The 445,373-nt window shown below is 36.4% G+C and overlaps 1 protein-coding gene and 3 long non-coding RNA genes across 17 annotated transcripts; 2 read left to right on the plus strand and 2 right to left on the minus strand.

Annotated features, from left to right (window-relative positions):
• Nucleotides 1-45,100: 45,100 nt before the first annotated feature.
• KIF21A (kinesin family member 21A) lies at nt 45,101-213,711 on the plus strand. 9 transcript variants are annotated; one of them, XM_072654301.1, is made up of 37 exons: nt 45,101-45,462; nt 100,868-101,090; nt 101,253-101,435; nt 105,054-105,203; nt 105,764-105,898; nt 110,415-110,582; nt 112,660-112,775; nt 121,033-121,228; nt 121,737-121,926; nt 125,403-125,466; nt 135,644-135,847; nt 143,715-143,753; nt 148,140-148,227; nt 148,665-148,782; nt 149,149-149,337; nt 150,410-150,609; nt 151,239-151,346; nt 158,242-158,310; nt 158,397-158,611; nt 159,151-159,304; nt 159,445-159,639; nt 172,424-172,525; nt 174,232-174,397; nt 174,871-174,891; nt 184,246-184,306; nt 187,921-187,975; nt 188,619-188,833; nt 191,137-191,244; nt 192,105-192,233; nt 194,251-194,289; nt 197,767-197,903; nt 198,651-198,831; nt 199,710-199,874; nt 203,514-203,631; nt 204,703-204,873; nt 209,353-209,552; nt 212,513-213,711. In XM_072654301.1, the coding sequence occupies exons 1-37, from the start codon at nt 45,419-45,421 to the stop codon at nt 212,604-212,606; spliced, it is 5,010 nt and encodes a 1,669-aa protein (XP_072510402.1). In that variant the 5' UTR covers nt 45,101-45,418; the 3' UTR covers nt 212,607-213,711. The 9 variants fall into 9 exon arrangements, with proteins under 9 accessions (XP_072510402.1, XP_072510405.1, XP_072510403.1 ...); XM_072654304.1 differs by lacking the exon at nt 194,251-194,289; XM_072654302.1 differs by lacking the exon at nt 174,871-174,891.
• On the minus strand, nt 127,417-268,634 carry LOC140533915 (uncharacterized). 6 transcript variants are annotated; one of them, XR_011977105.1, is made up of 8 exons: nt 268,551-268,634; nt 256,158-256,216; nt 246,482-246,541; nt 239,457-239,527; nt 237,628-237,688; nt 145,956-146,082; nt 143,633-143,724; nt 127,417-131,604 (listed from the first exon to the last, which is right to left on the minus strand). It is a non-coding gene; the product is annotated as an uncharacterized lncRNA (long non-coding RNA). The 6 variants fall into 6 exon arrangements; XR_011977104.1 differs by lacking the exon at nt 127,417-131,604 and having other exon boundaries at nt 143,223-143,724; XR_011977102.1 differs by lacking the exons at nt 127,417-131,604; nt 143,633-143,724; nt 145,956-146,082 and adding an exon at nt 235,674-237,060.
• On the plus strand, nt 237,235-239,683 carry LOC140533916 (uncharacterized). Its single transcript, XR_011977106.1, has 2 exons — nt 237,235-237,325; nt 239,511-239,683. It is a non-coding gene; the product is annotated as an uncharacterized lncRNA (long non-coding RNA).
• A 90,342-nt stretch (nt 268,635-358,976) lies between the features above and the next one.
• Nucleotides 358,977-383,444, minus strand: LOC140533917 (uncharacterized). Its single transcript, XR_011977107.1, has 4 exons — nt 380,705-383,444; nt 378,315-378,430; nt 375,204-375,298; nt 358,977-359,775 (listed from the first exon to the last, which is right to left on the minus strand). It is a non-coding gene; the product is annotated as an uncharacterized lncRNA (long non-coding RNA).
• Nucleotides 383,445-445,373: the final 61,929 nt, after the last annotated feature.

Below are 445,373 nucleotides of genomic sequence, written 5' to 3' on the forward strand. Positions count from 1 at the left end.
CAGTGCAGTGTCTCATTTTTCGACCTTTGTTTTTTTCTGCTCCTGGGGATGGGATGAAGGACAGCAAAAAAAAACAAAAAAAACAAAAAACAAACTTCAACTCCCTATCCTCAAAATTCATTTAAATTTACAACTGGAGATACTCCCGGAGGTCCCTGATAAGGGCAGACTGGGGAATTGACAACTGGGGAATTCGTTAAGACTGCCTTAATTGTTAAAGATGGGACAAGGACAAGTTGTCTTAGTCAGATTGTCCTAGTTTTTTGAGAATACCTCACAAACCTTACAGGAGATGCTGTTTTGTGAGAATATTGAGAACAAAGTTTACCTTTAACAACAATTCAATCCTTGGTAACTAACATCAGAGGGAAAAATTTGGACTTTGGCACAACTAAGTTTCTTCACTCAAACCTGAGAAGAGGCTTTGATTAAAATCACATTTAATCAAATTAAAATTTGATTAAAATCAAATATAAAATACAGAATAAAATTTAATGTCCTCACTAGGAATGCATAAGGATGGTCCAATATTAAGAAAACTATAAATATAATTGACAATATTAATAACAACATGATCCCTTGAATATATATCAATATCAATATCAATAAAAGCTTTTGACAAAATGCAATACAGATTTATTTTTTAAAAACTAGAAAAAATATGATGAGTAAATGGAGCTTTTCTTAATATAATAAACAGCATTTATCTAAAATCAAGAGCTAATATTTTCTCTATTGGGAATAAAACCATAACCCTTTCAATAGGGTCAGGGATAAATCATTACTCTTCAGTGTTGTTCTACAAATGCTAGCTATAATGAACAACAAGAAAAAAAGAAACTGAGGGAATATTGGGAATAGACAAAGAAAAAAATTATCATTTCTTGAAGATAAAATTATGGTTCACTTATAGAACCCTAGAGGGTCAACTAAACAATTTTAGCTTCAGTAAAGTTGTAAGATATAAAATAAACCCATAAAAATCATCAGAATTTGTGTATGTTACCAATAAAATCCAGCAGAAAGAGAAATTCCATTTAAAATAAGCACTTACTTTCATCACTACTGAATCTCAGCCAATCAGGGGCTGAGTCTTTGATATATGTTTTGGGAGACTGGCATTTTGCTTTGGGGGCTTGCTCATGGGAAGGACCTTTTGATTCCTTTGAAGGGACTCTGAGTAGCCATTTGTTAAGAGCCCCCTGTCTATTCAGAGGTTTGCGCTCTCCCAGTCGATGGCATATATAGGTGATTGTATTACTTTGTTCAGACAGTAGGAGCAATGTCTGTTGAATCTCTGTACTAATTTTTCTGCTTGTATTTTCTACTTATCTGTAATTAAAATAAGATTATTAAAGGAAAGTGGTCTTTCCTTTAGCAAAGGAGATCAAAAAACTTGTGATATCAGGCCATCCTGTATGTGCTAGGGCCCTTGCTAATATATCATTTCAGTATTTGGTTCTTTTATGGAACTAAAGTCTCAGGTTGTTGACATCACTTAGTCTTTGCCCAAGTACACTAGCCACAAGGAACTCCAGCAGCCCTTTCTTATACTTGACTGACATAGGTACTTCAGGGTTGATTGGTTGTTGTCCTCCATCTTTGAAGAGGATCAAAATGACATCACTATAATAAAGTAAAATTTCAGTGTGTCCAACTATGGCTGATTAGACCAATACAAACTCAGAATGTCTACTCAGGTTGGGCACATATAGCCCATGTGAATATTTGGGGTAGATATCCTAAATTTGCACATCCTATGTTTACTTTGTGCTGTCTCAATTCTGCTTTGCTCAAAGAGCACAGCACCCTTTCTAATGTGGGCATGCCATACTGAGTGGTCCTATGCAGTGTCTCCCATGCTGCACAGTCAAATCCAAAGTTCTTGAGAGTGTCCTTGTATCACTTCTTCTGACCACCATAGGATCACCTGTCCCATGCAAGTCCTTCATGAAATAGTCTTTTTGGCAAGAATACATTTTGCAATCAAACAACATGGCTAGCCCAACAGAGTTGCACTCTCTGAAGCATAGAATACTTGGCAGGTCAGCCTGAGCAAGGACTTCAGTGTCTGGTACCTTATCCTGCCAGGTGATCCTCAGAATCTTCCTAAGACAGTTCAAATGGAAGCGATTCAAATTCCTGGCATGACGCTGGTAGACTATCCATGTTTCACAAGCATACAACACTAAAGTCAGCACAACAGCTCTGTAGATCTTCAGTTTGGTAGTCAGTCTAAAACCTCTTCTCTCCCAAACTTTTCTTTGGATTGAGCTAGCTCTGGCAATGTGTTCATCAATGTGTACATTCCTGGAAAGTACACTACCAAGGTAATTGAACTTATCCAGAGCATTAAAAACTTCTCCATTTGTTGTAACCGATGGTTCCACATATGGATGGTGTGGTGGTGGCTGATGGAACACTTGTGTTTTCTTGGTGTTAATTATTAGGCCAAAATTAGCACAGGCAGCAAAGAATTGATGCATGCTTTGTTACATCTCAGCTTCAGAAGCTGCACTGGGTGCACAATCTTCTGCAAACAGAAAATCAGGCACCCACACTCCCTCAACTTTGATCTTGGCTTTTGTAACCTTTTCAAATTGAAGAACTTACCATCAGTACGGTAGTTGTCCTTGATGCCACGTTCATCCTCATTGAAATCATTTGATAACATGGCTAAAAACATCACGCTAAAAAGCACGGGAACAAGCACACAGCCCTGTTTCACTCCACTGGTGAGTGGGAAGGCACAAGAGCATTGTCCATTATCCAGAACCCAGACAAACATGCCATCAGGGTAAGATTTAATTAAATCAGCTCCAGATGTGCTCAATGCAAAACCTTATATCCTTGCTCTATTATGGCTGTTACCTTTCTTTTGTTAACTGTTGATCTCCAAATGTCTGATTTTATTCCATTATTGAAGATAAACAACTTGGGGATTGACCTGAAACAAGTCCAACCTCCTTGCTGACTCAGTTCATAAAATACCTTCTCTTCTGTCTTGCCAGAAGATTGTAGTTGTTAATGCCTGGTTCACTAAAGTGATAGGAGCCGCATCCTCCCTATAACTATCAGAGCTAGAAAGACCTGGGTCAATTACCATTGTGAAGTGGGGAATGGGACTTAGATTGGAACCAATGTTCTGGGCTCCCTGCCATGGAGGGGGTGGTGGTGAGCATGGAATGTCAGCAGGCAACTAGAGGACAGAAAAGAAGGTTGGGGGTGGGAATCTAAGAGTGGGCTGAGAAAGGGGTGAAAGAGGAGGAAAGTGTTCTCCATGTAGCTTGCTTTACTCAGTTCTTATACTTGAACCTAGGCCTTCCTGATTTCAAGACTGGCCTCCCTGTCCACTATAGCAAAATTTAAACTTCAATATTAAAAGGGCAAGTGATACTGGTAAAATACCGAAAGAAATTTAGGGCTACTTACTCATTTTGTTTGTTATGATCTTGTGAAATAGTTCATCAGCCAATGATTTTTCACAATGAAGCCTGACAGGTGACAATTCACTTTGCATATGCAAAGATAGGCATCAGATTACAGGACAAAAAGGTGCTATTGTCTTTTTGGGCAGACTCTCAGTGAAGTATTGTTAAGATCACATTGAATTGTAAAAGAAATGAAACAGAAGTATTATTTAGATGTCACACACACACACACACACACACACACACACACACACACACACACACACACCCCAAAAAACTTCATAAACAAGATTTCTGGCTTCCAAGTAGGTATTTACCATTGACTCGCTTACATAAATTGTTCAGACTTTCATTAAACCATTTGACAAATCAAGGGAGTTTTATTTCCACCCAGAATGTTAGAAGGTTTTATTAATGATCTTAGTAAGCCCAGTGTCCTCTGACTTTGTGAATAAATGAATGTTATAAAACAAATGTCTCTGATCTGTTAAGAGGAAGTTATAAAGCCAAATATAATCATTTAGCAGAAGGGAGCAAAATAGGATAATTCATATCAAAATGAAAAGGAGGAATTAACCTGTGAGAAAATGCTAAGACCAAATTAAACCAAAATATACATTAGTCTGTATTTTGTAATAGGAAAGCCTATGCAGCTAGAATGTTGGATGACAGTACACTCATTATTTGTAGATTCTCAGTCAGGTTTGGGTATTGTGGCTGAGGAGAGAGGAAAAAGCACACACAGAGAAAGGAAGTACATGAAATACGGTAACATGAACATTTTGCTCTTTTCCAGGAGGGAGGATGGAATAAAAATACTTTGACTCTGCTCTCATCTCTTCCTTTCAGTGAAATCAGATGGAACATGATATCCTCAGAAATGCTCATCCCTTGAGTTTCACCAAATGCCAGCCTTGCTTTGTAGATGTAATCTAATCCAAGTTTAGGTGAAATAGACCTATGCGACCTCATCAGGAAATGGGGTTAGGGCTATCTGTTAAAGGGCTAGGTCCTTAAGCCCAAACTAAGATAGATCCATTAGCACCAATTTTGCCAGAGGTAGCAAACAACAACTGATAAATAATTGTGAGGTTATGTATACCTTATGAGAAACTTAGTGGCTCCTTATATTGTCTATATATGAGGCTGCCTATTCAAGAATTAGGAGGAATTCGCGTTAGAAAAATGAGGGAATCCTCTCACTAAAGATGGGGTAGGCTATAGTTATAGAATGAGGCATAAACTATCTGACATGATAAATATATCAGTTGTTCTGTTTGACTGTCATTTCTCATTGTAAGAGATTGTTCTGTTTAGAAGATAGTACTAGAAAATGATGGTAGCGTTTTTAAAAAGCATCAATAAAAGATAAAGAAGTTTAATAACCATCCATCCCTCTAAAAGGACATGGTTGTCAGGGACACTGAATAATGATTGCATTTTCCTTAGATTAATATTACAAAATAGGTTCTCAAACAAGGGCAGAGATTTTTTTCGATTATCTGAATCATTAATATCATCAAGCTACTCCAGACCATATCAAATGGAAATAAATATTCTTCATTGGCTCAGTATGCACAAAGTGGCAACATTATAACAGACTTTGTCTTTTTTGGTGGAGTCATTTTACCATATGGTTCCTAGGTTGAGAGTAACCAAGGTGATCTCATCTGCAGGTGACTTAATTGATTTTTGTGATGACTTCATGAAGAATTCAAGAATCATATAGGATTCTATCATTGATCTTCAAAGAACAAACAAAAAGCAATCAAACTATACCTCTATCATCTAAATTATCAGCTGTACTAGTATCATGACTGTGTATGATATGCAGCTGTTGTATAATAGCAATTTGGCACATGCGCTGAGACAGCCTTGGCAAATGGAAAGCCCAGGGAGGCTACTTCATCATGGCACATAACTGAAGTGCCTTGGAATGACATTAGAACATGTGTAAGTATTCTGTAACTGGTTCTAGTTGGTTATCCATATGGTGAATAGGAAGTTCTTTGGATACAGAGGCTCTCAAAAATACACCAGCGAGCAGAGAAAGTACTGGACATTTTTCTTTTTGGTTGCAGTGTGGGTAGATTCTTGAATCCTTTCACTGAGGGTTTTTGACCTTAGAACCTTCACACAATTTGTGAATTCAGGACTAAGCTCTTTGCCACTTTAGCATCTGTTCTTGTCCATTCTAGGTGAAGGGTGTGTGGTGTATCAACATCTTGTTTTTGGAGTCAGGTTAACATTGAAGCCACCAAAACAAGGAGTGACATTCAAGAATGACTTTTGGAATGCAGCCCATGAGTAACTTAGACTTTTCTAGCAGTAATCTTGCATTTGAATGTGACCTTGGGGGCCAGTGCAATATAGAAACTGGACTAACTTTTAGTCTGCCCATCTTCTCAGTTATGCTTCTGCCTCTAAATTTTGTCACGATTCATTTGCCTTCTCATCCTAGAACTTCCCTCAGCTCCTGAGGCCTTCTCAGTCTGGAATATCTTTCTGCCATGCTGGCTCCTTTCTTTCATTGGTGATAGGACTTCTTTTTGGGGAGAGTGAATATATGGGGTCACAGTCAGATATGACTGAAAAATGACTAAATAACAAAAAGAAACACTGAAATTTTCTTTTTTCATCTGGAAAATTGCTTTATTTCCAAGACTATTAGAATGTTTCCTCACTTTGTGTAATAATAAGGATTGTTGCAATGAGTAAAACAGGTCACCTGATACTTTGATTATTTTAAAGTTAGGGTATAGGAACTGGACTTTAGGGTATAGGAATTGTAATTTCATTGCTATAGGGAACTCCCAGGAGAGAAAACTCCTCTGTGAGCACAGGTCAGCACATTATTGGCTGCCTAGAGCATTAAGTAATAACAATAATAATGACAACAATGGACATTTGTAACATTTACGTAATACCTACACATTATGCTAAGCTCTTTATTTTTATTTTCTCATTTGATCTTTACAACCACCCTGGGGGATAGGTGTTATTATTAATTCCATTTTGTAGGTGAGGAACCTGAGGCAAATAGAATTTAAGTGAATTGCCCAGGGTCACCCAGTTAGAAAGTATCTGAGGTTGCATTTGAACTCATGGAATACTGAATATAGCAAAAACCAAAACAATCTAGCAGCCTCCTCAAGGAGTTATTGAAAATAAGATAAGGAATATAAAAAAATTCTACCTTTTCCTCCCAACTTTGAAAGGATTGGGTCATTTAAATTTTATTTTAAATATAAATAATTTATTTAAATTACTTAAGTAATTTAAATAAATTTAAATAATCTATTTGAATTGATGATGTAACATTTTGTAGTTTATAATGAGTAGAAATAACATAACGTCAGGAATACAGTAAAGATGATGGCACTTCCTGCATAGTCACTGATACACATCATGGTTTAGAAATCATTTCCATATGTTACTTGGTGCCACTGTTGCCACTTAGCGTTCTTTGTCCCATCAGTCAGGAGCTTTCCACATGTGGGAGCTAAATCTTTGCCCCATGGAAGACCGTGAGGTACTACCACCCTTATTCTGAAGGGACTAGGCAGGCATTTTCACCTCTCTCTTATTGCTAGGAAGCAAGATAACTCGCAACAGTGCCAACCTTTGGTTCTCTAAGCCCTTCCTTAGGAGTTGTACAATGATCACTGAATTTTGGAATTGTAATCATATGGAGACCAATCAGTTCTAGATTACAGTAAACAAAAAACTACACTGAGTCTTCTTTACCATTACCCAAATCACTGGGACTGGTTCCACCTTCCATTGTTTCTGACACTGCTCTTGGATCAGCTTAGCTGCTCACTAACACTGAACTGACAGTGGTGCCAGCACCACTTTTCCATTGCTGAAAGCTGCTAGGTTTTATGCCCTTTCCCACTTCATTGTCTGCTGTCATTGGCACCTGCTTCATGGCCTACTCTGTGCTGTAGCTAGAGTACTAGCTTGAGTACTGTTGCTGTCTTACTATGCCAAGAAAGGACAACAACTGATACTAGGTCCTGAATAGGCCCCCCATGCCAGAAATAGAATGCTTGTAGATATCTGAAAGATGTTCCATAATTGCTAGGGCCTAAACTCTGGTGCCATATGGTGAGCTGAAGATTGCCCCCTTATCCCGGACCTGACTGTGCTCCAATGGTGGTGCATTGCCAGTGGACATCACCATCACTCTCATCTCATGTATGGTAAGAACACTGAGAGTTTCATCTGAACCTAAATCTGTCTCTCTTTTCTGGGATGAACACTGCTTCCCTACATATAAGTCTGACTCTGCCTCCCAATAATGGAACAGTCAGTTAATCAGTCAACAAGGATTTATTTAAGCACCTACTATGTTTCAGGCACTGTGCTGAGCCCTGGGCATACAAATAAAGGCAAAAGCCAGTTCCTTCTCTTAGTTTATAGTCTAATGGGGAAGACAACATGCAAACAACTATATATAAACAATCTGTACACAGGAAAAATTAGAGATAACATCAAGGGGCATTGTGAAAGACTTTTTGTAGAAGATGAGATTTTAGCTGGGACTTGAAAGGGAGTAAAGAGAGCCAGGAAGCAGAGATGAAGTGAGAGAGAATTCCAAGCATAATAGTTTGGTGAGTGAGGAGCAACAAGGACAATGTCACGGCATCATAGAGTGATCTATGATAATTGTAAGAGAGCTGCAAAGTAGGAAGGGGAAAGGAAGGGCAAGGAGGAAACATTTATTCAGAGTCTATTATGTACCAGGCACTAAGTTAAATATTTGACAAATATTATCTCATGTGGCTTTTGTAACAACTTTCCAGTACTATTATTATTCCCTGTTTTACAGATGGACTTATAAAGGAGAGCATTTTATATTTGATCCTGGAAGTGATGCAAAGTTTCCTGAAGGGAAGGGGACAGTGAAGTAACCAGACCTGTACTTTAGGAACATCATTTTGACAGCAGAGTGGAGGATGAAATAGAGTGAGGAGAGATTTGAATCAGGGAGACCAACTAGAAGGCTAATAAAATAGTCCAAGTTTGAAATAATAAGGGCCTGCACCAAGGTGATGTCAGTGTCAGAGGAGAGAAGGGGCAATACAAGAATTGTTACTAGGGAAAAAGTGGCAAGACTTGGCAAGAGAATAAATATGATGCTGAGAGAAAGAGTAATGAATATAAGATGACGCCTGAGTTTTGAGGCTGAGAAGATGGGTAGAATCTTTGAAAATAATAGGAGGAAGGGCAAATGTGTGACCAGAGAGACAATGAGTTCTATTTTGGACGTGTTGTTGAAGATGTCTATAAGACATCCATTTGGAAATGTCTAATGTGAAGTTGGAAATGTGAGACTTGAGATCAACAGAAATATTTGGGCTAGAGAAGTAGCTTTCAGAATCATTGACATAGAGGCAATAATTGAAGCAATTGGAGTTGACAGTATACACAAGGAGAAAAGAAGAGGTAACAGGACAGAGCACTGTGGGACATTTATACTGCTGAATGTAGCCATTAGTGTCTATCTGATCCTGACCTTATGGTTGGAGTAGGTCCAAACTAGTTGGAGCTGATCTTGTGATATCTCTGAAACCTCCCTGTTGCTGTACCTGGAGTCTACTGTTCTGACCAGATGTCACCACTCCCCTGCCTTCTCTGTAGACTTTGCATTTAAGCCCTGCCCTCTCTGCCCCTCTTAGGCATTCCAGGACTTCTGTGTTGTATGATGTTCTGAACTGCAATTCCCCTGCCTCTATATTTTTAAACAATATTTTCTTTCCCTCCCAATTATATGTAAAAACAATTTTTAACAGTTGCTTTAAAAGTCTTGAGTTCCAAATTCTATCCCTCCTTCCCCTCCACTCTATCTTGACAGTAAGCAATCTGATATAGGATATATATATACGGGCAATTATGTAAAATATTTCCATATTAGTCATTTTGTGGAAGAAAACAAAAAAAGAGAAAGAAAAATAGGGACAAATAATACTTTTTATTAAGATGTCACCAGTTCATTCTCTGGAAATGGATAGCAATTTTTATCATGAGTCCTTTTGGATTGTCTTGATTATCATATTACTGAGAAAAGCTAAGTCATTCAGGGTTATTCATCATACGATATTGCTGTCACTCTGCAATGTTCTTCCTGATTCTGCTCACCTGTTAAATCAGTTCACGTAAGTCCTTCCAGGTTTTTCTGAAATCACCTTCTCATCACTTCTTATACAATTACAGTCATATGCCATACCATTTTCAGCCATTTCCCAATTGATGGGCATCCCCTCAATTTCAAATTCTTTGCCACCACAAAAAGAGCTGCTATTAATACTTTTATATACGAGAATCTCCTTTCCCCCCTTATTTGGTCTCTTTGGAATGTAGGCCTAGTAGTGGTACTGCTGAATCAAAGACTATGTACAGTTTTATAGCTTTGGGAGCATAGTTCCAAACTGCTTTCCAGAAAGGTTAGATCAGTTTACAATATCATCCAAAGTGCATTAGTATCCCAGTTTTCCTACATCTCCTCCAACATTTGTCATACTCCTTTTATGTCATATTAATCAATCTGATCTGAGCATAAGGTAGTACCTCATAGTTGTTTCAATTTGCATTTCTCTAATCAATAATGATTTAAAGTATTTTATATGATTATAGATAGGTTTGATTTCTTCATCTGAAAACTACCTGATCATGTCCTTTGACAATGTATCTCTTGAGGAATAAGTTGTATTCTTATAAATTTGACTCAGCTTTCTATATATTTAAGAAATGAGACTTTTATGAGTGATACTAGCTGTAAATCCTCCCTGCCGCTGCCAGTTTCTGCTTTCCTTCTAATTTTGGTTGTATTGGTTTTGTTAGTGGAAAAACTTTTTAATTTTTAAGAATCAAAATTATCCATTTTACATTTTGCAATGCTTTCTATTTCTTGTTAGATCATAAATTCATCACTTATCTATAGGTCTGACAAGTAAACTATTACATAATCCCTTAATTTGCTTATAATATCACCCTTTATTTATAAATTTGTAAAAAAACAAAACTCATTTTGACCTTATCTTGGTATACAGTCTGAAATGTTGGTCTATATCTAGTTTCTGCCATACTGTCTTCCAATTTTCCAAGCATTCTTTGTCAAATAATTAATTTTTGTCCCCAAAGTTTGGATTTTTGGCTTTATCAAACAATAGATTACTATGGTCATTTACTATAATGTATTGTGTATTCAATCTAATCCATTGATCTACCACTCTGTTTCTTAGTCATCACTAGATTGTTTTGAAGATTACCATTTTATAATGCAGCTTAAAATCTGATATAGGACACCTTTCTTTGCATTTTTCGTTAATTCCCTTGATATTCTTGAGCTTTTGTTCCTCCACATAAGTGATATTTTTTCTAGCTCTATAAAATAATATTTTGGTAATTCGATTAGTAAGACATTGAGAAGTAGATTAATTTAGGTAAAATTATCATTATTGTTATATTGGCTTAGCCTGCCCATCAACAATAAATATTTTTCTAATTATTTGCATATGAATTTATTTGTGTGAAAAGTGTTTTGTAATTGTGTTCATATAGCTCCTGGTTTTGTCTTGCCAAGTAGACTCTTAAGTACTTTACATTGTCTACACTTTTTAAAATAGAGTTTCTCTTTCTATTTCTTGCTGATGGACTTCGTTGGTAATCTTTAGAAATGCTGATGATTTATGTGAACTTATTTTATATCCTGCAAATTTGCTAAAATTGTTAATTATTTCAACTAGTTTTTTAGTTGATACTCTAGGATTCTCTAAGTATACAATTATATCACCTACAAAGATAATCGTTTTGTTTCCTCATTGCCTATTCCAATTCCTTCAATTTCTTGTTTCTTCTTTTATTGCTATGGTTAACACTTCTAGCATGCTATTGAACGATAGTGGTACTAACGGACATCCTTGCTTCTTCACATCTGATCTTACTGGAAAGGCTTCAATGTTATCCCCATTACATATATAATGCTTACTGATGGTTTTAGATAGGCACTCCTTATTTTAAGGAAAGCTCCATTTATTCCTATGTTCTTTACTGTTTTTTTTTAAATCAGTTTATTTTTAGTTTTCAACATTCACTTCCGTAAGTTTAAGTTTTCTGCAGCTCTCTACCCCTTCCTCCTCAAGACAGAGTACAATCTGATATAGGCTTTACATATACATTCTTATTAAAAATATTTTCATATTAGATATGTTGTATAGAAGAAGTAGAATGAATGGGAGAAACCATGAGAAAAAAAAAGATAAAACAAAAAGAGCAAATGCTCTGCTTAGCTCTGCATTCAGACTCCATAGTTCTTTCTCTAGATGTGGATAGTTATCCACATTAGTCTTTCATCATTAGTCTTTTGGAGTTGTTTTAGGTCCTTGCATTGCTGAAAAGAGCTAAGTCTATCAAAGTCAGTCATCACACCCTATGTGGCTATTACTGAGGACAGTGTCCTCCTGGTTCTGTTCATTTAACTCAGAATCAGTTCATATAAGTCTTTCCAGGTTTTTCTGAAGTATGCCTGCTCATCATTTCTTTTTTTTTAAAAAAAAATTTAATTTATTTGTTTACAATTTTCAACAATAACTTCCATAAGTCTAAATTTCTTCCCCCTCCATCTCCCCTCCCTCCCTGAGATGGCATGCAATCTTATATGGGTTTTTCACATACATTCTTATCAAACACATTTTCATATTAGTCATGTTGCACAGAAGAATTAATATGAATGGGAGAAACCATGAGAAAAACTGAAACAAAACATAACACAAGAGAAAATTGTCTGCTTCATCCTGCACTCTGATTCGATAGTTCTTTGTCCGGATGTGGATGGCATTTTGCCTAGAGTTCTTTGGGAGTGTTTTAGGTCCTTACATTGCTGGGAAGGGCTTAGTCTATCAAAATCAGTCCTTACACATTGTGCCTGTTACTGTGTGAAATATTCTCCTGGATCTGCACATTTCACCCAGCATCAGTTCATATATGACTTTCCAGGTTTTTCTGAAGTCCTCCTGTTCATCATTTGTTATAGCACAATAGTATTCCATTACATTCATATACCACAACTTGTTCAACCATTCCCCAACTGATGGGCATTCCCTCTATTTCTAGCTCTTGGCCACCACAAAAAGAGCTGCTATAAATATTTTTGTATATGTAGGTGCTTTTTGCATATTCATGATCTTTTTGGGATACAATTCTAGAACTAGTGTTGCTGGGTCAAAAGTTATGCACATTTTTGTAGCCCTTTGGGCATAGTTCCAAATTCCTATCCAGAATTGTTGGATTAGCTCACAGCTCCATCAACAATGATTCAGTGTGCCAACTCTCACACAGCTTCTCCAACATTTGTCATCTTTCTATTTTGTCATGTTAATCAATCTGATAGGTGTGATGTGGTACCTCAGAGTTGTTTTGATTTGTATTTCTCAAATCGATAGTGATTTAGAGAATTTTTTCATATGACTACAGATAGCTTTCATTTCTTTCTCTGAAAACTGCCTGTTCATATCCTTTCACTATATATGAATTGGGAATGACCTGTATTCTTATAAATATGACTTATTTAAAATTTTTGCATCTCTATTCATTAGGGAAGTATAGATGCAAAAATTTTAAATAAGATTTTAGCAAAAAGAATACAGCATCTTATCATGAGAATAAAACATTATGATCAGGTAAGATTTATACCAGGAATGCAGGGCTGGTTCATTATTAGGAAAACTATTAGCATTATCAATCATATCAACAACAAAGCTAACAAAAACCACATGACTATCTCAATAGATGCAGAAAAAGCTTTAGACAAAATACAACACCCATTCCTATTAAAAACACTGGAGAACATAGGAACAAAGGGAACTTTCCATAAAATAATAAGCAGTATCTACCTAAAACAAAGATTGACGCCATGGACAAACTGGAGGAGCAAGGAATAGTGTATTTATCAGATTTATGGAGAAAGGAAGAATTTTTTGCTAAAGAAGAGATAGAAAGCATTATGAAATACAAGATGGATAACTTTGATTACATTAAACTGAAAAGTTTTCGCACAACCAAACCCAATGCAACCAAAATTCGGAGGGATGTAGTAAATTAGGAAAGAATTTTTACAGCTAATCTTGGGGATGAAGGCCTCATTTCTGGCATATATAGAGAGAACTCAGTCAAATGTACAATACAAGTCATTCCCCAATTGATAAATGGTCAAAGGATATGAATAGGTGATTTTCAGAGGAAGAAATTAAAGATATTTATAATCATATGAAAAAATGCTCTAAATCACTTTTGATTAGAGAGATGCAAATCAAAACAACTCTGAGGTACCACATCACATCTATAAGATTGGCAAACATGACAGAACAGGAAAATGATAAATGTTGGAGAGGATGTGGGAGAGTTGGAACACTAATTCACTGTTGGTGAAGCTATGAGCTCATTCAACCATTCTGGAGAATGGTTTGGAACTATGCCCAAAAGGCTACAAAAATGTGCATACCCTTTGATATTGCTACTAAGACTGTATCCCCAAGAGATCATAAAAATGGGAAAGGGTCCCACATGTACAAAAATGACCACAGTGTGCGAGAGTTTTTCCTGGTAGACTTGGAACTTCATAATAAGGCAAGAACTTAAAAAAAAATAATTCCCAATGGTTTTCTAAGGCAAAATGCCTTCCACACTCAGAGAAAGAACTATGGAATTCATTCACAGAATGTAGCAGATCATGTTTTCGTGTGTGTGTGTGTGTGTGTGTGTGTGTGTGTATTATGTTTTGATTTGTTATATGATTTCTTCCATTTATTTTAGTTCATCTACACAGCATGACTATAGTGAAAATGTATTCAATAGGAAAGTATATGTAGATCCCATATAGAATTGTATGGCATCTTGGGGAGGGAGGAGGGTGGTGGAGGATAGGTGGGGAAGGTAAAAATCTAAGTTTTTTGGTAGTGATTGCAGAACATTAAATAAATAAATAATATAAATAAATATGACTTAGTTCTCTATGTATTTTACAAATGAGGCCTTTATCAGAGACACTGCTTGTAAAAATTCTTTGTCAATTCTTTGCCTCCCTCCTAATCTTGGTTGCGTTGGCTTCGTTTGTGGAAAACTTTTCAACTTAATTCAATCAGAATTATCCATTTTGTGTTACAGCTATATAATCTCTATTTTTGCCTTCTATAATTTGCCTCACTCTCCTGATTACTTATCAGAGAGCAGGTGACTTTTCTCACAAGATTGTAATGTAATCTTGTTGCTTTGCTTTTACCTTTAGAAGTCTCTGATTTTTATTTGAGTCGGTGGTCTCTGACCTACACAGGGTGAAAATCTCTTCTTCCATATCCATTTCCTGCTAAGATTGTACATAGAGCTCTCCCTGCTGAAGAGATTTCATTCAAGGGGTCAGTTCTTTAGCTGGTATCCAGAGCTTGGTCAACGCCAGGTCCAAGGGTGACAATATGCATCAGACAGGGGTGACATCCAGCTTAAGTAATAAGACATCTGCAGGAGGAGTAAATTAAGACAAATACAGAAAACAAATCTGACAAACAAGGTGAACAAAGTCAAGAAGAAACAAGGAAACAATAATCAGAAGCAGGGTAGATATAGAGTCAGCCATTATCATAGCCTCATTCGCTATTGTTTACTGTTTTCTAATTTGCTGTTTTGGAATCATCATTCTGGTTAGAAGTATACTTTCTTTTTTAAAAAAAATTATTTCATTTGTTTTCAGTGTTCTACAATCACTTTCATGTATCTTAGATTTTTTCCCCTTCTTCCTTCTCCTTCCTCCCTTCTCCTCATGCCCTCCCTGAGATGGTGTGCCATTTTATATAGGTTCTACACATACATTCCTATTAAAAACATTTTGACCTTAGTCATGTTGAATAGAAGAATTAAAATGAATGGGAGAAACCATAAAACAAAACAAAATAAAACATAATACAAAAGTAAATGGTCTGCATCATTCTGGGATCCCATTCCATAGTTCTTTCTCTGGATGTGGAAGGAATTTTGCCTCAAAAGTCCATTGGGAATTTTTTTGGTCCTTGCTTTGCTAAGAAGGACTAAATCTACCAGAAATATTCCTTGCACACTGTGGTTGTTGCTGTGTACAAAGTTCTCCTGGTTCTTCTCCTTTCACTCAGCATCAGTTCATATAAGTCTTTCCAGGCCTCTCTGAAGTCTTCCTATTGATATTTCTTATAGAACAATAGTATTCCATTACATTCATATACCACAACTTATTCAGCCATTCCCCAATTGATGGGCATCCCCTTGATTTCCAGTTTTTGGCCACCATAAAGAGAGCTGCTATAAATATTTTTGTACATGTGGGACCCTTTCCCATTTTTATGACCTCTTTGGGATACAGTCCTAGAAGCAATACTGTTAGGTCAAAGGGTATGCATATTTTTGTAGCCCTTTGAGCATAGAATGGCTGGATCACCTCACATCTCCACCAACAATGAATTAGTGTTCCAACTCTCCCACATCTTATCTAACATTTATCATTTTCCTATTCTGTCATGTTAGCCAATCTGATAGGTGTGATGTGGTATTAAAGATATACTTTCTTTAATCTAAGCTGGGGCCTGGCCAACCTCCCATTCTCTTTGCAGGTATGAGGAACTTGGATATAATGTTTCAGGAGGATCTGCAGGGAAAGTTTTCATTTCCTGCTATGTCTAAAATCAAGTCCCTTTTCTACATATATTTTGTATAATTCATTGGTTGGAATGCCATCTATTCTTCCAAAGCATCTACCCCTGCTCTCAGTAGAGCAGTAAACAATTCTTTTCTTGTCAATTTATTCTGACTTTGAATCTGCTGACTATTTACTCTTCTCTCTCAAGGAAATTTATCTTTTTCACTCATTCTCACCATCCAAGATACCAATTCTCCCATCCTTTGCGTGAACTGATTCAAAGTATCTATACTCTCCTCCTGAGTAAAATCCTCAATTACTTCCCTAAACACTGTGAGGACCCCTGATTCACCTGCTTCCTTCATAGTGTTTCATTCTTCTCCCACATATTCTCCTGGCCTGTGTTTGGGCCCCAAACAACCCCAGCCTGTACAAGATCTGCATTCACCTTTTGCTTCTTTTTGTGATTTAAACAAACAATAACTTTTTTTTCTACAACCTGAGATTTTCTAGCTTGCTTTTCCAAAGGAGAGTTTGAATGCTACAACATAAAAAGCTTCTCATGCAAACCAGCCGACTTCCTTTCCCTCTAAACTTTCTCTTCTAGCAGCTTGTCTCTGCTTTTACACTTAAGGTGTTAATTTGTTAGAAAGGCCCAGCCTTTCCTACACACCCCTGCTAGTTCATTTCCTGGTTCCATTGGTATTCTTTGTAAACATCTTTCTAAATCTCTAGATCCTCTCTTCTGTAGCTTTGGTTCCCAGTTTTCATAGAGCCCTGTGCCTTTAGCCCATTCTCTTGATAGGGAGAAATAAGGCAAATCCTCCCATTCTGTGACATCCATTTCTTCCCCCAAAGCCTTCCTGCCTCCAAATAGATCCCATGGGATCATGATCCCATCCTCATCACCATTTGTAGCACTAATGTGATATTTATAGAACCTATGGCTACCACAAATATCCCGGTGCAATTCTAAATCGTGAAACACAACAGGCTCTCCACATGGAAGACAGAACCAAAACATTTTTTCAGACACTAGAAAACCAAATCCATCATAGTAACAAAAACATACACATAATAAAAATGTAGGAAACAACACAACCCCAAGCCATCCCCTTGGTAGGCTTCCCACAAACTATCTCCCTCAAACAAAATCACAAACAAGCTGTTTCATTCATGCTAGCCAGCTGCCTGCTTGCCTGCATCCTTCCTAGCTCTGACTGCTCTCTGACCAAATTTCCTCTCAGTTTTTCTCTAGCTCTGCCCCTTCCTATTCTTTCCTTCTTGCTCCATGTGACTTAGACTCCTGATTCAGGCTTCCATGTGACCCAGACAGGTCAGATGCACCTTCTAATGAATGGGAAAAATCTTCCCATTTAAATTACCATTACAGCATAGTTCCAAATTGCTCTCCACAATGGTTGGATCAGCTCACATCTCCACCAGCAATGAATCAGTGTTCTAATTCTCCCACATCTTCTCCAACATTTATCATTTTCCTGTTTCGTCATATTAGCCAATCTGATAGGTGTGATGTGGTATCTCAGAATTGTTTTGATCTGTATTTCTCAAATCAATAGTGATTTAGACTACATATGACTACAGATAGCTTTCATTTCTTTCTCTGAAAACTGCCTGTTCATAACTTTTAACCATTTATGAACTGGGAATGATTCGTATTCTTATAAATAGAACTTAGTTCTCTATATATTTTACAAATAAGGCCTTTATCAGATACATTGTTTGTAAAAATTCTTTGCCAAGTCTTTGCTTCCCTCCTAATCTTGGTTGCATTGGCTTTGTTTGTGGAAAAGTTTTTCAATTTAATGTAATCAAAATTATCCATTTTGTATTTCATAATGTTATCTATCTCTTGTTTGGTCATAAATTCCTCCATTCTCCATAAATCTGACAGGTAAACTATTTCTTGCTCTTCTAATTTCATTAGAGTATCAGACTTTATGTCTAAATTGTGTGCCCACCTGCACTTTATTTTGGTAAATGGTGGAAAATGTTGGTCTATACCTAGTATCTGCCATACTATTTTCCAGTTTTTCCAGCAGTCTTTGTCAAATTGTGGGTTCTTATCACAGAAGCCAGAGTCTTTGGGTTTATCAAGCTGTAGATTTACTACAGTCATTGACTATGATGTCTTATGTGCCTAATTTATTCCACTGATCCACCACTCTATTTCTTGGCCAGTAACAAGTAATTTTGATTACTTGTTTACTTTGATTTGCTGCTGCATAATACAATTTAAGATCTGGTAAAGCTAGGCCAACCTAACTAGTAATACTTTTCACTGTTTTCCTTAATATTCTGGATCTTTTGCTCTTCAAGATGAATTTTTTTATTATTTGTTTCTAGCTCTATAAAATATTTTTTGGTCATTTGATTAGTATGACATTAAAAAAGTAAATTAATTGAAGTAGAATTGTCATTTTTATTATATTAGCTCAGCCTACCCAACTGATATCTTTCCAATTATTTACATCTGACTTTATTTCATATGAAAAGTGTTTTGTAATTATGTTCATATAGTTCCTGGGTTTGTTGTGGCAGGTAGACTCCCAAATATTTTATAATATCTACAGTAATTTTAAATGAAATTTCACAATACACAGAAAGGTCATATTTATTAACATACAATTGGGAATAATAATTTCTAATTATTGTTTTAATTTCCTCTTCATTGGTGGTGAATTCACCCTTTTCATGTTTGATACTGGTAATTTTTGTTTTCTTCTTTTCTTTTTTTTAAATAAAATTAATGAAATTTTGGTCTATTTTATTGTTTTTTTCATAAAACTAGCTCTTAGTTTTATGTATTATAATCTCTCCTTTGTTTTTCAGTATTTTTAATTAGGTATTAAAGTGGGAATTTTTAATTTATTCTCTTTCTAGCTTTTTTAGTTGCTTTCCCAATTCATTGATTTCCTCTTTCTCTATTTAATTCATGTCAGCACTTAGAGATATAAAATTTCTCCTAAGAATCTCTTTGGCTACATTCCATAAATTTTGGCATGTTGTCTCATTACTGTCATTCTCTGGAATGAAATTATTGATTGTTTCTATGATTTGTTATTTGACTCACTCATTTCTTAGGATTAGATTATTTAGTTTCCAATTAATTTTTTGTTTATCTTTCCATGGTCCTTTATTGCATATAATTTTCATTGCATCATGATCTGAAAGGGATGCATTTAATATTTCTACCTTTCTGCACTGGATCATGATGTTTTTATGCCCTATTATATGGTCAGTTTTTGTGTGGGTGCTATATACCACTGAAAAAAAAGGCATATTCCTTTCTATGCCCATTCAATTTTCTCCGGAGATTTACCATACCTACCTTTTCTAAAATTCTATTTACTTCCTTAATTTCTTTCTTCTTTATTTTGTGGTTAGGTTTATCTAGTTCAGAGAGGAGGAAGCTGAAGTCCCCTACTAGTATATTTTTGCTGTCACTGACCTGATATTCTAAAACCAGAGGATAAAATAGAAATGGAAAGACAATAATATAATCTAATGAATTCAGAACTGGTTGAATGGCTGGAGTCAACAAATAATTCAACAAATAATGTCAGCATGTCAGGAGGGCTCCAGTGGAGTAGCCAAAGGATCTATGCTTGGCTTAGTGGTGTTAAATAATTGTTTCAGTGACTTGGATAAAAATATAGATCGTATATTCCCTTAACTTCTCCTTCAAGAATTCAGATGCAGTATAACTTGGGGTATATATGTTTAGCAATGAACATTACTAATACAATTTTTCTATGGTGCCTTTTAGGAGGATACAGTTTCCTTCCTTATCTCTTTTGATTAGATCTATTTTTGCTTTTGCTTTGTCTGAAATTAAAATTACTACACCTGGTTTTTTATTTCAGTTAATACATCATATATTCCACTCCAGCCTTTTACCTTTACCCCGTGTATATCACCCTGTTTCAGATGTGTTTCTTCTAAACAACATATTGTAGGATTATGATTTTAAATCCGTTCTGCTATCTGTTTCTGTTTTATGGGAAAATTTATCCCACTCACATTCACAGTTATGATTACTATCTGTATGTTTCTTACTATCCTATTTCCCCTTCTCCCCTATTTATGTATTTATTTCTCCTTTTTCCCTTTCCCTTTTCAAAAGAGTTTTGCACCTGGAAAGGTTTATATGAACTGATGCTATGTGAAGGGTAGAGAACCAGAAGAACATTATACATAGTTATAGACACATTGTACAATGTCTAACTTGGAGAGACTTGGCTCTTAGCAATGGAAGATTCTAAGACAACTACAAAAAATTCATGAAGGAAAATGCTATCCACATCCAGATAAAGCACTGCTTTTTACTATGTAGGTGTGTATGTATGTATGTATACATTCATATATATATATATATATATATATATAGTATGTATAAGATCCTTATGAATAATTGAGTAACTCATAAGGAAGATTGGGGAAAATCTGAGTAGGATAGGAATTTAAAAAACAAGACCATTTAGGAACAGCTAAAAAGAGTAATTATTTTATGCAAATGAGGTACAAGAGGAAGAATCCATACAGAGGAATTAGATGGAAAAGGATGGCTGGTAGTTCTGGCAACCTACTTTTATCAGGAATGGGTTCAAAAGAGAACAATACTAACATATTTAGAACAGTGTAAAAATCTTCTAAATTCAGAAGAAATAATATGGTAGGGGCATAGGGAGGGAGGAGAGGACAAAGGAGGGATCTTTAGAAGGAAGGGTGAGGGAATAGGCAAAAGAGGGGTGCTGAAAGGTGTTTAGATTTATGGGAATGGGAGAATTGGGGAGAGATCCTTGGAGGGGAGTAGGTAAGTAATAGGGAGGCAAGGTAATGGGTAGAAGCAAAGCAGAGGTATAGGAAACAAGAGGTGCATAAACATAAAAAAACAGATCAGGAGTAGAATATGTTTGGGAGTGCATATGTCTCTTTCTCTCTCTCTCTCTCTATATATATATATATATCTATATCTATATATGTATATGTATATATATATATATGTCTATGTGCATGCATGTATCTATAACTGTAGAGAACCATATCTAAACTTTATTGTAGCCTTTTGGGGAGATAGGGGGTGGGGGAAAAAGAACAAAGTAAAAAAGTGTACAGCAGGGAACAGAAGAACTCACAAGAAAGAAAAGAAAAGATGGATAATTTTCAGCACAAGTATTATTTATTGTACAAGTTTTTGTGAAATGAAAATTTATTGCTACATAATTTGAACCCTTTCTTATGTTCTGCTGTGTATATGGTATGCTTTTTTTTTTTAGCTTTGTATTTAAATTCCAATATTTAAGTTTATGATATGTTTTTGGTTCTTTTCTCTATTCTCTATTTGAGTTCTGGCTTTTGAGTTTAAAATAAAAATTTTAAAAATATAGAGTCTAAATGCAGATAAGTATACTATTTGCTCTCTTCTTTTGTTTCTTCTTTCTTGTAGTTCACATTGGTTCTAGTTCTTCTTTACAACATGACGGATGTGAAAATATGTTTAATGCGAATGCATATGTAAAGGAGAGTGGAAGAAAGTTTAGAATTCAAAACTTGTGGAACTGAATGTAAACTAAAATAAATACAATAATTAAAAATTTTTTTTTAAAGTTTTTCTTTTGACCACTGCCTCCCTCAATCTTCCCTCTCATTTATCAGCCCTCTCCATTTTCTTTCCCTTTTCCCTTATTACTTCTTCTGTCCCTTCTAACCATTCCCTCCTTTTCATTCTCCTTTCCCCTCCTAGTGCCTGTAGGGCAAGTTAGATTTCTATACCTAACTGAGCCTTGAACCAAATCCAATGAAAGTAAAGTTCAAACAATGATCATTTCCCTGCCTTCTTTCCTTCTACTATAATTTGTTTTTGTGCTTCTTCATGTGATGTAATTTATCCTTTTCTGCCTCCTCCTTTCTTCTTCTCCTATTACAATCCCTTTTCACCCCTTAATTAAGTTTTTTTTATCATCACATCAGTTAATTTATAACCACGCTTTCTGTTTATGTCTATCTCTTTTAAATGTTGTAATAAAGATACAGTTCTCAACAGTTACAATTATCATCTTCTCATGCAGGGATATAAGCAGTTTGCCCTTATTAATAATGTTTTTTTTTCTTTTCTGTTTACCTTTTTATACCTCTCTTGAGTCTTGTATTTGAAGATCAAATTTTCTATTGAGCTCTGCCCTTTTCATCAGGAAGTCTAGAAATCCCCTGTTTCATTGAATATCCATCTCCTTTCCTGAAAGATTATGCTCAATTTTGTTGAGTAGGTGATCCTCCATTGAAATCCAAGCTCCTTTTCCTTACAGAATATTGTATTCCACACTCAGTGATCTTTTAACGTACAAGTTGCAAGGTTCTGCATGATCCTGACTTTGGTTTCACAATATTTGAATTGTTTCTGGCTATTTGCAGTATTTTCTCCCTGACCTGATAATTCCATAATTTGGCTATAACATGCCTTAGCATTTTCAATTTGGAATCTCTTTCAGGAGATGATTGGTGGCTTCTTTCAATGACTATTTTACCTTCTGGTTCTTTTTTCATCATAGCATTCAGGAAGACCAATAATTTTTAAATTGTTCAATGTAATTATAATATTTAAATTATTAAATTATCTCCTCTGGATCTATTTTTCAGGTCAGTTGTTTTTTCAGTGAGATATTTTATATTTTCTTCTATGTTTTCATTCTTTTGATTTTGTTTGATTCTTGATGGCTCCTAGAGTCGTTGGCTTCCATGTGTCCAATTCAATTCTACTTTTTAATGAATTGTTAGTTTTTGTAGCTCCTTTTCCATTTGACTAATTCTGCTTTTTAAGTAGTTGATTTCTTCATTGAACTTTTTCCCATTTTTTCAATTGTATTTTTAAAGGAATTGTTCAATTTTTCTTCTACTTCTGTAATTTGATTTTTAAAATTCTTCTTGAGCTATTTCAAGAATGCTTTTTGAGTTTGAGACTAGTTCACATTCCCCTTTGAGGTTTCAGATGTGTTTATAGTGACAATGCTGTCCTGTTCTGAATTTGTGTTTTGATCTTCTCTGTCCCCATAATAACAATCTATGGTCTTTCTTTTTCTATATAACTTTTTCCTCATGGTGTTTGCCTTTTTCCTGGCTTTTACAGTGGTTCTCTGCTTCTAGGACTGGGGGCTAGGAGCCTGATTATTAGTTTTGTGGGTGGGGCCTCAGGTTCTGGCAACTGGAAGCTGTATCTTACCAGTTGCTGAGGTGGAGCTAGGGGTACTTTGTGTACTGGGGGCTTGTGTGTGCCAATGCCATGTGGGGTTTTTCTGTGTTTCCCTGGGCACCAAAACTGGAAGGGTGAGGTGTGGGGTGAGGATGGTCTACTTACTGGTGGCCACCTCTTCACTGGGGGCTGTGTTAGAGCATGGCTAGGTTCAGCCGCTAGTGGATGCCCATCCACCATGTTAAGAAGTGGTTTTCCTCACAGGTGTCTGCTGGTTCCCTTGTTTGTGGGAAGGCATGCTAGGATCCTGGTACTGGTGATTGCCTGCTCTACCAACCTGGGGTTCAGGATCTCCCTCCAGGTTTGCTGAGGTGGAGTTTATTGCTGCCTTGCTGAGATGCATCCCATCCTGTACTGGTCTCCTTCAGCCACAGCAAGACAGACCTACCTCCTTAATCCCCCTAGCCCCACAAGCTAAAAAACTGCTGCACCTCATCTTTCTGTTGGCTCCACTATTCCAGGGTTTTTCTAGGGGAGAGTGTTTTCTGGAGAGAGTTTTTCAAGGTCACTAAGGGAGAGTGAGAGTGACTTGCTGCTTATTCTGCCATCTTGGTTCCTGGAAGTTCTTTAGTGTTTTTAATAGATATGGGTGTTGGGTTTTGTCAACCTTGTCTTGACTAAAGATACTAATTTTTGCTACTTTGGTAGTCTTCTTTGTTTCAGACTGGCATATGGTGTCACAAATGGGATTTGAAGACTCCTGCCTGGCCAGTCACCAGTTTTGACCTCAAACACCTGGTACCAGTAGGAGCTCCAACTTCTGAACTCCCCTCTCTCTTTTGGTTGAGTTCCTGATTCTTTGATTAAAGGTTTGTTAAAAGACCCATGGGCAATTTGGGGTCCATTCCAACAGGTCCTTCTAAAAAAGAATGTCTGCTGGGTTTGAAATTATAAGCTATATATAGTCATTCTGACAGGTCCCTCTAAAAGGTCAGCTGATAGATAGATGTTTTGTACTCTGTCTTGTGGAGTGCCATTTTTGTCAAGTTTGCAATGTGGGTTTAAGTGTGCAAATGTCAATGAATAAAAAGTAAATTGCTTTTTTTTCCTATTCCCTCTCATGGTCTGAATTCCAGGGAAGGGAATGATTTAGTAATAGCCGTGTGTCTGTCTTTATTTCTGTCTGTGGTAGAAACTGAGAGACAAAAGTAGCAAAAAAAGCAGTGAGAAAGAAACAGTTTGAGACGGACACTGGATGGCTGTTTCTCTAGATGCTCCTTTTTCCCACAGTAACCAATTAATTTGAATAAGCCTCTTTCCTTTGGTAGCATTACTCAAAGACCTGTGCAAACCCCTCTCTGCCACACAAAGCACAAGTAAATCTAAGTTTAACTGAATCCCCAAATTAAGGTTTCTAGATTATATTCAATTTGAATCTGGGGAACTGTACAGCTTCTTAGTAACTAACAGAGCTTTAAATGTTAACTAAAAGAGATAAGTTTGTGTGACTCAGGGACCAAGGTAAAGAGGATTTGATTAGAAAATCTATTTGGAAACTTGGGAATTTTACAAATTAAAATGAAGTTGAAATAAATTTAGAAATAACTTTTGAAATAGTATGTTTTGAACCTAGAAATTTTGCTATTACTTATATGAGACTCCTACTCATTTTTATATCACATATTTGAATTTTTGAAGAGTTTTTTACTTCTTGCCCACAAAAAGATAAACTTATTTAAGAAAGCAACTTGAAATATACATGAAATTTATTTGGATAATTGCTTTATGTTACTTCTCTGAATAACATACCAGAACCCAGTTGTTATTTAAGTAGACCAAGTTCTTTGTCAATCTCAAAGAGCTATAAATATTTCTATTTATTCTTAGAGGTTGTTTTGCTTAAGAATAATGTCTCCCTTAATCTATCCTCTTCTATCCCTCCTATTTCTCCATTGAGTAAAATGTATTTCTGTATTCAACTGTGTGTATGTGTATTCTCTCCTTTGACCAGTTCAGATAACAGTGAAGTTCAAGTGTCAGCCACTCCCTCACCTGTTCTCTCCTCCTTATTTGTATAGATGCCAATATTTTAACCATGATAATGTTGGATAAATTTCCCTAATCTTTCTTTTCCTCCTCATCTAATGCATTTTGCTTTCCTTCTCCTTCTATTCTTTTCTTACAGATATCAAGAAACAATAGAACCACTCTGAGGCCTTATCTAATTAGACTGTTCCTATGACCCAAGATAGGTCTCTGAAGGGACAAATATATCACCTCTTCACTTTTAAATGTAAGTAGTTAGTCCATTTTTAGCCTCTTATGACTGCTTATTCCTGTTTATGTTTCTCTCAGCTCCTGTATTTGAACTTCACAGTTTCTACATACTTCTGCCCTTTTTATTAGGAATAATTGGAAGTCCTCTATTTTGGCCCATTTCCCCTCCTTTGGGATTATATTCAGTTTTCCTGGGCAAGTTATTCTTGGATATAATCTTCTATCTTTTGCCTTCTGGAATATCATATTCCAACTTCTCTGATTCTTTAGAGTGATGGCTGATAAATCATGTGTCGTCCTGACTGTAGCTCCTTGGTACTTGTGTTCTGTCTTTCTGGCTTCTTTCAGCATGTTTTGTTTGACCCCAAAGTACTGGATATTTGGCCATGATGTTTCTGGGAATTTTCATTTGGGATTTCTTTCAGGAAATGACCACTGGATCCTTTCAATGTCCACTTTGCCTTCTGGTTCCTTTTTTTTTTTTTTTTGGTTAGCATTCATTTTTTAAGTTCCAAATTATTTTTCTTTTTGGAGGTGAGAAGGTAAGGCAATTGGGATTAAATGACTTGTGCAAGGTCACACAGCTATTAAGTGTCAAATGTCTGAGACTGGATTTGAACTCAGGTCCTCCTGTCTCCAGGGCCAGCGTTCTAAGCACTTTGCCACCTAGCTGCCCCAATTTCTTTGTTCCAAACTCTTTTCCTCCCTCCAGTTCCTCAACCACCCATTGAGAAGACAAGCAATATAATAGCCATGCAAAATATTTCCGTATTAGTCAGATTGAAAAAAAAGGCAAAAAATAAAATGAAAAAATATGCTTCTATCTGAACTCAGTATTCATCAGTTCTCTCTCTTGGAAATGGATAGCATTTTCTTCATGAGTCCTCTGGGATAATCTTGAATCATTTCATTGATTATAGAAATAAATCTTTCATAGCTGATCATCATTACAATATTGCTGTTACTGTGTACAACGTTCTCTTGGTCCTACTCTTTTCATCTTCATCGTTTCATATAAGTTTTCCCAAGTTTTTCTGAAACCATCTCCTTCTCTCCATCTCTCTCATCTCATCTGCCCTCCCTCTTATCATTCCCCCTTATCTTTTAGCCTCTTTCCCTCCTGCTTTCTTAAGTAGATAGTTGTTGAGTAAGATAATAGTTTTCTATAACCAGATGAGTATGTGTATGTATGTAAATTTATGCTCTTTCCTCTTTGAACCAGTTCAGGTGAAAGTGAGGTTTAGGTGTGGCCTGTCCCTCCCCATTTTCTCCTCTACTACAAAAACTTTTCCTTTTGCACCTTTTTTATGCATGCTAATTTTCCTCATTCTTATGGCTCAATGGTATTTCATTACAATCATATACCACAACTTGTTTAGTCATACCCCCCATTGATAGGTACCCGCTCAACTTCCAATTCTTTTATACCCCAAAAAGGGCTGTTAGAAGTATTTTTGTACATATTGATCCTTTCCTTTTTTTCTTTGATCTCTTTGGGATATAGACCTAATAGTGGTATTGCTTGGTTAATGGGTATGCACAATTTTAGAACCTTTGGGTATAGTTTGAAATTGTTCTCCTGAATGATTGGAGCAGTTCATAATTCTACCAACATTGCATTAGTATACCTATTATTACACACCCCCTTCACCATTTGTAATTTTCCTTTTCTGTCAGATTAGCCAATCTACTGTGTGGGGTGGTAGCTCAGAATTGTTATAATTTACATTTCTCTAATAATTAGTGATTCAAAACATTTTTTCATGTGACTATTAATGATTTCAATTTTTTCTCCTTGAAAACTGTTTCTGCATATCCTTTGACCATTTATCAATTGAGGAATGGCTCATTTTCATTAATTGACTTGGTTCTCTGTACAATTGAGAAATGAGACCTTTATCAGAGAAACTTACTTCAATCCTCTCTTCCTACTAGTTTCTTACTTTTCTTCTAATTTTGACTGCATTTAAAAAATTATTTTCATGTAATCAAATTTATCCATTTTATCTCTCATGATCCTCTGTATCTATTGTTTGGTCATAAATTATTCTTTTATCTGCAAATCTGATAGGTAATTTTTTCCATGCTTTCCTAATTTGCTTATAATATCACTTTTTATATCTAAATTAGGTACTCATTTTAATCTTATCATGGTATAAGATATGAGATGCTCATTTAGAATCTGTCAAACTACTTTCTAGTTGTCCCAGTAGTTATTGTTAAATAATGAATTTTTGCCCCCAAAATTTGGATCTTTGGGTTTATCAAATGCTAGATTACTATGGTTATTTACCTCTATACCTAACCTATTCCACTGTTTCACTTATTTATTGTTTAGCCAGAACCAGATTGCTTTCATGATTACATATAGTTTCAAATCTGATACTGGGGCCTGCCTTTCTTCATATTTTTTACATTGATTCCCTTGATATTCTTGACATTTTGTTCTTCCAGATGAATTGTGTTGCTATATTTTTATAGCTCTGTAAAATAATATTTTGGTAATTTGAGTGGTATGGCATTTAATAAACAAATTCATTTATGTAGAGTTGTCATTTTTATTATATTGGTTTGGCCTAATGAACAATTAATGTTTCTCCAATTGTTTATTTGTGTTTCTTGTAAACAACTATTGTTGGATTGTATTTTCTGATCTGGTCTATCCAATTCCATTTTATGTAAGTTTATCCCATTCACATTCATAGTTATGATTAGTGGATATTTCCCTCCATCCCATTCTCTTCTGTTTGATCTTCTCTTTTTTTTACCCTGTTCTGCCTCAAAATTCTGTTTTGCTTTTGACCATTGTTTTCCTTAATCTGCCCTCCCTCTTATCATCCCCCCTTTTCTCTTGGCCTCTTTTCCTGCTACCTCCTTGTTGAGTAAGATAGATTTCTATAACTAGCTGAGTATGTGTATGTATGTATGTAAATTTATGCTCTTCTCTCTTTGAACCAGTTCAGATGAAAGTGGGGTTCAAATGTTGCCTATCCCCTCCCATTTTTTCCTCTACTATAAAAACTTTTCCTTTTGCACCTTTTTTATGTGAGATAATTTTCCCCATTCCTCCTCTACCTTCCCCTTCTCTCATTGCATCTCTCTTTCTCATATTTCCATTCTTTTTTTGAGACATCCTCTACATAATATATCCACACACATTCCCTCTCTGCATGAAGACTCCTTCAAACAGCCTAAGTGATGCTAAAATTCTTATTGGAGTTACATGTACCATCTTCTCATAGAGGAATGTATACAGTTTAATTTTATTAAGTCCCTTATGATTTCTTTTTCATATTTACTTTTTTGTACTGCTCTTAAGTCTTGTGTTTGAATGTCAAATTTTCTATTCAGTTCTGATCTTTTCATCAGGAATGCTTAAAAGTCCTCTATTTCATTCAATATCCATTTTCCCCTGAAAGATTATACTCATTTTTTTCTGGGTAGATTATTCTTTCCTTCTGCGGTGTCATATTCCAAATCTTCCACTGCTTTAATGTGGTATCTGCTAAATTTTGTGTGATTCTAATTTGTGGGAATTCACAAGATTTGAATTAGGAGCTCTTGTATCTCTTGCCACTGCTTCAGTTTTCCCCATCACAATAGCCTCCAGGGCACACGGCTGATATTTCTTCTGGCTTTGGTGCATTTCCTGTGTTACAGATATGAATTTCTTACTTGCTAAGTTGTCTTTGGTTGGGAAAATGTCTCACCCTGACTGCTACAGAATTTGATTTGATGTGTTATTTTAAAGTTGCTTGGAGGGCAATGTTGGGAGAATTTTACTGGAATGTTCCCACCCCCCAGTCAGCCATTTTGGTTCTGCCTCCCTGTTCTCTAACTCTATTCAGTTCTAGTTCCAGATCACTGTCCATCTGCATTATCTGTACAAGATGTATGTACTGATGGACCAATCAAAGTACTGTTCATCCAAATGTATATTTTAATCAAGACTATTCTTGATCCATTTAGTTTTTTTCTATATAGATTATTAAGTCAAGCTCTTTAGAATGTTTTTTTCTTTAGGATTTTATGCAGTGTTTCAGAAACTGATGCAATCAACACCAAATGTCATCTACAAACAAGAAAAATTAAAGGACTTCAGCTCTGATAGAAATCCTTTTACTACTTAAAGTCTGTGATGTAATCTTCTATCAAAGTAATAAATATCTTTAGCAATTCTAGCACCATGTTTTAGACTCTGATTTTTTTTTTTATAATGTAAGGATCATCAAATATAGATATCTCAGTTGTAGAAAGAGTTTTCAAACAATCTTGTATAAGCAGCATTTGGTACTTAGTGAGCAAGACAGAGGGTAGAGCCAGAAACTGCCTTCTCTGTGTAGATATGACTGACTTTACATTCTTTCCTCTCTCAGATTAAATAGCTTTTGTTTGAATGATGACTGCCATTGACTCAAAAATTAGTGAACTTACCCACATATTATTTACTCCCAGTCTTCCACTCTCACTTGCTTATGATGTTTTTCTAGGAGTATCTTAATTCCAACATTATGTTTCATGGTGGTGTATTTTGATACAGCACTTCCACTTTGTGTTAATAGCTCCCAACTCATATCAATTCTGGCTAACTAAAGCTTTTGTGTCCCTAGAATAAGAATTACTCTATTATCCTCTCTCTACTTATAAATTTAAATAAGATACATATTCAATTTAGTGTTTCACAGGTCAACAGAGTTTTATAGTAGAGTTTTAAAAAAACCTGTATCAAAAGCCAACCAAAAGAGGGTGAAGTGCTTTGCTAGGAAGTATGTTACTTGCAAAAGTCCTATTCCCTTGTCCAGCTTTCACTGACTAGCAACTGCAGACACCTGGTGCTGTTTTAGCTCTTACTGCATTGCCAGTATGGAAGAACAGGGGTGGTACATATCTACTGATAGTCTATCCCACAACTTATTGCTCAACAGCTTCTTGCTTCTATCTTGGCTCTTAAATTTCTACTTTGTATTTTCCAAGGTCAAGAATCCCCTCTTTCTGCTTGGGAGTCAAGGTCAGTCTCTTTCCACAAGTCTCTCTGCCAAAGGAAGGTTACAGTCCTCCCTAGGGCCATAAAATTTTGCAGCTCTTGAAACTATAAGATATGTATGTTAGAGCTGACAGATATGTGACAAATGTGGGTATATAATTTTTGAAATTGGAACTAGGACCGTGCTGTATATGAACCTAATCCCTTTCCCTTCCCCAGGGACTCAGGTTTAAGGGGAAGGGGAATCATGCCTCCCACTTCTTGGGGAAGTAAGTTTGTATATTTGCATATGTCTTTTAAAGTAAATATTCTGTTGTAAAAGAAATGGTGTTATACCATGTTCACTTTTCTTTCTTTTCTAATTGTTTTTAGGTTGTGATAAGTCTTAACACACAAGAGACAGGCAGTATAAACTATAAGAATTTTGCAAAATGGTGTTTATTTGCTGAATTGCATAATGACATATTTGGGGGTGCGTAGATTACAGTGAGGCTTCTAGATCAGTTAGTTATGATAGACTTGTGCCATCATGGAAGATTTTTCATACTGTCCAAAAACTATGGTATGTATTTTGCTAGATATTTTATTAGAATTCAGTAGTGGAAGGTGTTCCAAATGATGCTTGAGCCTCCTTAAGTCACTAGAGAACTATCCAGAATTAGTAATATGGATAAATGGGCCCAAAGTACTCCAGTTGATTTGCTGGAGATGACAAGTGTTTAATGAGGGAAGGATGTATTGTGGTGGATAGGAGCAGGAAGATTCACCAGGGTCAATCATCTCCCCAATCAAATGATTCCCCTAATTGTAGTTAATGAAATTACAGGGGAATAAGGACAGGTAACAAAGACAATAAAATGTTAATGTCTTCAAGGAAACATGAAGAAATGTTTATTACTCCTTTGCAAGGCTGAAGAAGCTCTTTGGTCAAATTTGTCTAGCCATTAGCTCCGTAGTCATTAAAAATCAAGATAGACTCTCAAGGGAGTAAGTTGAGACAAGAGACAGCTCTATAGAGAGAGCCTGTTATGGAAAAAGATCCTAACTTTTGAGAGAGAATTGCTAGTTGTCCCTCGGAAGAGAGGGAATTTCTTTCTTTTTCTCCTTTCCCATAAAAGAGATAGGAACTTCTAAGGGTAAGTGATGCTGGTTCTCCAGGCAGCAATGTTCCTGGTAGGAGGGAAAGGAAGTAGAGAGTGGATTCATTAATCAAGTCTCATAGTTCAGGAAATTCTATCCAGGAAAATTATCCCTAAAGTGGATGAGTGAATCAGAGAAAACTTCAACTGTTCATGATTATATTAATTTGGGGAGTAACAGCACCTTTCAATTGTGATTGACTCATTGTTAGCTTAGGCCTCCAGGCTTCTCTCTTTACCTCAGAACCTAGAAGCTCTTGGGCTTCCCTTGTCTTGCAAGATTCCAACTTTCCATAATCCTTTAGTCTTCTCTTTCAGCTTGGGAAAACTATTCCTCCCATAAGTTCTATCTGTGCTTATCTTTCATTTTCGAAGAAGACCATGACATCAGAGAAATGATGACATGAATTGCATTTGACTTTGTTTTGAGTGAGGGAGGTCTGTGCAAGGTCACCAACCTCACTTTCCCTCCTGGCCCATCTGGATTCAGTGAACAGATATTCATCAGGATGACTGGAGAAGGCCCAGGATGCACTGGGAGACTTTGGCCTATTCAGGTACTCTCTTAAAGTGAGGTAATGTCCATGTAATGAATAGGCCTCTTTAAGAAGTAAACAGGGAATGGCCCCTTTAATGAGCAAAAGAAAGAAAAAAAAAGAAATGGAGCTGGGATTAATAATCATTCTAAAGCCAGGAGTGTCTGGAAAAGAACCCTCAAGTGGAGTTTGGGCAGGGACCTATTGTTGTGCAATATATGGGCTTCAGAGTGCACTGGGTTTAAGGTTTTGGCAAAGGAAAGGAAGGAAGGAAGGAAGGAAGGAAGGAAGGAAGGAAGGAAGGAAGGAAGGAAGGAAGGAAGGAAGGAAGGAAGGAAGGAAGGAAGGAAGGAAGGATCTGACCCATAAACCCCAAGTCAACCGGCCAATCTTTTGGCCATCCAAATTTACCTTCCCTTGCAGAGAAAAAGGAGGGGTTGGGGCAGAAGGAAGAGGATGAGCTGAGTTATCCTGCTGGCTGGGTCCCCATTCAGGCAGGTCACGGGTCTGCCCATAAGTTCACCTACTGTTGAGGTTCCACTAATACTTTTTAAAATTGAATTTTAATTTATAACCTTCTGATTTTTTTTTTTTTGTAGAATATTGATGGCATGGAGTTTTTGAAGGCTACATCAGTAGATTGAAAGCTCTAGTCAGTTCTATCATGTTGGAAAGACTAAGTCTGTTTTCTAAGGACCAAGCTACTTAAACATAGAGACACACATCATCAATAAACTGGTCACTTGATGAAATGGGAATGGGAATGAAATTTTTTAGGGAAAACTATTTGCCATTGATTTGGGAGCTATGTTTGATTCTGTCATCTCTGTATAGCCAGATCATTAACTTGTCAGAGCTAAGTTCAGAATAAGTAAAAAAGACTAATATAATAAAAAAGTTGGAAAAATACAATCTTTAATTATTTAAACAAATGGATAGGCCAGATATAAATCATAAAGGTAATTGCTATATGAAAAAGAATCATATATTTATCATTTTCTTATTTTGTCATTCTAGTCAATATGATAGGTGTGATGTGCTACCTCAGAGTTCTAATTTCATTTCTTTAATGAGTAGTGATTTAGAGCATTTTTTATATGACTACAGATAGCTTTAATTTCTTAATCTGAAAATTGCCTGTTCATATCCTTTGACCATTTATCAGTTGAGGAATGACTTGTATTCTTGTAAATTTGACTCAGTTCTCTATATATTTTAGAAATGAGACCTTTATCACAGACACTAGTTGTAAAATTTTCCCCCCAGTTTTCTGCTTCCTTTCTAATCTTAGTTGCTTTGAGTTTGTTTGTGCAAAAACTTTTCAATTTAATGAAATAAAAATTCTCCATTTTGCACTTCATTACGTTCTCTATCTCCTGTTTAGTCACAAATTTCTTCATTCTCCATAAATCTGGCAGATACACTATCCCTTGCTTCCCTAATTTGTTTATAGTATCAGTCTTTATACCTAGATCGTGTACCCATTTGGACTTTATTCTTATGTACAGTGTCAGTCATTGGTCTATGCCCAGTTTCTGTCACCTTTCCCATTAATCCCCCTAGCCTCTTGAGTTAAAAGACTGTTGTATTCCATCTTTCTGCTGACTACACTATTCCAGGATTTTTCCCGGGGCAGTATCCTCTGGATTTTTCAAAGTCTATAAGGGAGGGTGAGAGCGACTTACTGCTTACTCCATTGTATTGGCTCCCACAAGTTTAAATAGTTGACTCTCACATATTCTGTCCTGTGGCACCAGAAGCAGTTGCTGCCAATGCCTCAGGCTCTGTGCAGTATCAGGCTTCTCTCTCACCCAATTCCTACAGACCCCCTTTCTGGGAATTGCCACTGCTGCCAGTCCCCTAGGTTCTGCTATAGCTTTGCTATGGTCAAATCTATGTTGGTACAGCCTGTGTACTATACTGAGCTCTCTCCCAGTCCAGTGCAAAAGACCCTTCCTGCTGACCTTGCAGGTTCTCTTGGGCTAGAAATCTGCCACACTGTCTCTTTGTGGATTCTATCACTATAGAATTTGTTCAGATTCACTTTTCAAAGGTATTTGAATGGACTTAGGGAAGAGCTCAATTGAGTCTCTTCTTTCACTACCTAATCTTAGCTTTGCCTCTCCCACCCCAAAAGTTCTCAAAAGACCTTCATTAGTCAATGCTGAAGTCCTTAACCATATGCCTCAGATTGAAGTCAGTCCCTCTATAATGAAATTTCCAACTGAAGAAATGGTTTTAAATGCCATTAAGCACCTCTCCTGTGGCAAAGTACCTGATACTGATTCTAGTCCAGCTGAGATATATAAGGTCAAAGCTGACCAAAATCTTCTAGGTTATCCCCAGAAGGTTATCAAAGATGCCTCCACTGGCCATCTCTTTAAAGGAAAGGGAAATAGGTTATCCTATGACAATCACAATGGGGGAATCTCTTTTTTAGTCACTGCTGGCAAGATGCTTGCCAGGGTCCTCCTTAATAAGCTGATCCTTTACCTAGAAAACGGTCATCTACCTGAGTCTGTATGGCTTCAGAAAGGACTGAGAATTAATCGATGTGACGTTTGCTGCTCAATAACTCCAGTAGAAATGTCAGGAACAGAACAGAGGTCTATACACAAGGTTCATCCATCTGACCAAAGCCTTTGATACTATCAGATGTGAGGGTTTGTGAAAGATTGTGGCAAAATTTAGTTGCCTGGAGAAGGTGATCAGTATTCTATGTCTGATTCAAGATCGTAGGCTTACATGGGTTCTGGATAATGGATGATGCTTTTATGCTTTCACAATTACCAATGGAGTGAAGCAGGGCTGTGTGTTTGCTCCCAGGTCTTTAGTATGATGTTTTTAGCTATGTTGTCAGATGTTTTTGATGAAGATGAAAATGGCATCAAGGTCAGCCACCTCAGTGATGGCAAATTATTTAATTTGAAAGGCTAAAGTGGAAGGAGAGTTGGTGCATGAATTTGCAGATGATTGTGCACTCAGTGTAGCTTCTGAGGCTGAGATGCAACAAAGTATAGATCAATTCTGTATTGCTTGTGTTAATTTTGACCTGATAATTAACACCAAGAAAACAGAGGTTCTCCTTCAGCAAGCACCAAACTATCCATATAGGGAACCAAGAGTTATAACAAATAGAGAAATTTTAAATGGTGTGGATAAGTTCACTTACCTTGGCAGTATACTTCCAGGGATATGCACATAAATGATGAGATAGATCATATGTTGCCAGTTAACTCAGTGTTTGGCAGGCTCCAAAGTAAAGCATGAGAGAGAAGGGTATTAGAATGACTACCAAATTGAAAGTCTGTAGAGCCATTGTGCCTATCTCATTGTTGTATGCCTGTGAAACCCTGACATTCTACCAGTGCCATGCCAGGAAACTGAATTGCTTCCAACTGTCTCAGGAAAATTCTGAAGGTCTCCTGGCACACTGAGGTTTTTTCTTGAGCTGAACTGCCAAGCACTGAAGCCTCACTGCAGACAGTATAACTCTGATGGACTGGCCATGTTTAAATGCCAAAAGTATGTGTTTTTGTTTTAACATGAAGATCATAGGAAGTAATATAAGGACATTTTCAAGATCTTTTTGAAGAACTTTGGAATTGATTATGAGACATAGAAGACAATTGGCACAGAAGCACTCAGCTTGCTGTGCCTGCATCAAAGAAAGTGCTATGTTCTATAAGCAAAATAGAATTGCAATAACTTAAAAGAAACATGAAATGTGCAAATTTAGAGCCATCTTCACTCCAAATGTTCTTATGGACTATTTGTGTCCAATCTGTGGTAGAGTCTCCTGAGCTCATATTGGCCTCATCAGCCACAGTCAGACACTATACCTTAATAACCCCAACATAGTGATGTCATTTTGGTTCTCTCTGAGAACAAAAGACAACAACCAACAATTGATCTTTCTCTCCATTCTTTAATGAATATCAGGTGATTTTGATGATTCCAAGTTAACTTTTTAAAAACTACTAGAAACAATGATTTTTCAATCAGCCAAAGGATTATCGTCCTATAATTCTATTGAGTCTGATTGAAGATTTTCTTTACACTTCCCAAAGGAAAAAAATAATTACAAAAACTTCTTTGTATTTTTTTTTTTACATCTTCTTTACATCAGAATAGAAAGTAAAGGTCAGGGTTCTTAACATAGTAGGTGAGGAATGAAGCAGGGTAAAAGATAAAGTAAAAGTAGAAAGGAAAGGTTTATTTATTATAGAATCATACAGCAAAGAGGGAATTTGGAAATCTAGTGCAGCCTTTTCATGGTGCAAATAAAGAAACTATGACTAAAGGAAAAGAATGAAAAGCCTATCAGAATGAATGCTAATTAACACTCTATGATATTTAAAAATAAAAGTACCATTAAAATGAAGTTCTAATGAATGACTTTTAGCACACTATACTCCCTTCCTCCACAAAACTATCAAGTTCAATTCTACATAGTTAGAAAAAAAAAACATTACCATTACTAACTTGGCTTAAGTTACTAACATTACTTAATAAGGATACTTTATATTTGAATGTAATTAAGTAGTCTAGGTCTTTGGGGGAGCAATCTGGGTAACAGTGAACATAAAATTCTATAGACCAAATGTATCAGCTAATAGCCTAAAATTTCTCAAAACTTCATATGCTAGGAGAAAAATATTTTGTCTTTTGGCATTTTTCTTTCTCTAGAACTTAGCTGTAAGATATGCAATATATTTTTAAAATATAAGTTCTGATTCTGGTAAATGCATGCATTAAAATTTGACTATAATTTCACTAGTTCCTTTCAAATAAGTATTAATAAATGGTATAATTACTAGTTTTTGAAAATAACCAGGAGAAAGAGAAGAAAAAGAGGAAGAAGAAGGAGTTGGAGAAAATTCAAGATAGGAGTTAGGAATTTATTTAAAACGTTTGTTTTTTAAAGTGGTTTTAAAAGTTTCTAAAATGAGTCTTTAATTTTTTTAAATTGATATTTTATTTTTCCGCTAATTACACATGAAAACAGTTTTAAACATTTGATTTAAAAATTTTTTGAATTCCAAATATTCTCCTTCCTTCCCTCTCCCCCTCCCCCTCATTGAGAAGGTAAGCAATTTGATATAGGTTTGATACACACATACATATTTAACGCACACATATTCATGAAAAACAGATGTCCATGTTGATCATGTTGTGAAAGAAAACAGACAAAAAACCCCAAGAAAAATAAATAAAGAAAAGAAAAAGTAGCTTTGATCTGCATTCAGACTCCAACAGTTCTTTCTGTGGAGATGAATAGCATTTTTCATCATAAGTAATTGGGAACTGTTTTAGAGCATTGTGTTGCTGAGAATAGTTATGTCATTTACAATTGACCATCACACAATATTGCTGTCATGTATACAATCTTCTCCTGCTTCTGCTTGTTTCACTTTGCATCAGTTCATGTAAGTTTTTCTAGACTTTTGGAGAACAACTTGCTTGTCATTTCTTACAGTACAATATTCCATCCCAATTATATACAACAATTTGTTCAGCCCTTCTCCAAATAATGAACATTTCCTCAATTGCTAATTCTTTGCCACCACTAAAAGAGCTGCTATAAATATTTTTGTACATACAGGTCTCTTTCCTTTTTGTTTTTTGTATCTGTGGGATATAAACCTAGTAGTGGTATTTCTTAGTCAAAGGGCATGCATGGTTCTATTTTCTATTATTTATTTCTATTTTCTAAGGAGAGCTGTTTTTCCAATGAGATATTTCACATTTTCTTCTATTTTTTCAATGTTTTTGATTTTGTTTTGTTGTTTCTTCATGCCTCATAAAGTTATCAGCTTCCACTTGTTCAATTCTAATTTTTAAGGAAATATTTTCTTCACTGAGCTTTTGTACCTCCTCTTCCATTTGACTAATTTTACTTTTTGAGGAGTTCTTTTCTTCAGTGAATTTTTATGTCTCTTTTTCCATTTGGCCAATTCTGATTTTTCAGAGTGTTCTCTTCAGTTAATTATTGTATTTCTTTTTCCATTTGGCAAATTCTGCTTTTCAAGGCATTCTTCTCATTAGATTTTTGTTCCTCTTTTATCTATTGGCCTATTTTGTTTTTTAAGTTTTTTTTCTTTTTAGCATTTTCTTTAGTATTTTTTGTGTCCCCTTAACCAAGCTGTTGACTCTTTTTTCATGATTTTCTTAAATAACTCTCATTTGTCTTTTTATTTTTTCCCCTTTACCTGTCTTACTTCATTTTCATAATCCTTTTTGAGCTCTTCCATGGCCTGAGGCCCATTAATAATTTTTTTGAGGTTTTGGATGTAGGAGTTTTGACTGTTGTCTTCTGAGTTTGTGTTTTGATCTTCCCTGTCATCATAGTAACTTTCTATAGTCAGAATATTTTTTTCCCTTGTTTGCTCATTTGTCCAGGCTATTTCTTGACTTTTAATTCTACTCAAGTCAGGTTCTGCTTCTGGGGGTGAAGGGTACACTATCCCAAGCTGCAGGGCTTTTGTGCAGCTATTTTCAGAGATAATTCTGAGGACCTGTAAGTTTCAGCTCTTCCAAGGTAGTATGATCTAAGAAGAGATATGTTTACTACTCTCCTGCCCTATTCTCTGTTCTCTGAGTAATCAGAAGGATTCTTTTCTGCCCTGAAACTGTAACCAATGTCATTGCTCCCATGGGTCCACAAGCTCTGGTATGGCTAGTGCTCCTCTTCACCCTAGGACTGCCACCTAGATCCAAGTATGGGCAAAGCAACAGAATCCTTCCCCCAGTGCCAGCAAAGAGATTCCTATAATATCTTTTTGATCACTTCTCTGACTGCCTTACCATCTGTAGGCTGAGAGGTCTGAAAACCACCACCGCTGCCACTAATTCATTTGCCTTCAAGGCCTGCTCCTGGTTTGTTGGGGCCTGTCTGCCATGGCTGGTCTTCATTAAACTGAGTTCCACCATTATCCAGGTGTGACAGACCTTTCTGGCCCACCTTCTAAGTTGTCTTTGATAATTTCTTGAAAGATGATATCAAGGCTCTTTTTTTGATCATGGCTTTCAGGGAGCCCCATAATTTTTAAATTGTCTCTCCTGGATCTATTTTCCAGGTCAGTTGTTTTTCCAATGAGATATTTCACATTATCTTCCATTTTTTCATTCTTTTGGTTTTGTTTTGTGATTTCTTGGTTTCTCATAAAGTCATTAGCCTCCATCTGTTCCATTCTAATTTTTAAAGAGCTATTTTCTTCAGTGAGCTTTTGGACCTCCTTTTCCATTTGGTTAATTCTGCTTTTTAAAGCATTCTTCTCCTCATTGGCTTTTTTGAACCTCCTTTGCCAATTGAGTTAGCCTATTTTTCAAGGTGTTATTTTCTTCAGTTTTTTGGGTCTCCTTTAGCAAGGTGTTGACCTGCTTTTCATGCTTTTCTTGTATCTCTCTCATTTCTCTTCCCAGTTTTTCCTCCACCTCTCTAACTTGATTTTGAAAATCCTTTCTGAACTCTTCCGTGGCCTGAGCCCATTGAATATTTATTTTGGATGTTTGGGATACAGAAGCCTTGATTTCTATGTCTTTCCCTGATGGTAAGCATTGTTCTTCCTCATCCAAAAGGATAGGAGGAGATATCTGTTCACCAAGAAAGTAACCTTCTATGGTCTTATTTTTTTCCCCCCTTTTCTGGGCATTTTCCCAGCCAGTTACTTGACTTCTGAGAGTTCTCTCCACACCCACCTCACCTCCAGACCTGCCCAGCTAGCACTCAGGGGCTGAGATTCAAATGCAGCTTCCCAGCCTCAGGGCTTTGGGCGGGGGCAGGGCTGCTATTCACCATGAGATTAAGTTCAGGTGCTCAGGTCGGGGCAGGGCTGCCACATTGGGCTCAGTTCCCTCAGGGGTTTTAGGTGGGGGCAGGGCTGCTATTCAGTGTGAGATTACATTCAGGTGCTCAGGTGGGGGCAGGGCCACCACACTGGGCTCAGTTCCCTCAGGGGGTTTATGAGGAGACCTTCAACAATGGATCCAAGCTCCTGCCTGCTTTGGTACCCCTTGTATGCTGCCGCCTCTGCTGCTGCCTCCTCCGCTGCTGCCTCCCGAGGGGGCCTGAGTTATGGGGATACCCTGCTCCCCTCTCGGCGAGCCAAAAAGACTCTCTCACTGACCTTTGGCTCCTGTGGTTGGAGGAAACCATGCTGCTGCTGGAGATTGTCCCTGAAGCCTGCTCTGATCGGCTCCTCTTGGTGCCACGCAGCCAAGGCAGGGTTGGGTTCTGCTCTGGGTCCAGGGTGCGATGGACATTTTGGGTTGTTTTTTCAGGTCTCTCTGGAACAGAAATCTCCTCTGCTCTGTTGTTCTGTGGCTTCTGCTGCTCCCAAATTTGTTGGGAGTTTTTCTTTACAGGTATTTTATGGGCTGTGGGTTTGGAGCTAGCATATGTGTATCTTTCTGCCCTAAGTTGTCTTTGGATTGAAATTTGTTTCACCTGATTCTTTAGAGGGTTTTGCAGCTCCAGAATTTGTGTTGAGGCATTATTTAAAAAAATATTTAAAGGAGTTTTGGGGAAAGGGCAGGTAATTTCCTGCCTTTGGATGTAGATGACTCTGCCCTACCCTCCTTGGCAATTCTGCATTTTAAGGAGTTCTTCTCTTTAGTGAATTTTTGTGTATCTTTTTCTGTTTGACCAGTTCGGCTTTCAAGATATTCTTCTCTTCATCGTATTTTTGTGCTTCTTTCACCATTTGGTCTCTTCAGTTTTTCAAGGTGTTATTTCCTTCAGTATGTGTACGTGTGTACGTGTGTGTGTGTGTGCCTCATTTATGAAGCTCTTGACTTTTTTTTTCATGATTTTCTTGCATCACTCTCATTTCTCTTCCCTCTTTTCCCTCTATCTCTCTTAATTGATTTTAAAATCCTTTTTGAGCTCTTTCCTGGCCTGAGACCAATTCATATTTTCCTTTGAGGCCTGGGATGTAGCAGTTTTGATTCTGTTGTCTCCTTCTGAATGTATGTTTTTATCTTCCTTGTCACCATAGTAACTTTCTACAGTCAGAATATTTTTCTCTTTTGCTCATTTTTCTAGCCTATTTCTAGACTTTTAATTCTGTGCTAAAGTGGGGTTCTGCTTCTGGGGTGGAGGACACATTCTCCCAAGCTTCAAATTTTTTTGTGCAGCTGTTTTCAGAGATAATTCTGGGAACCTCTAATTTTTCAGTTCTTTCAAGATGGTATGATCTAGAGGGAGGTATGTTTACTACTCTCTTGGCCTTGTTTGTGAGTAACCACAAACACTCTTTTCTGTTCTGGAACTGTGACCAGAATCTCTGCAAGCTCTGGTGTGCTAGTATTTCTCCTTGTCCTGGGACTGAGACTGGGGACTGCACCCCAGATCCAAGTAAAGGGTAAGCAACAGAGTCCTATTATAGGCAATATTTAAAGTTGTTTGTAGGGGTTTGAGGGAGAGGTCAGGAGAGTCTCTGCTCTTTCTCTGTCATCTTGGTTCTGATCCATAAAGATTTTTTTTTAAAAAGAGAATGGTTTTATTGCAACCTAAATAATTAGAAGAATTTAAATGAGGTATTGCTCATTGTGACATTTTTACATAATTTAATGATCCAAATGTCTGTTATGCTATAGGATAAACTTTCAATCTCAGAATTATATAATAATTTTTGAGTTTAAAGAAACATTACAAATTATCTAATGCAATGTCCTACCCTATGAAGGAGGGGGTAAGGGAGTGGGACTTTCATTGAGCAGTGTTCTATTTTACTCCAAGATGGAAGGAAAATATATGGTCCTTAGTTTACAACTTTTCCTCAAACATTAATAATTCTCTGCCTTCCTCCATGTTGATAAAACATTCTTTCTAGAAATTTCTGGAAATTTACAAAGGACTTCTGCAAACAGTTTCTGTGTTTAAATATGAGTATACACTTTGGGGATAATTCATATGTACCCCATTTCCAAAGCCCATTGGTATGTGACTCTCCTCATTTGTGGAGATCTATGTCCTGTGATTGTGTGAGCAGTAGGGAAAACTTGATGAGAGTGGAGGAGAGGGCCAATCTCTTTTGACCATCTTCAGGTCTTTTTAAGTTTGAGAGTCTTTTCAGACTCTGCATAGTTCTGAGTATTTCTGGCTTCTAGCTTTGAGAAAGATGACAGAAGATGCCAATCCCACTTTCAGGGTGCTAAAAGAAAAGACTTTGGGAAGAAGCTGACATTAGAGGAGCTTGCAGTCATGTCCCTTACCCTAGTTTGCTACCGTAGAGACTCTGGGGAACTTCTCCTTGGGCAAGATCTGAGCTGTGAGCAAGATCTGGAACTCTGTCTCCTGCTTGAACTGAGTTCCCTTGATCCCATTGGGAAAGCTTTTGCATTTTGTATTGTCTGTTATATATTATTCCTTGTATATTTTCTCTGATTTCTATGATACATAGTGGCAGTGGGGTGATACAAAAAGGTACAAGATTCCATCTCTGTCCTTAAGTAGTTTATAGTTTAGTAGAGGAATAAAAGGAAGTATACAACTAATTATAAAATAAGAAAAATGTGGCAACTTTTTATAAGAGAAATAAATAGTAAAAGAGATCACATTCTATTGAATGCATCAGAAAAAAATTTTTTTATGAAGATGCTATGGTATGAGCTGAGATTCTAAGTAGGATTTTGATAGAGATGAGTTTTGGAGCAGATTTCAGACTGAGGAAATAGCATGAAAACAGTTCATTGGATGTATTTACGTATAACAAGTAGTCTAGTTTGTCTGAAATACACTGTAGGATTATAAATAAGAGATAAACACAGAAATGTAGATAGAAGAAGATCATGGAGAACCTTGAATTTCAGGCTAAGAAGTATGGATTTGAGGCAATGGGAAGTCGCAGGAGGTAGGGAAGTGATATGATCCAAGGCTGTAACTACACTAAGGAATTTGGAGGCATTACCTTATGATAGCTTATCTCTTCTCCTTGTTGTTTGCATCCCCTTATATTTTTCTTTTTATAGAGGATAAGAATAAGACCTCTGATTTCACTGGCATAGGAAGTTCTGGCAAGGAACTTCCTTTGTTACTTTAGGTTGGCACCTTATTTTCAACTTAAACTTAGAGTACTGAAAGAAAGGTAAAGTGATATGACCAGTGTCTCACAGCCAATATGAGATTTGAACCCAGAAGTTCTTGACTTCAAGGCCAGTTCATTATGCTCTGCTATGCTGCATTCCAAGTAGAGAAGAAAATGGCATACCAATCCAATATCTTTGTCAAGAAAATCCCAAAGGGGGTCATAAAGAGTTGGACACCACTGAAACAAGTGAACGAAGACTTTGAGCTATATTTTGAAGGGCTTATATTTCACCAAAGGCTTTTGAGTAGATCAGTGACATGATCAGAATGGTGCTTTAGGAAGATGAATATGAAAGCATTGTTAGGAACAGATAAATAGAAGTATGTATAGAACGATTTTCTATATATACATATTTGTGTTTAATGGTAGCCACCTGAGGGGAGGGAAAATTAAAAAAGAAATTTATATAACTTTATTATATGAAGGAATTGCAAGTCATACATAATAGATTTGCAGTTTCATGGGCAATCATCTTTTTAAAAAATTTCACTATGTTATGGAAATGATTGTTTATTCCATGAAGATAAAATAAAAAAAACTTAAAAAAACCAGACAAGCGGGCAGAAAGATCAGGGTTTTACCCTGTTTTTTTCTTTCTATTTTGACCTATTTTATGTGTCTGCTGCTTTATATTTTATTTGTAATTATAGACAGTCTCTACTTTGGATATTGAATTTATTTGGATATGCCAATGCACCCAGTGTTACTGGACTTTGCTACATAATTTTCTTTTTTATTTGTAGTGATGTATAATGTTTCAGGAAAGATATATTGTGATAAAGCTAAAAAGGCCATTTCTAAAAAAAACTGTCTAAAGAATAGGGTAGCTAAGAGGTACAGGAGACGGAGTGCCAGGCCTAGAGTCAGGAAGAGTCATTTTCCTGAGTTCACATGTGATCTCAGACAAGCTGTGTGACCTTGGGTAAGTCCTTTGATCTTGTCTGCCTCAGTTTCCTCATCAGTCAAATGAGCTGGAGAAACAAATGGTGAACCACTCCAATATCTTCGCCAAGTAAACTTCAAAAGGGGCCAGGAAGAGTCCACAGAAAAGGCTCATGGAAACAAAATGTGAGTAGTATCCCAAAAGCCAAAGATGTCAGATGGTGGATAAATCCCTGAGGATAGCAGAACTTGATGGAAAAGGTTTTACTGCTTAAAGGAAATAACAGTTCTGGGAATTCCATTCACCCGAAGATGCAATGCTTATATTAGTAACTGATAAGTGATTAAGTACGGTAAGGCCTCTCCAAGCAGACAATTTTCCTTTTTCACCCTGAATGTAACCGATTTAAAAAGTCAGGGAGCAGTCAGTCAGTACTGAAGGACAACCCGAGCGCTGGCCTGGCAGAAAGGATTGTTGGCCCTGGGGTGCTGGGTATGGTGAAATGGGGAGGCGGGCAGGGTGGGGGTGGGGAGGGTTCAGGAGGGCTGTTTAAAGTCTAAGCCGGGGACAGTATTAGTGAAGCTGTGAAGGAAAACAAAGCCTGAACCGGACCCCTCCGCCGGTCTCCAGCACTAAGCGCAGGGGCGGGAGGAGGCGGCGCGTCCCCGGGCAGGTTTCCTCCGTCCTGGGTGAGAACTCCCGGAGCAGGACGTGGGAAAGGCAGGCGGGTTGGCACGGGCTGGCTGCAGGACTGACGCACTGCGGAGCCTGGAACCTGAAGGACCGGGCGGAGCCAGAGCCACGCCCGCCGGGAGGCTGCAGGCCGGGCCGGGGAGGCAGGGGGCGGGCTGCGGGGTGGGTCCGCAGGGCTTCCAGGAGGTGGAGAACCGCCCGCGGTCCATTTAAGCGGCGGGTTCTCCTTGGGGAGGAGGAGGGGGGCGGCCTCTGAGTGGTCGGGGACTCGCTCCGCACCTCCCCCTGTTTCTCCGTGGCCGCCACCTTTCCATTCAGTCGCCCAAGATGGCAGGAGCGTTTTGGATGTGAGCTGTGAGCTGTGGCCTGTGGCCTCCGCCCGTGTCCTCCGCCTCCAGCCTCCCGCCTGTCATCTCCGCTCCCTCCCTCGGTGCCACAGGGCGGCGGAGGCCCTCGGTGCGGGAGGTGCCCCAGTCGTCCGGCCCTGGCCCTCGCCCAGAGCCCCAGGAGCATGTGGGGCGCCCAGGACGAGAGCTCCGTGAGGGTAGCTGTTAGGTAAGGCTAAGAGGAGAAGTGTGTGTGTGCGTGTGTGTTGTGTATGTGTGCGTGTGTGTTGTGTATGTGTGTGCGTGTGTGTTGTGTATGTGTGTGCGTGTGCCTGTGTGTTGGGGCGGGAACCGGAGGGGGGGTCCCCGCGACATCAGTGTACACTTTATGGTGTTATTAAAGTCCTGAGCTGCCAGCGCCCGGACCTGCCCGGCCATGCCAGCCCCCTGTTTGTGTCCAGCGCGGGAGAGCCGTGTGGTGGGCTCTATGGAGATGAAGCCCCGTCCTCTCTCCCGCCTCCGGACCACCCCGGTCGGTCCTCGGTCTGTGCACGGCCGCGCTGCCGCGCAGTCCCGGCTCGGCTGTGGGCTGTGGGCTGTCGGCCCCCTGCCCCGGCTCTCGCAGGTGGCTGCGCTCCCCGAGCTGCGGTGTCCGCTTTCACGCGCGCACAAGTCCAGTCCTCTCTCCTCTCCTCCCACTCTCCGTCCCCACAATGGACAGTGACTAAACGTTTGGCTGCCCTCGGCGGCCGCCTGTCCTGCTGGCCGTGGTGCCATCGGTCCGCCTCCTGGGCTCTGGTGATACTCTTATTAGCACGGCCATACAGGTATACGTTTTGTGAAGCAGAAACAATAAAGCGTTGTGAGAGGCCCTCTGAATTATTGAGTAACTCCCCAGAAGTATCCCCTCCTCAGCGCTTTGTTAGCATTTGAAAGAGCCAGCTAAGCCTGGGAGGTTTTTGTTTGTTTTCTTTGTGTCTGCGTGGAGCCTGCCTAGAACCTACTGGTCTGGGTGTTCTGGTAAACACCATGTAGGAACCATTGTAATTCATATGTAACAGGAGGAAAATTAGGAGCCCTTCTGGAGTAAAGGGATTGATTAAATAGGTGACTGTTCTGAATGAAGGAAACCTTGAGTGGTTCCAAAATCATATTTAAATTATGGAAGATATTCAGTGCGCAGTTCTGAGACTGCATGGCCTTCATCAAACTGTTGCTCAGCAAATTCTAATAGAATACAGAACCATTATTGAATGTTTTAGACCTTATAGCTTAAAGTTTCACTTATTCTCTGAAAGTAAAGATATGACAGGTGTGTTCATGGAAAATTGCAACATCATTGTACGCTGCTTGAAAAATTAATGAAATTCTGGATAGAACAAACGCATTAGTTTAGATAAGTACTAGTGTTCTCTCGTGTCTTTTTTTTTCTTCAGGAGTATTAAAATCCATCCCAAGAAACCTAATATGAGATTAAATATACACATATATTATTTTCACATTTATGCATCCTTGTATATCTTCAAGGCAGGGTTAGGCCTCAGATTCCCCACCTCTGCTTTAAGGCAGATGTACCGCATCAGAGATGTAAAGAGTGAATAACTACGTATTATTTGTACTATTTATTGAAAACTTAAAAAAAAAGCTAACTTCAGTTATTTGCGTATGGTAATAGCATGTCAACAACTATTTTTAAGTTGGAAAAATTGTGATGAATACTCATATCTTTCAGTTTTTATGGTGAAATTCCCAGCATCATTTTTAGGTTGAGTCATGAATGATAGAAAATTTTTGAAGTTTTAATGTGGTCAATTGTTGCTTCCTATATGGTGTTGCTTATATAATTATATTCCTTAGTTCTTTGAAGCATAGAATTTAGAAATATATGGAAATCTTGGTGGACTGTAAGGTAACTAGTCCCGTTAGACTGGAAGAAGGGGAGCTAGCATGGTACAATGAAAACAACACTGACTTTTAGGTCAGAGGACCTGACTTCAAATCCTTTCTAATGCTTAATACCTATATTGGGCAAGTCTTTATCTCCCTGGGTCTCATCTGTAAAATGAGAGGTTAGAATTGATGGTTTCTGATGTTCCTTCCAATTCTAAATCTATGATCCTTGGTCCTATTTTATAGGTGAAGAAATTTAAGACCCAGAGAGAGTTTGTCCAAGGTAATACAGATAGTAAATAACAGAAAACCTAAATCCATAGTGCATAATTCCTTTCTTTTTCTTAGTAATGTGTCTCTTTTGGCTTTTTAAACTATTTTTAATAGAAGCATCATGCTATAGTGGATGGATAATTGGCCTGAGTCACTTAACTTCTCAGTGCTCTAGGTAAATTGAAGAAAAGTGCTAATCAGTAGTTTCTCCATCTGCTTGATCCCCATGCTAATGTAATCTCAGTTTTAGTCTCTATTTCTCAAGATGGGAGGAAGTCAGGCACAGAACAAAATAGTCATGGCTAATATGATTCCACTCTACTGCCTACTGTTTTCCTAGACTAAGAAAACAAACATCTCTTTGCTTTTAGGTCAGTTTGCTACAATAAAAACAAGAACTGTTTCAAAAGCTAAATTTAAAATGGAACGGAAAAAAGACATTGGGAGCCTGTTGTTCCCTGTTACCTCTAAATATTCTGGCTTTCAGGACACTTCTGAATCTGGTTTCAACTTTTAACTTGCACTACTCCAATCATATAACATACTCTAGCCAGTTTGGGTTACTTGTTTTCTGGGGACGTGTTCTTTTTTTTTACCATACCATTTCTGATACCAAGATGCTACTGTTTCTCTCAATTCACCTGCTAAAATTCTTCACATTGTTCAAGGCCTAGGTCAAATGCTACCTCCTCTATGTAACTTTGCCTGTTTCTTCCCTGCTCACCTTTCATTCACCTACCACTTACCATAAGTAAGAAGTAATTTTTCTCTTGTCTGAAATTTCATGCTTTGTTTTACTTCTCTCATTTATCCTACTTTGTATTATATTATTATTATATTTGTTCCCTACTAGATTATAAGGACCTTTTGGTCAGGGACGAAATTTTTTGACTTGTTCATATTTGTATTTTCTTTCAGTTACCTAGTATAGTTATAGTACCCTGCCTTTTGTTAATGTAATAGATTTTGTTGAGTGTCGTTGAATGGGCTTTGTGATATGTAGTTTTCTGGAGCATTTTAAAAAATTTTTGTATATTGTAAGAAGCTAACTTAAAATATTCAGGATTATAGATTATTTTTCATAAGGAAATTTGTAATTTGTATGTATTCTCTCTCCTCATATTTTCTTAGCACACTTTGTCTAGCTGTCTCTTTTGGCCCTATAATATTCTACTTTGTATCTTTCCTCCAAATAGATTGTAAGATTATTGAAGTCTTAGACTCTTATCTTTGTCTTTGTATCCTCAAAATTACACATAAAAGATGTTTCATAAATGTTTATTGAGTGGAATGGTGTTTTGCAGTTGACAAAAAAAGAAAAATAGAGGAGCTTGTTGAAAGCGACAGTGTTATTAACTGAATAAGAGTAATTTATTGTAAAAATAAGTATCCTTATAAGGTAATAGAGAATACGGACAGAATCTATTATTTCCTTGACATAGGGAACTCCTAGATAAGCAAAGTCCCTTTTTCATAATATAAATAATTAAAATTTTGGGTATTATTAAGAATAATACTTCTTTTCCTTATAGGACCAACTCCGTGAAGTTCAGACTTTCTTTTTCCTAAGGATATGACATATTCCCTAAAAGATGTCAACTCCAAAAATATGTCAGGAACAAGAAAAAAAAATCAGATGCAGAAGAAGTTACTCTTTTTCCTATTTGGTTCAGGAATTGTATCCTTGAATCTGATTTTGAATTTTATACAATGCAGTCTCATTTCAATTTTAATTAATTATTTAAATAACATATTAGGTTATTAATCTAGTTTTACAGGTATGATTTATTAATTTAAACCTGCAGTCTAGATTTAATATTTAAAAATTTTTTTTGCTTTATTACTGAAGCTTAAATGCACAATAAGAAAAGAAAAAGAAATATTATAAACTTAAATATTGAAACTTAAAAAAATAAGAAAAAAATCATGTGCACAGCAGAACGTAAGAGAGGATTCAGAATATTTCATGATAAATTTCCATTTCAAGAAAGTCTATATAATAAATACTGTGCTTTTTGTTGAGAGCTGTCCATTTTTCTTTGCTTCCTTGATAGTTTTCATTTGTTCTCTGCTGTGCACTTTTTACTTTGTTCTTCTTCTCTTCTTTCCCTCCCCTTGCTGTGATTAAATGCAGATATATTTAAATATAGATATAGACATACAGGTACACATATACATACATACATATATACATATATGTATGTACTTAAATTTATAGACATATACTTTCCTAAAAAATTCTACTTGTGAATTTTGTTTTTATGCTTATGCGTAACTCTTATTTCCTATCCCTCCTAACTCCTCTACTTTACTTCTACTCACTACCTTGCCCTCCTATTACTTAACCTACCCCCATCCTTCCCTTTATCCTCCCATTCCAATAAATCTAAACACCCTTCTTTACCTTCCTTTAACATATTCCCTAACCCTTCCCTCTAGAGATCCTTCCCTTATCCTCTCCTCACTTCCTGTCCTCTTAGCATTTTAGTTCTTTCTAAATTTAGAAGACTCTTTTAGATATATGTGTATTGTGTGCATTTGAACTCATTCCCAATGAAAGTAGGTTTCCAGAAATAACAACCCTCTTTCCACATCTAATTCCTCTGTGTGAGTTCTTCCTCTCACACCTCATTTGTATAAAATGATTACTCTTTTTAATTGTTCCTAAATAGTTTTACTCTTTTAAAGTCATATCATACTCAGGTCTACTCCAGTCTTTCTTATGAACTACCCAGTTACTAATAACAATCTTAGACATATGTTTTACATTTTACATGCATAAAAGGTAAATGGTCTGTCCTTATTGAGTCCCTTGTAATTAGTATTTGGTATGAACTTTATATATTTCTCTTTGCACTTGTATATCAAATCTTGTGTTAGATTCAGTTTTTTTTTAACAATATCCTGAAAGTCTGACAATTCATTAAATGACCATTTTTTTTATTCAAGATTATGCTTAGCTTTGTTGGATATGATATTTTCAGATGGAACCCTAGTTCTTTTGCTCTTCAATATACAGTGTTCTAAGACCTGTGATCACTTTTGCTAGGTCTTGTATGATTCTAACTGTGACACTGCCATATTTAAATTGTTTTTTCTTGTTGCTTATAATAATATTACCTTGTGCTAGGGGTTTTGGAATTTGACTATAATATTCCTATGGGTTTTCCTTATAGAATCTCTTTCAGGTGGTGATTGGTAGATTTTTTCTATTTCTAACTTCTCTTGTTCTAATGCTTCATGATAATTTTCTTTAATCTTTTCTTGTATTATTGTATCAAGATTCTTTTTTTGATCATAGCTTTCAGGTAGTCTGATTAATCTTATGTTTTCTCTTTTTGATCTGTTCTCCAGAGCAGTTGTTTTTCTTATGAGATGTTTCACATTCTTTACTATTTTTTCATTCTTTATATTTTGTTTTATTATTTCTTGATCTCTTATAACGTCACTGGCTTCCTCTTGCCCAATTCAGATTTTCAAGGAGTCAGTTTTCTTGCATGAGATTCTGGATCTCCTTTTCTAATTGGTTGACTTTCTTTTCATAATTTTCTTGTTTGCTTTGGATTGTTCTTTTTTTTTTTTTTTTTTTTTGTAGCTTTTCCTCAATCTCTGTCATTTGGGTTTTAAAGTCTTTTTTAAGTTCTTCTGTGAATTCTTTTTGAGCAGGTAACCATTTGACATTACTCTTTGGGGGTAGAAGAGGGTTTCTTTGCTTCAGTATCCTCTTAAGACAAACCCTGGTCTAATGTATTCCCATAGTAACTCTCTATGGTTGAATTCTTTCTCCTTTGCCTGTGTATTTTTTAAAATTTGCAGTGGCTTAATTTTTATAATCACCTCTAGTTCTGGGTTATGGGGGTTGTGCCTCTGGCTTCACACCTTCCTTGAGTTCTCCCGTCTGGCCTGGAACTGGAACCAAGACCTCTAGCCTCCTTTAAGAACCCACAGCCAGTGGGGTTACCACTCCACTGCTTCTGCACTGACTGGGCACATGCTGGTTCTCTTTGTCTCTGAAGCATATCTGGGTCTAGTATTTCTTGTCAACAAAAGTTTTCTCGATCTTCCTTGTCTCAGATGCCCAACACCCCTCACTGTCCAGGGGTAAAAATTTCTGCATCTTAAGCAGACCTGGGACCTAGCCTTAGTACTTTTTTTTGATTGTTCAGGAGGGCTCCTGTTCTGTCCCTGTTGTTATTTATTTTTACTCCTCAATATTCACCTTGAGGTGCTATTTCATCTTTTTGTGGTGGAAAATCTTGAGAGCTTAGAATTTTCTGACCTACTCCACCATGTGCCCAGAATCCTCTCTCCTAGGCTTAATCTTAATAGGTACCAAGTATTAGTTCTATTTTGGTGCTATAATATGATGTCATTGGAGTTTTATTTCTTTCCCCTATCTTTAAGCTTATACTTAATGAAAAAATTTTATCAAGAAAAGTGTTAAAAGGATTGATAAAGTGAATTGAAGTGTATTTCTTTACTGACCTTTCCTACTAATGTTAGGTTGGCATTAATAGGGAACTTTCAGATAAAATTTTTAATTTTGGAAAGTCCTTTTATCTGGTGCATTATTTTAGCAAACCAAATTTATCTTTCCAGAGAAAAATACCCTTTTGGAGGTACTTTTTCCATAAAAAAAAAAAAATTTGAACTGTTTAGTGTCCTTGTTTAGTCTCCTTGTAAGTAGTGTCTAACTCTTCACAACCTCTTTTGGGGCTTTCTTGGCAAGGATACTGCAATGATTTGCCATTTCCTTCTCCAGTTCATTTTACAGATGAGGAAACTGAGGAGAACAGGATAAAGTGATTTGCCCAGGGTCACATGGTTGTTAAATTTCTGAGGGCAGAGTTGATCTCTGGAAGATAAGTATTCCTGATTCCAGGGTTGGCAGTCTCTCCATTATGCTACTTAGTCTTCTTACTTCCTCTTAAATGATATCAAAGTGTTTTCAAGATGTCTTCATTTAGTACTTTCTATGAAAGTTTCCATTGGATGGATCTTCTGTGAAGAATCTGGAGACAGATACAAATCACAGAGAATGAGATATGGATGGATGGGTTTGAATCTTTATCAAATGGAAGGAATACCCACATTGATAAGATCATGGATCTACTGAATATTGAATTATTATTGTGAGAATGAATGAATATCATTAATATTAGGATGAAGATTGATTTTAGGGTTATAGGATTATAGTTGGAAGCAAATCTAGAGAGTCTAATCCAAATTTCTCATTTTACAAATAAGCACACTGTGACTTTCTTTTTTACAGTTAAGGCACATTTAAAAATTAAGGCTTTTAGAATCATCAGTTCTCCTGTTTTGAGTTGAATTCAAGATATGTCCAGATGAAATAAAAAGCCTAGGATTTAGTTTAAGGAAATGTGGTTTTAAGCAGACTCTCACTTATTAGATATATGATTTTAGAGAAATTGCTTTCCACCTCAGTTTCTTCATATATGAAATTGCAATAATAATACCTGAATTTCAGATTTCATTGGGTGGTTGTACAGATCAAATGAAGCTATATATATAAACTGTGCAGTAGATAGAGCATTGAGTGTAGAGTCAGGAAGATCTGAGTTAAAATTTGGCCTCAGATACTTAATAGTTGTGCATGACCCTGGCAAATTACTTAGCTATTTGCCTCAGTTCGTCATCTGTAAAAATGGGGAAACACTGAAGAAGGAAATGTCAAACCTGCAAAACAGGGAGTCAGACAGAGGTTTCTTGTTTTACTAGAGAATGTACCTGTTTGTTTTTTAAATATACACTTCCCTTGGGCATTCTAGCTTAGTTTTTTTTTTTTTTTAACAGATCATTTGACTTAGTGTTCATGTGGGAAAGGGAAAAGAAATAATTTTGAAGTGTTAGAAGATCCAGCTGAAAATGATTATAAAAAGAGAGATAAAGAATCTATAAAATTATAACATAAATGGGAACTTTTTTTTTTTTGATTTCTGCAGTATTGATTTATGTGTAATTTTCAGGTAGAGTATAACTGGAATGTTTCTTTAATGATTTCATACTATTTCATAAGCTCTTACCTTCTTGCATGCTAATTGATTGATATTTTGGGGGTATAATTATGGTGTAGGGAAAGTTGCACCGGAAATTCTAGTTCAGTGAAGTCTGAAAGTGTTTTGTCAGTTAAGCCAACAATTAGGCAGTCCCTCATAATTTGCCCTACTCTTTTACTTCCCCTAGAAAGAAACTGTGTAACAATCTCTCTTTTGGCTAATTTTTTACAAATAGCTATGGAGCTCCTTTCTGTGACAATGACTGTAAACATTTGTTGGGCATGCTATTTTCTGTCAAAATTTTGTCTGCATGACTCTTTTGTCATATGAGTTTCAGGGTAAGGGGAAGAAGTGCTACTGACTCATTGAGGGTACAAGCCTGAGAATATGCAACATGCAAAGAGAAGTGTTATATAGTGAAAAACAACTTCATTCATTATTTAAAAATATTTATTCACATACTTCTTGCTCGTCGAAGAATTTTAGTTTGTTATAACAATAATAATAATGACAGCAGCTAATATTTATGTAGCACCTACTCTATGCCAAGTATTTAGCATACTAAGTGCTAAGTACTTCATAAATATTATCTGATTCAATCATCACAACAATGCTGGGAGGTGGATGTTATTATCCCATTTTACATTACAGTTGTAAAATTGTAAAATGTAAAATAGCAAACCACTGCAGTATCTTTACCCAGAAAACGCCAAATGGGGTCACGAAGAGTTGGACACAACTGAAATAACTGTACAATAACTGCAATTTTAAACACTTAACACATTTTGAGGTGTATGTATTCATTATTTTATACTATTTACCAATGTATTTAGTTGTTGAAGCTCTGAAACAGAACTCTTTATCTCTCTTTCCCCCTCTTCCCCCCACTAAACCTTCTCCTATTCCTAACTTTGCTTATTCTTCTAGGGTTCCACAGTCTTCCCATCACCTAAGTTCAAAACTAGGTGTGATGTCATCTTTGACAGTTATCTTACTGCTGCCCTACCACCCCTATTGCTAAGTCTTATCAGTTCAGCCTACCTCACATCTCTCATGTTCACTTCCTTTTCTCCTCTGACATTTCTACCACCCTGATATAGGTCCTCATTGCCTTGACTATTAGAATAGATCTTCCCACTCCAGGGCATTATCTACTTGGCTATCAAGGTGATATTCTTAAAGCACAGATCTAAAAATGTTATTTGCTAAATTTATTTGTTAAATATTATTTACTAAACTCTAGTGACTTACTAATGTTTCCAGGATCAGATATGAAATCTTCTGTTTGTCTTTTGAAGCTACTTATAACAGTCTTCTTCAACCTTTCTCCCTTCCTCCTTTCTTTCCCTGCCCTCCCACAAGCATTGAGAGGGGTCTGGCATGTCAGCCAAGAACCATAATAGCTACTTTTATTATTATTTTTGGGAGCCTAGAACAAGGCCTTACACATAAGTGCTTAATGAAATTATTTGTTGAATTAGTTTCACAATTCTGTAATGCTGTAAAGTTTACAAAATGGGGAGAAAGAGAATAAAAATTTATAGAACTCTGAGGCACTGTACTAAGAGCTTAGCAAAGAAGAAATTGGGTTAGGCAACTTAACAGTTCCCTGGAATCACATGGTAAAATATATGTCTTCAGGTCTAGCACTTTATTCATTGTGGTCCCTTAGCTGACCCTAGAAGGTAGATAGTGGCATGCCTAATTTGTTTTACTTTAATTAGATCAGAAGGACTGGGAGTGGGGGTAGAGGAGTGACACATTCTAGGCTCTTAAAGATGAGTTTGACAGTTTGTTAATTAAATAATAGAATATGTTATTCTTATGACTCACTTTTCTGTAGTGCTTTAAGTTTTATGAGGGTTTTCTTTTTTTTTTTTATTATTTTTTAATGTTTAACAATCACTGCCATACAATTGAGATTTTATCCCCCCCACACCTACCCCCCACTACCCCCCTCCCTCACCACGACTGCATACAATTCTGTATAGGTTCTACATATACTTTCCTATTGAGTATATTTTCACTATAGTCATGCTATGTAGTCAGACTAAAATAAATGAAAGAAATCATATAACAAATCAAAACATGATACGCAAACACATACACATACACAAACATGATCTGCTACATTTTGCGAATGATTTCCATATTTCTTTCTCTGAGTGTGGAAGGCATTTTGCCTTGAGAACCACCATTGGGATTTTTTTTTTTTATATAAGAAGTTCTTGCGTTATTACAAAATTCCAAGTCTACCAGAAAAAACTCTCGCACACTGTGGTCGTTGCTGTGCACAAAGTTCTCCTGGTTCTGCTCCTTTCACTCAGCATCAGGTCATATAAGTCCTTCCAGGCCTCTCTGAAGTCTTCTTGTTCATCATTTCTTATGGCACAATAGTACTCCATTACATTCATATACCATAATTTATTCAGCCATTCCCCAATTGATGGACATCCCCTTGACTTCCAGTTTTTGGCAACTACATAGAGTGCTGCTATAAATATTTTTGTACATGTGGGACCCTTTCCCATTTTTATGATCTCTTGGAGATATAGTCCTAGGAACGATATTGCTGGGTCAAAGGGTATGCACATTTTTGTAGCCCTTTGGGCATAGTTCCAAATTGCTCTCCAGAATGGTTGGATGCGCTCGCAGCTCCACCAACAATGAATTAGTGTTCCAACTCTCCCACATCCTCTCCAGCATTTATCATTTTCTTGTTCTGTCATGTTTGCCAATCTTATAGGTGTGATGTGGTACCTCAGAGTTGTTTGGATTTGCATATCTCTAATCAATAGTGATTTAGAGCATTTTTTCATATGATTTTAGATATCTTTAATTTCTTCCTCTGAAAATTGCCTGTTCATATCCTTTGACCATTTATCAATTGGGGAATGACTTGTATGATTATACATTTGGGTCAGTTCTCTATATATTCTAGAAATGAGGCCTTTATCTCCGAGCTTAGCTGTAAAAATTCTTTCCCAATTAACTACATCCCTCCGGATTTTGGTTGCATTGGGTTTGGCTGTGCAAAAACTTCTCAGTTTAATGTAATCAAAGTTATCCATTTTGCATTTCATAATGCTTTCTATCTCTCCTTTAGTAAAAAATTCTTCCCTTCTCCATAGATCTGATAAATACACTATTCCTTGCTTCTCCAGTTTATTCATGGTATCAATCTTTATACCTAAATCATGTACCCATTTGGACTTTATTCTTGTGTACGGTGTCAGGTATGGGTCTATGCCTAATTTCCGCCACACTGTTATCCAGTTTTCCCAGCAATTTTTGTCAAACAATGAGTTCTTATCCCAGAAGCTGGGGTCCTTGGGTTTATCAAACAGAAGGTTGCTATATTCCTTGCCTACAGCATCTTGAGTGCCAAGTCTATTCCACTTGTCTACCTCTCTGTTTCTTAGCCAATACCAAGTGGTTTTGATAATTGCTGCTTTATAGTACAGTTTGAGGTCTGGTAGCTCTAGGCCACCTTCCCAAGCATTTCTTTTCATTAGTCCCTTTGATATTCTGGACCTTTTGTTTTTCCAAATGAATTTTGATATTATGTTATCCAGCTCTAGAAAATAATTGTCTGATAGTTTAATTGGTATGGCACTAAATAAGTATATTAATTTGGGTAGAATTGTCATTTTTATTATATTAGCACGGCCTACCCATGAGCAACTAATGTTTTTCCACTTACTTAAATCTGACTTTATTTGTGCAAAAAGTGTCTTGTAATTGTGTTCATATAGTCCCTGGGTTTGTTTTGGCAGGTAGACTCCTAAGTATTTTATACTGTCTACCCTAACTTTAAATGGGATTTCTCTTTCTATCTCTTGCTGTTGGACTTTGTTGCTAATATATAGGAATGCAGAAGATTTGTGTGGGTTTATTTTGTACCCTGCAACTTTGCCAAAGTTGTTTATTAATTCAAGTAATTTTTTACTTGAATCTCTGGGATTCTCTAGGTAAATCATCATATCATCTGCAAAGAGTGATAACTTAGTTTCTTCTTTGGCTATTCTAATTCCTTGAATATCTTTATCTTGTCTAATTGCTACAGCTAACATTTCTAGTACCATATTGAATAATAGTGGTGATAATGGACAACCTTGTTTCACCCCTGATCTTATTGGGAATGCATCTAGCTTATCCCCATTGCATATAATGCTTGCTGAAGGTTTTAGATAGATACTGCTTATTATTTTATGGAAAGTTCCCTTTATTCCTACGTTCTCCAGTGTTTTTAGTAGGAATGGGTGTTGTATTTTGTCAAAAGCTTTTTCTGCATCTATTGAGATAATCGTGTGGTTTTTGTTAGCTTTGTTGTTGATGTGATCGATAATGCTAATAGTTTTCCTAATATTGAACCAGCCCTGTAGTCCTGGTATGAATCCTACCTGATCATAATGTATTAATCTCGTGATAAGATGCTGTATTCGTTTTGCTAAAATCTTATTTAAAATTTTTGCATCTATATTCATTAGGGAAATTGGTCTATAATTTTCTTTCTCTGTTTTGTCTCTTCCTGGTTTGGGTATCAAAACCATATTTGTTTCATAGAAAGAATTTGGGAGGACTCCTTCTTCCCCAATTTTCAAGAATAGTGTATGTAGTATTGGAATTAACTGTTCTTTAAATGTTTGATAGAATTCACTTGTGAATCCATCTGGCCCTGGAGATTTTTTCCTAGGGAGTTCATTGATGGCTTGTTCAATTTCTTTTTCTGAGATGGGGTTGTTTAAGTATTCAACTTCCTCTTCTGTTAATCTGGGCAATTTGTATTTTTTAAAATATTCATCCATCTCGTTTAGATTATCGAATTTGTGGGCATAAAGTTGGGCAAAGTAGTTTCTAATTATTGTTTTAATTTCCTCCTCTTTGGAGGTGAGTTCACCCCTTTCATTTTTGATGTTAGTAATTTGGTTTTCTTCTTTCTTTTTTTTGATCAGATTAACCAAAGGTTTATCAATTTTATTAGTTTTTTCATAAAACCAACTATTGGCTTTATTTTTTAATTCAATAGTTTTCTTTATTTCAATTTTATTAATCTCTCCTTTGGTTTTCAGTATTTCTAATTTGGTATTTACTTGGGGATTTTCAATTTGTTCTTTTTCTAGCTTTTTCAACTGCAAGCCTAAGTCATTGATCTCCTCTTTCTCTGTTTTATTTATGTAAGCATTCAGAGATATAAAACTTCCCCTAATAACTGCTTTTGCAGTGTCCCATAAGTTTTGGTATGTTGTCTCACTATTGTCATTCTCTTGAATGAAGTTGTTGATTGTTTCTATGATTTCTTCTTTAACCCAATCCTTCTTTAGAATTAGATTATTTAGTTTCCAATTGATTTTTGGTTTCTCTTTCCATGGCCTTTTATTACATGTAATTTTTAATGCATTATGATCTGAAAAGGATGCATTGATTATCTCTACCTTTCTGCACTGGATTGTGAGATTTTTATGTCCTAGTACATGGTCAATTTTTGTAAATGTTCCATGTACCGCTGAGAAAAAGGTGTATTCCTTTCTATTCCCATTTAATTTTCTCCAAAGATCTATCATATCTACCTTATCCAGAGTTTTATTTACCTCCTTAACCTCTTTCTTGTTTATTTTGAGGTTAGATTTATCGAGTTCAGAGAGGGGGAGGTTGAGGTCCCCCACTAGTATAGTTTTGCTATCAATTTCTTCCTTCAACTCCCCCAACCTCTCCTCTAAGAATATGGATGCTATACCACTTGGAGCATACATGTTTAGTAATGATATTGCTTCATTGTCTATGGTGCCTTTCAGCAGGATATAGTTTCCATCCTTATCCCTTTTGATTAGATCTATTTCTGCTTTTGCTTTGTCTGAGATTAGGATTGCTACTCCTGCCTTTCTTACATGAGCTGAAGCACAATATATTCTTCTCCATCCTTTGACCTTTATCCTATGTGTATCCCCCTGTTTCAAATGTGTTTCTTGTAATCAGCATATTGTTGGATTATGGCTTTTAATCCATTCTGCTATCCGTCTGCGTTTTATGGGAGAGTTCATTCCATTCACATTCACAGTTATGATTACAATCTGTGTATTTCCCTCCATCCTCTTTCCCACCATTTGTGCTTTTAGCTCTCCCGTCTCCCTTCCCCTCCTCAATAGTATTCACTTTTCTCCCCCTCCTCCTGCAGCCTTCCCCTCCTTCTTTTAGCCCCCCTCCCTTTTACTCCCCTTTACTCTTATTGCTTCTTCCCTCCCTTTTAGCCACCCTCCCCTCCTGCTACCTATAGAGCTAGTTAGGATTATCTGCTTAAGATTATTGTTCCCTCCTTTAAACAAATCAGATGAGAGTACCTCTCAAACAATGCTCATCTCCTTCCCCTCCTTCCCTCTACTATAGTTTTGTACTTCTTCCTGTGATGTAATTTGCCATTTTCTGCTTCTTCCTTTTCACACCTCCTATTACACTCCCTTCTCATACTTAAATCATATTTTTGACATGACATCATTTACTTTATACCCGTTCCCTCTACATATATCCCTTTTATCATAATAGCTGCACAGTTCTCAAGATTAACAGGTATCATCTTCCCTTATAGGGAGGTAAACAGTTTGCCCTAATTGAGTAGCAAGTTTTTGTTTTTGTTTTTTCTCCCCTGTTTACCTTTTTATGATTCTCTGGAGACCTGCATTTGAAGATCAAATTGTCTATTGAGTTCTGGTGTTTTGGTCAGGAAGCTCTGGAAATCCCTTATTTCGTTGAATGACTTTCTCCTTGCCTGAAATGTTATGCTGAACTTTGCTGGGTAGTTGATCCTTGGTTGAAGTCGCAACTCCTTTGCCTTACGGAATATTGGGTTCCAATTCTTTCGATCTTTTAATGTAGAAGCTGCAAGGTCCTGTGTGATCCTGACTGTATGTCCTTGATATTTGAATTGTTTCTTTCTGGCTGCTTGTAGTATTTTCTCCTTCACTTGATAGCTCTGGAATTTGGCAACGATATTTCTTGGGGTTTTGAGTTTGGGATCCCTTTCGGGAGGGGAACGGTGGATTCTTTCGATGACTATTTTGCCTTCTGAGTCTAGTACTTCTGGGCAGTTTTCCTTGATGATTTCCTGGAAGATATTGTCCAGACTCTTTTCTTCATCATGGGTTTCTGGCAGGCCAATAATTCTTAAATTTTCTCTCCTGGATCTATTTTCCAGGTCAGTTGTTTTTCCAATTAAATATTTTACATTTTCTTCTATCTTTTCATTCTTTAGATTTTGTTTGACTGATTCTTGTTGCCTCATTGAGTCATTAGTTTCTACTTGCCCAATTCTAATCTTCATCGTATTGTTTTCTTCAGTTAACTTTTGCATCTCCTTTTCCATCTGACCAATTTTTCCCTTTAAAGAGCTATTTTCTCCATTTAATTTTTGTACTTCTTTTTCCATTCGACCAATTTTCCCAGTTAGGTTTTGTGTTTCCTTTTCCATTTGATCAATTTTCCCAGTTAGGTTTTGGGTTTCCTTTTCCGTTTGATTAACTCTTCCTTTTAGGGAATTATTTTCTCCAGTTAATTTTTGAACTTCCTTTTCCATTTGTTCAATTTTCCTTTTCAAAGTGATGTTCTCATCAGGAATTCTTTTTTTATAATTTTAAAATCATTGGCCAGTTTTTTTTCTAGTTCCTTCTTCAGCTGTTCCAGGTAATCTAGTTGTGCTTGCGAGAAATTCGTAGTCCCTTCTGAAGTTTCAGATGGAAGTACAGTCTCAGCTCTGACCTCTTTGGTGTTTGTGTTTTGGTCCTTATCCCCATAGAAAGATTCTATGGTTTTTTCACTTTTCGTCTGCTTTTTCCGATTCATGATGTTGGCTGAGTGTTGTAGCTTCTGGTTCTTTCAGTCAGAAGGTACAGAACTTTGTGTTGAGCTGATGTGTGTAGAAGCTAAAAGCAGGTTTTTTGTTTTTTGTTTCCCAGATCAACCCTAGGGTTAGCTTGTTAGGTGTGTGGGAGGGGTGGTCTGATCACAGGAGATCTCCTCAGCTGACCTGAGGCAAAGGCAAGGTCAGGGGATGGTGATCCCAGCTTCCCTATTGTCTTCCCTTTTCCCCTGGAGGGCTGGGGCACGCCTAGATGCGAATGCGTGTTCCCACCCATCCTGGGGCTTGTCTCCCGGCGCTGAGGCTTGCCTGGGTCTCAGTGCGAATTTTCTCTGCCCTGGGTCCTCTGTCCTTCCGGATCGCCTCCGCCACAGTAGGAAGAATCCCCCTTTGCTATTTTCCTAGCCTCTGGTGTTATAAGACTATTTGCCCCCTTCTGCTGTTCCCGCTGATCCAGGATTTTTCTGGGGAAATATTTTATGGTTCTTTCACGGTCATCAGTGGGGAGGAGAGAGCATTTACTGATCACTCCGCCATCCTGGCTCCCGGAAGTTCAAGTAGGTGACTTACCGAAGTTTAGTCTTCAGGCTGAAGGTTTCAAGGGCTGCTGCGCTGATATCTGGCGCTCAGCGGCTCTCACGGGCTCGGTTTGGCTTGTCTCCTGCTCCGCTGGTTTCGCACGCCACTCTCGGGCTTCTCAGGTCCCTTCCGCCCTGCTGCGCTGACCGCGCTGCGCTGTGCGCTGGGGGCTCACCCCCGTGGAACAGATCCTTCCCGTGGACCTTCCAGTCTAACCTGGGCTCCGAATCTGTCAAAGTCTGTCACCCACTGGATTCCGCACCTCCAAAGTTTGGTCAGATTCTCCTTTCAGAGATATCCAGAGGAGTTTGTCCAGGAGCTTAGGTGAGTCGTTGCTTTCACTCCGCCATCTTGGCTCTGCCCCCCGAGGGTTTTCTTTACAACAATCCTGTGATGCAGATAATCTAAATATTAATTTTCCCATCCATACAGAAGAGGGACTTGAAGAGGTACAGAGAAGAGAGGTGATTTGCTTAGGGTAAATTTAATAAATGTCAGATCAAGGATTCAAAGCCAAATGTTTTCTGACTTCCAACTTTCTGCTACAATCATATTGCCTCTCTGGTATTCACTGCATCTGGAATATTTCAGGTTACAATATGTACAATATGTAAACTAGACTTAGTGTATGATATAGTTCTTATTTGTCTTGTATTTGAAAAAGATGTTTTATAGTCATTGATTCTATTACCTTGTCATTGACTTATAAGTTGTTATGTATTTTCACTATTTCCATTGATTATCATTTACCAAAATGTCATACTTTCCTTCAAGGCTCATCTTAGGTATAACATTCTATAGGAAGGCTTTCTGGATCCTTTAGTTGTTATTTTTCTCTCCTTCCTCAAATTATGTTACGTTCATCTATCTGTGTAAATGTTTTATCTCTCCAGGATAATATAAGTTCCTTTAGGGTAGGGACTGTTTTATTTTTTTCCTTTATGTCCTCAGTTCCTTAAGCTTAAAAAAGGGGATTAATAAATGCTTGTTGAATTGAATTTAATTGGTTCACCCAAAAGTAAAAGACTTCTCACTCTCTCTCAGTTCTCCTTTAGCTTTTAAATAGAACTCTTTTCAGTTACTCATTACATCAATTCCCGCCTTGCCTTTAGCCTTTCCAATAACTTTTGATAATAATTTTTAGTGTTACTATTTTTATACAACTATAATATATTCTGTACTAATTTGATATTTAGTTGTTCTCTCCACCAGTTGCTTAATTAAGCACAAAATAAATAACCCATAGATATTGATGTGACTTTAACTTTGCTGCTGCGTTCAGTGCAAAGTCCTGAGGCCTGGGCTTTCCCTGAACTTTTCCTTTCTTTTCCCTACAGAAGAACCCTACTTAACTGGTTTAGAGATTAAAAAGACAAATGAGAAATTAGTGTTGAGAGAAAGGTAGTAATTTGCATGAAAATGAATTTATACTCCCTGCTGCCCTCTACCCAAATTTCTATTAATATTTCTTCTACTACTCTTGAGTACTGTCTCTCTGTATATTTGAAAATTTTCCAAAGGTTTACCTATTTTATTGTTTTTTTTCATAACAGTACTTTTATTTATTAATTCAATAGTTTTCTTAATTTCAATTTTCCTGATCTTTGGTTTTCAAAGTGTCTAATTTGGTCTTTAATTGAGGAGTTTTAGTTTGTTCTTTTTCTAGTTTTTTTAATTGCATGTCCAATTCATTGATCTCTTCTTTCTCTATTTTATTCATATAAGCATTTAGAGATATAAAACTTCCCCAAAGAACCGTTTTGCTGCATCTCATAAGTTTTGATATGTTATCTCATTATTGTCATTCTCTTGGATGGAGTTATTTTAAAAAATAATTAGTTAATTTATTTTTAGTTTTTAATATTCATTTCCATGAGATTTTGAGTTTTGAATTTTCTTCTTCTCCCTCTCCTCCCCCTCCCCAAGACAGCACGCATTCTGATATGAATTCTACTTATACATTCATATTAGACATATTTTCACATTAGTCATGATGTAAAGAAGAGTTGGAATTCATGGGAGTTACCACAAGAAAGAAGAAACAAAACAAAACAGCAAAAGAAAAGGAGAGCAAATAGTGTGCTTCCACCTGCGTTCAGACTCCAGAGTTCTTTCTCTGGATGTGGATGGCATTTTCCATCTTGAATCTTTTGGTCTTTGCATTGCTGAGAAGAGCTAAGTCTATCAAAGTCAGTCATCTCACAGTGTGGCTGTTTACTGTGTGCAGTGTTTTCCTGGTTCTGCTCATTTCCCTCAGCTTCAGTTCATACAAGTCTTTCGAGGTTTTTCTGAAGTTGGCCTGCTCTTATGTCTGTACAATAGTATTCCATTACATTCATATAGCACAACTTGTTCAGCCATTTCCCACTTGATGGGCATTCCCTCAATTTTCAGTTCTTGGCCACCACAAAAAGAGTTGCTATAAATATTTTTGTATATGTGCGTCCTTTTCCCATTTTTATGCTCTCTTTGGGATACAGACCTAGAAGTGGTATTGCTGGGTCACAGTATGCACAATTTTATAGCCCTTTAGGCATAGTTCCACATTATTCTCCAGAATCCTTGGATCAATTCACAACTTCACCAACAATGCATTAGTGTTCCAATTTTCCCATATCTTCTCCAGCATTTTTCATTTTCCTGTTTTGTCGTGTTAGCCAATCTTATAGGTATGATGTGGTATCTCAGAGTTGTTTTGATTTGCATTTTTCTAATCAGTAGTGATTTGGAGCATTTTTTCATATGACTACATATAGTTTCAGTTTCTTGTTCATATCATAGATGTTCAGAACTGCCTGTTCATATCCTTGAACCATTTGTCAAGTGGAGAATGACTTGTATTCTTATTAATGTGACTCAGTTATAGATGTATTTTAGAAATGAGGCTTTAATCAGATACTGGCTGTAAAAATTATTTTCTATGGGCAGCTAGATGGTGCAGTGAATAGAACACCAGCAATGAAGTCAGAAGGATCTGAGTTCAAATGTGGCCTCAGACACTAGACATTTACTAGCTGAGTGACCTTAGGCAAGTCACTTAATTCCAATTTCCTTGCCTCCTCCACCTCGGAAAAAAAATGCAAAAAAAAAGTTTTCTGTTTTTCTTCTTCCCTTCTCAGCTTGGTTACCTTGGCTTTGTAAATAATTTTTTAATGTATGGAAAATTATTTTCTTGATGTTTTACTTTTTCCTTTTTTTTTGGAAAAAATGAGGGGAAAAAACCCCTTGTAACAAATATGCATAGGCAAAAAAAACAAATTCACACATTGACTATGTCCAGATATCTACATGTATGTATATTTTTGTGTATACACACATAAATGTTTATCTACCTATATAGATATATGTAGCTATTGAACTCAATGCAGTACACACATAATTCTGATGTGTGTGTGTGTGTGTGTGTGTGTGTGTGTGTGCTTGTCTTGGGTTTATACAAAAAAAATGCACATAATTCTGTACCTTGAGTTCCTCATCTCTCTGAAAGGGGGTCAAAGCATACTTTATCATCGGTCCACTGGAATCAAGATTCTTCATGTATTTGATGAGATTATATAAGTTTTTCTTCTAATCATGAATAGAAAAATGAACGCCTCCCATATATGGAATGAAACATGTGAGTTTGTTTTATGTGATTATGCATGTTTATAAAGGAGAGCTTTTTAGATGTGGAGTTAAATTTAATGCATCCTTGAAAAACAATCTGTTCATAATTAAAAATTTATAGATTCATATACTTGGAAAATGTTTTGATATTTTATTAATTTTACAATTAAAAATAGACTTCATAGTAGATGGAATTAGCACTTGAAGAATAGGCAAGATTTCAGTAGGCAGAATTGGGAGAGGAAGGAAGATGTTTTAGGTAGAGGGGGCCAATGTAAGCAAAGATTGGGAGATAGGATGGATAACATGTTTAGGGAGGACAGTGAATAGAAATTGAGTAAAGGGAGATAAACCTAGAAGAATAAGATGGTGCTCTGTTGGGGAAGTCTTTGGATTACATGCTAGGAAGTTAGGAATTTATCTCATAAAGCAGTGGTAAGCCATAGAAGGCTGGGCTTTTAGCCCAGCAGTTACATGATCATATATATGATCATATATATGATCATATAATCATCATCTGCCAGGAAGATTATTTTGCCAGTGATGTGTAGGATGGATTGGTAATGTAGAAAATATTAGCGGTCTATTACAATAGGATAAGGACCCGAATAAATGGTAGAGGCACTAGGAAACAGGTCACAGGATTCAACTGGAACAGACCTCAGAGGCGTTTTAGATACTCCCCTTCTTTACTGATACTGAGATTTAGGGAGGCACAGTGACCAGCATTAAGTCAAATAGGGTATACGTTAGCCAGGATAAGAACTCAGGTCGTCAGACTCTAAATCCAGCGCTGTTTTCACTATATTACCAGATGACAGATGTAAGATGCATTCTTGACAGAATCGTGTTCTGCAATTGCTTGAAAAACTCACCAAATGATGATGATGTCTGAGAACCAATCTCTCCTATGTTTTTTTTCTGATCACTTTTGTGATTTCCATTTTCATGTGATACCTATTCAAGTGAATTTTCTGCCATGTAATACAAGTAATGAACCTGGGCTTGGAGTTCACCTCAGCAGTGTAATTCTCTTTTTCCCTTTGACACACTGTGTAGTCAAAGAAAATTAAGGTAACATAATTCTCATTTGTTAAATGAGCAAAAATGTTAGGGAATCTTTGTAAAGTGTAGCTAATAAGAATAGGTTAATGCTCTTTGAAACAGTAACAAGTTCTTTAACAAGTTTTTATTTCTATTGTCTCCTAAAGTTTTGCATTATAGAAAAGGATATGGAGATCAGATTTCTTAGATTTTCTTCCTGTATCAAATCTCTTATCCATTTCAGTCCATCCTGTACAAATTGCCAAAAATAGTCTTCCGAAAACCTTTTAGAAAATTATACCATTTCCTTGTTTTAGATATTATATGAGTCACTTTCCTTTGCCTGTCTTGTAAAATCTAAATCATAATCCTAGTATTTACAGTCCTTATCAGTTAGTCATCAACTTCATCCCCTTTTCATCCCTCCCAACACTTTTCCAGCTTCCTCATTTCCAAACTTCCATAGTCAAATTTATTTGAACTCATCTCTGTGATTTTTTGCTCATGAAATTCTCCCCTCATCCTTGTTCTTTGATGTGATCATAAAAGAGAGGCTTTACATTTGTGTACCTATAAACACCTAATACAATGAGTTGCACATAATATGTGCACAATAAATATTTCTTGATTTGATTTAAAAACATGGACATTAGGCCCTACTTACAGAATTCAGATTATTTCTTAATCTTAAAGCCGACACTTATGAGTGCATTAGTGTAAAATAATTTTACATTGTTCATATGATATTTTGAAAACATTTTATAATTATTTCATATGTCCACGTTCATCTTTAAGCTCTGTAAGATCAAGGATAGAATTTGTTATTTATTATTGGAAATATCAAGCACACTGGATTTGGTTCTGACACCTGGGTTCAAATTCTTCCTCTGCTACTACTACATGTGTGACTTTGGGGAAGTCGTAAATCAGGGGGAATTTTGGCTGTGTGGGGACTTTTAGATCTGTCTACCTGGATACTCTCCTAGATCTGAGTTCAAGTCATCTCTGGCATTGTGTAAGAAAAAAATTTTAAAACATTAAGAAAATATCAATTCTTCTCTTGCCACAGTGACCTTGGTCTTAAGAAAATAAAAACTGTTCATTATCCTTTTTTGAAGGGGACGGTATGGGAAAATTTTTCAGGCAAAGACTAGATGACTACTTGTTAGATTTTATAGTAGAGATTCCTTTTAGGTATGGGCTGGCCTACATGGTTCCAGATGTCCCTTTCACTCTCAGATTCTCATTCCTTGAAGCCATTTAATTATTCTGGGCATCAGTTTTCTCACAATGTAAAAATAAGAGCTTTTTCTGTTCTAACTCTATAATCCTATGATTCTGCACACACTGTGCTCTCCTTTCACAAAAGTTTTGCCCATACCAGACATAGTATATGATGGTTGAATGTTAAACAGCAGTTACATGGTTATATCTTCTTAAACACAGAAGAAAAATATGTACCATAATCTCACAGTTATTTTATGTGAATTGTCTATGTTATAAATTACCTGTTTTTTTGGACCCAGATTTGTTATTTGAGCCAAAGCTTCTGTCATCATCATCTTCGTCATTGTCGTCACCATCATCATCATCGTCACCATCTATCCACCACTACCCCCATTATCGTCATAGTAGTTCACACTTATGTAGTATTTTATGATTTGCATTTTAATTAATTACATTATCTCCTTTGATCCACACTGCAGTCCTGTGAGGTAGTTGTTAGATAAATGTATTAGTTAGGAGAAAATGGAAAGGGAATGAAGTTAGGGTACTGCAGTAATCTGAGTGTGGAATGAGCAGATTCTAGATCATGTGATGAGTAGAAAGGTGAGACTGATAAAAAGCTGTTTTATAGGGAAAAATCATGTTTTAGAAGAGAAATAACTTGTGTAGTGGAAAGAACACTGAGTAAGAATAAAATAATCTGGATTTTATACCTCACTACCCCTGTGTTCTTGGTGAGTTCTTTCACTTTTTTGGGACTCAATTTTCTCATCTTTAAATTGAGGGTATGTATCAGTAACCACCCCAACATACACAGGAAGGCCTCCTATCACAGATTCTTAGATTTGCATTCATAAAAGGAAAGCAACTTTTAAGGGGTTAACATTCACTTTAATCAAACACATGTATATTCCTTTAACCAAGCACATATATCATTCACCTAGTTCAGGGGAGTCAGCACCCTGAACTTCAAAGAAAATACAGAGAAATTAAAAGTCAACAGACATGGCTTCCTCTGCCTGAATTCAACAGACAGTTGGACCCCACTGCCTGACCATAATTATCAGAGAGGGAAGCATGACATCTAAGAATGCTTTTTCTTGCTAGAGCCCCAGAATTTTTTATTACTTGTTAATTATATTAGATCTACTTGAATGCACCAGTGGTCAGAACCCAATGTAGGCTAAAATAAACAGTAATCATAGCTATACTCAATCAGTGAACATTTATTAGGTGACAATTTGTGCCAGGTACTCTACTGCGTGCTAGGGATACAAGAAGAAGCAACAGACAGTCCCTGCTCTTAAGGACCTTACAATCTAATGGGAGAGACAACATGCAAACAAATATATACACACCCAGTTATATACATAGGGAAAGTACTTGCGTTAAGAGGAGTTCAGAAAGGCTTCCTATAAAAGTGGGATTTTAATTGCAATTTAAAGGAAGCCGGGGAAGACAGTAGGTGAGTTGAGAAGGGAGAGCATTCCAGTATGGGGAACAGCCAGAGAAAATACCCAGGCAAGGCATGGAGTATAGAGTATATAGTTCATGGAACAGTCATTAGGCCAGTCTCACTAGATTGCAGAGTACATGGTGGGAAGTAAGGTTTGAGAAGACTGGCTTTGAATATCAAGCAGAGCATTTTGTATTTGATACTGGAGGCCATAGGGAGCCACTGGAGTTTATTAACTATAGCTGTAAGTCATACATACATCAGATCCCTCCACATTGGACTTGAGTCTTTTTCATTTACTGTTTTAAATATTTTTTGAAATTAATTGGGGGCTTTGAAATCTTATTACTATTTAATACTGAGACTTTTTTTGTATTAGTTTATATTACTTATGGAATTTGAAGTTTAGTTTAAACCTTTCAGCTAAAAATATAGGAGTATTTAGAAGATGGCTAATCTTTCTTAACATGAAGATTCTTCAGGAAGAAAATACCGAATGTATTTATGAGTTAAAGGTGAGATTTAAAATTCAGTAGTAGAAAACACTTTTAATTTAGTTACAATTACAATAAGAGGTTTGTAACTTTCCCTTATGAGCAATTCAGTGAATTAATTTTTTTTCTTTCTGCATATATATTTTTTTCCAATGGCACAATTAAGAATGACCAGCTCAGTGTTCTCAGGCATTGCAGTGAACAGGCTGCCTTCTATTAAAAATAGAGAAAGTTTTGTTAGCAAACATAATCAACAATGCTGTAGAGCTTTTTTAGTAGTTTATTTTGGAACTTTATATATACTTTTATAAAACAGCTACATAGAAAAGCATCCATAGTTTTTGTTTCTTAAATGCTGACCTAAAGAATATTTTTAAAAGGGAGAATGGTGCATTTAAAAAGCCCTTTACATAGCTTTTCAAGCAGTTTATCATGCAGTTCTCTTGAAATCTTCACTTCTGTTTGCATTGCCATTTCAGTATTAGAAGTCTGTAGCTTCTGAAAGTGTTATATGAATTCATTTTTGCTTCTAGAAATTATCAGCCACTAAAAAATTAAAGTGTAGCAATCTAGTTGATAAGATGTAATTTCTACGTGAAAATAAAAATCAAATCACAATTTTTTAGAGTATTAATAAAGATATCTCTTGTTATTCAGTTGTTCAGTTGTATGACTATAGAATCTTATGGACAAAGTTTGTGGGGTTTTCTTGACAAAGATACAGGAGTGGTTTGCCTTTTCCTTCCCCAGGATGTCACCATTTTACAGTTGAGGAAATGGGGGTTAAGAGACTTGCCCAGGGTCACACAGCTAGTAGCTGTCTGAGATGTGATTTGAACTTAGATTTTCTTGACTCTAGGTCTGGTGCTCTATCCACTGTATTACATAGCTGCTCCTAAAGATTTGTAATTTGAATTAAAAATTCAAATATGCAATCACATTGTCTAAAGCACTGGACTGTTAAAATTTTACTTTTATTCAGTGAGAACTATGGAATATTTAGAATTATGTATTATGCAGGTAACTACTGAAAATGAAGGCAAAAATCACTAATTTTATACATAATTAGAAAACCCAATTCAACAAATCTTTTTTAGATTGGAGAGGCAGACTTGTAAGAGAGGTTCTGTGACTGAGTCATAGCTCTCTCACTTGACCTTTAGACAAGATCATTCACTTTCCTGGGCTTATTTTTCCCCATCTGTATAATGAGTTTGGATTACATGAATTCTAACAACTCTTTCTAATTGTCTGGGGCTCATCTAGTAGGGAGGGCCTAACCCCTAACTGATGAGGTGTTCTTTTTAAAATTCCCTGGACCCAGCTCCAGTAACACTGATCACATTAGGGAACCAAGTAGACTCCAGTAGTATAGGTAACCTTTTGCATTTTTTCTTTTTAAGCAATTCTGTTCACTATCCTTGAAATTTATGGAAAGTCAAAATAAGAAAATAGTACCTTAGACCCATAATAAGTTCCCTGTGGTTCAGGATAAGACCATATTGGCACATATTAATGAAAGTGACCTCTTTGCCTCTCCATTTGTTAAAAAGACCCACTGGATTTCATTTTTAAGTTGCTTGGCTTTTCTGTGCTTTTCCTTCACCTCCCAATATGTAGTTGGTGTCTAGTGAAGGTAACCAATTTAAATCACTTGGCACCATTTGCTTTTTGTAAACACGAATATTTCCAGGTGAAATCCTAGAGATGAAAAAAGAGCTGACTTCACACAAGGCTTTAAGTTAACAATAACAACCACAAACAACAATAACAACAGCTAACTAAGGAGTCCTAGGCATTTTGCATGTATTTCATTTTATCTTCACAATGCTGTGAGATAAAGTGCTGTTATTATCCTCATTTTACAGTTGAGGAAACTGAGGCAAATTGAAGTTAAGTGATTTGCCCAATGTCACACAGTTGGTAAGTGTCTGCAGCTGAATTTGAACTCAAGTTTTTCTGAATCCAAGCTCGACTTTCTATCCACTGTGCTACCTAGTTCCCTCATTGTAACTGTCTTACAGCTTTGTAGTTACCTGTGGATGCTTCTATATGGGTCATTAAAGAGGGTCTTATTTTGATTGGTGGTAGGTGCTTTTCCTCTCCTTCCTCCCCTTTTCACCTATTTTTTCAGGAAAACAATCTTCTTTCACTGGGAAAATGAGCAGTGCTATAGCTACTCAAAAATGGGAACCTTTAGCGAGTGTTAAATCTCTGTTTGTGTCTGTACCAACTGTGATGTCATATGTGTGAAGTTAATCCTATGCTACTAAAAGATTGTATATGTTTGTGTGTGTGCACATGTGCGTGCACACATATTTATTCATGCTCTCTTGTATGGGATTGAAGTTTTGGCGACTTCAGATGTTCTGTTTCACTCTTACTGACTCTGGCTTGAAGACTAGGGATGAGCTGCTATCAGAAAGTAAGTAGTTTTCAATATTTAATTGGATTTTAAAAATCTGTTCACTTGGACTCTGTAGGATTCACCTTTTGTTTCCAAACTTCTAAACTATTATATAGAGCTGATAAGTAAGAGAAAATAACCTGTTAAATACATTTAAAACAACAAAAAAATCTTCCTGCTGAATTCAGTGCAATAAACAGTTATTAAAGGTCTTCTATGTGTGTACTACACTGAGAATACAAAGAACAAAAGAACCAGTTGCTTAGCAACTGTACTAGATAGAGGAATGTAAAATAAACACGAACATAATACAGAATAAATCAAAAGAGAAACCATAACAATTTGTTTAGGGGTCAGGGAAGATGTGGTTTTGGAGGTGGCCTATGAGCTGAGCCTTCAAGTAAGATAAAGATTCTAAGATTTAGAAATTAAGAGGAATCCAGGCATGGGAGGTACTTTGAAGGATGAAGTTTTGGGGATTGAATGCTGAATTTGGGGAACAACTAGCAACCCAGTTTGGCCAAGATAAAGAGTTTGAGAATGGAAGTAGCATGAAAAGAAAGCTAAGAAGACATTGTAGAAAGCCTTGAATGCTAGACTCAGGAATGTCTATTTTATCCTTCAGTAATTAGAAATCAACTAAAGATTTTTTTAAAAAAATATTTATTGATTTTTTTGGTTCTCAACATTGACTTCCACAAGAATTTGAATTCAAAATTTTCTCCCCATTTCTCCCCACCCCTACCCCAGGACAGTGCGCACCCATCCACCCCTTCCTCCAGTTTGCCCTCCCTTCTATTATTCACCCTTCTTCCATCTTCCTTCTTCCATCCCCCTTCCTTTCTGTTTTCCTATAGGGTTAGATTTCTATACTCAATTGCCTGTATATCTTACTTTCCATGCTAAAACATTGTTGAAGCTTTGAGTTCCATATTCTCTCCTTCCCTCCTCACTCACCCTCACTGAGAAAACAAGCAATTCAGTATAGGTCATACATGTGTGAAAATACAAAGCACTTCCATAGTATGTTGCAAAAGATTAACCACATTTCCCTTTGTCTTATCCTGCCCTCATGTATTTTTTTTTTTATTCTTTGAGGCAGTTGAGGTTGAGTGACTTATTTAGAGTCACACAGGTAGTAGTGGATTGAACTCAGGTCCTCCTGACTCAAGGGCCAGTGCTCTATCCACTGCACCACCTAGTTGATCTTTCACCTGGAAGATGGTCATATACCTGAGAGCCAGTGTGGCTTCAGAAAGGGCTGAGGAACAGTCGATAAGGTGTTGCTGCCTGACAACTCCAGGAGAATTGCCAGGAGTAGAACAGAGGTCTGTGTACAACGTTTGTAGATATTACCAAGGCCTTTGACGCTGTTAGTCGTTAGGGTTTATGGAAATTATGTCAAAATTTGGTTGCCCAGAGAAGTTCATCAATATTGTATGTCAGTTTCATGATAGCATATTTGCCTGAGTTCTGGATAATGGACATTACTCTTGTGCCTTCCCAGTCACCAGTGGAGTGAAACAGGGCTGTATCCTTGCTCCCATGCTTTTTAGCATGATGTTTTCAACCATGTTGACAAATGCTTTCAATGACGGTGAATATGGCATCAAAGTCAACTACCATACTGATGGTAAGTTCTTCAATTTGAAAAGGCTACAAGCCAAGACCAAAGTGGAGTGAGTGTTGGTGCATGATTTTCTGTTTGCAGATGATTGTGCACTCAATGCTGCCTCTGAAGCTGAGATGCAACAAAGTATGGATCAATTCTCTGCTGCCTGTACTAATTCTGGCCTAATAATTAACACCAAGAAAACATAGGTGCTCCATCAGCCACCACCACACCATCCATATGTGGAACCATCGGTTACAATAAAAGGAGAAGTTTTGAATGCTGTGGATAAGTTCACTTACCTTGGTACTGTATTTTCCAGGGATGTACACATTGACAATGAGGTTGATGCATGAATCGCCAGAGCTAGCTCAGTGTTTGGGAGGCTCCAAAGAAAAGTTTGGGAGAGGAGGTATTGGACTGACTACCAAACTGAGGGTCTGTAGAGCCATTGTACTGACCTCATTGTTATATGCTTGTGAAACATGGGCAGTCTACCAGTGCCATGCCAGGAAATTGAATCACTTCCATTTGAACTGTCTTAGGAAGATTCTGAGGATCACCTGGCAGGATAAGGTACCAGACACTGAAGTCCTTGCTCAAGCTGAACTGCCAAGTATTCTGTGCTTTAGAGAGTGCAACTCTGATGGGCTAGCCATATTGTTCGAATGCAGAATGTATGCTTGCCAAAAAAGACTATTTCATGAAGGACTTGAATGGGGCAGGTGAAAACATGGTGGCCAGAAGAATCGATACAAAGACGTTCTCAAGGTCTCTCACAAGAACTTTGGATTTGACTGTGCAACATGGGAGTGGCACAGGACTGCTCAGCATGGTGTGCCCACATCAGAAAGAGTGCTGTGCACTTTGAGCAAAGCAGAATTGAGATAGCACAAAGTACACGCAGGATGTGCAAATTTGGAATATCCACCCCAAATATTAACTTGGACTGTCTGTACCTAACCTGAGCATTCTGAGCTCATATTGGTCTGATCAGCCCCAGTTGGACACACTGAAATTTCATTTTATCATGGTGATGTCATTTTGGTCCTCTTCAAAGACAAAGGACAACAACTATTCTATCCTCAATTTATTCCATTCTCTCCCTTGACCTGTCTTCTCACAATAATGTTTGCTTCTGATTATCCCTTTCCCCAATTTGCTGTCCCATCTATTATCTTCCCTCTCCTATCCCCTTTCCTCTTGCCTTCCTGCAGGGTAAAATAGATTTCCATATCCAGTTGAGTGTGTTATTCCTCCTTAAGCCAAATCCCATGACAGTAAGAATCCCTTATTTCCTTTCATTTCCCTCCCTTCTCCTCCATTGTAAAAGCTCTTTTTTCCCTCTTTCATGTCAAATGATTTACTGCATTCTGCCTCTCCCTTTCTCTTACTTCTAATACATTCCATTCAACAGTAACTTTTATTTTATTTGATTTAGGTATTCTCTCTTCATATTCAGCTCACCCTGTGCCCTCTGTCTATATGTGTATATAATACACACATACATATACACATGCACACACACATACATATATACACATATCCACACAAATACACACATACGCCCATATATATACATATACCTACACATATAATATATATACATACGTATATACCCATACACACCTATACACACATATATGCACATGTATACACACATATATACGCATATACACACACGCACACATATACAAATATATATACACATGTGTATATATGTACATGCATATGTACATGTGTGTATGTGTATATATTCCCTCTAACTACCCTAATACTGAAAAAGGTCTCATGAGTTACAAATAACATCTTTCCATGTAAGAATGTAAACAGTTCAACTTTAATGAGTTCCTTAAGACTTCTCTTTCCTATACCTTTCCATATTTCTCTTAATTCTTGTATTTGAAAGTCAAATTTTCTCTTCAGCTCTCATCTTTTCGATTAGAATGCTTGGAAGTCCTCTATTTCAGTGAAATTCCATTTTTCCCCCTGAAGTATTATACTCAGTTTTGCTGGATAGGTGATTCTTGGTTTTAATCCTATGTCCTTTGACCTCTGGAATACCATATTCCAAGTCTTTCAGTTCCTTAGTGTAGAAGCTTCTACATCCTGTATTATCCTGATTGTATTTCCACAATACTTGAATTCTTTCTTTTTGACTGCTTGTAATATTTTCTTCTTGACCTGGGAACTCTGGAATTTGGCTACAATATTCCTAGGAGTTTTCCTTTTGGGATCTTTTTCAGGAGATGATCAGTGAATTCTTTCCATTTCTATTTTACCCTGTGGTTCTAGAATATCAGGGCAGTTTTTCTTGATAATTTCATGAAAGGTGATATCTACTCTCTTTTTTTGATCCTGGTTTTCATGTAGACCAATAATTTTTAAATTGTCTTTCCTGCATCTATTTTTCAGGTCAGTTGTTTTTCCAATGAGATATTTCACATTGTCTTCTATTTTTCCATTCTTTTGGATTTGTTTTGTAATTTCTTGGTTTCTCATAAAATCATTAGCCTCCATCTGCTTCATCCTAAGTTTTAAAGAACTATTTTCTTCAGTGAGCTTTTGAACCTCCTTTTCCATTTGGCTAATTCTGCTTTTTAAAGCATTCTTCTCCTCATTGGCTTTTTGGTCCTCTTTTCCATTTGGGTTAGTCTATCATTAAAGGTGTTATTTTCTTGAGCATTTCTTTGGGTCTCCTTTAGCAAGCTATTAACTTGTGGTTCATGATTTTCTTGCATTGCTCTCATTTCTGTTCTCAATTTTTCCTCTACCTCTCTTATTTTCTTTTCAAAATCCTTTTTGAGCTCTTCCATGACCTGAGACCACTGCATGCTTTTTTTGGAGGTTTTGGATGTAGAAGCCTTGATTTTGATGTCTTCCTCTGATAGTATGCTTTGCTCTTCCTTATCCAAAAGGGTGGAAGAAAATACCTTTTCACCAAGAAAGTAACCTTCTGTAGTCTTATTTTTTTCCATTTTTTGGGCATTTTACCAGCCATTTATTTGACTTTTGAGTCCTTTGTCACATGGAGGGTATACTGCCCTAGGCTTGAGAGATTTTGTGCAGCTGTTCTCCAAGATATCTCTAGAAAGCTGCAAGTTCTCAGTTCCTCCAAGGTGGCACAATGAAGGTAGAGGAGTTACCCCTCTCTTGGCCTGTGCTCTGGTCTGTGAGCAACCACAGGCACTCTTTTCTGCCTTGGAACTGAGAGTAGGATTCCCAACTGTTACTTGCTCCACAAGTCAGTGCTTCTCCTTACCCTAGGACTGCCACTCAGTACTGAGACCCAGATCAATTGTTTGATTCCCCCAGTGTCTTTAGGCTGAGGGTTCCAAAAGTGGACACTGCTGCAGCAGTGACTGCTGCCACCTTGGCTCCTAGGTCTGGGGGCAGAGGCTGAGACTGGGGCTGGGCCGAGTTCCCCTCTCATCCAAGTGAAAGAGCTTTCTCACTAACCTGTGAAGCTGTCTTTCGCTTTTGTGGGTTGAGAAATCTGGGAACTGCAGCTCCTACCTGTGATTCCACACCCTGAAATCTGCTCTGGTCCTGTCCATTCTGCTGTGGTTCAGGCTGGGCTGTGCTCTGCTCTGAGCCTGATACGATAGGCCCTTCCTGTCAGCTTTCCAGGCTGTCTTGGGCTGAAAATCTGTTTCACTCTGTCATTTTATGACTTCTGCTGCTCTTGATTTATTTAGAGTCATCTTTTACAGATATTTTATGGGTTATGGGCAGAGAGCTAGAGCAGGTCTGTCCTTTTCTGCCATCTTGACTCTGCCTCTCAACTCAAGATTTTTGAGCAGGCTAGTGATGTGACTAGATTTGTCTGTGCCTTCAGAAAATTATTTTGGCAACTATGTAGAGATTTAATTGGAGAAATGAAGCACTGGAGGAGAGAAACCAAAGCTATTATTGTAGTTAGGGAGAGAGATGAGGAAGGTCTGAACTAGTGATTTGGCCATAGGCAGAGATATAGGGATTTATATAATAGAGGTAGAATTGATAAGACTTTGCAGTTTATTAGATACAGATGATGAGAGCTCTGTCAAAGGTAGGTGACACAATGGATGGAGTTCAGAGCTTGGAGTCAGGAAGACCTGAGTTCAAATCCAGCGTCAGATACCATTAGTTATGTGACCTTGTCAAGTCAGTTAACTTCTGCCTCAGATTTCTCAACTGAAAATAAGAATAGTAATAACACCTACCTCCCAGTGTTACTGTGATGACAAAATGAGATAATATTTGTGCGGCTTAGCACAGTGCTATGCACATAGCAGGTGCTATATTAATGCTATTATTATTGTTGTCATTTTTATTAATTATTAGAGGGAAAAATTAAAGATGATTTTGAGGTAACAAATTTGCGTAATGAGAAGTATGGTGATATCCTTAACAGAACGGGTAATTTTGAAGGAAGGGCACATTGATAAGATTTATGAGTTCAGTTTGTGAACATGTTGTGTTTGACATGACAGAGGAGTTCAGGAGAGTAAGTTGTCTTTGATAACTTGGGAGTTGTTTGTAGAGAGACAGAAAGTGTTTTTTATTTTTTCCATTAGCAAACATTTATTTTCTCTTTTCACATATCTGTGGAGTAGAGGAGGGAAGAAAATTAGACGTTTGCAACAAATATGTATTGTCAAGCAAAAAAAAAATTCCCACATTAGTCATATTCAAAAATATATCTCATTCTGAATCTTCAGTTTGTCCTCTCTGTCAGGGAGATGGGCATGATACTTTGTTGAGTCTTCTGTTGTCATAGGTTGGTTTGGCTTTGTTCAGAGTTAAGTCTTTTGAAGTAGTTTGTCCTTACAGTATATTATTTCATACATTTTTCTCCTTGCTCTACTGACTTTACTTTGTGTCATTTCATGACTTCTAACCTTCATGACTTCCCTTGGTTATATCATCAGTCATCTCTGCTATTGCCTTTTAGATGTCATGAATTGGATGTCCAGTAGACATCTTAAACTCAGGCTGTCCAAGTCTCCTTCTAAACCCTTCTCCACCCACACACTCCAAACTTACCTCTTATTGTTGAAGGCACCACCATTGTCCTAGTCCCCATTCCTACAACCTTGGCGTCATCCTCAACTCTAAATTATCCAGGTGCCATTTCTAATTTGTTTGTTCCCCAGCCTTCCCAGCAAATACAACACTTTAGGTATATTTCATGTGTGTTTGTCCTTCGTTGCTGAAGAAAACCATGCCATCAGAGAAATAATGACATGACTTGCACTTGACTTTTGTTTTTGAGTGAGGGAGGGCTGTGCAGGTCACCAGCCTCACTTCTCCTCCAGAGCCATCTGAATCCAGTGTCCAGATGTTCATCAGGATGACAGGAGATGACACAGGATGAGGCAGTTGGGGTTTAGTGACTTGCCCAAGGTCACACAGCTAGCGAGTGTCAAGTATCTGAGGTGAGATTTTGCATTCAGGTCCTCCTGACTCCTGCAAGTGGAAACAAATTTGGTTCATTTCTTACAACCAGAATACTAGAAAGAAAACCAGATCTACAAAATAGATGTTTGCAGTCCAGTGTAGTCACAGATTCTTCAGAAAAGGCCATTAGATTGAGCAGTTAAGAGATTGTTGGCATACTGTAAAAGAGTATTTCAGCCTATAGGTGAGATCTGAAACCAGATTTTAAGGGACTAAGAAATACGCCATTTATTTATTTAAAATAATTTTTTAAAGGAGTAGATGCATTTTTCATAAACTTACTTTTGCGGGAGTGGTGAGAGGAGGAGAGAACCTAAATAAGCTGTGTAAGGTCTAGGGTTCATTATTTATTTAACTCCGTACAAATCTGACCCACTCTGACCAGCATGTTCTCTGACCTTAGTTGCTGATTAAGTGCTTGAGACTTTGTTTCTTTAGTATCTTTGCTGGAGGTATTTTCCTCTGTTTATTTTCTTAGGGAAGTTCAGGAGGTATATGTAACTTTGCCCTAGGTTATTTGCTATTTTCTTTGCAAGTACTTTTAAAAATAGAAGAAAATTTTTTTAAATTAAAAAAAAGGAAGAAATATAAAAATACTGATTTTTTTTTGTTTTTTTCATTGCCTTCTGTATCTTTTTCCTCCCTTTCCCAGAAAGTCAACAAATAGCATTTTAAAAAATAAAAAAGGTGAGAAAAGGAAAAAAATTCAATAAAAATGATTCACCTTATTAAAAAAAATGACATAGCCAATGTGAATCCTGTCTTCTGGAAAAGAGCAGCAGTGCCTTCTTTTATCCCTTCTTGGAGGCCCGACTTTATCAATATAATTTCTTAGTGCTCAGTTTCAATTATTTTGTCGTGATTCTTTCCATTTACATTGTTTTCGTCAGTTATATATACTGGCTCTGCTTACTTCACTTTGCATCAGTCCATGTAAGTTTTTCCTTCTATGACTTCTTCACACTCATAGTTTCTTATAGCATACTATTATTCTATTAATTTGTGTACCCCATTTTGCTTATCAGTTCCTCAATTGGTGGGTATTTAACCTTGTTTCCAAATTCTTTGATAACAGAAAAAAAATGTTGCTGTAAATATTTTGGAGAACGTAGGGCCTTTCTTTTTATTATTGATCTGTTTGAAATATATTCTTAACAGTTGGTTCTCTTTGTGAAAAGGTATGAATGATTATTTTAATCACTTTCTTTTTTTTAAATTTCAAGGTTTTTATTACCTTTTTCCCTCCTTCACCACCCATTCCCTAAGGTGGTTAGCAATTTAATATAAACTATTTAATATAGGTGCAATCATGTACAACATATTTCCATGTTAGGTATGTTGTGAAAGAAGAAACCGGCCAAAGGAAAAGAAACACACACAAAAATAATGAAAATAGTATGCTTTGATCTGCATTCAAACTCCATCAGTTCTTTCTCTGCATGTGGGTAGCATTTTCCATCATGAGTTCTTTGGAATTGTCTTGAATGACTGCATTACTGACAAGAGCTAAGTCATTCATAGTTGATCATCATACATTGTTGCTGTTACTGTGTATAATGTTCCCCTGGTTCTACTCACTTCACTTTGTATCATTTCATGTAAGTTTTTTCCAGTTTTTTTAATGAAATCTGCCTGTTGGTCATTTCCTATAGCACAGTAGCATTATATTATAATCATATAGCACAACTTGTTCAGCCATTCCCCAATTGGTGGGCATCCCCTCAATTTCCAATTCTTTGCCACCACAAAAAGAGCTACTATAAATATTTTTGTACATATGGGTCCTTTCTCCCTTTTGTGATCTCTTTGGGATACAGATGTAGTAGTGGTATTGTTGAATATGTCCAGTGTGATTGCCTTTTGGACACAGTTCCAAATTGCCTTCCTTCAGAATGGTTGGATCAATTCGCAACTCTACCAGTAGTGCATTTGTATCCCAATTTTCCTCATTCTCTCCAACACTTTATCCTTTCCTATAATGTAAGCTAATGTGATAGGTGTGAGGTGGTACCCCGGAGTTGTTTTAATTTGCATTTTTCTAGTTAATAATAATTCGAGCATTTTTTCATGTGACTATAAATAGCTTTGATTTCTTCCTCTGAAAACTGCCTGTTCATATTTTTTGACCATTTATTAATTGAGGAATGACTTGTGTTCTTATAAATTTGACTTAGTTCTTTATATTTTGAGAAATGAGACTTTTATCAGAGACACTTGTTGTAAAGATAGTTTCCCAGCTTTCTGCTTTTTATCTGTCTCGGTTGCATTGGTGTTGTTTATGCAAAACCTTTTAAATTTAATATGATCAAAATTATCCATTTTATATTTTGTAACACTCTCTATCTCTTGTTTGGTTATAAATTCTTCCCTTCTCCATAGATCTGACAGGTAAAACTCTTCTTTGCTCTCCTCATTTGCTTGTGGCATAATCCTTTATGTCTAAATCACATCCCCTTTCTAACTTATCGTGGTATATGGTGTGAGGTGGTCTGTACCTAGTTTGTGCCATATTGTTTTCCAGTTTTCCCAGCAGTTTTAGTCAAATAGTGAGTTCTTATGTCAGAAGCTGGGTGTTTTTGGGTTTTTCATCAAACACTAAGTTACTGCAGTGCTTTGCTAACATGTCTTGTGTACCTAATCTATTCCACTCATCTACCACTATATTTCTGTCAGGACCAGGTAGATTTGATGAATTCCACTTTATAATATAGTTTAAGATCTGGGATGGCTAGGCCACTTTCCTTTGCATTTTTTCTCCATTAATTCTGTTGACATTTTTGATCTTGTGTTATTACAGATGAATTTTGTTTTTATTTTTTCTAGCTATATAAAATAATTTTTGGTAGTTTTATTGCTACAGCATTGAATAAATAAATTAATTTAGACAGAATTGATTTTCATTTATATTATATTGGGTCAGCCTACTTATGAAAAATAGATATTTTTCCAATTGTTTAGAGCTGAGTTTATTTGTGTGAGGTGTTTTGTAACTATATTCATATAGCTCATGGAGTTCTACAGTTTGTCTTGGCAGGTAGATTCTCAAGTATTTTATATTGTCTACAGTTATTTTAAGTAGAATTTCTCTATCTCTTGCTGCTGGGCATTGCTGGTAATAAAAAGGAATGCTGATGATTTTTGCTGGAGAAGGAAATGACAAACCACTCCAGTATCTTTGCCAAAAAAATCCCAAAAGGGGTCGCAGAGAGTCAGACATGACTGAAATGACTTAACAGAATCTCTTAGACTGCTTTCTAATTTTCCCCACCGTTTTTCTTTAATTGTTAATTCTGTGAGTTTATCAAATGTTGTTTCCGTATAATTGTGTACTTAGGTTGTTCCACTGATCATCATTTCTATTTCTTACCTTGTACCAAATTATTCTAATGATTTTAGCTTTGTAGTATAGTATGAGATTAGTTACAGTGAGGCTCCCTTCCTTCCCAGTTTTTGTCATTACTGCCCTTGATGGTCTTAATCACTTGTTCTTCCAGATGAATTTTGTTGTCATATTTTCAACCTTTCTAAGGTAATTCTTTGGTAGTTTGATTGTTATGGGGTAGAACAAGTAAATTGATTTAGGTAGTATTGTCATTTTATATTGTTAGCCTATACATGGAAAATTAATATTTGTCAAACTATGTAGGTGTATTTGTAGTTGTATTCATATGATTTCTTTGTATATCTTGGCAGATAGACTTCTAAGTATTTCATATTATTTGCAATTATTGTAACTGAATTTCTCTTTCTACCTCTTCCTCCTAGACTTTGTTGACAATATACAGAAATGCTGAAGATTTGTATGAATTTGTATATCCTGCAGCATTACGAATTTCTTGGTATTTATTTCAATTATTGTTTTTCTAGAATTCTTTAAGTAAATCATCGTATCTGCAAAAAATGATAGTTTTGTTTCCTCTTTGCCTATGTTTATTCTCTCATTTTCTCTTCTCTATAGCAAGCATTTCTGGCACTATATTAAAGAAGAGAATTAAAGGATATCCTTCTGAGTCCTTTATCTTATCCCTGTTATATATAATATTTATCTAAAGACAAGAGCCTAAAGTATTAACTTAAGAAGAGATCCATTTATTTCCATTTTTTCAAATGTATTTCTTTAGATAGGAATGAGTATTATATTTTGTAAAAAGCTTTTTCTGTATCTTTTAAAATAATCATGAGTTTTATTTTTTTAATTAATTAATTTATTTTTAGTTTTCAACATTCATTTCCACAAGATTTTGAGTTCCAAATTTTCTCCCTATCTCTCCCCTTCCCTCACCCCAAGACACTGTGCATTCTGATTACTCCTTCCCCCAATCTGCCCTCCCTTCTATCACACCCCTTATCCCTATCTTCTCTCTTTTCTTGTAGGGCAAGATAGATTTCTATACCCCATTACCTGTATTTCTTATCTCCCAGTGGCATGCAAGACAATTCTGAACATTCATTCCTAAAACTTTGAGTTCCAGCTTGTCTCCCTTTCTCGCTCCCCACTCATCCTCAGTGAGAGGGCAAGCAATTCAATATAGGCTATACATGTGTAGTTATGCAAAAGACTTCTATAATAGTCATGTTGTAAAAGACTAACTGTATTTCCCTCCATCCTCTCCTGCTCCCCTATTTATTCTGTTGTCTCTTTTGACCTTGTCCCTCCCCAAAAGTGTTTACTTCTAATTACTCCCTCCTCCCATTTGCCCTCCCTTCTATCATCTACCCCAAGCCCCACTTATCCCCTTCTCCCCTACTTTCCTGAAGTGTAAGATAGATTTTCATACCAAATTGAATGTGCATGTTATTCCCTCCTTAAGTCAAATTCCCTCTTACCTCTCCCCTTTTACCCTCCATTGAAAAAGCTTTTCCTTGCCTCTCTTATGAGAGATAATTTGCCGCATTCCATTTCTCCCTTTCTCCTTGCAATATATTCCTCTTTCACCCCTTAATTTTATTTTTTTGGATATCATTTCTTCCCATTCAACTTACCCTGTGCCCTTTGTCTATATATAGGTATATAATTCCCTCCAACTACTCAAATACTGAGAAAAGTTTCAAGAGTTACAATACAAATATTATCTTTCCATGTAGGAATGTAAACAGTTCAACTTTAGTAAATCCCTTATGATTTCTCTTTCCTGTTTACCTTTTCATGTTTCTCTTGATTCTTTGTTTGAAAGTCAGTTTTCTATTCAGCTATGGTCTTTTCATCAAGAATGCTTGAAAGTCCTCTATTTCACTGAGTGTCCATTTTTTCCCATGAAGTATTATACTCAGTTTTACTGGATAGGTGATTCTTGATTTTAATCCTAATTCCTTTGACTTCTGATCCCTTAATGAAGAAGCTACTAGATCTTGTGTTATCCTGATTGTATTTCCATAATACTCAAAATTATTTATTTCTGGCTGCTTGCAATATTTTCTCCTTGACCTGGGAACTCTGGAATTTGGCTACAATATTCCTAGGAGTTTTTCTTTTTTGGATCTCTTTAAGGAGGTGATTGGTGGATTCTTTCAATATTTATTTTACCCTCTGGTTCTAGAATATAACGGCAGTTTTCCTTGATAATTTCATGAAAGATGATGTATAGGCTCTTTTTTTGATCATGGCTTTCAGTTAGTCCGATAATTTTTAAATTGTCTCTCCTGGATCTGTTTTCCAGGTCAGTTGTTTTTCCAGTGAGATATTTCACATTATCTTCCATTTTTCATTCTTTTGGTTTTTCTTTATTGTTTCTTCATTTCTCATAAAGTCATTAGTTTCCATTTTCTCCATTCTAATGTTGAAGGAATTATTATTTTCAGTGAGCTTTTGGACCTCCTTTTCCATGTGGCCAGTTCTGCTTTTCAAGGGATTCTTTACCTCATAGGCTTTTTGAACCTCTCCTACCATTTGGCCTAGTCTGTTTTTTTAAGGTGTTATTTTCTTCATTATTTTTTTTTGTCTCCTTTAGCAAGCTGTTGACTTGTCTTTCATGATTTTCTTGTATCACTCTCATTTCTCTTCCCAGTTTTTCCTCTACCTCTCTTAATTGATTTTTAGAATCCTTTTTGGGCTCTTCTATGACCTGAGAACAATTCATATTTTTCTTGGAGGCTTTGGATCTGCAAATTAGGATTAACTTTGTTGTCTTCTTCAGTGTATGTGTTTTGATCTTCCTTGTCACCAAAGTAAGTTTCTATAGTCAGAATTTTTTTTCCGTTGTTTGCTCATTATCTCCACCTATTACTTGATTATTTTGGATGGAAAAATCCTTTGGAGACGTGAAGATCAAGGGCCCTTTCTGACACATACTGGCTGTGTGACCCTTAGCCAGTTACTTAATATCTATGTGCTTGAGACACTTCTGAAAAAGCTCTGTTTCAGAGAAGATGCTTAGTTAACATAGTAGCGGCAGTCCTTTATTGAGAAGTCCCTACACCAATGAAATCTTTAGATCTGATACAAAAAAAATGTGAAGGATAATTAAAATAAAGATAATTGGGAAGTGATATCAGGAGTCTTTTATACTGTTGGGGTAAGAAAAGATAAAGGCCTGAAATATATTCATGATTTTGAGGAGAACTGATGTGGAGTGAAACAGATGTCTATTCTCAAATGTCAATACAAAAATATTCAAAGTTTAGGCTTACCTCTGATGAGCTACTCTTCAAACTAACCTCAGCCACACAGAAAGATGGTCCTACCTTTAGCCTTTTAGGATTTAGGTGTTATGTTCTTCAAATGATAAACATATTCAGTATTTCCCTGAGAATTTACTGCACAAGGCTTTTCAAGCTTTTTAGTATCTGCTAGAGCTTGTATTCTATTTTCATAGCCTTTGAGAACCCAGAATTATTTCCACTTTATGCTAAGTATGAAAAGATATGATAAAATAACAGAGTAAAATTTTAGTGCAGAAGCAAGCCAATTGCAATAAAGAAAATAATTATATAAGATGGTAGAGAAAAGTCAGGGTGTTGCCTGATCTCTCCCTAATTTTCCTTGGAAACCACATTAAATCAAACTTCTAAATGGATTCTGCAGTGACACAACCAACCAGAAAAATTGAGTGAAACAATTTTCCAGCTTAAGACAACTGAGAGGAGGCTCTTAGCTGTAGCATAGATCAGCAACCATGGCCCCTTGGTCCTGGCTCAGCAGGCCAGTTATGAGACCCCTAGGCCCATTGCAGAAGGCAAATCATGAGCCACAGAGCCCTGGCACAACAGGCATGACCAGGTTGGGCCTCCCCCAACAAAGTAGGCAAACCACAAGTACTTGAGGCCCAAGGACCAGTGACCAGGCACCTGTCCAATGGCATAAAAATCTTGAGACAGTAGCCCCTGTGCTTTAGGAATGGAGATCAACTTGAAAAGTCACAAAATAGGCTGAAAAATGAATAAGAAGCAGAAAAGAGCCTACAATATAGAAAAATACTATGGCTATAGGAAAGATCAAAACACTAACTCAGAAAAAGAAAACAATGTCAAAATGCCTACATGTGAAAACTCAAAGAGGAATATGAATTGGTCTCAAGCCCAAAAAGTCTTCTTGGAAGAACTCAAAAAGAATTTTTAAAATGAAGTAAAAGAGATAGAAGAAAAATTGGGAAAAGACATGAGAGTTTTGCAAGAGAATTAAGAAAAACAGAGTCAACAGCTTGGAATAGCTTTATTTGACTTTAAAATGACTGAAGAAAACAACTCCTTAAAAAATAGAATTGGCCAAATGGAGAATTAAAAAAAAAAAATCTACTGAAGAAAACAACTCCTTTAAAAGTAGAATTGACCACAGAGAAAAATAGGTACAAAAGCTAACTGAAGTAAATATTTCCTTAAACATTAGAATTGGGCAAGTGGAAGCAATTGACTCTATTAGACATCAAAAATCAGTTAAATAAAATCAAGATAATGAAAAAATAGAAGAAAAGATAAAATACCTCATTGGAAAAACAATTGACCTGGAGAATAGATCCAGGAGATCTAATGTAAAGACTATCTGAAGTTCACTATCAACAAAAGGTCCTAGACAGCAATACGTCTTTCAAGAAATTATGGAAAACTGCCCTGATATCCTAGAATCTGAGGATAAAATAGTCAATGAAAGAATCTACTGATCACCTCCTGAAAAAGATCCCAAAATGAAAATGACAAGCAATATTGTAGCCAAATTCTAGAATTATCATATCAAGGAGAAAATACTTCAAGCAGCCAGAGAGAAACAATTCAAATATAAAGGAGCCCCAGGCACGATTATATAGGTCTTAGTAGCTTCTACATTAAAAGATCAGAGGGGTAGGGATATCATATTCCAGAAGGCAAAGGAACTTAGATTACAACCAAGAATTAACTACCCAGAAAAAGTGAGTATAATCTTTCAGAGGAAAAAAGACATTCAATGAAATAGGTGACTTTCAAACTTTCCTGATGAAAACATCAGAGCTAAACAGAAAATTTGATCTTCAAATGCAAGACTCAAGAGAATCATAAAAAGATAAACAAGAAAGAAAAAAACCATATTATTTAATAAGAATTAATTGTTTATGGGAAAGATATTAAAGCTATTCAACAGGAATATGATACTTAGAACTCTTGAGATCTGTATCTCTATTAGAGTAGCTAAAGAAGTATACCTAGACAGAAGGTGTGGGTATAAGGTGACTGATGTGATGATATAAAAAAATTAAGTGAAAGGATTATATTGGGAGAAGAGGAAAGGGAGAGGTAGAATAGGGTAAATTACATCACATGAAGATGCATGAAAGACATATTATATAGAGGCAAAGAAGGGAGGGGTCAAGCATTGTTTGAACCTTACTCTCAGATTTGGCTCTAAGAGGGAATGACATACATAATCAGTTGGGAATAGACATTACCCTATAAGGAAGTAGGAGGGAAAAGGGGAAAGAAAAGAAAATGAGGGGACTGATGAAAGGGCAGAAATAGGAGGGGAAAAGGGAAAGAAAAGGGTGGACAGATTAAGGGAGGTAGGCCAGAAGCAAAACAGTGTTGATTAGAGAAGAGTGAAATGAGAGAGAAAATGATAAATGGGGTGGGATAGGATGAAGGAAAATACACAGTAATCATAACTGTGAATGTAGATGAGACAAACTGTCTCAGAAAATGGAAACAAATGGCAGAGTATATTAAAAACCAGAATCTTTTATACAAGAAACACCTAAAGTAGAGATATACACCAGAGAAAAGGTAAAAGGCTGGTACAGAATCTGTTATGCTTCAACCAAAGTTAAATGAAAAGCAGGGATAGGAATCCTTGTCTCAGACAAAGCAAAAGTAAAACTAGATCTAAATCAAAGGGATAAGGAAGGAAACTACATTTTTCTAAAAGACAGCATAGACAATGAAGTAATATCAATGCTAAACATATAGACCAAGTGGTATAGCATCCAAATTATTATCAGACAAATTGAGTTACTGGAAGAAATAGCAAAACTGTACTAGTGAGGGACCTCAAACTCCCCCTCCCAGAACTGGATAAATTAACTACAAAATAAACAAGAAAGTATTTAAGGATGTGAATAGAAGTTTTAAAAGTCAGATAGAATAGACCTCTGGAGAAAACTGAAATAGGATAGAAGGGAATGCACCTTTTTCTCTGTGGTACCTGGTGCCTGAATAAAAAGTGACCATGTATTAGGGCATAAAAACCTTACAATACAGTGCAGAAAGGCAGAAATATTAAATGTATCCTTTTTAGATCATGATACAATAAAATTATGTGTAATAAAGGGCTATGGAAAGATAGGCTAAAATCTAATTGGAAATTAAATAATCTAATCCTAAAGCATAATGGGTCAAACAGCAAATCGTAGAAACAACGAATAATTTCATCAAAGATGATGACAGTAATGATGCAGCATACCAAAACTTATCACGTGCAGCCAAAGTAGGTCTTAGTGGAAATTTTATGTCTATGAATACTCATATGAATAAAATAGAGAAAGAGATCACTGAATTGGACGTGCAATTTAAAAAGCTAGGAAAAGAAGAAATTAAAAGTCACCAATTAAGTACCAAATTAGAAATTATGAAAATCAAAAGAGAGATTAATAAAACTAAAAGTAAGCAAACTATTGAAGTAATAAATAAAACTAAGAGCTGGTTTTATGAAAAAAAAAACCCCTCAATAAAATAAGCATTTCATTAATTTGATTAAAAAAAGAAAACTCAATTACCAGGATCAAAAATTAAAAGGGTGAATTAACTACCAATAAAGAGGAAGTTAAAGCAATCATCAGAAAATATTTTGCCCAAATACATGCCAATAAATCTGACAATCTAAATGAAGTAAATGAATATTTACAAAAATATAAATTGCCCAGAATAATGAAAGAGGAAATAAAATACTTAGCCTTATTTCAGAAAAAGAAATGGAACTTCATAAAAAAAAGTCTCCCAGGCAATATGAGGTTGACAAGCAAATTTTACCAAACATTTAAAGAACAATTAATTATAATACTATATAAACTGTTTGGAAAAATAGGCACAGAAAGAGTCCTACCAAGTTCCTTTTATGACAAAAATATGATGCCAAACCAGGAAGAGCGAAAGCAGAGAAAGAAAGTTATAGACTAATTTTCCTAGTCAGTATTGATGCAAAAATTTTAAATAAAATGCTAGTAAAGAGATTAAAGCAATTTATCACAAGGATAATACATTATGAACTGGTGGGATTTATACCAGGAATGCAGGGCTGATTTATTATTAAGAAAACTATCAGCATAATTGACCACATCAGTCAGAAAACATATCATATGATTATCTCAATAGATGCAGAAAAACTTTTGACAAAATACAGTACCCATTCCTATGAAGACATAGATAACATTGAAATAAATGGAATTTCCTTAAAATAATATAGATAGTATTTATCTAAAATCACCATCAAGCATTACATGTAATGGGGATAAGCTAAAAATATTCCTGATAAGACTGCAGGTAAAACAAGGATGCCCATTATCATCACTATTATTGATTATTGTACTAGAAATGTTAGCTTTAGCAATAAGGGAAGAAGAAGAAATTGAAGGAATTAGAATAGGCAAGAAGAAACAAAACTGTCACTCTTTGAAGATGATATGATTGTATACTTAGAGAATCAACATTGAAAACTACTTAAAACAATTAAGAACTTTAGTGTTGTTGCAAGATATAAAATATACTCATATAAATCATCAGTAATTCTATGTATGACCGACAAAGCCTAGCAGCAAGAGACTGATAGAGAAATTCCATTTAAAATAATTGTAGACAATATTTGGGAGTTTACTTGCCAGGCAAACTCAGGAACTGTGAACACAATCCTAAAACATTTTTCCCAAAAATGAAGTTAGATGTAAACAATTGGAAAAATATCAGTTGCTCATGGGTAGCCCAAGCTAATATAATAAAAATGACAATTCTACCAAAATTAATTTACTTATTCACTGCCGTACCAATCAACCTACCAAAAATTATTTTACAGAGCTAGAAAAAACATAATTCATCCAGAAGGATAAAAGTTCAAGAATATCAAGGAAAGTAATGCAAAAAATAAATGCAAATGAAGGTGGCCCAGCTATACCAGATCTAAAACTATATTAAAAAGTAACAGTCATCAAAACTATTTCATACTGGCTAAGAGAGTGGTGGATCAGTGGGATAGATTAGGTACACAAGAAACAGTGGTAAATGATATACCAAGATGAGGTTGAAATGGTACATGATACAGACATGAAGGATAATTCCATAAGCAAATTAGGAAAGTGAAAATAGTTTGTGTCAGATCTATGGCAAAGAGAATTTATGATCAGACAAGAGATAGAGAATATGATGCAAAATCGATAATTTTGATTGCATTGCATTTAAAAGGTTTTGCACAAAGCCAGTGAAACCAAGATTAGAAAGCTGGGAAACAATTTTTGTAGTTAGTGTTTCTGATCAAGGCCACATTTCTAAAATACATTGAGAGCTGAGTCATTTGTGTGAGAATACAAGTCATTTCCCAATTGATAAATGGTCACAATATATGAATAGGTAGTTTTCAGATAAAGAAACTAAATCTCTCTATAATCATTTGAAAAAATATTTTTAATCACTATTGAATAGAGTTACGGAAATTAAAACAGCTCTGGAGTACCATCTCACACCTATTAGATTGGCTAATATGACAAAAAAGGAAAATGATAGGTGTTGGAGAATATGTGGGGAAAATTGGAACACTAATTATTGATGGAGTTGTGAACTGATCCAACCATTTTGGAGAGCAATTTGGATCTTTGTCCAAACTGTGCATACCCTTTGATCCAGCATTAATACTACTATTAGGTCTGTATCCTAAAGAGATTATAAAAACAGGAAAAGGACTGATATGTATATATATATCTATATATATAAATATAGCAGTTTTTTTTTTTGTGGTGGCAAGGAATTGGAAATTGAAGGGATGCCCATCAATTGGGGAATGGCTGAGCATATTGTAATACTATTGTGTTATAAGAAATGATGAGCAGGAAGAGTTCAGAAAAACCTGGAAAGACTTATATGAACTGAGGCTGAGTGAAATGAGCTCAACTAGGAGAAAATAGTAACAACAACATTGTGTGATGTTCAACTATGAATGACTTAGCTCTTCTCAGCAATACAATGATGACTCATTGAAAATGCTAAAAACATTTTTTTTAAAAATAAAAAAAAATATAAAATGCTAGCCACATCCAGGAAAAAGAACTATGGAGTCTGAATGCCTCCTTTTTTTTGTCTTTCTCATTTTTTGTTTTTCCGTTTATTCTGATTCTTCTACATGACTAATGTGAAAATATGTCAAACACGATTGTATATGTATAACCTACTACAAAATCAGATTGCTTGCTGTCTTGAGGAGGTAGGAGGGAAGGGAAGGAGGGAGAAGAATTTGGGACTCAAAGTTTTACAAAAATGAATATTGAAAGCTCTTTATATGTGATGGGAAAAAATAAAATATTAAATGTTTAAAAAAGAATATTTAAAGTACTATAGAGAGGTACAGATATTGAAAGAAGTAGGATTTATTCATCTGTGTCTCTGAGAAATTTGATAATATTGTAATGTTGTAAATTTAGTAATTGATAAATGGTCAAAGGGTATGGAAACAGTTTGAAAAGGAAGAAATTCAAGCTGTCAAGAATCATGTTTTTTAAAAATGATCCACATCAATAATCATTAGCGATATGAAAATTAAAGCCAATGTGAGGATCTGTCTTACACCTAACAGACACAACTTAGTTATCATTCAGGAGATCCCTTAAGAGCTAGAGCAAGAGAAGGCAGCAGCACTCCTCTTTTCTTTCTAAAACTTCATCCCATATATTTAACTATACTTGGCATATATATTTGTGAGTGTATCCATCCCTTTTCTTGCTTGTTGTCCTCTTATTTTCGCATTGGAGACATCCATGTGTGTTCCTCATGATTTAAAAATTCCGTGTAACTTTTTTTCATTTAAGAAAGGTTTTCTGAGTATTTGGAGCTGCATATGCTTTTTTCTAGTCCCTTTTTTAACGCAAGTGTTGATATGTTTTGACAAATCTATGACCTCAGACTTCATGATTGCAATTTAGACTTATGGCAGGTTACTTTTCAGACTTCATATTGTAATTTGTTTGAATTTGGATTGAATATGATCTTCATCTGAGAATTCCTGATTTATATACATTTTTAGGGGTTTTTACTTGGTTGAAAACAGTCTCTCTCTAGTGCCTACCTATACCTTTAACTTTTCAAATGCAATCAGTGTGCATTTCTGTGATTCCATCTCCAACATTATGACCCTAGATAATGTGATATTGCTACTGTGTCAGAACACTGGCAGTATTTACCACCTTTCAGTGGAGCTTGGGGGTTTTACCTGTCTTGGTAATTCTTAAGGTGCCTTTCCCATACCTTGAGATTGTGATGAAATGAAGCAGATGATTATTGACTTTTCTAAAGATTCTCCTTTATTAGCAAGGAAAATAGACAATAGTCTATTGTATAATTGTATGTAAATTATAAATATGTAATATTTATATTTTCTTTTATTTATATAAAAGTATTAATTATAAAGTTAAATCAAAGACGTTCTGGGATGATATTTTTGAGGTGCCAGTTGGGAGAGCTAGTTCAAATGTGAAAGAATTCACTTAAACAACTTTCTCCTAAATGTTGAGATTTAGGGGTGCTGGGACCTTGAAATAGTGACAGTGAAGGCCTGCCCGAATGAATTTGACCCAAGTCTTCTTTCAGCCAAAGAAAAACAAAGTTTAATAAAGATCCTTGATATTGGGTAGACTTTTAAGGAATCTGAACATTTTTGTGATGGCTGTATTGACAAGCTTGCCAGAATGAATCTGAGCCCTTGTGATAAGGGCCAGATTGAATCTGAGCACCTTCATGGAGGAAGGATGGCCCTTATATATAGAAAGACTTAGGGAGGGATCTAGGGGTGGTCATATAGTCTGGGGTGACTGGAGGAGAGGACCAGGGAGGAACTTGATGAAAGTGGCCAGTAGGCTGGGGTGCCTAGAGGTCAAGCTCCAGCAACCAAGAGAATGGAATTTTGAAAGAATCAAGAGTGGAAAGTTACTTGGAGGCAGATAGATTTGATTTTAGTGATAATGAAAGGCTTATGGCCTCAGGGGAATACCAGATCTAGTAGAAAGATTCTAGGAGACTTAGTAGGGGTTCCCAGAGCCTATACTCTGTCACTAACCTAGGGAAGCTTTCTTGACACAAAAGCAGCAGGCTAGCCCTGGAAGAGGGTGTAGCAATTTGCTGAGGGACTGGGACTTGTTTTTATGACAGAATAAGGGAGACTGGCAAATTTATGACCCAGGAGAGGGGGAGACAAGGAATTTTATGGTCCTAGATAAGGGAGAAGTTTTATGTTATTTCAAGATAAGGGGAAGAAACTTTAGGACACCTTTGGGTTGGAGAATAAACTAGGGAAAAGCAACTCAACCCTTAGGGCACTATTTGTATCCTCATCTATATCTTATCCTAAGATTGTTGTCGCGGCAACTACACTTTTGTATCTAATTTTATGTGTTTAGTTGAAATAGTATTACCATATTTTAGTAATAAATAGGCTAGAATAAAATTACAATAATCTTACAAAATATGTATTTGTGAATATCTGTCCCTTGTCCTGCTTGTCTCCCTATTTTCACTTGATGAAATATATTCATAAATTTTATTTATTTATGAATATATGTATATAAATATGTAAATAAATATGTAAGAGGCTTCATTCGATGTTGTTTCTTTCATTAGTTTCTTTTATTTTGAAAATAGCTTAGTTTTCTCTGAGATGTTCTATGAATTGATTAATTGTTTGAATAAGTAGATACTATGTTTAAGACATTTTTCTAAGCACTGGGAATACAAATATTATAGAGTCAGAATAGTCCCTACCTTACATTCTAATGGCCACATTAGAATGGGCCACTTGTTACGTAGATCAGTGGTGTCAGACTCAAATATAAGAGCCATATGTAAGGATCCCTGTGGTCTTCATACTGATTTAGAAAACCACTTATTCACTTTATCTACGTTCTTTTGTATTTCAAATGTATTTTGTTACATATTTCCTAATTACATTTTAATCTCATTTGGGATTGCACTTGAAAGTGTTTTTGAGTTTGGCACTCTGGATGGTTGGAAGTGACTTATAGACCTCCTTTGGCACAAGATGAAGTGAAAATTTACTTGTCAGAGACCAGCTTTTCAGGGGCAGAATCCTAGATTACATTGGAAGGAACAAGAGGATGATGGTCAAAGTGCAGGCATCATGATGAGGAGATGAAAAGTGATTTAGATATCTGGTTATTGGCAAGATAATGCAAAAGGTCACCCATAATCTTTATTTACCACAATGTTCTGTGTTTTAGTAAATAAATGTAGAGTTAGTGGCAGAGAGTAAGGCCTGTACAAAACCTCTATATTTCCTTTTTTACACACAAGGCACACTCATATTTTTCTAGATAAATTTTTCACTGCATTCTCATGCTATAGGATTCCGCAAATTTCCCCAGTGCATCTCCTTCCACTGTAATGGTAATCTTAATAGCGTTCCTATAATAGGATAAACAAGCTCAGTTCAAAAATGAAAAACAACAACAAAAGTAGGGTCAGGCAAAACTTGACCATTTGAGGAGCTCTAGAAAACGTATTAAGCACTCAGACTTGACTGGCATCAACCCCACAAAAACTGGGTGAGTTCTTTGAGAAATGTGCTCATTCTAGAAAGGACCACATTGGTTGTGAAACCAGGAAAGGTTTTATTCATTTTTATCTTTATTGCAAATGAATGGGTAACTCCCTTATGGAGTAAGCTTGCTTCCAACATAAGCAAGGCTTATCTGCCCTGTTTCCCATTCGAATTTCCCTCCTGCCTGCTAGGCACTTCTGAGTTCATTGCCTATCTGAAAGATACCTAAACCCTAGCCACACATGGGTCTATCTTCCTGCTTACATTTCTCCTTTTCTCCTTACTTAATAAAAGAACAAGTCACTAATTCTTTTAAAGGAATTCCCTTAATTGATAAAAGGCTGCACTCAGGACATTTTAAGTTTCTTTCACCATTAACGGAAGAGGAGTCCTAACCTTCAAAACAGGGTAGTGGAATAAAATTCTCCTTCCCCCTTTGGAGTTGTAGATTCTATCTGAGGTACAAGGAAAGAGTTGTTTGCTTTTAGATAGTCTAATTGGCAGGCATCCTCATCCTTCTTGAGTGAAGTATTAATCAACATTCCTAAGACCTTCTTCCTAATCCATTACATATTTTCTTGCGGAAACAGAAGTTCAGTTCATCTCTTACAGTTCTCCCACATCTAGCATAGACGCTAGAGTGGTAACCAATGTTGAATCTCACAAGTAGTCAGGATAGATATTCCTCTTTGGTATGTATCTTGCCATACTGATGTGTACTAGGTTCATTTCTGTGGGAGTTTAACCTCCCAGTCATCAGAGATTGGGCTACCTACCCTCACATTTCCTTGATTAGTCACCTCCTTCTTGGCTGTATGGGGCATATTAAATTTTGCCTGTTGTCTAGGGTTTGCCAAAAAGGGGAAGTCAGTAAAAACAACATAAATTAGGTACCCAGTGTACAAACTTGAATTGGATATGAAACAGATAATTTATTCTCACTTAGTAAAGGGAATGCTAAGAACAGAATTTAGTGGCTAATCATAATTATCGCTACAGTTTTCTGGGAGACTGCTAATTAAGTAGAAGCATTTCACAGTTGATCTTTCTTTTGGCTATTCGTCCAGTCAAATACCATTTTAGCTGAGATCTGTAGGAAGCAATGGAATCCCCCGGGGAAGAGATAAAAGAGGGTGTTTCGTGGAAAAGGGACAACCAGTGAAAATGCTTGAAGTCAGGAGATGTAGTGCATTGTTCCAGGAACAGCAATAAAGCTAACAGTTGTCAGTGGAACAGAGTTTGTTTTGGGCATATAAGATATAAGGAGACTGGGAAGGTGAGGAAAGGCTTTGATGAATGGTTTCAACACTTAAGCAGGATTTTTTATTTGATAAGGAGCCACTGGGGTTTTAAATGAGAGGAGGTTGCCATTATTACACCTGTGCAGTAGAAAGATTGATAGTTGAGTAAATGATGAACTAGAGTGGGGAGAGAATTGTGGCAGGCAGTGCAACCAGCAGTCTATTGTACTAATCCAGGCATGAGGTGATAAGGCCTTGTACCAGGGTGATAGCAGTGTCAGATAAGAGAAGGGGACAGATGTAAGAGATGTTATAAGATAAAATTGATAGACCTTAGCAGTAGATTGGATATGGGAGATGAGAGAAGTAAGGAGTTGAGGATGACACCTAAATTATGAGTGATGCCTAGTTTGAGATGTTTGAAAAACAAAGATGTGTGACTGAAGGTCAACCAAGGTTAAGAGTTGTATAAGTAAATTTGAGAATCATCAACAAAGAGATGGTAATTCCTCAGTTCTGTTCAGCAAACAAGTGAGTAAGGCAAGAAAATGTGGATTGTAGAGTAAGTCAAGGTTGGTGTTGGACAAGGCATAAGCTGTGTTAGGACAAGGGAGGGTGGTATTTGAGAATATAAAATTGAACCAGGTATCTAAAGTGGGAGGGGAAGAAAATGTAGAGATCAGAGATTGAACTCCCTACTCTCAAATTTCATTCATTAGTCACCTCCTCCTTGGCTATATGGGGCATATTAAATTTTTGCCTGTTGTTTAGGGTTTACCAAAAAGGGGATTCAGTCAGTAAAAACACCATAAATTAGGTACTTGTGCATTAGAAAGATTGACAGTTGAGTGGATGATGAACTAGAGTGGGGAGAGAACTGTGAGGATGAAGAATAGGTTTAGGAGAAACAAAGCATGGGGAGAGATAGAAAGACAGGAGATTATGGTAGAATAAAAGAATTCAGAATTTGTGATCTTTTGTAATTGCAGAATTTGTGATCATATTTATCACATTTATGATATTAAGTGTGTGACCACTCCTTTGTGGAGGTGGAGGAGTGAAGGGGTAGGTCTTGGGAGATGAATAGATTAAGTAACTGGATGACTAAGTTTATCCCCTTTAATAGAGAAAGTAGTTGGGATGGAGAAGGGAGATTGTGAACCAATTACTGAACTCATTGAGAGAGTAAGGAGAGTACCCTAGGAGCCACCAGAAAACAGTTAGTGAGATCTGGATTAGGTGGTAAATATAGATAGATGGGATGTCAAAAATAGGATGCCACAATTCTCTCCCCACTCTAGTTCATCATCCATTCAACTGTTAATCTTTCTAATGCACAGGTGCGATAATGGCAAACTCTTCTCATTTAAATCCCAGTGGCTCCTTATCAAATAAAAAGACCTGCTTAGTGTTCAAAGCCATTCATCAAATAAATATAGATAGATGGAATGTCAGCAAGTTTGCTGAGCACCAGAGGGAATTTGGAGTTTGAAATAGGGAATAAGGAGTATTCTGACTCCCTTTTGGGAACAGTGATTTGGGCTGAAGGGAGGTGTTAGAGACAGTGCAACTAGTACTGGAAATGATGTCCAAGGATGCAGTCTCAACCAGGAGTTACTGCCAAAAAGATGGAAGGAGCATTAAAGGAAGGTATTTAAAACAAAGGGAAATTTGTTAATTACAGAGCAAGAGTTTTAGAGGGCACCATAAAAGAAATATGACTGTATGGAATGAGGTATTGGAAGGGTAGTGTTGAAGTAAATAGGGACGAGAAGGGGAATTGAAACAAAGAAAGATTGGAAATATACTAAAATATTTATAGCAGTACTTTTTCTCGTGGTTGTTGCCCTTCTTTCTCAAAGAGGACCAAAATGACATCACCATGATAAAGTGAAATTTCAATGTGTACGACTGCGGCTGATTAGACCAATATGAGCTTGAAATGCTTTATCACAGATTGGGCACAGGTAGTCCATGTGAACATTTGGGGTGGTTACTCCAAATTGTGCATCCTACATTTACTTTTTGCTGTCTTAATTCTGCTTTGCTCATAGAGCACAGCACCCTTTCTGATGTGGGCATGCCTTCTTAGCAGTCCTGTGCCAGTGTCTCCCATGTCGCATAATCAAATGCAAAGTTCTTGAGAGAGACCTTGAGAATGCCCTTGTATCACTTCTTCTGACCACCATGTAATCGCCTGCCACATGCGAGTTCTCCATAATATAGTCTTTTTGAAAACTCATTGATAAATTCTTGATTAACTCACTGGGAGCTAAACAAATTGTCATATATAAGTGTAATAGAAAATTACAATGCCATAAGGATCTAGAAGAAGGAAGAATTCAGAAAACTGCGAGATGTACATAAACTAATGGGGAAGCATACAATGACTACAACTATGGACATAACAAAAGAACCTTAATTCTTTGTCATTTTAATGCCTAAGCCTCTCCTGTTATTGTTTTTTGACCTTTGTTCTTAAAGAGGACCAAGACTTCAGGAAGGACAGGTCATGACTTGTAAGTGAATTGGATCTGAGTGAGGGAGGGCTGTACAAAGTCTCTAGCCTCGCTGTCTTCTCCAAAGCCATCTACTCCTGGAAGAGAAGTGGAGAGAATATAACTTCTCTTCATTGGAGAAATGGAGGACCATGAGTGTAGAGTTTTATACTTAATGTTAAACTGAATTAATGTATTGTTCAGCTTTGCTAAGCTTTTTTCCCTCCCTCCCTCTCTCTTCCTTCCTTCCTTCCTTCCTCCCTCCCTCTCTCCCTCCTAAGAGATGGTACACTAGATGGAGACTGCAGAGAAAATATATTCATAAATGACAGTGATGTTAAAAGAAAGGCTATCAATAAACATTTAAAATACATTAGAGAGAGGCCAGGGAGAGAGAAGTATGAACAGTATGTTAACATTAATTTAAATTCACACTGGCACATAAATGGCTTGATATCTGATCATGTCCTGAAGGAAGATGTTGAATGGAATGGAGAGAAGAGAACATGGGGAAACTAAGTAAATGGAAGAGAAAAGACATATAGACAAATATCATCAACTTCCAGCTTCACCCTTTTTTTTTTTGCTTACAGCCAGTTCTTTAAGACAAAATGTAGGAATAATTTTATTGTGTAGATATTATCTAAGAATACATTTTTATACCTAGTTGAAGAAAAGTATTATTCTAGAATTTGTATGGCTTTTGGTGAGTGCTTTACATATTGAGTTCATTATATATTCTTTAATATTTTTTTGATTGGTTGTTAAGCCAGTCTTTAAATACAATTTCCCAGTCATTTAAAATTAAAATAAATTTCAATGTAAATACATTTTAATTAATTTAGAATTTTTAATTCAAGCATTAACAACAATACTTTTTAAAGTATTCTATATAGTTAGAAAGTAGCATCATGGGTTTTAAATTGTATATATCACATTGTATTTCAAATCATAAAAATTTTTGCACAAAATACAAAATTCTTTTTATTGCTTTAACTTTGCTTTTCAAAAATTAACAGTAGGTATTTTAGCATACATTATTTTCATGTCAATGTACATCATTACAATTACATAGTTTAGTAATAAGTGACAATGATACTTAGGTAATTCACACAGTATATTTCTATAATTAAATTTTATAATCAACGTACCCTTATTAGTTAAAGCAAATTTAACTGTATAAAATTAAAATAAACTGATTCAGTATGATAAATAGTCCATAACTAGTACATTTATCTTGTATAGACCCTCCTATTCATCTTCTTGGTTAACAATTTAAATTATGTATATTTTATCTAGATTTTATTATGTCTACAAGTTTCCCATTCCATATCATATTCAACCAAACTCTATGTGTTTAACAATTCTCTGACTAATTATTAGTAGCCTAATGAGAAGCATTGGTGGTATAAGAGTTTGCTACAAAGCTGGCAAAACCTGCTGCCCACAGACAACTGTGACGTTTTTCAAGTGGTCAACACCTTTTTCATATTCACCTTGGGTTAACAATTCCTTACCATCAACTTTAACATCTTTAAGGTCAGGTAATTTGGAAATCCATGGTTTTTCTTTAGCACTGTCCTTTAAGTTAGTTCTTTAAGTTGAGGCCATTTTGTCTTTTGTGGCTGAAGTCAGTATAGTAGCTGACTGTGATTAGGATACCCTAGCCCACCGTATTTCTTGCTGCTTCTTATGGTAGAGGTGGCATTAGCCATGTTGCCTCTCCTGACAACTAAGCATAAGACCTTGAGCCAGTAGAAGTCCAATTTCTTATTTGTATGTTTGTTTTTCACAGAATTCGACCTCAGCTTGCAAAAGAAAAAATTGAAGGATGCCATATTTGTACTTCTGTCACACCGGGTGAACCTCAAGTGTTTCTAGGAAAAGATAAAGCTTTCACCTTTGACTATGTGTTTGACATTGAATCTCAGCAAGAACAGATCTACACGCAATGTATAGAAAAGCTAATTGAAGGTTGTTTTGAGGGCTACAATGCTACGGTTTTTGCTTATGGACAAGTAAGTACTGAATTATGACTAAATGGTAGGAAATAGGTCAAGCCATGCCTTAACAGAAGTGCTATTCCATAGTAGCAGTTTTATTGCTATTTTTGACATTGTCTAAAACCATATCTGTTCTTTATGGCACATTTGTTCTTTCTCTTTTTTTGTTATATTTAGACTGGAGCTGGCAAAACATACACTATGGGAACAGGATTTGATGTCAATATCATTGAAGAAGAACAGGGTATTATTTCTCGTGCTGTTAAGCATCTTTTTAAGTGTATTGAGGAAAAAAAAGAAATTGCTATTAAAAATGGAGTTCCACCCCCTGATTTTAAAGTTAATTCTCAATTCTTAGAGGTAATATTTGATGATTTTCTCATCTTAAAAAACTTTGTTTTCAATTAAGTGGTTCAGTAGGAATTGTTTTTATATTTTTACATATGATAATTAAAAACATGGAATAACATTAAGATTGTTTTTAAAACAATTCTTTTTAAAAATGGTGTTGATTTTTAAAATTGTACTTGAAAAATGTATTTCTTTTTCCCTCTTTTAAGAAATTATTTTTTAAAATTTTCAGTTCAAAATACTCTTCCTCCCTCCAGCCCCTCGCTGACCTATTGAGAAGACCAACATTATATCAATTATGCATGTGAAGTCATGTAAAATGTATTAAATACCCCTCTTCTCCCACATGAATATATAAAGAAAGTAGAAATGTATGCTTCAGTATGTATTCATAGTTCATCAGTTCTCTCTGGAGGTATATAGCATCTTTCATCATGAGTCAAAAGTGCTGTTTCTTTGCGTTTACTAAATATATGCATATATTACTATGCTATTTTGAAATATACTGCATATTTTCTGAAAACCTTCTATGTGTGCTTAATTTTGTTCATTGATGGGTTCTATGACCTGAATGCCTAACTCATTCTGATAAGAAAACTATACTGTAACTGATGAATAAGAAATTTGATAAATGTTTACTAAGCAAGAATAATTAGCACTGTTCATTTCAGAATGTTTTCCTCATATAAATATAATGTGATGACCAGTAATTTAATCAGAATAGTCATCTATACGAAAAGGAGGCAGTGATGAGAAGGAGCAGCTTATGGACCTCATTCTCTTCTGGACTGATCAAGGAAGGAAGAATACACATACATACACAGGGAAAGAGTTGAAAAGGGAAAAAGGAAGAAAGGGGAATTTGAAGGAGGGTAAATAAAGGAGGGAGTAGTGCTAAGCTTCTTTTGATGTAGCAAAGAATGGGAATATGAGTGAGTTTCTATAAATTGGGGAATGGCTGAACAAGTGAAGTGTATATAAATGGTAAGAAATATTATTTTGTGGTAGGAAATAATGAAAGGGATAGGTTTAGAGAAGCCTAGGAAGATTTGTGTGAACTAATGCAAACTGAAGTGAAGAGAAGTAGAACAAAGTATACAATGACAATATGATAAAGACAAATATCATTGAAAGAATTAAGAACTTTGATAAGCATAATGATCAATAACTAGTCTAGAAGACATGATAAAACATGCTATCCAACCCCTGATAGAAACGTGAAGGATTCAAAGTGTAGAATGAGACATTTTTGGGGGGACATGGCCAATTTAGGAATTCCTTTTCCTTGACTATGTGTTTGCAATGTGGGGTTTGTTTTGTTTCATTCTGAGTTGGAAGAGGGAGGGAGGGTTGCAGTGAGAAGGAGAAAAGTTTAATTGAAAAAAAGTTTCAAAATAGAGTTTGCCCTAGTTATTTGGGGAAAAATGCATAAAGAATACATATTGATTAAACTGTGATATGCATTTGGATCTGAAAGTTCATGTCACATTTCACATCTAGAGCATTCCTGCCTCTATTTTTTAAAAAAAAAGGAACAAAAAAAAAATCTTTCTTTTCTCTCTCCTATTCTCACTGCATTATAAAAAACCAAATGAATAGATTTCTTGTTCTAAATATATGTAGTCAGACAAGACAAATTCATCCATTGTCCATACATAGAAATTAATCTCCTTCTGTTCCTTAAATCCATCACCTGTATATTAGAGTGTGTTTCATCATTGATGCTATGGCCATTATATTTATCATAGTTTTGATAGCTTTCAGAGTTGTTTATTTTTAGTGTTCTTGTGGTTCTGCCATTGGCATTTTTCATTAGTTTATAAAAGTGTCCAAGATTCTTTTTTTTAAATAATGTTGATGTAATAATTTGGGTTACTTTTTAATCAGGTCAGCCATTTATTTTTAAATAGCTCCTAGTTTTATTTATCAATGCAGATAGGTGACACAGTGGATAGAGTTCTGGGCCTGGAATCAAGAAGATCTGAATTCCAATTCAGTCTCAGATATTTCCGTAGCTATGTAACCCTGGGCAGGTCACTTAACCTATTTGCCTCAGTTTCCCCCTCTGTAAAATGGGGATATTAAAAGCAGCCATCTCCTTGTATTGTTGTGAGGATTAAATGAGATTTTTAACTGTAAAATGATGAGCACAGCGTCTGGCATATAATAAGTAATATGTAAATGTTTGTTTTTGTTGTTTTTCAGTGGGTTTTTTTTTTCTGATTTTATTAATTTTTCTTTCAGTGATCCTAGGCTGCTCATTGCCTTTAGATCCCATGACACTATATGGGGTTGAATCATAGAACACCACAAACTCATAAGAATCAAGACTGTAGAAATAAAGTTGGTCGTGAAGTGTGACAGTGATAACTAGCGCATGGACATATATGACTGGAAAAGTAATGAGTCATGTAGTAAGAGTAAAACAACCTAGTCTGAGTACTATCTTGGTATCTACAAAATATAATGAAAAAACAAAGGAGGTCTTCTGAATGTTAGATCCTCCATGAAATGATGGGAAAAGCATGGTCAAGAATTATACAGGATGAGAAGGTGTAAGTGGAGGAGTACACTGATGGAGACAATACCCATATTGACAAGTTCATGGATCTATCAAAATATCAAAAAAGCATTGATTACTCTTAAACTTATAACATTCTTTGCTAGGAAGTTTGAATTAGATATCACCTATTTTGTTCCCCACCTACAATTGATACATAAAATGGATCCCATTGTTAATCATTTTCTCATTTAAACCAAGAACCCCACTGAAATTATTTTAGAAATTTCCTTCATTGTTCACCTTCATAGTTATACATCCAAGTCACAGATTAAACAAGCTATCATATATGACCCAGACACCTAAATTTAGTATAGTCATTATATTTTAACAAGGAAGTAGCTAATATTAAAATAGTATATTGTATTATCTTATCATAATTGTGATAACATTCTGACTTACTGATAGCTTACCGAGGGATGATGTAGCTGATGATTTCTAAATTCCCTAAAAGAAAGTTTCACCTGAGAAATTTTTAATTTTCTAGAGCTCTATTGCTCCTAAATACATTTACATTTTACATGATTGAGTGTATTCTTTCCAGCTACTGGGACCTATCCTTTGACCTGCGTGACAAAGATTGCTCAGCTTGTTTCTAAGAAGTCCTAAATAACTTTGTCAATTAAACCAACTGAAATGTTAAGTTTTACTTTCTGAGTGCCTTAACTCATTTTTCAGGGTATGTGAAATGTGAGATACATATTTTTTCCAATGTGGTAAAAATCCTTCAGAGCTATTTGCAAGCTTTCATTTTATTTGTTTACCCTAGCTAACAGGAAATTTTTACCTTGATCTTTCCATTTTGCTTACGTCTTCACCTACAAAGTTGTTGGATGTTTTGCATATTATGTACCTTAAATGACTACTTTTGTAAATACTGTTTTCTAGTAGAGTTTGTTTTACTTTTAATTGCCTTATTCTGTATTAACTGCTTTTAAATGGTAATCTTATTAAAGAAATACAGGTATAAATAGCTGAGAAATAAGTAATTTTCAAAAAGGAATTTTTCAGTGTCAAAAAGGAAATCTTCATCAAGACTAACATTTTCCAAAATTTTATTTTTCTAGCTTTATAATGAAGAAGTTCTTGACCTCTTTGATACCACTCGTGACATTGATGCAAAAAACAAAAAGTCCAATATACGAATCCATGAAGATTCAACTGGAGGAATTTATACTGTGGGAGTTACAACACGTAGTGTGAATACAGAATCAGAGGTGATGACTACCTTATATTTCAAATAATTATTGAATATTATAAACCTTTTAATGTGTTCAGAGCTTTAGATTGTGTATTGAAATACAAAAGTAATTTCTTTTAGTAAATTTACAATGTAGAAAAAGTGAAAAAATGAATGGGCTGAAGTATAAAAACCAGAATCCTTTTGCATTAACCAGACTTGTGTGTGTGTGTGTGTGTGTGTGTGTGTGTGTGTGTGTGTGTGTGTGTATGCATATGTGTATACACAGACAATACATATATATTTTCTATCTGTGCAAGAATTTATTAGGAAATAATTTTCAAATAAAACTGCAAATGTCAATAAATATTGAACAAATAAATCTTACAGGATTTTATTCTATTAATATAATATGCTGTTGAACTTGGAATTTTATCTCAAAGATTGGTTGTACCTACAATAATGATTCAAAACAATATCAACTCTATTCTATGCATCAGTAAATATGATTGGTTTAACCATTTAAGGTAAATCTTTGTTGTATCTCATTTAAATATTCGTCAAGTGTTATTTTTTTCTCCTCTTCCCCTTTTCTAGATGATGCAGTGTTTAAAGCTGGGTGCTTTATCTCGAACCACTGCAAGTACTCAGATGAATGTGCAAAGCTCTCGTTCACATGCCATTTTTACCATTCACTTGTGTCAGACCAGAGTGTGTCCCAAAATAGATGCTGTAAGTTTCTGTTTCTAATTTCTCAAACTCTTTGATTTCCCTAAATCCAAATTTGATTTTCCCTAAATTATTCAATATATTCCAACACTGTACTAGACAGTTAGATGGAACAGTTGATAGTGTTAGACTTGGAATTCAGAAGACCTGAGTTTGAAATCCGGCTTCAGACACTGTGTAACCAAGGGCAAATTAATTATCTTTTCTCACCTCATTTTGCTCATCAATAAAATGAGAATACTAATAATACCTACCTTATTGTGTTGTTGTCAGCATCAAATGAGGTAATATATCTAAAGCACATTGCTAACTGTGAAGTGCTACATAAATGTTAGCTAATAATTATTATTACTAGGCAATGGAGATAGAAATGCAATATTGAAGGTTTTTTTCTTCATTGGGCTTGCATTTTCTTCAGGGGAAACAACATATACATAGAAAATTATGAAATATACAACCAGTTTGATGTGGGGGAAAGGAGAAACCCTAACAGTGATCAGAGTAGGTTTTCTGTTAGCACTTGAACTTGAACTTTGAAGAAGTTAGGTATTCTGCAGGGCACAGGTGAAGAGGGAATACATTCCAGTTAAGGGGAACAGCTGGATGCTTTTGCAAAAGCTTCAAGACTAGAAATAGAATGTATTGACTGATTAACAAGCCAGTTTGGCCAAATGCAAGGGCTGAGTGAAAATATACGCGTATATAATAAGATTGGAAATGTAATATGGAGCTATATTGTGAAAAGTTTTAAAGGGGTATATTCTACAGGTAAGAGGTTTTGTGTTTTTGGTTTTTTTTTTTGAGCAGGTGAAGGCAATAAGAATTTTAGGAAAGTCAATTTGGCAGCTGGATTGAGGATGGATTAGGGAGTAAAGAGATTAGCTAGGGACCATTTAAGAGGCTATTGAAGTTGTTGAAGTTAAGAGGTAATAAGGGCCAGAAATAAGGTTGTGGTTGTGTAAGTGTGGAAAAGAGGTTGTATACAAGATATATTGTTGAGGTAGAATCAGCAAGACTTGAGAACACTGCATGTAAGGTAGAGAGAAGAGTCAAAAATGACTTTAAAGTAGTAAATCTGGGTGACTGGAAGAATAGTTGTGCTTTCAACATGGGATTATTACATGGATTTTTTTGCGTTCAAAATGAAGTCCTTTATATATTACACATCTAGAAGATTCATTGTCTCAATCATATCTTACTGAGTTTCATTCTAACCTGATTAAATATAAAGGTAAACACAAACCTCCTAAAGAGAAATAATTGATTAGCATCTAATTATAACATACAGCTATTATAACATACAGCTATTAAAATAGGCTCCTGTCTAAGTAGTCTTATAGTGTGCAGCTATTAAGCATAGGCTTGTAGCTTTAACTAAGACTTTAGCAAATAAACTAATACTGGAGCAAATAACACAAAGACTACAGGTCACTGGTTGGGAAGGCTGTCCTCCTTTCTGCCTTCCCCAGAAGAGGATAATTTTTTAGTTCCCTATTTAAAATAATCATAGCACCCTAGATTTCAGAGTAATTAGTTTTTCCTTTTCACTTGGCATCTAAGAAGCCTGATTACTGGGGAGTGTGGGTAGAATGCTAATTTTTTACAGTAAACAGATAGAATAATTGGGGAGAGAGCATGAAACTTTTACTCTCCATAGATATCAGTGTATTATGGTAGAGCTGGAGCAGACTTCAGGACTTATCCAGTCCAATTCCTTGATTTTAATGAGAAAGAAGTAACCCTCATGGAGAGGAAATAAGTAGTTGAAGTACACAGAAGAAGGCACATCCAAATCTTATTGAAATTGAAGTATAGGGAGTGGGAGTGGGGAGTGGGGAAGAAATTGAGGCCTGGTTGAAGTAGAGTCAAATGGACACTGTAGATTCAAAGACTGTTAGAGTCAGAAGAGATCTTAGAAACCACTTTTTAATCCTATCATTTATAGAAGAGAAATTAGATTTATGTGGCAGAGTCACTAAAATGGAAGTCCACTGGTTTCTTGGACATGTCCTTTTAGCTAGAATGTTGAAATTTGGGATTTATAGAGCATAAAAGGACACCATTCTGTCCAGGGCAAAGGCTCAAGGGCCTTATGACTCAGGATAGTGAATGATGAGAGAGTTTAGGTCTTCTTTGGGAGTACCCTGATCCCTATGCAAATATCCAAACCTCAGGAAAGTATAAGCATTTTGGGAGGGTAAAGCCTCAAGAGAAAGAAAAGTGCTGGGAGTGGGGAAGGCCATAGTATTTTATTTAGCCTCTTAAAGCTTGGGTTAAGCAAATACCTGACTTTGTAATTTCTAGAAAATTGGTACTCAGAACATGATATAATCATGAACTTTATTGTTATATGGCACAGAAAGCAAGCAAAAATATAAATATATCCATGCACTATTACAATATAAACAGATATTTTCCTCACATGCAAGAAACTTACCCCAGCTGGATGCTAAGTGAGAAGTGTTGTGGTAGAAATGTTCTCAGTGTTCTTTATTGAAGCTCAGGTAGGGGGAGTTTCTTTATCAAGACTACAAACTAATGGGAGGGTCTAATGTGAACTAAGGCAGAAGAAGGAGAAGGACCCAAGGCCCTGTAGCAGATCCAAGAGTTTATTCACTCAAAAGCTGCTAGCTTTATCTACCTGATGGAAAAGTATAACTGTCTGTTTTTGCCTCTGTGCTTCTATTGGCATTAGGAACACTCAGCCTAAGTGACTCCATATTGGAGTTCTAACATTAAACATCAGCAGAGGCATCCTCAGAAAGTCATGTCTAAGGTTCCTTTTTCTGAACTGATTCTGTGTCTATGCATGTATGTGTGTTGGGGTGGAGTGGGATAGGGTAGAAGGATGAATCCCCTTCCGTGGCTGGTTTTTGGACTACTCCCTCTTTCAGAACAATGAGGTGTGATGATATAGGTGAACTTTTACTTAGAGCACTCAGTAGCTTGTTGGGCCCAGACTAAGTGACTCAGCTTCAACTCCTTACCCTTAGGACAAGCCAGAGCATCACTTTAGCCAGCCTCCGCCTTGGCCTGCCTTTCTCAGTGAGACCATTAAGTTGTTACCTCAGCAGAAGCTTGCTATTACTACTGCTCTGATGATTTCCAGTCCTGTTAACAGATTGAACCTATCCTACTGGTAGTCCCTATTTTTCTCTCTTCTCTTCCTAATCTTTTCTTTCATTTCTTAGAAGAATTGACTTTCAAATTTGCCCACTCAGTGATAGAGAAATGTTCCAATTGCCCTGACTCCATATAGGCTTATGGTCTAGATGATCTACCCTGTACCTTACAGAGCACTGGGCTTAGAGGTTCCTCTTAAACAAGCCGTAAGGTTGTACCTAGGTTTTACTCTAAACGCTGAGGGCCTGACTTTGTCTATCTAAGCTGCCCACTTATTAATCAGCAAATAATTAAGTGTCTTCAATATGCTGAGAATACAGATAGAATAAATGAAACAATCCCTACTTGCAAGGAGCTTTTGTTTGAATAGGAGAGATAACAAGAACATAGATAAGTATATACAGAATAAACATAAAGAGAGCAAATGCAAATAAATATGAAGTAGTTAAATACAAGGTAGTTTAGGGAGGGAAGGCACTAGTATTTGGGAAGATCCGGAAAGGCTTTGTGTGATTCTTGAGCTACTTTGGAAGGAAGTCAGGTATTCTACAAGGTGGGGAGGCGACATTTAGTGCAAAGGCTGGGAGGTGAAGTGCTGTGTGAGGAACAGAAAGAAGGCCAATTTGGCATTTGATCAGCACTTGGAACATTTCATTAACATATCATCATTCTTAGCCTGTCAGTGTTGTTAATAGAGTAGCATTTCCCTACCTTTCAGCTGGATCATCTTTCCATTCTATTCTCCAACAATGTCTTCTGGTTTGTTTTCCTTTCTACTGGGCTTGTTTTCACAAAGTGGAACTGAACTAATAAGATTAAGAGGCAAGTTTAGACATTATTGTGATTGTGGCTGAACATAATTTCTGTTCTTCCTGTTCCAGTTCTTGTGATATCTGTGTTTGTAGCAGGCTTGATAGACATACCACTAGTATTTCTTTTCCAATATTCACCAATGGAGAGTCATTTTTATTTGATCTGTATAATGGAATTACAAGAAGACAACCATACTTTAAGAGGCTCCTATTGCTTGTTCCTCCATCCTAGCTTTGGGTGTTATTATGTGGACCTTTGTACTTCACTTTCTGTTTCATAGACTTTCTTGGTTATGTTCTACATTGTGTTTAGACAAAAGCTGTGATTTCTTTGGTATTAGAACTCCCTGTGAGGAAGCTCTGTACTAATGCTGATATTCTTCTCAATAAGTTTGTAGTCTTAGAGAATTGCCTTTGTCATTGAGAGGTTAAATGACTTGCCCATGGTCACATATACATTGTGATTCAAAGGCAGGACTGGAATACAGTTCTTCCTGCCTCTCATGTTATACATATAGAGGAGGACAAAGCATTTTATTATTATATTAATAAAATTTCTTGGATTTTTATTTCCTCTATTGCAGGAAAATGTAACTGATAATAAGATAATAACAGAGTCATCCCAGATGAATGAATTTGAAACCCTTACTGCAAAATTTCATTTTGTTGATCTCGCTGGATCAGAAAGATTAAAACGTACAGGAGCTACTGGAGAAAGGGCCAAAGAAGGCATATCCATCAACTGTGGTCTAGTAAGATTAAAGATGTTAAACTGATTAAAAGTGTTAAGCTGTCAATATATCAATGTACTCTTCCTTTTCCTTTGTAATTTATAATATCTTAAATGAAGGTATTTACATAAATAGATCACTGAGGGATTTTGGGTAGCAAAAATGGGAGTATAATTTAATTTAATGACAGATCTATCCATTCAAGTTGAAGTCCTGTTCTTCCCATTAATTATAGGATTACTTATGATTAAAATTATTTTTATCAGTGTCTGTTTAATTATAAGCTTGATGGCTGCTAATTATAAATTTAGTTACCTTACATTTTGTTCTTAGTATTCATGTCACAGTAAACATTAATTATTTAAGGATTCCTTTCATTTATATCAAAATATGTTGATGTTTTTGAACATATTTTAGTGGAGATGAATTTCCAGGTAAGCTTTAAATTTATACTAAATTTTGATAATTTTCAAGAAATTGTTTCAAATGTCACTAAAATCTAGATTATTAAATATGTGAATATATGAAAGTTAAAGAAATATGAAGATTGTAAGAAGCAGTACTCTATCCAAAATTTATTTTTAAATTATATTGGAAAATTCTATGCTACTTAGTAACATTTACTTTTGAAGTAAAGTTGGGGTTGCCATAAAGCTTAGGAACAAAGCTTTACTTAAAACAAGCTTAGCATAGATATCTTTGGACATATGGAAGAGATATTATATAAAACTGCTTACAGAATAAATATTTTTGTATTGAATGCTGCATTCCTATTTACTTAATCACGATTGAACATGTTTTCCTATGCCAAGATACTTCATCTATGTGCAGTACTAGCAGTTTGAGATATTTTCCATATCAGGGTGTACTCCTTCCCTTCATTTCTTCATCATCCATTTCTACTCCTGGTCTGTGGTTGGGGTCTCTGAATGTGAGGAAACAGTTGACTGAGGCTGCTTTCTGATCTATTGGATAAAAAAGCACAGAACAAGGGAGGCCAGACTTTTCTATCTTTGTGCCTATTTTCATCTCACTGTCAGGCTTGGATATTGAACCAAGAAGGAAGATTATGGTCTTGGGTTTTGATAATTGCTGTGAATTTCTGAGGAAGAGCAACATTGGTGGTCCATCCCTATATTGCAAGAAAATAGCTACTACAGAAACTGCTGAAATTATGGGGATGATTTCAGGTTTTGTGATGAGATGTGTAGGGATTTGTAACATTTCTGGTGTTTTAGGCTCAGGATCCTGAGCATTCCACACCCTTTTAAAATGAGGTATAAATTGGAGAGTTCTACCATTATTAGGAATAGTCACTGATGCTTAAAACCTTTTTGTAACTGTCTCAGGAATGAGCATGAGTTAATTATTTCCTTTATTGAGAAGACATGGTCACTACCAATGCCGATATTCTTCTCTACAAGCTTACAGTCTTAGAGAATTACCTTTGTCACTGAGAGGTTAAGTGACTTGTCCATGGTCACATATACATTGTGATTCAAAGACAGGACTAGAATACAGCTCTTCCTGCCTCTCATGTTGTACATATAGAGGAGGATAAAGCATTTTATTATTATATTAACAAAATTGGCCGGTTCAGGTTCTATGGCAGCTTGGAAGGGAAACAGATGGGAAAGTGGAGAAAAATGCAGACATGAATTTGTCTCATGAATTTAATAAATATGTGACGGTACAAAAAAAAGATAATACATTCAATAGAATTAATCACTAATGTGGCCAGTACTTCAATTGATTACAATAGAGCTTGCTTTGCTGCATTCTAAAAGTTGTAGTAATGGAAGGAGGAGCACCACTGTCAGGACAGTGAGGAAGTTAAATGACTTTGAAAAGCATGAGCATCTTGTTACTTCTATAAACTTTTAGTGATCACCAGTAATGAAATAATTCTCATTTTGGAGACTTTATTTTAACAGAAATGTGTTACTTTTACGTATGTCATGTAAGTGTATTCTATTGAAGAAATGTTTTTATAAGTTTAAATATTATTGCAACAGATTCTTTATCTTATTTTCCTCAAACTCATAGTTTCTTTGAGGTTGATTTTAATTATACACAATTTTGCATTTTTTTTTTAAAGTTGGCACTTGGAAATGTAATAAGTGCATTGGGAGATAAAAGTAAGAGAGCCACTCATGTACCGTATAGGGACTCTAAACTAACAAGACTACTGCAGGATTCCCTTGGAGGTAACAGGTATGAAAAATAAATTCTTTCCCCACATATTTCTTAATTAATAAGTTCTTAGTTTCAGTTATTCATTAAGTGAGCCATGAGAGTTGTTTAGAAAGCAAATTTGCAAAGTGATTGTACAAAGCATACTCATTACAAGTGTTTGAACTTTTTTTGTTATTTTGTTTGACAGGATATGTGAAAAGCTTCTTAGTGTTGGTCTCATAAAATGTAGTTATTAAATTATTTTTACTGGTTCTTACTTCTTCATGATTCTCTGCCTCATCATCAAACATTGTTCATCACTTTAATACATGTTGTCTAATGAGAACATTTCTACAACTTCAAGAAGTTTGCGCTGAATTTTTATAACCATTTATTGCACATTTAAATAAAATGTCACATATTTTGCTTAAGTACCCAATCACCTAGGAAAAATGATTATTTTTAATTAAAGTTTCATATATATATATATACCAAGTGTCAGAGCTGTAAGTTAGTTTAATACACATTTACAAAATAATGTAATATCAGCAAAATTTTGAATTTTGTGAAATATACTAGTTAACTCCTCATAAACTTCTTTAAAGAGGCCGATAAAAAAGTTTTATTTACAAAACTTTATTTCATTTAGAAAAATAGACATTCCTAGGCAGTTTCAACTCATTTGTTTTGAATTCTGTTTGATTTAGAGATTTTACAAGTTATCATTATTGTTTTTGTTTCTCTGTTCATATCAAATATTAGAGTATCAAAGTATCATTTTTATTTCATTGTTCCTTTTATACCTTTATGGTCTGTAGATTATCTCAGTTCTTTCTTTCTTCCCATCTCATTTCTTCCTTGACTGTAGACAATATATTTCTCTTTTGCTATTTGTTCTTTACTGTACTTTTTTTTTTTAAATTTCTGTCCTGTCCTTTCATTCTGATCTTAAATTTCAATCTTCATTTTACTACAACACCAAGATGAACTTGTTTGGCTTTAGATCTTTCATCCTTCCAAGGAAAGGGCTTCAATATAAGGTAGAAACAGAATGAGGGGGAACCTTGGTGAAGGAAGAGGCATAGATCAAAAGAAGGGCCATGATTTACTCAGATCCCTGAAGAAAGAGGGAATCTTACCTAAAGAAAGAGCCCTGGGACAAAGGAAAGAGCTTCAAATTAATATGTTTCTCAGAATAACTCAGAGCATAAACAACAAAAATGGGTAAACAAGCAACTGAAAAAGTACTTTTATAATACCAGGTGTGAAGACACAAACCCAAAAGAGAATAACTTAGAAACACCTACAATCAAAACCTTAAAGAAAAAATTAGCTTACCCACAAAAGCAGTTAGGATTTCTCAAAGAGAGGAGAGCTATGAAGGAGAGAGAAAAAAGAATCAACAGCTTAACATAAATGCTACAAAACCATATCCAGGTGAAAACATCCCTAAAAATTTGAAAGGACCAAGTAGAAATTAATGACTTAAGGAGACAAGAAGAGTTATTAAAACAAATTCAAAAGATTAATAAAGTAGAGGAAAATGTAAGATATCTTATTTCAAAAACAACTCACCAAGACCTGAAATCTGTGATAAAAATAAAATAAGACAAAAGCAAAAACTTGGATACAATATTTCAAGAAATCATTTTAGGAAAATTTTCCAGACACATTTCAACAATAAAGCAATGTGAAAATAGAAATTATTCACTGATTCCCTCTTGAAAGAAACCCCCAAAAGAAATATCATTGCTAAAATCTACAACTTCTAGATAAAAGTAAAAAATTACTGCAAGCAACCAAAAAGAAAGAATTCAGATATTGAGGGTCTGTGGTCAGGATTACATAACAGCTATCACTATAAAGAAGTATGCAAAACTGAGTCTTAATCTCACAAGCAAAATAGTGAATCTTCATTGAAATAGAGGACTTTCAAACATTCCTGATGGAAAAAAAGACAGTCCCACAAAGGAACTTTGAAATATAGATACAGAAGTATCTAAAAAGGTAAATACAAGTGAGTAAGGAAGAACTAATAAAGATGCATTGTTTACATTCCAGTTGATAGGAGGGATGATGATAAGTTTCTTTCAGAATCTTAATGTCATAAGAAGTCATGGAAGTAGTCAAATGAGACAGAAGATCTGTAAATAGTTTTATTATGTTTTCAGGATGCTTTAAGAAGAAAGAAAAAGAAATTGGGGAAGTGGACTTCACTATCTTTTAAACTGGTTAGAAAAGGGCAGAACACACATAGAGGAATACACTCAATGCAGTATGGATACAAATAGGAACAGGAAGAGGGGAAATGGAAGAATAAGAGAGAGGATGGATTCATGGAGGGATTACTCATAAGGAAAACAAACCTTAAGCTTGGAGACGGGATATTAAAGGAGAAGTTTAAGAGTAAGAACCTACCATAAAGAAAAGTATCAAGGAGTAGAGAAAAGAAGAAAATATTTTATATATATCTCTCTATATATGTGAAGAGAAGTACACAATTAACCATCCTAATGGTGAATCTGAATGGGATGAACTTAGCCATAAAATGGAAAAGATTAATGAAATATTTGAAAGCTAAATCCAATAATATTTTGTTTATAAGAAACACATTTGAAACATAAAGACTCACAAAGAATTAAAATACTGGAGCAAAATGAACTTAGCTGAATTAAAAGAAGTTGGAATAGCAGTCATGATTTTAGAAAAAGAAATAGCAAAAACAAACTTAATTAAAATAGAGTACTTGGCTGAACAAGTTGTGGTATATGATAGTGATGGAATGCCACTGTTGTATAAGAAATAATGAGCTTGATGATCTTAGAAAAACATGGATAGACTTGCACAAAAAAATGGAGTGAAATGAGCAGAACCAAGAGAACATTGTTTACAATAACAGTAATATTGTTTTAAGAACAACTTTGAGTGAACGTTATTTTGACTATTATAAATACCCAAGTTAACTATGAAGAACATAAGAAAGAAGACTCTATCTGCATCCAGAGAAAACCAATAAATAGAATTACGTATAGAGGGATTTTACATGTATTTACATATTTGTAGCCATCTCTTGGGTAGGGGGGAAAGGAAGAAAAATGAAAAAAAAATTTAAATGATAACTTTGTATATTGAAAAGAAACAGCAAGTTATAGATTTATAGATTCATGTGCAAGCTTTTTTTTTTAAAATTACACTATATTATGGAAATGCTTGTTTTATTCCATAATTAAAAATTAAATAAATTTTTTAAAAAAAGAATAGGTAGGAGGACAAATCATAGAAATGATAGATAATTTCACTTAAGATGGTAACAACAATGTTGCCATTAGCCACAAACTAATCTTTTTGGGACACAAGGAAAACAATTCTTGGAGAAAAAATTTGTTATCTCTAAACACTAACAAAAAGGAGAAAGAACATATAAACAAATTTGGAAATACAATAAAAAACCAAGGCAAAAAAATTAAAACAATCCCAGCAAATCACCAACATGCCTGAAGAGAACGTGATTAACAAATTGAAAAACAATCCATTTAATTAACAAAGTAGGAGCTCCTTTTTTTGGGGGGGGGGGTGGGGGAGAGGTTAAACCATTAATTTGATTCAAAAGAATAAAATCAGATTTCTAGTATTAAAAATTAAAAAGGTTAATTCACACCAACTAAAGAAATTCAGGATGTTATTAGAAACCATTTTGCCCAACTAAATGCCAATAAGACTGATGACTTAATTGGAATAAATCGATCTTTACAAAAATATAAAATACTGAAGTTGACAGAGCAAGAAATAGTGAATTTAAACAATTTTTTCTTAGAGGAAGAAATTGAATAAATTATAAGTGTACTGCCAAAGGCAGAAAGAAATCCAAGTCCAGATATTCACTGAAGAATTAATTCCAGTGTTACACATACTGCAAAAATAGCAAAAGAAGGGATCCTACCTGATATTTCCTTAAATACAGAAACAGTCTTGACATACACCTCAGAGTTAAAATAGAAAACTAGCAACCAATTTATCTAATGAATATAGATGCAATTTTTTAAACAAAATATTAACAAGGAGCCTAAAATAGCATCACAAAGATTATTTATCATGACCAGGTTGGATTTTACCACAAAGGCAGGGTTGATTTAATATTGAGAAAACTTCACTTAAGCAAACCAACAAAAATATATGGTTGCCTCAATAGTTGCAGAAAAGATTTAAAAAGAAATACCCATTTCTGTTAAAAAATACTAGAAAACAGGAATTGATGTAGCTTTTCTCAAAATGGTAAATAGTATAAGTCTAAAATCAAGAGTGATCATTATATGTAATGAATATAAGCTAGAGTGCTTTCCAATAAAATAAGAGGTAAAAAAAAATGCTCCATCACTAATTAGAGAAGTGCAAATTAAAACTATTCTGAAGTTTTACCTAATAATGATCAGATTGGCAAAAATTAAGGAAAAATGACAGATGTTAGATGGACTCTGTGGAAATAGGCATATTGATTCACTCTTAGCAGAGCTGTGAATGGGTCCAACCATTTCAAAGGAAGGGAAGATTTGAGAGAAAGACTGTGAGTTCTTTTTTGGACATGTTCCTTTGGATATAAGGCCTTAGTCTAAAAGGCCAAGGTCTCCTGTTGCATCCTGATGAATATCTGGTTACTGGATCCAGTGCACTGGACCACTGGACCTTGCACAGCCCTCTCTCACTCGGATCAAAGGCAAATGCAAGTTGTGTCATCATTTCTCTGATGTCATGGTCCTCTTCAGAAATGAGGGACAAACACAACAACAACAGCAGAGCATTTTGGAATTCTATGTAAAAACTTACTAAACAGTGCTTACCCTTCTACTCAGCTGGGTCTATACTTGTTAAATGAATTAAAAGGAAAAGATCCTACTAGTGCAAAAAAAATTTATAGTAAATTTGTGTGTGTGTGTGTGTGTATATTTATAAATATATATATACACACACATATGGGTGTGCATATACATATTTGTGTATAGGTATATATCTATGTGTGTATGTATATATCTATACATCTATCTATTTACCCTTCAGTTAGATGATACATTAACCACACTTCAGCTTTTCAAGTTTGATAATTTTTAAAATTTGTCTTATCAGTCATTACAGTCTATCATTAAGCATATTAAGTGCCTACTATGTGCCAGATAGGAGTTAAGTTCTGGGGATACAAAGACCCTTCACAGTCTAAAGGAGTATCATAAAAATTCATAAGATGGGTTTTCTAGGAAACTTGAATTCTCTTCATAATTTAAGGCAGGACATAACAAAGTAAAATTGCTTTATATCCTTCTTCCATTTCAGGAGGTGGTATCTGCATCACTGGTTTGGGTATACTACAGATTCTTATTTATTTAATTGGATTTTCATTCTTGCATGCCAATCCATCGTATTCATCTCTTACTATCTTACACCAGTTTTGCTAAGCTATTTTGTTTCTCACCCAACTCTCTCTCCAGCTAGCAAGCAATCAACCTAGTTTATTTTATTGAAAAAGTTGAGGCTATTGATCATGCACTTTCTCATCTACCTTTTCCATATCTCAAAACCTTCTTTGACTTCAGTGATTCTCTCCTCCTGTATTGCAGTCTTATATGAGGTTGCTCTTAGTATTTACCAAAGTTAACTTTACATCTACTCTTGGTCTTATCAGCTACTATTTTTTTTTTTGATGGGCTTGACAAGTCAGTCATTCCATCTTACCTTCAGTTTGTGTCTACTGACTTCAGTTTGTATCAACTCCCCAGTTGCCCACAACAATGTTTAGGTCCTCTATTATTTAAATAATTTCTTTTACTCAAACCCAAAAGCTTTGGGCTTTTTTATTTTTCTTCCCTTTCAAGGCTAAATTGGAAATAATAATTGATGTTTGCTATCTACATCCTCATCAACCCATTTACTCCTCAACATCTTGCAGTGTGGCTTCCTGTCCCATCAGTCTTTGGAAATTGCTCTTTCAAAAGTCACCAGTAATCCCTGAACTTTTATATCTGTTGTTATTTTCTCACTCCTCAGCTTTTTTGACCTTTTCTTATTGTACAGTCTTTTCCTCTTCTATTTTGGCCATTATAATACCCTCCTAATTAGATTCTGCTCCACCTGTTTTTTACCTTTCTAATCCTCCCTTCTTAGGGTTATCCTACAACTATCCTAATCAGAGCAATATTTCTTGTTCATTGACTTTATTTTTCCTTTCCTTTGTCTAAACCCATCTCTTTTGAATGGCGACATATTTTATTGGAGAGGTTTTCTATGGCTTAACACAATCAACACCGCAAAAGCATTTAGAGATTTCATTATATATAAGAAATTTTTGATTTCTGTGCAGTACATTCTTCATGATAGGAGTCTACACTTTTGATAGAACTGCTTTTTAAAAGCAAATACTTTGTTATTTTTTTCAGTTAAATTTTGGTTAAATATTGAGTTTGACTTCTTATGTTAAATTTTAACATATTGCTTCTCATAAAGCAAAAATTGATAGTTATTAATTCACCAAATGTGACATTGTCTGTTGTGTGCAAGACACTGAAGATAAGCAAAGCAGGCTGACAGTTCTTAAAGATGTCAAATATATTCAGTCATGTGAATGAAGTGTACTATGAACAGTTTAGCTATATCCACTTTTCTTAATGTAAGAGTACCAGTATATGCCAATGTTCACATATGACTGTCTTTCATTGGGATAGAAATTGGAGCATGCTTAATACCACCCTTTCTTTTCATTTACATTATATTATAAATGGAGACTTAGAACAAAGTGTATAAAGCAATGTGTTCTTTTTATTTTCCATCTGTAATTGAACTAGAATCTTAAAAATTCCACAACTCTAAAATTTCAGGTGCCAATATTATATCAGTTTAAGCCTATTCTCTTAATGTTCTGCTTGATAGTATTTTGTATAGAATTCGGTAGAAAATGTGTCTTGCTAAATCCAAATATATATATGTCTGATCTTGTCACTTCCCTGGTCAAAAGTCTTTAATGGTTTCCTGTTACCTGGTGATTGAAATACAAACTCCAGATATTCAAGGCCATATACAATCTAATTACCTTTATAGCTTTCTTTTAACTTTTTTGAATATTCTATACTTAAACCAAAACAGTTTTCTCACTGTTCGTGATCATCCTGCCCTCTCTCTGTTTTTAAGCCTGCTGTCCTCCAGCCCTAGAACATTCCTCTCCACTATCATCCAAATAGGGTGATAGGCTAAGACCTGTGGAAATCTTTAACCTTTAAGATCTGCCTGACAGATATCCCCTCCTATATATCTGATCCTCCCTTTGAGATTTCTCTGGCTACTCTATTTCACTATTTCTATGTTCTTAATCATTTTCTGACTTATTATAGATATTTATGTATATGTCTCACTTATTTTTTAGTTTTATAACAACCAGTGACTAACATAGCACCTAGCATTTAGTAAATGCATAATTAATGTTTATTGGATTGAATTGGACAGCATTAATTAAAAATAAAAGTAAGAGGACATATAAAATCCTGAAAATAAATAGTAAATTGCAAAGTAAATAGTGCCATATTACCTTGTAATTCTAAAATTTCCACATTACATATAGTTTAGATACCAGAAAAGTTAATTTGCCTACTGTTATGCTATAATTTTAACCATTTACGATAACTTAAAAATGTTAATTCAGTCTTTTTACTTTCATTGGAGTAGCTACATTATTCCTTTTTCAGTTATTCATGAGTTCATTTACAAACATTCATTGTGTATACGAGGAGCTGCTAGGTACTAGGGAAAATACAAATAAAAATATTTACCTATCTAGTAGAGAAGATGACATGCACATTCATCAGGTTCAAGGAAGCAGTGCTAAATATTATAGGTTCAAGATGAGGGGATAATGAGGGGGCACTTGGAGGAGGTGGAACATTACTTGGTTCTTGAATGATTGACTGTGGTTTTTATAAAACAGAGGTGCAATGTGGGAGAATTCCAAAGAGTGAATAATACAAGAAACTTTTATTCCTTTATTTAGCTTTTTAAAAATTGCTTATATTTTTGAGCTAATGATATGTAGTAATTTATAGTATAGTAATTTTTATTGTTAGAGAAAAACATGATATTAAAATGTAACCTTCTTGAGAGTAGAAGTTCTTTCTTTCTTTATATTTGTATCTCTAGTACCTAATACCAGTGTCTGGCATATAGTAGCCAAAGTGCTGCTTACTTGAAATATAAAACGATCATTTGCTATGTAGGATTTCATTTTCATCTATCAGTAAATAAAAGTTATCTTTGTAACTTGCAGCCAAACAGTCATGATAGCATGTGTAAGCCCTTCAGACAGAGATTTCATGGAAACTTTGAATACACTAAAATATGCCAACCGTGCCCGAAATATCAAGAACAAGGTTATGGTCAATCAGGACAGAGCCAGTCAACAAATAAATTCACTTCGTAGTGAAATCACACGACTTCAGATGGAACTCATGGAATACAAAACGGTAAGCCAGTGCAGTTGAGTGTTTTAACTTTGTATTTTTATTTTAAGTCAAAATGGAATGTGACGAATGATGCCATTGAAGAATTACACTGTGTGTCCTTTCTCTCAGAACATACTGGCTGTATGACTGAGTAAGTCATTCAACTTCTTTCTGTGTCAAGCAACTCTGAGACTTGAGAAGTTGCAGACCTGCATTGATGGAGAGAGTTTCATCACCCTAGAGATCCCTATGCCAATTAAATCATACTTTCAGTTTTAGTAGGAGGACCTACTTCCTAGCCCTAATCAATAATAATGTAAAACTAATTGAAAACTCTAATTAATAACTATTAGTAACAGTGATGGCAATGACATTATTGAAAATCTTAGTAGAGGGAAGGGAATTCTTTTACTGTGTTGTGACTGGTTCAGGTCAAGTGAAAAACTAAATGTTTTAGCAGTATGATTTTTGTCCTTATTTAGAAACTTTTTTTGAAGTATATCAACCAACAGGAAAATTTATTTTTCAGGGTAAAAGAATTATAGATGAGGAAGGCGTTGAAAGTATCAATGACATGTTTCATGAGAATGCCATGCTACAAACTGAAAATAATAACTTGCGTGTGAGAATTAAAGCAATGCAAGAAACTGTTGATGCATTAAGAACCCGAATAACACAACTTGTTAGTGATCAAGCCAACCAGGTTCTTGCCAGAGCAGGTATTCTGAATTTAGTTTTCTTTGTTAAGTGAATATTGAAAATAAAAAAAGCAAGGATAATATTGTAATTATTGTTTAGTCATTCAGTTGTATCTGACTTTTCATGATCCTGAGTACTATAATACACCAGGTTCTTCTATCCTCCACTATCTCACAAAGTCTGTTCAACTTCATGTTTGTTGTTTCCATGACACTATCTCTCCATCTCATCTTTTGCCATCTACTTTTCCTTTTGTCTTCAATCTTTCCCAACATCAGGGTCTTTTTCAGTGATTCCTGTCTTCTCATTATGTGGCCAAAGTATTTAAGCTCCTTCAGTATTTGACCTTACAGTGAACAGTCTGAATTAATTTCTTTCAGTATTGACTAATTTGACCTCCTTACTGTCCAAAGGACTCTCAAATATTTTCTCCAGCACCATAATTTGAGTGTCGATTCTGTGGTACTGTTTTCCTTATAATCTGACTTTCATAAGCATACATTGCTACTACCAAAACCATAGCTTTGACTATACAGACATTTGTCAGCAAGGTTATGTTTCTTTCTTTTAGTATGCTGTCCACATTTGCCATAGCAGGCATCTTTTAATTATATAGTTTCAGTCACTGTCTGTAGTAATCTTTCTACCAGGAATGTAAATTATGACGTTACTTCCATTTCTTCTCCTATTTTGCAAGAAAATGATGGGACCAGTTGCCAGGATCTTAGTTTTTTGATGCTTTTCCACTCTCCTCTTCCACCCTCATAAAGAGGTTTCTTAATTTCTCTTCACTTTCTGTCATCGTAGTGGTATCATTTGCATATCTGAGATTGTTGATATTTTTCCCCAAAACCTTAATTTCAGCTTTTCATTTAATCCAGATTGGCATTTTGCATGATGTACTCTGCATATAAGTAAAATTAATAAGCTCACAATATCGCAACCTTGTACTCCTTTTCCAGTCTTAAACCAATCACTTGTTCTATGTTTGGTTTTAACTTGCTTCTTGTCCCATGCACAGTTTCCTTGGGAGACAAGAAAGATAGTCTGGTACTCCCATCTCTTTGAGGGATTGTCACATTTTGTTGTGATCCACACAAAGGCTTTTGTGAAAGCAGTGAAGCACAAGTTGACATTTTTCTGGAACTTTCTTGCTTTCTCTATAATCCAGTGAATGTTGGCAATTTGGTCTCTAGTTCCTCTGCCTTCTTGAAAACCAACCTGCTCTTCTGGTAGTTCTCAGTTCATATATTGCTGAAGTCCAGCTTGTAGAATATTAACATTCCTTGTTATTACCCCTCTTTTGAATTGGGATGTAAACTGATCTTTTCCATTCTAGTGACCATTGTTGTGTTTTCCAGATGTGCTGGAAGCACTTAAACACCATCATCTTTTAGAGTTTTAAGTAGCTCAGTTAGAATTCCATCTCCTCCATTGGCCCTATTGGTGGCAATGCTTCCTACGGCCCACTTGACTTCATTCTCTAGGATATTTGGCTCTAAATCAGTAAACACTCCTTCATGGTTACCGATAGCATTAGGATCTTTCTTGTATAGTTCTTTTTTGTATTCTTGCCACCTCTTCTTAATGTTTTCTGCTTCTGTTAAATCCCTACCATTTTTGCCCGAAATTTTCCCTTGATATTTTGTCTTTCCCCATTCTATTTTTCTACTATTTCATTGCATTACTCATTTAAGAAAACCTTAGTTCTTGCTATTCTCTGGAATTCTGCATTCAATTGGGTGTATCTTTTCCTTTCTTTTTTCTCTTTCCTTTTCCTTCTTCAGCCATTTGTAAAACCTTATTAGACAACCATTTTGCTTTGTTGCTCTTCATTTTCTTTGAAATCTTTTGTGTTGCTGCCTCCTGTACAATATTGTGAACCTCTGTCCATAGTCCTTCAGCCATTCTATCAGGTCTAATCCCTTGAATGTATTCATCACCTCAGCTTCATATTCCTAAGAGATGTTATTTAGGTCATACCTATATAATGTGATGATTTTTTTCCCCTCCTTTCTTTAAGTCTGAATTTTGCAACAACAAGCTCATGATCTGATCCACAGTTAGTTGCAGGTCTTGTTTTAATGGACTGTGTGTATATATCTATCTATCTATCTATCTATCTATCTATCTATCTATCTATCTATAGGTATATCTATAGATAGATAGATAGATAGATAGATAGATAGATAGATATAGCTTCTCCACCTTTGGCTACAAAGTATATAATTAATTTGATTTCCATATTGACCATCTGGCAATATCCATGTCTAGTCACCTTTTGGGTTATTGAAAAAGAGTGTTTGTTATGAGCAGTGAGTTATCTTCACCTTTTGAGTTATTGAAAAAGAGTGTTTATTAGGACTAGTGAGTTATCTTGACAAAATGCAATTAGTCTCTGCCCTGCTTCATTTTGCACCCCAAGGCCAAACTTGTTTTTTATTCCAGTTGTCTTTTGATTTCCTACTTTAGGATTCCAGCCCCCTTTGTATGTCGCATCTATTTTGATGTTATTTCTAGATGTAGGTTTTCCTTGAACTGAACAACTTTGGCCTGTTCAGTATCAGTGGTTGGAGTGTAGACTTGTATTACTGTGATGTTGAGTGGTTTTGCCTTGGATTTGAATGGATATCATTTGTTCATACTACTTTTCTTACTCTTTTATTGACTGTGAAGGATATTTCATTTCTTCTAAGGAATTATTGCCCATGATAGTATATTTAGTGATCATCTGAATTAAATTCACCCATTCCCATCCAGTGACACCCAAGATGTCATTGTTAAATCTTTCCATCTCTTGTTTGACCAAATCCAATTTAAATTCCATCATAGATATTACATTCTAGGTTCCCATGCAAGATCAGTCTTTAAAACATTTGACTTTCTTTTTGTCATCAGACACATTAGTGCTGGAGCTACTTTCAGCTGTCCCTCACTCTTCCCCAGTAGCATATTGGACACCTTCTGACCCGAAGGGACTATCTTCCAGTGTTGTTTCTTTTATCATTTTAGTAGTGTCTATGGAGTTTTCTTGGAAAAAATACTGGAGTAGTTTGCCATTTCCTTCTCTAGTGGATCACTTTTTGTCCAAACCCTTCATTATGACCTGTCAGTCTTGGGTGACTCTGAATGGAATACCTTGTAGTTTTATTGAACTACACAAGCCCCTCTTCCATGAGAAGGCACTGTACCTAGCATATTTAAGTCTTTCATTTATTATTTGAACCATGTATTAAATAACACATTTTCCGAAGTTGTGACTTAAACTCACTACCTGATTTTTACATGTTTACATTTTACATATTTTTACATTTTCCATTCCCTTAACAAATAACATAATTCACTTTAATGAATTATAAAATTATCTACTTATTCAATTAAGGCTATTGATCTCAGTGTAAATATTACTCAGATTTCTTTTGCTTCTACTTGGGTTTATTTGACTGATGTTCTGAATTCATTGGAATGTTTATTAATATTTTAAATTTTCTTTCAGGGGAAGGTAATGAGGAGATTGGCAATATGATTCATAGCTATATAAAAGAAATAGAAGATCTCAGGTATGGCTTTATCTTGCTTATGTACATGTTTATATTCACTTTTTAAAAAGATTTTGCCTTTATGTACTAATAGTTGTATTAACAGGAAGAGAATTATTACAGAATGTTGTAAATTTCATCTTTCATGAGTCATGTTAGACCTAAGGAACAAGGCAAATAGTATATTTATCATTTGTATCTGTGAGCACTGAATGTGGAATCACAAGGCTAGAGTTCTAATCTTGGCTCTGTCAGTTAGTAAATGTGAGATTGAGGCAGCTAGGTAGCATGGTGGGCAGATTTCTTGACATGAAGTCAGGGAGACCTAGGTTCAAAATCTGCTTCAGGCACTTGCTAGTTGTATAACTCTTGGATAGTCATTTAATCTGTCTTTGACTCAGTTTCATCACCTTTAAAATGAGGGAGTTGGGTTCAATGGCTTCCTCAATCACTTGCATATCTAAATCATTGATTGCATGTATGACTTTGAAAAGACACTTATTTTTTTCTCAGGCTCAGTTTTTTCATCTATAAATTATTGAGAAAAGAATTCCAAGTCTTGTTGTACCTCTTATGTTTTCACTTCTCTAACTACCCCAGATCTCTTATGTGTTAAGAAAGATTGTTCCTGCTCTGCTTTTATTCCTTTAGCTACTACTTCCTCTGAGAAGATATCATGTTCTTTGGAATTTGTAAGTCTCTTTTCTAACACAAGCATCTCAATTTGCCTTGGGAGTTCTCTGTTATATTTTGGGTTTATGCCACTCCTATTTACTTGTCAGGTGGGCTGAACCTATAAATTACTCAGGTCCTACTCTTATTTACACTTTAAATCAAGGAGTCTCAAGTAAGAATGTATGGGAACCATTGTCAGTGATTGTCGTTGACACTCCACCTCTCTACTCTCTTGGTCCACCGGCTCTTTTGAACTGAGAGGCCACATGGCTTATAGGAATTTATGCATTTCCCATGTGTTAAGATGTAGAAATACTCCCCTTAGTTTAGAGGTCTAGGGCTATTAAGGGAGGACTAGCACCTCTGATGTAAAGGCTTGCTGAGCCCTTTTCAGAGCTGTTCATTCACCTTTGGTAGCCAGACAATCACCCATCTCTCAATGATGGCTTCCTTTAGCGGTAGCTTGTGCAGTGGCCATATTCTGGTAAAACTGACTTGGTAGGTGGGCTTAACACTTAGAGCTTGGTCAGACATCAGAGACTGCAAGGTCATCCACTGCATCCCAGGCCATCACCAGTCATCTTGACTTGTGTTCTATCACTGGACTTGTATGACTGATGACTTTTTGCAACTCTACCTCACTTAAATTTAATTCACATGCAAATCTAAACATCACTCTGTGATATTATTGGTCCTCTGAAAATAAAGGACAAATAGCAGCAATAAAGTTAGAATTTCTTATTTATTTATTTAACTTTTAACATTCATTTTAACAAAATTTTGGGTTCCAAATTTTCTCTCCTTTTGTGTCCTCCCCCCACCCCAAAACCCTGAGCATTCTAATTGCCCCTATCACCAATCTGCTCTGTCTTCTATCATCCCTCTCTGCCCTTGTCTCCATCTTCCCTTTTGTCTTGTAGGGCCAAATAACTTTCTATACCCCTTTACCTGTATTTCTTATTTCCTAGTGGCAAGAATAATACTCGACAGTTGTTCCTAAAACTTTGAGTTCCAACTTCTTTTCCTCCCTCCCTCCCCACCCCTTCCCTTCGGAAGGTAAGCAATTCAATATAGGCCAAATCTGTGTAGTTTTGCAAATGACTTCCATAATGGTCGTGTTGTATAAGACTAACCATATTTCCCTCCATCCTATCCTGCCCCCCATTACTTCTATTCTCTCTTTTGATCCTGTCCCTCCCCAAGAGTGTTGACCTCAAATTGCTCCCTCCTCCCTTTGCCCTCCCTTCCATCATCCCCCCCACCCTGCTTATCCCCTTCACCCTCACTTTCCTGTATTGTAAGATAGGTTTTCATACCAAAATGAGTGTGCATTTTATTCCTTCCTTTAGTGGAATGTGATGAGAGTAAACCATGTTTTTCTCTCACCTCCCCTCTTTTTCCCTCCACTAAAAAGTCTTTTGCTTACCTCTTTTATGAGAGATTATTTGCCCTATTCCCTTTCTTCCTTTCTCCTCCCAATATATTTCTCTCTCACTGCTTGATTTCATTTTTTTAAGATATGATCCCATCCTCTTCAATTCACTCTGTGCACTCTGTCTTTACTTGTGTGTGTGTAATCCCACCCCGTACCCAGATACTGAATAGTTTCAAGAGTTACAAATATTATCTTTCCATGTAGAAATGTAGACAGTTCAACTTTTATAAGTCCCTATGACTTCTCTTTGCTGTTCACCTTTTCATGCTTCTCTTCATTCTTGTGTTTGAAAGTCAAATTTTCTTTTTAGCTCTGGTCTTTTCATCAAGAATGCTTGAAAGTCCTCTATTTCATTGAAAGACCAGTTTTTCACCTGAAGTATTATACTCAGTTTTGCTGGGTAGGTGATTCTTGGTTTTAGTCCTAGTTCCTTTGACTTCTGGAATATCCTATTCCATGCCCTTCAATCCCATACAGAAGCTGCTAGGTCTTGTGTTATCCTGATTGTATTTCCACAATACTTGAATTGTTTCTTTCTAGCTGCTTACTATATTTTCTCCTTGACCAGGGAACTCTGGAATTTGGCCACAATGTTCCTAGGAGTTTCTCTTTTTGGATCTCTTTCAGGCGGTGTTCTGTGGATTCCTTGAAGACTTATTTTGCCCTCTGGTTCTAGAATCTCAGGGTAGTTTTCCTTGATAATTTCATGAAAGATGATGTCTAGGCTCTTTTTTTGATCATGGCTTTCAGGTAGTCCCATAATTTTTAAATTGTCTCTCCTGGATCTATTTTCCAGGTCAGTTGTTTTTCCAATGAGATATTTCACATTATCTTCCATTTTTTCATTCTTTTGGTTTTGTTTTGTGATTTCTTGGTTTCTCATAAAGTCATTAGCCTCCACCTGTTCCATTCTAATTTTGAAAGAACTATTTTCTTCAGTGAGCTTTTGAATCTCCTTTTCCATTTGGCTAATTCTGCTTTTGAAAGCATTCTTCTCCTCATTGGCTTTTTGAACCTCTTTTGCCAATTGAGTTAGCCTATTTTTCAGGGTGTTATTTTCTTCAGCATTTTTTTGGGTCTCCTTTAGCAGGGTGTTTACTTGTTTTTCATGCTTTGCTTGCATGTCTCTCATTTCTCTTCCCAGCTTTTCCTCCACCTCTCTAACTTGATTTTCAAAATTCTTTTTGAGCTCTTCCATGGCCTGAGCCCATTGGGTGGGCTGGGATACAGAAGCCTTGCCTTCTGTGTCTTTCCCTGATGGTAAGCATTGATCTTCCTCATCAGAAAGGAAGGGAGGAAATACCTGTTCACCAAGAAAGTAACCTTCTATGGTCTTATTTTTTTCCCTTTTCTGGGCATTTTCCCAGCCAGTGACTTGACTTCTGAGTGTCCTCTCCACACCTGCCTCACCTCCAGATCCATCCAAGCAGAGCTTGGGGGCTGATATTCAAATGCTGCTTCCCAGCCTCGGGGCTTTTGGCGGGAGTTGGGCTGCTATTCAGTGTGAGATTAAGTTCAGCTGCTCTGGTGGGGGCAGCGCTGCCTCTCGGGCTCATTTCCCTCAGGGGGTTTGTGTGGAGACCTTCAACAATGGATCTGAGCTCCTGCCTGCTTGGGGAGCCCTTGTCTGCTGCTGCCTTTGCTGCTGCCTCCCGAGGGGGCCTGAGTTATGGAGACACCCCGCTCCTCTCTCAGCCAGCCAAAAAGACTCTCTCACTGACCTTTAGCACCTGTGGGTGGAGGGACCTGCGTGGCTGCTGGAGATTCTGTCCCTGAAGCCTGCTCGGAAAGGCTCCTCTTGGTGCTGGGCAGCCAAGACAGCGCTGGGCTCTGCTTCCAGTCTGGGGCACGACAGACCTTTGGTGTTGGTTTTTCAGGTCCCTCTGGAACAGAAATCTCCTCCACTTGTTTTTCTGTGGCTTCTGCTGCTCCAGAATTTGTTGAGAGTTCTTCTTTACAGGTATTTTATGGGCTGTGGGTTTGGAGCTAGCATATGTGTACCTTTCTACTCTGCCATCTTGGCTCCTCCTCTCAGATTTCATTAGTTCTTTCTCTTTAATTGTTTATCATTTTTCATCATAAGTTCTTCAGAATTGTCTTGATCATTTTATTCATCAAAGTAGCTAAGTCTTTCACAGTTGATCCTCCTTACTATATTTACTATGTGCAGTGTTCAAGTTTTGCTCATTTTCATCAATTTATATACATCTTCCCACATTTTTCTCAAAATCATCATACTTGTCATTTCTTATAGCACAATAATCTTCCATCACAAACGTATACCACAGCTTATTCAACCATTCCTCAACTGATGGACATTTCCTCCTCAGCATCAATTCTTTGTCACCACTAGTTAAGCTGCTGTAAATATTTTTGTACACATGATTCCTTTTCCTTTAATCTCTTTGGAATATAGACCTAGTTGTGGGATTGCTGGATTGAAGGGTATACACAGCTTTAGAGCCCTTTGGGCATAGTTCCAAATTGTTTTCTAGAATGATTGGGCCAGTTCACAACCCTAACAACCATGTATTAGTATCCTACTTTTTCTCCATCTCCTGCATTTGTCATTTTTCTTTTTTGTCATCATAGCCAATCAAATGGATATGATGAGGTATATCAGAGTTGTTCTAATATGCACTTTTCTTATTATTAATAATTCAGAGCATTTTTTCCATATAACTATAGGTAGCTTTGATTTCTTTATCTGGAAACCGCCTTTTCATATGTTCGTCCCTTTATTAATTGGAGAGTGGCTCATTTTTTTATAAATATAGCTCAGTTCCATACACACACACACACACACACACACACACACACACACACACACACATATAAAAGAAATAGGACCTTTATTAGAGAAGCTTGGTGTAAAATTCCCCCCCTCCCCCCAGTTTTTGCTTTTTGTTTGTACAAAAACTTTTTGTAATCTAGACTATTCATTTTACTTCCTTTGATTTTCTGTCTCTTGTTTGGTCAGGAACTCTTCCCTTGACATAAATCTGATAGATACTTTTTCCTGTGTTCCCCTAATAGGGTTATGATATTGCCCTTTATGTCTAAATCATGTATTAATTTTTGAACTTATGTATATGGTAGGAGATATTGGTCTCTGCCTAGTTTCTGCCGAGACTCCTTTCCAATTTTCCCTGCAGTTTTTGTCAGATAGTGAATTCTTTCCCAGGTAGCTTGGATCTTTGGGTTTATCCAAAAATAGGTTGCTGTGGTCATTTACTTCTGAATATTCTGTGGCCAATCTATTCCATTGATCAGGCATTCTGTTTTTTATTCGATTGTTTTGATAATTACTGCTTTATAGCATCGATTGAGACCTGGTACTGCTAGTCTGCCTTTTTTTTGATTGATTCACATGATATTCTTGATCTTTGTTCCTCTGGATGAATTTTGTTATTTTTTTTGTAGCTCTATAAAATAATTCTTTGACAGTTTGATTTATATGGCATTGAACAGATAATTTGTTTAGAGAGTGCTGTCATTTTTGTTAAATTATCTTGACCCACTGATAAGCAGTTAACATTTCTCTAATTGTTTAGATCTCTTGTAATTTGTGTGAAGAGTTTTTTGTAATTGTATTGGTATAGTTGTGGCAGGTTGACTCCCAAGTATTTTCTACCTTCTGTAATTTTTAAAAATGGTGTTTCTTTTTCCATATCTTCTTGCTTCATTTTATTATATATAGAAATGCTGATGACTTACGTGGCAAAATGCCTTTCAATAAATTATCCACTATGCATCTAAACATGATGGCTAATTAAATAAATGTATTATCTTTTCTAAGGACTTTGCATTTGAAGTCTTTATCTCTATTAATGAAAGGAAAATTTTGTTTCCTATGAAAGGATCTTATGGCAGCAGCCTTAGTGATTCCTCTTCTGGCTTCAAATTGGGCATCCTGAGCCACACAGCTGCTGCTTGCTTCTGAATTTATTCCTTGATTGATACATAGCCTAGGGCCCAAGACTACTTCTTATTCTAGCATGTCATCCTGAGGTGCATTTCCCCTCCTCTGTCAGCCTTGGGTTGGTGACCTAAAATTGAATAGGAACAGCAGAGATTCCAGTTTAGTCGGGTTCCTTGGTGCTGGTTCTCATACTTCCCCTTGTTCTGGTGCATAGTCTTTCCTTGCAAACTCAAGTGTTCTATGCACACAAAACACTCCTGATCAAACACTATAGCCAGTGTCAGAAAACCTCTCTGTCTTCCCTATGATGACAGGGACTGGAAAAATGGCTCACTGTGATTTTTTGCCCTTGGATTTCCTGATCTGGACTTTGTCTTATGTATGTTCTATCTAGATCAGTTTGGAGCAGCTATGCACGTGAGCTTCCAGTAGTTCTTCGTACTATACTATCTTTGCTCCACTTTCTTGTCTATGTTTTTGTTTTTTATAATTACTTTTAACATCATATACAATGATATCCTCTAGAATAAGGGTTCTTAACCTGTGATCTAGTCTGTGGAATTGATGGGGTTGGAGAGATACAAGAACCCCCAAAACCGGAGTTCCTAGATGGGGTCATTTAGAATGAATTTGCAGACTCAGGCATTCTTGAAGTCAAGTTGGCAAAAATTTATTGTTCCACTTTTCAGCAGGCAAGAGTTCTTAGGGAAACTGCAATCTTAGAGGGGTACAGGTTTAGTTTTTATATAGGCTAAACTACAGTAAAACTTGTGCCATATATGCTAACTAGGTGATTCTGGGAGGTAGTATGGAGTGGTTAAGGAATGGTCGGTTCTTAAAAGAATATGCATTCTTAGCATCTACTGTACAGGCATTTTACCCAGAGTTCATCAGGAAATAATCCAGGGGGGTGCTACATAGAGGTATGGTTTTAGGCCTGCAACATCACCAAGTAAACTAACAGTCAGGGCTGACTGAGAAATGCCCAGTCTGCCACCATTCAGTGTCTCGTTTTGACATGATAAATGTAGAGAGTATAGATATGTCTAAGTCTAGAATGCAATGAGAAGTCCAGGATGCATATGCTTGTCCAGTGAGTAGTAAATATCTTTATGAGCCAGTACATAGGCAGTTCAAACTAATAAATTCTATAGGTACAGCTGGATACCATGTCAGGAAGAGAGATAAATGTTTTTCTCGGGCAGGCTATCCTAGCACTGAGGCTAGGGAGAAATGTGATTTTGGAATTGGGGTCCAAGCACAGGTATCCAAACACACCATCAGAATGATTTTAGGGGAGTCCACAAACTTGGTTTTCTTTATTTTCACTAGCCTCAAATTGAAATTTAACATTTTCTTCAGTGATTTAAAAAGTATTATTCAATTCTTGGGTTTCAGAAGACTGACAGAGTGGGTCTGTTACATGCAAAAATGTTAAGAACCTGTGCTCTAGGGTAGTAAAAGAGTGGTTTCAAATGTATAACCCTGCAATCTAGAATTAGTCCAAGTCAATAAGTATTTCTTTAGTGCTTATTATGTGTTAATTGCTGAGGATACAAAGAAATGCAAAAATAGCCCCTACCTGCAAGGAAATAAGCTTCTGATGGAGGTGCCAACATACAAACAACTATGTACATGCAAAATATAATGGGGTAAATTGGAGCTATTTTCAGAGGGAGGTCACTAGCGTTAGGGGAGATCAAAAAATGTTTCTTGTAGAAGATGAGATATTTACTGGGCTTGAAGAAAGTCAGGGAAGGCAAGAAGCAGAGGTGAGGAAGGAGGGCATTCCAGGCATGAGGGACAGTGAAAATGTCCAGGGTTGGTCTTCAGTGAGAGTCAGCTATGAGGCCAGTGTCACTGGATTGTGAAGTATGTGGAGGGGAGGGGAATAAAGTATAAGAAAATTTTAGAAGTGTGTGTAGGGGAGGCAGGTTATGAAGGACTTTGAATGTGTAAGAAAAGAATTTGTATTTGATCTTGGTGATAATAGGGAGCCACTGGAGTTTATTGAATAGGGGCAGTGCATGAGGATATGACCAGGCCATTGTTTCCTCAAGATCACATTGATAGCTCAGTAGAATAGAAAGACACTCAAGGCAGAGAGGACAGCTAAAAAGCTATAGTCTAAGCATGATACATACACTAGGTCGGTGGCAACGTCAGAGGAGAGGAAAGTGTGTACTAATGTTGCAAAGGTAGAATCCACAAGAGAGGAACAGATTGAATATGGAGAGGGGAATGAGAGAAATTAAGAGGATGATTCTTAGGTTGTGAGCTTAGCTATTGGAAGGATATTCATACCCCCAACAGTAAAAGGAAAATTAGGAAGAGGGGAGAGCTTGGGAGTAAACATGAGGAGGTCAGTTTTGGCCGAGTTTAAAGTGTCTATAGGATATCCAGTTGGCAGTTGGAGATGCTAGACAAGGATCAGAAATGTCAATTAGTCAAGCACTTATTAGGCACCTACTATGTGCCAGAACTGTCCTAAGCACTGGGATACAAAGAAAGGTATAAAAGGTTGTCCTTGCTTAAGGAGCTCACGATTGAAAGAATACAACTGTACAAGTACAATATAGACAGGATAAATTGGAGATAATAAACAAGGGATAACATTAAGGAGGACTGGAAAAAGCTTCATCTAGAATGTCAGATTTTAGCTATGCCTTGATAGAAGCTAGGGAGGACAGGAGACATAGATGAAGAGGGAGAGAGTTTTAGGCATGTGGGACAGTTAGTGAAAATTCCCAGAGTTGAGAAATGGCAGGTCTTTAGGAGTTAACAGCAGAAAAACCAGTATCACTGGATTACTGTGGATAATCAAAGTGGACCAAGACTAGAAAGGTAAGATTTCAGAATTTAGGAGGTTTGAAAATGAAACCAGATTTTATTTTTGATCCTGGTGATGTTAGAGAGCCTTTCCAGTTTATTGAATGGAGTTGGGAGATTGTGACTTGCACTTTTTAGAAAGATCAGTTTGATATCTGAAGGGATGTACTACAGTGGGTAGAGACTTCAATCAGGGAGACCAATCAAAACCTGGTTGCAATAGTCTGGTAGGCATCAGGTGATGAGGACCTACACCAGTGATGGAAGTATGAGAGAAAAGAAGGAGGAATATATGGGAAAAGTTACTAAGGTACAATCAACATGAATTGGCTACTAATTGGATATGGATCATGACAGAGGGTAAAGAGTTGCAGATGACAACAAAGTTTCAAGCCTGGGTAACTGGGAGGATGTTAGTATCCTAAATAGTGATTAGAAAATGAAGAAGAGGGATGGGTTTATGGGAGGAAGGAGGAAGAAATAATGAGTTCAATTTTGGACACATTGAGTTTAAGATATCTACAGAATATTCAATTTGAAATGTCCAGGTGTGAGACTGGAGGCCAGACAGATTAGGGCTGGATAAGAAGAAATAAGTGTCATCAGCAAAGAGGTAATAATTGAGTTTATTGGAACTGATAAGATACTAAGTGAAATAGTACAGAGGGAGAAGAGTGCCTAGGGAAATCGTGGTTAGCAGGTGAAGATGAAGATTCAACAAAGGAAACTGAGAAGGAATAATTCAATAGGTAGGTGGAAAGGAAAGTATCAAGGAGAAGGATAGCATTGATAGTTGTGAGGCTACAGAGGTCAGGAAGGATGAGAATTGAGAAAAAGCCATAAAATTTGGGAATTAAGAGATTATTAGTAACTTTAAAGAAAGCAGTTTGACTTCAGTGATGAGGTTGGATGTTAGACTGAAGAGTTAAAACAAAAAAAAGGTGGAAGACTGATTGCAGATGGCTTTTTCAGAAATTTAGTCATGAAGGGGTGTGGATCAAGTGAGGTTTTTTTTTTTTCAGGATGGGGGAGATTTGAGAGTGTAGGCAGCAGGGAAGCAGCTAGAATACAAGGAGAGACTGAAGATTAGTAAGGAGATGGGGATGATGGAGGTGGCATTCTGTGGAAGACAGGATGAAATTTGGTTACTTATGCATATAGAAGGGTTTTCCCTGGCAAGGAAAAGGGTTACCTTCTCAGGAAAAGCAGTCTTTCTGACATATTTACATTCTTAAAGTTTTAAAAAATTCACCTTTAGGCATGTTAAATAATACCTATAATTTTGTGTGTGTGTGTGTGTGTGTGTGTATGTGTGTGTGTGTCTTTTTGGTCACCAGGGCAAAATTATTAGAAAGTGAAGCAATGAATGAGAACCTTCGACGTAACCTGACAAGAGCTACAGCAAGATCACCATATTTCAGTGGATCATCAGCTTTCTCTCCTTCTATACTTTCCTCAGAGAAAGAAACCATTGAAATTATAGATATGGCTAAAAAAGATTTAGAAAAACTGAAAAGGAAAGAAAAAAAGAAGAAGAAAAGGTATTGTTTTTCTTAAGTATATTTTTATTTGCATTCAAGATATAGTAAATATAGCCTTCTGTATATGTAAAATAATGTTTTAATGTAATTGAAATTAGAACAATTAAATTGATTTTGTTTATTCTTACAATTATATTTTTACATGTAGGGAAATTATTTTAGATAAATTATCATGTTATCTGTTTTATTGATCCTGAAAGAGTGAATTTATAATTATGGGAATCCTTTCTATCTATAGAATTAGCTACTCTTGTTTTAATCATCTTGCAAATGTAATCATCTTGCATTAAACAAAGCATATATCAGTGCACTTGAATATTTTCAGTTTTAAAATTTATTTCTAATTTTTTTATGCATTTAAGTAGACTCACACACACCCTTAAATTTTTTGTAGATGTATTTATCTAAAGGATAAACTGATTCTTCCAAATATTGTTTAATGTCATTTGGTCTTTTAAATGTTCTGAGAAAAGTTTCTGATTTGTTTTCAGTAGGTCTTTCTATTATTGTCGTTTTCTTTTTTAAAAAATTCTTCCAACAAAGAATGTGTCCAATCCATATTCTTCCCTTGGTGAAAATGATCTCTTTTGCCAACAGTTCATGTATTTTCATGAGAAGCACAGTATTTTAAAAAATTGGTTGGACAAAGCAAGAAGAGGAAAATGAAAATTTTTCTTTGTGCTTGAATGTTTATCAGCTAAATATTTACAAATTTTCTGTGTTTATTCTTTATTCATAAAACTGCCAGTCTATTATATAAACCTGCTGAGTATATTTTTATACATTATTGTGCCAAACAAACCTCCAATTCTTCAGTGTTATATTTGACTTGGTGTTTATTTGACATTTTTGCTTAATTTATATAAATTAGGTTATTCAGGCAATGGGTATTTAAACAAAATTATTAGAAATTTTAATTCTACCACTTAGATCTGTTGTGTGCTATGAATTGAAAAGGAACCATCAGAATAATTAGCACAAGTTGTTGCACAGCTTTCATTAGGAAGCATTGTAGATGAAATTATGTACTTAAGATATAAACATCTTAAAAGATGTTCATCATAGATGATTGTGGCAGTATAAGGGATGATACATTATAATTAGTTACTCATTTATGAAGTATAATTACAAATAAAGTAGCGATTACAATATTTATTAAGACTAATGTTAGTCTTTGAAAGATCCAGAACAGGGAACATGACAAATCTTTGCTATCATAAGTTAGAAAGTCAAATGTTATAATTTAATTTTACTGAGATCTAGATGATCACAAAAAATTGCACAGTATAGTGTAAATTTTAAATGCATTTTCATTTGGTGGATTGAGAGCAGGATGTTACCTATCCCTATAACATAAATTGGATACAAATAGTTTTCTTAGGAAATATAAATAAATGCCATAGATAATTCAGTTAATAAAACAACTTTTATTTAATCCCTCTAGAGTATCATGATACTAAAGTAATAATGGAGGAAATGGGACATACTTTGAAACAGAAGTCATGCCCTCTCTTCCTAGATTATACATCCCCAGTTCCTTTGAATCATTGTATTGTATGATTCCAAGTATCCTTACCATCCCTGTCACCCTCTTGGATATGCTTTAACTTGATAATGTATTTCTTAAAATGTGGTACTTATACAAAATACAAAATTCTAGGTGTGGTCTGATGTGCAGGCACCAATTGTAGATGACTTTCTTAATGAGTTTAGATGTGAAGGGGAGGCAAAAAATATGGGAGGAATGGATGATGAGAGTAAGGTTCATTCATTCTTTCTTATCTCCTACCTCTTTCCCCTGTAAATCTTCCTTTTTTGCCTCTTTTATGTGAGATAATTTACCCCATTTTACCTCTCTCTTTCTCCTTCTCCTAGTTCATTCTTTTCTCACCTCTTAATTTTATTTTTTAGATATTATCCATTCTTATTCAACTCACTCTTTGCTCTGTGTGTGTATATATTTATGTATGTGTGTACCCTCCAACTACCCTAATACAGAGAAAAGTCTCATGAGTTACAAAATTATGTTTCCATGTACAAATGTGAATGCTTCAACTTTAATAAGTCCCTTATGGTTTCTCTTTCCTGTTTACCTTTTCATGCTTCTCTTGAGTCTTGTATTTGAAAGTCAAATTTTCTATTCAGCTCTGGTCTTTTCTTCCAGGAGCAGAGCAAAATAGTTCATTGTGATTGATTACTGCTCCTAGCATCCCATTTTTCTGACAGGGGAGACCCAAGGAGTTGCTTTTGGTCATTGAAATAGAAATTTTCCTGATGACTGTCTGATCACGCAACAGCTAATGTTGGTCTTCTACATTCTGGACATCTTCCATTTGATGGATGTCATGTAAGCCCAGGTTTTCTACCAGTACTGCATCTAGCAGGTGGCTGTGGGGCTACAGGACCAACTTAGAATGTCTGTAAGTCTCCCTCTTTGCCCCTGAGGGACTGGAGTCCAGCCTCAAGAGGTGCTGGAGAAGGACTGGCCTTGTGTGGTTGCTCAGGCCAGCTGGGTCCTGGTTTTGCCAGCTGGGCTAGGCCTGTTGCTGGCTGGTTGCCAGAGCAGGCTGGTGCAGGGGGTTGATGGAGACTATGTCACTCAAGTGGAAGTACGGGTCAGCAGACTGAGAATAGAGTAAGTGATGGTAGGACAGTGGGAGGTAAGGTGGCTGGAACTTGGAAGCTCCTGAATGTGAAAGTGGTGGGGCTGCTGAACTATAGATGTGTTGACTGACTGCCAGGAGGTGAGTGAGGTGAGGATTCCCATTGCTGTACCCATCATGCCTATCTTGCCAGTCGAGTCTCTCCAGCAGAGCCATTCAGCCTCCCAGTGGGGAGTCGAACTCCTGTAGCAGCTGCCACTTTAACTGGTTGACCTGCCATTGTCTTATAAAATTTAATGGGACACTGAGATTTAAATGATCTGTCTATGGTCCCACAGGTGGTGTGTGTCAGATGGACAACTTAAATCCAAGGTTTCTACTCACAATGTAATGTACAACCTGTACAAGTCTTTATTATTTACATAACGTATATTTTGTACATATTTTTATAATGTGTATATATGTGCTATTTTTTTATAATGTTAAATCAATCCAGTAACCTTTTTTAAGCTCTTTCACTGTACTAAGCATTGTTCATACAAAGAAAGACAGAAGACAGTCCCTGTTCTCAAGGAGAAGAAATAGGCCTGAGGAACGACCTTTGGTTTTGTCAATTAAGAAATCAGGGTAATTTTGGAGAGAAATTTTTAGTTGAATGATGCAGTCAGAAACTGAATCTCTAGGATTGGAGAACAAATGAAAAGTGTAGGAGTTTGGCTGGAAGAGGAAGGAACAGTCAAGTGATGTGAACAAAGAGTTCTCTCTAAAGAAGAACAGCAAACTGTTAACTAAATGAAAGAATCTTACAAATCAGTAACAATGTTCAAGAAAAATGCAAATCAAAACAAATCTGAGCTTCCACCTCACACCCATCATTATTAACAACAATGGCAAAAAGCAGTCAATATTCTTACAGAAATTTGTAGAAAGACAGATACATCAATTAATGCATTGTTAATTGGACTGAATTAGTACAACTGATGAGGATTGGAAAGGTACAGGAACCCCACGACTGGAGTTCCCAGGATGGACTGAAAGAATTCATGGACTCAAGCATTCTTGAAGTCAAGATGGTAAAGAGTGATTACGCTTTTCAGCAGGCAAGAGTTCTCAGGGAATCTGAGGTTTGAATGGGGTACAGGTAAAGTTTATATAGGATATTCTATAGTAAAATATGTGTAAAATATGCTGGCTAGGTGATTCAGGGTGGTATTAGGGAGTGGTTAAGGATTGGTTAATTCTTAAAAAAACAAGCACTACTGTGCAAATATTTTACCCAGAGATCATTGAGAAATAGCCCAAGGCGAGTCTCTATGTAGAAGTGTGGTTTTAAGACTGAAACATCACTTAGTCAACCAGTGGTCAGGGCTGACTGAGAAATATCCAGACTGCTCCCTTCAATGTCTTGTTAGACAAAATAAATGTAAGGGAGTATACCCATGGCTAAGTCTAGGATACATTATGATTGGTCAGTGAGTAGCAAATATCTTTATGAGCCAGTACACAATCAGTTCAGTCAGTACACAGCTGGTTCAAACTAATAAATTCTATAGGTACATCTGGATACTGTGTCAGCAAGAGAGATCTAGGGCAGGCTGTTCATGGCTAGGGAGAAACTACCTGGGACAGTGTTTCGAGGTTAGAGAGAAATGGGATTTTTAGAGAGAAATGGGATTTTAGGATTGGAGTATAAGCACAGGCATCCATCACAACCATTAGTGAGAGCTATTAAGAATTAAACAAATCAAGTGGATGAATGTTCATGCATTTGTTCCAAGGCTGTTAGTTACCATTAGAATCAGGTAAGAGGTCCTTGACAAAAAGAGCGACTCCAAATAGACCAAAATTTTTATAGTAGCAGTTTTTGTCATAGCAAAAAATTGGAAGTAGATGCCCATTAGTTAGTGAATGGCTAGATAAATCATGGCACATGAGTGTCATGGAATATTATTGTGATCTAAGAAACAATGAATATGATGAATGTAGAGAAGCATGAAAAACACTTTATGAACTCCTGTGAAGTGAATGGAACCAGGGAAACAATATACACAATTACAACAACAATGGAAATGGAAAGAACTACCACGAGAAAACAGTGGAAAATAAAAGTACAAAACAATAAAGAAACAGCCCCCCCAAAAAGAAATAAGAAACCACCTTCCTCTCCTTTGCAGAGGATGTAAAGAGGATTTGAAACACAATGTTGAGCGCAGAGCATAACATGTCAGATTTTTTTCCGTGTATTGGTAGGTTTTGTGGAACTTTTTTCCCTAAATTCTTTGTTATAAGCGATTACTCTTTGAAAAGGGGGAAGGAGAAGAATACAAGGATAAATCTAAGCAACAAAAGAGATCAGCAGTTATCTGTTTTGTAAAAAAGAAATAAAATAGACACTTTTGATTAAATAAAATTAAGGAGCTTTTATATAAAATCAGTGTAGCTAGGATAATAGAAAAAATCAAGTAAAGAAAAATCTTTGCATCTAACAGTTCTGATAAAGTCAGATATTAAAATTTTATATAGTGATATAATAAAAAAAGAATATATATTATACCTATCTATCTAAAGATAAAATATAATATGGGTAATTAACACATTAATACTTACATAGTGGTATGTGAATTACTTGACCAAAAGTAAAATAATTCAATTTATTGATGTACGTATCCTCCTTTTGCTGTAATCACTTGTTTTGTATCATTTGGCATTGAGTTACTAAGCTTCATATAACAGCTTTTAATTTATCATGAAATCATACATCATATTAGATAAATAGTACACTTTTGATGAACTGTTCATTTTTCCAAGTATAGCCTTGAATGTAGGCAACAGGTTTTTAGTGGGGTTTAAATCAAGTGAGTTTCCAGCCACTGAAGGATATTTATGTCTTGAATAAATTTCCTAACCATTCATGACATGTGGCATGCTACAGAATCATGCTATGATACTCTTGTGTCCATTTGGAAATTTGTATAATTCTGCTTTTATCAGTGTATCAATATATTTTTCATTCGTCATGATGAAGTAAAGTAAGTTTTATCAGTAAAGATTCTCCTTTCCTAGTTTTCAGTACTTAAATCTTTGCATTGTCTTATCATAACAGGTTTGTTTTTTTTTTTTTTTATCATATCAATGGTTAGCTATGATCTATTTGTTTTTTTAACTCAACTTTGACTTCTCTTTCAACTGTGATACAACTTACACTGCATTGTAGAGCAATCAGTAATAATCCCTCTAGCAGGTCCTTTTAAAGGTCTTTGTTTATTCTCTCAGAATTATTTAAACTGTTTCATAGCAATAATTTGTTGTTGACATTTTTTGTTTTTGACTGCACTTTGCATTTTAGTGCACATGATTCTGTTACATTGTAGGTCTGAATGATCCTTCACATCAAATAGCTGTTACAGTAATTCTGACAATCAATGGCCAAAGTTAGGTGTGCTTAGTTAGTCATTAGAGTCAGTACCAGTACATATATGATCAATACTGTTTAAAAAGTGAGACTATCAAAATTATTACTTGTCACAGGTAATTCCCATGCCACTCTGTATGAACATTATTGGTGTGATCAAAAATATGAACTTTTCAAAAGAAGATTTATAAACATTCATGTGAAAGACCGCTCCAATTTTGTATAATGTATAATTTTGAATACACATTCACATAGATGTGAATAAAATATTTGTATACATACCTACATGCATATAATATGTGAAAGTAATTAGATTAAGTTTGAAGGTTGAAAGTCCTCTGCATAAATCACAAGTTACTTTGTAATAATGTTCATTCCATCTACTAATTTTAGTGTAGAAATTCAATTTAACTTGTACGTTTCGTTGTTCTTTTGATAATTGTCACTATAACACTTATTTAGGCCGCAGGAATTTATGAACACTGGATTCCTTATTGGTATGAAATTCAAATATAAATATTTTCATTATGTAAATATATTTAATGTGTAAACCAAATAGGTTTGCAGACATTTTGAATATCTAATTTAAATGCTCTTCCAGTATATGAATTTTTTGTTAAATTCATCTGCAAACAGTACTTTGGTTGTTAGTGGTAAAGACTTGAAATTAATTCTTTCCACTACTGATCTTACTTTCATTTTTTTATTCACTAAACTGTGCTTTCTTATAGCTGAAATTATTCTTTGTGGTTCCTTTTCAATGATGGATATACACTTCTTCTTAAAGCAGTGGCTAAAATATTTATAAAACAGAATTGAAACAAGCAAAAAAATAAACACATGCACTTTTGGAATGAAAGTCAGAAGACTTTGCTTTGGGCCTGCTTTGCCAATGTCTTTCCCCACTACTTCACCTCTCTATATGTTAAGTAATGATGGTACTTTAAAAGTGTTTAGAATATATGGTGTTATATTAGAGTATAACAACAGGTCTTTATTTTTTGTCCATCACAGAAATATTTGTTTTTAGTATAACTAAATAGCTGAGCATTCATATATTAAATATTCAGCATGTTATTTAGGATATTAGTCATATTTTTGTAACTTCTCCTTCTACACTTTTACATTAAAAAATGCCTATTTTAGTATAGCACTGTTTCCCATCTCATCACTTCCATTGCTTTTGATTTGTCCTTTTGTTTGTTAGTTTCTAACAAGTAATGAAATGTCTACCCTAAAGTCTTTAATTGACCATTATGAGTTATAATTATAAAATACAATTTTAATTTTTTGACTGATTTCATAGTAAACATATCCATTTGACCATAATGTTGTATGATTAGCAATTTTAAGTGTGCATTTTCTTTAGATTTTACATTTATGTGTAGTTTATCAAAATGTATTAAAATAGAAAGCTATTAATTCAGTATTAGCTCTCTTTTTGCTTTGGTATAAGTGCATTGCTTTTTGAACTTCAAGACCTTTTTCAAATGGCCTTTGTGTTTCTATCAAAAGATCTTTTAAGAAGGCATTATAGGAAGAAGGCACAGTTTTTGGGGAAAGATGGGAAAAGAACCAGCTAAAATAAGTATTGTTTTCAATAACTGCTAAGCATAAACTTATAAGTAGCTACTATAAATTTTATTGACTTTGTTATTTTCTGCTTACTCTTTATTCATGCAAAATGTATTGCCTTTTTACTGTGTATTGTCCTTTGATAATATCTTTTAAAACTTATTTTAAGTCCTCAAGCTCATGTTTCATTTTTACCTTCTTGTCACTTTCACTTTTTACTGTCTGATTTGTCCTTCATTGGCTTGGCTTTCCAATACTGTACTTCGTGCTTTTGAAGGCTTCAGAAACTTGAGGAAAGAAATCAAGAAGAAAAAAGGTTGGAATATTTCCCAGGTTTTAAAAATTAAAATGTTATTTCAGTATTTAGTTGCAATTCACACACACAACATTTATCATTAGATTGATTGATGTAGATCAAATTATCAGGAATGATAATAAACTTTTTTAATTTCCTAAAAGTAAAAAACAAAACAACTCAATCACTTAAATGAGGCAACCTCATACATTAGACTAGACCACTGTAAGTGGGATGACTTAGCATTAATTTAAGGAGTGCTGGAAACAATCCAACAATGAACTGTCTTAATCTACCACTTAAAAAAGAGATTTAATATCATTAAGAAACTGGTGAATAGCCTGGAAATTAATAAAGTAGATGAGAAATTTATCTTTTATTGTGGAACATAATAAACCATCAGTGGTCTTTTTTTCTCTGATACAGTACTACTATGGAAAAGGCATAATAAGCCCTTGATTCAAGAAACTTTGGTTCAAGTCCCATCTATGACGTGTCTGTATGACAAGGGCAAGTCATTTAACTTCTTTGGATCTCAGTTTCCTCAACCATAAAGTGAAAGTCTTGTATTAGATGACTTCTGAGGTCTCTTCCAGTTCTAGATTATCTCTTTCCTTAAATAGTCCATCTAAACTTAGTAAGGAAAATGTCATTAAAATAGTTTTTAAGAAAAGGAAAAGCTGAAGCTTGTAAATGGGAGGAAATTTTTAAAAGAGATTCTTAAAATTGAAATTAAAATGTAATTTTGTTTTGTAGCTTGTTTTCCTTCTAAAATCACTTCTAATACATTTGCAGTTTAAGGAAGTAATGTTAAGAAGTAACTATGCTTTGCATAAACTAATACTGTGTAACAATTAACAAGATTAATGTAAATTAATAAAAATATCTGATTAATTGCTTCAGTATAGTAATTCTTTATTAATTTGAACTTCCTAGCTGCCTACTCTATATTCTAGGATGCAAGGAGTATGTTTAAACACAACTTTAATGCTTCAGGTTAATTTTCGATTACAAATTGGCTCATTAACATTTAATACTCCACATCTCATACACTAGAATAATGTAGTATAAACTTGGCTTTGAAAAGCAAACTCTTAAAAGTGACATGTAAAGGTAAATTAAAATAATTTAATAATTTAGGACTGCTGATTTTTCTGTTATAAAATTTGGCAAGATTGATTTAGAATTTTAATGAAATTTGTGCCATTTGGCTATAATTTCTATTTGGTGTTAGTTTAAAATGAACATGAAATTATTCTTCAACAGGGGGACAAATGTAGACCCAAGTTTCCCTTAGGAGACAGAGCAATCCATAAAATGCATGAAAGGCAATATGATATAGGAAAAATTGAATTTAAGTCCCATATTGTCACAGACTTGCAGGGTGACCCAAGGAAAATCATTTAATTTCTCAGTGCCCTCAGGCAATTCTTTAATATTATTAGTTTCAGAATTCTTGCTGTTATACTTTGGTAGAAGGAGATTCCCTTTCTGTATAGGTACAGGTAAACAAAAAAATTCCAAGCAGAAAGACCTTTTCCTTGTTTCACAAAATCAGATTTAGTGGGGAGTATTACAACCAATTTAAGAGAATCAGCTCTAAGGAAAAAATTATGGGCTACTTTCAGAGAATACTGGCACTAAGAATTGTGTTCTTGAGAAAAGGGGATTGCTAGACTGAGTTGTAAAAGAGTGAAATAGAAGAAGTGGTGGCTGGACAATTGAATGATAACTTGAAGCTTGTTAGTTAAGATAAATGAAGAAGGTAGAAGTAGAGAAAAAGGAAGATTAGATTAGTGAGGACCAGAGGGAAATATTATATTCAAGGAAGTATCAAAGAGAGAATGTAAGACCATGCGATTTCTTATTTCCCCCATTGCTATCTGTTATCCCTTTGTTCCAAGTGTCAAATATCGATTTGCTACCAGTGGCATGCTGCTAGGTGATGACATTTAACTTGGTATTTAAGTAAATGAGTTTACCTTCCTTTTCAGAGTTTACAAGTGGGATTCTATGATGGTGAAAAATCAGCAGTTCCAATACACTGAATCACTAAGAGAAGAGAAGCATTCAGTATATTGCACACATAATTTTCCCCCCAAAAGTCCTCTCTGAGTGGCATCTGTTTTGCTTTGCATGATGGTGATATGATAACAGTTATTCAGTCTGCTCAATTTATTTATTCCCTCCTCTTTTGTCAGAATATAATTTTATTGGTATCACCTTCATTTCTTTCTCCTGACAGAATCGTGCTTTCTTCCATGCCAGTTTTTGCATGATTCTCTGTTATCATCTTCCATATTTGCAGACTACTTTAAGGTTCCTTCTTCTGCTCACCATCGTCATCGCCCTGAAATGTAGGAAATATTTGAGTCCTTGTTATCTGTTTAAACAAGATGTGTGGGTGTCCAAGGATGCACACATACACATTTACTTTATTTTTAATACAAAATTTCTGTAATAATACATGCTTGCCTTTATAATACATACATAAATATTATGTATATATATATATATATATATATGTACACACACACACACATATATGTATATATAAAAAGTACATAATATACCCAGGTGATTATTTCATTTATGAAAAAGAAATATGAAAATAGAACATCCTCGTTATACATTAGACTTACGTTTTTAGTGTTTCACAAAAGCTATAATACCACTGGGAATTCTTTGAAGGGAGGGGCTAACCTAGTTTGAATGGACATAGGAAATCCATGAACAAGTGAAGGCTTCATTGAATTTCATTCTCATTCTTTCCCCAAAGGATACATATACTGATTGCTTCCCTTGACATAAGAAAAAGTTTCTAATTTACTTTTATAGGCTACTTTTAACTCTAATGTTGCTTTTCCAATTTGCATTGCCGCCACAAATGTATTCCTTTCTTGTTTTCTTTGCCTTCAGAATTGTTAATACTTTAAAATAAAATAAAAAGGTTCAGTTCACACATTATTTTCTACTTAAATTTTTTTTTATTAACTTGTTTTTGGTAAAAGCAACAACAGTAGATTTTAAGTTTTTATTTATCAAATACTTCAAGGATTTTATATCTTAAAATTATATTTTAAGCTAAACATTAAAAATAAATCTGTATTTGAGGGAAAACTTTAGGAAACATTAGAATATCTAAAAAATATCTACAAAACTCTTGTGAAGCTATTCTTGTATAGTGCTTCACTTATTACAAGGAGATTTTTATATTGGATGTTTCATTGTTAATGTCTTCTTAGAGTATTCTTTTAATTCTTAGGATTTTAGAATGTCTTTTCAGCTTTTTAAATACAATCTTTGGTCAAAGCTCATTAAAATTTCTGTCCTGGGCAAGTCACTTGACCTTTCAGGAGCTCAATTTCCTCATCTCTAAAATGAAAGACATTAGATTTAATGTCTGTAAGGTTACTTCTAGCTCTAAATATATGATCCTGTGAAACAGTCATTTTGTTTAAATGTTTTATCTTGGTAAATTCTGCAACTAATTAACATACATATGAATTCCCTTCTTCACATCCTAAGGCTATGTCTCCATTTACCTAGAAGAGTCATTATTTGTTGCATTATCTGGAGTTTGAAGGAGCCTCTGGTCATCTAAAAGCCCCAGTATTAAAGTTCAGCACTGGATTAGCCCAAATGAACACTTATCTGAAATGACTGTCTGTCTATACTTAGATTGGTTCTGGTCCTTGATAATTAAAGAGGAAAACATTCAACTGGTTGATAAGTTTTATAGGAAGCCACCATATTCCAAATAATGATATAATAGATATTTTGGTCATAGCAAAAGGAGAAACAGTAGTCCAGTGCTATGGACGTGGCTAAAGCAAGAAGTTCTTGCCTTGTGGCTCTGAGAAAACTGGTCTCTTGTGTAAGTTTGGCCGGTGGGGGCACACTCATCAAGGCACAATTGAGCTTGGTTTTTATGTTCCACTTGAGCAATCAATGGAGACACAAACTCTCCTTATTTTTTTAAACTGTGATATGTATATATTATATATGCATATGTATATATACATTGCACATGCATATATTAACATGTATATTTTAGATTTCTTTTTAAAGACAAATTCTTGGGGAAGCAGGGGAGAAAAGATAGTGCTCATTTAAATTAGCAAATTAGAGCTATGTCAATTCTTAACTGTGTCATCACTCTCATGCTTCAGGGCAAAATCTCCTCCTCTGTTCTTGAAATGATATGTTTTCCTATGAATGAGAACTGAATGACTGGTGTTTTCCATCTTCCTCTGAAGCATAAGACATTGCAGTGTGTAACCTAATCATCTGATCTGTTATGAGACTATGTTCTTATAAATAGTTGTAGAGTATTATTTTGAAAATAGATGAAAGTGGAAGCAAATCAATAACGTCTTTAATATTATATCTGTGTGTTTCTCGTAGTGTTGTTAAAGAGGAAACTACAGACACTGAACAGGAGAAGAAAGAAGAAAGGGGCATTTCAGAAAGAGAAAATAATGAAATAGAAGTAGTAAGTATGAAAGAATGAATTTTAATTTTTTTTTTTTTGTAATTCCTAGCACCTATTTTTAAACATATTTTGAAAATGAGTCTAAGTGGCACACTGGTGTAAATTGTTGCTTTGATTATAAGCATATTAAAAAATTTTATCTTTTTATTAGCTTGATATAGTAGTATATCTTGGATTCTGTCATTGAGGAAATAGATTGACTGGTTTGTGAAGTACAATACTGGGATGGTTTTAGGTACACGTTTTTTTCAGGGGGAAAATGGTCTTATACATCATTATTATTTAAAATCTTTTAGTCATTTTGAGATTTTTGAAAAAATGCAATTTTTTATTTGCCATTTTCATAGAACTAATCTTTTTTTCTTTAAGCAATACCTTTTTCTGAGGAAACCAAAATTTTTGCCAGTAGTAATTTTCCATGACATTTTACCTCATAGGAAGAAAACCAAGAAGCAAGTGAACATGAGGAAGATGAAGAAGATGAAGAAGAGGAGGAGGATAACATTGAAGGTGGTGAAAGCTCTGATGAATCTGATTCTGAGTCAGATGAAAAAGGTACCTGTCCTCTCTATCCTTTAATACCTAAAATATATTTGGGGAACTTACCCAACTTCTGTTAAACTTTTGTTTTCTCATTTCCACAAAAGCAGCTTTTATGATTGCTTGACACATATATTCCATATTGTCCCTGAAAAAGTTATTCTACTGTTGAATTTAGTTATTGTTTGATTTTCTTTCATTCTTCAAACAGGCCATGTTTTATGTATCAAACTAATGCAGTGCTTCATATGTTCAATGCCAGTAGTTTCAGGTCTACCCTGAAATTTTCTTGCTTTTATTTGATTGCCTTATGCCCAGGATCATCTTTTGGTCGCAATCTGAATGTTTTTATTTGCCTTTTTTTTTTTTTTAAATAAATAGCCAATTATCAGGAAGACTTAGCACATATTACTTGTGAAATTGCAATAAAACAAAAGTTGATTGATGAATTAGAAAACAGCCAGAGAAGACTACAGACACTGAAAAAGCAATATGAAGAAAAACTAATGATGTTACAACATAAAATTCGGGACACTCAGCTGGAAAGAGACCAGGTGCTACAAAACTTAGGTAAGAATTATACTGTAAGTAAACGTTCACAGATCATTGTCAATTTTATCTTTACATTTCTTTTAATGGAAGAAAGAAAATAACAAAATGAGAAGCTGGATAAAAATAATTAATTGGTTTTATTATGCTTAATAGTCATAACTTGATTTTTTTTCCAGGCTGGTGGACTTTAAGGACCCTATAATTACTTTCAGACTATTTACTGCTGTTTAATTAATTTTCCTTTAATGTCTTGATTTACATTTATATTTTTTTCTAAAATTAAAAAATTAGCATGTGTAGTGGGATGGGAACAAACATTTATTAAGCACCTGCTGTATGTCAGCATTGTGCTAAGAACTTTAAAAATATTATCTCTTTTGACCCTCACAATCCAGAATGTGAGTGCTATTTTTAATCCTCATTTTAAAGGTGAGAAAACTGAAGCAGACAGAAGTTAAGTGACTTACCCAGGATCTCACAGTTAGTAAGTGTTAGAAGCCAGATTTGAATTCAAATTTTCCCAACTCCAGGCCCAGCATTCTATTTACTGCCCCATCTAACTCCCTTTAAGAAGAGAGACAACCTTGCCTATTAGAATCTTACTTGTCTATTAGAAAATATTCTGTGGTGGGTAATTATTCTCTTTATAAAGTCCTGATTTTTGAATAGATGAAGTCAAAACTCACAACTCATATAGATAGGGAGATGATAGAAATAGATTAGATAGAAAGAAAGAGATCACCAGAGAGATAGGAAGGGAGGAACATTTATTCAAAACTTATGTGCCAGGTATTCTGCTGAGTATTGAGGATACAAAGACAAAGCAAGCAAACAAGACAGGATCTACCCCCAAGGACCTTCTATTTCAATGAGGAGAAACAAGGCTTAATGGACGGCTGAAAGGGAAGATAGAATGACATGGTGTAGAGAATGCCAGAAACTGACATGGAGTCCTGGTTCTGGACAAAATAAGACTAAAGCTCACCTGTTAAAACTCAGACAGAGATGAAGATGGTCACTACAAAGTATGATGAGGAGTTTGCCAGGGAGTGTCACATTAAGACAATTCAAATATCTTTGGGCTTTTTAGGCTCTGTGGAATCTTGCTCAGAAGAAAAGGCAAAAAAGGTTAGATCTGAGTATGAGAAAAAGCTTCAGACCATGAACAAAGAGCTACAGCGACTCCAAACAGCTCAAAAAGAACATGCACGTTTGCTGAAAAATCAATCTCAATATGAAAAGCAATTGAAGAAATTACAGCAGGATGTGATGGAAATGAAAAAAACAAAGGTATTGAATTTTGTTTCTAAGAGACTTTGGTGTTTGGAATGCCTGTCACGTGGAATTCGAAGACAGTAAGCTATATTTGTTCAGCTAAGTGATTTTCAGTTTTGCAAATACACTTGCCCCTATAGTTGTGAAGAAACAGTTTCTTCTAGGCTGTTTTCATCTTTACTCTTGTCCTGTGAAGAAGCTGAAATTCTATTGAAATTCTGTTATTTTGTCCCTTTAAATTGCCAGTTATGCATTCTCTAAATTTTGAAATGCTTGTATATCTCAGTCATAACTTGTTCTGTTGACTGCTTCACTTTTAAGATAACACAGCACTTCATTTCCTAAAAATACCAAAATAAGCTGTTGAAGCATGATCAATATACTTGTATGTATAACTGTTAATTGACAAATTTAAGTTTGAGACCTGAGAACATGGAATTTTGAAAGATAAAATACAAGATTTTTCACAAAAATATCTTAGAATCCTGCTTCTACATTTTGTACCAACACACTCTCCTCCAACTGAAACCAACTAATCATTTAAAATTCGCAAATTTTAAAAATTGCAAATGCTTCCTGTGAAGTAAACTACATACAGTACATATAGTCTTTCTTGTGATTCTGAGATACTTATCTCTATGTAGGTACGCCTAATGAAACAAATGAAAGAAGAACAAGAAAAAGCCAGAATGACAGAATCTAGAAGAAACAGAGAGATTGCACAACTTAAAAAGGATCAGCGCAAACGAGATGTGAGTCTAAAGATTTTGGCTCTCCCAGAATTTAGCCCCGCCATAAATATTCTGTTTATTGTAGACACAGAAATCATTTTTTAAGTTGTTAGAAGGACGTTCCTTGGATAGATATGGAAATTTATGAAGAGAAGAATTAAAATTAACCTTACTATTCAAGTATTTGGCAGTTTTTATATATATATATATCTTTCTTTCTTTCTTTCTTTCTTTCTATCTGTCTGTTGATCTAATTATAGGAAGAATAGTTAGAGAAACCGAGTATCTCTAGGTAATAGTAAAGATTTAAATATTACATTTATCCAGGATCATTTGTCCACAGTTTGACAGGACTTCAGAGACCATCTAGTCTTAACACCACCATTTTAGAGATGAAGAAACTGAGACCCAGGGAGGGTAGATGTCTTGCCCAAAGTCACACAAAAAGTAAGCTGTTTCTGTTGTCAGCCATTCTATACAGAACTTCGTGGAGCTTCAAGAAAGCTACTTACCTGAAAAGAATTTCTGACTGGACATTTTTTTCTCTCTCTTTGTTGACCTCTCCATTAGCAGGAAGGTATGTCAAACTTAGGTAGAAGTTGCAGAAAGGCAGATTTTAGCTCTATACAAAGGAAAATCTCCTAATAAATAGTTATTCTAGAGAGAAATGAGCTGCCTCTATGGTAATAGGTTCTAGCCTTTTAAGAGGTTTTCAAATGAGAGGGCTGTTTGATCATTTGTCAACAGGGAATTTCTGTTCAGATAATATATTGGACTAGATATGTGATTCTATGAACCATCCCTGAAGAATGCATCAACATGTAGGTAATTTCAGGGAATTAAAAAGTACCTTTGTACAGGCAGAGAGAGGTCAGGAGAGAAGGCAGTTTATTTTAGTAAAATGGTTTGTGTATTTAAAGTTCATATGTTTTGACAACTTTATTTTCTCCATCTAGACTGTCTGTTCAGATATATTCTGCAGAATAAATTCCTTCTGGTTGTTTTACAACATAGTCTTAGATAGTTTCCTGAGGTACTCAGAATTTAAGTGATTTGCCCAAGGTCACACAATCATTATGTGGGAGAGGTGGAACTTGAACCCAGAATTTCCTGAATCTGAGGCTTCCTTTCCTTGTGATGAAGTGATAGAGTGATGCAGGAGAGACAGTATTGAAATTAGATGGATTTGGAACAAAAAAATAGTCAGGAATGGTACAGTGTTAACTTGGGAGAAAGTCTCTACTTCCTTAGCATCTGTTCGTGGCCCTGTTTGATACTGTTTAATATTTTTTTCATCATCAAGTATTTATTTTTTTAATAATCCTTATTTTTTTAATGTATTTTATTTTTAGTTTTCAACATTCACTTCCACAAGATTTTGAATTCCAAGTTTTCTCCCCATCTGTCCTCTCCCTGCCACCTCAGGACAGTGTGCACCCCAACTACCCCTTTCCCCAATCTGCCTTTCCTTCTATCACCCCCCATCTTTCATCCCCTACCCCCTCTATTTTCCTATAGGGGAAGATAGATTTCTATACCTTATTGCCTGCACAGCTTGTTTTGTGGTTGCATGTGAAAACAATTTTTAACATTTATTTTTAAAGCTTTGAGTTCCACATTCTCTCCCTTCTTCCTACCCACTCTCATTGAGAAAGTAAGGAATTCAATATAGGTCATATATGTGTAGCCATGCAAAACACTTCCATAACAGTCATGTTATGAAACACCAACCACATTTCCCTCTATCCTATCCTGTGCTCTGTTTAATTCCATTCTCTCCCTTGACCTGTCCATCCGCAATAGTGTTTGCTTCTGATACTCCTTCCTCCAATCTGCCATCCCTTCTATTTCTATATTCCCTCTCCTACTCTCTTCCCTTTTGTCTTCCTTCAGGGTAAGATAGATTTGCATACCCAATTGTATGTGTGTTATTCCCTTCTTGAGCCAAATCCAATGAGTAAGGCTCACTTATTCCCTTTCAACTCCCTCCTCTTCCCCTCCATTGTAAAAGCTCTTTTTTTCCTCTTTTACACGAGATGCTTTACTGCATTTTACCTCTCCCTTTCTTTCTCCCAGTACATTCCTCTCAACACTTAATTTTTTTTTTAGGTATTCTCCTTTCATGTTCAGCTCACCCTGTACCCTCTATCTATGTGTGTGTGTGTATGTGTGTGTGTGTGTGTATCTATATCCATAGCGATATAGACATATACACACATATACATATACCTCCACATATATAGTATACACACATATACATGCATGCATATATACACATGCATACATACATATATACACACATATATGTGTGTGTGTGGATACATTCTCGCTAACTACCCTGATATTGAGAAAGGTCTCATGAGTTGCAAATATCATCTTGCTATGTAGAAATATAAACAGTTTAACTTTAATGAGTCCCTTATGGCTTCTCTTTCCTGTTTACCTTTTGATGTTTCTCTTGATTCTTGTATTCAAATGTTGTTTTCTATTCCACTTTGGTCTTTTCAGTAAGAATGCTTGCAAGTCCTCTGTTTCATTGAAATTCATTTTTTTACCTGAAGTATTAATACTCAGTTTGGTTTTAATCCTAGTTCCTTTGACCTCTGGAATATCGTATTCCAAGCCTTCCCATCCCTTAGTGTAGAAGCTGTTAAGTCCTGTGTTATCCTGATTATGTTTCCACAGTACTTGAATTGTTTCGTTCTGGCTGCTTATAATATTTTCTCCTTGACCTGGGAACTCTGGAATTTAGCTACAATATTCCCAGGTGTTTTCCTTTTGGGGTCTCTTTCAGGAGGTGATTGGTGGATTCTTACCATTTCCGTTTTACCCTCTGATTCTGGAATATCAGGGCAGTTTTCCTTGATAATTTCTTGAAAGATGATATAGAGGCCCCTTTTTTTTTTGATCATGGTTTTTGGGTAGACCAATAATTTTAAAATTATCTCTCCTGGATCTTTTTTCCAGGTCAGTTGTTTTTCCAGTGAGATATTTCACATTGTCCTCTATTTTTTCATTCTTTTGTTTTTGTTTTATAATTTCTTGATTTCTCATAGTCATTAGCTTCTATTTGCTCCATTCTAATTTTGAAGGAATTATTTTCTTCAGTGAGCTTTTGGACCTTCTTTTTCATTTGGCCAATTCTGATTTTTTAAGGTATTCTTCTCTTCATTGACTGTTTGGACCTCTTTTGCCATTTGGTTTAATCTATTTTTAAAGATATTATTTTCTTCAGCATTTCTTTGGGTCTCTTTTAGCAAGCTATTGACTCATTTTTCATGATTTTCTTGCATCGCTCTCATTTCTTTTCCCAATTTTTCCTGTATTTCTCTTACTTAATTTTCAAAATCCCTTTTGAATTCTTCCATTACCTGAGACAATTTCATATTTTTTTGGAGGCTTTGGATGTAGGAACCTTGACCTTGCTATCTTCCTCCAGTTGTATCCTTTGATCTTCCTCTGGTTTGTGCTTTGATCTTTCCTGTTGTATGAAAATACCATTTCACCAAGAAAGTAACCTTCTATAATCTTATTTTTCCTCCTTTTGGTCATTTTCCCAGCCAATTACTTGACCTCTGAGTTCCTTGCTAAGTGGAGGGTAACTGGCCCAAGTTTCAGGGACTTTGTGCAGCTGCTTTCAGAGATAACTTCAGGGACCTGTAAATTCTTAGTTCCTCCAAAGTAGTATCATCAAAGGAGAGATATTGATTCCTCCTCTGGCCTGGACTCTGTTCTGTGAGCAACCACAAGCACTCTTTTTGCCCTGGATCTGTGAGTATCCCTCTCGACAGCAAACACCAGCTCTGCCTGGCCAGTATTCCTCCTTGCCCCACGAACTCCACCCAGGACTGTGACCCAGATCAGCTGCTCAATTCCCCCACTGTCTGTAGACCAAGAGCTCCTGAAGCAGCCAGTTGCTGCACCAGTGGTTGCCAGCACCCTGGGGCTGGGACCGGACCAAGTTCCTCTCTCACCTACATGAGAGAGCTTTCCCACTGACCTTTGAAACTATCTTTGGTGTTTGTGGATTGAGACATCTGGAAACCCCACCATAGTGATCCAGCACCCCGAGGCCTGCTACAGTTCTGTCTCTGCTGGCATGGCCCACACTGGCCTGTGCTCCACTCTGAGTCCAGTGTAGCAGACTCCTCCTGCCAGCCTTCTAGATTGTCTTGGTCTGGAATTCTTTAACTGTCATTTTGTGGCTTGTGCTGTTCTAGAATTTGTTCAGTCATTTTTTTACAAGTATTTTCAGGGGTTTGTGTGTAGAGCTCAGGCAGGTCTCTACTTCTACCCCACCATCTTGGCTCCATTCTTCCCCTGCATTTAATATTTTTATCAATTACTTTGATAAAGTCACAGATAGCATATTTACATAATTTTCCAGTGACATAAAAGTGGGAAGTACATTTAGCATGTTAGATGACAATCAGGATCTTGAAAAATCCTGGCTAGAATGATGAGCCAAATTTAATGGGCTAAGTGTAAATTATTACAGTTAAGCTCAAAAGATCAATTTCACAAGTTCGAGGTGGTCCAGGTATTGCAAAATAGCAGTTCATTTGAAGTTTTGGTGGCCTGGCCTACCAGCTCTGTTTGAATCAAAGGTGTGATACAGCAGCTAGTACAGATTAAGAAAAGCATTGTGTCCAGGTCTAGAGGAGGGGAGAGACGACAGTATTTGTGAGCTCTGCTGTAATACTATATTGTACTGTGTTGCATTTTAGCAAAGAAACTACGAAGTGTACGGAGGGAGTCAGCAGAGTGGTAAATGGCCTGGTGGTTATGCTGTGTGAGGTTCGATTTAAGAAGTTGTAGGTGTTTAATCTGGAGAAGACTTATGAGGCCCATATGACTGCCAGCATTTAAAGGACCATTATGTGGAAAAAAAGTGAGACTGCAGAGGGCAGGAGCAGTTTAGTAGAAGTTGTAAAGAGACACATTTAGGCTTGATGTCAATAAATAGTTTCTCATGATTAGAGGCATCCAAAAATAGAATTAATTTCCTTTGAGGTCTGTAAGCAAAAGATGTTATATATATTGTAATGAAGATTAACATTAAGGAATGGGTTTGACTCAGTGGCATCTGAGGTCCTTTCCTAACTCCTAAAGTCTGTAGTTCTGATTCTCTACTTCAGAAACAGCAGGTTACAGTATGTTCTGGTTTTGTCACTTAATAGCCATGATACCTTGGACAAGTCAATTTCTGTGCCTCATTATCTTCATCTATAGATTAGGAATAATAATTACCTGTCCTGCCTCTCAGGACTGATAACTACTCAGTCTGAAGCTCTGTAAATTGCCTTGTAAATGTCACTTATTGAGTTCTAGATGGAAATGAGATTTTTAGCATTTAATAAAACAGAGTTTCTAACAAAAAATTTTGGTTAGTTCTTCTTAATTGAGAATTGCTTCTCAAAGAGACAGACTGGTGAATGGATAGAAAGCTAGCCTTGGAAACAGGAAGCTCCAGATTCATGTACCTTTGGTACCTACTAGCTGTGTGACTCCTCTCAGTACTCTAGGCAACAATTTACGACTATAAAATTATATAGGCGATGCTGACCTGCAGTAAAAGAGGAAATTCCCTCACTGGGTATAATCTTCACCAGTGAGATCAGAGTATTGATTGTCCTTACTTCATAATCTTATGACTTGGAGAATATGAGCTAATATGAGACTCATATTGTGAAAATAGATGAGTTGAAAGGAAAAGTGTTTTTCTGTATTCTGAGGTTTAACTCCAAGTACTCAGACTGAAAAAAATTGTAAAGTGACATATGCAGCAACTTCAGTGAGGACTCTAATAATGTATTAAATAAATTTTACAGTAACATTTACTATTTGTAACCGGACCAAGTAGTAAAATGGCACATTCAAGTACATTGTAAACAAATGATAGAAAACAACAAAAATCTTTGGAAATCACCTTTTATAAGCAAGTAAGGTCAAGTTTCATGGAAACTGAATGTCTCATGATTTCCATATTTTTTTCTGTTCCTCAAAGGTTTCAACTAACTTGTACTTGACTCGTAATGTAACTGTATAGTAAATTGGGAAGTAGTAGTTGCTATGTAAATTTAAGATTTAATTGAGCTTTATGTATCCTAGAATTTTACAACTAAAAGTAAATTTGTAGATCATCTAGTTCAACCCCATCTTAGATGATGAAAGTGAGCAAAGAGAAATCTGTCTAGGGACAGATTTTGGCAATGCCATGATTAGGTCAGAGAGTTCAGGTCTACTAGTCAGAAGCTTTCCCCTCATACCCTATCATATCTCTTATATATAACTTATAGTGTTTAACAGATACTCAAGTGTACTGTCCCCATATTCTTAGGAATTATCTCTACTACTTGAAAAGAAACTGGTAACACATATTAAAAAATAAATTCAGGAATGACATGGTCTATCTCCTTTGGAATTCTACCCAAATTTCCAAAAGTAGTCACTGAACACTGATAACAATAAGAGATCATATCCGAATTTCAGCAGTCCAAAGCATATAATTGGCCTTTTATATCAGAAGAACAAACAAGTGAAAATGGTCGTAGCTGATATTTTGAATTTAATAAGATTGTTTTTCAGTTGATCTTTACAACCTTACTCACATTTTATCCCTATTTTACAGATGATAAAACTAAGATTGGGATTTTAAGACTTGCCTATGGTCATGCAGGTAGTACATGTAGAAAAAAAGATTCATACTCAAGTCTCTGTTTAACCCAATTTCAGCAGATTTCCCACTATTCCATGTCACTATAGGAAATATTTATTTCAGGTTGATTTTCTACCATTAGTATGACTTTTCTTTGTTGTTTTGATATTTTTAGCACTATCTATATGTTCTCTTTAATATCCTAGAAATAATATGTTTTTATTTTTACTACTCTGACTTCTTTAATATTATTTGTAGCATCAACTCAGACTCCTGGAAGCTCAAAAGAGAAACCAAGAAGTGGTTCTTCGTCGTAAAACAGAAGAGGTATAGTAATGGCATTTATTGGCAATTTTGTAATGAATTGAATAATTTCTTAGATCAAGGAAATGAATTCATGTATTCTCTTTTAGGTTACAGCTCTTCGTCGTCAAGTACGACCGATGTCAGATAAAGTAGCTGGGAAAGTTGCAAGGAAACTGAGCTCACCTGATGTCTCTGTTCAAGACTCAGGTTCTAGCATAACTTCTGTAGATTCAGATTCAGCTAGAGCAGTAACGCAACAGAAAATGAAAATACCAGTTGCAAGAGTTCAGGCATTACCAGTTATTCCAGTGAATGGTACCAGGTAAAAGTAATTCTCTTTTTTGCCTGTAACAGTTATTTTAGGTATTTAGGTATAGGTCCCTAAATGTTATATTTAAACATACATTTCCAGCCTTATTCATTAGTATTCTTCACACATGGTTTGGTCTAGGCAGATCAACCTTCTTGCTGTTTCTCACATATCACAGCACATTTCCCCTCTCCTCTTTCTCCATGCTTTGAAAAAACTATCTTCTTCAGCTGGAGTGTACTGTCTCCTCACCTCTACCCCTAGAATTCCAGGTTGCTTTTAAAGCTCAGTTCAAATGTCATCTTCTATGTGAAATATTTCCTATCCTTTCCCACTTCTCTCCCACACCCCAAATACATATAGATGTGCATATTGTCTGCTCAGATAGAATGTGAGCTTCTTGAGGGTGAGGACAGTTTCATTTTTTTGTATCCTCAGTGTGTAACATAATGACCTCTTGTTGACTGATTGATTAAATGAAAAATCTTGTGTTGCATAACAGTATACTATAACATTGTACTCAGAAATGTTTTTTATACAAATGTTCACAGAAAGAAATACCAGAGGAAGGGAATGACTAGTCGAGTGTTCACATCAAAGACAGCCCGGATGAAATGGCAGCTACTTGAGCGAAGGGTCACAGACATTATTATGCAAAGAATGACAATTTCAAATATGGAGTCTGATATGAATAGACTCCTCAAGGTACGACATGTTACAGTTCAGTTTTGATTTTATTTTCAAATTACTCTCTCCATGATCAAATACATAAATGTTATTCAAGTTTTTTATTAACCCTGATGATTTTGTGAATATTTAATTTATATCCATTTTTGTGGTAATAGCAACGTGAAGAACTCACAAAGAGAAGAGAAAAACTTTCAAAAAGGAAGGAAAAGTTCATCAAGGATGTTGGAGATAGTGATAGAACTGTATTTAACATCAATGAAGAAATGGAGTCACTAACTGCAAATATAGATTACATCAATGATAGCATTTCTGATTGTCAAGCCAATATCATGCAGATGGAAGAAGCAAAGGTCAGTAATTTAAAAAAATACTCAATAACTTGGAGTAGTGGAACTTTTTAAAAAAATTAACTTACATTTACTTTTAAAAATTTAACATAAGACACTTGTGTTTTCTATGACCTGATAAACTTGTAGAGGATAAGGTAGTAGATGATTTAGCTATTTATATCTGTTCTAAGATTTGGCAAATTTATCATAACCCTATGCCTAGAAATGCTAAAGTTGGTCTTCCAAAAATCAAATTACTATTTTTTCTTTTATTTTTAAATAATATTTTATTTTCTCCCCAGTTACATGAAAAACAATTTTTAATATTCTTTTTCTTAAGTTTTGAGTTCCAAATTCTATCAGTCCCTCCCTCCTTGCCCCCACCACTTAAATGGTAAGCAATTTGATGTGTTATACATGTGCAATCATGTGAAATATTTTGACATTTGTCATTTTGAGAAAGAAAACTAAAATAAAGCAAAAAAAGAAAAGAAGAAAGTGAAAAATAGTATGCTTCAGTTTGTATTCTGACAATTTTTTCATTGGAAGATAGCATTTTTCATCAGGAGTCATTTGGGGTTGTCTTGGATCATTGCTGAGAATAGCTAAATCATTCAGAGTTGTTCATCACACAGTGTTGCTGTTGCTATGTACAGTGTTCTCCTGGTTCTGCTCACTTCACTCTGTATCAGTTCATGTAAATCTTTCCAGATTTTTTCTAACATCATCTTGCTCATCATTTCTTGTAGCACAATAATACTCCATTACAATCATATAGCACAACTTATTTAGCCATTCCCTAATGAATGGGTGCCCCCTGATTATCCAGTTCTTAGCCACTGTGAAAAAAGCTTATATAAATATTTTTATACATATAGGTCCTTTTCCATTTTCTTTAATCTTTTTGGGATATGGAGCTGGTAGTTATATTGCTGGATCAAAGGGTATGCACAGTTTTATAACCCCTTTGGCATAGTTCCTAATTGCTAATTGGTTAGATCAGTTCACAGCTTCATCGGCAGTGCTTTAGTGTGCCAATTTTCTCACATCCCTTCCAAAATTTGTTATTTTCTTTTTCTATTAGCCAATCTCCTCTAGGTGTGAGATGGTACTTGACAGTTGTTTTAATTTGTATTTCTCTAATCAGTAGTGATTTAGATCATTTTTTTCATATGCCTATAGATAGTTTTGATCATTTATCAATTGGGGAATGACTCCAATTCTTAGAAATTTGACTCAATTCTCTATATCTTTGAGAAATTAGGCTTTTATTAGAGATAATTTGTAAAATTTTCCCCCAATTTTCTACTTTCCTTCTAATTTTTATTGTATTGATTTTATTTTGCAAAAACTTTTAAATTTTATATAATCAAGATTGTCCATTTTACAATTTGTAATGCTCTGTGTATTTCCTTTGGTTCCAAATTCTTCCCTTCTCCACACATCTGACAGGTATACTCTTCCATGGTGTCCTAATTTGCTTATGATATCACCTTCATGTGTAAATCATGTACCATTTTGGACTTATCCTGGTATATGATGTAAGGTGTTGGTCTATACCCAGTTTTTGCCATTGCTATTTTCCAATTTTCCTGGTAGATTTTGTCAAATAATGAATTTTTGTCCCCAAACCTTGAATTTTGGGGTGTTATCAAATATCAGATTACTGTGGTCATTTGTTACAACATATTGAATATTTAATTTATTCCAGTGCTCCACCAAATCTGTTTCTAGTATAAGATTGTTTTGATGATTGCTGCTTTATAATATAATTTGTAATCCGATATAGCTAGGCCACCTTCATATTTTTTTCATTGATTCTCTTGATATTCTTGACTTTTGTTCTTGTTACTATTTTTTCTAACTGTATAAAATAATTTTTTGCTAGTTTGATTGGTATGGCTCTGAATAAATAGATTAATTTAGGTAAGATTTTCATTTTTCTGACATTGGCTTGGCTTACCCATGCCAATTAATATTTTCTCAGTTATTTGTACATCACTTTGTTTGTGTGAGAAGCATTTTGTAATTGTGTTCATATAGTTCTTGGGTTTGTGTTGGCTAGGAGAGTCCCAAGAATTTTATAGTGTCTACAGTTATTTTAAGTGGAATTTCTCTTTCTAATTCTCCACACTGGACTTGGTTGGTCATATACAGAAATTCTAATGGTTTATGTGGGCTTATTTTATATCCTGTAACTTTGCTAAAGTTGTTAATTATTTCAAATTGGTTAGTTGATTTTCTAGGATTCTCCTGTATACCATCATATAATCTGCAGAGAGTGATAGTTTTGTTTCCTCCTTGCCCATTTTAATTCTCTTTCTTCTCTTATTGTTATAGCAAGCATTTTTAGTACAATATTGAATGATAGTAGTGATAATGGGCATCCTTGTTTCACCCTTAAGACTTCTAGCTTATCTCCATTATAGATAAGACTTACTGATCATTTTAGATAGATGTTACTTATTCTTTTAAGGAAAGCTCCATTTATTCCTATGCTCACTAATGTTTTCAGTAGAAATGGCTGTTGTATTTTGTCAAAGACTTTTTCTGCATCTGTTGAGATAATCATGGATTTATTGGTTTTATTATTGATATGGTCAATTATGTTGATAGTTTATTTTAATTTTTAAATTTATTTATTTAATTTTAGTTTTCAACATTCATTTCCACAAGATTTTGAGTTCCAAGTTTTCTCCCTATCTCTCCCCTCTCCCCACCCCAAGACACCATATATTCTGAATATCTCTTCCTCCAATCCACCCTGCCTTCTATCACGTCCCTCCCTTCCCTTATCCTCATCATCTCTCTTTTCTTGTAGGGCAAGATAGATTTCTATACCCTATTACCTATATTTCTTATTTCCCAGTTGCATGCAAAAACAATTCTCAGCATTTGTTCCTAAAACTTTGAGTTCCAGTTTCTCTCCTTTCCTCTCTCCCCATCCATCCCCACTGAGAAGGCAGGCAATTCAATGTAGGCTATACATGTATAGTTATGCAGAAGACTTCCATGATAGTCATGTCGTGAAAGACTACATTTCCCTCCTCCTGTCATGCTCCCCATTTATTCTTTTCTCTCTTTTGACCTTGCCCCTCCCCAAAAGCATTTACTTCTAATTGCTCCATCCTCCCATTTGCCCTCCCTTCTATCATCCCCCACACCCTCCTACCCCCTCCTCCCCTACTTGCGTGTAGTGTAAGATAGATTTTCATACCAAATTGAGTGTGCATGTTATTTCCTCTTTAAGCCAAATGTGATGAGAGTATGCATCACTTTTTCCCTCTCACCTCTCCCCTTTTTGCCTCCAGTGAAAAAGCTTTTTCTTGCCTCTTTTATGAGAGATAATTTGCCCCATTCCATTTTTCCCTTTCTCCTCCCAATATATTCCTCTCTCACCCTTAATTTTGTTTTTTTAGAAATCATCCATTCCTATTCAGCTCACCCTGTGACCTCTGTCTATAATTCCTCCAACTGCCCAAATACTGAGAAAAGTCTCAAGAGTTACAAATATTAACTCTCCATGTAGGAATGTAAGCAGATCAAATTTTGTAAGTCCCTTATGATTTCTCTTTCCTGTTTGCCATTTCATACTTCTATTGATTCTTGTGTTTGAAAGTCAGATTTTCTATTCAGCTCTGGTCTTTCCATCAAGAATGCTTGAAAGTCCTCTATTTTATGGAATGACAATTTTTTCCCCTGAAGTATTATACTCACTTTTGCTGGGTAGGTGATTCTTGGTTTTAATCCTAGCTCCTTTGACCTCTGGAATATCATATTCTAAGCCCTACAATCCCTTAATGTAGAAGCTGCTAGATCTTTTGTTATCCTGATTATATTTCCACAATATTCAAATTGTTTCTTTCTGGCTGCTTGCAATATTTTCTCCTTGACCTGGGAACTCTGGAATTTGGCTACAGCATTCCTAAGAGTTTTTCTTTTTGGGTCTCTTCAGGAGGTGATCAGTGGATTCTTTCAATATTTCTTTTACCATCTGATTCTGGAATATTGGGGCAGTTTTCCTTGATAATTTCATGAAAGATGATGTCTAGGCTCTTTTTTTAAATTATGAATTTCAGGTAGTTCTATAATTTTTAAAATGTCTCTCCTGGATCAATTTCCAGGTGAGTTGTTTTTCCAGTGAGATGTTTCACATTGTCTTCTATTTTTTTCATTCTTTTGGTTTTGTTTTGTAATTTCTTGATTTCTCATGAAGTCATTAACTTCCATCTGCTCCATTTGAATTTTTAAAGAACTATTTTGTTCAGTGAACTTTTGAACCTCCTTTTCCATTTGGCTAATTCTGCTTTTTAAAGCACTCTTCTTGTCATTGGCTTTTTGGAATAGCATACACACTCAGTTGGGTATAGAAAGCTATCTTAACCTACAGGGAAATAGGAAAAAGAAGGGGGGGAGAGGCAGAAAGTAGGATTAAGGGAGGCTGAAGTCAGAAACAAAACACTTGAGGAATAGGGTGAAAGGAAAAAGAGAAGAAAAATAGGATGAATGGAAATATACAGTTAGTAAATGTAATTGGGGAAAAATTGTAGCAAATTTCTCTGATAAAGACCTTATTTCTCAAACATATAGAGAAGTAAGTCAAAATTATAATACAAGCCAATCCCCAACTGACAAATAGTCAAAGGAGATGAACAGGCAGTTTTCAGACAAAGAAATCAAAGCTATCTGTAGTCATATGAAAAGTGCTCTACATTATTTGATTAGAGAAATGCAAATTAAGACAACTCTGAGATACAACCTCACATATCTAATTATCTCCTACAGCTACATATTCTAGTGTACCAGTGGTTGTCCTTGCTTTGCAACCCAGAGTTGCTTATGGGCAATTCAATAGATTCCTGCCTCCCAATACCAGCAAAGAGTCTCTTGTAATTTCCTTCTGAACAGTTGTTCAACCCCTTTACCATCTGTATAGTAAGAGTTCTGGAGGTTGCTGCTCCTGGTTCAGTCATCCCCAAGCCCTGCAGCTGGCTTCCTCTTGGTGTGGCCCACTAGTGACCATCTAATAGAGGGACTGTGGCCTCACTGCTTACTTGTGCAGGTGATCAGGGGCTGGCTGCTGCCTGACCAGGAGAGGTATGTGCTCCACCATCACCTCAGTGAAACAGACCTTTTAAGTTGTTTTGGGCTGAAATTGTTTCACTCCATCCTTTTGTTGGTTCTGCCACTCCAGAACACTTTTTGAGAAATTAAAATTTTCTTCTTTTAAAAAATTAATTTGTTTTCAGTTTTTTATAATCACTTAGATAAATCTTAGTTTTTATTCTTCTCCCTTCCCCCCTCCATCCCCATTCTCTACCCCCTCCCTCCTCAAGATGGCATGCAATATTATGTGGGTTCTACACATGTATTCTTACTAAATACATTTTCACCTTGGTTATGTAGCATAGAAGAATTTTAAAGTGAATGGGAGAAATCATGAAAAAACCAAAACAAAACAAATCATAACACAAGAGGAAATAGTTTGCTTCATTCTGCCATTCAATTCCATAGTTCTCTCTCTGGATGTGGAAGGTATTTTGCCTCAAGAGTCCATTGGGAATTTTTTTAGATCCTTGAATTGCTGTGAAGGGCTAAGTCTACCAGAAAAATTCCTCACACTCTGTGGTTATTACTGTCTATAAAGTTCTCCTGGTTCGGCTCCTTTCATTCAACATCAGTTCATATAAGTCTTTCCAGGCCTCTCTGAAGTCTTCCTGTTTATCATTTCTTATAGCACAATAGTATTCCATTACATTCATATACCACAACTTGTTTAGCCATTCCCCAGTTGATGGGCATCCCCTCAATTTCCAGTTTTTGACCACCACAAAAAGAGTTACTATAAATATTTTTGTACATGTGGGACCCTTTCCCATTTTTATGATCTCTTTGGGATATAGTCCTAGAAGCGGCATTGGTGGGTCAAAGGGTATGTGCATTTGTGTAGCCCTTTGGGCATAATTCCAAATTGCTCTACTGAATGGTTGGATGAGCACACATCTCCACCAACAATGAGTTAGTGTTCCAACTTTCCCATATCTTCTCTATTTTTATTACTGTTATTTTATTTATTTTCAGTGTTCTACAGTCACTTTCATATATCTTAGATTTTTCCCGTTCCTGCCCTCCTTCTCCCTCTACCTACCCACTCCCTCCCTGATAGGGCATACAGTTTTATATAGGTTCTACACATAACATTCCTATTAAATACATTTTTACCTTAGCCATGTTGCTTAGAAGAATTAAAATGAATGGGAGAAATCATAAAACAAACCAAAACATAGTATAAAAGAAAATGATCTGCTTCATTCTGCTATCAAATTCCATAGTTCTTTCCCTAGATGTGGAAGGCATTTTGCCTTAAGAGACCATTGGGAATTATTTAAGTTCTTGTATTGCAATGAAGTACTAAGTCTACCAGAAAAGTTCCTTGCACACTATGGTTGTTGCTGTGAACAAAATTCTCCTGGTTCTGCTCCTTTCACTCAGCATCAGTGCATTTAGTCTTTCCAGGCCTCTCTGAAGTCTTCCTATTCATCATTTCTTTAGAACAATATTATTCCGTTACATTCATGTACCACAACTTATTCAGCCATTCCCCAATTGATGGGCATCTCCCTGATTTCCAATTTTTGGCCACCACAAAGAGAGCTAGCTGCTATAAATATTTTGGTACAGGTGGGTCCCTTTCCCATTTTTATGATCTCTTTGGGATACAGTCCTAGAAGTGATATTGCTGGGTCAAAGAGTGTGCACATTTTTGTAACCCTTTGGGCATAGTTCCAAATTACTCTCCAGAATGGCACTTCATAATGTTCTCTATATCTTGTTTGGTCAAAAATTTCTCCGTTCTCCATAAATCTGACAAATACACTATTCCTTGCTCCCCTGATTTGTTTATAGTATCACTCTTTATACCTCAATCACGTATCCATTTGGACTTTATCCTTGTGTACAATGTCAGGTAATGGTCTATGCCTAGTTTCTGCCACACTGTTATCCAGTTTTCCCAGCAGTTTTTGTCAGACAATGAATTCGTATCCCAGAAACTGGGGTCCTTGGGTTTGTCAAACAATAGATTGCTATATTCATTGACTACTGTATCTTGAATACCTAACCTATTCCACTTGTCCACCCCCCTATTTCTTAGCCAGTACCAAGTGATTTTGATGATTGCTGCTTTGTAATACTATCTGAGATCTGGTGGGGGCTAGACCACTTTCCCTAGAATTTCTTTTCATTAGTTCCATTAATATTCTGGACATTTTGTTCTTTCAGATGAATTTTGATGTTATTTTTTCTAGCTTTAGAAAACAATTATCTGGTAGTTTGATTAATATGGCACTTGAATAAGTAAATTAATTTAGATAGAATTGTCATTTTTATTATATTAGCTTGGCCTAGGCATGAACAACTGATATTTTTCCACTTACTTAGATCTGACTTTATTTGTGCGAAAAAATGTTTTGTAATTGTGCAGTTCTTTTGGCAGGTAGACTCCAAGATATTTTATAGCGTCTATCCTAGCTTTAAATAGGATTTCTCTTTCTATTGCTTGCTGTTAGGCTTTGTTAGTAATATATTGAAATGAAGATGATTTATGTGGGCTTATTTTGTAACCTGTAACTTTGCCAAAGTTGTTTCTTATTTCAAGTAGTTTTTTACTTGATTCTCTGGGATTCTCTAAGTATATCATCATATCATCTGCAAAGAGTGATAACTTAGTTTCTTCTTTGCCAATTCTAATTCCTTCCATTTCTTTTTCTTTTCTTATTGCTAAAACTAACATATTGAATAACAGTGGTGATAGTAGACATGCTTGTTTAACTACTGATCTTATTGGAAATGCATCTAGCTTATCCCCATTACATATAATGCTTGCAGGTAGTTTTAGGTAGGTACTGCTTATTATTTTATTGAAGGCTCCATTCATCCTTCTTTATAATGGAATTTATTCCTATGCTCTCCACTGTTTTCAGTAGGAATGAGTGTTGTATTTTGTCAAAAGCTTTTTCTGTATCTATTGAGATAATCATATGGTTTCTGTTAGTTTTGTTGTTGATAGGATCAATAATGCTGATAGTTTTCCCAATATTGAACCAGCCCTGCATTCCTGTTATAATTCCTACCTGATCATAATGTATCATTCTCATGATAAGTTGCTGTATTCTTTTTGCTAATATCTTATTTAAAATTTTTGCATCTATATTCATTAGAGAAATTGGTCTATAATTTTCTTTCTCAGTTTTGGCTCTTCCTTGTTTAGGTATCACAACCATATTTGTGTTATAAAAAGAATTTGGTAGAACTCCTTCACCAACGTTCCCAATTATTCTATATGGTATTAACTGTTCGTTCTTTAAGTATTTGATAAAATTCACTTCTAAATCTATCTGGCCTTGAAGATTTTTTCCTGGGGAGTTCATTAATGGCTTGTTCAATTTATTTTTCTGAGATGGGATTATTTAAGTATCTAAGTATTCAATTTCCTCTTCTGTTAATCTGGGCAATTTACATATTTTTTAAATATTTATCCATCTCACTTAGACTGTCAAATTTATGGGCATACAGTTGGGCAAAGTAATTTCTGATTATTGTTTTAATTTCCTCCTCCTTGTATATGAGTTCACCCTTTTCATTTTGATATTGGTAATTTGATTTTCTTTTTTTTTAAAATCTAATTGTACAAAGGTTTATCAATTTTATTGATTTTTTCATAAAACCAACTCTTAGTTTTATTTATTAGTTCAATAGTTTTTCTTAATTTCAATATTATTAATCTCTCCTTTGATTTTCAGCATTCCTAATTTGATATTTACTTGAGGATTTTCAATTCGTTCTTTTTCTAGCTTTATCAACTGCATCCCCAATTCATTGATCTCTCTATTTTATTTATGGAGGTGTTCAATGATATAAACTTCCCCTAAGAACTATTTTTGCAGTGTCCCATAAATTTTAGTAGTTTGTCTCATTATTGTCATTCTCTTGAGTGAAGTTTTTGATTGTTTGTATGATTTGTTGTTCCACTCACTCATTCTTTAGGATTAGATTATTTCCATTAGTTTTATTGTATCTTTCCATGGCCTTTTATTACATATAATTTTTATTTCATTATGATCTGAGAAGGATGCATTGACTATCTCTGCTTTTCTACACTAGACTGTGAGGTTTCTGTGCCCTAGTACAGGGTCAATTTTTGTATATGTCCCATGTACCACTGAGAAAATCGTTTATTCCTTTGTATGTGCATTCAGTTTTCTCCAGAGATTCATCATATTTACCTTATTCAGAGTTTTATTTACCTCCTCAACTTCTTTCTTGTTTATTTTGAGGTTAGATTTATCAAGTTCAGAGAGGGGGAGGTTGAGGTCCCCCACTAGTATAGTTTTGCTGTCTATTTCTTCTGTAACTCCCTTAACTCCTACTCTAAGTATTTGGATGCTATACCACTTGGTGTATACATATTTAGTAATGATATTGCTTCATTGTCTATGGTGCCTTTTAGCAGGATATAGTTTCCTTTTTCTCTTTTCATTAGATCTCTTTCTTCTTTTGCTTTGTCTGAGATTAGGATTGCTATCCCTGCTTTTTTAACGTCAGTTAAAGCATAATTTCTTTTGCTCTAACCTTTTACCTTTACTCTGTGTGTATCTCCCCCCATTGCAAATGTGTTTCTTATAAACATCATATTGTTCAATTATGGTTTTTAATCCATTCTGTTATCTGCTTTCCTTTTATGGGCGAGTTCATCCCATTCACATTCACGGTTTCTATCTATGTCTTTCCCTCCATCCTATTTACTCCCAGTTATGCTTTTTGTTCTCCTTTCATCTCCACAATAGAGTTTTAAGTTTTGACTACTGCCTCCCTCAGTCTTCTCTCACTTCTTTCAATCCCCCTCCCTTTTACTCCCCTTTTCCCTTACTACTTCTTCCTTCCCCTTTAGTCTCCCCTCCCTTTTCTTTCCCTTTTCCCTTCCTACTGTCTATAGAGCTAGTTAGATTTCTATACTTAACTGAGTTTGTTGTTCCCTCCTTGAAACAAATCAGAAGTGTGTAAATCTTAAACAGTGTTCATCTCCCTCCCCTCTTTCCCTCTACTGTAATATGTTTTTGTGCCTCTTCCTGTGATGTAATTTACCTTTTTCTGCCTCCTCCTTTTCAAGTCTTCCTTTCCAATCCCTTTTCATCCTTAAATCATTTTTTGTCACCACATCATTTAATTTATATCCACTCCCTCTATCTATGTATATCCCTTTTCAATATCATAATAAATATACAGTTCTCAAGATTAACAAATATCATCTACCCTTTTTGGGATATAAACAGTTTGCCCACATTGAATAACAAGTTGTTTTTTTCCCCTATTTACCTTTTTATACTTCTCTTAAGACTTGTGTTTGAAGATTGTATTTTCTATTGGGCTCTGGTCTTTTTGTCAGGAAGGTCTGTAAGTTCCTTATTTTGTTGAATGTCCATCTCCTTGCCTGAAATATTATGCTCAGTTTTGCTGAGTAATTGGTCTTTTGTTGTAGTCCAAGCTCCTTTGCCTTACAGAATATCATATTCCACTCCCTCCGATCTCTTAATGTCAAAGCGGCAAGGTCCTGTGTGATCCTGACTGTAGTTCCTCTATATTTGAATTGTTTCCTCCCACTGCTTACAGTATTTTCTCCTTCACTGATAGTTTTTGAATTTGGCAATAATATTCCTTGGTGTTTTCAGTTTGAGATCTCGTTCAGGAAGTGATTGGTGGATTCTTTTGACTACTATTTTGTTGTCCTCTGGATCTAGGACCTCTGAGCAGTTTTCCTTGATGATTTCTTAGAAGATATTGTCCAAGCTCTTTTTTTCTTCATGGCTTTCTGATAGACCCATAATTCTTAGATTTCTCTCCTTCATCTGTTTTCCAGGTCAGTTGTTTTTCCAGTGAGATAGTTTGCATTTTCTTCTGTTTTTTCATTCTTTAGTTTCTGTTTGACTGATTCTTGATGTCTCATAGAACCATTAGCTTCTACTTGCCGAATTCTAATTTTTAATGGATTGTTTTCTTCAGTTAACTTTTGCATCTCCTTTTCCATTTATCCAATTGTTCCTTTTATAGAGTTATTTTTTTCCAGTTAGATTTTATGCTTTCTTTCCCATTTGTCCAATTTTCCTTTATAAGGAGCCATTCTTTTCATTGAATTCTTTTTTCATATTTTAAAAATTATTGGCCAATTTTTCTTCTTCTCTAATTTGGCTTTTAAAATCCTTCTTGAGCTCTTCTAAAGGAATACTCTTTGAGCTTGAGATCAGTTCATATTCCCTTCTAAAGTTTCAGATGGGAGTACAGTCTTAATGCTGTCCTCGTGCCCCACAGTTCTTGTGCATGGAATTTTAGGTTTTGTATATTGTGGTCTCTGGTTCTTTCAGGTAGAAGCTAAAATGCTGCAGCTTACCTGGTGCTGAACTGGCTGGTGTGTCAAAGGAGAGGCCAGGTGAATTCTTTCTGAGTTTTCCTGGAGTTACTCTGAAATTTGTTTTTTGAGGTATGGCGGGAGGGTTAGTCTGGCTGCGAGGTCTCCTCTCTTGAGCTAGAGCACAGGCAGGCTCAGCAGTTGGTGAACACCATCTATGATAATGTTTTCCCTATTCCCCTAGCTGTGCTGAGGCATGCTTGGGGTCCTGGTATTGGCACTTACAGGCTGCACACTCCCTTGCAGCTCAGGATCTCCTCCTGGTTTGCTTAGTTGGGGCTGTCTGGGATAGCTCCGGTCCTGCACTGGTTCCCTTTTGCCACAGCAAGAGGGATCTCCCTTTGCGATTTTGCTAGCCTCTCTGGCTAAGAGATTGTTTACCTTTTCGGCTCATCCCACCATTCCGGAATTTTTCTTGGGGAAATATTCTCTGGGTTTTTCAAGGTCTACAAGGGGAGAGGGATAGCATTAACAGATCACTTTGCCTTCTTGGCTCCCAGAAGTTCAAGTAGGTGACCTTCAGACATTTAATATGTGGGCTTATTGTCTCAAGAGCAGTTGTTGCTGTTGCCTGCTGTTCTGTGCTTCCCTCTCACTCAGTTCCAATGGACTCCTGTCCTGGGCTGATATGTTTTCGTAAGTTCTTTTAATACTGCCTATTCTCCTTTAAGGATGAGTTGGAATAGATGATCCCTATGGCTCCTTCAGACTTTGGCATTCTGTACTTTTGTGATACCCTACTCTGAAGTAGTCTTAACTTCTGACTCATGATTTATATGGCACTTATACTGCTTTATATTTATATATAATTGACAATATTATTGTATATGGTTCTATAAATACACATATACATATGTATATCTATATGTATGTATGTATCTTTTCTTCCTAATGCAGTGTAAGCATGTTTAGGGCAGAGACTACATATTATGCTTCCTCACATCATCAACATTGCCTTCCTAATAATAAAAGTGATCCATGTAGGCTCCATGATTTCTTCAGTGTGCATTCTCCTTCTGCTAATTGAAATTTCTGTCCTTCTTTATCTTTTCATTTATTGTGAATTTTTTCCATGTTTTATCATAAATTTTTGGAGTCTTTCATTTTGTGGTTTGTTGTTAGATTTTAGAGTTGTCATGGTAGAATTTTGGAGTTTATTGTTCTTATTAAATGATTGGCCCACTTACTTTTTTAGTTACGCCTGTCTTTTGTAATATAAAAGTCAGAATATTTACATTTGCAGGGATTAGTTGTTAAAACATGGAGGACCTAGTGAATACTCAGTGTATAAGTTGTTAATTCATTTAGCTCAAATTAATAATCATAGTTTTGTTTTTGCTTCAGGAAGAAGGAGAGACCTTGGATGTCACAGCAGTGATAAATGCTTGTACTCTTACAGAAGCTCGGTATCTTCTAGACCATTTTCTGTCAATGGGCATTAATAAGGTAAAGTATGAATACACAGTTTAGTGAGTACACTAAATGTTGTATGAAATACTCAGTCTGTCCTGGAATATATTAGTCAGGGCCAACCCAGTTCAGTGTAAGCACAGCTATCATGGCTAACAACATTCATTGGATCTGTGAAAATGTATTCATGTTCATATACATGTCAAACTGATTTTTTAAAATTAAATTTTATTTTCATGAACCTTGTCTTCTTTCCACCTTCTCTCTAGTAAGCCACTTGACCCTTCACCTTGTTTTAAGAAAGTAAGAAAAACCAAATCCCATTATACACCTATATAGCCAAGCAAAACAGATTCCCACATTGGCTGTGTCCCCCCAAATGTCTCAGTCTGAATTCTTGGTCCATTCTTTCTATGAGAAGGTGGGTAACATATTTTGTCATTAGGCCTCTGAAATTGTGATCGATTGTTGTGGTGATCAGAGCCTCTAAGTCTTTCAGAATTTTTTGTCCTTTAAACTGCGTATTGCTCTTATCCTTTGACTATTTAGCAATTAAGGGTGAGTCTTATTTTCAAACTGATTCTTATGGGGGAGTTCATATCATTGAACTTAGGTGGTTATTGTTTTGTCAGTTAGTTGTATCTGACTCTTTGTGATCCCATTTGGAGTTTTCTTGGCAGAGATACTGGAGTGGTTTGCCATTTCCTTTTCCACCTTATTTTTCAGATGAAGAAAGCAAACAGGGTTAAGTGACTTATCCAGAGTCACACGACTAGTAAGTGTCCAAGGCCAAATTTGAACTCAGGTCTTCTTGACTCTAGGCCTGGCTCTCTGTCCACTGTACCACCTATCTGTGCCAGGACTTAGGTACTAACTGAAATTGTCAGTCATAGTAGTTTAGGTAATCTACTGATCAAGCAGAAAGTTAAGATAGGCCTTGTTTATAACATCATGCTTTAAGTAAAATATCTTAGGCCCCTTCTAACTCTAGGAGTCTATGTATTAATGATGTTATTGTGAAGAAAACATTGCTTTGTCCAGTGTTGTGTGAGGTATGGCTATATATCTCAGCCATCTCTATCTGTATAGGAAGAGTTAGACTTACTCACACAGTCTATATTTTGGGATGTTGCACAGGAAATTCCTACATTGAATGAGGAGTTGAGCTAGATGACTTAAAATTCTGTCTAATTCTTTTAATTTTAACTCCCTACCTAATTTCCACTATGAAAACTTAACAGTTTTCTTCACTTTAAACCTTTTTTTGTAAAGTATCCTTTTTTAGCTAACTAAAGGTAGTAGAATGACTTTTGCTATTTGTCATTAGCTTGTCTTCTACTATCCTAAGATTTTAGAACAGATAAAGATACTAAAACAATTTACCTTTTGCTCTAGGCAAAGATAAAAAGCTCTAGGAGTCTAAAGAATCCCAGCATTATTGCTTTGGCTTCCTTATGATTTTTAAATGTTCATTAAGAAGTCAAAGAGGAAAGAAAATAGCAAGAAAATACAGTTTCATTTTAATTTGAAAGATGTGACTGGAAGACTTCTTTCTCCTCTTATTCCCAAATTAGTAAAAATTTGATTATGGCTAAGCTTTGCTAAATTGTCCTCTGATTCATATCACTTTTTGCTATGGTGAGAGTTTTCTTTCTTCCGTTATGTAGATATTTGAGAAGAAATGTTTTCTTCATGTTTTCAAAAGGGCCATTTAAAAATTTTTACATTTGGTAATATTTCAGGGTCTCCAAGCAGCCCAGAAAGAGGCCCAAATTAAAGTTCTCGAAGGTCGACTTAAGCAAACTGAAATAACCAGTGCCACTCAAAATCAGCTTTTATTCCATATGTTGAAAGAGAAGGCAGAATTAAATCCTGAGCTAGATGCTTTACTAGGACATGCTTTACAAGGTAATGTTGATTACAGTATTGTTTAATAAAATGCATGGTTGTTTAGCTCATGTTGCCTGCTGTGCTAGATATTTTTTCTATTACTTTTTTGAATAGATGCTGTATTTACTTATGCTTCTGAAAATTATTCTATCTTTAATTTGCATGCAAGGACTTTTTTGAAGATAGACCAGTACAAGAAAAAAATAGATCACTTAAAAATATATATTTAACCCCATTGAATCATTTATCATTTTTGTGATTTTAAAAATTCAACTAAACTTCTTGAGTGTCCTTAAGACTATTAAGACATTAAAAAGATTTTATTACTTTCTGTATGTTCCGAAGGATGAAATTGTGTTTGTTACGGCATCTATTCTGCTTCTCCTAAAGTTAAAAGGGACATAATCTTATTTTATGTGGAAATTTTTGAAGTTGGATCTGTTTTGATTGGAGTGTTGCTTTTTGTTTCCTTTTTACTGTTGTTTACACAGATCTAGATAGCTTATCATTAGGTAAGTATGTTAGCTTTTTGTGTACTCTACAGCTGCATGAATTACTAATTAGTCATGTCCACTAACTGTGGTGCATTTTAGTGTTGTTGTTTTTTTTTTAAATAGTCAACTGCTTTTGCATGTACTATTTTTGTAAGCATACTCATCACAGAGTTGCTTTTCCCCATAATTCAAAACTATTTAATGTTTCAATTCATCACTTAACCACCCAGAAGTAAAAGTAAGAAATATACCATCTTTAATTACCTTTCTATCTTATGAACTTCTACAGAACCTATAATTTGGCCAGACTAGGTAGCGTATATCTTATTTATGTTCTCTTTTCAGCTGAGAAAAATGGAATATGGAGTCAGTATTAATTAAAGATATATCTGTTAACTTCTATTTCTTGTTTTAACATTATAAAGTAACTTATTTTGGAACCTAAGCTCTTCGTGAGTTTGCGTATTGTATTGTTATTAATCAACCTGGTATTCTTAAAAGATAGATTTTATAGACTGGCATGTTATTGTTGTATAATAAGGTGTTTGTGTTTGTATAATTGCAAAATTAAGAAAAGCATGCATTTCAAACTACTTCCCTGGCTTATATGTGGAATTTTATTTTTTATCAGTTTAAGAAGAGTAATTCTACACATAATATTAGGAAATTCAACCTTTCTATATTTGACTTTTGCACCTGAATACCCAGAGGTATTAGATAAATTTCATCAGCAAGGTAAAATCTGAAGGGATCTTTTGGAATGTTCTTGTTTCCATGAAGTGTTATTTTTACAGAATTAATCTTAAATTTGAAAATCAAAGAAGTAACTAAAATCTCTTAAAAAGCCTTATAGGTGAAGAACAAGGAAGTATAACTGAAAAATTAAATGGAAATTTTGTTGAGACCATGTAGATTAAATAGTCATTATGAATTCATATTTAAACTATTCAAGTGGTGTATTGGGAAATGTTTAGATGATGTGATTTTCCATAATTATATATGTGTTTTGACCATGATATAATATGGCTATAGGACTTTGAACTCTTTAATCCTTCAGAGCCCTGTCAAAAACTCTACCACAGAGCAGGTGCTGAAAAGCTATCATAGAAAAAGTATCCTTGTTGGTAATGTTATCTACTCCATTGAAATCTCATGTCTAGGTTACATGCCCACACACAAATACACACACACACACACACACACAATTTCCAGGTGATTGGAGCTGTATATTAATATTTTTACAGTGACTAGATGAAATAAAAGGAGAGATAAAAAAGAAATTCTAAATTAAATTTGAGAGCTCTGGAGGGAAAGGAGTTACAAGGAGAATAAATAGCTTAGAACAGATGGTTGAAATCATTACCAAAATTGTGGTCTTCCTAAAAAAACAAAACTGAGCAAAAGAAACTCAGTGAATCTATGCGACAAGGAATACTAAAATAAAATCAAAAGATTGGTGGGAGTTGGGGGGGAGGGAAAAGAAGAAAATATAATATATTTATATAAAAACCTAATGACCTGGTAAGCAGATTGATTAAAAACAGCTTTAAGAAATACCAAATTCCTTGTATACCATGCTAAAATAGCAACAGAAAAATCTGCCATTTAAGATGTTATGAAAGAAAATTGTGCAACTCTATTAGATCTAGAGGGCTAAGTGAAAGTCAAAATGAGAGAGAGAGAGAGAGAGAGAGAGAGAGAGAGAGAGAGAGAGAGAGAGAGAGAGAGATAACAGCCAAGAATGTCATTGTCAAAATCCAGAATTTGTAAGTTAAAGAAAAAATACTACAGAAAGCCAGAAACTGTCATCAGGGTCATAGAAGGTTGTACAGCAAATGTACTAAAGGAAAGGAATTCTTGAAATTAAGTGTTCTAAAAAGCAAAAGATAAAGGCTAATACCAAAAACAACTTATCCTTCAAAATAGAGTATAATTTTAGAGAGAAAAATGAATAGATTACGTTTACACATTCCTCAGGCAGCTAAGATGGCACTGGATAGAATGATGGACCTAGAATCAGGAAGATGAATTCAAATCCAGCCTCAGACAATTGCTAGCTAATAATTCTGGGCAAGAAATTTAATCTCCATTTGACTCAGTTTCCTTAATTGAAAAATGGTGCGAATAATAGCACCCATCTGGAGAGCTGTTGTGAAGATAAAATGAGATAATATTTATAAAGCACTTAACAGAGTGCATGGCACATAGAAGGTGCTTAATAAATCCTTTCTCCCTCCTTCTTTCCTTCCTTCCTTCCTTCCTTCCTTACTTCCTTCCTTCCTTCCTCCCTCCCTTTCTCCCTTTGTTCCTTCCTTTCTCCCTTCATCTCATTTAAAGATCTGAAATGTGTACAAAACTTGAAATTTGCCTACTACTCCTGCTCCAACTTTCAGGCTTTGAAACCATTCTATCTCATGCTGTATCTCCCTTAATAACTAAGGCCTCCCAACCTGGAACATCTAATCATTCCTACAACCTTCTGAACATGGAACATATCACTATAAGATCCACCACCTTCTCCCTTTAGTGAGATCATCCTCCTGGAGCCTTCATTGTGTAGAGTGGCCCAGGTCATCCTTCATTCTCTTCCTCCCTCTGTTTCTGGATTTGAAAACAATGTTCCTATGCTAGGTACACATCCTTCTTTAGCTCCCTCTTGTTCATTTTCTTCCCCCATTAGAATGTAAGATCCTTGAACACAGGGACTATCTTTTTTGTTTGTATTTGTATTTCCAACACTTAACAGAGTGCCCAGCACATAGTAAGTTCTTAATAAATTCTTGTTTCTTTCCTTTCCTTTCTTTCTTCTTTGTAAAGGATAAGTGGAGAAGAGAGGAAAAAGAAGTGGAGAAAAAGAGTATGAAGGGAAATAAAAAATTAACAGTCAAAAAAATTAATGTCCATGGCTTGAACACTGTCAAAAAATCAAAGAAGATAGAATGGATTAGAAAGAAGAGTTCAGAAATATGTTGTTTTTAGAAACACAATTGAAACATAAAGGTTTACATAGATAAAATGAAGACCTGGGCCAGAATTCATTATCCCTCAGTAATAAAAATAGACAAGGTCAGAAAAAGATAAGCAAGGAATCTGTGTTATTCTTAATTGAATCATAGATATCAAAATAATATCCATATTATATACATGCATGTGTGTATGTGCATGTGTGCGTATAGACACATATGTATATCTATATACACACATACACACTAACATCCTTGAAGAAAAAGTAGTTAATTTAACTAAAAGGATAAGTAGAAAGTAAAATTATAGTAGTTGTGGACATAGATAAATCTAACAAACAGGAAATAAGAAACCAAATATAATTTTTAGAAAGGTTAGCTATGATATTTCTCTGGTGATTACTGAGAATAGAAAGGGATATAAACATTTCTCAGGCATGTATAAATAACACTATTACAAAAATTGACCATGTGTCATTGATATTTAACCTCAATCAAATGCAGAAAAGGTTAACTATTAAATCTCTTACTAACATGAAGCAGTAAATATTATGATCAATGAAAGGGTATTTAAAGAAAAATTCAGACCTAAAGGGCAATAAATAATTTTAATCCCAAAGAATTGATGAGTCAGAAGAAGAAATAACAACACTAGATATTTTAAGCAAAGAAAATGAAAACAGTGACACAATATTTCAGAACTTTTGTGATGCAGCAAAAACAGCCCTTAGAGAAAAATTTTATAAAGAAAGATAACTAACGAACAGAAAAAGAGTACAAATTTTTATAAAAGGAACCAAACCCCAAAAAGCAATAGATAAAATTGAAGAAAAAAAACTATTGAACTTACAAATAAATTAGAATCTGGTTGCTGAATTCGTTATATAGCTAAATAAAATGTAGATGTTAAGTTTTTTTTTTAGAAAACAACACAAAAGTAGATTCTGAAAATCAAAAGACAATAAATTGATTAAAAACTCATTGAATTGATAAACTGATAAAACTAGGATCACACTTTTGGATAATTAATAAAATTATAAATCACAGCTAATCATTTTAAAAAGTAGAAAAATAAATGTTTGATGTAAAATAATTGAAAAAGAATTCTCATTAAAGAGGAAACAAAGGAAAATATTAGAAACTATTTTGCCCAATTATATGTTAAAAAGAGAACTGAGGCCTAAATGACAAATATGAGTATTTACAAAAATTTTTTCTAAATCCAGAATAACAGAACAGTAAATAGAGGTTTAAATGACTCAAGTTCAGAAAAAGTAATTGAACAAGCTATAAATGGACCCCAAAAAGTGTGGGAATGGGAGTTTTTGATCAGATGAATTTATAAATAAATTCTATCAAACATTAAAAAAATTCCAATATTACATTAATTATTTGGAAAAAATAGAAATCCCACCAATCTCTTACTCTGAGACTAATAAATTGATACTTAAGCCAGGGAGAAATAAAATGGAGAAAGAAAATGATAAATCAATATTTCTAAAGCAGAGTTATATAAAATATGTTCAATAAAATATTAGCAAAAGGACTGCAACAACATTACTTAAAAAAAAACTTCTGGAGTAAGGACTTACTAATCATGAAAGTTTTTGGGAAAACTGGAAAGAAGTCTGTCAAAAATTAGTTTTATGTTACATGCATGTAAAGTTTATATTATCTGCAACAATAAGCTCTTAGCCCCTTGTATATAATAGATGCTTAATAAATATTTATTGAATGAATTCATGTGTAAGCTCCAAAATTAATACAGAACCTACATATACATTGTTCTATCAGAAATAATAGTTTTAAAAATTAGAGGAGAATGGAAGGAGATACCTTTCGTTTCTATGAATAGGAGAAGATTTTTGGTCAAACAAGGAATAGAGATTATAGGAGTTAGAATGAAGAATTGTGATTACACAGAGTTGAAACATTTCTATGGAAACAAAATTAATGCAGTTCTAATTTTAAAGGAAACAGTTAACTAGTGAAAATGTTTTTGCAGCATGTTTCTCTCATAAAGGACTGATGGGTGTGTGTGTGTGTGTGTTTGTGTGTGTGTGTGCATGTGTATTATGGAACTTTCACAATTAGATAACAAGAACAATTCCTAATACTATGAAAGGATATGAAGAGGTAGTATTTCAAAAGAAAGAAAATCTATCAACAAGTATATGAAAAAATTCTACAGCTTACTTTAAGAGAAATAAAAATTAAAATAACTCTGAGGTTCTGTCTCATACTCCTCATATTAATAAAGATGACAAAATGGAAATGACAGTTGCTGGACAGCCTATAAGAGGATAACCACATTATTCTATTATTGGCAGAGCTTTAACCTGATCCAATATTGTGGCAAGTAAATTAAAAAGTGTAGCCACAATGTCATTTGCCCTTTAAGCAAGCAATACTACTTCTAGGTTTATTTACTGAAGAAATCAATTAAAGGGCAAAGGCCTTCACATACAAAAATGTTTAAAGCTGCACTTTTTATTGTAACAAATTGAAGGAATCAAAGTTTATGCCCATCAATTTCAGAAATACCTGGACAAATTTTATGTCAGCATAGTGAAATATTACATGAAATATTTTTGTTCTTGCTTTATGTAAATTCACATTACACAAATTCAACTTTACATAGAGAATTCTGAAAGAAATTTTCATTCCAAAAATATACCTATGCTAACTTTACAGTACTGTGAGCTCTCTCTCTATCTCTCTCTCTTTCCTCCTCCCTCTATTTCTCCCTTCCTCCCTCTCTCTCCCTTGTTTTTGCCCCTTGTCTCAGGGCTACTTGGCCTTATCCCTCTATAACTTCCCCCCCTTCACTCCCCCCCCCCCCAAAAAAAAGTTCCTCCAAGTGAAAGCAGAACAGACCTTCAGAGAGACTGCCACCATTACCACCATAGTTGGATTGGAGGCCTGACTTGAGACCACCAGTGCCAAGAGAAAAAAACCTTTGCCTTGCTCTGCCCACTTGCCCCCATGTCTGCCTTCTGTCCCTGTGCAAACAGTGCCACATGTCTATCCCTGGCCCTCATGTGAATTGTGTGCTGGCCTTCTGCCTCCTCCCTGTATGAGTCCATTTCCTATCTCCCTCCATAGCTCCTTTCCCCATATCTGAGGGTTAATTCTCATTACATAGAGGCCCATAGACTTCTATAAAATGAGAACTGGCTGTAACCTAAAAGCTATCCATTTTAGAGAACCTTGGATGAGCTCAGGTAGAATGAAATGGGCAGAACCAAGAGAACAGTTTATACTGTCACATCAACATTGCAATATCAAATAACTCTAAAAGACTTAAGGACTTTGGTCATTGCAGCGACTAATTGTGATTCCAGAGGATAGATGAAAAAGCATGTTATCCCTGTTACTCTCCAGATTGAGAGGCAATCGACTCAAGATGTAGCACTGTAAAATAAAACTTCTAAATACTTAAGACCGATAATCTAAGCTTCAAACTGATTATCCATGATTCCTATCTCTTGGCAGAGAATTGGATTACAGGTGCTGAACAAATGAACAGTATGTAAATTAATTTTGTTTGGTTATATATACTTTTTTCTTTCAGGGTCTGTGAGTAAGGGGGGAATTTAGGGGAGAGTAATGATATTTTAGAAAGATAAGAAAAGGGTATTACTGAATTTATTTTTTAAATATACAGAAGAGATCCAAAGGAAGTACAGAAGGAAACATAGAAAAGTAGGTGTTTGGAACGAATATGTTCAACTGGAAATAAGCTTTATAAAACCTTCTAAGCCAGGGTTTTATGGGCAGTCAATTTTTTTTTTTTTGGTATTCTCCTTTGTTTGGGGAAATATTCCTATTCTTTGATGTTGATCAAATTCTTAATGATAAAGACAAAAATATTAAAAATAATAAGTGAGGAGAAATTACAGGTTAGGCATATGGGACAGTGTGGGTAGAGACATGGAGATGTGTGATGACATCATGTGTGGTGAACAAATAGGCTAATTTTCTGAATTGTAGAATGTGTGATGAGGAATAATGCGAAATAGGCTGGACTAATTGAAGTAAGCCAAAGGATGGGGAACTTTGTTTGGATTCAATCAGAGGGCTGCATTTTAGTGTTTTGAGGGCCCCATGTGGTCTCAAGGCTGCAGGTTCCCCTTCCTTGTGCCACACCAAAGGAATTTGTATTTTATCTTCAGTAGAGTTTTATCCAGTGGACTTTCTTATTCAAGGGGATTTGTTTAGACTTAGATTTGTTTAAACTCTTGCTTTAGAAAATAATACTTTGACTACTTTGTAGATAATTGAAAGAGTGGAGATTTGAGGCAGGAAGGCCACTTAAAGATTATTTCAGGGGATGGAGTGAACTAAGATTGTGGCTCTGTGACTAAAAAAGAACGGTACATATATATGAGACGTTAGAGAAGTAGTGCTTGATCATTTCCCTAATGATATTCCTTTAAAGGCACAAACAAAATGACTTGGCAGCAAGTTATTAAAATTTTTGTTGTTCAGTCATTTGAGTCATGTCACTTTGTGATCCCATTTGGAGTTTTCTTGGGGGTGGGGGTCCCTGAATTCCCTGCCTCCCTCTTTGCTAAACCTCATCAGAGCCAGGAAAATAAAACAGCCACCCTGCCTTTTAACAGTTTGATATTTTAAGAAATAAAATAGTTTTGCTATTTCCTTCTCCACCTCATTTTACAGGTGAGGAATTGAGGCAGGCAGGGTTGTGTGCCCAGGGTCACACAGACAGTGTCTGAAGCCAGATTTGGACTCAGAACGATGAGTCTTCCTGACTCCAGTTCCACCTCTATCCTCTGTTTCACCTAGCTGCCCCATCTCTTAAAATAGTGGACTGTTAAAAGGCAGGGTGGCCATTTTATTTTCCTGACTGATGAGGTTTGGAAAGGAGAGAGGCAGGGGGTTCAGGGACCCCCACCCCCAAAGACCAGAGTACAGGGGAGGGCCACTTGGAATGAAATCACCGACTCAAGCATTCTTGAGGGTGGCAAAGATTTATTGTCACGCTTTTCAGTGGGCAGGAGTTCTTAGGGAGCCTGTCATGTGAAAAGGGCATAGGTAAAGTTCATATAGGTTAAACTAAAGGAAAACATGAGCCAAATATGCTAACTAGGTGATGCAGGGTGGGATTAGGAAGTGGCTAAGGAATGGTTAGTTTTTGAAAGAACATGTACTTTTAGTATCTACTGTGCAGGCGTTTTACCCGGAGTTCATCCAGAAATAGCCCAAGATGGGGCTATGGAAAGGTATGGTCTTAGGCCTGAAATGGCACTAACTCAACGAAAGGTCGGGGCTGACTGGGAAATACTCAGGCAGCCCCCTTCAGTGTCTGATTTTGACAAGATAACTTGGGAGTGTGTGTGTGTGTGTGTGTGTGTGTGTGTGTGTGTGTGTGTGTGTGTGTGTGTGTGTGTGTGTGTCTAAGTCTAGGATGCATATAATGAGGTAGGGAGATAGTATAGATAGTCCAGTGAGTACTAAATATCTTAATGGCCCAGTACACAACCAGTTAGTTCAGCCAGTACACAGCCAGTTCAAACTAATAAATTCTATAGGTACAGCTGCCTACTGTATTAGGAAGATATATAAATGTTTTGCTAGGGCTGGCTGTCCTAGAGCTGGGATGAAACTGTCAGGGACAGTGTTTGGAGGCTAGGGAAAAATGTGATTTTTAGAGAGAAATGTGATTTGGAATCGGAGTCCAAGCTCAGGCACCCAAGCACTCCATCAGCTCTATTGGATTTGTATATTTTAGATTTTATTAGTCTGCTGCATTTATCTGAAATAACTAGAGTTATGTTTGTCATGGACAAGTTTGCATAACTGCTAACATCTTGTTGCATGCAAATCTCTTTGTTTTTCATATACTTGTGCATCAGATCAGTGTTAGTGTATGACTTGTAAAATTTACAGTCACACATTTTTATGGGCATATTATTTTTATGGGTATATTTACTTTGCAAGCTTAATTTAATTAACTCGAGTTAAAAATGTTTTTAGTTCATGGTACAAATACACAGTTTGTATCTGTTTGCTGATTTCCAATATTGATATCATACACCAAGGTGGAATCTTAAGAGATTTTTTTTTCTAATTAAGAAAATGTACCACAAAAATTTGTCTTTGGACCAAAGAATTTATCTGTTCACAAATCCATAGCATTGTTTCCGCTCTTGATATGTCATACTGTGTTCTTACCCTTCCTACTTCTTATTTTTTTATTTATTTTTTTGTATCATTCTAGAAACAACTCTAATGAAGAAGTATTTTAAAAATAATTTTGAGGTTTTATTTTATTAATCACTGTAATAGAAATATATATATGTATAAATTAAACTCTAGGTAGTTGATTTATAGGCTATAATTTAAATTATAATATCTAATTTTTTATTTTGGAAATTTTTTTTAGAGAATATAGAGGATAGTACTGATGAAGAGGCACCTTTGAATAGCCCAGGAGTAGAGGGAAGGTAAGAAGTTGTTTTGTAATGGTGATGATGATGATGGTAGTGCTTTAAGGTTTTCTAAGTACTGTACAAATATATCATTTTATACTTACGACCCTTGGGAGGTGAGTACTTTCATTTTCTCCTTTTTATAACTGTGGCAGAGGTTAAATTACTTCTCCATTAGGAAAACAACTTTAATTAAATGAATATTATATAGACTATTATCTTGAACCAGAAACATTCTTTAGCATTTCAGTGGATTTTAAATCTTACTGTTGTGGATACTCAGTTAAGTGGTCCATATCTTAAGCCACTACATCTTCTTGTTTTTGATGATGCCTTCCTACCAGTTCTCCAAATGGAGTTTTACTGTGTGTACTGAGGTCCTTCTATAGATTCTTTTACTTTATATGGATAATAAAAGACTATTTAATTGTTCATTGGTTTTTGCATGGTTCTTCAAATATGACCATCCCACATCCAGCTCTAATGTTAGGTTTTATACTGTTTTTTGATGCTCAGTTATTTATTTTATGCAACTCTCATACACCAGTCTGTCACCTTTAATTCTTTAGGGACTATCATGTTCTTTTTGCAACCCTGAAGTATTACTAGAAGCATTCGTATTTTGAAAAGACAGGCTTTTGTAAGCTTCGAGTAATTAAAAAATGGTGCAATTTCACAAATGCAAATCCAGTCTATTGTTTTTGTCCAGTTCAATTCTGGGCTTAGTTCATTATCCATCTGTAGTAGTCTAGGCCTGTCCAGGCCCTCCTGGTACCTCAGCTTCTAGATCAGAGTGAAATGAGAGACTTGAGGAACATTTAGTAGTTTTCAAAAGGGTGTGTACTTAGCCATAGCAAGAGTATAGTGTTCTGCCTCTGAGTTGCTCAGGCTGATCTGCAGTCAGAATCCTGAGAAAGAAGTCTGAGCTTCTCATCCCTTTCATTCATTTTGTACTCAGTCAAGCAGGAAGTTTTGTCAATGGTGAAGTGTTAGTCCCCTAAGCCAATTAAATCTCAGGGATAATTTCACTGCTTTTAAGGGAAAACTAATGGAGCCTGTATTATTAGGAGTGTAGGAAAAGCCAGTCCAGTCTGTGTGATAGGGCCTTAGGAAATATTATTCCTAACTTATTTATTTTTCTCATGTATGTATATAGATTTATACATGTACATATATGCGTACATATGTGCATGTATGTATGTATATGTGCATATATATACCTTGTAGATAAGTATATAGCTATGTGCATATGTATATTTATGTTTGTGCATATGTGTATATATGCATATATACAAATACACACATGCATGCATGTATGTATCCATCAGTCCACTATACTTAGGGCAGCTAGGTGGTGCAGTGGATGGAGTACTGGGCTTAAAGTCAGGAAAACTTATCTTCCTGAGTTCAAAGACCCTAGGCAAGTCACTTAACCCTATTTACCTCCATTTCCTCATCTATAATATGAGATGGAGAAGGAGATGGCAAAACAGTCCAGTATCATTACCAAGAAAATGCCTAATGGGTCAGAAAGAGTTGGAATTGACTGAAAGGCCTGAACAACTACACTTGCTCCACCCAATTTCATATTATAGTCTACATAATTGGCATTCTTCATCCACTTGGTTTTTCTACTGCAGATAATTCTAAGGAAAGGCTTAATGGTAAAATGTTACCTACAAATAGGAACATCTCAACTCAGATAGGAACTCTGCCCTGGATACTAATATGACAGTGACAGATACTGTCTTTGCAAGTATAACTTACAAGGCATTTAGGCTATTTTGACCTCTTCACTGTTACAATTAACATATTTCAGTGGCTATCTTAGGAAATGATGATAGTCTACATTAATTCTTTCATTCATTTTCCATTTTGCTAAACAAGTGTCAGTAGCTTGTTTAAATGGTAAGACTGAAACTTTATTAATTGCACACCTTATCTTCTCTGAGATGTAATTGGCATACTTTGTAGGATGTGGAAGTCTATAGTACTGGAGACTGAAAAATCTGTGTTCAAACCCCACCTCTCATACTTACTTCCTCTGTGACTCTAGGCAAGTTACTCAACATTGTAGAACCTCAGATAACCTCCTAAAGTTATAAACTAGTCTCTATTTGCATTAGTGAAGGGATTTTCCACACTGGGTGTTTTACAGTCCAATTAAAATATAGATTGATACCTTTTTTCATAGGGTATTGTATTTGAAAATTAAAAGGGATCTTAGAGGTCATCTATTCCCCCTACACTTATTTAGTAGGTGAGGAATTAAGTGACTAGCTTTAGGTCACATAGGTATTTGAATCTATGTGGGTTTTGAACCTAAATCTTCTAATTCCAAGTCCGGTATTCCTTCCACTATCCCACATTACTTCATTTTATTCTTTTCTTCTAATTCAGTATTGATTTTCATCTTAGCTATAACTAGTTTATAGTCTTAATATACATCATCTAATTTAAAAATGCTTGCCACAACAGCGGCCATTTGTTTCCTATTGCAAGATATAATCAGTTTCATTTTTTGTGAAATAATTTGATGATCACTGTGTACAGCAACTCCGGATAATTTTTGAAGAAAGTGCCCTGTTATATCAGCATTAGAAATCGATGTATTGTACAAGCCTTTGATCTCCTAATCCTCAAAATATTTTTCTGTATGTTTTAACTGTCATCCCCAGTGCCTACCTTTATAAAATATTATGATATATATTGATGAAACCTCAAGAACATTTTTGAAATCTTCCTAGAATTTTTTTCCTCCTCATTCTGTATGACAGATATTGGTATATACTTTACAAATGTCTTCATAGTTGCTTTTTGCAAGTGCTAATCATGAGCACTGCTATATATGATAATCAAGTTTCTCATGAAATCATGTTGTTACTTTTTATCTTTGGATGCACAATTTGCTTCTTCAAGGAGAATTTGTGAATTATCCTTCCTTTTGACTGCCACTCACTTTTGTCTTCTGGTTTCACTTACATTGAGAACATCAAGACTGAGGTGATTTAGTTCCTTCAGTATGTTCATTGGTGATTAGATAAAGATCTCTTCTTTAGAGTACCAACAGGTCAATATATACGGATAGCCTCACTGCTGGTCCTAGGCCTGTCTGTAATTAACCACACTGGTCCTCAGAAAGCTGACATTGTTGCTTGGAACCATACTTAAATCCTTGTTGTTCAGTCCTTTTTCAGTTATGACTGACTTTTTGTGATCCCATTTGGGGACTTTCTTGGCAAAGATACCAGAGTAATTTGCCATATCCTTTTCCAGCTCATTTTATAGATGAGGAAACTAAGGTACACAGGGTTTAGTGACTTGCCCAGAGTCATAGAGCTAGTAAGTGTGTGAGACCATAATTGAACTCAGGAAGATGTGTCTTCCTGACTCCAGGCCTGGTACTCTAATGCACCTCCTAGTTCCTACTTAAATCCTTGGTAGCATGTTAAAGCTTCCAGAGCTTGTGTGCCACTAGTATGGTTTTTGTCATTCTTACTGTGCTGCTGCTTTAATAATAATAAGATAATAGCAAAACAAAGATAAAGTATCCAGTTAAGAATTTTTAGCCATAAATATTTGTGGAATAGAGTTTTTAAGCATTCTTTCAATGATTTATTTACCTGTAGTTCACTATCTTCAGACCTCATGAAGCTTTGTGGTGAAGTTAAGTCAAAAAGCAAGGTAAGGTGAAATAAAGGTAATAGGAAAAATGTGAGTTTCTAATACAAATCTTTATTTGGCTCATCTGTGCACTTTTCCATTTATGTTTAAATCATCTATTCTAATTGTCATAAATCTAGCACCTAAAGAAATTGGAGTGGGCTTAATATAAATTAGGCTTTAAAAATATGTAGATTTCATCAGAAATCTTAAAAGTGGCTTATATTACTATTAGTTTCATTATTCAGGTTGTTACTAACTGCTGTCTTATATCATTGGCATGTTATTATTATGAGTTAGGCACAGTAGTTCTGTAGGGATAGTACAATTCTATAATTTGAAACAGTTATAAGATGGTTTAAATATATTCAGTCTTCTATAGAGGAAGCAACTGGGCTTTAACTTGTGGTCCTACAATTAAGTAGCAAATTTAAAATTTTCACTTACTATCTAAGCCCAACTCTACTCTTTCCCCTCCCCTTCATCTTCTCATATGACATCCTGATGCACACTTTACGTATGTGTGTGTGAGTGTGTATGTGTATGTGTATGTGTGTGTATGTGTGTATGTGTGTGTGGGAAATGAAAATGTAAGTTTAAGATATTTCTTAATCTTTTGAGTAATAGTTTGCTGCTAACTACTTGTTCCCCTTTTGGGTATTAGGCACGAAGGAGGACCACAACTCAAATGGAATTGCTCTATGCAGATAGCAGTGAACTAGCTTCAGACACTAGTACAGGAGATGCCATCTTGTCTGGCCCTCTTACACCTGTTGCAGAAGGGCAAGAGATTGGAATGAATACAGAGACAAGTGGTACTTCTGCTAGGGAAAAAGAGCTCATTCCCCCGTCTGGCTTACCTTCTAAAATAGGCAGCATGTAAGTTTGGCGCAGCTAAACTAACTTTCTGTCTTGGCTTTTTATATGCATGTGGCAAATATCTTATATGTAGTATAAAAATTTTTTGTAAATTATAGGATCTGTATTTTTTCAGGCTAACTAAGTATTAGATGCACTTCTAAATAGTTAATTTAATTTTTTTCATAATGTAAAGTTTATGTGGATTTGGGATCTTTCTGGGTGAATTTTTTTTCAGAATTGAAATTGTCTTGTTTCTAAATTTTAGGGATGACCTTTTAGATGTAAGGGTTTTTAGGGAGTTTTTTTAGGGACAGTTCTATAAACATAAATTCTAATCCTAATTTTACATCTGAATTAGATTATTTTTAAATCCATTGCAAATGCCCTCATCTTCAGAACCTGGACTTAGTAGAGGTCTACTATTCTTTGTAACTTATTTATTAAATACATAATTTTAAAAAACATGTTATTAATCTGTTACTCCATGAAATTTATCACATTTAAACATTTCCCAGCAGATGGTATTTCCCTTAAAGTGTCACAAGTAGGGGCTGCAGTCTCCATCCCTGTCACTATGAAGCCCAATTCTAGCCTCTCGTAATCTTTTCACATGCCATCCTGGCACACATTTTTTCATTGCATACATTTTATTGCATGCATAACTATAGCTGAGAGATAGTTCTGTTTTAAAATTGTTTTCTTATGGGGTTCAGATTACATAACCTATCCCCACAGACTTGTTTCATATTTAAAAATTTTAACAACCATTTTCTGGTTCAGATCTCCATTGATATCTTTCATACTAACCCTCACCCTCACAATGTACCAAATAATTTGTTGGTCTGTTAGCATGGCTACATTAAAGAATCTTAAAAATAACGATCTATGTACCATATCACATTTGAAAGTTGCAGATAAGCTAATTAATACGTTTTCCCCACTCAAAAAGAAATCTGTCTTTTACTGTAACTTTCATTTTCTACAGAAATTTCTGTTGTCTTCAGTTTAGATTTTATTTTAGTGATGGCAAATATTTCTTGCATGTGCCTGAAGTGGAATAAATAATCGCAGTTGCTGTTTAGAGACTGCTGACTGACACAGCTGAGCATTTCAATACTTTCATGATAAAATTTGCTTAAAAGATTAGAGTGGATTTTAGCAACACGCATGTTTCAGTATTTAGTCTGTCAGATGAATAGAAACATTTGGAGCCTCAAGACTCCAAGACTATGGCCTGGAATGCAGATTCAGGTAATATCTTCTTTTTGCCTTTTTACAGTTTTCATCATTTAGCCCTCATGATGGGTTTTAATGATCATGGAAGGCACAATTGTCTTGGTTATGTCTCCTTCACTGTAGTTAAATCTTCTTAAATGTTAATTTGTGTATATTCTTTATGGTATTGTTATGAAGATTTAGTCAATAAATGACTGAAATTGTTTATTGTTCAAAGTAAAATAATTTACTCAAAATATACCAAACTTCATCTGTTTTATATCTTTCCTATGACAAAATATAATTTATATTTTAAGATAAGTGAATACTTTATGCATTGACGGTCACATATTTCCTATTTATTCTATGGAGTATGCTTTTAAAATTTATCTTGTCATTTTAATGTAATTCTGTTAGTATTCAAGGATAAATATAAAGCAAAGACTTTTTTTCCAAATAAACTGCCTCATAGCTGATTTTGCTGCAATATAAAAATATGAACAAGACAATATAAATTTTTGACAACTAGATGGGATAGTGGAAGCTAAATGTTTTTTTAAAAAGTATCTCCAGCACGTAGTGGGTTCTTGTTGAATTTTCAAATTCAAATGTTTGTTGAAATTTCTTGAGTTGAATTCAAAGAATTCTTATTCTTGTAATTTATATTAAATGAAACTAACAGTCATTTGTATGGTTGTTTCTTTTAGTTAACTTGTGTTATTTTGAGGCATTTTTTTTTTTTATAAAACCAATATCTTATGTCTTATTAATTTCTTTCTTGATAATTAGTGATTCAGTTTTGCATTTAATTTAACCACTGTTTAAAGCATGGATATGGAATAATGCACCACAAATATTTTAGTGTCAAATGAAATAACTTAAAAATGAATATATTTAGTGAGATTAATTTAAATAATTTGTAAGGTTTTCTTGCCCTGAGTTTCTGTTTTTTATCTTTTTTTCATGTAATGCTCATTTTAAAATTCCTCTTTCAGGAAAATAAAATTATATGGCGAATGGTTTCATAAATGGGGCATTATGGCCAATTAAATTATATTTCAATTTAAAAATTTTAGCACTTAAAATAATTTTTAGTGTCACTTTAGCTCTAGACAACCATCTCTACCTGAAAAGAAAATACCTGAACCTTCACCTTTAACGAAGAGAAAGGCATTTGAGAGAGGAGAAAAATCAAAGACTAAGGAACCGAAACAGTAAGTTACTATTACCGTTCATCTTCCAGATAAAATATACTCTTCAGTGATAATGTATCTGTAACTTAGGATAGAAATTGGACCTGTCATTTCATTACTATAGGGAGCTCCCAGGTAAGTTAATTCCCTCTTAGTAATGTAGGTCAGCACCATCTCTGCAATTTACAATCAGAGGATTTCCTAGAGCTTGAAAAGTTAAGTGATTTGCCCAAGATTACACAGTCACTGTATGTCAAAGGCTGGGCTTGAACCCGTATCTTCCTCTTTCCAGGGCCAGCTTTCTGTCTGTCCACTGAGCCAAGCAGCATCTCAAAAGCAAATAGCGATTAAGAAGGACTGTGCTTGAGTGCAAACATTGCGATATCCATTACGCAAATTATTTTTAATTACATTTATGTATCACATACTTCTGAGACACAATCAACTGATTGTTTAGCTATTTTATTTGTCTAATTAAAAATACACAGAGCCATAGCATAGCCTCAAATTTCTCTATTGTTTATCTGATAATACTGAATCAAATTCTTCAGAGTATTTTAGGGATAAAGCAAATAAATTACTTGTAAAGATAAAAATAAGACAAAATATTCTGCATGTATTTGGGCAAGACATATATTTATACTGACTTATGGTTTCCTCAGACAGAACTTTGTCTGTAGTCCCATATAGTGGTCAGTGCAAGAATACCAGAAAAAAACATTTTTCATTATTCAGAATTCTTGTGAGAATGCATGCTATCTTATCTTTTCCTTGAACTGTAAACACCTAATTAAAACTGTGTTAGTCATGTTTCATTCAACCTTTTCTAACAAATCATAACCAACTAAAGACACATCTTTAATGTTTTCTTTTTTTTGTAGCTCAGACTCTGGAACCTCAGAGACTAGTCTTTCACCTCCTTCTTCCCCACCAAGCCGGCCCCGTAATGAACTGAATGTTTTTAGTCGTCTTACAGTTTCTCAGGGAAACACATCAGTTCAGCATGATAAGTAAGTTACAGGGGATAGCTGGACTTTCCATGGCGTTCTCAGTTCTTTAGCATGGTTTCCAACAAGTCTTTTCACTTCCCCCAAGTTAAGCACTAGCTATATTTTACAGTTTATTTTCTAGTGCATAAATGTTTTAATGAAATATAGGGCAAAAATTAGAGAAAGCTATTTTCCTTCAGTATGGTATTCACTATTAGAAGATTAGCTCTTAGTTATTTTCAGACCTTAACTTCCCTGATTCTTTCAAAAGAAATATATCTTCAAGACCCCTAGAACTTTAAGCCCACAATTCAGTTCTGGTGATATCCTCTCACCGCAATATTCTACATTGCTAGAGGCAAATCTACTAACTTCTATTATAAATAATAGCCTAAAATGACTTTTCTTAAATAGATTTCATCCTTTTGATCAATCAGGACATCTCTACCAAAGAATGGTATCAATTCTGGTTTTGGAAAAAGGCATACTATTAAATTGTTTTTGACATGCTGACAATATGAACATTAAGATTTTAAGAACAAACTTTAAAAAAATTATTGAACTAGAATATCTTTTGAAAAAATTCAGTCATGACACTGTTGGCATATGCATATATTAATTCATTAGTAATTGGAAACTATTTGAAGTTCAAATTGTAGCATGCCGACAGCATGTGCGTTTTTTCATTGCTTGTTTTTCTGTGCTGTTCATTTTCTTCAAGTGTTCAAATGCATTATAAAATTTATAGTATGCCAACAAAAACCATTTAAAAATCAATCTGGCTTGTGTAAGACTTTCTGCTAATTGATGATTAAAATTTCACACAAGAATGTAAAGAAATGGATATAAGTGAAATTTCTGTTTTGAAATAATTTAAGTCAAAGTGGTTCTAATTTATTTTAACATTACCTATCACTTTTATTATTTTTATTTAGGTTAACAAATATTTTTGACAATATTTGGAAAACAAATTGAATGTTTTTCTGACATTTATGCCTTCATTAAGAAGCTTTAAAATACCAAATAACTTCTATGGTAATTATCACTGTCCTGAAAAATTTTTTTTTCCAGATTTGGAATAATTCTGATAGTTCACATATAGTTCTTCATTTCCCAGTGAAATTTGCCAATTTAATTTGTCTCTAGAAATAATATTTTTATAGCTGAAAAGTATTTGCAAAATTTTGATTATAAAAAAGAAAATTATTATAACCTGTAATCAACCACCGAAATGCACAATACATTTCCTTCCTTTAGTCATTCCTCTGTCCCCATTCTGTTTTCAGTAAGTCTCCTTTTCAACAAACAGCTGCATGTTAGAAAAGTTCCTAGGTTACTTCTTATGCTGATATGTTGGAAACTAGACAAAAACTAATTCCATGCAATGAGTCTTGTGTCATGTAGGCTTATACCCTATATCAAACCCCACCCTTCATGCCATTCTTTTCCTAAGCCTATTGAGGATAAACATGGCCCTTCTCCATTTTGAAGACTTTATGAGTCACAGAACCCTGACAGTGTGACACTCCCACCTTTAGCTCTGATCAAGTGTTATATAAAAATAAAATTACTTCTTCTTACATTTTGCTAATATTTTTGATTCATTTAATGATGAAAATCACCATACTCATTCTTAGTAGATCTTCCAAGTTAGAGGCTGGCTGCCTTTTTATGAAAATAGTTTTTCATTTTAAGGAAAATTAATAGAAATTGTTTTATAAATTGAAATAACTTATATTATGCCCTTGTTATCCTTCCCACATTCTTTATGACTTTGATACTCTTCCAGTAAGTAAATTATAGTTTGGAAAATCAGGAATAAAAGTAAAGACTTGAAATAAAAGGTAAAAACTAGTGTCCATATTAACAAGTTTTAAAATTATTGATATCCCTTCAAATGGAGAAGCAGGACATCATGAGCAAAATGTTGGCAGCATTTGTGAGTTAGCCATACTATTAATGTTCAGTTCATTCAGAAACTTTTCAATGCTGATGCCTGTATTCTTTTTCCTTATGATACTACCACTGTTCATTATAGGTCTGATGACAGTGATTCTTCTCTGTCGGAGGTACACAGGTACTTTCTTTCTTTCCTGCATTCTGATCTCTTACTGATTTCTTAAAATGTCTTTCAAGAGTTTTCTAAGCAGTCTAATTTGTTTTGCATGCTTTCCCCCCTTTCTTCTAAACCATAAACTTGCATTGAATTTTACTTTTTTTCTACCAGAAATTTACCCTTTTGTAAGCATGCATTTTAAGGGGAAATAGGGGTAAACTTTTTTGTTATGATGGCTTTTAAAATTTACAGTCTTTGCTTGCTGTCTGTGTGCACAATATTTTTCAAAAATAGAAATTACACATATATAGATGCTAATAAGAATTATTGCCCATTTATTAGTTTATAGATATAATTTGTAGAAATGAGGGGCTCTGCATGAGATATTTGTGGATATTAATATTATTTTAAATCGAGAATTTTTAAGAAGTTCTGTAGATCAACAGATATCTTGAATGATATGGATGACAAAAAGGAAGAAACAAGAAAGAAAAAAAGAATGAAACAGAAAAGTAAAACAAAGGAAAATAGGATTTTAATGTATGAAATTGCATTCCTGATTGGTTTTTAATTTAAAAGAATAACTATTGATTTTTGGAATTTTCCATTTCTCCTCCTCTTCCTCTTTCCTTTTGCCTATTTCTGTCTCTTTATTTTTCCTGTTATTTAATAATTTTGTTGATTAACAACCAATCTTCTAGAATGTAGACAGGATGAAAGTGAGATTAAATGTTTCTATTCATTGCTCTATACTTTTATGGATGTCCTGGAGAAAAATGAAGAATTATTTTTTTCTATTTAGTTTCTGATGAACAATAGCTTCAATATTTCTATTGTACTATTTTAAAATGCTCAAAATTTGACTTTTAAAAAAATTGTATCATTTTATTTTAAATAGGAAACAATGTTATATGTTAAAAATTAAGGCTATTTCTCTGTAATTAAGAAATCAAAATCCAACTTAAAAATTTCTCCTTATTTTTATAATGCATTCATAAGAATAAAAAATGGTAGTTTCAGCCTCTTTCAACTATCCAGTTTACTGAAGAGCAAACTATATAGACACAAATCAGAGAGGGCAAGTTTTTGGAGAACTGTTTTTAAAAACTATGAAATATTATAATAATGGCATTTGAAATCACTTCACCAAGGGCACAGTTAATGAGGCTCTTATAACTAAGTGACAGTTACATGAGCAACATAAAAAACAACTCGTGTTTTTCTTCTCTAAGACATAAGATTGCATAATTGGATGACATGTTCAATGTGACTCTTAACAATTTATCGCACTGAGCATTAACCAAAGAATAAATTGCACTGTAATTGCTGTGGATGGAAACCTTCCATTTTACTTGATGAAGAACTGTTGACACCTTTTGACTGATATTGTGAGAAATAACTCATTCAGGCTTGAGAGAAGTGAAGATAATAGATAAGTTTATTACATAATATACATAAAATGCATCATGCATAGTATTACATCATACAGTGGACATCCTCTATAGAAGCAAAAGCAAACCTTAAAATCCTATACCTGACTGCAGAGTCCCTCCTCTGTTTCCTCATTGGCTGGTTAATACAGGATATAGAACTTTCTGATGTTTAAGTTCCTCCATAATACTTCTGACTATGCCATATCTCATCTTCTTCCTTAGCCAAACTGTACCCCCAAAGACAATGCACTTTTCTGCCTCAATGCCTTTACTCTGTTCTTTATATCTCCATTGTTGGCCCTCTTCCTCTTTGGCTGCTAAATCTCTAGTCATCCTTTAAAGGTCAACCTAAATGCCCTGTCTTCCTGTGATTAATGACTTTCCTTTTTCTTAATGACACATCATATTTCACTTATCATGTATCATTTTGCTTTATGGTTATTTGTATATGTGTTAAATTCCACTATTCTCCCCATTTTCCCCCAATTCATATTTTAGTTTATCATCAATTTAATACAAATCTTGTTTGTCAGTATTAAAGAAGTACCCATTCTAAGATTTTTCCATGAGCCTTCTGTGCATTCCTTGTATTATATGTTCTTCTTTGCTTTTTCTGCCTCTCCAAACTAAATGACTACAGTACTTATTTCTTCTGCCTCAGATGATCTCATCTAGTTCTTACTTTGTACTTTTCTTGGTCCTCAAAACACTGAATAAATGTTATACTTTAAATAATATTTTTATATGGACTACTAAGAATTTAGAATCATTGGGTCTTAAATGTAGAAGGCATATTAATAATCTTAAAAGGCAACATGATATAGTGGGGAAAGTTCTGGTTTTGGAGTGACAGGTCCTGGGTTCAAGACTTCTCTGGATTTTGATCTTGGGCAAGTCACTTTACCTCTCTGGGCCTCAGTTTCTTCATCTGCAAGATGAAGGTTAGTCTAGATTAGGTTTCATAACCTCGGGTTCATGAACTTTTTATATTTTGATAATTGTATTTCAATATAATGAGTTTCCTTTGTAATCCTACGTGTTTTACTTATTTATTTGAAAACATTCTGAAAAGGGACCTTAGGTTTCTGTAGACTGCCAAAGGGATCCATGGCATAAAAAAAAGTCAAGGACCTCTGATCCAAATGATTTCTAAGGCCCCTTTCTAACTCTAAAGTTGCAATCTCCCAATTATTGAAGTTATCTTCTTTATTATATTCTCCCTGTCAAGGAAGTCATGTAACCTTTGCTGAGATACTTCTAGTAAAGAGGAACTCATTTCTTCAGAGACATTCTCTTATCAGGCAATATCTACCTACCTGTAACTTCCATGCCCTGGATTTAGTTCTTCTGTTTTGAGTTACAACAGTTTAGTTCCTGTATCACATTCCTTCACATATTTGAAAACATCTACAATGTCTTTCCTAAATATTCTCTTCTTCAAGATAAATATCCCTAGTTCCTTTCTCAAATATTATGGTTTCCAGAACCTTTCTTACTGATTCCTCACCTATAGAGATGTTCTTTCTCTTTTTTGTCAACATTCACCATAGAATGTAACCACCAGAGCTGATTATGGTACTTCAGATTTGATGTGAAGAAGGTAGAGTATAGGGGAATTATTATGTGTATCATCCTGTAACCTTCACTTCTGTCAATGTAAGTTAATATTATTTTAACTTTTTTTTTGGCAGCCTTATAATGTTTTTGGCCATTGCTAAATTTGTATTACTGCACAAGGTTTTTAGAAAATATATAAATTTCTTTTTATGTAGATCTTCCCAGTCATCATTCAATTTTTTTCTTAAATCTAATTTGTACTATGTTTTACTTATAGCACAGATAGAATCCTATTATATTTCCACAGTTTACATTTCCTGTCTCTATGTTGTGTGGTCTCTGTGCCTTGTCATTCAAATAATATTCTTACTTAAGACTTATAAAATCAAAGATTAAAAAATGAATTGAGATATATATATGTGTATATATATATACACATATATATATACATATATATATCTTAAACATATAATGGTTATTTGCAACTCTGTCCCTCTTTTTCCCTCAGGGGAATAATCAACCCATTTCCTGCTTTGAAGAGTATTAAATCTTCTCCACTTCAGTGCATTCACATTGCTGAAGGGCATACAAAAGCTGTCCTATGTATAGATTCTACTGATGACCTTCTGTTCACTGGATCAAAAGGTAAGTGCTGTTAAAATATTAGCATAAACTTAATGAAATCTTAAATTAATAGAATCTTAGAGATAATCTAGCTCAAACTTCAATGTTATACAGAGAAAGATAGCAAGAAACAAATTCTCATTGTACGAATGATACACTGAAAGCCAAACATTGAGCCAGCAGTAAGTTATTGAAATTGCAGAAAATCCCTCATCTCCTTGATCTTAATAGCAGATATAACAATTTTATACTTACCACAAACATCCTTAATACAGAAGGCAAGTGTAAAGCCAATCACAGGCAGCACACCTAAGAATCTAATCAAGTATAATGAACTCTGTAATTTATTCAGCAACAAACTAATCATTGTTTAAAGTAAAGCATGACATTCGTAGCAACCTCCTTAAGTAAAACATATCATTCAATCAGTATATAAAATCTCATCATTCAATTCAATCAGTATCAAGTACCCAAGTAAAGTCCTTTAACAAGTTGGCACACCTCCACTCTAAGGGGTCCACCATATTAGAGCCAGACTTGGTGTGGACACTTGATTTGCTTAGTACACTGTAGCTCAAATCTCCTATCCTAAGCCATCTATCAAATCTTATCATCCCCATTAATAGGGGTAATAGGCATGTACCTTCACTCCTAGCTGATATATTATTTTAAGTTAAATATTTATTTCATTGTGTCACTTCAAATAGTTCCAGACATGAATATATTTATATATTTTATTATATGCCTCTTAATTTTTTTTTTTTAAAGATCGTACCTGTAAAGTATGGAATCTAGTAACTGGGCAAGAGATAATGTCATTGGGTGGTCATCCTAATAACGTTGTATCCGTGAAATACTGTAATTATACCAGTTTGGTCTTCACTGTTTCAACATCTTACATTAAAGTTTGGGACATCAGAGACTCAGCAAAGTGTATTCGAACATTGACGTAAGTGAAAGAAGGCAGTGCAATTTTTTTTTTCTTTTCTAACATCTATATTATTTTTTAATAATTTAGAATAAGACTATGTATAAATATCAGGTTTTATTGTTGTCATAATATACCGAAGTAAAGTCAAGGAGTAACAACATTGGCCATTAATTTAATCTGCTCAGTGGCTAAAGCCATGTATCCCAAAGCATTATAATAGGACCTTAAGAAGTACCTATTGATATAAAAATATTCACTTGTGAAGGTATTTTTTTAAAGATTTAAGAATCTACTTTGACATAAGTAAAATGAAGACAGTACATAGTGAACTGAATGCTTAATTCAAAGTAAAGAAATTCTGGGTTTATATCCTACCTCTAACTCTTATTAGTTCTTTGACCCTGGGCAAATTACTTAAACTCAACGTGTCACACTCAAGCAGCTTCCTAGAACTTATCTCCCTAGTTATAGACAGATTTCAATCTGAGATGATACAGTGAGCTCTCAAAGTGAGAGTTCCTTATGCTGATGAAATCACTAATCCTTCGTATATTACTCTAATAAATTACATGAAAACAAGGACTTCAGTTCAACGCTATACAAGTTATGCAAGATCTCTCATCTCATTATCTAAAATGTTACTACTTCCTTCTTAAGGATCATACCATCTGGACCCCTCTTCTAAGATGTTATAAATCTACCAAGGCTTTTTTTAATATTTGTATCTGCTAAATTAGATAGTTGCTTATTTTATGATTCTTGGAATTATCTTAAAATAATACATATTCAGAACAAATATTTTAAAAGAATGAATAAGTCTGTTTTGTGTTTCTACTGAATTTCAGAAGTCCTACAGCAAAGTCACATAAGATATAATTTTTTTCATCCCTGTTAAGGTCTTCAGGCCAAGTTATGCCTGGTGATGCCTGCTCTACAAGTACTAACCGTGTGGTAACTATTTCTTCTGGAGAGAATCAGATCAATCAAATTGCCCTCAACCCAAGTGGCACTTTTCTTTATGCAGCTTCTGGAAATGCAGTGAGAATGTGGGACCTGAAGAGGTATGTAATTAAATAAAAATGATAGTAGCTTTTTTGTATATTGTACTTAAAGTTGATAATCACAGCATTATCTCATTGCTTCTCACAGCCTCCTTGTGTTGTAGGTAGTACTGATATTAACACTGTCACAGATGAAGAAACTGAGTCTCAAAAAAGCCCAAGAAGTAGTTGAGCTCAGATTCTAACCCAGGTCTTTTGATTCCAGATGTTGCTAGGTGTTTTGCAACTGTTAACTTCTAAGGTTTCAAATCCACTAACAAAGGCCCATTTAAGAGACATAGGATAATTAAGAAGGCATTGTGAACAGTTTAGCTGTCATTTGTTTTGTGATAGGATCATTATCATGACCTTGCCATTTGATAGCAAGCACCTGTAGCTCCAATGCAATATGACAGCGCCTATGGCAGCCATGAATATGCCAGCCCAATTCTGAATTGAGAAATACCATAGAAGACAGAACCAAAACATTTATTCAAATACTAGAAAGCTGAAACCCAACACCAGTAAGCCAAATCCATCATAGCAACGAAGAAATCCATACACAATAATAGTACAGAGGGCACTACCATCCGCAAGCCTTCCTCTGCTACAACCTTCCCACAAACCAGCTCCCTTAACAAAATCACAAATAAGCTCTCACACTCATGCTAGCCAACTGCCTGCTTTCTCTCTCCCTCATTTCTGCCTGCTGTGACCTGCTGTGAGAATTTCCTCTCAGCTCTGCTGCACCCTTCCTATTCCACCCCTTTCTATTTCACCCATTCAGCAAACTCCTTCTCTCACAGATTTCCATGTGACCCAGACAAGTCACATGGGTCTTTTAATGAATGGGGAAGATCTTCCCATTTAAACTACCATTACATTTTTTAAATTACCATTACAGCACTAGACTTTCTCAAGGACATACGCAACAGAGGGGAGCACAAATAAATATTACAGTGAAAACGCACTAGGTAACCATATTCCTCACAGCCTCATGTTGCGACAAATAGTTTTCTTTCTTCATTCTTTCTAACACCTTTAGTTTTACAGGTAATTAATTCAGAAATACTGTCCCAAAATTTATTGTTATATGTAGCCTCCAAAGATTGATGTCCTTATTATAGCTGTTAGTACCTGCTCTTACCCTCTTGATTGTCTTTTCAGTCCATTTCATGATTTTGTATTCATCTTCTATAACCTAATGATGCCTCTATCCTGTGTGTGTATTTGTTAAAAATCTAAGTGGATCAATATGGCTCCTGTGTATGCATACCAGTTTATTTATACAATTCTCCCTTTTCCTTCTTATAAGAATTATTTCTTTTATGTCTCCAAGATTTCATTCTTGAGAGTGGACACTTGGATTTTTATGTTAAAAGATAATAATATGCATAGTAGTATGATATTACAATCTAATTAGAGGTACATTTGGAGTAGTAATATGCATACTTCTATTACCATTAGTAAATAATTATAAAGTAACCATTGATAAATATTTATTATATTTATCATAATATATACTATATATGTATTATAAATATATATTATCATAATATAATTATACTTATTATAAAATAACCATGTCACCAAATGCCATGTAAGACATAAACTTTCTGTAGAAGTTTGGGAAGTGTAATTTATCAGAAAGAGTACCTGAAGTTTTTGTTTTGAAGTGAGAGGATCACCAGTCATGTGGAAACTATATATAACACAGAAAAGTTTGCCAGCCCGATTGATAAACTTTGGAATGCACTGTGTATTTTATCTTATGCTCAAAAATATACTTTTCTGGAATCATCTTGTCAAATTATTTGAGAGACAAATAGTGAGGAAACTCAGGCATCCTTAAGCTTAAGGCATCTTTGTACTCCAGTCCCCTTATGTAGAAAGAAAAGTGTTTTAGTATTCTTAGACATTTGACTTTTAGAACTTGCAAAAAAATCAGCCATCTGTGATTATCCCATAAATAATTAGAACTATAAGAGACTTAGGAATCACTTAGTCCACCCTCTCATTTTATAAATGAAGAAAAGATGAAATGCCTTTTCCATTAAGACAAGAACCCAGTTCTAACGTTCTCAGGCTGGTTCTTTCTCCATTATAATAATCAATCATTTTTGTATCTTTTTGTATCACCAAGGCAATATTCACAGCACTGGTGGTAACTAAAAATATGCTGGCATAGTTCTCAACTACAAAGTTAAACAGACTCTCCATATAGAAGGCAGAAGAAAAACATTTATTCAGACACCAGAAAGCCAAATCCCAAAACCAGAAAGCCATATCCATCATAGTAGCCAAGACATCAGTACACATTAGCACTATAAAGGACAAAACTATTCCCAAGCCTCCGCCTCTCCCACTGAGGCCTTCTCACAAACAAACAAATACTCAGGAGTCTAGCTGTCTGCTTGCCTGTGTCCTCTCTCTCTCTGCCCTAACTCCTCTCACTCACTCACTTTCCCTCAATTCTGCTCCTCCCGCTTCCTGTTCCACCTGTTCAGCAAGCTCTTCCCATCACATGTGACTTAGACTTCTTTGTGATTTAAGCAGGTCACATGGGCCTATTAATGAATGGGAAAGATCTTCCCATTTAAATTACCATTACACTTTGTGATCTCTTTATAGTCTTCATCCAGTATAGCTATGTCTTGCACATTCATATTTACTATATCTAACACAGAATGACAGATTTTTCCATAATGCTACTGATTATGTAGTTACCAATCACATGATATAATTGCTTCAGCTTAAGTCCAAAATACAGATAATTGTAGTATCAGATATAATTGCTTCAACTTAAGTCCAAAATACAGATAATTGTAGTATGAGATACACTCTCTCTCTCACATACACACACACACACACACACACACACACACACACACACACACAGAAAATTTCCATCTTGTTTTAGGAACTCAGCTTTTCAGTAAGTTTTTGGATGTGGTTAGCTTGATAGTTACTTTGTTAGACTTAGGATCAGATGTTCATATTATTTTAGCCCTTAGATGTTTATTTTTTTTCTAATACCTGGATTTAATAATAGCTAGCATTTAGAGTTAAAAGATCATCTAATACAGCCTCCTTATTTTGCTGATGAAGAAACTGAGGCCAAGAGTTTTTAAATTACTTGTCCAAAGTAGAAATCAACAAAACCAAAATTTGGACCCAATTCTTGTGCTCTTTCTAATAAATTTCCAATAATAGTTGGAATAATTAATTAACATTGGAATTGGTCAGCTTTGGATTTCATTTCCCAAGTTTATTTCCTTTTCTATCTCCTTTAAGTGTAACATTTCTGGGTTCAAATATATAGGGTGTCATAGAGGTTTCAAGAAGTTTAGTGTTTTAACTTAAGAAAAAAAATTAATGAAAATCATTATCAAAACACATTTAAATTTTTTTATGCTGAGAATTGCCTTTACCACTTATCATATATGTTGTAGAAGTGTTTATTTAAATGGTCAAGATGATCTTTGCAGTTCTAGACTTTGAGGTTCTGGAATATACCCACATTATCTTCCTTCCTTCCTTCCTTCCTTCCTTCCTTCCTTCCTTCCTTCCTTCCTTCCTTCCTTCCTTCCTTCCTTCCTTCCTCCCTCCCTCCCTCCCTCCCTCCCTCCCTCCCTCCCTCCTTCCCTCTTTTTCTTTCAGGTTTCAGTCCACAGGAAAGCTAACTGGTCATCTGGGCACTGTTATGTGCCTTACTGTAGATCAAATTTCTCATGGACAAGATTTGATCATCACTGGTTCCAAAGATCATTACATTAAGGTGTGTATATATAGTATAATTTTTGTTCTTTCCTATTTTTTTGGTTGTGATATTTAAGTTCACATCTTTCTTTCCATGCCAGAATATTACCCAGATGCACCAACTATGAAAGTCTCAGATAATATTGCTTTCTGTACAATTCTATGGCATAACTTTTTAGTGTTGATAAGTCCTGTAAGACACTGGGAACTCTTCAGATCACTAAAACTGGGCAAAATCCATGAGGATTTTAGATGATAATAACTTGAATTTCTGTAATCTTTAAAAGTTTGCAAAGTTCTTGCCTTACAACTAACCTTTTCCCATTTTATTGATTGTGCCTTTTAAAATTAAATAATAGATCATAAAATATGCAGTTCAATTCAGCACTGCACTTCCTGTTTCAGGGTGCAGGGTTCTTGTTTGTTTCTTTCATTAATTCATTCATCACATATTTATATATTGTTCTTAATAGACAGCACAGTAGTGAAAACAGCACTGGCCTTTGAGTAGAAAACTGAATTTCAGATTCTATCTGTGCTGCATATTATGTGACCTAGAGGTGGTCACAATGTCTATGGCTTTAGTTTCCTCATCTATAAAATGAAGAAATTGACCTAAATGTCAAACTAGGGTAAATAAATAAATGAAATTGGAATTGGAATTGAAATAAGATTTCTGGAAGAAACAAAATGGATGAAGAGTAAATAATTTGGGACAGAAGGCAGAAAATCTGACCCAAGTAGTAGAATTCCTGAGGGGGGAAAAAGTAGAATGGAGCAATCAGACTTCAATATCTCTATGAATGAAAAGAAAATATTAGAGCCAAGTCAGAGATCACAATCATTATCAAATGATCAGAAAAACAAGTCAAGACAAGTAACATCAGTGACAGAACTTGCCTGTATGGTTCTGGGCAAGTCATTTTAACCTCTCACTGCTCCCAAGAAACTTGCTAAAATTAAACAACGCAGCAGAGATGTTGTATGAACTGGAAATTCTCTGTATCACTGACATCATCATCTAGTTCAAGAGAAAACAACTGGCACTTAATGTTAGACATGCTCGACTCTTTTCTTTCTGTTGTTTTAGATGTTTGATGTAACTGAAGGGGCTCTTGGAGCTGTAAGTCCTACTCACAATTTTGAGCCCCCTCATTATGATGGCATTGAAGCCCTTACTATACAAGGAGACAATCTTTTCAGTGGATCCAGAGACAATGGAATAAAGAAATGGGATTTGTCTCAGAAAGACCTTCTTCAGGTAATATAAGATCTTTGAATGGCATGACAGCTATGCTAAGAACTATTGCCTGTTTCCTACAACTTCTGTGCACAATTTCTACATAAATGTCTTTTAAGGAGTCTCTTAATCAGAGCTTATAATGAGGTTTTTATTCCAATTAGGCAAAATATTCAGTTAAAAGAAAATATGAAATTTGTAGCAGTGCTACGAAGCTCTGCATTCCTTCACATAAGTAAGAATTTAACATTCTAAGGTATGGAATAGTGGCTTTGTCTTACATCTATAAGATACTAAGGAAATTTACAAAATTAGAAAGATTTGGTATATTGAACTACATTTACAATATATGTATATAACATTTACAACATACATAATAATAACCTCAGAATAGTAAGCTGTGATGGAAACAGTATCATGATGGTTAGGACCTAACACCTGCCACCATTAGGCTGGTTTTTCCTTTAAAAATAATGGAAACATCTTTGAGAGAAATTGGCTCATGGGACTAAAGGTTCAGGCTGCTGGCATCATTTCCTGGTTAGCTGAGTATAAAATTTCAGTACGAATTTCAGGCATCATCTTGACTGGTAGAAAACAGTTGGCAACTTGGACAAAGGAGTTCTCTCAACTAAATCAACTTGGTGTGTCTTCAGCACATATCCATTTTAAATATCTCTCATGCTGTAGCTAAGTAAATCTCCTTTGTTTAATGCTGAGTGACTAATGAGTGTCTCATTTAATTTCAATATCTAACTAATACTGGTAGGGTACTGGCCTTAGTCATGGCCAGCTCAGCATCACAGTGTAGCATAGGGATTCTTAACCTGGGGTCTATGAAGTTTTTTTTTTTTTTAATATTTTGATAACGACATTTCACTATAATTGGTCTCCTCGATAATCCTTTGTATTTTTTTTTTTTGCATTTAAAAATATTTTTCTGAGAGGAAGTCTATAGGTTTCATCAGACTGCCAAAGAGATCCATAGCACAAAGGTTAAGAACTGATGTAGCAGAAAGAGCACTGGACTTGTAGCTAAATGTCCTAGGTTTGAATCCTCACTTAACAGATTCTGGAAAGACTGCTTAATCTCTGATCCTCAGCCCTCTTCATCTGCAGAATGGAAATAATAATTACACTACCTTTTTTGTTTTCATGAGGATCAAATAAGATAATATATGTAAAATACTTAGTAACTATAAAGCTCTAAGTAGAATAAAAAGTGCTATGTAAATGTGTCACCTATAAGTTTAATCAAAGTGCCATATTTTTTCAATCTAACTCAAAAAGTTCCAAGCAAAATAGAGCATCAATTATCATGTCAAATACTCATATCGAAACAGCTAAGTGATTCTCTGGATAGAGCACTGGACTGAAGTTTGCAAGACCTGAATTCACATCTGGCCTCAGACACTTAGTAGCTGTGTGACCCTGGGCAGGTCACTCTTGTTTGCTTCCATTTCTTCATCTGTAAAATAGATAGTAATAACACTTCCTCTCTATTTTGTTATGAGAATCAAGAGATAATAATTGTTAAGAACTTAGCATAGTGCCTGGCATATAGTAAATACTATATAACTGCTACTTCATTATTATTTTTGCCCATTAAATCCCCTAGATCTTTTTCACACAAGTTGCTGTGTTATATAGCACACTGTGGATATTTTTTTTTTATTTTCCAGTTTGAAAATTTTCATTTAAAACAACATGAGACAAATCAATTCTCAACACATTTTCGTTAAAGAAAGTGGGAAATAAAACACCCTACCAAACTTTAGTGATTCTTAGTTATGTCCTTCAAAGTTAAAGCTCATAGAAATCTTTTGCGTCTAGGGAATTTTCCCCACCTTAAGTCTTTTTAACCTGTTTTCTTTTTTTCCCCAAATTTATTAATTTATTTGTTTTCACTATTCAGCATTGACTTTCATAAGTTTTAAATTTTCTCACCCTCTCTCCCTAAGATGGCATGCAGTCTTCTATGGTCCCCATACATAAATTCCTATTAAATACATTTCCACACCAGCCATGTTGCCTAGAAGAATTATAACGAATGGGAGAAATCATGAGAAAAACAAAACACAATGAAACATAATGTGGATTTTTTTTTTTAATCTGGTATAGAACTTCACATTTATCTCCATCAAATCTTTTAACCCTCAGCCTCTAATTTTCATCCCACAAAATATTTTTGGATTGTGTTTCTGTTATCCAACAGAATAACTTTCCCTTCTATTTTTGTGTCATCTGCAAAATCATCTGTTCCAACCCCCTCATTTTGCAGTTGAGGAAATTGATACCCAGAGAGATTTTTTTTAAAGAGTTGCCAAAGATTACATACAGAGCCAGAATTTGGACCGAGGTTCTTTAAAAACAAAGTCTAGCACTATTTCCACTACACCTTACTGGTTCCAGTTTGTCTAGGGAAATGAATCTTTGATGTTCTAGTGCATCAAGATTGAATGAGTGTATTGCCAGAAACATGAGGAAATAGGCTAGTTGTAGCAGTTGTAATAGAAAAAAGAATTCTGTGTGACTTTTGGTAAGATGCTGCCCTTCTCTGAGAACCATCCTAGTCATATGTAAAATGAAGAGGTTTAGGACTAGATAACTTGAAAATGACACAGAACTAGGAAGAAAGGCACACATTAGACTACAGAATGATAATCCAAAGGTATCTTTGTGCGTAGGTTCAGATAGTAGGCTGAATAAAATGAATACCAGGGTATAGAAAGAGAAAATCCCATACTTAAAACACATCATTTATGCAACTAGAGGGTGCAGAAGATGATGCAGTATGAACTTTTAAAATTTGTTTTTTATCTACATCTTTTCTATTAACAGTATCCCTCAATGATGAAACATCCTCCCATTGATACAGATGGCAACTGTATCTCAAAAGTCTTAACTCAAGAGTCTGTAACTCAAGAGTCTTAGGGGGTTGCTTGGAAGTAACTTGATCTTAAATGATATGCAATGACTGCTGAGTCAGACTTCTGGGATGTTTCCGAGACATAACTTGAAGCCTGGTCTTCCTTACTCTACAGCCAGGCCTCTATCTACTATGGAATACCACCACAATAAAGTTCCCTCATTAAGAATAAGAGAAATTATGGTTCTGCTATCCTTTCTCCAAATTAGATCCTTCTTTATTATATTTAGTTTTGGATGCTGCATTTTAAAGAAGACATTGTCAAACTGGCGTGTATCTAAAGGGATGTTCAAGATTGTGAGAAGACTGGTAACAGTGTCATATGAACATCATTTGAAGGATCAGTACCTGGCAGATCGATGATTAATAGATGCTTGTTAACTCACTGATTGAATGAACTGGGTCTTTTTAGCTTGGAAAAGTGAGGACTTAACTGGGCAAATATTTGTCTTCAGATATTTGAGGGCATGTCTTATGGAAGACAAGTTTAAATGTTTTGCTTGGTTCATTGACTAGAACTAGGAGCAATGGATAAAAGTTGAAAAGGGACAAATTTTGGCTCTATGCGTGTAATATCTCTTAACTCTTATAACTGTCTAAAACTTGAATAGACTCCTTTGGAAATTAATGAACTCCCAAATGGAAGTCTTTGTGTGTAGACTAGATGACCGCTTTGGTGTGATAGAGGGCATTCTTGCTCAGATATGATCTCCGAAATCATTTCCACCTCTGAGAGTCTACATTTCTGTAATACCAATGACAACCCTTCCATCTCTAAAATATATGATCACATATTAAATAATTTTATTTCACATACTATTAGTGATTGGGTCTCAAAAGAATTATTTCATTTCAATAATTAAGAATTCTTTTCTTTAAGAATTTATTTCCTATTGCTGTTCTCAGCACCACAGAAAAAGGTGTGGTATTGGATTATTATCAAATCATTCAAAGGGAAAGATAATCATTTATGGTAGATAATGCCATAATATGTTTTGGTAGAGTAAAAGGGAGTTGCTAATAGAATAAAAGGTACTTGCTAACAAAAAGCAATATTTGCTGCCTCCGAATGAGGACATGCATATGTGTGTGTGTATGTACACGTACACACACACACACACACACACACACACACACACACACACACACACACACGTTGTTGGTTCTCCAACTTTAAAGAAAAGTGGAAGCCAGTTCTCTGGAGCCAGAATTCAGAACCTATCTCTGAGACTGCCTCTGTGACCTCTGTTAAGTCAATTAAATTCTTTCCGCCTCAGTTTCCTCACGTTAAGGGAATTAGACTAGCTAGTCTCTGAAGTCTTTGACTATGTAATCTCATTATCCCATTACAACTATAATCCCACATTTATGAACAAAGCTCATTGTCTTACTGTCATCTTTGGAAAATAAATTACAAAAGACATTTTTTCTTTGTATTCTTTAAACCATGAATTATTTCTACAAAAAGTTTAGACAAGTTTGGGCTACTCCATTTTAGTTATTTACACCTATTTTTTATATGAGAAGAAGTCTTCCAATTAAATTCTGGTCTCTCTTTTCCCTCCCCTCAGCAAGTTCCAAATGCACACAAGGATTGGGTGTGTGCCTTGGGCATGGTTCCAGGTCATCCTGTTCTGCTCAGTGGCTGCAGAGGGGGCATTTTGAAACTCTGGAGTGTGGATACATTTGTGCCAGTTGGAGAGATGAAGGGTCATGATAGTCCCATAAATGCCATTTGTGTCAATACTACCCAGATTTTTACTGCAGCTGAGTAAGTCTGCTTCCTGTATGGTTTTCTTTTTGTATTATTTATATCTAATCCTCACAGACATTTTATTATATGTGTGTGTGTGTATGTGTGTCTTCTCTCAAACCTACAAAATTAGTTTTTCCTGTAACATAATCACTCTGATCTCTGTTTTAAGTTTTCCTTATGATATCTCAGTTATGCTTGAGGGGATACATTTTCTTTTTCACATTAAATTGAAATAGTGTGTATCATTTTTCTATTAAACATTTATACTTTTCATTAATAGTCTTTCAGAGATTAATTTTATTCCTTGGTAATTAAAAATTATTTAGAGATTACTCATTTTTAAAGCCATTTCCTCACAGAACATCATATCCCTGCCTCTTCTTTATATAAATTGTCACTAGTCACATGTACATGTACAAGTCACTTAATCCTTCCTTGCCTGCTTCTTTACATTTGAAACAAGAATAATAGTAGATCTTCCTTATTACCTTTTGTATGAAATAGGACAGGATTTTATTAAATGATTTGGAAATGAGTGTTGTACTTAGTTATATAATTGTGTTAATATTATTAATGTATTATTATTGATTCCAGACATGTGCTTTCATTGGTATAGAGAACTTCTGGTAATGAAGCTCCCTCCACCAATGTAGCAACTGATGTGTAACATATTCTTAGAACTCTTAAGTTGTGTGGTATTGATAGGGTAAAGTGGCACAGCCTGTATGGGTTAGAGGTAGGATATAAATCGAAGTCTTCTTGATTCTAAGGGTACTTCTCTATGTAATATAACATTCTGCTTCTCAATGACTAATTATGATCAATTACTAATAGATGGAATGAATCAAGTGAAGTGAGATTTGTCATGAATATTCATTATGAGCACATCCCCACATTATGTGACAGCCCTGTTCAGCATTTATGCACCGTGCAAGAGAATGCACTAGAGAATTTGAGGGCTAATTCACTAATATATTTACTTGTATAGGAGTCTATCCTAATTGTAACAATATTTTAATGATTTTTCTAATGTGCTTAATTCAGAAATAACTTTAGCCATAACTTATATCCTTTCCCTTTCTGTTGTATAACTCCTTCATATGAGAAGTTGTTCTGCTTATTCTTTTCATATAAGCTAATTTCCTCCCATCATTCTTGTTGTATCATGACAGACTGTCTTCTTCCTTTGTACAACTGATCTTGGCTAACAATACTGATTTTTGTGGCCTTCTTCAGAATCTTATGTTTCTTTCCCTGTCCTCCACAATTTTTGTTGCTTCACTTCATTGTACTAAAAGTAGCCAAATCTGGTTGACATTTTGCTGCCAACTATCTTCATCCAAATTCTGTTTCTGACTTTGGCTTCTAACATTATTAAGAACTTGTACAGAACTGAGCTTAACCTATTCTGTGGTATTTGGCAGCAATAGATATTAAAATCTCATGAAGGAAGATAGGAAATGATGGGCATAAAAGTGAAAATAAACCTAAAAATTGTTAGCTCTGGAAAGATGGGGTTGCAAATTGCAGTTACCCTGATTAGATTCTCAGCCTTATAAACAGATACTTTTATTTCAGATCACAAATTGGACATGGCTATCAGTTATAGTGAACATCAGAATTCTCATTTGTTAATATACTACGGGTGCTATAAATAAGACTGGGCAGTATGCTGTGGTAATGAGAAGAGTAAACTTCATAATCAAGTATGAAGACTGAAGTCCATATTTCCTTTACCTACCTGTGTGACATCATGCAAATCATTTGACTCATTGGACTTTGTGTATAGATAAATCACATCTAGATAAAAATGAAATTAGATAATCACTTCCTAAAATTCTGTTATTAGTTAGCTAGCATTTGCTTGCAGCCACTTGACAAGACTGTTAGTTAATTTTTAATGTCATTATAAGGTTAGACAAAAGGGGCATATTGGAGACTGATGGAAGAGTAATACCCCATAATTATGTCTATTTAATAACTTGTCTTAAGTGCTCATATTCATAGCATCTCTCCTTTAGCCAAATAATCTATTTCAAACTTTCCTTTTCTTAGGTCACTTGGTAGCTTTTATATTAATGTTTAGTGACATTTCTTAATGGGTTTCTGGTTGGCTTGTGTAGTTGTGCAAGTACAAACTCATCTTTGCTTGGTTTTTAATATACTTATTTTTTAGATACTTTATCTTCTCTATCCAGCACTTTCTCCATTTAGAAGATAACATCCTTGAGGGCAAGAATTGTTTCATTTTTGTCTTTTTATCCCAGTCTCTAGCACAAAGTAGACAGTTATAAATATTTTTAAACACAGTAATGATATTGTTGTAATTTGAACATTTGAAACATTTGGGGGGATACATTTTCTTTCTCACATTAAACTGAAATACCGTGTATCCTATAAGATCTTAAATTGATTTGAATTCAACTTTTGCCAAATTTCTGATGTCCCCTAACAACTGGTTACAAATTCACTTTGGTCTTTTTTTGAACAGGTCAGTTAGGGGAATATAGCTCTGGAGATAAGCTTCAGGTTCCCAGGACCATGCCAGTAGAGTGCAAGTTATGTTTGAAGTACTACCAAATATGGAAGACATTAACATGTGAATAATCATAAACTACATGTCTGATAGCTGATGTTGTTGCATCTGTCATTACACACACACACACACACACACACACACACACACACGAAGACACATTTAAGCAAGTTGGTTGTCAGATGACAGATAAATCATAACTCGTAATGGTTAATTACCAGGATGGGAGGATTTGCATTGTGGTCTTTGGGGAGAGAGTACTCATACAGATAAAATTGTATAACTCTGAAGTACTGAGGGAATAGAGCTTTCAAAAATAGTTGTAGAACAGTGGTTATTTAGACTGATTTAAAAAATTCACAAGAATCTAAAAGTCTTTTTTTATCCTGGCTTTACTGTATGCATATATTTATTTATTTTTTTATATTTTATTTCTCAGTGATCATACTGTGAGGATTTGGAAAGCACGCAGTTTGCAGGATGGTCAAATCTCTGACGTAGGAGACTCCATTGAAGATATTGCCATTAATTAAACAAAAACTTAGATAGTCATTAAATGGAAAACTGTGACAAAAGATAAATAATGTGTGTACTCTTTTATAATCTGTCCTATACTAGGCAAGCATTGCTGAATGAAATAAACTGTAAACACATATTAACTAAATTGCTAAATATAAACTGTATCTACTTCTTACTTACCCTATGCTTAATCTAAAACACTCAGACACACACACAAATATATATACTCTATTATGGATAAAATGCTTGAATCTCACTTTAGTTGTGGCTTACTATTTATACCTCTATATAAAAAAGAACCTTGAAAATTCTTTGATCTCTGTTTGCTTTCATAACGGCATGATATGGGATTTGAAACTGGAATACAATGCAAAACACTTACTGTTTTAAGCATAATATTCACATGATTTTAGTATTGTAATAGATTGGAAATGGTAATGAAATTATAGTCGCTGATACCCATGATGTTTCTTGAAATACAATCTACCTTAATGTGTTAACTAAGTATACTAAATAATTTCTGTTAATGTTAGCCTTTCCCCTTATTGATCAAAGTTCTATTATCCTCTGTGCTCAGGACTGAAATGCTATTAGATTGCTACATTTTTTTCTTAGTGCTGTTCGTATCTTCTGTGATAAGAAACATTGTTATGTTCTGACTGTTAGAATCTAACAATATATTAATCTATTTTGCTATGAAATGTTTCTATTATCACCTCTTAATTTCATTTTATTTAACAACAAAATGTTCTTCCTTTTTATCTAATTTTTATATATTCTGCTAAATACATTTTAAATATATTACATTTTTAAACCTTGGCGGTTACAATAAGAAACATATCTGCAGTGGGAAAAGCTTTGTAAATAGGTGAAATGTAAAGAGAGATTACTTTCCATTGTGCCTGTATGAATTTTTAAATGTTATAGAATGGATAATGAAAAAGGTTGTATAATTTATCCAAAGCCTTAGAATCTTAATTTGTAAATGCTGTCGATTTAAAATTTATGGAAAGTCAACATTTTAAAATGCTGTTTACTTGTTTTGTTGTATGTGTTTTGCTGAAAATATTCTTGTAAATGAAAGCTTGGGCAGAGCTTAAATAAACCTACTCATGTGAATTTTTTGTCTTTATTTAAGGCTTTCCAATGAGTATCTTCATGCCATGTTCCTGTCTTTGGACTGCTCTCCAGCTTTGTCCTGGCCACCTTGTATTCTCCGTAACTAGTTTGACCCGAACCTATCAAGATGCTGCTTTCCAGCCTAATTTGTTCCATGTAGATGACCCCATTGTCTTCTTTCCTACCTATCTTACCCTTTCCACCTCTGGCTTTGAAAATAGTAGTCAAAACAACCCTTCTATTCCTGGTATGATGAATTAAATTTGAAATAACTGAGGAAACAAAGGTTTGAGTTTCTGAGCATATCAGTTTATTAAGCAATGCATGTCAATTGCATAACAAATTGGGACCAGCCCTCTTCAGTTAGACACTGTACACCAAATACCCAGGAAGATAGATATTTATGCATTAAAAGCAAACAGGATATAAGCCAGAATACAGGATTAGGTAATCCAATTCCTAATTAAGGGAAAGATTGGAGCTTTCCAACTTGGGAAGGAGATGAGTGAGTTTCAAGAGTTAAGACAAGAGAGAGTGAGCAGTGGCAATTCTTTGAAAACAGAAAAAGTAATGTTCCACTCCCCACTAAGTGTCTGTATTCAATCAAAGGAACAAGGCAACAGTAAATGATTGACCAATACAGGGCCATTTTTCAGATATGATGTTTGGGTTGCTTGCAATGTATAATTGTGAGAAAACTCCTTGCATCATGTTTCAGATCTGACTCGGTTTATGGTCAGCATAACCTAGATCCTGAGTTTCTCTAAACAAAAGGTAGAGATGGTCCAGCTTCCCAATCACCCAGCTCTAGGTTCAAACAATGCAATAAATTTTTCTCCCAATTTCCATAATTGAATAAAGTTTTTCACAGGAAAGAATTGAAGTAATCCCATAATTCCATAGAACAGGAACTGAGCTAGCTCCAGAATTGAGTCAAAAGATGGAATCAGTGTGCATCACTCAATTTATGCACTAGAAAGATCATGTTAATAATTGACTTATGGTTTCACCCACCATCCCTGTGACTTCATCATCCAAAAGCACCCATCCCTTGCCACTTCTACCACTACTTGCCATTACTATATTTTGGCTTCCCTGATGTAAGCTCCTTGAAATGGGGACAATGTTTGTATTTGTATTTGTGTCCCTAAATACTTAGCTCAATGCCTGGAATATAGTAAATACTTAATAAATGCTTTTTCATTCATTCATTCTTTCTATATGTAAAGCAATGGTAATGTGTCTGTATGATACATGAAAAAACTTTCTGTAGACCTTTATCAACAAGGAGACAAATGGGAAGTCTTTTTTCTCACCTGGAAGAAGGAATTTAAGGATTATGAAAATCAGAAGCTATTCAGAATGGGGTAAACTTAGGAACTTTTGAGTATCAAGGTGGAGGAGGAGAGGGAATTTGGATGTGTTTCAGTTACTAGTTGCCAGCTAATTGTAAGTGAAAGGCACTGCTAGCCCACACAATATAATTATGAGCTGGTGGAGAATTGTCTGGATCACTGGCCTGCTTAAGGAGTGATCCACCTGACAAGATTTTGAAATTTCCTTAACTATTGCTACTGGGCCCTAGTAAATTTTCACCTCTCCTTTTGCTCCCATATCCTCACTTTATCTGTTCTTGACAAATGCTTACCCTCAGAAGTTACCTGCTATCTTTACAATTTTATTTTCAACTGTACTTTTATAATACATTATGTCTCCACATAAGATGAGCTTATTTTTCTTGCATTATAGATGACTGTTTGCTGTAAAAGAGTTAACAATGCCATGGGTATGTAGAAAGTTATCATTTTTTAGGTCAATTCTTTGAAATCCTAAAGGCTGTCATTATATCAATACAATAAGTTTCTCTTAAAATATTTCTTGTCCAATCATGATATTCCTTTTCAGTCAAGGTTTTACCGAAGGAAATCCTTTGTACTAATACAAGCAAAAAGTTGTTAACTGCACCTAAAATGCAAGAAACTGCAAAATCTCTAGCTCTTGTAATGCACTGAATGCAATGAAATAAAACAAGTCATATCATACCATCCTTAGCATTCAATGTTTTTCATTAAGAAAAGCATTTGATTCAACACAACAAGATAAAGGCATGAAATGATAAGCAAAAAGAGAAACTTGTTTGAAACAGCATAGGTTATGCCCCATACCATTGTTTTTCCCAACAGCAATTTAAAACCTCAATTTCTGCTTTTTCTCTTTTATGGCAATGAATCATTGAATTCATCGTCTTTCACTTGTTTCTGCTTTGAATATGCTTTTCTTTGAATAAATGTCTTCTTTCAGGATGAACCATGAGGATTCCAGAAAAAGTCCAGTGGTCACAGATTATTCCAAGGTGCTAAAGTTTTCTTATACTGTTTCAACCTCATCTGTAGGGATTTCTGAAAAAGACTCATGATCACAGAATATTCCAAGCTACTAAAGACATTCCTTTATTCCAGCAGATCCAATAGGTATCACCTTGCAAGCTTTCTGATACTGTTTGGAATCATTGCCTGCTGTCATCCAGTTCAAGACACATAGGACTGCAAGTAGCCTTAGTCTGGATGTCCATCAATGCTTTTCAATATATTGCTTTCCTCTAAAGCTTAAAATGCGGATAGTGTTTGCTTAAATGCAATTTCATGGATATTAAGAAATGTTTGTAATTTTTGAGGTCAGTTCTTTCAAATTCTAAGGGGAGACTATTCCTGTTACCTCTGAGAAAAGTGCAAGATATAGTCATTAAATGATGAGAAAAAAAGAAACAGGATAGAAACAACATACGTTATAGCCTTAGACTATTCTTTCCAACACTAAAAACCTCAATTTCTAGTTTCTCTTTTTTATGGCAATGCATCATTGATTTAGAAGGCTTTTACTTGATTCTGCTTTGAATATGCTTTTCTTTGAAAGAATATCTTTGTTTCATTCCAGTAGATCCAATAGGGGTCTTTTTGAAAGCTTTTCCATAGTGTTTGGAATCACTGCCTATTAACTTTCAGTATCTGACACACAGGGCTGCAAGTTGCCTTAACGTTAATGTCAATCAATGTATTTCAAAATACTGCTTTCCTATAAAGCTATGATAAGGCATAATGTAGAGATAGTGTTTATTAAGGTGCAAAGAATTGACAAACATTTTAAAATATCCATGAAATTGTGTTTAAATAAGCACTATCTGCATGTGAAGCTGTAGCCAAGCTTTATATGAAAGCTATATATGGAAAAGCATTGATTGACTGAGACAAAACATATTCAAAGCAGAGAAAAGGAAAACACATCAAATTCAATCATGCATTGATATAAAACAGAGAAGCCAGAAGTAGCGGGTTTTTTCCTTCTGACCAAAGTACTCCATTCAATGAAATGGGATATAAGAATCAAATGAAAAGCTGAAAGAGAAGCAAGACTGAAACAACATAGTTGTTGCTTATACCATCTTCCCAACACCTGTTTAAAACCTCAGTTTCTGATTTCTAACTTTTATGGGACGGCATCATTGAAGTCAATGTCTTTTGCTGGATTCTGCTTCGAATATGCTTCTCTTTTGAAAGAATATCTTCTTTCAAACTGAATCATAGCAGTTCCACCAAAAATCCCATAGTGACAGAATGTTACAAGGTACTGAAGGAACTTTTCATTCTAATAGATCCAATAGGGATCTTTTTGAAAGCTTTTCAATTCTGTTTGGAATCACTGAATATTGACATTTAGTGCAAGATACATGGAGTTGCAGTGTAACTTAGTCTCAATATGAGTCAGTGCTTTTCAATATATTCAATATATTGCTTTCCTATAAAGCCAGGAAAAAGCTTAAAATGGAGATGGTGTTTATTCAAATGCTATTCCATGTAATTTTTTAAGTCAGTTTTTTAAAATCCTAAAAGCAGTCTATTCAGTTCATTGTAGCAATACAGTGTTTCCCATGTGATATTTCTTGTCCAATTGTGGTATCCTCTTTCACTCAGCATTTTACCAAAGAAAAGCCTTTGTTCCAGTGCAAGGAAAGTCTTGACTGCACCTACAAATGCAAGAAACTGCAATCTCTAGCTTTTGTAATGCATTGAATATAATTAAATAAAACAAGTCATGAAGTTATACCATCCTTAACATTCAATGTTTTTCCTTTTGAGAAAAACATTCTGTTCAAGGCAAAAGATAAAAGCATTAAATGACATTGAGAGATGGGAATGAAAGAGCATAGCTTATGCATCATGCCATTCTTCCCAACACTAGCTTAAAAACCTCAATTTCTGGTTTCTTTTATGGCAATACATCATGAAATTCAATGTCTTTCACTTGATTCTGCTTTGAATGTGCTTTTATTTGAAAGAATGTCTTCTTTCACTTGAACATGGAAATTCTAGAAAAATTCCCATGATCACATAATATTCCAAAGTGCTGAAGACATTGTTTCATTCCAGTAGATTAAAAAAAGGATCTTCTGGAAAGCTTTCCCATATTCTTTGGAATCACTGCCTATTGATATTCAGTGCAAGACATATAGGGCTGCAGGAAGCCTTAATCTCAATGTCAATCAGTGCTTTTCACTTAAGCTAGGATAAAGCATAACATGGAGATAGGGTTTTTTTTAATGCAGTGCTATGAATATTTAGAAATGCTTGTAATTTTTTAGGTCAATTCTTTGAAATCCTAAAGGCTGACAATTCCTGTCATTGTAGCAATACAATGTATCCTATAAAATATTTCTGGTCCAATGCCAGTATTCCCTTTCAGTCAAGGTTGTGTCAAAAAAAAAATTCTTTGTGCCAATGCAAGGAAAAAATCTTAACTGTGCCTGCAAATGCAAGAAATGGCACAAACTTTAACTATTGTAATGCATTGAATGCAATGAAAGAGAACAAGTCCTGAGGTCATACCATGCATACCATTCACTGATTTTCATTTTGTAAAAAGCATTTCATTCAACGTAACAATATATAGATATCAAATGACAAATAGAGGAACAGGACTGAAAGAACATAATGTTATACCTCATCTCATTCTTCTTCCCAGTACTAGTTTAAAATCTCAGTTTCTGGTTCCTCTCTTTTATGGCACTGCATCATTGAATTTACTGTCTTTTACTTGATGTTCCTTGAAAATGCTTTTCTTTGAAAGATTGTCTTCTTTCAACCTGAGCCATGGGGATTGCAGAAAAAGTCCAATGGTCACAGATTATTCCAAGGCACTAAAGACATTGATTCATTCCAGTGGATTCAATAGGAATCTTCTTGGAAGCTTTCTGATAGTGTTTAGAATTACTGCCTATTGACAAGTGCAAAGACTGTAAGTTGCTTTAGTCTAAATATCAATCAGTGCTTTTCTGTATATTATTTTCCTATAAGGCTAGAATAAAGCTTAACACCCAATTCTAAAGGCAGATGATTCCTGTAATTTTATCAGTACAGTAAGTTTCCCATATTATATTTCTCTTCTTATCCTGTTATTCAGGGAAAAAAAAACTTAACTCTGCTTGCAGTTGCAAGAAATTGCACAATCTCTAGCTATCATAATGCATTGAATGCAATGAAATAAAACAAGTCCTGAGGTTATACCATCCTAACTATTCGATGCCTCATACCATTTTTTTTGCAACATTTGTTTAAAATCTCTGTTCTTGGTTTCTTTTTTTTTATGGCAATGCGCCATTGAAATAGATGTCTTTTGCTTGATTCTACTTCTAATATGCATTTCTTTGAAAGAATGTCTTCAACCTGAACCCTGCAGATTTCAGAAAAGTATCATGGTCACAGAACATTCCAAGGCACTAAAAACATTACTTCATTCCTGTTGACATCCAGTGCAAGATAAGCCTTATTCTATATGTCAGTCAGTGTTTTTAAGTATATATTGCTTTCCTCTAAAGCTAGGATCAAGCATAACATGGAGATATGCAATTCCACTGACATATAGAAACACTTGTAATTTTTGAGGTCATTTCTTTAAACTTGTAAAGGTGGATGATTTTTGTCACTGTAGCAATGCAGCCAATTTTTCATAAAATATTTCTCACCCAGTCATGGTATCCCCTTTTCTATTTGGTCAATTCTGCATTTTAAGGCAACTCTGCACTGCATTTTTGTACTTCCTTTCCCATTTGGCCAGTTGTATTTTCTTTAAATTTTTTTTTCAGGCAAGTTTTGTCCTTCATTTTCCAAGCTGTTGACTCTCTTGTATACCTCTCATTTCTTTTCCCAATTTTTCTTCTCTTATTTGACTTTTAAAATCCTTCTTGAGGATTTCAAATGTAGGTATATTGACAATGTTGTCCTTCTGAGTTTGTGTTTTAATCACCATAATAATTCTATTTGGTCAGTGTTCTTTTCTGCTTCTTGCTCATGATGTTTGCCTGTGTCCTGGCTTTTAAAGTTTAGATGTCCTGCTGGAGTATATTGGGACAATACATTGTCCCAAGCTTCTTGTGCTGGGGGCCTGGGGCATGGTTACTGACTTTGTGTGCTGGGGCCTCAGGTGCTGGCAGCTGGGGATTATAAGGGTCTGGCAGCTTACCTGTTGCTGAACTGGGATCCTAGTGGTAGTGTCTGGTGTGTGCTGAGGGAAGATGAGGTTTTTCTGCATTTCCCTGGGGCTGTATTGAAGCATGGCAAGATTCAGTTGCTGGATGATGCCTACTTACCTGAGACTACACTGGAACTCAAGGAGGTCCAGCCATTGGAGGACACATACCCACCTGGAGCTGTGATGAATCACATAGAGGTCCACTACTGGGGGAGATCCACTACTGGATCCATCTGTGGCAGCATTGGTGCATGTGGTGATTCTTTGAGCTGGAGAATGCTGGTTCCCCTCACTATGCTAAGACACATGGGAGTTGCTGGTGTTGGCATTTGCCTGCTCCAGCATCCTGTGAGTCAGGATCTTCTGCTGACTTGCTAAGGTAGGGCTTGCCACAGGCTTACTGGGACACTTTCTGTCCTGGAATGGGCTTGCCTTTTACGTTAGTGAAATGAACTTTTTTTATTGATCCTCCAAATTTTCTGGGCTAAGAAAATTCTACACCCCATCTTTCTGCTGACTCTGCTGTTCCAGGATTTTTCCTGTGGCACCATTTTCTGGTTTTTTAAAGAGGTCAGAAAGGGAGAGTGATAGTTACTTACTGATTACTCTGCCACCTTGACTCTCAAAAGTTCAGTATTAGGAAAATAATTAGTATAATTCACCATATCAATAATAAAACTAACAAAAATCATATAATTATCTCAATGGATACAGAAAAAGCTTTCAACAAGATACACCACCCATTCCTATTAAAAACACTAGTGAGCATAGGAATAAATGAAATCTTCCTTAAAATAATATGTAATGTCTATCTAAAATCATTAACAAGCATTATATACAGTGGGGATAAACTAGAAGCATTTCCAATAAAATCAGGGGTGAAACAAGGATGTTCAGTGGTGATACACTGTTTTCAATATTGTACTAGAAATGTTAGCTTTAGCAATAAAAGAAGAAAAAGGATGTGAAGGATTTAGAATAGACAATGAGGAAACAAAACTATCAGTCTTGCAGAGGATATGATGGTATACTTAGAGAAACCTAAAGAATCAACCAAAAACCTATTTGAAATAATTAACAAATTTAACAAGTTGCAGGATATAAAATGAACCCACATAAATCATCAGCATTTCTGTATATTACGAACAAAGCCCAGCAGCAAGAAATAAATTCCATTTAAAGTAACTGTAGATAACATAGAATATTTGAGAGTTTTCTTGCCAAGACAAACCCAGGCACGACATGAGCACAGTTACAAAATACTTTTTTCATACAGTCAAATCTAATTAGTTGGAAAAATATTAGTTGCTTGTGGGTAGGTTGAGCTACTATAATAAAAATGACTATTCTAGCTAAACTAATATACTTATTTAGTGCCATAACTATCAAACTACCAAAAATTATTTTGTAGAGCTAGAAAAAAATAATATCAAAATTCATCTGGAAGAAAAAAGTTCTAGAATATCCAGGGAAATAATTAGAAGAAATGCAAGGGAAGGTGGCCTAGCCATATCAGATATAAAACTGCATGCAGTTATAAAGTAACAGTCAAAAAAACCTCCTTATTACTGGCTAAGAACAAGAGTGGTAAATCAGCAGAATAAGTTAGGTACATTAGACACAGTAGTCAATAGCTACAGTAAACTATTGCTTGATAAACCCAAAGTCTCCAGCTTCTGGTATAAGAACTCACTATTTTACAAAACTGTTGCGAAGACTGGAAAATAGCATGGCAGAAACTAGGCAAAGACCAACGTCTCACACCTTATACCAACATAAGGTTAAAAAAGGCATATGATTTAGATATAAAGATTGAAACTATAAATAAATTAGGAAAGCAAAAAATAGTTTACTTGTCAAATATATAGATAATTGAAGAATTTATGATCAAACAAGAAATAGAGAATATTATGTAATGCCAATTCTGATTACATTAGACTAAAAAGATTTTCAAAACAAAGTCAAAGAAACCAAGATTAGGAGGAAAGCAAAAAATTAGGAAATAATTTTTACTGTCTCTGATAAAGGCCTCATTTCTAAAATATATATAGAACTGAGTCAAAACTATAAGAATACAAGTCATTCTTCAATTGATAAATGGTCAAAGGATATAAGCAGCCAGTTTTCAGATGAAAAAATTAAAGTTATCTCTAGCCATATGTAAGGTTAATGTAAAGTTAATGGTGGGTGCAGGGAAGAGTTAAAGATCTTCCCTGCCCACTAATAGGCCTCAGACACCTTTTATTAATTTCTAATGAGGCACAGGGTCACTAGAGTCATGCCCTCCAGCCCTGAAAAGAGTATATGTACTCTGAGGTGAGGTTTTGCTTTGGGGCTTATTTTTTGAAAGAAGGCTCATGTGCCAGATGAGACTCTGGGCAGTCATTTTAAGAAGCCCCCTGGCTTTGAAAACCCAGATATTGGTGCTTCTCTCTCTGTTAATGATGTATGTATTACCTATGATCAGACAGTGGAAGCACTGTCTATTGGTCTTTCTGCTTATAATTTCTGTTTGTATTCTCTCTGAAGTTTAGGGTGCTGATTTTTTCCCCTGAATTAAGTGAATTATATATGTACTTGACTAAAGTAGGTTGCTAAGCCTTCAAAAGTTGCTTTCCTTTTAGAAAAGCAGATCTAAGAACCAGTACAACAGGCCCACCTGTGCATTTCAGAGTCCTTGCTGTTACATCATATTAAAAAAATGCTCTAAATCACTATTGATTAGAGAAATGCAAATTAAAAGAACTCTGAGTTACCACATCACATCTATCAGATTGACTAACATGACAAAGGGGGAAAATAATAAAGGTTGGAGAAGATGTGGGAAAATTGGAATGCATTGTTGGTGTTGTGAACTGACCCAACCATTCTGGATTGCCATTTGAAACTATGCATAAAGGATTATAAAACTGTCCATATCCTTTCACTCAGCAATACTACATATTGTATCCTAAAGAGAAAATAAAAATGGAAAAATTACCCTTCATGTACAAAAGTATTTCTAGCAGCTCTTCTTTTGGTAGCAAAGAATTAGAAACTGAAGGGATGCCCATCAACTTTGGGAATGGCTGAACAAGTTTTGGTATATGAGTGTAATAGAATAAGCAAGTGGACTTCAGAAAAACCTGGAAAGACTTACAAGAACTGATGCTGAGTGAAGTGAGCAGAACCTGGAGAACACTGTACATAGTAATAGCAACACTGTGCAATGACAAACTCTGATAGACTTTCCTCTTCTCAGCAATATAAGGATATAAGATAATTTGAAAAGAGTTATGATGGAAAATACTATCCACATCCAGAAAAAAAAATCACTGTAGAGTCTGAATGCAGATTGAAGCATAATATTTTCTCTGGTGCATGTGTGTGTGTGTGTGTGTGTGTGTGTGTGGGTGTGTCTTCTTTTTCATGGTTTTCTCCCTTTAGTTCTAATTTTTCTTTACGAAGTGACTAATGTGAAAATATGTTTAATTTGATCATACATGTATATCCTATATCAGATTACAAGCTGTCTTGGGAATGGGGGAATGGAGGGATGGGGAGAAAATTTAGAACTCAATCTTATAGACCTGAATGTTGAAAACTAAAAACAAACAAACATACAAAATTTAAATAATAAATATGAAAAGAGAAATGCTAGTTGTCTTCTTTCAACGTGAACCATAGGGACTGAAGAAAAAGTCTTTTGGTCACAGACTAATCCAAGGAGTTAAAGACATTGTTTCATTCCAGTAGATTCAAATAGGAATCTTCTTGGAAGTTTTCCAATATTGTTTAGAATTGCTGCCTATTGACATCAACTGTAAGACACACAGGCCTGCAAGTAGCCTTAGTCTCAATGTCAATCAATGCTTTTCTGTATGTTACTTTCCTAGAATCTTGAAAAAAAGGAAGAAATCCTTTTCTGAAATCCCATGGTTTAAGTTGAAGGAAAAAGACAGTATTTGAAAGAAAAGCATATTGGAAGCAGAATCAAGTAAAAGATACCAATTCAATTATGCATTGTCAGGGTGGAGCCAAGATGGCAGAGTAACAACATGGACTTTCTAGAGTGCTGCCCCCTTAGTTCTTTAAATAAATCCCACATGGGAGAACAGAATCCATCAGTGACTCTTTAGGACTATCACAGACGTGTCTGACAATTGATATAATCATCACTACACAGGGAAGACCCTGAAGATCATTACAAAATGTAAAACATTCTTAGTTTTTACAGAGATCTACAAAGTAATTATAAAAATAGATGTGAAATGATTATTTCAAAAGAATGCAGTAATGAATTGATCCAGCATCAGCATATAGTAACAGAGCTGGAAGGAACATTAAAGGTCAGTAGTCCTACTCTCTCATTTTACAGAACAGAAAACTGAGACCAAGGTAAATCAATCAATCAATTAGAGTTTGTAAGTACCTCTTGTGTGCCAGGCATTATGCTAGGGGCTTAGAATATAAATGAAATAAAAAGAAACCCAAAAACCTGAAATGATCCCTACTTACACAGTGTCTAGTACAATAAAATTTTTGCTGTCCAACAACTTTACATTCTCATAGGAAAAAATATATATATACATAATGAATATATAAAAGTATATCCATAATGTAAAGAGAACAACTGCAAAGTACAGTTGTCCTTTCCACATTGCAGTGGTTAGGGTTGTGGTGTCCCTGAGATCTAGAAAATCTGCATAAAAATTTTGGCTTTCACTTCATACCAGAGAAGATTCCTGAATATTTTCTTTTTCTTATATGGATTGTGTTTACAGTACCTCATTGTAAAATGTGGGTTAAGTGTTTGGTCATAGGCTCTTGTCATTTGCTAGTCTTTGCATGTCATCTGTGGCTTCCATAAAATTCCTCCCAAATCCCTATATAATTTTGTATGCTGATCCTCAATCTATGGAAGCCATGATGGGGAAAGTCGCAACATGTAAGGGATAACTGTAATTAAACTCATGATACTAGTCCAAGGTTACACAGGTAATTAAGTAGCAGAGACCTAGTCTGGATATGTTTTCAATATCAGAGAATGCCTGGTGTGGCTTGATGAATTTTCCAGATACATTATGATTACTCTTCCACATGCTGTCAAACTTGGAAGATTAATAGTCTACATTCCCTGATTTATTATCTCCCAATCACAACTGTTCATCTGGGCTGGCCTACATCTTCAAAGGCATTTGGTGCTCCAGGGTTTTCATTTCTAGGAAAGAAACGTGCATGGCCCTGTACTGAACCATTCCTGTATCATACCATCCCCTGCAGGAGCTAAGCAGCCAGTCTTTTACTTCATAAAAGTATAAATGGAAGTTGTGGAGGTTGTCCAGCTTTTTAAAAATTTATTCTGACGATACTATTTTCAATCCTTCATCTTCAATGTGAAAAGCTCTAGGAATGACCCAGTTAACATGAGTGAGCACTTCCTGGTAAATTAAACAGATAGCAGTCAAAGTTGGAGGTGGTACTAGCTTGCCCCATGCTATTTTGGTTGTATTAGCATTCTGTGCATCCCTACTTTTAGACTCAAAAGTCCTGTCCAGACAGCAGCATAACCTTGTTTAGTAGAAGAAAGGAATGAAGATCTTTTGGAAGTTCCCCACAAGCAATTTGCAGAAATTGTTGTAATACTATGCTTTGGAAATCTGTCAGCTGGAACTGTCTCAAGTGGCTACTGAATATGATGAATTTGGTCACATCACAGAAAGATCTTTACCGAATGGAAGAATTGAATATCTTTTTGCCAAACATTTTCAGGTATATGTAGAATTGTAAAAATTTTCTTTAACTTCAGAATCTTCCAGAATGTTTATTCTGGATTTAGAACAGGGAAAAAAATCCTAAACCTTCATTTATATAGAAACATTTTAAAAGCATAATAGTGACAAAGTAACCTCTAAGAACAGATTGACTTCTTTTAGCTTTTTGATAATCTCTTGTTCATCAATCTCATGTTTATATTTTTCTATTTCACTGAATTCTAGCTTAATGATTTCCAAATGATGCCTAAACTTAACTTCTTCTTCCAATTATCTGTTATTCCCTTCCAGCTTGCTACAGTTCTTTTGCAAAATTTTCACAGAAAATAACTGTTCTCTAAGACTTTGATTAATTGATTTCAGTTGTTTACATATTGAAGATACTCCTTCCAATCACTGTCTAAGGTCTTCAATCTGTTTGTATAAAACATCATTTTAGTAAATTATACAAGCAAAATAAAGGCTTTCAACTAAAATACTAATAGAAAACTATTAAAATTAAATTCTTTTTCATTCCGATGTAATTAAATGTATCATTATCCTTACATTACAGTTACAAAATATATTTCCTGAAATTATTATTTAGGTAAATTGACAAATCAAAAACAAAGTTAAGACTGAAAAGACAAACCATGAACTTATGTTACTAGCTCTGATACTGTGTATAATCCACATTTATTACTTGATCCCATATTGTCTTCTGTGATCTCTAATTTTTTCACATGTCTTTTCTGCCCAGTTTTTAGTACAGTGAGCAGATATCAATAAAATTCATAATAGATGGAGATCAACAAATTCTTCTTCAGTTATGCTAGGCCTAAGGCAGCAAGAAATCTTAAAAAGAATTTGGAAAGAAATGAAATTTCTTTTTTTCATTCTAATGAGAATACTGATTCGATCTTCATAGACTTTACTGAGAAAGCAAATATGTTTATGTCAATTTGAATGGCACAGGGTGGGATGTTCGATAACAGAGCTAGAGAAAATCATGTCTTTCTCACCTACAAAACTCAGGTGACAGTACCCATGGAATACCCAACTTTTACCCGAGCTTCTATCATGTAATAGCCCTCTTCCTGTTCCCCAAGTGCCTCAACAGAACAAACCAACAAGCTTAACAGGACTTCTACCTCTTTTTCTTCAGACCCACGGGCTAGGTGACTGACTGAAATAAATGAAATAAAAAAAATGTGACACTACTGCCTTCCAAAGGGCAAAACCTCAATAAAAATTAAGAAGTTAATTCTTTTCGATAAGTATAGATGAGAACTGTCAGATAGCAGATATCATCTAGGAACATTAATGGTAGTAAGATAAAATGTTTCTAAGGAATCACTTGACATTATAGAACAATATAGTACTACTACTACTGGTAGTTAGCATTTACATAACTCTTTAAGGATTTTCATTGTTACCTCATTTGAACACTTATAATGTTTTTCAAAACCTCTTTAGGATTTTCCCTCAACTTGTGGTGGTGTAAGGTAATATACTTGGGGAAATTTCTCAATGTCATCAAATACTAGAATCTTGAAAAAAAGGAAGAAACAGTTGAAGATGGATTAGTCAATTTATTATTCTTCAATCTGGGGGAAAATCTTTGCTTTCCTAAAATAGTAAAGCAATGTATAGGTCATACTGCAGTAAAATGGTTTTCACCCAATTACTGGTGGAATGACATGAAAATCTCCTAAGTACTAGAGTCCTTTCTTCTCTTAAACCAACTCAAGTCCTGTTTGCACAAAATGTCCTTAACTTTTAACTCTATGTTGTATTATGAAGTTTCTTAATATTATCAGTAATCACCTTGCAATCAAACTTTGCTTTATTTGTTTTTTGTCATTTTAAAATCTCTTAAAAGAGCTATTGCTTTTCAAATTGTTTCTTCTTATTGGTCATCTTTCTGGGGAGATATTTTTTCGTCTTTAGGATTACAGAAGCATAGTGTCAGAGGGAGTTCAGAAGTTCTATGAGGCAATGCAAATACTGCCCCTAAAAGGCTTTCTAGCATTCTGTTTCTTCAAACAATCTGTTTCCCTTTGGGAACACTCTAATTGTTTTTTTTTCTTTACATCAAATCTAAATTTGTGTCTTTGCAACTTCCATTTATGAGCAAAACAAGTCTAATATTTCTCCCACTTGACAAAGCTTTTAGATCCTTGAGAAGTACTTTCAACACAATATATTTAGTTACATTCTATTTGATATAAATTCTATAACAGCAGAAGAGGAAAAATTTCTGATGTGTAAATCTTGATAGAAAGTCACTGAAGTCCAGAATTTTCAGAGATATAAAGTCCCCAAGCTTGTTTACTGAGTTCCTAAGAGTAGCATGATATGACTGGGTCTTAAATAAAAAGTGTGGCCTTCCAAGTATGGGGAAGATATAAATCTCAAGGATATTGGTGTCCAGTGACTTGTTACATAGTGTAACTCTTTCAAAAGGAGTGTAAAGATAAATATTTTATATTTTTCAACATTAAGAATTACCTTAATTTTAACCCATTAATTTCTCAACCCATTTGAGAATATGTTTGTTTCATTTCCCCCAGTAAACAACATCTCCTTTGTCATGTTCTCTTAATTTCTTTTTTTTTGTTGTTTTCAACAGTTTTTTAAATCTGTGAGAATGAGCAGAATATATAAGCCAAACTCTTTATAACTTAAGTATTATACATATAAAAAGTGATTATTTTTGACCCACTACCTTAAATTATTTTCAATCATAGAGAAGAAAATCAATCTAAGAAGAATTCTTGATGTCATCAAATTCATCCGACAGTATTTTGTTAAATAAAACCAGAGAAATAGCAGCCTCACTAAGCATTTCATGTCTATTTCAAAAGGTGTATATTCATCCTCAGCTCTTGACTAATATAACTTTATTGTAGAATATTCCCTAAATGATTTCTGACTATGCTGTGATATTTGTAGAAAAGGGACACCTTCCAGTAATATAATCCAAAATCTAAAAGATAAGTACATTTATTGTGAAAAAATATTTTACAGTGTTGTTATGCCTTTGTCATTTTAATTGCAGGTCTGTGTAAAGTAGCTAGTGAAGTATTTAATAGTTCCAGCCCACAAAACACAAATGATGTCATTTAATATTATTAGAATACAAAGTTTCATTTAAAATGTTCCTTTAGTGTATGTAAATATAGGTAGTCCTTAACTTGAAAAGTCAATTGAATCTCAAAAATTACTTTGTAAATTGACTGGTTGGAACAGGGAAGGCATTTTCCCCACTTAGAACTAGTACTCCAAAAAACAGTTCAATAGAATTCCACAAAAACCTAACTAAACCATAATACAGCTGAATTGCAGTCCTGGAAAATGTGTGATGATTTGGAGACTCTCTTCTGTGGTCAGAGGATCTGATACCTCAACAGTGATGACTTTTTGCCATCTTTCTAGGTATCTTTCTAGATTTATTTCAGGATTTATTTCTCAATTTCTTTTTAATTATTTCTACATTTATTTCTGCATCTCTTTCCACATCTCTTTCTAGACATCTCTAGATCTCTTAAGATTTTTTTTTTACAGAACTCTTTATAGATGTGGTTCTAGATTTCTTTCTGATTTCTATCTAGATGTCTCTCTAGGACACTCTAGGTATGTTACCTGAAATTCTCTAGATCTCTTTATATATATTTTTCACAATTTGATGCTATATAAATATATATGTATATGTATATATATAATATTAATAATTCTACAAATCTCTCTCCACCTACCTCCGGATCAATTTCTAGATATCTCTAGATTTCTTTCTAGATATTTTTCTAGATCACTTCATATACGTTTTTCCAAATTTCTTCCTGGATTTCTTTCAAGATCTCTCTCTAGCTGTCTCTAGGTCTCTTAACGTTTTCTAGATTTCTTTCTAGATTTATTACGGGATTTATTTCTTGATTTCATTTTTAAAGTATTTCTACTTTTTTTTATATTTCCCACCCAGTTTCCAAATATTTCTGCATCTCATTCTAGAACACTTTCTTGATCTCTTTACAGATGTTTTTCTGGACATCTTTCTAGATTTCTCTCTAGTTCTCTTTCTAGATATTTTTCCAAATCTCTATATGGATGTTTTTCTAGATTTCTTTCTGGTTCTTTTTCTAGATGTCCCTCTAGATCTCTCTACGTCTGTGACTTTACCTTTCCCAGGTTTGTTTCCTGATCTCATTTTTTTTAGGTTTTTATACATTTCTTTCTCTATCTCTTTCCACATCGCTTTCTTGATATCTCTAGGTTTCTTTCTAGAATAATTGCCTATTTTCTTTCTAGATTGGTTTCTGGATTTCTTTCCAGATTTCTCTCTAGATCTTGGTATGTGGCTTTCTCAACCTCTAGATCTCTGTCAAGATTTCTTGATCAATTTCTGGATCTCTTCCTAGATGTTTTCTTGCCATCTTTCTACTTTTATTTCTGGATTTCTATATAGATCTCTCAATATATCTCTTTCAAGATATTTTTTTCTGAATCTCTATATAGACATATTTCCAGATTTCTTTCTGCTGTTCTTTCTAGCTTTCACTCTAGCCATCTCTAGGTCTCTTACTCCACCCTTTCCAGGTGTCTTTCTAGATTTATTTCAGCATGTGTTTCTTGATTTTTTAAAAAATATTTCTACATTTATTTCTGGATTTCTTTTCACATCTCTTTCTAGACATCTCTAGTATCCCTAGATTTTTCTAGATCTCTTTATAGATGTGGTTCTAGAGCTCTTTCTGGATTCCTTCCCAGGTCTCTCTCTAGGTCAGTCTATGTATCTTGCCCAAATGTCTCTAGATCTATTTCTATATTTATTTCATGAATTGTTCCTTGATATCTTTGTAAAATATATCTATAAATCTCTCTTGATATCTTTCCAGATCAGTTTCTAGATATCTCCAGATCTCTTTCTGGATCTCTTTCTAGATGTTTTCTGGATCTCTTTATTTACATTTTTCTATATTTATTTCTGAATTTCTTTCAATATCTTTCTATAGATATCTCTAGGTCTCTTCAACCTTTTCTAGATTTCTTCTAGCTTTATTACAGCACTTATTTCTTGATTTCTTTTAAAAAAATATTTCTATATTTCTTTTTCAATCACTTTCCACATCATTTCTAGGTATCTCTTGATCTCATTCTAGAACATTATATTGATCACTTTCCAGTTGTATTTCTGGTTTTCTGTTTAGGTTTCTTTCAAAATTTCTCTTTCTAGATCTCTCTAGGTCTTTTATTCGAGTCTTTCCTGAACTCTTTCTAGATTTATTATAGGATTTGATCTTGATTTTTAAAAATATTTACACATATCGTTCTCTCTTTCCACATCAGTTTCCAAGTATTTCTATATCTGATTCTAGATCACTTTCTTGATCACTTTTTGCCTGTGTTTCTGGAGTTCTTTCTTGATTTCTCTCCAGTTCCCTCTCTATTTTTTGATGTCTTCATAGAGGTGTTTCCAGATTTCTTTCTGGTCCTCTTTCTAGATGTCTCTCTAGATCTCTTGGGGTCTCTGACTTGATGTTTTCTAGATTTATTTCAGGATTTGTCTCTTGATTTCTTTTTAAAAACTATTTCAACATTTCTTTTTTCAATCCCATTCCACATAACTTTCTAGGTATTTCTGGATTTCATTCTAGAACACTTTCTTATTCTCTTTCTAGATGGGTTTCTGGATTTCTTTGCAGTTATCTTTCTAGATCTCGCTCTCTTTCTCACTCTCTTTCTAGATCTCTGTCAAGATTTCTTGCTCAAATTTTGGATCACTTTCTAGATCTTTTCTTGCCATCTTTCCAGTTTTTTTCCCATGGATTTCTATTTAGATCTCTGTATATATCTCTTTTGGGATATTTTTTCTAGATCTCTACCTAGACACGTTTTTAGATTTCTTTCTGCTGTCCTTTCTAGATTTCACTCCCCAGATGGGGAGGGAAGAGGGAGGAAGGGGAGAAGGTATTGGTATTGCTTTACATGTAAATTATGTACTTCTTTTAAAAAAAATCCATCTTCCACCTTAGGAATTGTTACTTTTTAAAAAAATTGTCAGCCATATTGAATCGTCCCCTATATTTATTCCCTGCCCCCAACATAAATGTGAATAAAGACTTTACAGTCTCTCTGAGAGGTTTATGAGGTTGGTGCCAGTACTTGGAGGAATGGAGGAGTTTTACCTCCTCACTGACTTAAGACCAGTTCAGATAAAATTGTACATGCTAAAGAAAAAAAATTAGAATGGAGCAAATGGAAGCCAATGATTTTACGAGAAATCAAGAAATTATAAAACAAAATGAAAAGAATGGAAAAATAGAAGACAAAGTGCAATATCTCATTGGAAAAACCACTGATCTTGAAAATAAATCCAGGAAAGATGATTTTAAAATTATTGGACTACATGAAAATCAAGATTACAAAAAGAGCCTAGGCATCATCTTTCAAGAAATTATCAAGGAAATCTGCCCTGATACTATAGAATCAGAAGGTAAAATGAACTGAAAAGAATGCACTGATCACTTCCTGAAAGAGATCCCAAAAGAAAAACTCCTAGGAGTATTGTCGTCAATTCCAGAGTTCCCAGTTCAAGGAGAATATATTGCAGGCAGCCAAAAAGAAACAATTCAAACATTGTGGAAACACAATCACAGCAACACAAGGTTTAGCAGCGTCTGTGTTAAGGGATCAGGGAGGTTGAACTTTCATATTCCAGAGGTCAAAAGAGCTATGATTGTAGCCAAAAATCAACTACCCAGCAAAAGTGGGTATAATACTTCAAGTGAAAAAAATGGACATTCCATGAATTAGAAGACATTCAAGCATTCTTGGTGAAGAAATCAGAGTTAAATAGAAAATGTGACTTTTAAATACAAGAATCAACAGAGGGATGAAAAGGTAAATAGGAAAGAAAAACCTGAGAGTCTTATTAAAGTTGAGGTGTTTATATTCTTACATGGAAAGATATTTGTAACTCACGAGACCTTCCTCAGTATTAGGGTAGATGGAGGGAATATACAAGGTGAATTGAATATGAAAGGATGGTATCTAAAAAAAGAAAATTAAGGGGAGAGTGAGGAATATACTGGGAGAAGGAGAAGGCAGAGGTAGAATGAGGTGAATTATGTCACATAAAAGAGGCAAGATAAAGCTTTTACAATGTAGGGGAATAGGAGAGAGAAGAGAAGCAATGAGTGAACCTTACTCTTATCGGATTTGGCTTAAGGAGGGTATATCATACACACTCAACTGGGTATGGAAATCTATCTCACCCTGCAGGAAAGCAGGGCAGAAGGGGATAAAAGAGGTGATGATAGAAGGGAGGGCAAATTGAAGGAGGAGGTAATCAAAAGCAAACACTTTTGAAGAGAGATAGGGTCAAAGGAGAGAGCAGATTCAACAGGGGCTGGAATAGGACAGAGGGAAATATTGTCTTTCCAAACATGACTGTTAATGGAAGTGTTTTACATGACAATATGTGTATAACCTATATGGAATTGGTTGTCTTCTCAAACAGGGTGGGTGGGGAGGGAGCAGGAGAGAGAATGTGGAACTCAAAATTTTAAAAATAAATGTTAAAAATTGTTTTTATGTACAACTGGGAAATAGTCAATGGAGTATAACAATCTATCATGCTCTACAGGAAAATAGAAGGGAAGGGGATAAGAGAAAGGGGGAGGTAATGAAAGGGATGGCAGATGGGGGAAGGTGTAATCAAAATGCATGCTGTCTTGGTGTGGGAGGAGGGGAGAAATGGGAGAATTGGAACTCTAACTCTTTGTGGAAGTGAATGTTTAAAACTAAAAATGTATTAATTAATAAAAAGAAAGAAAACAGACAAATCCTTTTCCCCCTAAAAAATAAAGTTTAAAAATAGTACACCTCAACTGCATGTGGTCTCCATCTATTCTTTCACTGGAGATGGTTAGTGTGCTTTCATCAGAAGTCCTTTGGAATTATCTTACATCAATCACTGTATTGCTGAGAATTAGAAAATCATTCACAGTTGATCACTATACTGATTGTTATTACTGTGTACAATATTTTTTCCTAGTTATACTTACTTCACTTTGCATCAGTTTATCTAAGTCAGATTTTTCTGAAAGCACCCTACTTGTAATTTCTTATAGAACAACAATATTCCATCACAATTATATACCACAACTTGTTCGGCAACTCCCCAATTGATGGACATCCTTTCAATTTCTAATTCTTTACCACCTCCAAAAAGTGCTACTATAAATATTTTTGTATACATAGGTCTTTTTTCTTGTTTTAAAAATCTCTTTGGGATACAGACCTAGCAGTGATATTGTTGGATCAAAGGGCATGAACAGTTTTTTAGTCCTTTGTTGATGGTTCCAAATTCATCTTCAGAGTGGTTGAATCAGTTCACAACTCCATCAACTAGGCATCATCATGTCTCACCATCATCAGGTCCAGCAGAGAGTTAGAGGTAAGGGGAATTTCATGAGACACCTCCATGAAAGGGGCAAAAAGGACTTCCAGAGCCAGGTGTGGGAGATATCCTTTGTCACATAAGAATACATGCTGTATCTCTGAAGATGACACTGAAGACAAAGATCAAACTTGACACTTATCCCTTCTCATTTTCATCTGATTCTGTCAGGCTTAGTGTTCTAGTCTAAGATCTCATTTCTCCTGATTTCCACCTAGTGTGTTAGTGGTTTGTCTTAGTATTATGTCATCCACAAGTTTGACAGGATTACTAACAATGACTTCAGTAAAATCATGGATAAGTTTGTTGACTGGCACCATCCTTGCCAAGCAGATTGTTGTTGTGTGAAGTGTACCTATTAGTTGGATAGATGTGATACTTTCTGTCTTTCAAATAATTTCTAGATGCACTGTCCAATGAAAATCACTTAACCTAAGCTATGTTTAACCACATTGAAGAGCCTCTCTGTCCCCTTTTAAGAAAATAGTCTTCACTATCGCCAATACAGGAATTTATTTTGCTGAACTAGGTACATTTGTTTCAAGGGCCTTCCCCCTGCAATATTAGGAGTATAGGAATAGGGGAAGTGGGAGAATATTTAAATAAATACTAGATAATTGAAAAACTATAATTTAGAAAAAGTTAAAAAAGGTATTACTTTTAGCTATCAATTTGTGTTTATGCACACACACATATATTTCCATGTAGTATCTATTTGTACATAATGCATGATATAATGTAATATACAATAAATCTACATCTGTGCAAATTATGAATATGAGGTGTTTTTGTTATTGTTGCTGATTTGCATATATATATACATATATATTTATTTATTTGTCAGAGATACTGTAATGATTTGCCTTTCCTTCTCCAGATCACTTTACAGATGAGAAAACTGAGGCAAACAGGGTTACATGACTCGCTCAGGATTATACAGCCAGTATATTTCTGAGGGAAGATTTGAATTTGGGTCTTTCTGACTCCAAGCCACTCACTCTATTAACTAATCCATCTAGCAGCCCTAAACAATATGTCCCTCTAAAACGAAGTTCAATCTTAATTTTGCTGGCTAAAACAAATATTGCTAGCAAGACTTTGAAAGAAAAAAAATGATAGAACTTATCATAGTCTTGGGAAGAGAACCTGTTACTTCATGGTGGTGATGTTGTTTAAGAGGTTCAGGGACCCCTCAAGGACTGAAGTACAGGAGAGGGTGGTCTGAAATAAACTCAGGGACTCAAGTATTCTTTAAGTCAAGTTGGCAAAAGTTTATTGTAATGCCAATATGGTGAGCAGAGCTCCGTAAAGAAGTTGAATTCCATAAGGAACTTGCAACCTAACAGGAGAGATGCTGAAGGTTATATAGGAAAATGAGTTGGATTGTCTGGCAGATATGCTAGCTAATTAGGCAAGAACATACAACCTTAGTCACAGGTGTCATTCACTACTGGAAACCAGGGGAAATGGTTTCACAGGGGTGTGGTGTAGTTTTGGTCTATTACATCTGTAGCAGGAATGCTTTGGGATCCGATGTTTATACTATGGCCTCTGGATTGAATATGAGAACTTTGGGAATCTATACATGATATTTCTGTGGTTATGAGATAGTCCTGTTCTTACAAGAGAATTTCTTCAGAGGTCAGCTTGTTCTTGTGATGCATTAAGATCGTTTGTTTCACTGGGGTCAGCTCAGGAGTTGTTGCTGGGCACAGTGTCCTTGGCAGGGGGAGAAAACTGTCAGGGACAATGTTTGGAAGCTGGGAAGAAAAGGGATCTCAGAACTGGGGTCCAAGCACAAGCACCCCATCAGTGCTGTAAAAGGTGTCAAAAAGTAATGGCTTTTTACACCTTATTGAAATGTGAGTGTGTGTGTATCTATCTTAAAAATCATATGGTTTCTTAAGAATATGAGGAGTAAAATGTATTCAGCCCCACCGCAGAACATATAGAGCTCTTGATACCCTGGACATAAAGAACCACACTGGGGCAGTTTGTTACCGGCCTCTGAAGGGAAGCGTTGGGGGGTGGTCCTTTGCAGAGATCACAAGACCCGGGTCTAAAAGGTCACATGAGTCCATTCAATGGCCCTAAGAGAGGGCAAGGGCTCACTGAACTTCCTGAACATCTTGCAATTGCCTAAGTTATCCTACTGGGGGAAGGGAGGGTTAAAGTGGCTCCAACCACGGGCAGGACCGACCCGGTGTCTGAGTCTCCAGGGGCTCCAAGTGTGTGACTGAGGAAGCCCCAGCACCTGCCACCCCCACTGATGGGAAAAGAGCCTGGGGAGGTTGGGGGGGGGGAGGGGAGACAGAGAGGTTGGCGGTAGGGCATCCTTTACTCTTGACGCACCTCCGCCTGACATAAAGCCCCAGGAGGAGTGGGAGAGGACGGGGCTCAGGCGAGAGCAGCTTTGCGCGCCCGCACTTGCAGTCGTTGACCCTCAACACCGAGTCCAAGGCCACGCGTGCCTCAAGCCACGAGAACAAGGCCGGCACTTTGGGCACCACGTGCTCGGGCAGCAGCATCCACAACGGCGGCAGGTGGCGCAGGCGCTTTTCCAAACCCTTAATTCTGCCCCGCCTACCAGGAAGCAGTCCCGCTCATTGGTCCTCGGCCCCGGACGCCCCGCCCCTGGAAGCCACGTGACAATGGCTTACTAGAGCTCGCTCCCCTCCTACCAGTCAACTGGCCCTAACGGCCCCCTGCTGTGAGGCACGCTTTTGTTATCGAGCAGCAGAGCCAGGAGGACAGGGGGACAGAGAGACAGATGTACTGGCTAGCGGACTCTAGCGTCCTGTGGTCTCTGCCCTGGAGTCACAACAGGTTCCTCTGTTCCCGCAGCCCAAGGGGCAACCCGAAGTTCCCCGCCTTGACCTCAGTGAGAAGGGGCATCCAGGTGACTGCAAGAGCTGCGTGTGCTAGGCCCTCCCACCCCCAGTGCACCTGAACCTGAAAGCATTTGGGGCGTTAGGAAGGGATGGAGGGTCAAGCCCAGCACAGCGGCGGACTGGGGGGAAGGGTTGAGGAGAACGGGACAGCTTGGGGCCCGTGGGAAAGAACAGCCTTCAGTAGGGTCACCTGAGGGTTGGGGGCTTGTTGGCTCACGTAGGGACAACTTGGAGGGTGATGGACCTAAGACGGAGAGAGTCAGGAACAAGGCTTTGGACCGTGGGACTTAGAACAATTCAAAACACTTACCTTAGTTATTTTCAAAGCTACAGAAGATCTTCATTTTTCACTTTCAAAGCTGAGGGAGGACCTGTAGGTAGAGACAGAACCTGAAGTCTGGCTTAGCCTCATGCCATCCACCATCATCATTCAGATGACTTCTTTTCTTGGTTGCACAACTCTCTGTCACCTGCCTTTTTGCTCATGGTTCCAGGTTTGTCAAACCACCGTGTAGGAATACTCTGTAGTTTGCTAGCTCGAAATTTTGATTTTAATAAATTCATCATTTAGTGATGATTGAGCTAGCCTGGTCTCCAGCCTCCTTTATGAGGAGAAGCACTGTTCCCTCATAATAGTCACAACCCTGGGGAGAAGGGAGAGGGTGCCATTCTTCCAAGTTGCCAGTCTGGTCTGACCTGGAGCAAGGAGAGTATCACCCCTTCTGCTACAACATCTTGCGACATCACTTCATCTGCCAAAGGCTTGAAAGGACTATCCTGGGATCATAAAACTCTGCACACTGAAAAGTGTCGACATTTTTCATTTAATGAATAACCAACTCCCACTGGTCATGTTAGCCATATGAGAGTGACCCTGAACTCTCACAGCTATCAGTAGTGAAAGTTTGTTCTCTCTCACCCTGCCTGGCCTCTCTTATTCCCATGTGCCTCAGCCCAGCACTCCCTTCCCTACCCCTACCCCCCAGGGTCCCATGACAAAGCTAATCACCCTTTCATTTGTGCTCTTTGGAGGGTCTGTTGCATAGATAACAAATGTGATTTCATCTTAGATTCTCTCTTCCCACTCCTTCCATCTTCTGGTTCTCCCAGCATACTTGCCTGATGATACAGCTTCCCTGGCCACACTTTTCTAGCACTGGCTCCACTTTTACTACACCCTCTCCCCCCTACTCTTGTTGAGGAGATGAAAAACTACTTGTTCCCCATTTTCATGTTCTCTGTCTACCACTGTGATTCAGTAAGCTATCTGGCTCACAGTCTTTCTCCTTGCAAACTCCTGCTCTCCTACTCAAAGACTTTCCACATACTCCCTCAAATACCCTCCCCTCCCTGTTCTCTTCCTTTTGTATAAACTTGTTTTTCCCTCCTGTTTGCACATTGTATTCTCCATAAGACTATGAGCTCCTTGAGGGCAGAGACTATCTTTGGTATGGCCCACACTTAGCACAGAGCTTGGCCCATGGGAAGTGATTATTAAATGTTTTTGAATGCTCAATATTGACTGATTAATTCCAATGAGAAACCCCATAGGCTTAAATCTTCCTAATAAAATCATGAGGATAAATTTTACTTTACTACCATTTTATTTCTGGCTTTTTCACCATTTTCTAATAGTAAGACATGAAAAAAATAGTACAACTTGTGGATGTTGTGTGTGCAACAACATATTTTCTGGATTCATACTTCGTCCTAAGGAAAAATAAAGAAGAAAGAATAAACTATTTGCTATCATGATGCAAAGATAATTAAAGCTAAATCCATTACAGAAAAATCCACAAATTTAAGAACATTTCTGCAGATGAAAAACAGAGTAAGATTTGTCAGAGAATGTGTATATATGTGGAGGTGTAAAAACAGGATAGCTCAGTGAAATCAAGTGTGTGTACATATGTGAACTTAGGTGTATCTTGGTATGGGAAACTGTCTTGTATTTGAAAACTGGTAGCCTCCTGCTACTCCTATTTGTCAATTTCATCTATAAATTTGTTCCACGACTAGAATGAATGTGCATTAAGGATGAAATTTTTCCATCAGCCAAACACCCATGAGAAAGTTCAATGATTGTGAATGCAAAGAAATGATAAAAATGACATTAATAAAGAATAAAGATGAAAATACCTCTCAGCATTGATAAAACTGGCTTTTCATTTTGTCCTATTTGCTGTTTTTCAGATAGCCAGGAGAAACATCTGAAATTCAAGATGAGAAAAAGGTTTATTTTCTTTCATGCACTTTTTATGTATAATGTACTATGTGTGGTTTAATCAGATTATGTCTAGACATCACATAGGAGAACTCTGCTAGCCTTACATAAGGAAAATAAGATCTAGAAGACTATACATTAACTTTGTGTGTTTTTAGGTGTATATGTGTATATGAATTTGTATGCAAGTAGGTTTGTCTGTGTGGATATTTGTGTGAATGCATACATGCAATTGTATTTGTGTTTTTGAATACATGTGTCTTTATGAATGTGTTTATGTTTGTATGGGAATGTGAGTGAATGTTTGCATATATATGTATGTGCAAGGGTATACAAGTGTATATAGATGTATGTGTATTGAGTGGGTGTGTCTGTGAATGCATATATGTGCCATGCAGTGTGTGTGTGTGTGTGTGTGTGTGTGTGTGTGTCTGTGAATGGTGAATATTTTTATTTCATTGGTAGAAAATTTATCTTCTGTTCCAAAGGAAATTCTTGAATATTTACTCAGTTTTTGCTATAGGCCCCATTTTCCATATGAATTACTATTGTTTTTCCTGCATATAACCACAAGGGCTCCTTGGACCCTCTCCTAGAAGTTGAAATGCTTGTGGAATGTTGTCTTAAGGGAAGAAAAGTATCATGGGTATCATCTAGTTCTACTCTGTCTTTAGTCCTGATGAGGAAAGTCAGTCCTAGAGAGGTTAAATGACTTAACAGAGGTTACGTTAATAGTGAGAAATCGCAGAACTAAGATTTGGACCTCGATCAATCCTCAGCATTCTCATAGTCTTTCTCTTATTTAATGGCTCATATGAGAACAACATAGACACCTAACAAAAATTTTCTGTGACCAAGATGACTCTACAACAAGGAGCCAGATGGATATGGTCATACAGGTACCAAAGAGCCCAAATCAAGTCGAGAGAAAATGTCTTTGATCAGTAGAATTTGTTACAGACACCCAAAGATCTTACCATAAGAAGGAAAGCATGCCTCTCTTTTGACTGATGTTCTCTTTTAAGGAGTCTTTTCCTTTGTGTGAGTGAAACACTAAAAATGCTCTAATGGTATCTACAAGTGATAGCTGCCACTTGGAACTTATCCTACAAGATAAGGTGGCTGTCCTCTATGACCTATAGCCTTACTCATAATACTAACCATCCTTGATTTATGTCAAGGCAGTCTTTACCCCCTCCCCCTCCAGTACCAGTTGAACACCAATAAAGCTAAATTTGAGTAATTCCAACACTAATTGATCAGCATAAAATTCAAGTAGCCTAACCCCAAGTTAATGGTGTCATTAGAATGATGCTCATCATTAGTAACCTCAGAAATGAAAGACAAGGAGGTGCATCACTTATGCTCAGGCTGTTCCTTATTCCCCAGTGTTGGCTCTTGTAAGTCTAGGCTTGGTTGGATAATTAATCCCTTACGGAGAACAGTGTGGATTGACACCACCATGTACAAGTACAGGTATATGTGGGCACCCAGAAGAGAATTAAAGTTTCACCAACAACCTTTTGCAAAAATTGTCATCTATCTAATAACTGGCATAGGAGCCCAGTCAGTTTTTTATATCAACAAATCTATATGTCAAATGGCATTCAACTAAAATCCTTGAAATAAAAGTATTCTTTCAGAGATCCAATTGCACAGAGCACTGAAGTTAGAGTTAGGAATATCTAACTCTACATCCAGCCTTAGAGAGTAACTAGCTATAAGACTGGGGGCAAGTCATTTGGCCTCTCAGGCTCTTTCCATATCTATAAAATTAAGGTAAGAATAGGATCACACCAAGGTTGTTGTGACAATAGAGGAAGATAACTCAGGTAAAGCTCTTGGAAAACCTTCAATCTTTCTATTAATGTTAACTATGAGTATTATCACAGGTTTTTACAACCCCTCTTTACATTCCCCCAAGGGGATTGTTTGTCAGTTCTCATCATGACTATTAAGTCAAGTACAGGTAATTCTCAAAGTAGAAAAGGGTTGAAAGTTAAAATTTTCTCTATCATCACTGTGTAACTCAGGTTTTTCTTCCCCTGTTGAATGAAAATCAGTTCAGCAAGCATGAAGAAGACATCGACTCTTCCAGGAGGACTAAGAAAGGAAGATGAAGATGGCCACAGTCTTTACTCATATAATACTATGAAAAGCATTTTCTTGGAATAGTCTACAAAAGTCTCCTTCATGCATGTTGTAGTTGAACAGAAGCACCAAAGTACCTTAGGCACTAAGAGAAAAGTAAAAATGGTAGCTTTGCTCTAGGTGGTATTGGTCACGCTGAGTTAGCAAGGTGCAAAGTTAGAAATGATCATGTAGCAGTAACTCTGGTGCCAACTGCAGTGAAGGACTCTTCTGGTGGGGGATTAGAGTGTCCTTTGGAAGTTCCAAAGCATGGATTGTCCATGTTTAATATTCCTAAGTTGGTGACTAATGGTGATTTCTTATTATTCTTTTACAAAGGAAATTTCTCAAAGAATGTCATTTTGAAATCAGTCACTAGATTAAACTCCAATTGGTAAAGAATCTATTGCACTAAAATTGGTTTTCATCTCAAGGTTCCTCCAACAACTCTATATAGAATGAAACCAGCAAGAGCAAAAAGTGAAGAAACTTGCCACTCATAATAGACATGGGCTTTTCTATAAATTCTGTTATTAGGCACAGCTTGACCTTCCTAGAATAGCAAGTAAATACATTTTAAATGAAGTCCTGTTTTTTAAAATAACTAACAAATCTGCAATTTTGGGAAAAGATTTTAACACAATGACCCTTCACATCATTCCAGAGCATTCCTGGAAGAGGATTCCAACTGATAGGGGTTGAGGGAGGCCATATGTCCCTTAAAACTATTTTCACTTTCTGAATATATGTCTAACCAGCCATGGGAATTTCCTTTTCAGTAGTGATATCAGTCTTTTGTCAGTATTGACCCAACTCATGATTCGAAAATCTTCAAAATAGTTACTATTGAAGAGATAGCTTAAAAACTGCTACTTAGCATTGAAAGGGGAGAAAATGGAAATGGTTGTTTTTCATTTCAGGTCCTAGTGTGAGAAAAGAGCTTGGTTTTCACAGAAATTGCCAGAATGGTGGTAATATTCTAGAGCTGGACAGGAGATAACAAAGAAACAGGCCATTTAGTCTCTTTGGACCCTCTCATTGTACTGATGAAAAAACAGAAGTTCAGACCAGTGAAGTTACTCACTACAATTTTCTAGGGGAGTAGCTACCCCTTTCTGGGTCAGGAAAAACAGAGTTCATCCTTTCCTATCTCTGCCTAATATATATATATTTATATACACACAACTTGAATGCTCAGTTCTACTGTCTTTGCTGTAAACACCTAACACTAAAATATGTTGAGAAGATGCCCAAAGGCAATAACAGAAGGAGTTTCCTTATCTGGGTGTTCTTTCTGTCACTGCAGTCATATTTACCACCCCAGGCAATTCTCTCAGGTCTATCATTACACCCCTGTTTTATTTGCTTGCCAAGTTCATCATACCTTTATTTTACTAGTATTTTCCCCCAATTGTATGTGAAGATAATTTTTACAAGTCAATTTTACTGAGTTTTGAGTTCCAAATTTTTGTACTTTCCTATCTTCTCTTTTCCTGAAATGGTAAGCAATTTGCTCTAGGTTGTATATGTGCAATTGCTCCCTTGGTCTTTGTCGAAAGAGTGTGACATAATAATTGCCCCAAAAAAGAGATGAGATTGACATGGCTTTATTTTTTTGTTTGTTTTGTTTTTGTTTTTTGACTCTTGACTCAGGATTTAAAAACTGAAATGATGAAGGTGATGAGCAGTCTAAATATGTTGGAGGCAAACATCCCCAAAGTTTTATAATGCATCTTCAGGACTCTGGTTGTACATTTTTTAAAATAGTCAATCCAAATATTGTATAATGCATTGGTACACAGTTATAGGCTTCGTGAAGGCTGTCCTCTGCTAGAGCAAAGGAGCTAAGTAATAAAAGATGAGGAAGGGGGAGGGAAGAAGGTACTAGTATTGCTTAACATGAAAATTATGTAATCCTGAAAAAAAACCACCCATTCCTATTGAAAACACTGGAAAACATAGGAATAAATGGAACTTTCTGTAAAATAATAAGCAGTATCTATCTAAAACCTTCAGCAAGCATTATATGCAATAAGGATAAGCTAGATGCATTTCCAATAAGATCAGGGATGAAGCAAGGATGTTCATTATCACCACTATTATTCAATATGGTACTAGAAATGTTAGCTGTAGCAATAAGATAAAAAAAAGAGAAATTAAAGGAATTAGAATAGGCAAAGAAGAAACTTTGCAGATGACATGATGATATACTTAGAGAATCTCAGAGAATCAAGTAAAAAACTACTTGAAATAATAAACAACTTTGGCAAAGTTGTAGGTTACAAAATAAACCCACACAAGTAAGCCCAACAGCAAGAGTAAAAAGAGAAATCCCTTTTAAAGCTAGGGTAGACACTATAAAATATTTGGGAGTCTACCTGCCAAAACAAATGCAGGGAATATATAAACACAATTACAAAACACTTATCACACAAATAAGGTCAGATCTAAGTAAGTGGAAAAACATCAGTGGCTTGTGGGTAGGTGGAGCCAATATAATAAAAATGATAATTCTACCTAAATTAATTTACTTATTCAGTGCCATATCAATCAAAATATCAGATAATTATTTTCTAGAGCTAGAAAAAATAATATCAAAATTCGTCTGAAAGAACAAAAGATTCAGAATATCAATGAACTAATGAAAAGAAATGCTAGGGAGGGTGGTCTAGCTCTACTAGATCTCAAATTGTATTATAAAGCAGCAATTATAACTTGGTACTGGAAAAGAAACAGAAGGGTTGGCCAATGGCATAGGTTAGGTACTCAAGACACAGTAGTCAACGAATATAGCAATGTACTGTTGGACTAGGTTAGGTACTCAAGAAACAGTTGTAAGTGAATATAGCGATCTACTGTTTGATAAGCCCAAAGACTCCAGCTTCTGGGATAAGAACTCACTGTTCAATGAAAATTGCTGGGAAAGCTGGATAACAGTGTGGCAGAAACTAGGCATAGACCAATCAATGCCTGATATTGTACACAATAATGTCCAAATGGGTACATAATCTAGGTATAAAGATTGATACTATAAACAGATTAGTGGAGCAAGGAATACTGTATCAGATTTATGGAGAAGGGAAGAATTTTTGACTAAACAAGAGATAGAAAGCATCATGAAGTGTGAAGTGGATAATTTTGATTACATTAAATTGAAAAGTTTTTGCACAACCAAATCCAATGCAACCGAGATTAGGAGGGAACCAGAAAACTGGGGGAAAAAATTTACAGCTAGTGTCTGTGATAAAGGCCTCATTTCTAAAATATATAGAGAACTGAGTCAAATGTACAAGAATACAAGCCCTTCCCCAAATGATAAGTGGTCAAAGGGTATGAATAAACAGTTTTCAGAGGAAGAAATTAAAGATATCTATAGTCACAAGAAAAAATGCTCTAAATCACTATTGATTAGAGAGATGCAAATCAAAATAACTTTGAGATACCACATCATACCTACCAGATTGACTAACATGAAAAAACAGGAAAATGATAAATTTTGGGGAAGATGCGGGATAGTTGGAACACTAATTCAGTGTTGGTGAAGCTGTGAGCTGATCCAGCCATTCTGGAGAGCAATTTGGAATTATGCCCAAAGGGCTCCAAAAATTTGCGTACTCTTTGACCCACCAATACTGCTTCTAGGACTGTATCCCCAAAAGACCATAAAAATGGGAAATGGTCCCACATGTACAAAAATATTTATAGCAGCTCTCTTTGTGGTGATCAAAAACTGGATATCAAGGAGATGCCCATCAATTGGGGAATGTCTGAATAAATTGTGGTATTTGAATATAATGGAATACTATTGTGCTATATAAATGATGAACAGGAAGACTTCAAAGAGGCCTGGAAATACTTATATGAACTGATGCTAAGTAAAAGGATCAGAACCAGGAGGACTTTGTACACAGCAACAACCACAGTGTGCAAGGAATTTTTCTGGTAGACTTAGTACTTCATTGCAATGCGAGGACTTAAAAAATTCCCAATGGTCTGTTAAGGCAAAATGCCTTCCACATCCAGAGAAAGAACTATGGAATTTGATCACAAAATGAAGCAGATTGTTTTCTTTTGTATTATGATTGGGTTTGTTTCATGATTTCTCCCATTCATTTTAATTCTTCTGTGCAACATGACAATGTATTTAATAGGAATCTATTTGTGGAACCTATATAAAATTGTATGCTGTCTCCAGGATGGAGTGGGGGGGGGGGTAGAAGGGAAGGAGGGGAGAGAGGGGAAAAATCTAAGATACATCGAAGTGATTATAGAAAACTGAAAACAAATAAAATAGTAAAAAAAAAAAAAATAAAAGCAACCTTCCCAGTAGCTCTCTTGTCATCAGTGAACTGTCTAGTGAAGTGCATGACAAATAAACTGCTTAGTTATGGTGGAAAAAAGAAACAAAAACAAAACAAAAAAATTTTTTTGTCTTCCACCTTAATACTTATTCCATTTTGTAAAAAATTGTTGGCCATATTGAATGGCCCCCTAAATTCCCTCCCTGCCCCCAAGATAGATGTGAATGAAGACTTTATAGTCTCCCTGCTAGTTCTATGAGATTGGTGACAGTACTTGGGGGAGGGGAGGAGCTTTTCCTGTACACTAAGACCAGTTCAAATAAAACTGCACAGGTTAAAGAAAAAAAGAGAAATTTTCCCAAGTCAGTTACTTAAGCATGGTTAACGGGATATTCATTTAGAGGGGAATTCTTCAGTATATGTCATTCTGAAGAAATTTTGCTAGATTAGGCTGTTACAATAACATGTGATAACATGAGCAAGTATAAAAATAAAGTGGAGAAACTCACCATCACTATCACTAGAACTTTCTTCTCTGTGTTCAGTGTCTTTGCACATAGGGAACCAACCTTGAACAAAGAGTAAAAACTTTTAAATATAATTCCTCATTTTAAAATGTCAAATGTATGAACATGACATTTCTAAAGAGGACATCACAACCACTCTGTCTCTTGGTATTGTCTTGGTAATTCTCTTGGCAATGTGTAAGGACATCAGAAAATGAATCCAATTGATTGAGGGAGAGTCTGTCCATATATTTGTAAAACTAATTATAATTTTCTGAGTCTCCACATCATTTGATCAACATAATGAGTGTGCCCATGGGTGTGTTTGTATGTGTTCTGTATATTCTTTTCTCAGTTTCATAATTGAAAGAAAGCAAACTTAGGTTTACTTTCTATTTTTTTAACACTTAATTTTTTTTTTGAATTACATGTAAAGGTCATTTTCATCATTCATTTTTGTAAGATTTTCAGTTCCAAATTTTTATACCTCTTTCTTATTCCCTCCTCCCTCCCCAAGACAACAAGTAATATGATATAGCTTATATATGTACAATCATGTAAATATTTCCACATTGGTCATGTTGTGAAGGAAAAGTCAGAACAAAAGGGGGAGACCATGAGAAAGAAAAGACAAAACAAAAAAAATGTGAGAATAGTGTGCTTCAGTTTGTATTCAGGCTCCATGCATCATTCTCTGGATGTGGTTAGCATTTTCCATCACTAATTTTTTCAATTGTTTTGTATCATTGTATTGTTGAGAAGCTCTAAGTCATTCATAAATGATTATCACACAATGTTGATGTTACTGTGTACAATATTTTCCTAGTTCTATTCACTTCACTTGGCATAAGTTCATGAAAGTCCAGGTTTTTCCGAAATGTGCCTGCTCATCATGTGTTATGGAAAAATAATGCATTTCAATAATTCATATGCCACAATTTGTTCAGCCATCCCTCAATTGATGGGCATCTCCTCAATTTCTAATTCTTTGCCACCACAAAAGGATATGCTATAAATATTTTTGTACATGTGGGTCCTTTTCTCCCATTTTTTTGTGATTCCCTTAGGGATACAGACTTAGTAGTGATATTGCTAGATGCAAAACTATGTAGTTTTATAACCCTTTAGGCATGTGTAAGACTAACTATATTTCCGTCCATCCTATCCTGCCCCTTATTTATTCTATTCTCTCTTTTGACCTTGTCCCTCCCCATAAGTGTTTACTTCCAATTACACCCTTCTTCCATTTACCCTACCTTCTATCATCCCCCTCACCTCACTTGTCCCCTTCTTTCCTACTTTCCTGTCGTGTAGTATAGATTTTCATACCAAATTGAGTGAGCATGTTATTCTCTCCTTAAGCCAAATGTGAAGAGAGTAAATTTCACTTTTTTCCCTCTTACCTCCTCCATTTTCTCCTCCACTGAATAAGTAATAAAGTTTTCTCCACAATGTTCTATCAGTTCACTACTCCACCACCAATGCATTAGTGTATCAATTTTTCCCACATCTCCAACATTTATCATTTCCCTTTTCTTCCATATTATCTAATCTGATAGGAGTGAGGTGGTACTTCAAAGTTTTTAAATTTGTATTTTTTTAATAAACAGTGATTTAGTTTATTTATTTTTTAATGTGAGTATAGATAGCTTTAATTTCTCCATCTGCAAACATGTCCTTTGACCATTTATCAGCTGGGGAATGATGTATTCTTAGAAATTAGACTCAGTCTTCTATTTATTTATTTTTCAAATTTTTAAATGTTTATTAATTTTTATTTTTCAACATTCATTTCCACAAAATTTTGAGTTACAAATTGTCTCCCCATCTCTTCCCTCCCCTGCCCGATGTAGTGTAGATTTTCATACCAAAATTAGGGAGCATGTTATTCCCTCCTTAAGCCAAATGTGAAGAGAGTAAACTTCACTTTTTCTCTCTCACCTCCTCCCCTTTCTCTTCCATTAAACAAGCTCTTTCTTGCCTCTTTTATGAAAGATAATTTACCCCATTCCATTCCTCCCTTTCTCCTTCCAAGATATTCCCCTCTTATCCTTTAATTTTATTTTTTTAGATATCATCCCTTCTTAATCAACTCAGCCTGAGCTCTCTATCTATATATCTATGTATATTATATATATTTATATATATATATATATGTGTGTGTGTGTGTGTGTGTGTGTGTGTGTGTGTGTGTGTGTACAATCCCTCCAACTACCCAAATACTGAGGAAAAGTTTCAAGTTATACATATTGTCTTTCCATGTAAGAATGTAAACAGTTCAACTTTAGAAAGTCCTTTATGATTTTCAGTTTTCTATTGATTGAGAAATGAAACCTTTATCAGAAGCAGAGGCTATGAAAATAGTTTCTCAGCTTTCTGCTATCCTTCTAATCTTTACTGCATTGATCTTGTTTGTTCAAAAACTTTTTAATTGAATATAATCCAAGTGATCCGTTTTGCATTTCCTGTTTCCTTCGCTTGTTTGGTCATAAATTCTTCTTCATAAATCTGACAGATAAACTATTCTTTGCCTTCCTGATTTGTTTATAGTATTGCCCTTTTTGTCTAAATCAAGTACCCATTGGGAACCTGTGACCTCAAGGCCACATGTGGCCCTCTAGATCCTCAAGTGCAGTCCTTTGACCGAATTCAAATTTGACAGAAAAAATCCATTTAATAAAAGGAACTGTTCTATAAAATTTGGTTTCAGTCAAAAGGCTACTCCCAAGGAAGGCCACAAGTTCCCCATCCCTGGATACAGTGTGAGATGTTGGATCTATGCCTAGTTACTGCCATGTTGCTTTTCAGTTTTCACAGCAGTTTTTTTTTTTTTTGCAAATAATGAGTCCTTATCCCAGAAATTGGAGTCTTTGGGTTTATCAAATAGTAGATTAATATAGTCATTTGCTATTTTTTTGTGTGTATCTAATCTCTTCTACTGATATACCACTCTGTTTCTTAGCCAGTACCAAATAGTTTTGATGATTGCTGCTCTATAATATAGTTTCAGATCTGGTATAACTAGGCCATCTTCTTTGGATTTTTTCCCCATCATTTCACTTCCTATTCTTGACCTTTTATTCTTCTACATGGTTATTGTTGTTATTTGTTCTAGCTCTATGAAATAATTTTTTGGCATTGTAATTGGTATGAAAATGAATAAGTAAATTGTTGTATGTATAATTGTCATTTGTATTAAACTAGCTGAGCCAATCCCATGAACAATTGCTATTTTTCCTATTGTTTGGATCTAACTTTATTTGTATGAAAAGTGTTTTGTAATTTTGTTCATATAGTTCCTGGTTTTGTATTGACAGATAGATTCCCAAGTATTTTATATGGTATACAGTTATGTTGAATGGAATTTCTCTTTATATCTCTTGCTACTGGGCTTTGGTGGTCATATATAGAAATGCTAGTGATTTATGTGGATTTATTTTATCTTGCAACTTTGTTAAACTTGATAAGGAAGTTTTTTTGTTGTTGTTGATTCTTTAGGATTCTCTAAGTATACCATCATATCTTGTGCAAAGAGTGATAGTGTTGTTCCCTTATTGAATATCCTGATACCTTCCATTTCTATTTGTTCTCTAATTTCTAAAGCTAATACTTTTAGAACTGTATTGAATAATAGTAGGAATAATGAGCATCCTTGTTTCATTTCTGATTGTACTGGGAATGCTTCTAGCTTATGTCCATTGCATATAATATTTGCTGATGGTTTGAGATAGATACGGCTTATCATTTTAAGGAAAATCCCATTTATTCTCTTTGTTCTCTCATGTTTTTAATAGGAATGGCTGCTATGTTTTGTCAAAAGCTTTTTCTGCATCTATCAAGAGTATCATACAATTTCTATTAATTTTATTACTGATATACTCAAATATTTTCATAAAGTTCCTAATATTGAACTAGTGTTGTATGCATGGTAAAAATCACACTTGGTCATCATGTATTATCCCCATGATAAATTGCTGTAGTCACTTTATTCATACTTTATTTAAAATTTAGATCAATATTCATTAGGGAAATTGGCCTATGATTAGCCTGTAATTGGCCTATAATTTTCTCTCTCTTTTGACTCTTCTTGGTTTAGGTATCAGTACCGTATGTGTGTTATAAAGAGGAATTTGGTAAGACTCCACCTATAGTTCCAAATAGTTTATATAGTATTGGAATTAATTGCTCTTTAAGTGTGTGGTTAGATTTCTGTGTAAATCCATCTGGCCCTTATGGTTTCTTTTTTCCTAGGGATTTCATTGATGTCAATTTTTTTTTCTAAATTGGGGTTAAATATTTTACTTCTTTCATTTCACTTAGCTTGTCATATTTGTTGGCCTACAGCGAAGCCATAGAACTCCCATTTATTACTTTAACTTCTCTTTCAATGGTAGTCAATTCACCCTTTTCGTATTTGCTACTGGTAATTTGGTTTTCTTCTTTCTTGTTTTTAATCAAATCAAATAAATGTTTATCTATTCCTTTGTTTTTTCATAAAACCAGCTCTTAGTTTTATTTTTTTATTTTGTTTCCTTACTTTGAATTTTATGAATCTGTCCTTTGATTTTCAATATATCTAATTTGATATGTAATTGGGGATATTTTAATTTGCTCTTTTTCTGGGTCTCTTAGGTGCATGCCCGATTCACTGATCTATATTTTATTCATGTAAGCATTTAGAGATAAAAATTCTCCTAAGAACTGCTTTGGCTTTGTGCCTTAAGTTTTGGGATGTTATCTTCTTCTTAATGTTGTTCCCTTTGATCAATAATTGTTTCTATGATTTATGATTTGACCAACCCATTCTTTAGTACTAGATTATTTAGTTTCCAATTATTTTTTTAGCCTATATTTCCATGGTCCTTTATTATGCACATTTTTTTATTTATTATGATCTGAAAAGGATGCATTTAATATTTCTGCCTTTCTTCATTTGATTGTGAAGTTTCTGTGCCTTAATACATGGTCATTTTTTGTGTTGGTTGCATGTGTGTTCATCCTTCATTGCTGAAGAAGATCATGCCATCAGAGAAATAATGACATGACTTGTACTTGACTTTTTTTGAGTGAGTGAGGGCTGTACAGGTCACCAACCTCACGGCTCCTCCAGAGCCATCTGAATCCAGTGACCAGGTATTAATCAGGATGACTGGAGATGACCCAGGATGAGGCAATTGGGGTTAAGTGACTTGTCCATGGTCACACAGCTAGTGAGTGTCAAGTGTCTGAGGTGAGATGTACCACTGAGAGAAAGGTATATATCTTTCCATGACAATTCAGTTTTCTCCAGAGGTCTATCTTGTAATTTTTCCAGATTTCTATTCATCTCCTTAACTTCTTTCTTGTTTATTTTGTTTTCAGTTTATTCACTTCTCAGAGGTGGAGGTGCAGGTCCTCTGCTAGTATAGTTTTGCTGTCTTTTTCTTCCATAACTCACTTCTCCTCTGAGAATTTGGATACTATACTACTTGGTGCATATATGTTGAGTATTGATATTACTTCATTGTCTATGGTACCTTTTAGTAAGATGAAGTTTCTTTCCTTATCTTTTTTATTTAGATCTATTTTTTGTTTTGCTTTGTCTGAGATCAGAGTTGCCACCCCTACTTTTTATTTTTTTATTTCAACTGAAGCATAATATATTCTGCTCTTGCCTTTTCCCTTTACTCTGCATCTATCTCTCTGCTTCAGATATGTTTCTTGTAAAGAACATGTTGTAGGATTCTGGTTTATAATTCACTGTGCTATCTACTTCCATTTTATGGGAGAGTTTATCTCATTCACAGTTATGTTTATAGTGTATTTCACTTCATCCTCCTTTCCCCCTTGCTTAAACCTTTTCTCTTTCCTTTTACTCTGTCCTCTCCTCACCTATATTTAAATTCTGACCACTATTTTCCTCAATCTTCCTTCCCTTCTATCAACCCCCCTCTTTCTTTCTCCTTACCTCTCCTGCTTCTGCCCTCTTTTCTGTCCTCCATTCTCTCAGTTCCCCTTCCCTTTTCTTTCCCCTTTCCCCTCATACTTTCCTATTGTGGGAGATAAATGACTATATATAAATGAATATGTATGTAATTCCCTCTTTGAACCACATACAATGAGAATAAAGTTCAAATAATGCTCACTCCCTCCCTTCTTTACTTCAACTATACAATAGATTTTTTGTGCTTCTTCATGTAATATAATTTATGCCTTTCTACATCCTCATTTCCTCTTCTCCCAAGTACAATCTTTTTCCAACCCTTAATTTTTTTTCATATCATCACATTAAAGTTATCTTATACCTATATATATACATATACATATATATATGTGTGTGTGTATATATATATGTATATGTATATACCTTCTAACTGCCATAATAGACATACACCTCTCAAGAGTTAAAAGTATCATCTTCCCATGTAGGGATGTAAACAATTTATTCTTATTACATAATATGTTTTTTTCTTTCCAGTTTATCTTCTTGTGCTTCTCTTGAGTCTTGTATTTGGAGATCAGATTTTCTGTTCAGTTCTGATCTTTTCACAGGAAAGTTTGAAAGTTCCCCATATTTCATTGAATGTCCATCTTTTCTCTTGAAAGGTTATGCTAAGGTTTGCTGGTCAAGTTATTTACTTTGTTGTAATCCAAGCTTCTTTGCTGTCCAGAATATCATGTTCCAAGCCTCCCAGTCATTTCCTGGAGAAGTTGCTACGTCCTGTGTGACACTGACTGTGACTTCTTGATATTAGAATTCTTTCTTTCTGGTTGCTTTGAAGTATTTTCTCTTTAACATGGAAATTCCAGAATTTGGCTACTCTAATTCTTGTGTTTTCATTTTGGGATCTTTTTCAGGTGATTGATGGATTATTTCAATGGCTATTTTGCCCTCCAAATCAAGGAAATCAAGGCAATTTTCTTCGATAATTTCTTGAAAGATATTGTTCAGGCTCTTTTTTAGATTATGGCATTCAGGTAATCCAATTTTTATTAACTGATCTCTCCTGGATCTATTTTTCAGGCCAGTAGTTTTTCCAAAGAGGTATTTCCCATTTTCTATTATTTTTGCATTCTTTTGATTTTACTTGACTGACTCTTGATGTCTCATAGTGTCATTTGCTTCCACTTGCCCAATTCTAACTTTTAAAGAATTATTTTCTTCAGTGAGATTTTTTATCTCCTTTTCTATTTGACCAATTCTACTTTTAAAGCAGTTGTTTATTCAGTGAACTTTTCTTCATTTGGCAAATTCTATTTTTTAAGGCATTGTTTTGTTCAGTCAGCACTTGTACTTCCTTTTCTAATCTAACTCTTTTTTTCATAATTTTCCTTCATAACTTCCATTTTGCTTCTCATTTTTCTTCCCCCTCTTTTACTTGATTTTTCAGAACCCATTTGAGTTCTTCCAAGAGAACTTTTTGCATTTGAGACCAAGTCAGATTTCCTTTGACACTTTACATAAAGGTATTTTGATGTCCTCTTCTGAGCTTGTGATTTGATCTTCTCTATCACCACACTAACCTTCTATGGTCAGGACTCTCTTCTGTTTGTTTCTCATTTTCAATCCTATTTTGTGACTTTTCAAGTTGAGATCTGCTCCTGGGTCACTGAGGACACTATGTCAATCTTCTTGTGCTGGGGGCCAAGGACCTGGTCACTGGCTTTCCATGCTGGGCCCTCAGACACTTGTGGCTTGGCCACTGTGCTTCTGGATGGCTTGGCCTAGTCATAACTGTTTTGCTGGTTTTCTGGAACTCCCATTTTGCCTTGCATTCTGGGACTGGAGACCACATTGCTGGCCTGCTGAACCAGGACCAAAGAGCCTCGATTGCTGATCTATGCTATGTCTGAGAGCAACCTCCCCATGGCTTGCATAGACACCATCAGCACTGGGCTGTACTTCCCTTTTCTCCAAGTGAGAAGTCCTGAAGTCCTGCTAAGTTATCTTAAGCTGGGAAATTCTTTAACTCCATCTTTTTTGGGCTCTGTTGCTCCAGAATCCTTTAAGAGACCTGATTTTATGTTGTTTCTGAGGGATACTGGGAAGAGCTCAGGCAACTTCATGATTTCTCTCCACTACCTTGACTCCACCCCATCAAACTTTCCTTTTTTTTGAAGAAACACAAAAGTATTTCATGAATATGGACATATCATACTAAGAAAAATTTGGTAGTATTTTTGTTGATTATGGCAACTTGTGTATTGTTACAGAATTGAAAATATGAAGATTATTCAGTATTTTGAATTTCAGAAATGTCTTTTTCCCTAAAGTATATGGTTAGTGGTTTTGACATGTTTTTTTTTTTTCAGATAGAGTTGTATTGTCTCTGGTCAATTTATTCTTGAGTTGGCTACTGAATTAGGAGTAGAATTAAACAGCAATAGTCTCATAAGCCTTTCTTATCTGGTAATACTATAACCCAGTTCCTAGAGCCACTGCTGTGGGTTTTATACATTCTCCATAAATGTGTCTAACTATGAAAACAATCCTACACACTGAACAATCATGTTCTTAGGAGTTATTGATTGTGAAAATAAATAAATAAATGCAGAGTGTAGTAGGCCTTTTGATCAAAATAACGTGCAGATGATACATTTCACTGCCATCTTTTCAGCAGTAATCATTTAAATTTTAAATATTACTTGTTTTCTGTTACTTGGAAAGATTATTTAAAAGACATATTTTGCTGGGGGTTATTTTTTCATTAGAATTTTGTCCACTTTCTAAAAGGACCTCTTCAGAGTGTGTCAGTTCTCTTTGCAAAGCTAATTCTAATAAAGTTACAGACAAAAGTGAAAGCTCACCATCCTGGAAGACAGGTTGTTTTTTCTTCCTCCATGTATAGTTTCCTGTGGTTTGCCTCCATGAACTCTTCATCTAAAAGTGTGACACTTATGTGTAAACCATAAATATGAAGAGTTCAAAAATGGGTATGGACAAAGCATTTTAATGGATAATAAAACTGTCAGACAATTCTCTCAAACCCCAGGCTTCTGATACGTTGCCAATCGGATCAATGAGTCTAGATGTTTCCAGCTGTCAATCCTTTACACTGATGCAGACACAGACTTTTACAACCCTTATCCACCACAAAAGAATGTTTCATCCCCTCCTGTGAGTAATCAGTCCCCCATGTAAAAATGACCCCAAATCTAAAACTCTCTATTGTCATCTATTTGTAAATGAGATATTTCTGCCATTGAATGAACATTAATTCAGTAAACATATGGAAAACATCAACCAGGGGTGCTAAGTAAGCAAAATAGCTGACAATTGATTAATGTTATAAATTTCTCACTTTAGTCTCCTCAATCAGTACTGTAGTTTCACAGGAGCACTCAGTGTATCTTTGGGTACTAAGTGCCTATGAACAAGGAAGGGGGGAAAATAGTTGGTAGGTTTGGTGACTGGGGCTTTGTTGATGTAATGGGAATGTGTAGGAAAACACTGTGTAGCAATGACTCTCGTAGAAAATGGAGGAAAGGTTCTACTGTTATGGGGTAAAGGTGAGTACTGAATGTTTCACTGAATGTATTTATAAGAAGGATTTCTCAAAGTATGTCAATCTGAAAAGTTTCCTAAATTACACTGCAGTTGATAAGAATATATTTCACTGACTGGGTTGAATCTCAACATTCCTCAAATGACTGCATGTACAAATCACTAAATATGAAAATAAAATGAAAAAAAACTTACCATCACCGTCACTAGTGGTGTCCATCCTAGTTTCTGCTGTTTTTCACAGGGGGACCTCCCTTGAACAAAAAGTAAAAACTGTTTAATAGAAATCCTCATTATAAAATATGACAAGTGCAAATAATGTAATTTTGGTAAAAAAACCTTGTCTACCACAAAACTCTCTGCATTGGTGAGGACCCTGGAAGATGAATATTATCTGATCGTGAGGAGTACACCATTTTTTCAATAAGATCTCACCTTTCAGAAATTTGAATTTCATTTAACCTGCCACTGGAAGCATTTTTGATATGAGAAAGTGTAAAATATTAGTTTATGGGTTTCAACAAACCTAACTGGAAGTTTTAGAAATTCAGGATGTTGAAAATGGAAGTTGCCCATGAATATTGTTTGCTGTTCAAAACCCACCCCAACAAACATGATATACAATGAGTTTGTTTTTAATGTCAATATAATTGTCATAGCATAGAATGACTTGTTTGTTTTTTTTAAGAAATAGGATAGTAATAGTGTAATAGAGCTGCAAATACTGTCAGAGAAAGAATCTCTGATCATGGAAATTCTCCTGGAGAGTAGAAAAGATGCACAATGACTAAGGAATTGCATTGATACCTTCCTCTACAATGTTTCCTTAGGAGTTACACTGAGCAAGTCACTTCACCTTCCTGAGTGCTCAGTATCTGTCCATGTAAATTGCAGAGATGTTGAACTTGCAGTAATAGAAGGTATTTCCTCTTTTGGGAAGTCGTTATTATGAATGCCAATTCATTTCCCATCTGATTCTTTGTTTCCATTTTTTTTTGACAAGGGACTGTGTTGTGACTCACTAGTCAGGCCCAGTGTTTCTGTGCTGGTCAAGTCATTCCCCTTTAGGGAATCTGTTGGATCAGAATAATCCAATCCAATAGCCCATTATGACAGCCTGATCATTCTGGCATGATCAAATGACATTCAGTTCTCCATTCCCCCTCACCCACACACGCACTAAAGTGTTCCTAATGTTGGGAAACAACCTCATTACAAATAGTTTCTACACATACTCTGAGTGATTGTACTAGGCATTTAAAGAAGTGCCTTGTACTTTATCCTATGCCTGAGTGAGGGAATAAAGAAACTTAAGAGGGCTAGAAGAAGGACAATTCCAAAATATTTTTTTGGAATAAATTTAGCCAGTCATGTAGAAACAGAAAACTGAAGCTCTCTATGCAGCTGTCTATGTTGAGTTTGTCTACTTGAGTCCTTCTATGTAAGATTATATTAATATTTCTCAATATATTGGGATTTTATAAGGCACTCATTTCTAATGCAGTGCTTAGTAGTTTTGCATAAGAATACCCTGTGGGTAGAGATATGTCATCTCTGCTCAATGTGCTCTTGAGTTGGGTGCTGGTTCAGGAGCATAATTCGTCCTCAACCATCTTGTAAGATTTCTATGATAATTCCCAATTGCTGGAGTCAGTGAACTCTGCAATATGACTATTATACATTCTCTCTGAACTGAAAGGACAGTGGACATAATGATCCTCTGAAGAATAAGATTCCATAGAGTGATTGACACCAGCTCCCTTGTAATTGTAATGGTAATACAAATTCATTCCCATTGTGTCAAGCATTTGAAATAAGATTGTCATTTAAGTTTTTTCTTACTGCCAACTTATAGCATCATTCATTCATTTTGAAATGCTAATTACAAATTGTCTTATTTTTTATTTTTTATTATTTTTTATTTACTTACAAGTGATATTTGTTTTAACATAGTTTTATTGTGTGTGTGTGTGTGTGTTCGAAGGAGACATTTGAATCCTTCCTAAATGACCGTATTCAAAGTTAAATTTAATGAAGAGATTGGCTACATTAGAAACTCACTGTTAATAATTTTACCCCACTCCTTCGTGGACTATCTTTCTTTTTGTTGGTCCCAATTTCATTTCAGTTTCATCTACAGTGATAAAGAGTTCAAACGTGAATTGCCAAATCATTCAGAGTGCTTAAAAACTTTCAGAATTCTGGCTATTCTACTAACATGTTCTTAATCCATACTGTAGCAGAACTTAAGTACTGAGAATAATGCTTTACATCATTCATTATGGAAATAGAAAGGTAAAACTAGAAACTCTAATGTTAGTAGTTTTGCCCACCAGTTTAGATGAAGTATTGTGCAATAAATCTCACTTCAGCAGCTAGAATGAATTAGGACTAGATGCCCTAATGAATGGTGGGGTATCGTTAAATAGCCAGACTGGAGACTAACAATATAATGGTGTTCTATTACTTTGTGAGAGGACTTCATCAAATACTTTCCACTTCAGAACTTTCTGGAGATTTTGCTGATGTTTATGAGAACTTCACTAACAGTGCTAAATGACATAACTGCTCCAATGATTGTATTTGTTATGAAATCTATAGATGTGAATGTAATTTTAATGAACTCATCAGGGTCATTAACATGACAAATCTCAGCCTTTTCCATGGTTTCTCTAGACTAGAGAGGAAAACATTTCAATGTAAAGCCAATGATTAAAATTTTGGGTATAGCATAATATTATTTCTAACATGCCAACATGTTTGTACCACTTTGTGAAGGGTCCTCACAAACGAAGAGGTATCTTTATGGAAGAGGCATTCTTTATCTTCCCTCTGTAGTCATTCTTTACTTTTGAAACATTCAGTTAATGTGTCATTATTGAAAAATCTTACTGGAAATTTAGAATTTCAGGGATTATTAACAAGGTAGAGAGAGAACTGATAAACTACTACTTACCACAAGCATGTGAAGAAAGAAAAAGATATGTTTCCACCATGTCATGAAAACTTTGAATTTTTTGACACCAAATGGGAAGAGGGAAGAGGGGAGATCACAAAGAAAATGGAAATCTCTACTGACAGTACCGTTGTGCTTATAAGAAAAGAGAAGCCCTTAAAAGTTATAGGATTCAAAGTCATGCAAGGAGTAGATAAGGGTTGCCCCCACTGAATCAAGTAGTGTATGTTGAATTCCTACCTCTACCATGTGTGAATGCTACTGGAATACTGAAGGGTCCATTTAACCTTTCTGAGCACTGGAGCTTTGTCATGACATTTTGGGGATAAGACTCCAAAACTGCATTGTTAGAATGAATTTTCTCACCTGAAAGGTCTTTTTATCAGGGGAAGTTCACTTCCCATCCCAAACTAAGTCTTGGTTTTTTGCTTTGTTGTCTTTATTTGTTTTTTGCTGTTTCTGATTTTTCACAAGGCACATCCTTGGGATTATTAATTCCCTTTGTTTCCATGCTGGCCAAACCTACCCTTTTGTGAAATCTGTTGGTTTAGAAACATGATTCTCCATCACTTGACCTGCAACATGATCACTTAGATGTGGCCAAATGACATTGATTTCTCTCCCCAGAACATATTTTGATAATTTAGAATGAGTATAAATAGCAGTCATTTTCTGTTCTGGCCAGAAGGACCAAGAGTTTTCCCCTCCTACACTGATCCTTTTCTGATAGTAAACCAGACCATTTTTTTGTCTCAATTCTTACTTTGCTCTTGGTCACTGAAGGGGTGTTGCCTCAGGCAAACTGAGACCTGGGAAAGATCATAATTTAGAAAGGTAAAGGAAACCTATTTTATCTTGGGCCGTCACCGGTCATGATTTTTGTTTGGTCACTGGAGTCTGATGATTCTGAAGAAGAAAGAATGATGATTCTGTGCAGCTGTGCCTCACTTAAATCCAATTCATGGGCAAGTCAAAACCTTCATGATGTCATTGGTCCTTCTTAATATCAAATGATGAACAACCACCACAATAACTGTATTGTGCCTGCTTTCCCTCCTCCTCTCCACTATATGTCATTTGTGGTAGGTGAGAAGTGATATTAATTAAAGAAATTAATATGAATTTTTCTAATAAGTAGGGAGTTGGAGCATTTTTATGTAACTGTAGATAGCTTTAATGTCTTCTTCTGAAAACTGCTTGTTTATAACTTTTGTTAATATATCATACGGAGAATGGCTCCACTTTTTGAATTTGGACTAAATATCCTATATATTTGAGAAATTGGGCCCTTATCAGAGAAGTTTACTGTAAATTTTTTAAATACAATTTCATTTTCTAAGGTCTCTTTTAGTAAAATGTGGTTTCCTAATTATCCCTTTTAATTAGGTCTCTTTTTACTTTTGCTTTCTCTGAGACCATGATTGTTACTCCTGCTGTTTTTACTTCAGCTGAAGGATAATTTGTTTCAAGTGAATCTCTTGTAAACAACATATTGGTGTTGAGAGCTAGAGAAGACCTTGGTATGAAGACCTGGAGACCATTATTGTCAATGTGCCAAAAGAGGGCAAGCTTATAATTCTGGGTGACTTTAATACTAGAGTAGGCTTGGACTACCAGACTTGGCAGGGAGTCCCCAGGGAGGAACGGAGTTGGAAACAGCAACAGCAATGGTCATTTACTGCTGAAGACTTGTTCATCACCAGAACTTCTCATAACCAATACTGTCTTCCATTTATCTAAACACAATAAAACTTCATGGATGCACCCTTGCAGCAAACATTGGCATCTAATAGACTATATGATTGTAAGGAGAAGAGACAGACAAGATGTGAGAGTGACAAAGGCAATGTGTGGTGCACAGTTCTGGACTGACCATAGACTTATCCTTTCCAAGATAAATATTTGCATTCATCAAAAGCACTGCCCTAAGGCAAAATGGCTACCAGAAGAATTAATGTCAACAAATTAGAGCTCTTCTCTGAGCGTGAACAGTTTGTTGCTGACTTGGAGGGAAAGTTGAGCCAACACACAGTTGGCAACAGTGGAGCAGAAAAGGAGTGGGCAGCTTTCAGAGATATGGTGTATAGCACTGCATTTGCTCCTCTGGGTCAGAATCACTTGCAAACACCAAGACTGGTTTGATGAAAATGACAGGGAAATTCAGAAGCTGCTAAATGAAAATGAGAACTCCATAGGATTTACCAGCAGGATAGTTCATCCACCTCTAAGAAGGCAGCATTTAATTCCATCAAAAGCAAAGTACAAGCAAAGCTTAGAGAGATGCTGGATTCCTGGCTCAGTAAGAAGACAGAAGAAATTCAGTTTTATACTGATAGTAACAATCCAAAGCACTTTTATGATTCTCTGAAAGCTATTTATGGAGCAAAAACCCATGATGCATCACAACTACTTAGTGCTGATGGAATCACATTGATGAATGATAAGGACATGATCCTAGAGAGATGGGATGAACACTTTCCTAGTGTTCTCAACAGACCATCATCAATAAATGATGAGGCCATTGACCATTTACCTCAGATTGAAGTCAATCCCTCTTTAGATGAACTTACAATGGAAGAAGAGGTTTTGAGAGCTATTAGGGTCCTTTCATGTGGCAAAGCAACTGGTGCTAATTCTATTCCAGCTGAGATTTATAAGGTAAGGGGACCATTGCTCATACAAAAGCTGACTGAAATTTTCTGTGTTATATGGCAAGAAGAGGTTATTCCCCCAGGAGTTCAAGGATGCCTCCATTGTCCACCTCTATAAGGGTAAAGGGAATAGATTGTCCTGTGACAATCACACGGGAATCTCTCTCTTAGTCATTGCTAGCAAAATTCTTGCTAAAATTCTCCTTAATAGGTTGGCCCTTCACCTGGAAGATAGCCACATACTTGAGAGCCAGTGTGGCTTCAGAAAGGACTGAGAAATAGTTGATATGGTATTTGCTGCCCAACAACCCCAGGGGAAATGATAAAGGAGATGCAAAAGATACTGAAGAAAATAATACCTTAAAAAATAAGATTGATGCAAATAGTAAGAGAGGTCCAAAAAGCCAATGAGATGAAGAATACCTTAAAAAAAACCTTAAAAAAGCAGAATTGGCCAAAAGGAAAAGGAAGCCCAAATGTTCACTGAAGAAAATAATTCTTTAAAAATTAGAATGAAGCAGAAGGAAGTTAATGACTTTATGAGAAATCATGAAATTATCAAACATCCAAAGGGATGAAAAAATAGAACACAGTCTGTAATATCTCATTAGAAAAACAACTGACCTGGAAATAGTTCCAGGAGAGAGAATTTTAAGATTATTAGATTACCTGAAAGCCATGATTTCAAAAAAGCTTCGACATCATCTTTCAAGAAAACATCAAGGAAAAGTGCCCTGATGTTCTTGAACCAGTGAGTAAAATACACATGGAAAGAATCCACCAATCTCCTGAGTTGCTGTCCTGAATACAACGATGACAGGAGTAGAGAGAACTAGATGGAACCCTGATCTGTATCCTAGGAACAGCCTCTCTCTGGACCATCATTCACTCCCTCCTATCTGGCACAAAAATGAGGATGTCATTTGTTGTAGTGCTGATTCCTTTCCTGAATTTGTTCCTATGCACTTTGGCTTGTCTCCCTCTATTCTCTTTTATTCTAGCTACTTTAGAGAATATCTAGCTTTGTATATGCTCCCAGTAAGTTCATTATAGGACTTGGAAGAAACTTTCAGCCTCTGTTCCTTGATCCCTATCTGTAGGTAAGGAAATTGGTTGCCCCACCTTGTTGAGGATTGGATTAGAGAATAGAAACTGAAATGTGTTGGCTTAATAATGGAAATCAATGAGTAGAATTGTAATTATACACAAGGAATGAAACTTGAAACCTTGCAATGCTCACATTTCTCAACTGCACTGATGAATTTTCTAGAAAAATGGTTACAATGGTTATAAACATCATGAAACTATAGTAGATTATGAGTATTGATTGAGGAATCTGACCCTGTCTGATAATTCTTAAACACAGAAAAGAGTGGCTTATCCTTAAAGCATCTCCAATACATCACAAGCACATGCAATGTTGGGCATTTGGGTGACCTCCTTGAAAGTTCAATTTAATCATTTCTAAAATGATTGAGATTAGACTATGTCATATGTATATACGGTTGATTCTAGCTCTAATTTTCTGATAAAAAATGTCAGTTCCTCAAATCATCTGTTTTTCCCTCTGTCTTTCCCTGTCTCATACAAATATTTCATAAAGACATTAAGGCACATTTTGTAACAGAAAAAAATTGTGCCTACCCTTTGTATGTATACCTGGGTTCAAATCCTATTCCTCATACTTACTACCTGTGTGACTTTACATTTGAAGTTTCATCCCTGGGCTTTAGTTGCCTCATCTGTAAAATGAAGGCATTATTCTTAGTCGATTCTAAGTTCCCTTCTAACTTTTATTATGATTGCTAATATAAATCCTTAATAAGAGATCTTAACACAATCATAGTAGTACTTCAAAAAGTACCAAGAAATGATACCTTATAATGGAGACTTCATCATGAAATATTAAGCAAGACATGGCTCAAACAACAAATCATACAAATTTAAAACGATGAGAAAGACAATGATGATCATAAGATAACATATCAAAATTTCTGCACTGTAGTCCTTAGAATTATTGATATTAAAAAGGATATGCTAAAATCATGAGAAAAAGTATCATGAACAAAAGTTCAAGATAAATAGAGAAAAAATATAAGGGATTCAAAGATTAGAAAATAAGAAATTTGTAATATTTTTTGTTACTGGTAATTTAAAATCAAAGGATAGAGCTTTCTATTGCTATGTGTGTATAATATTAGATGATGATCATTTTTGTACAGTCACTCAATTTCTATATATAGACTTAAGTATGAATTTTTATAGTATTAAAAGATATATAGTGTCTATATATAGAAACATGCATCTAGAGCTAATATGCATATACACATGTAATACATATTAACACATAGAATGTTCATATATGTGTATATCCACATATATACATGTTTATGAATATGTATACGTAAAACATAGAAAAGTAAAAACCAATTTTTTTAGAATAAATTTTTTCTTCTTAGATTTGAAACACTGTCCATGGAAGACATGTCACATGATCATACAGGTATTAATATTTTAGTTGGACAGCATTCTTTTTCTATTCTGAAAATATACCTGAAATCATGTTTTTAGGAACAAGTTAGTAAAAATAAAAGGTCAAAGTAAAATCAGAATAAATATACAAGAAAAAATGATGCAGATTTCTAAGAGAACACAGATGAGAGGTTTTAATGTAATTTTGGAAGAGGATTTTTAATATTGTTCTGAAAAGCATTTACACATGCAAAAGCATGGAGGGTACAACATTTGCTTCATCTTTTATATTCTGGTGGTTTTGCTTATTTGGAACGCTTGAGTTTATATGTCCATGCTTCTTATTAGAAGTCATTTGGATCAATGATTCTATCTTATTATTACTTTTTTAGACTTGCTAACTTGCATGAATTTTGGCACACACACACACATAATAAAATGAAAATTTGAAATAATTACTATCATGAAAGAAAAAGTTAGTAAAATATACACCATAACATGGAATATCAAAATGGTATAGGAAAAATTAGCAAAGATAAAATCCTAACAAATAGAGAATAAATAAAATGAATTATATTCAAAGGCACAGCCCCACCATTGGTAATTGCAATGAACTGAATCAAAAGGGAAAGACAAATCAACATCAAAATTGCAAGTGAAAAAAGAAATGAAAAAGAAAAATTTAATATTACAAATTCCTTTCCAAATTTGAAAAACAAAACATGAAGCAAGCAGTAGAGATCATAAGTAATCCACTGTTGGATGATGATACTGTTTCATTCTAAAGGAATGACAAATGAGAGTCGGGAAAAAGACTGAGGATTTAGTATATTACATTAGTATATTACATTTTCAATATTTATATGACTTCTGCCTCTATATTTGGCTTTGAGTTAAGGATTACTCATGCTTGTCCTTCAACTGTAAAATCTTTGGGACCCTCATTTCTCCAATTTCTATCCCTGACATTTAGAATAATGTCTGGACCAGGAGTGAGGAACCAGCATCCTGGAGGCCACATGTGCCCTCCTAGGGCTTTGTGTGCTGCCTTTTGATTGAGTCTGTTTGTAGAATAAATACTTTGATTAAGAAGATTTGTTCTATGAAGTTTGGATTTAGTCAGAAGGCCTTACATGAGGACCTAGAAGGCCATAGGTGACCTCAAGGCCAAAAGTTCCCTACCCCTGGTCTGGGCCATAGTAGTTAGTAGGAAGTATCCCAGGACTGACTTATCTCCACCAGAATGATCAACTTTGACTTTTCTAGGGGAGAGAGTATGGGTCTTTGAGCAATTCAATATTTTGGGAATAATAAATGGGGATTTGGGGAATGGACCATAATAGTTACTGAGGAAGTGTCCTGGAAGTGGTTGTCTCCACCCTTTCTTTATCTGAGTTTATGAGATAGCAAGGGTCTGTGAACAATTTCCAGCTTGGGGAACAAACTTCAGTAACAGTAACAGAAAGCAAAGCCAAGCCACAACACCACAAAAGCTGTTGAATCATTTTGAAACTCTCATACTTTGAAACAAGAACAGAAGGTCAGACTGGATGGGCTTTGAATTCAAGAAAGGTGACTCTGATTCCAGGTGATGGGAGCAGTAGGGAAATTTTGGGGACAGGTAGACCACTCAAAAGGCTATTGTCATAGTCCAGGGTGGAGGCAATGAAACCCTGTACATGTGATTTTTCTATGGGAGAGGAGAAAAAATGAGGGGACGAATAGCCTGGATTTGTAGGTGGTAAAAGTTGTCAGCCTTTAGTGGCCAATGAAGGATATGGTGGGGTTAGAAAGGAGATGTGAAGGATAACCTCTATGTTGTTAGCTTGGGTGACTGGGATGAGGTGGTGCCCTCAGTCATGAATGGGAGTCAGGATTAAGGTTGGGTTTAGGAGGCGAAGGCTCATCAGTTCAGTTCTAGAAATATTGAGCTGAAGAAGTCTGTGGTCTTAGAGGAGATGAATTGAAATCAGCACCTACCTAAGTTCCAGAAAAATTTCTACAAGAAGAATTGAAAAAAAATGTCTCTTTCACAAGCTAAGCCTCGAACCAACCACCACAGGTCCTGTCCCAATGCTCTCCAGTGGAGAACTGGGTCCACTTCTACAGCCATGGAGAACAAGGAAAACATTGGATTTGTAAAGTAAGGAGCACATGACCTTGGCAGTTGGGAGTGTTGTTTAAGGAAGGAATCGTGACCCTCCCACCCGCCCTGAGGTGTCCAGATTCAAGATAGTGACCATTTTCTCACCTTTTTTTTCTTTTCCATGAGAATTTTACTTTGAAATTTATGCTTTTCCCAGTTGTTTTCAGTTTCTTGTAATGAAAGCCATTGTACACTTGGAAAGAAATGAAAAGAGCCACTATATCTAGACTGGGCCCACTGAACCACCTGTCATTACAGAGAACATGGATTTCAAAATCCTCTTAAATGGTTTCTGATGGAATGAGGCTTTACATTAGATCAGTGTTTCATAGGAACAAGCCAGATTACTGGTGACAACAAGCATGGACCCATGAGGCAAAATCATGATAATTTATAGTGCTCAGACAGGAACTAGCCACCACAAAAACTGTCCCTGAGTTCTCCAGTGGAAGAACTGGGCTCACTTCTGTAATGATGGAGACCAAGGAAAACATTAGTTTTGTGATGTAAACAATACATAGCATTGGCAGTTGGGAGGGTTGCACAATGAAGAAATTATAATATGAGATGGGGCCCCTCTGAGTTGTCCAGCTTCAATGTAGTGATGATTTTCTCACCATTTCTTTTCCTTGCCACGTGACTTTTATTTCAAAATGTTTTTTTCTCAGTTGTCCTCAGTTTCTTGCCGTGAAAGTCATTGTACACTTGGGAAGAAATGACAAGAGTCCCTATATTTAGTATGGGACCAGTTTACCATCTGATTTCTAAGTGAACATGTAAAAATCATTTCAGATGGTTTCTGAGAAAATGAGGCTTTACATTAGATAATTTTTTCATAGTGACACATGAGATAATTGGTAACAACAGACATGCTTATGTGAGGGAAAGCATGATTATTCACTACTGTCTGCTTCTACCTACCCCATAGAAGATCATTTGGTGTTTGACATATGACCTTGGAAGTATGCTCATGGAGAGGAGCAACAGGGGGGGTAAAAGAAAGAGTGACCCAAATTAAGAAGTTGGTTGTGTTTCCCTCTGGAAGACAAAAGACCTAAAGGAGTTAGTTATTTTAGTAAGATGTTTGGAAAACAACAGAAAACACAGAAAATCATTAAGGATTTCTTTCCATACTCTGGGAAATCTAGTGGGTATAAGAAGAAATCAGGAGTGTCACATCATCCTAGGAATTATAGGAGAAATAGAAGGATATCTCTTACTGTGATTGACTCAGTTAGATGCCCCCAACATTGAAAACTACAAAGAAATAATTCAAAAGGGAATGAGAAATAATCATCAGAATGTGAATGTTCTCAACCCTGGACTCTCTCCTCCAAAACTTTTCCTTTTCTGTATGAGAGACCATAGGTGTGTGAACAGCTCCAAATTGTGGGAATAAACTTCATAGAAACAGTAACATAAAATAAAGCCAAGCCACCACACAGCAAAACTCGTTCATTCACATTGATTTTCTCAAACTTTGTAAGACATTGTGAAGTCTGACCTATCCAGCATTTCCTCGAAATGAAGAAAACAACCTTTTACCAAAGTGGAATTCTGAGTGAAATGCAGCCGTATTTGGGAAACCTGGGAAGCAATGATGCACATTGTATTCTCTAAGGTGAGTTTCTGAACTTTCCTGTGCCTCTGGATGCTATTGGATAAAGGGAGAGAGAATTGGATCAGAGAACTTCTAAGGATCTTCCTAGCTCTGAATATACAATATCTCAGTGGAGAACAACTTGCTGATCCAAAATATTTGTACATTCACAGTGTGGAGTTCATGAGCAATCAGATAATGCAGCCTACCCAAACAAGTTTGCAAACTTTGTCCAATTCATTTGCAGAATCCAGTTGGCTTGGATGAAAGTAGATGGCTAGATTGGATGTGTTTTGCACTCCTGGAAGCTGATTCTGATTCCAAGTGATGGGAGTATTAGCAAGATTTTGGTGACAGGTAGACCACTGGGCAGGATATTGTCCTGGTCCAGGCTGGAGGGGATGAAGGCCTGGTCATGGCCTATTACTATTGTAGGGGAGAAAATAATGAGAAGAATAGCATGGATTCGTGGGTGCTAAAACCTGTCAGTATTTGGTGGCCTGTGAAGGATATGGTGGGGTTAGAATACAAGAGATATGGAGGGTGACCTCTGGTTTGTTAGCCTGGGTGACTGGGGTGGGGTGGTGCCCTCAGCCAAGAATGGAAGTCAGGATGAAGGTTGGGTTTAGGAGGCAAAGGCTCATCAGTTCAGTTCTAGAAATACTGAGCTGAATATATCTGTGATCTTAGTAGAAAATGAGTGAAATCAGCATCTACCTAAAAATTCCAGAAAGATTTCTACAAGAATAGTTGAAAAAAATACCTTTCTCACTAAGACAGGAACTCGTCGCCACAGATCCTTTCCCAGAGTTCTCTAGTGGAAGAACTGGGCTCACTTCTGTAACCACAGAGACCAAGGAAAGCATTGGCTTTGTGATGTAAGAAACACATTACATTGTTGGGTCAGAGTGTTGCTCAATGAAGAAATTATAAGACGAGGTGATTCCCCTCTGACTTGTCAAACTTCAATGTGCTTTCACATTCTGACCATTTATTTTCTTTGCCATTTGATTTTTATTTCACAATGTATGTTTTTTCCTCAGTTGTCTTCCATTTCCTGTAATGGAAGCCATTGTACACATGGCACAAAATGTAAAGAATCTCAATATTTAGAATGGGATCAACGCACCATCTGATTTTCAAGTGAACATGGATTTCAACATCCTTTCAGATGGTTTCTGAGGAAATGAGGCTTTAAGTTAGATAACTGTTTCATAGTAACACATGAGATGATTGATAACAAATATGCATATGTGAGGGTTTCCCCTCCTGAATATTTACTACTGTCTGCTTCAACATATCCCATTGGACATCTTTTGTTATTTGAGATACGAACCTGGAAGTATGCTCAGGTAGAAGAGCAACAGGGAGGAAAAAGAATAGAGTGGCCCAAATTAAGAAATTATTTCTGTTTCTCTCTTGAAGATAAATGAACTAAAGGGGTTATTTTAGTAAGATATTTGGAAAACAACACAAAATACAAAAATTCATCAAGGATTTCTTTCCATACTCTGGGAAATTCGGAGGGTAGAAGAAGAAATCAAGAGTGTCACATCATCCTAGGAATTAAAGGAGAAATACAAGGATTCCTCTTACTGTGTTTGACTCAGTTGGATGCTCCCAATGTTGAAAATTGCCAAGGAATAATTCAAAAAGGAAAGAGAAATAGACATCAGAATGTTAATGGAAAAAGACTTGACAGAAAGGAATGCTTTATCTTAGAAATTCCTTTCCTCAAACTCAAAGTTGAACATTAAAAAAAAATGAGGAGAGAATTTAAATCATCCAGTATTAGATGATGGTACTGATTTCATGCTAAAAGAATGATGAGACTGTTCAAGAAGACTGGGTATACCTCTGGTATTGCATGTTCAATATTGATGTGCCTCTATGGTTCCTGTATTGAATAAAAAATTCTTCATTGCTGGAGATAATTTTTAATATCTTTGGCGTTGCCATTTCTCCTATTCTTATGCCCAGCACTTAGCACCATGTCTGGACTGGGTATGAGGAACCCGTTACCTGGAAGCTACATTTGTTCTCCTAAGACAAGTGTGTGGTCTATTGATTGAGTCCAAGTGGGACCAAATTACTGATTTGATTAAGGGAATTTGTTTTCTAAAATTTACATTTCATCAGAAGGTCTGTCTTGAGGACCTAGAAAGCCACATGTGGCCTCAAGCCTGAAAGTTCTCAACCCTTGGACTATCTCCTCCAAAATGGTCTACTTTCCCTTTCATGCATGAGAGACCATAGGTGTGTGAGCAACTCCAAATTGTGAGAATAAACTTCATAGATACAGTAATACAAAATAAAGCTAAGCCACCACACAGCAAAACTCATTCATTCATGTTGATTTTCTCAAACTTTGAAAGATATTGTGAAGCCTGACCTATCCAGCATTTCCCCCAAATGAAGAAGGAACACAACCCTTTTAAAAAAGTGGCATTCTGAGTGAAATACAGCCATATTTGGGAAACCTGGAAAGCACTGATGCATATGGATGTTCCTTAAGGCAAGTTTATGAACTTTCCTATGCCACTGGATGCTATTGAATAAAGGGAGAGAAAGTTGGACTATAGGTATTCTCTGGACCTTTCTAGCTCCGAATGTACAACATCTCAGTGGAAAACAACGTGCTGGCCCTGAAATATTTTTATGTTCTCAGTGTGGTGTTCTTGGGCAATCAGATGATGGAGGGCTTTGCATACCCAAATAAGTTTGCAAACTTTTTCTAGTTCATTTGCAGGATCCACTTGGTTTGGCTGATAGCAGAGGGCTAGACAGGATGTGTTTTGTACTCGTAGGTGACTCTGACTCCAGGTGATGGGAGCAGCAGGGAGATTTTAGTGAGTGGTAGACCATTCAGCAGATTATTGTCATAGTCCATGTTGGAGGTGATGAAGGCCTGAACATGGCCTGTTATTATTTTAGGGTAGAAAACAATGAGAAGTATAGCTTGTAATTATGGCTTCTAAAAGTTGTCACCTTTTGGTGGCCTGTGAAGGTTATGGTGGATTTAGAAAGCAGGTGATGTGAAGGATGACTTCTGGTTTGTTAGCTTGGGTGACTGGGATTGGGTATTGCACTCAGCCATGAGTGGGAGTCAGGATGAAGTTTGGGTTTAAGAGGTGAAGACTCGACATTTCAATTCTAGAAATATTGAGCTGAATACATCTGTGGTCTTAGCAGAAAGTGAGTGAAATCAATACCTACATAAATTTCCAGAAAGATTTCTACAAGAACAATTGAAAAAAAAAATCTCTTTCCCAAGCTAGGGCAGGAACTAGCCACCACCGTCCTGTCCCAGAGTTCTCCAGTGGAAGAATTGGGCCCACTTCTGTAACCATGGAGACCAAAGAAAACATTAGTTTTGTGATGTAAACAACACATGACATTGGCAGTTGCAAGTGTTCCTCAATGAAGAAATTATAATAGGAGCTGACCCCCCTCTGACTTATCCAGGTTCAATGTGGTTACAATTTTCTCACCATTTTTTCTTTGCCATTTGATTTTTATTTCAAAGTGTATGTTTTTTCTCAATTGTCTTCAGTTTCCTGCAATGAAAGCCATTGTACCCATGGGAGAAAATGAAAAGAGTTCTAATATTTAGAATGAGGCCAAAGTACTATCTGATTTCCAAGTGAACATAGATTTTCTTTTTTTTAATTAATTAATTAATTTTTAGTTTTCAATATTCATTTCAACAAGATTGTGAATTTCAAATTTTCTCCCCATCTCTCCCCTCCCCTCCAAACACCATGCATTCGATTACCCCTTCCCCCACTCTATCCTCCCTTCTATCACACCTCTCCCTTCCCTTATCCTCTTCTTCTCTCTTTTCTTGTAGGGCAAGATATATTTCTATACCCCATTACCTGTATTTCTTATTTCCCAGTTACATGCAAAAACAATTCTCAACATTCATTCCTAAAACTTTGAGTTCTAACTTCTCTCCCTTCCTCCCTACCCACCCATCCCCACTGAGAAGGCAAGCAAGTCAATATAGGCTATATATGTGTAGTTTTGCTAAAGACTTCCATAATAATCTCCTTCTTAGTCTGTATCCCCATTTGTTCTATTCTCTCTTTTAACCTTATCCTTCCCCAAAGGGTTTACTTCTAATTACCCCATCCTCTCATTTGACTTCCCTTCTATCATCACCCCCACACCCCACTTGTCCCCTTCTCCCCTACTTTCCTGTGATGTAAGATAGATTTTCATACCAAATTGAGTGTGCATGTTACTCCCTCCTTAGGCCAAATATAATGAGGGTAAGCTTCACTTTTTCCCTCTCACCTCCCACCTTTTCCCCTCCATTGAAAAAGCTTTTTCTTGCCTTTTTTGTGAGAGATAATTTGCCCTATTCCATTTCTCTCTTTCTCCTCCCAATATATCTCCTCTCTCACCACTTAATTTTACTTTTTACACATCATTTCTTCCTAGTCAACTCACCCTGTGCTCTCTCTGTCTCTCTCTCTGTCTCTCTGTCTCTGTCTCTCTGTCTCTCTGTCTCTCTCTCTCCATGTGTATGTGTGTGTGTGTGAGTGTGTGTGTGTGTGTGTGTGTGTGTGTGTGTGTATAATCCCTCCAACTACTCAAATACTGAGAAAAGTTTAAAGAGTTACAAATATTATCTTTCCATGTAGGGATGTAAATAGTTCAGGTTTAGTAAGTCCCTTATGCTTTCTCTTTCCTGTTTACCTTTTCATGCTTCTCTCAATCTTTGTGTTTGAAGGTGAGATTTTCTACTCAGCTCTGGGCTTTTCACCAATAATGCTTGAAAGTCCTTTATTTCATTGAATGACTATTTTTACCTCTTGAAGTATTATACTCAGTTTTGCTGGGGTAGGTGATTCTTTGTTCCTTTGATTTCTGGAAAATTATATTCCAAGCCCTTCTGTCTCTTAATGTAGAAGCTGCTAGATCCTGTGTTATCCTGATTGTATTTCTACAATATTTGAATTGTTTCTTTCTGGCTGCTTGCAATATTTTCTCGTTGATCTGGGAACTCTGGAATTTGGCTACAACATTCCTAGGAGTTTTTCTTTTCAGATCTCTTTCAGGTGATTGGTGAGCTCTTTCAATATTCATTTTATACTCTGGTTCCAGAATATCAAGGCAGTTTTCCTTGATAATGTCATGAAAGATGATGTCTAGGCTCCTTTTTTGGTCATGGCTTTCAGGTGGTCCCATAGTTTTTAAATTGTCTCTCCTGGATCTATTTTCCTGGTCAGTTGTTTTTCCAATGAGATAGTTCACATTTTCTTCTACTTTTTAATTTTTTGGTTTTGTTTTGTAATTTATTGGTTTCTTATAAAATAATTAGCTTCTATCTGCTCGATTCTAATTTTTAAAGAACTGTTTTCTTCAGTGAATTTTTGAATCTCCTTTTCCATTTAGCTAATTCTGCTCTTTAAAGTATTTTTCTCCCCATTGCCTTTTTGGGCCTCTTTTGATATTTGAGTTAGTCTATTTTTAGAGGTGCTAATTTCTTCAGCATTTTTGGGGTCTCCTTTAGCAAGCTGTTGACTTGCTTTTCATGATTTTCTTGCATTACTCTCATTTCTCTTCCCAAGTTTTCCTCCACTTCTCTTACTTGATTTTCAAAATCCTTTTTGAGCTCTTCCATGGCCTGAATCCATTGCCTATTTATTTTAGAGGTTTTGGATGCAGAAGCTTGACTTTTATGTCTTCTTCTGATGGTATGCATTGTTCTTCCTCATCTGAAACAATGAAAGAAAATACCTGCTCACCAAGAAAGTAATATTCTATTGTCTTATTCTTTCCCCCTTTTTTGGGTATTTTCCCAGCCAGTTACTTGACTTTTGAGTTCTTTGTCAAGAGGAGGATATACACTGAGGACCTGTAAGTTCTCGCTTCATCCAGGGTGACACAATCAAGGGAGAGGAGTTTGCTCCTGTCCTAGTCTGTACTCTGATCTGTGAGCAGGATTCCCTCTCCAGAGCCTCCACAAACTCCACCATGCCAGCCAGCACTCCTCCTCACCCCAGGGTAGCCACTCAGGGCTGAGATTCAGATCAGCTGCTCAATTTACCCAGAGTCTTTAAGTCAGGGCTCCCACATTGTAAGCTGCTACTGCCTGGGGCTAGGGCAAGACCACTGTGTTCCTTTCTCTCCCAGGTGAAAGAGCTATCTCACTGACCTTTGAAGCTATCTTTGGCATTTGTGAGTTGAGGAAATTGGTACCCATACTGCTGCTGCTGGTGCCTTGAAGTCTGCTCCAGTCCTGTTCTTGTTGTGGCATGGCCTAGGGTGGGCTGCATTCTGCACCCGGTGTGATAGACCTTTCCTGTCAGCCTTCCAGTTGGAAATCTCTTTCACTATATCGTTTTGTGGCTTCTGCTGCTCTAAAATTTGTTTAGTCATTTTTTATAGATATTTTATGGAGTGTGGGAGGAGAGCTTCTAGAGATGCATCCTTCTACTCTCATCTTGCTTCCACCTTGCCCCCACCCCCAGTGAATATGGATTTCAAAATTCTTTCAGATGGTTTCTGAGGACATGAGGGTTTACATTAGTTGTTTAATAGTAACACATGAGATAATTGGTAACAAGAAACATGCATATGTAAGGGGAATGCATGGCTCTTTACTACTGTCTGCTTCTACATACCCCATGGGACATCTTTTAGCATTTGAGATATGACTCTGGAAGTATTCTCAAGTAGAAGATTAACAGGGAGGAAAAAGAATACGGTGGATCAAATTAAGAAGCTGGTTCTGTTTCCCTCTGGAAGATAAATGAACTAAAGGGGTTATTTATTTTAGTAAGATGTTTGGAAAACAGCACAAAACACAGAAACTCATCAAGGATTTTTTCCCATACTCTGGGAAATCCAGAGGGCAGAAGAAAACATCAGTAGTGTCACATCACCTTAGGAATTAAAGGAGAAATAGAAGGATTTTCTTACTGTTTTTGACTCAGTTAGATGCCCCCAACATTGAAAATTGCAAAGAAATAATTCAAAAGGGAAGGAGAAATAGATATCAGAATGACAATGGAAAAAGACACGACAGAAAGGAATGTTAAATCTTGGAAATTCCTTTCCACAAACTCAAAGATGAACATTAAGAACAAAGTGAGGAGAGAATTGACATGATCCAGTATTAGATGATGGTGTTGACCTCATGGTAAAGAATGACAAATGAGAGTGTTCAAGAAGTCTGAGTATGCCTCAGGTATTGCATGTTCAATATTGATGTGCCTCTATGGTTCCTGTTTTAACTCAATAATTCTTCACTCCTACAGTACAATTTTAAGCTCTTTGTCACTGTCATTTCTCTTATCCTTATGCTGAGTGCTTAGCCCAATATCTGGATGGGTGGTGAGGATCCTAGGCCCTGGAGGCCACCTTCTTTCTCCTCAAGGTCACAAGTGTGGCCTTTGATTGAGTCCAATTTTTATCAGATAAATCCTTTGCTTATTGGGATTTGTTCTCTAAAGTCTGGATTTATTCAGAAGGGCAGCCTTGGAAACCTTGAAAGCCACTAGTGTCCTCTACATCAGAAGTTCTGAACTCTTGGTCTCTAATATAGTAGTTTTTCAGGAAACAAACATTGAGTTCTTATCCCAGCAACTGGTGCCCTTGGTTTATGAAATAATAGACTAATATATTGATTACTGTGTCTTGAGTACCTAATCTATTCCCCTGATCTACCCCTCTATTTCTTGGGCACTGTTAAGTGGTTTTGATGACTGCTGCTTTGTAATACAATTTGAGATCATGTAGAGCTAGTTCACCTTCCCTATCAGTTCTTTTCATTAATTTCCTTGATATTGTGGACCTTTTTTTTCTTCCATATTAATTTTGATATTATTTTTTTCTAGGCCTAGAAAATAATTTTCTGGAAGTTTGATTGGTATTGGCACTGAATAAAAAAATTAATTTAGGTAGAATTGTCATTTTTATTATATTAGCACAGTCTAACATGAGAAACTGATGTTTTTCCAGTTACTTAGATCTGACTTTACTTGTGCAAAATGTGTTTTGTAATTGAGTTCATGGATTCCCTGGCTTTGTTTTGGCAGATAGACTCCCAGATATTTTATAGTGTCTACCAAACTTTAAATGGGATTTATCTTCTCCTGTTAGGCTTTGTTAGTAATTTATAGAAATGCAGATGATTTATGTCAATTTATTTTGTAATCTGCAACTTGCCAAAGTTTTTATTATTTCAAGTAGTTTTTTACTTGATTATCTAGGATTCTCCAAGTATATCATCATATAATCTGCAAAGAGTGAGAACTTAGTTTCTTCTTTGCCTATTCTAATTCCTTCAATTTCTTTTTCTTCTCTTCCTCCTATATCTAATATTTCTAGAACCATATTGAATAACAGTGGTGATAATGGACCTCCTTTCACCCCTGATCTTATTGGAAATGGATCTAACTTGTCCCCATTACATATAATGCTTGGTGATGTTTTTATGTAGGTACTACTCATTATCTTAAGGAAAGTTGTATTTATTCCTGTGGTCTCCAGGGTTTTCAATAGAAATAGATGTTGTATTTTGTCCAAAGCTTTTTCTGCATCAATTGAGATAATCATACAGTTTCTGTTAGTTTTGTTGTTGATACGATCAATAATGCTGATTTCCTAATATTGAAGCATCCCTGCATTCCTGGTATAAATCCTACCTGAACATATTATTCTCATGATAAGTTACTGTGATCTTTTCATTAATATCTTGTTTAAAATTTTTTATCTATATTCATTAGAGAAATTGGGCTATAATTTTCTTTCTGTGGTTTGCCTCTTCCCATGGTATCAGAACCATGTATGTATCATAAAATGAATTTTGTAGGACTCCTTCTTTGCCAGTTTTCCCAAATGGTCTGTGTAGTATTGGAATTAACTGTTGTTTAAGTGTTTGATAGAATTCACTTCTAAATACATCTGGCCTTGAAGATTTCTTCCTAGGGAATTCATTGAAGGATTTTTCAATTTCTTTTTGTGAGATGGGGTTATTTTGGTATTTAACTTCCTCTTCTGTTAATCTGGGCAATTTATATTTTTTTAAAATATTCATCCATTTTACTTAGATTACCAAATTTATAGGCATATGGAGGGGCAAAGTAATCACTAATTATTGCTTTAATTTCCTCATTGTAGATGAGTTCACCCTTTTCATTTTTGATATTGGTAATTTGGTGTTCTTTCTTTTTTTAAAAATCAAACTGACCAAAACTTTATCAATTTTGTTATTTTTTTCATAAAACCAACTCTTCATTTTGTTTATTAGTTCAACAGTCTTGTTGATTTCAAATTTATTAATCTCTCCTTTGGTTTTCAGCATTTCTAATTTTGTATTTAATTAATTAGTTAATATCTAAACTGAGGCCAATGCACCATCTCTCTTCCAAGGGAACATGGATTTCAGAATCCTCTCAGATGTTAGGAAAAGAAAGCAAAACAAAAGAAAACACAGGAAATCATCCAGGATTTCTTTCCAAAGTCTCAGAAATCCAGATAGTAGAAAAATAAATCAAGAGGGTCAAATCATCCTAGGAATTAAAGGAGAAATAAAAGGAGTTCCCTTACTATGTTTGACTCAGTTAGCTGCCCCCAACATTGAAAATTGCAAAGAAGTAAATCAAAAGGCAAAGAGAAATAGACATCAGAATGTGAATGGAGAAAGATATGATAGAAAGGAATGTTTAATGTTAGAAATTCCTTTCTCCAATTTCAAAGATGAACATTAAGAAAAAATGAGGAGAGAAAGTAAGTAATCCAATATTTGATGATTGTATTAGCCTCAACAATCACAAATGAGAGTGTGCAGGAAGACTGAGTATATACCTCAGGTATCAATGTTTGATATTAATGTGCTTCAATGATTGCTGCTTTGAGTGAAGGTTTCTTCATTCCTAGAGTTCAATTTTAAGCTCTTTGGCACTGTTATTTCTCCTGTTCTTATACTCACTGCTTAGCACTTTGTCTGGACCAGGAGGGGAGGAACCTGTGTCCTGGATCCCACCGTTGTCCTCCTAGATGCCACTGTGTGGCCTTTGGACTGAGTCCAAGTTTTCCCAAATAAATCCTTTGATTATGGGGATTTGTTCTGTAAAGCTTGGATTTATTCAGAAGGCCAGATTTGAGAAGCTAGAAAGCCATTGGTGACCTTGAGGCCAAAAGTTCCTGACCCCTGGTCTGGACCATGGTAATTGTTCAGGAAGTGTCCAGGGACTGACTATTTCCACCAGATTGGTAAACTTTTTCTTCTCCATGTGAGAGAGCAAATGTGTGTGAACAACTCCAAATTTTGGGAATACATTTCATGGAAATAGTAACAGAAACAAAACCAAGCCACCATACCACAAAACTCATTCATTCACACTGATGTTCTCAAACTTTCATACACATCTTGAAGCCTGACCTATCCAGCATTTCCACCCAAATGAAGAAAGAACACAGCCTTTTACCAAAGTGGTGTTCTGAGTGAAATGCAGCCATATTTCAAAAACCTGGGAAACAGTGATGCACATTGTATGCCCTAAGGCACACATTATGAACTTTGCTGAGCCTCAGGATGCTATTGGATAAAGGGAGAGTTGAACTAGAGATCTTCTGAGGACCTTTCTTGTTCTGAATGTGCAATATCTCAGTGGAAAACAACTCGCTGTCCTGTAAATATTTGTGTGTGTCTCACAGTATGGACTTCATAGGCAATAGATGATGGAGGGCTTTGTATACCAAAATAATGTTTGCAAACTTTGTTCAGATTGTTTGAGGAAGCCAGTTTGCTTGGCTGAAAGCAGAGAGCTACACTGGATGTGTTTTTCTATCGAGGAAGGTGACGACTCTGACTCCAGGTTACTGGAGAAGTTGGGAGATTTAGGGGACAAATAGACCATGCAGCAGGCTATTGTCATAATCCAGGGTGAAGGCGATGAAGGCCTACTGGGCTACTAATATGGTATGGGCAAAAAAATCAGAGGATGAATAGCCTGACTTATTGTAGTACCAGGTACAAGATCAAGACATTTTCTCTGATTCTGAAAGAAGCCCTATATCAGTGTAAGGTTACATCAACCAAAATAATTTTGGGTTGAATCTAATAATATTAAACTGGGAACCATGTAAAATTATGCATGAATACAAAGTATTGTTTTACAAATACAATATAGAGGAAGTATCCTAAACAGCAGTTCTGCTGAGAGAAAAAAAAGCATCCTTTGGTGGATTGCAAGTCAATCACAGTGTAATCTAGGGGCCAAGAAAGCTAATGGAATCCTAGGCAGCTGCATTAAGAAGAGTGACCAGAATAAAGGAGAAAATAGTCTCACTATGTTTTGCTCTCTCCAAATTAACATCTAGCCCATTGTGTTTAGTGTTGGCCACTGGATTTAAAAAGGATGTTGAAAAAATGAGTAGCATGCAGAGAAAAACTGCCACATAAGCATCCATAAGCAAATGAAGATGCTTAACCTGAATAATACTTAGTCCAGAAATAACAACTTCGTTCAGGTATTTGAAGGAAATACTTTTATGTGGTAATATGTAGACTTGTACACATGGGGCCAAATGAAGAGTAATAGGTGGACTGCTTTCAACCTGGTATAAGGAAAGTGTTCCTAATAAGTAGGACAGTCTAAAAGTGGAAGGTGTTTTGGGAAACAATAGATTTCCTCTTACAGATGGTCTTTGAAAATCCTCCTTCTTTAAATGCTGCCCTCTGACCCACAGAGAAAAGAAGAAAAGACAAAACTCCTGCATTATCAAAAATAAACAAAATAAATTCCTACATAGGCAATGTTTAAAAAAAAAATCTGTTCTCTGAGTCCATCACTCCTCTATTGGGATTTGTATTTTTTTTTTGCATTTTTCTAATTCTTAGTAATTTTGAGCATTTTTATATAGCAACTGACAACTTGGATTTCTTCCTTGGAAAACTGCCCATTCATCATCAGGGAATGGCTCTTATGCTTGTATATTTGGATCAGTTTCCTATATATCTTAGAAAATGAGACTTTTCTTGTTTTCAGAGAAGCCCATTGCCCAGAAGTTTTCCTGTTCACTCTTTTCTCTTATTAACTGCATTGATTTTGCTTGTGCATTCAGAGTTCTGATTGTTAATCTTCTATTTCTCACTTCCTCTTATAACTTTCTTTCTCAGTGGTATTGTTCAGCACTGGTTCTCTAAATTTTATATAATCTGTTTCTGCACTTCTGCCCCTCTTTCCAAAGCCCAATCACAGACTCTTCTAGTTTTCTTTACTTTTAAATTCCATTTTGATATCTACCCTTCTTAGAAAGAATTTGTTTTGTTTGGTACTAATTCTGAATTTCTTCTATGAAGTCTGAATTCTGCCAAAGGGACACACTTGAGGACCTAGAGGGCCACAGATGGTCTCAAGGCCACAAGTTCCCCGTCCCTGGATCCCTGCATTAATTTGCTATCCTTCCAGATTTCCCCTATTTCTTCTCTTATCATCCTATTTCCCTATGGAGGGAAATATTTTGGTACCCAATTGTGTTGCATGCATTTTTCTCTACTTTGACTAGTTCAGATGAGAGTTAGAGTAAAGTGACATTTGCTACCTCCATCTCTTCATCCTTTTTGTATTTTTTATTTTTATACCTCATTTATGCGAAGTAATTTTCTGACTTCTTTCTTTCCTCCCCACCACCCACCCAAATCTATTCTACTTAGTGTCTCTGTTTATTCTTTTGTTTTTAATTCTCAAAACATAACAAAACAATTTCCAGACTTTCTGTTTTATTAGACTCTTTTTATGATTCCTGATTCAGTTCTGAAAGGACATGTATCATCTTCCCATATTAAAATATAAAGTTTATTTTTATTCAGTCCCTTATGATTGTTTGCTTATATTTATCTTTTTACATCTTGACTTCAGAACATGTATTTCAAAGGTTCTATTCCACTTCCATTTTGTTATCAGGCAAGCTTAGAAGTCTTTTATTTCATTAAAAGCTATCTTCCTTCTCCCCCAGGATTATAGTAAATTTTGCTGAGTAAGTTAATCTCAGCTGTAAGCCCACTTCTTTAGCTTCTAGAATATCACATTCCAAGTTCTCCATTCCTCTTTGGTAGTGACTGCTAAACCATGTTTTTTTTTTCCTGAATGTGGGTCCTTTGTACTTGAATTCTTTTATTCTGGCTGCATGGATTACTTCTTCTTTGGTATGAAAGTGATGGATTTTGGTGATAATATCCCTAGGAGTTTTCATCTGGGACTTTCTTTTTTATAAGCTAAGAATTTCTTATTTTTTGCTTAGAGAAAAAATGTTCAAATGAACAGAATCCTCTCATGACCTTGAAGATCTCTCTAGAATAAATCATTTTTTATTAATTAATTTTTAGTTTTTAACATTCACTTCCATAAAATTTTGTGTCCCAAATTTTCTCCACATCTCTTCCTTCCTCCCATTCCAAGACAGTTTGCATTCTGATTACCCCTTTCCCCAATCTACTTCCATTCTATCACCCCCCCTCCTCTTATCCCCTTCTCTTCTATTTTCCTGTAGGGCAAGATAAATTTCCATACCCCATATCTTATTTCTGTATATCTTATTTCCCAGTTGCCTGTAAAAACAATCATTAAGATTCATTTTTAAAACGTTGAATTCCACATTATCTCCCTTACTCCTTCCCCACCCACCTCACTGAGAAGGTAAGCAATTTGATTTAGCTTATACATGTGTAGTAATGAAAAAAAAAACACTTTAATAAAAGTCATATTGTGAAAGACTAACTATATTTCCCTCCATCATATCCTGCCCCTCCATTTATTCTATTCTCACCTTGACCCTGTCCCACCTCAAAAGTGTTTGCTTCTGATTACCTCTCTTCCCATTTGACCTCTTTTCTATCATCTTCCCCCTCTCTTATTTATTTCCCCCCTACTTTCCTGTAGGATAAGATAAATTTCCATACTCAGTTGAGTGTGTATGTTATCCCCTAGTTCAACCAATCTGATGGGAATAAGGTTCATTCTCTCTTACCTCCTTTTTCATCCCTGCACTGTAAAAGCTTTTTCTTGCCTCTTTTATGTGAGATAATTTATCACATTCTGCCTCTCCCTTTCTCCTTCTTCCAGTGCACTCCTCTCATGCCCTAAATTTTATTTTTTAGATATCATTCCTTCATATTCAACTCACCCTTTGCAATCGATCTGTACATAATATATATGTATATTTTTTGTGTGTATGTATACATGTACATATATATGCTTGTACATGCATATATATGTGTATGTGTGTATATATGTATGTATACTGCTTCTAACTACCCGAATACTGAAAAAGGTGTCATGAGTTACAAATGTCATCTTTCTGTGTGAAAATGTTAGTAGTTCAACTTCAGTAATTCCCTTATTTCTCTTTCCTGTTCACCTTTTCATGCTTCTCTTGAATATTGTATTTGAAAGTCAAATATTCTATTCAGTTTTGATCTTTTCAACAAGAATTCTAGATATTTCTCTATTTCATTGAATGAAATTCATTTTTCCCTTGGAGTATAATGCTGATTTTTGCTGGATAGGTTATTCTTGGCTTTAATCCTAGCTCCTTTGACTTCCAGGATATAATATTCCAAGCCCTCTAATACCTGAATCTAGAAGCTGCTAAATCTTGTGTTATTCTAATTTTGTTTCCACAATACTTGAATTATTCCTTTCTGGCTGATTGCAATATTTTCTCCTTAACCTGAGAGCTCTGCAAATTGACAACAATATTCCTAGGAGTTTTCCTTTTAGGCTCTCTTTCTGGAGGTGATTGATGGAGTTTTTGAATTTCTATTTTACTCTTTGGTTCTAGAATATCAGGGCAACTTTCCTTGGTAATTTCTTGAAAGAGCATCTCCAAGTTATTTTTTTTGATCATGAATTTCTGGCCATCCAATGATTATTAAACTCTCTCTCCTAGACCTATTTTCCAGGTCAGCTATTTTTCCAATGAAATATTTCACATTGCCTTCTATTTTTCATTCTTTAGTTTTTGTTTTATAATTTCTTGATTTCTCATAAAATCATTAGCTTCCATTTATTCCATTCTAATTTTGAAGGAATTATTTTCTTCAGTTAGTTTTTGAATCTACTTTTTCATTTGTCGAAATCTGCTTTTTAAGGTATTCTTCTCCTGATTGGCTTTTTGGGCCTCTTTTGCCATTTGACCTAGTCTATATTATAAGATGTTATTTTCTTCAGCATTTTGGGAGGGTCTCCTTTAGCTATCTGTTGACTCATTTTTCATAATTTTCTTACATCACTCTCTCTACCCACTTTTCTTCTACTTCATTTATTTGATTTTCAAAATCTTTTTATACTCTTCCACAGCCTGAAACCAATTCATATTTCTCATAGAGGCTTTGGGTGTAGGTGATTTGACTTTGTTTTATTCTTCTGAGTGTATGTTTTGACATTCCTTGTCATCAAAGTAAGATTTTTTAGTCTGATATTTTTTCCCTCTGTTTTCTCATTTTCCAGCCACTTTCTTGATTTTTTAGCATTTTGTTAAGGGAGCCCTCAGCTTTTGGAGAGGAGAGTACACTGTACCAAGCTTGAGGGGTTTTGTACAACTGTTTTCAGAGATATTTCTAGGGAATCTGTAAATTTTTAGTACTTCCAAGGTTGTATAATCAAATGAGAGGTGTTTACTCCTCTCCTGGTCTATACTCTGTTCTATGTGTGACCACAAGCACTGGTTTCTGCCTTGGAACTGTGAGGAGGATTCCCTTTCTGTCATCATCAGAAGCTCTGCCACATCAGCACTCATCCTTACCCTAGGACAACCACCCAGGACTATGACCCAGATCTAAGCAAAGGCAAAGTAAGAGAATCTTGCCTCAGTGCCAGCCCAAAGATCGCTGCAGTCCTCAGCTGATCATCAACTCAATCCTCACCCCCTCCACCATCTGTGGGCTGATAGCTCCAGAAGCAGCCACTACTGTGGCCACAACATGTGCGAATTTCTTTTGGAAGGTGACTGTTGCTAGATATTTTCATTTTCAGATTCTCCAGTGATACTAAGAGATCTTAGCAGTTTTGTTTTTAACGATTTGTTGAAAAAGAATATATAGGGTTTTTTGGTCATGGCATGCAGGTAGTTCAATGATCTTTAAAGTAGCTCCTCAATCTCTTTTTCAGTCAGTTGTTTACATGAGGTACTTTATATTTTCTTTAATTTTTTCCATCTCTTGAATTTGTTTTACTATTTCTTGTTTCATGAAGTATTAGTTTCTTGTTTCTTTTATTTTGGGAAATTTCTTTCTTTTCCAATATTTTTCTCTAATGTTCCTATTTGATTTATATGAACATTTTAAACTCTTTTAAACTCTTGCTCTGTCTCATCCAAAGATTCTATTTCAAGTTCTGCCAAAGTCATGTTTTTCTTTGAGACTTTGCTTATAGATGTTTTAGAGTCATTCTCTTCTGTTCATGTATCTTGAACAGCATCCCTGTCACCATAACAGCTTTCAGAGAAATGATTATTTATCTCTTTTATTGATAAGCAATTATTTGAATCAGGAATGAGATTTTTGCCCCTTTTCTACTTCCTCATCCAGAAATCAACCAATTTGAGAAATCTTTATCAGAAACTTACGCAGGCTAAGATATCATCAAAGAGAGCAAAAGAAATTCAAGGTTCTGGCAAATAGGTAGGGTTCTGCTCATCCCTTTTACCCAGACAAGTCAGGGAAAATATCGATTCTCCCTTTTGTCAAACAGATGACATGGAGATTGATAATTCGATTTGACCAAGATTTGAATGCTCAGTGTCATGTGCCTGAAGACCCTCATTGTAATCTAGCCCACTCTTTGTAATATTCATTTTCTCATCAATTTTTAATGATTTCCAGGCTCAGGAACACCTACTCTTCCAAGGGGGTATATAAACCCACCACCATGAGGGGACTTTGGCATTCAAGTGTGCCACTGACCTCTTTTACTAATACTATATTAGCCTTATTAATAAACTGATAAAATTATCCAGAAACTCTTGTCTCTCAAATTTTTTAAGTGTCACAGCTTTGCATAAGCCTTTTCTTGTGTGCCCATTCTTCTAGCCTATTTCCTGACTTTAGGCTTTATGTTTGTATTGGGCCTCTCTTCACTTTTGAAAGGGATCTCTGTTCTGAACAAACTTCATGGGTTCTGCTGATACTTTCTTGGGGGTATTGGATGTTGGACTATTCTAGAATCTCAAGGACAGCTCAGGCTGAAGTATTGCAAGCTTTCAGAGTGACCAAAGTGGTCTGATTTTGGCATTCCTGCTCTGAGCTGTCTGAGCTGCCTTGGGTCTGTATAACATACCTGTATGGTTGGAATTCAAATAGGCTGCTGCTGGACTCAGTTCTTATAAGTCAACTAGAAAGATCTGCTGGTTCTCAGTGGCAGAACTTCAGGCTCCCCTTTGATTTGGAATTCCTGCCCTATGTATTCTCCTATGGGGTAAAGTCATACAATTTTTTTGCTTCTGAACCTATTCTTTATTCAGAGCACAACCTAAGGCCTATGACTACTTTTTACCCTGGAACACCACCCATATACACAGATTTCCCCTCAATCCACCCTGGATCTGTAAACCTGGAATTAATTAATAATGGAAATGCCAGGTGGCACTTGTTTTTGCAGCCTGCACAAGGTTAGGCCCCTCTGCATGTGTCTGGATCATTTTCTTATCTTATTACATAACCTCAGTCCTCTTTCAGGTACTGTGCCAGAATACTCTGCATGGTCATTCTTGGCTAATCCCCTTTTCCGCCATCTGCTTCCTGAGTGTCTTCCTTTGCTGAGTTGAGCTGAAAAAGAAAAAGACTTTTGATTTTTTTCTTGGATTTCTCAATCAGGATTTGGTCTTGTCTATGTTCTAGATCTTAGTGAATGAGTTCTGGGCCAGAACTCAGTTGTATATGTTTCTGCTACTCTACTCTGTTAGAATTCCATTGCTCATTTGTGACACTATCTATGGAGTAAACTGCCTTCAGGGACAAATTTAGAACAAATGCATCATGTTCCTGGTACCCATTAATGACATTGTGGGGAAAGGATAACTATAGCTCTGCTTAACCATCTAGTGTCCTCTAATAAGATAAATACTGGCAATAAATGTAAATTTCATCACTTTCTGAACTAAGCAGGGCTTTTCTTATTCACACCCTACTTACATATTGGTTTAGGAAATTATACACCTTTTATTCAGAAGGAAAAACTTTTGTAAACAGTAAGTGTCAAAAGCTTGAAGTATGCCAGCCAAGGTTCAAGCAACTGATCTCTACAAATAAGAGTAGACAGTCTTTACCTGAGATGCTTCAGGTTATGGAAGCCTCTTTGTACCATCTAACACACTTTTGGTATGGTGTCAGTGTTTTTAGATAATGATCTTGAATTTGAATAGTTTCGGAATATTTTCAGGTATTTATGACCTAATGAAAGACTTGAAAAGAAGTATCCTTTGAGTAGCAAAAAGTCCAGGTCTGCTATTTAATTATTATTTGTGATAAACTTTGTTCTAAAGGAGAGAATAAACTTGTCAGCTTGTGAAACTCAATAATAAAGTGATTGTGACCAATTTTCAACTCATATTATCACATAGACTCTCAGAGCTGGAAAGGGCCTCAAAAGTCATTGAGTTCAATCAGGAAAGGGAAAAGAATCCTTTTTATAACATGTCTGACCAATGGTCATCTATCTAGCCTTTGCCTCATGAGGAAACCCACAAATTCCTGAGGCAGTCTTTTCCACTTTTGGGATAATCCCTATTTATTAGGGATTTTTGCCCCTTACACCAAAGTGCAACTTACATCTCTGCAGCTTAGAATAATCAATCAACCAACTTTTAATTAGTGCTATGTATCAGGCACTATGCTAGGTACTAGAGGAAAAAAGTCAATAAAATGGATCCATTCTAATATCTGCCCTAAACGAACAAGAAATATGCCTGTTCTATGAGGCAGTTAAGTTCTTCTGCTTCAAGACTATAGTGTCTTCCTCTCCCCCTGCCCTTTTTCAACTCAATGTGCCTAGTTCCTTTGAAGTCCCTTTAGTATCCTGGTCACCTTCTGGTTGGAGTGGACTGGGTTTCTCCATGTTTATTTTACAACATGGCAGTAAGAACTGAACACAGAACTCCACATGTAGTCTGACCAGTTCAGAGGATAATGGAACTCTTTCAGGACTGCAGGACTCTTTCCATGGAGGCTGAGTTAATGTAGCACCTGGTGGTCTTTCAATTACTCACATTTTAGTCACCCTTCCCTCAGGCAAGTCACTCCAGGTTTCATGGTTATTTTGGGACTCTGAATCCATTCCAAAACTAAAACTTGGACATTCCTTCCTACTCGGGCAGAAGACACAATTAGTTGAAAGCAAAGGCATTTAATGAAACAGCAAAATAGAAAAGTAGCATTAGAAAATAAACCCCTCCCCCAATCTCCCATGCTCTCCTACAAATGTGCACCACTTTGGGGGTTGGATCAAACAGGCTTGGGGAAGATATATGGTCAGGATACAAATGTAGAGAAGCACCTTCCATTTCTGATCTACAGGGATGCTGATGCTCCTGCTGGACTCTCCCCCTCCACGTGTCATATGATGCCCACTCTCTATTAGGCTTTTAATCTAGGCTGGGCATTGTTTCCTCCTGGTCTTGCCTGTTTGATGCTGGACGATATGCTGCTCTTCTCATGACTCCTCTTGCCTCCTCATCTCTACCATTGCCCTCTTGTTTTTATCCTTTCTGGGGACCCATTAGTCATATCATCCCAACCCCCTACTTAAACCTGAACCTCCTCTACAACAACCCTGACATCTAGTCACTCAGGTGCTTTTGGATATCCCCAGTGATGGAGGACTCACTAACAACAGAGGCAGATATTCCATTTTGGGAAAGGCAACCACTAATACATTTTCCCTTATATTGGGTTTAAATCTACTTCCCTGCCATTTGTACACATTGATTTTGGCCTTTCAGGATCAAGTAGAATTTAATTAAATTCAACAAGTATTTATTGTGTGAATTTATTGTGCAAACAAGTATTTTTTGTGTCAGAGGAACTGTACCAGATGTTAGAGATACAAAGACAAAGCCATTCTCTACCCTCAAGAAGTTTGTATTCTACTGTGTGGAATAAATAAATTTTTCCTTTACCCCAAATACCTTTAAATACTTGAAAAAATCATTGGCTATGGTCCCTGTAAATATTATTTTTTTCTTTTTTTAGCATTCATTTTTTAAAACTATTTTCAATTTTCAATAATCACTTCCATAAATTTTGAATATTCTCCCCCTCCTTTGTCTCTCCTTGCCCAAGACAGTATACAATCTTATATGGGTTCTACACATACATCCCTATTAAATTCTTTTTCACATTAGTCATGTTGCATAGAGGTATTAAACAGAATGGGAGTAACCATGAGAAAAATCAAAACAAAAGACAACATGAAAAAGAAAATGGTCTGCTTCATTCTGTATTCCAGCTCTATAGTTCTTTCTCTGAATGTGGATGACATATTGTATTATGACTCCTTTGGAATTGTTTTAGGTCCTTGCATGACTATGAAGGGCTAAGTATCAGAAAAAGTTTTCCAACACTGTGGCTATTATTGTGTATAATGTTCTCCTGGTTCTGCTCACTTAACTCAACATCAGTTCATATAGGTCTTTCCAGGTTTTTTCTGAAGTCCAACTGTTCATCATTTCTTATAGCACAACAGAATTCCATTATATTCATGTACCACAACTTGTTCAGTCATTTCCCAGTTGATGGGCATCCCCTCGATTTCCAGTTCTTGGCCCCGAAAAAAAGAACTACTATAAATATTTTGTGCATGTGGGTCCTTTTCCCATTTTATTATCTCTTTGAGATATAGCCCTAGAAGTGGTATTTCTGGGCCAAAGGGTATGCACATTTTTATACCTCTTTGGGCATTGTTCCAAATTGCTCTCCAGAATGGTTGGGTCCGCTCACAGCTCCACCCACAATGAATTAGTGTTCCAACTCTGCCACATCTTCTTCAGCATGTATCATTTTACTGTTTTGTCATGTTAACCAGTCTGATAGGTGTGATGTGGTACTTCATAGTTGATTTGCATCTCTCTAATTAATAGTAATGATTTGGAGTTTTTTATATTTTATATAAATAAATGAATAAAATATTTTATATTTTATATGACTATAGATAACTTTAATTTCTTTCTTTGCAAACTACCAGTTCATATCATTTTGACCATTTATCAAATGGGGAATGACTTGTATTTTTGTAAATTTTACCCAGTTGTCTCTATATTTTAGAAATGAGGCCTTTATCACAGATACTAGTTATAAAAATTATTTCTCAGTTTTCTGCTTCCCCCCTACTTTGGTTGTATTTACCTTGTTTGTGCAAAATCTTTACAATTTAATGTAATCAAAATTATCCATTTTGCATTTCATGATGTTCTCTATCTCTTGTTTGGTCATAAATTCCTCCATTCTCTATAAATCTGACAAATAACCTTTTCCTTGCTCCCCTAAGTTGTTTATAGTATCAGACTTTATACCTAGATAGTGTACCCATTTGGACTTTATCCTGGTATATGGTGTTGTTGTACATAGACTATATGGTATATAGACTATATGGTATATGGATGTTGGTCTATGCCCAGTTTCTGCCATGCTATTTTCCAATTTTCCCAGCAGTTTTTGTCAGTCAGTGAGTTCTTATGACAGAAGCTGCGGTCCTTGGTTTTATAGAATAGTAGACTGCTATAATCATTGACTACTGTGTCTTGTGTACTTAACCCATTCCACTGATCTATCCTTCTATTTCTTAGCCAGTACCAAGTGGTTTTGATGATTGCTGCTTTAAAATACAATCTAAGATCTGCTATGACTAGGTCACCTTCTCTAGCATTTCTTTTCATTAATTCCCTTGATATTATGGACATTTTGTTCTTCCCGATGAATTTTGATATTTTTTGGAGTGCTAGAAAATAGTTTTTTGGTAGTTTAATTGGTATGGCACTGAATAAGTGAATTAATTTAGGTAGAATTGTCATTTTTATTATATTAGCTTGGCCTATCCATGAGCAAGTGATGTTTTTCCAATTATTTACATCTGACTTTATTTGTAAGAAAAGTATTTTGTAATTGTGTTCATATAGTTCCTGGTTTTGCTTTGGCAGGTGGACTCCCAAATATTTTACAGTGTCTACAATACCTTTAAATGAGATTTGTTTCTATCTCTTGCTGTTGGACTTTGTTAGTAATATATAGAAATGCAGATGGTTTATCTGGGTTTATTTGTAATCTGCAATTTTGCTACCATTATTTATTATTTCAAATCTTTTTACTTGATTCTCTAGGAGTCTCCAAGTATATCATCATATCATGTGCAAAGACTGATAACTTAGTTTCTTCTTTGCCTATTCTATTCCTCCTATTTCTTTGTCTTTTCCTATTGCTAAAGCTAAAATTTTTAATACAATATTGATTCAGAGTTATAATAATGGACATCTTTGTTTCACCCCTGATCTTATTGGATATGCATCTAGCTTATCCTCCTTACATATAATGATTACTGATGGTTTTAGGTAGATACTGCTTATTATTTTATTCCTGTACCCTCCAGTGTTTTCAAAGGAATGGGTCTTGTATTTTGTCAAAAGCTTTTTCTGCATCTATTGAGATAAACATATCATTTCTCTTAGATTTGTTGCTGATATGATCAATTATGCTGATATTTTTCCTAATGTTGAACCAGCTCTGCATTGCTGGTATAAATCCTATATGATCAAAGTGTATTGTTCTTGTGATAAGTTGCTCTAATGTTTTTCTGGCTGCCCATAGTATTTTTTCCTTCACTTGATAGTTCTGTAATTAGGCAACAATATTTCTTGGTGTTTTTAATTTGGAATCCTTTTCAGGAGGTTAATGGTGGATTCTTTCGATGACCATTTTGCCCCCTGAATCTATCACTTCTGGAGAGTTTTCCTTGATGAATTCTTTGAACATTTTGTCCGGGCTCTTTTTTTCATCATGGCTTTCTGGTAGGCCAATAATTTTTAAATTTTTTCTCCTGGATCTATTTTCTACGTCAGTTGTTTTTCCAATTAGATATTTCACTTTTCTTCTATCCTTTCATTTTTTAGATTTTGTTTGACTGATTCTTGATGTCTCATAGAGTCATTAGCTTCTACTTGCCCAATTCTAATTCTTATAAAATTGTTTTCTTCAGTTAACTTTTGCATGTCCTTTTCCATCTGTCCAAGTATTCCTTTAAGGGATTATTTTCTCCAGTTAGTTTTTGTACTTCCTTTTCCATTTGTTCAATTTTACTTTTTAAAGAGTTCTCTTCAGTGAATTCTTTTTTCATACTTTTAAAATCATTGGCCAGTTTTTCTTCTGTTTCTTTCTTCAGCTCTTCCAAGAGTGCTCTTTGTGCATGCGGGCAGCGCATAGCCCCTTCTGAAGTTTCACATGGGAGTACAGTCTCAATATTGATCTCCTTGGTATTTGTGTTTTGGTCCTTGTCCCCAAAGAAAGATTCTGTGTTGTTTTTTTTCCTTTCTGCTTTGCTTCTTACTCATGATGATGATGATTTGTGTATTATGGCCTCTGGTTCTTTCAGCTGGAAGATAAAGAACCTGGTGCTGAGCTAGCTGGTGCGAGAAAGCCAGGGCCTGATGAATTTTTTCTTTTTATGTTTCCCTGGATTAGCTCTGGAACTAGCTTATTAAGTGTGGGTAAGTGGTGGTCTGGTCATGGGAAATCTCCTCAGCTGAGCTAGAGCAAAGATAAGCTCAGCACTTAGTGATCCTTGCTGCCCTATATTCTTCCTGTTTCCCCTGGAGTGCTAAAGTACACCTAGTCTCCTGGTGTTGGGGGTTGTGGGCTCCACCCTCCTAGTGCTCTGAATCTCCTCCTGGTTCACTGAGGTGGAGCTGTCTGGGATAGCTCTTGTCTTCCATCACAGTAAGAGAAGTACTCCTTAGCAATTTTCCAAGCCTCATGTGCTATGAGACTGTTTGTGCCTTCTGCTGATGCCACTGCTCCAGGATTTTTCTGGGGAAATATTTTATGATTCTTTCAAAGTCAACAAGGTGAGGGGGAGAGAGCATTTACCAATCACTCTGCCATTTTGGCTCCCGGAAGTTTGATAGGTGATTCACAGATATTTAATGTGTGTGCTCTAATGTTTTTGCTAAAATCATATTTAAAATTTTTGCACCTACATTTGTTAGGGAAATTGGTCTTTACTTTTCTTTCTCTGTTTTGGCTCTTCCTGGTTTAGGTATCAGAACCATATTTGCTTCATAAAAAGAATTTGGTAGGACTCCTTCACCAATTTCCCCAAATAGTCTATGTGGTATTGGAATTAACTGTTATTGAAATGTTTGATGGAATTTGCTTGTCAATCCATCTGGTCCTGGAGATTTTTTTCCTAGGTAGGTCATTGATGGCTTGTTAAATTGCTCCTTTTGAGATAGGGTTTTTGAATTACTTCCTCTTCTCTTAATCTTGGCAACTTATGTTTTGGTAAATATCCATCCATTTCACTAAGATTGTCAAATTTATGAGTATACAGATAGGCAAAGTAATTTCTAATTATTGTCTTTATTTCCTCCTTTTTGGAGGTGAGTTCACCCTTTTCATTTTTGATAGTGGTAATTTGATTTTCTTCTTTCTATTAAAAATTCAGTGACCAATGATTTATAAATTATTTTTTTTCATAAAACCAGTCCTTAGTTTTTTTTAATTAGATCAATAGTTTTCTTAATTTCAATTTTATTAATCTCTCCCTTGGTTTTCAGTATTTTTTGTTTGGTATTTAATTGGAGATTTTCAATTTGTTCTTTTTCTGGCTTTTTCAGTTGCATACCCAATTCATGTAACTCCTCTTTCTCTCTTTTATACATGTAAGCATTTAGAGATATCAAACTTCCCCTAACCAGGGCTTTCTGTGCATCCCATACATTTGTAAAAACAATCACATCAAGATATACAGGAAGGTCTGCTGTACAGGGAATTTTGATCTGCTTTTTGATAAGCAAAGACAACTTTTGAAGGACCAATAATCACTTCAACCAAGCACACACACACACACACACACACACACACACACACACACACACACACACACACACCATTTAGTTCAGGGGGGAAAGCCAGCACCCTGAGCTTCAGAGAAAATAGAGAAATAAAGATCAATAGACAGGACTTCTAGTTCCCTGAAAATAAACAATACATACACCACAGATCAACAGACCCAACTATCTGACCATACATATAAAGTTACCAGAGAGAGAAGCACCAATATCTACCTGAGTTTTCATAGCTGAGGAGCTCCTTAGCAGCAACCCACAGTCTTCCATGGCACTTTCCAAAACCTAACCCCCAAAGGAAAACCTCACCTCGGGGTATTTATACACTCTTCAGAACTAAAGGGAAGTACCCTTTGACTCAGTGCCTCAATAGAGATTAACAAAAGGTACTTGAGACCTGTTAATGAGCAGGGAAGATCTAATTAACATTACAACATTTTGGCACATTGTCTCATTGTTATTCTCTTGAATGAAATTAGAAATTGTTTCTGTGATTTGTGATTTGACCCATTCATCCTTTAGGATTAGATTTATTAGTTTCTAATAAATTTTTGATCTATCTTTCCATGGTCCTTTATTACATAGAATGTTTATTACATCATGATCTGATTGTTGTCCTTTATTCTTGAAGAGAACCAAAATGACATCACCATGATAAAGTCAAGTTTCAATGTGTCTGACTGTGGCTGATCAGACCAATATGAGGTCAGAATGCTCTACTACAGATTGGGCATAGATAGTCCATGTAAATATTTGGGGTGGATATTCCAAATTTGCACATCCTATGTTTCCTCTGAGCTGTTTCAATTTTGCTTTATTCATAGAGCACAGCAGCTTTTCTGATGTGGGCATGGCATGCTAAGTGGTCTTGTGTGAGTGTCTTCCATGTCACAAAATCAATTCCAAAGTTCTTGAGAGAGACCTTGAGAGTGTCCCGGTATCCCTTCTTCTGACTACCATGTGACCACCTGCCCCATGTGAGTTGTCCATAAAATAGTCTTTTTAGCAAGCATTCATTTTATATTCGAACATCATGGCCAGCCTATCAGAGTTGTGGTCTCTGAAGCATACTTTGAATGCTTGGCAGTTTAGTTTGAGCAAGGACTTCAGTGTCTGGTAACTTATTCTGCCAGGTGATCTTGAGAATTTTTCCAAAGGCAGTTCAAATGGAAGCGATTCAGTTTCCTGGCATGGTGCTGGCAGACTGTCCATGTTTCAGAGGCATAGAACAATGAGATCAGCACAACAGCTCTGTAGACCTTCAGTTTGGTAGTCAGTATAATACCTCTCCACTCCCATACATTTTTTTCGGAGCCTCCCAACTAGTAAAGCTAGCTCTAGCAATGTGTGCGTCAACCTCATTGTCAATGTGTACATCCCTGGAAAGTACACTACCAAGGTAAGTGAACCTATTCACAACATTCAAAACTTCTCCATTTGTTGTAACTGATGGTTCTACTTATGGATGGTGTGCTGGTGGCTAATGGAGCACCTGTCTTTTCTTGGTGTTAATTATTAGGCCAAAATTAGCATAGGCAGCAGAAAATTGATCCATACTTTGTTATATCCTAGCTCCAGAGGCTGCATTGAGTGCACAATCATTTGCAAAAAGAAAATCATGTACCCCCACTCCCTCCACTTTGGTCTTGCCTTGTAGCCTTTTCAAATTAAAGAATTTACCATCAGTATGGTAGCTGACCTTGATGCTGTGTTCATTCTTATTGAAAGCACTTGAGAACATGGCTGAAAACATCATGCTAAAAAGCATGGGAACAAGCACATAGCCCCATTTCACTCCACTGATGACTAGGAAGGCAGGAGAGCATTGTCTACTCTCCAGAATCTGGGCAAGCATGCCATCATGAAATTGACATACGATACTGATGAACTTCTCTGAGCAACCAAATTTTGACATAATTTTCTATAGACCCTCACAATTAACCATGTCAAATCTACAAATGTTGTGTATAGACCGCTGTTCTGTTCCTGGCATTTCTCCTGGAGTTGTCAGGCAGCAAACACTAGAAGCCACACTGACTCTCAAGTAGATGACTATCTTCCAGGTGAGGGATTAGCCTCTGTAGGAAGAATCTTTCAAGCAATTACTAAAAGTGAGACCCCCTGCTGTGATTATCAATTTCCTTTACCTTTGGAGAGATGGACAATGAAGGCATCCTTGAACTCCTGGGGGATAACCTCCTCTTGCCACATAACATGGAAAATTTCAGCAGCTTTTGTATGAGCAATGGTCCCCTTACCTTGTATTTCAGCTGAAATAGAATCAGTACCAGGTGCTTTGCGATATGAAAGGACCTTAATAGCACTCAAAGCCTTTCCTTCAATTGGAAGTTCAACTAAGGAGCAATTGACTTCAACCTGAGGTAAACAGTCAATGACCTCAGCATTGATTGATGATGGTCTCTTGAGAACACTATGGAAGTATTCAGCCTATCTCTCCAGGATTATGTCCTTATCACTAATCAATGTGGTTACATTAATACTAAGTAGTTGTGATGCACTATAGTTTTTAGTCTGTAAAGAGCTTTCAGGGAATCATAAAAACCCTTTGGATTGTTACTATCAGCATAAATCGACTTTCATCTGCCTTCTTACTGACCCAGGAATCCTGCATCTCTCTAAGTTTTGCTGGTAGTTTTGATGGAATTAAATGCTGCCTTCTTAGAGATGGATGAACTATCCTGCTGGCAAATTCTGTGGAGTTATCATTTTTCATTTAGCAGCTTCTGGATTTCCCCATGATTTTCATCAAACCAATCTTGGTATTTTTGAGTGTTCTGACCCAGATGAGGAAATACAGTGGTGTACACCAAATCTCTGAAAGCTGCCCACTCCTTTTCTGTTCCACTGTTGCCAACTGTGTGTTGGCTCAACTTTCCCTCCAAGTTAGCAAAAAAACTGTTCATGCTCAGAGACGAGCTCTAATTTGTTCATATTAATTCTTCTGGTAGTCATTTTGCCTTGGGGGCGGCACTTTTGATGAATGTGAATATTTAACTTGGAAAGGATAAGTCTGTGGTCAGTCCAGCACTCTGCACCACACATTGCCTTTGTCACTCTCACATTTTATCTGTCTCTTCTCCATACAATCACATAGTATGTTAAATGCCAATATTTGGTGCAAGGGTGCATCCATGAAGTTTTATTTTGTTTAGGTAAACGGAAAACAGTATTGGTGATGAGAAGCTCATATGATGCACAAGACTTCAGCAGTAAATGACCATTGCTATTGCTATTTCCATCTCCATTCCTCTCTAGGACTCCCTGTCAATCTGGTAGTCTGAGCCTACTCTAGCATTAAAGTCACCCAGGATTATAAACTTGTCTTCTTTTGACACATTGATGATACAGGTCTCCAGGTGTTCATAAAATTTTTCTTTGACCTCATCAGGATTCATCATGTTGGGAGCATAGGCACTGAAGATAGTGGCATGACATTTTGGCAACAGCAAGTGGCAATAGCATTGGCATGAGCCTGTCATTCACTCCTTTTCACAGGCATACCAGTTTGCTGACTAGATTAGTTTTGATTGCAAAACTTACACCAGCTTCATAGTGTTCCTCTTTACTGCGACCAGTCCAGAAAAATGTGTATCCAGCTGACCTTCATTTGCCAGCCTTGTTTCACCCAGGCCTGCTCTTTGGATGCATTACATAGAATTTTTATTACATCATAATCTAAAAATGATGCATTGATCATCTCTGCCTTTCTGTACTGGTTTGTCAGGTTTTTATGCAGTAGCACATGTTAAATTTTTGTGTATGTATCATGTACTGCTGAGAAAAAAGTATATTCTTTTCTTTTGCCATTCAATTTTGTAGGTCTGTATGGGTATGTATTTATGTGTATCTTATATATGTATAGGTATGTATATGTACATGGGTATATTTGTATATATATACATATATATTACATAGATACATAAATAGATAAATAGATAAATATATATAAATACACATATATGTATATGTGTATATATATATGTGTGTGTGAATACACATACATAGAAAGAGGGCACAGGGTGAGCTGAATATGAAGGGAGAGCACTTAAAAATAAAATTTACTGTTGCATGGAATGTACTAGCAACAAGAAAAAGGGAATGGTAGAATGCAGCAAATCATCTCACATAAAAGAGGCAAGAAAGAGCTTTTTCAATGGAGGGGAAGAGGGGGGAGATGACAGGGAATAAGTGAGCCTTACTGTCATGAAATTTGGCTTAAGGAGGGAATAATATACACTCAATCTATTTTTGCTGTACAGGAAAGCAGGAGGATGGAGTTAGGAGAGGGAATATAATAGAAGGGACAGCAAATTGGGGAAAAGGATAATAAGAAGCAAATATTTTTGTGGGAGGACAGTTCAAGGGAGAGAATGGAATAAATGGAGGGCAGATAGGACAGAGGGAGATGTGGTTAGTCTTTCACAACAGAAGTATTATGGAAGTTTTTTTGTGGCTACACAGGTATGACCTACATTGAATTGCTTTTTTCCCCAATGATTGTGGATGGGGAGGGAGGAAGGGAGAGAATATGGAACTCAAAGCTTTAATAATGAATGTCAAAAATTGTTTTAGCATGCAACTGGAAATTAAGATATATAGGAAACGGGGTACAGAAATCTGTTTTGCCCTACAGGAAAATAGAGGAGAGGGGGATGGGAGAAGGTGGGGGTAATAGAAGGGTGGACAGAGTGGCTGAAGGGATAGATGGGTGCATGCCATCATGGTGTGGGAGGCAGGGAGAGATGGGAAGAATTGAATTCAAATTCTTGTGGAAGTGAGTGGTGAGAACTGAAAAATAAATAAACAAATAATGTACTTAAAAAAGAATAAAATGTTCTAAATCACTATTGATTAGAGAAATACAGATTAAAACAACTCTGAAGTACCACCTCACACCTATCAGGAAAATGATAAATGTTGAAGATGAAGGAAAAGTGATACACTAACACATTGTTAGTGGAGTAGTGAACTGATGATCCAACATACTGGAGAGCGATTTGAAACTATGCCCAAAGGGCTAAAAATGCTACATACTTTTGAATCTAGCAATACTACTATTAGGTCTGTATCCCAAAGAGATCCTAAAGAAGAGAGAAAAGGACCCACATGTACAAAAATATTTATAGCAGCTTTTTTTTGTCGTGGTAAAGAATTGGAAATTGAGAGGATGTCCATCATTTTAGGAATGGCTGAACAAATTGGGGCATATGAATGTAATAGAACACCATATTGTTCCATAAGACATGATGAGCAGGCACATTTCAGAAAAACATGGAAACACTTCCATGAACTGATGTCAAGTGAAGAGAGCAGAACTACGAAAATATTGTATACATTAACATGAACATTCTGTGATGATCAACTATGAATTACTTAGAGCTTCTCGATAACACAATGATACCAAACAATTCAAAGGACTAGTGATGGAAAATGCTAAGCACATCCGGAGAATAATGTATGGAGCTTGAATGCAGGTTGAAACATACTATTCTCACTTTTTAACTGTTTTTGTATTTTCTTTCCCATGCTTTCCCCCTTTTGTTCTGATTTTTCTTTCACAACATGAATAATGTGGAAATATTTTTTAACATGATTGTGCATATATAACCTACATTATATTGCTAGTTGTCTTGGGGAGGAGGGAGGGAGTAGAAGGGAAGGAAAAAAATTTGGAACTCAAAATCTTACATGTAATTGGAAAAAAAGTATTAAATGCTAAAAAAGGGAAGTAAATCTGAGTTTGCTTTATTTCAGTTGTGAAACTGAGAAAAGAATATACACAGTACACAAAAACACACATGCACATTAAGTTGACCAAATTATATAGAGACTCAGAAAAATATAATTGGTTTTTACAATCATATAGCCAGACTCTGCCTCAATCAACTGGATTCATTTTCTAATGTCCTTAGACATTACTAAGAGAATTATCAAGGCAGTACGCAGAGACAGAGTGACTGTGAAGTCCTTTCTAGTGATGTCATGTTCATACATTTGAAATTTTAAAGTGAGGAATTATATTTAAAAGTTTTTGACTTCTTGTTCAAGTTTGGTTCCTGTGTTCAAGGTCATCAAATACAGAGAAGAGAGATCTAGTGACAGTGATGGTGACTTTCTCAACTTCATTTTTATACTTGTTGATAATATCTTATATTATTATAGCAGCCTTATCTAACAAAATTTCTTCAGAATGACATGCATGAAAGGATTCCCCTGTACATGAATACCTCATTATCCACACTGAAGTCACTGACTTAGGAACATTTCAAGTGACCAGTTCATACATAGAAACATTCAGTGGTCCCTTTATCCCATGCTAATAGAGCCCTTCCCTCAAGTTCTTATAAAAATTGTCACTAGAGTATTTTTTCTTGTTGTTGTTCACTTCTTTAAATCATGTCTGACTGTCATGACCCATTTGGGGTATATGAGCAGAAATACTGAAATGGTTTGCCATTCTCATTTTACGGATGAATAACTAAGGAAAATAGGGTGGTGTGTCTTGTCTAGGGTCACACAATTGTTAAGTGTTGGAGGCCAGATTTGAATTCATGAGGATGAATCTTCCTTACTTCAGGACAAGCACACTCTCCACTGTGCTTCTGAGCTGTCTTTTTCTACACACCCCCATATAATCACCAAATCCCAGAGACCAAGCATATCAGGAGTAAAGCTCCCATTTTCACCCTTTCTTTTTCATGGTAATTTCTGCTATGGTAAATATTGAATATTCCTCTTCTATTTCAATATGCAATGAGTGTAGGCAGTTAGGTGCTTCAGTAGGTAGTGTCCTGGGCCTAAAATCAGAAAGATTCCTCACTGTCAGTGCAAATCAAGCCTCAGACACTTACTTGCATGACGCAGGGCAAGTGTAATCTCATTGGCCTCAGTTCTTAATCTGAAAATGAGATGGAGAAGGAAACAGTAAAGCACTCTAGTATCTTTGCCAAGAAAATCCCAAATAGGGTTAAAAAGGCACCCCACTACTGTCATCACCACCACCACCTCCACCACCCAAACAGACTTTTGTATATTAAACAGAAAAAAATGGATTTATGTAGCATTAAGTAAGTAGAATAATAGTTACTAGGGGGCAATTCCTGTGTCCTTGGTCATCCTTACTTAACACCTTTTTCAGAGTAGATGCTTTATATATGTTTATTGAATTGATTATTATTCAATGGAGGAAATGCAAAATGAGTTACAAATAGATCACATAGAAAGGGTTTAGAATTCATACCATTTTTACGTTAGAGGTTTTCTTTATATAACTGGTATTGCTCATATGAGTTCATGACAAATTTTGTTGGGAGTCAGTGGCAGGGGGTGATGGTGAAGGGCTACAAAATCCTTTGTCTGCATCAGTGGAAGGAAAATGCAGATATGAAGCCTTCTCTATTGAATCATCAGATTGCCAAATCATTAGGAACATGTGGCCTTACAGGATTGCTTGAATTTTTATTGTCATTTCTAATGCTTTGTGTATACACATTTGAATTCTTTGTATTTACAGATGACAGAGAGATATGGTGGAGAAACCCCATTATGAATACAGAGGAAGAGAGTGAATCCCCTTACCATCCTGGAAGGTAACCTTCCATTTTTACCTGTCACTCAGTAATAGACTTCATAATTTTAAACTATTTACACTCTTACATGGGAAGATGATATCTGTAACTAATAAGATCTTTCTCATTATGAGAAAAGAATAAAAGGTAGGAGGACATGATGGAGGATAATATGGGTAGTAATAGTAACTGTAAAAAAAGTTAATCAAGTTTCTCTGATAAAGGCCTCATTTCTCTAAAATATAGAGAACTGTGTCAAATTCATAAAAATAAGAGTTATTCCCCACTTTAATAACAGAAACCATATGATCATCACAACAGATGCAGAAAAAGCTTTTGGCAAAATACAACACCCATTCCTATGAAAAACACTGAAGAACACAGGAATAAATGGAACTTTTCTTAAAATATTAAGTAGTATCTGTCTAAAACCAACACCAAATATTGCATGTAATGGGGACAAGATAGATGCATTTCAAGTAAGATCAGAGGTGAAACAAGGATGTTCACTATCTCCACTGTTATTCAATATAGTACTAGAAATAAATGTAAGAAATAAGGGAAGAAAAGGAAATTGAAGGAATTGGAACAGGCAAAGAAGAAACTAAGTTCTCAGTCTTTGTAGATTATATGATGATATACTTAGAGAATCAAGTAAAAAACTCCTTGAAATAATAAACAACTTTGGCAAAGTTGCAAGTTACAAAATAAGCTCACATAAATCATCTACATTTCTATATATTACTAACAAAGGCCAACAACAAGAGATAGATAGAAATCCCATTTAAAGCTATGGTAGAGACAATAAAACATCTAGGAGTCTGTCTGCCAAAATAAACAGAGGGACTCTATGAACAAAATTACAAAACACTTTTTGCACAAGTTAAGTCAGATCTAAGTAATTGGAAAAACATCAGTTGCTCCTGTTAGGCCGTGCTAATATAATAAAAATGACAATTACACATAAATTTATTTATTTATTCAGTGCCATACCAATCAAACTATCAAAAAATTATTTTCTGGAGCTAGAAAAAATATCAAAACCTGAAAGAACAAAAAGTCCATAATATCAAAGGAATTAATGAAGAGAAGTGCTAGGGAAGGTGGATCAGCTCTACCTGATCTCAAGCAGCACTCATCAAAACCACTAGGTATTGCCTAAGAAACAGAGGGGTAGATCAGTGGAATAGGTTACATACTCCAGACACAATAGTCAATGAATATAGCAGTCTACTGTTTGATAAACCCAAGGACACCAGGTTCTGTGATAAGAACTCAATGTTTGTTTCCTGAACAACTACTATGTTCCAGACTTGGGACTGGGAACTTTCAGTATAGAGGCCACCCGTGGCTTTATAGGTTTCCAGGTCTGCCCTTCTGAATTAATCCAAATTTCCATGAACAAATGCCCATAACCAAAAGATTTATTTGATAAAACTTGGACTCAATGAAAAGGAAGCATAAATGGTCTCGATGAGGACAAAGGTGGCCTCCAGGGCCCAGATTCTATGCACCTGGTCCAGATATTGTGCTAAGAACTCGGCATAAGAACAGGAGAAATGACAGTTCCAAAGAGCTTGAAATTGAACTGCAGGAATGAAGAATCCTTAACTCAAAGTAGGAACCACAGAGGCATATCAACATCGAACATGCAGTACCTGAGACATACTCATTCTTCTTGAACACTCTCATTTGCCATTCTTTAGCCTGAGGACAGTACCATCATCTAATACTGGATGACTTAAATTCTCTCCTCATTTTTTTCTTAATGTTCATCTTTGAGTTTGGAAAAAGGAATTTCTAAGATTAAACCCCCTTCTGTCATATCTTTTCCACTTCACATTCTGATGTCTATTTCTCTTTTGAACTTTTTTTCTTTTCAGTTTTAAATGTTGGGAACATCTGAGTCAAACACAGTAAGAGAAATCCTTCTCTTTCTCCTCTAATTCCTAGGATGATGTTACATTCCTGATTTCTTCTTCTCATCTCTGGATTTCCCAGAGTATGGAAAGAAATCCTTGATAATTTTCTGGTTTGTGTTGTTTTGCTTTGTTTTCCAGACATCTTACTAAAGTAATTAACCCCTTTACATCATTTATCTTCAAGAGGGAAACAGAATCAAGTTTTTAATTTGGCTACCCTATTCTTTTTCCTCCCTGTTGCTCTTCTACCTGAGCATTCTTCCAGTGTCATATTTCATATGCCAAAAGATGTCCTATGGGGTATGTAGAAGCAGACAGTAGTAAATAGTCATGCTTTCCCCTCATGTATGCATATTCGTTGTTACCAATCATCTCATGTGTTCCTGTGAAACAATGATCTACTGTAAAGCCTCATTTCCTCAGAAACAATCTGAGAGGCTTTTGAAATTCATATTCACTTAGAAATCAGTGGTTGCGTTGACGCCATTCTAAATATAGGTACTCTTTTTGTTTCATTCCAAGTGTACAATGGCTTTCATTGCAAGAAACTGAAAACAATTGAGAAAAATCATAAATTTTGAAATAAAAATAACACGGAAAAGAAATGGTAAGAAAATACCACATTGAAGCGGGACAACTCAGAGGGGGGTCATCTCATATTATAATTTCTTCATTGAGCAACACTCCCAACCAACAATGCCATGTGTTGCTTACATCACAAAGCCAAAGTTTTCCTTGGTCTCCATGGTTACAGAACTGAGCCTAGTTCTTCTAGTGGAGAACTTTGAGAGAGGACCTGTGCTGGCTAGTTCTTGTCTTAGCTTGGAAAAGAGATATTTTTTCAACTGTTATTGTAGAAATCTTTCTGCAATTTTAGGGTAGGTGCTGATGTCATTCATTTTCTACTTAGACTGCTGACATATTCAGCTCAATAGTTCTAGAACTGAACTGATAAGTCTTTGCTTCCTTAACCTTAATCCTGACTCCCATTCATGGCTGAGGACACCACCCCATCCCAGTCACTCAAGCTAACAGCCCAGAGGTCATCCTCCACATCTTCTTTCTATCCCCATCATATTCTTCATGGGTCACCAAAGGCTGTCAACTTTATCACCTACAAATCCAGGCTTTTGTTATCATTTCTCCCCCTTACAATAGTAACAGCTCATGTATGGGCTTTCATCACCTCTACCCTGGACTATTGTAATAACCTGCTGACTACCTGTCACCAAAATCTCCTTACTGCTCCCATCACCTGGAGTCAGAGTCAACTTCCTCAAGTGCAAAACACATCCAGTTTAACCCTCTGCTTTCAGGCAAGCTAACTGGATTCCTCAAACAAACTGGACAAAGTTTGCAAAAACTTTGCAAAGACCTCCATCTTCTGATTGCCCATGAAGCCATTCAGTGAACATGAAAATATTTTGAGTCCAGTAAATTGTTTTCCACTGAGATATTGTGCATTCAGAGCTACAAAAGTCCTCAGAGGACCTCTGGTCCAACTCTCTCTCCCTTTGTCCAATAACATCCAGAAGCTCAGGAAAGTTCAGGAACTTTCCATAGGGCAAACAATGTGCATCACTGCTTCCCAGGTTTCCCAAATATGACTGCATTTCACTCAGAACACCACTTTGGTAAAGAGTTGTGTTCTTTCTTCATTTGGGGGAAATGCTGGATAGGTCAGGCTTCACCACATCTTTCAAAGTTTGAGGAAATCAACATGAATGAATGAGTTTTGCTGTGTGGTGGCTTGGATTTATTTTGTATTACTGTTTCTATGAAGTTTATTCCCATAATTTGGAGTTGCTGACACAACTATGCTCTCTCACACAGAAAAGAAAAATCTGACCATTCCAGGTCCAGGGGTTGGAAACTTTTGGACTTGAGGACACCTGTGGCTTTCAAGGTCCTCAAGTCTGGCCTTCTCATTAAATCCAAACTTCAGAGAACAAATCCCCAAAATCAAAGGAGTGATTTGGTCAAACTTGGACTCAATCAATAGGCCACACATTTATCTCTTGGAGAAAAAATGTGGTTTCCACTCTACAGGTTCTTCACCCCAAGTCCAGACATTATGCTAATTGCTGGGCGTAAGAATAGGAGAGATGACAGTGGCAAAGAGTTTAAAATTGAAGTGCAGGAATGAAGAATCCTTAACTCAAAACAAGAACCATAGAGGCACATCAATATCGAACATGCAATACCTGAGGCATTCTCAGACTTCTTGAACTCTCTCATTTGTAATTCTTTAGCATGAGGTCAATACCATCATCTAATACTGGATCACTTCAATTCTCTCCTCTTTTTTCTTAGTGTTCATCTTTGAGTTTGGGGAAAGGAATTTCTAATATTAAACATTCCCTTCTGTCATGTCTTTTTCCATTCACATTCAGATGTCTATTTCTCTTTCCCTTTTGAATTTCTTCTTTGCAATTTTCAATGTTGGGGGCATCTAACTGAGTCAAACATAGTAATAGAAATCTTTCTCTTCCCTAATTCCTAGGATGATGTTATATTCTTGATTTCTTCTTCTAACCTCTGAATTTCCCAAAGTATGGAAAGAAATCCTTGATGATTTTCTGTGTTTTGTGTTGTTTTGCTTTTTTTCCAAACATCTTACTAAAATAACTAACCCCTTTAGGTCATTTATCTTCAAGAAGGAAACTGAACCAAGTTTTTAATTTGGGCCAACCTATTCTTTTTTCTCCCTGCTGCTCTTCGACCTTAGTATTCTTCCAGGATCATATCTCATATGGCAAAAGATGTCATATGGGGTATGTAGAAGGAGAGAGTAGTAAATCATTGTTTTAACCACATGGGTCCATGTTTGTAGTCACCAATAATCTCACTTTTTCTCTTGAAACACTAATCTAATGTAAAGCTTCATTCCATCAGAAACCATCTGACAAGATTTTGCAATCCATGTTCTCCTGAAAGACAGGTGGTGCAATATGGCCTGTCTAGATATAGTGACTCTTTTCATTTCTTTCCAAGTGTACAATGGCTTTCATCACAAGAAGCTGAAAACATCTGAGAAAAACATAAATTTTAAAATAAAATTCTCATGGAAAAGGAAAACCATGGTGAGAAAATGGTCATCATCTTGAACCTGGACACCTCAGAGCAGGGGGTCACCTCATATAATGATTTCTTCCTTATACAACACTCCCTAGTGTCAATGTCATGTGCTGCATACATCACAAAGCCAGTGTTTTCATTGTTCTCCATGGTTATAGATGTAGGTCCAGTTCTCCACTGCAGACCATTGGGACAGGATCTGTGGTGGTTGGTTTGTGTCTTTGTTGGCAAAAGAGAGATTTTTTTTCAATTCTTCTTGTAGAAATTTTTCTGGAATTTTAGATAGATGCTGATTTCACTGATTTCACACAGATAAGACCACAGACTTATTCTTTCAATATTTCCAGAACTTAACTGATGAGTCTTCCACTCCTAAACTCAACCTTTATCCTGATTCCCATTCATTGCTGAGGACACCACCCCATCCCAGTCACCCAAGCTAACAACCCAGAGTTTATCCTCCACATCTCCTTCTTTCTAACGCCACCATATCCTTCATGGACCACCAAAGGCTGACAACTTTTACCATCCACAAATCCAGGCCATTTGTCTTCTCATTTTTTTCTCCCCTCTCATAGTAAATGCACATGTACAGACTTGAATCACCTCCACCCTGAACTATGACAATAGCCTGCTGAGTGGTCTACCTGTCCCCCAAATCTCCTTACTGCTCCTGTCACCTGGAATCAGAGTCACCTTACTCAAGTTCAAAGCCCATGCAGTCTAACCCTCTGTTGTTTCAAAGTTTGATAGCATCAATATGGTTGAATGAGATTTGTGGTATTGTGGCTTGGTTTTGCTTTTTGTTACTTTTTAAAATTTTATTTATTTTCAGTGTTCTACAACCACTACCATATAACTTAGATTTTTTTCCTCCCTTCCTCTCCTTCCCCCCACCTACCTCCTCCCACCCTGAGATGGCATACAATTTTATATAGGTTTTACACATACATTCCTATTAAATATATTTTCACTGTAGTCATGTTGCGCAGAAGAATTAAAATGAATGGGAGAAATCACATAACAAACCAAAATGTAATACAAAAGAAAATGATCTGCTGCATTCGGCACTTGAATTCCATAGTTCTTTCTCTGAATGTGGAAAGCATTTTGCCTTAAAAGACCATTGGGAATTTTTTAAGTCCTTGCATTGCAATGAAGTTCTAAGCCTACCAGAAAAAAATCCTCTCACACTGTGTTTGTTGCTATTTACAAAGGTTTCTTGGTTCTGCTCCTTTCCTTCAGCATCAGATCACATAAGTCTTTCCAGGCCTCTCTGAAGTCTTTCTGTACATCATTTCTTATAGCACAATAATATTCTATTACAGTCATATACCACGTTTTATTCAGCCATTCCCTAAGTTGGTGGGTATCCCCTTGATTTCCAGGTTTTGACCACCACAAAGAGTGCTGCTATAAATAATTTTGTACATGTGGGTCCCTTTCCCATTTTTATGCTCTATTGAGGATACAGTCCTAGAAACTATGTGTTTCTGGGTCAAAGAGTATGCACATTTTGGTAGCCCTTTGGGCATAGTTCCAAATTGCTCTCCAGAATGGTTGGATCAGCTCACAGCTTCACCAACAATGAATTAGTGTTCCACCTCTCCCACATCTATTCTCCACCAATTGTCATCTTTCTGTTTTGTCATGTTAACCAATCTGATAGGTGGGATGTGGTATCTCAGAGTTGTTTTGATTTACATCTCTCTAATCAATAATGATTTAGAGCATTTTTTCATATGACTATAGATAGCTTTAATTTCTTCCTCTGAAAAGTTCCTGTTCATATCCTTTGACCATTTATCAATTGGGGAACGACTTGTATTCTTGTACATTTAACTCAGTTCTCTATATATTTTAGAAATGGGGCCTTTATCACAGACACTAGTTGCAAAAAATCTTTTCCAGTTTTCTCCTCCCTTCTTAATCTTGGTTGCTTTGGGTTTGGCTGTGCAAAAACTTTTCAGTGTAATGTAATCAAAATTATCCATTTTGTACTTCATAATGCTTTCCTTGTTTAGTCAAAAAATTTTTCCCTTCTCCATAACTCAGATGAATACACTATTAAATAAATACAAAAAAGTACACTATTCTTTGCTCCGCTAATTTGTTTATGGCATCCATCTTTATACCTTGATCATATTTTGGACTTGTGTACAGTGTCAGGCATTGGTCTATGCCTAGTTTCTGCCACATTGTTATCCAGTTTTCTCAATAATTTTTGTTGAGCAGTGAGTTCTTATCCCAGAAGTTGAGGTCCTTGGGGTCCAAGCAGTAAATTGCTATACTCACTGAATACTGTGTCTTGAGTACCTAGCATATTGCACTGGTCTACCCTTCTGCTTCTTAGCCAGTACCAAGTAGTTTTGAGTAGTTTTTATAATACAATTTGAGATCTGGTAGAGCTGAGTCACCTTCCATAGTGTTTTTTTTTTCATTAGTTCCCTTGATATTCTGGACTTTTGTACTTCCAGATGAAATTTGATATTATTTTTTTCAGCTCTAGAAAATAATTTTGTGATAACTTGATTGGTATGGCACTAAATAAGTAAATGAATTGAAACAGAATTTTCTTTTTTATTATATTGACTCGGCCTACCTATGAGTAAATGATGTTTTTCCATTTTGTTAGATCTGACTTCATTTGTGTGAAAAGTATTTTGTAATTGTGTTCATATAGTCTCTGGATTTGTTTTGGCAGCTAGATTCACAAATAATTTATAGTGTCTACCTCATCTTTAAAAGGGATTTCTCTTTCTATCTCTTGCCTTTGGACTTAGTTAGTACTATATAGAAATACAGAAAATTTGTGTGCATTTATATCGTAACCTGCAACTTTGCCAAAGTTGTTTATAATTTCAAGCAGTTTTTTACTTGAATCTCTGGGATTCTGTAAGTATATCATCATATCATCTACAAAGAGTGATAACTTATTTTCTTCTTTGCCTGTTCTAGTTCCTTCAATTTCTTTTTTTCTCTTATTGCCACAGCTAACATTTGTAGTACCATATTGAATAATAGTAGTGGTAATGGACATCCTTCTTTCATACCTGATCTTATTGAAAATGCATCTAATTTATCTCCGTTGCTTGCTGAAGTTTTTAGGAAGATACTGGTTATTATTTTATGGAAAGTTCTCTTTATTCTTATAGTCTAAGTGTTTTTAATAGGAATGGATGTTGTATTTTGTCAAAAGCTTTTTCTGCATCTGTTGAGATAATCATGTGGTTTCTGTTAGGTTTGTTGTTGATATGTTCAATAATGTTAATAGTTTTCCTAACGTTGAACCAACCCTGCATTCCTGGTATGAATCTTACCTGATCATAATGTATTATTCTCGTGATAAAGTGCTGTAATCTTTTTGCTAAAATCTTATTTAAAATTTTTGCATCTATATTCATTAGGGAAATTAGTCTCTAATTTTCTTTCTCTGTTTTGTCTTTGCCTGGTTTAAATATCAAAACCATATTTGTATCATAAAAAGAATTTGGAGGGACTCCTTCTTCCCCAATTTTCCCAAATGGTCTATATAGTATTGGAATTAACTGTGCTTTAAATGTTTGATAGAATTCCTTTGTAAATCCATGTGGCCCTGGAGATTTTTTCCTAGGGAGTTCATTGACGGCTTGTTAAATTTCTTTTCTGAGATGGGGTTACTTAAGTATTCAATTTCCTCTTCTGTTAATCTGGGCAATTTTTATTTTCTGAAATAATTGTCCATCTCATTTAGATTGTCAAATTGATGAGTATAAAGTTGGGTAAAGTAGTTTCTAATTATTGTTTTAATTTCCTCCTCATTGGAGGTGAGTTCACCCCTTTCATTTTTAATATTGGTAATTTGGTTTTCTTCTTTCTTTTTTTAAATCAAATTGACCAAAGGTTTATCAATTTTGTTGGCTTTTTTTCATAAAGCCAACTCTTAGTTTTATTTATTAGTTCCATAGTTTTCTTAATTTCAGTTTTATTAATCTCTCCTTTGGTTTTCAGTATTTCTAATTTCACATTCACTTGGGGATATTCAAATTGTTCTTTTTCGATCTTTTTCAGCTGCATGCCCAATTCATTGATCTCCTCTTTCTCTATTTTATTCATGTAGGCTTTCAGAGATATAAAGTTTTCCCTAAGAACTGTTTTTGCAGTATCCCATAAGATTTGGTAACTTGTCTCCTTATTGTCATTCTCTTGAATGAAGTTGTTGATTGTTTCTATGATTTGTTGTTTAACGCACTCCTCCTTTAGCATTACATTATTGAGTTTCCAATTAATTTTTGGTATATCTTTCCATGGTCTTTTATTACATATAATTTTTTTTTGCATTATGATCTGAGTAGGATGCATTGATTATCTCTGCCTTTCTGCACTGGATTGTGAGGTTTTTATGCCCTACTACATGATCAGTTTTTGTATACGTGCCATGTACTGCTGATAAAAAGTATATTTCTATCCCCATTCAGTTTTCTCCAGAGATCAATCATATCTACTTTATCCAGAGTTTTATTCTCCTCCTTAAGTTATTTATTGTTTATTTTAAGGTTAGATTTATCAAGTTCACAGAGGGAGAAGTTTGGATCCCCCACTAGTATAGTTTTGCTATCTTTTTCTTCTTGTAACTCCCTTAACTTTTCATCTAAGTATTTGGATGCTATATCATTTGGAGCATATATGTTTAGTAATGATATTGCTTCATGGTTTATTGTGTCTTTTAATAAGATATAGTTTCCTTCCCTATCTCTTTTGATTAGATTTGTTTCTGCTTTTGCTTTGCCTGAGATTGGGATTGCTACCTCTGCTTTCCTTAAATCAGTTGAAACACAATATATTCTGCTCCAACCTTTTACCTTTACTCTATGTGTATCCCTCCATTTCAAATATTTTTCTTGTAAACAACATATTGTTGGATTATGACTTTATTCTGTTATCCCTCTCCATTTTATGGGAGAGTTCATCTCATTCACATTCACAGTTATGATTACTATATCTGTCTTTCCCTTCATCCTCTTTCCCACCATTTGTGCTTTTAGTTCTCCCTTCTCCCTTCCCCTCCACAATAGTTTTAATTTTTGACCACTACCTCCCACAATCTTCCCTTCCTTCTTTCAACCCCCATCCCTTTTGCTCCCCTATACCCTTACTACTTCTTCCCTCCTGTTTAGTCTCCCCTCCACGTTCTTTCCCCCTTCCCTTCCTACTGCCTATAGAACTAGTTAGATTTATATACTGAATTAAGTTTATTGTTCCCTCCTTGAACCAAATCAGATGAGAGTACCTCTTAAACAATGCTCATCTCCCTCCTCTCTTTCCCTCTACTGTGATATAATTTTATATTTCTTCTTGTGATGTAATTTACCATTTTCTGCTTCCTCCTTTTCACATCTCCTGTTACAATCTCTTTGCACTCTTAAATCACATTTCTATCATCACATCATTTACTTTATACCTGCTCCCTCCCTCCCTCCCTCCTTCCATCCATCCATCCATCCATCCATCCATCCATCCATCCATCCATCCATCCATCCATCCATCTATCTATCTATCTATCTATCTATCTATCTATCTATCTATCTATCTATCTATCTATCTATCTATCTATCTATCTATCTTTCTATCTGTCTATCAACTATCTATCTGTCTGTCTCTCTATCCATCTATCCCTTTTTAATTTCATAATGGATGTACAATTTTCAAGATTTACAAGTATCATCTTCCATTATAGGGGGGAAAAAGATTTTCCCATATTAAGTACCAAGTTTTTCTTTTCCCCTGTTTACCTTTTTATGCTTCTCTTAAGACCTGCATTTGGAGATCAAATTTTCTATTGAGTTCTGGGCTTTTATCTGGAAGGTCTGAAAACCTCTTATTTCATTGAATGTCCATTTCCTTCCCTGACATGTTACGCTGAACTTTGCTGGGTAATTGATCCTTGGTTGTAGTCCCATCTCCTTTGCTTTATGGAATATCATATTCCAATTCCCTTGATCTTTTAATGTAGAAGCTGCAAGGTCCTGTGTGATCCTGACTGTAGCTCCTGGATATTTGAATGGTTTCTTTCTGGCTGCCTGTAATATTTTCTTCTTCACTTGATAGTTCTGGAATTTGACAACAACATTTCTTGGTGTTTTTAGTTTGGTATCACTTTCAGGAGGTGAATGGTGAATTCTTTCAATGACTCTTTTGCCTTCTGGATCTAGCAATTTTGGAAAGTTTTCCTTTATGATTCTTAGAAGATATTGTCCAGGCTCTTTTATTCATCATGGTTTTCTGGTAGGCCAATAATTCTTAAATATTCTTTCCTGTATCTATTTTTCCAGGTCAGTTGTTTTTGTTATTAGATATTTTACATTTTCTTCTATCTTTTCATTCTTTAGATTTTATTTGACTGATTCTTGATGTCTTATAGAGTCATTAGTTTCTACTTGCCCAATTCTAATTTTTAGTAAATTGTTTCTTCAGTTAACTTTTGCATCTCCTTTTCTATTTGTCCAATTATTCCTTTTAAGGAATTATTTTATCCAGTTAGTTTTTGTACTTCCCTTTCCATTTGCCCAGTTTTCCCAGTTAGGTTTTGTGCTCCCTTTTCTATTTGTTCAATTTTTCTTTTTAAAGAGCTGTTCCCTTCAGTCAGTTCTTTTTCATACCCTTAAAATCATTGGCCAGTATTTCTTCTATTTCCTTCTTCAGCTCTTCAAAGAGTGCTCTTTGTGCATGTGACCAATTCATAGTTCCTTCTGAAGTTTCAAATGGGAGTGCAGTCTTAATACTGACCTCTTTGGTATTTGTGTTTTTATCCTTGTCCCCACAGAAAGATTCTATGGTCTTTTCCTTCCTGCTTTGCTTCTTACTCATGATGATGATGCTTTGTGTATTGTGACCTCTGGTTCTTTCATCTAGAAGCTAAAGAACCTGGTGCTGAGCAGGTTGGTGTGAAAAAGCCCAGAGCAGGTGAATTCTTTTTCTTTTCCCTGGATTAGCCCTGGAACTAGCTTGTTAAGTGTGGGGGAGGGGTGGTCTGGTCCAGGGAGATCTCCTCACCTGAGCTAGAGCAAAAGGAAGGTCAGAGGTTGGTGATCGTAGCTGCCCTAGTATCTTCCTGTTTCCCCTGGAATGCTGAGGCACACCTGGGGTCCTGGCATTGGGCGTTGTGAGGCTCCACCCCCTCCCCCGGGAGCTCCAGATCTCCTCCTAGTTCACTGAAGTGGGACTGTCTGGGACAGCTTTTGTCCTCTACCACAGTAATTGGAATACTCCTTAGCAATTTTATTAGCTTCATATTCAACGAGATTGTATGTCTTATTTCCCAGTTGCATGAAAAAACAACATTAGATATTTGGTTTCAAAACTTTGAGTTCCACATTACTGCCTTCCCCCCTCCCTGATATCAGTTATACATGTGAAGTCATGCAAAACAATTCCATATCAGTCATGCTGTGAAAGACTAACTATATTTCCTTCCATCCTATCCTGGTCTCTATGTAGTCTATTCTCACCTTCTACCATGTCCCTCCTCAAAAGTATTTGCTTCTGATTAACTCTTTCTCCCATCTGCCCTCCAAATCAACCCCCAATTCTTATCTACTTCCCCCCTACTTTTCTGTAGAGTAAGATAGATTTTTGTACCCTGGTAACTGTGTATGTTTTCCCTCCTTAATCCAAATGTGATGGATAAGAGTATGGTTCACTCATTCTTTCTCACTTCCTCCCACTTCCCCTCCAATGTAACAGCTTTTTCTTGCCTATTTTATATGAGATAATTTACTCCATTCTACCTCTGTCTTTCTCCTTTTCCCAGTATATTACTTTCTTACCCCTGAATTTTATTTTTAGATATCGTTCCTTCATATTCAACTCACCCCTCTAACTATTCCTGAGAAAGGTCTCATGTGTTATAAATACTTTTCCATGTAGGAATGTAAATATGTAAATAGTCCTACTATAACAAATTCATTATAATTTCTCTTCTCTGTTTTCCTTTCCCTGCTTCTCTTGATTCATATATTTGAAAGTCAAATTTTCTATTCAGCTGCAGTCCTGGAAAGTCCTCTGTTTCATTGAATGTCCAATTTTCTCCTGAAGGATTATACTCAGTGTTGGAGGGTAGGTGATTCTTGGTTTTAATCCTATCTCCTTTGACCTATGGAATATCATATTCCAAGCCCTTCAGTTCCTTAAGATAGAAGCTGCTAAATTATCCCAATTGTGTTTCCACAATACTTAAACTGCTTCTTTCTGGCTGTTTGCAATATTTTCTCCTTGACCAGGATCTCATTTGGTTACAACATTCCTAAAAGATTTTCTTTTCAAATCTCAGGAGAGGATTCCATTGCTCTTTTACCCTCTGCTTCTAGAACATCAGGGTATTTTTCCTTGATGCTTTCTTGAAAGATGATGTGTAGGTTCTTTTTGAAATCATGGCTTTCAGGTAATCCAATAATTTTAAAATTATCTCTCTTGAAACTGTTTTCCAGGTCAGTTGTTTTTCTAATGAGATATCACAGACTCTCTTCTATTATTTTTTTTCCTTTAGATTTGTTGATAATTTCATGATTTCTCATAAAATCATTAATTTCCTTCTGCTTCGTTCCAATTTTTGAGGAATTACTTTCTTCAGTGAACATTTGGGCCTCCTTTTACATTTGGCCAATTCTGTTTTTTTAAGGTATTCTTCATCTCACTGGCTTTTTGAGCCTCTTTGACTATTTACATCAATCTTAATTTTTTTTTCCTACAATATTTTTGGGTCTTCTTTAGCAATGTGTTCATGTGTTTTTCATGATTTTCGTACACCACTCTTATTTCTCTTCCCAATTTTTCCTCCACTTCTGTTACTTGAGCTCTTCCATGGCCTGTTACCAAATCATATTTTTCTTGGAGGATTTGGATGTAGGAGCTATGACTTGGTTGTCTCCTGGTTGAATGTTTTGATTGTCTTTGTCACCAAATTAAGAATCTATATTCTGGTTTTTCCCCCGTTGATGACTCATTTTCCTAGGCAATTACTTGGCTTTTTAGATCTTTGTTAAGGTACGACTCTGCTTCCAGAGGGGAAAACAACCTTTTCAAGCTTCATGGGTTTCTGTTTTCAGAAATACTTATAAGGACCTGTTAAATTTCAGGTTTTTCAAGGTTGTGTGATCAAGACAGGTGTTTATTTTTCTTCTGGTATGCCCTCTGCTCTATGACTGGTCACAACCACTCTTTACTGCTTTGGAATTGTGAGTAGAACTTCCTCTCCACTGCTTCCACAAACTCTGCCACACCAGAGTTTCTTCTCACTCCAGGACCACTACCCTGTACTGTGACCCAGATCCAAGCACAGCAAAGGAAGATAATTCTCCCTTAGCACCACCAAAGAGATCCCCACAATCTCCCTCTTATCAGCCAATAGATCCCTCTCAATATCTGTGGTCCAAGAGCTCCAGAAGTAGCCGCCACTGCTTCCACCTTCACTGATGCCTCTCTTGGGTTGAAGCCAGACCATGCTGCTTTCTCACCCACATCCTGCAGACCTTTCCCACTGAACTTGTAAGTTGTCTTTGGTGTTTGTGGGTTGAGAAATTTGGATAGTGGCACAGCTGCCAGCAATTCAGTCACCTGAGGCCAGATCTGGACCCATCTCTCCCTATTACCTTTTTTCCCCCCTTTATTTATTTATTTAACTTGTAACATTCATTTTCACAAAATTTTGGGTTCCAAATTTTCTCCCCTTTTGTCCCCTCCCCCACCCCAAAACACCGAGTCTTCTAATTGCCCCTGTGTGCCAATCTGCTCTCTCTTCTATCATCCCTCTCTGCCCTTGTCTCCATCCTATACCCCTTTATGTGTATTTCTTATTTCCTATTGGCAAGAACAGTACTCGACAGTTGTTCCTAAAACTTTGAGTTCCAACTTCTCTTCCTCCCTCCCTCCTCACCCCTTTCCTTTGGAAGGCAAGCAATTCAATATGGGCCAAATGTGTGTAGTTTTGCAAATGACTTCCATAATAGTAGTGTTGTGTAAGAACTAATTATATTTCCCTCCATCCTATCCTGTCCCCCATTACTTCTCTTCTCTCTTTTGATCCTGTCCCTTCCCATGAGTGTTGATCTCAAATTGCTCCCTCCTCCCCATGCCCTCCCTTCTATCATTCCCCCCACCCTGCTTATCCCCTTATCCCTCACTTTCCTGTATTGTAAGATAGGTTTTCATACCAAAATGAGTATGCATTTTATTCCTTCCTTTAGTGGAATGTGATGAGAGTAAACTTCATGTTTTTCTCTCACCTCCCCTCTTTATCCCTCCACTAATAAGTCTTTTACTTGCCTCTTATATGAGAGATAATTTGCCCCATTCCATTTCTCCCTTTCTCCTCCCAATATATTTCTCTCTCACTGCTTGATTTCATTTTTTAAAGATATGATCCCATCCTCTTCAATTCACTCTGTGCACTCTGTCTCTATGTGTGTGTGCATGTGTGCATGTGTGTGTGTGTAGTCTCACCCAGTACCCAGATACTGAATAGTTTCAAGAGTTACAAATATTGTCTTTCCATGTAGGAATGGAAACAGTTCAACTTTAGTAAAGTCCCTTATGACTTCTCTTTGCTATTTACTTTTTCATGCTTCTCTTCATTCTTGTGTTTGAAAGTCAAATTTTCTTTTAAGCTCTGGTCTTTTCATCAAGAATGCTTGAAAGTCCTCTATTTCATTGAAAGATCAATTTTCCCCCTGAAGTATTATACTCAGTTTTGCTGGGTGGGTGATTCTTGGTTTTAGTCCTAGTTCCTTTGACTTCTGGAATATCCTATTCCATTCCCTTCAATCCCATACAGAAGCTGCTAGGTCTTGTGTTATCCTGATTGTATTTCCACAATACTTGAATTGTTTCTTTCTAGCTGCTTGCAATATTTTCTCCTTGACCTGGGAACTCTGGAATTTGGCCACAATGTTCCTAGGAGTTTCTCTTTTTGGATCTCTTTCAGGCAGTGATCTGTGGATTCCTTGAATACTTATGTTGCCCTCTGGTTCTAGAATCTCAGGGCAGTTTTCCTTGATAATTTCATGAAAGATGATGTCTAGGCTCTTTTTTTGATCATGGCTTTCAGGTAGGCCCATAATTTTTAAATTGTCTCTCCTGGATCTATTCTCCAGGTCAGTTGTTTTTCCAATGAGTTATTTCACATTATCTTCCATTTTTTCATTCTTTTGGTTTTGTTTTGTGATTTCTTGGTTTCTCACAAAGTTATTAGCCTCCATCTGTTCCATTCTAATTTTGAAAGAACTATTTTCTTCAGTGAGCTTTTGAATCTCCTTTTCCATTTGGCTAATTCTGCTTTTGAAAGCATTCTTCTCCTCACTGGCTTTTTCAACCTCTTTTGCCAATTGAGTTAGCCTATTTTTCAAGGTGTTATTTTCTTCAGCATTTTTTTGGGTCTCCTTTAGCAGGGCATTTACTTGTTTTTCATGCTTTGCTTGCATGTCTCTTATTTGTCTTCCCAGTTTTTCCTCCACCTCTCTAACTTGATTTTCAAAATCCTTTTTGAGCTCTTCTATGGCCTGAGCCCATTGGGTGGGCTGGGATACCAAAGCCTTGACTTCTGTGTCATTCCCTGATGGTAAGCATTGTTCTTCCTCATCAGAAAGGAAGGGAGGAAATGCCTGTTCACCAAGAAAGTAACCTTCTATAGTCTTATTTTTTTTCCCTTTTCTAGGCATTTTCCCAGCCAGTGACTTGACTTCTGAGTGTCCTCTCTACCCCTACCTCTCCTCCAGATCCGCCCAGCCAGTACTTGGGGTCTGAGATTCAAATGCTGCTTCCCAGCCTCAGGGCTTTTGACGGGGGCAGGGCTGCTATTCAGTGTGTGATTAAGTTCAGCTGCTCTGGTGGGGGCAGGGCCACCTCACGGGCTCAGTTCCCTCAGTGGGTTTATGCAGAGACCTTCAACACTGGATCCAGGCTCCTGCCTGCTTGGGGAGCCCTGGTCTGCTCCTGCCTCAGCTGCTGCCTCCCGAGGGTGCCTGAGTTATGGGGGCACCCCACTCCCCTCTCGACCCACCAAAAGACCCTCTCACCGCCCCCCATTACCTGTGGGTGGAGGCACCTGCGCGGCCGCTGGAGATCCCATCCCTGAAGCCTGCTCTGATCTGCTCCTTTCCGTGCTGCGGCCACAGCAGGGCTGGGCTGGGCTCCGTGTCCGCAGCGTGATGGACCTTTTGTGAGAGGTTTGCAGGTCCCTCTGGAACAGAAATCTCCTTTGCTCCACTGTTCTGTGGCCTCTACTGCTCCAGAATTCGCTGTGAGTTCCTTTTTACAGATATTCTATGGGTTGTGAGTTTGGAGCTATGTGTATGTGCGTCTTTCTACTCCGCCATCTTGGCTCTGTCCCAAGAGTTCAACTTTAGAAAGTCCTTTCTGTTTTCTGTTTTCTGTTTGCCTTTTCATTCTTCTCTTGATTCTTGTGTTGGAAAGTCAAATTTTCTATTCAAGTCTGGTCTTTTCCTCATGAATGCTTGAAAGTCCTCTATATCTTTGAATCATCATTTCCCCCCCCCCCCCCCCCGCCCCAAAGTATTATACTCAGTTTTGCTGGGTAAGTGATTCTTGGGTTTAATCCCAGTTCCTTTGACCTCTGGCATATCATATTCCAAGCCCTTTGATTCCTTAATATAGAAGCTGCCAGATCCTGTGTTATCCTGATTGTATTTCCACAATACTCAAACTGTTTCTTTCTGGCTGCTTGCAATATTTTCTCCTTCACCTGGAACTCTCGAATTTGGCTCCAATATTCATAGGAATTTCTCATTTTGGATCTCTTTCAGGAGGTGATCTGTGGATTGTTTCAATATTTATTTTGCCCTCTGGTTCTAGAATATCAGGGCAGTTTTCCTTGATAATTTCTTGAAAGATGATGTCTAGGTTCTTTTTTTGATCCTGGCTTTCAGGTAATCCTATAATTTTTAAATTGTCTCTCCTGGATTTATTTTTCAGGTCAGTTGTTTTTCCAGTGAGATATTTCACATTATCTTCTATTTTTTCATTCTTTTGGTTTTATTTTGTAATTTCTTGGTTTCTCTTAAAGTCATTAGCTTCCATCTGTTCCATTCTAATTTTTAAAGAAGTACTTTCTTCAGTGAGTTTTTGAACCTCCTTTTCCATTTGACTAATTCTGCTTTTTAAAGCATTCTTCTCCTCATTGGCTTTTTGGACCTCTTCTGCCAATTGAGTTAGCCTATTTTTAAAGGTGTTATTTTTTTCAGCATTTTTTGGGGTCTCCTTTAGCAAGTTGTTGATTTGCTTTTCATGATTTTCTTGCTTTGCTCTCATTTCTCTTCCCAATTTTTCCTCCACCTCTCTTACTTGATTTTCAAAATCCTTTTTTTGAGCTCTTCCATGGCCTGAGACCATTGCTTGTTTATTTTAGAGATTTTGGAATCCAGTGACTTTAAAAACTACAAAAATCTATTGCAAAAGCAAAAGCAAAAAGGAAACACTGAACAATTTCTTGAATTATATCTCTTTGAATAATCTTTTTGGTTAATCTCAAAAGTATGGGTCTAGGCAAGTAGAGTATTAAAGTGAATACACATTGCTATGATGGAGCAAGTGGCATAAATATAATATTATATATATATATATTTGTATGTATGTGTATACATATATATGTGTATATATATGTATATATATTCATATATATATACATATATATACACATGTATATAGGATCCACAATGTTTCTGCTTTCTTAAAGATATGTTCAACTGTATATCTTCTTAGATATTGACCAATTAGAATGCCATTGCTGCCATTAATCAATGAGTAAAAAGTCATTAATCAGCACACAACTGTTTTCCAGTTCTTTGAGTTGATTAAAAATATACAAATTGAAATAAAAAAAAAAACCAGGAAGCAGAGTTGCCATAGTAGGGTATAGACCCCAACCCCACCTCAAGTCTCACACAACTTGGAAATAACTGCTGCAGCAAAATTCTGGAGTAGCAGAGACAACACAAAGTCAGAGACAGTTTTTTTTTTTCCCATCCCAAGAAGACTTAAGCCCAGAGTGTGGCAGCAGCACCATCAATGAGCCTTAGAGGCAGTGGTGATGGTGGCAGCAGTAGAGGCTTGGGGAGCTCTCAATCCAGTGAGAGTAAATGGTCCAGACAACTGGAGAGAAAAAAAGATTGCAAGAAATCCTTTTCTGGCCTGGGTGAAGCTGGTAATGATTGACAAATCTATTGTCTGTACACGGTTCTGTGTCACAGCTCCAGAGCAGAGAGGAGTGGTTCTGATCAGTAACAAGAAAGCAGAAGTCCTGGTCACAGTTCCAAGGGAGAGAGGAGGACATGTGACTACAAGACACTATGCTGCTGGACCAGAGTGCAGATCAGGAGAGCAGTGACCACTCCAGATCATACCACCTTGGAAGCACTGAAATCTTGCAGATCCTCAGAAGTAGCTCTGAAATAGCATGAAAAAGCACAATAAGGGGCATTTAGAAGAGGGCATGAATATGAGTCAAATATGTTGAGATGATCTCCAAAACAAGTGAAGGGGTGAGAAAGAAGAATGCACTGGGAAAAGGGCAAATGGAGAGGTATAATGCATATTTTTTCTTGACATTTAAGAGATTTGGTGTGCAAGAAAGAGCTTTATCTTAGAGGGGAAATTGTTGGGGAGGGGCATAAGAAATGCTTGAACCTTCTGTTCCCAAATAGTTTCAAATGGGGAAAAATACGTGTAAACACTCATCTGGATTTAGAAATCTATCTTACCTATTTTACCTACTAGGAAAATGGGAAAACAAAAGGGATAAGAGATTGGCAGGAGGGTGTTTTGAAACAGAAAGCAGACAGAGGGAAGTATATCAGTAAGTACCCCAACATACACGGAGGCAGCTGTTATCACAAGTTCTTTGATCTGCATTCATAAAAAGAAAGGCAACTTTTGAGGGGTTAACAATTACTTTAAACAAGCACACATATCATTCAGTTATTTCAGTTCCCTGAATTTCAAAGAAAATACAGAGTAATCAAAAGAGCAACAGACATGGCTTCCTCTCCCTGACCATAATTCAACAGACGGGTACAGTTGCCTGACCATAATGACCAGAATAGGAAGCACGACATCTAGGTTCTCAAATCTAGGGAGGGAGCTCCTTAGGTGCTTCCCCAAGTCCTCATCTGGCTCTCAGACTTTCTTGCAAAACCAAGCCCCAAAGTAAAACCTCATTTCAGAGTATTTATATCTTTTTTAGAGCCAGAAGACACCACAACCCTTTGACCCAGTGCCTTAATAGAAAAAAACCAAAGGTACTTGGAAACCTCATAGAAAATAACTACCCTAAGCAAATTTCCCACAATGAGCAGGGCCATCAAGAGGTGAGAAAAATCCTTACTCACATTAAAATAATTAACAATACAAATACATACACCTTTTCTAGTTAAAGAAATTCTTATTTCTGTACTTTACTCCTTGTAAGGACTCCTCATTGATAAAGCCAAGATTCAGTCAGAGGCACTTGATTAAACAAAAACAAAATCAGCAAAAGATCCTATTTTGATTGCCATCACAGGAAGCAAAACAGACATTTGAGGAGGGACAGGATAAAAAGAAAGAAGAATCAACAGAAGAAAACACAATGGAGGGAAATACACAGTAATCTTACCTGTGAATGCGAATGGAATGAGTTCACCCATAAAACAGAAGTGGATGGCAGAATGGATCAGAAGCCAGAATCCACCAATATGTTGTTTACAAGAGACTCACTTGAAACAGAAACACACACATTGATTTAAAATAAAGGGCTGGAGCAGAATCTATTATCCTTCAGCTGAAGTTAAAACAGCAAGAGTAACACTCATGGTCTCAGAGAAAGCAAAAGCAAAAAGAGATCTAGTTCAAAGGGATAATTAGGAAACCACATTTTACTAAGAGGGACCTTAGAAAATGAAATTGTATTAAAAAATTTGCAGTAAACTTCTCTGATAAGGTCCTAATTTCTCAAATACGTAGAAAATTTAGTCCAAATTAAAAAGCTATTCTCCATATGATAAGTGATCAAAGGATATTAACAAGCAGTTTTCAGAAGAAGCTATCTATAATCATCTGGAAAAAATGCTCTAATTCTCTACTTATTAGAGAAATTCAAAATAAAGCAATTCTGAGGTACTACCTCACACCCACCAGAAATGACATATGGTAGACAGGAGGAGGGAAAACAGGTACAATACTGTTTTTGTGGTGGTTGTTCATCATTTCTTCTTGAAGAGGACCAATAACATCATGAAGGTGATGTTTTGACTTGCCCATGAACTGGATTTAAGTGAGGCACAGCTGCACAGAATCATCACTTCCTCTTCTTCAGAGTCATCAGACTCCAGTGGCCAAATCCAGTGGTGATGGTCCAAGATGAAGTTGGTTTCCTTGGACTTTCAAAATTATGATCTTTCCCAGGTCTCATTTTGCCTGAGACAGTACTCCTTCAGTGACCAAGAGGTAGGTAAGAAATGAGATAAAAAGATGACCTAGTTTACCAACAGAAAAGGATCAATCAGGGAGGGGAAAAACCTTTGGTCCTTCTGGCCAGAACAGAAAATAATTGCTATTTACACTCATTCTAAGCTATCAAAATATTTTCTTGGGAGAAAATTCAGTGTCATTTGGCCATATCTAAGTGATTATGTTGCAGGTCAGGGGATGGAGAATCATGTTTCCAAACCATCAGATTTCACAAAAGAATAGGTTTGGCCAGCATGGAAACAAGGGGAATAAATCCCAAGGATGTACCTTGTAAAAAATCAAAAACAAACAAATTAAGACAACAGAGCGAAAAACCAAGATATGGTTTGGGTTGGAAAGTGAAGTTGCACTGATAAAAAGACTTCTCAGGTGAGAGACCCATTCTAATAATGCAGTTTTGGGGTCTTATTCCCAAAATGTCATGACAAATGCCCTGTGCTCAGGAAGGTTAAGTGAATCCTTCAGTATTCAAGTAGCATTAAGATGTGGGAGAGGTAGGAATTCAACATGTACTTCCTGATTCAGTGGGGGCAACCCTTCTCTACTCCTTGGGTGACTTTGAGTGAATCATATAGCTTTTAAGGGATTCACTTTTCTCATACGTACAACAATGCTGTCAGTAGAGATTTCCATTTTCTTCATGATCTCCCCCTTCCCATTCTGTGTCAAAAAATTCAGAATTTTCATGACAGAGTGAAAATAAGCCTTCTCCTTCCTTCACATGCTTATGGTAAGTAGTAGTTTGTCAGCTCTCTCTACCTTGTTGATAATCACTGGAATTCTAAATTTCCAGTAAGATGTTTCAATAATCACACATTAACTGAATGCATCAAAGGTAAGGAATGACTACAGAGGGAATTTAAATATACTACTTAGATTCATAAAATTAAAATATTTAACTGATATCGACTGGATCTTCAGTAATGATATCTTTTTCTTTGTGAGGGACCTTCACAAAGTGATGGAAACATGTTGGCCTGTTAGAAATAGCATTATGGTATGCCCCAAATTTTAATCATTACTTTATATTGAAATGCTTTCATTTCTAGTCTAGTGAAACCATGGAAAAGGTTGGGATTTGTCATGTTAATGACCCTGATGAGTTGGTTAAAATTATACTCATATCTGTATATTTCATCACATATACAATCATTGGAGCAGCTATGTCATTTAGCACTGTTAGTGAAATTATCATAAATGTCAGGAAAATCTTGAGAAAGTTCTGAAGTGGAAAGAATTTGAGCAAGTCCTCTCACAAATGAATAGAACACTGTTAAATTCCAGCTATTCTCAATTTGACTATTTAATGAGACCCTGCCATTCACTAGGGCATCTGATCCTAGTTCATTCCAGCTTCTGAAGTAAGATTTGTTGCACAATGCTTCATCTGAACTGATGGGCAAAACTACTAGCATTAAAGTTTTTAGTTTTAACTTTACATTTCCATAATGAATAATGTAAAGTGTTATTCTCAGTACTTAAGTTCTGCTACAATATGGATTAAGTACGTTAGTAGATTAGCCAGAATTCTGAAACTTGTTAAGTACTCTAAATGATTTGGAGATTCACATTGAACTCTTTATCATAATAGATAAAACTGAAGTGAAATTGGGATCAACCAAGAAAAACATAGTCTATGAAGGAACAGGGGATAATTATTCATGGTGAGCTTCTGGTATAACCCATCTCTTCATTAAATTTAACTCTGAATACTATCATATTAGGAAGGATTCAAATGTCTCATTCAGACACACATGCACACAATATGACTATATGAAAGCAAATATCACTTGTAAATAAATAATAAATAGTAATGAAAGAATCTAAAGAATAAGAGAATTTGTAATTAGCATTTTAAAATGAATGAACAGTGTTATTAAGTTGGCAGTAAGAGAAAACTTAAATGACAATCTTACTTCAAATGCTTGACACAATGGGAATGCATTTGTATTAACATTACAATTACAAGGGAGCTACTGTCAATCACTCCATGGAATCTTATGTCCACTGTCCTTTCAGTTTAGAGAGAATGTATAATAGCTATATTGCAGAGTACACTGACTCTAGCAACTGGAAATTATCATAGAAACCTTACAAGATGGTTGAGGTTGAATTATGTTCCTGAGTTGGCACCCAACTCAAGAACACATTAAGTAGAGATGACACATCTCTACCCATAGGGTATTCTTGTGCAAAACTACCAAGCACTGCATTAGAAAGGGGTGCCTTATGAAATTCCAAGATATTGAGAAAGGTTAGTATAATTTTACATAGAAGGACTCAAGTACATCAACTCAACATAAATGTGATCTAACTGTATTTACCCTATATCCATATTTAAGAAATGTAAATTAAAAATTGAATTAAACTTCAATTTAAAATTCAGCTATCTGTTCAGAGAAAATAAGCTCTCTCTAGAGTTGTTCTTTTAGGCATAACACTGACTGACAAAACCCAAAATGTCCCATGCAAACTCTATTCTTGATGGAGAGATTCAGTTCTGTTTCTACATGGATGGCTAAAGTTATTTTACATGAATTATTTGGACTAAAAAGTATTTTGGAATTGTTCTTCTAGTCCTCTTAAGTTTCTTTATTCCTTCACTCAGGTGTAGGATAATGTATGAAGCACTTCATTAAATGCCCACTACATTCACTCAAAATCTGTATAGAAACTACTTGTAATGAGATTGTTTCCAACATTTTTGGGGGTGGTGGTGGTGGTAGTAGTGGTGGTGGTGGTGGTGGAGAATTGAATGTCATTTGATCATTTCAGAATGATCAGGTTGTGATAATGGCTATTGGAGTGGATTATTCTGATCCAACAGATTCCCCAAAAAGGGAATGGCTTGGCCAGCACAGAAACACTGGGCATGACTAGTGAGTCACAACACAGTCCCTCGTCAAAAACAAAATGGGAATATAGATTATAATGGAAAGTGAATTGGGAAGTGAATTAGGATGGGAAGTGAATAAATACTTCCCAGAAGAGCAAATACCTTCTACTAATGCAAGTTCGGCATCTTCTCCCTAGTTTATGGGGACAGATGCTTAGTACTCAGGAAGGTGAAGTGACTCATTCAGTGTATGTTCTAAGGAAATATTGTAGAGGAAGGAATCGATGCAACTCCTTAGTTAAAGTGCATCTTTTCTATTCCCCAGGAGAATTTGCATGATCAGAGATTCTTCCTCTGACAGTGTTTGCAGCTCCATTACTATTCTATTTCTTAAAAACAAACATTCTATGATATGACAATTTTATTGACATTAAAAACAAACTTATTGTATTTCATTTTTGTTGGTGTGAGTTTTGAACAGCAAGCAATATTCATGGGCAACTTTTCCATTTTCAACTTCTTGAATTTCTAAAAATTCCAATTAGCTTTGTTGAAACCCACAAATTAATATTTTACACTTTCTCATATCAAAAATGCTTCCAATGACAGTACCTATTTCTTAAAGGTAAAATCTTCTTGAGAAAATGTGCTGACCTCCCCACAATCAGATAAGATTCATATTTCAAGGTCCTTACCAATGGAGAGAGTTTTGTGGTAGACAAGGTTTTTACCAAAATTGCATTAATAACACTTTTGATATTTTATAATAAGGGTTTCTATTGAGCAGTTTTTACTTCTTTTTGAAGGGTGGTCTCCATGTACAAACCAGCAAACACTAGGATGGACATACTAGTGACGATGATGGTAAGTTTTTTAAATTTATTTTCACTTTTGGTGATTTCATTGTATATGCAGTCATTTGAGAAATGTTGAGATTCGACCCAATCAGTGAAATATATTCTTATCAACAGCAGCTGAATTTAGGAAATTTTTCGGAATGACATTTGAGAAACCCCTCTTGTAAATACATTCAGCGGAACATTCAATACTTACCTTTACCCCATACCAGTAGAACCTTTCCTCCATTTTCTGCAAGTCATTGCTACACGGTGTTGTCTTACACATTCCCATTCCATCAACAAATCCCCAGTCGCCAAACCTACCAACTATTTTCCCCTCTTCCTTTTTCATTGGCACTTGGTGCCCAATGATACTCTCAGTACTCCTGTGAAGCTACAAGTGGATTACTTAGAGAAACTTCTTTATAACTTTAATCTAGTGTTTGCTATCTGGGGGATAAAGGCTGTACCTTCTTCATCTTTGCTTACGTAGCACCCCTGGCTGATGTTTTCTGGATTAATGTTCATTCGATGGTGGAAATATCTCATTTACAAATAGATAACATTAGAGAGTTTTAGATTTGGTGCCATTTTTCCATATGGGATTTTCAATTGACTGATTACTTATAGGAGTGGATGAAACATTCTTTTGTAGGTGGTTAGGGGTTATAAAAATCTGTGTCTGCATCAGTGAAAAGAGCTGATAGCTGGAAACATCTGCACACTTTGAACAGATTGGCAATGCATCACAAGTCTGGGGTTTTAGAGAATTGTCTGACATTTTTATTATCTATTAAAATGCTTTGTTCATACCCATTTTTGAACTCTTTGTATTTATGGTTTATATATAAATGTCACATCTTTAGATGAAGAGTTCATGGAGGCAAATCAAAGAAAACCATACATGGAGGAAGAAGAAACAACCCATCTTCTAGGATGGTGAGCTTTCACTTTTGTCTGTAGCTTTATTAGAATTAGCTTTGTAAAGAGAACTGAGACACTCTGAAGAGGGCCTTTTAGAAAATGGACAAAGTTCTAATGAAAAAGTAATCCCCAGCAAAAAATATCTTTTAAATAGTCTTTCTAAGTAATAAGAAACAAGTAGCATTTAAAATTTAAATGACTGCTGCTGCAAGGATGGCAGTGAAATGTATCATCTGAACATTACTTTTATCAAAAGGCCTACTACACTTTGTGTTTATTTATGTATTTTTACAATCAGTCACTCCAAAGAACATGATTGTTCAGTGTAGGATTGTTTTTATTGTCAGATACATTTACAGAGAATGTATAAAAGCTATGGCACTGACTCTAGTAGCTGGGTTATAGTGTTGCCAGATAAGAAAGGTTACAAGACTATTGCTATTTAATTCTACTCCTGATTCAGTAACCAATTCAAGAATGAATTGACCAGAGACAACACAACTCTACCTGAAAAATATCAGTGTCAAAGACCACCTACTATATGCTTTAGGGAAAGAGACACTTACAAAATTCAAAATGTTGAATAATATTCATATTTTCAAATCTATAACAACCCACAAGTTACCACAGTCAAGAAGAATACTACCAAATTTTACTTAGTATGATGTGTCCATAGTCACGAATACTTTCGTGTTTCTTCAAAGAATGTAAAGCTTCATCAGGTGGAGCGAAGTTAGCAGAGAGAAACAATGAAGTTTCCTGAGTTCTCCCCAGTTTTCCTCTAAAACAACATTAAATCATGTCTCTATATGAATTCTGGAGCAACAGAGCCCACAAAAGATGGAGTGAAAGAATTTCCCAATTTAAGATAATTTACAGGACTTCAGGAAATGTCTTTTCACTTGGGCAAAAGTGAAGTACAACCCAGTGCTGATGGTATCTATGCATGCCAAGGGGAGGGTGCTCTGAGACATGGCATAGATCTGCAGTTGAGGATAGCTGGTCCTGGCTCAGCAGGGCAGTGGTGTGGCTGCCAGCCCCACAGTACAAGGAAATGTGGGAGTTCTAGAAAACCAGCACAACAGGTGTGACTAGTCCAGGCCACCCTGAATCACAGTGGTCAAGCCACAAACACCTGAAGGCCCAGCATGGATGACCAGTGACCAGGACCTTGCCCCCCAGCACAAGAAGATTGGCATAGATGGTCAAAGGATATGATCAGGCAATTTTCAGAGGAAGAAATTAAAATATCTATAGTCATATGAAAAAATGCTCTAAATCACTTTTGATTAGAGAGATGCAAATCAAAACAACTCTGAGGTACCACTTCACACCTATCAGATTGGCAAACATGACAGAACAGGATGATGATAAATGTTGGAGAAAATGTGGGAAAGTTGGAACGCTAATACACTGTTGGTGGAGCTGTGAGGTGATCCACCCATTCTGGAGAGCAATTTGGAACTATACCCAAAAGGCTACAAAACTGTACATACCCTTTGACCCAGAAATACAGCTTCTAGGACTGCATCCCTAAGAGATCATAAAATTGGGAAAGGGTCCCACATGTACAAAAATATTTATTGACTCTTTGTGGTGGCCAAAAACTGGAAATCAAGGGGATGCCCATCAATTGAGGAATGGCTGAATAAGTTGTGGTATATGAATGTAGTGGAATACTATTGTTCTATAAGAAATGATGAACAGGAAGACTTCACAGAGGCCTGGCAAGACTTATACAATCTGATGCTGAGCAGAAGGAGCAGAACCAGGAGAAGTTTGTGCACAGCAACAACCACAGTGTGTAAAGCTTTTTTCTGGTAGACTTGGAACTTCATTGCAATGCAAGGACTTACAAAAAATTCCCAATGGTCTTTTAAGGCAAAATGCTTTCCACATCCAGAGAAAGAACTATGGAATTCAATCGCAATATGTAGCAGATCATTTGTGTGTGTGTGTGTGTGTGTGTGTGTGTGTGTGTGTATTGTGTTTTGGTTTGTTAGATGATTTCTCCCACTCATTTTAATTCTTGAACACAGTATGACTACAGTGAAAATGTATTGAATAGGAATAGAACCTATACATATATACAGAACCTGTAGGTGTAGAACCTATACAAAATTGTATGCCATCTTGGGGAGGGAGGGTGGAGGTAGGGAGGAGGGAATAATAATAATCTGAGTTATATGATAGTTATTGTAGAACACTGAAAATAAATAAAATTAATTAATAAAAAAAAAGATTGGCATAGGATCCCCAGTGACCCAGGAGTAGACTTCAACTTTAAAACTCACAAAATAGAATGAAAAATGGGAAGCAAACAGATGGGAGCCCTGACCACAGAAAGTTACTGTGTTGACTGAGAAGAACAAAACACAAAGTGAGAAGAGGACATCAAAATACCTTCATGTATAATGTCAAAGGGATTATCAATTGATCTCAAACTCAAAATGTCCTCTTGGAAGAACTCAAATGACTTCTGAAAAATCAAGTATAAGAAGGTGAAGAAAAAAGCAAAATCACAATTATGAAGGAAAATTAAGGAAGAAAGATTTAACAGCTTAGAAAAAGAAGCACAAATGTTGATTGAGCAAAATAACTCCTTAAAAAATAGAATTGACCAAATGAAGAAAAATCCACTGAAGAAACAACTGCTTTAAAATTAGAATTGGTCAAATGGAAAAAGAGATAAAAAAAATCTCACTGAAGAAAATAATTCCTTCAAAGTTAGAATTGGGCAAATGGAAGCTGATGACCCTATGAGATATCAAGAGTCAGTCAAAGAAAATAAAAAAATGCAAAAATAGAAGAAAATGGAAAATACCACATTGGAAAAAACTATTGACCTGAATAATAGATCCAGGAGAGATCCATTAAGAACTGTGGTATTACCTGAAGGTCATAATCTAAAAAAGAGTCAGGACAGCATCTTTCAAGAAATTATCAAGGAAAACTTGATTTCCTAGATTCAGAGGGTAAAACAGTCATTGAAAGAATCCATTAATCACCTGCTGAAAAAGATCTCAAAATGAGAACTCCAAAAAATATAGTAGCAAATTCTGGAATTTTTAGTTTAAAGAGAAAATACTGCAAGCAACCAGAAATAAACAATTCTAATATCAAGGAACTACAGTCAACTGTCATACAGGACTTAGAAGTTTCTCCAGTATATGATTAGAGGGCTTGGAACATGACATTCCAAAAGGCAAAAGAGCTTGGATTACAACCAAGTAAACAACTTGACCAGGAAAACTTAGCATAATCTTTCAAGAAAAAAAAAGGTGGATGTTCAATGAAATATGAGGTACTTTTAAACTTTTCTGTGGAAAGATCAAAACTGAACAGAAAATTCAATCTTCACATACAAGACTCAAGAGAAGCACAAGAAGATAAAAAGGAAAAAAAGCATGTTATTCAATAAGAATAAATTGTTTGTATCCCTACATGGGAAGATGATACTTTTAATTCTTGAGAGATATAAATCTATTATGGCAGTTAGGAGGCATACACACACACATATACATGTATATACATATGTATATACATATATACATATGTATATATATGTAGGTATATGTGTAAGACAATTTTAATGTGATGATATGAAAAAACTAGGGGCTTAAAAAAGATTGTACTTGGGAGAAGGGGAAAGGAAGAGGTAGATTACATTATATGAAGAAGCACAAAAGACCTACTGTGTAGTTGAGGTAAAGAAGGGTGGGGGTGAGAATTATTTGAACCTTACTCTCATTGGATTTGATTCAAAGAAGGAATAACATATACACTCACTTAGATATAGGTATATATCTTCCACAATAGGGAAGTATGAGGGGAAAGGGGAAAGAAAAGGAAAGGGAAGCAGAAAGGAAGCCTGATGTAATAGAGGTAAGGGCAATGAAAGAGGAGGACTGATAGAAGGGAGGGGAGATTGAGGGAAATAGTGTTCAGAAGTAAAATATAGGTGAGGAGGGGACAGAGTGAAAGGAAAGAGGAAGGGTAAAGTAAGGGAGAAAGGAGGATGAAGAGAAATACACAGTAAACATAATTGTGAATGAGATACACTCTCCCATAAAGTGGAAGCAGACAGTAGAGGGAAATATAAACCAGAATCCTTCAACATGTTCTTTACAAAAAATACATTGAAAGCAGAGAGATAGATACAGAGTAAAGGGAAAATGTCAGAAAAGACTATATTATGCTTCAGCTGAAGTAAAAAAAAGCAGGATTGGTAACTGATCTCAGACAAAGGAAAACTGAAAATAGATCTAATTAAAAGAGATAAGGAAAGAAACTTCATCTTGCTAAAAGGTACCATAGACAATGAATTCGCATTCATTAGCACTCAACAATTAGCACTCCATCTTCTGGGAGGGGAGGAGCCAAGATGGTGGAGTAGAAAGACACACATATGCTAGCTCTGAAACCACAGACCATAAAATATCTGTAAAGAAGGACTCCCAACAAATTCTGGAGCAGCAGAAGCCACAGAATGTGCATGTTATTCCCTCATTAAGCCAAATGTGATGAGAGATTACTTCACTTTTTCACTCTCACCTTCTCACTTTTCCCATCCATTGAAAAAGCTTTTTCTTGCCTCTTTTATGAAACATAGTTTGACCCATTCTATTTCTCCCTTTCTCCTCCCAATATATTCCTCTCTCACACTGTGATTTAATTTTTTTAGATATCATCCCTTCCTATTCAACTCACCCTGTGCTCTCTGTCTCTGTCTCTATGTCTCTGTCTCTGTCTCTGTCTCTCTCTCTCTATATATATATATATGTATGTATGTATGTATGTATGTATGTATAATCAGTACCTCCAACTATCCAAATGCTGAGAAAAGTTTCAAGAGTTAGAGATATTATCTTTCCATGTAACAATGTAAGAATTTCAACTTTAGTAAGTCCCTTATGATTTCTCTTTCCTGTTAACTTTTCATGCTTCTCTTGATTCTTGGGTTTGAAAATCAAATTTTCTATTCATCTCTGGTCTTTTCATCAAGAATACTTGAAAGTCCTCTATTTCATTGAATAACCATTTTCCCCCCCGAAGTATTATACTCCGTTTTGCTGGGTAAATGATTCTTGCTTTTATTCCTAGTTCCTTTTATTTTTGGAATATCATATTTCAAGCCCTTTGATCCCTTAATGTAGAAGCTGCTAGATCCTGTGTTATCCTGATTGTATTTCCACAATACTCTAATTGTTTCTTTCTAACTGCTTGCAATATTTTCTCCTTGACCTGGGAACTCTGGAATTTGGCTACAATACTCCTAGGAGGTTTTCTTTTAGAATCTCTTTCATGAGGTGACTGGTGGATTCTTTCAATATTTATTTTACCCTGATAATTTCATGAAAGATAATGTCTAGGCTCTTTTTTGATCATGACTTTCAGGTAGTCTTCTAATTTTTAAATTGTCTCCTCCTGAATCTATTTTCCAGATCAGTTGTTTTTTTCCAATGAGATATTTCACATTATCTTCTATTTTTTCATTCTTTTGGTTTTGTTTTGTAATTTCTTGGTTTCTCATAAAGTCATTAGCTTAGCTTCCATATGCTCCATTCTAATTTTTAAAGAACTATTTTCTTCAGTGGTCTTCTGAACCTCCTTTTCCATCTGGCTAATTCTGCTTTTTAAAACATTCTTCTCCTCATTGGCTTTTTGGACTTCTTTTGCCAATTAAGTTAGCTTATTTTTAAAGGTGTTATTTTCTTCAGCATCTTTTTGGGTCTCCTTCATCGAGTTGTTGATTTTCTTGCATTGCTCTTATTTCTCTTCCCAATTTTTCCTCCACCTCTCTTTCTTGGTTTTCAGCATCCTTTTTGAGCTCTTCCATGGCCTGAGACCATTGCATTTTGGAGGTTTTGGATGCAGAAGCCTTGACTTTGATGTCTTCCTTTGATGGTACGCATTGTTCTTCCTCATCAGAAAGGATGGAAGAAAATACATGTTCACCAAGAAAATAACCTTCTATAGTCTTATTTTTTCCCTTTTTTAAAGCATTTCCCCAATCAGTTACTTGACTTTTGAGTCCTTTGTCAAGAGGAAGCTGTACTCTAGGGACCTATAACTTCTCAGTTCCTCCAAGGTGGCACAATCAAGGGAGAGGAGTTTACTCCTCTACTGGCCTGCACTCTGGTCTGGGTGCTACCAGAGCTTTTCTACTCAGGATCTGGAAGTAGAATTCCCTTTCCAGAACTTCCACCAGCTCTACCATACCAAGCAGTGCTTCTCCTTACCCCAGGGCCACCACTCAGAACTGAGACCCAGATCAGTGGCTCAATTCCCCCAGGGTCTTTAGACTGTGGTCTTCAAAAATGAACATTGCTGCTGCTGCTGCTGCCTGGGGCCAGGGCTAGGGGGGGACACTGATCCCTTCTTACCCAGGTGAAAAAGCTTTCTCACTGACCTTTGAAACTGTCTTTAGCATTTCTGGGTTGAAAGATCTAGGAACTGCAGCTGCTGCTGGGGATTCCACCCCCAAGACCTGCTCTGGTCCTGTTCCTGCCAGTGCCACAAGACCAAGGATGTGCTAGGCTCCATAGGCTGCAACTGTGCTCCACACCTGTGCAATAGACCTTTCCTGTCAGCCTTCCAAGTTGCCTTGGGCTGGAAATGTCTATCACTTAGTCGTTTTGTGGTTTCTGCTGCTCTAGAATTTGCTTAGAGTCATTTTCATAGGTATTTTATGGCCTATGGGGAGGAAACTGAAGTAGGTGTGTCTTGCTACTCTGCCATCTTGGTTCCACCCCTCCATTTGTTTGATTTGATTAAAAGCAAGAAAGAAGAAAACCAAATTACCAGTATGAAATATGAAAAAAATGAATTAACTGAAGGAGAAGTTAAAGCAATAATTGGGAGCTATATGGCTTGACTGTAGGCCAACAAATATGACAATCTAAGTGAAATGGATGAATATGTACAAAAATAAATTGCCTAGGTTAGCAGAAGAAGAAATAAAATATTTAACCCCAATTTAGAAAAAAAAATTGACATCAATGAAATCCCTAGGAAAAAAATCATAAGGGCCAGATAGATTTACATAGAAATTCAAACACACATTTAAAGAGCAATTAATTCCATTACTATATAAACTATTTGGAAATATAGATGGAGTCTTACCAAATACCTTTTTGTAACACACATATGGTACTGATACCTAAACCATGAAGAGTCAAAAGAGAGAAAGAAAATCATAGGTCAATTTCCCTAATGAATATTGATGCAAAAATTTTAAATAAAATATTGACAAAGAGACTACATCAATTTATCATGAGGATAATATATTATGACCAGGTGTGATTTATTCCATGCATACAAGGTTGATTCAATATTAGGAAAACTTTGGAAAAGTATTTGAGCATATTAGTAACAAAACTAACAGAAATCATATGATTCTCATGATAGATGCAGAAAAAGCTTTTAATGAAATACAGCACCCATTCCTATTAAAAATATGAGAGAGCAAAGGAATAAGGGAATCATTTTATGGTGTTTTCCATAAAATGATAAGCAATATCTATCTCAAACCATCTGCAAATATTATATGCAATGGACATAAGTTAGAATCATTCTCACTACAATCAGGAATGAAACAAGAATGCTCATTTTTCCTACGCTTATTCAATACTCTCCTAATAATGTGAGTTTTAGCAATAAGATAAAAAAAAGAAATGGAAGGAATCAGGATAGGCAATGAGGAAACAACACTATTACTCTTTGCAGAAGATATGATGGTATACTGAGAGAATCCTAGAGAATCAACTAAAAAAACTTCTTCCTTATCAAGTTTAACAAAGTTGCAAGATAAAATAAATCCACATAAATCATTAGCATTTCTATATATTTCCAGCAGGAAGAGATAGAAAGAGAAATTCCATTTAACATAACTGTACACCATATAAAATACTTGGGAATCTACTTACCAACAAAACCAGGAACTATATGAACAAAATTGCAAAACACTTTTCACACAAATAAAGGTAGATACAAACAATAGGAAAAATACCAATTGCTCATGGAGTTGGCTCAGCTAATTTAATACAAATGACAATTATACGTAAAGTAGCTTATTCATTCTTTGCCATGGAATTAAAATACCAAAAATTATTTTACAGAGCAAAAAAAAAGTGAAAACAATATCCATGTGGAAGAACAAAAGGTCAAGAATATGAAGTAAAATGAAGAAAAATGCAAAGGAGGATGGCCTAGTTACACTGGATCTAAAACTATAGAGCAGCAATCATCAAAAGTGCTTGGTACTGGCTAAGAAACAGAGTAGTAGATCAGTGGAAGACTTTAGGTACACAAGAAACAGTAGTAAATGACTATACTGAACTATTATTTGATAAACCCAAAGACTCCAGCTTCTGGGATAAGAACTCATTATGATTTGACAAGAAAAAAACTGCTGGGAAAACTGAAAAACAACATAGTAGTAACTAGGCATAGATCCAACATCTCACACCCTTTCCAGGGATGGGGAACTTGTGGCCTTCCTTGGGAGTAGCCTTTTGACTGAAACAAAATTTTACATAACAACTCCTTTTATTAAATGGATGTGTTCTGTCAAGCTTGAATTTGGTCAGAGGACTGCACTTGAGGACCTAGACAGCTCATGTGGCCTTGAGGCCATAGGTTCCCCATGGATACTTGATTTAGACAGAAAGGGCAATACTATAAGCAAATCAGGAAGGCAAAGAATAGTTTGCCTGTTAGATCTATGACAAAGTGAAGAATTTATGACCAAACAAGAGACAGAAAACATCAGAAAATGCAAAATGGATCATTTGAATTATATTCAATTAAAAAGCTTTTGAACAAATAAGACCAATGAAATCAATATTAGAAGGATAGTAGAAAGCTGGGAAACAGTTTTAATAGCCCTTGTTTCTGGTAAAGGTCTCATTTCTCAATAAATAGAAAACTGAGTCAAATATCTAAGAATACATCATTCCCCAACTGCTAAATGGTCAAAGAATATGAACAGACAGTTTTCATATGGAGAAATTAAAGCCATCCATAATCATATTAAAAAATGCTCTAAATCACTGTTTATTAGAGAAATAAAAATTTAAAAGTTCTGAAGTACCACCTTACTCTTATCAGACTGGATAATATGGCAGAAAAGGAAAATGATAAATGCTGGAGAACATGTGGGAAAAATTGATACACTAATGCATTGTTGGTAGGGTAGTGAGTTGATCCAAAATTCTAGAGAGCAATTTGAAACTATGTCCAATGGGCTATAAAATTCTGCATAATTTTGAATCTAGCAAACCCCTGCTAAGTCTATATTCCTAAGAGATCATAAAGAAGAGAGAAAAGGACTCATGTATAGCATTTATGGCAGCTCTTTTTGTGGTGACAACAGATTGGAAATTGAGGAGATGCCCATCAATTGAGGGATGGATGAACAAATTGTGGCATATGAATTTAATGGAATGCGTTATTTTTCCATAAGTCATGATGAGCAGGCACATTTCAGGAAAACCTGGAAAGACTTCCATGAACTGATGCTGAGTGAAGTGAGTAGAACTAGGAAAATGTTGTACACAATAATATCAGCATTGTATCATGATCATCTGCGAATGACTTAGAGCTTCTCAGCAATACAATGATACAAAACAATTCAAAGGGTTAGTGATGGAAAATGCTAACCACATCCAGAGAATGATGAATAAAGCTTGAATGCAGATTGATGCATACCGTTCACATTTCTTTTTGTTTCTGTCTTTTCTTTCTCATGATCTCCCCCTTTTGTTCTGACTTTTCCTTCACAACATGACTAATGTGGAAATATTTTTAACATGATTGTACATATATAACCTATATCATATTGCTTTTTGTCTTGGGGAAGGGAGAGGGAATAGGAGGGAAGTACAAAAATTTTTGACTGAAAATCTTACAAAAATGAATTATGAAAACTACCTTTACATATAATTTAAAAAAAATAAGTTTAAAAAAAAATAAACCTTAGTTTGCTTTCTTTCAATTGTGAAACTGAGAAAAGAATATACATAACACATACAAACACATACATGAACACACTCATTAAGTTGACCAAATGATACAGATATTCAGAAAATTATAATTAGTTTTACAATCATACAGACAGACTGTTCTTCAATCAACTGGATTCATCTTCTAACATCCTTAGACATTACCAAGAGAATTACCAAGACAATATCAAGAGACAGAATGGTTGTGAAGTCCTTTCTAGAGATGTCATGTTCATAGTTTGACATTTTAAAATAAGGAATTATATTTAAAATTTTTTACTTTTTGTTCAAGGTTGGTTCCTGTGTGCAAAGTCACTGAACACAGGCAAGAGAGTTCTAGTGATAGTGATGGTAAGTTTCTTCACTTTATTTTTATACTTGCTCATGTTATCATATATTATTATAACAGCCAAATCTAGCAATATGTCTTCAGAATGACATACATTGACGAATTCCCCTTGAAATGAATACCCTATTAAGCATACTTAATTCACTGTTTTAGAAACATTTCTTTCTTTTTTCTTTAACATGTGCACTTTTATTTGAACTGGCCTTAGTGTACAGGTAAAGTTCCTCCCCTCCCCCAAGTACTGGTACCAATTTCATAAAACTAATAGGGAGACTGTAAAATCTTCATTCACATCTCTCTTGGAGACAGGGAGGGAATTTAGGGGGCCATTCAATATGGCTGACTTTTTTTTATAAAAAGGAACAAGTACTAAGTTGGAAGAAGCAAAAAGTTTTTTTTTAAGGATTATGTAATTTACATGTTAAGCAATACGAGTGCCTTCTCCCTTCCTCCCTCCCCACCTGGATTTGTTACTTAGCTCCTTTGCTGTAGCAGAGGACAGACTTCATGGAAGCCTGTAATTGTAACAATGCATTATACAGTATTTGGAATGAACATTTAAAAAAATTGTATAATCAGAGTCCTGAAGTCGTGCTGTAGAATTTTGGGGATGTTTGCCTCCAACATACTTAGACTGTTCATCACCTTCACTGTTTCAGTTTTTAAATCCTGAGTCAAGAGCTAAAAGACCAAAGGAAAACAAACAAACAAACAAAATAAAGCCATGAGCATCTTATTTATTTTTTTGGACAATTATCATGTCATACCCTTTTGACAAAAAAAAAAAAAAAATAAAACCACCAAACAGTCCATTTTAGAAATATTTGCAGTGGACAATACAGAGCCTAGCTTCATCATACTCCTGCTTGCTGATCCATTTTTGCTGGAAGGGGGAAAGAGATGCCAGGATGGAATCTCCAATCCAAACAGAGTATTTGTGCTCAGGTGGGACAATGATCTTAATCTTCATTTTCCTGGGAGCTCTAGCCGTAAACATGTATATCCTTTCAGCAATGACTGGATACATGAAAGTACCACCAGACAATATGGTAGTGGCATACAAATCCTTATAGATGTCAACATCACACTTTATGATTGAGTTGAAAGTAGTTTCATGGATTCCATACGTGAGGAAGATGGCTGAAAGAGAGCTTCTGGGCATCAGAACCTGTTGTTGCCAATGCTCATAACTTGACCATCAGGGAGCTCATAGCTCTTTTCCAGAGAGGAGATAAATGCAGCAGTGGCCATCTCCTGCTCAAAGTCTAGGGCAACATGACGCAGCTTCTCCTTGATGTCACACATGATTTTCCTCTCAGCTGTAGTACTAAAACTGTACCCTCTCTCTGTCATGATCTTCATGAGGTAGTCCATCAGATCATGGCCAGTCAGATGCAGATGGAAGATGACATGGGAAAGGGCATAGCCTTCATGGATCGGCAATGCGGATTACACCATCACTGCAGTCCCTCACAATACCAGTGGAACAACCAGGGGTGTAGAGGGACAGCACAGCCTGGATGGCAACATACATGGCTGAGGTGTTGAAGGTCTCAAACATAATCTGAGTCATCTTTTCTCTATTGGCTTTGGGGGTTCTGTGAGCATCACAGGGTGCTCTTTAGGGGCCACATGGGAGCTATTTGTAGAAAATATGATGCCAGATCTTCTCCATCTTGTCCCAGTTGGTGACAATACCAAGTTCAATGGGGTACTTCAGGGTCAGAATACATCTCTTGCTCTGGTCTTCATCCCCCACCTAGCTGTCCTTTTGGCACATGCTCACTATCACACCTTAATGTCTGGAGCACCCTACAATAGGAGGGAAGATGACTTAAGGGGCATCATCTCCTGAAAAGCCAGCATTGCACATTCCAGAGCCATTTTCAACACAAGAGCAGCAATATCATCATCCATGGTGAACTTTGAAGTGGCAAATGTGAACCCTTAAGAGAGAGAGGAAGTGGTACCACACCTAGAGACAGGGGGGAGGCAAGTACACATTGGGTAGAAGAGCTCACAGCTCCTTAGAAACTTTTCAAAGGAACAATTCATACACAGGAACATTTAGTGACTCTTTTGTCCTATGCCAATAGAGCTCTTTCCTCGTGGTCTCATAAGAATTGTTTCTACAGGATTTTTCTTGTTTGTGTTCAGTTCTTTTAATCATGTCTGGCTGTCATGACCCCGTTTGGGGTGTTTGGGCAGAAATACTGAAATGGTTTGCATTCTCATTGTACTAATGAATAACTAAGGAAAACAGGGTTAAGTGACTTGTCTAGGGTCACACAACTATTAAGTGTTTCAGGCCAGATTTGAATTCATGAGGATGAATCTTCCTTTCTTCAGGACCATCACACTATCCACTGTTTTTCCTAGCTGTTTTTTTCTGCATACCCTCATATAATCATCAAGTTCCAGAGATCAAAAGTATCAGAAATAAAGCTCCCATTTTGACCTTTTATTTTTTATGGTAACTTGTTGTACAATGGTAAATACTGAATATTCCTCTTCTATATCAATATGGAATGAGTATACTTTTGTGTGAGGAGCTGGGTGGTTCAAGTGGATAGAGTCCTGGGGTTAAAATCAGAAAGACTCATCTTTGTCAGTTCAAATCAGGCTTCAGATATTTATCTGTGTGACACTGGGCAAGTGTAACCACAGTAGCCTCAGTTCCTTATCTGAAAATGAGCTGAAGAAGGAAACAGTAAAGAACTCTTGCCAAGAAAATTCCAAGTGAGGCCAAGAAGACACCATACACTACCATCATCACCACCAAAACAGACTTTTGTATATTAAACAGAAAAAAATGAATTTATGTAGCATTGAAAAAGGAAAATAATAGCTACTTGGGGACAATTGCTATGTTCTTGGTCATCTTTCCTTACTCAACACCCCTGTCAGAGTAGATGCCTTATATATGTTTATTGAACTGATTATTATTCAATGGAGGAAATGCAAACTGAGTTACAAATAGATCACATAGAAAGGGTTTAAAATTCACACCATTTTTACTTTAGAGGCTTTTATGTAACTGGCATTACTCATATGAGTTCATGATAAATTTTGTAGGTGGGTGCTGGGGATGGGGGATGAAGGTTTATAAAATCCTGCGTCTGCATCAGTGGAAGGAAAATGCAGAAGTGGCACCTTCTCCATTGAATCATCAGATTGGCAAATAATTAGGAGCATGTGGCCTTACAAAATTGCTTGGATTTTTATTTTCCTATTTAATACTTTGTGTGTACACATTTGAATTCTTTGTATTTACAGATAACAGAGGGATATGGTGGAGAAACGCCATTATGAATACAGAAGAAGAGAGTGAAACCCCTTAACATCATGGAAGATAACCTTCCATTTTTGCCCATCACTTTATTAGAATTAGTCTTGTAATGATCACCAAAATAATTTGAATGTGGTCATTTCAGAAAGTGTACAAAATTCTAATGAAAATAGTGTCTAAAAAATGTCTCTTGCAAATAATCTTTCAGAATGACCTCAAACACAAGTCTAAGCAACTAGCATTAAAATCTTAATGAATTCAGCTACAAAGATGGCAGAAGTATACATCATCAACATTATTCCTTCTATTAAAAGGCCTGTTGTATTGGAAATCTTCTTCTGTATTTACCAATTCTAATTTCTTTGCTGTTTTCAATTACTCCAAAGAACTTAATTGTATTGTGTGGAATTGTTTCAACAATCCTTTCCATTTATTAAAAAGGGTGAAAGAAAATCTTTTCAATGACTCCAAAAACAGTCAAGGTCTACTGTAACTTAATTAGAATGGCTTCAGGTTTAATTCGGCTCCTAAACCATCACACAATTCAAGAAATGACTGGAAAGCACATAGCTTTACCTGGAGGGTAAGACTATAGATCTCATTCTCCATTTGCTTTAAGAAAAGATTACTTTATGAAATTCCATCTGTTGACAAATACTGACATATTCAAACATAGTAAGGACTCACAGGTTTGCCACAAGCGATTCAAATCCTAGCAAATATGTGCTATGTCCATATTTAGAAATTTTTGATGTTCTTCAAAAACAGATAATCTGCTCAATGAGGTTTGAGCTCTTTCATTTGAAACATTGCAAAAGAAAAGTTTAATATGGCTAACTCTATACTTGAAGGAAAATATCAGTTTTCTACTTCTACATCTGAGACAGAATTTATTTGAGCCAAGCTTACTTGGGATAAATGAACTATTTCTGTAATGTCCCAATACTTATCCTCTTAATTTCTTTCCTAACATATTAGACTGATGACACCATGGGATGTCCATGTATCACATGCTTATAAGGTACTGGAGACTTTTTGCTGTTGTTGCAAAAGACATGCTTTTACAAAATAGAGAATTCTTTAAAAAAGTAGGGATGGGTGGGAAAGGAGGATGCCATCCCTCCAAATATGACTATATTCTTTTTTATCATTGTGACTTTTTTTCCTGAAGTAATCAATATCATGAAGCATGCAGACACTATAGGGTTTTCTCATTGGGAATAATTATTTCTCTTAATTGATTTCTATTCCTTATTTAAGTGATTTGTGGAATTCCATTCTTTGCTGTCAGAGTGATGCACCAACATCCATCTTAAAGACATTAGACAAAAGAAATTCTAACCATTAACATGTCTGACCAATTAATTTCCTTTAATTTCTCTGCTGTCCAGTTTCTTCAAGTATCAAATAAGGTAGTAGGAGTCAAAGATCTCTGTATTTTCTCAACTATAAATTCTGGGATGTAGAATCTTTCTAGAAATATTATCTGAACATCTTTGAATATGTCTGGGTCTCCACAGTTAGGTCTTTCTTTCTTTTTTTTTTTCCTCTTGTGGTCTTCCATGCTAAGCTCTCTATATATGGCTACACAATTGAGTAATTCACTCTTCCTCATAATTGCAGATGGAGGTTAAAGTGTAGAAGCTAAAAGCATGTGCACAATAACATAATAAAGCTTCTGGACAAGCTAGAGAATCTCTTTAGAGAATCTCTAAAGTCACTATAATTTAGGAAGTAGAATAATGGTAGGCAAGCCAAAGTATACAGAATCAATTCTAAGAAAGGGATCAGCAGTACAGCATATTGCATTTTTTTAGATCAAGGCAGGAGAAAGCAGTGAATGATGGTCCTGGCAGAAGCCACCCCTAGAATTTTGACCACTGTTCCTCCAAGTACTCCCTGCACTCCATTCAGGGCAGCTCAAAAAAAAAAAAACAATTTGAAATTCACTGGAGGATGAGGTGCTTCACAGTGAAAGTTAAGCATTTGCTCAGGCACATCTTATTGTTTTCCTATCTTAGTAGATTCTGACTACATACAAATATTTTTTTAAGAAAGTATTAGTGAATTGAGATGAGGGGCAGAACCAGGATGACAAAGTAAAGACAGGGACTTGCCTGACCTCTACTCCAAAACACCTATAAAAAACGACTCTAAACAAATTCTAGAGGAGCGTAACTCACAAAAAGATGGAGGGAAACAAATTCCAGCCCCAAACCACTTGGAAGGTCAATAGAAAAGGTCTGTTGCACCAGGCTAAGAGAAGAGTATAGTCCAGCACAGGCTGTGCCAACACAGACTGGACCCATCAAACCTGGGGTAGGTCTACCACTGACTGAATGGTTGGAAGCAGTGGCAATTTCTGAACCTCACAGCTCAAAGGGACAACTTAGAAGGTCAGGATGAAGGGTCTGTCACATCAGGGTAGGAATGGAGAGCAGTCCAGCACATACCCTACCAGCAGAGCACAGCCATAGCAAGTCAGGATCAAGCCACGGCCATGAATTGGCCGTGGCAGAATCTGGGGCTCTTAGTCCATAGATTTAGGTAAATGTGTTGAACAACTGTAATAGTAATTTAAATGGAAAGATCTTTCTCATTGATAGGCCCATATGATTTATTTGGATTGCCTGGAAGCCTTGGTCACATGAGGTGGGAGGAGCTTACTGAAGAGGCAGAACAGGAAGGGTGGAGCAGAACCAGGAGGAAGTGAGTGGGATCAGGTCAGAGGGAAAAGAATGCAGGCTAACTGACAGAGAGCAGCTGACACAGGCCCAACTGTCACATTGTGACAGTTGATGGTGAGAAGGCGCTGGCTGAGGGAGGGGAGGTGTGAGAATGTCTGCCTTCTGCTGTGATCATGTTTATTAGCTTCTTGGTCCCCATGACGGATTTTGCTTTCTGGTTCTGGGATTTGGCTTTCTGGTGTTTAAATAAATGCTTTTCTTCTGCCTTCTATATGGAGAGTCATTTATACTTTGTGATTGAGAACTATGCTGGCATATTCATAGTCACCACCAGTGCAGTGATTATTGCCTTGGAAATACAACAACTCATTAGAAGGAGATTACAGGGGTCTCTTTCCAGCACTGAAGGACTCTGTTGCTTTGCCCTCACTCAGATCCAGGTCCCACTCCTGATTGGCAGTCCCAGAGCAATAAGTAGCACTAGCATAGCAGACCTTGGAGCGACAATAGAAGAAGACCATCCTCATAGCTCTAGGGCTGAAAAGGGAGCTTGTGGTCACTCAAACACCAGAGAATAGGTCAGGAGAGTAGAAATCACTTCTCTTTAGAGACCTGAAAGCTTACAAGTCACTGTAAGTATCACTGAAAATAGTTGCACAAAACTACTGCAGCTTGGGGTATTGTGCCCTCCACCCTGGAAGCAGAGCCATACTTAAACAGGTGAAAGTCTGGTATTAGCCTGGAATAATGAAAAAAAACTGAAAAGAAAAAAAACATTGACTCGAGCAAGTTATTATGGTGACAGGAAAGATCAAAATGCATAACTCAGAAGAAAATAGTAAAGTCAGAGTTCCTATATCCAATGCATCCAAGAAACATGAATCAGTCTCAGGCTATGAAAGCACTCCAAAAGCATCTTGAAAATCAAGAGAGGCAAAGGAAATACTGGGAAGATGAATGGGAATGATGCAAGAAAATCATGAGAAAAGAGTTAAACAGACTAGGCCAAAAGGCAAAGGAAGTCCAAAAAACCAGTGAGGAGAGGAATGGCTTAAGCAGAATTTGTCAAATGGAAATGAGGTCGAAAAGCTCACTGAAGAAACAATTCCTTAAAAATTAAGAATGGAAGAAGTTGAAGTTAGTGACTTTAAGAGAAATCAAGAGATGAAAAAACAAAACTAAAGGAATGAAAAAAATAGGAGACAAGATGAAATATCTCATTGGAAAAGCAACTGATCTGGAAAATAGATTGAGAATAGATAATATAAAAACTTTTGGACTTTGTGAAAGCCGTGGCCAAAAAAAAGTGGCCTAGAAATCATCTTTCTAGAAATTTTCAACCAAAACTTCCCTGCTCTTCCAGAACAACAGGGTAAATCTTAAATAGAAAAAATCCACCAATCACTTCGTGAAAGAGATCCTAAAATGAAAATGCCAGGAATATGATAGCCAAATTCAAGAGTTCCCAGGTCAAAGAGGAAATATGGCAAGCAGCCAGAAAGAAACAAAATAAAACAATTGTAGAGCCACAGTCAGAAAAACACAAAATTTAGCAGGTTCTACCTTAAAGGACTGGAGGGCTTGGAATATGGTTTTCCAGAGGACAAAGGAACTAGGATTGCAATCGAGAATCACCTACATAGCAAAACTAAGTATAATCCTCCAGAGGGAAAAAGTAAGCATTCAATGCGAGAAGATTCTCAAGTATTTTTGATGAAAAGAACAAACCCCAATAGAAAATTTGCCTTTCAAATACAAGATACAAGACAAGATAAACTAGAAAGGAAAATCTTAAGGGACTTCATAATTTTAAACTGTTTACGTTCCTACATGGGAAGATGTTATCTGTAACTTATAAGATTTTTCTCATTATTAGGATAAGTAAAAGGAGTATACTCCTTATAAGGATAGAAGGCATAGGTGTGAAGTGAATATGAAGGTATGATCTCTAAAAATAAAATTAAGGGATCAGAGAAGAATGTACTGGGAGAAAGAGAAAGGAAGAGGTAAATTGGGGTAAATTATTTCACATAAAAGAGGCAAGTAAAACTTTTACACTAGAGGGGAAGAAGGGGCATGTGAAGGGGTGTGAGTGAATCTTACTCTCATAAGAATTGGCTCAAAGTGGGAATAACAAGCACATGGGTATAGAATTCTGTCTTAAGCTACAGGAAAGAAGAGGGGAAGGGGGATAAGTGAAGGGATGGTGATAGAAGGGAGGTCAAATTGGAAGAAGAGGTAGTCAGAAGCAAAACACTTGAGGAAGGACAGAGTAAAATGAGAGAGAATAGAATAAAAGGTGAGAGGACAGGATGGAGGATAACATAGTTAACAATACTAACTATAAAAAAATTTGAAACATGATTCTCTGATAAAGGTCTTATTTTCCTAACATATAGAGGTGTGTCAAATTTATTAAAATAAGGGCCATTCCCCAATTGATAAGTGCTCAAAAGATATAACAGTTTTCAGATGAAGGCATCAAAGCTATCAATAGCCCTTCCTCACTCAAAACAAAGTTAAGTGCAAGTCATGTCATCATTTCTCTAATGTCATGGTTCTTTTCAAAAATGAAAGATGAACACAACCAGACTGGCTAATAGGACAAAAAAGGTAAATGACAACTGTTGAAGGGAATGTGGGAAAAATGAGACATTATTGCATTGTTTGTGGAGATGTGAACTGATTCAACCATTCTATAAAGCCATTTGCAACTATGCCAAAATGGCTATAAAACCATGTATATCCTTTGATATCAATACTGCTACTAGGTCTGTATCCCAAAAGAGATTTTAAAAAAGGAAAAATAGTGGAATGAGTGTATGAGAACAGTTTGTTCCAATGGCCACACATGCAGATGAAGCAGGCAATGTGGAACGTTTAAAGCTTGGTTAGACAATCCTGAGCCATTGCTAGCTGCCTTGACTCTGTCCTTCCACTGGACTATGATGAGTCTGGAGGAGAGAGTGAGGCTGATGATTTCATGCAACTCTGCCTCACTTAAATCCAATTTACGCAAGAATCAAAAGGGTTCAGGTTTATTCACTATGGAGAGACCAGAGTCTTTAAAACAAATGATGAAGGAAATTGAATTGAAGGAAACAGAGACAGTGGAAGAATTGAGGTGGGCTCCCCTCCATAAACTCCTCCGAACAGATCTAGAACATGTGCTAGACCAAATCCTGAAGAGGAAATCTAGAAAAAAAAAAAAAACACAGTTAAGTCATTTGTTCAGCCCAGCTCAGCACGGGGAGATAGACAAGGAGATCTGTGGATGACAGGAACAGGGTCAGGACAAGAGTATGCTGTTCAGAGATTTCCAGAATCTATAGCATTACCTGGTATTACCAGATCCATCCTGGGGTGCCTGGCAAATTGGTAGCTTTATCAACCACTACCCACTTCTGGGTCATAGATTGAGAAGAAGATCTTCATTCAAGGATGGTGTTCCTAGGATTGGAGGCCATGGATGATTCACTGAGAAAGGAGGAAGTTCAAAAGTGACAGCAGTAGTATTGTGGCTTAGTTTCCAAGTTCAGAGCAGAATCTCACTTTCAGCATCTAACCCAGCCTGCAGAGAAATAACTAGGGTAGAAATTCCAGACCAAAGAGCAGCCTACAATTCTGACACTATGAGCCAAAAGAGTTTTCCAGCTGGTTGTTAGAGGCAGAATTTTTTTTATCTAAATGGAATGAGAAGATTTAACGGACACTGGAAAGGAAGTGAGAACTATAAAAGAATTAGAAAGGATATTAACAGTTTGCTCCAAAAGGTACAAAACCTTGCCCAAGCAATAAACTCCCTGAAAATCTGAATGAACCAAATAAAAGCTCATGACTTGATCAGGTATCAAGCAATACTAAAACAAAATCAAAAGGCTGAAAAAATGGAAGAAAATTTAAAGTATATCATAGCAAAAATGATTGACCTAGAAAGTCATTTAAGAGAAAATTAGGTATCATTGGACTATCTGAATGTCATTTTCAAAGAAAGAGCCTTGTTGTTATGTCAGTCATGTCTGATTCTTCATGAACCCATGCATGGTTTTGTTGCCAAAGACATTGTAGTGGTTTGCCATTTTCTTCACCCCCTCATTTTTACAGATGAAGAAACTGAGACAAAAGGGTTAATATTTATTAATAGACTTACCCAGGTCACACAGCTAGAAAGTGTCTGATTCTGGATTTGAACTCAGATATTCCTTAACTTTAGGCCTGGTACTCTCCAGAATTAGAATTACCAAAGAATTATCAAAATGTCACACAGTTATATGATGTAGGAACAGGTTATTGAAAAAAATGGCATCGATAGTCTTGCAGGATTGCCACAAATTTTCAACTGCAAATAAAAGCATTATGTGCAAAGTATAGTAAAGTGAAGCCCACCAAGGTATGCCTGGTTAACACTTACCACAGTACCTAGTACACAGAATAAGAAACTGATTAATGTTTTTTGAATAACTGACATCTTGATTTCAATTCTAGCTTGCTATTCACTACAGTATTAGGTTGCTGATCCTGTAACTAAAAGATAGTTGCATCTTTTAAGCAGATCATAAGATCATAGTTCTAGAACTGGAAGTGAACTCCGCAGACACTTATCCAATTCCCTTATTTTACAAAGGAAACAGTCCTTTAGGCCAAGTGACTTTCCCAAGGTAACAAAGTATTATGTGATGGAGACAGGATTTCAAACCAAGAGCTCTGACCCCTAGATCCAACTATTTTTTATTTTGCTACAATAGTGGGAAAAGAAAAGTATAGCAGGATAAAGAAGCAGCAGGGATGATACAGATGGGTTGTTAACAAAGTATGAGAACCTCCCCCAAGAATCTCCTACTATGTTATGGACTACTAAACATGGCTGCTATGAAGATTCCAGTATCAAAGAAGATCAGTGGTATATGCTTTAGGAAATTGGTCATAGTAGCCTCTGAGTTGCAGAATGTTTGAGGAATGATCAAGGTAGGATGAAAGGATAAGGTTGGGCCACTCAGACCTGAAACCCTGGGCATATCCTTTGTGTGACCTTTAATATATTCTTTTCCTCACGTTCCTTTTATAACTGGCATCAGGGGAGTTGTAGTATTTATGTCCATGAGTTGCTGTGTGCATGTTGCTTAGTTACCAGTAAAAATGCACCCGGAGGAGGAGCTGGGATAGTGAAGCACAGACAGGGTTAATAGATGTTCTATCCCTAATAATACCCTTATTGAGTCACACCCCCGACCCTAAGGGACTATGAGTATCAGCAGGTGATCTTGTGGTAACCCTGGTTGTTGAAAGTCAGGAGCTCTAACAAATAGAAGGTATAATGTGAAAGTATTAAAAAAGTTACAGAGCATTATGCTAATTCATATTCAGGAGAGATTACTTCTAGCTTGGGGGTGTAGAGGAGAAAGAAGTGTTCAGAGAGAATGTAATATTTGAACTAGATCTTGAAGAATGAGTAAGAACTAGGTAGGCAGAGTATTCAAGGCAGAGGGAGCCATGAGTTTTCAATTTTATTTAATTATATTTGCACCAAAATTGAGCAGCCAAGATGTTTTCCTTTCATCCAGAGTAGAGTGGATCTGACTTGGAACAAGACTCAACAGAGTCCACCAGCATCCCCATGACTGTCTCTATTGTGAGAGATTCCATTTCCAAACAGTGCAACAGAGATAGTTGTCATGGCGATCACTCTTGGTACAACAGCCATTGAAACCCCACCTTCCCACTGTGGTTCCCATAACAGGTGGTCTCAGACCTAAGACACACAGAAGAAACATGGACTCTCCCATAGAAGCCTCAATGACATTTGTAACATCTCCTGTAGTTACCTTGGGCACTGTAAGCCCCATACTTTTCTTGCCTCCAATAGAGACCACAGCCTGCTTAAGCACCAATGGTCCCTTTAAAGATCAGTCCAGCTGGGACAATTTCTTCTACATTCCCTGTGCACATGCTTGTATCAGAAATATCCCCGAGAAAGAGTCCCACAATGACCCACCACTCCACGGCCCACTCCAGTTGATTCTTCCCATGTCACTATTTGAGTGACACGAATTGAAATCAACCCCATTTTGCCTCTAATTTCAGCTCCTACAGCTATCAGTGCCAGGGGAATTGGGCCAAGCTCAGATTTCTCTATGAGGTGAACCAAACCAGAGAAACAGGATGTTTGCTCTAGACAATAACAGACCTTGACTCTGTGTCATGTCCTCCATTGCTCCCAGTATCATCCCAATATCTTCTAGAAGAGACATGAGCACTTTCTTGGTGTCTACAGAAAAGTCAAGAGAGGGTAAGATAGTGGACAACACTTTCCTTGAGACCACAAGATACTCCAAGACATGCAGCCCACAGGTCCAAGAGTAACTTTTTTGCCTCATAAGGACCCCCACTTCTCTGCCCAGCCTCAGTGAAGGGACCAGCTACTCTAGGACTTTCCCTTCACCCTCTGAAGGGAGTATGATGAGCTCAGAGAATCCCACAGGTACCACTTGTGACTGAACCCACAGATCCCACACCTCCTGAGAAGGGTACTGCCTCTGTTGCACCAATGAGTAAATGCAGTGGTGGTTCTACCTTCTCCAGCAGCACCCTAGTGTGGAAAGTCACTAGAACAGACAGCACAGCTCTCTCAGAGCCCAGCAAAATTGTATCAGGATGTCTCCCCTGATAAGCTGACAGCTGGCCTCATGACAAGCCCTGTGGAAGGGATGAGATAAATACCTAATAAACTGGAGATTATCAATGAAGGAACGACACTAGAATTAAGAGTGAACATGTAAGAAGTAAGGACATCATACCTATTAAGATCCTCTCTTTCTATAGACAAGAAGGCTGTACCTTTCTACAGGAAGGGATGATCTTAGCAGGGGCTCGAAGGAAGTCAGAAAAATGAGGGAAAGGACTACAGAGATGAGAGACAGCCAATGAAAACATTCTCAGTTGCGAGGTAGACAGGCAAGTGCAAGGAAGAGCAAGAAGGCCAGTGTCACTGAGGGAAAGGAGGTGTAAAGTGTAAGAAGGTTAGCAAATAAAAGGAGGGGCAGGTTATGAATGACGTGGAATGCCAACCAGCATTTTCTATTTGATGTAATAGGAAGCCATTGGCTTTTATTGAATGGAACAATGACATGGTCAGACCTGGGCTTTAGGAAAATCATTTTGGTGACTGAGTGGAGGATGGATAAGAGTGGGAACAGTCTTATGACAGGAAAACCAACCAGAAGGCTACTGCAATAGTCCAGGAATGAGAAAACATGGACCTGCACCAGGATGATGATAGGGTTATAAGAGAGAAGGAACATATAGGAGAGATGTTATGAGAGCAAAAATCTATATTCCTTGTCAACAGATTGGATATATTGGGGGTGTGAAAGTGAGTAGTCAAGAATGACCTCCCGGGTTGTGAGCCTGGGTTATTGGGAAGATGGTAATAGCCTGAAATGGGGAAGTTAATAACAAAGATTTTGGGGGAAAGACAATGAGTTGAGTTTTGAACTTGTTGAGTTTCAAGTGTTCACAAGACACTCAGTTCAAGATTTCTAATAGGCAGTTGTCCAACAGGAGTAGTGAGATTGGAGATCACCAGAGAGGTTAAGGGTGGATGAGTAGATTTGAGAATCATCCATTCTCAAGATGGATCCACAAGAGCTTATGAAATCACAAAATCTCCTAGAGAAAGAAAAAAACAGGCCCAACTCAGAGCCCTAATTTACAGTACACACAATTAGCATTGATGTCTTGGATGAGAGTCTAGCAAAAGAGACCAAGACACAAATCAGGTAGAGAACCAGGATAGTATTGTCATAAAAATCGAAAGAGAAGAGAATATCAATGAAAATAGGATAACAGAGTGAAAGATTCTAGAGAGATTAAGAACAATGAGAATTGAGAGGTCATTCTTTTTGGCAATTAAGAGATTGTTAGTAACATTAGAGAGGACCATTTCATTTTAATGATGAGATTGGAAACAAGACTATAGAGATAAAAAGAGAGAGTGAGGAAGGGAAGAGGAAATACCTTTTCTAGATAGCTATCTCAAGGACTTAGATCGCAAAAAAAGAGGAGAGATAAGGAAGAATTACTATCAGGGACAGACGGAAAAAATGAAGTTTTTTTGGGGAAAGGGTTTCATTTTTTTTGCAGATGAGTTAGTAGAGAAACAGCCCATTGAAAAACAGAGATTGAAGATGAGTGAGAGAGTGGGACAATAGAGGAACACTTCTGTGGGAAGGATGAAGCAAAAAAGCACATATTCTGGAGTTTACAATCAGAACTCCATGAGTATACCCCATGACTGTGATATGTGCACTCATTTGTTCCTATAGGTAGTGAGGTTAGTGTAGTACCTGTCACTCATATCCCATATCACGGAGCATCAGGAGGCATGGCAGTACTGACTACCCAAGTCCACTGTAAGTCCTATGGGCAAGTAAATGCCTCTTTTCTTTCTCTTGTGCTTCCTGGGTACTTCTCTCCCAGTTTTGAGAAAAGGTAGGAACTCATCTTCACAGTCTGAGAACAAGACACTGATGGGGGAGTTTGTAACTACACTGCAAGACATGGCAGCTTCATCTGCCACATTCCTTTCTGCCTTGAAGTATGTTGTGATAACAGTCTTTGGATGAAGAGCTACTGGGGAATTTTGTATATTTCTTATATTCACTTGCATGTCTACATATTATTTGCCCTGTTAAAGTCAGCTACAGGAGGGCAGGTGTCATTTTCATTCTTGTATATGCATGCCCAGCACCTAAAATAGTGAGTGGCAATAAGAGTAACTGATGCCTAAAGAGACTATTAATTGGTAATTTTTTTGCCCAGAACAAGTAGCCACTAGGCAGTTTGCCTGAGCCTGGGTCCCCATCTCATTTTGTGCCAGGATGTCAGGAGCAATCCACCTAAACATTCATCTCTTGTTATTTAATCATTCTCATGGTGGCCACCCTTCCTAGAACAGAAGTAGGTCAGAGTCCCTGGCAGGGTCCTTTTGGTTGTTGAAAGTGCTTGGCAGGGAGACAGTTGAGCACTGGAACGTAAAGTGAGGAGTTGGGGTTTGGTTGTTCTTCCCAAGAAGGAAGAAGTGCTTACAGGCAGTGGGGACATCTGTACAAATGACTCCAAACTTCCCCCATCATTCTTTAGGCACACTTCAACCAGTTGTTCTGGTCACAGGATTCTCTATCGGGAGCACAGTGACAACAAAGAATCTGAGTGGGTCTGCCCAGGAAAGAGAATCAACAGAGTCCACCACCATCCCAATGACTGGCTGTACTGTGAGAGATTTCCATTTCAGTTTCTGAAACAGACCACCATGGAGACGATGCCAGGTACAAGAATGACTCAGGCCTTCCTTCTCACTATAGCTACTGTAACAAGTGGCCTTAGCCCTGAGAAACACAAGAGAACCATGTACTTTCCCATAGAAGCCTCCACTCCACCTGAAACATCTTTTGGAGTCATCATAGACATTGCAAGTCCCACATTCTCTGTGACTGAAGCAGAGTGCAGAGGCAGCTCAGATTCTTGTAGTCCGTTACAGATCAGCCCAAATGGGACAATTTCTTCTACATTCCCTGCAGAAATACCGGTATCAGACACATCCCCTAGAAAGTGTCCCAGAACCAGCCTGACTCCATGACCTACTCCAGCTGATTCTTTTCATACCACTGTCCCAGCTCCACTTTGCTTGTGTACTCACCTCCTACAACCATGAATGCTACTGAAGCATGGTCAAGCCCAGACTTGCCTGTGAGATAAAGCACATTGGAGAATCAGGATGCCCAGAGAGTAACAGAGCCAGGCTCAGTTGCCCTGTCCTCTACTGCTCCCACTACCATTCCCACATCTGCTGGAGGGGACATGAGCATTTTCTTAGTGTCTACAGAAGGGCCAGCAGAAGCTAAAACAGTATCCAGCACCTTGCCAGAGCCCCCTGAAATCACTTCCAGAAAGCACATGCACTCTACAAGCCCAGGAGGGCCTGACAGGATCTCCACCTGTTCTCTAAGTGAAGGACCCAGCTACTGTAGGACTGTATCCTAACCCTCTGTGGGGAACATGACAAGCATGGTCATGACTGCAGCCCAGACAAGCCCAGAAGAACTTTCTTCCCCAGAGGTCACAGAGCCCCTAAGGGAAGTACTCCCTCTGTTGCACCAATGACTGAATTCAGAACTCGGGACAGTAGAAATTGACAGGGTAGTTTGACCTCTGCCAGCTCCAGTGTGGGAGACCATCAGACCAGGTAGCCCTGCAGTCTTAGATGTGTCATCTGGCTGAGAGCACAGCTGACCTCATGTCAAGTCCTGTGGGAGCTAGCCCAGAGTCAGCTGGATGCACAACTCCATCCTGCACCCCAGGGACAACAGGGATCAGGCTTGGAGGAGAAACAGGCTCGTCCTTGGTATTGACTACACCAGCACCTGATGTCTCCATCACCAGCATTGCTGGGGTTCTGCCTGGAATAAGAACAGAGCTTCCCTGGTCCTTAACCTCTGCTGAAGTCATGGATATCACCAAGATTGGTAGATACTATGGCTACTTTGCCATAGACTTTCTCTCTTTTGTCTAAAGTCATCTTCTTGTGACATTACTTTCAGGGCCAAAGACATGAGCTTGAATATTCTTGGGACTGAAAACCCAAGTTTCATTATCAGCAGCAGGGTCACAGACGTGGTCTCTCTTTATCATGAGACCACTCCCAACCAAGAACTTCTGGGAACAGTGGGAGAAAGTAGCACAGGTGATTCACTGATCACTCCTTTTCCTGGACCTCCTATGTCCTCAGCTGTTCTTATGGGAGAGGTACCAAGTAGGTTAGGTACCACTCCTGACTCAGTTCCACCGGTGATTGTAGCTTACAATCTCCAGTCCCAACTGGGGACTCAGGGAGTACCTCAGGTCTCCCATTGGCCACAGGGAACACAGTTCATACTGTCACAGCCAAGATGACCAAGTATTTCTCTATGACTCAGATAGAGCACAGCACAGAAGCTCAAGTGAGCTCAGTCCTGCTTCTTATCACCAGCACCAGTTCCATGGTTCTCCCTGAACAAAGCACAATTTCCCCCTCATCTACCAAAGCTGAGGCCAGGGATCTCACCACTGCTGACACAGATACCACCAATACATGGCCAAGGACACTTTGTTCTCCAACTCCTCTAAACTCATATGGAGTTACTACCTTCACTGTGAACATGACCTTAACTGCCCCAAGGACTGACCACAAGCCTCATCTTCAACACTAAAATTATAGACATTGGTCCTCTGTCTCCTGTGGTTACTCTTAGCTCTGAACTCCCAAGTAGCGTGTCAGAGAAAAGCATAAATGCCCCATTTACCACCACTTCTACTAAAGATCCACTGTTCTCAAACACTAGAGCTGGAGGTTCATCGGTCACTTTGCTGGCTCAACTTTTGTGGAGACTGATGCTCATAGTTTTCCACATGCAGACAGAGGTGAACTCAGAGCTTCCTCTGCCTGCTTTAACCAGAGAGACCACAGGAAGTGTCATTCCAAGCAATGGGATAGAAAGTATCACCCCAACTCCTCCAGTGCTCAACACAGGAGCTGAAGTAAGCTCAGCCATTCCTCCTACTACAATTCCAGAAGAGACTCCAAATATTTGAGGTCATGCTAACTGCCAGAGATATAAGCCCTTCCTCCATGTACCATGGGATAGGAGGGACCCCAGTGACTCCTGTCCATATTGTATTAGGTTCAAGTGTAGGTGCTGTGTCCCAGACTAACCTATCTGAAATTCAACGTTCATTAATCATCATCAAAGTCACACGAAATAGTGACACAGAATGTCCATTGTCTTCTACTGCAACTGAGGTCACTAATGTAGTGATCATAAGAGATTTCACTCTGTTCTCAGGACTGGGGGAAAGCCAGGCTTCCAAACGTGCCATCTCAGGGACAGAGCCAAGCAGGACCTATCCAACCTTGTTTTCTCCTTCAGAAAATCCCATGACACTTGACACTAGTCCTGAGAGGGGAATATGCGCTGACCAAACACCATCTGCTGGGCCAACTGAGCAATCACTTGAAACAGGCACCAACGTTGGTACTTCTGTTTTCAAAATGCTTTCTGAAGTCAGTGTTTCAGCATCACAGACGATACTCAAGTACTTGAAAGTCAAAGCAAATCTACTCTGGATGGTAAAACTGCCATAGCAGTGGGCACTGGCCCTACTGGGACTTTTATGTCTCCATTATCTAAGGCCACAGATTACAACAGGATGAATATGGAAACAGTGTGAAATTGAGCTCCTAAGGCAGATAGCCTTCAGGGAATTTGTATTCTAATGGGGGAGACAACACATATAAAATAGTGGTAGCCAGTGAGAGGCATCTGAGTTATGCATCATGCAGGAATGGTGCCTGGGGAACCAATGGAATATATGGGCACTTAACATTAGGGAAGAATAGCAGAGAGGATTTGGTCTGTTTCAGATCTGAAGAGGATCTGGGGCATGAAAATGTACCTGTGTAATGGAAAGGATATAGTGAAATGAAGCATGACCTTGGATTTTATGAAAAAAAAAATAGATCAGGAGAGTCATTCACTGATAGGGTCTGTGGAAGTCCAGGGCAGATTTTATAGGGACTAAGCATGAATCCTGCAATACTAGTCTATGGAGTAGATATTAGGACATTTATGAGGCTTGAGAAGAGATGGCCAGAGTGTAGGTTCAAGGCCCTAGCAAGGCTGATAAAAGTGCTTTACAGGATGAAGTGCCCATGATGTATACTGGAGAGAAAAGTAAGGTACTAGAGATCAAGTATTTTCCCAAAGAAAGAAAGAATCCCACTGAAAGGATATGAATATCCCTGCCAGAATGAGACCAAACCTCCTGACATAGTGACCAACTCCTCTGCTCTTAGTATTCTCCTCCAGGAGCACAGTTGATGGGTTAGTGGGTCTGATGTGACAAGCAAATCAACAGAGTTTATCAGCATCCCCATGCCTAACTCCACAGTGAGAGATTCTATTTCAGAGACTGCAAGAAAGACAGTTATCATGGCAATCACTCCAGGCTCAGCTACCATTCAGGGTACTCTTTTCACTGTGGCCATGGTCACAAATGGGCTCAGATCTGAGACACCCAGAGGAACAATATATTTTCCCATGGAAACATCAATTCCATGAGACATCTTCTGGAGTGACCATGGTTACTCCCATAAACCTCCCATGCTCCTTGACTCCAGCAGAGTTCACAGTCAGCCAAGGATCTAGTGAACCTTGAAAGGCCACACTATTGGCATGGGATACTCAGGCAGGACCAGAGCCAGGTTCATCTACCTTGTCTTTCATTGCTCCCAGCACCATCCCAACAGATGGTGGAAGGGACAAAAGCCCTTTCATAGTGTCTACAGAAGAGCCAACAGAAGGCCAAACAGTGTCTAACACCTTCCTGGAGAAAACAGACACTCTAGCAAGCACTCACAGAGAACACATGCATTCTCCAAGCACAGGAGTAAGCCTCCAGCCTGCTCTGCTCAGCCTAACTGAAGGACCCAGTTACCCAGGACTATATCTTCAACCTTTTTGGGAAGCATGACAATCATGGCCATGACTGGAACGGAGTGAAGCCCAGCTGAACCATTTACCCTAGAGCTCACAGAGACCACAGCCCCTGAGGGGGCACTCCCTCTGTTGTTCTAATGAATGAATTCAGAACCAGGTACAATGGAATGTTACAGAGTAGTTTGGTCTCTGCCAGGAACCCAGTGCAAGAGACCAGCAGACCAGGTAGCCCTGCAACCTTAGATACCAGAACATTCATCCCAGGGAAGTTTCATCCTGCTAACATCATGTCAAGTCCTGTGAAAGGGTCAAGCCCAGAGCCAGCTGTCAAGCCAGGTAATACAGGGACCAGGACTGGAAGAGAAATAGACTCATCTTTGGTAATAACCATACCAGCATTTGCTGTCTACATCATCAGTATCTCTGTGGCTCTTCCTAGAACAAGAACTGAGGTTCCCTGGTCCTCATTCTTAGCTAAAGTCACAGTTGCCATCATCACTGGGGCAGATATCGCACCTCCCCCCCATGGCCAAGGGCACTCTCTCATTTAACTCTAATAACTTTTACTGAGGTTAGCTATATAAGCCTGAGGACATGAGCTCAGCTTTCGCTATGTCTGTAAACTCAAGTATGACCCTCAGCACTAAAATCACAAATATCCTTCTTTCCCATACAGTCACCACCAGCCCTGAGCTCCTAGAGTGGCAGAGAGCAGCATAGATGTCCCACTGACCAATATGTCTTCTAAGCCTCTGATGTTGTCAGACAGTACTTCTGGAGGCTCATTGGTCATCTCTGTTGGCTTCATTTCTCTAGAGGAAATGGCTAGAGTGATTCCATATATAGGCTTAGAGAAAACCTTAGCGGGGTCCCTAACCACCTTAGTCATAGGGGCCAGTATGTGTAACAATCAAGATGACTAGAGACATCTCTGCAATTCCTCCAAGACTCAGTACCCAAACTGAAGTGAGACTTTCAGTTTCCCTTAGTACTAGCTTAGGAGAGATTTTAGCAGGTTCTGAGGTTCAGACTGCCAGAGAGAAAAGCTCTCCATCTAGGTGGCCCACAGGGACCACTGGAGGTTGGATCTGGTATAAATCTGGCCAGTGTGACCCAGCTTGTTCTTTCTGAGACTCCAAGTCTAGTGATCACTCAAATTTTACACGAGTCGCACAGACTGTTTTTTGCCTTTGGAGCAGAGCCCATAATAGCATTTACTCTGAGCCCAGGACTAGATGAGACCCAGGTTTCCATGGGCACTCTCTCAGGCATAGAAGCCTTCTCTTATCTCCTCTATTAGTCCCAGGACACTAGCCCTGACTCAACTCTAACCAAGCACTCTGCCAATGGAAATCACTGGGGAATAGGCACTAGCTCAGCTGCCTCTGTTTCCACAATGCTGCCTGTAGTCACTGCATCTGCACCAGGGATAAGGACCCAAGGATCTTCTGAGAGTCTAAGTTCATGAACCCTGAAGTCCAACCCTGCTCTGGCAGTTGGGTGTTGCTGTGACTTTAAGGTTTCCTTATAAATGGCTAGAATGTTTATGTAAACAGTATTATAGTCAGTTGCCTAGCAAAAGTTCCTCAAATGGGGATGGATAAACTCTAGCAGCCCCATTGTTTTACCACTTGGTTTGGACTTTCCTTGCGCTCACCACCTCCCCACCTCCCACAGCCTCCTTATACCACAACCCAGGAACCTAGTCATTCTACTTTTTTGTCCACAAGTAAGTAGACTTCTAACTAAACCTCACATTAAGGTATACTGATATGACTTTGGAAAATAAGTTTGGATCAACAAATGAGAATTGTGTCTGGGTTAATGATGGTGGTAATGCTGCTGCTGCTGCTGCCATAGCTAGTATTTTAGGGCTTACAGAAATTGTTATAGATATTATCTTACTTTAGTTTCAAAGGAAAGTTTAATTTTTCCCCCATTTTATAGATGAGGAAACTGAAACAGACATAGATTAAGTGACCCTCCCTGGGTTGATTCATTGTGCAGTATCTGAGGCAATATTTGAACTCAGATCTTCCTGATCCAGCACTTTCTTTTAACACAGTATTCCTCCTTTGACTTATTTCCTTTTCTTAAAAGACAAGAAATGGATAGTCTTCAGCAACAAATGGAAGAACACAGGATCACAATACACGAATTAATGCCTTTGTGGACTCATAGATGGAAAGTTAATTAATGGACCTCTCAGTTACCTGCCCTTCTGCTGCCTCTAGGGAACTCAAAAACTACAGTGTTAATCAAAAGGAACAGAAACAACCTGCCCACACCCAGTCAGTATTGGAACAATGACCCTGGGTCTTCTAAGCTTTATTTTCCTGTAGAGAAGGAAACACTTATTATTTTTTTTATATTTATTTTTCAGTTCCTTACATTCACTTCCACAAGGATTTGAATTCAAAATTTTCTTCCCATCTTTCCCCACCCCCCACGGCAGGACAACATGCACCCCACCCACCCCTTCTTCCAGTCTGTCCTCCCTTCTATTACCCACCCTTCTTCCATCCCCCTTTCCCTCTATTTTCCTGTAGTACAAAATAGATTTCATTAATCCATTGAAGGAAACACTTATTTTGGACTGTTTACTATTTTTCAAATACATATGTCTTATAGTTGGATCACTATGACTAGTAAAAATAAAATCATGTAATTGTTGCATAATATCCTTATATAGTTTTAAAATTTCTTGGATTGTCTTTTTTTGTTTTTCTTGCAATGTTTAAGTTTGCTGTTAGAAAATCTTGTATACAGAGTTTTTAGGGAAGCTGACCAGTATAGATGAGACTTTTACAAAAACAGTTATTTTTTTTCTATACCTTTCAAACACAAAAGTGCCTCTATCAAAGGGCTGGAAATTTTTTTCCCAATACCATTCTATCTTTGTTTGCAAAGTGATCAGAGCTTCTCTTTCAGTAGGAGTGGCCTCCCTCACACTGAGTGAAGCACCAAATGGGCAAAGCTTGGAGATGGGTAATGTAGAGCACTATAGTTGGGCTAGCTTCTGGCTTGGGTTGCTGGATTCATCTGCCCTTGGCAGGCTTATCAGAGATGGGATGACAAGAATCTCCCCTCCCACCTTTGGCTGTGACAGATTGAGGTTTAGACCTGAAAACAATATCAGGTGAGAGTCACCGCAGGCAAATAAAGCCAGCATAGCCATGGAGAGAAATACAGTCCCTGCAGACAGGACTTTAAGAACATGTTAGGTAAATTCAAAAAAAAGGAAAAAAAAAAAAGATTTGCCTGTTAGTACCTTTCCTGTTCAGGAATCATTGATTCTGATGCAGATGAAGGGAAAAAATTGAGACACCAGCATCAGCGCAGACTTCTGGTTGTCTTCTTTTGCTGAGTGCTCTTGAAACCTAGAATACATTGATTTACAAATAGGTCACCCTCGAGAAGCCACACTTCAGCTCCTCATAATGTTCTACCCAAATGAAACACCATCAGAAGGATTAACCATGAGGCTAGTAATTTGTGAAATTTGGGTTTTGTTTTGTTTAATTTCCAAAAAATAAACCCAAGAAAAAGAATTGCAGTAAGTAGTGGGGGATTTTTGTGTTTTTCTGTGTCCATCCTTCATTTTAGAAGAAGACCATGATATAGAAAAACGATGACAGGAATTGTACTTGACTTGTTTTGAGGGAAGGAGGGCTGTGCAAGGTCACCAACCTCATTTTCTCATGAGCCCTGTGGTTCCAGTGACCAGAAAAGAAAGAAAGAAAGAAAGGAAGAAAGAAAGAAAGAAAGAAAGAAAGAAAGAAAGAAAGAAAGGAAGGAAGGAAGGAAGGAGAGAAAGAAAAAAGAAAGACAGAAGGAAAGAAAAAAGAAAAGAAATCTACCAAGTAAAACCAAAATTAACTGGGCATCCTCTAATCATCCAAATTTATGTTCCTTTGGAGGGGAGAAGGAAGTAAAGGAAAAGAAGGGAGCTGGATCCTCATTCAGGCAGCTTGGTCTGCTCACAGATTGTTTTTGTCCTTCATTTTCCACAAAGACCATTACACTAGAGAAATGATGACAAAACTTGCACTGGACTTTGTTTTGAGTGAGGGAGGGCTGTACAAGGTCACCAGTCTCACTTTCTTCTCCTGAATCATCTGGATCCAGTGACCAAATATTCATCAGGATGATTGGAGTTGGCCCAGGATGCAGTGTGGGACCTTGGGCTTTTCTGGTATTCACTTAGAGGGAGGTAACCCCCATTGAGTGAATAGGCCTCTGTAAGAAATAATCAGGGGGGCAGAGAGAAGTTGGTAGAATAACAGCAACGACTCTTCTAAGCTCTTAGACAAACTCATTCAAATACCTCTAAAAAGAGAATCTGACCAAATTTTGGAGGTGAAGAATCCAGTAGGAGACAGACTGTGGCAGATTCACAGCCCAGGACAAACTGGAAGGTGGATAGGAAGGATCTGTTCTGTGAGGGTGAGCCCACAGCACATAGTGCAGAGCATCCAGCATAGCAGAGCAGGAAAACCACTGTGGGGCCTGAGGCAGCAGCAGGCAGAATGCTAGAGTGGCAGCCCAGGGTGAGAGACCAGCAGAGCCAAGCTAGTGACAGCCACTGAGCCCCAGAAACTAGCTGCAGCAACCCCTGAGACTTTCAGTCCACAGATTAAATGTATGTAAGTCACCTACTTGAACTTCCAGGTGCTAAAATGACAGAGTGATCAGTAAATGCTCTCTTCTCCCTCCTTGTTGACCTCAAAAGAACCACAAAATATTTCCCTAGAAAAATCCTAGATCAGTGGGCACAGTGAAGGGGAAAACAGTGTCATAACACATAAGGCTAGGAAAATAGCTAAGGGGAATTCCTCTTACTGTGGCAGAGGTGATCCAGAAGGAGAGGGACCCCAGGACAGTGGAAACTTGGATCCAGGAGTGTCTCAGAGCTCCAGGAGAAATGGGAAGATAACAGGGCAGCAGGGATCACAAACCCCTGAGCTTGTCTTTGCCTCAGCTCAGCTGAGGAGATCTCCAGGGACCAGACCATCCCTCCCCCCACTTAACAAGCTAGCCCCAGGGCTAATTGGAGAAACACACACAAAAAAAGATAAAAAGGTATCTGCCCTTAACTTTTTTACACGAAACAGCTCAACACCAAGTTCTGCAGCTTCTAAATGAAAGAATCAGAAGCCACAACACAAATCACCATCATGAGCAAGAAAAAGTAAAGCAAGGGTGAAAAAACAATAGAATCTTTCAATGGGGACAAGGACCAAAAGAAGAATACCAAAGAGGTAAGTAGTGAGACTGTACTTCCATCTGAAACTTCAGAAGGGACTATGAACTGCTCGCATGTACAAACAGCTCTTCTGGAACATCTGAAGAAGGAAATAGAAGAAAAACTGGCCAATGTTTTTAAAAGTACGAAAAAAGAATTCACAGATGAGAACATCTCTTTAAAAAGGAAAATTGAACAAATGGAAAAGGAAGCACAAAATTTAACTGGGAAAATTGGACAAATGGAAAAGGAAATACAAAACCTAAATGGGAAAACTGGACCAATGGAAAAGAAAGTACAAAAACTAACTGGAGAAAATAATTCCTTAAAAGTAATAATTGGACAGATGAAAAAGGAGATGCGAAAGTTAAATGAAGAAAACAATTTACTAAAAACTAGAATTGGACAAGTAGAAACTAATGACTCTCTGAGACATCAAGAGTCAGTCAAACAAAATCTAAAGAATGAAAAGATAGAAGAAAATGGAAAATATCTAATTGGGAAAACAACTGACCTGGAAGATAGATACAGGAGAGAAAATTTAAGAATTATTGGCTTACCAGAAAGCCACTATGAAAAAAAGAGTCTGGATAATATCTTCCAAGTAATTATCAAGGAAACCTGCCAAGAAGTGCTAGATCCAGAAGGCAAAATAGTCATTGAAAGAATCCACCATTCACCTCCTGAAAGGGATCCCAAACTAAAAACCACAAGAAATATTGTTGCCAAATTCCAGAACCATCAAGTGAAGGAGAAAATACTACAGGCAGCCAGAAGGAAACCATTCAAATATCTAGGAGCAACAGTTAGGATCACACAGGATCTTGCAGCTTCTACATTAAAAGACTGAAGGAAATGGAATATGATATTCTGTAAGGCAAAGGAGCTGGGACTACAACCAAGGATCAATTGAAAAGTTCAGCACAACATTTCAGGCAAGGAGATGGACATTCAACAAAATAAGGAATTTCCAGACCTTCCTGACAAAAAGGCCAGAACTTAATAGAAAATTTGATCTTCAAATGCAGGTCCCAAGAGAGGAATAAAAAGGTAAACAAGGGAAAAGAAAAACTTGTTACTCAATTTGGGCGAATTGTTTACCTCCCTATAGGGGAAAATGATACTTGTTAATCCTGAGAATTGTATATCTATTATGAAATATAAAAGGAATATACATAGAGGGAATGGGTATAAAGTAAATGATGTGATGATAAAAATATGATTTAAGCCTGTGAAGAGATTGTAACAGGAGATGTGAAAAGGAGGAAGAAGAAAATGGTAAATTACATCACAGGAAGAAGTACAAAATTATAGTAGAGGGAAAGAGGGGACAGAGATGAGCATTGTTTGGGAGGTACTCTCATCTGATTTGGTTCAAGGAGGGAACAATAAACTTTATTAAGTATATAAATCTAACTAGTTCTATAGGCAGTAGGTGGGGAAGAGGGAAGAGAGGTGAGGGGAAGCTAAAAGGAAGGGAAGATGTAGTAAGGGTAAAGGGGGGCAAAAGGGAGGGGGGATGAAAGAAGGAAGAATGTGGGAGGTGGTGGTGAAAAGTAAAAACTATTGAGGAAGGGAAGGGAGATGGGAGAACTAAAAGCACACATGGTGGGAAAGAGAATGGAGGGGAAGACACAGATTGTAATCTTAACTGTGAATGTGAATGGAATGAACTCTCCCATAAAACGGAGATGGATAGCAGAATGAATTAAAAGCCATAGTCCAACAATATGTTGTTTACAAGAAACACATTTGAAACAGGGGGATACACACAGGGTAAAGGTAAAAGGTTGGAGCAGAATATATTGTGCCTCAGCAGATATAAGAAAAGCAGTTGTCGCAATGCTAATCTCAGACAAAGTAAAATCAGGAATAGATCTAATCAAAAAAGATGAGGAAGGAAACTATATCCTGCTAAAAGGCACAATAAACAATGAAACAATATCATTAGTAAACATGCATGTTCCAAGTGGTATGGCATCCAAATTCTTAGGGGAGAGGTTGGGGAAATCAGGTGCTGAGGAAGTGAAGTTTGGCAAATCCAATATGGAAGAAATAGACAGCACAACGATACTAGTAGGGGACCTCAACCTCCCCCTCTCTGAACTTGTTAAATCTAATCTAAAAATAAACAAGAAAGAGAATAAGGAGGTAAATAAAACTCTGGCTGATAGATCTCTGGAGAAAATTGAATGGGAATAGGAAGGAATATAACTTTTTCTAAGCAGTCTATGGCACGTATACAAAAATTGACTATGTTCTAGGCCATAAAAACCTCACAATCCAGTGAAGAAAGGCAGAGGTAGTCAATGTATCCTTCTCAGATCATAATGCGATAAAAATTATATGTAATAAAAGGTCATGGGAAGATAAAACAAAAATTAATTGGAAAGTATATGATCTAATCCTAAAGAAGGAGTGAGTTAAACAACAAATCATAGAAACAATCAACAACTTCAATCAAGAGAATGACAATAATGAGACAACCTACCAAATCTTATGGGATATAGCAAAAACATTTCTTAGGGGAAGTTTTATATCTTCGAATGCCTACATGAATAAAATAGAGAAAGAAGAGATCAATTACTTGGACATGCAGATGAAAAAGCTAGAAAAAGAACAAACTGAAAATCTCCAAGTAAATACAAAATTAGAAATACTGAAAACCAAAGGAGAGATTAATAAAATTGAAATTAAGAAAGCTATTGAATTAATAAATAAAACCAGTAGTTGGTTTTATGAAAAAACCAATAAAATTGATAAAGTTTTGGTCAATCTGATTTAAAAAAAGAAAGAAGAAAACCAAAATACTGAAATCAAAACTGAAAGGGGCGAACTCGCCTTCAATGAGGAAGAAATTAAAGCAATAATTAGAAATTACTTTGACCAATTTTATGCCCATAAATTCAACAATCTAAATGAGATGGATGAGTATTTTAAAAAAATACAAATTGCCCAGATTAACAGAAGATGAAGTTGAATACCTAAACAACTCCATCTCAGAAAAATAAATTGAACAAACCATCAATGAACTCCCAAGGAAAAAATCTCCAGGGTTGGATGGATTTAAAAGTGAATTCTATCAAACATTTAAAGAACAGTAAATTCCAATGCTATATAAACTATTTTTGAAAATTGGGGAAGGAGTCCTCCCAAATTCTTTTTATGATACAAATATGGTTTTGATACCTAAACCAGGAAGAGACAAAACAGAGAAAGAAAAGTATAGACCAATTTCTCTAATGAATATAGAATGTGAAAATTTTACATAAGATTTTAGCAAAATGAATACAGCAACTTATCATGAGAATAATACATTATCGTCAGGTAGGATTCATACCAGGAATGCAGGGCTGGTTCAATATTAGGAAAACTATTAGCATTATTGACCATATCAACAACAAAACTAACAGAAACCACATGATTATCGCAATAGATGCAGAAAAAGCTTTTGACAAAATATGACACCCATTCTTATTAAAAACATTTGAAAGCATAGGAATAAAGGGAACTTTCTACAAAATTATAAGCAGTACCTACTGAAAATCTTCTGCAAGCATTATATGCAATGATGATAAGCTAGGTGCATTTCCAATAAGATCAGGGGTGAGACAAGGATGTCCATTATCTCCACTATTATTCAATATGATAGAAATGTTAGCTATAGCAATTAGACAAGATAAAGAAATTGAAGGAATTAGAATAAGCAAAGAAGAAAGTAAGTTATCACTTTTTGCAGATGTTATGATGATATACTTAGAAAACACCAGAGATTCAAGTAAATAACTGCTTGAAACAATAAACAACTTTGGCCAAGTTGCAGGTTACCAAATAAACTCACACAATTATTCTGCATTTCTATATGTTAGCAACAATACCTAACAGCAAGAGATAGAAAGAGAAATCCCATTTAAATCTAGGGTAGACACTATAAAATATTTGGAAGTTTACCTGCCAAAACAAACCTAGAGACTATATGAACATAACTACAAGACACTTTTCACACAAAATCAGTTCTAAGTGGAAAAACATCAGTTGCTCATGGCTAGGCAAAACGTAACAAATCATTTGTTTGTGTGTGTGTGTGTGTGTGTGTGTGTGTGTGTGTGTGTGTGTATGTGTATGTGTGTACTGCATTTTGGTTTGTCAGATGATTTCTCCCACTCATTTTAATTCTTCAACACAGCATGACTATAGTGAAAATGTATTTAATAAGAATGTATGTGTAGAACCTATACAAAATTGTATGCTCTCTTGGGGAGGGAGAGAGGAGTTGGGGAGTGGGGGAGGAAAATTATAATCTAAATTATATGGTAGTTATTGCAGAACACTGAAAATAAATAAATTAATAAAAAAAGAAAAAAGTACTCAGGGAATGAACCTTTAAATGAGTAAAAGAAAAAAATAAATCAAACTGGGAGGGGAAAAAAAAGCTATTACTGTTGATAATCATTCTAAATGAACCATTAAGTTGAACTTGGGCATTGAAAATGAAAAGTATTTTCACTAGAGGCCCCCCCATGAACTTATTAGGAAACTGAGGCCTAGAGTGTCTAATGAACATTGTGTGTGAAAGCACAAGTGTCCAAAGACAAAAATAAGAAGTCCTTCAGAAGTCTTAGAGTTCAAACCCTTTATGTGATTCAGAAGGAAATTGAGTCCTAGAAATCTGGATAGCTCAGTGTAAGATCTCTAATAAGATATAAAAATTATGGTCACTTTTTGTGACCATAAGAGAAGTAGAGGTCTAGGGAGCTTCAGGGATCTGTATGTGATCAAGGACAATTTTCTAGATCTAGAGGTAAGAAGGCCTTAAGACCATTTAGACTACAAACCCTCCTCCCAGGTATCTTCCTGAAACTAAGGCCTAGTGAGCCAAATGACCATTATATGATCAGCCAGAAGGGTCTAAGTAATAAACATGACTAGTCTTTCAGAGGCCTTAGAGTGCCAGCACTTCATGTGACTCTATAGGAAACTGAGTCCTAGAGAGCTGGATAGATAAGTGTAATAGCACTCCCAAGCTACTAGGATGAAAAATATCAAGGCATTCAATGACTTTAGAGACAGACCCACTGTGTGACTGTTGGGGGGCAGGAAATGAGGATAAGGGAGCTTGAAGGACCTGAATGCGATCACCTAGAGGTTCCTAGGCCTAGAGCAAAGATGACCTTAAGGGCATTTACACTAGAAGATCCTCCATGAACTCTTCCTGGAACTGAGGCTTAGAGACCTGAATGATCATTGTATGTATACTCACAAGTGTCCAAGGACAAAAAAAGACAAGTCTTTCAGAGTTTTCAGAATCCAAACCCTTTATGTGTCTAAAGGAAACTGAGTCCTTGAAAGCTGGATATCCCAGTGTAAGACCACTAACAAGATCATAGGATTAAAAATGTCAAGGTTTTCAAAAGCTTTTGAGACAGTTTGTTGTGTATGTGTGTAGGAGATAGAGGCTTAGGAACCTTCAGTGTCTTATATGTGATCAACTTCAAGTTCCAAGGCTGAGAGCTAACATGGTCTTAAGAAAATTTATACTCAAGGGCCCTCATTGGACTCTGCCTAAACCTGAGGTCTAAAGAGCTGTGGGAACCATTTTTGGATCACCCACAAAGGTCCAGGGACTCAAATGACAAGTCTTTGAGAGGCCCTGAAGTCCAAACACTTCATGTGATGCTAATGGAAACTGAGTGCTAGAGAACTGGATTGACCAGTTCAAGATCCCAAAGAAGGTTCTAGGATTAAAAATGTCAAGGCCTTTAAAGGCTTGAAAGCCAGACCTCCTGCTCTGAATGTAGTAGAAACAGAGACCTAGGGAGCTTCAGGAATCTGTATGTGATCAAGGACAATTTTCTAGACCTAGAGGGAAGAAGGCCTTAAGATCATTTACACTACAAGCCCCTCCCAGGTTTATCCTTGAAACTGAGATTTAGTGAGCTGAATGATCATTGCGAGGTCAGCTAGACAGGTCCATGACAATTCTTTCAGAGGTCTCAGAGTCCAAGCAATTCATGTATCTATAAAGTAAACTGAGTCCTAGAGAGCTGGTTGTTGTTGTTCTGTTGAAAATGAAGGATGCTTCATTTTGGAGGAAGACTAAGACATCAGAGAAATGATGACCTGACTTGCACTGGACTTTGTTTTGAGTGAGGGAGGGCTGTGCCAGGACACCAGTCTCACTTTCTCCTCATGAGTCATCTGGATTCAGTAACCAGTTATTCATCAAGATGACTGGAGACAGCCTAGGATGCAGTGGGGCACCTTGGGCTTTTCAGGTATTCACTTAAAGGGAGGTAACACCCATTGAGTGAATAGCCTTCTTTCAGATGTAGTCAGGGAATGGCCCTTTTAATGAGCAAAAGAAAAAAAACAACTAAATCAATCTGGGAGAGAAAGATAAACTGTTATTATTGATAATCATTTTAAGCTGGCCATTAAGTGGAACTTGGGCATTGAAAATGAAAACCATTTTCACTAGAGGCCCCTCCATGGACTCTGCCTGAAACTGAGACCTAGAGTGCTTAATGAACATTGTATGTGTATCCACAACTGTCCAAAGACAAAAGCCTCTGTGTGACCATAAGAAAAAAAGAGGCCTAGGGAGTTTCAGGGATCTGTATATGATCAAGTACGATTTCCTAGACCTAGAGATAAGAAGGTCTTAAGATCATTTAGACTACAAACCTCCCTCCCAGGTATCTTCCTGAAACTGAGGCCTAGTGAGCCAAATGAATGATCAGCCAGAAGGGTCCAAGGAATCAACATTACTCGTCCTTCAGAGGCTTTAGAGTACAAGCACTTTATGGGCCTATAAAGTAAACTGAGTCCTAGAGAGCTGGATAGATAAGTGTGAGATCACTCTCAGGCTCTTATGGATGAAAAATATTAAGGTATTCAATAGCTTTAGAGCCAGTCCTCCTACTGTGACTGTGGCAGGGCGGGGGGGAAGACAAGGGAGCTTGAGGGACCTGAATTTGATTACCTACAGGTGATCTACAAAGCATGGAGCTAAGAGAACCTTAAGGGCATTTCTACTAGAAGACCCTCCATGGACTCTGCCTGAAACTGAGACCTAGAGAGCTGAATGACTACTGTCAATAAGTCAGATAAGAAGAAAGCTAGCAGACTGCATGTGAACTCAAACAATTAGGAGACAGACAGTGACCTTTAGAAAGTCACAAAATTTTTGAAAGAAAGAAAGAAAGAGAAAGAAGGAGAGAAAGAAAGAAAGAAAGAAAGAAAGAAAGAAGAAAGGACAGAAGGAAGGAAGGAAGAAAGAAAGAAAGAAAGGAAGGAAGGAAGGAAGGAAGGAAGAAAGGAAGAAAGAAAGGAAGAAAGAAAGAAAAAAAGAAAGAAATGACAGAAGGAAGGAAGGAAGGAAGAAAGAAAGAAAGGAAGGAAGAAATGAAGGAAAGAAAGAAGGAAAGAAGGAAAGAAGGAGGGAGGGAATAAGAAAGAGAAGAAAGGGAGAGAGAGAGAGAAGAAAGAGAGAAGAAATCTAGCTAGTAAACCCAAAGTTAACTAAGCATCTTCTGGCTACCCAAATTTACCTTCCTTTGGAGAGGAGAAGAAAGGAGGGCAGATAGAAAGGAGCTGGGTTCCCATTCAGTCAGCTTGGTCTACTCACAGGTTGTGTTCACCCTTCATTTTCGATGAAGACTATGACATCAGAGAAATGATGACATGACTTGCACTAGACTTTGTTTTGAGTGAGGAAAGGCTGTGCAAGGTCACCAGCCTCACTTTCTCCTCCTGAGCCATCTGGCTCCAGTGACCAGATATTCATCAGGATGACTAGAGATGGCCCAGGATGCAATGGGAGACTATACTCTCCTGACTTTTTGGGATATGAATATCATCTAATTTCTTTGCCATCCCTCCAAGTATAAATGACTTACAAATCTGATGAGCTAGTTTTGCTTTAATCTACACATCAATGATTAAAATGTTGATTAAAATGAAAGATTTTTATGACAGCCACCCTTGGTTCCATTCCACCCTTTTTTGCATCTTTTCTCTTCTTGAGATCTACCATCATTGGTCCAAATGCATTTGTCAAATTCCTTGCCAAAGTCAAAACAGCCTCCAACTCTCCCTTCTCTATTGTGTGATTTTTGTTCTGACAGAACAAAAATTTTTTGAAACCCCATTGGTTGGAATGTGGTACTCATCCTCCTCAATAAATTTAGAGTGTTTTTTAAATTAGTTTGTCCTATATCTAACCAGAGCATTTCTCCTCAGTTGAATCTAGGAGAAAAAAACAAGGGTAGAGTTCTGAAGTAGAGCAGAGCATTTGCTATTGTCTCTACTTTTCATATGAGAATAAAAAGGAGACTGAATAGTTAAGTGACTTGTCTAAGGCTCCACATAGCTAATAAATGGTGTAGCAAAATCTGAATAAGGTGTATTAGGAGTGATTTCTCTCTCACTCTTCACAAGGTAATCTTGACATGTGCCTCTTGTACCAAATTCTGACATAGGTGATGATGAAACTCATCCCAAAGAAATCTGGAGAATCCCAAGGTAGAATCTACACATTCAATTTGAAGAGGAAATTAGAGCTGACTTAAGTTTGGATGAAATCCCATGTTGACTTTTTTTCTCTTCTCCTTTAAGAAGTGTCTTTTCTGTTAACTTGGGTTTTATATTGTGAGCCCCCCAGTGGAGTATTCCAAGAACAGGAGATTTATAGCCAGTTAAGAGTCTCATAATGTTAAATGTGGTATAGGGACAAGTTATGGGCCACAGCTTAATTAGGGAGAAAGCATGCATTTCTTTCCCCTTTGTAAGTTGGATTTGGTCCTGTAACTTTAAAGTGAAAGTGCATTCTCCCTACAGAAGGCCTGGACAACAGTCCTGGCTTACTCATTTACTAGGTGGGAGAATGTGGGTAAGCAATGTCTTTTTTCAGAATTTGCTTTTTTCATCTGTAAAACCAGGACAATGGAATTTATGTCATCTCTACCTCAGAGGTATCATGAAGATAAAATGAAATAATATGATATACAGAAAGCATTTATAATAAAAAAATAAAACAGATAAATGTGAACTCTTAGAGTGTGAGTATCACCTGGTTGGTTGGTTGGTTGTTGTCCTTCATCTTTGAAGAGGACCAAAATGGCGTCACCATTGTAAAGTGAAATGTTGATGTGTCCAATTGTGGCAAATCAGACCAATATGAGCTCGGTATGCTCTACCACAAGTTGGGTACAGATAGTCTGTATGAATATTTGGGGTGGATATCCCAAATTTGCGCATCTTGCATTTACTTTCTGCTGTCTCAATTCTGCTTTGCCCAAATAGCATAGTACCTTTTCTTATGTAGGCACACCATGCTGAGCAGTCCTGTGCCATTGACTCCTATGTTGTACAGTCAAATCCAAAGTTCTTGAGAGAGACCTTGAGAGTGTCCTTGTATTATTTCTTCTGGCCACTATGTGATCACCTGACCCATGCAAGTTCTCCATGAAATAGTCTTTCTGGCAAGCATACATTTTATGTTGGAACAATGTGGACAACCCATTGGAGTTGCACTGTCTAAAGCACAGTTTGAATACTTGGCAATTCAGCTCCAACAAGGACTTCAGCGTCTGGTACTTTATCCTGCCAGGTGATTCTCAGAATCTTCCTAAGACAGTTCAGATGGAAGTGATTCAGTTTCCTGGCATGGCGCTGGTAGACTGTCCATGCTTCACAAGCATATAACAATGAGGTCAGCACAACAGCTCTGTAGCCCTTCAGTTTGGTGGTCAGTTTAATACCTGCTCTTTCTGAAACCTTTATTCAGAGCCCCCCAAACACTGAGCTAGCTCTGGCAACCTAATCGTCAGTGTATACATCCCTGGAAAGGTGTGTTCAGGGAGGAAGAGTACCTAAGATGGGATGACTGCTGAGCCCTTTCTGGGGTTCTTTCCACCTTTGGTGTCCACCTGTTCCGCCTAACTCTCACCTGTGGCTCTAAGAAGGTACAGCATGCATTAACGGCCACATTCTGGTAAACCATTTTGGCAGACAGACCAAACCAGGTGGAGGGTAGCCAAGGGTTTTTAAACCCATTGGTGAGTTAGGGGAGTGTCTACCCCAAGCATGTGAAGACTTCATCTTATGGAATGGGTGGATGAGAACAATTTGAGTATCACCTATTACCTTTACAGAGGATTCATCTTAACTGGAGGCAAATCACACATTTTTGACTTAATTTGATTTTCAACTATCCTTTTGCCCATTGCTAACTTTAGTCTTTGTATTCATCTGGTTTCTCTATGTGTTTCTCTTTTCCCATAAACTTTACTTATAGGCAGGTAGAGTGAAAAGTTTAAGGTAAGCCACTTTGGCTTTGTTCCTGGCTGCACCATGTGCTAAATGTATAATGTAAAGAAATCATAATCTCTGAGTATTAAGTTTCCTCATGGAGAAAATGAAGATAATATCTTATTCTCTCTCAATCAAAGTAGTCAAATTACTTGAAACTTTTTGAAAAAAAATCATATTCTTCATAATGGAAGATGGTGTTGTAATTTCTTGTTGGCCTTAAAAATCCTATTCTAGCTTTCAAGTCAACAAACATTTAAAGGCCTCCTATGTGCAAAGCACTGAAGATACAAAGAAAGACAAAAATGTCAATCCCTGTTTTCAAGTAAGTCACAGTGGGAAGACAACAAGATTAAATGTCTTTAGAAGAGGATGTTTAAAATGAGGAAGTCATTCTACAGGTGTATCCCCCTCAGCAGCTTATGAAACTTCCTCAGCTGTCTTTGGTCCTGTCCCCTTCACTATTTGTATTCAGAATTTGCCTGAAGAGAAAAAGAATGTTGATAAACCTGAGTGGGGCTCAATACAAGAAGGATAATTGACTCAAGAGCCAACACCATCCCCTCAAGCTGGAATAAAAAGTCATATGGGGACTGGGCTGAACATAATTAGAGAGTTGTTCAAAAGAAAACTGAGCTGGGAGATTAGAATTGTTTTCATGTATCTGGGTAGTCATAAGGTAACAAAGTTACTAGAGCTTTTTTTGGTGTAACTCTGGATGATGGAAAATGATAAAAAATGTAGGGGAAAATGTGATTGTTATTGCAAGCTGAAATTTGCCTCAAAGCTCAAATTATTGAACAATAAAAATGGTCCAGCTGTTGTTAATGCATGTTTTTAGGCAGAAGCCAGATGGCATTCTGTCATTGATGTTGGACAGATTTATCTCTATAGTAGTTGAGAGGTCATAGTAGAATATCAAGGTACCTTCCAGATAGATCACCACCAGGTCAAGGGATTATACCTATATATGGGATTTGGGTTGGGCATAGGAGGCAGACAGGGATAGACATGGAGATGGAGATAAGAATGAGTATAATGATAGGTAGGGATATCAATATGGTTAGGGAAGGGAATGATGATAGGGATAGGGACTTGGAATCCAAAGGTAAAAGGTGCTCCAGGTGAAAAAGCTACTCTTTTTTCAAGCCAAGAGACTGGCACCTTCACTGCCATTTAATTGTGGCGAGCTGCCCCAGGACACAGATGCTAAATGATTTGGTAAGGGGCAGACATCCAGGGTGTGCCAGAAGAAGAACTTTGATCCTAATATTACACAATGTAGCCTCCCGTTTTGTGGACAAAAGACAGTTTCTGCCTCCACAGGGTTTCTTAATTCAGTGGAAGGGACTTTAAGACATGCTCACATACAAAACCAGTGGAAGTGATAGAAGAGTTGTGTGGCTCCAAGCTATGGGAAATTATAGTGAAAAGACCACTATGCAGCTGGAAGAATGTTAGGAGAGGGTTGACAAAGAAGTAACCTGGCCTTAGATACACACACACACACACACACACACACACAGACACACACACACACGGATGTACGCATGCACTCAGATATGCCTGTATCTATACATATATGTGTGTGTATACATATACAAGCACATTCATACATATATATTGACATACATATATTTTTATGTGTATGGATAGAGAAGTAGAAAGATGATTCATTTCCTAAGTGCTTCTTATGTGTAAGATCCTCAGCTAAGCTATGGCAATACAAAAAGTAGACTACAAAGTGGTCCCCAGTCTCAATGATCTTACATTATGATTAGGAAACACAAAGAATAAAGAACTAGAAAGTTGGAGTTGAGGCATTCCATTACCACGTGGACTAAGACAGCCTGGGTGGAGGTAGGGCAGCAGAGTGAGACAGAAGTGAAGTGAGGAGTGTGACCAGAGCTTTTTATGCTTTGGCAGCTCTAGACAGGGACTGCCCCATCAAGGAGGCCTCATCGAAATCATCCTCAAGACAGGATTACAAAAAATAAAGATTTGGACAAGTAGAGAAGGTAAGGCAGACATTCCAGGTAAAAGAAACTATATGAACAAAGATATCATTCATGATAGAATTGCATGAGTTGCATTAGAAGCATGACAATTAATTCTTGATTGAACTACAGGATTTGTGTGGTGGTACACTAGTGGAATCTTGATTTTTTCACTTAGCAACAAAGGTCTGTTTACTACATGTGAGCAGAAAACTGTATTTAATTCTATGCAACTGATAAGATCATGGTAGAACCACTAAATAATCTTTCAGAAATTATTTGAGCATCACCATTAAGCCTGGACATAAGAAAATGGTTGCATTTTCTAAAATGTAAGAATGTTTAAGTTTTTTTTTAAGAATTATCTAAAAACTATAGGTCCCAAAAGGATGACCTTAATCTACCACAGAATTCTAAAGTGGTTGATATAGGGTGGAAGGCCAAAATCACAATATAAATTCAATAATGAGAAAAATAATTTCATCTTTCTAAGACTCAGTTAAATAAGTTTTAGTGTTTCCTCATCAGTTGCAATGATGCCATCATCTTCCTGGTTCCTTATATTTACAACTTCTGTTTCACTTTTCTTGCATATAATCTCCACACTCTTTTCTCCATGCTTAGCAAATAAATGGTTGTAAGGCCTAGGCTCTAGAAGACTTAGGAGGCACATTTACAAAGGAGAGAGTAAAGTCGGATGGACCTCCATCTCAATCAAGACCTCCATCTCATACAGTCACTGAATACCATTTTATCCAAGACTTAGAAGTAGGTAATAGCTTGAAAGAAGAGGGGGAAGCAAGGAAGATGGGTACTCCATGACGAAAATGGTTCTTTAGATCAAGTTGATATGTCACTTGTGGATTTTGGATGGCTCGTGGATAAGGCAGTAAATGAGCTATCCTCTAATGGTTTCCCAGGGCATCTTATAAAGAGGGAATAATAGAATTAGGCATTGAGTGGTGACATAGGAGTTTTTGCCAATTCACCTTTCATGATTTATGAAAGCAGCCCTGGTAGGACAAGAATCATTGTCAGTAAGATTGAAGATGATCTGCCTGTTCAAGAGAATGTACAAATTAAACAGGAAGCATTTATCTCATATACATTAATGAGGACACCACTTATATTCATAATTTAATAGTCCTCCTTATTACCTTCTTCCCACCACTTTCATTACTGTAAACACGACCAATATTCAATTAACCTCTCTTGAATAAATGAGAAGAAGCGTACAGATTCTCTACTACCTTACCTTCTCATGGAGATCTTGCAGGTTTTATTTATACTTTCCTCTTTCTCTTCAAGTAATTTTTTCAGTTGCACTTCTCTGATTTTAATTCCAGTCCTCTATAGAAGAAAAAGGGAGAGTTTTATAGAACTGGTAGTTAAACTAAGTTGGACTTCAAGAGACTTCAATTCATGTTTTAGTTCTAGTTCTAAAACCCCATTCTAATTTCAACTAATTAGCTGTTATCAGCTTAGGCAAGTCACTTAGCCTTTCTGACGTTATATTTATTTTTTTCTGATGAAATAAAAGCCTTGGACTCGATGAGCCCTGAGATATCTTCCAACTCTAGTATTAAATGACAGTCAGAAAGTCAAAGATATGAAAAAAGGCATTTGTCAAGGGAAGAAATCCATTTTAAAATAATCTAAAATCACTAATACCTAGAGAAATGTAAATTTAATCAGCTCTGAGTATCTACTTCATACCAGTCAGATGGACAAAGATGATTACAAATGAATATGACAATTACTGCAGAGCTATGTGAAAACAAGAACATTAAAGCATTGTTGGTGGAATTGAATTGGTCTGCCATTCAAGAAAGGCCACAAAGTTCATTAAATAGTCTATACTCTTCAGTGAGTAATGCCATTTCTAGGCCGATACTCAAAATTTTTTTCAGAGAAGGAAAGGACCTGTAGGTATACAAAATAATTATAGGAGACCTTTTTTTGCAGAAGAAAGAACTGAAGACTAATAAGACATTCGTCACTGGGGAATGGTTGAACAAATTATGGTATATTAAAGAAATGGAATATTAGTGTACTATCAGATATCATACAAGGATGGTAATAGAGAAGACCTCTATGAAGTGATACAAAATGAAGTAATTAGAAACAGTGAAAGCATTTATAATAGTAACATTGTGAAGAAACAATCACAATATCATGAAGAAAAACAAATGTGAAAGACTTAACAACTCAAGCTGTAAAATGATAGATCACCATTCCAGGGGAGGAATACTGAAGCATGCTATCACAACCCTAAAAGTAGAAGTGATGCACTAAAGATGCAGAATGAGCCATAAAGTTTTACATAAGGTCACTATGAGTATATTTGTTTTGCTGGACTATCCATCCATGTTTGTTATAATAATTTAAAATTTTTTTCTTTTCTTTTTTCTTTCTGAAGGGAGAATGCAAAAGGAGGGAGGTGACAGGAGAGGGTGATAGACCCAGATTTTTATGTATAGTGTCACTAATGACTAACTTCTCTATGAAATATAAAAAAGAAAGACTAGAATGAATCACATACAAACAATCAGGGAAGATTTGAAAGTGACATTTGAATGCATTATAGGCCAAAAAAAGAATGCCATTTCCAATATTGTAGAGATTCTCAGCCTCATGTACAAGCCTGTTCTTTTCTGCTCTATGTGTTACATATTCATGTTATGTAACTCTTGTTAAGGTTAAAAATAGGAAAGTTTTAAAAATCATTCTATGACAATCAGGTATAACTAGATAGTTCTAAATAGATATGAAGGAATTTAATTTTTTCACTTAAAAGTCTAATGAAAGAACTTTTTGCCTTATGCAAGATAATTCATTAGAGAAAATGCTTGTATTTTCCTAAAAATTGAGTGAGCTATATATGAATTTGAGCAAATAAAATGCATGGAAATTTGTATATGAATGTACACATTTACACATAGGCATTCAAATGTATTTATATATAATACACGCAGAGAGACAAGACAAATATATATGTGACCACATGCATGTATATATTTATGCACAATACTGTATAACATACAATATGTATGTAATTATATAAGGAAATTATTAGGTATATATTTATAAATACCTATAGATATATGTGTATATGTATGATAGTGTGCCTAGAAGGGAAGCCCAACCTAAGTGTATAGAGTGAAGGTCAAAAAAGGTTGGATCCAAGTTTGCATCTGACTCTGAGGGACAATCCCTAGTTACACTCTAGCCCCTAGCAACACTCTAAGACAGTAAGTTGCAGAGATGCTAGCCTGTATTGGTAGGGGGCATTTAATCACCTAGGACCACTCTCTACCACTGAAATCACAGATCCAGTTCATGTCCTTCTCCAATTATGATTTCATGAACCTTCAAGCTAAAAGATAGATATGCAAGTCCAAGCTTATTGCAACATGATTTTCTCCAAGCAATTTGGAGCACTTTTATGGCAATAATGGCAGTACTATCAAATTGTACTCTTTCCCAAATTATAGGCTCAAGAAAGGACTAAGCTCATACTTAGAATAAATATGATTAATGCATTTATCATAAAAAACTTGTCTATTTATTTATACTTCTCTGTCTGTTCTAATGTTAATGTCATATTAATGAGGATGAAACTTGCTCAGAGCTGCCTTGCCTGCCTCTTATGGCCTACATGTGACTCAATCCCATACCTTAGTATGACTCAGCAAAAACTCTGTGGTTCTTTGGTCCTTTCTCACCCTTGATAGGAGGAGAGTGGTGGGATGCTGCATCAGTTAAAAAAGATAGGCATCTTCTGAGTTGTCCTCTCTCTCTGTCTCTCCTTTTAATTTATTAAAAAATTTCTTTTGTAGAGTTGCTAGTATTATGTTTTTAGTTTGGTTCTGACCTATTTACTTTATATTCTAAGTTCACAGAGATTTTTTTCTAGATTTCTTTCTATTTATGATACTAATTTCCATTCAGGGTAGGTTTTCATTGAATTTAGAAGCCAGAAATGACTCAGTCAATTTCCCATTTGCAAGACTATTTCCATTACACCAATAACAACAACAGCAGCAATTTTCTACAGTTCTTACTATGAGCCAGCAATTATGCTAAGTGCTGTTCACTTATCTTATTTGATCCTTACAACAGTACGGGGAGGTAAGTGCTATTATTATCCCTATTTTATAGATGAGGAAACTGGGGCAAAAAGAAGTAAAGTGACTCCCCCAGGATCAACAACATGCCATAAATATCACTGATCAGAGAGTTATTTAAAAAATTAATTTTACCCTCTGGTTTGGAAAGGTTCCCATAGTAATTTTAGGATGAAAAATATATAATTTTTATTTTTAGATTCTCACTATCTACTCCCAATAAAAGCTTTTGAACTTACCTGATGAGCCTAAGGCTCATTAGACTTTTAGTTTTGTAATTTATTTCTTCTTCTTTTATGATTTCAATACTTTCACCTGTTTCTTGTGTCAGGATTTCAATACCTTCGACTTTTTCCTTTAAATGAAGAAAATGTTTAGAAAGTATAATTATAATGTTGTCCCAAAGGGAATAAAGGTACAATGATGCTTCAATCAAATTTTCTGTGCTGATGATTTGTGATTATGGAATCTGACAGGAAAGATTTCTTAAGGTGATAGTAATCAGTTCCTTTATACCCTTTCCAAGACTAATCCTGTAAAGACAAAATAAGTACTTTGATCTTACTTCCAAAGACAATGTCACTACTATCTAGGAGACAATAGATGGTCACTTCAAAATGACCATAACCTTCATAAAGTGCGTATAGAAACAGAGGGTTCAATAACCTAGATTAACAACCATAAGAAGGAAGAGCCTATTTATGTATCTGCCTGTTTCTCATTTCTCACCCAGAATTTCTTAAATATCTCCTAACTCCTGGATTTGGTACCTGAGGGATAAAGATAAAAAGTTCCATGATCTTCAAGACCTTGCAGCTAACAAACCCTTGTGGGGGTAAACATTAGGAATAGGGTGTAGAATAGAAGAGGTAAAAGATATTACAAGAGATTATTGGGGAAAAATTCAAGAATCTCAATGGATATAATGAAAACAGAATAGATAAAGGGGCCTAGCATTAAGAGATCCCAAATTGCACCATCATGAATTAACACTGTTTAGCAATGTTGTTTAAAAAAGTGTTTTTTTAAGGTGGATTAAAGGAACAGACTTCCATAAGAAGTCTCAGAAGTAACCAAACTCAATAGTCCAGGGTTCAATAAACCCAAGAACAAAAATGAAAGAGGAAGAATTCTGTATCCTAAAAGAATTTCAAGGAAAAGCAGAAATCAGATTGATAGAAGTGAGGGTGCAAACAGTAAAATGTATATGTCAAAATGAGTTCAAGTTGAATATACAACTTTAATGTCAGAGGATATTGGTATTATTGCTAGTCTTACACACATTCAGATTACCACTCTGCAAATTAATAGCATGTTTGAGAGGTTTGGTGTAGCTGCAATCAATTATCACCCTTCAACCTGAGGATCCTGTTCTTCCCTGGAGTTTTTAAGGGAGGTCCAGTGAATAAAGACATAGCATTCATCTCCAGCAGACAGCATTCAAAATGAGGGGGGAAATGGAGAAGACCTTCTAGAGTTATATTAGGGGTCACACACTGATAACTGAAAATAGGGAATAGGGATGGGGTGATCATAAAAGAAAAGTTGAAATCTTAAGAGTACACTTGATTAAGAAAGATTTTGCATGAACAAAATCACTTCAAGTAGAATAAGAAGGGAAACCTCAAAGACATGAATTAAAGATACACACACACACACACACACACACACACACACACACACACACCAATACCTTTGCAAAGGAAAGTCAAAATGTGGTCATGAGAAGTCAGACATGACCTAAAACAACAGAACAATATACTCTGATTAATTGAAATGAGAAATGCTAGTCTGGAAGAAAAGATGGTGGAAAACATTTTGACTCTCTTGGGAGAGAACAAGATAGGGAATACAGATGCAGAAAGGAGTATAAGGCATCAGATTCAGTTGCTATGTTCAGTTTCGTTAAACTCATTCTGCATTATACATGATAGTCGATACTGAGGGTGGGAGTGAATATCAGGAAAAGACTAGGATGTAAATCCCAAAGGTATCAATAAAATTGCATAAAGCAACTACAACAATTAAAAAAACCTTTATATGATAAATCAAGATAGTCATTTACTAATATTTAAGAGTGTTCAGGCTAGGAAAGGATTCTTTTTTGAAGGAACAAATTAATTTTCAATATCTTGTAATGAAAAAAGTATTTTGAATTTTATATCTTTTGATCTGGTTCATAATAATAACTGATCTGTGACTGAATCCATCAACTATTTCTTTGTTTCACTGACAAATTGAGGAGTAGGATGGGTTTTGTCTTGACCTCAAGTGGTTCTTGTCCAATTTCAATACTAGGTTCTAAATGTCTACACATTTAATTTAGGTACTTAGAATAAGACATAGTTATGCAAACAAACTGAATAGACAAATGTATGTACATAAGCTTTTTGTCTTCCAAAATCTTTTAAGGTTCAGAAAGCAATTATTTGCCAGATAATATAAATTCCTGAACTATGGAAATAGTCTCTCTGCTGGCAGGCCCCAGAGGATGGGGTCTGGTTGTTTGCCAGCTCCAGGGAAGGGCTTCACTACTGATGAGCAATGGGGTCAAGGCCTGTTGCTGATGGCTTGTGCTGTGGGTGGGGTCACTTTTGTGGGGCATTGTTGCCTTGCACAGACTACTCACCTGTATAAGGGTGTGCTGGTTTGAAGAGGAACAGGACCTCATTGCTGAGATTGCCCCAGGCTCAGAGAGAATTTCTGTTGTTGCTGTAGCTCTTGCATCTCTGTCTTTTCCCTCCCAACCCAGTGAGACTGAACTTTTCTGCTGAGTTGGTAAATTGCTTAGCTGATCCTAGTCTAATGCTAAGGAGGTTTTCTCATTGTTTGGAGGGAAATTTCGGAGGTCTTCAGAGGCTATCTTCCTCACTCTGCCAATCTTAGCACCAGAAGTGGCTATCATTCATTTTTAATTAAAGCAAAAGACTATCCCACTCTAAGATTATTTTACATTCTTCTTGCATCGATTTTTTTTGTACCTTCTAATTTGTCTGTTGTCTTTCTATTAAGATTACTTGCTTCTGAGAATCAAGAACTTTCTCCTTTCTTTTTATCCCCTGCATGTATTAGCACAGGACCTAGTAGAGTTCAGCTGCATAAACGCTTACTAACTTGATTTGACTTGGAAATATCTGTACATATATTTACAAGAGGCTCACTGTAGCAATTTTTGAAGGGCCTTCTAATGATCAATAATAAGGTAATGGAATGATGATCTGTATTGCAGAATACTTTGAAGTATAATAGTTGGGATGGTAAAATCTTTGTTCCATTTCAATGTGGCTTTAGTCATGGCAATATTCTCATTTTTAAGAGCTATTTTTCTTGATCCTGATTATTTGTGTAGTTTCTTTTCATGCTTGCAAAATTAGCCCATTCAGAATTATTTCAAATTCTCCCCCCAAGGTTAATTCTTTTTTAATTTTATAAATGAATCATTTATTGTGGGTCAAAATCACAAAGTTGATTAGTAAAAAGTTATAAGGTCAAGGTCAGGTAAGTTTGAGGACTGTATCTCCTTCAATCATTTCTATTATCAAAGTCCATGCTTTCCTTCTCAGTGCCTTAGCTCTTGAATCAGAGAGGAAATAGGAAAGAAGCCAACTATTTTCTTTTCACTTATAAATACAAAATGATAAAAATAAAGGCAGAAAGCATCTGACAACAGTAAGTGGAAAACTCCCTCCCTGTCCAATTGGTCAGACCAACCTGCAGCTTTCCAACTAGAACCATGAGCCTTTCACTGATAGTGTCCATGCCTCCATTTCTTCATCATTAGCATTCTCTTATTCCCTTGGATTCTCCCTACACAGTGATTCTGACTTTTCTGCCTTATAGCATACGCATCTATTTCTCAATGCCAAACACATTTTCTTTCTTCTTCAAGCTTTTCTTTTCTCACTTCTTCTATGTTTGGACATGCAAGAAGTCAGACTTGACTACCTCTTTTTGACACTACATCCCTGGCTGCCATATACAGTGTACACTATCCCCTTCATCTTTCTCAACCACTTATAAAGTCAGTTCAATACTACAGTAATCTGTACCTTTGAATTTCTTGACCTCTTATTCTATCCCAGGTAACCTCTTGCTAAACTCCAACCTTAGACAACTTCCAGCATCTACTTCCTTTCCAATCACTCATATTGCAAAAAGCAGAAAAACAAACTGACTGAGTCATCTTTCCATTTATGTTTCATAATTTCACCTAGGCCCCTAATAAAGAAAGGCAATACATTTTTACAAATCCTTATTGAATTCAGTGTCATACTTACCACAACAGCTATTCCTAACCTTTACATCCCCCTTTAAACCTTCCTAGACACTGTCTCCCCTTAACCCATGGCTAAGGACCTTATCCTCATTATCTATTGCAAAAATTAATATTTCTCACCAAAAGCTTCCTCTTTTCTTCTCCTCTTCTTCCATCACTCAGACATCATCTCCACCTTTTTCCTTCTTGATTTTAGTCTTGCATGAAAAGGAGATGTTCTTTCTCCTTACCAAGTCAAACATGTTCACATACATCTTGATACCATTTCCCATCATCTCCTGGAGATTATCCCCAGTATTATTCCCACTTTCTCTATAAAACCTCTAGTCTCTCTCTACTCACTTGGTCTTCCCCTGCTACCTATACAATCACACTCATATCTTCTTCATACCTAAAAACAAACAACAAATAAAAAGAACCTTTTCTTGAGCTGACCATCAGCACTACTTATTGGCCTAAATCTTTAAGCTCTTTTTGGTCAACTCTTCAAAAACTCTTTGCCTCAGACAAACTTGAGACCTGGGAAACGACTTTAATTTAGAAAGACCAAGGCCACTTACTGCTTCCCAGTTGTTTTAACTTTTATCTAGCCACTAGACTTTGATGGCTCTGAAAGAGAGAAAGAGAGTAAGGCTGATAACTCTGTGTCAACTCCAATTCACAGGCAAGTTCATTATGATGTCACTGGTCCTCTTTGAAACAAAGGAGAAAAACCAAGAGAAACCCTTAAGTGCCTCAGTTTGACTTTCTGCAATCTGCCAACATCCAAGCTACAACAGGTGCCCTACCTCCTTATCTTACTTTTCAGGAATAATCTCTCCCTGTCCCTGCCTTATAGTTATCACACTACTCCCATTCTACCTTGATGATAAAGACTAATATCATAAGTGTTCTATGATGCAATTGGTAGCTTTTACTGGAAGAGTTTCTTTTTTAAAGATCATCCTGGGATTAGACAACTAATGTCTGGATATCAATATTGGATAGCATATGAATGTTGAGGAACAAAAATCAATTAATAAAAAAATATTATCTATGGAGAATACCCCCATTCACCATTTTCATCTCAAGAGCTTTGAATGGTTTTCTAGGTAAAAAGTTGCACCTGTGATAAGCATTAAAGTAAATAGTAATGATAATGATGATGATAATAATAGCTCTCAACTGTATGATGCTTTAAGGTTTTCACATTGCTTTACAAATATCTTATTTGAACACTATAACCAATCTAGGAGGTAGATTATTGTCCATTATTGTCTTCATTTAACAAATGAGGAAACTACATAATACTCTATCCACTGTACTACCTACCTGCAAATAGACTGATTAGAAGAATATATTGAAGGCTTCAAAGTAAGAGTGTGAAGAACAGTAATTATATCTCTAGAACACAGAATCTTTTGAAACCTAGTAAGTTCCCAACAAACTATTCAAGTGTGAGATCTTAAACCATTCACAGAATCTTTGTGGACCCCTGTTTTATCATCTGTAAAATCTGGGGAGGTTAATTCCTGGAGACTCTGAGATCTTCTCAATAATCTTATGATCTTGTGCCACTGTCTCAAAATGCCAATGAGGTTTCTAAGAATTTAAGAAAAAATTATATATCATGAAGAATAAATGGCTAATGAGAAAATTAGTACATACAGAATCTTTGAGTATCTTATGAAAGATCAGAGATATCATTCCACAACACACCACTCCAAAATAAAAATCTTCATAAGAGTAAAACATAACCCACTAAAGCAAAAGACATCAATTCCAAAGCAAACCATGCTACCATAATCTACAGCAAACCACTTTAAAACACATTATCTACAGCCAGCCACTCTGTAATATAACATTTCATGTTTTACCAAATTGCCACTGTCTAAACTATAACCAACACACTACCTCTTCACTTTCCTTTGCAAGAATGATCCCTCTCAATTCCTGCCCCATGATCACCATGCTTCCCACATAGTACCTTGGCAATACAAAATAATATCTTAAGCATTCTATGCTGTAATCAGCAGTTTTTGTTGGTTTTTGAGTCGTTTGCCACTAGAGGGAGTAATCAAGTCTTTATCCTGACTTGAGTTCACCTCTCTTCATTTTCTCAACAGGTTTTATCAATTAAAGAGCATCCCAAAAGCCCCAATTATAGTTGATAGATATCTCAGCCCAGGGCCTACCTCATGTTTCTATTTTACCATCTTTACACTTTTGAAATGTGGACTTTATTGTCTCTCAGTTGGGTCTCATCTCCTTTCACTTCCTAAGTGAAGAAGTTTCCCTATAAGAATGCATCCATCTAGTTCTACCTATTTAATCAACAAACCTCTGTTACTCATCTGCTATGTGGTAGGCATCAAGCTAAATGCTTGTGATAAGCAACAGTGAGACCAGTCCCTGCCCTCAAGTGGCATATGGTTTAGTCCAGCAGTGTCAAATATTGAGCCAGAATCTCCATGTGGGATCAGATTAAAACATAACTGGAAAATGTTTAACAAATGAAATAAAATATAAATGGTATTTATATTATATAAATATAAAAGTGGTTTCCTAAGTCAAAATAAAATCCACAGCGAATTTTATGTATCTTTTAATATCCTCCATTTCTATTTCAGCTAGACACCATTGATCCAATCAAGGATGATAGTACATATACAAATATTAGGTACAAAATAAATACAAGATCATTTTGGGAGGAAGTCAGAAGTACCTGAATGATCAGGAAACATGTCATAGAGCTGGTGACACTTGAGCTGAGACGTTAAAGCAAATAAGAAGAAAATTATCATGACCTCTTGTGCTTTATTTGAGAGCAAATCTTTGCCTGATGGTAACAGAATGCTCCATTCCCATGCTAACTGCGATCATTGCTCTCAACAGAATGAATTTTGCTTAGACAGAATCCGGATACCTGAGGAAGAAAACCTTGGTGAATCCTGGGAGGACAACAAAATAATAATGAGCAACAAGAGGCTTGAACCCTCTCCCAAAGGCATGGGGTGTTTATATTCAGCCCTAATTTCTTTCTACAAATCACACATTTGCCAAATGTTAGCAAATGAGGAAGTGCAGAGACTAACAAGAGCCTTTGAAATACAAAGGGAAGTTACTCAAGCTGAGCAGGCATGAGTAGACCTAGATTTCTTGAGATTGTGGAGCAGTATTTAGAGCTCCTGTTGAAGTCACAACCCTAGTACTTTGCTGGTTATTCCAGAAAGTTAATCCCTTTCATTCTGTTAACTCTGGAAATATCAAAGAGCTCGCTGAGGCAGAGGAACATAAAGTGAGCCAAGACAGAGCACAAGGGCAGAAGCCCCAGGACAAGAAAAGATCTCAGAGGACCCTTGAATTATCACTGGGTCTAAGAACACAAGTCATCTGGAAGCCCTGTTGCCCATTAACCAGTTCCAGGGCACAATTCCAGGATGGAGAGGAACAATCTTAAGGAAAGACTAGCCCAACTGAGAACTGAGCAAGGAACAAAGTTGAGAAATATTCCTATGTGGCTCTGAGGCTAGCAAAAGAGCATTAAATGTTTTTCTTTCTTTTACACCAGTATATGCCAGTAGTGGAGAAACCAGGCCCATGACTACAAGAAATCCAAGAATTTAAGCTACGGTATTCCAGAAGACAAAACACAAGTATATGTGTAATAATTACCCAGTAAAACTGAGTAATAGACGGGGGAGGAAATGGATCCTTAATAAAATACAGGACTTTCAAACATTCTGAGGAGTGGAGCAGAGCTATGGAGAAACTTTGAAGTTGAAACATGGGAGTCAAGGGAAACATAAAAAGGTAAACAAGAATGAACAACGATAAAGGACTAAAAAGTAGATACTGCTTACATTCAAATATAGGAGCTGATCAATACCTTCTGAATTTTATCATCTTCAGGGGTCATAGAGGAGTTCATTCAGACAAAGATGGGTGCTTCTATTGTGTCTTGTCTTGATGATCTTAAGAAAAGAATGGAAAGAGGGGAAGAAGAACTGAGAGAAAGAGGTGGGGCATTGTTGACAGGAAGGGAAAGGGAAAGACAGGGTAGTGAAAACTGTCTCACATAATCAAGCTTTCAATTAGGTATCTATATAGGCAAGCAGAAGGGGATAGAAGAAGTGACTGACACAGGAACCTCTCTCTCATCTGAATTAGTCAAAAGAAGGAAAACTACATAGCACATATAGTTACAGAAGGAAACGGAATAAGGAGAGAGGAAGAATTAGAGGGAGGGTAAATTAAGGGAGGGATTAATCCTAACCAAAACAAATTCTTCAGTTGTTGTTCAGTTGTTTTTAAGTTATCTTATTCTTTGTGACCCTTTTTGAGATTTTCATGAGATCTACTGGACTGGTTTGTCATTTTTTCAGAGATGAGAGAAGTGAGGCAAACAAGGTTAAGTGACTTGCCCAGGATCACACAGCTAGTAATTGTACAAGGCTTCATTTGAATTGAGGAAGATAAGTCTTTCTGACTCAGGACTCTGAGCTCTGTCCATCATGCCACCTAGCTGCTCTAAACAAACTCTAAACATGTACAAAAATATATGTAAGTCTTTTTTCCTGGCGGCAAAAGACTGGAATTTGAGGAAGTGTTCATAAATGGAACAAATTATATTATATAAATATGATGGAATCGTATTGTGCTGAACTCTTTATCAGTGTAATAACTCACTACAATTACGGAGAACTAATAATGAAAGATATTCCCCATCTCCTGATAGAGAGGAAAGGACTCAGAATGCAGAATGAGAGATTTTTTAAATACAATAATGCCAATGTATAAAACTGTTTTGATTGACTATATTTGTAATGGGTTTCACTTTTCTTGTGTGCTCCATGTAGAAGATTTGGGGTAGGAAGAGAATGAGAAGGCAGATTTTGCTTGATTAAAACAAAATGTTTACATATTTTAAAGTTCACAGTCCCAAAGTTAAGAAGCTCTTACTTTGCCATCTCTTCTGAAATTTCTTCCTTGTATGTCTTAGTGACTTTGGCCCCAGGAAGCTCTCCCTCACCCTTAACTCTTTACTCATTTCTATTTTTCTTTTCTTTTTTTCTCAAAACTAATTTACTACTTTGATATAAGAGCTGGTTTCCTTATTGGTGATCTTTAGTTTCTCCATTTGACTGTGATCATCCCTCTAGATGTCATGATTACCCTTCCTAAACCTGGCCTGCCCATTCTTTTCTTAAGATAGTTTCCAACAGAATAAATTTAGTGTAATGGAAAGGGGATTTGAAACTGGATAATTTGAATTCAAATCCAACTCTTCCTCTTGTTATTATCTCCATATGATCTTAGGAAAATCACCTAATCCCCTCTGGACCCAAGTTTCCCCATCTGTAAAAGGAGTTGCATGGAATAGGTGTCCTCTTATTTGGTCCCTTCCAGTGCTAACTGTTTGATCTTTAAGCTTTTCACTGGACAAAGTCTGCTGCCCCCAGTGGCCCTCTGATCAAAGACCTGCTGAGGAGGGGGAAGGGGAAGGATTTTGCCACCAACTGAAACTAAACCTTGGGGGAGCCCAACTTCAAAAGATAAGTTTATCAATCCTGTTCTCATTTACAGTTCATAATAAGGTCAGTAGGGCACTGGTCTTAGTTGGGTGACATCAAATCATGAAAGTGACAGTGCTTATCCTCATAAAATTACATGTCTCCTGTGGCACAGAAAAAAAAGCCACTTTATTCTTTTAAAGAGAAATGAGTCTTGAAGATGACAGAGTGAGAGCAGGGACTCAACTTAGCTCTACCCCAAATTCCTTCAGATACTTCTAAAAAATGTACATGAACAAATTTTAGAATGGTAGAATCCACTGGGAGATAGGGTGTATAAGATTTTTAGCCCAGAATAGCCCAGAGGGTTGATGAGAAGAATCTGTTACAAGAACTAGGGGAGTGCAGAGCCCACAGGCTGCACCAGTGCAGACTCCAGCATGGCAGAGCAGAGCATGAACTGTGAGTCTGACTGAAGCATGCTCGAGGCCATAATCTTCTCTTTCTAGAATCATAGCTGATCATTGCACTGATAGCATATATACACATACACACACACACACACATACACACACATTTATATGAACACATGCACGTTAATGTATCCAGAAGCCATGTCCCAAAAGATAAGCAAACTAAATGCTATGAATAATTCTGGGAAGAAGACTTTCAAACTATAAAGAACCACATAAAAGATAGCTCTAAATCATTAAGAGAAATGCAAATAGGAAGAAGGGGTTTAACTTCACACCCAGACAGTTGTCAAAGGTGAGAAAAGATGGGTATAATCAAAGCTGACGGAATTATGGAAAGTAGGCACTTAAATACATTGTTAGTGAAACTGTGAATCAGTGAATTAGTACAGCTGTCTTTTAAAGCACCTCAAGTGATAAAAATTTTCATGTCCCTTGACCCTGACACTCCACTACAAAGGACTCTTTTTTGTTCTACTAATGGTATCCTCGCTCCAGGCTTTTCACTCTTAACATTCTACTTCAAGGCCTTTATTTTTCTTGGAGGAGTAATAAATAATCAGAGATCTATTTACTAGGAGATATCTCAGGAGCTTCACTCTTTCAATTTGATGAACTAGAAATGGCTTTCAGCTTTGCATCAAGAAACACATACATGAAAAAATATTTTGGAAAGCCTTTTTTGTGCAATAGAGACTATTGTGTACAATAGAGACTATTGTGACTCATCAAATATATATACAATCTGCAAGGAATGGTCACGTCCAGGTGGTTTTCTGATTATATCAGACTGACCATGGACCTCCAACTGATACGATGCACATAGCAATGCTTTCCTCATCTAGGATACTTTGGAGATAATCCATTTGCTCTACCTTCACTGCCCCAAACATATGCGTTCTGCTCACCTATTTCCCTTTATGTGCAACATCTCAAAAAAGGGTTCCTTGCCATAAGTGTTCCCCATTGTTCATATAGCCCAAATTTAAGTCCTAAGTAGGCACACTTATCTCATTTAGCTTTTAGACAGTAGTGAGTGAATGAGATGAAAGTTTCGGGGGGAGTTTTATGAGGTTGTTTAATGAGGTTGTTTAATTAAATACTTTGATGAAAATTTTAGCTGAATTCTAAGTCAGGAGCTATGATTTGGATTATGACACAAAAATTTTTTTAGAGAATCTTTGGTGGTAGAAATAGAAGGAGGTGAGAAAAAGGAGGTCTCATGGTCCACATATGTAACTCTTAATCATAGAAAATCTATAATATATATAGATACATGCATTTATTTCTTTTGTTCATATATGGATGCTGAAGTAAAATTAACATGGCAGTGTAGAAGGACAATTAGACTTGAGGAGAAGAAGACCTAGGTTCAGGCCTTACATCTAACCTATATTAAGTACTCTGTGACTATAAGCAAGTTATAATTTTGTGTTCAAGGTAAATTTTCTAAGATTGGTATAGGCAGTAGTCCTGAAGTTCAGGCATGGTTGAAAAAGACTGAAAATCTCTGTTAGCATGTTTTTTAAAAGCCAAATTTCAAGAATCCCACATTAAGAACTTTTGTTTTAAAAACTGATCACTCTATATTTTAGAAATGCGTCCTCCATCACAGACACTAGTTGCACTAGATTGGGGCAGTGGGGATTGCTTTTTGCACTTTGCCTACATTCTGATGAAATGCCAGATCCAAAGTGCACAAGAAGGAGAGCATATGTATAGTACATTATAATCAATTTATTTAGAAATACAATACAGTATACATTATCAGTTATGTCTATAATGCTAACAGTTTTCAACTTAAGTAGACATCCTCTGCCAAAACAATATTTACATGAAATTGAAATGATTAACACCAAAATAAATATGACATTGCTGAGTATTTTCTTCCATTTGTCATCTCTTCACTTTGTCTCTGTTTATTATAAATGTCATTATTAAAATTTAGTACTGCTGCTTCTATGACTTGAAGTCTTTTAACATGTTTAAGTATTTTCTTGTGGTCTTTCCTCTTGTAGACCTTGAGGTACTTCAGAAAGAAAATTGTAAATGTTATTTTACATTTACTGATACACATGAATAGATTTTCTAATTCTTTACATGGTGAACCTGAACATGAAACATTTTTGGGATCCTTTCTGAGGAGCTTAGGTTTTATAACCTCAGGGAAATGTTCAATAGGAATATATCCTACATCAATGGCTGAAAAAAAGATTGTTCTTTGATTTAAAAAAGGATGGTGAAGAAAGGAGGAGAATGACAGTTTACACTGTATATTCTAAGTGCAGAGAGACTTTACATATCTACACTGATCTAGTCAGGCAGAGAAGATATAGGATATGGGGGAAATATTCATGTTTAGAAGTGACAGGAGTATGTCTAGAGCCCATATAAGATTGCAAGCTCTCTTGGGGAGGGAGGAAAGAGGGAGAGGGAGAAAATTTAAGACTTATGGAAGTGATTGTTGAAAACTGAAAACAAATAAATTTTTAAAATAAAATAAAAAAGAGGAAATAAAATTACCAAACCAGGAGATTAGAGATCAAATTCTGCTTCTGAAGAAATATGTTCTCTGCTTGCCTTTTTATATAAGAAAATAGCAAGAGAGGTTCTTAACACTTTTTCTGTCATAAATCCATTTGTCAGTCTACTGAAACCTATAAAGGGACCTAGTGTTAAAATGATGTTCTTAAATTCACAAATTAAAATACATTGTATTATATATAAATGACTTCAACTATATTGAAATGTGGTTAGCATGTTTTTTAAAAGTCAAGTTTCAAGGATCCCACATTAAGAACTCTTGCTTTAAAAGTTGATCATTGTGTATTTTAGAAATGAGACCTCTATCACAGATGCTAGTTGCAAAAATTCTTTCCCAGTTTTCTGCTTCCCTTTTTAATCTTGGTTGCATTGGGTTTGTTTGTGCAAAAACTTTTAAATTTAATGTAATCAAAATTATCCATTTTGCACTTCATAATGTTCTCTATCTCTTGTTTAGTCATAAATTTCTCCATTCTCCATAAAAATCTGACAAATATACTATTCCTTTTTCCCCTATCTATTTATAGTATCAGTCTTTATATCTAGATCATGTGTCTATTTGGACTTTATTCTTGTCTATGGTGTCAGGCATTGGTCTATGACCAGTTTCCACCATACTGATATCCAGTTTTCCCAGTAAGTTTTATCAAGCAGTGAGTTTTTGTCCCAGAAGCTGGGGTCCTTGGATTTATCAAACAGCAGATTGCTATATTCATTGACTACTGTGTCTTAAGTAGCTAACCTATTCCACTGATCTATCCTTCTACTTCTTATCCAGTATCAAGTGGTTTTGATGATTGTTGCTTTATAATACACTTTCCATAGCATTTTGTTTCATTAATTCCCTTAATATTCTGGACCTTTTGTTCTTCTAGATGAACTTTGATAATTTTCTACATATAGAAAATATTTTTTTCTGGTAGTTTGATTGGTATGAGCACTGAATAAGTAAGCTAATTTAGGTAGAATTGTCATTTTTATTATATTAACTTGGCATACCCATGAATAACTGATTTTTTCCCATTTAATTAGATCTGACTTTATTTATGCAAAAAATGTTTTGTAACTGTGCTCTGGTAGTCCCTGGCTTTGTTTTGGCAAGTACAATCTCAGATATTTTATGGTGTATACCATAGCTTTAAATAGGATTTCTCTTTCTGTCTTTTGCTGTTGGGCTTTGTTAGTCAAATGGACACAAATACAAGTCATTCTCCAATTGATAAATGGTCTAAGGATATGAACAGGCAGTTTTCAGAGGAAGAAATTAAAGCTATCTATAGCCATATGAAAAAATGCTCTAAATCTCTATTGATTAGAGAGATGCAAATCAAAACAACTCCGAGTTAAAACTATCAGATTGTCTAACACGACAAAACAGGAAGAAAATAAATGTTGGAGAAGATGTGGGAGAGTTGGAACACTAACTCATTGTTAGTGAAACTGTGAGTGATCTACCTATTCCAGAGAGCAATTTGGAACTGTTGCCAAAGGGCTACAAAATTGTGCATACCCTTTTACCCAGTAGTATCACTTCTAGGACTATATCCCAAAAGAATCATAAAAATGGGAAAGGGTCCCCCATGTACAAAAATATTTATAGCAGCTCTATTTATGGTGACCAAGAACTGGAAATCAAGGAGATGCCCATCAATTCTGGGAATGGCTGAACAAGTTGACATATATGAATGTAATGGAAAACTATTGTGTGATAAGAAATGATGATCAGGAAGACTTCAGAGAGGCCTGGAAGGACTTACATGAAGACTTATGGAAGTGATTGTAGAAAATTAAAAACAAATTTGTATAAAAAAAGCTGATCACTCTTAAAAATAGAAATCTTAAGTAATGAGTGGATGAAAGACATAAAAAGTTGTCCACAAAGCTTAGCAAAATCATGGGACTTAATCTCTGAGCAACATGTAAAGATCAATTTTGTTCCTTTTATGAGGTGAGATAACAGTTGAACCTATTGAATAAACATTATGTTTTGATGGGAGGTTTGTTGAGTTATAAAGGGTATACATTCCCTCTTGAACTTCTTTCATAATGTTTTTAGAATGTCAAACATGGACTGGCTAAAAGTAAGCTTTAACATTAACTTTTTATCAGATGCCATTAGAGAACAATATAATAACCTATTTTACAGACAGTGTTGGATGAAAAATAGATATTACAAATAATGGAATAACCGTGTATATTCTGTTCACCAACCTTTCTTGCTCATCCTTTCCTTCTCAACATAAGCAGGAAAATGAAGGAGCACTTTGGGGATCAAAATAAAGGGAAACAATCCAATTTTGCCTTTCTGGCTCTACTCAAGCATTTTAGCATCAAAGAAAACCCTTAAAGTCCAGAGTGTTTTCAGCTGATGGTGAGACATACATATAATAAGTCTCCACATAGTATTTGCTGGGAAAAGGTTTCTCCCTTTACCACATCCAGTTTTCTATTGAAGTAAGCCCAATTTTTCGATTGTCAAGACAAGTACATGTTTAAACATTTCTAAGTCTGAATGAAGTAAAAATTTACATTGTACAATTCTAAATACATTAAGGAAGTAACATATAAAGTGATTCAAAAAAACCTGGGGAGATCCTTTCCCTTTCATTTTCCTTTTCCCTTTTCCTTTTTCCTTTTCCCTTTTCCTTTTTCCTTTTCCCTTCTCCTTTCCTTTCCTTTCCTTTCCTTTCCTTTCCTTTCCTTTCCTTTCCTTTCCTTTCCTTTCCTTTCCTTTCCTTTCCTTTCCTTTCCTTTCCTTTCCTTTCCTTTCCTTTCCTTTTTTCTCCTTTCTCCTTTCTCCTTTCCTTTCCTTTCCTTTCCTTTCCTTTCCTTTCCTTTCCTTTCCTTTCCTTTCCTTTCCTTTCCTTTCCTTTCCTTTCCTTTCCCTTCCCTTTCCTTTCCTTCACCCAGCCTGATGTCTTTGTTTTCTTGACCTCATAAAAGGGGTCATGCCCTGGCTGCTACTTAAACAGGCCTATTCAATGAATGGCATTGCCTCACCCTAAGTGAGTAACTGCAAAGACCTTGGCCTTAAAGACTCCAAGGTCTCCCAGTGCATCCTGAATCATCTCCAGTCATCCTGATGAATATCTGGTCACTGAATTCAGATGGCTCTGGAGGGGAAGTGAGGCTGGTGACCTGCACAGTCTTCCTTCACTCAAAACGAAGTCAAGTGCAAGTCATGTCATCAGATGACATGGTCTTCTTTGGCAAGGAAGGATAAACACGAGAGAGATCTAGGAATATTCAAAATGAGATCCATAAATGTATAAATGTTTTAAAAAAGAAATCAATAAACACATGCTGGAATACATCTAGAAAGATGCCTAGAATTGGTCGACTAAAAGCCCAAGAGAGATCTAGAGTGAAATCTAGAAAGAAAACCAGAAAGAAATCTAGAAATGTGTCTATATAGAGATTTCAAAAAATATCTAGAAAGAGACCTAGAGAGAGACCTAGAAAGAAATCCAGAAACTCTGGGAAGGGATCAAGAAAGTGTTCTAGAATGAGATGTAGACATACTTAGAAACTGATGTGGAATGAGAAAAAGAAATGTATAAATATTTTTTAAAATCAAGAAGCAAATCCTGTAGTAAACCTAGAAAGAGATCTAGAAAGGGTCGAGTAAGTGAGATCTAGAGTTAAATTTAGAAAGAACAGCAGAAAAACATCTAGGAACACTTCTATATAGAGATCTTGATAAAATATCTCAAAAGAAATATATAGAAAGATCTACATAGAAATCCAGAAATGAAAATAGAAAGATGACAAGAAAAGGCTGAGAAAGAGATCCAGAAATTGAGCAAGAAATCTTGCCAGAGATCAGAGATCTAGAAAAAGATAGAGAAAGCAACTTACTGAGATCTGGAGAGAGATTAGGGAAAAAATACAGAAAGAAATCCAAAAACCCATCTAGAAAGAGAATAAGAAAGGGTTCTCCAAAAAAATCTTGAGATATCTGGAAAGTGATGTTTGAAGAGATTGAGTAAGAAATGTTGAAAAATTTTTAAAAAGAAATCAAGAAATAAAATCTGGAAAAAAATCTGGAAAGGGTCAATTCAGAGACCCAGAGAACTCTAGAGAGACATCTAGAAGCAGAACAAAAAGAAATCTGGAAACTTGTATCAAAAAATATCTAGAAAGAAACCTAGAGAGAGAGGGGGCAAGAAAGAAATCTAGAAATACATCTGGAAAGAGATCAATTAAATGTTCTAGAATTAGATGTAGAAATACATGGAAACTGATATGGGAAGAGAAAAAGAAAAGTATAAATATTTTTAAAAATAAAGAAAGAATTCCTGTAATCTAAAAAAGATCGAAGAAGAGACCTAGAGAGATCTAGAGATAGAAATCCTGAAAGGAATCCAAGCAGAAATCCAGAAATACAATTGGAAATCATTCAAGAATGTGTTCTAGAAACCTAGGAAATTATGTGGAAAGGGGTCAAAAAAGAAATGTAGAAATATTTTAAAATGAAATCAAGAAATAAACCCTATAATAAAGCTAGAAGAAATCTAGAAAAGTTTGAGGAAGAGGTATCTAGAGAGAAATCCTGAAATTCAGAAAAAAATTTAGTTATATATATAAACAGATCTAGAAAAATATCCATAAAGAAATCAAGGAAGAGATCTAGAAATATCTAAAAATTGATCTGGAAAGAGATAAATAAAGATTTTATATATATTAAAAAGAGATACCAAGGAACAAATCTAGAAATGAATAGAGAGATTCGGTTTAGATACCTAGGTTGACCTAGAGAGAGAACGAGAAAGATATCCAGAAAATATCTAGAACGTCTATAAAGAGATCTAGAAAAAATCTAAAGTTCTATAGGGATGTCTACAAAGAGATGTGGAAAGAGATCCAGAAATGAATGTAGAAATATTTCAAAAAAGAAATCAAGAAATCCACCTGAAATAAATCTAGAAAGATACCTAGAAAGGGTCGAGGTATAGATTTAAGGAGATCTGGAGTGAAATCAAAAAGAATAGCAGAAAGAAATCTAGAAACACGTCTGTGTAGAAAAAATATCCCGACATATAGAAAGATCTATATAGAAATTCAGAAATAAAACTACAAACATGGCAGGAAAAGATCTAGAGAGACAGAAGCAGAAATTGAGCAAGAAATCTCAACAGAGATCTAGAAAGAGGTTGAGAAAGGGTCTTACCAAGATCTAGAGAGAGATCTTGAAAGAAATCTGGAAAGAAATTTAGAAACACATATATAAAGAAATCTAGAAAAATATCTAGAAATAGATCTAGAGACATCTAGAAGTTGAAGTGGAAAAATGTGGAGAAAGTTTTGTAGATTTATTAAAAAAAGATATCAAGATATAAATCGTGAAAAAAATATAGAAAGATATGCAGAGAAATTCGGGCAAGATATCTAGATTAACGTAGAGAAAGTTCTAGAAGAAATCCAGAAAATAATCAAGAATCACGTCTACAAAGAGATGTAGAGAGATCTAGAGATGTTCAGAAAGAGATTTGGAAAGAGATACAGAAATAAATGCAGAAATATTTTTAAAAAAGAAATCAATAAATCCTATAACAAATCTAGAGAGAGAAGCCTAGAAACGCATCTATGTAGACACCTTGAAAAAATATCTCGAAAGAGATATAGAGATCTATATAGAAATCCAGAAATAAAAGTAGAAAGCCAGCTAGAAAAGATTTAGCAAGAGATCCAGAAATCAAGAAATCTTGAGAGAGATGTAGAAAGATGTTGAGATAGCAACATACAGAGGTGTAGAGAGAAATCTGGGAAGAAATTCAGAAAGAAATCCAGAAACCCATCCAGAAAGAGAATAAGAAAGTGTTCTAGAAAGAAATCTAGATATATCTGGAAAGTGATGTGGAAAGAGATCAAGAAATAACTGTTCAAATAATTTTATAAAGAAATCAGGAAATGAATCCAAAAATAAATCTAGAAAGGGTTGAGTCAGACATCCAGAGAGATCTACAGAGATATCTAGAAAGAGAACCTGAATGAAATCTAGAAACATGTCAATGAGATATCAAAAAATATTTAGAAAGAGATCTAGAGAGAGAGAGCGAGAGCAAGACACAAATCCACAAGCACATAGGGGAAGGAGATCAAGAAAGTATTCTAGAGTGAGATGTTGAAATACTTGGAAATTGATTTGGAAAGAGAGAAAACAATGTATAAATATTTTCAAAAATCATGAAACAAATCCTGTAATCTAGAAAGACCATCTAGAAAAGGTCCAATAAGAGACATAGAGGGATCTAGAGAGAGAAATTTTCATAGCAATTCAAACAGAAATGTAGTAATACAACTGGGAAGCTATCAAGAAAGTGTTCTAGATGTGGAAAGCTCTAAATAGAGATGTAGAGAAATTTGAAAAAAAATCAAGAAACAAATCCTGTAATCTCGAAACAAATCTAGAAAAGTTTGAGCAATTGCTCTAGAGATATCTAGAGAGAGAGATCTTGAATGAAACCCAGAAAGAAATTTAGAAACATGTATATAAAGTGATCTAGAAAAATACGTAGAAGAGATATAGAGATATCTAGAAGGAAAGACATGTAGAAATATTTGTAATATTATTTAAAAAAAGATATCAAGAAAAAATTGCTAAACTAATATAGAAAGAGATCTAGAAAGGTTTGGATAAGATATCTAGATTGACCTAAAGAGAGATCAAGAAAGAAATCCAGAAAGAAATCTAGAACCACATCTGTAAAGAGATCTGGAAAATAATCTAGAGAGATCTAGAAAGAGATGTAAAGAGATCCAGAAATAAAAGTAGAAGTATTTTTTTAAAAAGAAATCAAGAAACACATTCTAATATAAATATAGAAAGATACCTAAAAATCCTTGCATTAGAGACCTAGAGAAATCTAGAATAAAATCTAGAAAAAAACAGCCAAAAGACATTTTAACAAAACGTCTAGAATCTAGAAAATGTATGCTGAAGGAGATACAGAGAAAAATCTACATAAAAATCCACTAATACTGCTGGAAAGACGGCAGGAAAAGATCTAGAAAGGGAACTAGAAATTGAGAAAGAAATCTCGGCAGAGATATAGGAAGAGGTTGAGAAATCGACTTTCAGAGATCTAGAGAGAGATGTGGAAAGAAATCCTGAAAGATATCCAGAAATCCATCCAGAAAGAGAATAAGAAAGTGTTCTCAAAAGAATTCTAGAGATATCTGGAAAGTGATGTGGAAAGAGATCAAGAAATAAATGTTGAAGTATTTTGAAATAAAATGAAGAAATGAAACTGGAAATAAATCTAGAAAGAGTCGAGTCAGACACCTAGAAAGAACTAGAGAGACATGTAAGAAGAGAACCAGAAAGAAATCTAGAAACACTTCAATGAGATACTGAAGAAGTTCTAGAAAGATACCTAGAGAGAGACCTAGAGAGAGATCAAGAAACAAATTCAGATGCACATATGAAACGAGTTCAAGACAGTGTTCTAGAGTAAGATGTAGAAATACTTGGAAACTGATGTGGAAAGAGAGAAAGCAATGTATAAATATTTTTTGAAATCATGAAACAAAAACTGTAATCTCGAAAGAGATTTAGAAAAGGTGGAATAAGAGACCTAGAGAGATCTAGAGAGAGAAATCTTGAAAAAAATCCAAACAAATCCAATAATACAACTGGAAAACTATCAAGAAAGTGTTCTAGAATGAGATCTAGAGATACCTAGAAAATGATATAGAAAGAACTTAAAAAAGAGATGTAGAAAAATTTAAAATAATAAATCAAGAAACAAATCCTGTAATCTAGAAAAAAATCTAGAAAAGTTGAAGTAAGGGACCTAGAGTTATCTAGATAGAGATCTTGAATGAAATTCAGAAAGAAATTTGGAAGATGTATATAAAGTGATCTAGAAAAGTATCTAGAAGGAGATATGGAAGGAGATTTGGGGATATCTAGAAATTGATCGGGAAAGACATAGAGAAATATATGTAGAATCATTTTAAAAACATATCAAGAAAAAAATAGTGAAATACACATGGAGAGAGACCTAGAGAGGTTAGTGTAAGTTACCTAGAAAGACCTAGAGAGAGATCTACAAAGAAATCCTGAAACAAATCTAGAACCACCTTTTTAAAGAGAGATAAAAAACAATCTAGAGAGATCTAGAGAGGTCTAGAAAAAGATGTGCATAGAGATTCAAAAATAAATGTAGAAGTATTTTTTTAAAAAGCAATCAAGATGTACACGCTAAAATCAATGTAGAAAGATGCCTAGGAAACTTCAATTTAGAAACTTAGAGAGATCTAGAATGAAATCTAGAAACAACAGCAGAAAGAAATCTGGAAACATGTCTATATGGAGATCTAGAATAAATATCCTGAAGGAAATACAGAGAAAGATTTATATAAAAATCCAGAAATAATAGTAGAAATATAGCAGGAAAAGATCTAGAAAGAGAACCAGAAATTGAGCAACAAATCTTGACAGAAATATAGAGGCTGAGAAAATGACTTTCAGAGATCTAGAGAGGGATGTAGAAACCCAATAACCCATCTAGAAAGTGAATAGGAAAGTGTTCTTGAAAGGAATCTGGAGATATCTGGAAAGTGATGTGGAAAGAGAAAGAGATCTAGAAATAAATGTTGAAATATTTTTATAAAGAAATCAAAAAATAAATTCGGAAATAAATCTAGGAAGCTTTCAGTCAGACACCCAGAGAGATCTAGAGACATCTAGAAAGAGAATCAGAATGAAATCTGGACGCATGTCAATGGAAATACCAAAAAAAATATGGAAAGAGACCTAGAGAGAGATCAAGAAAAAAATGCAGAAGTGTTTCTGAAAAGAGATCAAGAAAGTGTTCTAGAGTGAGATGCTGAAACACTTGGAAACTGATGTAGTAAGAGAGAAAACAATGCATAACTATTTTTAAAAGTCATGAAATAAATCATGTAATAAATCTCAAAAGAGATGTAGAAAAGGTGGAATAAGAGACTTAGAGAGATCTAGAGAGAGAAATCTTGAAACAAATTGAAAGAAAAATCTGGTAATACAACTGGAAAGTGATCAAGAAAGTGTTCTAGAATGAGATTTAGAGATACCTAGAAAAAAATGTAGAAAAAGCTCGAAAAAGAGGTGTAAAAATATTTTTAAAAAGAAATCAAGAAACAAATCCTGCAATAAATCTAGAAAGAAATCTAGAAAAATTTGAGTAAGAGACTTAGAGACATGTAGAGAGAGATTTTGAATGAAATCCAGGAAGAAATTTAGAAACACACATATAAAGTGATCTAGAAAAATATCTCAAAAGAGACATAGAAAGAGATCTAGAGATATGTAGAAATTGATATGGAAAGACATGTAGAAATATTTGTAGACTTATTAAGAAAAAGATATCAAGAAACGGATTGTGAAATAAAAATAGAAAGAGATCCAGAGAGATTTGGGTAAGAAACCTAGATTGACCTAAAATATCTAGAAAGAAATCCAGAAAGAAATCTAGAGCCACACCTATAAAGAGATCTGAAAAGCAATCTGTAGAGATCAAGAGATGTTTAGAAAGTGATATGTATAGAGATCTAGAAATAAACATGGAAGTATTTTTAAAAAGAAATCAAGAAACACATCCTAATATAAATCTAGAAAGATACCTAGAAAGCTTTGAGTTAGAGATCTAGAGAGATCTAGAATGAAACCTAGAAAAAACAGCAGAAAGAAATTTTAACCAAATGCCTACGCAGAGATCTACAAAAATATGCTGAAGGAGATACGGAGAAAAATCTCTATAAAAATCCAATAATAATACTAGAAAAACTGCAGGAAATGATCTGGAAAGAGAACCAGAAAATGAGCAAGAAATGTAGATAGAGATATGGAAAGAGGCTGAGAAATCGACTTTCAGAGATCTAGAGAGAGATCTTGAATGAAATCCAGAAAGAAATTTGGAACATGTATAGAAAGTGATCCAGAAAAATATCTAGAAAGAGATATGAAAGGAGATCTAGGGATATCTAGAAATTGATCTGGAAAGAGAAGGAGAAATACTTGTAGAATCATTAAAAAAAAAGATATTGAGTAACAAATCATCAAATAAATATGGACAGAGATCTAGATAGTTTCATGTAAAATACCTAGATTGACCTAGAGAGATCTAGAAAGAAATTCAGAAAGAAATCTAGAACCACGTCTTTAAAGAGAACTAGAATACGATCTAGAAATGTCTAGAAAGAGATGTGGATAGAGATCCAGAAATAAATGTAGAAGTATTTTCAAAAAGAAATCAAGAAACACATGCTAAATTAATCTAGAAAGATGCCTAGTGAGCTTTCATTTAGAGACCTAGACAGATCTAGAATGAAATCCAGAAAGAATAGCAGAAAGAAATCTAGAAGCATGGAAACAGACATATCAAAAAATACCTAGAAAGACACCTAGAGAGAGATCAAGAAACAAATCCAGAAGCAAATCTGGAAAGAGATAAAGAAAATGTTCTAGAATGAGATGTGGAAATCCTTAGAAATTGATGTGTAAAGAAAGAAAGAAATGTATAAATATTTTTTAAAATAATGAAACAAATCCTATAACAAATCTAGATAGACATCTAGAAAGGGTAGAATAAGAGACCTAGAGAAATCTAGAGAGAGAAATTTGCAAAGTAATCCAAACAGAAATTATGTAATACAACTGGAAAGCAATTAAAAAGTGTTGTTGAATGAGATCTAGAGATACCTAGAAAATGATGTGGAAAGAACTCGAAAAAGAGATGTAGAGAAATTTAAAAAATTTAAAAAATTAAATAAAAAAAAATCCTGTAATACATCTAGAAAGAAATCTAGAAATGTTTGAGCAATGGACTTAGATATAACTAGAGAGAGATCTTGAATGAAATCTAGAAATTTAAAAACATGTGTGAGGGGCGCTCTGGACCTGGGCCCCCTGAGAGGAAAGGAGACGCTAGAGAGTCTGGACCTGCTGACGTGGCTTTGCCACGGTGGCACTGGGGCGGCTCTACTGGGCTGGGCTCCGCCCTCAGGGAGGAACTGGGGAGGGGCTTACCCGGAGTAGGAGGGCGAGTTCTGGGGGATATAAGGCACAACACGGAAGGGGACGGGGGGAACTTCTGGCTGACTATCATGTAATAAAGGTGCTCTTATCCACCTCCGGAGTTCTGCCTGATAATTTCTCCCCCTGACCCCAAAGGGGGGAGCCGGAGACGTCCGAAGACCCGTGGGCAGGGTAAGTTGATGCGGTGATCAGGGTTTCGCCCCTAACAAACATGTATTTAGAGTGATCTAGAAAAGTTTGTGGAAAGAGATATAGAAAGAGATCTAGAGATATCTAGAAATTGATCTAGAAAGACATATAGAAATATTTATAGCATCATTTAAAAAAAGACATCAAAAATAAATTGTGAAATAAATGTCAAAAGAGATCTAGAGAGATTCAGGTAAGACACCTAGATTGAACTAGAGAGAGATCAAGAAAGAAATCTACAGTCACATCTATAAAGAGAACTACAACACAATCTAGAGAGATCTAGAGATTTCTAGAAAGAGATGTGGATAGAGATCCAGAAATAAGTGAAGTATTAAAAAAAAGAAATCAAGAAATATATATATATATACATACATATATATATATACATATATATAGGTACCTAGAAAACTTTGAGTTAGAGACTTAGAGAGATCTAGAATGAAATCTAGAAAGAAGATCAGAAAGAAATCTTGAAACAAGTATATGTATAGATCTTGAAAAAGTATCCTGAAGGAGATATAGAGAAAGATCTATACAAAAATCCAGTAATAATACTAGACAGATGGCAGAAAATTATCTCTAGAGAAAACCAATGATTGAATAAGAAATCTCCACAGAGATATAGGAAGAGGTTGAGAAATCGAATTTTAGATATCTAGAGAGTCATGTAGAAAGAAATCCTGAAAGAAATCCATAAACCCATGTAGAAAGATATTAAGAAAGTGTTCTCAAAAGAAATCTAGACATATCTGGAAAGTGATGTGGAAAGAAACGGAGAAATAAATGTTGAAATTTTTAAAAATGATACCAAGAAATAAATCCAGAAATAAATTCAGAAAGTGTTGAGTCACACACCCAGAGAGATCTAGAGATACACCTAGAAAGAGAACCAGAAAGAAATGTAGAAACACATCTGGAAAGAGGTCAAAAAATGTTCTAGAGTGAGATCTAGAAACAGTTTAAAACTGATATGGAAAGTGAGAAAGAAATGTATAAATATTTTTTAAAATCAAGAAACATATCCTGTTATAAATTGTGAAAGAGATTAAAAAAGGGTCAAATAAGAGACCTAGAGAGATCTGGAGAGAGAAATCTTGAAAAAAATAAAAAAAACACAGTAACACAACTGGAAAGACAGCAAGAAAGTGTATAGAATGAGATCTGGAGATATGTAGAAAATGATGTGGAAAGAGATGGAAGAAGAAAAATAGAAATATGTTGAAAAATAAACCAAGAAACAAATCCTGTAATAAATCTAGAAAGAAATCTAGAAAGTTTGAGTAAGAGACCTACAGTTATGTAGATAGAGATCTTGAATGAAGTGCCTAAAAAATTTAGAAACACATATATAAAGTGATCTAGAAAAATATCAAGAAAGAGATATAGAAAGAAATCTAGATATATCTGGAAACTTATCTGGAAAGAGATCAATAAAGACTTTAGATATATTGGAAAAGATATCTAGGAACAAATTGTGAAACGAATATAGAAATAGATCTAGAGAGATTTGGGTAAGATAACTAGATAGACCTAGAGAGAGAGATTCTAGAAAGAAATCCAGAAAGAAATCTAAAACTATGTCTATAAAGAGAACAAGAAAATATCTAGAGAGATGAAGAGATGGATAAAAAATGACGTGGTTAGAGAACAAGAAATAAAAGTAGGAATATTAAAAAAAAAGAAATCAAGAAACACATTCTAAAACTAATCTAGAAAGATACCTAGAAACCACCGAGTTAGAGACCTAGAGAGATCTAGAATGAAATCTAGAAACAACAGCAGAAAGAAAACTAGAAGCACATCAATGTAGAGATCTAGAAAAAATATACTGAAGGAGACATAGAGAAAAATCTATATAAAAATCCAGAAATAAAACTGGAAAGATGGCAGGAAAGGATCAAGAATGAGAAGCAGAAGGTAAGAGAGAAATCATGACAGAGATGTAGAATGAGGTTGAGAAATTTTCTTCCAGAGATCTATAGATATAAGAAGAAATCCAGAAACAAATCAAGAAACCCATCTAGAAAGAGAATAAGAAAGTGTTCTCAAAAGGAATCTCTAGATATCTGGAAAGCAATGTGGAAAGAGATTGAGAAATAAATGCTGAAATATTTTGAAAAAGAAATCAAGAAACAAATCCAGAAAAAAATCTAATAAGGGTCGTGTCAGGGACCTAGAGTGATCTGGAGAGCCATAGAAATAGAACGAGAAAGAAATCAAGAAACACGTCAATGGAGATGCCGAAAAATTTCTGGAAAGAAACCTAGAGAGAGATCAAGAAAGAAATCCAGAAACAAATCTGGAAAGAGTTCAAGAAAGTGATCTGGAATGAGAAGTAGAAATACTTGGAAAATGATGTGTAAAGAGAGAAAGAAATGCATAAATATTTTTAAAAATCAAGAAACAAATGCTGTTATAAAACATGAAAGAGATCTAGAAAGGGTCGAATAAGAGACCTAGAGAGATCTAGAGAGAGAAATCTTGAAAGAAATCCAAACAGAAATCCAGTAATATAACTGGAAAGCAATCAAGAAAGTGTTCTAGGATGAGATCTAGAGATACCTAGAAAATGATGTGGAAGGAGATGGAAAAAGGAATGTAGAAATATATATATATATTTTACAAATACTGTAATAAATCTAGAAAACAATCCAGAAAACATTGAGTGAGAGACCTAGAGATATCTAGAGAGAGATCTTGAGTGAAATTCATGAAGAAATTTGGAAACACATATCTAGAAAAATATCTAGAAAGAGATATAGAAAGAGATCTAGAAATATCTAGAAACTGATCTGTAAAGAGAAGGAGAAATATTTGTAGAATTACTCAAACAAGATATCAAGAAAGAAATTGTGAAATACATATAGAAAGAGATCTAGAGAGATTCGGGTAAGATACCTAGATTGACCTAGAGAGTAATCTAGAAAGAAATCCAGAAAGAAATCTAGAATCACATCTATAAATAGATCTAGAAGAAAATCTAGAGAAATCTAGAAAGATGTGGATAGAGATCCAGCATAAATGTAGAAATATTTTTAAAAAAATAACAAGAAACACACTTTAATAAAAATATAGAAAGATACCTAGAAAGCTTCGAGTTAGAGACCTAGAGAGATGTAGAATGAAATCTAGAAAGAATAGCAGAAAGAAATCTAGAAACACGTCTATGTATAGATCTGGAAAAAGTATCCTGAAAGAGATATAGAGAAAAATCTATATAAAAATCCAGAAATTAAACTAGAAAATGGCAGGAAAAGATCTAGAAAGAGAACTACAAATTGAGTAAGAAATCTCGACAGAGATATAGAGAGAGGCTGAGAGAGTGACTGTCCAAGTTCTAGAGAGAGATGTGGAGAGAACCCTATCTAGAAACAGAATAAGAAAGTGTTCTCGAAAGAAATCTTGAGATATCTTGAAAGTGATGTGGAAAGAGATCGAGAAATAAATGCTGAAATATTTTAATCAAGAAATAAATCCGGAAGTAAATCTAGAAAGGGTCGAGTCAAATACTCACAGAAATCTAGACAGTCATCTAGAAAGAGAACCAAAAAGATATCTAGAAACACTCCAATGTAGATACTGAAAAATATCTAGAAAGAGATCTAGAGAGAGATTAAGAAAGAAATCCAGAAGCACATCTGGAAAGAGATCAAGGAAGTGTTCTAGTCTGAGATGTAGAAATACTTGGAAACTGATGTGGAAAGAGCGAAAGAAATGTATAAATGTTTCTAAAAATCAAGAAACAAAAGAAAGAGATCTTGAAAGGGTTGAATAAGAGACCTAGAGAGATCTAGAAAGCAAAATCTTGAAATACAAACAGAAAACAAGGAATACAACTGGAATGCAATGAAGCAAGAGCTGTAGAATGGGATCTAGAGATACCTAGAAAATGGTGTGGAAAGAGCTCAAAAATTAATTTTTAGGAATATTAAAAAAAAGAAGTCAAGAAACATATGCTGTAATAAATCTAGAAAGAAATGTAGAAGAGTTTGAGTAAGAGACCAAGAGATAGGTAGAGAGAGGTCTTGAATGAAATTCAGCAAGAATTTTAGAAACACATATATAAAATGACCAAGAAAAACTGTCTAGAAAGAGCTATAGAAAGAGAAATCGAGATATCTGGAAATTGATCTGGAAAAAGATGGAGATATATTTGTAAAGTTATTTTTAAAATGTATCAAGCAACAAATCATGAAATAAATATTGAAAGAGACCTAGATTCAGATCAGATACCTAGATTGACTTACAGAGAAACAAAGAAAGAAACCTAGAACCACGTGTATAAAGACATCTGGAAAAAAATCTAGAGAGATCTAGAGATATCTAGAAAGATTTGTGGATAGAGGTCCAGAAGTAAATGTAGAAATATTGAAAAAAAGAAATTAAGAAAAACATCCTGTATTAAATCTAGAAAGATATCCAGAAAACTCTAGATCTCTAGAGAGATCTAGAATAAAATCTAGAAAGAACAGAAAGAAATCTAGAAACATGTCTATGCAGACATCTAGAAAAATATTCTGAAAGAGATGTAGATAAAGAACTCTATAAAATTCAAGAAAAAAACTCAGAAGATGGCAGGGAAAGATCTCGAAGGAGAACCAGAAATTGAGTGAGAAATCTTGAGAGAGATGTAGGAAGAGTTTGAGAAATAGACTTTCAGAGATTTAGAGATAGATGTAGAAAGAAATCCAGAAACCCATCTAGAAAAAGAATAAGAAATTGTTCTCAAAAGAAACCTAGAGATATCTGGAAAGTGATGTGGAATGAGATTGAGAAAAAAAATGCTGAAATATTTTTAAAAAGAAGTCACGAAATAAATCCAGAAAAAAAATCTAGAAAGTGTAGTCAGACACCCAGAGAGATCTGGAGAGAAATCTAGAAAGAGAATCAGCAAGAAATCTAGAAACAGGTTAATAGAGATACGGAAAAATATCTAGAAAGAGACCAGTGGGGAGATCAAGAAAAATCCAGAAACACATCTGGAAAGAGAACAAGAAACTGTTCAAGAGTAAGATGTAGAAATACTTGGAAACTGATATGGAAAGAGAGAAAGAAATGTATGAATCTCTTTAAAAATCTAGGAAGAAATTTTGTAATAAAGCTAGAAAGAGAATTAGAAAGTGCCGAATAAGAGACCTAGAGAGATCTAGAGAGAAATTTTGAAATAAATCCAAACAAATTCAGGAATAAAACTGGAATGAAGTCAAGAAAGTGTTCTACAATGAGATCAAGAGATACCTAGAAGATGATGTGGAAAGAGATGGAAAAAGGAATGTAGAATTATATTTAAAAAATAAATCAAGTGACAAATCCTATAAAAAATCTAGAAAATAATATAGAAAAGTTTGAGTAAGAGATCTAGAGATATCTAGAGAGAAATCTTGAATGAAATGCAGAAACAAATTTAGAAAGACAGGTATAAAATGATCTAGAGAAATATCTAGAAGGAAATATAGAAAGAGATCAAGAAATATCTAGAAAATAATCTGAAAGGAGATGAAGAAATATTTACAGAATTATTTTGAAAAGATATCAAGAAACAAATCATGAAATACATGTAGAAAGAAATCTAGAGAGATTTGGGTAAGATATCTAGATTGGCCTAGAGAATTATCTAGAAAGAAATCCAGAAAGAAATCTAGAAACACGTGTGTATGGATCTAGAAAAAATACCCTGAAGGTGATATAGAGAATGATATATATAAACATCCAGAAATAAAACTAGAAAAATGGTAGGAAAAGATCTAGGAAGAGAATGAGAAATTGAACAAGAAATCTCAACAGAGATATAGAAAGAGGTTAAGAGAGCAACTTTCAGAGATCTAGAGAGAGATATAAAAAGAAATCCTGAAAGAAATCCAGAAACCAATCTAGAAAGAGAATAATAAAGTGCTCTTGAAAGAAATATCGAAATATCTTGAAAGTGATGTGGAAAGAGAATGAGAAAAAAATGTCGAAATATTTTTAAAAAGAAATCAAGAAATAATTCCCAAAAGAAATCTAGAAAGGGTCACATCAGAGACCCAGAGAGATATAGAGAGAAATGTAGAAAGAGAACCGAAATAAATCCAGAAACACGTCAATGGAGATACTGAAAAATATCTAGAAAGACACCTAGGGAGAGAACAAGAAAGTCATCCAGCATCATATCTGGAAAGAGATCAAGAAAGTGTTCAATAGTGAAATGTAGAAAGAAACTGGTGTGGGAAGAGAGAAAGAAATGTATAAATATTTTTAAGCATCAAGAAACAAATTCTGTAATAAATCTAGAAAGAGATTAGAAAGGGTCAAATAAGAGACCTAGAGAGATCTAGAGAGAGAAATCTTGAAAGAAATCCAAACAGAAATACTGTAATATAACTGGAAAGCCATCAAGAATGTGTTCTAGGATGAGATCTAGGGATACGTAGAAAATGATTTGGAAAGAGTTTGAAAATGAAATGTAGAAATAGTTTTAAAAAAGAAATGAAGAAACAAATCCTGTAATAAATCTATATAGAAAAGTTTGAATAAGAGACCTAGAGATATGTAGAGAGAAATCTTGAATGAAATTAAGAAAGAATTTTAGAAACAAGTATATAAACTGGAAAAATATCAAGAAAGAGATATGGAAAGAGATCTAGAGATATCAAGAAACTGATCTGGAAAAAGATGGAGAAATATTTGTAGAACTATTTTTTAAAAAGTTATCAAGAAACAAATCTTGAAATGAATATAGAGAGAGTTCTAGAGAGATTCAGGTAAGATGCCTAGATTGACCTATAGAGATATCTAGAAAGAAATCTATTACCACATCAATAAAGAGATGTAAAAAAAAGTCTAGAGATATCTAGAGATGTCTAGAAAGAGATGTGGATAGAGATACAGAAATAAATGTAAAAATACTGAAAAAAATCAAGAAACAAATCTAGAAAGACATACAGAAAGCTTGGAGTTAGAGACTTAGATCTATAATGAAATTTAGAAATAACTACAGAAAGAAATCTAGAATCATATATGTGTAGAGACCTAGAAAAATATTCTGAAGGATATATATGTATATATATAAATGCAGAAATAAAACTAGGAAGATGGCAGGAAAACATCTAAAAAGAGAATGACAAATTGAGTGAGAAATCTCGACAGAGATATAGAAAGAGGTTGAGAAATGGACTTTCAGAGAGCTAGAGAGAGATGCAGAAAGAAATCCAGAAGGAAATCCAGGAACCCATCTACAAAGAGAATAAGAAAGTGTTCTCGAAAAAAATCTAGAGATATCTGTAAAGTGACATGAAAAGAGATTGAGAAATAAAATTTGAAATGTTTTAAAAAAGAAATCAAGAAACAAATCCGGAAAAAAACCCAAAAAACTTTAAGAGTAGAGTCAGACACTCAGAGAGATCTAAAGAAACATCTAGAAAGAGAACCAGAGGGAAATCTAGAAACATGTCAATGGAGATACAGAAAAATGTCTACAAAGAGAGAGGTCAGGAAAGAAATTCAGAAACACATCTGGAAAGGGTTCAAGAAAGTGTTCTAGAATGCGCTGTAGAAATACTTGGAAACTGATGTGAAAAGAGAGAAAGAAATGTATAACTATTTTTAAAAATCAAGAAAGAAACGTACTAAATCTAGAAAGAGATCTAGAAAGGGTCGATTAAGAGATCTAGAGAATTCTAGAGAACAAAATCTTAAAAGAAATCTAAACGGGAATCCAGTAACGCAACTGAAAAGCGATCAAGAAAGTGTTCTTGAAGGAGATCTAGAGATACCTAGAAAATGATGTGGAAAGAGCTTGAAAAAGAAATGTAGAAATATTTTTAAAAACACATGAAGAAGCAAATCCTGTAATAAATCTAGAAAGAAATGTAGAAAAGTTTGAGTAAGGGACCTGGAGATATGCAGAGAGAAATCTTTAATGAAATCCAGAAAGAAATTTAGAAACACGTATATAAAGTGATCTAAAAAAATATCTAGAAAGAGACATAGAAAGAGTTTATATATATATATATATATATATATATATATATATATATATATATATTATGTATATACATATATACATATAAATAGATTTGGAAAGAGAGGGAAGCATATTTGTAGAATTATTAAAAAAAAGATATCAAGAAACAAATCGTGAAATAAATATAAAAAGAGATCTAGAGAGTTTTGAGTAAGATCCCTAGACTGACCTAGAGAGATGTAGAAAGAAATATACAATGAAATCAAGAGCAACATCTATAAAGAGATCTAAAAAAAATCTCGAGAAATCTAGATTGCTAGAATGAGATGTGAATAGAGATTAATAAATGTAGAAGTGTAAAAAAAAAGAAATCAAGAAATAGCTCCCTAAAATAAATCTAGAAAGAAACCTAAAAAGTTTTGAGTTTGAGAACTAGAGAGATCTAGAATGAAATCTAGAGAGAAACAGCAGAAAGAAATCTAGAAACACGTCTATGTAGAGATCTAGAAAAGATATCCTGAAGAAGATCTAGAGAAAGATCTATATAAAAATCCAGAAATAAAACTAGAAAGATGGCAGGAAAATATCTAGAATGAGGACCAGAAATTCAGGGAGAAGTCTCAAAAGAAATATGGAAAGAGGCTGAGAAATGGACTTTCAGAGATCTAGAGATAGATGTAGAAAGAAATCCAGAAAGAAATGCAAAAACCAATCTAGAAAGAGAAGAAGGTGTTCTCAAAAGAAATCTCGAGATTTCTGGAAAAGTGATATGGAAAGAGAAGGAGAAATAAATGTTGATATATTTTGAAAAGGAAATCAAGAAACAAATTGGAAAAAAAATCTAGTAAGGATCCAGTCAGACCCCCAGAGCGATCTAGAGAGACATCTAGAAAGGGAACCCGAAAGAAAACCAGAAACACGTCAATGGAGATATAGAAAAATATCTAGAAAGAATCCTAGAGAGAGATCAAGAAAGAAATCCAAAACACATCTGGAAGGAGATCAAGAAAGAGTTCTAGAATGAGGTGTCAAAATACTTGGAAACTGATGTGGAAAGAGAGAAAGAAACGTATAAATATTTTTAAAAATCAAGAAACAAATCCTGTTGTAAATTGTGAAAGAGATCTAGAAAGGGTCAAAAACAAGAGACTTAGAGAGATCTGGAGAGAGAAATCTTGAAAAAAATATAAAAAAATCCAGTAATACAACTGGAAAGTGATCAAGAAAATGCTTTAGAATGAAATCTTGAGATATCTAGAAAATGATATGGAAAGAGACTGAAAAATGTGGAAACATTAAAAAAAAAAATCAACAAATGCATCCTGTAATAAATCTCAAAAGAAATATAGAAAAGTTTGAGTAAGAGACCTAGAGATATCTAGAAAGAGATCTTGAATTAAATCCAGAAATTTAGAAACATGTATATAAAGAGATTTGAAAAGTATCTAGAAAGAGATCTAGATATATCTAGAAATTGATCTGGAGTGAGATGGAGAAATATTTGTAGAATTATTTAAAAAATATATCAAGGGGTGGTGATGGAGTCAAGATGGTGGAGTAGAAAGATGCATTTACTCTAGCTCTTCCTCCATAGCCCATAAAATACCTGTAAAAAATGACTCTAAACAAATACTCAAGCAGCAGAAGTCACAAAACTGCATAGTGAAAGTGATTTCCAAAACAAGTAGTGTGGAAGGCTGACAAGAAAGGTCTACCACAGAGAGTGCAGAGCAGAGCACAGCCCACAGAGCCCTGCCTAGCCTTGGCTACATGGCACTAGAAGAAACAGACCTGGAACAGGTATTGGAGGCGGAATCCTCAGCAGCAGCTGTGGTTCCCAGAATGCTCATTCCACAATCGCCAATGACAGCTTCAAAGGTCAGTGAGAAAGCTCTTTCACCTGGGTGAGAAGGAGACAGGGTCCTCCACTAGCCCTGGCCTCAGGCTAACTCAATTGACAAAAGAGGTCCAAAAAGCCAATAAGGAGAAGAATGCTTTAAAAAGCAGAATTAGCCAAATGGAGGAGGAGTTTCAAAAGCTCATTGAAGAAAATGATTTTTAAAAATTAGAATTGAGCAAATGGAAGCTACTGGCTTTATGAGAAACCAAGAAATTACAAAACAAAACCAAAAGAATGAAAAAATGGAAAATAATGTGAAATATCTCATTGGAAAAACAACTGATTTTGAAAATCAATCCAGGAGAGAGAATTTAAAAATTATGGGACTAGTTGAAAGCCATCATCATAAAAGGAGCCTAGACATCATCTTTCATGAAATTATCATGAAAAACTGCCCTGATATTCTAGAACAAGAGAGTAAAATAAATATTGAAAGAATCCACAGATCACCTCCTGAAAGAGATCCAAAAGGACAAACTCCTAGGAATATTGTAGTTAAATTCCAGAGTTCCCAGGTTAAGGAGAAAATATTGCAAGCAGCTAGAAAGAAATGATTTGAGTACTGTGGAAATACAGTCAGGGAACACAAGATCTAGCAGCTTCTAAATTAAGGAATAGAAAGACTTGGAGTATGATATTCCAGAAGTCAAAGGAGATAGGATTAAAATCAAGAATCACCTACCCAGCAAAACTGAGTATAAGATTTCAGGGGGAAAATGGCCATTCAATGAAATAGCAAACTTTCAAGCATTCTTGATGAAAAGACCACAGCTGAATAGAAAATTTTACTTTCAAGCACAAGACTCAAGAGAAGGATGAAAAGGTAAACAGGAAAGAGAAATTATAAGGGACTTACTAAAGAGGAACTGCTTACATCCCTATGTGGAAAGATAATATTTGTAACTCTTGAAACTCTTCTCAGTATTTGGGTAGTTGGTGGAATTATATACATATAAACAGAGGGCACAGGGTGAGTTGAATAGGAAGGAATGATATCTAAAAAAATAAAATTAAGGGGTGAAAGAGGAATATATTGGGAAGAGAAAGGCAGAAATGGAATGGGGCAAATTATCTCTCATAAAAGAGACAAGAAAAAACTTTTCATTGGAGAGGAAAAGGGGGGAGGTGAGGGAAAAAGTGAAGCTTACTCTCATCACATTTGACTTAATGAGGGAATAACATGCACACTCAATTTGGTATGAAAATGTATCTTATACTACAGGAAAGTAGGGGAGAAGGGGATAAGTGGGGTGTGAGGGAGATGATAGAAGGGGGGGCAAATAGGAGGAGGGAGTAATTAGAAGCAAACACTTTTGGGGAGGGACATGGTCAAAAAAGAGAATAGAATAAATGGGGGGCAGGATAGGATGGAGACAAAGATAGTTAGTGTTTCACAACATGATTATTATGGAAGTCTTTTGCATAACTACACATATATAGCCTGAAGGAGGAAGGGAGAGAATTTCGAATTCAAAGTTTAAGGAATGAATGTTGAGAACTGGTTTTGCATGAAACTGGGAAATAAGAAATACAAGGTAATGAGGTATAGAAATCTATTTTGCCCTACAAGAAAAGAGAGAAGATAAAGACAAGGGAATGGAAGAATGTGAAGGAAGTGAGGGCAGATTGGGGGAAAGGGTAATCAGAATGCACAGTGTCTTGGAATAAGAGGAGGAGAGACATGGGACAAATTGCAACTCAGAAAATTGTGGAAATGAATGTTGAAAACTAAAAAAATAATTTTTTTTAAAAATTAAAAAGGAAGAATAGACTAAATAATGAATGAAAGCTCCTTTCAAGAAGGAAACTCCTTTCAGCCAGGAAGAAAGGCCAATCACAAAGTAGGAAGGCTAGGGAAATGATGTTATTAGGAGCATTTGGCAAATCAAAAAGCAGTTTTTAAAAATTAACTTTGAGAATAAAATGTTAAATTACCTTGAAAAAAAAGAACAATCCCAATAATAACTTCTTTCTTTCACTGTCCAAATCAATTCAACATGCCTTTATTGAGCTGGTTGCTGCTGTGAGGTAATTCCAGAAAACGCAATGGCAAGGATCCTTCCCTAGTCACCTTACATTCTTTTAAGAGGCATAATGATAATAATTACTGTTCAGTTATTTTTCAGTTGTGTACGACTCTTTACCATCCCATCCTGGGTTTTCTTTGCAAAGATAATGGATTGATTCTCTATTTCTTTCTCTCATTCATTTTTACTTAATTTTTCAAATAATTAATCACTTTCATTCTTAAGTGAATTGAACATTCACTTCTACATGATTTTGAATTCCAAATTTTCTCCCCATCTCTCTCCTCTGACCACCCCAAGACAGAGTGAATTCTGATTATCCCTTCCCACAATCTGCCCTCTCTTCTCTCATACCCTCACTTCTCTTATGCCCTTCTCCCTATTTTCTTGTGGGGTAAGAAAGATATCTACACATATTGCGTGTATGCCTTACTTCTCAGTTTCATGTAAAAGCAGCTTTTAATATTCATTTTTCAAGCTTTGAGTTCCAACTTCGTTCCCTTCTTCCCTCCTCACCCACTCCATCATGGAGCAAGCGAGCAATTCAATATAGGTTATACATGTGTAGTCATGCAAAACACTTCTATTACAGTCATGATGTGAAAGACTGACTGTATTTGCCCTACATCCTATCCTGCCTCCCATTCATTCTAATCTTTCTTTTGACCCTGTCCTTCTTCAAAAGTACTTACTTCTAATCACCCCCTCCTCACTTTTGCTCTCCCTTTTATCATTCCCCCACCTCTCACTGATCCCCTTTCCCCTTATTTTCCTGTAGTGTAAGATTGATTTTCATTCTAAATTGAGTGTGCCTGTTATTCCTCCCTTAAGCCCAATTCAATGAGAGTAAGGGTCACTCTTTTGTTCTCACTTCCCCCTTATCCCTCTTCATGGAAACATCTTGTTATTGTCTCTTTTATAGGAGAGATAAGTTACCCCGTTCTATTTCTTCCTTTCTCTGTCTCCCAATATATTCCTCTCTCAACACTTAATTTCATTGTTTTTAGACATTAGCCCTTCATATTCAACTCACCTTGTGCCCTCTGTCTCTGTATAAATATATAATCCTTCCAACTACCCTAATGCTGAGAAAAGTCTCAAGTTAACAAGATCTTTGTGACTCCAAGTCCAGTAATCTATCCAGTAAGAAAAGCTCACATTTTATCACACTGGTCACACAGTCAATATGTGGCAGGGCCAGGATTTGAATCCAGATCATTTGACTCAACATCTAGCACATTGACTACATGCAGTCTTTAACTAAGATGACTGATGCCATTTTATGGGATTTTCCTTAACCAGAGGCAGCTAGAACAAGAGTAAAAATTCGTCAAGGTGACATCAGAAACATGCACAAGCTCCCTGTCTAGAATCTCAGATGCGGAAAGGGTATAGGAGGCCTCAAATCCAATTTCAACATGAGCCAGAATTTCCTTTATAAAATCCCCAACAAGTACCAATTCAGCCTCTGCCTAGAGGCCTTCAGGTACATGAACAATTCAAGCCCCCCATCCAAGAGAAGGTTGTTCCTTCTTGGGATAGCTCTGAGGGCTAGTCAGTTCTTTCATTAATTAGGGGGTCAAGTCAAATAATTCTGGATCATCTGCTCAGGGACAGTCCTTCCCTTCAATCCTCTCTTCTTTGTGCTAAACATTTCAAGTTTCTTCAATTAAGCATATCTTCAAGTGACTTTCCATCAATGTGATACCCTTACATACATATATCCTAGCTGGATAATCATCCCTGAAGTCAGATCATCTCACCAGATACTGCATGACTGTGCATCCTATCGAGCTTGAATGAGCTCTCAAACATTAAGTCTACTGATTAGTGTATGTGGTTCCAGGACTGGACACAGAACTACAAATGTGTCTGGATCAGGGCGAAAGACAATAGGACCGTCAATATGATTTTCATGACTGTACAAGGAACAGCTATATCAAAAATTGCTTTCCTTTTCAATGAAAATGGGGGTGGAAGATAATTTGGAACTCAAAATTAAAAAAGCAAATATTAAAAATGTTCCTTTATATATAATACGTGAAAAATATAATATCAAATTAACAACAAAAAAACAGGACTACTTACTACATTCCTCCAAGACCCTAGAATTCTTTCCACATACACTCACAGTGGCAAAGATGTTTTGGTTGCCACGTAAAACTGTGGCTTTGTAGCTCAACAAGATCCCCAGAATATCTTCCCAGAAATTGTAGGAGAATACAATGTCTTCCCTATTCTATCCTCATGGAGAATTTTACATTTATTTCTATTAAATGTTACCTGATTAAATTTGTTACATCATCTGAACTTTCAGGATTCTGGTTCTGCCCAACATATCAATGACCTTTTCTCTCCTAGTCTCAAGGCATCTATAACTGACATCCACCTATATTTCTTTCCAAGCCATTGATAAAAATGTGGAACAAGACAGGACCAAGGACAACTCTGTACAGTGTCCATCAGAAGAAACAAAAAAGCTCAGAGAAAATGACTTCTTAGGGGAACAGGCATGCTCTCTAGAGTCTCTCTGTCTTCTGAACTTCTGAAGGAGATTAGAACCTTGTTCATAGGGGAAATGTTAGAAGAAATGGCAAATGTTCAGATTAAAACAGAAGAGGAAGAGAAGAGATGGAGGCAGGGATAGGGATTAAGCATTTCCTCCATGAGACTTCTTACTATTGATGTAGAGGCCATCTTTGTCGAGGGAGTAGTGGTCCAATTGCCAGATACCACAAGTTTGGCTGTACAGCTCATAGAAAAGTTGCTTGGCATTCAGATCAGTGCTGCTGGGGAATGAGAGATAGGTTCAGACACCATTCATAACTGTTTGTGATCCTTTCTTCACAGACCCAGGAAAGGAGATACTATTGCTAAATCTAGAAATACTGGAAGGGAAACAAACCTTTAAACGTATTTTTCAATGAGAAAAACAGTAATGATAAATCTCATTTCTGTAAAGACAATGCCAAGTGCTCCCTTCAAGCAATTTTATCAAGAAGATGAAATGAGTATTATTTTCTCTCTTCTACAGATGGGAAAACTGAGATAAGGGAGGTCAAATTACTCATCCAGGTTCATAGAAATATATATTAAAGCTGGAATTTGAATTGCAGTCTTCTGACTCCAATACAATCAGAGGTAATAGAACCAAGAAAAAACTACAGGCATAGCCAAAATTGTGCTCAGATTACAATGACTCCTTTGCTTCCCTCCCAAAAGAATGAAAGCTCCTTGAGGAAAAGGTCTGCTTGTTGGGTTTTTTGGAGGGGGAGGAGGTTTGTTTTGGTTTTCCTTTTTTTATCCCCAATGCCCGCCACTGTGCCCAGAACATAGCTGATGCTAAATACATTTCACTGAATGGATGGATGGATGAATGTATAGAACTGGGTCTAGATAGAAACCCCAAAACATATGTCCTCTGGAGGTCTGGGAAAGAAAGGAGAAGGGATTCCTTTGAATGTGGGTATTGCAAAACTAGAGGAAACAGAATTTATGAGCCAATGTGCAGAGAAGAAATCTTTGGCATCTGTGGTTCAAACCTAGAGCATACTCCCAGGAGAGTCACTTGCAAGTCCCCAGCTTTGCAGCCTTACCTGAGTTCAGTCAACTTGCATCCAGAGTACAGGGAGTCAATGCCAGTAGTTTTGAGCAAGTGGCCAATCTGGTAAAAAAAAAAAAAGAAACAAAAGGTGAGTATTTCAGGTGGATGGTGAGGACATTAGGGCAGCTAGGCAGGAGGGCTGAAAGCAGGCAGTCTCACCAGATGCTTGCATCATGGTGTCTATGATATTGAATTTGACTGGGTTCTGACCTTTCATGTCTGCTGAATAATGGAGGCTGGTGGATGGTGAACTTCAGCGTGAAAAGCTTCAGGCTGGGTTCCATGACTGTATAAGGGAGGGAGAGAGACACCCAGGTTTTCAACTTGAGGAAACATTTATCTCATGTCTCTTGTGTGTGGAGCAGTGGAGGAACAAGCCATACTGAGTAAAGGACTGGACTTGGAGTCAAAAAGATATGGCTTTACCTCTGAAGCTTACTAGCTTTGTGACCATTGGCAAGTCACTTGACCCCTCTGATCCTCAGGCAAATACCTAAAACTATAAAAAAGATACAATATACATCGTTGACATCATAATGTGGCCTATGATGAATGCAAGAGTAAATTCAACCTTTGGATAAGATGTGGTCATTGAGCTCATAATAGAGCTCCTTATACACTCAGAGAGTCAGAACCAAGCATGGACTATTCAGAGGGCAATAAAGATTCATATCCTCATAACCTATTAGAGCTGTGAGGAACCTTATCTATTCCAATCTCTTAATTTTAGGAAAAGAAAACTAAAGTCAAATGAGGGGAAGGGAATTACTCTTCTACAAAAATGAATTAGGGAGATAAGTCTGATTTTTGGAGAGTAGCTTTGAATAGATCAGATAGATAGATGTGCCTGACAAAGAAAGTTCCTGAAAGCCAGTGCAAAGGGCTTCAATTGGATATGGTGAGAGTGAGTCATTGTAATGTAGGAAGAGCAGCAATTTGGCTATAACTGTAGGAAAGCTGACAAAATGTCCCCAGCTCCTCCTTATGTCTTCCAGTCTTTTTAAGTCAATCTCACTAGTCTACATGGCCATATAGCTACTGTAAGATAGGAGTTTAATGAAATTTGTTGGGTAAATAATTCAAATACGGTCCTGGGGGAATTGTCACTCTGGAGCAAGCAAAGTAGTTCCAAAAAGGAACCACTTGACCTGAAAGTTGTTTGCTATGCCCAGTAGATGAAGCTGTGGATCTGACTCCTAAATAGGTTGAAATATATCAGTGGCTATGGTCTAGCCTACCAAAGAGTTCTAACCACTATCCTGCACTGAAATGATCATTAAGTCACTAGAATTCACTAAAGAAGTGGCAGAAAAGCAGCTCGTGAACTTTGGTTTTTGAAAAGATGCTTACTGAAAAAATATCTTGAACATGAGGATAGCTTTTAGTCTTTTGAGTGAGTCATTTTGCAGGGTAGGTGTTTTGTTTTGCTTGTTCTATTTCACAGCATAGCATGGTAGAAACTCAGTTTAAAGAAGCTGATTCTATTAATATTACATGGTGATTGAGTTGTGTCCTTCATCAAATAGAAAGAAGAAGTTGGCTGGCTTGCTTCTGGGGAATTATGTAATACTTTTAGTGATGCTAAACTAATCCATGACACAAAAACCCATTGCTTTACAAGAGTGATGCTACCATGGAACAATAATTTTGGAAGGAACACAATTGTAGGTCTATGACAATGGAGAGATGTATGGCAGAGATAATTAGGTGGCAGCATGTTGCTCATGATGACTCACTCACAAAACGTGGCATAAAATAAATCATGCAGTTAAGGTTATGATTGTCTAAGTTGGTGGGTTAGCCATGTAGTGAGGGAGAGGGATAGCAGATGGATAATCTCAGTGCCCACAGAATGTTCAAAGATGTAGGGAAGAACCTCCATTGCATTGCATAGATCTTCCATGGAGTATGTAGATAATGAGTATCCAGTTTAAGAAGTCATGGTTATGTTGAGATCTGCCATTTTGGAAGGAATATTCACATTTTAAGATCATCAAGGGACTCAAAAGGGAACATTTGACTATGAAAATGATATTTCGTCTTTGAACAGACAAGTGTTGAGGAGAAAATATACTAGCCATAGAAAAACTGCAGAAGATGCTTCTTTTATACATGTTTCCTCATTAGTAAAGTACATTATGCAAAAACTTCAGCTTTTCTCGTTTGAGTCACTCAAAAAAATGATTCCCTAAAGTCATTAAAAAAAGGAGCAGCTTAGCTCTAGTCAATAAGATGAAAATTGTGAATTCGTATTTTCTTCCTCTGTGTGCCTATACAGGATGAGCTGGGGGTTGAGAGAAGCATCCACACATCTGGATGCTGGAATGTTATCTTTCCTCACCTCTGCATCTCATAACCCTTGCTTTTTTCAGGGCTCAGCCACCTTCAATTGGAAGTCTTTCTTGCCCTCTTCAGTGACAAAAGCTGTCCCCTCCTTGATTACCTTTCCTAAACTCTACTTATATTTTGTATGTAACTTCCATGTACATATGAATCTCTCTTTGTAAGTTCATTGAGGGTAGGGATTATTTTCCCTTTTTTAATATTTCCATCACTTAGAACAATGTATGGTGCACTTGGAAAATGTTAAGAAAGTGCTTGGAAGTATTGAAATACTGGAGTTTATGTCAGATGAGTTGGAAGGGGGAAAAGCTAGAGGCAGAAAAGCTACTTTAAAAGTTGATGTAGCAGTCTGGGAGTCAAACTACAAGAACCCAGACTACCATATGGTGCTGTGGGGAAGGGATAGATCTTAGATGGAATTCTTCAGAAGAATCCATGTGACTGATTGGGTAGAGGAGAATCAGATGGATGAATCAGAGATGACTTGCCAGGTAGAAGCCTAGGTAAAGGGTAAAACTGTCGTATAAATGATAAGACAATTAGTGGATAGGGAGGAAATGAGGAATAGTTCAAACTGGAAATATTGTTTCAAGCAGCAGTAACATGATGAAGTGAAAATGGACAGAGGGATTTGTGATGTAGAGTTGGAGTTCATGTGAAAACAAATGACACTTTTAGACTCTTCAGCACAGAGAGGAAATTAAAGCTCCAATTTATTTCAAAGAGCATTCCAAAGGAGTTTTATATAATAATGAGTCAAGAAGTGGGTTTTGGGAAATAGGACAAATGAGAACAATAATGACAACCACCACCACCACCAAGAGTTCTGTGGCAAGTTCTTTCCTCACAGCAACCTTTAGACACAGAAAGCGTTATGATTCTCATTGTACAGGTAAAGAAACTGAGGCTCAGAGAGTTTAAGTGATTTGTGAAGGGTGACAAAACAATTGGAATCAGGATTTGAAACAAAATCTCACTCCAGATTAAGATGCTCTTTCTATTCTATCCTGCTATCTCAACGGAACCCACTAGAACATATCACCATGAGAGTGTTTTGAGAAGGATATTAGAGGCCCTTTGAGACGTTGAGGAACTCCGCTCCATGACTGAGTTGAGTTTTTTATGGTTAACACAATCCTAAGCTTGGTCAGCCCAAGGATAATTGAGGCCCAGAACTAAATCTTAAGGAACTGGAGAATGATGATGCTAGAGGCAGAAACAGGAAAGTTCTAACATGAGCAATATGCACATCCCCACCCTTTGTTCTCTGTTCCTCTCTATCCATCCCTAAACTCAATGTTGGGGATTAAAGGTAGAGTGAATGAGCTGTTTCCTACTGAATATGCACCCCAGAAGGGTGGGGAAATTGAGGTACTTAATACAGTTTTAGTGGAGTCTAAGGTCAGATAATTATAATCTGGAGAGAGAGAAGGAACCACCTTGTGAAGAAAGACAAAAGTTTGAGGAGAGAAGATCTGGGGACCACAGGATCAGGGAATAAGGGAGTCAAAGTGGCAAAGATGGTGGTCTTATTAAAGGGAAGAAGATCCAGGTCAGGGACTGGTTGTACTTCAGGCAGCGCAAAAATCTCCTGCCCTCCAAAGAGCTCATTGACAGCTTAGTCACTAGCTGTATGCTGGCTTAATACATCTCAGAGAACAGATAGCTTCCCAAGAAGAAGCATGAAAGGAGTCTGGGTCAGGTCATAGTTTCCCTGGAAACTGGGTAAGCAAGAGAAAGAAATCTGGGTCTCAAAAGAAAGTGTTAATTGGGGACACATGGCCCAATCTCTTGAAATAAGGAACTAAAACAAAGAAGTTCATTTGGAGAACTGGGCTACTTGACATTGAAAAGATGAATGGATGCATGGATAGGTGAATGAATGGTGAATGAATGAAAAAACATTTATCAAACACTTACTATGTGCAAAGTTCTGTACTCACCATTGAGATAGAGACTTCTCTCATCCAGAGTGTAGGACACCAGTCTGGTGATGTTCCTTGTCTGGTTGCTCTGCTCCCATTGAAGTTGTTCTTTCTCTGGGATGGGGCTGTTTGCATCTCTCCAACAGGCACAAGTGAATGCAACTCCAGCTGCTGTTCCTTCCTTCAAAGGCCTGGGAAAGGAGACAAAAATGGGCATCAGAAGCCTGAAATGGAACCTGAAAAGTCTGATAACAACTCTGCAAGTAGGGGCAGTCACCCCTGAGAAGTCTGAGATAAACATTGAAGTGGATGAGAATGAAATGGGGATTTTTGTGGGGAACTGCCCAAATTCCAAGTCTAAATTCACCTTTCTGAGATGATGTGGCAAGGGGGTGAGGATCAGTTCAATGAGGAATTGGATCATCTGCCTGGACCCATGTTATAGCAACCTGGAGACATCTCCTTTCTGAAGGGCATCAGTTGGTATCGTTTGATGAGACCAGTGACTCTCAGAGATTTTACCTCAGGAAGGTCAGTTTGCAGTCAGAATACGGAGAATCAATGCTGATCTTTCCCAACAAGGATCTGAGCCAAAAGTGAAAGGATTCAGTGGCACTTGTAGATCAAGCCTCGATACCCAGGGCCAAGGAAAGCAACTTGGCCAAGGGGATGAAAGGGAGTCATGTCTCGCGAGGTACTTCAGGGCACTCCCTGTGCAACTGGATTGGCTTGAATCCATCTGACCCATTTCTGCTCTATATTTCAGGTTGGTGGTAGTGAAGTTGAGGGTGAAAGACTAAAATCTGAAGCCCTCAGCTACCAAAAATAGAGGGAGAGATGTCTAAAATGCTACCTGTATTTCATTCAGCATATTCAGGGACAACCATTTGGTATTGTCCTTGGGAGGAGACACAAGGAAAATGGACTCCATTTGACTTGGTCACTGAGTCAACTGGTGGGGACTGAATCATGAGAATGAAGGGGACATAATGCCTTTCTCTCTCTACTAGACACTTAGTCCATCCTTTCCTTCCTAGGATACTATTAGAACAAGGTCAGTAGGGTCAAGTGGTGTTCTCTGTTTGATCCCAGGAAAAGAATACTCACAACAGCTTATGCAAGAGAAGAGGGGCACTTCAGAGTTGTAACCTACAAAGAGAGAGAGAGAACAGTCATGTTTGGAAGGACTAGGAGATTTTGAGAAAGCATTAAAGAGCAACATGAGAGAGAGCATCTGAAGCCAAAAGAATTGAAAATATATGGGTCATCAGCTAAGAGGGAGCGTTTCACAAAGTAGTTCCCAGGTCAGGAGTCCATCTGCCAATCTAGGGTCCTTAGGCTTGCTTCTGTGGGGCCTCTGCTTCTCCACAGACTGTAAACATATCATAGGAAAGTACTGTCAGTAAGGCAAAGCTGGATCCTTAAAGGCAAAGAAAATTGCTTTGACAGGTGAGTGGGACCAAGCATGGAGGTTAAGGAACTACATGTCCTGGGCAGGATTAGCTGCTCACCACTGATGTAGAGGCTCTTCTTGTCAAGGGTATAGGGATCTAGCCTTGCAATTTTATGGTTCTGATTGTGAAAATCCTGGTACATCTTCCTTTCTTTTAGGATAGGAATGATGGGGACTTTGTAATGGGCACAAAAGATACACACTGCAGTGCCTTTTTTCACAGACCTGAGAAAGGACACATTAGTAATGACTGTCAAATATGTGGCTTGCCATGGGCATGCAAAAGTTAGCTGCAGTGAGAGGGGACCATCAATGCTCTGCAAAGTATTTCAGGTTTATTTTAGAATAATTATTTATTGTAAAGAAAGTGTTTGGTAGAATTATCATTTTATTGATTTAAGGAGTTGAGAGTAGGGAAGGGCATAGACCGTTCTTGACTAAAGCACATCAGCATCTTCCCTGCAACATATAGACTCAGACCATTGCCTGGAGAAATTAGATGATTTACTCAGGGTCACACAATCACCATGTGTCAGAGACGGGACCTAAACCCAAATCTTTTTGACTCTTGCGACCTACTCTCTAACCCACTACAACATGCAGTCTCTGGAAACAATATTAAACATCAACAAAACCAAAGAAACATACACTGCCATTATTTACCTTTAAACGATGTCTTTTCAACACATAATACAACTTTTTCACTCACTTCCTCTAAAGAGTTCCATTCAAGATTGTTTGTTCATTGATTCTGTCTTCTTTTTGTAGGCGTATTCAGGGTGAAGTTTATTTTTCTGATTTTGCTGAGTTTTTCTATTTTGCATTATCTTATAAAGTTCTTTCCAGATTGCTTTGTAGCTAGGTGGTACAGATAACAGAACACCAGGCATGGGAGTTAGGAAACCTGGGTTCAAAGCCATCCTCAAACATTGACTAGCTGTGTTGTCCAGGGCAAGCTTTTTAACCTTTACCTGCTTGTGTTTCATCAGCTATCAAAGAGAGATAATCAAAGCACTTCCCTCCCAAGGTTGTTGTGAAGATCAAATGAGATAACATGTGTAAAACACTTCGCATATACAATGCCTGGCACATGGTAGGTATATAAGGAATGCTTGTTCCCTATTTTTCCCTTCCCAATTCAGGAAATCACAGGATTTAGAGTTGGAGAACTCAGCGGTCAGCTAGTTTATCCCATACCTAAAAGGAATAATTAATTACTTATAATTAATTCAGTAAGGCATGCAAGTGTTCTCATCTGATCTCTCTATTCTTATCTTGGAAATAAATTTCGTGTCAGTCATTTTTGTTCTGTCATTTCTAGTACAAAATCATCCACCTTGATGGAGAAAACAAGCCATAAAAATCGAGCACTTCTGCCTCCACTTTCTGTTGTCAATTATTATCATCACATTCACCCCCAATTAGCAAGCTTATCCCAGGATTCTCCTCTTTACCCAACACAGCTCTTAAAAACAACACACCTCCTTTTTTTCCTTAGCTTTGCAGTCAACCTCCAATTGATGAAAAGTATTAACACTCCAGACACTATTTTTGCAACACTCTGTTATTGTTATAGTCTTCCTGCCAACTCCTCTTTAGAACATATTTAAATACTCAGGTATTTGATATGTATCTTCTTCTAAAAAATCTAAGCTAGTTGGTTAGCTCCTTGTGCATGCACTTCCAGCTCTTTGGACAATTCCCATTTTTTGGCCTCATTGGAATTGTTTCACCTTCTCGGTCTTCAGAAGTTCATTTGTGTGAGTTTCTTATTATTCCTTTTCTAACAGAGGGCTGAGAACTAGATGGCATACTGAGCTTTGTAGTTCAGGGGGATAAGCAATCTCTCACAGCCCTGAACACAATTTGGACTGTTGTAATCGTTGAGCTGACTGGAGAACTTGAGACCAGGAGTTAGAGAAGTGGTAGAAGTGGAACAGAGGAAGGTAATGGAAAGAGAGAGGAAGAGGAAAAAAGGGGGGGAAAGTAGGGAAAAGAAGGAAAGAGAAGCACAAAAACAAAAGGGAGAAAGTGAGGGGAAGGGGAGAGAGGAAGAGTGGAGGAGGAGAGGGGAGAGAGAGAAAGAGAGACAGAGAGAGTGAGAGAAGGAACAGGAGGAGGGGAAGAAGAAGGAGAAAAGGAGGGAGGGAGTGGGAGAGAGAGGGAGAAAGAGAGAAGGAGCATTGGAGAAAGAAAGGGGAGAGAAAGGGGAGGGGAGATAAGAAGGGAGAGAAGAGGGGGAGAGAAATGGGGAGAAATGAAAGAGAGAAACAGACAGACAGACATAACAGGAAGAAGTAGGGAGATAGCATCTTTAGCCTAGTGCAGAACTTAATGAGCTAAGCTGGGGAAAAAATGGCAACATGAAATTGAGTGGTAAAAAAAGGAATTGAAAGAACAGATGCTGTCAGAGAAGTGAAACCTCAAGGTAGGCCACTGAGTCTCTTTAGGGATCTCAGAACAGAGAACTCTAACTGAAAGCTGCAAGGATTGAGGGTACCTTTCCAAAGGTCTACTCTTTCTTGTCTGCCTGTGTACTAACAGGCACTATGCCGATCTGATTAATTCTTTCACCTAAGTGTTTTCTGTGTCTTGATTTTATTCCAAATACAAAGAGGCCAGGAATTAGGGGAAAATACAGAAAACTTAAATCAGAGCAGAGTCAAATCTCTGAATGTGAGGAAATTCTGAACTGGAGTGGGGTCTAAGCTATTAGAATTCATTGGAATTAATGACCCTTTTCTTCCATAAATTCCATACAATAGCAGAAAAAGGACCATGTGAAACTAAGACCCATTACATTGTCTCTAAGCTAAAAAGTGAGCTGACTTTTATCACAAAGCATGACTGATGAAATCTCTAGCCCCTTATGTGAGAAAGGAAAGGTAAGGGCATGGTGGAGACAGATGAGACCTGGAGGACAAAGCCTGAGTGTATTTAGCTACTCTCCTTCCAGAAGGTAGGAGACAGCAGATAGGATTGAATACTTTCCACATGACTGCCTGTCTGCTGTTCTACCAGGCTGACTTATAGAATTTTAGAATGGATTCTATTTAATCTTCATATGAATTCTTGTAACTCTTTTCTAAAACCTAATATAATAGGAAGGTTGGCTAATGAACCCAGTCCTTATGAGCATGTGCAAAGGGCTCGGCTGATGCAATATTCATGGGCACACAGAGATGTTCTATAGTTCATTTTTTATCAGCTAACCATGTGATCAATCTGATCATTTCTGTCACTTTTACTATATATTGATGGTGAGTGCTCCAAAAACATTCTGCAATTTCACAACTACATCATCAGTGAATGGGTATTACTGTTTCTCCACAAATAATTAATTATTTCTGTCATTTTCATTATCTTCAGGTGATTTTTTCCATATTGTTTAAATTGCATCTCTTTGGATTATTAGTGAGGATGGACATTTTTCCAAGTGATTATTGACAATTTTAAATTTGTCTGCCCATAGACTTTAACCACTTGTCATGAGTGTGTGTGAGTGTGTATGTGTGTGTGCATATGCATGCATGTGTATTCCTGCTAGCAAAATGTACTTTTGAAATGTTCCACTCTTGTCTTTGTGTGAACTAAGGGGAAAAAATTCTTTCCATCTGTGCATACTAGCGGTGTCACAAAAGACAGCATAACCAAGGTGGAACTTGGTATCTCTTCCCTTCCTCTTGCCCCCTCCACAAGCCTGTGTCTTCCACAATTCCTTATTTCTGTTAAAGGCACAACAACCTTACCAATCACCAGGTTTGAAGTGTCATAGTCACTCATTTCTTCCCTCTATCTCACTTTCCAAGACCAATTTATTGTCTCTTTGACTTCCTTCAACATCTTTCACATTTTTTTCAATCAAAGGCCCTCATCAATAACTCTCACTTAGATGCTTCTAATAACCTTCTAATTCGTCTCCTTGTTTACAGTCTCTCGATCCCTTCAATTCATTACTCTCTCTTCCTCTGTTCTATCCATCTTTCACACAGCTGCCAAAATAATCTTCCTAAGACACATCTTTCACTATGTCACTCCCTTGCTCACAAACCTCTAGTGGCTCCTTGTTGCCTCTAATGTTAAATAAAAACTTCTTAGTTTGACCTTTAAAATTCTTCTCGATCTGACTTTAGTCCAGTGTTCCAGACTGATGTTTATAGTGCTCACTTGGCATTTTCACAAGACTGGCCTACTATGTGTACCTTGACCTCAGATTTTGCGTGGTGCTTTTGCATAAGATCTCTCCCATGCCTGGAATATACTCCCTCCTCAACATGCTCTTGGACTCCTTAGTCTCACTTTCAAGGAAGCCAGCTGAGATGCCACCAATGGAAAACCTTCCCTGATTCCTCCCAGTTGTCAGTGTTCACTCTCTTCTCAGATCACCATGTATTTGTTTATCTGTGTACACACTGTGGTAGAGGACTGATGATTTCAACAGAGAGAGAGACAGAGACAGACAGAGACAGAGAGAGAGAGAGACAGAGAGAGACAGAGAGAGAGAGAGAGAGAGAGAGAGAAAGAGAGAGAGAGAGACAGAGAGAGAGAGACAGAGAGAGAGAGACAGAGAGAGAAGAGAGAGAGAGAGAGAGAGAGAGAGAGAGAGAGAGAGAGAGAGAGAGAGAGAGAGAGAGAGAGAGAGAAATTGTGGGTTAGGTAGCCCACATATTTCCTTAGGGGCCCTGCTTCTCTGCTGTGCTTATCTTCCAGTGGGAAGAGAATAAGGGAGGGAGAATTTGGGGCAGGCAGACTATTTCCTGAACAGGGACAAAATCAAGGATATGACCCAAGGGGCATATCCTGAGTGGGGCTGCTCCAAAGAGATGGGGAAGTGAAAGCTGTGGTTGCTGCTGTGATGTCAATTAACCCTGTCTGCTTCAGTTTCTCATTTGTAAAATGAACAGGAAAAAGAAACAGTAAATCACTCTGGACCAAGAAAACTGCAAATGGGGTTGTGAAAAGTTGAACATGACTGAAAAATGACTCAACAGCAACAAAATTATGCCATAAGAAATGATGAGCAGAATGGTTTCAGAAATATCTGACAAGATGTATAAGAACTGATGCAAAGAGAAGTGAGTAGCACCAGAAAAACTCTGTATACGAGGAATAGGAGTATTGAAACGATGATCAAATGTGGAAGACTAAACTACTCAAATGCATCAAATCATCCAAGATAATAGCAGAGAACCTATAAGGAAAAATGCTGTCTATTTCAAAGAGAGAACTAATGAACTCTGAGTGCATACTGAGGCACATTTTATTTTTCTTATTTTGCAACATCACTAATACACAAATGTGCTTTGCACAACTTTAACATGTATAATAGGTACCATATCACTTGCTCTCTCGATGGGTGGGAGACAGACTGAAAGGAGAGAGAGAATTTGGAGCTCAAATTTTAAGAATGTATGTTAAAAAAAGAATGCATGAATCCACAGATCAGTAAGGTGAGATTCATGAGACCCTGAAAAATGTTATTCCTATATGTACTTTTTGTAAAGCCTCAAATTGTACTATTCTGTTCCCCTGCCGTATTTCACCAAAAAAAAAGAGGAAAATGAACATAGCACAAAGACCACTAATTAGATTTGACTACATGGAGGTGAACAGAGTGTCGGACCACTCAAGTCCAAATATGGTGGTGCCGAGAGAAATGCCAACACAAGGAAATTCTTGTGCAAAATGTAAAGAGTGCTGTATCAGAAAACAGAAAGATGTGAGTTCAAATATAGCCTCAGAAACTTATTAGAATGAGTTAACCCAGGGAGGGTCATCTAATCTATGTCTGCTTCAGTTCCCTCATCTATAAAATGGGGGTAGGATTAAACTTCCCTGTGAACCTAAATTAAAATAATATCTATAAAGAACTCTATAAGCCCTAAAATATTAACTACATCAGCAGTAGCAGCAACAGCAGTATCATCATCATCAACCCAGATTCAATTCTCATTTGTTGATCCAAATGCATTTTTAAAACTCACATCAATATGCCTTAATGTGAGGTTTAATTAGAAGTCCACTTACTTGTGGACACAAAGTAGAATGGCTAGGTTCCTGGGTTGTGGTATAGGTTTGTGTACTTGTGGGAGTTCAAGGAAAGTCCAAACAAAGTGGTAAAACAAAGGGGCTGCTAGACCTTATTTATCCCCTTTTGAGGAGCTGTTGCTAGGAAACTGACTATGACACTATTTATATAAACATTCTAGCCATTGAAAAGAAAACCTTTGTCACAGCAACACCCAACCGCCAGAGCAGTGTTGGACTTCAGAGTACATGTACTCGGATTCTCAGAAGATCCTTGGGTCCCTATCCCTGGTGCTGATCCAGTGACTACAGGCAGCTTTGGGGAAACAGGGGCAGACGAGCTACTCCCTACTCCCCAGTAATTTTCATTGGCAGAGTGCTTGGGTGCTTGATTGCAGCTGAGTTAGGACTAATGTCTTGGGGCTTTCTTTCTAATAGAGGGGATAAGATAAGGTTTCTATGCCTCAGATAATGCCCATGGAAGCCTTTGTCTTGTCTAGTCCTGGGCCCACAGTACATGCTATTATGGGCTCTGCTCTACAGGCAATAAAGATTGTGTGCCACTCTTTGAGTGATCACTAGACTTAGAGTCTCAGATAGGTCAATCTGGGTCACACCTGCCAGATTTGTACCTGATCCAACCCCTCCATGGTCCCTGTGGGCCACCTAGATGGAGATATTTTCTCACTGGCAGTCTGAACTTGAGAACTTGCTAAAATCTCTCCTAAGCTAGTACTAGGTCTCACTTCAGTCTTGAAGGAACTGCAGAGAAGTCTCTAGTCATCTTGATTGTTACACATACTGACCTCTACAACTAAGGTGGTTAGGGAAAGCTCTGAGGTTTTCTTTAATCTTATATACAGGATCACACTAGCCATTTTCTGTAGGGGAATGAAGCCAGTAGAGATGATTGATGACCCTCTAGAAGTATTGTCAAACAACACCGGAGCCTTAGGAGAAGAACTGGTCAGTGGTCAGAAGAATTGGTCATCTGTGCTGTTCTCTGCCACTCTGCTTAGGAGCTCAGATCTAATAGTGATTGAATGGGAAAGGACGTTGTTTGTGATTTTAGTGTTGAGGGTCAGACTTGGGTTTACAGACATAGGGAAAGCTGAGTTCATGTCCTCAGGCTTATATAGCTAACCCCGGATAAAGTTAGAGTTGAAGGAGAGAGTGTACTTCTCCACAAAGTGGAGGTATCTGTCCAAGTGATGATGGCAACTGTGACTTTAGCTAAGGATGAGAACCAGGGAACCCCAGTTCTTGTTCTAGGAAGAGCCACAGAGATACTGGTGATGGAGACAGCAAATGCTGATGTGGTTATTACCACGAATGAGTCTACTTCTTCTCCAAACATGGTCCCTGTTTTAGCTGGGGTGAGGGATGGAGTCCTGTAGATAGCTGGCTCTGGGCTAAACCCTTCCACAAGACTTGACTTGATGGTAGCACGATGAAACTTTCCTGGAATGAGTGTGCTGGTATCTGAGGTTGCAGGGCTACCTGTTCTGCTGGTCTCCCACACTGGGTTCCTGTCAGAGGCCAAACTACTCTGTAATGTTCCACTATACCTGGTTCTGAATTCAGTCACTGGAGCAACAGAGGGAGTGACCCCTCAGAAGTTGTAGGCTCTGTAGTCTCTGTAAGCTCTAGGGTAGATGATTCAGCTGGGCTTGTCTGGGCTCCAGTCATGGCCAAGTTTGTCATGCTTTCTAAAGAGGTTGAAAGCATAGTTCTGGGGAGCTGGGTCCTTCAGTTAGGCAGAGCAGAGAAGTGGAGGCTCTGTTAGGATAGAGGCTTACTCTTGTGGTGGGGAGTGCATATATTCTCTATGAGTGCTAGCAGAAGTGTCTGTGTTCTCTGGGAAGGTGCTGGACAACTTTTGACCTTCTCTTGGCCTTTCTGTAGACACGAAGAAAGGGCTTGTGTCTCCTCCACCATCGATTGGGATGGTTCTGGGAGCAGTAAAGGAGAAGTCAGCTGAATCTGCCTCTGGTCCTGCCTGAGTATCCCATGCCACTAGTATGACCTTTCAAAGCTCACTAGATCCTTGGCTGACTGTGAGCTCTATTGGAGTCAAAGAGCATGGGAGGTTTATGCAAATAACCATGATCACTTCAGAGGATCTCTCAGGAGGAAGTGATGTTTCTATGGGAAAACATGTTGTTCCTCTGGGTGTCTCAAATCTGAGCCCATTTGTGACCATGGCCACAATGAGAAGAGTACACAGAATGGTAGCTGAGCCTGGAGCAATTTCCTTGCTAATTGTCTCTGTTGCTCTCTCTGAAATAGAATCTCTCACTGTGGAGCTAATCATGGGGATGCTGATAGACTGTTGATTTGCTTATCAGTTCAGACCCACTAACCCATGAACTGTGCTCCTGGAGGAGAATGCTATGAGCAGAGGAGTTGGTTAGTATGTGGGGAAGTTTGGTGTTATTCTGGCAGGAATATCCATTTCCTCTCAGTGAGATTTTTTCTTTCCTTAGAATAATACCTAATCTCCAGTACCTCACTTTCCTCTCCAATACACATCATGGGCACTTCATCCTGTAAAACACTTTCATCAACCTTGCTAGAGCCTTGAACCTATACTCTGACCACTTCTTCTCGAGCCTCATTACTGCCCTGATGCCCACACCAAAGACTAGTCTTGCAGGATTCATGCTTAGTTAGTATAAAGTCTGCCCTGTACTTCCATGGTCCCCATTGGTAAATGACTCTTTTGATCTATTTTTTCATAAAATCCAAGGTCATGCTTCATTTCACTATATCCTTTCCATTACATGGGTACTTTTTCATCCCCCAGATCCTCTCCAGATCTAGAACTGTGACCAAATACTCTTTGCCAGTCTTCTCTAATGTCATGTGTCCATATACTGCATTAGTTTTCCAGGCATCATTCCTGTATGATGCATAACTCAGTTGCCTCTCACTGGCTACTACTCCTTAATATGTGTTGTCCACTCCATTAGAATGCAAATTCATTGAAGGCTGTCTGCTTTAGGAGCTCAATTTCACACTGTTTCCATATTCATGTTGATAGAAACTGTGACCTTTGACAATGAAGAGATAAAGATCCCAGTAGGGCCAGTGCCCACTGCTAGGGCAGTTTTACCATCCAGGGTAGATTTGCTTTGACTTTCAAGACCTTGGGTACTTGTCTGTGATGCTGAAACACTGACTTCAGAAAGCATTTTGAAAACAAAAGTAACAATGCTGGTTCCTGTTTCAAGTGATTGCTTGGTTGACCCAGCGGACAGTATTTGGTCAGTGCATGTTCCCCTCTCAGGACTAGTGTCATGCATCATGGAGTTTTCTGAAGGAGAAAACAACGTGGGATAGGTCCTGCTGGGCACTGTCCCTGAGATGGCACCTTTGGAAGCGTGGCTCCCCTCCAGCTCTGAGATCAGAGTGGAATCTGTTATGGTCACTGTATTAGTGACTTCAATTGCAGTAGAAGACAATAGACATTCTGTGTCACTCTCCTGTGGGGCTTTGTGATTAATGATTAATGAACTTTGAATTTCAGATAGGTTAGTCTGGGACACAGCAGCCACATTTGAACCTAATCTAATATGACAGGAGTCACTGGAGTCCTATTCCCACCCCCCACCACCCATTGGAGGAAAGGCTTATATCTCTGGCAGTCAGCATGGCCTCAGAACTTTTTGGAGTCTCTTCTGGAACAGTAGGAGGAGGAATTGCTGAGCTCACTTCAGCTCCTGTGTTGAGTGCTGGTGGAGTTGAAGTGACACTTTCTATCACCCTGCTTGGAGTGGTACTCTCCGTGATCTCTTTGGTTAAGGTGGTCAGAGGAAGCTCTGAGCTCCCTTGGTCTGCTTTTGGAGCACTATGGACATCAGTCCCCACAAAATTTGAGCCAGTAGTGGTGACCAATGAACCTCCAGGATTAGTGTTTGAGAGCAGTTGATCTTTATTAGAAGTGGTTGTCAATAGGGCATTTGTTCTTTTCTCTGACACTCTACTTGGGAGCTCAGGGCAAAGAGTCATGACAGGAGAGAGAGGGTTAATGTCTGTGATTTTAGTACTGAAGATGAGACTTGTGGCATCAGTCCCCGGGGCAACTGAGCTCATGTTCTCAGTGAAGGGAATAACTCTAGATGAGTTTACAGGAGCTGAAGAAGAGAGTGTCCTTGGCAATGTAGGTCTCAGTGACAGTGAGATGCCTGACCTCAGCTTTGGTAGATGAGGGAGAAATTGTGCTTTGTCTAAGGAGAACCATGGAACTGGTGCTGGTGGTAAGCAGCAGAGCTGAGCTCACTTGAGCTTCTGTGCTGTGCTCTGTATGAGCCATAGGGATATACCTAGTCATCTTGACTGTGACAGTATGCACCCTGTGGCCGGTGGGAAACCTGAGGTCCTTTCTGAATCTCCACTTGGGACTCTGTAAGCTACAATCACTGGTGAAATTGAGCCAGGAGTGCTACCTAGTCTACTTGTTACCTCTCCCATAAGAGCAGCTGAGGACATAAGAGGTACAGGTAAAGGAGTAATCAGTGAAGCACCTGTGCTACTCTCTCCCACTGTACCCAAAAGCTCTTGTTTGGGAGTGGTCTCTTGATAAAGAGAGACCATATCTGTGACCCTGTTGCTGAGGATGATGCTTAGGCTTTCAATCCCAGGAATATTCGAGTTCATGTCCTTGGCCATATAAGTAACCTCGAAAAAGGTGACTGGAGACAAAAGAAAGAAGGTCTGTGACAAAGCAGACATAGTATCTACCCATCATGGTGAGATCCATGGCTTCAACTGAGGTCAGAGACCAGGAAATCTCTATTCTTATTCTAGGCAGAGCCCCAGCAAAGCTGGTGATAGAGAGAGCAGGTGCTGGTGTAGTCAATACCAAGGACAAGTCTGTTTCTCCTCCAAACTTGATCCCTGTAGTACTTGGGGTGTGGAATGGAGTTGTGTAGCCAGCTGGCTCTGGGTTGGACCCTCCCACAGGACTTGATATGAGGTTAGCCGTGCTCTTAGCCAGATGAAACATCCCTGGGATGAAGCATGCTGGTATCTGAGGCTGCAGGGCTACCTGGTCTGATGGTCTCCCACACTGGAATGCTGGTAGAGGCCAAACTATCCTGTCTATTTCTACCCTCCCAAGTTCTGAATTCAGTCATTGGTGCAACAGAGGGAGTGCCTCCCTTAGGGGGTGTGGGTTTTGTGAGCTCTGAGGGAGGAGGTTCAGCTGGGCTTGTCTGGGCTGCAGTCATGACCATGCTTGTCATGTTCCCCACAGAAGATTAGGAGACAGTCCTGCAGCAATTGTGTCCTTCACTTAGAAATCTCAGAGAAGAGGTGGAGGTCCTGTCAGGCCCTCTTGGGCTTGTAGAGAGCACGTGCTCTCTGGAAGTTATTTTAGGGGTGTCTGGGAAGGTGCTAGACACTGTTTTAGCCTCTGTTGGCCCTTCTGTAGACACCAAGAAAATGCTCATGTCCCCTCCAGCAGATGTGGGAATGATGTTGGGAGCAGTAGAAGACAGGGTAGCTGAGCCTGGCTCTGTTATTATCTGGGCATCCTGATTCTCCAATGTGCTTTGTCTCACAGTCAAGTCTGGGCTTGTCCTCATTTCTGTAGCACTTATGGCTGTAGGAGTTGAGGACAGAGGCAAAGTGAGACTGAGACAGTGGTATGAAAAGAATCAACTCAAGTGGGACATGGATTCAGGATGGTACTGGGAAATTTTCTTGGGGGTGTGGCTGATACAGGTATGTCTTCAGGGAATGTAGAAGAAATTGTTTCATTTGGGCTGATCTTTAAGGGACTTCTGTACTTTCTTTACTTCATCCTTCCCACAGATCTAGTTCAGAGGCTACATTCTGTTCCTCTGTTGTCTCACTCTCTCACTTATCTTCAATTTCTGCTTTTCCTCCAGCTGTTTCCCTTCTAACTCATCTGGAGAAATTAAAACCCCCATAAAAAGTCTTCCTTTTTTCTATCTGTCTGTGATAGCTATTTTTTCTTATCTCTCCTCTTTTTTGTGGTCAATGTCCTTGAGATAGCTCTCTACAAAAGATGTTTCCACTTTCCTTCCTCTCACTTTCTTTTTATCTTTACAGTCTTGTTTTCAATCTAATTATTAAAATGAAATGGTCCTCTCTAATGTTACTAACAATCTCTTAATTGCCAAAAGGAATGGCCTTTTCTCAATTCTAATTCTTCTTAATCTCTGCAGCCTTTCATTCCATTATCCTGTTTTCACTGATACTCTCTTCTCTTTCGATTTTCATGACAATACTCTCCTGGCTCTACGTGACTTCTGTCTCTGTCTCTTTTGCTGGATTCTCATCCAAGTCATAAATGTTAATTGTGGGTACTGTATATTAGGGTTCTGAGTTGGGCCCCCCTTTTTTTTTCCTCTAGGAGATTTTGTTATTTCATAAATTCCTGTGAATCTATCCTGAGAATGGATGATTCTCAAATTTACTCATCCACCCTTAACCTCACTGGTGATTTCCAATCTCACAACTTCTGTTGGACAACTGCCTATTAGAAATCTTGAACTGGGTGTCATGTAAACATCTGAAGCTCAACACATCCAAAACTCAACTCATTATCTTTCCCTAAAAACCTTCATTTCTTCTTAACTTCCTTATTTCAGGCTATCACCATCCCAATCACCCAGGCTCACAACCCAGAAGGTGATTCTTGACTACTCACTTTACCCCCCCCCCCCATATCCAATGTGTTGACAAGGAATATAGATTTTGCTCTCATAACATTTCTCCTATATGTCTCTTGTCTCTTATAATCCTATCATCATCCTGGTGCAAGCCCATATTACCTCATTCCTGGACTATTAGAGTAGGTTCTGGTTGGTTTTCCTGTCATAAGATTCTTCCCACTCTTGTCCATCCTCCACTCAGCCACCAAAATGTTTTCCCTAAAGCCCAGGTCTGATCATGTCATTGTCCCATTCAATAAATTCCAATGGCTTCCTATTACCTTAAGCATCAAATAGAAAATGCTGACTGGAGTTCAAAGCCATTCATAGTCTGCCCCTCCTTTTATTTCCTAATCTTGCACTTTACACCTCCTTTCCCCTAGTCACATTGACCTTCTTGCTCTTCCTTGCACTTGCCTCACTACCTCCTGACACAGAATATTTTCACTGACCTCCCCCATCCCTGGAGTCATTTCTTTCCTCATTTTTCTGACTTCCTTCAAGCCCCTACTAAGATGTACCCTTCCTGTAGCAAGGTTCCCCCTTCCTGTCTACTGGAATCAATAGGCATGATGCTATTGATTCTTAAGTGATCACTCCTAATTGTAGTGTTCTTGCTTCATTGATTATCTCCAATTCATCAGGTATTTATCCCTTCCACAGGACTTGTCTTGAGGCCAGCTGTCAGCTCATCAGGAGACACATACCTGATATAATTTTGGTGGGCTCCTAGAGAGCTCTGTTGCCTGTTATAGTGACTTTGCACATTAGAGTGCTGGTGGAGAAGGCAGAACCATAACTGTATTTAGTCACTGGTGCAACAGAGTTTGTACCCTTCTCAGAAAGTGTAGGCTCTGTGGGTTCAGTCACAAATGGTACAGGTGAGATTCTCTGAGCTCATCATACTCCCTTCTGAGGGTGAAGGGAAAATCCTGGAGTAGCTGGTCCCTTCACTGAGGCTGGGCAGAGAAGAAGTGGAGGTCTTATCAGGCCAAAACAGTTATTCCTAGTCATATGGGCTGCATGTCTTAGAGTACTGTGTGGTCTCAAGGAAAGGGTTGCCCACTGTTTTACCCTCCCTTGACTTTTCTGTAGACACCAAGAAAGTGCTCATGTCTCTTCTAGAAGATGTTGGGATGATGCTGGAAGCAATGGAGGACAGGGCCCTAATCCTGACTCTGTTACTGTCTAGGGCAGGCATCCTGCTTCCCTGGGGTGGTTCACCTCATAGGCAAATCTGGACTTGGCCAAATTTCCCTGGCATTGATGGTTGTAGGAGTTGAAATTAGAGGCAAAATGGGGCTGATTTCAATTTCTGTCACTCAGACAGTAGCATGGGAAGAATCTACTGGAGTGGGCCATGGAGTCTGGGTGATGGTGGAACTTCTTCCAGGGGACATTTCTGATTCAAATGTGTCCACAGGGAATGTAGAAGAAATTGTCCCAGCTGGACTGATTTTTCAAGGGACCATTGGTGCCTGAGCAGGCTGTGGCCTCTAGTGGAGGCAAGGAAAGTATGGGGCTTACAGTGCCCAAGGTAACTACAGGAGATATTACAGGTGGCATTGAGGTTTCTATAAGAGAGTACATAGTTCTCCTGTGTGTCCTAGGCCTGAGACCATTTGTTATGGTGGCCGCAGTGAGAACGTGGGACTTCAATGGCTGTTGTACCTGGAGTTCTCTCCATGATGTCTATCTCTGTTGCAGTGTCTGAAATGGAATCTCTCATAATAGGGCCAGGCATGGGGATGCTGGTGGACTCTTCTGAGTCTCTTTCCAGGTCAGATCCACTCTACCCTGGATGAAAGGAAAACATCTTGGTTGCTCAATTTTGGTGGAAATATAATTAAATAAAATTTAATGTACATGGTTTCCTCTGCCTTGCATACTCTGCCTATCAAATTCTTACTTATTCTTCAAGATCTGCTTCAAATGCTACATTCTGTCTGAACTCTTCCTTCTCCTCTCCAAGCTAGAAGTAATCTCTCCAGAATATGAATTAGATAGTGTTTTGTAACTTTCTAAATACTTGCACATTATCCCTTCTATTTGTTAGAGTCCCTGACTTTCAACAACCAGGGTTACCACAAGACCACTTGCTGATACTTATATTCCCTTAGGGGAGGGGGTGGCTCAATAAGGGTATTATTAGGGATTAACCCTGTCTGTGCTTCACTCTCCCACCCCCTCCACTGGGTGCATTTGTACTGGTCCCTAAGCAACATACACATATCAACTCATGGACATGGACATAAACACTACAAATCCCCTGGTGCCAGTTATAAAAGGAATGTAATGAAAAGAATATATTAAAGGTCACACAAAGGATACACCCAGGGTTTCAGGTCTGAGTGGCCCAACCTTATCTTTTCATCCTACCTTGATTATTCCTCAAACATTCTGAAACTCAGAGGCTATTATGATCAATTTCCTGAAGCACATACCATTGGTCTTCTTTGATGCTGGAATCTTCACAGTGGCAGCCTTTGGAAGTCCACAGCATAGTAGGGGTTTCTTGGGGGAGTTTCCCATACTTGGTTATCAACCCATCTATATGACTCATGCTGCTTCCTTATCCTGCTACACTTTTATTCCCCTCTATTGTACCAAAGTAAAAAAGTTGTTGGATTTGAGGGTCAGAGGTCTTGGGTTAGAATCCTGGCTCTATCACATAATACCTTGGTTACCCTGGGAAAGTCACTTGGCCTACGGGACTGTTTCCTTTGTAAAATAAGGAAATTGGATAGGTATCCTCAGATATCATTTCCAGCTCTAGAACTATGATCCTATGATCTGTTCAGAAGATGCAACTCTCTTTTAGTTACAGGATCAGCAATCTAATAGTGTGGTGAATAGTAGAACAGATTTGAAATCAAGATGTCAGTCATTCAATAAATATTAATCAGGTTCTTATTCTGTGTACCAGGTACTGTGCTAATTGTTGACCAGGCACAGACAAACCTTTTTTTCTTGTGTTTCACTTTATTGTACTTTGCACATATTGCTTTTTTTGCTTTTTACAAGTTGAAAATTTGTGGCAATCCAGCATGAAGCAAGACTATCAATGCTATTTTTTCCAATAGCCTGTGCTCACATCATGTAACTGTCACATTTTCGGTAATTCTAGTTCTGGAGAGTACCAGGCCTAAAGTCAAGGAATACCCGAGTTTACATCCAGCATCAGACACTTTATAGCTGTGTTATCCTGGTTAATTCTACTACCCTGTTTGCCTCTGTCACTTTATCTGTAAAATGAAGGGAAGAAATAAATGGCAAACCACTATAATATCTTTGTCAAGAAAACTGTACCTGGGTTCATGAAGAGTCAGGAATGACTAACACAACTCAACAACAGCAAGCCTGTTTCTTTGAAAGTGACATTCAGATAGTCCAATGATACAAAATTTTCTCTCAACTGGCTTTCTAGATTAGTTATTTTAGTTATGATATATTTTACATTTTCTTCTTTTTTTCATCCTTTTGATTTTGTTTTAATATTTCTTGACACCTGATCAAATCATGAAGTTCTATTTGATTCATTCAGATTACCAGGGAGTTTGGTGCTTGGGCAAGGTTTTGTATCTCTTGCGCCAAACTGTTAATTCCTGTTCTAATTCTTTCTCCTACAGTCCTCACTTCCATTAAATTTTCTCATTCCATTTAGATAAAAAAAATTTAAACTTTTTTTTTTTCTAAACTGTGACTGCATCTCTTCCAGGAATTTTGGTTGAATTTGTCTCCAGGCTGTTTTTCTTTGATGTTGTAGATGTTTTGGAGTCACTCTCTTTTCTTTTGTGTCTTGAGCATCTCTGCCATAATAGCTCATTATGGTGGAGTCATTTTTTATTTCCTCCTTGTTCCAGCCTATTATTTCCTAACTTTGGACTTGATGTTATAGCTGGGCTCTGTTATACTTCTGAAAGGAACATCTAAGCTGGTCTATTGATGCTTTCTTGGGGTATTGAGTGTTATGTTATTCTGGGGTCTCAGGGATAGGCTAGAGACCTGTGAGCTTTTTATGCTTTCAGAGTGATCTGATCCAGGGCAAAATCTGATTGCAACATGGCTCCCTCCCCCTGGTCTGAGCTCTGACAGTTCCTGACCTAGATTTGGGCCTGTGTAAGAATAGATTGCTAATGAATTCTGCCTTCATCAACCAGCTGTAAAACTCTTTTGGTTCATAGTTTCAGAAATGTAGACTCCTCTTTGGTGTGGAATTCCTACCCTAGTTATTTCTCTACAGGCTGGGCTAGATGCTGAAAGTGAGATCCTGCTCTGGAGCTTGGAAACTGGGCCACAACACTGCTGCTGTCAGCTTTTGAACTTTTTGCTTTCTCAATGAACCACTCAGGGCCTCCAGTCCTAGGAACACCATCCTTGAATGAAGGTCCTCTTCTCCATCTGTGACCTGGAAGTGGGTAGAGTGTGACAAAGCTACCAATTTGCAAGGCACCCCAGTATAGATCTGGTAATACGAGGTAATGCTAGAGATTCTGGAAATCTCTGAACAGCATACTCGTGCCCTGATCCTGTTCCTATCATCCACAGATATCTTTGTCTACCTTCCTGTGCTGAGTTGGGCTGAACAAATGACACACTGACTTTTTCTAGATTTCCCCTTTAGGATTTGGTCTGAAACATGTTCTAGATCTGTTTGGAGGAGTTTATGGAGGGGAGCCTGCCTCAATTCTTTCTCTGGCTCTGCTTCCTCCAATTCAACTTCCCTCATCATTTGTCTTAAAGACCCTGGTCTCGCCATAGTGAATAAATCTGAACTCATAACCCCAGAAAGGTGGGACATACAAATTCTATTCAGTCATGTAAAAAAAGAATAGCAACAAGGGAAAAGGAATAGAAGACATTAACTACAGGACATTGAAGGACACTAACAAAATAAACCAGTGAAAAATAATTCTGTCGACTCCCCAGAGATTGTCAAATAATTAGTTGTAAAAAAAACCCTCCTGAATAACTCAAAACACTAATAACATTTTTATTTTCTTTATTTTTATTTTTTATTTAACTTTTAATATTCATTTTCACAGAATTTTGGGCTCCAAATTTTCTCCCCCCTTGTCCCCTCCCTCCACCTCAAAACACCGAGCATTCCAGTTGCCCCAATCACCAATCTGCTCTCTCCTCCATCATTCCTCTCTGCCCTTGTCTCCATCCTCTCCTCTGTCCTGTTGGGCCAAATAACTTTCTATACCCCTTTACCTGTATTTCTTATTTCCTAGCAGCAAGAACAGTACTCGACAGTTGTTCCTAAAACTTTGAGTTCCAACTTCTTTTCCTCCCTCCCTCCCCACCCCCTCCCTTTGGAAGGCAAGCAATTCAATATAGGCCACATCTGTATAGTTTTGCAAATGACTTCCATAATAGTCGTGTTGTATCAGACTAACTATATTTCCCTCCATCCTATCCTGGCCCCAATTACTTCTAATCTCTCTTTTGATCCTGTCCCTCCCCATGAGTGTCGACCTCAAATTGCACCCTCCTCCCCATGCCCTCCCTTCCATCGTCCCCCCCACCCTGTTTATCCCCTTATCCCCCACTTTCCTGTATAGTAAGATAGGTTTTCATACCAAAATGAGTGTGCATTTTATTCCTTCCTTTAGTGGAATGTGATGAGAGTAAACTTTATATTTTTCTCTCACCTCCCCTCTTTTTCCCCAAACTAAAAAAGTCTTTTGCTTGCCTCTTTTATGAGAGATAATTTGCCCCATTCCATTTCTCCCTTTCTCCTCCCAATATATTTCTCTCTCACTGCTTGATTTCATTTTTTTTAAGATATGATCCCATCCTATTCAATTCACTCTGTGCACTCTGTCTCTATGTGTGTGTGCGTGTGCATGCATGTGTGTGTAATCCCACCCAGTACCCAGATACTGAATAGTTTCAAGAGTTACAAATATTGTCTTTCCATGTAGGAATGTAAGCAGTTCTTTTATAAGTTCTTTTATAGGACTTTTATAAGTCCCTTATGACTTCTCTTTGCTGTTCATCTTCTCATGCTTCTCTTCATTCTTGTGTTTGAAAGTCAAATTTTCTTTTCAGCTCTGGTCTTTTCATCAAGAATGCTTGAAAGTCCTCTATTTCATTGAAAGACCAATTTTTCCCCCGAAGTGTTATACTCAGTTTTGCTGGGTAGGTTATTCTTGGTTTTAGTCCTAGTTCCTTTGACTTCTGGAATATCCTGTTCCATTCCCTTCAATCCCTTAATGTAGAGGGTGCTAGATCTTGTGTTATCCTGATTGTATTTCAACAATACTTGAATTGTTTCTTTCTAGCTGCTTGCAATATTTTCTCCTTGACCTGGGAACTCTGGGATTTGGACACAATATTCCTAGGAGTTTCTCTTTTTGGATCTTTTTCAGGTGGTGATCAGTGGCTTCTTTCAACATTTATTTTGCCCTCTGGTTCTAGAATATTAGGGTAGTTTTCCTTTATAATTTCATGAAAGATGATGTCTAGGCTCTTTTTTTGATCCTGGCTTTCAGGTAGGCCCATAATTTTAAAATTGTCTCTCCTGGATCTATTTTCCAGGTCAGTTGTTTTTCCAATGAGATATTTCACATTATCTTCCATTTTTTCATTCTTTTGGTTTTGTTTTGTGATTTCTTGGTTTCTCATAAAGTCATTAGCCTCCATCTGTTCCATTCTAATTTTGAAACAACTATTTTCTTCAGTGAGCTTTTGAATCTCCTTTTCCATTTGGCTAATTCTGCTTTTTAAAGCATTCTTCTCCTCATTGGCTTCTTGAACCTCCTTTGCCAGTTGAGTTAGCCTATTTTTCAGGGTGTTATTTTCTTCAGCATTTTTTTGGGTCTCCTTTAGCAGGGTGCTGATCTGCTGTTCATACTTTGCTTGCATGTCTTTGATTGCTCTTCCCAGTTTTTCCTCCAGTCCTCTAACATAATTTCCAAAATTTTCTGAGCCCTTTTTGAGCTTTTCCATGGTCTGAGCCCATTGAGTGGGCTGGGATGCAGAAGCCCTGACTTCCCTGTCTTTCTCTGATGGTGAGCACCGCTCTTCCTCATCAGAAAGGAGGGGAGGAGAAACCTGTTCACCAAGAAAGTAACCTTCTATAGTCTTGGTTTTTTTCTTTTTTCTGGGCATTTTCCCAGCCAGTGACTTGACCTCTGAATATTTTCCTCACACCCACCTCACCTCCAGATCCTCCCAGCCAGCGCCTGGGGTCTGAGACTCAAATGCTGCTTCCCAGCCTCAGGGCTTTGGGCGAGGCAAAGGCTGCTATTCAGTGTGAGATCAAGTTCAGGTGCTTGGGTGGGGGCAGGGCCGCCTCCCGGGCTCAGTTCCCTCAGGGGGTTTATGCAGAGAGCTTCAATAATGGATCCGGGCTCCTGCCTGCTTGGGGAGCCCCAGTCTGCCCCCACCTCCGTTGGTGCCTCCCGAGGGGGCCTGAGTCATGGGGGCTCCCCACACCCCTCTCGACCCTCCGAAGAGAGCCTCTCACCAACCCTTGTCACCTGTGGGTGGAGGGACCTGTGCGGCTTCTGAAGATTCTGTCCCTGAAGCCTGCTCTGATCTGCTCCTCTTGGCGCTGGGTGGTCAACGCAGGGCTGGGCTCAGCTCCGCGTCCACAGCATGAAGAACCTTTTGCGAGAGGTTTTCAGGCTCCCTGGAACAGAAATAAAGTCTGCTCTGCTGTTCTATGGCTTCTCCCGAATTTATTGGCAGCTCTTTTCTATAGATATTTCATGGGCTGTGGGTTCGGAGCTAGCGTATTTGTGTGTGTGTGTACTCTGCCATCTTGGCTCCGCCCCCCTAATAACATTTTTAAAAGAAAAAATTGCAGTGTATAGCTTATGTCAGAAGTCAAAATTCTCAATATAGAAATAAAAACTCAGAAGAGTAGAAAAAATTGAATACTGTTTCTCTGTAGAAGCCGAAGGAGGCCAAAAATGCTGTAGTGGATGAAAAGTTGGCAAAACAAAGAAAAGGAAGCTATGTGTGTGTGTGTGTGTGTGTGTGTGTGTGTGTGTGTGTGTGTGTGTGCGCGCGCGTGTGTGTGTGTGCGTGCGTGCGTGTATATGTATGTAAATATAAATTTATATAAAATAAAAATATGAATATAAATATACACACACACACATACATGTACGCACACATACACACACTACATGAATTTGTGTATACACTACATGAATTTCATGCATTCCAAAGAGGTGGAACTTAAAAACAAGATATGTACAAATAATTTAAAAATGAAAAATCTTGAATGCATGTTGAAGAAAATAATACTTGAGAACTAAAAAGTACAGGTAACACATGTTGGTTAATGGACTCCTCAGATCCCTGATTAAAAAGGGGCTAAAACCCCACAATTACTAAACTCAAAGGCATGTATGCAGTGGTTAAATTTCACAGTATTAATAACAAATGACAATTGTTTAAGAAGCTAGAGAAAAGGAATTTCAATTATAAAGATAATTCAAATAACATAGTATTAATATGCATTCATGTGAAGTTGGGAGAGAATGGAATATACATTCTAAAAAGCAAAAGAACTCATAATGCAAAAAGAAGACTAAATAGAAATAATTAGTGGTTAAAATACTAAGAGACTAAAGTTTAAAGTAAAGTTAATTAGGTCAAGAGCAGGAAGAATTGAATTAATACTCTGAATTAAAATACATAAACTTTGGCCGTATAAGGGAATCATATCTTTTGTTGGAAGAAATAACAAGAAATTGCTAAAATGGAGAGGGAGAGATAAATAATAAAGGAAAGTAGGTGATATTCTAATAGCAAATTCAGGCAAAGAGAGTGAAGGGTAAAAGCTATGAAAGGAAGGAATAGGATGGTGGGATTATCAAGGTGGTCTCACACAAGAGGGAGAAAGAATGACACTAAAATTTTTCATGAGAAAAGGCTTATATTTGTAATAAGAAATGGTGCTTTTTCTTAATACACACACACACACACACACACAAACCCACAGAAATTTGTATATTAGTATAACCTTTGACCCTAAGGGAAAATTGTATGAAACTACTGCTTGAGGATGGAGGTGGCAAGAGCAGGAGAGAAAAGAGATCCTATGTTCTTTTGGATTTCAACTTTGAGATATATGACCATGCTAACCTCCTTTTAGGTCACTGAAGATAGGGAAAGTCTATAACAAGAAGGTGGCAAGAGATGATCTATAAGTCTCTATTAACTTTCTATCCACATCTTGTGGCAATCGAGACTTCAGGGAATTGACCTTTAGAACACTTTCTGTTAGTTGAGCTGAGATATCACATTTTGAAAGGGAAAGTTCCCTCAGTCTTTATTATCTGAGATAGATAGATAGGTGATAGATACAGATAGGTATTCCTATATTTATGCTTTCTCTGACTTCAGGTATACTATTAACTTAGATATATGG

The sequence above is a fragment of the Notamacropus eugenii genome, chromosome 3, assembly GCF_028372415.1.
Source record: "Notamacropus eugenii isolate mMacEug1 chromosome 3, mMacEug1.pri_v2, whole genome shotgun sequence".
NCBI lineage: Eukaryota > Metazoa > Chordata > Mammalia > Diprotodontia > Macropodidae > Notamacropus > Notamacropus eugenii.

What these genes read in the sequence shown, in the direction of transcription:
- KIF21A (XM_072654301.1), top strand. Translation starts at nt 45,419, where the DNA reads ATGTGGGGCGCCCAGGACGAGAGCTCCGTGAGGGTAGCTGTTAG. An exon ending in AAGACTAAGGAACCGAAACA is followed by an intron (nt 191,245 to 192,104) that starts GTAAGTTACTAT and finishes TTTTTTTTGTAG; the next exon opens with CTCAGACTCTGGAACCTCAG. An exon ending in TCTGTTCACTGGATCAAAAG is followed by an intron (nt 197,904 to 198,650) that starts GTAAGTGCTGTT and finishes TTTTTTTTAAAG; the next exon opens with ATCGTACCTGTAAAGTATGG.